Source organism: Phocoena phocoena, chromosome 10, assembly GCF_963924675.1.
Source record: "Phocoena phocoena chromosome 10, mPhoPho1.1, whole genome shotgun sequence".
In the NCBI taxonomy this organism is placed as follows: domain Eukaryota; kingdom Metazoa; phylum Chordata; class Mammalia; order Artiodactyla; family Phocoenidae; genus Phocoena; species Phocoena phocoena.
In genome coordinates, this window is record NC_089228.1 from 84840254 (window position 1) to 85416969 (window position 576716).

A 576716-nucleotide genomic window follows, 5' to 3' on the forward strand; every position below is an offset into this window, starting at 1 on the left:
AATTATTAGCAATATTAGCGCTTGTTGGCAGATTACTATAATTGTGCCCGTGGTAATCAGTGCTGACTCAGAATGACACAGATTCATAAATAAGACAAAAAAGTGCGTGCCAAGCAAGGATTTCCATGCCAGACAGCCTCTCCCTCCCCCATCATATGTTCAACAACATTCTCACTCAGTTCTTCTACCATCTGCACTCAGATAACTATGGAAGTAAAATTTTTACTGTCTAGGAGAAAATGATCATTATATTTTGATAGATGAAATTGGGCTGCCTCATTAAGTGGAAAATGTTGATCTCAAGACAGTGCAACAGAGTGGGACAGTGGAAGGATTTGAGGGTCTCAAGTCTCACAGTCAAGGCTGGCCATGCCATGAGGCGGAGAAGACTACTGCCCACTTTGGAAGGTCTCGGAAGGCCAGAATTCTCCAAAATTATTCTTGCAACTGATTATTGAAGTCTGAAATGCCTTTAACCAGGGACAAAACCTCTCATACTAGCAATAAGAAATGAGGTTGTTTTCTAAATACATTATTTCACTAAAACGTCCTAACAATCTATGCTCTTGTTCTTTCATTATCCCCCACTTTGCAAGAAGTTTAGAGAAGTAAAATCACACACAGCTAATTATATGATAGTAGCCAGGACAAACCTATTACGTGCTGGTTCCTGACCCCATCTGACTGTTCTGCACCCCTATTTTACACTAGTGGTACCACATTTTCCCCTGAAACCTGGCAACAAGGAGAAAACGTGAGAGAAGAATGGGTTTCTGAAGCAAAAGTCCCCTCAAAGGAACAATAAAATAGAGGTGGAAAGAGTAGGTGCCCCTAGGGACCATGAGGACAAGTTCTGTCACTTTCCACCTGTGCTGAGGGCTGACCCTGGGCAGTGTTTCCCTCCTTGACTTTGGCAGGCATCATGAAGCACTATAGTCCTGTAACAAAAGCCACGGGAGGCCTGCTTTGCCTGGGCACATTCTTTTGGAGATCAGCACTGCTGTAACTAAATAGACCCCACCAGACCTCAGAGGCCCCAGCCTGGGGAAAAAGGAAGTCTTGGTGATTTCTTTTATTGTGGTTATTTTCTTTACATTTTTCCCTTTCCATTTGTCCTCAAATACCTTTCTTTAGTCTTTAATTGACTGGAACCAGTTGCCAGTAAGGAAGAGAAGTATATTGTAAACTATTTGTAGGGATTCCATATTTGTCCAAAAATTGCTCTCTTGCTTCATTTCTTGCAGATAATTTTGGCCCCCATTTACAATGGCTGCTTGGTCCTCCCCAGCAAAATTCATGGTATAATATTCCATTGTATATATGCGCCACATCTTCTTTATCCATTCATCTGTCACTCAGCCATAAAAAGAAATTGAGTTATTTGTAGTGAGGTGGATGGACCTAGAGTCTGTCATACAGAGTGAAGTAAGTCAGAAAGAGAAAAACAAATACCTTAAGGTAACACATATATATGGAATGTAAAAAAAGAATGGTTCTGAAGAACCGAGGGGCAGGACAGGAATAAAGATGCAGACGTGGAGGGTGGAATTGAGGACATGGGGTGGGAGGCGGAGTGGTGGGCTGGGACAAGGTGAGAAAATGGCAGGGACACGTATACACTACCAAATGTAGAATGGATGGCTGGTGGGGAGCAGCCGCATAGCACAGGGAGATCAGCTCGGTGCTTTGTGACCACCTAGAGGGGTGGGATAGGGAGGGTGGGAGGGAGACGCAAGAGGGAGGGGATATGGGTGTATGTGTATATGTATGGCTGATTCACTTTGTTCACAAAAGAAGCTAACGCACCATTGTAGAGCAATTATACTCCAATAAAGAAGTTGAAAAAAAATTCATGGTATAAAAGACTATGGGAGGGCTCCCCTGGTGGTGCAGTGGTTGAGAGTCCGCCTGCCGATGCAGGGGATGCGGGTTCGTGCCCCAGTCCGGGAAGCTCCCACATGCCGCGGAGTGGCTGGGCCCGTGAGCCATGGCCGCTGAGCCTGCGTGTCCGGAGCCTGTGCTCTGCAACGGGAGAGGCCACAACAGTGAGAGGCCCGCGTACCAAAAAAAAAGACTGGGAGTTCAGGTCTTTTGAGCATGAGATGCCCATTCTCCTGCTGAGCCCTGCAATAAAACTTTCTCTGCTCCGGACTCCAATATTTGGGGGTTTTGGGCCTCACTGTGTGTCAGGCGCACAAACTTGTTTGTCAGGGCTTCCTGTAATAATCTATGCTGGTTAACAACCCTCAGATGGAAGGGAGGACGACTCAGGTGATTTCAATCTCTTTTCTTTGGTATTTACCCTGTATGGTGTTCTCTGTGCTTATTGGATCTGTGGTTTGGTATCTGAAATTAATTGCAGGAAATTCTCAGTCATTATTGTTTCAAACATTTCTTCTGTTCCTTTTATCTCTTTCTTCTCCTATTTCCCTTACACGTATGTTACACCTTTTGTAATTGTCCACAGTACCTGGAGAGTCTGTTCTGTCTTTTTAAGTCTTTGTTCTCTTTGCTTTTATCTTTTAAAGCTTTTTTTGGATATCCTCAAGCTCAGAGATTCTTCTTTCCTCAGCCATGTCTAGTCTGCTAATAAACCCATCAAATGCATGGCATTCTTTATTTCTGGTACAGTGTTTTTGATCTCTAGCATTTCTTTTTGGTTCTTTCTTAGGATTTCCATTTCCCTGCTTACATTGTCCATTTGTTCTTGCATCCTGTCTACTTTATCCATTAGAGCCCCTACCATATAAATCATAGTTTTAAATTCCGGGTCTGATAATTCCAACATCCTTGCCATGTCTGGTTCTGATGATTGCTCTGTCTCTTCAAATTGTCTTTTGTGATGTTTGGTATGCTTTGTCATTTTTTTCTTGGTAGCTTAACATGATGTACCAGGTAAAAAGAACTGCTATAAATAAGCCTATAGTCATGTGGTGGTGCGGTGTGGGGCAGGGGAAGCATTCTATAGTCCAGTGGTCAGGTCTCAGTCTTTTGGTGAACTTAGGCCTCTGGACTGTGAATTTCTCAAGAGTTTCTCGGTTTTTTCTTCCCCCCTTAGGTGGAACAGGGTGGCTAGAGTTGGCTGGAGTTGGGTATTTCCCTTCCCCCAAGTCAATCAGGCTCTGATAATAACCCAGCAGGTGAGGCTCTGGTTAACTAGTTTCCCCTGCGGGCAGGCTTTTTAAGTAGAACAGAGTCCTCTGGGATATTTCAAGATGGCTCCTTTTCTCCTTCCCTCTGCTAGAAGCAGGAGGGGATTTTTCTCCGACGTTTCCTGAGGGAATGTGGTCGGGCTTCCGGAGGTAGAGCTCACAGTATTACTGGGTCCCTGTGGAGTTTTAACTCTCAGACTTGTTCCTGCTGAGCCTCCAGCAATTCGTCAATTACAGTTCCTGGTTTCCGGCCCTGCATGTCGGTTCCCAAAGGTAATCCCTTATATTTGCCTGTCTCTCTAATCTTGGGGGCGGTGGTTTGCTCTGCGTTCTCTCCTCTGTTATGGATATGAGTTGCTTTTTGTCTGTTCAGCTTTTTACTTGTTTAAATGGCGTTGCGGCTTCCAAGCTCCTTACATGAGGAACCAGAAATCAGACCCCATCCCGCACTCCCCCTCCATCCCAGTTAAAGCAGAGAGCTGCCTGAATAGTAGTAGGGAAAGAAAAAAAAAGGACTAAGCATGTGTGGGAGTAGGGAAGTGTGGAAAAAATTACCTAAATCAAGTGTCTATTATGTTTTAGATCTTTAAACAATGTGTGTCTTTACTCATCACAGAAGTCATATGCGGTGTTTTACTGCCAGACATACCCCTTCCTTTTTCTGATAATCAAATGCTCTGTTGTGAAACATTCAGGGTCTTTTAGGAAGGTCAAACTCTGCATCAGAGGCAGCTGGACCACCTAGACAAGCAATCAGCAAACTTTTTCTGGAAAGAACATGAAAAGAGGTTCAGCACCACTAATTATTAGGGAAATACAAATCAAAACCACAATAAGATATCACCTCACACCTGTTAGAATGGCTACTATCAAAAAAACAAGAAATAATAAATATTGGAGAGGATGTGGAAAAAAGGGAAACTTTTGGTAGGATTTAAAATTGATGCAGCCACTATGGAAACCAATATGAAGATTACTCAAAAAATTAAGAATAGAGTTACCATATGACCCAGCAATTTCACTTCTGGATATTTATCCAAAGAACATGAAAACAATAATTCAAAAAGATACCTGGGCTTCCCTGGTGGCGCAGTGGTTGAGGGTCTGCCTGCCGATGCAGGGGACGTTCGTGCCCGGTCTGGGAGGGTCCCGCATGCCACGGAGCGGCTGGGCCCGTGGGCCATGGCCGCTGAGCCTGCGCATCCGGAGCCTGCTTTCCGCAATGGGAGAGGCCCCGATGGTGAGAGGCCCGCGTACTGGGAAAAAAAAAAAAAAAAGATACCTGCACCCCCATGTTCATTACTGCATTATTTACAGTAGCCAACATATGGAATCAATCTAAGTGCCCATCAATGGATGAATAGCTAAAGAAGATGTAGTATATATATACACAGTGGAATTCCACTCAGCCATGAAAAAGAATGAAATCCTGCCATTTGTGACAACATGGACAGATCTTGAGGGCATTATGCAAAATGAAATAAGTCAGAGAAAGACAAATACCATATGATTTCACCCATATGTGGAATCTTAAAGAAAACAAAACAAGCAACTCATAGATACAGAAATCAGAGTAGTGGTTACCAGAGGGAAGCAGGGGAGGAATGGAGGAAATGGGCGAAGTGAGTCAACTGAATGGTGATGGATGGTAACTAGCCTTGTGGTGGTGATCATTTTGTAGTGTATATAGATATAGAATTATAATACTGCATACCTGTAACTTATGTAATAATAATTATACACACACCAGATAGAACATATTTTTGGCTTTGCAAGACATACTGTCTCTGTCATAACTACTCACCTCTACTGGTATAGCATGGGAACAGCCATAGACAATATAAATGAAGGAGCATGACCAGATGTGGCCCATGTGGGGCTGGATTTGGCCCCAGGGTTATACTTTGTCCGCTCCTGATCTAGACCTTACCAGTTGAAGTGCCCTGCCCTCTGGCCACAGTGATTGGCTCAGGGATAGTATGTAATCCAAGCTAGACCAATCAGAATACGCCCTGGAATTTTTCTATTGAAGCTACAGAAAAGTTGGCCCCGCGGTTAGTTGTGAAGACGTGGATCTGGAACTGCCAAGGGCCGTCTTCTTTGCATGTTTGAAAGGTTCTGGATGAGAAATGGAGAAAAGAGAGAGAGAATTATTGGTGTTTCTTGAGCCCCTAATCCCAGTCAAGTATCCAGATCTTCCTTTATGATTTATAGTTCTATGAACACAACTTTTTGTGGAAGCTAGTTTGAGTCTGATTTTGCTCTTAAAACTAAAATATTCTGGCTAATATACTATAAGAAATCAACATTATTCCTGTTTTACAAATTAATTTGTATTCTGCTCTGTCACTTACTAACTGGGAGACCTTCAACAGTTTAATTACCCTCTCTAAGCCCAAATTTTCTGATTTGTAAAATAGGAATAATAATGTACATTCATCCCATGATTGAATGGGATAATTTATATGTAGCACATATGAATTTCTGTTCACAGATTCAGGTGATCAAGGAATATTACTTTATTTTCTATGACTTCATTTTACTCTGAGGCCCCTCTTTTCCTGGCTAGTTAAAATTTCTCTGGCATTCTTGGGTGTCCCTGACCCTTACCATTTTTGTATTACAACTCCAGTGTGTGTGTGTGTGTGTGTGTGTGTGTGTGTGTGTGTGTGTGTGTATGTATTATGTGGAGGGTATTTGTCATTTGGTCTCATAGAAATAGGACTTAAGAAGTGGCCAAAGGAGGCAGCTTTTATATTTTTTTAAGACAAAGAAACAAATTTGAGGGGAACTGACAGGACAAAGAAACTAGGTTTGGGCTTTTAATAAGGAACATCAGCAGAGTTTGGTCTTGTGTGGTAAATTAAAGAAGTAACAGGGTTTGTTCATAGGGGCTTCTCACCCAAATTCTTCTGGAGATAAGGATGTCCTTCTACCTCCAGATGCACGGAGGGCACCTTCCATATGAAAGATTTATTTCCTGCTTTCAGGGAGACAGAGAGGAGGATAAGAGTGTTCTTCTTGCATTGGCTCTTTCCTTAAGTAACTTTAATTCAAAATAATCAATATGCCGTTGAGGCACATTTTGGGACCACCCACCCTGAGTCCCAGAAACTGCATGGTTACAAAATCAGGACTCACAGTCAGCATGAATGTGTGATGTATGGACCCACAAGGGAAGGTTGAGTAACTGTAAGGGATTTGGAGAGCAGGGATGGGTCAAGGGAATGACAGACCTTTTTTGTTTGTTTTTACGTGTAGTTGATTTACAGTATTGTGTTAATTTCAGGTGTACAGCTTGATGATTTGGGTTTTCTGCAGATCATATTCCATTATAGGCTATTATAAGATATTGGATATAATTTCCTGTGCTATACAGTAAAGCATTGTTCCTTATCTATTTTATGTATAGTAGTTTGTATCTAATTCCATACCCCTAACTTGTCCCCCCACCCCCTTTGATAACCATTAGTTTGTTTTCTATGTCTGTTTCAGTTTTGTATATAGATTCATTTGTATTATTTTTTAGATTCCACATATAAGTGATATTATATAGTATTTGTCTTTCTCTGTCTGACTTATTTCACTGAGCATTATATTCTCTAGGTCCATCAGTGTTGCTGCAGATGGCAATATTTCATTCTTTTTTATGGCTGAGTAATATTCTCTTGTATATATATACACCACATCTTTTTTTAATTGAAGTATAGTTGATTTACAATGTTGTGTTAATTTCTTCTGTACAAAGTGACTCAAACATATATATATATATATATATATACATATAAATTCTTTTTCATATTCTTTTCCATTATGGTTTGTCACAGAATATTGAATATAGTTCTCTGTGCTGTACAACAGGACCTTGTGGTTTATCCATCCTATATATAATAGTTTGTCTCTGCTAATCCCAAACTCCCAATCGTTCCCTCCCCTACCCCCCATTCCCCTTGGCAACCACAAGTTTGTTCTCTATATCTGTCAGTCTGTTTTTGTTTCATAGGTATGTTGATTTGTCATATTTTAGATTCCTCATATAAGTGATATCATATGGTTTTTGTCTTTCTCTTTCTGACTTACTTCCCTTAGTATGATAATCTCTAGGTCCATCCATGTTGGTGCAAATGGCATTATTTCATTCTTTTAAATGGATGAGTAATGTTCCATTGTGTATGTGTATATATATATACCTCATCTTCTTTATCCATTCATCTGTCCGTGGACATTTATATTGCGTCTGTGTCTTGGCTATTGTAAATAGTGCTGCTATGAAGATGGGGTGCTTGTATCTTTTTTTTTTTTTTTTTTTTTTGCGTTACGCAGGCCTCTCACTGTTGTGGCCTCTCCCGTTGTGGAGCACAGGCTCCAGACGCGCAGGCTTAGCAGCCATGGCTAACGGGCCCAGCTGCTCCGTGGCATGTGGGATCCTCCCGGACCGGGGCACGAACCCGTGTCCCCTGCTTCGGCAGGCGGACTCTCAACCACTGCGCCACCAGGGAAGCCCTGTATCTTTTTGAATTATAGTTTTGTCTGGGTATATGCCCAGGAGCGAGATTGCTGGATCATATGGCAGCTTTTTTTTTTCGTTTCTTGAGGAATCTCCATACTGTTCTCCACAGTGGCTGCACCAATTTACATTTCCACCAACAGTGTAGGAAGGTTCCCTATTCTCCACACCCTCTCCAGCATTTTTTATTTGTAGACTTTTTAATGATGGCCATTCTGACAGGTGTGAGGTGGTACCTCATTGTAGTTTTGATTTGCATTTCTCTAATAATTAGCGATACTGAGCATTTTTTCATGTGCCTACTGGCCATCTGTATGTCTTCTTTGGAGACATGTCTATCAAGGTCTTCTGCCCCTTTTTTGACTGGGTTCTTTGGTTTTTGATATTGAGACACATGAGCTCTTTGTAAATTTTGGAGGTTAACCCCTGGTCGGTCGCATCATTTGCAAATATTTTCTCCCATTTGCAAATATTTTCTCCCATTCTGTGGGTTGTCTTTTCGTTACATTTATGGTTTCCTTTTCTGTGCAAGAGCTTGTAAGTTTAAGTCAAACTTTTGTTTATTCGTGCTTTTATTTCTATTGCCTTAGGAGACTGACCTAAGAAAACATTGGTACGATTTGTGTCAGAGAATGTTTTGCCTATGTTCTCTTCTAGGAGTTTTATGGCATCTTGTCTTATATTTAGCTCTTTAAGCCATTTTGAGTTTATTTTTGTATATGGTGTTAGGGTGTGTTCTAACTTCATTGATTTACATGTGGCTGTCCAACTTTCCCAACACCACTTGCTGAAGAGACTGTCTTTTCCCCATTGTATATTCTTGCCCCCTTGGTTGAAGATTAATTGTCCCTAGTTGTGTGAGTTTATTTCTGGGCTCTCTATTCTGTTCCATTTGATCCATATGTCTGTTTTTGTGCCAGTACCATGCTGTTTTGATTACTGTAGCCTTGCAATATCATCTGAAGTTTGGGAGGGTTATGCCTCCTGGTTTGTTCCTTTTCCTCAGGATTGCTTTGGCAATTCTGGGTCTTTTATGTTTCCATATAAATGTTAGTATTACTTGTTATTTCTGTGAAAAATGTCATGGGTAATTTAATAGGGATCACATTAAATCTGTAGATTGCTCTGGGTAGTATGGCCATTTTAACAGTATTAATTCTTCTAATCGAAGAGCACAGGATATCTTTCCATTTCTTTGAACCATCTTTAATTTACTTCATTAATGTTTTATAGCTCTCAGCATATAATCTTTATCTCCTTGGTGAGGTTTGTTCCTAAGTATTTTTTTTTTTTGGTGCGATTTTAAAAGGGATTGTTTGTTTACATTCCCTTTCTGATATTTCACTGTTAGTGTAAAGAAATGCAACCATTTTCTGTATGTTGAAAATCTACCACATCTTAAGCCAACTGTCTGTTGATGGACACCTGGGTAGCTTCCATGTTTGGCTCTTGTAAATAGTGCATGAAAGACGGTTTTAAGCTTTATTACTTAAGATGGTGATGAAACAAACCTCCCCCTTTCCTCCCCACTGTTATTGTCTCACCTACCTAATGTTTGTGCAAAGCATCACAGTTTATAAAATGTTTTCATGTACATTAGTTCATTCAATCACATGGTCTTTTCACCAATCATGTGAGGTATTTTTATTACTGTTATTATTTCCATTTAACAGATGAGGAAGCTGAGGTTCAAGCAGGTGGGACATGAGTATCCATAGATATGCATGAGTACATATAGCACATAGCTTGTGAGAATTTAACCAGGTTTCCTGATGCCAAGTTCAGTTACTTTTCTTCTCATTTGTATAGGTTTTTTGTTTTGTTTTGTTTTGTTTTGTTTTACATGTCCTTTCTGACCTGGAGTATCCTAGCATTTTCTGTACATTGGAGACATTTGTTTGGTCCAAATGTCCTGCGCTTTCTCTCTCTTGTATATAACGTACAGACAGGCTCCCTGAAGCCATTTAGTTCATAAAAGCAACTTTCAGCTTTGAATCATCTTTGGGACAGCAGTTGTTAGCAAGTAATTTTGAACAATAGTATCTGTAATTAAAATACAGAATGAAAACATTTGCTTACACTTCCATCATAGCAGATGTTTCCATGACGTTTGCTGCTCTGATAACTTGCAAGCTATTGTTTCCATTAATAATGGTATTTTATCATTCTACAAATAACCGTAAGCAAGGAAGGGAGAGAAAGAGAGAGACATCAAAACAACCTGTTGGTTTTTATATCGTTAAGTACTTTTTTTCCCTTAAAATTTTTTTGGCAAGTGAGGGAACTAGAAAATTGTTTTCTATTTCTGTCTTAGCAGGAGTCAAAACTGGTAAGGATTTCTCCAGACATGCCCTAACTTATTCATGTTTTTTAGGACTGTTAGATTAAATGAGAATATTTATCTCTTTTCCTTTAGAATATTGCAGCATTAGAAACATGTCATGAAATTGTCTCCCTTAAGAATGTACCCATCTGATTAATTTTGAATAATAGTTCAACTCATATATTTTCTTACCCTAATGTGAAATGCGTCAGGCCATGCAAAACAGTGACACAGAAACTAGACCAGAGGGAACTAGGGAAGGAGGAGAGAGTAGGAGTCTGGGGTCTGGTCTAGAATCACATGCCTACCAGCCTCCTTCCCAACCAATAACTTACTCTGAGCTCCTGGCCAAGACATGGTCTCTCTAGACTTAAGAACTGTGTTAATATAAATATGAATAGTTGTGTAAAATAATTTAACTTACATATTCACAAGGATATTGGGGAGTAAAATAAGAAACCAATCCCTGCTTTTCATTCAGTGGGGAAGCTTAATATGTCTTCTTACTAAAGACAAATAGGGGAATCGATGGTGTTAATTCTATTAGATTTTTCAATGTACTTGGTTTTTTTTTTTTTACTTTTCAAAATAGCAGACTAAATTCTCTAGTTCTCTTTAACACAAGCTATGGTAAAAATTCATCAGAACCCTTCAAATCTACTGTGGCTGGCAGTGGGCCAGGCTAAAGAGGAGAGTGACAGGAACACAGTATAAATGAATGGGGCCTGGTGATGTGAAAGGGGACCCCTGGGGCAAATCCCTGGTAAAGAGTTTGAGCCAGATCCTCCTGACTCAGGGGTTATGATAGGTAGGTCACAAAAATGGCTCCAATTCTTCTCTCCTTAAATCCACGCCCTTGCCATGTAATTTTGCAGTGCCCTCCTCCGCTTGGTCCTACTCTTTGATGCCGCTTAGCTTTGGTCGATGGGACATTAGCAAATACTGCTCAAGAAGAGGCTTGAGCAGTGCCTGCCCACTCATATTTCTGCATTTGCCATGAGGATAACATGGGCAGACTAGCCTCCTAGAGAATGAGACACACAGAGCTGAGCTGAGTTATCCCAGTTGCCCAAGCTAAGGCCAGCCTCTATCAGCCAGTGGCCAGCTGATCCCCAGATATCTGAGCCAGCCTAGCCAAGATCAGCAAAGTGATTAGCTGATCTTAGACTAGAGAGCAGTAAACACTTAAAGTTATGTTACTTAGATTATGTGGTTGTTTGTTTCAAGGGAAATGCTAAATGATACAGCCTCCACCCCCCAAGTTTTCTACCTGGACCCAAACCTAGTGGCCCTGGTGATAGGGAAAACTAACTTGGAGCTTATCCAGAATACCGATTAGTAGTAGGGGAAAGTCAGCCAGTGACTTACAGTTGAGCCAGGATGGTTTTCAATGGGACTTCTTCCCATGTGACCAGTTGAGCTTTGACCACATTTGTTATTTTCAATTTCTCCTTCCATCTGGGGACTGAGAAATGTTCTTTCTTTCATGTTCCCTTTTCATTCCTAAGACTTTTCTAAAGAGCTGAAACAAAGAAACACATACAGGAAACTAGAGAGGCAATCATTCATGTTGCTTGTTTTTAGGAACTCCAAGATGTATCGGTGTTCCCCAGAAAGGCAGTCATTCATGTTGTTTGTTGTTAGGAACTCCAAGATGTATCCGTGTTCCCCAGAATCTTTTCCAGTGGCCTGTGTTTCAGAAAGCCTATCCACTCTTTTGAGAGAAAGCATTGTTCTCAAAAAACAATAACAGAATGATTGCAGTGCTAGTATGCTCACCAAAAGGCAATTCATTAAGTTATCAATTCAGCCACGCGGTTGTCGTCAAGTATGTGGTTATAATAGAAGGAACCTTAGAAATCTATCAGTCTCATCTTTGATTTTATGTAAAAGAAGCATAATCCTAGGAAAGTTAGGTGACTTTGTTCAAAATAAAATAACCTAAGTTGAAACTCACATTCAGGATTTCAGACCCCAGGTCTGATGCCTCTCCCACCATGCTGCTGCGTTTCGGGCAGCAACTCCCAGCCCCTCAGAGGAGAAGAACCCATACGTATCAGACGGCCTCTCTGGGTACTACCAAGTGTTACCAAATTAAAATTACGCAGCCTTGTGGCCTACTTATACACAGTGGTTTATTCAAGGAAACACCAATCCGATAACCAAAAAAAACTTAAAAAGAAACTTAAATCATTATTGAACTATTTCAATAAACATCAAAGGGGGATTCCATTAATAAAATCCAGTGAACTGTCTTCCTCCCTTTATACCCCTCACACATAGCTGCCCCCATTCTCTCCTCCCTCTTTTCAAACTCTCCCAAACTGTGCCCCAATTCCAGCCCACACAGCTGCTTCATTTCTTCCCTCCCTTCTCTTTTGGATCTGATCCTCTCCCAACGACTCCAGCCCTTTCCAACGAAAACCAGTTGGAATTCTTGACTTCTGCGATTCTGTCTCTACCTAATACCCTTATTTTGTGTAACAGGGTCTTGGGAATCTAGTGGGCAAGATAAAATTCTCCTCAGTGGATGGGAGTGAGAGAGAAGCTATACACACACCAGGATATAAGACCAGGGAGCAGGACTTTGTGTCTGTGACCCTACTATATACTGATCGCCCAGAAGAGTTATGGTATGTTGTATTAATTAAATGCATAAATATTTGCTAAATAAAGGTCACACATGCAATGAAACCTCCAGGAGGTCCAGAAGAACAAAGACTGTCAAGTTGTATTGTCAGTCACGTGGACACCATTGCAGCAAAGTGGCCGGTGTCAAGGAGAGGATCTTATAATCTAGCAAAGTACATTGTGCCAAAGACATTAATCCTGTTGATTCCAAGTAATGAAGTCACGTTAGGAGCGAAGGATCATATTTTCACCACCATGCGGTCTTCCTGGTAATAGGTGAGCACAGGATGGCAGACAAGCCACTGGTTGTTGCCCCTCCTTTTATGGTGTGTATGAAAAGAAAAAGATGTTCCCTCTACTGTAATCTGGGGGGCAAAAAACAGAATTTATCATTTCATGCTCTAATGATCAAAGTTATTAAAGGAAGAATGTGAGGTACAAGCTCTAATTGTCTGGAAATGATTTCCCTATGAAAATGATTACCTCAGCTCTGTTGCAATACCATCATTTTCACATAAAGAAAGAAAGTTGAGAAAATGTTTAAAAATAATTAGATTCCAGGAGAGTTAATTAGGCAAGCACTAATTCTATTTTAAGAGGAAGATAATGAATAGTTTTATGACAAGACAAAGTGGAGGGTGGGGGAAAATCACATCTGAAGAAATGCCATGAAATGCTTCAGTGTTCTTAAAGATCAACTTCCCCAAGACATGCTGCCCCCAACTTTCTCTCATCGCCATTGTCAATCTCCACAGAGTTGGGAGCACTTCCTAGTAATGTGACATAATGGAATAGAGTCATGACAGATCCATCTCTTTTGTCTAAAGAATATCTCTAAATGACTGAAATGCTCCTTCTAAAAGGTTGAATCATTCAGTCTCTGCTTTGGATATATTTCCTAATTCATTCCAGTCTGCCTTTAGTCATTTCCTGTTTGTACTCTCAATGATCTGAAAATGTCTTTGCACAGTTTTTAAAGTTGTATAATACTAATTGGAGAAAAAAGTAATTATCTTCATTCTCTACTGTCAGGAAAATATAAAGCATAAAGAATGAAAAAACTTTTTACCACAAAGGCATTTTCTGAGATGATTATGTAATAAGCTTATTTGGAAATGTTCCTTTGTCTTTGGCATCTAGCTTTGCTGATAAAAATCTGCATATGATAATTATCATTTACTAAATATTTTTCTCCTTTTCTCGGATAGCTTTTGAGGTTTTACATTTTAACATTTATTTTCGACAGTTTTGCTAGAAAGTGTCTGATGTGAGTTTATTTACTAGATTTAATATTCAAGCTGTATTCCTATTCTGAGGACTCATGTCTTTCTTCATTTCTGGAAACTCTCAACCATTATCTCTTCAAGTTTTATTTATCCATCATTCCTTCTGTTCTTTTTGTTTGGAATTGCTGTAGATACACACTGTGGACTCTTAATATAGCTACCATCTTTCTTTTTCATATTTATTATCTCACTACATCTCTGTGTGGCTTTCTGTGTGAATTATCTGCTCTATTTCTTTTCACTAATTACTTCCAACTGTGACCAGTCAAAAGTTATTTCTTGCATTGATATTGTCTCAGTGATTATACTTTGGGCAAAGGTGATCAAAAGGTGCAAACTTCCAGTTATATAATAAGTAAGTCCTGGAGATGTAATGCAGCAGGGTGGCTATAGTTAATAATACTGTATTGTATATTTGATGCCAGCCCCTGGTGTCAAGCAGTGAAACCAACTCCTGCCTTCCAATCCCTTTTAATGCCTGATGCTAACCCTCTTGACTCAGAATTGGGAGCCCAGCAAGACCTCTGGCTCTGTGTTATCTTACAGGAAGATATTTCGTTTGTGAGCAACATTTTTAGAAGTCTTTTTTTTTTTTTTTTTTTTTTTTTTTTTTGCTGTGGCCTCTCCCGCCGTGGAGCACAGGCTCCGGACGCGCAGGCTCAGAGGCCATGGCTCACGGGCCCAGCCGCTCCGCGGCACGTGGGATCCTCCCGGACCGGGGCACGAACCCGTGTCCCCTGCATCGGCAGTCGGACTCTCAACCACTGCGCCACCAGGGAAGCCCTAGAAGTCTTTTTTATTGCTTGCTGGGACACTGCTATGCATTTGGAGTGGTGGCCTGGGGAGAGATGTGCTCAAAGCCTGAACATACAGCATAATTTTCACTGGAAGTCAACACGGTTATTTTACAGATGAGGAAATTGATGTGTAGAGAGATTAGGTGATCTTTCCTCCCTAGGAACAGACAGAATTAGAACTAAATGGCAGACTACTGTGTAGTCTTATAATTGAGACTCTTCCATTACACGGTAATATTTTAAGTTTCTAACTGGTGCTGGTATTGACAAAAAATAAATCAGTAGTCAATCTAAGAAAGAAATGGAAAATTTTATTCAAGCCAAACTGAGGAGTATAACCCGGGAGACAGTCTCTCAGAGAGCTCTGAGAACAGTTCCAAAGAGGTGAAGGGAGAGGCCAGTACATATGTCATTTTGGCAAATGGGTACGTGCAGTCAGGCACTCATCTTGGTAGAAGATTTTGCTATTTGTGAGGAACACATATCTTAGTTAATGGGTCAGTGCTTTTCTAAGTATGAGAAGATTCAAGAAGCTGGGATCACACAGTCTTCTCCTGAAAATATCTCAGAGCCAGTTCTGTCAGTTCTCCCAGAACACAAAGTACCTCATCCTGATCTTCGCCCTGAATTCCTTTCAAGGTGTATTACAGGTCAGTGACTGCAGTGGTTGATGACTTGATTCTCATAGAACTGGATGGTGGGCAACGTTCTATATTTTACAGTCTCTTCTCTTTTGGTCTTAATTTCAACCAAGGTTTGGGAGGCATTTTGTGACCACTTCGTCCCATGGCGCTAAGATTGCTCAGGTGAGGACTTCCTTGATAGGCTAGTCGGTGTGCTGTTACTGGACCTAGGCCCTGTTAAAGTACCCAGAAGCCTCTGGACCACCTGTCTTACTAGTCTGTTATGGTCCAGGAAATGTTTCCCTTTTGTTGCGTCTTCCCATATCTAGAGTTATAATATTACAATCATTGATCTTATAGAGCTGAATATTTGATCAACTGTTTCAAGTCACCTAATTATTAATTTTTTCTGAGGCTCAGTCATACATTTAGTAATGCAAGAAACAATCTTGTAAGATGAGCAGAATACAAGTAATATAGCTAGTAACATTAATAAGGTCATAACTAAATATTTAAGCTAAGGACTTACATTCAGTATGGCCCAGTATCTCACCAGGTTATCTGACCAGTCTGTTCTGCCCCAATCACTGTCTTTAAGGGAAATGATATATTGGATGCACCTGTAGGTGGTCTGTACCTAAAAGGTGAGTGGTGAGTCATCATGACCCCTTATAAGTTAGAGAAACAAATATTATATTCTAAGGAGTTACACAACTGGCATCAGAAGGAGAAAAATTGATCTTGATGGTTGAGCAGGTATTTCTGCCACTGGGGAATCTGGTTAATGCAGAATGCAGATAGATGCATGATGCACACTAGAGGGGAAGGAGGAGGCCCAAATGGGCAGAGAAAATTTTTGTTTGAATTCTGCTTGGCATGCCTTAAACTGTGAATTTCTATTTCGTCACTGGGCACTGTGCTAAGAGATGTATGTGTGTGTGTAGTGGTCAGGTAGGGCCAGCTTCTGGAAGAAATCTAAAACAAGCTTTTCTGATCTTAAAAGAAGCTTATCACTTCATTGGAAATGACAAAACCAGTCGTATAAAACAATTACAGAAGGATTAGAATCAAATTATGGAGTATTGGTTACACAATGACAGAAATTGGGGGGTAAAAGGACATCGGTGGAGAGTATTGGAGCAGGCTCTGTGGGAAAGTTGACGCTTGAGCAGACCTTTGAAGAAAGGGTAGATTTTAAATGGTCAAGGGGAAGAGGAATGAGGTGGGAGGTGAGAAGGGACTAGAGACCAGACAGAGGTAAAGAAGAGGGAATGGGCAGCTGTAAGCACCGCAGTGAGAGGCGGGAGGGGGCAGCTGAGGAGAGCAGAGCCGACCCTCAGGGAAAGGAGCCCGCCTGGGAGGCACTGAGATGTCCTAGAGATGTGGAGATACAGAGAACCAGTGAAGAGGGAAGGTTAGTAGACACGATAATTAGTTCCTCTAACCCTGGAGGGAAAGAAGAGAGAGGATCCATTAGGGAATAGAAACACATTTTTATCTGCCAGGTTTATTGTTTGTTTTCATAGTTAGAAACTTATATTGTTCTAGAAGTCTCATAGACTCTAAGTATCTTTACCAGAATAAAGCAGAAATATGCCCACTATCGCTATTTCTAAAACTTACAGACTTTCAGAACTTACAAATTCATAAGCAGTCAAGAAGCAGAATTAAAGCTTATGGGTCTGGTAGTAGGGCCTCTGAAGCTGTTCTTTTGGTTTGTTTGTTTTTTGTTTTGTTTTAATGCCAAGTCTTGTCTGAGTTCAGTCAGAAAGTCTGTTATTTGTGCAACTATTAAATTCATTCAAACTGCTGGATTTTATAGGATTTTTGGCTGAACTGATCAGATACTGCGGTGTGAAGATAAAGTAAAGCTGGTACCCACACCAGTTTTACTGAAATTTTACAGAAATGAATGATTGGATTCTATCACTCAACCTTTTATTTTAGGCTACATTATGCAGCAAATATAATCACATTCTTTTTTGCTTTAATATCATGTAGACATATATTAAAGCAAAATAGAATAATATATATATGTACATGTAGAAGGAGATTATATGTATATAATCTTTTTTATTTATTATCCATTGATGGGCACTTAGATGGTCTTTGCATCTTGGCTATTGTGAATGATGCTGCAAAGAAATGTGAAAGTGAAGGTACCTCTTCAAGATCCTGATTTTATTTCCTTTGGCTGTATACCCAGAAGTAGAACTGCTGGATCCTATGGTAGTTCTGTTTTTAGTTTTTTGAGGAACCTCCATAGTGTTTTCCACAGTAGCTGAACCAATTTACATTCCCACCAAGAGTGCACAAGCGTTCCCTTTTCTCCACATCCTTGCAAACACTTATCTCTTGTCTTTTTGATAATGGCCATTCTAATAGGTGTGAGGTAATATCTCATTGTGGTTTTGACTTGTATTTCTCTGATGATTAGTCATGTTGAGCACCTTTTGACATACCTGTTGTTCATTTGTATGTCTTCTTTGGCAAAATGTCTATTCAGATCCTCTTCCCATTTTTTAACCAGATTGTTTGTTTTTTTGCTACTGAGTTGTAAGAGTTTCTTGTATATTTTGGATATTAACCCCTTATTAGACAGATGGCTTGCAAATATTTTCTCCCATTCTGTAGGTTGCCTCTTCATTCTAACTGTTTTTTCTGCTGTGCAGAAGATTTTTCATTTGATGTAGTTCCACTTACTGACTTTTGCTCCTGTTGCTTGTGCTTTTGGTGTCATATCAAAAAAAATCATTGCCAAGACCAATGTCAAGGAGCTCTTTCTGTGTTTTTGTCTAGGAGTTTTATTGTTTCAGGTGTTACATTTAAATCTTTAATCCATTTCACGTTAATTTTTGTTGAGTGGTATAAGATGAGGATCCAATTTCATTCTTGTGCATGTGGCTATCCAGTTTCCCCAACACCATTTATTGAAGACACTATTCTTTCTCTTGAGCATTCCTGGCTCCTCTGTCAAATATTAGTTGACCATATATGCGAGGGTTTATTTCTGGCCTCTCAATTCTGTTCCATTGGTCTATGTGTCTGTTTTTTATGCCATACCATACCATTCTGATTACTGTAGCTTTGTAATATAGTTTGAAATCAGGAAGTGTGATGTCTCCAGCTTTGGTCTTCTTTCTTAGGCTTGCTTTGGTTATTTGAGGTCTTTTGTGGTTCCATACAAATTTTAAGATTGTTTTTTATACCTATATGAAAAATGCTATTGGAATTTTGATATGGATTGCTTTGAATATTAGATGGCTCTGGGTAGTATTGACATTTTAACAATATTAATTCTTCCAAATGATAAACACAGGATATCTTTCCATTTATTTGCGCCTTCTTCAATTTCTTTCATCAAAGTCTTACAGTTTTCAGTGTACATATCTTTCACTTCCTTGGTTAAATTTATTCCTAAGTATTTTATTATGTTTGATGCTATTGTAAATGGGATTGTTTTCTTTGTCATGTATTTTGTTGTTAGAATATAAAAATGCTACATACTCAGCATTTTGCATGTTGATTTTGTATACTGCAACTTTACTGAATTCATTTATTAGTTCTAACAGGTTTTTGGTGGCGTCTTTAGGATTTTCTCTATATAAGATCACATCATCAGCAAATAGAGACAATTTTACTTCTTCCTTTCTGATTTGGAATGAATGAGCAAACGTCTTCAGCAAGGAGCACGGCTCTCTGGGGTGCCATCACACCTTTCCCCAGCCCATCAAATATTTACAGCATGGGCTTTGATAAGAGACTTCTGCCTTCTGTCAGTCCCTTATTCAGCACTCTGTTCCCCTTTGGTGCTCCAGCAGAGGGCTAAGACCAGTTATTTTCCTTGGCCATTGCTATAGACTGAATGTTTGTGTCCCTCCAGAATTTATATGGTAAAGCTTAATCCCCAACACGTTGACATTTGGAGATTTGGCCTTTGGGAGGTGATTAGGTCACAGGGCAGACTCCTCCTCATAAATGAGATTACTGCCCTTATAAAAGAGACTACAGAGAGCTTCTTTGCTCCTTCTACCACTGGAGGACACAGGAATAGGCATCTGTCTGTGAACCAAGAAGCAGGTTCTCACCTGACACTGAATCTACCAGGACCTTGAACTTGGACTTACCAGCCTCTAGAACTGTGAAAAATAAATGTTCGTTGTTTAAGCCACCCAGTCAATAGTATTTTTGTTACAGTAGCCAGAATGGACTGAGATAACTATCCATTAAGGAACATACCAGCACCTATATTATAGGACATGAGGCTCAAACTTCTTGAGAATGTTTTTGAGTGAACTCACTCCTTAAGTGGAACAAACCCACCTTCCTTCCACTTAAAGATCTCCACCAGCCCTTTCTTTGGATGCTGGGAAAGGTCTTTGCCAGCCTAAGGTTATGACTGGGAAAGAAACCTGAGAGCTTCTGATATAATTTCAGCCATATGCCATGACCGAAAGCTTGCTGGTGCTCAAGGCAAGTAGCTGCCCTCAATGAATCTTAACAAATTACCCTTAAAAGACTAAAGCTTCCCTTCCCCACTCACTTCCACCTCCGTTATCTCCAGAAAGACACTGAGGACTCTTTGGCTAAGAATTTATACAGTCATGGCTGGAGCAGTAACCTCAAAAGTTATCCTCGGGCTTCCCTGGTGGCGTGGTGGTTGAGAGTCCGCCTGCCGATGCAGGGGACACGGCTTCGTGCCCCGGTCCTGGAAGATCCCACGTGCCGCGGAGCGGCTGGGCCCGTGAGCCATGGCCGCTGAGCCTGCGCGCCCGGAGCCTGTGCTCCGCAGCGGGAGAGACCACAACAGTGAGAGGCCCGCGTACCGCAAAAAAAAAAAAGTTCTCCTCATATAGCTAAAGGGAGAGTCATGAATTAATATATGTCAGCTTTGGGTCCAGTTTTTATTTTTTCCTTCTTGTGAGCTTAGGTTGTCTCAACCCTGGAAACAAATGTTTGCTCTTTGAAGGGTGTGTGGGTACACAGTTAGCTCAACATTTGGACAATGAGAAGTCTGCCTTCTTGGCTTGCCCTGTACTCCTTCCTGGGCTCTCTTCAAGCTCCCATGAAGCATTAATCCACACTGAATGACCCAGACTTAGATAAATATTCTACTGGAGGCTGCTGTGGACCCCACAGTGAGACCAAACCTGTGGGGAAGGGCCAAGGTTTCCTGAAAGATGACCATTATTTGTATATATGTCCCACATCTTCTTTATCCATTCATCTGTCGATGGACATTTAGGTTGTTTCCATGTTTTGGCTATTGTGAATAGTGCTGCTATGAGCATAGGGATGCATGTATCTTTTTGAATTATAGTTTTTTCTGGGTATATTCCCAGGAGTGGGATTGCTGGATCATAGCGTAATTCTATTTTCAGTTTTCTGAGGAACCGCCGTACTGTTCTCCATAGTGGCTGCACCAACTTGCATTCCCACCAACAGTGTAGGAGGGTTCCCTTTACTCCACACCCCCTCCAGCATTTGTCATTTGTAGACGTTTTAATGATGGCCATTCTGACAGGTGTGAAGTGGTGACTCATTGTAGTTTCGATTTGCATCTCTCTGATATTAAATTAGTGATGTTGAGCATCTTTTTAGTGCCTACTGGCCATCTGTATGTCTTCTTTGGAGAAATGTTTATCAAGGTCTTCTACCCATTTTTCAATTGGGTTGTTTGCTTTTTCGTTGTTGAGTTGTATGAACTGTTCGTATATTTTGGAGATTAAGCCCTTGTCTGTTGCATCATTTGAAAATCGGCCATTGTTGACTCCCTGACTCCCAACCTCTGATATGTATGAGCACAGACATGCTGCTTAGCTTCTATTTGCCTCAGTTTCTTCATCTCTAAGGTGGGTGTCGTGAGAGTACCTACCTCATAGGGTTTGGCGAGGACTAAATTAGTTAAGGTATGGAAAGCATCTAGAAGTACATGGCACATAGAAAGCACTTGATCAAATAGTAATTATGGATACTAATTATCTCTATGTTGGAAGTAAGGGGCACCTAAGAGGAAGGGAACCAGGTTAGGACCTGTGTGTGCCAGTGAGGGAGATCTCTGTGAGTGGTAGAGTTTCTTGGGTTATGGTCAGCTCTAAGTGAACTATGTTACACTGTAATTTTTCTGAATTACCTACAGCACTTCGTTAAACCTGAAATTCCTGCACCGTCTGGTATAAGGTAGGGGTGTTCTGGAAAATAAAGTGTCAGGACAGCAGAGGAATCAATCTGTCTGCCCCTGCCCCAGGGGGACTGAGTCAGAGTTCCAGGAGTGAAGGGAGGGGGTCTGGTCCATGGGGGAGCCAGCAGCCTGCAGAGGGGCCCACAATAGTCACAGGCATAGGAAGAGGCCTCAGGGGTCCCAGATTTGCCAGAGGAAACTGTTGGAAGGGGAATGGTTGGAGGGGGTGATGGATGCTTGGGTTACCTGGGAAAGATTTTCTCCATATTTCTTCTGTATTCCTGCCTGCTTGGCCATGTAAGTTCGCAAAGCACCTAAGAGCAAAACCCAGCCCAGGATGAATGTTCTGGTCTTCTCCACGCAGTGAGATGAAAATGACTATTGGCAACTCCTACTTTGACTCCAACTCATCCGGGCACCTGAGAACTACAGGGTTGGTGATGTGGACTCCATCCAGGATCTTGCCCTTCTCTCTCCTTCTTCTCTTTCCCCCACCCCAGTTAGAGAAGTAGTTCATCCATCCAACCATCAGGTAGAACCCTCCAAAGGTCACAACACAAAAGCAGTTCGCAGTGCATCTTTGTTTCCAGCTGCAGCTTTATTTCCACTTCAAAATCTATTTGTAAAAGTCACGGGACTGCCACGAATGCCACATACCATTCAGCAGAAAGCCGAAAAGAAGAGCACAGGTAGATGGACTCAGCTGCCCCACCTCCCCAGTGACTGGGGGAGGACAAGCCAAGCAGATCCTGGAGGTCAGCTGAGTCTTTAGCGGAACAGGAAAGCCCAGGGTCAAGGGGAAAATAACACAGACCCTGCGTGGGGGGCTTCCAGTAAAGGCAGGAAAACACCAGGACATTAAAAAGAAGGCCCTCAGGTCCCTCCCCTTGCCCAAGAACACCACACCATTTGTTAGAAAGTTTGCCTACTGTGTCCCCAGTAGCAAAGCACAGATACAGTTTTACCAGCAGGAGCTCAGAAACACGCTAAGAGCCAAAGGCAAAGCGGTCTGGGGATTAGGGGTTGATTTTCAGCCCAAGACACAAAGCCAGCTCAGACTTCTGAATTTTTCCATCCTTATTCACATCGCAGTGACGCAAAAGAATCTCCCGGAACTTATCAAAGTCCACCCCGCTGATGCTGGGCTGAGGACAATAAAAATAACATGTCAGTAGGCAAGCCAATGGCAGTCCCACCCTTTCATGCCACCCTGCCTCCCCTCCGTGTTTGCTAAGCTTGGGTGACACCCTGCCTTCTGAGAGCCCCTCCCTGGAGACAGGCCACGAGGGGGTGATTCTGTCTCCTCATCCCACCAAATATTGCCAAGGATGAGTCTTCTGCCAACAAGTTCATTTCTCAGCATGTCCTTTCAGGCAAAAGAATGTCTATTCCCACATCACTTCTCTGCAGTTCTAACAGAAAGCCGGCCTTTTTCTCAACCATAATAAAGATATTTTGCCTTAGAGCAGAGGATCATCACCAAAATTCTGTCTCACTACGCTGCTGAGAGAAGGCACATTTATTATCTCCCCGTGGGAGGTTTCTGTGCCTCTAGTTTTTAAAAGGGTTACAATGCATGAAAATCTAACTAAAGAATTACGTTGTGGAGCTAGATAGGCCCCATCACATTTATTCCAAGGGACTGTTTCAGGGGCTAAGAAGGGATTGTGAATCAGGTCAGCTAGGAAAATATTCTAAACTCAAAGGCCTGCAAAAGTGAGCAATGCCGGAGCTAAGTGATTCTCCCTCCGTTATTGTATTTAATCCTCGCGGTAACTTTGCAAAGTGAATGATTATGCCTCGTTTACAGATTAGGACACGGAGGCTCAGAAAGAGCTGAGACATCTTGCGAAGCTAGAAAGTGGCAACAGCATTTTTGATCCCAAGTCTTTTGTCTCCAATTAAGTGCTCATTTCACCAGTTCTCTCTGCTCTCATGGCGAAACCGCTGGCCTAATGCAGCTGTATGAATGGTGATGAATCTAAATTTAAAAGTCAGTGTCTGGAGAGAAAGGAGAAAATCATATTTCCAAACCCCTTGATTGTGGACTAGTTATGAGTGAGTAGCAGAGGCTCACTCTGCAGGATTTGATTTCAGGAACCCTTGGAAGCAGCCCTTATCACCCAACCCCACCCCAAGGTTTCCTCACTTCCGAAGAAAGCTCTAGAAAACCTGCAGTAGGAAACAAAACCTTTCATTCTGCAACTAGACAGCCATATTAAGACAAGCTAATTTGCAATGTCCCACAGGGTAAATGACTGACACGAAATCTACCCCTGATAGCAGGTTTTAACAGAGCGAAGGAGGGGAGAGAACAGCAGGAACGGGGAGCCATACGGCAGAGCAAGAAGAAAAAACGCCAAAGCGGATTCTGGGAGATATCAGGAGGTGAAAGAGCCTGGGGCCAGAAGCTAAACTTGGCGAACTTCACTCCTCTGCCAAGAATCCCTGACTGATTGGACTAAGAGGCTAACACGTAACACATTGTCAATAGGTTCTCTTGTCGGGGCTCTAGAGGATAGCTCCCTGGGTGTCAGTGCCAGGCAGGTATAGATGTGGCCTGAGGAAAAGGGGCCTAGAGGTCCTGAACACAGCAAGCTACACTCTGTGGCTCTGTATTACAGGCTCATTTGTTGTATGGTTACAAGTGGGGATATTTGGTTTTCAGTATCCTCAAACCACTTCTGCTAAATCCTTTCTGCAGCAAGTGACACCCTGCCCCAGGATCCTTTTAGTAAATTCCCACACTTAGAAAAGACTTGGGTGGTAGTCATGTACATCTTAGCATATATTAATTTGCCAAGGCATTTATGCAATACCAAACTATTCTAAGCTCTTTTTTTATTTTTTCTAATTTGTTTCATTTAAGTGAGTAGAAATATCTTAGGTTGTGTGCAGGCATGTGTTGGGGAGGCAGTTGTGGGTATGAATGTGGGTGTGTGTATAAAGGAAGTTTCTTTGGAGCTTTTGAGTTGTGGGTTTTGGGTTTTGTGGGGTTTTTTGAAAATTTATTTATTTATTTTTGGCTGCGTTGGGTCTTTTTTGCTGCATGCAGGCTTTTCTCTGGTTGTGGCGAGCGGGGGCTACTCCTCGTTGCGGTGGGTGTGCTTCTCATTGTGGTGGCTTCTCTTGTTGTGGAGCACGGGCTCTAGGCAGGTGGGCTTCAGTAGTTGTGGCACGAGGGCTCAGTAGCTGTGGCTCGCAGGCTCTAGGGCGCAGGCTCAGTATTTGTGGTGCGTGGGCTTAGTTGCTCCGCAGCATGTGGGATCTTTCCGGACCAGGACTCGAACCCGTGACCCCTGCATTGGCAGGCTAATTCCCAACCACTGCAGCACCAGGGAAGCCCTTGAGTTATGTTTTTAATGCTTGACAAATCACCAGGAGTCAGGAGGACTGAATGCCACTGCTAAAAAAATGCTTGGATCACAGAAGACAAATCATTTGAAACCACTGAGGGCTTCCATTTTAATAACAAGTTGCCAATATAAATGTATGCAGGTTCCTGATCTAAGGCCTCTATGAGTCCCCTCTTGCCAACCATCTTCTTGTCAACAACAGAGAAAATCAGATGGTGTACCTAGCAGGGAAAAGAATAAACTTTTGGAGGCCTGGGGGCAGGACCTCTCATCATCTCCAGGCAGACACCCTGGTCATCTCTGGCATCCCTTTTATTTGGCTTCCAACATTTTTTGTTCACATTGCTACTTCTCCTTGGTGGGTGCTTGGAATCTTCAATGTCTTGCCTTCCCACTTTCTAGTTTAGGTTGTAGATTCTTGTGTTGATTTTCTTGTAGATTCTTGTGTTGATTTCCTTGCTGTGCTAAGTGAGCTACAGGATTTCAAAAAGTCTTGTGTAGAAATTATGGTGTCTGCTCCCTTAGGGACTTGCTATCTGATCACACCGTTGGAGGACAACCTTGGGTAGCATTTTCCAGAGGTTAAAGAAAAGGGTGGGTGTTCTGGTAACCAAATAATTTTGTTAACACAAATTCAACATATGCATCATATATGACTGTACAAGAATTAAAAGGCTATAAAATAAGCTTACTTCAGGGTTATTATTGCAAACATTGGGGATCCTGACCAGGACTGTATGTTTAGAAACTGAACCAGCTCCCTGCTGACCCCATGGCATGCTCTGATAGTTGCTTTTAAAATAAATCCCAGGTACTAGTTTAATTGTCCTGTGGCCCTTTCTTATAAGATGAAAATAAAGAAATAAGTCACAGGAGATGGCTCTACTTTATGAAGCTGAGAAATGTCAGATCCTCAGTGGTCTCAATGTCAGGGTCTCAATGACCCAGTGGTCATACTTCACTACATCTTTCAAATTGTATGTGAATATATATTTAAGCAACCTGGAAGACTAGAAAGATCCAATAAAGATAGGCACCCTCAATCATCTGGCTTCAGGGGAGAACATTAGTAACTAATTACTGTGTACATACCTTTTAGCTCAACAGATCAGCCTCCTATAAACTGCTTTTGTATTCCTGACCACAGTCTGACCCAGTCCTTAGAAACCAGCTGTCTCAAATTGTCTGGTACTGACATGGAGAAGTGCTTTTTTGTTGCCCCAGTAGCCCCACAGAAATAGAGGGGCAAGGACAAAAGTGGTGGGGATCCTCTGATTTCCCATAGAGGTGATATAAGCCCATCAAAGAGTGAGGCGGATTTCTGCCTCCAGCTCAGGTTTTTAGATGGTCATGAATTTTTCCCTTTAATTTTCTCTAGAAAAATGTCTTCTCTGCTCCCTTGCTGGTTTAGGTTTTACTTCCATCATCTCCCATTAACCTTTGGAAGCCATTGCCAAACCCAGAGACGGTTGAAAGATAATTGAAAGGATCTGAAGCCTCTGGGCTCTACACTCAGGCAATCAGGGGCCCTGGCTCCACAGCAAAGAGGAGGCCACACAGCTCTGGAAAACAGGTTCCCCATCCCATTTATTCTATCAAAAGCAAATTAAAACTCCAGTTAGGCAAGGCCTTCTGCTGTGCACCTTTAATGTCCCATAGATAATTGCTCACTTTCTATTATAGAAGTCATTCTGGCATTAAATAGGTGATGAGTGAAATGGGATTTTAATTTAGCAAGCAGTGTGAAAGGCAATATCACAGCAACACCCAGCAACTATTCTGGCTGTGCAAATGTTGGTGAAATCTCCAACAGGAGCACCACGTGAAAGGGACAGAGAAGTGGCAAGGGGCCAGTTGGGATGGGACTAATGAGAGTTAGGAGGCATCCTGATAAGAGAAATCTCATCCACGCCTGCTTAACTGCAGTATGTAAACTTCCTGGAGATTTACGCAAAAATCGGTATCTGGGCATTTTTCCATGGCAAAACGCCATAGTTTTAATCAGATTTTTCAAAAAGGTCTGAGACTCCAAAAACCGTTAATAATTGTTGCTACTCAAATTTATTGCCATCTGGGCCAATCAGGAAATGACGATTATGTCCTATACAAACCTCAAAAGAAATCCCTAAGGATATGAGACTATGAAATTCAGTGTCTGTACAGTCTCATAGAAAAACACCCACACAGGAGTTGGAAAGTATCTGTTTAACTGGATCGTGCAGCCAGTCAGTACAATTCATCAAGATCTCAAAGGAGATTGCTTTTTTAAACATTGTTTACCCTACGTGAAACAGCTCTGTGATGTAGATATGATCTAAATATCATCAGTCCCAATCACTGCCTTGCTAGGCAAAACAGCCATCTTAGGCTAGGTGTTAGAGCAGCCCCTTGGTGTTTAAAAAAAAAAAAAGAGAGAGAGAGAGAATCCCAAGTATGGGATTTATTACATGAAATTTAAAGTTTTAGTTATTCTAATAACCAAGTCCACAGGAGAAGGACTTTCTGTAATCAAAAAATAAAGCAGTAAGATATATAGTGACACTGTGCTCCTTTGGTAAAATAGATGACATTCAAATGATGGTAACAAGAAGCTTCTATGGGGGCTTCATTTAATTGAAATTACAAATGATCTTAAGAGAGAAGAGAGATTTTTTTGGGCTTCAAAGTTTGAAAGCTCAAAGTTTGTTAAACAGACTACATCCCTAGATTTTCTCCAGCATTAATCTTTGGCCCTACTGATTCCCCAAAATAAACAGTGGAGTCAAAACGACAACCCCAGTCCATGATGGGGATGATCTACACAGCCTCGTGAAGTTACCTGGACGAGCTCCATCATGTCTTTGACAAACCCATCCACTTCTGGGCCTTCTAGGGCTCCAGTTTTACTCTGAAAAATAAAAGATCCAATCAACCAAATATCATTTTCTTAAGTCAGAAAGCTTAAAGAATAAATTATACAAATAGACCAAATCTTTTGTGACTGCAAACAAGTTTGGAAGTGGCACGTTCCAACTTATCGTCTCTGTGCAGGATGTGAACGCTCCACATAAATCGGAAGCACGCACTGTAAATAATTCCCTCCATTTAAGCAAATGGGAAGCAGTAGTTTTGAGTTCCTTGGCTCTTACAAATAGCATTAATATGACATGTACTGACTCTATTTGCTTCCCAGATACTAGGACTCAGTTCAGACTAGTGCTAATTGAACATCCACTGATCCTTTGAAGGCTAGATTGACATTTTTAAATTTTGCTTTATGATTTAGCAATGATTTAATGAGTATCAAAACACATTTTAAATTCAAGAGAGACTAGATTGAGTGAGCATATTAGAATTACTATATGGTTCATGCATAAAGTCTTTTATTTTTTCTACCCATTTTATAAGAATGCCTATAAAATACAATACATATTAACATATTTCAGTTTCTTCTCTAAAGTTCCAGTTAATGATAAGTCATCCATTCTCCTCAAGTTTTTCTAATCCTGAACCTTGAACATATTACAAAAACTCATTCCCTTAGTGTATTTACCAGACACTAATACAGTACTTGCCATATGCCAGGAACTCCTCGAAAAGCTTACGAACATGAATTCATTTAATTCTCATATAACAAGCCCATGAGGTAGGTATTATCATTTTCCCCATCACCCTAATTTTATAGATAAGGAAAATGAGGCACAGGGAGGTTAAGAAATTTGCCCAAGGTCACACAGCTCATGAGCCGTGATTCAAACCCAGGTAATTGGTCACAGAGTCCTATATACTTAAACAGTTTGCTAGACTGCCTCTTCTGGGTGATTTTCTTTTCTGCTCAGAATATGACACACAGATATCCAGTCTGATTAGTTTCAGGATCGCTTATGACCTTTCTCAACTTTCTTTTTGTTTTCCTTGCTCCGTGCATTATCCCACCTTGTCCTCAAGAAATTCAAGCAATTTGCCATACTTTGTTCTTTAGAATTATTATTTTCTCCCCTCTAAAGAAGGACCAAATAATAGTCTTATAAGAGAAATAGATTTTGTGCCAAATATGTCTGACTTTCCCCCTGTTTCTTTAGGGTGGTTTTGTTTTTTTTATTTGACTGCTTTTGTGTTTGAGCATACTATGATAGATAGAGACCAAGAAGGAGAAACTTTCTTTTAGCTTGGTTACAAGGAGCAAAGAAATAATAATGGGCTTCCCTGGTGGCGCAGTGGTTGAGAGTCCGCCTGCCGATGCAGGAGACACGGGTTCGTACCCCGGTCCGGGAAGATCCCACATGCCGCGGAGCGGCTGGGCCCGTGAGCCATGGCCGCTGAGCCTGCGCGTCCGGAGCCTGTGCTCCGCAACGGGAGAGGCCACAACAGTGAGGGGCCTGCGTACCGCAAAAAAATAAAAATAATAATGTGATTTTATTCTCTTCTCCACCATAAGTACTACTCCTATGTCTATTTTTACTTAGTTCTCAGAAGTTTCATAGAGAAGCTGAGGGTACCTTGACATAGCAACGCACATGTGCGATTGCTGTTCGTTATATAAGTTTAGGGTCTGTAAGTAGGATGACCCCACATAAGGGCTAAAAAAGCTTCCTACCTAAAGATGGCCAGCACAATATATTGAAAAGGCACACTTACGACATCATAGTGAGCAAAGATTTTCTCAAAGTCCCTCTTTCTTTCTTCAGTGGAACAAGCCTGTATATGGAGAAAGCATTATGTCAGTCAGCAGTGTGAAACTTGTACAATTCTTCCACGGTCTTAGACAACTTTTATAAACTTTGAGTCAACAGTTCCTCATCCCTTAATTCTGACACTGAGCCTTATCAGTCTCTAGATAAATTAAAGGCAACACAATTAGATACCTTTCTTCCCTCCCTCTCAAATCTATAGAGCAACATGAATGATACAAATCCACCTAGAGAAATGCCACCACTTACATCCATTTTAAATTGGAGAAGGAAGTTTTCCTGAAGAGCCAGAATCCTAAATGGGGGGGAAAAAAATCAAAAAACATTATCCACACGATGATCTATAACCTCTCAATTACAAGTAGATTTAAAACTCTGGTGTGAGGAAAAGGGCAGGCAATTTCCAGGTTATTCTGCAGAATAGGGTAGGTGCTTAAAAAATAGGAATTTGGGGCTTCCCTGGTGGCGCAGTGGTTGAGAGCCCGCCTGCTGATGCAGGGGACACGGGTTCGTGTCCCAGTCCGGGAAGATCCCACATGCCGTGGAGCGGCTGGGCCCGTGAGCCATGGCCGCTGAGCCTGCGCGTCCGGAGCCTGTGCTCCGCAACGGGAGAGGCCACAACAGTGAGAGGCCTGCGTATTGCAAAAAAAAAAAAAAAAATAGGAATTTGTACAATATAAAAACAAATAAAGACAGGAAGGACTTTCACAAGGATTAGTAATCACCATAGAGAGACATCTAAAAATTCCAGCAAGGTTGCAGGTACACGATCAATATGCAAAATTCAGTTGCATTTCGATATACTAGTAATGGCCAATCCGAAAAAGGAATTAGGAAAACCATTCCAGGGCTTCCCTGGTGGCGCGGTGGTTGAGAGTCTGCCTGCCGATTCAGGGGACGCGGGTTCGTGCCCTGGTCTGGGAAGATCCCACATGCCGCGGAGCGGCTGGGCCCGTGAGCCATGGCCGCTGAGCCTGCGCATCCAGAGCCTGTGCTCCGCAACGGGAGAGGCCACAACAGTGAAAGGTCCGCGTACCGAAAAAAAAAAAAAATACCATTCCATTTACAACAGTATCAAAAAGAATAAAATACTTAGGAATAAATATGGCAAAAGAGACCTAAGACTTATAGACTGAAAACTATAAAACGATGTTGAAGAAAAGCAAAGAAGAATTAAATAATAGTATTAAGGACATCCTGTGATCATGAGTTAGAAGACTTAATATTTTTAAGATGGCAATGCTCCTCAAATTTATCTACAGATCCAACACAATTCCTATAAAAATCCCAGTTGCCTTTTTTTGCAGAAATTGGTAATCTGATAATTGATGAGCTGCAATTAATGTGGAAATGCAAGGGATTCAGAATAGCCATAACGACACTTTTTAAAAGGGTAAATTACATAGTATATAAATTATACTCCATAAAAAATTATGTATTTCTCTTTCCTGCATAACTACAATTATACTTCAGTGGAATAGAATCAGTTTCAAAAGGCTAAAGCATTGGATTTGTGTCGAATTTATAATCATGGGTATATAGAGAGAAAGGCAGAAAAAAATATCATACAACAATTTGGAAAGTTTTACTCCTTTGGATGCCCAGGGTAGAGAGAATTAAGTTGAGCCAAATAGAGGGTAGAATATCCTGAGACCCTGCAAGGAATACTGTCCTCATCTCTTTGCTGGCACCAAGCCGTCTAAAGTATGTTGCCAGTCAGAGGACATATACTCTAGAGGTGATTGTCTAGGAGTAATCGGGCTACATTTCACAACTGGGGGTAGAGAAAGAAGATTCCCATGTGTAAATGTTTTAAGACCTTTTTTTCATTGAATTAGTTTCTTATTGCTGCTATAACAAATTACCACAAACTTAGTGGCTTAAAACAACACAAATTAATATCTTATAGTACTGGAACTCAGAAGTCTGAAATGGATTTCACTGGTGTTTCAAGGTGTTGACAGGGCTGTATTCCTTATGGAGGCTCTAGGGGGGAATCTGTTTTCCTGCCCTTTTCAGCTTCTAGAAGCTGCCTGCATTCTTTGGCTTATGGCCCCTTCCTCTGCTTCAAAGCCAGCAATATAACACCTTCAACTTTCTCTGTGATTCTGATCTTCTGCCTCCTCCTTCCATGTTTATCTGCAGGGGGGCTTTTCGTTTATCACAGGGATAGAATGGCCATGACTAGTGCTCTGCTTCACTGTCCAGTGTACAATTGCCATCCAGACTGACCCTGAGGAACCTGGTATTATAGTTGCTCCCTCTAAGGGTTCTATCCATGTATTCTTTTTTTTTTAACATCTTTATTAGAGTATAATTGCTTTACAATGGTGTGTCAGTTTCTGCTTTATAACAAAGTGAATCAGTTATACATATACATATGTCCCCATATCTCTTCTCTCTTGCATCTCCCTCCTTCCCACCCTCCCTATCACACCCCTCTAGGTGGTCACAAAGCACCAAGCTGATCTCCCTGTGCTATGTGGCTGCTTCCCACACATTTGGTAGTATATATAAGTCCATGCCACTCTCTCACTTCGTCCCAGCTTACCCTTCCCCCTTCCCATGTCCTCAAATCCATTCTCTACATCTGCGTCTTTATTCCTGTCCTGCCCCTAGGTTCTTTAGAACCTTTTTTTTTTTTTAGATTCCATATATATGTGTTAGCATATGGTATTTACTTTTCTCTTTCTGACTTACTTCACTCTGTATGACAGTCTCTAGGTCCATCCATCTCACTACAAATAACTCAGTTTCGTTCCATTTTATGGCTGAGTAATATTCCATTGTATATATGTGCCACATCTTCTTTATCCATTCATCTGTCGATGGACACATAGGTTGCTTCCATGCCCTGGCTATTGTAAATAGAGCTGCAGTGAACAGTTTGGTACATGACTCTTTTTGAATTATGGTTTTCTCAGGGTATGCCCCGTAGTGGGATTGCTGGGTCATGTGGTAGTTCTATTTTTAGTTTTTTAGGGAACCTCCATACTGTTCTCCATAGTGGCTGTATCAATTTACATTCCCACCAACAGTGCAAGAGGGTTCCCTTCTCTCCACACCCTCTCCAGCATTTATTGTTTGTAGATGTTTTTTTTTTTTTTTTTTTTTTTTTTTTTTTTTTTTTTTTTTTTTGCGGTACGCGGGCCTCTCACTGCTGTGGCCTCTCCCGCTGCGGAGCAACAGGCTCCGGACGCGCAGGCTCAGCGGCCATGGCTCACGGGCCCAGCCGCTCCGCGGCATGTGGGATCCTCCCACACCGGGGCACGAACCCGTGTCCCCTGCATCGGCAGGCGGACTCTCAACCACTGCGCCACCAGGGAAGCCCTGTAGATGTTTTGATGATGGCCATTCTGACCAGTGTGAGATGATAGCTCATTGTAGTTTTGATTTGCATTTCTCTAATGATTAATGATGTTGAGCATTCTTTCATGTGTTTGCTGGCAATCTGTATATCTTCTTTGGATAAATGTCTATTCAGGTCTTCTGCCCATTTTTGGGTTGGGTTGTTTGTTTTTTTGATATTGAGCTCCTTGTAAAATGTGGAGATTAATCCTTTGTCAGTTGCTTCATTTGCAAATATTTCTCCCATTCTGAGGGTTGTCTTTTCATCTTGTTTATGGTTTCCTTTGCTGTGCAAAAGCTTTTAAGTTTCATTAGGTCCCATTTGTTTATTTTTGTTTTTATTCCCATTTCTCTAGGAGGTGGGTCAAAAAGGATCTTGCTGTGATTTGTGTCGTAGAGTGTTCTGCCTGTGTTTTCCTCTAAGAATTTGATGGTGTCTGGCCTTACATTTAGGTCTTTAATCCATTTTGAGTTTATTTTTGTGTATGGTGTTAGGGAGTGTTCTAATTTCATTCTTTTATATGTAGCTGTCCAGTTTTCCCAGCACCACTTATTGAAGAGACTGTCTTTTCTCCATTGTATCCTTGCCTCCTTTGTCATAGATTAGTTGACCGTAGGTGCGTGAGTTTATCTCTGGGCTTTCTATCCTGATCCATTGATCTATATTTCTGTTTTTGTGCCAGTACCATATTGCCTTGATTACTGTAGCTTTGTAGTATAGTCTGAAGTCAGGGAGTCTGATTCCTCCAGCTCTGTTTTTTTCCCTCAAGACCACTTTGGCTATTCAGGGTCTTTTGTGTCTCCATACAAATTTTAAGATTTTTTGTTTTATTCTGTAAAAAATGCCATTGGTAATTTGATAGGGATTGCACTGAATCTGTAGATTGCTTTGAGTAATATAGTCATTTTCACAATATTGATTCTTCCAATCCAAGAACATGGTATATTTCTCCATCTGTTTGTATCATCTTTAATTTGTTTCATCAGTGTCTTATAGTTTTCTGCATACAGGTCTGTTGTCTCCCTAGGTAGGTTTATTCCTAGGTATTTTACTCTTTTTGTTGCAGTGGTAAATGGGAGTGTTTCCTTAATTTCTCTTTCAGATTTTTCATCATTAGTATATAGGAGTGCAAGAGATTTCTGCGCATTAATTTTGTATCCTGCAACTTTACCAAATTCATTGATTAGGTCTAGTAGTTTTCTGGTGGCATCTTTAGGATTCTCTATGTATAGTATCCTGTCATCTGCAAACAGTGACAGCTTTACTTCTTATTTTCCAATTTGGATTCCTTTTGTTTCTTTTTCTTCTCTGATTGCTGTGGCTAAAACTTCCAAAACTATGTTGAATAACAGTGGTGAGAGTGGGCAACCTTGTCTTGTTCCTGATCTTAGTGGAAATGGTTTCAGTTTTTCACCATTGAGGACGATGTTGGCTGTGGGTTTGTCATATATGGCCTTTATTTATGTTGAGGAAAGTTCCCTCTATGCCTACTCTCTGGAGGGTTTTTATCATAAATGGGTGTTGAATTTTGTTGAAAGCTTTCTCTGCATCTATTGAGATGATCATATGGTTTTTCTCCTTCAATTTGTTAATATGGTGTATCACATTGATCTGCATATATTGAAGAATCCTTGCATTCCTGGAATAAACCCCGCTTGATCATGGTGTATGATCCTTTTCATGTGCTGTTGGATTCTGTTTGCTAGTATTTTGTTGAGGATTTTTGCATCTATGCTCATCAGTGATATTGGCCTGTAGTTTTCTTTCTTTGTGACATCTTTGTCTGGTTTTGGTATCAGGGTGATGGTGGCCTCATAGAATGAGTTTGGGTGTGTTCCTCCCTTTTCCATGTATTCTTTTTTTTTTTTTTTTTTTTCGGTACGCGGGCCTCTCACTGCTGTGGCCTCTCCCACTGCGGAGCACAGGCTCCGGACGCGCAGGCTCAGCGGCCATGGCTCACGGGCGCAGCCACTCCGCGGCATGTGGGATCCTCCCGGACCGGGGCATGAACCCATGTCCCCTGCATCGGCAGGCGGACTCTCAACCACTGCGCCACCAGGGAAGCCCTCCATGTATTCTTGATCCAATGATTTCAACTCTCTATCTGCTCAGAATCTCTTTTTACCTTTTTGTGGACAATCAGAGGTTGTTTTGAGGTCACCTAGACTTGACAGAAACATGCTGACGTCATCATGTGTCACAATACCAGCCTCACAGGCAGCACTTTTGCAGATACTGGACCACTTCTGCTGTCATCCTCCCCTCTTCCACTTCTAACCTGCAGACACTTGGCGCCCCACGGAGGATACACCAACACTCAGAGACCACAGGGTGCAGCTGTGAGTCTGATTCTGTTGTTATCTGTCCTGAACTAACGATTCAGTATTCTCAGAATCAGTGAATGGGATTCAGGACATTTTTTTGTTGTGGGACACTTATGTAGGACCATGAATGTCTGGCCTTTGAGGGCAGGGCTGGCCCATTTATAAAATATTTTGAAAATGTGCATTGTGCTTTTCTGGGGAGAAGTGCTTTTATGATCTTCACAAAGATATGTTACCCCTAAAGATTCACCTATTCTTTAAGACTTCAGGTGAGACTTGATCTCTGCCTTTCAAAAAGAAGTGTATGGTGTCAGCAAACATGTTCCCCTAGGAACATGTTTCTGAATCTATGACACCATTTTCACACTACCCACCTTGCCAAGTCATTAAGATCCAACCGGCCATCATTATTTTTGTCAAAGATCTTCATCTGGAATGCAGAAGGGGAAAGGAGTGTAAGAAATACTTGCAATGGGAATTTATTTTGAAAGTCATTAAAGTGCTTTTCTGTTTTGCTCTTCTGGTTATATATTTGTCTAAATTGGCTGAGGTTGACTCATATCATAGAGTACTCTCTATAGAAGAAATAGTTTTCCATGAAGGCAAAAGTAGCTGAGGAGGATATGATGTAGGAGAAAGGCTGCCTTGTTTAGGCCTCAGAGGATTGTAGGAAGGAAAAGAGAGAGAGAAGCAGAGATGGAAGAGTAAAGTAGATGTGTGACCTAGCTCTGCTGGAAGGGGATCTGGAGGGAGAGGAGAACTAGCTAAGGAAGGACAACTTTGAGCGGACAGAGTTGCTGGGGCTTAGCTTTCCTGGGACCCTCTGAGCACCCAAGGGTTTGGAGGCTGAGTCAAGGACCAGTGGACCTTCTATGGGGCCAGCTGAGTATGAGGTGATGCTGGAACAGAGGATGGGGGTGGATCACTGAATCAGCAAGCTGGAAGGAGGATATGGCAGAGAATTAGTGGTCCGCATCCAGCAAGAGTTAGAGGATGGCTTCAACCATGAATGTCAGCCAAGTAGCAGCAACTGCGTGTTCAACAGGCATCACCATGGAAACCAGAGCATTGTGCCTTGGGACCTCGACTCCTCCCCTTCACCATGAGGTCCTATAAGCTGCTTTTTCTCTCCTTACCCAGCTTGATGACATTTTTAGAGAAGGGTCTGGGTTGGATCCAGAGGACTGAGAAATCTAAGAGACTGAGCTTTTCCTTTGGCAGAGACTTAGCCTTATTCAAAGAGGCTGTTTGAATTTATTAGATCAGGCTAAATTTGTTTTTTTTTTTACATCTTTATTGGAGTATAATTGCTTTACAGTGGTGTGTTAGTTTCTGCTTTATAACAAAGTAAATCAGCTATACGTATACATATATCCCCATATCTCCTCCCTCTTGCGTAGATCAGACAAAGTTTTAAACAAGATATAAGAGGTTCGTTCTTAGAAAGCTAGATTATCTTGAGTTTTAAGCAAATAGTAGCTCAGCTTGAAAGACATGGGCCCATCTTTATTGCTGTGCAAACTTACACAGCACGTGTAAGGGGGAAAAGCCCTTTGCTCAAAATTGGCTCAAGGAAGAACTGAACACTAATGTGTAAATTATGCTTCCGCCCATCAGAAAATTGGTTATGTGGTTCACGTAAGAATCAGAATCAGAAAAAAAAAAAATCACTTGCTTAATTTTACTACCCCTGTGTGTGTACGCATGGGGGTGATTAATACACATATTCCCCTGTGTCTACTCTTCTAGTTGACTGGGACATCTTTGACTACAAGAAATACGCATAACAAGGGAAGCTTGAGACATGCCTATTGCACCAGACCAGAAATCAGACCTCTTGTCGCATTAGTGAAGTCATATGATCTCTTTGGGGCAGCTTATTCAGCTATAGCTGTGCCCATGATTTTAACTCTCCTTATCAGAAGAACCCTATTTTCAAATGAAATTCTGCATGGTGCTTGAATGTATAAAGCAAAGAAATGGAGCTGTACAAGTAGTGGGTGGAAGCGGGCTGGAGCTTTGTCCTCTAGGTTCCCTCTCAATCCTGAAGTGTTGCCTCTGAACCCAAGGGTTTCTTGGAATCCAACAGTCCAATAACCACTGACCGAATTAGGGCCCAGAGAGCATCCAGCTCTGAAAATTAATGATTTCATGACTTTGTCAAAGCACTTGAAGGGGAGTAAGATTGTTACTGAGCACTTTCCCTGGTAAAGTCAGCAGAGTCCTTCAGAGCAGGTTCCAGTGTGGCTAATGGGAGGACTGAATTCTCGGGAAGGCTGGGCTCTTAGGTATCCAGGGACCTCAGTGGCACCTGTCCTTGCACTTCACCCCTGAGTAATTGATGGTCAGCATCTCCTCAAAGGATGCTGTTTGACTACTGAACGGTGGTGTTCAGAACACCCAAATTACACGCACCACAGCACTGTTTCATACGGAAGTTCACTGCAACCGCCACGAGGGTATCTTCCACCAGAAGCCATCAGTAGAGTAGTTACTGGTTGCTAATCCAGGTACATGAATTTACCAGGATTTTCTTCCTCCCAAAACTTGATTATGAAACAGAAAAAGCCTCAGAAAACGACCGGTTTCTAAGAGGGAGGGAAGAGTAGGCTCCTAATAGTTCATGATCTCAGTAACTGAGAAAGTTGTTTGTAAACAGGTCCGTACTAACTCACGGAAGTTACTAACGACCTTTGATGAATTTTGAATGTTTGGCAATTTGGGGTGGGGGTGGGGTGGGCATAATGGCTTCTTAATTTTTTAAACTCTAATAGTGACCATTTGTAGAGCAGCCAAAACTTTGTATGTTATTTCATTTAATCATCACCACATTCTCAGAGGGTAAGAAATAGCTGCATGCCACACATGCAAGAAACTGGAATGTAGAAAGATTGATTTGTCTAAGAAAGTAGCAAGCTTTGAATCCAAGCATATCTGTCACCAGAGCTCTAGAGCTCTTCCCATAAACCAGGCTCTTAGCTTTATAGAGTCTGGGTAGCTTATGGTTAATGTAGTTTGCTTCATGGCTGGTTATGAAATAAAACATCTGGTGCTATAGATTATGCCAGAGATGTGGTGTTTACCTTTTCTAATTGCCCTTCTTTCCCGGGGAAAGCAAAAAAAGATTCTATTTATGTGAGTTTCCCTCTGACCTTAGTGGTCACGTGCTCGTGGCACAGGTCCCTCCTGGAGGGCTGTGGTGACTCACGGTGCTGGCGGTGGGGACAAGATTCCATTCTGAAGGGCTGATTGTTGAAAAGTTGTGAAGGGCCCTTAATCACTGTTCTCACTTCTGCCACTGCCTTTTCCAAGATTGAACGTCCACACATTTTTGAGTACTAAGTACATGAAAGGTTCTATAAAGTCTCCCGGAAATGGAACACAATGACTTACTGACAAACTCCTTAAAATTCTGTAGACCTATGGTTCCCCTCAAGAGACCCCTCAGAGACTGTAGATCTACCCAGCATTCTCCTTAGATTGAATAATAGGTTTACCTTAATTTTTCGATTACTTAAAGATGCCATGGTGACTGTGAAATGCAAATTCATTTAAAACCATTACTGGGTTAATATCGGGTTGGCCAAAAAGTTCATTCAGGTTTTTCCACGACATCTTACAGAAAAACCTGAATGAACTTTGTGGCCAACCCAAATAGTAACTTCTTACCAGAAACAGTAGATCCAAAGTATGACTGTTGTCATGTGGTGGGAGAGGCAGTCCGTGAATTTTTTAAACAATTGCTAATTGATCATTTGAGATGCGGTGCAAGGTCAAAATTACGCAGATAGTTCAGAGTGAAGAGTACAAAGTATAAGTCCTTCCTGTCCCTGTTGTAAAGGTAAGTACCGTTCACAGGACTGTGTATCCTTCCAGAAACTTTTTAAACATTTTAATATGTCCATCTTTATTTTTTTGGACAAATAGGACCCCATTCTATGTATTATTTTCCAACTTTTTTCTTTAAGCAGTATTCTTAGAAATCACTCCTTATCAGTTATCTTTTTTTTTTTTTACTTAAAAAGAGTTCCTCATTCTTAAAAAGTCTGGAAATTGTTGCCATACACAATCTCAAAAAGGATTTAGAGGGCCCCCCCATATTACTGAATCAACAATTGTATGTTGAATAAGTACCATGTGTCTGACAACACGTGAGGCACTGTGACAGATTCTCAGAAATCATTAAGGTGGTACAGGCTTTTAGGAGCTTACAGTGTAATTGGAGAGGCATAAATGAACATCTGAAGTAAGTTTCAACGTTATCTCCATGACCACTGAGTCAAAGAAACAGAACAATGTGTTAGAATATTGACAAACACTGAGAGAGGAGATGGGACTTCAGATAAATCTTGAAGGAGGGGCAACTTGAAAGGTACAGTTCACATCTACTGGGGTGAGGAAGATCACCAATGCAACAGGACTGTGGGGGAAGGTCAGAATGTCAGTTTTGGACGTGCTAAGTTTGAGAGGCTTATTGGGCATCCAAGTGGAGACACACATCCAAGTATATGCAGGCAGCTCAGAGAAGTGCCCTGAGCCAGAGATATAAATTGGAGGCAGTCACCTTTAGTTAGTATTTAAAACCATCAGACTGGTTGAGATCAACGGTAGAGTGAGGGTGGACGTGGAATAGAAGAGATTTCAAGACAGCCTGGTGGCGGAGGGGGGGATAAATTGGGAGACTGGGACTGACATATACACACTACTATATAAAAAATAGATAACTAATAAGAACCTACTATATAGCACAGGGAACTCTACTCAATACTCTATAATGGCCTATGTGGGAAAAGAATCTAAAAAAAGAGTGGATATATGTATATGTACAACTGATTCACTTTGCTGTACACCTGAAACTAACACAGCATTGTAAATCAACTAGACTCCAATAAAAATTAAATTAAAAAAGAAAAAAAGCACAGACATGTCTCGGGTTGGCCTGGATCAGAGACCTAGGGGGAAGGAAGCAGCTAGGAAGTCAGGTGCTTTAATCCAGGCATGAAGGGTGAGAGCTGGGACCAGGGTAGAGGCTGGGGGTATTCTCTTTGCCTGCCACATTCTCAGATTTTATGTTATTGTTTTACAGTAGTTCAAGTTCCATGCTCTAATTAGGGACATGCGCTTAATATCTCCCACATGTATCAGCTTACATTTTACAAAGCTCAGTATTACCAAATAATATTCTATTCAGACAGCCAGTCTTTCCCCCTGCCAGGTGTTGGCAGCATCTCTTAATTAGATGTCATAATTGGATTTTGTTAATAGTTTCCTTCCTTGTACAGAACATTAATTTCCAGTTTACATGAGACAAGGTCTGCAGACCTCAACTTTTCTCTTCTGATTGGATGTTCTGCCTTGACTCGTTGATTGTTACCTTTCAGACTGCTTTCAAGTGTGCCAATCCTTATTTGGGTCAATTTGAATTCATTAGTAGGTTACATCTCTTAAGTGAAGCATTTGATGCTAAACCTCAGAACCAAATCTTTAATGCAGTGCTGCTGTGACTGTGTCCATTGCTCGTTAAAAAGCCATTAAAGCAGCCGGTAAAGTGATTTCACACTTGGTGTATCACTTAGAGCTGGGATCCTAGGTTTTTCTCAGAATGTTGAGTTTCTAAAAGTCAGTATACCCAGAAGTCTCTAAGGAAATGTAAAGAGTCTTTAAAAAAACAAACAAACTGTAGTCCAGTTCCCATATCTGTTCATTGGAAAAGTATAAGTCGCCTTTACAATTTAAGAAAGAAAAATGAAATAGGTGGGCCAAAATCTCAGTAAACTCATCTAGTCTTGAGGGCAAACTCAGATCCTTGGGTGGAAACTCTTTCACTAGATTCCTCAACACTTACCTATCACCCCAGTACATAAAGAACCAGTGAGGGGCTACCTGGAGTTTAATTGATCATGGGCCTTCCTGGGACCATTTAGAGCAAAAATGAATACTTAACTGCACCACACGTGAGCAGCAGACCCCCAGGGTTTTAGCAATGAAACAGACACGTATGACAGGAGAAACAGGACAGTCTTGGTCGACTGTCATTTCTCAACCTCTAGATACTCAAAAGTTGGCTAAGACCGCTGGGATTCCCCTCAGCTACTTCACAGGACTCTAAGCTTCTGGATGCAAGCTCAAAGCCATCAAAGGTGTACATTGCCATTTCTTTTTTCATTTCATAGGTTTTCTTCAGCTCAGGGCATTCCATTGTAAGAGCTGCCAGCCTGAGGTTTCTTAAATGTAAACCGTAGAGCTGTGAAGAGAAGCGCTCTGGGCAACTAGGGCTGCGGGGCTGATGCATGATGGCAGAATTTCTTTTCAGCCCAGTACTGACTTTCTAAGCAGTCTACACTTCTCCTCCCTGCCTTCTCCTGCCTCTTATAATGGGATGTTTGACTGATGTGACCCCTGGGGCTTTATGCAGCCACAATTCACTCTTCTTCTTTTTCTCCCTTCCCCAGTTTAATCAGCGTTCCTTTTTTCTCCAGAACAATTTTGTGGAACCCTTTCTTGTTTCTTTCATTAATTTGTTTCCATTTTGGTGTTTAAGAAGTTGTCAGTTCTTAGGAGTATTTAGGGACTTCATGAGGAGAAAAATCCATTTTTCTGGGTAATAAATTCTGTTGTGGCTGTCAGAGCTCCTGTATTATCTTTTCTTTAAAAATACTAAGAGAGGGGCTTCCCTGGTGGCGCAGTGGTTGAGAGTCTGCCTGCCGATGCAGGGGACGCGGGTTGGTGCCCCGGTCCGGGAAGATCCCACATGCCGCAGAGCGGCTGGGCCCGTGAGCCATGGCTGCTGAGCCTGCGCGTCCGGAGCCTGTGCTCCGCAACGGGAGAGGCCACAGCAGTGAGAGGCCCGCGTACCGCAAAAAAAAAAAAAATACTAAGAGAATCCTAATCTCCTAACATGGCTTTGTCCTCACCTTGCTCTTCACTTTATTCATAGGGATTTGTGTCTCTTCTTGATCTCACAGAGCTCAGCCCTCCCTCTTTTGAAAGTTTCATTTTAATAATTTGACATTTAGACTTTCAGATGTGAATGTTATGGTTTGAATACAGTTTGAAGATGGATTTGGGTCTGAATTTCCACTCCGTCCTTATCATCTCTGACCTGTAATCCTCAGTTTTTTCATTTACAAAATAGGGGTTTAAAAATACTTATTTCATAAGGTTCATGTGAGAATCATAAGATGTTTGAAAAGTGCTTCACACAGGGCCCAGCACAGAAGGAACTCTCAATTATTAGGATTAAAATATTTAATACTAGAGCAAACACTGGCTACGTTTCAATGAAAATAAAGTACTGTGTGTACTCTTTTAAGGAGACATCTTTAAAAAAATTTAAGTTTAATTCTTTTCACCTACCTCTTTTTTTTAATTGAAGTATAGTTGATTTACAATGTTTCAGGTATACAACAAAGTGATTCAGTTATACATATGTGTGTGTGTGTATATATATTTTTCAGAGTCTTTCCCACTATAGGTTATTATAAGATATTAAATATAGTTCCCTGTGCTATACAGTAGGTCCTCGTTGTTTATCTATTATATCTATATATCTATATAGTAGTGTGTATCTGTTAATCCAAAATTCCTAATTTATCCCTCTCCTGGCCTTTCCCCTTTGTCCACCTACCTTTTCTTGTCCTGCCTTTGCTGAAGCTCTACAATTGCTGCTTCATTGCAGTCCATCTTATTTTTTTTAAAATCCAGAAAACTTTTCAAGAATCTTTTAATTCGATCTCAAGGTGAAATTGCTGTATTTAAGGGCTGAAAGGAAAATTGAACTCAATTCCTACTTATGGGTCGATACTGTAGGGCAGTGATGCACACAGTGGGGATGAAAGGGAGGGACCAGAGGGGATGTTTGCTCCCTTTCCCGTTCTTACCAAATTTCCTCCCAGTTGGAAGACTCCATAAGGTCAGAGACCGTATCTCCCTTGGTAGGTTCTCCCTAAATATTTGTTGAAGGAATGAACTCATATCTTTGTATGAACTAGCTTACCAGAGTACATTCTAACCTGACAGAGCAGCATTAAGAGAGTGGGGTTTTGGTGAGGGAGGGGATATTCTCGGTCACTTTGAGACCCTACCTCTCAGCCCAGAAAAACCATCTCAGACCCAACTTAAGAAAAGGAGCAGAGTAACGTGACTTGCAGATCCACAGGGGCATATACTAGGCTCGCCCTGCTCTGACTGTCCCTTCTCGATTTGCTCTGCTCTGTCTCCATGCCTCCAGCTCTAGCCCTCACTCCTGTCCCTCCTACCTCCCATCATCAGCTCGGGGCTCCCATCTCCCTGTCTGTCTCTGTCCCCTGGGCTCAGCACGGCTCCTACCCACTGCCTGGTTGGGATCCTTCTGGGTGACTCTTTGTGATGAAGGACCCCAGTGAGGGACATAAGGAGGGAGCTCAGCACTTCCAGGCTCCCTTTCTGGTTCTGCCCTGGAGGGTCTGGTTTTAAACAAGGAAAGAGAAAAAGGAGAATTTCGGAACGTGAAGCACTGCTTGAGGAAAGCTGCGACATGCAATATGCAGTATGCGAGGCACCTCAAGAGGGATCAAGAGTCGTGTTGGAGCTGGAGGGTCCCAAGGAACACAGACAAGGGAGGCAGGAGGGTCCCAAGAGCAAATTTTAGTCATATTGTTAAGGTTTATTCATAGCTGTTTATGAGGTAATAACTGAAAATTCAGTTCAGACAATTCGCATTAAGTAGCCCACTGTGTGCCAGGCTCCGTGGGAGGGCTGAGAACACAAAGATAAGATGCCACCTTGCCCTTGAGGAATCACAGCCTACTGGAATACAAGATCCATAGACAGTGGCAGTGCCATCCTTGACCCCCAGCTGCTCCATCAGGAAACCCTACTGATTCCGTCTTCAGACAGATCTAGTTCTCACCTCCTCTGCTACACGACCCTGGTCCAAGCTGCCATCCTCTCTCACCTGGATGGAGCAATGGCCTCTTAACAGGTCTTCCTGATTCCCTCCTTGCCCATTTCGGGCTCTTCTCAACACAGCAGCCAGGTCATGGCGTCCTCTGCTTCAAATCCTCCAGTGGCTCTCCATCTCCCTCCAACTAAAACCCCAAGTCCTCACAATGGCCCCAAAAGCCCAACCTGGTCTGGCCTACATCTCATCCTTGCTTACTCTGATCCAGCCACACTGGTCTCTTCCTGTTCCTGGAAATCCCCGGCACACCCCTGACCCAGGGACTCTGCTGGCTGCACCTTTGGCCCTTTCTCATGTTGCATCTTCTTGAAGGGCCTCCCCTGACCACCCTATTGAAAATTACACCTCCCCAAGCTCCCATCCTAGCTGCCCTGCTGGCACTGCCTGGTCTACTTTTCAGTTTTTTCCATCACACTATTACCCTCTATCATGAAATGTAATTTATTATTTATTGTGTTTATTGTTAGTGTCAGTCTCTCCTTTGTCTATTTCACTCACTGCTGAATCCTTGATGACTAGAATAGTGCCTGAGGCATAGCAGATATTTAAGGAATATTTGTGGAATGAGTTAAATGGATGACTGTGATGGGAAGACAGTGAAATACACAAGATACTATAGGGGCACAGAGGAGAGGCACTTGGATCCACTATAGAAGGTTATGGAAGATCTTCTAGGGCAAGATGACGTCTACCTAAATCTTGAAGGATGAGCAAGACCCAGGTGGAGAAAAGTAAGGAAAAAATAGCCAAGCTGTGTTAAAAAGTCAGAAAGCAGTGGCTTAGTATTCTAGTTGGAGGTGGAGGGAAGCCCCTCAGAGTCAAAGGTATTCAAAGAAATACTGGAAACATGCTGGAGATTCTAAATGCAAGCATTTCATTGTGTAGGGCCTGTCTTATACAATAATAAAATCAAGATAACAACAGCCAGTGCTAACATTGTTAAATCAATGTTGAAACAAATGCCCAACTGGAAGAATAATCTCCTTGTTATTCACTCCCCCAGGCAGTTTTCAGTCTAATTTCCTTTTTCAGATTATTCATTCTATTAGAGGGTTTCACTGGAACTTTCACTCTTTAGTGCTAAGTACCTATTTACTCAGGATTTCAAACAGCGTTTTGCATGCTATTACAACAAGTCAACATAGTAGAAAGCCAGATAATTTCCTTGATTGAGACCCTGGCCTGGGGTGTGACTCTGTCCTTGGCATCAGCTTTGCTCCTGTCCAGGCCATTTACAAGGTGTCATGGTCAAGAGCACATTCTTCCTTTCCGGGGCTGATGCCCTTGGCTGGAAGCAGCATTTGGAGTAGTCAGAGTACAGAGTGAGAGCCAGGAAGATGCAGGCTTGAAAGCCAGGAGAGTGCAACTTCCAGTGTAACTGGCGCCTTAGGCTAGGCAACTTAACCTTTCCCAGTTAATCTGATTTTTATAAAACGGGTCTAGGGATTCAACTTGGTGGTGACTTAGTCACTTACCCTTTCCAAGCCTCAATCATCAGATATACAAAGTAGCAGGAACAATGCCAGTGCTATAAAGGAGTTGTTAGAATTAATACGGTATTCGGAAACATCAATTAAAGGCCTAAATAGATGAACCTAGTGGTACACATTTTAACAGGGATCCATAAAACTCTTCTCAGTGATACGCTTCCGTGGCTGTTCACCAGAAGGTTCAGTAAGATGCGTCTACTCAAGAACTCTTTCTATAATAAGTGTAGCAATTGCACAAGTAATTGTAAATTACTTTTACAAGTAATTTGTAAAAAAAAAAAAAAAGTAAATTGACCTTTACGAGCAATTTCCTTGCTTGTTAATTAAGAAACCTACTGAGTTTGATTGGAATGAAGCACACATCTGGGGATGGGAAGGGGCTGGGGGGGGGGAGATAAATGGTAGAGAAGCCAGATCCAGTTCAATACCGAGTGTTGATTAGCACTGGGAGAAAAGCATCAAGTTAAGAACTGAAACAATATGAGGATGAGTTCACCAAAGGCAGCTTCTCCTACTTCACCATTTTCCAGGGAGCTTTGACGCTGATATAGTCCTGGGGTCATATGATGGCATGAGGGGCGAGTGACAACAAGGGCCACAACAACCACTACAGGAAGAGCTAACATGTACTGAACATTTATTATCCCCCTGATGCTCTGCAAAGTGCTTCATATGCATCCACTCACTTGCCCTCGCAGTAACTAGATACTATTAATCTCCATTTTTCAGATGAAGTAAATAAAGTTGAGAGCCTGGACTGTTTCTCAAGGCCATGGCTAAAGATGGCAGAGGTGGGACACACACCGCCCGTCTATCTGATTCCCAATTGCTCTAAATCAACTTGCTAAATGAGTAGAATCATCCACTGTACCAGACAATGTTTCTGGGTCCCGAGGAGGCAGCAGAGAAGCTGTCCTCACGGAGATCGCATTGCTCAGTTACTCACCATGGTGCCAGTATATTCTTCCAGCTTGGCCTCAGAAATGGCCTTTTTGTGGTGGCGGAAGAGGTCTCTGAGGAAGTTCTGTGACATCAAGAAAAGAGCTGCATTTTATCTAGTGAGCAAATAAATCTGAAAATCTCAAGAGGCTGTACTTTAAGAATTGTGATCCATTTGTTTTAGGAAGGAACTGAAATGCATTTAGCAAGCAATAAATCCAACATACAGTTTCTAAACATGAATCCGTTTTTTTAAGCAACAAATTCATATCCATGTTTCTTGGAAACACAGAACTCAATCTCATGATACACATATATCAAATTCCCAGCGATGAGCAAACCCGCCCTTCACCCAGACACAGCTCCTGGCAACACTTACACAGAGCTCAGCAGCTGATATAAAGCCACTGCTGTCAGCATCATATTTGCGCCAAATCTGAAATACACAAAAGCCATTCATCCATTTACCCTCAAATAATTTGGGGTCAACTTACGCTGCTGTCTACTATGGTTCAGCATCTGATAATAGTACTTACCTGGGTGCAACTAAGACTTTGCATGGAGAATTTTAGGCTTCCTTTGGTGACAGCTATTGTTTGGGCAGAACTCACTAGAAATGACTCACTGCATTCACTTGGAGCCACTTAGGAGGACCACAGTGCACTCACTGAAAGGGAGCTATGGAAAGTTCAAAATGGAAAGATATCAAGGGATGGCCTTCAGTGGGAGGCAATATGGCAAACCAAGAAATCTTCTTTGTACTAAATTCCTAAAACGCAGAGTACTCTAAATAACAACTCTTTACATACATAGCTCAGCTGGCAAGAAAGCGAGGGGACTTCTAAGAGGTCCAACATGATAGGAAAACACAAAACAGAAACCAGAGTCTATCCTAGGTACACCTACTGATCTCTGATAACTTAGCCTGTAGCTTTATCAGGAAACTGCACACAAGGTAGACAGGAGACAAATCGTGGGGCCACCCAAGGTGGGAAGTCAAACTGAGGCACCTACGTAAGACTAAAACCCAGAACAGCAATAACCTTAATGCAAAGGTGAACTTCCCCAAAATAAATTGCATGGCAGAAAGGGCCCCTAAGGAATCTTGCCTTTGTGGTCTTGGCTCCAGGTAAAGGGAATAAAACATCTCTGATAATTCCCAGTAGCAAGCCAACCCTTTCATTGGTTTAAGAACAGCATTCATGGGATTTCCCTGGCAGTCCAGTGGTTAAGACTCTGCGCTTCCAATGCAGGTGGCTCGGGTTCGATATCTGCTCGGGGAACTAAGGTCCCACGTGCTGTGCAGTGTGGCCAAAAACCAGCATTCATCCAGCTGAAGACACAGTTACTAAAACTGGAAGACAGAACAGCTGAATATTTTTAAGGAAACATTGAACTGCTTTCTTTAGTAAATGGTGTGATTTTGACCACCTCTGATTTTTCCATATCCAAGCCTCACAAGTTAACAAGTTTCCTAACTCCTATACAGAAGGAAAAAGTAGCATTAAGTATTTTTTTTTAATTGACAGATGTTTCATTGTTATAGAATGGGTTTCCTGAGTCATCAACTGCAGGGACCTTAATTCTAGATCACAACTAGGGTCCTGCCTGAATATCCTGCGGGGATAGTAGGAGATGCTGATACTTAGTGAGAAGTGTTCAGAAACATTGCCCCTTTCAGTCCCTGTCACCAACGTTTCTGCCTGAATCTAACCAGGCTTAGAAAATCAACTGGTTAAATGTGATTTATATCCTAACTTTAATGGTGTGACTATACCAGAGCTAAGAATGAGAATTTCAAATAACAAAAACATTTTAACCTGCTTTTTTATGCTGTTCTCCAAACATTTTCCATCTAAATTATCTTACAGTTTTACTGCAACTGAGCTATTGGTGGGCCAAAGATCTTTATGTGACTACTATATATGCCTGTCTTTAAAGAATGAAAGCAAAAAGGTTTCCAGGCAAACAAAAACAGAGTTTATTACCAACAGACTCTTGGTAAAGGATATACTCCAGGAAGGAAGAATACAAAGGAGGAAAATCTAAGATGAAGAAGGAATGATGTACAAACACAATGGGAAACGTGGGCAAATGGAAACATCTTGTTAGCATAAAATTTGTGGGATTAAAGAAAACAAGATAGAACTAATATTCTGGACAATGATGGCAAGTGAGCTGATAGCTAAAGTGTCTTAAGGTCCTGTAGTTCAGGGGGAATATAAAGACATTAAGGTAGGATTTCTTAAAAAATGTAGGAGAGTACATAGGTTATAACAAATTTAATTTTAAAAAAAGAATTCAAGAATCCAAAATATTTTTTTAATTGGGTAGAGAAAGAGAAAGCACTTCTTTACAGAAGAAATTGACAAACTAGAAGGGAGGGAGGAAAAATGGAGAAAGTTTTTAATTTTTTTTAAAGTTGGAAATGGCATTATGGAACCTTTCTTTTTCCCATTTCTCAAGATTATTCAAGCCTACACAGGCAGAACATTTTAATACTTTCTGCTGATTATAAAAGCAAGTCACATTTATTGTACGAAATTACTGAAATATAAAACACTACAATCTTCTGAAATTCCTACCCCAAGAAAGGGGGTGTTTCTATTATATATGTGACAAAATGAAGGGGAAGTCATATGACCTACACACTTGGGTAGTCTATTATTTTCATTTAAAATTTTCTGTGAGCATTCTTTTTTTTTTTTTTTTTTTTGGAGAGACTTTTTTTTTTTTTTATAAATTTATTTATTCATTTATTTATTTTTGGCTGTGTTGGGTCTTCGTTTCTGTGCGAGGGCTTTCTCTAGTTGTGGCAAGCGGGGGCCACTCTTCATCGCGGTGCGCGGGCCTCTCACTGTCGCGGCCTCTCTTGCTGCGGAGCACAGACTCCAGACGCGCAGAGCTCAGTATTTGTAGCTCACGGGCCCAGCTGCTCCGCGGCACGCGGGATCTTCCCAGACCAGGGCTTGAACCCGTGTCCCCTGCATTGGCAGGCAGACTCTCAACCACTGCGCCACCAGGGAAGCCCTGTGAGCATTCTTAAACACAACTAAAGTTATTTTGAAAATGTCATTTAAAATAATCTGTAAATAATGGAATAATGATTCGACACAATTGGAAAATACAGAAGTACAGAGAGCATGAAGATTATCCAGAATCTTACCCCTAAAAAACCCCAATATTTATCTAGTGTGTATTTACCCGTTGTCTTATTTACAAGGGTGTTAGGGTAAATAATTTTTTAAGCAGAGTTAAGATCATAACGCATATACAATTTTGTTTCCTAACACCATAATGCACTTCCTTCTTGTCATTAGATAGTCTTTGAAAACTTGATTTTCAGTGATGCATAAAGTTCCCCAATGGGGTTTTTCTCTCATGAATCTCCAGGGCCTAGAACAGTTTCTGGCATACTGCAGGGGCACATAAGTATGTGTGGAATGAATGAATTGTATGAATGTATCATAATTTACCTAATTTTTCTTTCATTGTTAAGCATTTATGTTATTTTCAGCTTTAACTATACTAAGTAACAGAAATATTTAATGTACATCATTGTGTAGAAAACTTGTCTGCATCTCTGATTATATCCTTAACACAGATGCTTGGAGAAGTAGAATTATTGAGTCAAGGGGTAAAGATTTTTCTAAATTAACTCTGGATTATGAAATTTTAAAGAAATCGCTTTCCGTAGAATTATCCCAGTGCGCGTGCCTGTCAGGATAGCATGAGCACCAGTCTCAGCGCTTGCTTGCCAGTGCTGTATCTTTTTGTTGATCCTCTTAAAATCCTTGCCACTTTGGAAAAGTTAGTTGTTTCTAATTTGCATTTCTTTGGTTACTGTTATATATCAATTTTCTATTCATATTTCTTCTGTGAATTGTCTACGCAAGTGCTTGCTCCATTTCTCATAACTTCCACTTGGCCAGAAGATAAATAAATTAGTGCACAAGGGTGCTAAGTTATTATCTCCTAAGTGGAGACCTGGTAAGTCTTTCAGGAATGGGGCCCTGGGTGCAGGAGCTGTCTTGAATCTGCCGCTCTGGCCTTGAAGACACCCTGCTCTGCCTTCCCTGGTCTTTTTTCACCCACAGACAGTAACACCTAGAGGCTGAAGGAGGAGATAAGAGGAGCCATTGATTCTGCCTTTTGGTTTTATTCTGGCACAGATTGCGAAGAGATGCCTGCTGGCTGGATCAGCCCTCTATTCAAAACTAGAATTAGTCGCCAACATTTAAAAATAAGTAGTTTCGGGCTTCCCTGGTGGCGCAGTGGTTGAGAGTCCGCCTGCCGATGCAGGGGACACGGGTTCGTGCCCCGGTCCGGGAAGATCCCACATGCCGCGGAGCGACTGGGCCCGTGAGCCGTGGCCGCTGAGCCTGTGCGTCTGGAGCCTGTGCTCCTCAACGGGAGAGGCCACAACAGTGACAGGCCTGCGTACCGCAAAAAAAAAAAGTAGTTTCCCATAGAGTCTAGATGCCTAGGCTGCATTCTCAGAAGGCAGCAGGTGGCTGGAGCTCACAGGACTCTAGGCTCTTGATGGGCATGTGCTCTCCAGGCTCCACAGCCCCCTCCCTACCCTCCCATTACATGCCTCAGGTACCTGCCGGGCCCCTCGTCTAAGCCTTCCTCTAGCCCAGGCTAAGGAGTTTGTCAGCTCAGGGGCAGCCCGGGTCAGCACACTGAGAGAGCACATTGGGGCTTGGGGCCAAAGTCCAGGCTCGACACAAGGGCTTTGCATGGTCTTGTCTTCTGTGGACAGCTCTCCCTTGGGGACTGGGCAGGAGTGGTGGCAGCCACAGCAGGTGGCTGGAATCCTGGCCTCATCCTCCATAGAGACACAACCAAATGCTTACCTGCATAAACTCCACACTGCTGTCCAAGGGGGTTTCCCGGCGAAAGAGCAGAAGAAAGTTTTCATCCTCGGGCAGGAACATGCAGGCAAGCTAAAGGAAAAGGGGGAAATAGCAGCTGGTGACACTGGCCGTTGCTCCGTGGGTAAAAGGCATCAAGGAACATATTAGAGGGCAGAAGGGCTTGGATCTCTCAGGATGGAGAGCCCAACACGTAGTTCCGCGCCCTTGATTGTCATTTTGGATTCATTGATTCTTTCAAGAAGTACTGCACCCTTCTAGGTATGAAACACTATGAGTATCTGTCTTCCATGAGCTTACAATCCAAAATAATAATCATCATCTTTATTATTATTTAATAATAAATGTGTTAGTGCTTAAAATGTTCCAGACCTTATTCTGAGAGGCTCCAATTTTATATTAACAACTCTATAATTATAGTAGAAAATAAAAATACCCAGTAATTTTTATGTGCCATGAATTGTTCTAGATATTTATATATGCTAACTCATTTAATCCTAACAAACTATAGGGTGCATAACACGTCATTATTATTATTTATTCGTTAAGGAAACTGGGCTTCACAGAGATAAGGAGCTTGCCAGCATTATGTAGTTAGGAAGTGGTGGAGTCAGGACCTCAACTAAGCCCACACTTTTAACCCCTGTGCTGTGCTGGTGAGATGCTGTCTGTACAGATCACTTCGGTGCCATACACAAAATCAGGAATGATTGCTGTCCGGCTTGATTCTTGAGTTGGCTATGGTATATATTCTTTTATATTATTAGCACCTGTATGATACTTTCAAAGTTGGTTCACTTGTGGTAAATTTAACCATCCAGCCATCTATATGAGCACCAGTTCTACTGACTGACTTCCCTTGCTCCCATGAACAAAGGTAACATGTCTTCCCCTATGTGATGGTAATACTTGTCTCAGCTCATAGGCACGTTTGGCTGCGTTCTTTGCCAAACCTATGGTATTTCAGTGTATACTGTCTCCTCTCTGAATTGTCCCCCATAAACAATGGCCATTTCTTCTATAACCATAGTTCTCCCAGCATCTTGTTCACTGCTACAGAGGTAGTCCAGAGCAAAGGCTTCTGCTAGGTTGTAGGAATGATTAGCCCACACTTCCGTTCATATTCTCTAGTTGGATGTAGGTCAGCTCAAGGGCACATCGCGTTAATAACAGCTGCCATATGTTGAATACCTACTACGTGGCAGGCACTGGCAATGTGCTTTTCATCTATCATCTCATTAAATTCTCACACCAATCCTTCAGGTAAATATAAGTATTGGCATTTTAATACGAATGGGAGGCAGCACAAAGCAGTATGTGGTTGGCTTTAGTGTGGATCCTTCCTTCTCCGTATTCACCTATTATTTGATCTTGGAAATGTAATTCATACCTCTGTGCCTCAATTTCCTCGTTTGTAAAATGGAGATAATAATATTTATATCCTGGTGCTTATGTGAAGACTAAAAGTCAGGTGAGGCACTATTTATAAACTGTTTAGCAAAGTCCCTGGTACCCATTAAAAATTTAGTCCGTGGTAACTGCTCTGTGGATGAAGATGATGAACTTGAGGCTCAGAGACATGAAATCACTTGGCCAAGGTTTCATATTTCACCTGTCGACTTTGTGTTTTTCCTACCCACCACACAAGGTGAGCTGCGAGCTGCTCTTCAGGACTAAGTGTGTTTTCGCATGGGGTGGCACAGGCTGAGAAACCAAATTAAAATGTAATTCACCAGCCCTAAGTCTCTAGAACGCACTCCGTCTTCAGTTTGACCAGAGTGGCACAGAGGAGCCCTGGACAAATCAAGTGCACAGATCATCCCCAAGCTTCACTTTGGCTCTTAGATGCGACTCCTTTCCCATTGTGTTTTGTGCCAAAATAGCTCAAATGTGTGCAGGTGAGCTGATTTTATGTCACAAGTACCTGTAATTGGAGTAAGAGAAACGGCCGGTGGTATAGCAGGAGACAGTAGGAGAGACCTTGCTACTCTTTACACTCACAGACTCATGAGGTTTTAAGGGGACCAAAGCAGTCCTATACCATCAGCTTCTCTACAGACAACCTCAGTTATGCTCATTGGCAGGACTCCATGACAGAATGGTTGGCACGGATGCCAAAGTTTTTGCCAAGTTCCCAATTGCTTCAGGAAGGTCTACCAGTAATTGGTAAGATAATGGCATAGTTTTTCATTATTCACCATGTTTCATTCATTTATTATTAAGTTAACAAATATTTATTGAGCGCCACTATACGCTATGTTCCGTTCTATGGGCTAGAGAATGTAACTGTGAACATGTAATTATGAATAATTTGGTATTTCTACCTTGATGCTTACAATTACTTTTCCATTAATCAATACACTGATACATTTACATCAATTATAGTGCAATTATTGGTTATATAAATAATTTTTGCCTTTTAGTGAAAACTTTGGAAACAGCTACACTCATAAATCTGGAGTTTAGCTTAGTAGTTTTCTGAAAAGGCAGCCTCCTGGTGTGAACACGTCTATTTTTTTATAAGAAGACATAATCTTGCCTTGTTATCATAACTTTTTGAAGAGAAATTACTATTTTCACCAACAATATTGACTAAGTATGACATCATTAAGAGACTAGCTCTTCAGGTTTCAGGTCATATGTCTAGCAGGCAGTTTTGTCTATGAAATAAATATCTTACTTTCATAGCAGCTCATTTTTATGTATGGACTTATAACTCTATAGAATAAACCTGTATAGATTCATACCTATAAGTGGGTTACAACTTAATCCAGTGCCACTTACTGGCCATACGGTGCTAGGAAAGTAACTTAGTTTCCTCATCAGTAAAATAGAGCTAATGTTCCATGTCCATCTTCTATAGCTACTGTGGGGATAAAGTGACATAATATGTGTGGAAATCCTTTCTAAACTGGAAGCCTTTTTGTAACTGGAAGGAAAAATTATCAGGTTAAAGATAGACTGTGCCTGGCACTGCATGTCTAACACAGTTCCTTGCTTCAGTAGGTACTTAATAAGTGTGGCTTGAGTTGAAGTAGAGGCGGCTGCTTTCTGTTTTGTTTTTAATGATGTTCATGGACTGATCTTTCCAATCTCCATTGGGAACTGATACTGAACTTTAAACTCATTTATTGTCAGTACGTTTTCTCTTATGTCAAGGTTGAATGTGAACAGGACACTGTGGAAGGAGACAAATATTAGATCAAGTAACTGAAAAGCCTCCAGCATATCAATTCCCCAATTATAAAATAAGTATAAATATTGATTGACCTAAATAAAATGATGGAAGCATCATATACTCTTTGTTATTAAGCTGATGAAAAAGGAAAAGTGAGTACTTCAGAAATGTTATGTAACCCAGCTGCCTTGCAGAGGGTTCTAATTTTCCAATCAAATGTAAAACTTTCATTATCCTTCAGAGAAAATTATAGCCCAAGGAGGTACAGTCAAGAAAGTTACAGTCATAAAAGGTACCTCTTTCATCTGTATGCGACCGTCTTTAGAGACATTGTGGGCAGCCGTAAATTGTTCTTTCATCTTCTGCACATTTTCTTCCATGACTGCATCCTGCAGTGGGCCAGACAGAACCACATTAAAGCCACTGAGATTCCAAAAGTGTAGTTAGGATATCAAATATTCAGAGCACATAGCCTGATAATTACGTTAGTCTAACCTGGAAAGTAAGTTACTTAGCCACTGAAAGTGATCCTACCAAGTTGCACACCAGAGAGAGAGAGAGAGATGGAGATTTCTTAAACAAATAACCACTAATCAGAATCCTAACTAGGTAAGACTTGTAGCTAGTGAGCTCCTGAAGTATGAATGAAGAGAAGCTTAGAGACTAGACTATTGATAGAATGCATTTGAACATCATTCTATATTTGGTTGTGACAAAAGATTGTCTTATAATGAACATATAAACTTTCTTCCCAAGAACTCAGAGGGTTTTTTTTATTCTTTTCTGATTGAAAAGTCTAGCTCTTCTGGGTCCCCAGTTTGCTAGAGTTTATTCTTTTAATCTTGGTCTCACCAAGGAAAAGAATAATTAGGGGAAAATAATTAAAGAGGAAACCAAAGAAATAGTCATTGAACTACTGAAGACGTCACATATCTCTTCCTTGTACAGCCTTTTCCATTAAATTGTTCTTCACCCGTGGACGGCAGGGTTATTACAAAGAAAGGTGACAGGTATAATCAACAATGGGGCCGAGAGGCACAGATACTCTCAAACAGTGCCGTATTCCTAGACTTCAGACTAGATCAGTTATACTAAATTTATTCTCCCTAATACTACTACACTATCCCTGCCAACCAGGTTTCCTCATTTGACACTCCACTAAGTATCGAGAAATCAGCCTCTTTAGTCTTGGCGCCATAGATTGTGTGTCCTGTATGAGTGTGTACGTGTATCATACAGGAAAATCACAATGGAAATCACGCAAGAAAGTGGGTCTTCACTTTGAATTTCAGCTCGGCCTTCGACCTTTAGTTTGAAGGCACAGAAACTTGACTTCCGTCCTCTCAGACCTCTAACTCCAAAGTCCATGATTATCCCTTGGACCTAAAGCAAAAGAGTCTAGGGCTCCCTCTGTTGTAATTTCCCATCAGCACCAACCCTGCTCGCCTTGTCTGAGACTCTAGGCCCCAGCAGGGTATTTATCATCTCTGAAGCATTGAAACAGGCCCAGGATGTGCTACAATCTGTACGTGAAGAATGCATACACAGCCCCAGAAAGCAATGCTATGCAAGAGACTGGCTAGATCTGGACCTGGTTCAGAGGCCAGTTCTGCGTATTTGAAAAGACGAAAGGCGGAGATAAGAGGGGGGTGAGTAACAGAAGCAGCAAGGGCAGCCGATGGTTCCATTAGGTCAATCCCCTCAGAGGCTGTGAGGACCAGGTAATTACAAGCAGGCCGGCTGCTCTCCAAGGTTGACTAGCAGGCAGCTTGCTGTTAGAAATCTTCAAATTCCTTCCCCCAAGGTCTCTGTGACTCGCTAATCAGGGGAGGAAAGTAGAGCTATTCAGGCCTCTGATGAACTGCTTGTCACACTTAAACACCAGAGTGAGGGGCAGCCTGGTCACGGAGGCCCCTCTGCTGCTGCTTCTGTACTCAGTGGGGCGTCACTGATTAAAAGTAGGTGTCACAAGTGGTGATTATCCCTCCGCTGAGAGGGACGTGTCCTCTTGTTAAGGACATACATAAGGCCTATTCATTTCTCAGCAGGAAAAAAAGTCCAGAATTAGGAACAGTTTCCTTAATCATACTTGTCCCGGTATCACGGAACGCCCAGTGAAGGAGTCTGTAACTATGTTCCCTGGGGTAATGCCTCAGCATTTTGAAAGGAAACAATGGCAGGTGACAGCATTTCTGATTAACAGTTTAAACAGCTTATCCCCTGGCTCCAAAACCTCTCTCCTTTGCCAAGTGCTGAGGAGAGGTACCTGGGGCTACAGCCACAACTCAGCAGGACTGGCCTAATTATATTACAGTCCCCTGTCTGATAGGTAATCACTGTTCCTGGAGGGAACAGAGTGAAAGAAGATGCAGTGCGACTCAGGGTGCTTTTAAAATGCAAGACCCCAGACAGACCCCCAAATGTACTGAAATACCCAAGAGGTGGGACCTGGGGCTTTGCATTTTAACACAGTTAATTCTTAGGCACACCAAAATTTTATTTTCACTGGCCTAAGGACTCTGCAGCTTTCCAACCCCTTCGCCTCTGGACTCAGGAATGCCTGCACTGAACACAGTTGCACAGCAGACTGGTGAGTCATTTGTTGTTTCCTTTCCTCCAAGGACCATGCCTGTCCATGTGTGAGAAGGTGAGGCCATGGGCCAGATCTGAGGGAGGGGTGATGACAAGATCAGGCAAGCTACGGGAGATGGCATCCACCTTCTCCCTCACTAATGGGAACGATGCCTTTGAAGTCAGCCCAAGCCCCAGAAGAAGGCAGCTCTCAGTGTCCTCAGTCTAGAGCAGACCCCAGAGTTTGAGTAGCCCTACCCCTCATTCCATGACTGAAAATTAGACACTTTCAGTTTCAATAGTGACAGCAACTTCTCTCCTCCTTTAAATCACTAAAGCAAGGAGCTTTCTGAAAAGGCGTGAAGTTCCAAGTCTCTGGGGTTTAGTTTCTGACCATCCAGTTTATTGCAAGACTTTGAATGGTTTTGCCTCCGTCTTTTTGTTTTCCTCAAATACTCCTGTCATGTTTGACAAAATGGCGTCAGACCCATGGGTTCTGGAATGACACAAGCCTTTGCATTTACAGTAGTAAGTGGCAGCAAAGCAGAGAAAGAGAGAGAGATAAGGGAAGGAAAGAGAAAAGGAGAGGAGAGAAACTGATAAAAGAAATGAAGGGCAAAGAGAGATAGGAAAGAGAAGAAAAGAGAGGAGTGACAATGAGAGAGCTTGAGAAACAGACTGAAGATAGAAAGCAGGAGAAACAGAGACAGGAGAGGGACAAAGACAGATGGAGAGACATGAGAAACAGCTGAGAGAGAGAGAGACAGAAGTCACAGAGAAAGTCAAGGGATGATGGGAAAAAAAAAAGATGATGGGAGAGGAGAGCCATGAAACACAGAATGAGAAACAGAAATGGGCAGAAACATAAGAGAAAGAGGTCAGAAGAGAGATAGAAAACGAGAGGCAGATGGACTGCGGGCGAGAGAGGGTGACTACGAGTTCTGTGTGTGGCTGTTAGAGGCAGATGGCAGCCTCTCTTATTCTGAGCTGACTGCCCTTCCCCCAGAAACGTCCCCAAGCTGCTTGTTCTCCGCACTGGGCTCCTACGTGAAAGTGTGATGCACTCCAGTATTCTTCCATGTAACCAACTATGCCTGAGGATAAGCTGTGGCGAAATTCGTTTTAAACACTATTGTCTCCAGAGCTACTCCTCTTACTCCTCTTACCATGTATCCCCTGATGGAGTCTTTACCAGGTTATCCCAGCCCCAGGCTTGTGCGTCTATGTGTGCATTTTTCCTCTGCTTTGGTACAGGGCTCATCAAAAGGTAATCTGCATCTCTCAAGGCCAGATTTACCGTCAGGGAGGGATATGGACACTGGATGGATTGGTTTACATTTATACTTGGGCTCTGGGAATGTTTATTATTTTCTGGTTTGCCATTTCCTAAGTAATTTGTAACCTTTCTAACAAAATGAAAAATGCTTTTGAATGGTTTGTTTGTGGTTTGCTATCCAAGTAATATTAAAGGCACTAAACGCCCAGAGCCTCAAAAGCTCTTAACATCTTTTCCACCTTTCTGAGCAAAGTGAGCTACCTTATCTCTAGGTTTAAATCCATTAGCAGAGACATAACCAAGGAGACGTTCAAAACAGTGTTATTTGAAGCTACAGTTAAAATCTCTGAGTGGATGACAAATGTCACACTAAAAGTCAGTGACCAGCATGTCAAATGCTACAGCTGAACCTCATAAAACCTACCTAAATCCCTCTATGCTGCTAGGAGAGGGAGAAAAATTACATGCAAGGAAGAAAAGAGGTCAGATGCGATTAATAGGTACAAATCAACATAAGACTTGGATGCTTTTTAGAATTCACTAAGAGAACATAAATTAATGCTTAGTGGCACAAGTACTTACATCAGTACAAAATTTCGGCAACATGTGGTAAAAGAAAGCATCCAGCTCCTTCTCTTCTATGTAACCTTTTTCTAAATGCAAGAAGGTATCCATAAATAATAGTCACTTACACAGAATAACGTGTGACATTTAGTATTTAACACTTAACATCTAAATTTGTTTTTAATCTCAAATTTGCAAAATCCCCATGGACACTATCTATTGTAACTCTAAAGAAGTGCTAGTATCTACCTCTAGATGACATGGATACGAATAGCAAATACACATTTGAGAGTCAATGCTTTGTGCTGTGGTTTGTACAAATAGTGGGGAAAGGAAAGCTATTTATACATGAATTTTAATCCACAAATAAACATGAGTTTTAGAATAAACTCTAACCCAAGGATTTTGCAGTCTTGGAAAAATTTAAGAGATGTAAGTATTGAATCTTAGTTTGCAAGGTTAAAGTGCACACTTTAGATATTTCCTTTATGTTTCTTTTTTTAATGAAGACAAAGCAAATGTAAGTAGTTCTTTTCAAGTAGTTTTTTGGGGAGTGAGGGTAGTGTCTTTTTGAAAGCTGATAAAATTCACCCTCTCTTTGAGAGACTGGGGGTTACACAACAAAGTCATTGAGTAAAAATGAGCATTTGAGTAAAAATGTCATAGAGGGCTGACTTCAGATACCCGAGTGTCAGCCCACAAGCCTCTAATATATAAAATATTTGTCATTATATATACGGTATATCACTACACACACACACACACACACACACACACACACACACGTTGGGGGGTTGGGGCCGGGGTGTAATTTCAGGTCCCTCCTCCCACCCTGAACGTTCACAAGGTATCAAGAAGTGTAGCTCCAGTATACCAAACGTCTGTTAGGTATACTGCGTTAGGTATATTGCATTAACAGCGCTGGAAGACAACTTTCTGCAGGGAAAGACGTATGGGGAAGAGGAAGCTCTAGGTCCTTTCAGCAAGGCTGTACAGGTGGCTTGTTTTACTCACCCTCCGAGTCAAAGCTCTGCCAGACCTGCCAGAAGCCAGCGGCGTCCGAGTGCCCCTGAGTCGGTTCGCGGGTGCTGTCCATGGTATTGACAACGAAGCGCAGGCACCGGCCGGCAAGAAACACCTAGAGAACTTTGATAAGGACTCCTTTACGGTATCTTCGGACACTCTTGCCAGCTTCTTTCGCCCTCTGATTTCCTTTGAGCACCAGTCTGAGGGGCGGGCACGGGGGCAGCTGGCGAGGCAGCTGCTGGCGCCTTAGCGTCGCTGTGCCGTCCCCAGGGCCCCACCGCGGACTCTCGGGGAAACCAGCTGCTGGGAATCCGCCCTGCTCAGGCGCGTCGTCCCTGACCCGCCCCGCGTGCGCTGTCTGTCCTGGGCACATCCAGCGGGGAGCTCTTGTCTGCCTCAGCGCCGTGGGGAAGTGGGGGAGAAAGGATCTGTCTCCAGGCGGTCATGGTTCACTCTTCTTGCCCTTTAACCTGTTTGTCAGACTCGGAGAAAGTATCCCCCTTATGTTTCACTCACCTTCCAAACGTGTCTCAAGGGGTTTTCTAGAGACAGCTCCCCCATTCAGAGGGTTGGAAGGGTGTCAGTGTTAGGATCCTTTGGCCTGATGATTTAGAAATGTCGTGTGTGGGGAGGGTGGGTGTGAGGAGGAGAGGAGTGATAGCGCTGGGGTGAGAAAGAGGTTACCAGTAAGCAAGGAGTCAGCAGGGCGATTACTGAGCTCTGATTGTAGAGGGCATGCACGTTGCAGAGCTATAATGCACTATAAGGACTTGCATCTAAATAGAGATTCTGCAGACCACAGATTCTATGGTCTAAATCAGGCTATTAAGATGCTGAAGGAAGTTCATACTGTGCCACGCTCTTCCAGGAAAGGATTGTCTAGGGGGAGACATGGTAGCCGACTGCAGAGTTCTTAGTAGAAGTTTAGATGGTTGTGTTTGGCTCCTGAGAACCACACTAAGACCAGAGGAAAAACCATTTGGAAGAACACAGAGCTCTCGTGATCAGAATTGTTCATAACTTGACTGGATGTTTTGTGAAATAGTAAGCTGAGTGATACTGATGGCTTCTGACCATGTGCTTAGAACCTTTTGTTGAGGAATCTATAGAAGGAGCTTGGGCAATAGGAGAGTTGGACCAAATATCGATCTTTATGGCACTCTAATGCTGATATTAACATTTAATATTATTTTTTAAAAGCACATGTACATAAGCCACCTAAATTAGAGTATTTAAAAGAACATGACACTAATGGTCAGACAGTCCCAGGTTAGGATCCCAGCTCCATCACTTACTAGCTTCGTGACCTCCATCATTAGTTCTCATCTCTAAGTCTCGGTTTTCTCAACTGTAGAATGAGGATTATAATAGCTTTGGAGAGTTGCTGTGAGGACCAAAGCCACTCTCAACAGTGCACAATAAATTGTAATTGTTGTGGTCTTGTAGAGGATAAGAGGTGACTATATTATAAAAAAAAAAAAAGTTTAGAGAAAAAAACCAAAGTCTGAGAAACTGTCACAGCCGAGAGACGTCCAAGAAGACATGATTAAGTGAAACATTGAAACATTGTATCCTGGTGGTATCCTAGAGCAGAAAAAGGACATTAGGCAAAAACTAAGAAAATTTGAATAAAAAAGGACTTTAGGTAATAATAATAATAAATTATGTAGAAGCAAACAGGTCTGGGCTTAGGGCCAGCTTTGCCTCTTACTAGCTGTGACATTAGTCAAGTTACTCAAAAGAAGCCTCACTTTCTTTACCTGTAGAGGAAGATAATAGTAGTATTTGCCTTGTATTACTATCATAAAGTTTAAATGAAAAAAATTCTTATAAACCTCTAAGCACATAAAACACAGTAAACATTCAGTGTAGGTTAGCTACTAAAATGATGAATCTTCCCTGCATACACATTTGGAAGATGGTGATATAGACTTCAGGATTTTTGAGGAATGTGGCTTAGGTTGAAGGAAGAAAAACAATATCTTCACTCTTGGGGAAAATGTTGGGTACAAAAATTGGAGAACAAAGTAGGAGGAGAAGATAAGGGACTCAGTATCCATATATCCACATATCACATGTGGTCCTGGGAAACTATTGGATATAATGTCAAACATCAGTCAGGAAGACTGATAAATATGAACTCACAAGGTTGGTGACTGTTTTCTGATAAACAGTGGGAAAAAAGAAAACACAAGGCAAACGTCAGCAGTAATAACGTCTAATGTAGTGGATGGTTAAATGATGTTAAGTCACTATGATAGTCTTTGCTACATACACAGGAATCTTGATTTTCAAGCCTGAGGACACACAAAAAATGCTCAGAACATAAGGTTAAGATTAAAAAGCAAGTTACAAAAATGCACGTATTGCATGACCCAAATCTTTAAAATAGAATACATGTTTCTACACATAGGAAAACAATGGAAGAATATACACTAATAATGTAAATGATTATCTCTGGAATGGGGAAGAGGGAGAATAATGGGTGACTTAATTTTGTTATCTGTAAATCTGCTATTTTAAAACTTTCTACAAAAGCATATAATGCAAACATAGTTTTTAAAAGTTGTAAAGGTGAAATCTAAAGAACAAGGAAAGCAGTACAGCTACAAGGACTGCTGTTCTTCTCAGAACCCCAGAGCAAATGGAACTTGGACCAATTTCCAGGAGCCTGGCATGTGGAGCTCTCTGGGGAGTTGTAATTTCCCTTCAATGACTCCCTTCCTTTTGTTTTTTTTTTAATTTTATTTATTCTTTTATATAGCAGTTTCTTATTAGTCATCCATTTTATACACATCAGTGTATACATGTCAATCCCAATCTCCCAGTTCATCCCACCACCATCGCCCCACCGGAACTTTCCCCCCTTGGTGTCCATACGTTTGTTCTCTACATCTGTGTCTCAATTTCTGCCCTGCAAACCGGTTCATCTGTACCATTTTTCTAGGTTCCACATATATGCGTTAATATACGATATTTGTTTTTCCCTTTATGACTTCACTCTGTATGACAGTCTCTAGATCCACCCACATCTCAACAAATGACCCACTTTCGTTCCTTTTTATAGCTGAGTAATATTCCATTGTATATATGTACCACATCTTCTTTATCCATTTGTCTGTTGATGGGCATTTAGGTTGCTTCCATGACCTGGCTATTGTAAATAGTGCTGCAATGAACATTGGGGTGCATGTGTCGTTTTGAATTACAGTTTTCTCTCAGTATATGCCCAGTAGGGGAATTGCTGGGTCATATGGTAATTCTATTTTTAGTTTTTTAAGGAACCTCCATACTGTTCCCCATAGTGGCTGTATCAATTTACATTCCCACCAACGGTGCAAGAAGATTCCCTTTTCTCTACACCCTCTCCAGCATTTGTTGTTTATAGATTTTCTGATGATGCCCATTCTAACTAGTGTGAGGTGATACCTCATTGTAGTTTTGATTTGCATTTCTCTAATAATTAGTGATGTTGAGCAGCTTTTCATGTGCTTCTTGGCCATCTGTGTGCCTTCTTTGAAGAAATGTCAATTTAGGTCTTCTGCCCATTTTTGGATTAGGTTGTTTGTTTTTTTGATATTGAGCTGCATGAGCTGTTTGTATATTTTGGAATTTAATCCTTTGTCCGTTTGTTCGTTTGCAAATATTTTCTCACATTCTCAGGGTTGTCTTTTCATCTTGTTTATGGTTTCCTTTGCTGTGCAAAAGCTTTGAAGTTTCATTAGGTCCCATTTGGGTTTTGTTTGTTTTAAACATCTTTATTGGAGTATAATTGCTTTACAATGGTGTGTTAGTTTCTGCTTTATAACAAAGTGAATCAGTTATGCATATGCATATGTCCCTCAGAATGTGAGAAAATATTTGCAAATGAGGCAACTGACAAAGGATTAATCCCCAAAGTTTACAAGCAGCTCAGGCAGCTCAATATCAAAAAAACAAACAACGCAATCCAAAAATGGGCAGAAGACCTAAATAGACATTTCTCCAAAGAAGATATACAGATTGCCAACAAACACAGGAAAGAATGCTCAACATCGTTAATCATTAGAGAAATGCAAATGAAAACTACAATGAGATATCATCTCACACCGGTAAGAATGGCCATCATCAAAAAATCTACAAACAGTAAATGCTGGAGAGGGTGTGGAGAAAAGGGAACCCTCTTGCACCATTGATGGGAATGTAAATTGATACAGCCACTATGGAGAACAGTATGGAGGTTCCTTAAAAAACTAAAAATAGAACTAACATATGATGCAGCAATCCCACTACTGGGCATATACCCTGAAAAAATGGTAATTCAAATAGAGTCATGTACCAAAATGTTCATTGCAGCTCTGTTTAGAATAGCCAGGACATGGAAGCAATCCATTTGTTTATTTTTGTTTTTATTTCCATTACTCTAGGAAGTGGATCAAAAAAGATCTTGCTGTGATTTATGTCAAAGAGTGTTCTTCCTATGTTTTCCTCTAAGAGTTTTATAGTGTCTGGTCTTACATTTAGGTCTTTAATCCATTTTGAGTTTATTTTTGTGTATGGTGTTAGGGAGTGTTCTAATTTCATTCTTTTACATGCAGCTGTCCAGTTTTCCCAGCACCACTTACTGAAGAGACTGTCTTTTCTCCACTGTATATCCTTGCCTCCTTTGTCATAGATTATTTGACCATAGGTGGGTGGGTTTATCTCTGGGCTTTCTATCTTGTTCCATTGATCTATGTTTCTGTTTTTGTGCCAGTACCATATTGTTTTGATTACTGTAGCTTTGTAGTATAGTCTGAAGTCAGGGAGCCTGATTCCTCCAGCTCCGCTTTTTCCCTCAAGATTGCCTTGGCTATTTGGGGTCTTTTGTGTCTCCATACAAATTTTAAGATCTTTTGTTTTAGTTCTGTAAAAACTGCCATTGGTAAGTTGATAGGGATTGCATTGAATCTGTAGTTTGCTTTGGGTAGTATAGTCATTTTCACAGTACTGATTCTTCCAATCCAAGAACTTGGTATATCTCTCCATCTGTTGGTATCATCTTTAATTTGTTTCATCAGTGTCTTATAGTTTTCTGCATACAGGCCTTTTGTCTCCCTAGGTAGGTTTATTCCTAGGTATTTTATTCTTTTTGTTGTAGTGGTAAATGGGAGTGTTTCCTTAATTTCTCCTTCAGATTTTTCATCATTAGTATATAGAAATGTAAGAGATTTCTGTGTATTAAGTTTGTATCCTGCGACATTACCAAATTCATTGATTTGCTTTAGCAGTTTTCTGGTGGCTTCTTTAGGATTCTCTCTGTCTAGTATCACGTCATCTGCAAAGTGACACTTTTACTTCTTGTTTTCCAATTTGTATTCCTTTTATTTCTTTTTCTTCTCTAATTGTCATGGCTAGGACTTCCAAAACTATGTTGAGTAATAGTGGTGAGAGTGGACATTCTTTTCTTGTTCCTGATCTTAGAGGAAATGTCTTCAGTTTTTCACCATTGAGAAAGATGTTTGCTGTGGGTTTGTCATACATGGCCTTTATTATGTTGAGGTAGGTTCCCTGTATGCCCACTTTCTGGAGAGTTTTTGTCATAAATGGGTGTTGAATTTTGTCAAAAACTTTCTCTGCATCTATTGAGATGATCATGTGGTTTTTCTTCTTCAATTTGTTAATATGGTGTATCACATTGATTGATTTGCATATATTAAAGAATCCTTGCATCCCTGGGATAAATTAAAAGGTGTATTATCCCTTTAATGTGTTGTTGGATTCTGTTTGCCAGTATTTTGTTGAGGATTTTTGCATCTATATTCATCAGTGATATTGGTCTGTAATTTTCTTTTTTTGTAGTATCTTTGTCTGGTTTTGGTATCAGCGTGATGGTGGCCTCATAGAATGAGTTTGGGAGTGTTTCTTCTTCCACAATTTTTTGGAAGAGTTTGAGAAGGATGGGTGCTAGCTCTTCTCTAAATGTTTGATAGAATTCACCTGTGAAGCCACCTGGCCCTGGACTTTTGTTTGTTGGAAGATTTTTAATCACAGTTTCAATTTCATTATTTGTGATTGATCTGTTCATATGTTCTATTTCTTCTTGGTTCAGTCTTAGAAGGTTATACCTTTCTAAGAATTTGTGCATTTCTTCCAGGTTGTCCATTTTATTGTCATACAGTTGCTTGTAGTAGTCTCTTAGGATGCTTTGTATTTCTGCAGTGTCTGTTGTAACTTCTCCTTTTTCATTTCTAATTTTATTGATTTGAGTCCTCTACCTCTTTTCCTTGATAAGTTTGGCTAATGGCTTATCAGTTTTGTTTATCTTCTCAAAGAACCACCTTTTAGTTTTATTGATCTTTGCTATTGTTTTCTTTGTTTCTATTACATTTATTTCTGCTCTGATCTTTATGATTTCTTTCCTTCTGCTAACTTTGGGTTTTGTTTGTTCTTCTACTCTAGTACCTTTAGGTGTAAGGTGAGATTCAAATGTTTATTTGAGGTTTTTCTTATTTCTTGAGGTAGGATTGTACTGCTATAAACTTCCCTCTTAGAACTGCATTTTTGCATCCCATAAGTTTTGGATCATCGTGTTTTCATTGTCATTTGTCTCTAGGTAATTTTTGATTTCCTCTTTGACCTCTTCAGTGATTTTTTGATTATTTAATAACGTATTGTTTAGCCTCCATCTGTTTGTGTTTTTTACGTTTTTCTCCCTGTAATTGATTTCTAATCCCATAGCATTGTGGTCAGAAAAGATGCTTGATACGATTTCAATTTTCTTAAATTTACTGAGGCTTGATTTGTGACCCAAGTTGTGATCTATCCTGGAGAATGTTCCATGTGCACTTGAGAAGAAAGTGTAATCTGCTGTTTTTGGATGGAATGTCCTATAAATATCACTTAAATCTATCTGGTCTATTGTGTCATTTAAACCTACTGTTTCCTTATTAATTTTCAGTTTGGATGATCTGTCCATTGGTGTAAGTGAGGTGTTAAAGTCCCCCACTATTATTGTGTTACTGTTGATTTCCTCTTCATAGTTGTTAGTATCTGCCTTATGTATTGAGGTCCTCCTATGTTGGGTGCATATATATTTATAATTGTTATATCTTCTTCTTGGATTGATCCCTTGATCACTATGTAGTGTCCTTCCTTGTCTCTTGTAACATTCTTTATTTTAAAGTCTATTTTATCTGATATGAGTATTGCTACTCCAACTTTCTTTTGATTTCCATTTGCATGGAATATCTTTTTCCATCCCTTCACTTTCAGTCTGTATGTGTCCCTAGGTCCTAAGTGGGTCTCTTGTAGACAGCATATATATGGGTCTTGTTTTTGTATCCATTCAGCAAGCCTGTGTCTTTTGGTTGTAGCATTTAATCCATTCATGTTTAAGGTAATTATCAATATTTATGTTCCTATTACTATTTTCTTAATTGTTTTGGGTTTGTTTTTGTAGGTCCTTTTCTTCTCTTGTGTTTCCCACTTAGAGAAGTTACTTTAGCGTTTGTTGTAAAGCTGGTTTGGTGGTGCTGAATGCTCTTAGTTTTTGCTTGTCTGTAAAGCTTTTGATTTCTCCATCAAATCTGAATGAGATCCTTGCTGGGTAGAGTAATCTTGGTTGTAGTTTCTTCCCTTTCGTCACTTTAAGTATATCATGCCACTCCCTTCTGGCTTGTAGAGTTTCTGCTGAGAAGTCAGCTGTTAACATTATGGGAGTTCCCTTGTATGTTACTTGACATTTTTCCCTGGCTGCTTTCAATAATTTTTCTTTGTCTTTAATTTTTGCCAGTTTGATTACTATGTGTCTTGGAGTGTTTCTCCTTGGGTTTATCCTGTATGGGACTCTCTGCACTTCCTGGACTTGGGTAGCTATTTCCTTTCCCATGTTAGGGACATTTTCGACTATAATCTCTTCAAATATTTTCTCTGGTCCTTTCTCTCTCTTTCTCCTTCTGGGAGCCCTATAATGCGAATGTTGTTGCATTTAATGTTGTCCCTCTTAGGCTTTCTTTATTTCTTTTTATTCCTTTTTCTTTATTCTCTTCCACAGGAGTGAATTCCACCATTCTGTCTTCCAGGTCACTTATCCGTTCTTCTGCCTCAGTTATTCTGTTATTGATTCCTTCTAGTGTAGTTTTCATTTCAGTTATTGTATTGTTCATCTCTGTTTGTTTGTTCTTTAATTCTTCTAGGTCTTTGTTAAACATTTCTTGCATCTTCTTGATCTTTGCCTCCATTCGTTTTCCGAGGTCCTGGATCATCTTCCCTCTCATTATTCTGAATTATTTTTCTGGAAGGTTGCCTATCTCCACTTCATTTAGTTGTATTTCTGGGGTTTTATCTTGTTCCTTCATCTGGTACATAGCCCTCTGCCTTTTCATCTTGTCTGTCTTCCTGTGAATGTGGTTTTTGTTCCACAGGCTGCAGGATTGTAGTTCTTCTTGCTTCTGCTGTGTGCCCTCTGGTGGATGAGGCTATCTAAGAGGCTTGTGCAAGTTTCCTGATGGGAGGGACTGGTGGTGGGTAGAACTGGCTGTTGCTCTGGTGGGCAGAGCTCAGTAAAACTTTAATCCACTTGAATGTTGATGGGTGAGGCTGGGTTCCCTCCCTGTTGGTTGTTTGGCCTGAGGCGACCCAACACTGGAGCCTATCTGGGCTCTTTGGTGGGGCTAATGGCAGACTCTGGGAGGGCTCGCACCAAGGAGTACTTCCCAGAACTTCTGCTGCCAGTGTCGTTGTCCCCACGGTGAGCCACAGCCACCCCCCGCCTCTGCAGGAGACCCTCCAACACTAGCAGGTAGGTCTGGTTCAGTCTCCTCTGGGTTCACTGCTCCTTCCCCTGGGTCCCAATGCGCACACTACTTTGTGTGTGCCCTCCAAGAGTGGAGTCTCTGTTTCCCCCAGTCCTGTCAGAGTCCTGCAATCAAATCCCACTAGCCTTCAAAGTCTGATTCTCTAGGAATTCCTTCTCCCCTTGCCCAACCCCCAGGTTCAGAAAGCTGATGTGGGGCTCAGAACCTTCACTCCAGTGGGTAGACTTCTGTGGTATAAGTGTTCTCCGGTTTGTGAGTCACCCTCCCAGCAGTTATGGGCTTTGATTTTATTGTGAGGACACCCCTCCTACCATCTCATTGTGGCTTCTCCTTTGTCTTTGGATGTGGGTTATCTTTTTTGGTGAGTTCCAGTGTCTTCCTGTCGATGACTGTTCAACAGTTAGTTGTGATTCTCATGTTCTCACAAGAGGGAGTGAGAGCACATCCTTCTACTCCGCCATCTTGTTTCCAGGAATTGTACAATGACTTACTTTCATTTTCTTTGTATCCAAATATCTGTCATGGCACTAGGTAGATAATGTTCAGATACTTTGCATTCTTTCATACGGAGATCTCCTTCTGGGAAAATTATCCAAACTCTTGACAGAGAAGAGAGCCATTAGGAAGGTATTTAAAGATACTGGATCAGCAGGAGTCATCTTTAAGACTGTCTCACTTGAAAGGTTTTCCTGCCTGGGAATGGAGTGATGGGAGCAGGGGTGAAAGAACCGAAGGTGATTTACTTGAGTCCCTGACTGTCCAACCAGAGAACTCAGTAAAGCAAATACAAAGAAGCTAGAATTAACTTGAGATAAATTATGCAATTTATAGATTAATTTAGCCCCTTCCACAGAGATTCTGATTTGAATGGTCTGCAGGAGGACTCTGCATTGATACTTTTTAGAAGCTCCCCTAGAGATTATATCAGAACTACCAAGTAGTCTCTTTTCTCTAAGTTTCCTGCTGCTTATATTTTGGTCATTTTATTCTTTGGGTAGGGCTGCTCTGAAGGACAATCTGGAAAAGGAAAAGACTTCTAAGGAATTAATATTATTTTTTATTAATAGCCCAACTCTTTCAAAAAAGATTAGAATTTACATTGTATGTCACTCTGGTAAATTTTAACAACTGATGGCTGAAACTAAGGGCTTCAATGAGTTGTTTTTCTTTTTTAATCCCTGCTGATTTCATTTTCTCCTGCAGTCATTTCCTGCTTTCCTCATTAGCATAGCTAATTGACGGTTAGTTGTACAAGAGACATCAGTGGTGTCTAATTTGAAGCATTGCTATTTAACCCTGATGCATGCATTAAACTTTGAGTTAGAGTATCTGCATCTTTTTACAAACTCAGAATGATATTTCTAGCTGGAGATATAAACAATGCTTTTCTTAATATCATCACCCAGTAGTTATTAAACATTCAAACATGGGAGACACCTCACAGACTATACAGTAGACCTTAGGATTCAAAGAGGTTTCCTTGGTTTGATGCTACACCAACTCCAGAGGGCAAAGAAAGTCGACTAGAAGAAATCAGACAATGTTTATCATAAGAAAATGCTGTAAGTGGAGTTAATGCTTTTTTAAAAATATACCTTTTATTATTTCTTTGGTAATCACATGAATAATACAGATCATTAGATAATAAAGATCAGAAAATTCAAAAGAAATATGTTCTCCCATAATTTCACCACCCAGAGATATCCAAGAATAATAAGATATTAGTGTATATCCTTCCAGTCTTTTTTTTATATGCACAAAAATTGGATTATACTGCTCTGTAACTTGCTTGTTTCACTTACTATTATGAACACCTCTCCATGTCATTGAATTTTCTTCAGTGACATCATTGTAAGGGTGGGATTGCCATAATGTATTTAACTAGTGTCCTCTTTTTGGACTTTTAAATTATCTCTAGGTTTTCAATATCAGTGCTGTGAGAGCTAAATATTTGCACACTCTCATAATTATTTCTCTAAAATAAAATTCTAAATGCAGAAGTTCTGGACTGAACAATACATAGCATTTTAAGTCTTCAAAACACATTGTTAAAAAGACCTCCTCCATCTTAATTTTACCAATTTATTCTGCCATTAGCAGTGGAAAAGTGTATTCCCCCCCACATTAACAATAAAAGCAGAAATCTTTAAATGGGATTAATTTTTAAGTAGTAGTTAATAGTTATTTTATCGTGAATGTTTCAGGTAGTTTAGGATTTATTAAGAGGTGGGCTATGTGTTAAAGTCTGTCGTACTCAAATGGCTGATCAGAATCTCTATGCTGTCTCCCTGCGCCTCAACACATAGTTTCTGTCACAGTGTCTTGCAAACACTGGCTAGTATTTCTATATTGCACCAATAATACCACTTAGTTTTATTATGTTTCACTAAATTATGGAAGGAGACTTTGATAGCCTATAAAAAAGAGCAAAGCCAAAGCTACTGACGAGTTGCCATGGGGATAGGGCAGGATGGGGGCGCTGCTTCTTCTAGCTGCTAGGGAATCCAGTTGAACCTGGATCCACACAGGCTATCCATATCGACCAGGCCCGGAGGACAATGCCTGGCTGGAAGGACCGAGCAGAGCGCAGAAGGCCAGCCAACCTGTGCCTTAGGATTGGAGAATTTAATCCATTTACATGTAAGCTGTGTGGCTGACAAGGTCTTGGTGCTCCAGCCAGGTGTAAGGCCTGAGCCTCTGAGGTGGGAGAGCCAAGTTCAGGACACTGGACCACCAGAGACCTCCTTGCCCCATGTAATATCAATCAGCGAGTGCTCTCCCAGAGATCTCCATCTAAACGTTAAGGCCCAGCTCCACTCAACGACCAGCAAGCTCCAGTGCTGGACACTCCATACCAAACAATTAGCAAGACAGGAACACAACCCCACCCGTTAGCAGAGAGGCTCCCTAAAATCATACTAAGTTCACAGATACACCAAAACACACCACTGGACATAGTCCTGCCCACCAGAAAGACAAGATCCAGCCTCACCCACCAGAACACAAGCACCAGTCCCTTCCACCAGGAAGTCTACACAACCCACTGTACCTACCTTACCCACTGGGGGCAGACACCAAAAACAACAGGAACTACGAACCTGCAGCCTGTGAAAAGGAGACCCCAAACACAGTAAGTTACGGAAAATGAGAAGACAGAGAAATACGCAGCAGATGAAGGAGCGAAGTAAAAACCCACCAGACAAACAAATGAAGAGGAAATAGGCAGTCTGCCTCAAAAAGTATTGAGAGTAATGATAAGATGATCCAAAATCTTGGAAATAGAATGGAGAAAATACAAGAAATATTTAACAAGGACCTAGAAGAACTAAAGAGCAAGCAAACAATGATGAACAACACAATAAATGCAATTAAAAATTCTCTAGAAAAAAAAATTCTCTAGAAGGAATCAGTAGCAGAATAACTGAGGCAGAAGAACGGATAAGTGACCTGGAAGATAAAATAGTGGCAATAACTATCACAGAGCAGAATAAAAAAAAAAAAATGAAAAGAATTGAGGACAGTCTCAGAGACCTCTGGGACAACATTAAACACACCAACATTCGAATTATAGGGGTCCCAGAAGAAGAAGAGAAAAAGCAAGGGACTGAGAAAATATTTGAGGAGATTATAGTTGAAAACTTCCCTAATATGGGAAAGGAAATAGTAAATCAAGTCCAGGAAGCACAGAGAGTCCCATACAAGATAAATCCAAGGAGAAACATGCCAAAACACATATTAAACTGTGAAAAATAAAATACAAAGTAAAAAATATTAAAAGCAGCAAGGGAAAAACAACGAATAACATACAAGGGAATCCCCATAAGGTTAACAGCTGATCTTTCAGCAGAAAGTCTGCAACCCAGAAGGGAGTGGCAGGGCATATTTAAAGTGATGAAAGGGGAAAACCTACAAGCAAGATTACTCTACCCAGCAAGGATCTCATTTAGATTTGATGGAGAAATTAAAGCCTTCACAGACAAGCAAAAGCTAAGAGAATTCAGCACCACCAAAGCAGTTTTACAACAAATGCTAAAGGAACTTCTCTAGGCAGGAAACACAAGAGAAGGAAAAAACCTGCAATAACAAACCAAAAACAATTAACAAAATGGTAATAGGAACATACATATCAATAATTACCTTAAATGGAAATGGATTAAATGCTCCCAACAAAAGACATAGACTGGCTGAATAGATACAAGAATAAGACCCATATATAGGCTATCTACACGAGACCCACTTCAGACCTAGGGACACGTACAGACTAAAAATGAGGGGATGGAAAAAGATATTCCATGCAAATGGAAATCAAAAGAAAGCTGGAGTAGCAATTCTCATATCAGACAAAATAGACTTTAAAATAAAGACTATTACAAGAGACAAAGAAGGGCAATACATAATAATCAAGGGATCAATCCAAGAAGAAGATTTAACAACTGTAAATATCTATGCACTCAACTTAGGAGCACCTCAATACATAAGGCAAATACTAACAACCATAAAAGGGGAAATTGACAGTAACACAGTCATAGTAGGGGATTTTAACACCCCACTTTCACCACTGGACAGATCATACAAACTGAAAATAAATAAGGAAACACAAGCTATAAATGACACATTAAACAAGATGGACTTAATTGATATTTATAGGACATTCCATCCAAAAACAACAGAATACAGTTTCTTCTCAAGTTCTCATGGGCCATTCCCCAGGATGGATCATATCTTGGGCCACAAATCAAGCCTGGGTAAATTTAAGAAAATTGAAATCATATGAAGTATCTTTTCCAATCACAATGCTATGAAACTAGATATCAATTACACGAAAAAAACTGTAAAAAATACAAACACATGGAGGCTAAACAATACACTACTAAATAACCAAGAGATCATTGAAGAAATCAAAGAGGAAATCAAAAAATACCTAGAAACAAATGACAACGAAAGCACAATGACCCAAAACCTGCGGGATGCAGCAAAAGCAGTTCTAAGATGGAAGTTTATAGCAGTACAATCCTACCTCAAGAAACAAGAAACATCTCAAATAAACAACCTAACCTTACACCCAAAGCAATTAGAGAAAGAAGAACAAAAATATCCAAAGTTAGCAGAATGAAAGAAATCATAAAAATCAGATGAGAAATAAATGAAAAAGAAATGAAGGAAACAATAACAAAGATCAATAAAACTAAAAGCTGGTTCTTTGAGAAGATAAACAAAATTGATAAACCATTAGCCAGACTCATCAAGAAAAAAAGGGAGAGGACTCAAATCAATAGAATTGGAAATGAAAAAGGAGAAGTTACAACAGACACTGCAGAAATACAAAGCATCCTAAGAGACTACTGCAAGCAACTCTATGCCAATAAAATGGACAACCTGGAAGAAATGACAAATTTTTAGAAAGGTATAACTTTCCAAGACTGAACCAGGAAGAAATAGAAAATATAAACAAATGAATCACAAGCACTGAAATTGAGACTATGATTAAAAATCTTCCAGCAAACAAAAGCCCAGGACCAGATGGCTTCACAGGCGAATTCTATCAAACATTTAGAGAAGAGCTAACACCTATCCTTCTCAAACTCTTCCAAAATATAGCAGAGGGAGGAACACTCCCAAACTCATTCTACGAGGCCACCATCGCCCTGATACCAAAACCAGACAAAGATGTCACAAAAAAAGAAAACTACAGGCCAGTATCACTGATGAACACAGATGCAAAAATCCTCAACAAAAGACTAGCAAACAGAAGCCAGCAGCACATTAAAAGGATCATACACCATGATCAAGTGGGGTTTATCCCAGGAATGCAAGGATTCTTTAATAGACGTAAATCAATCAATGTGGTACACTATATTAACAAACTGAAGGATAAAAACCATATGACAAGCTCAATAGATGCAGAAAAAGCTGTCAACAAAATTCAACACCCATTTATGATAAAAACCCTCTAGAATGTAGGCATAGAGGGAACTTAATGTAATAAAGGCCATGTATGACAAACCCACAGCCAATGGTGAACAACTGAAACCATTTCCACTAAGATCAGGAAGAAGACAAGGTTTCCCACACTCAGCACTATTATTCAACATAGTTTTGGAAGTTCTAGCCACAGCAATCAGAGAAGAAAAAGAAATAAAAGGAATACAAATCAGAAAAGAAGTAAAACTGTCACTGTTTTCAGGTGGCATGATACTATATGTAGAGAATCCTAAAGATGCTACCAGAAAACTACTAGAGATAATCAATGAATTTGGTAAAGTAGCAGGATACAAAATTAATGCACAGAAATCTCTTGCATTCCTATACACTAATGATGAAAACTCTGAAACAAAATAAGGAAACTCCCATTTACCACTGCAACAAAATGAATAAAATACCTAGGAATAAACCTACCTAAGTAGACAGAAGACCTGTATGCAGAAAGCTATAAGACACTGATGAAGGAAATTAAAGAAAATACAGACAGATGGAGAGAGATACCATGTTCTTGGGTTAGAAGAATCAACATTGTGAAAATGACAATACTACCCAAAGCAATCTACAGATTCAGTGTAATCCCTATCAAACTACCAATGGCATTTTTCACAGAACTAGAACAAAAAATTTCACAATTTGTATGGAAACACAAAAGACTCCGAATAGCCAAAGCAATCTTGAGAAAGAAAAACAGAGCTGGAGGAATCAGGCTCCCTGACTTCAGACTATACTACAAAGCTACAGTAATCAAGACACTATGGTACTGGCACAGAAACAGAAATATAGATCAATGGAACAGGATAGAAAGCCCAGAGATAAGCCCATATGGTCACCTTATCTTTGATAAAGGAGGCAAGAATATACAGTGGAGAAAAGACAGCCTCTTCAATAAGTGGTGCTGGGAAAACTGGACAGCTGCATGTAAAAGAATGAAATTAGAACACTCCCTAACACCGTACACAAAAATAAACTCAACCTGGATTAAAGACCTAAATGTAAACCCAGACACTATCAAACTCTTAGAGGAAAACCTAGGCAGAACACTCTGACATAAATCACAGCAAGACCCTCTTTGACCCACCTCCTAGAGAAATGGAAATAAAAACCCAAATAAACAAACGGCACCTAATGAAATTTAAAAGCTTTTGCACAGCAAAGGAAACTGTAAACAAGACCAAAAGACAACTGTCAGAATGGGAGAAAATATTTGCAGACAAAGCAACTGACAAAGGATTAATCTAAAACAAAAAACCCAATCCAGAAATGAGCAGAAGACCTGAATAGACATTTCTCCAAAGGAGATATACAGATTGCCAAAAAACACGTGAAAGGATGCTCAACATCACTAGTCATTAGACAAATGCAAATCAAAACTACAGTGAGGTATCACCTCACGCCGGTAAGAATGGCCATCATCAGAAAATCTACAAACAGTAAATGCTGGAGAGGGTGTGGAGAAAAGGGAACCCTCTTACACTGCTGGTGGGAATGTAAATTGATACAGCCACTGTGGAGAACAGTATGGAGGTTCCTTTAAAAACTAAAAATAGAACTACCATAGGACCCAGCAATCCCACTACTGGGTATATACCCTGAGAAAACCATAATTCAAAAAGAGTCATGTACCACAATTTTCATTGCAGCTCTGTTTACTATAGCCAGGACATGGAAGCAACCTCTGTGTCCATAGACAGATGAATGGATAAAGAAGATGTGGCACATATATACAGGGGAATATTACTCAGCCATAAAAAGAAATGAAATTGAGTTATTTGTAGTGAGGTGGGTGGACCTAGAGTCTGTCATACAGAGTGAAGTAAGTCAGAAAGAAAAAAAAATACCGTATGCTAACACATATATATGGAATCTAAAAAAAAAAAAAAAGGTTCTGAAGAACCTCGGGGCAGGACAGGAATAAAGATGCAGACGTAGAAAATGGACTTGAGGACATGGGGAGGGGGAAGGGTAAGCTGGGACAAAGTGAGAGAGTGGCATTGAGATATATACACTACCAAATGTAAAACAGATAGCTAGTGAGAAGCAGCCGCATAGCACAGGGAGATCAGCTCTGTGCTTTGTGACCACCTAGAGGGTTGCGATAGGGAGAGTGGGAGGGAGACGCAAGAGGGAGGGGATATGGGGATATATGTATATGTATAGCTGATTCACTTTGTTATACAGCAGAAACTAACACAACACTGTAAAGCAATTATACTCCAATAAAGATGTTAAAAAAAAGAGCATTTGCCAACATTAATTCTATTCTGTATCATTAGTCTTGTTTTTTTTCGCGCAGGCTCAGTGGCCATGGCTCACGGGCCCAGCCGCTCCGCGGCATGTGGGATCTTCCCGGACCGGGTCACGAACCCGTGTCCCCTGCATCGGCAGGCGGACTCTCAACCACCAGGGAAGCCCTATCATTTGTCTTTATTGTTTCTCAGTTCTCTAAAGACAGAAGGTGGACGCATCAGGATGTGATGTTAAGCCTTTCTCACGAGTGGTCTGGGTTCATAGAGCTTTTTAAAATGGCCAATTTATTCCTAGCTTGTCCATAAGGAAAATTTGGCCTATTGAAAGCCCTTAGGGCCCTAGGAACCCACCTTCATTCAAGAAGTCAATCTGGTTCAATTTTCTAAGTGTTTGTTGCCTGCCCAGTGAATGCCAGGCACTGAGCAAGGTTGTGCAGGGCAGTCTGGGACAGTGGCTAGCAGCAGGTAATTGGTACCAAACTCAAAATAGACGACCTGAGACTTGTGGCCCAGGAGCTAGGGTCTCAAGGAGGAGAAACCAGTAGAAGCATATGTAGCATATATGACTTACTCATTGGTGAAATCTCTGCAAAAACATTAATTCTTTTAACTTAGTAGCATATTAATCATTGATTATTTTTTGTCTACAAACAGCATGTAATATAAGTGAGGTTTCCAATAATGAATCACAAGATCCAAGTTAATTACATAAAATGATAAACCTTTCTGTAATGAGACAGTGGTCGTTGAAACTCTTCTTCTTTATGGGATAACTTAGAACTCATTTTCAGCTCTGCTGCTTGCTGCCAGGCATTTCTTACTCAACACTGCGTATGTCATGCTCTGTGTTCTACCTAGGGCTCCCTTCCAGGGTAACATTCTTTTTACTCTCTTCCAGCAAAGGTCTGCCTGGTATCTGCCTCAGAGCTGACCCAAAAGAAACTTGGCAATGGAGGTAAGTCCCATCTTTTCATCCAAACTGCGACTTCTCCATGGTGGTTTTTCTCAGTTATCTATTGCCAGGTAACAAATCACTCCAAAACTTAGAGAAGCAATCATTTACTTGCTTATAATTCTGCTGTTTGGCCTTGGGCCCAGCAAAAGAGGCTTACTGCTGCTCCTGGTGGCATCACCCTGATTGGGCCTGAAAGGTCCAACGAATGGCCTCCCTCACATGGCTGGTAGTTGGAACTGTCAGCCAGGAGCTCAGCTGGGAGTGCCTACAGATATCCCTCTGTTCTCCACGTGGCTCACTTGGGCTTCTCCTAGCATGGTACCTGGGCTCAAAGATGGAGCGTCCCAAGAGACAAATACAGCAGCTGCAGATCCTTTAAGGCCCAGCTTTATAAGTTATGTAGCATCATTATTGCCATATTCCATTTGTCAAAACAGGGTGAGAGCCCCGCCCAGACTCTGCATTTCAAAGGGAGGCATTGTAAAAAAAAAATTGCACCTGCCTTTAATCCTCTTTAATCTTTCTGACTTTGAAAAAATGCCTGTTCCTTTAAAAATAAATTCCTGCGTTTGTCTTGTGGATTCTCTTCCTTTCTCAATATGTGTATATTTTTGACATTCATTTTTAAGTCCCCTTCAGATGGCTTATTATCACTGCTGGTGAGTTTCCTTGTTGCTTTATAAGTTTTTCCCGTGAGCTCACCTTGATGGGAGTCCCATGCAAGCCCCCTATTTTGTGGAGGCAGTCTTTTACAGCCCAACGAGGAAGCATTTTTCTTATACTCATACACGGAAAGGACAACCCCTTTCTGGCTCCTGGGTTTTTGGTGTGAGGTGTTAGGGTAAGAGGGAGGGCTTCCCACATCAGCTCAGTCCATTATCTTAGTCTGAAGTTCTTGTGATGATCTATTCCCAATGACAACAAAATCTCTCTTTTACAACCTGGCCTCTGCCAGTGGTTTGCAGTTCCTTTTCAGATTTAAAATCACACCTCAGAATGGTAGCAATTAATTTTAAAAGTTAACAGTGATTTCTTCTCTAGGATGAGAAAACCAGTAACACTCTTCAGTTAAATAAATAATGATGTAGCCAGTGTCTGTGACATAAGTGGCAAACATTTTTCCCAGTTTACCATTTATTTTTTGACTTTCCTCATGGACATGTTTGACACACAGATTTTTTTTTATGTTATTAAGAATTGGAGTTGTCAGATTTTTCTTTTATGTCTTTGGTTTGGTGAGAAAGGGAGGTTTTAATCATTCTAATTATTTTTATCAGTGTCTTTACTATTGGATCACCTTCCCATTTACCGACTGTACATAATTTTGCAATTTTATTACTTCTTGTAAGTAATGTGGTTATTTCTAGTACATGATGTATGGCTATTAGCATAACTGATGCCCTCTAGGGCCTGTACAGTTCCTTCCATCCTTTTGCTGACTTTACCCAGGACTGTTCTGTGCGATAAATCACTTCTCTATCATCAAAAGCTTTGTAGTTAATAGATATTGTTTAATAATCATTAGGACCAGGTGGCCGCTATGCTCAGCTAGTCCCTAATGATGAAGACCTCTGCTGTTGTATTCCTGGCACCTGCAAGACTATTTACCCATTCATAAATCTGGACTTCAGGAATGCTCTTCCTGTTTCCAAGCGGCATACCCCCATACCTTAGGTTAACTATAAGCTTGTCCCAATGATTCATCAAGAGAGTCAGCAATGGCTTCAGAGACCTTAATTGCTCCATACTTACTATAGTCACATAGTAGCCCCTATGGCTGATTTAGTCAGGATTCATTTTGTTGAAAGAAACAACCACAGTGAAACTAGCTTAGGTAAAAGAGGTTTATTGTAGGATATATAAGACTATCACAGGGATGGCGCACAAGCAAGACCCATGTGTTTCATGGATATTGGAAGGTCGTCAGGCCCTTTCTGCCCTTTCTCCTCTGAGTTGCTTAGTTCTTGTCTGCTCTTGGCAACCTCTCTTGCGTAATCTCTCTCCCCCTCCTCCCCGCTCTCCCCCCCCCCCCCGACCCCAAGTCTCTGAGCACAGCTGCTTCTCTTCTGAATGCATATGACCCTCCGGCCCACAAATGGTGGTCACAGCATCCATGTCTCTGTGACCTTCTCTTTCAGGAAGTGGAAAATTTTGTGAAGGACGGAGTAAATATTTTAGACTTTCTGGACCCATAGATCTCTGTTGCAAGCATGGACAGTCATAGATAATATGTAAACTAGTGGGTGGTGCCAGATTGGGCTGGTGGGCAATAGTTTGCCAACCCCTGAACTAATTCTTCTTTACTTTTCCAAATTATTTGGAGAGAGAGAACCTGATGGGTTCCTTGTGGGTCAGATGTTCACTCCTGATTCAGTCATTTAGGGAAGAAGGTCTAGGTTTGCCCTTCTGGGATTATGGGCTGGGAGGACAGATCTTTCCAGCAGAGTAGCTCAACTTTGTTATCTGTGAATTGGGGTAGAGCGAGTTTGCAGGTCTCACTTCCAGACTTCAGTATGATTATGGATGAGGAAAATTTCCTAAATGCTGGGGCATCCTGGGTCCACAGTAAACTCCGTAGGAAAAATAAGCAGTTCCTATTCTAAAATGCCTGGATTCCCATGATAGTGGCCCAGACCCCTTCCTGGTTAGAGCTTCCACCTGTACAGCATAAGGAATGAAGTCTCTGTTGCAGGGAAACAGGGGTTTTTTTGTTTTTGATTGAGTTGTTACGTGTCACTCCTTCTGATGTAACCTAAAAACAAACCATTCGATGTTCTACTTTAATAAAATAGCTGTGCCCTGCTCCATCCTATGTCATCCTTAAGCCAGTGTTGGGATGGAATGAGCTGAGGCTCAGGAATGGAGATGGTGGTGGTGAAAAAGGAACACTTTTCCGTATACATCCACAGGTCCTTTTTGTGCACTGCTTCACTTTTTAAAAAATTCTTATTCAATTTTTATAGTAACCCTAACTGGAAGATAATCAGTACCCCTGATTTTCAGGTGAGGAAACTCCTCTGTGGATTTAGATCCAGCAGTTAGGTGGCATGGCTGGGGGTTGGGGGAAACCACCGATGTTGCTTTTCCACTCACCCCTCCTTCCCACTTGTAGGACCCAGGCTCTACCTATGTCCCTGCTCCCTATAGCCCCTCATTTCTTTACACCCTCTGTTCTGGACTCTGCACCACACTCACCTCATGCCATGACGGCCGCCTCCTCAGCAAGAAGAGCCAGCACAGTGGTTCCATCAGACAAGGACTGGCCACGCTGCATTCCCAGCTCCCAGAGCCCAGGACCTGGACTGTGCCGAGAGTAGGTGGCAGGGCTGTTAGGCACACGGAGCTGTCTCGATGCCCAGTTTACTCTGGACACCTTCCATACGTGGAAGAAAAGCCGAGTCACTTCTTCCAGACCCTGCAGACTAGCTAGCAGTGGTCCCTGTGCCAACGAAAAGTCAGGAGCCATGGCGCCCGGGATGCTCTACCAACATGGTGCTGCCCTTCCTGCTTTCTTTCCTGCTCACTCATGGCTGTGGGTCTGAAAAGTCAGGAGGAGAAACTACCTACATTGTGCTTTTTAATTTTTTTAAGAGACCATATACATTCACAGCCTTTTCTCCAGGTCTTTCTCCACTTATGAAACAATCTAGGCTGAACAGCTTTGACACCTCACCCTGCCCTCCCCGCCCCCCGACCCCCCGACCCGACCACCACCACCACCACCAAGCTGTCTGGACTTGATCACAAAAAGGGATGAGGCTGAACCTTGGGGGCTGGAGGTGGGGAAGAAATCGAAGGCTAGCTCCTCTGATTGCCGCCTGCATGCCTTAGATAGCCCAGCCACTTCCTTGACTTTTCCTGGGGAGGGAGTTGGGCGCTAATAATGCCCCTTCCCTGCAGGTAATTGGCATTAAAGCTACAATCAGTGCTTTTACCAGATTGGTTGCTCTGGGCTCCTGGGGCTCCTGATTGTAATGAAATAACCCCTTTTCTGGAGTGGGACCTTGCTTCCTCCACCTCTCCGCAGTGTGGTCTCGCTGCAGACGGAATACTGGAGGATCCAGCATTATTAGTTAATGCCAGGCAAGGAGGGGCTTTTTTTCTGGAAAAAGACAGGATGCCCTATTCGCGTCAGCATAGTGGGGCAAAACTTGGGGCTTACGCAGCCACGCACTTTCCCATCACTCACAAGCCTTCATCTCCTGCCTCCCAGAGCTCTGGACTGGAAATCAGGAGATGGGCTCTTCCCCTTGGTGAGGTAGCTTAGCGCTAAGGCGTAAGCGATTTTGGCGATACACTGGGTCACAAACTATGTGACCTTGGGTAAGTTACTCAACTTCTTTAAACCTTGAATTCCTTATTTGTAAATGGAGATGGTAATGCTATCTACTTCACCGGGTTGCTCTGAGGGTTAAATCAGGGATAATGTGTGTAAAATGCCTGGCGTGTTGCCAAATTCAATGTTTACAATTCTTATTATCATCTCTTCCATCTTTCTCGAGGAATTTCAGAAGGGCCCTGTTTTCTTTCTCAGTTTCTTCACCTGCAAATTGTGAATATCTGTGCATTTGGAAACATTTAACAAATGCCAGAAGCTTTTGAGTACCAAGACCATCATATTGGCATAGAGCATAGAGGGTAACAAGAAAACAGAGGGAGGGAGGCCAGTGGGAAGAGGAAGTTACTGTGGATAAGAGAGGGGGAAAAAAAGATGAAATGGAAAGAAATGAAACAGCAAACTCAAGCTAAAGGGATTAATGCCCCTCAATCAACCCCAGCAACTTGGAAAGATTCCCAAGGGGCTTAAGCTCTCTGGGGCGGCTCCAGGTTGGGCAGCTCTGGTAATGACGGACCAGGTGTGGTTTCCAAGGAGAGAGGAGACTCATAGGCTAGTGTTTGGCACACGGCAGATACTCCGTAAATATTTGTTAATGGTTAACGAAGAGATCACAGCCCAGTTTTTCAAGGTGGAAAAGAGAGATGGCAGTGGCACCAGGGAGAAGCTGAGAGAGAATTTCTGGATGTTTCCAGAACCCAATTTATGCAACCTCTGCTACTGGAAGATGAGTTTGCTTTCCTAGAGGGGCTGCAGGGGCAGCCCCTCCCCCAAAGAGCATCATCCGTCAGGCCAGGAAGTTCCGAGAGGCTGAATGAGAAGAGCAGGTTCCTCTAGTCTCCCAGCCCTCCTGGGAAAACGAATAGAATGCTACAGTGATTGCAGGGGAGGAAAAACCTGTTTGCAGGGACTGGGTTTACAGTCCCAGGAGGTTTTAGAGGCTCTCTGAGGCTAACCCAGTGAGTATTTATGAACTATAAATATGTTGTTAAATAAGCTCAACTACTTTAAGTTCTTTAAATTCATTTTGTTCAAAACTGTCACTGATTGGGTTCACTAGAAAGCCATCTCCGGGCTGGAGATTGGTGTGTAGGAGGGTTATTGAGAAGTGTTCTTGGGGTCAAAGGAAGGAAGGCACCAGGTTGGGGCAGAGGGAGAAACTGAGCTGTGACGCTGTCTCAATGAAGGCCTCAGCCTGCCCTGTGGAGGGTTCTGAAGATGGGGTCATTTTTTCACAGCTGTTGTGAGCTGGGGTGAGGGGCTGGGCCTTCATCAGCCACCGGATGAGCCACCAGGGAAGGAGTATGACCTTGGGCAAGTTGGCTCTCTTCAGTAGAGGAAGGTCCCCCAAGGAGCAGACAGCCGAAGTGATAAATCTGTTATTCCTAAAATAAGGAGAGCCGCGTGGTGCCTCCCAGGCCCCACCGCAATGGGGGAACATAAATCAATAGAAAACAGTAGGGTAGGAAGAAAATACCTCCTCCCGTCACCGCCTTTTGCCCTGCCATACAGAGCACTTACCATGAGAAATTATGTCATTCATTAACTTACTTGTTTATTTTCTGTCCCCTCGTTTAGATTGTTAGCTCCATGAGTCGAAGCTCCATAAGCCAAAAAATGGGAACTCTGTTCTACCAGACAAGCACCCAGACCGTCTCCTATCGCGTGGTAAGCACTCAACAAATATTGAACAAATTAACGAGATGAGAAGCCATAACTGGTGGCAAGAAGCCGGTCACGTATTGCAGATGTTCTCAGGAGTCAGGGAAGGAGAGGAGAGAATATACTATGAAGCCAAATTCCATGGAACAAATGACCTGGGGAATCAATGAGACAGATTGGGTTGTGGAAATGCTCCGTCTGATGCTGTAATTGGGGATGGACGGTCCTTCCAGTCTCCAGGTGTTTTGCATGGTTCTTCATCCAAACTGGGCCTCCCTGGGAAAGGGAGTGAGACAGTAAGGTACATTTCATTCTTCCTTCTTAATCCACGATGAATCTTGTCGTACTTAGTAACACTGGCCCCAGCCTTGTTGTGTACCCTCAAGGGGGCCGCCTATGTGCTAGTGGTCACTCAGCCCTGCTCCCCATAGCCTGAACACTTGGAATTTCGAAAGCAAGATGCCGTCGTGAAATTTGCAAGAAACCCACATGGCACATGGTGTTCTTGCTGCTTTGCTTGTGTTTCAGTCGCGGTCACTGTGGCTCCTTGTGCATCATTGCTGGTAACTGGGAGGTGCCAGAGTCTGGGCTCCACTGACATCATCTTGCTCACCTCGGGGGGGGGGGGGGGGGGGGTCTTGCTTTCTTTGTCTTTCAGGATTGGCTGGAGGGCTAACTTCAGGACAGTAATCAATTTAATAAAATTGGATTCAGTGGAGGGGAAGTTTCTTCCTCTTGCCCTTTCCAGGAAGAATCAATCTCATTAACATGTTCATGCTCCCAGGACTTTTTTTTTTATCTCCTCCTCCCTTTTTCAATTGAACTCATTAATGACACAGAATTTTTTTTTGAAGCTATTCAGTGGTTGGAGTGGCTGGCAAAGCTTGTTCAGGACAAGCTGTCTGCACAGCAGTCCTCCCAGAATGGGCACTCCTTTGGCAACAAGACTGAATTGATTGCTTTCCTACTTGAACAGGCTCAGTCCCCAAGGCCTCTCTGAGCCAGCCCCTTCTGGACCATAAGATTGCCCTCAGACCCAAGGGCACTAGGGGCACTCATTTCCAACCCTCTGCTCCTCTGCTTGGGCCTCTGAGGTCCCCAGAACCCACAAATCCAGGCACGCTGAGCCCCTTTCCCACCCACTAGCCCAGCAGGAGGAAGAGGAATATGGAGAAGGGTGGGAAGAGGCCAGGGTGCTGGGAACATACACCAAAGGCCTATTTCCACCCGAACATTCGTCTCTGTAAGCCTGGCCCGACCATCCTGCTCAGGTGTCTGCTAAGGGACCCTCAGTGTGCTCTCATAGGAAGCTACGGAAGCAGACCTTCTCCCAGAGTGCACCCCTCCAGCCAGGAGTCTTAGGGGCCTCTGTATTAATCATGCCTTTTTATTTTCTGTAAATATGATGCACTGACATCTTGGGGCCTTGCTGACACTGGAGAAACTGCCCCTCCCGGGGCTGGCCGATTCCTAGAGATAGTAAACAGCATCTGTGTGCCTTTCATTTGCAAATTAACCAATCCAGAACCCACACACTCACCACCTACCTCCCCACTCAGGGCCACTATTCCCCTGCCCTAATCACTCCAGGGCCAGGTACCAGCAAACTTGGGACGGCCACTGTACTCCAGAACCCACTGAAATTATTCAAACTAACCAATCCTAAACCTCCTTCCCCTGCCTTGCCTGTTCCTTCCCACAGAAACTATAAGCACCTTATATATTTTTTTAAAGCAATGACTTTATTTTTTTATTATTTTTTAACATCTTTATTGGGGTATAATTGCTTTACAATGGTGTGTTAGTTTTTGCTTTATAACAAAGTGAATCAGTTATACATATACATATGTTCCCGTATCTCTTCCCTCTTGCGTCTCCCTCCCTCCCACCCTCCTATCCCACCCCTCCAGGCGGTCACAAAGCACCGAGCTGATCTCCCTGTATAAGCACCTTATTTTATTCCACTTTGCACATGTGGTTTTGTGTTTTTTTGTTTTTTTTTTTACAGATTGAAGGTTTATGGCATCTCTGCGTTGTCAGATGATACATTTTTAGATTAGCACTTTTTAGCAGTAGTGTTTTTTAATTATGGTATGTACCTTATTTTTTTAGATACAATGTTATTGCACACTTAATAGACCACAGTATAGTTTAAACGTTACTTTTATGTGCACTGGGAAACCGAAAAATTCGTGTGGCTTGCTTTATTGTGACATTTTCTCGCTTTATTGCAGCGCTCTGGAGCCGAATACGCAATCTTCGAGGTATGCCTGTACCATATAGACTCTTGCCCATGTTCCCCCCCACCCCCCGGCTCCCGAGAGGCGGAAGATGGGGTGTTGGGGGTGGATGAAATGGTGAAAGGCGTCAAAAGGTACAAACTTCCAATTATAAAATAAGTCATGGGAATATAATGTACGCCATGGTGACTGTAGTTAATAGTACCGTATTGCATATTTGAAAGTTGCTGCATACAGTGGGGTGCTGCTACAGAACCTGGCTTCAGACCAGGTAAGATCCCCTGTGCAGTAAGCCATTGATGTCTGTCACAACAGGTGGAAGACATTACAAAAGGCCTATCCGAGTTGTCTAGTAACGCAAAAACAAACAGCGTTTGGGGCCTAGAAGAGCTGTATGCGCGACATACAAGACCCCCATGGACATTAATCGTGACCAAGGGATCCACTTTGTCGGCCATGAAGTTCAGGAATGGGCCGATAAGAATGGCACACAGCGGCATCTCCCCCCGCCTCACAACTTCACTGCTGCTGGGCGGTGAATGAGCTGCTTCAACAACAGCTGAGACAGGAAACCCGCTCCTTCAACGTGTGGACACATCCCAGGAGCGATCGGCCCAGTGCTGACGCCATGTTAACCCAGAGGACGCTAGTCAACGCCATTCAGGTTCAACCGTTGACCACTGAAGGACCGTTGCCAACTGCTGGCCAGGATGATAACTCACTTTTGCCCTCGCCACAGGCTCTACCCCCAGGGGAACACATAACATGGCCCTGGGACTGGCAGGTAAGTGTGGTTTGGGTTTGCTGCCTCATGGAGAAAAGGATTAGAAAGAGACTTAAGAGGTTTCACCTGTCTCCTACCCAGCCCCACCTAAGAGGACTAACGTAATTAAGCCACGCCCCCTACTGGAGAAGGGCACCATTACACTAACCCTGCAGTCTGTTATATGGCCTCTCCAGTATTCGGCACTGGCTGTGGGGACTGAGGGTAGACAGGCTGTGGGGTCCTGCAGGCCAGGACAGAAACCACGGGCAGGGGTGGTGGTATCTCAATGCTGTTACTGCTTGTATTTTGCTCAATGGTCATCATCTTCCCTGTATTGTGCCTGTTAAACACCTTACATTTCACCCCTAGTCTGAGCAGAGGGAATCTGTTCACAGACTGGGCGACAACAGTGGCCTCACTGTGAAATGAGTTTGATGGCTGGGTCTACAGGGAGACGCCGTCATGGTCCTCCTCTGGCCCCTCCATGACCCGATAAGCTCCTGACTCCATAAGTTTGCCCACCTCTTGGCCTCCTGATTCTCTTTCGCTGCTGTTGTCTGTATTGCATTTGTGGTAGCTGGTTGCAGTTCGCCTCTGTATACCTGACCCCTCAGAAGAGGGACAACGAGGAAGAGGGATGGGCCAGGACTGTAAGGGTCGTGCAGGGTGTTTAGGGATGGAGTGTATGGTCAGGTCGCTCAAGATGGCTGTTGCTCCCTGCACATCCCCTGCTCCACCGACACCTGAGTCACCTCCGCCCTACTCACAGGAACGTGCTTTCCCCCTGCCCCTTAGGCCAGAATGGCTTCACCTGCTAGTTTATTAAAAGGAAACATCGGCCCTGGTGAGGGGCTGTGAGGGAGGTGCCCCGGCTGCCGGTTTCCCTGGTAACTGATGAGCCTAACTAACATTGGTCAATTTCCCCTATAAATGGTAGACCCCCCCCACCCCCCCCACCGGCACTATAGGAAAGACTGCTGTTGTGTCCTGCTCGCTGGCTGCCTCACACGGTGGGGTGTTGCTCCAGGACCTGGCTTCACATTTGTAAGCTCCCCTGACCAATAAGCCGTTATGTGTCTGTCGTTGTCTCCTGGGTCTTACTTAGGTCTTGAAGCTGGGCAACTGCAAGGCTTGCAGGCCTGCGGGGCAGCCCAACAAGGTATTACAGTGGACACTAATCACATCGATGTGTACAGTTACTAAAAATATTCTTAAGACAAATTTGATTTAAAAGTGAATGCTTTAGAGGTGAATGTGCTTTAGAGGTGAACGTGCTTTATCAGTTTATTAAATAACACGACCTAGCAGGATATCTCATAACTACCATAATTCTGAGTTGTCATGAGTGTGAAGGATGTCTTGCAACGCCTGCAATGATTGTAAACTGGTAGGAAAATATCCCAAGTGTTGCTAATACAACCGTGGCTTGTTGCATATCCTCAAACTGAGGGAAATGCTAAATTGCAAACGAGGTTAAAGAAAATAAAGATGTAATTTTCACGATCCAAGTTCACAGATGCCTTGAATCCTACCCAGCCCTTGGCCTGCAGGTTAATGAACTTGTTTAGAGTTTGGAAAATCAGTGGCAGGTGGACAAGCTGGTCTCCTCTTTGGACTGAGTCTGGCTTCAGCTCAGGGGCACTCTCCAGGAGCCCAGCAGTTCAGGCCAGCAAATCATATCTTTGTTAGCAAATGGTCCCCCCTGCCCTCTGGCCTGGAGTGGGGAAAAAGCCATGCTTTTCCTTTGCAATCTTGGGCGATGAGGGTGCCATCAAGGTATCTGGGATGGGATAGAGCAAGCTCGGCAACCTTTTGCAAAATCAGTTTCCGCTCTATAGAAATGTAAGGGCATGGTGCTTCTGACCCCTTATCTCCGTCAAGAGTTGGGTCTTGTGAGTCCTAGATCTCTACAGTTCTCACAAAGTTTGATTTTTGTCATTACTGGGCGTGCCTCATGGTCACTCTATACTCATGAATCACTAGTATTGGACACGATTCTTTCTTTTTTTTTTTAATTAATTTTTTTTGAGTATGGTTGCTTTACAATGTTGTGTTAATTTCAGGTGTACAGCACAGTGAATCAGTTATATGTATACCTATATCCACTCTTATTAAAATTCCCTTCCCATTTAGGTCACCACAGAGCATTGAGTAGAGTTCCCTGTGCTATACAGTAGGTTCTCATTAGTTATCTATTTTATACATAGTAGTGCACATATGTCAATCCCGATCTCTCAGTTCATCCCACCCCCCCTTCCCCCTTTGGTAAGCATAAGTTTATTCTCTACATCTGTGACTGTATTTCTGCTTTGCAGATAACTTTATCTGTATTGTTTAGATTCCACATATAAGTGATATATGATATTTGTTTTTCTCTTTCTGCCTTAACTTCATTCACTCTATGACAATCTCTAGGTCCATCCACATCTCTGCAAAGGGCACGATTTCGTTCCTTTTTATGGCTGAGTAATATTCCATTGTATATATGTACCATCTCTTCTTTATCCATTCCTCTGTCAGTGGACACTTAGGTTGCTTCGATGTCTTGGCTATTGTAAATAGTGCTGCGGTGAACATTGGGGTGCATGTATCTTTTTGAATTATGGTTTTCTCCAGATATATGCCCAGGAATGAGATTGCTGGATCATATGGTAGCTCTATTCTTAGTTTTTTAAGGAACCTCCATACTGGTCTCCACAGTGGCTACAGCAATTTACATTCCCACCAACAGTGCAGGAAGCTTCCCTTTTCTCCACACCCTCTCCAGCATTTATTGCTTGTAGATTTTTTGATGATGGCCATTCTGACTGGTGCGAGGTGATACCTCATTGCAGTTTTGATTTGCATTTCTCTGATAATTTGTGACGTTGAGCATCTTTTCATGTGTCTGTTGGCAATCTATATGTCTTCTTTGGAGAAATGTCTGTTTAGGTCTGCCCATTTCTTGATTGGGTTGTTTGGTTTTTTGATATTCAGCTGCATGAGCTGTTTGTATATTTTGGAGATTAATCCCTTGACAGTTGCTTCATTTGCAAATATTTTTTCCCATTCTGTGGGTTGTCTTTTCATTTTGTTTATGGTTTCCTTTGCTGTGCAAAAGCTTGTAAGTTTCAATAGGTCCAATTTGTTTGTTTTTATTTTCGTTACTCTAGGAGGTGGACCAAAAAAGATCTTGCTGCGATTTATGTCACAGAGTGTTCTGCCGATGTTTTTCTCTGAGAGTTTTATAATATCCAGCATTACATTTAGGTCTTTAATCCACTTAGAGCTTATTTTTGTGTATGATGTTAAGGAGGCTAAGGGGTTGGGTTCTGGCCCGGTTCTGGTCTTCAGCAATTTGGCTAAGGGGTTGGGTTCTGGGCTAAATGAGAGTCGGGAATGCAGGTTTCTAGTTGACTGCGTATCTTAGGAAGAGCAGGACTCCAAACACAGCAGTGACAACCCTTGAGGGTCTGAAACCTCTATTTCCTTAGCGCCTTATAGAGTGGACATGAGGGTCAGACAAATAATCTAGAGCCTTCTACCAAGACCTCTCACTGGGCTCCTTCAACAGTCTATAGAAGGTGTTGGTTAATGTTCTTGCTCTGAAGAAAAAAGAGGAACAGGCAGAGAATGAACTCCAAATGGTTTCTACAGCAGGGCCACACCTGGGCAGTTCTTTTAATCTAGCAAGTAAAAAATGCTAAATCTTGGGCTTCCCTGGTGGCGCAGTGGTTGGGAGTCCGCCTGCCGGTGCAGGGGACGCGGGTTCGTGCCCCCGTCTGGGAAGATCCCACATGCCACGGAGCAGCTGGGCCCGTGAGCCATGGCTGCTGAGCCTGCGCGTCCGGAGCCTGTGCTCTGCAACGGGAGAGGCCACAACAGTGAGAGGCCCACATACCACATAAAAAAAAAAAAAAAAAAAATACTAAATCCTTTCATGGCCATCTCAATTTAGGATTTGCACACTAGGGGTTGAGGACAGGTGCAACATTTTTGAAAAATCAGGGCTGCCCTGCCTCCTTAGATTTTCTGTTGTAATTTTTCCATATATTTTCTTTCACAAAAAAGAAATGAGTCATTGCTTTCCCTTCAAGTTTGCAATATTTCCTCTGGGAATACTATTTTGCAAATGGAGAGTGTTAAAGTGGATCCTGAACAGAAGCTGGATCACACGGGGAAACAAGCCAGCATGGGGCAGGATCAAACGCATGAGAACATCTTTTCTATCACAGGTGGAGACAGGTGGAGCTCCCCATCGTAAATAACCAGGTGTCGGTTATCCTCTTCCTGGATTTTCAGTGGCCATTTTTTAATTGCAGTTTGACTTCTTTCCAACACCTGACACATGCCTGCCCAATTGCTGGCCAATGGGCTCTGCAAAGTAGACCCAGACCAACCAATGTTAAACTAAGGAAAAATACATTTGGAAGATCAGCCTGCCCAATGTAACCATACAACGAAGCGTCCTCAAAACAAAGTGATTCCTGGCTTTTTCGGCCCCTGTTTGGTATAACTGAGATGAGGTGTGAATTACTGATAGGCTGATTCGTAGTTTAGGGCTTGCACACGGCACCGGTAGGAAAACCATGGTCTGTAACTTAGGTGAAGATTCCCAGACCCCTCCTAGCAGTAGTCTGGCCTCATCTCACAGTGCCTTGGTATTTTCTGAGCGACTCAGGCCCCCACTCCATCATCTGGCCCTGTCATTTGGCCTGAGTGGGCTCTCTTGGACACTCATAATATAACCTTTTGATGAATTTCATCCTTTGGCCAAAGGTGAGAGGAGGCCATGGAATTAGCAAGTTGCATTTATTTGGAATGTAATAGGTTTTTGATTATCTGGGAACTGTGGTCATTGTGGATTTTTGGAAAACAAAGTTCATCACAAGCCAATCCTCACTAAAAAAGTCACTGGAGAAAGTCACAATTCCACTTGTAAAATCATTTTATTGGTATAAATATACATATGCATAAAATACCTTCAGCGTGTAATGTAAGTGAATATTTGTGAAATGTCTTAAAAAGTAGTAGTTTGATTTTTTTTACAGGTGTCAAAGTATTCTCAATCACACGTTAAAAGCTAATATGCAGACAGAAATTAAAGGCCTTCAAAAAACACGAATATTCATAAAACCTCATTCCAGTCAACTATATACATTAATCTGGGCACATGGTAGAATCAGCCACAGGCCTTTCACTCGGTTCTTAACTTGCTTGTTGATGGTATCACAGAGGTCACCAGACCAAGTTAAAATGTTCAGTTCCACATCGGGAAGGAAGAAGTTCCCCATGGGAGAATGCAAAAACCATACCCAAGATCTAATATATATAATTTATACAAATTATTAGTGTGCTCTGTTAATATAATTACGGTGTGCAATTACATACATCAAGAATAAATTGCTCTATCAAGTCAAGTGCAGATTTGACACAGGTACGTGCAGCAGTACCCCAGGGTCAGCTGGATGGTGTTACTTGTGAGTTTGTGTCCAGTTACTTTGTTTACCTCCCAAAACTCATCTTACAGGGCAAACTGTAGCTGCCTCAGAGAAATTCAAGTAGGGCCCATGGGATAATTGCTGGCATTCACTGAAGGCATATGAAGAAATGCATAGAAATCAAATGCTAAGGGTTGGGAGAAGATCAGACATGTGCTTTGATTACCGAGAGATGGATCTGTCTCAGTTTTGGTGAGGGGGGGTGGGGTGGGGAAGGACAAAGGAAAAAGCACCAAGAGAAGATGCTTAGGAAGTAGGAAGAGGTGTTGCCCTTGGTTCCTCTCTGATGGCCAGCAAACGCACCCCACACGGTAAGACTTCTACGTGGGTGACCGTTACACAAAAATAAACTCTTTTTCTGCTTCTTCCCCAGAGTCACTGGATTTGCTGCCTTGCTGGCCATCTTTACTGGAGGACCACTGCTTTTGTTCTTGACACTCCTGGGCCTGCTGGCCCCAGCTTCTCCTGGACACTGAAACAGAAAGGCAAGGAAGTCATTATAGTTGATGAACAAGAAGATGCCAGTGGCCTGAGCAGTAATGGGGTGAGATGCAGGGGCCCTGAAGAGTGGGAGGGTTCGGGATGAACTTGCTCAAAAGCAACTTGCCAAGTACATTTCAAGACTCTAGACAGAAATTAAAAACAAACCAACAAAACAAAACAAAAACCCCAGTCTATGAGAGGGTGAGCCTCTCATAGATGTGGTTGACCATCTGAGGGCAAGGACCCCAGGAGGTGAGGGTGTGGGTGGGAGCGAAGGGAGAGGCCAGGAAGGAGGAGCACTGAAGCCACTGTGCCCCAGGTGAGCTCCTCAGTCACAGCTGCCCCCTCATGCAGCACAGGAAGCAGAGCCCTGAGGTGGACCATTTAGGGTTGGCCAGCCCTGCTTCAGGGACGGGATATAAGCAGAGGCCCTAGTAATCCTTGTCAGGGTTTTCTATGTCTTAGAAAATTCAGTTTCACTCGCTAGGAAATGAATAGTCTTGTAGAGATGAATTAATACTGCCTATATGCAATCCTCTAGGAACCAGCCTCCAGGTAAAAGAACTGCCATTTTTGTTGCCTGTTTTGATCACATATAAATATGAAGGGTCTGCTGGGTCTCTACAAAGCAATGAGAGAACAATCACCGGACTGAGCCTTTGTGATGTGTCCTGCCAGGCGCTCTGTTGTTCACAGCTACGGGGTAGGTTCCATAAAACTTGGAATCGGGATTTAACCCAAATCTTTCTCCGAAGCCCATGTTCTTTCCAACTAGATCATAGCTTCACTGCTACTATACCTTGGGAAAGGTTCAGATGCCACACTCCAGCATGACTGTTAAGGGTTATTAAATATTACTCACCAAGACTATTGTAGAGACACCACTTAAGCTAAAAATACCAAACCCATGCACTTTGTGTGGCTTGAAAGAGTACAGCTACCTCACTACTCAGAAGTTTAAATGATCCAACCAGGAACATAGTCCTGGAAAAGCAAGAGGATTCATTTAATTCTTCTAATCATTTCGATGTTAGCATTATGCTAAAAAAACTCATCTTGGCTAATTAAATGTTTACTCTGCTAAAGAATGGTGTTTCAGGAAGTGAAAGCTCATGAAACCTAATAGTCAAAATGCAAACATAATAAAGTACTTCTCCTGCCACTCCTGCTGTGGGGGCCAGATTCTGACCTCTAGACAATAAAAATTTAAGTTTCGTTAATTACATTAAATTGAAATTACTAAATTCTGAAAAGGATAAACTTTCAAATCTCACCATACAAGTAAGTAATTTAAAAAAATTTTTTTGACTTCTTTTTACCCAACAGCTTTGAGCAAATTCTCAGATGGAGGGGAAAAGCAATGAAAAAACGATATATATTGATTTTTATTTTTTAGCTTGCACTGGGTAAAAAAAATTAAATGTGTTTGTTTGGTCCTTTGAAAGTTGTTAACAAGCCAGGTTTTGGAAAAGTAAATAATTTTCTATAAATAGTTTGCCCTTTATCACAAAGCCAATTTGATAGTATTCCATAAGACTCAAAGTATTTAAGTTCTCAACTTGTGTATTATGAACAGGAGTTAATAGAGAAAATTTATAATATTTTCATCTTGAAATATTGTGCAATAAATAATGTAACCTCATAGCAGAGCATTACTAGTGAAAACTGCTAGGAAATTTTATTCATTCATTTTAAAACTAAAATAAGTATTACTCAAAAATTTCCAACACTACAAGCTCTAAGGAAGAAATAAGTATGGTGATGCATTGCTCATTTGTCTTCAGAACAAACATATTAGCTTTTATTCTTAGATTAAAACTTTTCATCCTTCCCAATATTTTAGGCTTCCTCGAAATCCCAGGTCTAACTGATGTTACATGATATGACATCAGACTACTCTCTAAAAATGGAGAAATTCATGCAATCAAATATGTTTCTGTCACAGATAAGAACCAAGAACCCTGGACCCAGGGCTAAGCGAAACTGAGAGAAATCCAACACAGGAATCTTCCCTGCAAAAAGTAAGATTGTCCTTTAGCCTCCATCCAAGTGACACTAGTATTTGAGTCCTCCAGGGATGGGGGGTGGGCGGGGGGCAAGTTAACAGGCTGGTTTCTGAGTTGGTACCAGTCATGAAAGCAAAAATTTTAATTTGTCCGACATAGTCACTGAGAGGAATAATAACATGCTCTTTCTGGCGGGCTGTCAAAGCAGTTCACTAGGGTGGTGCCATTATCTAAACATTTATTCTAAAAATATTCACTGTCATTGATTTAACTCCACCAATTGTGAATGTGACAGTAAGTCTAGTACCAGGCTGACATTTTCTTTGTATCATAGGTAGAGGCACCTTTCTTGGATAGGAAAACTGAGGCATGGTGAGATCAAGGAACTAGTTGCACAACTAACTTTGAGTTTGGAAGCCAAAGCACACAGTATGAGTCCAGATCACTAGTGCAAACAACTTTGTAGGGGGGATGTTCTTTGTCAAGCTTGTTTTCCAGCCTGTAGGCAGCATTATTTGATCGCATGTGATTAGGATGTTAATTACAATTATATTGAAGTAGGTTCAGTATTTCTGAATTCAGACTCTTAGGCAGCCTGCTTTAATGTGTGAATTCTTACATTGAAGTAGTGCAGTAAAACAATCTAATTTCTTTTATACTGTATAAAGTCAAGCATTAAAGTGCTGGAGCATCTCTATATATGTGTCTGTACACATATTTATTACTGTTCCAGGTACCACTAAAATTAAAAGATACCTGAGTAAGTAAACAGGCAATGTGTTCAACACAGACACTCCATGTATATTCATATCCTGTCTACAGCAGCGATAACTGGCCTAGAGAGGCTCAAATGTGAAATCTGTCATTCTTGAAGATGCTCTGATTTTGCGTATATATATATGCAAATACATATATATGGTAATTTTAAAGCTTCTGAAATGTGCATATAAATTCAGAATTACAGATTCATATAAAAATTTGAGCTTTTCTTCATTTTAAGCTCCACTGACCTCCGTATTTCCCAGGAGAAAACATGATGATCTTAAAATAGTACTCAGTAGTCGGCCCTGGTTTTTAAATACTTTCTGGCAAGGGCCCAAAGTGCCAACCAACCATTAAATTTCTTTTGAAGAATTCATGTAGGGGTAGTAGAACCCAGATCTGGTGAAAAATGGGGAACAGAGCACTGGCTTACAGACAATAAGCCACAGCCAAATATTTGTTGGCTATAGGTTGAATTATGGAAGAAGCAAGTGATATACATAAAAGGAATCTCATAATAAGATGGCCTGTACAAATAGAATACATTACAATGCATACAAAGCCAAAACCAACTATTTTCTTCAAGAAAACAGGACATACTCTAATGAAAACATCACAGCTTATGAGTAAACGTAGCGAGGAAATGATATGAAATGCATATCACTTGATGCAGTTACAAGTACTACCAGGAAAAGAAAGTAAGCATTTTACCTGTCACATCGATATTAAAATAGCCACACAATTAAAACATAATAATCATGATAAAAATAGGTAGCATGCTTTGAGAACAATAGCCTCTGTTTCACGCATACATGATTTAGGAAAATAAGAAAGCTATTTTAGCATAAACAAAGCTGTTCTTAAAGAAGAGTACACACCGTGGTTTAACAGAATTGCTCGGCTGAATGCTATTTGTTAACCAGGAAACTATTCAGAAAGACTGCTACGCAGTTCTCAGGGGTGAAGACAAGTGCTGGGAATCGGCACTAACAAAACAGGATTAAAATATTATACATAAAATTACTTTAATTGAAGCTCCCATAAAAATTACACTTTTGGTTTCCTGTCCATAGTTCAAGAAATCAAGGCAGCAAAGCAAATCAAGATGGTCCTATTTAATTCCATCAAAATTTGATGCAGCCCATCACAAAGAGGTCATGAAAAAATCAGAGAGACACAGAATTTCTTGCCTGTCTAGGATTTGGCTTATCGCTGGCTTCATCTTAGTTTAACTCAGAGCCTCGCTGGCTGATCCATGTGGTACTCGGCAGGTGGGCTCCTCGTCTGTGTGTTGTATAAAGTGCTCTAGTGGCCTCTTGAAGAAGGAACATTACTTTGTATCAAGGGTGCTTTGTTACTAACAAGTGATATGAGTCAACTGATGCAATAGTTCAAATGTAAATTTCCAAAATCTAGAAACATCTATGTAACCTTGGGTGTCCTTATCAAAAGAGGCACTATATAGAGACAGAACTTCTGATTTCATATACTCTAAGAATTAATTCTCTCCAGAAAATAAGTGTCTTAGGTGTTCATTTATGTAATTTTTCTGTGAGTTGAAGACAACGGATTTTCTTAGAAAATCTCTTGCAGGGAAAAGAGTTACTGTAACCGTGTGTCTATGAACACACCTACCACAAAGGAAGTACTTTAAAAGTGAAGGACCAAGCTGGTTGGTTTCCTCTAGGGCAAGTGCTACTCGGCCCAGACAGAATGGTCCATGCGTATCTACAGACTACGGACTTAGCTTTATGTGGTGGGCATGTCCTTAACTCCACCCTGTCATGTGGCTAGTGTGCCCCAGGCCACCAGGCAAGTCAGAGTACATGGCTCATCCAACAGTACTGGCCAAGAAGGCTGATTCCAAAGGCTGTTGCTCGTGGGGGGCTGGTAGATGTTTTCTTTGTTGTTTTTGTGTTTAAATCTGTTGAGGAAAGTCCTCAAAGACAATAGTTCCTACTTGAGAAATCATAACTCACTGGGCTACTAAGCTCTAAGGTGGGAAAGGTTTATCATCAATAATCAAGTGCTAAAGTTTGAGAATGGTTTAGCCTTTTAAAGTAAAGGGAAATTATCCCTATTATAAGGTCACTTCCAGTGCCCTTCCCTCTTGAGGGATGTGGGGTTATGGCCAGACTGTGTGGCTGTGGGCACTTTATCCTTGGAGCCAAGACACTCATATGTTAACCTCGATAAAGTTTTACAGAAAGAAATAAAAGCCTTCTTCTAAGGGAAAAAGTCCCTTAAGGAAATTTCACATACCAGAATTTTATATTCTTTTTCTTTTATGATTCTAAAATTTCCTTTAAAAGACTTTTCAAGTCATATTTATAAAAAGTTATTAACCAGGGAGATGATGAATAGTCATAGAAAAGCCATTTCCTCTCTGAATCAGCAGTGCTTATTCTAAAATTTCCCATTGGAGACGAAAGCTGATTTAAAATGTCTCCTTTTTCTCTCCTGGGACTGTCCTCACCTGAAAATAACTTTACAGAATTTACTACAGTGTCAAACGGCAGAGAGAAGTTATTGAGTAACTGCTGTAAAATAGTATAGATTGTTCCTAGAGGTTGAAAAGTTAATTGGTACTTTTCCTTTCTTACTAAAGGGTCATAAAATGTCTGCTAAAAGATCACGTGCATCCTTCCCTAAAAGAGTGTAAGGTAAGGTGTTAAAGGGTAAACTGTGCTACTCTAAGAATTTCTGACCCCATCCCAGTTGAAATCTAAGAGAAGAGTAAAGAGAGAAAGGGAGAGAATAGGAGACATGACCCTGAATATAAAAATAAACCTCCACGATCACAGAAATTTGAAAGGACAAGTCACCATACTCCAAAGTAACTTGATCCTCCTCACAAGAATTTCTAAATTTAGATTTTTTAAGTCAATACTTTTTGCCCCCAATGGAAGGACCATCCTGTTGCCATTTAGAAAAAAAAAAACAGTTTATGAATAATCCCTGACCCAGCCCCAGGATAGAAGTTACTCAATTAAAGTTTGTTTTTGTTAGTGCCAGTTCATAAGCTTTGGGACAGTGAGGGATGATAATTGAAGACTCTAACCATTTGTTGGCTGTGACCTCCTGTGCCCAATTGCATTCACTTCCTCTTCTGCAATGGTGGAGTACAGTTTTGAAGGTCTTTTCCCTCTACTGGAAGGCTTGCCACTGTCATGATCTGAATGCCTTTTGTAATAATCTCCTCTTTGCACTACTGAGGAAAAGGGATTCATTTTACCCTTTGTAGTAGCAAATAACATCATGTTGACATTAATATTAAAAAATATTAATATATAAAACTTAAATATCAGCTTACCCACCCCACTTAAGATTCAAGGAACCTCCAGTGTTGGTCCTGAACAGATATACCATTATCTACAGAATTCAACAGCCAACATTATGGAAATGTCGTGCAAAATGAGGTGAGCGCTGAGTCTGCCCCCAAAAGATACTAATAAAAAGGCCCCCGCATTACCATTTCGATCCCAAGATGGATTAACGAAAGTCACATTCACTATGGAATAATCCAGAAGAATCACAGCCATTTACCTGTTTCAGAAATGAGTTGGGCACGCTAGTCCAAAGGGAGGCACAGAACAAGGAAATGAAGTAACCAGCATGAATAATGTACAAGAAAATAGGAATGAGCACAGCAGGAACATTTTTCTAAAGAAAAAGAGAGGGCTCACAAGGGCTCTCCTTCCTGGGCCAGCTTAGTGGACAAGCTGAAAAATAAACTGAAGTCAAAATATTACCACCTCAGACATTTACAGACCGTGCTCAGCCCTCACCTAGATTTTCAGTCCAATTGCAGTATCAAGCGACACCATCAGAATGATCTCGGTGACAAACTAACTTATCCTGGATGCCAGAGGGGAAAGCAACGGTCTCCCCGGCTCTACAGTCTTTAGCTGGAAAGATGGGGTCACGTATTTGCTGCTGGGGGGAGTGAGGAAGGGAATCAAACGTCTATCCCTGAAGCTATGAAATGTTTGAGAAGCAACTCATTCATTCCTGAGTTCCTGGGGAAAGAACACCTGAATTTTTCAAAGCAGCAACGGGCACACCAGTATTTCACCCACTTCGTTAACTAGAGGCTCCATGGTACGTGCTGTACTCATGAGGCTGGTGGGTGGCTCTAGGCCTTGTCTGATCATATAGCCAGGCGTCTTAGAAAACATCATTTTTCAAAAATGTTAAGCGATTATTTCTTGTTCAACCTTCTCCCCCTTTCTTTTTAATCCTTCCATATTTCCAATGGCTTTTTGATGAGGTGAGCATTCCTACTTACCCCTACCACCCCTCCATGCCTCCCCATTTCTCTCCAACAAAATTCTCTCAGGCATTTTCAAAGCTTCCTTATGAGTAAAGATGCAAAGTCAGCAGTTGCAAAAAGAAGGGCAAATGAGGGGTGGGGCTGTGTGGTGTGAGTGGTCCTATCAGGGACACTCGCTGGCTCCAGTCTCTCTGACCTGGCACCACCGAAGTTTCCTCTTCCTACACCAAGACTTCCAGAGACCGTGGCTGTAATACCAAGCCCTGTATTTATTGATTACCCCGTGTGAAATGACCATAGGTGTCAGCCATTGTTCACGGCTTTAGTTTCTCTGACAGAAGTGGTTTGTCAGCTTTGGTCAAAAACCCCACCTTTTTAAATTTATAGCCAATAGGTGAGTGAAGCTTGTACCCACCAAGTAAATCTGCAGAATGGAGATGAGAAAGCAGGCTGTGTTATTTTTCATTCGACTCCCAATTAACAAAGACAGTACTCACAAACACTTTCTATTAAGTTCAACCCAAGTCCATCATGAATAAAAGAAAATGGCCCAAGGGAGGAAGATGTCAGAGCGGTCAAAGAATTCTAAAGCGTCAAAGAATTCTAAAGCATCAAACAATAAAATAAAACCAAGCAACTCCAAACCACACTGAGAGCTATCTGGACATGGGTGACGATGGCTCCAGAATTTCTTTATAGGTGGGGCTTAGAGATGGCAATTACATTACACTTTATGAAGGACAGAACCCTAAAGGCAACTGTGCATTGAACAGAATGGGAGGAGTGGGGGAAAGACCTGGTGGGGTGCGGAAGACACCCCGAACACACCTTGCCTCCACTGATACCGACATTTGATCTGATTCTGGGAGATGAGATTCAAGTCCCGGGACTACCGTGTTCTGCTCCCACCTCAGCAAATTAGAAGGAACACACCGGTGCCATGATGCGCTGAGAGCATCCATGCAGATGACACACTTCTGAGAATGAGGCTCATCTGACCTCACGACTGAGCGAGCTAACAAGCCACAGGGTCTCCCAGGCCTGTGTGAGCCGCTCCTGAACCATAGCAACGGTGATTGACAACCAGGGGGAGCTCTTTTGAGCAGTGATGGGACCTAGAAACCTACAGGTAGCAACCAAATGAGTCACAAAACAATGTGTGTGCACTTCTAATACACTGGGAGTCAGTTCCGGAGCATCTGGAGATTATTATTACAAAGAACTTTGGGCTGAGTGTCTCCGTTACGCTTTCATTCCCTGTATATGGTCCTCCTTTAAGACCCAGTGTCACCAACAATGTTGAATCAAGTTTCTGAACAAAGTACTGCACTGGTTCCAAAATTTAATCCAAGGGACGCTGAGCTGACCGACAAACTCTAGGATATAAGCTGAGTCAAAGATTAATTCCTTCCGCTTGAAATGACTCTCCTTGCAGAGAGCTCACTCAGAGAAAAAATGTCTTACCTTCCCGGGAAAACGTCCTGGGACTGGGCTGTGGGCTGCCCTGGCTATCTCTCTCCTTGTCCGAAGGAACCTTTTTCAGGACAGGCGGAAGAAGAGCGACTTTAGGGGAATCCGGGCTGGATGGAGAGTCTGGGATGTCCTCTACGGAGACACAAAGACATGAATCAACCCGTCTCACAAACTGGATTCCTAAAGCTATAAACTGGGTTAATCTTTAAAAACAAATGACTAATAATCTTTTAAAAAGCAGCAGAGAATTTTTCTGGACAAAAACTAGCTTCATAGCTCAGTGAAGTAACAGACAATAGAGAGAAAAATAATGAAAACTTATGAAGAGTTAAAATCTGCAGATGTGAATCTATCTTGCAGATAGCATTTCAATTTCAGAATTTCAGTGAGCTGGTATTTGAAAATGAGACTGTAAGTGAACTAAATACTCCCTCTGCCTCAAACACAAAGGCTATTTGATTCTCTTAAAATACGTGACAGTTATAACCCATTGTCTTTACCTGTTGTCAAATCCAGTAAAGTGGTCACCATATGTACATAACATATATTTGCGCTTTCAGGAGTGGAGGTGCACGTACCTACCATACTGAGATCAGTAAGAATAACTTAGAATCATGGACTCTGAGAACCAGAAAGGACTGTGGTGAGCACTGTACAACTGGAGAGACTGAATGACCTGCTAAGCTAAAAAGATGGCAAAATGGGTAGGATTAGAACTCTCGCCTCTTAATTCTAAAGGCTGTCCTGTTTCAGTCTAATTGAAAGGATTAACTGCATTGCACTCCTTTCTCTGCTCTATCACCAGCAAAGTAATTCTCAGTTTGGTGTGTGTGTGGGCCAGGCTGTGATATACACAGACGGTGGGGCTGTGTGCCCATGACATGCTATTTACAAAAACAGCCCCATAGTTTGCCAAGCCCTGTTCTAAACCCTAAATATTTCACAGGCTATGGCTATGGGATTAAAAAAACAGCAACTTATGCGTTCCCTATCTGTAGCCCTCATCCTTAAACTGTGGCCTTCTGAAGGGTCGGAGCACCAGGACACAGCTTTCAGAAAGCTACACCAAGCTCTGTCAAGGGGTCAGCACCCCACGAGGCTGCTTTATCCATCCTGCCTCCGAGCTGTAGCCCTGAGCGCAAGGACAGTCCCTGAGTGGGTGACCTCAGCGCTGAATGAAGGCACCCTTCAGCCTTTGTCACTCTGGCAGGTTTCTCACGGCCCCTCCCACACACACGCCTCCTCCAGGTTCACCAGCCGCCCTGGAAACCAGCTGTGGAGGCCCGGTCGTGGTGTCACTTCCTGACCAGCAAAACCCTTACCAGGCCGCGAGGCGGTTCTCGGTTTCTGCGGGATGGTGGGCCGCACCGACAGGCTGGGTTTGGGGGACTGCAGGAGGGGCTTCGGGCTGGTGGGCCTGCTGGAAAAGCTCCGGGACCTGGAGCCTGCCTCCACCTTGAGCTCTGCTTTGGTGTTCTTTTCTGGTGTTCCCAAACCGAAGCGGTTCTCTGGATGTACTTTAGGCACTTTTAAAATGAAAATGAGTACAAAAAGCACTTTACTGTAAAAATCAAAGGTGAAAGAAACCAGTCCTTTGAAGGCAGAAGTCTGGTGCAAACTGCTGTAATGGTTTCTTGTCATTTCTCATCAGGTATTTTATTTAATTGAAGTATAGTTGACTTACAATATTATATTAGTTTCATGTGTACAACATAGTGACTCAATACTTTTATAGATTATACTCCATATAACATATTATAAAATATTGGCCATATTCCCTGTGCTGTACATTACAGCCCTGTATCTTATTTACCTTGCACCTAGCAGTCTATACCTCTTAATCCCTATCTTGCCCCTCCTCCCACCCCTCACCCCACTGGTAACCACTAGTTTCCTTTCTGTATCTGTCATCAAAGATATTTTAGAACAGGAACATGCTATTCTAGCATGTTTTTAGAATCAGAACACGCTGGTGGAAGACAAAAATTCTTGCTAGAAAAGTGGTGAATTTGGTGGTGCTCTTCCGATCACCCTCGACTATTCCAGAGATGACAAGCCTCATATTTAACAGGGTACATGTCCATACGAGTGTATAGGGGGGAGAGCAGGCCTCAATCCATTTGAAGCCATCAGATCTTCCTTAGATCTGGCACGAGGTACAGGTCCAACCAACCGCAGGTGCCTCCGTTCTGGAGCACAAACAGGCTGCAGGTCCCGGGAGAGGAGCGCTGTCCTGATGCCCAGAACCTCAAGTCTAGTGAGAGCCACTCCAGGAGCATCAGCTCATGCCCCGCCTCCATAGCTTTTGCTGCCATAATTATCCAGATAAGAGGCAAAAAAAAAGCCAGTTGAACATGAGTTTTAGTCCAGCTCTTACCTTATGAAGATGCTAAAGCCAAACACAAGAACGTCAAACAGTAAAATGAGGTAATTCCTGCACAAGTTACTCGCCAGTGTGCATCTAAAGTATCTTACTCTCTTTCTGCACCTGAAAAGTCCGAGGGTCAAAGGAAATCGGATATTCAGGAATATTCAAGCTGAAAGAAAAGAGCATCCCCTCATGGCAGTTAAAGGGCCTCCTCCCATATACCATGTATGGCCTATTTTTAAATCATCAGTAAAACAGAAACAGATTCATAGATACAGGAAACAAGCAGGTGGATTCTAGAGAAGAAATGGGTGGAGGGATGAGTGAAATTAGGTGAGGGAGATTAAGAGGTCCAAACTTCCAGGGACAAAATAAATGAGTCACAAGGATGAAACGTACAGCATGGGGAATACAGTCAGTGATTTTGGTATAACTTTGTACAGTGACAGATGGTACTTGACTTATCATGGTGATCATTTTGTAATAGAAATATCAAATCACGGTGGTGTGCACCTGGAACTAACACAGTGTTGTAGGTCAATTATACTTCCATAATTAATTAATTTAATTTAATTAATTCATCAGCCACGATGAACAGAACAAGGAGATGAAGTAACCAGCATGAATAATGCACAAATGCCCACAGTTTAGGAGTTCTTCTCAATGAAGTCTCTTCCCTTTAGGAAACAGGGAAAGGTGCCCTGCCCAGGTGCCAGTCTACTATGGTGGGAGGTGTCGGGCAGGTGAAGGGCTGTGGTCTTTTAGGTGAGAGCTGAGAACATGTAACACAGAGGCCCATCCTTGCTCTCCATCTTTATTTGCCTTCTGTCAATCACATTTGATGCATGGAATCAGACCGTGTTTTTCTTAAGGGGGTGACAGCAATGGCCTGACTTACCTGCCCCACCTCCATCCAACCGTTCTGTGCTGCTCAAGGCCAGGCTGGAAGAATCCTGGGAGATGGCATCATTTCCAAGTTTCTAAAAAATTCAAGTGCCCCGCCCCAAAAGTGCGTAGTTTTGTAAAGTGTAAGAAAAAGAACAAAGCAGATAATAACTGGCAACAAATAATGGCTCCTTAACTCTACTGTCATAACACTGACTGTGTCCGACCTCCCCATCTCCCTGAGGCTCTGCTGCTGAGACAAAACCATGAGAGACATGCTCTGTTCTGTTTACAACCAGGGCTCTGGGGTCCAAGGTGCGGCCAGTTCCCTCAGGATGCTCCCCATGGACAGAGGGGCGGGGCCACAGGGAGCCAGTGGGCATGGTGCCGTCTCTTGTTTTTCTGATTGAACACCTAGGCGGGCTCTGCAGCCCCAGATGCTCCACTTGATGGGGGCACTGATACTCTAATTGTTTCCAGGACCCTCTCCAGATTGGGTTCCACTGATCTAAAAGCAGTGGAAACCCTCCCAACCTCAGTGTACAAAATAGGTAGGAAGGGGCCTGAAACGGGAGGGTCTTCCCTGCCACTGAGGCAGAAGCACTACACACACGTCTATAGTTTAGGAGGCAAGTATAAATAGGTCTGAATTAATTTTTTTTAAATCTGCAGGTGGGAGGAGTTTATGATGGCAAAGACAAGGAAGGTGAGATGGCGAGGGAGGAATCAGCCTCTGCTTTATGGGGCAGGAAGTCCACAAGAGCGTGAGGCATTTAGATACAAAAAAGATATGAAAAAAGCTAGCGTTTGCTCAGTGATACCTGAGAACCCTATTGGCAGAGATGACCCACATCTGCCTCCCGTCTAAAAAACAAAAAAAGCGGGGCGGGTGGACCAGGAGGCATGAAGATTCCTAAGACAGTTCGAGCTTCAGCCTGCCGGTTCCTGCTCAACTCACGCTTCTGACAAACCTAAAAGTATCTGCTGCCAGTTCCGAGCTTTAAATTGTTTCCGATGATACAGGAGAGATGATCTCAAACACAGTTGAGATCTGCCTCGTTACAATCTGCCACAGCCGCGCATCCGCCGGGAGTGCCAGCTGTGACAGGAGGGAGCGGCGAGCGTGGCAGGAGTGCCGAGGAATTTCTCAGCGAGCCTATGCAAGTTCCACTTTCACTAGTGGTGGTTACTGAGGTCTCAGAGGAAGTGTGTACACAAGTACCACAGCGAGAACGGCACGTTATTTGACATCATTATGGAAAAGTGACCCCAAGGAAGGGAAGCCCCGTGCCAGGGGCAGCACGTGGAGCCCTCTGAGCCCGGACGCAGGTCCGCAGGGCCAGGGGCTAACCATGAACTGCCAGCCAAAACCAGCAGGGGGCGCTTTACCCCCCCCAACCCCCAAGCCGTCTAGAGGCTGGGCCAAACCGGTCCTCAGATGCAGAGTGCCTGACCTAGCCTTTTATAGCTTCTTAGAAGGCAGGGGCGTGGGTATCCAAGCTCAGATAAAAATGATAAAGTGGAGTATTTAAACAGGGCCAGGAATGAAGAGGAGTTAAATTTGTGCCCTGAGCGCCTTGCTTAAGGAGAAACTGCCTTTTAGGCTCATGCAAGTGCAGGGCTGGCATCTGAGAGTAAGGGCCTCCTTAAATTTTATACCCTGGGTGCCTCATTTGCCTACATTTAAAATCTAATCCTAGGAGTTGTTTTCGCTTTTTCCTTCCAGGCTTTCTGAGGTAGTTATACATCCCCAAAATGCCTGTGCGGGATGAGGATGAAATAACCTGAAGTCAATTGTCTCTGAGTGCAGGCAGCTGACGAGGTGACCCCAGGAGAAAAGATGTGGCCGCTGAGCTTTCAATACCTGTTACTCTCCTTTGTTAATAAATAATAAACACCACTTTCATTTTCACAGTTCTTTCTGTGAAAATATATGTATTTTTTAATAAATACATATATTAAAAGTAAGTAGTGTAGAGAGAATTACTCCAGACAAAAGTGAAGGCTATATATATACATTCACACACATATATATAATATATATATATATTTATCATAGTATATTCACTTCTGGTGCTTATGTTGCTAACTTTATAGGGAACACAGTCATGGAATTTTAGGGGAAAATATTCTAAAACTCATTTTCAAAACCCGTTCTCATTATTTTATAGTTCTGATAGAACACCCTTAACTGGTTCCAATTTTAAATACTAAGGATTTTTATTCTTGTTTTAATAGACACTAGATGGTGCTCAAAGATCATTAGTGTAAGTCTTGAACAAATTAAACCTTAAGAATTTTGTCACTTGGAGCCAGTTTATCGAATCCAAAGCACCTGGAAAAAAACCCTCCAACACTTCTCATCTTTCTACCAGAAGGCTGCTATTCATCAATGGAAACAGTGATAAAAATAAACCGCTCATTAGTGAGAACAGCACATCCCTTGTTGTAAGGAAAGTCTATGAAACAGATTAAAATGTAAACATTTCCTTGGGTGTGTGACTCACCAGTGATGTGGTCACAGTGTTCAGAATTCTGACCAGTGAGGCCACAACACGCCTCCCATGTTAACAGAGTGTAGTTTCAGCCCCTCAGCTCTTCTCTGCGGCCTAATGAGTGAGTGAGGAGGGATGTGTGACTAGAAAATTGCTAGATAACGATGGTGCTGGTGGAAGAACTACGGTGAACAGCTGTAAAATCATGCGGGGTGCAGGATTTAATGAAAAAAGAATCAGTTTAGAGGTAATATAAAACAGCCCTGCATGTCCTGGTAAACAGTTAACCATTTACTTTCTGAAAATCAAGGTTTCACTGGGATGAACTGTCTTATTCTGATTCAAATAAAAATCGATGTGCAATTTTCCCTTCATTGGAGAACCCAGTTTTACAAACATAAAAGAGCTCAGGATAGTTCACAGAAACCAAAACCTGGGTTAAACACATTAATCTTCGTGACCACAATAAGGATACAATCCTCAAGTAGCCGCAGGAAAAAACAGAGGTAAAGGGAGGAAAAAAAAATACGCAACTTATATTTTGAAAAGTTCAAAAGTAAGTAATGCGTTAAGTCAGATTTTGGGGGGACTCAGCAATTCTTAAATGATAAAGTGCTTCTTCATAATAGACAACGTATCTCAGTGGTCAAGTACTCAATTAATTCTAACAGAATACTCTGACTTTTAAACCTGGAATTTAGCAAGGAACTTTCAGGTTTGGAAAAGGACACAAATTGTGAAATAACTGAAAAACAGATCTCCCTTGATATAACTAGAATCTGGTTTCAGTAATTTTATTTGCCTCTGTCAACTTTCCTATCTCCAGTCACCCTCAGGTCTCCGTTTGGATTCAACAGACAGTCCCTCCCCAGAGTGGGGCATGTCCCTGGCACAGCTGTCACATGTTTCTATGACACGCACAGGAGCCCCTGAGCAGGTGAGACAAGGCCCGTGGGACCTTCAGCCACTGCCTGACCTTCCCAGGCTGAGGCTCTCCGGGAGACCGTGACCCTCATGCCAGTGGGAAAACATGGGAAGACCAGGCCCTCTGGTCTGTGTTCCGGGTTCTTTAGGAAAAAGTCATGTTTTCGGATTTTTATTTAACCCACAGGTTATTTTTCTGTACCTGTCTTGCCCATAAAAACCGAGTGGAGACAAAAACGACAAAGGCAACCAAGTCAAAACAGACCCTCCTCCCTTACCTTCAGTGAGCAAGCAGCCTTGGCTTTCATCTCCTGCTTGGCCTTCATCTCCGCCAGCAGCCCACTGCCCATCATTTGGACCCTGTACCTTCGCCCTCCTTGGGGGCTGCCCTTGCTCTCACTCCGGTCCACCTTCCCCACGTCTTCCCCTTGACTTTCTTCTAGGGAGTCAGGTGTTTTGATCTCCTCTACCCGATCAGCACTGCCATTGTGCTCGGCTGGCTTCGTGTCCTTCCTGGGGGTGTCCACAGCTGGACTTCTGACTCCTGCCTTTGGAGAGGAGAGTTCTTCTGTCATCAAGACCGTTGGTGACCGCTCAGGCTTGGTCCGGGGTTTGATTAAGTTGAGAAAGCCACTTTTCCGAAAGTCTCGCTTTTTCTTCTCGTCTCCTCCTTCACTAAGCTCATGGGACTCTGAGCCTCTTGCTGACCCTCTCCTGTGATTCAAAAGAACAAATCCTGTTGGGTTTACTGTAGTTAAAGCTCCAGCAAGAATCAGTCAAAATAGAAACAGGGAGATTGCTGCTTATACGGCAACCATTCTGAAGCATTTAAAAAAAAGTTGACTTTGGAAATAGGAATGTCGAATATCATCATATCCACACAAATCAACAACGGGAATCGACGTGACTGGGAGGACTGAGAGCAGAGTGGAGTTTATGTTTAAATGCTCCAGAGAGCTTCCAGAAAAGGTGGCTCCATCCAAGACATAGGTGGGCGATGGACTGCCTTATTTAATTTGGCGGGCCCTGGAAGGGCCAGATTTCCCCTTAATCCCCTAAAATCCTTCCCTGGTCATCAGATAACATCTGAAATCCCGCCCTAAGTGCTCAAACCAAGATCCGGATCCCTGCTTAAAATGTAATACCACTGAAAGAGGCAACAACATGAAAAAGCGGACAGTAAGCTTTGGTAGAGGTTTGTCAGGAAATGGATGGGGAGAAAGTGTAAATGATGTGGGTTGAGTGGGAGGTATCATCACTGCCTTTCACTTAAAGCTGGAAGGATGAATACCGGTTTAGCTCCTTGAGTCCCCGGGAAAATCCCAGTAAGGGATTGAAAAAAAAAAAAGTTCGGAAGCCACAATAGTTAGGACTTAATCTGGGAAAGCTGACCTCGAAAGCACTAGTAGGGGAGGCCCTGAAGCAAATGGATTTCAGGTGAAGGGGAGCAGAATGTACCACCCCGAAGTATGCCTCTTCAGTACAGGATTATTTGAGGCTGATTATTTTTAAGGAACAGCAGACACAGGAGAAGCCCTGAAAACAGAGTAGTTACCTTTCTGTAAGAGAAATTTACATTTCTAAGGAAAATCTCCATTTGTAAGGGTGTATTCCTTTCAGTACCAGGAAAAATAGAATCACTAAATCCCCAGAAATGTATCATGGAGAAGGTAGGGACTTAAACCTGCATAACGACCTTACCCTTGTTTATGTGGTTCAGGATAACCTCCCCAAACTGTCCCCAACCTCATCTTTCTTCTGTCTTTAGCTGAAGATGGTACTTAAGGTGGTAGTGTGGGCCACTTCAGGGAATTATTGTTTCCCTTGGGATCTCCCATGTATTCAGGGGGTATACATGTTAATAAACTCCGTGAAACAAGAATAATAGAAAAATGTGACAGCATAAGTGGAAGACTCAAGGTTGGAAGATAAGACTGAGGAAATCGCACAGAAAGTTGATGGGGGAGACTAAGAAAAAGAATGAAGAAATAGAAGAGAAACAGTTAAAAAAAACAAAACTAGTGGGTTAATAGAGGATACAATAATGGGAGTTTAAGAAAAGGAATATAGAGCAAAAGCAAAGAAATTTATATATATATATATATATATATATATATATATATATAATTTTTTTTTTTTTTGCGGTACATGGGCCTCTCACTGTTGTGGCCTCCCCTGCTGCAGAGCACAGGCTCCGGATACGCAGGCTCAGCAGCCATGGCTCACAGGCCCAGCCGCTCCGCGGCATGTGGGATCTACCCGGACTGGGGCACGAACCCTCGTCCCCTGCATCAGCGGGCAGACTCTCAACCACTGCGCCACCAGGGAAGCCCAAAAGCAAAGAAATTTAGAAGAAATAATTCACGAAAAACTCCAGAACCAAAGAATATAAATTCCCAGATTGAAATGGCTCATTAGTGCCTAGCAAATGGGTTTCAACAAAACAAAATCAAAAAACCCACACAGAGGATATCATCATAAAGTGTCAATACACCAGGAGCAGAAAGAAGATCCCAAATGCTTCCTGAGAAGAGGAAAAAAAGAACAAGCCACAAACAAAGGATCAGGACTCAAAATGACACTGGATTCTTAGAGCAACCAGAAGCTTGAGGATACTGGAACCAGGTTTTCAAAATTCTAAAGAAAAATGGATTCCAATCTAGAGTTCTATACCTAGTCACACTATTTAGCAAAATGCAAGACATACGCATTTCAGAAACTCACTTCCCGTGCTTCCTTTCTCAGCAAGCAAACCGAGGAGGTGCTGCACCAAACAGAGAGTGAAGTAATAAGGAAGACGACGACCGGGCCAAAGGAAACAGGAAAGACACAGGAATGAGCGAGGGGAGGCCCCCAGCAGACAGCGAAGGGACATCCCAGGAGGACAGCAGGGGACGAGGCCTACAGGTCACCCTGGGGCGATCAGAGAGCAGTGAAGGATGTGCCCAGGAAGATGAAACTGAGAAGACTTGAGGAAATTTATACCTCTACTGGAGACTTAGGAGATATGTCAGAGATAGGAATACAGAAAACTAAGCAAATGCAAAAGGAGACAATTGTTAACTCCAGGGAGAATAAAAAGTTGTATAGCAGATGAACCTATTTGCAAAGCAGAAACAGAGACACAGACATAGAGAACAAACGTATGGACACCATGGAGGTTGGGGGGGATGAATTGGGAGACTGGGATTGACATATATATACACTACTATGTATAAAATAGGTAACTAATGAGAACCTATGTCTAGCACAGGGAACTCCGCTCAGTGCTCTGTGGTGACCTAAATGGGAAGGAAATCCAGAAAGGAGGGGATATATGTATACGTATAGCTGATTCGCTCTGCTGTACACAACACTGTAGAGCAACTATACCCCAACAAAAATTTTAAAAGAAGAGTTGTATAGGAAAGGAAATGTAATCGTACCATACTGTATAACTCAGCTGTGAATACTTACATGCTTATAATGAAGTAAACATTAAACACTGATGTAACCAACAGTTACGACATAACTAAATAAGATGGCAGGAAGAGGAAGTGTGTGTGTGTGTCAGTTTGCCTGCGTGCATTTGGTGGACAGAAGGGTCGGACTGTGTAAGAGCTAAAGTATCATCCTCTATATAGTAAGAAGCCACGGTTACTATTTAAAACTGAAAAATAAGAAATAGCAACAACACCAAAAAAGAAATATGGAAGCAAAATCAAAAGTAAACGGCTAAAGGAACAGGAATTAATTGCCCTGGGGAGTAGGGAAAGAAACCGCCCCCCCCCCCGCCTTTATTTGTTAATAAAAAGCCTTGAAGAACACCTGACATTTTAAACTATGAAGAGCACGTGTGCAACTCTGACTTTCAAACTTCCTTCATACAACTTGATGGTCTGACCTGCGCCTAGACCTCTACGTAACAAACTGACAATGATCTGGTTTTATATAACAAAATAAAACAAATCACAACTTTTAGTAGATTCCATCATTATTTGACAAAAACTGATGTACGTAGTTCTGTGTGTGCACTTGGACATGAAGAGAATCCTCCTAGAGCAGTATCTTTGTAGAAAGTGGGTTTTATACCTTATAAAGTTTGCCCAACTTTCATTCAGAGCCTATTAAAGAAAGAGGCAGCTTTAAGGGCAGAGGACATCACACTGGCGGTGACACCACAGACGATCTAGATCTAACGCGCACAGATCTCTCCACTAACTCAATTTCCAAAGTTTGGGAAGAGGAGAGCCTACAATTTTATCTGTTTATACAGATACAGGCCAAAGACTGTCTTGATTCATTAAACCAATAGTGACTGAGGGCAGATGATACATTACGGGCTGTGTCAGACACTGAAGTTATAATGAACAATAAGACCCAGGCATTGTTTGTCCCAGGCATTGTTTGTGAAGAACAGCATCCTTTGGGAAGAAAAGACTTGAAAGCCAGTCATCAAGAAGGATTTTCCCGTTTGGCTCAGTTTATGCTGGTATTGCTTGAATCTTTTGTGCTGAGAATATGTCCATCTATCCCCCACGCTGTAAAAAAATTAAAAACCAAACAAACTCTGGAAGGATTCTGTTGCCCTAACAGATGTGTGCAGAGGATGGAAAAAAAAGGGGGGGGGGGTCGGGGTTGACTCAGCACTAGAGAAAGAGCAATTAATTTGGGGGGTTGGGGGTGGGAGGTGGGGGAGGAATAGTCAAGGCTTTCCCCTGACTAGAATAAATGACATTTATTTTGAATAAATGACATTTACATGGGATCTTGAAGGAGAGGAGAATAGAATTTTCCCTAGTATGCCAAGCTTCAAGTGTCAAAAGAAGACAAATGATTGGATCCTAAAGCTTATAACATTAGGTAAGTTATACTGGTACGGACAAAAATTTAACTTATTCCCACCTCACCATCCTGCTAAGGCAAGATAAGGCACATCAATCTATAGAACGGACTAGCTTCTTCCTTCCCGGTGCCTGGCCTGTTCACCCTCAGCTTATCAGGATGGTTACATTCGTTCTTGAATTTGATATCTCAAGGTGAAGAATACTTCACAGGCACAAATCCATATTCAGAGTGTACTTGGGGATGGATCTGCATATAGTTGGGGATTAAGTAACTTGGTACAAGTCATGCTTAAAGGCTGGAGCGTTTCAAGTTAAGCTCTTAATAAAAGTACTATTGAATTGTCTTCTAAGGAAACTCCATGTTGTTAATAAGAAAATACAGAGAAAACTTTTTAGAGGCTAACTCTGAAGGCTCTTCACTAATTCTGTTGTCATTCTGACACTGTCTGTTAAAGCTGTGCCATTTGGCAATGATACAGGGCCCCCAGATACATCAAATTATGAACGTGAGGAATTTTTAAATACAGCTGACCCCTGAACAACGAGGGGGTTAATTCACATATAACTTAGAGCAGGTCCTCAGTATCCCGAGTTTGTCCACATCCACAGATCAACCAACCACAGCCTGTGCAGTACTGTAGTATTTACTGTGGAAAAAAGTCCACAAATAAGTGGACCCGTGCCATTTAAACCTGCGCTGTTCAAGGGTCCACTGGAAGTAATTTCAGCCTGCCAGTGCCCACTGTCCTAGATATACCCAGGTGAACGTGATGATGCGCTAAAAAAAATACCTTGGGGAGGTACATTCTGTGGTCTGATTTAGAAGAGTACAATGGTCCTTCCACTTGAGCGTGCCTCAGTACACCCTGGAGGGCTTATTAAAACACTGGCTGCTGGGCCCCACCTCTAGCTTCTGATTCAGTAGGTCTGGGGTAGAGGTTTGAGAATCTGCATTTCTAATAAGTTCCCAGTTGATAGTGTTGTTGCTGACCTGAAGATCACATTTGCAAACCACCAGAACAGTAAATCCCCTGCAAAATGTGCTTATATGAAATGTACATGAAATACATTTCACACTTACATGAAATAAGAGCCTTAGTACATACTAAGTTTACTTGTAATTGTTAGTAATTTAAATATGAATTAAATCGTATGATTAGTGAAATGACTCTGAACTCACTTGGAATCCATTTTGGTCACCTTCTTGGTGAAAAATTCATCTACACCTTCATCCACTCTCCCCATAAGACCATTCTGTTCACCATCTTGGGAGACTAGGCTGGTAGCACAGCCCTGCAAACCAAACAGGTGTGATATTAATTTACATTCAACTTAATTCGGCAAACATGTATTGCTAGATTCAAGGCACTGTGATAAAGGCCATGGGAAGGACAAGACTGACTGACATAGGGCCCTTATATTCTACTGGAATAGAAGTCACATTACAACTGTAACAAGGGTAGAAAGAAACAAAAGTGAGAAATGCACTATAAACACAAAGCCCGCTGGAGGATCAAGTCTGACTGCTGTCTCAGAAGCAGCTTGGAACCTAGCAGGCTATGAAGAGTCATGTGTTCCTGAAGCAGAGGAAGGCATTGCGGGCACGTTGGTAAGGGAAGAGAGAATACGTGAGAAAATGATACATACGCTAAGTTTTGAAAACAGTAATAACTCCAGTGGCCGGGGCCTGAGGTTTAGGGATAGAGTTAACTGCTGAGTATTAACCCTAGCAGATACTAAAAATGGCCACTCCAAACACCCCCCCACCACCACCTGCTTTCTTGCTTGCTTGCTGGAAGAACCCTGATTTCAAGATGGAATACTTATCCGAACAAGTCAAATACATTAATCTCCTTGTCTGTGACTGGTAGGCATGGGCATGTGATACAGTTCTGGCCAGTGAGTTACAAGGGGGCTCATGGGCAGGTTTTCCTGCAGAGGAAGGGATGCATTTTTTTCTGCATGGTTGTGGGAGAGAGGATGTGATGTCTGAGCTGCAGCAGCCACCTGGAGTTCAAGAGGAAGCAAACCTGAGGACAAAATCCACCATGCTGAGGATGAAAGAGCAGAACAGTGGAAACCACCTGGGTGCTTATGCTGTGAATAAGCCAGTCCTGGATCCCGAGACTTGTGGATTTCTTGTTAAGTAAGAAAATAAGTATTTCTCATGATTTACGTCATTTTTAGTTCAGTATCTCTCATTATCTCTAATTGAATGAATACTTCCCAACTAATAATACAAGGACTGACAGTGAACAACCTTGAATCCTATGCTAAAAAGTGCGGAATTTACTTTGTAGGTGAGAGGGAGCCTCAAAGAAATGCCATGGCCCAAGCTGTATTTTGGTCAGATGATTCTGGGGCAGCATGAAGGATATACTGGAGAAGCCAGGGATTATAACTAGGGAAATCTGTTCAGGAACACAAACGAAAGACTTCTGTGATTGTTTGGTCTAATCTGGAGGAGATGAGGGACTAAGTACCAGGGAAATGAGAAGAGAAAGAAAGACGTTGCCTAAGATGAGGTTGAAGTTTCCAGCCTGAGTGAATGGGAGCATCATTCTGGAGAACGCAGTTCAAAGATTCAACTTTGGGAAGAAGATTATGAGTCCAATTTCAGGCAGTGTTATCTGAGGGGCTGTGGAAATCCAGGGGCAGGTGTCGAAAGCTTGAGTCTCAGGACAGAAGCTGGTGAGAAGGTATATGGAAATTATTCATCAATCTAGCACTTCTCTTTGAATGGACAACTCACAGTGAACTCAGTAACGTGCTTGGTTTGTGTCTGCAATAGCGTATTAATATTTCACACAGATAGGTTGTGGGCCATTGAGAAAGGACATGTATCTTGCCCATTCTGTTGGGCAGAGGACAAGTTCCCATGTGGTTGCGATATCTGAGCAGGTTGTCTTGCCATAGCGCGGTGGGAAAGTTCCTTCCTGTAATCTTGATTTGCAAGTCTCAAGTTGCCTCTGGGGGAACCTGGCTCTTGTCTGCACAAGCACTGTTTAAAGAAAAGACCCATCATTTGCTTTAAACAATCATTCACTGGCAACGTCTGTTATAAAAATGAGCTGTGTGTTTGAGTTCACATTTGTGAAATGCTGAAAAGTGAGCAGACAATAGGTAATAGACCAAGAACCCTGTGAAGTGTGAATAATGAAAACAATGAGACCTCTCATCTGAATGGCGCTTTACAGTGGAGCAAGGCTTTCTTGTGAATCGCAAGAGAGCAGAGAATCAGCCAAGTTTGAGAATTCAGTTATGGAGAGAAAGCAGCTCACTGAACAACTGCTGTTTAAATTACAAAAGACAAAGTAGGGGGAAGGGTGAGCTGTGACAAAGCGAGAGAGAGGCATGGACATATATACACTACCAAACGTAAGGTAGATAGCTAGTGGGAAGCAGCCGCATAGCACAGGGAGATCAGCTCGGTGCTTTGTGACCACCTAGAGGGGTGGGATAGGGAGGGTGACGCAAGAGGGAAGAGATATGGGTACATATGTATATGTATAACTGATTCACTTTGTTATAAAGCAGAAACTAACACACCACTGTAAAGCAATTATACCCCAATAAAGATGTTAAAAAAAAAAAAGACAAAGTAGCACAGAACTTGCTTGGATTGTCATTTTTCCTTTTGTAAAAGAATGGAATCTCTACAGTAATAATAGCTCCCTAAGTGTGTACAGTGCTCGATAGTTTACTCTTTCATCTTCACACCTACCCCTTGAACTGCAAAGGAAAGATAGCGTTATCCTAGGTTTTGGTTAGTAGATCAAACCTTGGCTCAGAGGGTGAGGGGTGCCCACACAGGTCACCTGACTGATGGATGAGAAGGATGTGACCTCAGGACATGTGGTCCTAACATGGGGCTTCCTTCCAGGGCACCCTCGCTTGCCCTCAGAGGCTGCCTCTCAAATTCCTCTTCCCGTTTTGAGGGGGAAAAAAAAAGTTATACTAGTATAATTTCTCCTTTCAGCCCTTTTCTTTTTTGCCTGCTTTGAAACAATTCACAGCTAGCATAAAAGGTCTCTGGGGACATGAAGATCAATGGATTTCAGAGATGGAGGCACACAGGGCTCAACAAAGCCATCTGGTTTCCTGTCCTGTAGGACAGGCCAGTTTTTAGGGCTGGACAGGACCTTAGAGACCCCACCCACCACCCCAGGCCCAACCCTGTCATTTTAGAGATAAAGAGACTGGGAGTAGAGAGATTAAGAGAAGTCCAGGATCACTGGGAGACCTTGAGCGAGATGCAGCTTAAAAGCAAGAGGTGTCAGCACCCTGTAAGAAAAGCAGCAGAGAAGCTGAAGACTAAAATGACATGCGGTTTGTCAGAGTTCAAAGACAAACACACATGCTGTTTCAGGTCAATATCCAGCAAAAGGAAAGGAAAGGACATACAGACATCGGAAGTTCTCAAAATTCCATTTGATTTTGGTCTTTAATGTCAAGGAGAATAAATTTCAGACTAAAAAGGGGAGCGGAGCTACTGGAGAGGGAGAGCAGAAAGCTTAGCCCTGAGCTAGCTGGAACCAACTGCACCTGTGCTCAGAGGCAGGCTTTTGCAAATAAAATCAGAAATTGCTGTTGTTGGTATCTGAGAAATAAAGAAGGCAGATTTCACACCTCTGGTGTATAAGTAAATGCTAATAGGATAATTTGTGAATGCTCAGAAGATAAGCCAGTGATTATGACCACTAAAGACAATCAGACCACCCTCCGTTCTCCTCTTCCTGGATTATTAAGATGAATGCACCAGGGCAGCACTGTAGGGGGTGCACCAGGATTTTGACAAGGCAGCTGCCAAATCTCTCATGTCTCCACCGGCAGGGCGGGGGAGAGAGCTGGGCAGGAAGGACAATTAGGTGCATTAGGGACTCTGAGCAAAAGAAACCCCAAGAGTGCCAATTAGTGAGTTGAATAATCTTGAAATTTTACATGCATACATTAGACAGTAAGAAACATGGAAAATTAAGAGCCAAGCAATCAAGCCAGGAAAAAAGGAATCCAAGAGGAAGTAAAAGAAACAAAATATAATTTAAAAAAATAAGGCAAAAATTAATGAACTTGAGAGGACCAGTAAAGCTAATTCTTTGAAAAAGACTAGTAAACGAGACCTTGCAAAATTAGGAGAGAGGAATTAAGATATATTAGAAATGGAAAAATGGGACACAGCTATTGATACAGAAGAGATTAAAAATGCAAAAGAATTCTATAAACAAGTAAATGAACTATTAGACTAAGTGGCCAATATCCTAGAAAAACAAATTACCAACGTGGTCTCAAGGAGAATTAGGTAATCTGAATAGATCTGATGAAATAAAATTCATATTTTATGGCAAGATGAGAAAAATTTAAACAAAATTTTTCTCTGCCCGTTTGGACCTCCCTCCCCCCCCCCCCCTTTAGAGTGTATGGTGCATTCTGCCTTAACCAGACCTCCTTAGGCGATAACCTTCCTTTCTAATCTTGTAAGGGGTCAGGATGACCCACTTCTCACTTTGTTCAGGCAGGTCTGGATTGTGTAAACTGTCAGTACACCATATGACGTATAACCCTTTGTCTCAAAAACGTATATGACTGTGTTTCGACCTCTAACAGGCAGACTAGTCCTCAGAGCTTTCTGAAAAACTGTCTCCCGGGTTATAATCCTCAGGTTGGCTGAAATAAAATTTTCCATTTCTTTCTTAGATTGACTATTAATCTTTTTCATCAATAGATCTATAACAAAAGAAATAAAATCCCTAGTTTAAAAAAATCGACATATCAGCATGACATGCACACAGACAGCACATCAGGCCCAGGTGGCTTCGCGGGAGAGGAACAGAAAATCCATAATACTTGCAAACTGTTCCAGAGACTAAGAAAGGAGAGAGAGCATCCCGACTATGTTATGGAGATAGTTGTGATATAGTGATTTACAGTAAGAAATACGTATTTGGTCTTCATCCCCATTTCTGGCACAGAGCTCCTAAACGCTTAGAATTTCCTAACTAATGAGAGCCATAAAGGTGTTTTGGTTATGTTAATGAGGTGACTTTGGAACCCACCTAAAAATGGGGGCTGATAGCCAGGAGACCCAACCACGTGATTAGAGGGTTTGAATTTTCAGTCCCACCCCCTGCACTTTAGGGAGCTGATAGGGCCCAGAAGTTCAATCAGTCACCAATGGCCAGTGATTTACTCAATTATGACTGTGTAATGAAGTCTCCATAAAAAGCCCAAAGGACAAGGTTCGGAGAGCTTCTGGGTTGGTGAACATGTGGAGATGCAGGGAGTGGGATGTGCTGGGAGGGGGCATGGAAGCTCCGTGCCCCTTCTCGCATATCTTTCCCTAAGCATCTCCTCCATCTGGCTGTTCCTGAGTTATAACCTTTTATTATAAACTAGTAATCCAGTAAGTAATGTCTGGGTTCCGTGAGCTGCTATAACAAATACATCAAACCCAAGAAGGATTGTGGGAACCTTTGATTTATAGGCAGTTGGTCAGTATGGATAACAACTGCCAACTAAAGACTGTCGCTTGCCATGTCGCTCTACAAGAATTAAGCCATTAGCCACTGCAGTCGCTGACCTTCAAGACACCCAAAAGGAGTTCAGGGTGCAGATCAGGAATGAGGCCCTCTGTGCTCTGGGAAAATTGGCAGAACAGGCCTTCAGATAGTTAAATATTTTCAAGAGAAAATGTCATGAACCCAATTTCTTGCATCTTCCCATACTCAGAAAAGCACTACAGTCATTAAGGTATCTGTGCCCCATGACCAGCAGCAGCCTTCTACCAAGATATGTGCTTGATTGCACATATCCGTTCTCCAAAATCACACATACGCTGACCTGCCCTCACCTCTTTGAACAGTTCCTCAGTCTCTGGAGAGGCTGTCTCCCAGGCTATAGTCCTCAGGAAGTCCCCAAATAAAAGTGAAACTCACAGCTCTCACATTGCATGCTTTTATTTCAGTTGACAGTATCCTTTATAATAAACCAGTAAATAGTAAGTAAAGTGTCCTCGAGTATTCTGAACCATTCTAGCAAATTATCTAACCTAAGGAGGGGGGCATGGGAACCTCCCATGAAGTCCATCGGTCAGAAGTACAAGAGGCGACCTGAGACTGGTATCTGAAGTTAGGGTACCGCTGAGCCCTTCACCTGAGGGGTCAGAATTGAATTGAATTGTGGGACACCCAGTTGTTGTCCAGAGTTGAAGAATTAGCAGGTGTAGGGGGAAGAAAACCACACATTTGGTATTAGAAATGCCGAGAGTAAAAACAGCCTCCATACCTTGGCTTTGAGAGTTCTGACATCTAGAAAAGCTCATTAGGGGCATTAGGGGTCAAGGACAAGCTCTAGAAAAGCTAAGATCCATTTAGGGTGGACTCAGGCTACTCAATCCACCAAAACAAAACCAAAACGATAATATTAAATGACTGCCGCTACTAAATACTGCAGCCTTCTCACCCTCCACCGGAAAACGCGGACAATGGGGCCGGCGTGGCAGCCTCACAGAGGTGTTCAATGTGAGAGCACTTTGAAAATCACAAGCTCTGTGAAACCATCAGGCAGCGTATTTTCACTGTGAAACCAAGGGAGAACAAGCTGTGCACGTTTCTCAGGCTACCAAGCCTCTGGGAAGATCTGTTTAGACCCAGGACCATAATCCATTAGCCTAGGACATACTCTTGGGCTACAGAGTCCATAGGATGGAGCAGCCTGGGGTTTGCCAACCCTGTTAAAATCAAGTAAGTTGGAAAAGAAAACAATTTACTAAAATTTTTTTCTTTTGTCTTTTTGAAACCATGTCAAGATATTCAGAATCAAATGAGAGAAATCAACCAAATACACCCAACCTGGCTCTGGAATGAGCAAATGACTGACCACGCAGGTAACTGGTTGTGACTTTTATCCATCTACGATTCCAGTCATCCACCTATCACCCAGTGAGTATCGAACACCTGCTACATTGTATTGAATAAATTCATACTAAGCGCTCAGTATACAACCATGGATAATAAACCATACACCTTCCTACACAGAGCTTATATACAAGGAGGAAAGCGTGCTTAGAAAACACTGTACGGCGAGGGCTGTAGCAGGGTAAAAGCCAGGCACTGGGGGAGCAGGGCCTCCATGGAAGGTTGCTCAGGCTGTGCACTGTGCACAACTAGTGTGGGAGAACAACCTTCCCTGGAGCCGTGCACCCCCAGCCATGTGGGAGAACGGAGGTAGAGACAGGGAGGGCTTCCTGGGAGAAGTCTTGCCTCAGTGGAGGTCTGCAAAATGAGTAGTTATCCACCTAGGAGCTAAGGGTAGGGGGATGGAGGGGTGGGGGCGGGGGGGAGAGAGGAAGCAATGACAGAAAGGCTGCATCACTGGAGGCCTGAAACAGGATGAGAGTGAGGGATGCAGGGATGATGAGAAAGGAAGAAGGTGAAGAGCAAACAGGGACGGCAGTGGCGGCTGGTGTTGGGGATCATATCCAGGTTTCTAGCTTGTTGACTGGTGACGCTCCTTGTGGGGCAGGGCAGGTTTATAGAGAAAGATAGGCTCCCAGTTTTGAATTTGTTGAACCTGAGGTGCTCCGGGGCTTTAAAGTTCAGGAGGCAGGTGAGTATCTGAATATGGAGCTCAGCAGAGGAGGCAGGAGTCAACAACAAACTGAAACCACGGGTTTAGATGACATCACCGAGACAAATAATACACTCAAAGGCCAGGCAGAGGAAAACTGAAAAGGCATCGCTGGAGAGGTGAATAGGAAAGAAAAGAGTGATGACTCAGGGGCCCACAGAAGGATGGAGCTTTCTGGGTCAAGTAACTGCTGAGATGTCAAGTAGGCTGACAGCTGACAAGTGTCCACAGGATTAGGTTAGGAGTGACCTTGGCAGGGTAGTTTCAGAGGTGGGTAGGTACAGAATGAAGATTTTGGTGGGTTGCAGAGTGACAGGAAGGTGAGGGAGAAAGACCACAGGCAAAGACAAACTCTTTCAAGAAGTGTGACTGCAAAGGAGAGAAAAGACACTGACCAAAGAGACACATGGGGTCAATTGCATTAAGGCTCCTTAGCGCAAACAATTCAGTCCTCTCCTGAGCAGAGAGCAGGATGCTGAGAAGCATGCCGCCTGCGTGGTTCTCCCAGGTACGGCCTCTCCTCCACCACTCAGCTTGTGGGTTATCCAAAGCCAGGGCACCAGAGCAGGTCAGGACACGGAGGTGGGGGAGTATATGGGTGCAGTCCAAAATCAAATGCAAACAATTTTTAATCACAAATCAATTCTTTGATACTTATTCTCCATCTTTTCACACCCGGACACCACAAGATCCTATAGATGTAGCCTTTTTATCTCACCCACGTGACTGGTGTTTTTCTAACAACTTCCAAGGGGCAACTCTGTTCTAAAGAGTTGAAAACCTTACAGTGTTGTCTTTTCCAAAATAGCTGAGCACCAAATGAGACATTTTATGTGAATATCACGCACACGTAGAGGTTCTATTCTCCTTAACTACAAGCTTTCAGGTATGCAACACGCTTTTATAAGACTCTCCAGGTTTCCCTGGAGGAGGACAGGGTGAGGGAGAGATGGGGCCCCTCCAGCCCACCTACCGCTGCGTGCGTGGACTGTTGCTTCTTAGTCCGTTTTGGTCTTAACTTGGTAAAGTGCTCCAGCTTCTTTCCTTCCTCGGACGGCAAGTCAGAGATGAACCCTGAGCTCTGCTTCTCTTGTCTGATGGATGGGAAAGGCGGGTCTTCAATGTGAATTGGCACTTCTTCCAGGGCTTTATCAAGGTCAAATTCCATTTCTAAAATAAAGCAAAGCCCCAGGTTGAAGCTTACTGCATAGAGATGGATTAAAAAGTTCTTAAAAGTAATTTTAGGTCTATCACTGAATAGCAAACACTCATTCACAAATCACTTAATTCTCTTTCCCAATATTTACTCACTTAGAGCATCCCTAAGAAATATCCCTGAAGTGGTCCGAGGTTCTTGCTGAGGGGTGTTTCACAGTTATAAGGAAATGACTGGCATTAGCAAAATACTCACTCACCAAATGCCCTGGAAACAGGCCGCAGCATTCGGCTATGGATAGTCTTCCTTTTGGATTTAGGAGTCATCTAGCAATAAAATAAAGAAAGTACTTAGACAGGTATTCCCAGAAAACTTAACTTTCAAAGTTTAGAAACATTGTTGAGGGGGCTAATATTTGGGATCAATTGTTTTACGCTCAGTATTTACTTTTTCAGAGGATGGTTAGTAACATCTGACAGCCAGACTGAAGGGGCTAAGCCAAGACATTTCTAAATGTTTACCACTTTCTCAAATGATATAGCCAACTTCTTTCCCCTAGCCCTATTCAGTTAAATTCTATTTTTATAGCTAAAAGGAACAATGAACGATATAGGATTTAACTCTAGCCTGCACACGAGGATGTTAAAACAGATATAAGGAATAAGAATGAAAGACTGTAAAAATCAGCCGCTAAAAATCGAAAACACGATTACTCACTGTTCATTATCACAGCAACATCGATATAAGCAACACCAAACTCTTTATCATCTTAATGATTTAAGCAGTTTAACTGTTTTGTTTCACATTTCTGCCACAAAAAGTTTGATCTTTACATTATGAGCAAATACCATAGACCAAAGACCAAAGAAAAAAGTTGCCATGATTTAGAAGTCTATCTGCTGTCCCTTCTCAGTAAGACATCTTTAATCCTTCTTTCCCTGTTAAAAAAGGAGACCAAAACCCAAACCATGGCCAAAACTTCTTAAAGCATTTTTCTAGCATTGGTGTCAACCGTTGATTATGTTAAGTCAAACGTTAAGGAAGACATTAGCTTCTCCCTCAACATGGTAACTTGTGTCAAAGCTGGAGGGGACCTTTGTCATCACCTCCACAAATTGCAAGGAAGAAACTGAGTCATGGAGATGATAAGGACTACCACTCAAGTCAAGAGGAGCAGGGCCAGGGATGGAGCCAGTTATTAAGGTCAGCCCAGCATCCCTCCTGCCTCACCACTTGTGATCAACGAATGGATGGATTTTAGGGGTGTTAACTGCTTTGATACTAGAAACTGGTATTCATGTAAACTAAGATATAACATAACTGAAAGAACTTAGTTTGTAGACTTTCATTTCACTTAATAGGTTGTCATCTAAAGCTTTCTCAAAAAAAAAAAAATCCACAGGTTGATAACAAGGTTCAAAGAATAAATCGTTTCATATTGACCTTTAAAGCAAACAGCTTTACAGTTTTGACAATCTTATGTCATTTTTAACAATAATATCCTTTTGCTATTATTTATTATTGAGAGAAAAAGGAGATTAAAAATGGTGAGCAATAGAATTTAAATCCAGACTGGTCTTCCTGAACATAATGAAACTTGCTGATTTGGTTCTTTCAAGGTTTTTTAAAGGCAGACAATCAGAGGAAAATCTTTTTATAAAGCATCGGGCTTTGCAGGTTCAATAAAAATACAACCAATCCAATGCAACTGGAAATGAATCAAGTTTCAAGATAGTTCTCCCCAAAACAGGCCTTACAGTTGGTTGAAGGTGGTATGACTGGTCTATTCATAAGTGAAACCTCTAAAAATAATTTTCAAGGAGACACAAACTATCAAAATATATGCTGTGTTTGGTCATAAAAACTCCTTCAGTATTGTATCCACCTTGCGCACAACCTTGATAGGTAAAAGGATTAAGAAATAGCTTGGGATATAATTTCCAGCTAATTCACTTAGATAGTCACAGATAAATAGGAAAGAAGTTTAAAAATGCATAGAATGAAGATGTCTTCCAAAATTCTTTCCTGTCACTCCTGATTAGATTTTATAAGAAAAAGTGTTTGTGGGCAAAAATAATATGGGTCAAGTTTCCCTATTTAGCCTTTATAACGAATACCAAATACATGTTAAAACATATGACAGTAATGACATTTCAACTATATTATAATTTTTAAATATATAAAAATACATATAGAATTACATATAAGAGAATATATAGAACATATATAAAAAGCAGACAGAAACTCATTTACAAACTGATGCTCCACTGTAAATGGATCGTTCTGCTCCATCTAATTTTATAGACACATTGAGAAACATACAGAATCATCAGGATTTTTGATGGCTGACAGTAATCAAAGGGAAACCAGTTTGCCTTTCTTGGTCTCGCTTTCTAATGCCTCAAAACCTAGGACACAAAATCTGAATATCAGAAAGATGCATTCTAATGCATTTTCATTGCTTTCTTTCATTTCATATGCTCTTTACATGAGCATATACCTTCCAGTTGCATTCTGCATAAAACTCTCTCTCTGTGTCTGACATATCTGTGAATTCTGAAGTTTTGCCACGTTTGGACAGGGCCAACGGCCTTTTGCTAAAATGGTCAGAGCTTGCAATCAGGCTGGTTTCTACAACTGGTGTTAAGAACGCGACCTGATTTTATACATTTCGTTCGATGGATGAACTGTTTTACAATCTCTTTCTTTCATGAGAAAGAATAAATATGGATTTAAGTATAACAATGGAGAAAAACAGTGAATTTTATTTCTTCACAGTTTTCTTTCTTTTCTTTACAACTGTTTCTTTCCTAACAGTTTTACAGACAGTGTGGACTTGCTCGATCTTATTGGCTCATTCCTATGATTTGATTACATATAAATCTAAAGCAAGAGGAAATGTAAGAATGATACGATCATCCACCTATGTGTACATTTAGGAACACATACTGTATGTTTCTCTAGAAAGATGGTGTCTATGCACTCTCTTCCCCCTTCTCACACATGTTGGTTAGATGAATTGAATCCTGGAAAAAAAAAATCTGGCTTTACCATCCAGATTTACATTTACTCTCTTCCCTTTTTGAACCAAAATGAAAGGGTTAATTTTCTCACACTATGTCTTAGTCCTTGTTTACTCTTCCTGGACATTTGTCAATGCCTAAGTATTTTCTGATCAGAGAAATCACAAAGTGCCCAACAGATGAAGGGGGTCAGCAATGGAAGCAGAAGTGGTACACACGCCAAAGGGACCCTTCACAAATCGATGTATGATTAACATTGCCAACTATTACTTCAGGCCTAGACAAAGTTACTTTGTCTTTAAAAGTGCATTTTATGAGAAGTAAGTAATTTTCAATATTCACATCCTCAGGAAATATGAGGATGTGTTCCTCATATTTTTAAATGTTTAAATGTTTAAAATACAACTTTAGAAGGAAAACTCTTTAGAAGGAAAACTCTAAACATAGACTTATTCTGATATCACAAACATCAGTAAATCCCCATCGTGGCAGACAGTGAATGAAATGCATGGCTCTATTCTCTAAGCATCCAAAAGCAGCACAATGTCTACATTGCTTGGAAATCTTACTCGTTTGATCCAATTTTTATAATGGATTTATAACTATTCTCCATGTAGCTCAAAAGTGATACATATCCACTTTTACCATAAGTTAAGGACTAATGTTAGAACCTTATAAACTACACAACATATTTTTCCTGTTAAACTCATTTTTAACACATAATTGCTAGACATACTAATTTTTTTTTTAATGAGAGTTAAATTGTTTCTATCACCAGAAAATTAGGATGGAGTAGTTTCCTCATTCATTTTACCAAGTTTGCGCAAAGAATAATAAAAACACCCTCACTCCAAAGCTCAAGAATCCTTAATTACTTTTCTTTTCCTTGAGGTTAAAAAAAAAAAAACAAAAACAGTTGGAAAGCAGATTAGTAAAAATCTTCTAATACAAGAAGGTATTATGATGCCAGTTTTCTACAACTCTGGGAAACAAGTAATATGACAAGAATCAGAAATTAAAAACCTTGGAAGTTTAAGTAATCATGTCTTGTTTATTAAACGTGAATGGAAGAAGCACTTTTCTCCTCTTGAATGTTTATACCCTCTTCATCAACACTTTGCTTGCTTTCAGGCACATGGCTGGGAATATTTTAAATTCATCGCCTGTTTTGCTAAGCTGAACCATCTTGTAAAGTTCAATCTTGTCTCTAAATTGCTGCCTATTTTATTCAGGATCCAAGATGGATGACGACACTACAGTCTCCTGGGAGATCAGCCAGGCAGCACGGAAGCAAATGGAGCACAAGAATGTAAACTAGTACAGCCAGAATCTGCAGAGCCACCAAAAATACTTACACTTGTACAGCAGAGAGTCTCCATGCAGCAAAAAGAAAGGAAAAAAAAAAATTTGAATGGAAGAGAAAGCAACAGCATTACAAGAAATGGGGAGGGAGAGACACCATACACAAATAAACAGAAAAGCTACATAAAAAGCCTGCATAGCAAAGGAATGAGGCAAGAATGAGGCCAAACTATTATTAGCTTAAGGCATCCAACCTAGCTTTTCTTAAGCAGAAGCACAATTACAGCTTGAAAACTGCAGAAACTCTTAAGAGATATTACCTCTTCTGCTAAGTGCGTGCAAAATGCCATCTACCAACCCCGAAAGGTATTAATCCCACTTGGGAGATGGAGATGTCATCAGCTCCAAAGGCACATAGTAGACAGAACACTGGATGGACATTAGCAAACTCCATGCAGGTGTTGGTTCTTGGGCCACAGGGCTAGTCTCAGCAACTAAGCGGGGACAACATGTCTTTGGGCACGTGTAAGCATCCCTTCTGGGGGTCTTTACATCATTCTGTCCTCCCCACTGTAGCAGCAGCTTTGAGTTCTCTCTCCCCCTCAGTCATCAGAGCATTTCAAGCAAGGATCTGATACCAGGACCTAGCACAGTTACCTACCTATAGTGTCATTAACATTGATAGTACCTTACACCTTAGTGAGAATTTAGGTCACCTTACATTTCACATTAAATCTCTAATTAAAGAATTTTAAAAACCTCATTGGTCACCATTATTAACAGTTGTTAGGGCATTTTAATATTCTGAACATTTATAAAAGAATTTTTAAAAGCATAACAAAACCAAAAAAGTCCCATTGTAGAATGTCAGATCTTTGTGAAGATGGGGGGGCATCTTTTCCAAACTTCCTGAAAACACACTCTGAGGAAGGCCACCTACTCCATCTACCTGGGGCTGACTTTTTTCCTTCAAGTTCCTTATTTTGTGTGTGTCAATTCTTCTCAATATACAGCAGGATGAAAATACAGGGCTTCTCAGTTTGTGACTGTAAACCGGTGGGTGACACACAAGTAAAAGGCTTCCCATAACCATCACCACCATCATTATGATCATCCTCGGTATTACTTGCTTATCAGAAAGGTTTCCATCAGCAAGGTCCTGAAAAAGTCTCAATCCACAGACGTCTAATTTCTTATTTCATTAGGCAATTTTCTTCAAATACACCTCATTTTATGATACCTTAAATTAGACTGAAAACAGCCTTGCTGAATGAAAGGAGAAAAAGCACAAATGTATTTTCAAATATTCCTGAATGGCCCGAAATAAAGACTCTTGCCCCTGTCCTAACTATACATCCCCTCGAAGCTTCCTTAAAGGTGTGACTATGGATACATACATACGAGAGTTATAGCTGATGGTTAAGTCCCACAGATAATTTTAGACTTTCTCTTTGTGAAAGGTTAATTCAACATGACAAGTACTCTGTCCCAATTATCCACCTAAAGGTCATTAAATTTTAAAACATACAAAATAATACTGTTACGAATACATTATGTTTGGAACATACAAAATAAACAGGAAGCATCCAAAATTGTGACAGTGGTACTTCTGAGGAAAGGGGGAGAAGAGTGAGGCTGTCAGGAGAGGTCAAATGAGGCTACAATTTTATCAATAATGTTTCATATTATTTGAGATTCAACAAATATTACTGAGCACCTACTGTGCACTGGGAACTCTTGGAGAAGGGGCGTGGGTATAGCAGTGAAGAAGATCAACGAGGTCCCTGCATTCCTAGAGTTCATATTCTGGTATCAAAAAAACACACTGGCACGACAAAGATGCTAACGTGTTGTTTGTTCAGGTGGTGGGGACACAGGTGTTTGACATTTTTTTGGTGTGCTTTTTTGGTAATTTTGTAGGAACTCTCCAAAAAGCTTATTTAGGAACACTTAAAGGCATCACTCGGGTCACTTGGTGCTGACTGACTGCCTGGACTTACTCTGCAGACACCCCAGTAGAAGCTCATCTGCAGGACCATATGCCACCACCACTGCGGCCACCTCTCGATGGGTAATGACAAGGGACAGATTTGATCATCAGGTGGAAACTGACTGTAATATATGTGAAGAAACTTTATAGATTCTTAAAGCAATTCAGGGTTACATGTACCAGTAACTAGTTTTACAAGTGCAGTAAACCAGTCCACTAGTTTTACAAGTGTTATTATTGCCATGAAGCGTCAAGCATAACTGCCATCTCACTAACAGGCACATGAAAAGATGCTCAACATCACTAATTACTAGAGACATGCAAATAAAAGCCATGATGCGGCATCACCTCACGCCGGTCAGAATGGCCATCATCAAAACGTCTACAAAGAACAAATGTTGGAGAAGGTGTGGAGAAAAGGGAACCAACACTGTTGGTGGGAATATAAATTGGTGCAGCCTCTGTGGAAAACAGTATGGAGGTTCCTTAGAAAACTAAAAATAGAACTACCATATGATCCAGCAATTCCACTCTTGGGCATTTATCTGGAAAAAACCGAAAACACCAAAAAGACACATGTACCCCCAAGTTGATAGCAGCATTATTTACAATAGCCAAGACATGGAAGCAACCCAAGTGCCCATCAACAGATGAGTGGATTAAGTGATATGTATACACATGGAATATTACTCAGCCATAAAAAGGAATGAAATATTGCCATCTGCAGCAACACGAATGGACCTAGAGGACAGTATAATGAAATAAATCAGACAGAAAAAGACAAATACTATGTGATATCACTTAAACGTGGAATTTAAAAAATAATACAAGTGAATGTATATCCAAACTAAAACAGACTCACAGGCACAGAAAACAAACTTGTGGTTACTAAAGGGGAGAGGGAAGTGGGGGAGGGACAAATTAGGGGTATGTGATTATCAGATACAAACTACTATATATAAAATAGATACGCAACAAGGATCTACAGTATAGCCCAGGGAATTATACCCATTATCTTGTAATGACCTACAATGGAATATAATCTGCAAAAATACTGAGTTACTATGCTGTACACCTGAAACTAACACGATACTGCAAATCAACTATACTTCAATTAAAAATCAATAATAATAATTAAAAAACTAGCTGCCACCTCAACATTTAGGAGCCCAAGAAGCCAAATTAAAACAAGAACTTGGTACCGCTTCTAACTTTTTCATTTTCTTTATCACAAAACTCAGATTTGAGGGAGTAAAAAAATTCATCATGAACCTGGATAGGATTCTCTCTAACAAAACAATGTAAATGTCTTGCCGGCCACTTTAGTAATTCATTTCAACAAGAACACGGAGATAGCGATTTGGTGTTCAAGAACTGGCCCAGACTGGGTGAGGAAGAAAAGCCGTTTTAAAAAAAAAAGCAAATGAGGGAGTTTACCACCAAGCACAGCAATTTAAGCAAATCTGCCCAAAGACTGCAGAGGTGCCTTTTGGCTCCCACCTCACCGGCACTCCCTCAGCTTCCGTGGGCAGAAACAGCATCACACCTATGAGGACTTCAACTATGGATAGCTGCCTAGTCAAGTATACTCACTTTTTAAAACTTTTGCAGAGATAAACTCTTTTTACAAGTTAATGGCCAAAGACATTTATTATGGGATCCTTTATCACACACCAAAAAAGTGATTTTTTCCAAGTTTTCTTTCTTTTTAATATATGGCAGAATTCTTTTTGAAACATGTTAAACAGTGTCTCAAAAATACAGAAGAGTGGAGGGCTTCCCTGGTGGCGCAGTGGTTGAGAGTCCGCCTGCCGATGCAGGGGACGCGGGTTCGTGCCCCGGTCTAGGAAGATCCCACATGCCGCGGAGCGGCTGAGCCCGTGAGCCATGGCCACTGAGCCTGCGCGTCTGGAGCCTGTGCTTCGCAACGGGAGAGGCCACAACAGTGAGAGGCCCGCGTACCGCAAAAAAAAAAAAAAAAAAAAAAATACAGAAGAGTGAAATGGAATTAACTTGGCTGAAATAGGAAAACACCTAGAGGTTAACTCAGGAGGTTTCCTTCAAGTGACTCCTCCTTACCCTTGTGGCCACAAGCATCCCTGGGGGAAACAAAGTGAAAGTCTTTGGGTGGAAAGGATAAGCCAGGATTCTGTCTTGCTCAGCTCTACATCCCCGCAGCCTGGAGAAAGCCTGGCAAGTAGTGGGCATTCAATAACTGGTGAATGAATGAGTGACTGACCCACTGTTTTAACCCAGTGCTCCCCCGCACTTGGAGTTTATAGACTTGTTTAAAAGAGAACATCTGTCACTACTACCACCATCACTTCCATAAAGGGAATTTAGGCACAAAGATAGAAGGGCGCAATCTATTATAAAGAACAGGCCTTTAAATTAGATACATTTACATTCATGTAAAGTTTTTCTCTGTTGTCCTTATTTTTCCCATTTCATGTTAGATTGATAAAAAACTTCCTAATGGACCCTAGTGGTTCAGGGATTGGTGTCCACTTCTTTAACTTCAAATACGTACACCTCTTTGCTCCCCAACTATCCTTAACATTTTCAAATTTACCATAAAAATAGTATAATAAATACAGGTATACTCTTCACGTGGATTCTCTAACATTTTGTCACATTATTTCCTCCATTTTCTCTTTTTATCACTAACACACAAATTTTTGGTTGAACCATTTAAAAGTTGTTGACATCATGACATTTCACCTTTAAATACTTCTGCGTGAATATCCTAAGAAGTATATTCTCCTACATAACCATACACCTAACAAAATTAATAGCAATTACATAGTATGTATGTACATACCATGGTCCACATTCAAATTGCCCCAATTGTCCCTCACACGTCTTACAACACTCCCCCTGCCCCTTTTAGATGCAGGATCTAATGGAGAATTCACCCATTATATATGGTTATGTTTCTCTCATCTTTTTCATCTGGCAAACCCTCCTTCCCCCACCCCCAATCCTGCCTTTCTTTTTCATGATACTGACTTTCTTGAAGAATTCAGGCCAATTGTTTCACAGACTCTCCCACATTCTATATTTGTCTGATTGTCCCCCATAATTAGATTCAGGTGAACTATTTTTAGCACAGATGCCAAACGGGTGATGCTGTAAACAACTGAATCACAGCAGGTGGCACCCAGATCAAGTTGTTCCATTCTTAGTGACGCTAAATTTGATCACTTCAATAGGGCAGGAACCTCCCAACTGCTTCACAGGAAAGGTACCTTGTCCCTTGGTAATTTGTAAAGGTACCTTGTTTCTTGATAATAATAATCTTGTGAGGTGATACTTTCAGTTTATGCAGAGGAGCCCATTTGTAAACAACCATGGACAACCCTCGCCTGAATAAATGAATATGAGAGCTACAAAACTGTCACTTTCTACTTCTATCATTATTCCCACATTTTATTAGGTGCCGTTCCTCTGTAAGGATCAAATTTCCCTTTTTTAAATCTTCTGTACCATCCTCTCTTTTATTTTCTTAGTATTACTATGGACTTAAGGATTTTTTTTTTTTTTTTTTTGCGGTACGCGGGCCTCTCACTGTTGTGGCCTCTCCCGTTGCGGAGCACAGGCTCCAGACACGCAGGCTCAGCGGCCATGGCTCACGGGCCCAGCCCCCCCGCGGCATGTGGGATCTTCCCGGACCGGGGCACGAACCTGCGTCCCCTGCATCATCAGATGGACTCTCAACCACTGTGCCACCAGGGAAGCCCAAACTTAAGGATTTTTAAAAATTAATTCAATGTATCCTAAACTATTACTGTCATTACTGTTTTGGTTGCAGGGAATATCCCAGTGGAAGCCATTTCAATCTGGATTTTGTATCCTTTGCAATGATCCCACTGGACTTAGAGCCAATCCTTGCTTTTTGATTCAAGATACCCTAGTGTCATCTTGTGCTTTCCTGTGCATTTTTAAAATGAATATGGGTAATCCCTGTTTAATGAACTAGACTGTAATAATTAAATATTTCCTACCAGATTGTCATCTGAGTCAATGCTCAAGGGGAACCCAAAGTTAGTCATTATTATTTTTACCCTCAAAATATCTAACCAAACAGTATCATCACATTTGTAGTTTAAAAAGTAATTTTTATGCATTTCTACTTGTTAAAGTTTGAGGCGGTATAAATCTTACTGAGAAAATGAGATACCTAATCCATCCTATGATGACTGTTGGAGAGCAACAATCTTTGATATCTAGGAATAGTATATGGAAGCCGTAACTCTGAGAGAGCCACTATAAATCAATGGACAAAAGGAGGAATGATGTGTAGAGATTTAGTAAGGCACCATATTTCCTACTGAATGCAACGTTAAACCCAGCTATTCACATCACACTCATTAACTTTTATATCCAGAATCTCATTTCATATAAAAGTTAAAATGGCATCATGATGTTAAAACAAAAACATTCTGGGAGCTGTGCTGATGAGACTGTTGGAAGATCACAGTAGAGTACTATTTTTAAACGAACATGGTTTGTTTCCTTATTTTCCAGATCCGCACAGTTTTTTTGATACAAGAAAATTAAATCTTTATCTTTGTCATGTTTTCTCCAGGAAACAGCCCACTTTTTATTCATTTTAACTAATCTTGCAACCAAGCTATAGTGGAAAGTTGGATAAACTGTCTATCAAACACACTTTTTATACGCCACCGTGATGTTGTATTACAACCAAAGAAGGATGGCTTTCAGAGCATATGTATGTAATCTCTGTTGTCCTGACCTAATATTAACTATAACAAACCCTGTCTTGTCAATGACTGTCTTTCATTAACATTTTCCAACATTTAAGGCTTCAGCATCAAATAACAGGATACAGACGGTCAACGGATTCAGTTACCTGGGGAGTGGAGGCCACACATTGCACAACCAGAAGCCCTTTCTGAGGTTCTGCTACAGTCGTGATAGAGGATGCTCTGAAATCTTTTTCAGGGAAGGGCCATTTTGGCCATGCTGAACTGGGTATGGCATTTGGAGATTTCAACTGGGTACAGTTGACCCTTGAACAATACAGCTTTGAACTTGTGCAGGTCCACTTAAGTGGGGATTATTTTTCAATAAATACATACTACAGTACTAGTCAATCCGAGGCTGGTTGAATCCGCAGAGACGGAACAACAGACATAGAGAGCGGGCTGTACAGTTATAGCCCAATTTTGGGGGGTGGAGTGTCGGCGCCCCTAACCACCGCGTCGTTCAAAGGTCCAGTGCATTCGTGCAAGGGCTGAAGTGGAATGAAGGCTGCTCCCAGAGAATCCTGGCTTGACTTACAGGTACCCACCCTACTGTTCAGCTCTGGTTAGTTGATCTCCTGTCTGGGAGAGCAAAATGACCACATACCTCAATTTTGATAATCAAAGTCAGATCAGTTAGGTCTAAAGCTTGCAGCACTAGTTCCCAAGGTTAAGGCTCCACCTCACCCAGCAAGCAAAACAGAGCACCATGGAGTCATAGATAAGGACTGATCTTGAACTTTGCTGTATCATAACTTCATTCCCTCCTTAGCAAGCCTTTATTTTCAGAAGATATTTGGCTAACCCTCAAATTCTCCTAGGCAAGAAGGAAAACTGTCCAACTGAAAGTCAGGGCCAGTGGCATGGCCTAAGTAAGCAGGACTGAATTGGGGATGATCGTGTGTGTTCTCAGTAGGCAGCTTCCAGAGGCAGACAGCCCTCTCTTCTCAGTTTTTTTTGCTGCTTGTTCCCTTCAGTTCAGACACCTACAACTCGAGCCATCACTTGCCCCATTATTTCAAAAGGTGGGATTTGCTACCACAGGTTAGAATCCCTCCCAGTTCACTAAGAGGAAGAGTAAAACCCTGGAGGGACAGAATTAGCCTGCAGTTAAGAGACACCACCCACCAAACTCTCAGTGCAAACCCTCCGTGAAAAGGCTCTTCCCCAACCCAACCTTCCCTTGACTTTTCTTCCAGTGACCTGGTCCAGCCTGAAGACCAGGGATGCAGCAGAGAGGGTACAGGCTTGGGAACTGGATCATTTGGAGTTGAGCCCTCCGCTCTGGCTACCCCTAAACCAGCCATGTGATATGGGGCAAGTATATTATATTAACATCTCTGAGCTCTCATCTGAAAAACAGGTTAAAAGAGTTACCACATATGGCTGCCATGACAAAGCAGAGGGCACAGTGCATGTCTCACAGCAGGTACGTGGTTTTCTCCTTTTTTCCTATACAACTTGCTGAGAGCTTGCATCACTGAGGATATAACCTATAATATTCTCATTAATAGAACCTCATAGGTTTAAAGATAGCATTTTCACGCCAAGAATCATTTTCTAGAGTCCCCAGAGAAATCTGTTACTGACATTTATTGCTGGCATTAGCTGTACAGAATTCAAAGACGTAACTCCCGTACCCTCAAGGAGCATAGAATCTAGCAGGAAAGTTGAGCTAAGCAAGGAACTGCAGTGCAAAGCCAAGGCATTAAACAAAATGTACTGAGCAATTATTACATGCCAGGTACTGGGCACTAGATACTGGGGTTATGTTGTCCAAGTACAATCCCAGTCCCTGCCCTCTAGGAGCGTATGCTCCAGTGTGGGGAGATGGCAAAAAGTACCTACATGAGTAAACAACATCATTTCAAGTACTGATAAGTGCTGAGCAGATAAAACAGGATAATATGGTAGAGAGGCTGGAGTGTTTCTTCGGCTCGGAGAGTCAAGGAAAACTTTTGAGAGATCTGAGTTAAGACCTGAGTGGTGGGGAAAAGGTAGCTGAGGGAAGGTCTGTCTGGTAAAGCGTGTTCCAAGCTGAAGGAAGAAAAGGATAAGATGGGAACCAGGGCAAGTTCTAGAGAAAAGCAATGAGGCTACAGTGGCCTGAGGGAAGGGAACAAAGGAGAGAGTAGAGCATAGAGAGATGGAGGCCAGATCACGGAGGACCTTGTGAACCCCGTGGGGAAGAGACTCCATTTATTCTGGGTGCAATGGGAAGTCATCAAAGGGTTTGACACCTCACACTTTGATCTGTTCTCTACTTTAGAAAGTTCCTGGGCTACTGAGAGGGGATTGATTGCAGAGAGGCCAGAGTGGAAGCATAAGTATAAGCTACAAGTCTATTTCAGGAATACAGGCAAGGGTGGCTAGGGTGAGGGGCCGGAGTGGATACGGACAGGAAGGGAAAGGGTAAACTAAGACTGACTGTGGAGTTAGGAATAAACGGGTAGAATAGAAGGTGGTGTCCCACACTGAGAAAACGAATGCTCCAGTAGGGGAAGGGGAAATCAATGATTCTGTTTTGGACACATTAAGTTTGAGATACCCAGTAGACATCTAATTGAGATGTCGACTAGGCAGATGAATATACAAGTCTGCAGCTCAAGGTAAACTGAGATAAATGTCATGAATGTAGGAAAAGAAAAGTGCTTATAGAGTTGAAGGGACAGCGGTCAGGCGAGGGAAGGTGTCTGGTGAGTGCATTTGTACCATGGCTGTGCATGGATGACTTACCAATCCAGCCCTGGCTACTGAGCTCTGAGGCCGCCTCTACAACTCCCTACTGGACATCTCAAGCCAGGGTCTTGCAAACGCCTCACCTCAACATAACCAAAACGGGAATCACTAATGTCTGTTTCCGCCAAAATCTGCCCCTTCTCCCATATTCCTCACCTTCAGTGTTGCCTTCAAAATAAATAAACAATATAGAAACAAGTAAACCCTTAGCGAGCTCTACAAGGCTCTTTGTGATATGGCCTCCACCCTCATCACCTATCCTCTCTCCTACCCTTTATTCCCATTGTATCATAATCCCACAATAGTTCCTCAAATCGTGTTGCTCTCTCCTCACTCCAAGCCTCTCTATAAGTACTATTCTCTCTGCTAAATTTACTTACTCATTTTCCTCTCGGCCAACTTCTCCTTCAAATGCTAACTCTCATTGTACCAACAGTTACTAAGGGCCTTATTATGTACCAAGCATGACGCTCAGAACTTTCCTCCAGGATGGCTTCCTTGACAACGGCCCTCCCCAGGCTGGGCTGGGCATCCCTTCTCTCCATAGCAACCTACACATCTCTATCAGAGCTCTTTCCCACCATATCGCATATTTCAGTGTATTAATGCATAACCACCTCAGGCCAAAAGAAAACCGAGGCTCATGCAGAACATGAAGTTGCTTTTTGATTTGTTTTGTTTTTGTTTTTGTTTTTTTTTCGTTTATTCCCCAGCCTCCCAGCCCCTGCCCTGGCAAACAGTTTTCTACTCAGTTCCTATGAGCGTGACTCCTTTCTTTCTTTCTTTTTTTTGAATTTTTAAAAATTTTTTTATACAGCAGACTCTTATTAGTCATCCATTTTATACACATCAGTGTATACATGTCAATCCCAATCGCCAAATTCAGCACACCACCATCCCCACCCCACCCCCACGGCTTTCCCCCTTTAGTGTCCACACGTTTGTTCTCTACATCTGTGTCTCAATTTCTGTCCTGCAAACCAGTTCATCTGTACCATTTTTCTAGGTTCCACATACATCTGTTAATATACGATATTTGTTTTTCTCTTTCTGACTTACTTCACTCTGTATGACAGTCTCTAGATCCAACCACGTCTGTACAAATGACCCAATTTCATTCCTTTCTATGGCTGAGTAATATTCCATTGTATATATGTACCACATCTTCTTTTTCCATTCATCTGTCGACGGGCATTTAGGTTGCTTTCATGACCTGGCTATTGTAAATAGTGCTGCAATGAACATTGGGGTGCATGTGTCTTTTTGAATTATGGTTTTCTCTGGGTATATGCCCAGTAGGGGGATTGCTGAGTCACACAGTAATTCTATTTTTATTTTTATAAGGAACCTCCATACTGTTCTCCATAGTGGCTGTATCAATTTACATTTCCATCAACAGTACAAGAGGGTTCCCTTTTCTCCACACCCTCTCCATCATTTGCTGTTTGTAGATTTTCTGATGATGCCCATTTTAACTGGTGTGAGGTGATACCTCACTGTAGTTTTGATTTGCATTTCTCTAATAATTAGTGATGATGGGCAGCTTTTCATGTGCTTCCTGGCCATCTGTATGCCTTCTTTGGAGAAATGTCTATTTAGGTCTTCTGACCATTTTGGGATTGGGCTTTTTTTAAATATTGAGCTGCATAAGCTGTTTATATATTTTGGAGATTAATCCTTTGTCCGTTGATTTGTTTGCAAATATTTTCTGCCATTCTGAGGGTTGTGTTTTCATCTTGCTTATGGTTTCCTTTGCTGTGCAAAAGCTTTTAAGTTTCATTAGGTCCCATTTGTTTATTTTTGTTTTTATTTCCATTACTCTAGGAGGTGGATCAAAAAAGATCCTGCTGTGATTTATGTCATAGATTGTTCTTCCTATGTTTTCCTCTAAGTTGTATAGTGTCTGGTCTTACATTTAGGTCTCTAATCCATCTTGAGTTTATTTTTGTGTATGGTGTTAGGGAGTGTTCTAATTTCATTCTTTTACATGCAGCTGTCCAGTTTTCCCAGCACCACTTACTAAAGAGACTGTCTTTTCTCCATTGTATATCCTTGCCTCCTTTGTCATAGATTAGTTTACCATAGGTGCATGGGTTTATCTTTGGGTTTTCTATCTTGTTCCATTGATCTATGTTTCTGTTTTTGTGCCAGTACCATACTGTCTTGATTACTGTAGCTTTGTAGTATAGTCTGAAGACAGGGAGTCTGATTCCTCCAGCTCCGTTTATTTCCCTCAAGACTGCTTTGGCTATTCGGGGTCTTTTGTGCCTCCATATAAATTTTAAGATTTTTTTGTTCCAGTTCCGTAAAAAATGCCATTGGCAATTTGATAGGGATTGCATTGAATCTGTAGATTGCTTTGGGTAGTATAGTCATTTTTACAATATTGATTCTTCCAGTCCAAGAACATGGTATATCTCTCCAGCTGTTGGTATCATCTTTAATTTCTTTCATCAGTGTCTTACAGTTTTCTGCATACAGGTCTTCTGTCTCCCTAGGTAGGCTTATTCCTAGGTATTTTATTCATTTTGTTGCAGTAGTAAATGGGAGTGTTTCCTTAATTTCTCTTTCAGATTTTTCATCATTAGTGTATAGGAATGCAAGAGATTTCTGTGCATTAATTTTGTATCCTGCAACTTAAATTCACTGATTAGCTCTAGTAGTTTTCTGGTGGCATCTTTAGGATTCTCTATGTATAGTAGCATGTTGTCTGCAAACAGTGTCAGTTTTACTTCTTCTTTTCCAATTTGTATTCCTTTTACTTTTCTTCTCTGATTGCTATGGCTAGGACTTCCAAAACTATGTTGAATAACAGCAGTGAGAGTGGACATCCTTGTCTTGTTCCTGATTTAGAGGAAATGCTTTCAGTTTTTCACCACTGAGAATGATATTTGCTGTGGGTTTGTCATATATGGCCTTTATTGAGGTAGGTCCCCTCTAGCCTTTAATGAGGTAGGTCCCCTCTGTGCCCATTTTCTGGAGTGCTCTTACTATGAATGGGTGTTGAATTGTCTCAAAAGCTTTTTCTGCATCTATTGAGATGATCATATGGTTTTTCTTCTTCAATTTGTTAATATGGTGTATCACGTTGATTGATTTGCTTATATTGAAGAATCCTTGCATCACTGGGATAAATCCCACTTGATCATGGTGTATGATCCTTTTAATGTGTTGCTGGATTCTGTTTGCTAGTATTCTGTTGAGGATTTTTGCATCTATATTCATCAGTGATATTGGTCTGTAATTTTTTTGTAGTGTCGTCATCTGGTTTTGGTATCAAGGTGATGGTGGTCTCATAGAATGAGTTTGGGAGTGTTCCTTCCTCTGCAATTTTTTGGAAGAGTTTGAGAAGGATGGGGGTTAGCTCTTCTCTAAATGTTTGATACAATTCACCTGTGAAGCCATATGGTCCTGGACTTTTGTTTGTTGGAAGATTTTTAATCACAGTTTCAATTTCATTACTTGTGATTGGTCTGGTCATATTTTCTATTTCTTCCTGGTTCAGTCTTGGGAGGGTATACCTTTCTAAGAATTTGTCCATTTCTTCCAGGTTGTACCTTTTACTGGCATAGAGCTGCCTGTAGTAGTCTTAGGATGCTTTGTATTTCTGCGGTATCTGTTGTAACTTCTCCTTTTTCATTTCTAATTTTATTAATTTCAGTCCTCTCCCTTTCTCCTGATGAGTCTGGCTAATGGTTTATCAATTTTGTTTATCTTCTCAAAGAACCAGCTTTTAGTTTTATTGATCTTTGCTATTATTTTGTTTCTATTTCATTTATTTCTGCTCTGATCTTTATGATTTCTTTCCTTCTGCTAACTTTGGGTTTTGTTTGTTCTTCTTTCTCTAGTTCCTTTAGGTGTAAGGTTAGATTGTTTATTTGAAATTTTTATTCTTTCTTGAGGTAGGCTTGTATAGCTATAAACTTCCCTCTTAGAACTGCTTTTGCCACATCCCATAGGTTTTGGATCATCGTGTTTTCACTGTCATTTGTTTCTAGCTATTTTTAAATTTCCTCTTTGATTTCTTCAGTGATTGCTTGGTTATTTAGTCATGTATTATTTAGCCTCCATCTGTTTTTTTTTACACTTTTTTCCCTGTAATTGATTTCTAATCTCGTAGCACTGTAGTCAGAAAAGATGCTTCATATGATTTCAATTTTCTTAAATTTACTGAGGCTTGATTTGTGACCCAAGATGTGATCTATCCTGGAGGATGTTCCATGTGCACTTGAAAAGAAAGTGTAATCTGCTGTTTTTTGGATGGAATGTCCGATAAATATCAATTAAATCTATCTGGTCCATTGTCTCATTTAAAGATTGTGTTTCCTTATTAATTTTCTGTCTGGATGATCTGTCCAATGGTGTAAGTGAGGTGTTAAAGTCCCCAGGTATTATTGTGTCACTGTCGATTTCCTCTTTTAGAGCTATTAGCAGTTGCCTCATGTATTGAGGTGCTCCTATGTTGGGTGCACATATATTTTTAATTGTTGTATCTTCTTCTTGGATTAATCCCTTGATCATTATGTAGTGTCCTTCCTTGTCTCTTGTAACATTCTTTATTTTAAGGTCTATTTTATCTGATATGAGTATTGCTACTCCAACTTTCTTTTGATTTCCATTTGCATGGAATATCTTTTTCCATCCCCTCACTTTCACAGTCTGTATGTGTCCCTAGGTCTGAAGTGGGTCTCTTGTAGACAGCATATATATGGGTCTTGTTTTTGTATCCATTCAGCAAGCCTGTGTCTTTTGGTTGTAGCATTTAATCCATTCATGTTTAAGGCAATTATCAATATGTACATTCCTATTACCATTTTCTTAATGGTTTGGGGTTTGTTTTTGTAGGTCCTTTTCTTCTCTTGTGTTTCCCACTTAGAGAAGTTCCTTTAGCACTTGTTGTAGAGCTGGTTTGATGGTGCTGAATTCTCTTTTCTTTGCTTGTCTGTACAGCTTTTGATTTCTCCATCAAATCTGAATGAGATCTTTGCTGGGTAGAGTAATCTTGGTTGTAGTTTCTTCCCTTTCATCACGTTAAGTATATCATGCCACTTCCTTCTGGCTTGTAGAGTTTCGGCTGAGAAATCAGGCTTTAACCTCATGGGAGTTCCCTTGTATGTTACTTGTTGTTTTTCCCTTGCTGCTTTCAATAATTTTTCTTTGTCTTTAATTTTTGCCAATTTGATTACTATGTGTCTCGGCATGTTTCTCCTGGAGTTTATCCTGTATGGGACTCTCTGCGATTCCTGCACTTGGGTGGCTATTTCCTTTCCCATGTTAGGGAAGTTTTCGACTATAATCTCTTCAAATATTTTCTCGGGTCCTTTCTCTTTCTCCTTCTGGGACCCCTATAATGTGAATATTGTTGCATTTAATGTTGTCCCAGAGGTCTCTTAGGCTGTCTTCATTTCTTTTCATTCTTTTTTCTTTATTCTGTTCCGCAGCAGTGAATTCCACCATTTTGTCTTCCAGGTCACTTATCCACCATTCTTCTGCCTCAGTTATTCTGCTATTGATTCCTTCTAGTGTATTGTTCATTTCAATTACTGTATTGTTCATCTCTGTTTGTCTTTAATTCTTCTAGGTCTTTGTTAAACATTTCTTGCGTCTTCTCGATCTTTGCCTCCATTCTTTTTCTGAGGTCCTGAATCATCTTCACTATCATTGTTCTGAATTCTTTTTCTGGAAGTTTGCCTATCTCCACTTCATTTAGTTGTTTTTCTGGGATTTTATCTTGTTCCTTCATCTGGTGCATAGCCCTCTGCCTTTTCAGCTTCTCTATTCTTTCTGTGAATGTGGTTTTTGTTCCACAGGCTGCAGGATTGTAGTTCTTCTTGCTTCTGTTGTCTGCCCTCTGGTGGATGAGGCTATCTTAGAGGCTTGTGCAAGTTTCCTGATGGGAGGGACTGGTGGTGGGAGCTGGCTGTTGCTCTGGTGGGCAGAACTCAGTAAAACTTTAATCCACTTGTCTGTCGATGGGTGGGGCTGGATTCCCTCCCTGTTGGTTGTTTGGCCTGAGGCGACCCAACACTGGAGCCTACCCGGACTCTTTGGTGGGGCTAATGGCAGACTCTGGGAGGGCCCACGCCAAGGAGTACTTCCCAGAACTTCTGCTGCCAGTGTCCTTGTCCTCACGATGAGACAGAGCCACCTCCCGCCTCTACAGGAGACCCTCCAACACTAGCAGGTAGGTCTGGTTCAGTCTCCTCTGGGTCACTGCTCCTTCCCCTAGGTCCTGATGCACACACTACTTTGTGTGTGCCCTCCAAGAGTGGAGTCTCTGTTTCCCCCAGTCCTGTTGAAGTCCTGCAATCAAATCCCACTAGCCTTCAAAGTCTGATTCTCTAGGAATTCCTCCTCCCATTACTGGACCCCCAGGTTGGGAAGCCTGACGTGGGGCTCAGAACCTTCACTCCAGTGGGTGGACTTCTGTGGTGTAAGTGTTCTCCAGTTTGTGGGTCAACCATCCAGCAGTTATGCGATTTGATTTTACTGTGGTTGTGCCCCTCCTACCATCTCATTGTGGCTTCTCCTTTGTCTTTGGATGTGGGGTATCTTTTTTGGTGAGTTCCAGTGTCTTCCTGTCGATGACTGTTCAGCAGTTAGTTGTGATTCCAGTGTTCCTTGTTTTGTTTTTAATGAGTAAATTAGGATAAAAATGGGAAATAAGTGAAGCCAGAACTAAGACTGAATACAACAAACTATACTTCTTTAGGCCTGGAACTGCACCCACACCCCTAGTTTTTTGATGTGGACCATTTTTAAAGTCTCTATTGAATTTGTTACAGTATTGCTTCTGTTTTATGTTTTTGGTTTTTTGGCCACGAGGCATATGGGATCTTAGCTCCCCAACCAGGGATCAAACCCACACCCCCTGCATTGGAAGGCAAAGTCCTAACCACTGGACCACCAAGCAAGTCCCAGGCCCAGAACCCTTTTAATATGTCAAGTGCACATACAGCTCTGAGCCTCTCAACTTTACAGTACAAAAGGCAGGCATAAGTCATAGCACAATTCACTGTGTCTGAGACAGAGCAAACTAATGGCTCCAGGTTTCCACTCCTCTCGACAAAGAACTGCAATTTCTTCTGCATAGATTTGCAACAAAGGCATCTTGGGATGAAACTGAACAGTGCCCACAACAGTGGTACAGACAGTAGAAAGAGCACATATGGTAACAATTTTTATAGGGATATTAAAGCGGCCCTTAATGAAAGTCAATGACATGATGCAAAAGCACAACACAGTAAGAGTAATGCTGTGAGGCCAAAACAACAGGAAAAAAAGGGGTCGAGTCTATTTAGCATTGACTCTCCAGGGCACCATACCCTCTGCTACCCCCGAATCTCTGTTCAAGGCCCTTCTGGACCTTGGTCTTGAAGGAATGAGATCTGGAATGTGCTTCTGGCACTTCCACAAAGGGCTGTCAAGAAAATTACTAGAAATTTTAAGGAACATACATTTTAGCTGAATTATACAGATGGTATCATAGTTCTGAAATTTAGAATTTGGAAATTAAGAGGTTTTCATATGTTGCTTTCTAGTGGTTAATAAGTTAAGCCTCCATTTTTCCAGAGTGATATCAATATGAAAATGACAGTACAGAATAAATAAAACTGTAAGAGGAAACAAACAGTTAGGACTTGAATCACCTTCTGTGTACAGTTAATATCAGTGTGACTAATTTTAAATGAGATATCGACTTAATAGTCTGTGCTTGGCAACACTGTTAATAGATTAGTTCAATTAATAACTGTTGGTACGTGAAAATGAGGAGATTTGTTTAAAAATAAAATATCATTTTGACCAAGACAAATGGATCTTCACTGAATTTTAATCTATATTTAAAAGCTTAAAAATTATATATGTAAATTTGAGGTTGAATTTGTTAAGGGAAAATAATTGCTATGTGGTCATTGGAGCAAGGATTCACAAGATATATTCTGTAACAATTCAAGCCTTTTAAAATTGTTTTCCTAGGAAAGAGCAGTAAGCATACGACCTGTTCCCCTGCATAAATATATTTTGATTTAAAACTGGTATGACACTCATTAAAATAACTGCAAGAATTACACACAATTAGTGAGCTAGTTTTGCCTAAGGAGAAGATACTGACTCTTCACCACTTGGCACATTATTCGAAACCTCAAACGTATGCAATTTTTTAAAGGTAGTAGACTATACATAGTGACAAATTGAATATGTAGACATTACCAGTCAGTAGAAGGAGAACTGTATCCTTTAATACCCCAAGGGCCAACGACAAACCAAAGCTGAAAGATATGGTGGGAAATACTGATTTCCTAAGAGCACCTGATTGCAGGAAAAGAACAGATTGTCTCCGGACAATAAAGACTCTAAGTGAATACCCGTTTCAGCTCGACATACAAGGCATGTATGTTGAAATGACAAGAAGCATATTGGAAAGCTCATTAGTCACTGTCAGCAACAAAATAACACATGGAGAGGCACAGAATGTCCCAGGGAAGCCAAAAGTAGACAGATTCATTTCTAACAACTGGATAACAATTAAGTGGATCAGATCCTTGATGCAGTTGTTTCCAATAATGTTTAAAAACTATGGGTTTACATTATGGTTAAATGGCACACATTTTTCATCTGTGTTTCTGTTCACATATTAATTTAGTATGGAAATAGTAAGCAGATATTTTGCATAAAACAATGCAGTCTGTTTACATCTAACTTGGAATTTAATTCTGATTGCAAGAAACGTACCAGATATGAAATCAGTATACAGATTATAGCAGACTGGTTAAACATGCAATGGTCTACAGACCATTGGGCGCCTGCCTTTGGGTGACCTTAGATCACCTCGGCCAAGTTACTTAATATTTCCATGCCTCAGTTTCCTCATCTGTTAAATAGAAGGTATTAACAACACCTATTCTTCATAGGTTGTCGTGAGAATTAAATTGGTTGCAATTTAATAAAAAGCTTAGACTAGTGCCTAGCATGTCATAGGTGCTATGTAAGTGTTAAATAAATGAATAAGAAGACTTTACAAGCCATCTGATTCCCAGCCCTGGAGTTAAAGGGTTATCAGAATCTCTGGCGCTACGACAGTGGATACAGGTTGAAAAGCCCTGCAGGTTATCAGGCCCCATCAAATCATTCAATCACCCCTATTTCAGCCCTCAAAGTACAAGTTTAATAGGTGTTGATTAAGTGAAGAATTCCCTTCTAAGAAATCAATCACTGTTTCCATCTCCACAAAGGCAATCCTTAAGTTCAAACTAATATGTATTTCAACAACTAATCTACGGCTCTGAACCTTCCCTAGTGCTATCACAGCTACTGGTTCTTTAAAGAGATTTAAGCACTGAAATGGAATTGACTTTTGGACCACAGAGAAATGGAGGAAAACATAAAGATATCCAGGAACAGGGGAACGAAGAGATGCCCAGAATCTCCACTAAGTCTGTTAAAGAAATGTTCAACAATGGATTTAGTAGATACCATGAACATCACAAACAGAAAATGCCAGGATCTGTTAACAATCTTGAATCTATAAGTAGAAGGTTGGTGATGAGTCAGAGTTACTTTGGAATGTCCTAGGGAAACTATTTCAGGGTTTTGGACTACAAACATTTTAGGGAATAAAGTTATAGCATCTCCCAGAGCAGTCACATTCAAGAGTGCTCTGGCTCCATGTGGCACAATTTCTACCTGCCAGGGATGTATAATTCCATGTGGGAAAGGTTGTATGCATGTACTTAAATGCTTCTAGAATTTTCTATGCAACAGTTTATCCTGGGTCCTTACTTCCTGGATCACTTAAGATCTAAATGCTGCCAAAGAATACATATAGGCTCATTTAGAAAATCATCACCAATTAAATGTCTCTCCCTTTGAAATATGTACTTCAAAAAATTTTTTAAATCGCACCACATAAGGATAACAACTTGAAATATGTGGTAAGATGTCAATGAGAAACAAAAATGATTTGCTACTTTGATTATGAAAGGTGGCAGTGCAAGTAACTTAAAAAGCCAAATCTAATGCTCTTTCCAATTAGATGTGAGTTTGTACCACTGGCTTAGGGTAAGAAGTCCAGAGCTTAGAAAGTTGATTTTCTTTCAGAGTGGGACCTTTGCACCTGGGGTAACTGCCACCATGTAAGTGGGGCTATCTTTGGGTGGCTTAGAATCAATAGTTAGGCTGAGAGTATAGAGGAAATTATTACAGCACAAAATCCACTGACTTGCACTTTCTACACAAAAATGTTCTTTTTCATTAAACTCACATCAAACTTGGCTCTGGTTTTCTGCTACTTAACAATGCATTAGCCTCTTAAACAATGATCAAAGACAAAATTTTTAGAACTGAAAATAATGCTATTTTTAATGGCTTAAAAATTCTGCCCAAGTATTTGTTTTCTTTATAGAGAGCTCTGTCTTGTCTCAACAAGACACTCGACACCAGAGGCCCTGCTTCTGGTCCTAGGATTCAGTAGGTGCTCACATCAGGAATGGCCCTAACTGCTTGCCTCCCAGCCGTCTGAACCAGAAAAAAACCACCCTTCTAACCTGGGTCATCCTTTGAGTGAAGTTCAGAGAGCTCTCCATCTAGTTCTGCCTCTTTCTGCATCATGGCAACAAGACAGTTTTTACAAAACGGAAGCCACACGGTGCTGGATGTGCCTGCAGCATGGTTTGCCCTTTGGTCCTCACAGCGGTTCTGTATCTGCATTTTTTTTTTTTAAAGTACAAACTTCCAGTTATAGTAAGTCCTGGCCATGTAAAGTACAGCATGGTGACTGTAGTTAACAATACTGTACTACGTATTTGAAGTTGCTAAGAGAGTACAGCATAAAAGTTCTCATCACAAGGAAAAAAATCGTAACTATGTGTGGTGATGATGTTAAACTTGTTGCAATCACTCTGCAATATATACATACATTGAATCATTACGTTGTACACCTAAAACTAATACAATGTTATGTCAATTGTATCTTAATAAAAACTAAATTTTAAAAAAGGGTTCTTTTCCTCTATCCTCACCCCACCGACTTTAAGGAGAACAACTTTTATTTCTTTCACATAACAAAAGAAAATTAGTCAATCAAACAAAAACAAACCAAGCTTATACAATTTAAAAGCACCCTTACATGAGCTAAGCCAATCTTTTTTAACCAACACTCCATCACCCAAAACCACATGACTTATAAACTCAGAAACTCATGTTTCCTATACCCCTTTCCAACTCACACACAACCAGATAATTCTGGCAGAAAACATCATATGTAGAGTTAATTTTAAATTTTTAATTCAAATCTATTTCCTATTACTCCTTTTTTTTTTAGGGTTAGCCTAAGAGGTTCCTAGAATAATTACCCTATGATAACTTAGTGTCTATTGCCTCAAAGTGTAAACAAAATTTTAAATATTTATTAAACATACATTTTATAACATACTGGATAAGCAAGTTTTAAAAAACCTGATATTCCCTCTACATAGACCAAATATATTTATAGATTTATACAGTTATATATTAACAGGAAATTATTTATCTTTAGTTATACTAGAATGTTACTAGTTGAAGTATATACTAACATACTAATGTTGAAATCTAAGATATATTTTAGTCTTTCTTTGCTAGTCTCCTTGTATATGATAAGGTTTTATCTGGAGGGCATTTAACTATTTTATTCACAGATTTTAAAGATGATAGTAATGGTTTATAAATAAGGAACTACTTAAAGCATATTCTCTTCTGGGCTAGAAAAGTAGTATCAAGTCTCATCAGATCTTTGGTTTTGAAAGTTAAAAACAAGTACCATTTCTTTACAATGGCTGCATTGAAAAATTACTAAAATCAGAAGCTGATATAGAAATGTTTGGGCACATAAGTAGACCAAACCTAGTCTCACCAGCACCCTCTCAGATTATAAGAAATTACTAAAAATGAATGTTTTAGTAAAACATAAAAATACTAAATACAAAGGATGAAAACATATTTAATACAGAGGTATATACAACTATATTAATGGCAAAATGAGAAATAACTATACTAATACCACAAATTTTAGAATAATAAAAACTGACATCAAATTGTCCCCAGAAAAATGAAGTACCAACAACCTGAATACTCTAGTTTTATGGTCAGATGGATGCACCACGTGGATGCACCATATTCCATCTTCTAAAGCAGATCAAGTCAAGTCAATGAAAGAGAATATGAACTAAACAGTAAATGCAAATCTTAGAGTGTACCCCAAAATTATGTAAAGAAAAAACAGGAAGAAGCAAGAGATTTAAAAAAAAACCTACAGGGCCAACAAAGAGATAATCATCCTATGTATTTTTTGGGGGAAAAAGTCCTTCCCCACGTTTTTCTGAAGGCTTATTTAAAGGTATTTCCCATCACAAATGACCTTTAAAAGGTAAATAAATAATTTCTCCTAATTAATTTAGGAATTCCCACCCCCCACTATGGCTTTAGGGACAGATCCAAGTTTTATGTTCACTGCAATCTTCACAATTTTTCATTTTTTTGGGGGGGGTGAGTGGGGTGGGTGGAGGTACTCGTTAAGAAAAGTTTTACAAAATTACAGATAAAAAGTGAGTTATAGGGCCTTCGTGGGAACCAGAAGGTTAAGCTTCATGGGTGTCATTAACAGACTATATACAGCAACAAGTTTCTGAAAGAACTGTCTCTGCAGGGAAGTTTTATTTGGTCTGGTTTGTAAAGGTGAGATTTAAAAAAAAAAAACAATAGCAAATCCAGTGAATGGGATAATGCTGTCACCAAAAGACGTGTCTTACCATACAAGTATCCAGATCTTCCAAACGTTCTATCTCTGTGAGCTCCTCCACCATGATGATGGAGCGTTTAACGGGCTTCTCCTCAGGCAGCTCGATCTCCAAGGAATCTTGCTGAGGAAGGGCCTTGCCACGTCTGCTGAAATGGTCGGCCTACAGAGTCAAGACACACCCAAGGAGAAATGAAAGCCCAGAGGCACAGAAACAGCAGGTCAGCTGAATTCCAGAAGATACCTTCCACAAGGTGGCACAGTGAAGGATACTGTCTGCACTTGGTTAATGGCGACTCTTAATACATTCACACTGGAGTAAGTTAACCTCTTTTATCATCTTTCTTTGGAAGGTAGAGTATTTTAAACAAGAAATTACAAAATCTCCTTTTAAACATCTTTTGAGACATTAGTTGAAAAGTAGGTAATTCATATATCTTTGCCATGTTCGTGTAAATATGCACGAAGTGGGCATGTATTTTCGTTTTCCAAAAGATGCGTTATGAACATTTTCAGGAAGCTGATGGGATTTTTTTCAGCTTTCAGTCTTCAATACAATCACCTAAATGTCCGTCGACAGATGAACGGATAAAGAAGATGTGGCACATATATACAATGGAATATTACTCAGCCATAAAAAGAAACGAAATTGAGTTATTTGTAGTGAGGTGGATGGACCTAGACTCTGTCATACAGAGTGAAATAAGTCAGAAAGAGAAAAACAAATACCGCATGCTAACACATATATATGGAATCTAAAGGAAAAAAATGGTACTGATGAACATAGTTGCAGGGCAGGAATAAAGATGTAGACGTAGGGAATAGATCTGAGGACACGGCAGGGAAGGGGAAGCTGGGATGAAGTGAGAGAGTGGCATGGACATATATACACTACCGAGTGTAAAACAGATAGCTAGTGGGAAGCAGCTGCATAGCACAGGGAGGTCAGCTCAGTGCTTTGTGACCACCTAGAGGGGTGGGATAGGGAGGGAGGGAGGGAGGCTCAAGAGGGAGGAGATATGGGGACGTATGTAAGCATGTGGCTGATTCACTTTGCTATAGAACAGAAACTAACACAATATTGTGAAGCAATTATACTCCAATAAAGATTTATTTAAAAAAAAAACACTAGGAAGGAAAGAAGTCAAAGGGGAAGGAAAGATTGAAGTCGCTGGATTAGACCCACAACCATAGCAACTCGGGGCTGGTCTGGACGCTGATTCCAACATCTTAACTGGAAGAAGACATCTCTGAGTCAACTGGGGAAATCTGAATATAAAATGGATTCTAACTGGTAATAAGGAATCTTTGATTTTGTTAGGTGTGACTGTTTCGGCAATCACGTAAATATCATGGTGCCAGTTAGAGACACCTTCTGAAGTATTTACAGCAAAATGGCATGGTATACGAGAGATGCTTTAAAATAGGCCAGAAAAAAGTGGGGGGGGGGGGCGGGGAGAAGAGAGAGGTAGGTAGAAAAAGCAAAGACAGATCAGCAAAATATTGGGATAATTGTTAAAACTGAATAGTGGGCAAAGGAGGGCTCATTGTCATACTTTCTCTGTTCTTGTCTGTGTTTGAAATTTTCCATAATAAAAATGTTTTCTCCCCCTTGGGGAAAAAAAAAGTAAGTGAAGCACGATGTCATTGCCACCAACATTACTGGTGGAAATATATAAGGGAAATTTAAACCAGAAAAATAACTGACACAGGGTAAATGAGGAGACCACTTAGTACAAAAGAAAATAAGAAGCGTTCTTTTTTGTTAATTTTATTTCGTATTTCCTCTGAAAGAATTTCTTTCTATATCTAGGGCTCAAAAGTATCTAATGAGGGGAAATAAAATGATTCCAACCTTCACTATTTTTAAAGGACTGAAAGGAAAGAAACTGCTAATAAAATTTTAATTATTGCTAGCTTTCATTGTTTTCATGTAATAATTATATTTTACATGACTTATTAATTACCAGTGTTGTTCTTTAGATAATCCTAAAAAGTAAATGGTAAGAGATGAAATAAACTGGGCTGAAATTAATAAGCTCCAGTGCTGAGCTGATTCATCACCAGGAACTTTGAAACGTTGAGAACCAGTTGACAATTCTATGGAACCTTCGGGAATATTTCTAAACTTAAGTCGGAGAAAATATGAATGCTACTGGAACGTCTTTGAAAGCAGTATTTCATTTTGGAGGTACAATTTCTCTCACACAGCAGTTAAGCTCTCAACTTACAATCCAAATCAGCAGTAAGAAATTCAAAACGAAAGCACATTCACACAATTCTTTTTCGATTGTAAAAAGAAAATGTCAGTACTTAGAGTTACCATATTCTTCAAAGAAGGACAAATGCAAAAAAAGTGAAAACATTCAGAGTGTCGGTGTAGTTCTCACATGCAGCCAGTGATACAACATCTAGTATTTGTGTCATCAAGTAGGCGCCTTGAGACAGTTCCTGGAGCTGTAGGTTATTGATAAACTATTTCTATAAAGGATGCCTTATTGATTTTGTTCCTGCTTATTAAAAAAAAGTTTGAATTTTGATCTCTTGACAAGGTTGTAGCTCTTTATTGTGCAACGAACTGCAAACCAGTGCTTCTTAAAATCTCTGTGGTGATGAACCAGTTTTTTGTATTTCCAATTTGCCACAAACCAGTATACTGATAAAATACAATACAAATTTTAAAAAATTTAAATAACGTGTGTTTGCATATTATTGCCATGTCAAATTGCTCTAGAAGTCTCTCCACGCTTCCTCTTAGTTTCTGAACTTGCCTTGTCACGGACTAGTAACCATTCATTAGTGGGCCAGCTCCAGTCCACAGGCAATACTTTGAGTAGCTAGAGATGTCCAGCTTATCTTTTAGATTTTAGAGAAGAGTCATACATTTTTCTCAAATGAATTTTTCAAAAGACTCATTTTGTCTGCCTCCTCAGAAGAAGCTGTTGCTGTCCCTGTGACTTTGGTGTTCTCTACCGTCACTCAACAATTCAATGCCATAAAACTGTAGGGTATCTACAGCCTACATAGTTAACCTGCAATTCTTCTCTGGAGAAAAAACACTGTCATAACTTGTTTGGGAGACTTCTACTGCATCATATCACAAATATTTTCGAGACACAAGATATAGCCACTTATAAAACCTTCGTCTGCACCTCAGAGGACTTCGTGAAGTTTCTGATCTATTTTTCATATGCACTGATATTGGAAATATTTCTACCTAGTTTCTACCTTGATGTAGAACCAGTCTCTAGATGAAGAAAATTTTAGCTTTTCACCTTGGTGATATCCAAAAGGCCTGGCTGGACACTCGGCAGCTATCAATCGCTGGAATATGTCCATTTTACTCTTGCACTCTCTTTGGACTCCAAACATTTCATTTCCGTCATGTTTTTAAGAATACTCTGTTATCAGATAATCATATCAGAGAACAACAAAAGGAGCACAGATAAATTAAATACAGGTGAGCCTTGGACTATGTGGGTTTGAGCTGTGCAGGCCCACTTACACGAGAATTTTTTTTAGTAGTAAATACTACAGTACTATACGATCCGCGTTGGTTGAATCCTCAGATGTGGAAAGCCAACTATAAGTTATACGTGGATTTTCAACTGCAGGGAGGGTACTGCCCCAAGCCCCCGGTGTTATTCAAGGGTCCACTATAATCTAAAATAAAATTCTCAATTTTAGACCTCAGTCCCAACATCATCTCCTATCAAAATTTTTGACCTGTACGCATTTTAAATGAACAACAACAATTCTGAATACCATCGCTTCTGCTTTGCCCTGCAATTCTCTCTGGAGAAATTCTAACATGCTCTAGAACAGCTGGAAGCAATGAAGAAGGAGGAAGACTAGGATTTCAACCCATAAAGCTGCAAAGGAATAAAATGTATAAAAGCAACCACAACCCCATGCTGGAGACTGCCCTGCGTTACCACAGACCAAACCAGGGTTAGGATAAGGGTTCAAGACGTCCACAGCACTTACCAGTTTGTGATGGCAGTGTGAAAGTGCATCCAGAATTTCATCCACGATTCGGTCAGATAGGAAGGAGGCCACTGTCAACTTCACTTCACTGTGTGAAAACCAAAAGCACAGAGTGGCATTTTAATTTGTGCAAGAGGGAAAAAAAATCACCCACCCTTGATACTATGTTGATAAGGTCAACTGTGATTTTGTTTCTGTCTTTGGAAATGGCATACAAGAATGTGCAAACGGGGCTAAGGATTTCCAAAAATAAGCGTTAAACACTGCCATAAACACACAGGTAATAGACTTTCTTCACCAATTCCAACCTGCCTCTACAATTTCAAAACTCAACGTTTAGTGGTAGAAATGAAAAACATCTGGATAAAGACAAACTTAATGGGAACCATATGTACCACGTGGGAGGAACAATTCATCCATTGACATAAATGAAAACAAACTTGGGCTGGAGTAAATTAAGAAAATCTAGTCTGGTTGTGACGTCTTGGTTACTTCTTTCATATGCATATCCACCGCCTTTCAAAAAACTTTTTACCAGTCAAACGGTACCATATTGAACTGCTTCTGCTTTGACTTGCCATCAAGTCAAATTCACTGTTCTCTTGCCTTTTATGAACAGAAGTTATTAAAATGTTTAGTTTTAGTGCCTCTTACCTAACCTTATAAAGATGCCCAGACAACAAGAAGTAGCTTGTAGTTTTTACTAATAAATGACTCAGCCACTAAGGTTTCCATCAGAGGGCTGGTATTTTGGTTAGCATTTTAGCTACTTGGCATTCCCAAGAATTCAACTTCCATGTGTGTCTTCAGTCTAAATAACCCTACCTAAACGCACACATGCACAAATGTGCATAAATGCACAATACACTGAAAGGTAAATGTGCTGGAGAGATACATACCCACGTTCCAACATCGTCACATAATTTCAGCCTACTTCTGAAGTCAATAATTTTAAATATTTTCGAGCAGGGAAAGAAGTTATCAAAATAAGATTATTTACTCCTAAAGCTAAAGTTGAAAGTATATTTGTGTAATAGGGGAAAATCTTTCTAACTGAAATTTGCATTGCAATGCTTCTGCTCAGAAGATTTCTGATGGCAGGGCAGAGGGGAAGCACCAACTCTTTGATGACTACAGTAAAAATTTTCCTGGGCTACATATAGAGGAATGTTTCTTTAATTCCTGTCTCTGAAACAAGGTCTCACCAGCTATTTGGTTTATCTAATACTATATTATTCCCCAGAGGTGTCCACTGATAAGATTCACCCGGGTTGCTTATGAAAAATACAGATAACTAGGTCCCACCCCAAACATCCAGAGAGGCCTGGGAATCTAATGTTAACAAGTACTTCCTCTGATGCTTTTAGACATGTTTGGGAATTCTGCTTCCTTCTAAGGCTACAGAGTCAGTAGTTTGTTTCTCTTCCCCCCGCCCCACCTCTCTGAGGTCGGGAGGGAAAGTTTATTGCAAGTTATAACATCAAAAAAAGGTTCTTGGGCTTCCCTGGTGGTGCAGTGGTTGAGAGTCCACCTGCCGATGCAGGAGACGCGGGTTCGTGTCCCAGTCTGGGAAGATCCCACATGCCGCGGAGCGGCTGGGCCCGTGAGCCATGGCTGCTGAGCCTGCGTGTCCAGAGCCTGTGCTCCGCAACGGGAGAGGCCACAGCAGTGAGAGGCCTGCGTACCGCAAAAAAAAAAAAAAAAAAAAAAAAATGAACCCAAAGGGAAACATGGTGAAGTCCTAGTGGGCCTCTTTGCCTATTTATAGGCTGTGCATTGGCTTGGAATATTCTGGTGGTAGAAAGCAAACTGACCTCAGTCTTCAAAAGTTAGTGATTTATAAAGGTGAAAGATAAGCTTCAAAAGCAGAACAAAAGAGGGGATTGCAAACATGTACCCCCGTCTTAAAAAAAATAAAACTCTTAAAAAGAGAGGTAACTGTTCCTCAGTAATGCAGGCATATCTGTGGTCATCTGATTTTGGAAATGTATTAAACCTACGCATTTATGCACAGCTATACCTGTATATAGTCGCTGCCTCACAGACATGTCTAAACACATTCTGTACAAATAAAGCCAATGATAACGCTCTTCACAGCTGCCTCAACTGCATTCACAGACACTGCAGCTCCTCGGTTTATTAACATTATAAACCTACCTAATTTTGTTAAGGATATCAATTCCAGACTGCTCCAACAGGACATTTTTAACAAAGGTACGTGGGATGGAAATCTTTTCAGTGCTGGCATGAATCAGGTCTTGCCGAATGTGGGCTTTTTTCATCACATTGGGACAAAGATTCTCGGCAGCATCAACCATGGACTCAAGCAACGCCTGCAACGCAACAAGTGGAGACAGAGAGATGATGACACAGCCCCGGAGGCGCCCCCCATAAAACTGAAAGGTGGTTATCTATGACGCCGAGCTCTCGGAGAACAGGGACACAGCAGAGTCCCAGGTGCGACTAAGGATTCGGAGCTGCCCTGGGATGGCTGCTGGGTGATCACTGATCGCAGGTGATCACTTTAAACCAGACACCTGGCAGATCCACGCAGGCTTCACCCTGGCGTCTGAAGCATGACGGTGGGCTAGCTGTACTTAACACAGAGGCATTCGTGATAAGATTTACAAAGACACAAATACACCAATTTACCACACCAGACTGTCCTCCTGGGTATCAGCAAATAAATTTACACATGTCCCTAGAACATACATCAAGTTAGAACTCTTGTGCAATTTGACAAATCACACGAATCACAGAAACCTCAAATCAGGGTGAAGCATTCAATAGCTCCATCAGAAGAGCAGTCATAGCAAACCACTACGCAACAACTGCTAGCTTTCCCCTTTTAAAAGAAAAGCTTTAGTGTTCAGTAAAATTATAATTGTAATCGGAACAATAAAAAGCATGAATAACAGACAAAAATATTAACAGAGCACTTTATAAACAACATTAATAATAACAGTCAAAACCTACTTATATAGCACTTCAGAATTTTAAAAATGTCTCCATTCATTTTATCCTTCCAAGATCTGTGAAGATGGGTACAGAAGCTATTCGTGGGATCGCCATCTTATAGTTGAAGAATGTGAGCTAAGGGAAGTTAAACGATTTGCCTGAGATGGGTGGCACGGCTGGTAAGTGTGGAAAGGGCACCCAAGTTAGCATCAGACCTAAATTTGAATCCCAGATGAGTGACACTGGGCTAAATTACTGATCTCTTGATTTTACTTTCCTCATCTATAAAATGGCAAATAAAAAAGTTCTTGCCTAGTAGGATTACTGAAGATTAAATGGTATTACATGTGTAAAGTGTCAGTATTGTGTCTAGCATACAATAAAAGTTCAGTATATCACAGATAATGTTATTAATTTGTTTTCAAAGATGCTAATCCTCATGATAAGATCCCAACATATACCCTGAGAAAACCGTAATTCAAAAAGAGTCATGTACCACAATGTTCATTGCAGCTCTGTTTACAATAGCCAGGACATGGAAGCAACCTAAGTGTCCATCATCGGATGAATGGATAAAGAAGATGTGGCACATATATACAATGGAATATTACTCAGCCATAAAAAGAAATGAAACTGAGTTATTTGTAGTGAGGTGGATGGACCTAGAGTCTGTCATACAGAGTGAAGTAAGTCAGAAAGAGAAAAACAAATACCGTATGCTAATATATATATATGGAATCTAAAAAAAAAGTCATGAAGAACCTAGGGGCAAGACGGGAATAAAGACACAGACCTACTAGAGAATGGACATGAGGATGTGGGGAGGGGGAAGGGTAAGCTGGGACAAAGTGAGAGAGTGGCATGGACATATATACACTACCAAACGTAAAACAGAAAGCTAGTGGGAAGCAGCCGCATAGCACTGGGAGATCAGCTCGGTGCTTTGTGACCACCTAGAGGGGTGGGACAGGGAGGGTGGGAGGGAGGGAGACGCAAGAGGGAAGAGATATGGGAACATACGTATAACTGATTCACTTTGTTATAAAGCAGAAACACACCATTGTAAAGCAATTATACTCCAATAAAGATGTTAAAAAAAGAAAAGAAGGCCAAGCTTGATACCATTACTATTCCAGTATGAAGGGGACTAGTGAAGCATTATTACGTGGGGACTAGTCTCTCGCTCATATATTCACATGCAAAGCACGATGCCGATGCCAACAGTACAGCCTCTCGTCACACTGTAGGATGAGCAGCAGAGCAGCAGGATGTTTATAAAGATCCTGTGAAAAGCAGGAGAGGAGTGCGGGAGGCAGCCACTTGAGAAGTTTCCGAAAACCACTCGTATTCTGACAGTGCTCTGTCCCCGTGAGAACTCTGAATAATCACTCATTTAGTACATTATTCCAAGAGAGCTACAAGCAATGCCAAATGAGTCAGTTTAAGACAAATCATTTTCCTCTTTGGCATTAAAATAAACATATTCTGTTCCAGATGGAGTAGCAGAGTCCAGCACTCCCGATAAGAACGACCTCAGGTATCAATATGCTGTTTGAATTCTGTCATGTTCATCAATATAGCGTGACTTTCTGAAAGGTCCCCTGCATGACAGTGTTAATTCAGCTGGAATGAACTCCAGACCTAAGGAGGGAAGCCTGGCTTCCGATGTAGATCCCGACGTGAAATTTCTGTGGAATGTTAAGTGCGCAGCGTTAAGTGAAGAACCTTTGCAGATCTCTGCTTTCTGACCTATAAAATTATTTCTAAGGTCTCTTTCTGCTCTACAAATTGACTACTGCATGATTTTTGACCCTAGAAAAAGGAATTTCATCCTGCCCTGGGCATCCAATTCGACAGATATTTTGCAGTTAATTCCCTACCACCATCTCTAGCCCGACAATTTCTACTCTACAAAGTGACTTCATCCATGATTTCCTTTTATCCACATAATAACCCTGTGAGGAGAGGTAGATTTTAGCAAACCCATTTTATAGATGAGAAAACGGAGACTCGGAGGAGATAAGTGACTTCCTCAAGGTCACGCAGCTGGTTACTGGAATAAGTGAGAAGGGGACTCAGGTGTTTCGTCTTCTACTCTTGTTTCCTACTCCAGCCACCCTTTTCCAATGCTCTGCCCATTGCCCAAAGGTGTGTCCCTTTCGGCTCTCTTCATTACCTACAATTTTCATCCCCTAATGCTGGTACCTAATGCCACCATGGTGGATGTTCTGGTGACAGGGTTGGTAAAAAGGGGAGAAAGGATCACAGGATAAATTTGTAATGCAGCCCCCGACCACTTCTTTGTGTCTAGCCCCCAGCTCAGGTCCTTAAACAGCATCTCCTTCCAAGTCCCATGGCCCTCTACACACCAAACCATATTCTCCAACATCCATCCTTCCCATGGCTTCAAATTACTACCTACATTCCAATGGTTCTCAACTAAATGTTTACCTATAGCCACCTACCCAAAACATCCAATGCATATATAATACAGCCTATTAGGAATTTCCACCTGGGTATTCTACCATGGCAAGGTCAACTACAACACGCTTGGCCTCCCATTAACCCCACGTAAACAGTAACTGCAACAGCAAAATCAACCATTCTTGCCAAGTTTTTATTGTGAGGTATGGTACCAAACTAGGGCAGAAATTTGCAACTCTCCTTCCACTCCACCTACCTCAACTCCTTCCACCACAACTATCTCTGAAACATGTTAAATTTACTCCTAGACATTTTCTCAAAAGTGGAAATATGCCAAAAATATTACTCATTAGCACAGAATAGAAATTCCTGAAATATCTGGTAAATGCTCAATTTTCTAGCCTCATTTTTTGTCATATCTCTATATTCCCCTTATAACTATTCATATCCAGTTATAGGGCAGTTCCCCACACGATCCAGGCTCTGTCTCCATGCTTTCTACAACTGTTCTCTTAGCCTAGAATCCTGTTCCCCTCTGCAGCCAGAATAAATCACCTGTATGCCTCCCTACTCAGCTCAGCTCAAGCATCACCTCCTGGAGATGTTCCTGCTTGTTCCTTCCACGCCCTTCACACTCCAAACTGCATTTGATGATCTCATAGCATCCAGTGGGGACCTCAGTAATCAAGTGTGTTATAAAACGGTCAAGAAGGCAGTAACCTGGGGATCAAAGAACGCCTTTGAGAATCGATGCACACTCATCCAGAAAAATTGGTGTGAGATTTTACATATAACTTTGGAAGTTCATGGAGAGCCAGAGGCACCAGACTCCAGATACACAACTTGTACCTGATAGCAACTGTGAAGCCCTACCCTCTCTCCCCGGGGCCTAGCACACTTCTTGGAACAATCTCTAAGAAACATATAAAAAGTATTATAAGCTCAGGAACTTACTGAATGTGCGTTCTGAATAGTCCATCATTTTTCTATTGATCAATGATAACTCACTGAAGGTAGCATTATGAAAATTTGCATAGATGTATGGGTCCATTTCTGGGATCTCTCTGTAGCATTGGTCTGTCTGCCTCTGCATACTGTCCTAATTATGATAAGTCCTAATATGTGGTAGGGCAAGACTACCAACCTTCTTGTTCCTCCTCATAAGTGTCTGGGCTTATGAAGAAGCCATATATTTCACTCTAAGTACTGGTTTAGCGGCATCTCACAGGTTCTGATTACTAACTACTTTATTGCTTAATTATAAATATCCTCTAATTCAAATTTTGCCCTCCCCTTTGACCCTTGGGTTACAAGTAATTTTTAAACTTATAAACATGTGGGGTTTTTCCTTTTAAAATTTTGTTATTAATTTCTAATTTATTTTAAATGAAACCAGAGAATACCACCTTTGAAAATTGTTGAGATGTTCTTATAGACCTCATGTCGAATATTTCACGTATCCTTGCAAAGAACTGATAGTCTCCTATTATTGGCGCACTGATCACATAGGTCCACTAGGTCACAACTGAGAATTCTATTGTTCAAATATTCTTTATCATTATAAAAAATTTTTTCAAATATTCTTTATCATTACTTTATTTACTTGATCTATTAGTTACTGGCAGTCATTTTGAAAGCTCTCTACCATAAAAGTAAATGTTATCAATTTTTCTTTGTAATTTTGTCCACTTACTCATATATATAAAGCCATATAATTAAATACACACACAGTTGAAATTATCTCTGGCAAATTGGATCATTTGTCATTATTCACTGATCTATTTTATCTCCAGTAATGCCTTTTTTTTTTTTGGCCACGCTGTGCAGCATGCGGGATCTTAGTTCCCTGACCAGGGATCGAACCCGTGCCCCCTGCAGTGGAAGCACGGAGCCTTAACCACTGGACCGCCAGGGAAGTCCTAGTGATTCCTTTTCTACTGCATCACTAGATTTTGAGTGAGAGCATTCCTTCTGGTGTGGAACTGAACCTTGTATTACAGGATGTTTAGGATCATTACCTGCCCATGCCAACCCAAAATAATCCCAAGCATTTCCTAATGCTCTTCTTGGTATGCAGTATGACCCCTGGTGCACCGCCTCTGTTTTGGTGGTTACACTAGAAACTTTAACCTGCATACTTTACTTCATGTCTAAAGCAGCACTGTCCAACAGAACTTTCTGAGATGATGGGAATACCTGTGCTGTGCAATATGGGAGCCACTAGCCACAGGTGGCTACTGAGCCCTTTAAATGTGGCTAGTGCAACTGAGAAACTGAATTTTAAATTTCACTGAAGTTTAATTAATTTGCATTTAAATGACCAGATGTGGCTAATGGACAAGACGATGGACAACCCAGATCTAATGTTGATCCCTTAAGTTTTTTCCAGAATAAAACTAGGATGTTAGACTTCTTTTACTCACTCCTAACTGACTTAGATGCTCACTTCTAGTATTTTACTTGCATTTATTCTTAACTTGACAGCAAAAATTAGACATCCCTGTTGTTGTCTCATATGATGTTTCACATTTGGCATTTTCCCTGCTCACTATTCTTTCCTGCAGCTCAGACCCTCTTTCTTTGATAATGTTTCCTTTGTCCTAAAGCATATCCTTTAGATGTTTATTTAGTGTGGTCTACTGGCAGTAAACTATCTTGGATTTTGTTTGGATGAAATGTTTTCATTTCATCCTCATTCTTAATAGTAGGTTTATTGAGTATATAATTCTTGATTTGTTCTCTCAGAAGCATGAAGATATTATTTCATTGTCTTTTTAGCTTCCTATCAAGAAATGAGCTGTTCTGTCCGTCTTAATTTTGATCTTTTTAAAGTAATATGGCTTTTCCTTCCCTCTGGCTCCTTTTAAGATCTTCTCTTTGTCTTCAGTGTTTTCCACTTTTCATTACCATGATTCGAGACATGGATTTGCTTCTATCTTTCCTGTCTGGGTTTCGCTGGACTTCCTGAATCTGAAGATTCTAGCCTTTCATCAATCCCTGAAATTCTCAGCCACCATCCCCTCAATTGTTACCTCTTCCTATTTATCTTCTCTTTCCTTCCGGAAATCTAATTTGGCTTATGTTAAATTTTCTCACTCTATCCATGTTTCTTAACTTTTCTTACATATTCTCCATTTTGTGAGTCTATGTGCACTACCTTGAGACAACTTAAATGAGCAGGCCCTGTATTTGAAATGTGATAATCAGATTTCATTTTGCATGTATCTTCCAAATGATAGTTAGGAGAATCTATATTTCTTAACTGTAAAAATAACTAATGGTACTTAAACCTTGTACAATATTTGTAAAATAAATTGAGTTAATATCCTTAACATGGCAGCTATGCTCACATATTCTTGCAGTGAACAAATGACTAGCTGTAATTCATTACAAGTAAATACAACTTCCACACTGAAGTGCTCTGAAATTTCTCTTTCTTTTGCTTTGGAAAATATTATATAAAATGTAGGAAAATAAGAAAACTCAGAGAACTCTCCCAGCAAACTGAGTTAGTACTTGCCAAAATGCCACCTACACCCCTCAGGCCTCATTTCCTTGGTAAACCTGATATTTACCAGTGAAGCCCTGGTATTTCACAGTTGAAGCCCTGAGGGAAATGAAGCATTTTCAAGGCCAAAACAAGCATTCTAAAATTTAAGTCCAGAAGGGGAAAATGAAAGTTCCCTTATGTTAAAACATTCAAATCCCACTTATTCATCTACGATTACCCCAGGAATAAATGTTAGGATGAAAAACAAGGAAAACAGGAGGTGAGTTGTCGTTTAAAAACACCTAAAACAGGCCAGTCCAGAGAAAATATCACTTCGTTTCAAAGAAGGACTTTCTCCACACTTCCTGCTTTCTTCTCCTCCAGGAAGTTTGCTAAGAAGGTTGGCTCTTCCGGCCATTTCTTTGGCTTTTCTGAACTAGTATTTTTTTGAAAGATGACTCAAAGAGCTATTTGAACTTATTCTTATCCAGAATTCAAAATGTGTACTGCTGGCCATGATACAGGATGAGTAAATATTAAGGATAAAATCTCCCTAATTATCTCGAGACCAAGACAATCCTGCACAAGGAGGCTGAGTCCCAACAAATTAGGTGACTTGCTTGGAGCAAACAGCTAGTAGCAAACCCAGGTCACAAATCCAGGCTTGCTAGTCCCATTATTTTTAATTCACGACAATAAAAACATATTTTTTACAAAAAAGTACATTCACTTTAGCTTTTGCTAGCGTAACATGTTAATCTTAGAGAATTTCAGAAATAGAGAAAGGACTCTTTTTTAACCAAACAAAATATACTACTACTAGTGAAATAAATAAGGACACAGTTGTTTAATTTAAGAAACTGAATATTGATTGTAGTAAAAATACATTCTTTTCCTACATAATTTTAAGGAAATCAAGGTGCCGGAAAGCTATATAAATAGATAAATGGGAATTTTTTTTTTTTAATCATAAAATGATGTCCACTTGTCAGGTCAACTGGAAGGAAAAAGAAAGGAAGTAACTGTCTATAGTCTGTTGAAAGTATCAAAAACTGTGAACTCAGTGAAAGGGAAATTAATAAGTAACATTTAATTAAGAAGTTGTGGTTGAGGATTTGCTTTGATTCATGCCAGAAGTCCCTGAAGGGAAGAGAACTTGCAACTCAAAAGGATTGAGAGTAAAGAAAACAAGGGAGTGGGGAAGAGAAAAAATCAGGGCATTTGGGAGCCTGGGACCTCAGAGATAGAATGAGAAAAGCAGGTGATGACACTGGCAAATAAGGAAGCTGTAATGAACGGAGAACACTGGTGACACTGACAAGGGGCCAGAAAGGTCAGCCTCAAAAAATCTGGGGAATGTCTATTTACAGAAAAATATTTTTGGTCCTAAATATATTGTTATTATTTCAGGCTTTTAAAAACTCAAATGCCTTTTACTTTAGACCTCTGCCTTCTACTCCCTTCCAAGAATGACTGGCAAGAGTCAATTCCAACCATCTGGTGTGCTGGGGAGGAAATGGACCAAAATTTCAAGGGATAACTTGTGGTTTAGACCAGTTGAAACAAGTGCCCATAGGAAGCTGACAGGAAAGTTCCAATTGCAACGTTTCATGCTGATTTAAATGACAGTCCATTCTTAGTATATAGGGAATTCTTACAAAAACTTTAAAGGAAAAAGGCAATAGATACAAATATGTAATTTACAAAAGAAGAAATACAAATGGATAATAAAATTACTTGATGCATCACTGGCTATTAAAGAAATCCAAAAGACAAAATGAGATTTTTTTTAACCTGTTACACTGACAAATATTAAAATATAAAAATATTAAAACGTTAAAATGCTTAGTATTGGTGAGGGTGTGACAAAACAAGCAACTGGGTACACTACTGGAAAACAGTCTGTGAATACATACGAACATATAAAATGTGTGTCCCATTTGACCTCGGAATGGATCAACTACAGGCATTGACTCCAATAGGATTAATCAGAAATTAGAAAATAAATTATGCTGGCTGTGAGATAATAGAAAATATATATTGGTCTCTGCCCCCAGTTCCTGGCATAGAGCTCCCGAAACCCTTGTAATTTCCTAAGTGATAAGAACACTAGGAGCATCTTTTGTTCTAATATTTGGTCCTTGATCCTGGTTCCTGACACAGGGCTCCTGAAACCCTTGTAATTTCCTGGGTGGTGGGGGTGTCTTTTGCTTTATTGGGTGGGCTCTTGGATGGCTCCTGGATGAGGGCTGGTCACTGGAAAGACCAAGCCATGATTAGAAGCTTGGAATTTTCAGCTCCACACCCCCCTCCTAAGGAGGGCTAAAAATGGAGTTAATGACTGGCCATGCCTACATGACGAAGCCTCCATCAAAACCCCAAAACTATGGGTTCAGAGGGTTGGTGAACACGTGGAGGTGCGGGAGAGTGGTGTGCTCCAAGACAGCATGGAAGCCCTGAAACGTTTCCCACATACCTTGACCTGTATATTTCTTCCATCTGGCTGTTCATCTATATCTTTTATCATATCCTTTAATAAACTGGTAAACATAAGTGTTTCCCCGAGTTCTGGGAGCCACTCTGGCAAGTTAATTGAATTGGAGGAGGGGTTGTAAGAACCTTCGGTTTACTGCCAATTGGTCGGGAGCTCAGGTACAAACTGGACTTCCAGTTGGTATCTGAAGTGGGGCGGGGGCAGTCTTTGTGGGACTGAGACCTTAAACTGTGGGATCTAATGCTATCTCCAGGTAGATAGTGTCTGAATTGAGTTAAATAGTAGGACACCCAGCTCGGGGGGGGGGGGGGAGCCCCTCACATCTGGTGACCAGAAGTGTCAAAAGTGAGGAGTTGTGTGTGAAAGTAAAGGAGAGACACAGAGGAGGACTGAGCTTCTCCAGTACACTGGGACATCTATACAATGAAATACCATGTAGCCACTAAAAGGATGATTGATGAGTACTCACTGATCTAGAATTGTATTCACGATATTGTACCAAATATTAAAAAAGTACATGTAGTATGATCACATACGTAAAATTGTGTGTGTAGACAGAGAATGTTTGGAAATTCACTAAAATATTAAAAATGATGCTGTCTCCGGGATTTCAAGTGATTTTTACTGTTCAAATGTTTCACAAAGAGTAGTTTCATTTTTTACAGTCAGAAGTAAATCAGCAACAAAGATGACTTTATTTTAAATGTGTAAGAAAGTATCCTTTTTACATATTTGATCCTTCACGGAGGATAAAACAAGTGCTGTTAGGTAACAACTGATCTAGCAGAACTCTCTATCAACCAACCAATCCTTTTCCTACCCCTTTGTCTTTGCTCAGAATGTATTCAAAATAACCACGGTTAAGTAAAATAAAAATGATACACAAGAGTCTCTCTGTATTGTACTACAGGAAGAAAGGGCTTAAACGCCTAAATAATCCACAACGTTCTCTCCCACGTTAATTAAATTTACAAACAGAATAATTAGCATGTTGCAAAGTTATGACTGAGCTGCTCATCAAATCCCTCTGAGCTATAGCAATTGTGTTCTCAGAAGAAAACGAACCAAATAAACACAGAAATTTAGACAAGGTCTTTTTAAGGCATCCTTGAACAGATTGAAAATGATGAAAACTTTCAGAAAGTGAAATGTCTTCTGCTGTAGCTGTTTTTTGAAGTTACCTTAGGAAAAAGCTGGTCTTAGGTTACTCTCGTCACTTAAATTTCAAAGACTTTTTTTTTTTTTTCAACCTATGAGCCTATAGACAAGTCTCTGCTACTTTGGGTGCCTTGTAACTTCATTCTAAATCCCTCTTTAATCTTTCAACCAGCTCTTTACCTAGTGGCAAACTCTCCATATACGCAGCAGCTTGTGTGAGCACAGAGCTCCGTCATCTCTCCCATTCTCTAAATCGAATGTAGTAACAGGAGATATTTTTTCATGAAGCAGACTTCTCTTTCTAAGCAAAAATCAATCTTTCCCTTATCAGTGGCAACCTGTCATACGTTAAATACGGTTAGAGATTTACCATCAAAAACAAAATTAAACTTGATAGGTTTTACTCGACCTTATTATGCAAAAAGTTATTCCAAAAACTACAGATGAAGCTGGGAGAGGCACGGTATTCAATTTGTACTACATGTGCACACGTGCGCGCACACACGCGCCTATAAGATATAGGATAGCATGGTATGAAATGCTATCATACATAGTTAAGTCATAACGATTCCATTTTCCAAAATAACAGAAACCACAAACCTTGAGTTGTTCATCTACAACTCTCGTAACTTCTCCGGCCATTGATTCCAGGGTCTCCTGAATTGGACTGGATAACAAGCCACTGGCTCCCGCCCAAGATGCACCACCAACGTGGTATAAATTTGGTAACAACTGTAAGAAAAATAAAAGTAACCTCTCCATAATAAATATTTAAATAAGCACCAAAGTCACTGCAGAGTTCATAAAACAGGGTTGAGAAATACTAGAGATAAACAAAGATCGTCTTGATGAAAGGCCCTTTATACCAATTAAAAAACTGAGGTCCAGCTTTAAACCCAGAAGAACAGTACCTTACCTGTTTGTGCCTTAATGTCTTCATCTCGGGGGTGAGAGTATTTGACTAATCCACGAGGTTCCTCCTACTTATAAAATTTAATGACTGTGTGATTCTAATAGCAGAGCCTGGACCAGATCCCAGGTTTTCTGACTCCCAGTTAGTCCTTTCTCTATGGAATCACACTTTGGGGACCACAGTCTAAGTTGAGAGAAGCTTCCTTTCAGAGGTGACAGAGGAGAATTTCGTGCTATCAGTTTGGCAGTAGAATCACGTGCAATGAGTTGCTACTCACTGAAACTACAACTACCTCCCAGTTACCTAGAACCTGATTATACCCTTTGTAAATCACACTGACCCTCTGCTTTTAATTCTATACAGCCGGCTGGCTGTATCCGAGGCTGCAGAACCCGCGGATAAGGAGGCCCACCTGTGCTACACCATTTTCTATATAAGGGATTTGAACATCCACAGAGTTTGGTATCTGCAGGGGGTCCTGGAACCAATCCCCTCGCAGATTCTGAGGGACAACTGTATTTTGATTATTGGTAATTAGCACGGGTACAGAAAGGAGGCAAAGACTAACTCAGTTCACCTTGCCACTTGTTAGTAACCTTGAAATCGGGTAGAAAAGTAAATTTAGTTAGAACTAGTTTCTAAAACTAGTTTAAGAAGTTTAAAGTCTTTTTATTCCACAGGACTCGTAGCTGGAAGTGAAACTCACCGTTTTAGAGTTCTTCGCATCACGCATGAGCCTTTCTGCTGATTTTAGATCTTCCTGGACAGCATCTCCCCCACAGTTTCGTAAAGAGTTGAGATGATCTTGTACTTTCACACATATTCTGTCAATCATCTGCTCCACACGTAACAAGGAGAGCAAGCACCCAAGTCAGCACAGCCAATGTTCCGACAAAAGGAAACACTGAATGAGGATGAATACTTCTCCTAACTGGAATCTTCAAGAAGACAGCTTATAGCCAATTATTAATTTATCTATTTCTATAAGAAACCTTTAGCAACGTTAATTCCAAACAAACATGTAAGGGGTTTTGGTCCCCTCTCCTGCCTTAGGAAATGCAGCATGTAGAACAAAAGTGAATATTTCTCGATGATTCAGAATCTCATAGCTACTCAGTGACATTTTGCTTCATAGCAACTCTCCTTCATTAATTTTTATTGAGTACCCTCTATGTGTCAGACATAGTGCTGGGTACTGAGGAAACAGAAAAAGGAGATGTACAACTCTGAGGCAGCTGATGACAAAATGATGCCCACAGCCAGTTGGTCTCAATATTATGGAAATCAGAACATCCCTGGAAATTAATATTTTTTAATTAGTTCAATTATATCAGGTAATTTTCTACCAAAACAAGCATAAGCTGAGGTCTTATTATATTAACATAGGCAATAATAAAGTTAATAACATCTAGTTTCTATTCTATTAAGGTCCTTCTCCCATGTTAATTACATCTGAATCACGTTCAGATGTTTCATGGATTTAAACATAAAACCCACAGGGTACTGGCAGATCACTACTGTGGACAAAAACTAGTACAGAAGGGTAAGATTATGCTCTATTCTATTTGTATGTATAAAGAGAAACGTGAACAAAGCTATCTGAACAAAAAGACAACTACAGGGTGGTTTTAAAAGTTTCTCCAATATTTTTTTAATAGATCTTTATTGGAGTATAATTGCTTCACAATACTGTGTTAGTTTCTGTTGTACAACAAAGCGAATCAGCCACACGCACACACATATCCCCACATCCCCTCCCTCTTGAGCCTCCCTCCCACCCTCCCTATCCCACCCCTCTAGGTCATCGCAAGGCTAATCTCCCTGTGCTGTGCGGCTGCTTCCCACTAGCCATCCATTTTACACTTGGTAGTGTATATATGTCAATGCTACTCTCTCACTTCATCCCAGCTTCCCACCCCTCCACCTCAGGTGTTCAAGTCTACTCTCCATGTCTACATCTTTATTCCTGCCCTGCCACTAGGTTCATCAGTACCATTTTTTTTTCTTTTTTAGATTCCATATATGTGTGTTGATCTGAGCTGCAGGTTGTCTATTCTTTAAAAAAAAAAACTATTTATTCCCCAGAGACCCTACATATCAAGTCGTGTCCTTCCTGATAATTCATTCAGCAGAGGTGACGATCCAGCAACAACCTCTTTTATTTAAATTCACACTTCTCTATTTAGTTTGAATTATTTGGTATAACAGCTATAGGAAGCCAAAATGAGCCCTCCTTCCCCCATAAATTCCACCATAATAGAAACTTTACTACACTGCTCAGCAAACTGAAGGTCTGATTATAGAGCCCGCGTCTACCTGCTGCAGCATCACCAGTTCTCCTGCCTTTCTCTTTTAAAAAATCAGGTTCGTAACGTCTACTCCATCTTCTTTTCTAGTGTATGATGAAGACAACCCAGTAAAATAACATCACTCAAAGCACTTAGTCTCTTGACAAAGGGTCAGTGATGCTAATGTTGATGTATGACCTCTAAAAATGGTTCGTTATTCACCTGACCCAGAAAACCCCACAAAATCATGCAAGTCGAGAGGTTCAAATCTTCACGTTCACTTTAAGAACACTTGTGAAACTGCCCAGGCCATTAAGGGTACACATATCCGAAAAGCCACCAAGTATCTGAAGGATGTCACTTTAAAGAAGCAATGTGTGCCATTCCGCCCTTACAGTGGTGGAGCTGGTAGGTGTGGCCAGGCCAAACAATGGGGCTGGACGCAGGGTCGGTGGCCCAAAAAAGAGTGCTGAATTTTTACTGCACATGCTCAAAAATGCAGAGAGTAATGCTGAACTTAAGGGCTTAGATGTAGATTCTCTGGTCACTGAGCACATCCAGGTGAACAAAGCCCCCAGGATAGGGTGCAGGACTTACAGAGCTCATGGTCAGATCAACCCATACGTGAGCTCTCTCTGCCACACTGAGATGATCTTCACTGAAAAAGAACAGATTGTTCCTAAACCAGAAGAGGAGGTTGCACAGATGAAAAAGATATCCCAGAAGAAACTGAAGAAACAAAAACTTATGGCCTACTAATAAATGACACAAAAAATAAATGCAAATAAAAGTAAAAAAAAAAAAATGAACAGCTCCTATGACTGTAAAATGTACTGAGGCTACATAAGCGAGCTATGTGCGACTCTCGTAGGAAAAAGAAGTTACATGAATAATGCTTCTCATATAATAATCATCTCCCTAACCAAAATCTAAGCTTGTAGGCAGGGATCACATCTTAATTTTCTGCATTTACACAGAGTCCTGAAGAGAACTATGTTTTTTTTAATCTTAATTGACATAAATTCCAGCTCTTCCAACTATTGTATTGATCTGTGCTTTCTGAAACAAAAATGGTCATCAATAATTCATATCTCACCAAGAATGAATACCTAATTTCAAGAAACAAAATGAACCCCATACTAAGAAAGGAACTGATATACATCTGAGGCCACAAAAGACTAATTTGAGAGGCATGTGGATGTGGTACCATAAAACTGATCATCTTTAATAATCCCGAGAGGCCAGAGACCCTTGAAGCGTGTGCCATTAAGCATACACCAAGGAGAGAGGGTCCAAATGAACTCAGCAAAATGGTCTTTAAGTAGAACTTTTAAAATCACATCCAAAAGAAACATAAAAATTTCGTTCTTCGATTCAAATAAGACATTAAATCTCACAAGTCTCAAAGATTCTTCTGTACACACACTTGCTAAGGTTCAGCACAGCCCAACAGATCACATTCAGATGCTTTGCAACTAAAGACCTCAAGGCCCAGAAAAGTGCAACTACTTAAGATGACACAGAACAATTACATAGAGGACCAACTGGAGATTTTGAAAACAGGAAACCAAGGATTTTGACTCTCAGTTCATATTCAAGTCCCTAAGATACACAAATAAAAACAAAGGAAACTGCAGTCTGAAAGACTGTCACCTCTTTGCTCATGAAAGACCTCAGGGTAGATGACTGCATTTGGGCTCTTGATTTTCAACTCCCTACTTTACCCTAAGCCCTAGTGTTCCATTTTCTAAAGCACCCCAGGAAAGTTGTTAACTGCCATAGTTTGAGAAGCTCACTTTTTTCCAAGGAAATGTACTTGGACTTGGTCTTCTTTGAGCCCTCATCTGTCTTCCCATGTTCTTCTACAGGTCACATGTCTTCCCCCTTGAGAGCACTCTGAACAGTCACAAGCTCTCTTCCATGTGACAGTCTTGCCCATGTTTGAACACAACTATCTTTTCTTCTCTAATCTTTTCTTCTTCAGGATTGACATTCCCAGTTCCTTCTACCATTCTAATGTGACACCATTGTGTGGTCCCTGACTGCCACCCACCCCGTCCACCCCAGGTCACTTCTCTGAATTCTCCCTCCATCTAAGACCGTCACAAAACATGCCCCCCCCCCTCAATAAAATAGATTGTAACACAGGAAGAGTGGATCAGTAAGCTGAACGGGGCTATCACCTTTCTTAACGTAGAAAATATACTTTCATTTATGTGGTATAAGTCAAATTGGCTTCTTTGGCAACTAAATCACACAGCAACTCAAATGTCACTTGGTGGTGACCACTTAGGCTTTTCCAAACATACTGGGCTATAGAACCCAAGTGCAGAACTTAGAACCATTAGCAATAAATGCTATCTTTGGTTGCTTGCAACTTGTTACAACCGTTCTCAGTCCCAGCAAATAGCTTACTCGTGGAAAATTTTATCTTCCTTCACATCTATTTCTTTATTCAATTCAAAAGAAATATACTCAACACCTTGCACTGAATGAGATACAGTCCTGAGTAAGATATACCCTTTGCCACCAAGCAACGTAAAAATCTAGAAGTGGAAAGACATATTAACAATAACACAAGATATAAAGTTTGCATAATGTAATATCCACAAAGACAGGTACATTTTGTTCACTGCCAAAGCTCCATCTCCTGTAACAGTGCCTGCCATATCACAGACCCTTATAAGTGTTTATTCGATGACTAAATAAATGACAGAAAGTTCTAAAGGATTTCAGTCAAGGGAGGGATCACATGTAGCTGATGTTGAAGGTAGCTTTTAGACTGGGTCCTGAAAGATTTCTACAAACTGAGAAAAGAGAAGGGAATTTTAAAAGCAAAGAATGAACATAAAAGCAATGGCATATCCAGCCACTCGTGATTCCTATTTCCTGATTAGGAACAGAGGTACCTTATTGTGGGAGATCAGATTGGAATGCTGAGTTGAGGCAAGACTGTGTAAGACTCAGGCACAGGCTAAGGAGTTCAAACACCGTGTACAAGGCATAGAACATCTATTCCTCCAGCTTCTCCCACAATTGTGAAGATCTAAAAATTTCTTACCCCATAACACTCACAGTGACTCTGCTTCCCTGATACAAAGGAAAAGGGCTGTAAAAAGCACAAGGAGAAAAGAAGATACACAGACTGCCAACAAACACACGAAAGAATGCTCAACATCATTAATCATTAGAGAAATGCAAATCAAAACTACAATGAGATATCATCTCACACCAGTCAGAATGGCCATCATCAAAAAATCTACGAACAATAAATGCTGGAGAGGGTGTGGAGAAAAGGGAACACTTGCAATGCTGGCGGGAATGTGAATTGGTTCAGCCACTATGGAGAACAGTATGGAGGTTCCTTAAAAAACTACAAATAGAACTACCATATGACCCAGCAATCCCACTACTGGGCGCAGACCCTGAGAAAACCATAATTCAAAAAGAGTCATCTACCAAAATGTTCATTGCAGCTCTAGTTACAATAGCCAGGAGGTGGAAACAACCTAAAGAAGATGTGGCACATATATACAATGGAATATTACTCAGCCATAAAAAGAAACAAAATTGAGCTATTTGTAGTGAGGTGGATGGACCTAGAGTCTGTCATACAGAGTGAAGTAAGGCAGAAAGAGAAAGACAAATACTGTATGCTAACACATATATATGGAATTTAAGGAAAAAAAATGTCATGAAGAACCTAGGGGTAAGACAGGAATAAAGACACAGACCTACAGGAGAATGGACTTGGGGATGTGGGGAGGGGGAAGGATAGGCTGTGACAAAGTGAGAGAGTGGCATGGACATGTGTACACTACCAAACGTGAAATGGATAGCTAGTGGGAGGCAGTCGCATAGCACAGGGAGATCAGCTTGGTGCTTTGTGACCACCTAGAGGGGTGGGATGGGGAGGGTGGGAGGGAGGGAGACGCAAGAGAGAAGAGATATGGGAACATATGTATATCTGATTCATTTTGTTGTAGAGCAGAGGCTGACACACCATTGTGGAGCAATTATACTCCAATAAAGATGTAAAAAAAAAAAAAAGCACAAGGAGACATAGAAGATGAATAAACTAGTTTTTGCAGTGCTTGTAAAAGAAGACATAGGAGGGAGTTAATAAAAAGCCTTAACAAGAGGAGAGGCAATAGAAACAGAAAGAAAAGAATGGCTGTAAAAGACACCTTGAAGGTAAATGGGCAGTGAATAGTGACCTTGGATGAAGAAAGCAAACGAGGCATCCAAGATGACTCCAGGAGCTCTATCCTCAGCGAATGATGATGTCACTGAGAGAAACGGCAAAATCGGTTGTTCCAAGGCATGAGTTTGGTCTTAGTGACCGTGCTATATCAGAGGGCCATCTGCATGAAGATGCTGAAGAAGCAGTTGGAAAAAAGGATTTTCTGGAAAGAAACAGGGACTGAGAGGACAGATCCAGGAGTCATCCACAGATGAGAGAGTTAAAAATGGCAGAAGCAGATCATATAGCACTAAGTACAAAACTCTGAAAAATGATTGCATTTGAAGGATAAAACGAGAAAGTTATGTAGAAAGGAGACAAAGAGCAGCAGAAAAATATTCAGAACAGCACACTGTTGGATGAACCAAGAAGTGCGTCTTAAGAAGGATGAAACAGTCTATAATAATGATAATAATCGTGATAATAAAAATATAGCTACAAACAATGTTTACCAGTGAGGAGCCAAGTACTTTGCACGCATCACCTCACTGAATTGTCACAGCACCTTCTGAGTCATTTTCCCCATATTTACAGATGAAATCAAGCCATAAAGAGGTTAGTAAATGACTAACAACAGTTCCCACCGAGAGGGAATAGCAGAGCCTGTACTTAAATCCAGGTCATCTGACTTGACAGCCCAAGTTCCTGACCACTACACATACGGACGGCCTCCTTTCATCAAAAGACGAAGAGGGAGAAAAGGCCTCTGACTCGGTGACCAGGTCCATTGAGAGCCATCTCGGCAGACAGATTGGGACAGAGGGCACATTCTGAAAGGTTGCAAAGTGAGTGGGTAGCAAAGAAGTCATGAAAGCAAGTATAAAAACCTGCACATGAAAGGAAGGAAAGAGAGTGTGCTAAGTAAATAGGCCTAGGCAATAAAATTGTTTTGTTTTTTCTTTTAAGGGTGAGAAGGCTTAGCATAGGTTATCAATTCTGGGCCTGTCTTTGTAAATAAAGTTTTATTGGAACAGCCACACTCATTCATGAAGATATTGTCTATGGCTGTTTTTGCTCTACAATAGCACAGCTGAGTAGTTGCAACAGAGACCATACAGGCTGTAAAGCCTATTTACTGTTTGGTTTTTTATAGAAGAAGTTTGCTAACTCTTGAGTAAGAGGGTTTATAAGATGGAAAAGAAGCGATCAAAAGCAGAGGTGGAAAAAAAAAAAAAGCAGAGGTGGAATGTTGAGTCATGTGAAGGTCAGAGGTGGAGTGTCGTCATGTGAAGGTCTTTCCTAAACAAAGACCAGAGACAAAATCAAATATGCGAACAATTATGAGACTTCAATGTTTCACTGAAACATATTTAATCCCTCAGTGTCACCAGGAATGATGACTGGCTATGCGGTTGGCAGAAGTAGTCACAGAGGGTCTATTCTTTCTGTGTTCCTATTTCTGGAAACTTCAATAAGAAGTTTCAATAAGAAGGAGATAAATCTCTCCCTAAGGTCACTGAAACAATTAAAGTCTGAAAACTGCTAATCATCATGTCCTAAGAAATCCCTAAAGCAAAAAGGTGGCAGTATACCTACTACATAATGACTCAAATAATTCAGAACGATTTATTCACCCATGCAGAATGAAACATCTGTATATGCCTCCTGTGTATAATTTCCTCTTGATTGAGAAGACGAAACCTACTTTTAAGAATTAGCATTAAAGGTTGTGGCAGTAATTTTTTTGGATGAGCAAAACCCCTGTAAATGAGTAAAAAAGTTTAAAGGATATTGTATTGAGAAAAGCCTGCATTATGGTAGCTCATAAAGGAACCCAAGGCAAAGGTTCTATGTAAGATTTTAGCACTCTCATTGCTTTTAATGTTAAACACTAAAACCAGGAAATAACAGTAAACCATAAAGTACTAAAGGCTAATATTGGTCCGCTGCAGGAAAAAAATTTAGATTTTTTAAGGCACTGGTAAGATCAAAATAATGTTTTCCTTCTCAAAACTCCCTGTTACTTCACTAATATTCATAATTACTGTTTATCTTTTTCTTAACCGTATCGCTTTACTTTTTCTTATATAAATAATACATGCTTACTGTAAAGCATTCAAACAATACTGTGAAGTATAAGAGAATAAAAATCACCTAATCACAGCACCTGAGAGAACCATCATTAACATTTTAGTGAACACTCTTTCACAAATCTCTATGTATATCTACGCAGTCATCCATATAATTTTACCTACTTAAATATTACACACAACTCATTTATTATGGACATCGTTACTTCATTCTCTTTTAAGAAAAAGGAACAACAAAAAATTAAAATGACACTCCATCCCAAAGCAGTAAAATACATATTCTTTCCAAGAGCACATGGAACGTGCTCCAGGACAGATCACATGCTGGGCCACAAAACAATTCTCAATATATTTAAGAAGATTGAAAGCATACCAAGCATCTTTTCTGATCAGTATAAGACTAGAAATCAACTACAAGAAAAAAAGTGCAAAACCACAAACATGTGGAGGCTAAACAATATGCAACTAAACAAGCAATGGATCACTGAAGAAGTCAAAGAGGAAATCAAAAAACACCTGTACACAAATGAAAATGGAAACACAATGATCCAAAATCTACGGGACGCAGCAAAAGCAGTTCTAAGAGGGATGTTTATAGCAATACAAGCCTATCCTGGGAAACAAGAACAATCTCAAATAAATAATGTAACTCTGCACCTAAAGGAACTCATAAAAGGAGAACAAACAAAACCAAAGTTAGTAGAAGGAAAGAAATCCTAAAGATCAGAGTGGAAATAAAAGAAATAAAGACAAAAAAAAAAAAAAAAAAGAAAAGAAAAGATTAATGAAGCTAAGAGCTGGCTCTTTGAAAATATCAACAAAACTGATAAACCTTTAGCCAGACTAATCAAGAAAAAAGAGAGAGAGGGCTCAAATAAATAAATCAGAAATGAAAGAGAAGTTACAAGTGACATTACAGAAATACAAACAATAAGAGATTACTACAAATATACACCAATAAAATGAACAATCTAGAAGAAATAAATTCCTAGAAACATACAATCTCCCATGACTGAATCAGTAAGAAATAAAAAATATGAACAGATGAATTACCAGTAATGAAATGAAATCAGTAATAAAAAAAAAAAAACTCCCAACAAACAGAAGTCCAGGACCAGATGGCTTCACAGGTGAATTCTACCAAATACTGAGAGAAAACTTAACACTTATCCTTCTCAAAGTATACCAAAAAACTGAAGAGGAAGAGACACTTCCAAAGTCATTCTATGAGATGAGTGTTACCCTGATACCAAAACCAAAGAATTAAATTGACATCTGCCCAAGGTAAGAATTAATTAAAAAATTAAAATGACATCTGCCCAAGGTAAGAAAATAGAACAAACCATACAAAATGGTCTCAAATGACAAAACTTTCCCTACCAGTCAGTTCCTCTCAATCTGCTGAAATAAACATTTTTGAAAACCCTCTGTTTTAATTCTTTTAGTGGCTTCCATTTTAACTTTAAATAGTAGATTTACATCTGTATTTTTTATTTATGAATTATAGAATATAGACTATTCCATGAAACAAAAAGTAAAAACTTAGTATACTTATACTACCACTCACCTTTCTCCCACTTCAACTCCTAATTTTAATTAGTTTCATTACTTTTACATTAAAATTTCCAAAATGTAAATTTTTTTAGTGTAGCAATAATTAGGTGTTCCCTTCCTGTCTAAGTTGATATTAAAATTTTAAGTCCACTAAAATGCAGGTATAGAATTATGATCATGGAATTCACAGAGAAAGAAATGTAATCCTGTATCTTTTAATTCTGCAGCTCAAAGCAGATTTTCCCAAAGTGGCAACTTTTTAAAGCTTTCTTTCAGCTCTTACAACTTCTATGATTTCGTTTCTGGTTCAGTTTCTTATTTATACCTCGTATTGTATACTTTCTTGTTTTTCTTTGTTACGCTGGAGAATTTCCTCAAAAAGCCTTTTTTCATATGGAATACTGGGGGTAAAATTTCTGGGTCCACGTCTGAGTACAGTTTTAGTCTGCCCTTGCATCTGTTTGATAAAATGACTAGATATAGAATTCTTGGTCCAAAACAAATCCCCCTCTGAACCTCATTTGTTTCTAGTAATTGAGATTGATGCTAAGAATTGGTTCCAGTTCCCTTGTAAGATAGCCTGTTTATTCTGTCTGGAACTCTTTAAGATGTTTTTTCTTTATTTTCGGTGTTCTGATGAGGTGTGGGCCTTTACCCATTCATCCATATCAATTTCAGTAGGTCAACCCCAAGATTCATATGAAATGCTTTTCTATTATTTTCTCTTTTTTAACTTTTTCTGTTACGTCTCTTTTTAAATTTCGAGGTTCCTATTAGAAGGCTATTGGTCACTTTTAATCTCTTCATGACTCTGACTTACTTTTCTCTCATATATTTTATCTTTTTACTGCATGTTTTAAGATTTTCTCTTGTTTTCTACCAGAGAAACAGCTTAATTTGTGCCCTATTGGTTAATTTAATTCTATATTACAGTTTTCATATTTTCAACTGTTAAGCATTGTTTCTTATTCTGTGATTATTCTTTTTCATCGCAGCTCATTCCTATTTTATGGATATAATATTGTCTCAATTCCTTCTGAACTTATTACAATATTTTTTTAAAGCCCTCTGCTGTACTCTGAATTATCTGAGCTCAGTTCTTAGGTTTATCTTCTTCTTTCTTTGACATCCTATAGGTTTTCCTCAAATATCTTACGATCCTTGGTTTTGGTTAATATTTTTGGAGGAAAACATTCCATACTTTTTTTATTCTAAAGTTGGGTAGAGAGAAGAGGAATGAAGTAAAAAACAGTTTAGTTTCTCTTTAGCACTTGTGTTAATTAACAGTCAACAAATTCTTAATTATTCAGAAGAATAATTCTTAACAAATTCTTAATTATTCAGAAGAATCTGGGAATTTGTTTCCTACTCATAGAAGTGAGAGGGAGTAGAAGAAAAAGAATAGGATGTCTCCAAAGTAGCAAATTTGGTTACCCTCAGACTTTTATCATCTGTAATCCAGGGTTCCTAATAGCTGTATAGAAATCTAAGATACACCTTACTGACAATCTTAAAAGGCAGAAATCAACAATGAAAAATGCATATTTAGCATTTCTAAACTCTACTTAACATTTGTTGTCATTTTCAGAAACACATTCTTACTGCCCCATTGGGAATGACTCTAACGATAAAAATCCTTGGTCCCTGGCTCTTTAAAGGGTCAGTTCAGCATGTGTAAGAGGAGGAACTGTCACTGGGAGAAGACTGGCACCTTCTTACCTGCTGCGTGGTGCTGGTGACAATGCCCTGCTGTAGGCGGTAGGCCTGCTCTTGAAGGTATTTTCTAGTCTCGTGATTCCGGAGCAGATAGTTTTCTATCTGGAAATTAAGCACATGTCTCTCTCAAGAACACATTTCGACTCAGCAGAGAGTAAAACCATAAGTGCAACAGCCAGTTGCTAAACTGAAGACCCAAGCAACTAATTCACACATCCTGCCAGGGCCTTGACCCCACAAAACGTATGAGATGGGGAAACTGGCTATTGTCGTGATGCATTATGGGTGTTTTTAGTTCGAAATTTCACTCGCAGGTAACCAGGGTAATTTTTATGTGACTCAGTAGTTGACAAAGATGAGCAAGTGTTTAATTGCCTGCAGGGTTAGAGACCCCTTTTAGTGACTTCTCATCACTTTCCTGTACACGATCGCAATCTTTCTCTCTCACAGATTTTTAACCACTAAACAGTTCAGAAGCTAAATAAATACCCCTACAGTGTATGGATGGTCCTTTCTGAACCCCTTGGCCTTATCCACCAGCACTCAGAAAATTCTTTATTTTAAGGGGAAAAAAGGAGAAAATAGGTACAAAATTGGAAGGTTACAGGCTGGTACAACTCAAAACCATATACCAATTTCCTTAATCCACCAGGTTTACATGTTTTCTCAAAAACAGGAATGCTTTTAGCAAAATTACCAAAAATAAGAAAATGGATTTCTACAGAAAATGAGAAATCTTGAAGTTGCTTGACAATCTATATTTTTATACATAGACAATGTTTTATGAAAAATTCAAACATACAAATGATAACTAGATTGAAATAAAGTATTGAAGAATAACAATATACAATGGATATATAATACACTGAAAAATGTAAACTATTGATTATAATGAATACCTATTAATGTGTTTTTTTAAAGAATGATTGAGATGATTAAGTATGCCATCTATTTTTTTTCAGTTGTTGTTTTTATTTGTTTTCATAATGCAACTTAACCATTTGGCTTCTAATGTGTCACTACAGTTCCCTGGTTAAGAATTTCTAGTGACTGTGAGGCTTTCAGGATTGTTACATTTTCATTTTCATTTTGCATATGCTAAAATGACTACTACTTAATACCGATTAGGAATAATTAAAATACAGGCTATAATTATCATCATCCTTGGAAATCATAAAGCAGAACAAAATGTACCATTCTACTAAACATAAATGAAGGCATTATAAAAAAAGATCCCTGAAATGAAGCATCATTAAAGTGACACATTAATACCATGACATTATATTACATTAATTTTCTCTTGCTGCTTCCCAAGAAGTCATCTCTTTCCAAGGTGACATTACCATCAAGGTAGAATGTCTTTGCTAAAAAAAGATTCTGCCTAAAATATGACAGGCACACACTGCCACCCAGCTTTGGGTGATTTTGTTTTATTCTTCTACATTTGGCCTCATTAAGCCATGGCCATGGGCCAGTTCTGAGAGCAGCTTGTTTATTCAAGAGGCTCAGCTCACACACAGGCAGTACACCCAAGGCTGGCCCATGCGCTTCCAGGCCTTCCCCAGGTGCACCAACAGTGCTTCACAGACTGAGCCTGGAGGGAATATTTTAGAAAAATAAAATAAAATTCATTGCTCATTTCTAAAAGCTAGTGCAAGGGTAAGGAAGAAAAACAATGCTTAAGTGTCTTTAATAACGGTGAAAGTTATTTGTTGAAAGTATTTGCATCTGGAAAGTTTACAAGGTAAACTTTCCTTCTGTGCACCATTAGAGACCAAGACAGAGAACCAGGACAGGACAGGGGCCTGACTCAGGTCAAAAGGAAAGAGGAAGAGCCAAAAGTGTCATTTATCACATTTGCCAGTACCCCTGGGCAGCAGTGACCTGGGAGACAGTCTACAGTCAGTCAGACATCTTCAGTCTCATTGCTGAAAATAGCAGCAGCACAGAAGGCAAAAAAATTCTGTTTTAATAACGGAAACTTATATTTAAAAAAAATAAAGACTGAGTATAGAATCACAATATTGTTTTATCAGTAGAGTAAAATTAAAGAGCCATAATTCTTCCAGAGGACAGTTCCGTTAAAATGAAAACTTGAATATATAAGAGCATAGTTAAATACTATAGGGGAAAAAAACAATAAACATGAGCTTTAAAGTCACCAATTTTCATTTAAAAAAGACACAACTTTTATAATTAATATATTTGCATACTCTGCATTTGCTCTTTGTTTCTTCTTTTAACCTCCCCTCTTTTTCTGCCTTCTCTGGTTTTAAGTATTGTATATGATTGAATTTTTCTCTCCTTTCTTAGAATATTAAGTATACTTCTTTATAAATATTTTAGTGGTTTCCCTAGTGTCTGCAATATACATTTACAATTCATCCAACTCCTCTTTCAAATAACACTGCAGTTGTCCCTTGAACAAACAGGTTTGAACCGCACAGGTCTGCTTATAAGTGGATATTTTTCAGTAGTGAATACTACAGCATACATGGTCCATGGTTGGTTGAATCCATGGATGAAGACAAGAAGGGCCAACTGTAAGGTATACTCAGATTAAGCCCCGTGCTGTCCATGGGTCAACTGTATACCATTTCACAAATAGTGCGGGTACATTACAAGGGAGTATCACCAATTTCTCCCTTTCACCCCTTGTAACACTGCTGTCTTAGAAAGTATTTCTTCTTTATTTTTGAAGGAAAATATTGCTAGATACAGAATTCTAGGCTGCTGGGGTTTTGGTTCAACACTTTAAATAAATATTTCACTCTACTTCTTGCTTGCATGCTTTGTGGCTCAAAGTCTGATGTAATTCCTACCCTTATTTCTCAATATGTAAGGTATATTTTTCCTCTGGCTTCCTTCAAGATTTTCTCTTTGTCTTTGGTTTTCTGCAGTTTGAACATGATATGCCTACACATCATTTTTTTTTTGCAGGGGAGGCAATATTTATCCTGCTTGGTGTTCTCTGAGATCCCTGGATCTGTGGTTTGGTGTCTGTCATTAATTTTGGAAAATTGTCAGTCATTATTACTTCAGACATTTCTTCTGTTCTTTTCTCTTTCTTCTCCTTCTGGTATTCCCATTACCAGGATGTTCAATGTTTTGTAATTGTCCCATAGTTCTGGGATCTTCTGTTCTTTTTCCCCCCTATTCTTTTTCTCCTCTTCGCATTTCAGTCTGGGAAGTTTCTACTGACATATCTTCAAGGTCAATGATTCTTTCCTCAGCTGTGTCCAGTCTACTGATGAGCTCATAAAAGGCATTTTTTTTGCTCGTTACAGCATTTCTGATCTCTAGCATTTCCTTTTGACTTTTTCTTAGAGTTCCTGTCTGTTTTTATTACCTATCTGTTCTTGCAATTTTTTTTTTACTTTTTCCATTAGTGCCCTTAACATATTTGATCACAGTTATTTTAAATCACCTGTCTGATAATTCTAAAATCTGTATCATATCTGAGTCCAGTTCTGATGTTTGTCTCTTCATACTGTGTTTTTTCTTATCTTTTAGCTTGCCTTGTAATTTTTTGTTGAAAGCCACATATGATGTAGCTAGTAATAGGAACTGAGGTAATCATTCTTTTACTGTGAGGCTTTTATGTTCATCTGGCTAGAAGCTGAGTTGTGTTGAATGTCTGCTGTAACTGTATATGCCAGTTAATTTCTTCTATTGACCTTGTTTATGTCTCCCCTGCTGTTTTGGGTTTCCCTAGAAATGCCTCCTTAAATAAAGTGCCTTACAGCTTTGCTTAGTTGTAATTCAGTGTTATTATAATTGATTTGTGATGGAAGTATAATACGGAGGGGAAGCATTCTATAATCTTATGATTAAATTTAGGCTTTTTTTTTTTTTTTTTTTTTTTTTAAACCAGGCCTGAGTCCCTGGACTGTGACCTTCAGAAGTGTTTCTTGGCCTTTTTTTTCCCCCTCCCTTATGTGAAACAGGAAGGCTGGAAGGGGCTGCAGTGGTCTAACTGTCTTCTACTAGGTCAGATAAGGCTCTGGTAGAATAGTTTCTCTTGAGGGCAGGCCTTTGTCATGGAGAACAGCATGCTCTGAGTGTATTTCAAAATGGTTACTTTTTCCCTTCCACCTGCCAGAAACAGCAGTGAATTATCCTCCTCCAATCTTCACTGTGGTAACTTGGGCTCTTGTAGCTAAAACCCATGCAAAGGTCAGGGCCTCCCTAAGACTAAGCACCTAGGAGTATTTAGCTGCTTTTTTTTTTTTTTTTTTTTTAAGCTCTTAAACTAGTCCACTCTAAGCCTCCAGCAATTCATCAATTACTGTTTAAGCATTCCTCTGAGTTACCAGCTCCATTAGCTTCTGCCCCTGGTAAGCTTTGATTCTCTGTGATTCTCTGTATTACCATCTCTCCCGTTTCCAGGGTGACAGTTTGCCTTGTAACCTCAATTCTCTGGCAGACCTAAGAAAAGTCACTGATTTTCTGTTTGTTAAGCTTTTTTTTTTCTTGTGAGGATGGGAATGATGACTTCCAAACTCTTTACATGTCTAATCTGAAACCAGAAACCTTGTTTCTGTGGAATATGTCTTTTGTTATAAGCTGACTAATATCCTTCAGGAAAGTGTAAAGATATCGAACATTTGTATATCGCTTTACCGTCTACAAACTGCTTTTCACATATACCACCTCATTTGATCCTCATGGACACCTTAGGTAAATTACTTAATCACTCTGCCCTTCAGTTTTCTTATCTGTAAAATGAGCATATAATAGAACCTACCTCATGGGTTTATTTTAAAGATGACAGATGTTAATTTATGTAAATCATTTAAAATAGTGTCAGGCACCCAGTATAAACTATATGCTAAGTGTCAGCTAAATACAGTTATTGTGTAGCTTTATTTTTTACGTAGGTGGAGAAACTAAAGTTCAGAAAAATTAAATACATACTGAACTTACAATGCTGGGAAGAGTTTGATTTAGTCAGATCTTCTGAATCCAAACCTTAGATGGTTTCTTCTGCTACACCACAGCTTCCTCTCCCCTCCACTCCCAACCTTACTCCCTTTAATTCACTGAATGTCTAAAGAACATCCAAGTATGCATGCCAGGTACTGCACTAGCTTCTGAGAATAAAACAAGATGAAAAATATAGGCTCTGCCTTCAAAGAGCTCACAGTCGCTGGGAGAAAAAAAAAAAAAATAGAGGCAGGTAACTTAAAACAATGTCACAAGGCCAGTGACAGAGAGAACCACAGGAAATTGTGAGAAGACCACCTACCTAGCAGGGAAAAGGGACTCCAAGAAGTCTTCCTGGATGAACTGACCCTTGATTTCAATCTCAACAGATATGCACAGTAGTGGGGAAAGCACAAGTATCATCTAGATTCGAGCAGTGATTCTCAAATGTTACAATCATCAGGACAACTAAGAAAAACACAGATGGCTAAGTCCCACCCCAGTTTCTGAGGCCCAAGAATTTGCATTTCTAACAAGTTCCCTGAGGTAGAGCAAAACAAAGACTAAGGGTTGGTAAGAGATGAAATCGGTGGTGAATAGGAGGCAGATCCTGGGCAGAAATTCTTGATAAGTTAAGGAGATTAGGCTTTATCCTAAAAGCCACCAGGAGGAATGGATTGAACATTTTAGTCTGATCAACTTCACCATGAAGGAAGATGGCTATTTTTGACTGCAGCATGGAAAACAGACAAGAGGATGTAATCATCCTGGTGAGAGAGGATGAGGTTTGAATAAAGGCATCTGTTATAGGAAAAGAGGGAAGGAGAGTTAATTAGGAGATTTATGCGCTAGAATCAGTAAACTTGGTGACTGATTGGCTACAGAAGATATAGAGGGAAAAAAGTCAAGCTTAGGAGATTGGACAGAGGGTGGTACCACCAGATGAAAGAACAAAGAGGGAAGAAAGATTTAGAAGATTTCCCAAATAACATCATAATAAAGGTGGAGCAGGCTTCCTCAGATGGGAAATATTTGAGCACATCTAAAAGTAGAGAGAAAGGTAGCCATAACCATAGAACGAGAAGGATGAAGATATGAAAGAGCGAGGGAATGACTCACAGGGCAAGTTTCCAGCACAGGGCAGAGATTTTGGGGTCAAAGGCACTGAAGATGGCTGGGCTTTGAAGGGGAAGGTACCCATCATCCTCTGGGGTTGCCAGAAAGGAGGTGGGCATGGGTGTGGATTCAGACACATTTATAGACAAAGGTGGTAAAGCGAGATCTCAGTAATGCCCTAAATTTCTCGATGAAGAAGGAAGGGAAGGCTCTAGCTGTTGAGGATGAAGGGGATGAAGGTTGTGCTAGCTGTCATTCACTTGTACACATTCTCCAACGGACGAAGAGGGAGGTATCCACGCCTAAGTCTGGCATGTTGATGCTGTAAGAATGTTATTTTACTCCACTTAAATTTCATGACAAGTTCTAGTCTTTATTTTATTCCTCCCCCAGTCATGCATTATGCCAGTCATGATCATAATACAAGCTAATGTGAAAAAAGCTTTGTAAAATACAAAGCACTGTTCATATGTTCAGAATGTATTATTCACACAATTCCACTAGAATGTGAATTTATTATAATTAAGTTACTGATCCTTCAATACCTTCTGCAGAGCCTCTTCTGTTTTTTCAGGGTTTGTTTTTAAGGCTTGAGAAGCATCATACATAGGAATTGGCATAAATCTCAACGTGTAGTTCCTAGAAAAAGGAGAAAATGGTATGTTTATTTGAAAATAACTTCCTATTATCTTAATTCAGCACTCTTTTAAAATCTGAAAAGAGTTGCCAGACTGCCTTAGAAAATTCTAAACTACCGGACCATCTTAGGCCCCTCGACTGCAGGTCAGCCTTCTCTCCTACCACCTTTGTGACACCACAAGTGACCTCGTCAATTCACACTGTCTACAAAACCTACACAACTTGAAGGAATCTGGTTTTGTTGTTTTGCTTTCAGTTTTCAATTACAGTAAGGACAGGATTTTCAAATTGGAACTGGAGAGATGGTCTGAGAGAAAGGCTGGGAAAAAAGTCCAGCATCAACTTGCTACTTGGAATTTAGTCACCAACAGATCTGAAGGTAACTTGATTACCACAGTGACAACGTGACAGACAGACCCAGAACGGTAGAGGAAAACCCCAAAATAGAACCAAAACATTTGCTCGCCAAGCCAAGGATGTGAGCACCCACAGAAACAATCTGTTCAGGCTCTGGGCTCCTTTAAATAACCAAGTCCAAGACCAGTGACCGTCTTTAGAAAACCTTCCTGATGGCTCAACAACCTGACCTCTGCAGGGCCTGGCAGTTGGCACCCCAAATCAGCCCGAGTGCCCCAGGCTCTAGACACCAAGTAAAGCAACTGTGGAACTCTGGGTCTATGTAATACCTCACACGGCTGTTACCTGGCTGGTTAGACACAAGAATGCAAGGGTGAGTCATTTTTGCGTGAGAACTCTAAATCCGCACTCTGGCCTGTGTTCCTGAACTTGCTACAAAGTGCTATGTGTCTGGACGAACACTCACACCTGCTCCCCTACCACAAACTCTAGACCTGGAGATGCCACCTCTCTCCCAACCAAAATGCATCTGTTTCTACAACAAGACACTCAGGAAGGATGACCTTGTGGGCCACGTGTTGGCAACCGGTACCTAGGCATCCCACAGCTGGCTTGTTTCAGGTCTCTCAACAACAAGCAGGATTCATGGTATAACTCTTATGGATAGTCAGATGGCTTCTACTGGAAGAATAAATTAACAACTAATTCCTAAAATAGGTACTAATAATGAAGAAATAATAAAGAAAATAAACAGTCATCTTAATAAAAGCAGCCAATCTGGATGGTTACCTAATCGGGGGGAAAAAAAACACTGTTCTTCATCCAGTCCAACTGACAAGATGGCTTAAAGTAAAATAATCAGCAAAGACAAGGCTGTTGTTTCTATAACTTTAATTTTTACCTTAGCTTTGTTTGAGCAAAATTGCTTTTGTTTGACTTAAGAGGAACCAGCCAACTGAAATTAACAGATAATACGTCTCTTTTCGCAGCCTTGAAGATTTTCTTTTCCCTCATCCACTTTTCATCATGCTTCAGACCAGCGTGGTTTATTTAAACCAAATGTGATTTCACACCATTGGCATCTTGTAGCACAGAGTACATAACAGACTGTGATCAGGGAGTTCTACTCTCAATCTGGAAATGTGGAGTGTTGGGGCTGCATCCTCTTGGCTTCTCACAAAGACCTGCCTGGGCTGGCAGTCTGCAATATCATTAGAGTGGCAGCTGTGCTGTTAGCACCCAAATGCAGCAATCTGTAAATATATGTTTCCATTCAAAGGTTTTGTGTGCAATAGGTGTAATTACAGGAGGTTCTGCAGTCACAGAAGTCTCCTGGGAGAGGTGGCCATGATGACTGATGGTATAAGCCGCCTTATCCATGTTTAGTGATGGCCGGTGGTGGCAGCAACTTTGACTTCCTGGCTAAAGGAGAACCACGGGATTTAGAACTGAAGCCACTTAGAGATAATTTACTGTGATTTCTCACTTTATAAAAGAAAAATTCATCAATGAGGTGAAATGATCATAGGCTCAAGATCATAGGCTTATTGGTGACAGAGCTGGGGACTGAATGGAGGGCTCCTAATTCCAGGTCTAGGCTTTTATCCAGGTCACCATGTTGGGCATGACAGCTCCACCTGAGGGGCCGTGCATGGAGGAAAACACAAAATAATGAGCACCTCCTCCCCCTCCTAAAAGGCCCAACTTCTATGCTACTGGCCCCTAATTTCCCTCCTACATTTTGTAACCTCTCGTTTTTAATGCTATAAATCTGCTTTGATCATTTCTACCATTAGAATACAATAGGAGGATTGAAAAGCTCAGAAAGAACCAGATTTCTAGCATTTTTTTCAGCCACGTTTGTATTCTTCTTTCCTCATTTAGTTTATCGGGAAAGTAAATTTGACAATAAATAATAGTTGCAGACTTTAGTTACGAAGGTAATTTTAAAAAAGCCTTTTACAGGAATGAGACCAGTGAGCCCTGGCCTTGCCATTTCCTCAATTTCATTTTTATTTTCTGGACCTCAGCTTTCTTCTCACCACTGGATTCAGAGTTGTCATCCTGGGCCAAAAAAGTGAGATCCAGTGGAAGGAGATTTAAAACCACAAGGAGAAAGAAGCAAGGTGACCGCTGTGTAGCACCCTCCACCCCACCCCCCCTGCAACCATGATCTTGTGTGTTCTGTGGAATAAGCATCTCTGCTCTCATTTTATAGATGAAGAAACTCACACCAGAGGAAAGTCAACGTCTTCCCAGGTCCCATGGCTGGTTAGCAGGAAACTAATCAGACCCAGATCTTCTGATTCCCAATCTACTGCTACTTGTATTACCCCACAGAGACACAAACACCATTGGTTCTTTTCTATTTTTCTAGAAAGAAGTCCTAAGTAAAACTTACTTTTCCATAGCAACAGCTATATCTTGAAAGCCTTGGGCAGTAATGTTGTTCTTGTCCCATATAACAGTCCTGTTTGGAAACCAAATCACATAAATGATCAGATACTTAAGAATGGAGGAAAAGATTCTCTCTCCCATTGCAGATAAATCTCTTATAGGAAACACTGTCTAGGTATTTTAGTACATTGAGCAAGGAATAGTGTTCAGCTTTGTTTCAAACAAAGCAAGGATGAGCATTTCCCCCAACATTAGATTCCAAAGCCATTCTCTGCTCAAGTACTATGAAAAAAACCATACTTAAAAGCAACAGCACACACATTAACTTACCACTAAGTCACCCAATGCTTTGCTAGCCAGAAAGCCCTATTTCCCTGATATTCTCCCAACATATTCTCCAAACAGCATTCTAGTATTCAAGTCTGAGGCTGAAGTTATTTATACAAGAGGCTGAACAGTCTCATGTCCAACAGAAAGAATTCCAGATACTGAGACTTTTTTCTATTCTAAACAACTAGAGGGACAAAGTGGTCATATTTTCTGACGTTTCATCATTGCCCTGACGTGATATGATCAGCAATCCCAGCAACTGAGTTCACTCTGCTGATAAACCTCAGTTACTCTAGGAGGTGGTTTACTTTTTAAATACAAAATCTATTTTGGAAGAAAAGTATGACTTTCCTTTCAGAATGTGAATACTTCAGAAGTATTTTAGGATTCGTCAATTCACCTGACACATGAAATGGCTTTTATTTGTCTGAACGCTCCCAGGCTCACAACCTCTAATTGCTTTCTCTTCCTAACCTCAACGACCTTCTTCACGTACACACTGACCTTCAAAGAAACTGCGGCAGATTTTCGCTTTTGCCTTCAGTTTAGACAGAAGGTGCGGGCTCTGCCTTGCACCGGGAAGCAAGGGAAACAGCCAGAAAAAGCCCTTGAGGAGCAGTGTGAATTATTAACTCTTCCTTCACCAGACTGCTGGGCTAGGGAGCAACTGGGTCTCTCTGAACGATGGATGGTAAACATGGTTACCAGATAACTAGTCCCTAAGAGAAGTGGTTACTGCATAGCTCATCCTTAAGAAAAGCCATGCTTGGGAAGCACTACGGATGAAAACCACCGAACAGAAGAGTTAGCATCCAGTACAAACTTGCCTTTGACACAGTGGACTTCATGGATCCCCTGGGTTTTAGGTCTTTATGTCGCAGGAGTGGGAAGGGAAGATAAGACGCTGGGCTCACAACCAAGTACAGGGAAGCCCCTCGTGTCATTCCTCCAGTCTTCCCAGCTCTGCCCCCAAACCCCTCTGCTGCCCCCTGCCTTTCCGGACACATCAGTCAGCTGCCAATGCTGCTGTGAAATGGGAAACTGCAATGGTTCTCAGCCGGGTTTACCTCATAGTGGAAATCTTTAAGACAGCAGTTTGAAGGAATGACTGTGTCTAAATTTGGGAACACCCTCCTCCATATTTTGAAAAAAGACTTGAAGCTGCCGCTTCTGCTCCCCAGCTGGTCGCCTGGGAAACTCAGGCCTCACACGAACACAGCCGGCCCCCCAGTGGTTGCTGGGTCAGACCCTCTTCCAGACCTTCCTTTGAACCAGCATCCACTCCTCGGGGCCGAGGGCCCGGCCTGCGTACCTGAGCTTGGTGTTGATCTGCAGCGCTTTGGCCAGCATCTTTGCCCCCATGTCCCCCATGCCATTCCCACTGATGTCCACTGTGGTCAGGGAGGTGTTGCTTCCCAGGGCATTGATGATGATGGTGACCTCGTTCTTGAGTTTCGAGTCAGCCAGGGACAAGGACTGCAGAGGCTGTGGAGGGAACACCAGGCAGCGCTCACACAGTGTTGTCAGAGCTGCTGCCGCTCGCTGGGACCCACTTCACGGAGAACCATCAGGGGAGGGACCCACCGCACAAACACAAAGTGCCTCATTTGGTAACTTCTGGCCAAAAGACACTGATGAATGCGACCTGAAGGTTCTGGACCCTTGGAGTCAAACATGAAGAGCTTGTGTCTTAATGCTGAATATCAGCCACCTCTCTTCTAAGGGAAGCTGTGGAAAGATACCCAGAGTGGCAGGTGCCAGTTCTTTTGAAGTGGAGGATGGGAGGAAAGAAATAAAAATACTACACAGAAACGTCTGCACTTCAGTATGGCAACACTATCCCTTGACCCATTTTATTTCTATGCAAGGTAAAAGGACGTCTTAAAATACTAGTAGAGGAATACTAGTACTAAATTACTAGAAGTAGTAAATGCAAAATAAAACCCAGCCAAGATCAATAATAACTGACATTTATTGAACACTTAACCACTATTTAAGCTTTTTACATATATTTACTCATTTAATCCTCCCAGTAACCCAATACTTAGGTATTATTATATTAGGTATTGTTAGCCCTACTTCTCAAGTAAGAAACAAAAAGGTTAAGTGATTCAACCAAGGTCACACAGAAAGTAGCTGAACAGGAACCGGACAGACTGGTTACAGATTTTGTGTTTTCAACTCCTACACAACATTGCCCTTATTGGCTTATCCTAGATCTTTTTGATTCTCACTCTTAGCTTTGTCTTATAAGATCCAATCAAAAGACACACTTACAATTAAAAAAAAAAAAAAGGCAAATGTGTGTGACCTTTCCATTACTGTAAGCTGTGTGGTGAACCCAAGCCAATCCACTCACTGTCTATTTAAACCAGAGACTGAAAGCCCGCTGCCTGGAGGCATGTTTTGTTTGGCCTACAGAGTATCTGACAAAGAAAGAAAATAAGAATGGGCTCCCTACTTACACCCAGCTCACACTTGTTTATGTCACTTTCCTAGCCCTGTGGGTGTTTAAATTGCAATCCCTGATTACAGCCATAACTGAATTAATGAGGTGGTGCGAATTCCAGGACTTAAGCCAAGGCTGCTCTAAAAGTCAGAACTAAGACTTCTCCGGGGGATTTGGATGTCTTCTGGGTTGCCTGCGGTGGTCTACACTGGCCCAGCCGTATTCAACAATTGTACATGCTAACTCCATGAGCAGTTCGGACATTACAGGAGATGGATGCTGGAACCAGCTTCTAGGATCATCTATGACCAGGTTCCACGGTGGCCCGTGGGACTGGGGTTCTTGAGATGTGCCTAGGTGGTCTGTAGGACCCCCACACAAATCGTGGGGTTTATTCGTGTCCACTTAACCACTGAACATGGACTTCTAATAGAACACCTGTTCCGGGCACATCTGCCAAAAGGCTCAGGAGGCAGAATGAGAGTGTTGACAGTTTCAAGACTCGTATGTCCACAAACTGGCATTATGCATTTGGTTCTACTTTTCCCGAGTGATTGGCCTTATTGTCCAAATTTGACCATGTTTTCTAAACGTAATACATCTATGGTAAAATCAAAAGGTAATATTATATAAATTAGAATCAAACGTCTTAAGGTTAAATGGCATAGTAAGTGCTAAGTCAATTAAAACCTCAGCCCAAAAGCCTGCGTGATCTTAGACTCAGGCAGGTTTAGGGAGGGAGCTTCAATTTTCTTAAGAGTCTACGTTCCAGTAGATAGAAAAAAAAACTAAACGAAAAATGCTTCAGACTCAGGAAACTTCATGTTTTAAATGAAAACATAAGCAATGCTGCTTTAATAAAAAGCTGTAATCGCATCTCCCATCATTTCAATAAGCTCTATTCAACGCCTACAAAAATGACACATTACAGCTTCTTCCTCATACTGGAAAACTGGCAAGTCTCCAAGCTGGAGAGCACCAATTCCAGTACTATATTCAAACCCTAATACACCCCAGCTAACACTTAAAAGTAACAGGCAGAGCCATTAATGCGAACAGAACAGCCGGAATTGCATGCATATTTATAAGGTCATCCCTTCCTGATTTACTGCACTTCCAGGTAACATTACTATTTGAAATCTTACTATTCCTGTTCATAGCTGAACACGCCTAATCTGACAATCTGTCTCCTTGCTACAGGGACTCCCAGGACAAACACATACTGTTGCATTGTTCACAACACAGGTTTGTATGTAATACTTCAGAACAAGAGTCCCTGTCATCTTGGCCCCTCAGTGTTACCGTCCCTCGAATCTGGGAGCAGCAGCCTGACAACCACCGTCTAGAGCTGAAGGTGACACGGGAGCCCGTGCGTCTAGGTTGTCCAAGTGAACATACTGTGCAACATCGGGAGAATAAAGTATTCCACACGCTGTCTAAGAATAAACTCTACAGACACAAGGTCAGAATGTAAAAAGCAAAGAGTTTACTTTTTATATGTAGAAACCTTTAAAAAAATAAAACCGAAAAATGAGCCCAATGGCGCCAGTTATGGGTGGAATTTTTAGTCACAAGACTGAACTCCTAATCATTTTAAATAGTTTTGCACATTACTGATTCAGAGGTAGAAAAAAAATAAAAAGAATGTAATTACTTATTGAAAAAGCCACCTACTTTTCTGTGACATGAACATAAAAGGCTTTTCACTGTACATTATTAGCGGCAACTTTTCAAATTTATAACAGAGTTCACATTTTTGTAGCAGACTTTACCATCTGCGAATATGTTTTTAGGTGTACTTTAAATATCAAGATTATCTTTGAGTAAGAGACTTTGAAAATTATAGGAACAGAGTTTGAAGACCCTCGTGTAATAAGCAAAACATGAAATTAAGAAATATATTTTTCATAACATATAAAATTTCCTGAAATATGTGCTAAGGAACAAATATTTGGGAATGATTATTAAATATGATTCTGCAGGGTTTCCCTGGTGGCGCAGTGGTTGAGAGTCCGCCTGCCGATGCAGGGGACGCGGGTTCATGCCCCGGTCTGGGAAGATCCCACATGCCGCGGAGCGGCTGGACCCGTGAGCCATGGCTGCTGAGCCTGCGTGTCCGGAGCCTGTGCTCCGCAACGGGAGAGGCCACAACAGTGAGAGGCCTGCGTACCGCAAAAAAAAAAAAAAAAAAAAATATATATATATATATATATATGATTCTGCAATACTGGCTTCCCCAACCTTTTAAAACTGGGCCAGTACTAGGAAATCAAAATCTCAAATACAGCAGGGTGGTATAAAGTCAAATTAAATATGTAAAACAAACTGCATGAATTCTGAAAAGTGTAAATTACATTCTAATTATGCCTCTAACTTTAATAACCCAGTATAAGAGTACAAAATATGGGGTTTATTAGCAAATGAGGACAAAGAGAAGTGTCTGAATTCATTAAATAATAATGAGTTTCATTTCTAGTCCACAGGTTGGAAATTATATCAACACAATGAAGAGGCAGGACAACAGAATTTTCTCCTGCCCTCCAGGTCAGAGCTCCACAAAGAGACGTGGGCAAGGGTAGGCAAGGAAAAGTACCAGTCTCCATCTCTCCTGACCGCATGGCTTCCTCCAAAAATTTAGCTTACAGTTTTAGTAGAATTTGCTATAACCCTGTGTGAATTCAAAATGGGAAATGATACTTCTTGCTTTTAAAGATTTTTTTTTTTTTGATGTGGACCATTTTTAAAGTCTTTATTGAATATGTTGCAATATTGCTTCTGTTTTATGTTTTGGTTTTTTGGCCGCGAGGCATGTGGGATCTTAGTTTCCCCCACCAGGGACTGAACCTGCACCCCCTGCACTGGAAGGCAATGTCTTAACCACTGGACCGCCAGGGAAGTCCCGAAATGGTACTTTTTTAAAATGTGACATATCTCACATGATTAATACAGGAAATCACTCTTATAACCTACAAAAGTAGCTATCACCAAACATGAATAATATGAATCTTCATTATACAAATTGATTTGGATTTTAGGAACCATAAAAGCTCTTTGGTGGCTGAATAGGACTAAGATAGGAAAGGGACAAAATCTTAAAGAGCGTCAGTAAAATAGAAGATGTGATGCATCAGGTTTCACTGAAAGGAATTAATGGTAGAATGCTTCTCACTTTGTCCATAAAATATCTTCCTTTATCCTAATGCATTTCTAAGGGCAGCCAAATAGGATATTATGTGAAATGAAATTTCTTTACCCTGAACCGAGTCTTAGCCAGGAACAACTAAAGGGAATTAAAATAGAAGAAGGATTATTAGAGCTCTAGACACAATTTAAGATGGGGGACAACTTTCTTAGTCTCTTGTAATTCTGCATAATTACTAGGTGAAATTCAAATTAGCGACATGATGTTTCTCAACATGATAGAAGGTTATAAAGTCAACTAGAGAGTAAAAATTCACACTTGCAGATTAGTGAATTAGCTGAAGCTAGGAAGTAGTAAGGTTTATTAAAAGATGGGCTTAGGAGTCAATGTGTACGTCTTTTCATCTATTAGTTACAATCTTCCTTTAATTAGTGATAAGCTGAATAAAGTGAAGAGTAGGTAAATTTTAAGTACACTCTAAAACTGTACTAAAGCATAAATATTTATTGCACTTAAAAACAATAACAATAGAAAACGTATACAGAGATAAAATTATCTGAAAGCATATCTGCATTAACCCAGCAGACGTAATTCGTAAGAACAGCAACAAACGGCAGATTTTAGGCAAGAGTGTTAAAAATAATACTCACTGATTCTTCATCTTGAATCATCTGTACTAAGTTGTCCAACACAGGTGTCAGATTTCTAAAGAGATTTTAAAGATGTGGACAGTGGAATCAAATCAAAAGCTTTCAGGAGGCTGGTTATTTTCATCATTGTCATATAAAAAAATGCAAAACTCTTACTTGGATTTCATATTATTAAAATTTTTGCCTAACGCCAGGTGTTGTATGGATCTGTTTTTACTGAGCCACACTATTAAGGTAGATAGGTCAGATTCTAAACCTGGAAAGAATGAGAGTAAATGGAGAATCAACACACATGTGGATAAAGAAATTCTCAGGTACAGCACAGTTAAACAAAGGTGCAAGGCAGTGGATGACTTTCTGTACTGTCCTGAGAGTCCTGAGATGCTAATCCTTTTTCCCCCAACCCCCCACCAAAGGAACTCTTTGTCCTCTTATTTCACAGGGATAAACCCATTCTCCACAAAGACTTACCTAAATCTCTTATGCAATCAGTGGCTAAATAAAGTCAACAAGGAATGGGGAGGCATGACAGCAGAAAATTTCATCTCTCCCCATCCCTTTGTGAAAGAAGATTCTGACATACTGTTCACTGGGAGGTAACTGCAGTTAAAGTTGTCTATGCAAATTCATACTGCATTCTTGTCTATGCAAGTTCATACGCACATGTTAATGTAACCAGTAGAAATAAAGCTAATGAAACAAGTTTCTGAATAAATAAACAAGACCTCAATTTTATTACCACTAAGCATGCAAAAGGTTGGACTCAGATCTTTATCAATGTATTGATGACAAGTGTTTTTTTTTTTTGGTCTGAATTGTTTTACTGCATAGACTTTTCATTTTTGGCCATGGAAAAATCTTAGTAAGACTTTGGCACAGAATTATTCCATAAATAAACTCTGTTAAATTAAAAGGTCCTCTAGTCAAGAAGTGAAATAACAATTTTATTAAGGTGTCATCTAGATTGGGCTAGAAGATTATTCTCCCTTTACCAACTTGCTTCAAATAACATTTCTATGTCTTTTCTTCTCTGATTTCTGACTTACCATTATCGGAGATGTCTAGGCTAGTGATGTTGTGGATTTCGGCGATGCAGCCTTCTAATACCTGCGCACCTCCAGATCTCAGCTAGAGAAACACAAACCAAACAGGTAAAGTGGTCACTGGAGGGCTAAAGCCAAAAAAAAAAGAAAAATAAGAGATATAGTCTCAAACTTAGCACCAAAGAAAAAGTGAAAACTTATCAACTCGAAAAGAGCTATCATCAATGTAAAAAGCTAATCACTAGTCATTATATGGTTTCCCATCTCACGTAAGTCTGAAAATCATTAGAAAAAGAATCAGAAGACAGAGGCCACTCCACATCACCATTGCCAAGATGGTCTCCGTCAACACACAAGAATTTCCTTCATTTCTGACTTTTGGAAAGCTAACAAATCCCTTTTATACATTAGAAACTGCTACTATTTTATTTGATTATTACAGATTTCAAGGTATAACTCTCCACCATGTAGCAGCAAAACAACCAAAGGAGACAGTAAAGACCTATAAAACCCTTTTCATCTTCTCCCATAAAACCAAAAGCATATTTTACAGAGGTCAGAGTATTTTTGTTTTCCGTTCAGCAACTATCTGAGTTCCTACTATGGGTAAAACACTGTGCAGGATGCAGTTTCCCAAGCTGTGGCCCTTTGTTCAGTAAACTTACGATCTAATAAGGGAAAAGAAATTCATTTATTGGGAACCTACTATGTGCCAAGGAACATGGTAGTTTCTCTGTTGACTTAAGAAAATTTAAATTTATGTAAAAATTCTATACCAAATTGATAATACTTTCTACTTGTTCAAGTTTTGATGTAAAAATTTAAAGAATCCTTATTTCACTATTTTAGATGAAATATGCCTGCGGTACTCTGGACCAAACCCTGCCAATTTCCCTGGCTGCTTACATGTTAAGCAGAATTTTGCACAGATCTTTGGAATTGCTTTATTCAGGAGTATTTCAGCTGGAGTGTTTATATTCAGTCCTTTCTACTTTTTCAGGTAACAGCAGATCACGGTGAGGTACCTGATGTGAACTCTGACGGGGAGTGTCACACAGAGGCAGACCTCCCCAGGAGGCTGGTCTACACACTTCAGGGGAACCAAGGCCAACCAACTCCACAGCTGCAGGGCTACGAATCCAGTGTGTGGAGCTATGGCCATTTTTATTATATTTTTGCCAAAGTACTGGTTTACGATTGGCTGTAAATTTAAAAACAACAACCAGGTTCTTCACAAACAGATTTGAGAAACACTGTTCCAGGTCACAGTTTGTTAATATTTGAAGAAATGAATGTTATATGTAGACTATGTCAACATTAAAGCAAGAAATAATTTAGGCAAACACTTCCAAGGAACATAATTTGATTTTCAGAACGTGAAAAAAATTATGCTTTTGAGAAGACAAACATAAGTTTTTACAATTTCATTATTTGCTGTCAGTGATTTCTCTATTGAGAAGTCAAATTTCTACAACAAAATCTCTACTTCTTATTATAATGTATAGTAAAAAATAGTCCATTTGCAAAAATGGAAAATAAAGGTGAGATTTCAGTGCTCCATTCTGTTTATTTTACAAATACTCCTGACTGATACTTGTAGCATATACTAACATTTTCCAATACTAAAAAATGTCAACATATCCTAATTTATTGATTCATAAAGTACTTACACAATGGCCAAGCTAAGGAAAGCCCAAGGAGAAAAAACAAAAAATGTTAAGTAAGCGGAATAAGAACAGAGAAGTAGACGTCTATCAACACACGATGTAAAAAGGCAGAGTCAGAAAAAACACTTCAACTAAAATAAACTCCCAAAACCCAAAACAAAAATCCAAAACTTAAATAAGAAAATAACTGATCTTCAGTCACAAGAACATTCGATTGAACTCACAGGTTATTAGATGCCTAAAATTCCCCCAAAGCTTAAGGCTTTCCCAAAACAGTAAAAGCTTTTCCATTACTGTAAATGAAAATCCTTTTAAACAAATTTGCATAATTAGAGGCTGTGTCTGCATGTATGCATGTAAAACGGGTTTTAAATTACCCTCATTTGGACCCCACACACTAGCATTATTTAAAAAGAATGCAAGATCAAAGAGGAGTAAATGTGCCTGAATCACTCAATACTTTTTGAAATGTTAAAAATAAAATCACATTTCTTTCAAGAGAGAAGTGTGGTCTCGCTCAAGGAAGGTGGAATATTTCAGCTGTTACTCATAGTTCTATAAGTGAATAGTTCTATCTAATACAAAAACATCCATAATGGGTACAGAAACAAGGAAACTAAAATCTAGAGAACTTTTAATAATTCATTTTCCTTCCTCAAGAGCACTTGCCATTTAAAAAGAGGCGGCAAATATTACAGGTTTAAATATAAAATAACCTCCCTATTTATCACTTGTCCTCTATAGGGGTTCCATTTTTAATGAAAAAATAATTTCCATCCTGGGAAATTTTCTCACATGAAACTGAATACCGTAAGATAATCCAAGAACAGAAAATGGTTTGACGTGATCCAGTTCCCAACATATCCTCGCTAGCAGGATTTGATGCCAAAAGGTAATTTAGAACCCAAGAAAGATATATAATACAAATGACCCTTGAACACCTCTGGGGTGAGGGGAGTTGGGGGGGCCAACCCTCCACACAATCAGAAATCCAAGTATAACTTTACAGTTGGCCCTCAGTATCCGTGGTTCCTTCCCCACGTGCAGATTCAACCAACCACGATGTAGTACTATAGGAGGTATTTAGTGAAAAGAAATCCACGTGTAAGTGGACCCATGCAGTTCAAACCCGTGTTATTCAAGGGTCAACTATATATATACTGTCATTTCCAAGAGAATGGAAATACTTGCATTTCCAAATAGTTGCATGAATTATATTGCTTATGTCCATCCTGTGGTGAAACATTTTCCATTTTGCATTCCACACTCAGCCTAATAGGAAAGTGATAGCAAGGGGTACAGCAACGATGATGCTCAACACACACAAGCAAACCCACCTTCTCACCTCAAAGCTGGCTGAATGACTATCAAATCGAGTGGAATTGTCTGAAAAGTTACTAGTGACTTGCTGCAATGTCCTACTCGTTACAAATTTTAATATCTGATGCTCTTTTTTCTACTCATCATCAAAGCACACTGCGATGAATATGGCATAATGTGCAGGTAAATTTCTCCTTAAAAGAACCAGCTCCCACATCCAGACTGCAACAACTCCTCAGTTATGGCTAGCCTTTACGTCTTCTCTGAAGTATCAGAGATTTTCCTCTCTCACCCGGAAAGAGATTAAGCTTGAAGAATTCAGTCCCAGCACTGACTTATTCTTCCCCTGAAGTATGACTATGAAGTAATAAGATTTCTAAACACAAGCCAGGATGCATACACCCACTGCCTCCTTTCAGGCAGAGGGGTACACGGGGAGAATGCATATGAATGTCAACATCACTATCACCATATATAAAAGAGTTTTGAAACTCTTGTTTTGGAACTAACCTTGAGGACAAGGGAACACACACATTTCTCTGAACATCTGCACAGATGCTAAGTCCTTACGCTTTGAGAGTGAGTTGGGATCAGCCACAGGCCATTCAGAGCCTGGCCGTAGAGGGTAATGCTGTTTTGTGTCCAAAACCAGGTGTGCCTATAAACTGATGAGACTAATTATTCCTGAGAGATTTAAAACAACTTTGAAGGTGATTTTTTTTAAATGGTTTCATAAAGGTAGTCACCCTAGGCTTGGCATTGTGCCAAATGCTATCTCAGCAAACTATTACAGTCGGCCCTCTGTGGAATTTCAGTCCTAGGTTGGTTGAATAAGCAGATGCAAAACCTGCAGATATGGAAGCCAACTGTGTTTATTGTACTCCACTATATTACACGGGGGACTTGCGCATCTGTGCATTTTGGTATCTGTCGGAGCTCCCTGAACCCATCCCCAGCAGATACTGAGGGATGACTGTATAATCCCCATTCCACAGGCGAAAAATGAGGGCTGAAAGAAGGGAACCTCTTGGATTCCAAAGTGCCCACCCTTTGTTTGCTATGATACTCTCTTTCCTTCCGTGACTACTTGGAGTCATTTTCTTATTCTTCTCAAAGAAAACTTTTCTGATACTAAAAGACCAAGAAAATTAAATGATAACATAATTAATGTGAAACAGGTAAGTTTTTTCTCTAAGTAGAGAAGTTATCTGTAAATGAAAGGTTAATTTCAGCACTGACTAGCTGAGCCCTCACAGAGCAAAAGATTACAGCCCCAAATTTTGGATTGAAGTTTCTAGATATCAAGGATGTTTGTGTTGTAGGAAAGCAACATGTCACTGCATGACACTTTTTTCTTTAATAGCATGAAGTGTAAATCTCTCTCATTCAAACTGATGAATGTGAAATGCCTCTTTCAGGGCAGTACTGAAGGATAACGCACCAAGAAAGGTAAACGTGAAGAGTGAAGGAATCAGTAAATGGTAAAAACAAAATAATTTGCTTAAGGAAAGTTATTCTAAGTTTCCTGTCTAGACACTTTTAATTCCTGTTTCAAGGTTACAGTCTCTCTCCTCCAAATAAACTCAACCATGATTTTAGATGATGGTCGTTTACTTTCTATGACACCCATATAAACCTAATTTTAAAGTTAATCAGTGGAGAGCAGCTGTTTTATAATAAAATAAGTAATCTATTTATAAATATGAAAAAAATTTTCAACGTATTTCACATTTGTTCTTTGCTTCCATGGTTTGGGTAGACTATTGTACTTAGAGGTATCTGTAGGGGGCACTGAACTCATACAGTGCCCACATCTGAAACTCCCCAGTATTATACAACAGACATTTGACCTTTTAGGTCTGTCGGTCCCTCACCTTGAGTAAGCCACCCCTGTAGAAATGACTTCCCGAGATGATTATGGCATCAGGGTGAAGCTTCTTTCCCCCCAACCCACCACAGGTGGGGGCATTTATCTGATCATCAGTTTCTTTTTATTCATCATTAAGTGATGAATTCTTCCATGGTTTTGACTGGCATGATAATAAGAGTAAAGAAGGCTGTGTCTACTGTGGGTAAATAGAGAATGAACAGAAAAAATTCACATATGCATAATTTTAAACTTCCAAGTTAGTGAACGCTTTTTTCCAAGAGCACTACATAAATTCTGAAGCAATGAATGATTTAAGGAGGAGTTAATACTCTAAGTGCCAAGCATTCTAAACAGAAAATACTGTAACTTCTAGTACCTTTATAGGAAAGAGGTTTACTGTATCATGGAGATGAGCAAAGTGAAACCTAGTTAAACTTGGACATCTAGCTTTAAGAAGAAAAATGTCACAAGACACCTTAGTTTACAAAAATAATTTTGTGTTTCATTAATTTTTATGAGCAGCAATACAATGTGTGACTTAATAAACGTGGTCACCAGTACTGTGCTTCAAGCTGTAAGATGGTGGAACATGGCACTAAGGTAGTATTAACGGGTCCCCATCTCAGCAGTATCATTTTATCATATAATTCATAAATGAATGGCCAAAATGAAGTTGGAATTATCATCACAATAATGGTCAATCCTACCATCAGAATTTGATCTGGATTCCTGCTTTCTTAAGAAAAATTATAAAGGAAAAAGTCTACTAGCATTTGATGGATCCATATGAAACTGCCAATAGTCTGCCATTTTTTTCTTCCATCTGTGTAAAATATTTTTTTTAACATCTTTATTGGAGTATAATTGCTTTACAATGGTGTGTTAGTTTCTGCTTTATAACAAAGTGAATCAGCTATACATATACATATATCCCCATATCTCCTCCCTCTTGCGTCTCCCTCCCACCCTCCCTATCCCACCCCTCTAGGTGGTCACAAAGCACCGAGCTGATCTCCCTGTGCTCTGTGGCTGCTTCCCACTAGCTATCTATTTTACATTTGGTAGTGTATATATGTCCATGCCACTCTCTCATTTCGTCCTAGCTTACCCTTCCCCCTCCCCGTGTCCTCAAGTCCATTCTCTACGTCTGAATCTTTATTCCTGTCCTGCCCCTAGATTCTTCAGAACCTTTTTTTTTTTTTAGATTCCATATATATGTGTTAGCATGTGGCATTTGTTTTTCTCTGACTTACTTCACTCTCTATGACAGACTCTAGGTCCACCCACCTCACTACAAATAACTCAATTTCGTTTATTTTTATGGCTGAGTAATATTCCATTGTATATGTCGATGGACACTCAGGTTGCTTCCATGTCCTGGCTATTGTAAATAGTGCCGCAGTGAACACTGTGGTACATGACTCTTTTTGAATTATGGGTTTCTCAGGGTATATGCCCAGTAGTGGGATTGCTGGGTCATATGGTAGTTCTATATTTAGTTTTTTAAGGAACCTCCATACTGTTCTCCATAGTTGTCTGCCATTTTTGACCCACAAAAATGTCAGTTTTATATGGTTCACCAAATATAACTGTCTCTGAAAGTTATTCTGAATAGGATCACAAAGGAGTTTAAAAAAGAAGCTCTGTGACAATCTAACACAGTGTTCTTTGGGCATATGGTACCTATCAACTTATTTGAGGAGAAAATGTCTAATTGTATGATATTCTAATAATTACTAGTATTAACAACAATTGGGAGAGCATACTTTGATTATGACTCTGCCATTAGTGAGCTGGATTATTTCAGCTTCTTTAGACCTCAGTTTCCTCATCAATAAGCATGAGAATCAGATGATCACTTATGTCCATTCCAGTTTTGATTACAGAATTAAATGAATGATGTTATATTGGTCACAATCATGATCCTTAATCAGGATAGTAAAGCATATGGGTTATTGCTAATTCAGTATTTTGATCTAACAGCAATCAAGGTTTATACCAACTTGCTTTTTTAATAGAATAACCCTTTCTATCCTCATTCGTCTTATGCCTTCCCTCATAAGGAATTTTTATTATTGGCATGCCCTTAATGTTAAGTGCTGGTAAACAAATAATTAATTCATATTACCAGAGCTAGTTTCTGTTTTACGGTCTGTCTTTATAAATGAAAGAGCATTAATTTGTACATGAAAATTTCACAATGCCAGGTTAGGTTTTTAGGATTTTCCCTTCCCCCCACTCCCCCCAACAAACAAAAAGACTAGTAAATCACACACAGTTGGCGTTCACCCCAGCTCAAAATTAATAAAAAAATCCTGCACTAACAATTTATATGGCTGATTTCAGACTTGTCAGTTTCTAGAATTTTCAGAGAGGTAAAGCATTAATCTTCAATATTTAGTGTTGGCTTACTGCTCAGCATTTTGTTAGTGGCTAAAGGAAACACAAAGCAAAGTAAGACACAAATACTGCCTTCCATAAAGCCACAACCCAGCTGGGAAAGCATACAGGAGCCAATTTAATAATTGTGCAAGGCACCACACGTGGTTCAGTGTCCAAATGCATGTCACTGTCATTAAGTACTAGACAATTAGGAAAAAAATAAGACCACAAAGTGCTGAAGCAGTCAGGGAAGAAACGTACAGACAGATAAGCAACAATAGGGAACAACCTGTATAGGTACCGGACGATCTAAGCATCACATTTCAAAGAAGAGCTCTTTTAAACCTCATAACAACCTACTAGGAGAGGCACTAATGTTGTTTCCTTTTTGCAAATGCAGAAATTGAGATGTAACACTATCAAGTAATTCACCCAGGATTGCATAGATAGTCATGGCCAAACTCAGATCAAACAGTAGGAATCTGATGCAGGTACAGAGGAGACAGCACCTGAACTAGATCCTCAAAGAGAGGGAGGCCTTGGGGAAAAAGAGGGACATGGCAGGAGTGGTCCAGAAAGAGAGAAGAGTGGGTATAAAGGCCCAAGAATAGGAATGAATAAACTCCCACCTCCAGCCCTGAGAAAAGGCACCAAGTTTGACATGGTGGGTAAAGTCAGGCTCTAAAGAGGCTGGATAGTTTGTACCCGGGTATTTTCTTACTAATCTCCACACAAACTTACTAATCTTACTAATCTCCACACAAACAAAGTTTCAAGATAGCGAAAAAGTTCAGGTACCCTCTAAAATGTAGAAGCTTTTAGTCTCAATTCTTCTGTGTGTACTTTGATAGAAACTGCTTGTAGTTACTATAATTTTGAGAAGCATCTTAATTTTCCTGCTTTAAAATGAAGATATAAAAAAGCAAAATTAATGACAAGGATCTTCCCTTTCACACTCTCCAAATCCAAGTTAGGCTGTACACATCTTGGCCCCTGCAAGGAAGGCTGTATGGTACAATTTTCCTGATGGTAAAGCTAGTTTAAGGCTTGATATCTCCAAGTTTCATCATAAAAGACTTAAGCAACTGGCAGGAAGAAGGGGAGAAAAAGAAAAGTCATTAAAAGCACATTTGACTGCTTTCTGAATGGTGTTCCGTGGCTGTCTGTAGATAAAACTCGCAATATACAGAACATCAGAAATTTCTATAAAGTGTGTTATTCTGCTCCTTGTATACCGTCTGGAATCACAGTATCACACTGTTTCCAGGAAAAAGACAAAGCAATTTTCAGGCTATTATCTATTCTAGTGCATCATCTAAAGGTGTTCTTACCTCACAGTTGCTGAGATCAAGAGAAACTCTCTTCAAGTTATGATTACAAGCCAGGCCCAATAACAGCGCTCTGAGGGGAGGAAACACACACACTTTAGATAAAAATTCCACTTGTTGCTCTAAAAATGTGTAAGCACACTGAACAAAACCCAGAGAAAGAAGAAGGCCTTTTCTGAATCATAGGTCAAGCACCAAGCAGCGTCTCACTTTTTAAAATGCCAACTGCATTTCCGCCCACCAAGAGTAGTGACAAAAATGACAGGGAAACACTCTTCTGTTTGACACAGAGCAGGTCCCTCATAAATGCGAAACCCGACAGGGTTGCTAATTCCTAAGGAAATAAACCAACAGTGCTCCTAATTGCACACTGAAATTAAATTGTGTTCATCACAAATAAACTGCCCCTTGCATCTGCTTGAGAACACCTTTAATAATGTTTAGAATATTATTAGGCAATTGTTATTAGAATAGCAAAGTAAAGCTAGTTTTCCCTAAGGGTTATGTTAATGGGGGAAGGCAGGCTCTAGAGTATTCCGGGATGTGAAATCATATCTAGATGAGTTTGTTAAAGGACTTGCAGAGGTGGGATGGGTAAGGGTGTACAGCATGGAAGATAAGGTACTAGTCTTGAGTTTGAGTGCAGGATCCTGCCTGTCTATCCAACTACTAGCTGGTCACAGGATAAACACCATCACCACTCTGCAAAGGATTTTTCTTATCTGCTTATGGAAGAGACTGGACTCATCATATGGATCTCACATGTAAGAGAATAAATTAACTCTACTTTTACAAGTCAGTCCTATAAAATCCACCACCACTGAACAGGCTTGAAACAAAAATTTCATACATGCGCCCACATCCATTAATTACACCGAAAGGAAAAGAGACTCTCAACTAGGCCCTGTGAGAAGTACAAAGATGAGTATGAGAGGGTTGCCAATCTCAAGCAGAGGAAACAAATATGTGTGCAAATAACCATAATGCAAGGCAGACAGTTGTAAATACTAGAGAGTAGAACCAAGGCAACTGTCACCTGGGGGTGACTACCTGTTCTCAATGTTCCCAGGAAAGGCACCTCTACTAGCAGACTCCAAAAATACCCCAGGGGAAGGGGGAGGTGGGAAAGTAGGGAATTACTTCATGCCAAAGTCTCTGAGATTTTCCTCCATCCAGTGATTCTCTGGTCTCATCCACTGAGAGAGAATCCCCGAGGTGGGCAGAGCGCAGGAACTTGGCTGTTCCCAGCCGCGAAAACAGCTTACCCTGTGGGTAAGAAGGTCAAGGGGACTGCGTGTATCTTCGTTCCTTTAATCCAGTTCACTGTCCTCTCTTCTAAAACACTATCCTATGAAAAAGGTTGGGCATGTCTCATCTGTGTGTGTGCCTCTGTTCAAGTAATTATTCAAGAGTTTCTCTTTTCCTAAAAAGTGCCTTTTCGCCCTTTCTTTCTTGGGGGCAGTATTGAGCTACTGAAAGCTATTGGTACTAAGAACCAAAAGGCCTGTCCTCAAGTCCTGATTCTGTTACTGAGCATTGGGTAGCCTGAAGGACATCACTTTTCCTCTCTGTGTCTCAGGTTCTCATCAGCAAAATGGGAGAGTCAGGACACTACGAAAGAGGTCCCTACATTTCTAAGTTTTCAGTTTCTAGGACTTAGCCACATATTTTAACTCTGTATTTGTATAATGCTTAGATGGAGGGAAAACTCCTCCTACTATTCTGACGAGTAGGTTAAGGACAAGGAAATAAATGGTGTCCTTTAAGATACTTAACTACAGAAGGCCAATGATTAAGAGGTAACGACTCATGAGACAAATATAAATAACCCACAGAAACTGTCCCTAGTAAAACAAAACAGAACGACTACAACAAAGCATCGCAGGCTCTGGGGGAAAACTCCATCACAAGGTGTGTTGTTTATTTTAACCCAGAGTGAACTGCCTTCACATCGTCATCCTCTCGGTCCTCAATCATTAGCGTCAAACTGACTAACAGAAGAATTTGTTTGTTTGTTTGTTTCTGCTTTATAACAAAGTGAATCAGTTATACATGTACATATGTTCCCATATCTCATCCCTCTTGCGTCTCCCTCCCTCCCACCCTCCCTATCCCACCCCTCCAGGCGGTCACAAAGCACTGAGCTGATCTCCCTGTGCTATGTGGCTGCTTCCCACTAGCTATCTACCTTACTTTGGTAGTGTATATATGTCCATGCCTCTCTCTCGCTTTGTCACAGCTCACCCTTCCCCCTCCCCATGTCCTCAAGTCCATTCTCTAGTAGGTCTAACAGAAGAATTTGTATGTCATCTCCACGGCTCTGGCAGCGTCACCATGTTCTTAAAAAGCCCTGAAATACTTTAATGTGGACAGAAAAGAGCCTCCAAGGAAAAACACAATTATGAAATAAGCAATTCCATCAAGAGAAGTTGCATTTCTTTAGCTTTCTCTCTTACGGCTACTGATCTCCCTTTAAGAAATGAGGGCCTCCCTCTGCCCCTCTTGGTGCTTGGGGATACAACGTGGGTTTAGGAACAGGATTGAGCCAGTGTCCGCTGGCTGACAGCAGTGAACTCTGCAATGTACCTCCCAGAGCCCCCTCAGCTGTCGGTCCTCTTTGGGGTCTGCCTCAGCCCAAGACAAGTGCCTCGCCCAAGGTCACATCTGCTTCTGGGGCAGCCTGTATCCAAGGACTGATCAACACAGGGGTATACGGGCCCAGCCTCGTCGCCCAGCTCAGGGACATTCTAGCAACAAAGCTCCCATCGGGTTGGCTGAGGTCTTCACTGTGATAGTCTCAGTTCAACTTGCCCTCTGTCCCATCCTGCTTTCTTCCTGCTCCCCCTCCACAGGTGGGATTGCAAGAGCACTTCCTAACAAACATCCTACATGCTAATCTCCATCTCTGACTTGGCTTCCCAGAAAACCCAAGCTGCGATGGCAGTGAGTTTTCACAAATTACTTAGCTGCTGTGAGCTTCCATTTCCTCAGCTGTAAAATAGGGATAATGATACCTTCCCACGGCTGTTGTCAACACTGCACGTGACAGTTTGTGGGTAAGCAGCCAGTTGTGTGTCTAACTTAGGGCAGTGCTTGGCAAGTTCCTTTCCATCCTCACCCCCTCACAGGCAAACCCAAGCACCTCAGTTTTGTTATATCTTTTCAAATTATAGCATCACATTAAATGTACATCCAGAATTTTGTTTACAGAATCTTTGGCCATGAAGCCTTTTTCCTCATATTAAAATTTTTACTGAGCAAAACACAGACCTGAAGAGACTACGGGCATACATCATCGTATTACATTTCACAGATATTGCGTGTTTTTACAAATTGAAGGTTTACGGCAATTCACACGAAGCAAGTCTATTGGTGCCACTTTTACAACAGCATTTGCTCACTTCGTGTCTCTGTGTCACATTTTGGCAATTCTCACAATATTTCAAACCCTCCACCAGCAAGAAGATTACGAGTCGCTGATGGCTCAGATGATGGTTAGCACTGTTGAGCAAAAAGTGTTTTTTATTTAAGATATGTACATTTTTTTGGACATAATGCTATTGCACGCTTAATAAACTACACTATGGTGTAAACATAACTTTTAAATGCACTGGGAAACCCCCAAATTCGTGTGACTCGCTTTATTGCAATATTCACTTTATTGCAGTGATCTGGAACCAAACCCACAACATCTCCGAGGTCTGCCAGTACTGATTTATCATTAAACATTAACATAAATAACAACAGGTCACGAGATTTAACACTGACCTATAATAAAGTACAGTAAATCCAGCGTTGTTGTGGTGAGGATTATTATATAAAATATTATTCTATATAATCAATGAAGAACTACTCTATATTTTACAGGAACCAGCAACATTGAATTAGTATACCATGTGCCTATCACTAAAACTACTTTGAATATGCTAATCTCCCGCTGATATGATGTGATAAAAGCAAGTCTGGTTTTGCTTTCTACTCAGTGCCTTCCTGGCATCTAGTCTGTTATAAATGCTCAATAAATATCAGTTGAATGAATGTGGTTAAATTATAATGGATCCCCTTTAGAATATTGATGCTGATAGCTTTATTAACATCCATACAGACAGCCTAATCATGTTTTTACAATTTGCAGCTGTTATATTTAGAGATTTCTATTACAAAGATTCAATTCTTCCTCTTTTTTTTTAAAAACAGGCCGCTATAACATCAGGATTTTCTTTTTTGCACGGGTGGATCAACTCTTCTTAAAGGCATCCATTGTTTTAGTCATATGGTACTTTGTAGAAAACTAATCAAGAATTTCACACCTCTCAAAAAGAAAAGAAAAGGCAATTTACAAATTAGATGATTAATTTTCTAGTAGAACGAGTAGCAGACATTGATTTTAACATTTCATACAAATTGCAAGGGAACAAATTGAATGCTGATTTACATGTCAGCTGAGGAAAGGAGAAATCTGTGCATACATGTGAACACACCTGACAACGTAGATATTCATAACCACTTGAAAATGTTCTTTTGACTCAGAATTAGATTCTATAGTCCTTTTGATTATTTCTGGCAATGGTGAAAAGAAATTCAAGGATAACAAATTATTCTAAAAAGTTCAACTTTACCATGACACCTACACTAAGGATATTAACCCATAAGTTTCCTGCCAAGTAAAAATACGAAACAGATACCTAGGTGATTCAGAAAACATAGCACCTAAAAATTGTTTCTGTTGCACACATGTGTATAGCCTTTGCTTATTACTGTTAGTAGAAATATTGAGAAGAGATTTTAAAATGCACACAAGAATATACCTAAAATGGACTGAACAGAGGTCAAAAGAAAGGTGACGGTACCCAGAAACACAACTTTTATAGATCAGTGACTACTGCCAATGTCACAAACCAAAGGAAGATTTTTTTTTTCATAGAAGATGCAATAATACCAACAGCATACAATGTACTCAGAAAGAATTTGACTTCCTTTGTGACCCAAAGTAAAAAGGCATTTTTATCGGCCTTGTCTGTCTTAGACGTACGTCTAAGGATTGAACGTCTTTTTCCCTTCCCTCAAGCACATTCCTAATAACAAATTGAACTTTAAAAAGCTCTGGAGAAAATGAATTCACCACTCACTTTAAGGGCTCAGGAGACAGTTTTGTGCCTGAAAGGTTGATTTGCATCAGAGCCAGAGAACTACTAAAAAACTGCTTGAAAGATGGGGGTACTTCTTTTCCTTTCCTGAAAAACAAAACATGAGAGTCTTACACGCAGTTAAACTTCCATCTCTGCACCCCACTTCCAAACTGGCACAATTATTCATCGGTAAATTCAAACACTGTAAAATAATCCATGAACTGGTTGTGTTTCAGTAGAAAGTTAAAGGTAAAAAGAAACAAAATGTCTGGAAGTTAAATAAATTAATTCAGTGTACTTTTGAAAATTATGTAGGAGAGGTTAAGAAATGTCATTAAGTCTTGAAAACATTTGATTCCTAGTCTTTGTAGCCAAAGAACTCATTGTGTTCCACCCCCTAGTTCTTCAGGAAACTCCATATTTGAATTTTTAAGAAATAAGTCAAAGAAGATACGTATTTCTCACCAATTTAAAGAGCCTTCCCACTGGGTGGCATCAGACTGTTAAGGATCACTACCTGTGTTTGGCTATGTTTTCAGATGCAGCAGGTCTCAGACGCAACGGGATTGTGACCAGATGTCAAGTCTGGTTGGCAAGAAGCCTGCATGACAAATATCCTACTCGGCTCTTATATCCACACCACAGATCTAATTATTTCAGGCCAAATATTAGAATAAAGACAAAACTCCAGAAAGAAATGCTTATAACCTCCAAATACGTCCCCTTGCTATTCCAGTGGGAAGTATATGAATCAAATCATACAACTCAATAAGAAGACAGAGTCAACACTATGAGAATTTAAGAAAAGATTCCAGAGTCAAAATTGGAATATGAATGCTTTGTCTGTTTTGTTCTATCTGACAGAATTGTTGGAAGGTCTGAGTAAGTACAGCACTTAGCCTGATGCATTGTAAACACTTATTCAATGAGAGTTATTCATATTCTGTGGTGGGAATCATAGACTCTCAGGGCAGAGGCCGTCCTAGGGGTCGAATTCAACCACAGAACATTCAACAATATTTTACGTACACAGGTCTAGGAAACCTGTCAATATTTGAAAAAGGTTTTAAAACAGGACAATTTCAGGCTGAGAAGAAATACCTAAGCAACCAGAATATCTATTTAAGAGGATGAAAAATACACTTAAGAGGAAAGAGAATTCTGGTAGAATACATGTTAGACGTTTCAAAACAACTCTGGTCCCCGACAGACGCTTGTATATCGTGTTCATTTTCTTTTTCTTTTTTTTTAATTGAATAATTGAAGTAAAGGTGAATTACAATGTTGTGTTAATTACCGTTGTATAGCGAAGTGACTCAGTTATATATACATTCTTTTTCTGATGAGCAGACTTTGGCAGACTTCAGAAATGGGGTCTTGGTAACATGAATAAATTGAGGGTGGCTAGCAGCCAAAATCTCAGGAAAAACAAAAAAATTAACCTGCCTTGTATTCCCTGAAGTACAATGGGATGTGAGTGGAAGTGATGTGTGTGATTTCCAGCGACAAGTTTTACCATGATCCTTTCTCCTCCACTATGTGACTGTCAACGTACTAGAAAGAGGCTGCTCTGCCTCCCAGAGTGATGTGGCTAACCCATAAGGCACATGTCACAAAACTGCTGTTGCTGAGAGCTGTGGAGAGGGTGGAGGGTTGGGGGGACCATTTGTTACTGGAACAACCTGACCTATCCTGACTGCTACACTTATGAAATTATCTGTGAACCAAAGTATGAACAGCCTGGCTAACAATCCACAACTCAGTGTAAATGCAGCAATTTCTACATAATTACTAAGGGCTTTCTATGGTTATATCTAGGTAAGGTAGTGGGTACTAAACAGTTTAATCACAGCCTCTCATTTGGAAGACAAGGAAATTTGGTAGCACAATTCCAGCTCTATAAGCTTAATAGCTCTACTTAGGACCAGTCATCACAGAATTCACAGTAGTATGAATTCAAAAGAGCTGATTAGATGAAAATCCTTATCACCTATGATATCATTTCTAACCCAGTTCCTCAGTCTATTATAGCTCCACCAAAGCATGGCTTCATAAGCTGACTTCAAATACGTGAGTGGTCTGGGTGGTCAAGTTAATACCCTCTAAGGCCTTTGAAATAAAGTATCTTAGAAAACTCTCAACTTCTCCCACCATTTTATCTCCTACATTTTACTCTCTCTGATCTTATCCTATTGAGGTATATGTGGCATATTTTTGCTATCACAGACATTTACATACTGTAGAAGTAACGGACCAAGAATACTTTAAAATATAGAATAACTCACTATGAGGCATAATTGTAGAATAAAGCATGCTGAATTGTGAATTTTCCGAACAAGTGACTGTTATCCCTTTGAATATGTAAAGTTTTCAAAAAGTTAACCAATAAAAATACCTCCGTATTTCTAATATTTCTAATATTAAGCCATTCTCCATGTTATTAAAGAGCATATAATGACTAAAATATTGTTTACGACTTGTGGTAATAATTACAAATGGTAAGTGTTGAAATGTATTAATACACTAGATGGTTCCAGAATTCCACAGTTACATAACCCATGTACTTTTCATAATTTTTCTGCATTCTGCCATTCTAAGTCACTGCTGTGTGTGACTACTTCTGCCTCTAATCTACTGCCTGATTTTGCAAACAATTCTAAGTCGGGAAGGTAGAAGTGAGGTACTCAGGCGGGCCCTCCACTTCTACAAATCAGAATGCATGAGCTCTGGGGTGACGATTCTCTTTATCTCCCAGACACAGTTGATACTTCATTCAAAGTGTATTATTGAGAAACACCCACAGAAGTTTCTAAAAGGGTCTTTACCATATTAAGAGAGAATGCCTGTCCACATATGAGAAATAGTACATTATTACATCGTTCATATAGGCAGTCTGGAGTTATTGATAATAACATTGTCCTGCAGGGAAAAAAGATATAATAAAAACTTGAACTTTCAAGGTCTAATATTCATAGATAATGATTTAGGACCATCCCCTTTCGTGCACAACATTCACCCTTTATCACTCTGTTTTCATCTCACTACAACTTTCTCTGAGAGAAAGACACTCCTAGATGAGAATGATAGCAGGAATAAATCCATACCGGTGAGAAAAGACAGTTCTGGAGAGATTGAGCACAGCTAAATACTGAAGGCAGCCACGGAGAAGAGCTCCACAGACCTGGGAAAGAAACAAGGCTCTCTTATTTTCAAATATTTCTAGGACTCGGAGAATATTTTATTGGGACGAAAGCCCACTGTTTCCCATCTAAATATGGGACCCCCATATTTGAGACCCCCCCGAGCAATATAAAAAAATATTACCATGTCCAGGGAACATTCTGTATTGGACAAATCCAGATGAGCAATGGCATTTGGCTGGGCCAAAAAACTGTACATGGACTTGAATAAAAAGCAAAAACCAAATATGTTAGGATCCAGAAACACACATGCATACACTCGCGCGTGCACACACGATGTTAAGTTAACATTTTAAAATCAAGTTGCCCAAATCCACTGAGGATCATCCTCTACTCTTCCCAAGAGAGTGGCAGAATTTTCTGTCATTCCATTACCTTCCCTGAGAGCAAAATCCCAAAGAATATTTTAAAGTATGTTTAAGTTGAAGAAAGGCCAAATGGAGTCCTGGCTACCAAACCCCCATTTTGTTACACATGGCTCCGTTTTCCTGATTAGCTCCATTTTTATTACACAATTTGGAACAGTGCTAATTCATTTTAACTGCTGAGATTGAAATACCACCTGAATTGCAGCCACCCTACCAAAATGCTAATCACTTTTGAAAGTGTTTAAGGAGCCACTAATTTGAATTTGAACCACAGGATGGTGGTCTCGGGCTATACTCTCTTCAGTTCAAGAAAATAATTTTTCTATCCTTAGTTACTTCCAAAATCTAACAAGAAAGGGCCTGACAGCACTATTAGGTTTTTTTTTTTTCTTAATCTCACTTATAACTAAGACCCTCCAGTTTCTAGAGTGTCACAATGCCTAAACTATACCCTCACCCCCATGCAAGCCTATCAAAACAATAAAATGAACAACTCTGTTATTCTCTAATAGCCCTGTGTGAGTAGGTGGTGCCAGCATCCACCAACAGCCACCAAATCCCAGCTCCTGCCGCCAGGCAAATAGCTGAATTCTGCTTTGCTTCACTGGATGCCACGAGATACTTGCAAAAACAAACAAGCTTACATTGAGAGGTCCTAGTCCTTGGCAAAGACTCGTAAGTGTAGCAGCTTAGCTATAGATGCTTGAGAAAACTCCTCTTGACCAAGGAATTCAGAATAGCAAAAGACTGGCCTGTAAATATTTTAGAATAACCAGACATACAATGTACTGTATCATGAAAAGTTCTGATTCAGAAAAATAATCTTGTTCTGACTTAATGAAGATCTGATTCTCTGTCTTTGCCGGGCACTGTGAGTTTACTCCTGGCCACCAGCTGGGGGAGCTCTAATCACCCTCAAGCGGTGACAAGACCCAACCTGGCCAACACTTCTCCAGCAGTCCCTGCTAGGCTGCTCTCCTGGAAAGCACAGGGCCAGGTAAGCCCCTCCCTGCACCTGCTGAATGGCTCTCAGAACCTCAGCCTGTCGGGGCTAGAAGCCCACTGTCACTCGGCTTCATCATTCCACTTGCCCTTCCCCAGAGGCAAGCTGGGACAGGACTCCTGGCTGGCTACTTTGCTGTCTTGGGTGACTGTCAATGCCCCTATGTTAGCAGCCTTCTTGTTTAATCTTCAAGCTCTTCTTTTACCTTTCTCTCTATTCTGCTAGTTTGTCACTGTAATGTTTTGGTGGTTTCACATCGGACTCCTTGTTTCATCTTGGGAGGAGCAGATTTATGAATCATCAGTGAAAGTGACAACCACAATTGGACAACACACTGAAAAAGTCATGGCACACCAGGAAGCAAGTACTAATATTATGTTAATGAGTTCAAGTGTAAGGGAGAGGAAAATAACTACGAAGAGGGCTGTGGCAACATTCCCTGTCTTACAGGGAAAGGAAAACAGAAGAGAAATGAGAATACATGTCACAGCGTTTTTCACTCCCATAAAGCAATGGAATGTAAATTAAGGTCCTTTGAAGAGGTCCATGTGCTGTGGGTCCCACCCCATTGGTAAGGGAGCATTTCTTCTAAATTCTATCCTGTGACTAGAGGGGACTACTCACCCCATCTGGCAATGAGATCATACCTAATTCACTGTATCAATAAGATCTGCCAAACATTTATATTACTGATTCAGCTGCATGAAAAATCTTGTTATAGTTGAGGGGAAACTTCTTGCCTTCACACTCAAACGTTCAGGAGTGGCCCCAGATGACTCCTAACCCTCCCCCTCTCTACTGTGATCATGGAATATGGGACTGAAGTTCATCCCAATATCCCCTTTCCATCACAAACTATGTTTTTAAAAAGCCACCAGTCTTCTTAACAATTATTTAATGATGAAATAATTCATTTTATGTTTCCAATCTTTCTTATCAGGCAATTTTAACAGGTGCAATAATGTTTTGAAGTGGAGAAAAAAATTCCTTCAGAAAAAGTATTTAAACTTCAACAATCTTAAGTGAGGGGGGATAAAATCTCTAGAATAGGCTACATTTAGTAAAGGAAGGCTCTGGAACATTTCTCTAAAACTCTTCATAAGCTCATGACTAAATGATTTGAAGGTGTCATGATAAAGGGAGATGTGGGGAAATATGTTTCGAAATCAGTCCAGGGTTAGTAAGTACAGCTTCTTTGAAGATGGCAGTAAGGAAAAGAAAACCTACCGAGAGGTCATCTCCGCGAAGGATGTTCCCTGAGAGGTCCAGATGGTTAAGAGTGGTGGCGGTCAACAGGTTGGCACTGAGTGACTGAGAAAGGCTATTCACCCCTGCAACATTGATGAGATCCAGGCTCAGTTTCCACTCCAGGAACCAAAAAATGAGGTTTGTGAGTTTCTTTAAACGGTCTAGCAGCCCCATCAACCTGCAGGACTGAGGTTAACCATAAGCCCTGTCCCCAAAAGGCAGCTCTAGGATGGTCATTTGACAGGAAGAACAGGTTAGTCACAGACACGACCAACTCACTGAGTAGGAGAAAGAAACAGAATCAACTTCATTTTGCTCTACTTCTAATGATGTGGAGGGAAAGGATTTTACTTTGAAGTCTTAAAATGATGCAAGCAGTCTAACTGGGCATTTTCGTCCTTCTCTCAATCCTGCCAGGTGGTTCTTGCCTTAATGTACAGTATTGAAAGCATGCAGATGCAAATTCAGATACTTTAGGCTACTGAAAGTACTTGGAAGTTAATACAGGAATGCACTGCTCTACTTAACATATTACACTCAAGGCAAAATTTAGATTGAAATGGACTTTACAAAGAGCTAATGACATGTACACACTATTTATATACATAACATAAATGGTTCAAGTTAAAGTCAACTGAAATAAACTGATAATACCACCTCAAAAAACAAAGAATGAACACATGAGGAGGGTAAGATTATTCCGTGCAGAGAGACGTATGGTCTACTATCTGTGGGTAACAGGAATTGAAACAGGCCTGTTAGTCAGGAACTTGTGGTGGGTAGATTTTCACCAGGTCACTTCAAAATGGGAGCCCAGAAGAGGCTGGTCCCTCCCTGGGATTCAAAGAGGTCAATACACACAATTATCACTGATGATTACCCTTCAGATAACTGGGATATGGACACTGCAAAGCTCTTCATGTTTCTACTGAAAGTCCATGGTTCTAAATCGTATATTTTGGAAATACGGCTATTTCTAAGGTGGGTATACTTTCATAAATCATTGTTTTTCTTGTTTTCCAGTAAAATTCTTTGTGAAAATCCCAGCCTATCTTAACCACCCGAAAGGGAAACAGGGAACGGGTTTTTTGCCTGCACATGGACAGAGCCTTCCTCAGGATAAGGGGCGAGGGTCAGGCCAGAACTGGTCACGGCTGCAGGACCCAAGGAGGCACTCCAGGAAAAAAAAAAAAGCTGAGGGTTACAAGTACTCTGCTCCACGTTTAGAATGTTTGGTGCATGGCACTCACGGAGGGATTACTACCTCATCCTTCAGCTTTGGAGAGTTACAGAGAACCAACTCCAGTGTGTGTCCAATAAAGGCTACTGAGCCATTTCTTGATGGTGAGTGTCCATTTGGGTTTGTAGAGAAGACTCAGAGGCAGAGAGGGGAAAATGTTTTACTTAAGTACATGGAAGAATTTCTTGGCCATCAACTCAACATTTATTAAGCGCTCATAACGTGCTTATCAAATGCTGGGGATTCGGGAGATACGTGTAAATAAGACCCATTCTTTGCCCTCAAAAAGTTCAAAGACCACCACGAAAGAAGCTAAATAAATTCCAGGATGAAAAGCCAGTGCTACACGAGGAGTATTTATTCAATACAACAAATCTTTATTTAAGGCCTACTGTATACCAGGCATGGGCTTCTGAGACCCAGGGGATACTCTTTCACCCTCTCAAAGCCAGTCCAGTGGGAGACCCAGACAGTTGAATAATCAAGCGACGTCAATACTATCAAAGAGGTAAGAGACAAGAGCTTTGCAGTGAAGGAGGCAGAGGTTTGATTAACTGTGTTAGATAAAAGGAACTTGCAATGGCCCATAGAAAAGGTTAATTTCTGGAGGCAACTTCTATGATTGCTTAAATGACCAGCTTCCTTCAGTTTGCCCTGTTATTGGTAACATCAATGTATTTTGAAATGGAATAATCGAGTCCAAAACCTGTGGAAAATATCAGACTCTCATCCAGAAAATCATTTTTAAAAATTATGTCCCTAGTGGGGTATAACAAAACTCAATAAATAAATTCCGAAATTAGAAGGTGAAATTAGCCTTGACAGCAAAACGCTCCTTGCCAAGCGTGGGCGCTTGGCAGTTGGCCAACATTTGAATAGAACTGGGAGAGAATCATGTTATCATGATCAGCTTCAAGCTACTGAAACAGAATGAAGGATTTCCTCCCCCACCTCTGGAGCCTACATCCACATGAGGCCTGTGTTAATAACACACTAATAGCAGGAAATCACAAAAACGTAGGATGGAAAAAATCAGGGCTCTTCCAACCCAAAGTATGCACAGATCTTCATGCTATCGTCGATTCTGGTTGTCTAGTGATTTTGACCATTCTTCATATTTATTATTGGAGTGTTTACAGCTGGAAAAAGGTGGTACCAGATGGCCCTGCATTGACATAATCTGGCAACCAGCAGGACATTTACTAGAAATCCAGAAAACTATCACTTAGCTAACATCTGAGGAAGAGAAAGGATATTTGGAGACAGTGTGGATGTCATGGGCAGATTTAAAAAAAAAATCTGTCTTGAATTATGAGCCATGAATATAAACGTTTTCATGGGACGAAAATATAAATGTGAGTCAAATTCAGCAAAAGCTTAAAACTACAATTTAATCTGAGTTATTCTGAACCTGCAAAACCTTTCAGATCCTTTGTGACAGTCTGCAAGAATACTGAAAACCTTTAAGAAATCGATTTTTTTTAAAAAAACAACATTTCAAGATATACATCTTAGGAAGGGCAACTTAAAATTCTTTGGGTCACATGTTATAAAACAATATTAATCCTCAAACACGTTTTATTGCAGAGAAGAGATAAAGGTGTTGATCTTTATTTGTGAAGGGTATAGGGCATGTGGGGCTGTCCCGATTCACAAGGAAGTTGAGGAACCCAGCTCTGCCTAGGGAATCTGCCCACTCTCATCACACTGGAAGGGACAGGGCATCAGTGAGTGGGTAGCACTCAGGTGCCTCAGAACCCAAACCTGCCCTCAGAAGGATCAATGATCATAGCATCCCTCTATCTGTCTTACAGTAATTAACAACTAAGTTAAATAAATATAATCAAGTTTAAAAACAAAAATCAAAAAAAACCTCTACCTAAAGAAAGAGTTAGACTTATGAAGCACATAATAAATGATTAACATTTTAATGTGTGGAGAATTCAAATGAATAAAGAAAAAAATTGATACTGTAAACAGAACAGTAACAGAGGAGGGGGACTAGCAATTTCCTCCAAAAGAAATACAAGTGACTAAGGAACAAGGCAGGAAAAGCTACTTAAGCAATAACTGAAGAAATTAAAATTAAAATAGCAGAATACTTTTGTTCATATGCTTGATAAACAATTAAAACAGAGAACAATATCTACTGATAGTGAGAGTGTAGAGAGGGTTATATGAAATACCTGGAGGACAACTCGACAATGAATATCAGAAAACGCTTTTAAAAATGTGTGCAAACACTTGGGCTTCCCTGGTGGCGCAGTGGCTGAGAGTCCGCCTGCCAATACAGGGCACACGGGTTCGTGCCCCAATCCGGGAAGATCCCACATGCCGCGGAGCGGCTGGGCCCGTGAGCCATGGCCGCTGAGCCTGCGCGTCCGGAGCCTGTGCTCCGCAACGGGAGAGGCCACAACAGTGAGAGGCCCGCATACAGCAAAACAAACAAACAAACAAACAAAAATGTTTGTAAACTCTGATCTAGCAATTCTACTTACAGGAATTTATCCTAAAGAAGAAATTAACACATGACCATATATAGAAGTCATTTTAGTGTTCTTTGCACTACTGAAGAATTTTAAATGATCTAAATGTACAACAGATCATTTAAATAAATTAGGGAACATTCTGCATACGCTGAACTATGGCATAGCCTTTGAAAGTGGACCAAGTATTTACTGACATAAATGATCACAATTTACTACAGGGGGCAGGGGAGGAAGCTTATGAGATAGTAAGCACAGTATAATTGCATATATGCATGTGAGTGTTTTTTGTAGGTATGTATATAAATAAACTATGTACAGGCAGAAAACAGTGTGGAAGGATGGGTACCAAGTTGTCAACAGTGACAGTCTTGTAATGGCTTGGTACTGGCATTACAAGTAATTTTTGCTTTCTCGTTTATACGTTTCAGTATCTTCTAAATCTTTACCATAAATATGTAATGCATCGATAATCATCAGAAAAAAAAGGTTTTTATGAAACTAATTTGCTGAGGTAGAAGAGTGATAACAAAAAGGGACTACACACACTTAGCTTTAAGATCTGTAGATGGCTTCAGGCATCAAGACAGAAATCACTGGCTCCTGGGGAAATGTTTCCCTTTGGAAAGTTGCTTTTATGCCTTCATCTTAAACATGTGGGTACAAATGTGTGCACATAAAATCATGGGACGTATGGAACCACCCCCAATTTCAAATCACTCAGTGAAACTGTATGGTCAGAATAAAGTATGACTAGATGGACAGAAAACCATTCTGGGACCACTTTGCTTCACCCACTCATCCACGACACATTTAGTGAGAACTTCCAGTGTGTTGGGTGCCAGGGACATGGCAATGAATGAGGCAAAGCCCTTACCATCCAGAACCTCCCAGGCTAGGACACAACCAAAATACAATGGGAGACGCACTAAAACTGAGGAATTTACAAATTCCTGTGCTATGGAACACAGAGAAGGGAACATCTGGTCCCACAGGGTGTGGTGAGAGGAGGCTGTCTGAGAGGCTTCAAAGAGAAAATGGGATAGAAACTGAATCTTCCAGGAGCAGCAGTCATTCACCAGATTTGTAGGTGCGACACTGCGGTTGTCCCAGGCGAAATAAAAGCATATAAAAACACACAACAGAGGGAAGGAAGGAAGGGAGGGAGGGAGGGAGGGAGAGAGGGGAGGAGGGAGGGAGGGAAGGTGGGAAGGGAGGAGGGAGGGTGGGAGGGAGGGTGGGAGGGAGGGGAGGAGGGAGGGGAGGAGGGAGGGACGGAGGGGAGGAGGGAGGGTGGGACTGAGGGGAGGAGGGAGGGTGGGACTGAGGGGAGGAGGGAGGGTGGGAGGGAGGGAGGGAAGGAGGGAGGAGGGAGGGCGGGAGGGAGGGAGGGAAGGAGGGAGGCGGGAGGGAGGGAGGGAGGGAGGAAGGAGAGGAGGAGGAGAGGGAGAGGGAGGAGAGGGGAGAAGGAAGAGGAAGAAGATGATGGCGGCACGGACAGCGCGGCCCTTTGTGCCAAAAACTGCACTGTATGCGTAGTAACCCATTTAATCCCAGCACCTCTGATGAAGCAGATGCTCGTAGTTCCATAGTACAAATGAGGCAGGTACAACCAAGAGATTGTAAAAGCAAATTTACAGTAAGCAAAAAGGTTAGGATTCAAACCTAGGCAATCTGCAAGAGAACGGGCCATTGCTACACATACTGCCCTCAAAACATAGTGATATAGTTAAGGAATGGGAAATTATTCAAGAAACTTTCACTGAACACCCACAATGGTCCAGGCACTATGCCAGGTGCTGGAGATACGGAGATGAGAGATACAGAGGCTGCAAGGAGAGCCCCCTTCAAGTAGGGAAGACACCACATTTATACAATAATGTTAGATATGCTCTAGAAAGGAAAGAGAAATTGATTCTGTTGAAGCCTCAGGAATAAGACATCTCAGAAGAGATGATCACAGATGAGGGTTTTATAAAATAAACTGAAGCTCTCCAAGAATATTTGGAGATGTGTGAGGTAAGAGAAAATATATATGGGTCTCTGCCTCCCATGCCCGTTCCTGGCACAGAGCTCCTCAAACCCTTGTAATTTCCTAGGTGATAAGAGCACTGGAAACATCCCTTGTTCTAATATTTGTCTTTGACCCTGACACTGACCCAGGTCTCCTTAAACTCCTGTAAATTCTTAAGTGGTAAGAGCGTTAGCAGCATCTTTTGCTCTAATGAGGTAACCCTGGTGGGCTCCTGGATGGGGGCTGGTCACCAGGAAGACCAAGCCATGCTGAGAACCCCCACCCCCACCCATCAACACTTCTGCAGAAAAGGCAGAGGGCCTGGAAATGCAGTTAATAACTGACCACGCCTACGTAATGCAGCCTCCATGAACATCCCAACGGTATGGGTTCTGGAGAGCTTCCAGGTTGATGGACACGTCCACACCAGGAGAGTGACACACCCCGACTCCACAGGAACAGAAGCTCCTGGGCTCAGGACCCCCCCAGACCTCGCCCTAAATACCTCTTCAGCTGGCTGTTCATCTGTATCCTTTATCATACCCTTTAATAAACTAGTAAACGTAAGTAAGCGTTTCCCTGAGTTCTGTGGACCACTCTAGCAAATTAATCAAACTCAAGGAGGGGGGTCTTTGGAACCTCTGATAACCTGGGCGTGTGAACTGGTATCTAAAGGCGGTCGGGGGGCATGGCAGTCTTGTGGGACTGAGCCCTTAACCTGCAGGATCTCGTGCCATCTCCAGGTAGATACTGAGCTGAATTGTAGGCTACCCAGGTGGCGTCACAGAGAATTGCCTGTTGTGAGGGAAAAACTTCCACACATCTGGTGACCAGAGGTGTCAGAAGTGAGATGTTTTGTGTGAGTAGTAAAGGAGATGCACAGGAAAGAGAAACACAGAAGGAAGGCAAGAATGGAGGTTTTCCCTATACAAGATGAAAGACAAGCTTTTCAAGCAGAATACGAAGCGTATACAAGGCCGTGTATGGAGGGAGATCTTAATTATTATTGTGACGGTGCTGATGTAGCAAAATAAGAACAAAACGGAAGAACTGAGAGGATGGTGAGTGGAGTCAGGAAAGAACCTGGGGAAGGAAAGGCAATTTCCAGGACAGGAAATAGAGCAGGTAGAGCTACAGTGGTGACTGGGACTGGTCAGTTAGGCCCAACTGTTTTCTGTACAGCAGACAGTCCATCTGGAGGGGAAGGGGGAACGGGGAAGTGGGGATGGCTGATGTCTTTCCAAGGATGAACCAAGAAAAACACAACCAGTAGTGACCATTTTGTCATGTAGAGAAATATCGAATCGCTATCTCACGCGCTTGGACCTAACAGAGTGTTGTAGGTCAATTATACTTCAATAAAAACAAACAAAACGTTGCTAAATCAAAAACAAAAACAACAACAGCAAAACACAACCAGCTACCTCTAGGAATGTGAGGCAGGAAGCAGCCAGGTGAGCGTTCCCTGACTCAAAGTTTAAAAAGTTGGAGACCACAGGCATACCTGAAAATTATTCTCTACTCTGAAAGCATTTCACTTTAGAACACCAGAAATCAGATAACTTCTTTATCTTAAAACTTCCAGAGTACTATAATACACATAGAGATGAACCCTGAACAACGTGGGGATTAATCTGCGTGTAACTAATCGTCAGCTCTCTGTATCCACGGTTCCTCCACTTCCACAGATTTAACCAACTGTGGACCGTGTACTACTGTAGTATTTACTGTTGAAAAACATATGCATGTAAGTGGACCCGGGAAGTTTAAAGCACATTGTTCAAGGGTCAACTACATTTTTAAATGCAGATACACAACAAGTATTAATTCTAACTATGTAAGGTACCATGGGGCAGCAGAAGTATTATAGACACAGTTAAGTAAATAAGATATACTGTACCTTTAGGTGACAATGAGGTTTTAGATAAATTTAAATGCTTTAATCCCTTTGGGAGTTTGGCAAACTGAATACTTAAAGACGACACACCTGAGAAAGAAAGGGAAAAGGGGGATTGTTAGAATTTTTAAGTTGTTAGGATTGCATTTGTTTTACAATGCCTGAAAGTTAACTTTGATTCCAATTAAAGTGATCGTTTTTTCTTTCTAATGTTAGACACTGTTTTCTAATCATCTACCATCATGCCTCCTTTACTTTCAGTCCTACCTATAGGGTAAGAGAAAAGCACATTATCGAAACTTTACCATTAGAGATGTTTTTCTTTGGACCAAGTATTATCCTCTCCGCATAGTGCTATTTCAAATGCAAATAGTCTTGGGAAGAGTGATATAATTTCTTCTCTTTTCTTTTTAACCTGTGTCTTAATGAGCTAATCACTCTTCTGGGTGAACGGATGCATGCTATTTAATTATTGTCAAGAAAAGCAATGTGATGTTAACTATTCAGATAACGGCTTCACTTTAAGCAGGTGACTTCCAATATTTAATTGGCTTATGGCTAACAACCTCAGACAAAGCAACAGAGCATGTTTTAAACCACCTTTAACCTACGTTTGGTAACACAAAATTAATCCCAAGGAGTTTACAGTAATAAAAATCCGGGGGTCTCTAAACTTAATGGCCAGAGTGGGCTACTGTGAAAACCAGCTCACTCACCCAAGGACTGTAATGAATGTAGACTCTTTTCTGGGAGGAAATAAGTTAATAGATGAACGTATGCTCTTCCAACAGGTCCTTCAACCAACCTCCTGCTGTATCTGAGTTATCACCTTCCCAGGGGGCATGTTTTGGGAAGAATCCTAAAACACTATTAACTGTATGGTCCCAAACTCCAGGCACCAATAAGGAACAACCGTGCTGGCTGCTGCCCTATCACATAACCCCAAATTACATATAAATTTTATCAATTAATACGTACTACTCTAGAAATAACCTAAACGTCATTCAGCTTGATGAAGCTTCTAGATGGGCATTTCCCCAAGGATGGTAGGGTACTGAGAGACCCTACCTATCTCCCACAGCATTTCCAAAATAAGTTTGACAATCACTGGATTAAATAATGTTAAACAGGTTTTTTAATTAAAAATATTTCTAGAGATTTGAAAATGTTAATCCATAATATTAATTGCAGAGAGGGAACAGGACTGATATTTAGTCAATACATTCTTGTAAAATGTATTGGGGTGGGAGGGGAGAGAGGAAAAAGATGGAGAAATTTTGAAAACTTTATTAATCCAGAAGTCAAAGAAAGAGGAAAAGGGAACAACAAAAAAAAGTGATAAAGAGAAAACAGATATACAGTAGATTGTCACACAAATAAATCAATAATTACATTAAATATAAATGTACTAAGTATTCAGACTAAAAGTCAAAGATGGATTAGCTAAACAATAATATCAGATGGTTTCGAGAGACACACTTAGAAATGCATGTATTCCAAAGTGAACCTAAAAGCATGGAAAAAGATATATGCTGCAAATCTAACCAAAAGAAAGCTAGTTTATCTGTAATAATATAAAACAAGTTAGATTTTAAGAAGTATTACTAGAGATAAATGAGATTATTTCTTTAATGAAGATGTAATAATTTTAAATCTGCACAATCTGAACATCACAGTCTCAAAATATATAAAGTAAATCTAATGGCAAAAAAAGAAAATACACGTATTATTATACATATATGTGTGTGTGTATACACACACACACACACACACACACACACTCAATAGAGGGAGATTTTTAAACACATCTATGTCAGTAGCTGATAAATGGACAAAAAAAGCTATAAAATATACAAGATATCAAGAGCATACTGAAAAATATCTATTTGATATATTTAAAACACTGTACTTAATAACTACAGAATATATTTCTTCAAAATACACAAGGAAAATTTACCAAAAGTGACCATCTACTGAGTCATAAAGCAAGTCTCAACAAACAGTATATTCCTTAACTTCTGTGAAATCATACAGAGTATATTTTCAAACAATCAGTATGTTCTCTAACTGCTACCATTACTATGGAATTAAGATAGGAATTATTTTTAAAATTACAGTTAGAAAAATCCCCCAATAATTAGAACTTAAGCAATATATTCCTACATAACAAATGAGTCCAAGAAAAAAAAAAATCACAATGGAAATCTTTTTAAAATTTTTATTTAAATTTTAAAAATTATGACATCAAATTTTGGGGATACAACTCAAGCCCTCCTTAGAGTGAAGTCTATATTCCTAAATACATATGTGAATAAAAAAAAAAAAAACAGCAAATTTATCTTCACTCCATCCCTATAAACAGAAGGAAAGAAATAACAGAGAGAAGACATCATTAAACAGAAAGCAGTCATAAAATAAGTAAATTTAACAAAGCTTGTTCTTCAAAAAAAAAAAAAAAACCAATAAAATTAATAAATCCCAGCAAGACTTTAAAAGAGAGAAAGAAAAGGATCAAATCAAATTATATGAATCAGAAATGAAAACAGAATGCCAGTAGTGATCCTGCAGACACTACAAATAGAACTGAAGGGTATAAAAACATCTACAGGTCAAAAAATGTATCATTTTAGAAGAAATTCCACATGAAAAATACAACTTGGCAAAATTTACATAAGAAGAAATAATCTCCTCTATTTAAGAAAATAATAAATCTATTATTAAAAACCTCTCAACAAAGAAAAGCAAAAGAAGACAAATATAAAAGAGTATGTATTATATAATTCTATAGTGGTGAGGTTCCAGAATAAATAAAGCTAATCTATCATAACAGAAGTCAGAATAGTAGTTATCTTTTCCAGGTGGTGGAGGGGAAGGGTGGGGCAAAACAAAAGAGAAGCTTGTGTAGTGCTGGTAATGTCCTATTTCTTGATCTTTGTAGAGGTTGCATAAAAGCATCCTCTTTGTAAAAATTCATTACGGGATTTACAAACTTTTATCAATGTACATTATACTTCAATGAAAAAAGTTACTTCAGAAAACTAGGTACGGAAAATAACAGAGGAGAAAATCTAGATGTCTGTGGGTGGCAATGACTTTTTAGATACAACAGCAAAGGCACAGTCCATGAAAGAAATCATTGATAAGCTGGACTTCATTAAAATTAAAAAGTTCTATTGGTTACCAAGAAGGGGGGAAGGATAAATTGGGAGATTGGGATTGACATGTACACACTACTATATATAAAATAGATAATAAGAACCTACTGTATGTCACAGGAAACTACTCAACACTCTGTAATGGCCTATATGGGAAAAGAATCTAAAAAAGAGTGGCTATACGTATATGTATAACTGATTCACTTTGCTGTACGGCAGAAACTAACACAACATTGTAAATCAACTATATTCCAAAGAAATTAATTTTAAAAGATCAACAAGTTCTGCTCTACAAAGGACAATGTCAAGAGAATGAGAAGACAAGCCAGAGACTGAGAGGAAATCTTTGCAAAAGGCACATCTGATAAAGCACTGTCATTCAAAATATACAAGAACTCTTAAAACTCGACAGTAAGAAAATAAACAACCTAATCAAAAAATGAGGCGAAGACCTTAATAGATATCTCACCAAAGAAGATATACAGGTGGCAAATAAGCATATGAAAAGATGCTCTACATCATATGTCATCAGGGAAATGCAAATTAAAACAACAATGAGATACTACTACACACCTATTAGGATGGCCAAAATCTGGAACACTGACAACATCCAATGTTCCAGGATGTGGAGCAAGAGGAACGCTCACTCATTGCTGGTGGGAATGCAAAATGGGACAGCTGCTTTGGAAGACAGTTTGGTGATTCCTGATAAAACTAAACTTAATGTTACCATGTAATTCAGCAATCACACGCCTTGGTATTTACCCATAGTAGTTGAAAACTACACGAAATTCTGGAAAAGGCAAAACTCTGGAGACAGTAGAAAGACCAGTGATTGCCAGGGGTTGGGTATGGGGGTGCATGGGGAGGAAGGATAAACAGGTAGAACACAGAATTTTTCAGGCAGTGAAAATACTCTGCATGATACTATACTATAATGAGGGATGCATGTCATTATACATTTGTCCAAACCCATTAAACACCAAGAGTGAACCCTAATGAAAACTATGGACTTTGGGTGATTACGATGCATTAATGGAGGGTCATCAATCGTAACAAATGTCTTAACTCTGCTGATGGATGTTGATAACAAGGGAGGCTATGCCTATGTGGGCCCAGGGAATATACTAAATCTCTCTACATTTCTCTCAATTGTGCTGTGAACCTAAAACTACTCTAAAAAAGTTAAGTCTTTAAAAAAAAATTAGGTATGGAAGAGGAAAGGACACCAGATTCTTATTTTAAATATTGACAAGAGTTATCATTGACTACTCATGACCAATTCTTTCACGTATTTTTTCACTCAGCAAAGTATATGCTATGACAATGTTTAAAAATGGATACATATATCCCCAAATCATGCTGAAAATATCTGTTAGATCAAAGTTCAACTTCAAATTTGTTTCACTCAGGTTGACTTGAGTTGTTTTGCTTTGTTCTTTGAGAAAATGATAATTTCTAAACTTTCAATATTTTCTTTTGTGTCAGACACACCTGGAACACCACATAAAATTGTAAATGCCTACAACCAAATGCAAGGCCAGAATGGAACAATTATTTTACACTACTGGTGACACCCACCCATCTGTTCATTCCTTAATCATAAACTTCCTTTTAAAAAGGAAGGTAGACAAAAAAGAGTAAATAATCCAACAATACTTTTCTCTAGAAATAAAACTATCACACCCTAAAGTAATGAAAGTAATAAAACGTGAAGCCCCTAAGTTAGAATAAAGGTGAAGAAAGTCATGTTTGAGCATTTATTTTAAACAAAGAAAGCAGGATTCAAGGTAAAAAGGACTAAAGTCTCAGATACAAGACTGTTCAGTTAAAGTATTTTTTATCTAATCCCAGACTAAGTTACTAGCTTCTTTTTTTCTTGATGAAATGTTTTGTTTTAGTTTCCTAGGCATCCACAACTCATAAATATATTATATTTCTTCTTTAAAGAAACACCCTTGCTAAGTGCTAATGGAATGAAAGGCATAACTGGGGCCAGTACTGTTCAGTTTTTTGAAAATGAAAAAACTAAATTCACTTTTGATAAAAACGTAACAGATTATTACACAAAGGGTCCTCCACTCTGGCAGACTTCAGAAATGGGGTCTTGGCAACATGAATGGATTGAGGGTGCCTGGCAGCCAAAATCTCAGGAAACACAAAAAAATTAACCTGCCTTGTACTTCCTGAAGTCAGTTACTCAATAGTGCCATGGAAGAAACTGATCACCAAGAAAACATTTCCCCACAAAGAAAGGACAGAAGAGACGTTTTCAACCTCTGGCCAAAACTATTCAATTCTGCCCCCCAAATAAAGCAAAACTTAGCCTTCAGAGCTGTGAATTAAAATGAAATTTATCACCAAAAGCTTTCATCTGGAGAGTTTACTGGATGAATAACCCTTCTTGTAATTTATTTTTGTTTTACTATGTGTCAAATTTAGAAGAAAAAAATGGTCGAATTTTTATTTCTCCTTTCAAAACAAAACTATTATCGAAATATTTATGACTAATAAAAAAGTAATTATAAAATGTTTAGAATTATAATTTGCCATCTGATGTAATTAACTTCCTAAGACAGGAAATTAAATTTGACATTGCAGTTTTAACCCATTAATCATGCATGTACTTAAAAGCCTATGACAATAACATATAAAACTCTAAAATTCTGATATTCTGGAATCAGTGTGATTCACATGGTTGGAAAAAACGGTTTAAGGTGGGTCCTGGTTGACCGGAAGCATAAGATTAATAATTTAACAAAATCCTGCTATGGAGTTCTAGCAACATGATACAGGGAAACAAAGGACCTCTTTCTTGTCTGTTAGAAAGCATATAGATTTGACACTGTAGATATCAGAACACAGGTGAGACTTAAAATCTTTAGATTTCTACTAATTCCAATGGCTTCCCTGGAGAGTTCAGAAACACTACCAAAAAAAAAAAAACGAAGTAAATAAATAAAACACGATGGAGTATTTCCATTTCAAAAATAAGACTGAGAGAAAGAGATTCAAGAACTAGGAATATAGGAATAAAAGACTAGTGGGAAAAAACTGTCAACACACTTAATTTTTGAATGCCCTAAAATCCAAATCTATGCAGTTTTAAAAATACTGTTTTACCCTGTATAACCATAAAAATATCAATTAAATATGGCTGAAATCATGACTCTAAACAAAAGTACTTTCTGCTGAGTAGCTGTCGCACAGAAACCTGGCCTCTTTAAATATCAAAGTGATTAAGAAAATGCATTGACGTGCTATGGAAAAAGCCAATGTTTTCCAAATCGCATACACAAAATTATTTCCTTACACTTCCAAGGGAAATCTAGACAGCCAAATCAGAAAATCCCAACCATAGTATAAAGGCTGATTGATTGATCACTAAGGCAATTCTGAACAAGAGTCTGTCGGTACTAGGTATGACTCTGCAAACTTTTCCAAATTATGTAAACATGGTTTCCTCATCTCTAAAGGGGAATAATAACATTTGTGCTATTTAACTTCACAAGACTATTTTATGAATCAAATATGGTAGTAAAAGTTAACACTTATTGAGAGTGCATAGTAAGTGACAGGCGATTCTTATGACTTTTATGTGTATTACCTCATTTAATCCTTAGAACACCGTTATGTAGGAGGTGCTATTATTATTTTAGAGATGGGGAATCTGAGGCATAGAGAAGTTAGGTAACTAGTCCAAGGAAACTCAGATGGTAAAGTAGAGAAGCCCAGATTCGAACCTATGTATTTTGACTCCAGAATCCACTGGTATACACTGAGATATGAAAGATCTACAGCACCCCAAAATGTAAGGGACAATTCTAGAATCTATTTATCTTGTCTCATCCAGAAAATCAAATCAGAGCCACCACCAGATGGCTGGAGAAAAAATAAAATATTTGGGTGCTTCAGGTCAACATTTCCAAAAGAAAAACACTCCAAGACAGGATTCTAAATCATCTTTAAACAGAATAATCCAATTTAGAACAAAGTGAGGGGAGGAAATAAGGACAGACATTCCTGATGAGGCTAAGATCATAAAATCTAGGATAACTGGGACGGGTAACTAGGGAGAACAGAATACAGAGCTTGTGACATTTAGGGAAGGAAAGTGTATGAAATGAGCAGAGAGAGAAGAGCTGCATTCCCCCAAAACACTCAACTTTGATCCAAAAAGTCATCAGACCCAAAGGATTAGTCACGAGGTGATGACTGAAACACCCTGGTTCAGATACTGGGTCAGCCCAGAGGACTCACCACAGAACTAGTTAATGAAGTTCAGCTAGAACAGGGAGTTTCAAGCCTTTTCAACCATGACCCACATAAAGAAAGAGATTTGTCATCATGATGCAGGAACCTCATACCAAAATAAACACATACACATGTAATAGAAAACTAAAACCCAAATTTTCCTGAACAATGCACTCTGATATTTTCTATTCTATTTCTTTTTTTTTTTTTTTTTTTAATGCTTACCAGGTCTTGACCCGGCCCCACAAACAGGATAAGAGAAGCTCCTGCCTGTGTGTGGTCCGTTCACTGCCCTGTGGGGCTCTCGCAGAGCGGAAGCAGGGCATCCAGCATTGGAAACGTTGCCCATACACACTACACCCCTCCTACTAAATCATACTTCAACCTCCTCCACCCCAAGCCCCTTAACAACAGAAGGCTGCCTGTCCTCTGCACGTGAGCCTGACAGGGAAGCCGAGCTGTAAATATCAGGGCTTTGCTGCATCAACTTTCATATCACAAAGCAAGGAGCCAAACTTCCTCTCTAGAGTTTCCAAATAAGTCCCTGAAAGAATGGTTCAGGTACAAAATCAAATTCCACTTGGTGCTTAAATTCCTCAGAATTCGAGGCTGCCAAACTGCCTTGTGTTTCTTTGCAATTCCTTGTAAATAATCTTCCTGGGCTCGGTCTTTCTTTATAGACTAAACAATTCAACTGCAAACTCCTCCCCCATGCTTTTTTATTGTTTTCCATTGAAAAGCTCAGAAAAAAAAGTCATGACGATTTTTCCCTATTTTGAAGTTTCTATAAATATTTTACACTCAGTTGGATTTCTTGTGGACTTTCCATCCAGGAGCAGAAAAGCTACCAATCACTTTCAGATATTTAGCCTGGATGAAAAAAAAGCCTGTAAAGAATTGGTGTTCAGGAGGGTCAGCCCCAAGAGTGAAAAAAGGTGGGGGATACAGGTGTTGGCAATTGTCCCAGGGCACCGGCAAACACAGCGACGAATGAATTAGAGGGGGCAGAAACGTGTCAGGAGCGTCAAAACTTGAATGTAAGTGAGCAGAAAACACCCCGAAGAGTCGGTATCTACGCACCAAGCTGTGGAAAACATCCTTGGAAGGATTCATGGTTCTAACACCTGGGAACAGACTGCAGGTAGGTGAAAAGATGCACAAAATCAGGTCACACAGGTAGGAAAGTGGAGCAAAGAGGCAGGGAAACGTCATCTCTGAATACATGCTCTGACCCTGTACAAAAGAAATCTCTATAAACTTCACCATGGTTTTCAACTGCAATTTAAAAACCACAAAAGGGAATTCGATTAAATGAAATCAAATTTAAAGAAAATATTTATTGATTACGTACAAGGTCTTAGGCTAGATGTAGTGTGTCTTCGAAGGTTAGGAAAGAATGACGGACAGAAGTAGGGAAGAGAACTAAGCTGGTGGAGAAACATCCACATCTAATTAGTGAGGCAGAATGAAGGAAGCACTGTTGCAGGAGTTTAAGCCAAAGGAGAGGGTCCAATAGACAAGGCTGTCCAGTAGGGCTGCACCTCAGGGCATATGACGCACATGACAAGAAAGATGAAGGGCCTCAGACTCATTCTGCCCCTCACTGCCTCCCAAACCCAAACAATAACAAGAGGTCTTTGGGGTCTGGATTCTTCAACTGAGCGTAACGTTTCTGGGGGTTCAACCGTGCCTTAGGCAGGATCACTGCCACGTTCTCTCATGCTACTGAGTAGCGCTCCACAGTACAGATACACCATATTTTGTTTATCCCCTCACCAGTAATGGGCATTTGGGTTTCCACTTTGGGGCGATCATGAATAACACTGCTATCAACATTCATTCACGAGTCTTCTTGTGGACATACGATTCATTTCTCTTGGTAACACCTAGAAGTGGAACCGCTGGGTCATCAAGCAAATTTGTGTTTAACTTTTTTTTTTTTTTTTCCGCGGTACGCGGGCCTCTCACTGCTGTGGCCTCTCCCGTTGCGGAGCACAGGCTCCGGACGCGCAGGCTCAGCGGCCATGGCTCACGGGCCCAGCCGCTCCGCGGCATGTGGGATCTTCCCGGACCGGGGCACGAACCCATGTTCCCTGCATCGGCAGGCGGACTTCCAACCACTGCGCCACCAGGGAAGCCCCTGTGTTTAACTTTTGAAGCAACTGGTTAACCAGTATCCAAAGAGGCTGCCCCATTTTACACTCCCGCCAGTAATGCATGAGTTCCCATTTCCCACATCCTCTCCAACACTTATGTTGATTATAGGCAAACTATTGGCTCTGAAGTGGTATCTCAATGTGGTTTGAATTTGTGTTTGCCTGATGACTAAGGAGTGTCCCTTACTGCACTCTGGATTTCACATCCTTAGCAACTGGCTTTTAACAACTACTGATTTTGTCCTGTCAGTAGAGAAAAATGTTCGAGTCCCTTCCATCTTAAAAACAAAAGCCAAACAGCCCTCATGTCTATAAAAGGTGATCTATAACGGTTTCCACTTTGTTATAGTCACCTCTTTGTGGCATTCGACTAATAGAACAGTTGTTTTTCTTAAAGAAAAGACTAAACCCCAGAGAAACTCCTGTTGCAGGGATATGTATCCATTATTTTCAGCTTTGCCCTATATATCTATGAGAGTGTCTTTCATGTGAACTAGTTTTCCAATTCAGTCTCAACCTTCCTTTAGGTTCACTACTTCAGAGGCTGTGAAGTTCCTCTCCGAATGTTTGTTTGGAAACCACATGGGTATCTTTTTCAATGAAGAACAATGTCAATATCAGGAATAAAAAAGCAAAACTGAATGTCTATATCAGTATCTTCAGCTCAGTTTAATAATTAATCCAAAAAAAAAAAAAAAATTAATCCTCATCGAATATATAACATCACAAGATGAAAGGCCCTTACTCAACAATGCTGGAAAACACCTGCAACAGATAATGAAAACGAAGTATTCCCTCTAGAGACAAAGCTACTTCATCTTAAACCTCACCCATCAATGTTCTCCCACTGTGAATTCAAACTCTCAAGTTTCACTTTCTAAACCTACTGACTCTTCCCTCTGCTCACACAAACACTTGTAATGAAAACTTCTTTTGCCTCATCATGAAATCTAGTCCTTCAACTTCTCTCTATTCTTACATTCAAATCTTGTTAAAAATTTAAAAACATTTGTGATGGTCAGAATTGTAAGATGGTCCTCAAGATTCCTGCCCCCTGGTAAACACACCCGCTATAATTTCGTCAAGTGTGTGGGCAGACCAATGAATAAGCTGGGATATTATGAATGTGATTAGGTTACTAATCAGTCAACTCCGAGTTAATCAAAAGGGAGACTGGGGCTTCCCTGGTGGCGCAGTGGTTGGGAGTCTGCCTGCCAATGCAGGAGACGTGGGTTCGTGCCCCGGACCGGGAAGATCCCACGTGCCGCGGAGCAGCTGGGCCCGTGAGCCATGGCCGCTGAGCCTGCGCGTCCGGAGCCTGTGCTCCGCAACGGGAAAGGCCACAACAGTGAGAGGCCCACATACCGCAAAGAAAAAAAAAAGGGAGATTGTCTTGGGTGGGTCTGACTCAAACAGGTGAGCAGACTGAAAGAAAGAGCATCAGAGAGATGTGCTTCTGCTGGCCTGGAACGCGAGGCAGACCGGCATGAGAGGAGGGGACTACATGGCAAGGACCTAAACACAGCCTCCAGGTGCTGGGAGTGGTCCCCGGCAAGCAGCGAGCAAGAAAATAATGACCTAGTCATACAGCCTCAGGAAATTGATTCTGCCAACAACCAGAGAGCTTGAGGAAGACCCCAGGTCACAGGTAAGATCACAGCCCCAGCTAACAGCTTGATTTCTGCCTCATGACACTGAGAGCCCACCTAACCTCTACCCAGACTTCTGACCCCAAAACACTGTGTCGTAATAAATCTGTGTCACCTTAAGCTGCCAAGTTTCTGGTAATTTGTTACCCAGCAATAAAAAACCAATACAATAGTTTAAAAATAATATCCTCTTTCCGAGAAAGACAAATAACCATATCACTTATATGTAGAATCTAAAATATGACACAAATGAACATACCTACAAAACAAACAGACTCACAGACATAGAGAAGAGACATGTGGTTGCCAAGGGGGAGGGGAGGTCGGGGAGAGGGATGGACTGGGAGTCTGGGGTTAGTAGATGCAAACTATTTCATCTGGAATGGATAGACAACATGGTCCTACTGTATAGCACGGGGAACTATATTCAGTATCCTGGGATAAACCATAACGGAAAAGAATATAAAAGAGAATGTATATATGTGTATAACTGAATCACTTGGTTGCACAGCAGAAATTAACACAACACTGTAAATCAACTAGACTTCAATAAAAATAATAAATAAAAATAATATCCTCCTTTCCATCTGGGTCACTTCAAGAATAGCTTATCAGCTGATAAAATTGTAGCACGAGTATTTTCACAAAAGGGTGGAAAGAATTAGAAGCCAACGAGAGCATCAGCAGCATTTATAACATAATTACAGCTAAGCTGGACACTATTCTTCAGGCATGGCTCAATTAAAACTCCCTAATCCTCTTACAGTTCTGGCATCAAAGGTCACGTAAATGTTACGGTACCTCGATCCTCCAGTGGGTTGCCAGCAAGGTTAATCGTATGGAGTCCTGAGTTGGGATTATGTGCTAGAGCACTGGCCAGTTTTTGTGCAAAATCTCTGCAAGTAAACAAAACAGTCAGATGAAATAACACAAAGTGTAAAACTGCTCAAATAAAAAATTTAAAGCTAGGGTGAAATCTAAAAAGAGAAAAGCATTCTTTACGATATTAACCTATATATTTGTTAAGAACCAATCTATTTACCCTAGTTCATATCCTCATTAGAGTCTGTAAAGCCATAGCTAGAATATGGTTCATCTTGATCAGTCAAAATCTCATTCAAAAGAGAAAAGAAAATATATAATTGCCCCTTTAAAGACACACTGCAGGATGCTACTAGTAGTACTATTTGGCTCCTTCATGACTTAAAAAACAAATCCTGAACTGAACCTGCTTTTCATGAAAAGTACAGTAGGCTATTCACTGTATCAGTTCTAATTTCATGCAATAATCATGAATGCAAAACTGACTGCCCTAATCACTGAATTTAAAGGCTACAGTTGCTAGCACTATATCGTAACAAAAGTCAAAATCACTATCTCAGGTGTGTTAAACGTAAAATAACGCACTAAGTGCTATGATTATGAAACCGTCAACCCTCCTCACGTAGTAGCAGTAAAATCTTTACTCCAGCAGATTCAAGCTCACCTGCCCCTGGTAAGGCTTGGGTATTGGTTACTGAACCACTAGATGAAGATTATTTAAGTGTGAATTTGAAAAGGGAGAGAAATGGCTAAAACAGCTCAAAACAAAGCAGTAACATCCTATGAAATGTGTCATTACTATGACTGCCATTAATGATACTAGTAAAAGCTAACGCATAGCATCTATAATATGAAAGATACTTTTCTAAACACTTCCCATGTATTAATTCATTTATCCTTACTACCATATTCTATAAAGTAGGCATTATTATTATCTCCACCCTAAAGATGAAGAGACTGAGGCACAGAGAACTGAAACAATTTGCCCAAAGCCATCAGGCATCTGGCTCAAGGGTCCATGCTCTTAACCACTATACTTATGTACCATCAAACATACCATGTGACACAACTGCAAAAGATGTCAGAAAATCCTTGACCTTCATGATAATGATGGGGATCACAGAGACTTTTTTTAAGAAAGGAATACACTATACTCTATATGTGAGTAGCCTAACGTTTTTCTCAAAACTATATACTAATTTTAGAGGAAATGGCAAAATGTCTTAAAGCAACACATTCATGTATTCAGGAAATACTCACGTTCTAAGTCCAGCGTTTTCCAACACCAGTTCTTCCAGTCGATTGGACCTACTCACCACCCTCAAGATCTGTTCACAGACATCAGTGGACTATAAGAGAAAATATTCTTTGAGCATGTCATAAGTCTAAAAATAATCTCACGTCACTGTCATAAATCTATGCAGATGCGAAGTTTTTGTTAAATAAATCATTCATTCAACAAACTATGACTCAACATCTACTACTACACACCCTCACGATGAAGGTCCTGGGAATACAACGTAGAGGACAAGGTGTCTGCCTTCAAGAGTGTACCCTCCGGAAGGCAATCAGACAAGAAGGAAATACACAATTATGATAGAAAAACAGAAATATAGAAATAGAAAACTAGAAAGGCCATTTTTGGTAGTGCTATGGGCATACAGAGGCGTATCTCACCCAACCCTGGGAAAACCAAAAGGAATTCCCAAGAAAGGGATATCCAAAGTAACAAACTAAAGACTGAGTGGTTGCAACAATGGTGATGATGACAGTGATGAGGCTTTCCTTCCTGAGCTAAGCCCTTTACATGTATTTCGTTACAAAACTGTTAATTAAGTGTTATTATTCCCTTTTTGTAGATAAGAAAATTAGATTAAAGATGTCATGTGCTTTAAAAGGGAGGCTGAATAACCACTTGATAATCGTTAGGTATTATGATGTTCCTACTAGTAATCTCTAAACTAGGGTAAGGTAATAAGAAAGACTTCAGTAATTAATGGTCTCATGTTAATAAACCTCATGTTTACAAAAATTATGTAGTTGTAAACTTACATCTGTCAAAATATTTTAAATTCTTACGATATAATGTTAAATGAAAATGCATAAGTAAAATAAAATGTTTAATAAAGATTACAACAATTGAAATAGGTAAGCTATGTAGCAAAAGTCTTGAGGGGACTATGAAAAATGAAGAGTTGTGCCCTGGTAGAATTGTGCATAATTTTTTCTTTTAAATTTTTATTTATTTATGTTTTATATTTACTTATATCCTGCCTTATTCCAAAAGTAATTTAAGGTGGCTCCTGACCTTAAAATTATTTGGACATGAAAAAGCGATATTTAAATGTCATTATAATCTAGGGTCTATTTAAATCCTTTATATTATTTTAAAAAGAGAGAGAGAGAAATCATTTTGTGTCATGCATACAAATGTCAAAGCAGTTTCTTTTCTTAAAATACCACATAAAAGTATTATAGTTCTTTGATTTATCAGATCATAAATACCCAAGTGGGTTAACCATTATGGGAACAGTATAAAATATAGCAAAAGTTCTCCAGTCAAGTAGCCTTTAGAAAAACTGACTTGGAAAAACCACCAAGTCACCCAGCATTTAAGGCTGTTATAATTCTTCTGTGCTGCTTGATCCCACTGGGTCTATATTGTTGCTTTCACACTATTCCTGGGCTTCTAATGTGTCCCACAGATTGATGAGGGGAGAGGAAAATTAATTCCAAGTGACCCAATGCCTGCAATTTATATTATGCTGACAGTGGTGATTTTCAAAATGGTGACCCCTTATCAGTATAATTCTTCGCCTTACAATATACAACCAGGGGAACTGATCTTATTCTGTGTCGTCATGATAAAAAGTGATTACTCAGACATGTTTTTGCAAAGATTATTCTAATTTCCAGAAACAATCCATGGTATCATTACCGTTCCAAGGCTAGCTCAGAGCATCCAGAAAAGTAATTTACCAAAGCCAGGATGTAAAGCAGGGCTTTCATTTACCCATTGGGCATAATTACTGTAATAAAAGTTTTTTTTAAAAATGTATGAAAAGTGTGTCCAACTTTTCTTTAAAGATGCCAGTAGGGGAGAGGAGTAATACGTCGTTCGTGATTACATTAATTTTGCTACTTTTTATTAAGTGCCAACTACATGAAAAGCATTATTTGCTACACCAAAGAATATAAAGTGATGGACATTTTAAAGAGATACACACACAAACCTAGATAACAAGTAAATGTTACCATTACGTAGTCTTCCCCAAATGTCTACTTCATGTTCAGCACTACGTTTACAGATTTAGAGGAAATTTTTTTTAACGAATTAATACAATGACTCTCTAAGAGCTTGTATTTATTTAAAAATCAAATGTAGGACTTCCCTGGTGGTGCAGTGGTTAAGAATCCGCTTGCCAATGCAGCAGACACAAGTTCAAGCCCTGGTCCAGGAAGATCCCACATGCTGCAAAGCAACTAAGCCCATGCACCGCAACTACTGAGCCTGCACTCTAGAGTCCACGAGCCACAACTACTGAGCCCGCGCACCACAACTACTGAAGCCCGCACACCTAGAACCCACGCTGTGCAATGAGAAGTCACTGCAATGAGAAGTCCGCGCACCGCAACGAAGAGCAGCCCCTGCTCGCCTCAACTAGAGAAAGCCCGCACACAGCGATGAAGACCCAAACGCAGCCAAAAAAATAAAAATAAAATAAATTTAAAAATTAAGAAAATCAACTTTAAAAAAATTTTTAAAATAAAAAGTACAGTATAAAAACTAGAAGAATCACTATAAAATAACAAATGAACTAATTCAATAAAACTAATATGAAAATTTGGAACTAAGAGGAACCACGTACATTATCCAGCCCAACCGTATCATTTTTAAATGATTGAAAAAGACCCAATGATGCTCAATGACTTGCCTAAATTCTAAAACTGAGAGCGTTGAGCAAGACCTCAATTCTACTGCTAATTTAATGAGTCCAGAATCTTGGTCCTAATTGCATATTCAGCATATCTTCAAAAAAAAAAAAATCCCTCTATCCCTCCATTTAAATTCAAGATACTGACTGCTAACTGGCTTCATAAGATCAGCATAAAGCATATGTCATATTTTTCCTGTGGTACCTTAAGCTCAGGAGACTTCTACTGAGCGAGCAGCAATCTTAACAACCCAGAGAATTCATATAACTTGAGAGGAGGTTACTTCTTTTTACACTTCGTGTTTCAAAAAATTCACAGGAGGTGTAATGCCTTCCGTTGCCTCAAACAGACCAGGTGTTAGAAAATGTTCTGAGACTGCATACTGTAGAAGCCATCAAAAGGGAAAGTATCATTTTTTTTTCTTTTTTTTTTTAATTCCTCTTTTTGGCTGTGTTGGGTCTTAGTTGCTGCGTGCAGGCTTTCTCTAGTTGCGGCGAGCAGGGGCTACTCTTCGTTGGGGTGTGCAGGCTTCTTATTGCGATGGCTTATCTTGTTGTGGAGCACAGGCTCTAGGCGCACAGGCTTCAGTAGTTGCAGCACGCAGGCTCAATAGTTGTGGCTCACGGGCTCTAGAGCGCAGGCTCAGTAGTTGTGGCACACGGGCTTAGTTACTCGGCGGCATGGGGGATCTTCCTGGACCAGGGCTCGAACCCGTGTCCCCTGCATGGGCAGGTAGATTCTTAACCACTGCGCCACCAGGGAAGCCCCATTCTTGGTTTTTTTTAACTTTGAGTAACAAACATGGAAGAATTGCTAGTATTCTTTTTGAAAACTTGCAGAGAGATAGCCCAAAGACCATTTTTCATTTTTAAATACCAAATATTAAAACTATGCACGTTTGCATTTTTATGTTTAAATCTCAGTTAATAGATAAGCAGTGAGGGCAATCCTCAAATCCTGTCACTCCACTTCCTGCCATCCCGGGACACCCAAGAAAGCATATGAACACTTACACGCTTTGTCTAGCCAAGACTGAAATAATTAGGTGCATGTTTTCTTCCCTAAACATCTAAGGCAGTTAAAAGGAGATGCTGCCTGGGAGGAATAATGACAGAATGGCAGCACCAGTGGCCTGGTACTAATGATTTGGGACAACTTCCAAAAGTGGGATTTCCACAACCTCCTCACAGCTCTCTTGTGCCCCATTTTGAAAATCAGGTGCTTAGGTGAATGTCTGACTGAACCAGGAAACCTGACTCGGTAGCAAAGCATTGTTCTCTCTGATCCCACAATCCCTGGGCTAATCTACTTCTCATTCCTCAAAATGGCTCCCCTCGTGCATCTGGAATCTCTGCTGGTTCAGTCCTGCAAATGGTCCCCACCCCTGCAAACAGCAATGAGAGACTTCTGTTCCCAGGTCTCCCATCACGGCTGTTTGTTCCCTGGGAGGTCACCATCCATACCTCAAATCATCACTGACCTCAGACACCACCACCACCACCCCCCCGCCGTGGAGCTGATACAGTTTCCATAATTCACGCCCCCCCATTTGTTCATTTCTCAGCCTCTTTGCTAATCTGATTGTGACACGCCTGTAATACGTTAGGCATTGTTAGAATTTCTATACACATTATTTACTCATCTCAATAACCTGCAAAATAGTTATATTTCTATGTCCATTCATTCATTCGACAAACTCATTTGACATCTATTTATTAAACCAAGTTTTACTGTATAGCTATTGAGCCACAGATTCTGATAAGACATGAGCTCCAACTAGCTCACAATAATAGGGACGCAGGAAACAGAGGCCCTGGAAGGTCAAGTAATGTATCTAAGGTCACACAGCCTTGTAATAAGAGTCAGAATCTGAAACCCAGATTTGTGGGTTTCCAAGCCCACACTCTTTTTGTCTGCTGCATTGGCTCTTAATAATCCCCAAATGAGTTCTGCCTATGCTCATACCTATAACACCTTAAGCCACTCACACGCCAGGCAAGTTCAGAGAACCAGCAGGCTGGCTGCCAGCAAATCTCAACCCTCCACTTTCAATAGATCCATGTCTCAACCCAAATCCTGTCTCTTCACTTTTAAAATCTTAAACCCCCAGTTTCTATGACCTCTGAAAGGTGGAGGCTTGAATGTAAGAGTCTCCAATAAAACAACATCTAAATTATCTTCTGTGCTAAAATGAAGCAGCAGAAACCTAACTTATGGATAAGCATATGGCTGCTTTGAATTTGCAAAAAAAAAAAAAAAAAAAAAAACCCAACAGAGCATCTTATTTCCAATAGTAAAACAGACCAAAACTTTGGCTCCCCTATGCCTTATGAAAACTAACAGATTTCACTTTGATTTCATTTTGCTTACATATAAATCTGCCCAAAAACTCATCTAGAAAATTAATGCTAACTATCATAATTAAACCAGACCAACTCTACCTTAGCAACGTTTTCCTAAATTCTCAGGAAGGGAAGCTTTGTGGAGATGGAACACAAGATAGGAACATAAAACCTGCTATCCGCAGCTGTGCAAATGTAACTTTAATAGTCTTTGCCAACAGAATGAGTATGTACTGAAGGCTCCACTAAATGTGTCTTTCTGTTCATCCTCTAAAATTGCCTGAAGGAGCGGAAAACATGAGGAAGTACTTCTCTGAAGCATCTCACATTACAAACTTTATAAAATGGTCTGCAGATCATTTATAAAAAAATATCCCCCTAAGAAATAACATGTATGCAGCTCACCAGTGTGGTAGAAAAACAAATGTGTGTTGTGTTTTTATATAATTATCAGGTTTTTGAAATTCAGCAAAGCTAAGCAACATCTTCAATTACTTACCAGTTTTAGATCCTTAGAGGACAACTTAGTGAACCACTGATTGTATTCCAGAGCAGCAATGATAGGTATTAGGTCCCTAGAAGCAGAAATAACAAAATACATAAAAGTGCTCCTACAGTGGCCATATTGGCACTTGACTTTTTAATCCATGACATCCCAGTTTACCTGTTAATTTCTGTTATTTATAAGCACAACATTCAGCTATATCTATTTTGACCCCCAGACAACAATTAAATTCTCTAGGACAGATCTTCAGGATGATGTAAGCAGAATTCCTAAAAGTTGAAGGTAAATTACCTCTAGGGACTCTGATTCCTATTTCCAAAGAAAAAGAGGCTGGTAGCAGTGTTTGTTTTTAGAACCTCCTTACTCTAAGAGAAATCATACGTCTAATTCCATACTAACAGGTCCTATTTCTTTAGACCGCTCCTTCATAAATTCTTTCACCATCAAGTATATCATATGCTCTCTAGCTAGAGGAGTTTATACGGCAAGCAAGGACAGTATCTAGCCTGATAATAAGTGACATCGGATGGGATCCCCAATGCTTACTGGCAAGCATCCCACAACCATTTGGTACCTTGCTTGCAGTTCTTAGTACGGATTATACACATGAGATAGCCCAGGTGTTTTTTTGTCTTATGCTTCATGTAAGTTCTTCAGTCATAGAGTGAAGCTATTTGTATCAGAGATCTGCCACCACACTATTTTTCCAGACCCTAACTCATGCTCAAGCCAAAAAGCAGACGATTCACTACTCACCAAACATATGCAATTTCACAGTCAGAGTTATCTTTTACGACGGGGGAAGAAGGGTGGGGGGAAGGAATAGTCAGGGCGTTTGGGACTGACATGTACACACTGCTATATTTAAAATGGATAACCAACAAGGGGCTACTGTACAGCCCAGGGAACTCTGCTCAGTATTACACAACCTAAATGGGAAAATGTATAACTAAACCACTTTGCTGTGCACCTGAAACTATCGCAACATTGTTAATCAACTACACTCCAGTATAAAATTAAAAGTTACAAAAAAATTTTAAATCCATGCATCTTTCAATGCCTGTATCGTAATCCTCTCCTCTATTTAAAGTTCTCCCAGGTCACCACAACCAGCACAATATTTACACCTCTACTTAGCCTTTATTTTATTCTGTCTTATAGTATAGTTTGATGCTTAAACATCTACTCCTCATCACCCCAGGTTGTAAGTTCTTTGAAAACAACATCCCTGTCTATTTCAGCTTTGTGGCTTCAGGGAGGCCATATCAGTTTTACCCTCAGGGCACGACAAGCAGCAAATGAACACATTTTTACTGAAATAGAAATGAAAGGTAGAAGGTAGAAAGAGAACTGAAAATCACTATTATTTCAAGCTTCAAGGTACCAGGCCCCATGCTAGGCACTTTACATTTAAATCTCAAATAACAGCTCATTTAAATCTGAAAACAACGCTAGGAGGTATTATTATTTACATTTTACAGATGAAGAAATAGATGCTCAGAGAAATATAGTGAAACTAGGCCAAAGGGACAGAACTACAGTCGAAACCCAGCCTCTGATGCAAGTGTGTGTAGTTTTATCAGATTTGCTTTAAAAAGTGAAACAAGCATCCACAGGTGTCAGAGAAAACGCCAGGGAATTAGTCTTAGTCATGTGGTTCCACGTGCCATCTTTTCCACCGAAAAGCCTCTTTATTAACTTTGCTAAGTTTTAGATTAAAAAAAGAAGTTTCAGATTAAAAAACAAAAACAACAACTCTTCCCATAGTTGTTTTAGGGTCTCCACTCTCTCATCTCTTTCCATCGACCAAGGGCTCAGAACAAGTCCCGACATTTCTCCATGACATCTAATGACAGTTGCAGCTTCTCTGGGAGTAAATTCCACCTTATAATACAGGGCACCCCAAGCCCACGGTATCTGAGAGTTCTCACCTGTACTTCCCCATTCAGGAACTATGGCAAATCATTCTCATCTCATCTCCTTTTGTGGATTTAATGTCAAGTAGTGACTACACTTCAGAACCTCTTTATTGTGTATTTTGTTCTGTCACTTGATGTGACTTGAAGTACAGCTGGCTTTTGTCATATGAATTCATTTCCAGGAGTTGAAGGGCACATCAATAATAGAACCAGGTTTCACGTTAATGCGGTGGGTAGGACAGCATCATCTCTATATATGACATGCAAAAACCTTGAAAATAATATTCTGGTACACTAAAAGTCAAACCTAACACTTAATGACACCAGAAATGTTTGGAGTGCAATATTAAAAATATACAGCGTTACGGGTGCATACTTGTGTGATCAGAGCCAATGAGCGTAATTGGTAAAAACTACATATAAAATGATAGATATAAATGCTCACAAATATAGACACTGTGTTTTTTTTTAAGAAGAAAAGTATAGCAAAATGTTACGAGAATACCTTGCCTGGTGGTAGCATTAAAGATGATATGAATATTTTTCTAACAGAATTTTTGTACTATATTTCTAAATTTATCTATAATGATCCATATTCATAATCTAAAAGAATCATAAAAGTAAATGTTCTATGGATGGTGTAAATAAAATTTTATTATAGAAAAAATGTCCATGAAGATGATGGAGACGCGTGCATGCTGGCATGGTCCGCCCACCGTGTTTCTCTAAATTATGTTAATGCCTAGGCTTTTTAATGTTAAAGATAAATTAGAAAAGGACAAACATATACCATAATTCATTCAATAAACATTTATTTAGTACCTACTAAGTCCTAGGTAGGGATATTAGGGTCTGAGGATTAAGTGATGAGTAAGGGCAGCTCTCCAATGGTGGAGAAAGACCCCTCCTCAGCTATCTGCAGCACCATGGGAGACACGCTGAAAAGGGAGCATGTTCAAAGTGCCCTAAGAACACAGAAGGACATAAGCACTTCATCCTGGAGCAAATGGGGAAGGGTCCACAAGGCTTGAGAGATAGGAAGGGGCCAACCAGGCAGGGAAAACAGAAGAGAGTATTTCAAGTAATTAGGAAAAGCATGTACAAAGGCATGGGAACTCGAAAATGACCAGCAACTCCATCCATTCACAGATCCAGCAAGTGCCACCCACAGTGCATGAACCACTGCGTTGAGGCAACAATGAACACAGCAAGACAGTCCCTCCCCTTGTGATACTAACCACCCAGCACAGCCTCGCAGAAGGCTCAGAAAATAAAAGCAACTCTAATAGAGTGAAATAATCCCTCTGGCATAGGGGGAATATGAAGTACTACTGTGCAAATAAGAGATGTTAAAAAAAAAAAAAGCAGTCACAAAAGATTCTTATGGGAAGTTCGTGAGCCTTCTAGATGAGACACATCACCATCCCAGAAGAAATGGTCAACAGAGTAATGTATGGCTTAGTCAAAGAGTTTTTTTGTGTTTTTCTTTTTTTTCTTTTTTTGCTGTACGTGGGCCTCTCACTGTTGTGGCCTCTCCCGTTGCGGAGCACAGGCTCAGCGGCCATGGCTCACGGGCCCAGCCGCTCCGCGGCATGTGGGATCTTCCCGGACCGGGGCACGAACCTGCGTCCCCTGCATCGGCAGGCGGACTCTCAACCACGGTGCCACCAGGGAAGCCCAGTTTAAGAGTTTTTATATCTGACGCCAAAAGCAAAGAAAACAATGATACACTGGACTTTATCCAAGTCAAAAAGTCTTGCTCAGCAACAGATGCTGTTGAGAGACGGGTGAAACAACCATATTCTGGGAGACAATATTTGCAAATCCCAGTTCTGACAAAGGACTTGGTATTCAAAATGTATAAAGAACTCTCAGAAGTCAGTAATAAGAAACAATTAACTCAATTTTTTTCAAATGAGCAGAAACATCTAAACAGACGCTTCATCAAAGAAAATATACTGAAGGCAAATAAGTACATGAAAGATTTTCAAAATTATTAGCCATTAGAGAAATACAATTTAAAGCCAAAATAAGATGTCACTATATGGACTTTCCTGGTGGCGCAGTGGTAAAGAATCCGCCTGCCAATGCAGGGGACACGGGTTTGATCCCTGGTCCAGGAAGATCCCACATGCCACGGAGCAACTAAGCCCGCGCGCCAAAGCTACTGAGCCTGTGCTCTAGAGCCCGTGAGCCACAACTACTGAGCCTGAGTGCCAGAACTACTGAAGCCTGTGGACCTAGAGCCCGTGCTGCACAACAAGAGAAGCCACCGCAATGAGAAGCCCGTGCACGGCAACGAAGAGCAGCCCCCGCTCGCCGCAACTAGAGAAAGCCCGCGCGCACCAACGAAGACCCAACGGAGCCAATAAATAAATAAATTTAAAAAAAAAAAAAAAAAAAAAAAAAGATGTCACTACAAACCTACTGAATTGCTTAAACAAAAAAAAAAGTGACAATATCGGGCTTCCCTGGTGGCGCAGTGGTTGAGAGTCCGCCTGCCGATGCAGGGGACACGGGTTCGTGCCCCGGTCTGGGAAGATCCCACATGCCGCGGAGCGGCTGGGCCCGTGAGCCATGGCCGCTGAGCCTGCGCGTCCGGAGCCTGTCCTCCGCAACGGGAGAGGCCACAACAGTGAGAGGCCCGCGTAACGCATAAAAAAAAAAAAAAAAAAAAAAAAAGTGACAATATCAAGTGCTGACCAGGATGCAAAGCGACTGAAACCTCATACACTGCTGACGGGAATGCAAATGGCACACTCAAGGTGGACAACAGCATGACAGTGGCTTAGTAAGTTTTATGTACATTTACCACGATCCAGCAACCTCAATTCCGGGCATTCACCCAAGAGAAATAAAAACTTTTATTTACACAAAAGCTTACATATCGGGTTAGCCCAAAAGTTCCTTTGAGTTTTCCTATAAGATGTTACGGAAAAACCCAAACGAACGTTTTGGCCAACCCAGTAGTATTGCTGATAAACAGCTGTATTCATAATTGTCAAAAATTGGAAACAACACAGAGGTAGATGTCGTCCAGTGATGCTGTGTGACACCAGGTTAGAAAAGGTAATAATAATATGGCTGCTTAGCCCATTCTCCCTGTCTCCCTCTTCCTCTGATTTGGCCTCCCTTAAATAGAAAATACACAAGACACTACATAACTAATTTCATTTCTGAGAGTTCATTTTCCGGGACGGCTTTCTCAGAGCACAGTTATCAGTGAGCATATAAGCAAATCTTGGATAAATACTCAATTTGCATTCACACACGTCTCCCAACTGCTGTGCTGATGTCACCTCACTGCAGAGAACTCCCTGCACTTCCCTGACGGGGGTCTGTGTCACTCAGGAACAATTCTTGCCCATGTTTTCACTAAGTACTGCTTGTATCACATAATGATTATATTATACAATGTAGAAAGCTTTCCAAACACCCGTGCTAGTCATCTTGACTGATTTTCTCATGGTGGGAAGTGGGTAACAGCTTTTTGCCATCAGTTCATGGCATTTATTGTATATCCCACTATGGGTTTTTTCTTTTTTCTTTTTTTTTTTTTGCGGTACACGGGCCTCTCACCGTTGTGGAGCACAGCCTCCGGACGCGCAGGCTCAGCGGCCATGGCTCACGGGCCCAGCCGCTCCGCGGCATGTGGGATCTTCCCGGACCGGGGCACGAACCCGTGTCCCCTGCATCGGCAGGCGGACTCTCAACCACTGCGCCACCAGGGAAGCCCCCCACTATGTTTTGCTTTGACTTCCTAAATGACTCTTCATTACCACGTGACTTCTGACCTGAAGTTAGCCTTGAAGAGTTAGAGCCGTTGAGGGAAGCCTCTCCTGAGGCAACCTCACAACACAGTATTCTCATGTATGTTCTCATGTGACACTTCTACCATTTCCTTAAAATGGGAGTAAAAACCTTTCAAGACTCCAAACCCTGAAAAGGAAGAGCCAGTGTGAATAACCTGGAGGGCCACATGGCAGAGTTGTTTCTTATACTCTGCTGAACAGAGACAAGACAGTTCCTACCCCCTAACTTTTTACTGACGTAAACGTACTACATATAGAGTTGGTTCGTTGTTGTTGTTCGTCCAGCCTCTAGTTGGGGTTGGTAATAAAAGTTGGGATCCTTATTTCTCATTTCAGTTGACACCTTTGAATAATCCAAACATTCCCTTAAAACTCAAAAGAACCAAGTTTTTCGCTATTATCTTTCTAGAAGAAAATACCAGCATAAAACTGACAAGACAGAAGCAACATAGAAAAGACCATAAACTACTCTCTGAAATATCTAAAATTTTCTGTAATGTAGGGATTTTGTAATTCTAATCCTTTTTCTTTCAATTAAGAAAACTGGTCACTTCATATAGTTGTTCATTTAAAAAGAGGGTAAATCTTGTAGGATATAAAAATAGCAAGTATTTATTTAAACATTTTTATGTACTAGCATCAAGTGGTTTTTTTTTTTGCAGCACGCGGGCCTCTCACTGCTGCAGCCTCTCCCCTTGTGGAGCACAGGCTCCGGACGCGCAGGCTCAGCAGCCATGGCTCACGGGCCCAGCCACTCCGTGGCATGTGGGATCCTCCCGGACCGGGGCACGAACCCGCGTCCCCTGCATCAGCAGGCGGACTCCCAACCACTGCGCCACCAGGGAAGCCCCACGAAGTGTTTTAAATACATTAATCCATGTAGTCTTCACAGTAACTCCAGGAGGGAGGCACTGTCATTAACACCACTTTATAGATGGAGGCCCGCCCTCCTCTCCCAAGGCACAGAGAGGTTAGTGAGCTGCCCATGGTCACAAAGTTAGTCTGGACAGAGACAGGATTCAGACCCAGGCACTGTGACCTATGATCTGGTTGTCTTAACCACTGTGCCATCATCTCACTAATGGGTCAGATGCTTTCCACATTGTCAAGAATCTTCAACCTACTCTACAGGGGAATCCAGGGTGGCATATCCATGGGTTTTCAAATCAAAAATTTCAAACCCCTTTCATTACATTCAACCAACCACTTAGTTTCTAATTTGAAAGCCAACACTAAGATGTATTCTGAGGTGATTTCTTAAACAACGATTTTCCTCTTATTCCTTTGGACATCAAAAATAAACTAATATTTGGGGGCTATTAAAAGAAGTTAAAATGCAAAAACAAAGAAGTTGGCAAGCAATCTGGAGTCTAAATCACTTGCCAAATTCTTTGCCACTCTAGAGTCTAGATAATCTATTGAATTAGAATTTCTCACCTGATCTTTGTGATCTAGATGACTTGTAAGAATTCAATTTTTCCAGTTATTATTTTTGGGCCAAATTTCCCTCCTTACTCCTTCGCCCCCGCCCGCCTCCTCCCTGAAACTGTAAAAACACTGTGACTTTCAAATAGTGTGAAATACTCCAGGACAGTGTTAACGAACAAAAATGACTGACAGATTGGAAGGATGTCTAGCAGGCCCCATAATCTACAATGCAAGAAAAGCACAAAGGCACAGAGTAATAATCCAGTGAACAATATTGTGATTATCTGAGTGTGCCCACATACCACAGGATTGAAGAGTTCCCCCCAATAAATCTTACAAACATTTAAAGGCTCGAAGGAAACGTTTCACGCAAGAATACAGAGTTTTGCCACTCTGCTGCTTTCTGTGTACACACAATGAAATATGCTGTGTAGTAGAAAGGCTGGTAAAACTCAGAACCACAGCAGTCTGTTCCTGACATATTCATTTGATAGCCTTTCTGGGGATAATTTAGACTTTTCTCCTTTACATCTAGTTTGAAAATGGGAGTGGGAGAGCTTTCAAAGTTTTTAAATGTCATGGATACCAATCCTGCCTGATATGCTAATCTATATAGCTGTATGTTGATGTTCAGGGACATCAACATATAAATGCATACGTCTATATAAACGAGTTGGACCACTCACCAACTCTGACGATATGACAACCTGAAACACTTCCCAGATGAGGACATGCCAGAGGCCTAAAGGGGTATTCTCTAAATTTTTTGATCGTTCACTCCTAACTGAAACGTATTTTGAGCACACATCTCCCCCAAATCTGTGTGTTAATCTATAAATTATATACATGTGCTACTATATTAATATATTAGGCTCAGTTAAAAAAAAAAAAGCATACTCACACACATAAAATGGATAAGAAAAAAATAAGCATAAAACAAGTTCTACTCTTTTCTCCACATTCCTCAATATCTCATCATTTACTGTGTTCACCATACAGTCCATCTGACCCGGGCTGGAGACCATTGTTTTACAGAATTATTTACAGAAATTTAGGAATGGAAATAGAAGCTAATGCTTCTGATTCCACACTCCAAACTGCACTTCCTCCTTTTTAAATGAGAGCGGGAATAAAGAGAAGGAGCTTAGATTGGGAAAGAAGTAGACCAGTGTCTTCAGGACAACCTTGACACACATTAATCCACACTCCAAACTCTTCCCTGAAAGCATCAGGCACATGAATGTCACCTTGATGAGTATGAAATATGACAACACAGAAACATGAGTCTGAAGGGGATGAACTGCTGGCTGGGCTCTCATGAGCCAAGTTTAAGCTCGATGATGCATGTCACGGAGGCTTCAGAGGAGGGAGAGGATTAGCTCCTCTTAAAAATCTTCAGGGAACAAGAAAAATCGATGTAGTTAAAGCTATATATTCTCTTCTCCTCGGCACCACTACCTCTAACCTCATTGTTCCCTGCCACTCCAAATTACAGTGTAATTACATTTTTAACATGTCAGCTCACAGGCCACTGAGAGATCCCATGAGAAATGTATAACAAAGCCTTCTTCAATCTGTGCCATCTTTTCGGCCCACTGATACCTAAACTAGAATAAATTTTAAGAATACACTTAAATAAAATTTTGGAAGCTATAAATAATAACTGAATGGGCATTTTCCCAAGTACTTCCTAATTCCTATTCTCCTCCAGAGACTAACTGGATGGATCCAGGATGACCGCTGTCACCCTCATACCTGAATGCTTATTCAGCAACAACAGGGTACCTGGCCCTACATTTAATTCTGATAGAGCCATAGTTCGTTAGTTAGAATCAATTAATTCATTAATCAGTTACAGCATTCAAGTTGCTTATCAATCTACCTTGAAGCTCCTGGGCAGACCCTAAGCGGTCTAGTGGGGTAGCAGAATATATAGGAACAGAGAGGCTGGTCTACGGTGAAGAGAGAATAGCATGCTGGATGACTCTAAGAAGCCTCAATACAATGTGTATGCTTCTCTGTTTCTCAGGACATGAGGCTCTATAGGTCACGTGATATAACATGTATCATATCACTGGGCACGTCTCTGAAGAAGAGCAGATCCCAGGCAAATCAGAGGGTGAGGACATGAGTAAGGTCTCTGTGATGAGAACAATGACAAGGGCACTGCCCTGTCCCTAGATCTGCACCTTCTTCTAAATCCGTCCCTACGTGTGATGATGGGGTCACACAGAGATTACTGTTTCTTCCATCCCTGCGCTCCAGATGATAAAGCTGCCCAAGCCATGTTTGGTCCTCCCTGTTACTAGACCTGCAACATTAACATCAGTACCACACACATGACCCGGATCTCCCACTTTGTATCTGAGCTGGTCCTAGAAAACGGTCGTTACAAACCCCTGGGTGCAAAAAGACAATGAACTGGGCGAGTGAACTGAAAGAAACAGATGGAATTGCATAGGAATCCGGACAGGATTCAGCCCTGGATTGGAGTAGGTAACGCAGAGCAAAACTGGGTGCCATTACAGCAATACTTGCCAACTTGAGTATGGGGAAGAAAGTAACTGAGTAAATCTGATAGACTCTTAACACATTATTGACCGGGGCATTTCTGCAGAAACCAACACCTCTGGCCGTAATATACCTCTGGTCAAAAATGTGTCAAAACTTAAGCCGCTCAGCCTCCCAGGATTCCGATCTGCTATCCTAGAGCAGTTCAGTTTCCCTTGAAAAACCTTCACTCTGAGCCACTGGTTTGACTGCAGAGTATCAGGTCATACAATGTGAACAAGACAGAGAGAGCCCAGTCCCCATGGAACTTCCATCCTGGGAGCACTAATGACTTCAAGGACCCTTAAGGCATCTACCTCTGATGACTAAATACAATGGGGAGAAAAAATGGAATGAAAAATAAACCTTTGAATGATGGACAATCGGGAGAGCTTTCAGACTGACTATATGAAATGTGTACAGCTTTCTAGAAGGAAGTCTGCTGAAATGATCAACTTCAGGGACATCAACATATAAATGCATGCAGAATCTCATTTTAATTGTAAACAAAACTGCTTATTTGTATCTGAATTATGATCAAATAGAGATACATGGGAGCCACCTGCCACAGTGGGAAAAGTCATCAGTACATATAAGAACTATTGCCCCTATTTTCTAACAAACTCCAGCTCAACACACGGCCCATTTCATCTCTCCTCTTGCACCTCTAATTCCTCCGTTCCCTTCTCCCTAACTCATACCCAAATGAGAAAAATACAAACACAGGGTGTTGTAAAACCTCTCAAATGACCCCCATAACACTCAAATTCTGCCATTCTGAATCATTCCAAACTTCTGTGCCATTTAAGTACAGACTGTTCCTTCACGGGTAGGCATGCTCATTTTAACACAGAGAAATGTTCAGCCAATGTAATTTGTTGCAACTTGATTAGAAAAATACTATTAATACAGGCCATCTAACAGGACTGGGGGTAGCCTCTTTACACAGAAGCTGGCTTTAATTTTAACAGTAAGAACCATGGAAAAAAATTAACTCCTCAAGAAGAGGAGATAAACTTTAAAGATCTGGGTGATTAAGACAGACATCTGAAAAAAGCCAACTACTTAGGCATTAGCAGGAGAGATGACATCTAGAGCAGTGGTCCCCATTCTTATTAATCAAGCCCACTACAGTAAAAAAGTTTTCTAATTTTTTAGAAAAAAATACTCTAATTTTTAACATTCAGTTATTATATACAAAATATATCACTGTCATTATATATTATAAAACCAAGATAGAAATCTTAAAAGGAGTCAACAATAAAAATAAATAGAGGTTCTAATGTTTTTTGTAGCTCCTTTGGTTACATACATCCCACATAAGAAGCCACTGATCTACATCAAGAGTCAGCAAGCTACAGCCCACAACATATATATATATATTTTTTTAACCATTCTTTTTAAGGATTTTTTTTTTTTTTTTTGGCTGCGCCGGGTCTCTTAGTAGTGGCACGTGGGATCTTTGTTGAAGCACTCAGGCTCTTTGTCACGGCACGCCGGCTTCCTCTCTAGTTGAGGCGCCTGCGGACTCAGTACTTGCGGTGCGCAGGCTTAGTTGCCCTGTGGCATGTGGGATCTTAGTTCCCTGACCAGGGATCGAACCCGTGTCCCCTGCATTTGAAGGCAGATTCTTTACCAGTGGACCACCACAGAAGTCCCCACAACATATATTTTTGTAGATAAAGTTTCACTGAAACACAGTCACACTCATTCAGTTGCATACTGTCTAGAATTGCTTACAAGCTATAGCAGCAGTGATGAATGAGTGTAACAGTGACTGTCTCACAAAGCCTGAGATATTTACTATCTGGCCCTTTACAGAAAATATTTCCAACTTCTGATCTAGAGTCTCAGGAATAGAAAAGTCCTTCTAGCCCTTAACGAAGTAAGAAAGGCAGATGATGATAATCCACCCCATTAATGTGGTGTTCACTGATGAAATAAAAATTCTCCAGCTAGGAAATTAGGAAAAACCTACTCATGGGAAAATTCTAAGTTTTGACAGAGTTTCTCGATTTTACATAGTACTCTACATAGTTCAAGTAACTGTGTTTAGGAGCTTCTCTAGATATAGTTTAATCACCAAATTAAGCACAAGGGATTAACTGGAAAGTTTAGCACTGATGCCACGCATAATCTATTAACAGTGTAAAAATCATGAAGAGTATACGAAGGAAAGCTGGAGAAACACCTCAGGCTGCCCTATATGTCTTCACTCCTACAGACCAGCTGTTCTCCAAGTATGGTCCATGGACCCCTGGGGGACCCTGAGACTCACTTCGAGGTTCACAAGTTCAAAACAATTTTTATACTAATACTAAAACAAATTTGTCCTTTCTATCATGTTGACATTACATGGATGGTGCAAAAGCCATGGTGGCAAAAACTGTTGGTGTCTTAGCACAAAACAAGGCAGTAGCATCAAACTGTGCTAGTCATCAGTGTATTCTACATCACCACACAAACAAACATCAATTTCATTTAAGAATGTCCTTGATGGGACTTCCCTGGTGGTCCAGTGGCTAAGACTCTGCGTTCCCAATGCAGGGGACCAGGTTCGATCCCTGGTCAGGGAACTAGACCCCGCATGCCGCAGTTAGGAGTTTGCATGCCACAACTAAAGATCCCACATGCCGCAACTGAAGATCCCACACACGGCAACTAAGATCCGGTGCTGCATGCATGCATAAATAAATAAATAATTTTTTTTTTTTTTAAAAGAAAAGAAATCAAAGTGATCTGCCAGACTGGTGGAGCTTCAAGATGGCGGAAGAGTAAGACACGGAGATCTCCTTCCTCCCCACAAATACATCAGAAATACATCTACATGTGGAACAACTCCTACAGAGCACGTAATGAACGCCGGCAGAACACCTCAGACCTCCCAAGAGTCAAGAAACTCTCCACGTACCTGGGTAGGGCAAAAGAAAAAACAGCGACAAACAATAGGGACGGGACTTGCCATCAGTGGGAGGGAGCCGTGAAGGAGGAAAGGTTTCCACACACTAGGAAGTCCCTTAGCGGGCAGAGACTGCGAGTGGCGGACGGGGAAGCTTCGGAGCCACGGAGGAGAGCGCAGCCACAGGGGTGAGGAGGTCAAAGCAGAGAGATTCCCGCACAGAGGATCAGTGCCGACCGGCACTCACCAGCCCGAGAGGCTTGTCTGCTCACCCACCGGGGTGGGCGGGGCTGGGAGCTGAGGCTCGGCTTCGGTGGTCGGAGCGCAGGGAGAGGACTGGGGTTGGCGGCGTGAAAAATGCCTGCAGGGGGTTAGTGCACCACAGCTAGCCGGGAGGGAGTCCAGGGAAAAGTCTGGAGCTGCCGAAGACACAAGAGACTTTTTCTTGCCTCTCTGTTTCCTGGTGCGCGAGGAGAGGGGATTAAGAGCGCTGCTTAAAAGAGCTCCAGAGACGGACACGAGCCGCGGTTAAAAGCGCGGACCCCAGAGACGGGCATGAGACGCTAAGGCTGCTGCTGCCGCCACCAAGAAGCCTGTGTGCGAGCACAGATTACTATCCACACCCCGCTTCCGGGAGCCTGTGCAGCCCGCCACTGCCAGGGTCCCGGGATCCAGGGACAACTTCCCGGGGAGAACGCACGGCGCGCCTCAGGCTGGTGCAACATCACGCCGGCCTCTGCAGCCGCAGGCTCGCCCCGAATCCGTACCCCTCCCTCCCCACGGCCTGAGTGAGCCAGAGCCCCCGAATCAGCGGCTCCTTTAACCCCGTCCTGTCTGAGCGAAAAACAGACGCCATCAGGTGACCTACACACATAGGCGGGGCAAAATCCAAAGCTGAACTCCAGGAGCTGTGCGAACAAAGAAGAGAAAGGGAAATGTCCCCCAGCAGCCTCAGGAGCAGGGGATTAAATCTCCACAATCAACTTGATGTACCCTGCATCTGTGGAATACCTGAATAGACAACGAATCATCCCAAATTGAGAAGGTGGACTTTGGGAGCAATGATATATATATATATTCCCCCCCCCCCTTTTTCTCTTTCTGTGAGTGTGCATGTGTACGCTTCTGTGTGTGATTTTGTCTGTATAGCTTTGCTTTTACCATTTGTCCTAGGGTTCTGTCTGTCCGTTTTTGTTTTTTACTTAAAAATTTTTTTTCTTAATAATTATTTTTATATTAATAACTTTAATTTATTTTATTTTATCTTATTTCTTTCTTTTCTCCCTTTTATTCTCAGCCGTGTGGAGGACAGGCTCTTGGTGCTCCAGCCAGGCATCAGTGCTGTGCCTCTGAGGTGGAAGAGCCAACTTCAGGACACTGGTCCACAAAAGACCTCCCAGCTCCATGTAATATCAAACGGCAAAAATCTCCCAGAGATCTCCATCTCAACATCAAGACCCAGCTCCACTCAACGACCAGCAAGCTACAGTGCTGGACACCCTAAGCCGAACAACTAGCAAGACAGGAACACAAGCCCATCCATTAGCAGAGAGGCTGCCTAAAATCATAATAAGGCCACAGACACCCCAAAACACACCACCAGACATGGACCTGCCAACCAGAAAGACAAGATCCAGCCTCACCCACCAGAACACAGGCACTAGTGCCCTCCACAAGGAAGCCTACACAACCCACTGAACCAACCTTAGCCACTGGAGACAGACACCAAAAACAAGAGAAACTACAAACCTACAGCCTGCGAAAAGGAGACTCCAAACACAGTAAGTTAAGCAAAATGAGAAGACAGAGAAACACACAGCAGATGAAGGAGCAAGATAAAAACCCACCAGACCTAACAAATGAAGAGGAAATAGGCAGTCTACCTGAAAAAGAATTCAGAATAATGATAGTAAAGATGATCCAAAATCTTGGAAATAGAATAGACAAAATGCAAGAAACATTTAACAAGGACCTAGAAGAACTAAAGATGAAACAAACAACGATGAACAACACAATAAATGAAATGAAAATACTCTAGACGGGATCAATAGCAGAATAACTGAGGCAAAAGAACGGATAAGTGACCTGGAAGATAAAATAGTGGAAATAACTACTGCAGAGCAGAATAAAGAAAAAAGAATGGAAAGAATAGAGGACAGTCTCAGAGTCCTCTGGGACAACATTAAATGCACCAACATTCAAATAATAGGGGTCCCAGAAGGAGAAGAGAAAAAGAAAGGGACTGAGAAAATATCTGAAGAGATCATAGTTGAAAACTTCCCTAAGTTAATCAAGTCCAGGAAGCACAGAGAGTCCCATATAAGAAAAATCCAAGGAGAAACACGCCAAAACACATATTAATCAAACTATCAAAAAATACAAAGAACAAATATTAAAAGCAGCAAGGGAAAAAGAACAAGTAACACATAAGGGAATCCCCATAAGGTTAACAGCTGACCTTCCAGCAGAAAGTCTGCAAGCCAGAAGTGAGTGGCAGGACATATTTAACGTGATGAAAGAGAAAAACCTACAACCAAGATTACTCTACCCAGAAAGGATCTCATTCAGATTTGACGGAGAAATTAAAAGCTTTACAGACAAGCAAAAGCTAAGAGAATTCAGCACCACCCAACCAGCTTTACAACAAATGCTAAAGGAACTTCTCTAGGCAGAAAGCACAAGAGAAGGAAAAGACCTACAATAATAAACCCAAAACAATTAAGAAAATGGTAATAGGAACATACATATCAATAATTACCTTAAATGGAAATGGATTAAATGCTCCAACCAAAATAAACAGACTGGCTGAATGGATACAAAAACAAGAGCTGTATATATGCTGTCTACAAGAGACACATTTCAGACCTAGGGACACATACAGATTGAAAGTGAGGGGATGGAAAAAGATATTCCATGCAAATGGAAATCAAAAGAAAGCTGGAGTAGCAATTCTCATATCAGACAAAATAGACTTTAAGACAAAGACTATTACAAGAGGCAAAGAAGGACACTACATAATGATCAAGGGATTGATCTAAGAAGAAGATATAACAATTGTAAATATTTATGCACCTAACATAGGAGCACATCAATACATAAGGCAAATACTAACAACCATAAAAGGGGAAATCGACAGTAACACAATCATAGTAGGGGACTTTAACACCCCACTTTCACCAATGGACAGATCTTGCAAAATGAAAATAAATAAGGAAACACAAGCTTTAAATGATACATTAAACAAGATGGACTTAATTGATATTTATAAGACATTCCATCCAAAAACAACAGAATACACATTCTTCACAAGTGCTCATGGAATATTCACCAGAATAGATCATACCTTGGGTCACAAATCAAGCCTTGGTAAATTTAAGAAAATTGAAATCGTATCAAGTATCTTTTCTGACCACAACGCTATGAGACTAGGTATCAATTACAGGAAAAAATCTGTAAGAAATACAAAAACATGGAGGATAAACAACACACTACTTAATAACCAAGAGATCACTGAAGAAATCAAAGAGGAAATCAAAAAATACCTAGAAACAAATGACAATGAAAACACAACTACCCAAAACCTATGGGATGCAGCAAAAGCAGTTCTAAGAGGGAAGTTTATAGCTATACAAGCCTACCTTAAGAAACAAGAAACAAACTTGAGGATACGGGGAGGAGGAAGGGTAAGCTGGGACAAAGTAAGAGAGTGGCACGGACATATATACACTACCAAAATAGCTAGCTAGTGGGAAGCAGCCGCATAGCACAGGGAGATCAGCTCGGTGCTTTGTGACCACCTAGAGGGGTGGGATAGGAAGGGTGGGAGGGAGGGAGATGCAAGAGGGAAGAGATATGGGGACATATGTATACGTATAACTGATTCACTTTGTTATAAAGCAGAAACTGACACACCATTTTAAAGCAATTATACTCTAATAAAGATGTTAAAAAAAGAAAAAACAAAGTGATCTGCCCAAAACGTAAACTAATGCCACTTTTCTTGCTGACTGATTTTTGTTTTGGAAAATAGTTATTTTTTATAAAAATGGTATATAGGGCTTCCCTGGTGGCGCAGTGGTTGACGGTCCACCTGCCGATGCAGGGGACACAGGTTCGTGCCCTGGTCCGGGAGGATCCCACATGCCGCAGAGCAGCTGGGCCCGTGAGCCATGGCCGCTGAGCCTGTGCGCTCCGCAACGGGAGAGGTCACAACAGTAAGAGGCCCACGTACCGCAAAAAAAAAAAAAAAAAGGTATCTATATTAGCCTGTAATAGGTTTACTAACATTATTTTTAACGGACTTAATAAACTTTTTTTGGTTTTAATTTCCAATATGATAAATACCAAAAGATAAAACCCACTTGAACAATGCAACCATTTTTAAGAATATAAAGAGATCCTGGGACCCAAAACATTGAGACTGGATACTGTAGGCCTACCTACTCCTATCTTATTCTACATACAATTTTTCTGTTTTTATTGAAAAATATTTACAAAAAATAAAATATCTTCCCTTTATGTTTCTCAGTGCACTTTTTCATGATCTACACAGGAAACATCTTCCCTAAACGGGAGTATGACATTCCCTCAAATGTAGGAAGAGGGAGAACGTCTCTAAGCAAGAGAAAACTGCCTGTTCCACAAAAAGGAATCAAATCTGAGCTTGAGAACTGGGGGCTTTAGGCTTTAGCCACATCTACAGACATAGCTGAGTCTGCTTCACCATCCACCGTAGACCCAGGCTGTGCACAAAGGCCATATCCATCCAGCACACTTTTTCTTTGCTCAATTCAGTTGGCCAGAACTCTTTGGGGACTCTGCTACAATTCTGGACTCCCTGCCAGGTAAGTGGAAAAATAATCTGAAATGGTATTTTGGGGGCAAGATGCTGGTGGTAAAAAGAGGCAACCATCCTCTCTACAATTCCAATCGTCCAAATGGCATGAAAGGTACACCTGGAATCTCAGGTTTCTCTCTCTGCATTCCAGAGAGAAAAGATTTCTCAAGCTGAGATTCATTGCGATGGAGCTATCATATCTCCCCACCTAAAATAAGTAGCAGCATCTCCAGGGTTGAGGAGATAGGCCGGGATAGATGACCAGAAAGACTTGCCAGGGGCAGGGGGGTGGGGTGAGATGGGGGTTGCAATGCTCAGCTTTGTCAGGTATCAGAATCACTTTGCTAGGTCTGCTCTTACAGAGAGAAGGGGAACGGAACGAAGTTTCTTCTCCGGGGCGTGATCACACAAGCCACAGCCCTACATATAGTAAAGTCGACATCTTAAAACCTACAAGTCTCTCAAATAACTTGTAACAGGCTTCAGTGTTTTATTATCACTATCATAAGGTAGATATTGGCAAACTGATTTCCACCAATATATGCATATAAACCCTAGCCATCCCCAATAAAGGAATTGTAAACTCAAAGTCATTTGTTAGGATTTTAGCATAAAGTTCCCTTATAGAAAAATGTTCTAAATGGCAATTAGGCAAAATAGTACTGTATTTTATATACAGGGTAGATTATATAGATTTGTGGGCTGGCATAAGAACTTAAGAATTAAATTGTTTCCACAGTTTGTAAGTGTAAATCCTGGACTTGAGGTACACTCATGCACCCCCATCCCAAACCAGTCGTAGTGATAAACACACTGGAAACTCTTACTTAAAAGGCAAAACCTAGAGATTCTTAGGCTCTCCTGATTCCCTTATAAAAAAAGGATTCTCTGGAGATAATGTACACTTATAAGTACCGACAGACAAGGGCAGCTCTGAAAGCAAAATCAGAAGTGAAAGAAAGGAAAGAAAGAAGCTTACCTGTGGTCAAGATGACTGAAGTCTTGTAAATTCAATTCCCTGGTGTCTTGTGTCAGATAAATTGTATCCACATCCTATTTGAAACATAATTCAGTCATATAAACAGTCCCCGTAGAGGATCAGGGAAGCAAGAGAGATGCAAAGAGAATCAGACAATGACACAGGCAGATTTTTATGTAATCTGAGGAAGGAAGATGTTAAGCAAGCAATGAATGGTGGGGGGGGAAGAGAGAGAGAGCGAAATAAGCCAGTCAAATACTGGAATATCCTCCAGGTGTGTGTGTGAGGAAGTGTGTTGTGTGCATGCGTACAGATACACTTACCCATTGTACTTCTTCCCTGTATGAAAATCCAAGCCAGTCACAAACACAGGCATACATCTGAGAAAATCCACCTGAATTATACAATAGAAGTGTGACAGGTTTTCGACTAAACGTTTTTTAAGTTAAAATTTAAAAGCTTAAATATGGCCGATGTTGACAATGCTGATTATTCTCTCCTTTTGGGAAAACAGCAAAGATTCTCCCCCCCTGTTCTACAGTAAGTACATAGCAGGACGCAATATAGCTTAAATATAGGATGTTTGTCCACCAATCTAAAGTCTGTGCGGTGCTAATTACACCTTAAAAGTAATTGTACCTTTACGGTAGCACACTAGGAATAGACTTAGCTTCCTGGCAAAACGGCGGCCATCCAGCCATTTATTTTTTGGTTTTAAAATGCATGCTCACCACAGGGGCCCTGCTCGGCCACAGTCTGGCTGTCCCACAGAGCCTGGAGACTGGCCAGTCGCTCAGATGGCTCCATGCAGACTTTTTTCATGATTCTCCTGTAAGATCAACAAAAACAACGATACATTTCAAAAATCAAGTTTTCTGAAATGCACTCAGAAATTTATTTTGTGATACACCATTTTTTTTTAAACAAACATGGGTTTCGGGACTTCCCTGGTGGTCCAGTGGTAAAGAATGCGTCTTCCAGTGCAGGGGATGCGGCTTCCATCCCTGGTCAGGGAACTAAGATCCCACGTGCCGCGGGGCAACTAAGCCTGCGTGCCGCAACTACTGAGCTCACACAACTCAACTAGAGAGCCCGCGAAACTACAGAGCCCATGTGCTCTAGAACCCGCACACCACAACTAGAGAGAAGCCCAGGCACTGCAACAAAAGATCCCGCATGCCTCAGCGAAGATCCCACGTGCCACAACTAAGACCCGACGCAGCCAAAAAAAAAAACAAAAAAAAAAAAAGATGGGTATCACTTCAATTTTGGTAAATATAATGCCATTTTTTGAGTACTAGGAGATGGAGAGCTATAGGAACTTAATAATAAAGCCCTTTATTTAACGCCCATTTGTAAGCTAAAGGTATCTAACAACATAAATATTCTCCATGTTTAGTTCTTTCACAACATTAGATTTTATTAGGTTAGAAAATGGTGTGTTCCACTCAATAAATTATCTAATTTATCTAATAATAATTTATTAGATTGTATGTACACTAAATATAAATTACTAATTTTCAAGGAATTAAAGTACAAACCTCCTCTTCTGTCCTTCCATAGTACAAATAGTACAAATGTCCATCAAGAGACTGGGCATTTCATGTTGGAAGAGCTGTTCCTTTTACTATCTCTTCCCCTGGACTACAACTCCTAGGGAGCCTGTGCTTTCCAGAGACGGAACACAGTTCAAATCAGTTAGCAAATAACGTGTGATAGGGAGGGGATAACAGGAATCTAGGAGCTAAGTGGGAACCAGGTCACAGTGAGCCTCAGAGGTCAAAGGAAGGGGGTTGGGATTTTATTCTCAGGGCAATGAGGAGCCACAGAAAGGCTACACAGGGAGTATAAGATGATCAGATAGCACTGTGAACAAACTGCTACAGGGGTGGGGGATAAGCCTGGGGCAAACTTGGGAAATAAAGAGATAAAATAGCTTGAGAAATTAAAAAGAACTTCCCGGGACCGTTAAGAGCCCAGTGAGAGTGAACATCATGAATTGTTGGTGGCACCAAGCTGAACAGCTGTGTGATCTTCTCCTACAGCTCCCAGCAGCCCAAACGTGTGTGAAGAAAGGGCAGTTGGCTTGCTGCAGCGATGCAGGCTTTCCAGGCAGGCGAGCCAGAAAAACAGTGGGGACAGAAGGAGTGGGGGATACTGACAGGGCCCCACTGAAGTGATGGACACCATGGGGCTTGGCGGTCAGGAAAGGAAGGGAAGGCAGGAAGGAGATGGAAACAAGGGGAAAGCCAAGGGATCCATGGCCTGGAGGCCCCCCAGAAGTCCAAGTACGGGTACCACCAAGGGAGAGAAAGTGAAAGACTAGAGGCTGTGGTCCGAGAGAGATGACTAAATGATGATTTCACCCCAGGAGAAGCCGTTCCAGGAGATGACAAGGTGTAGGGTGTGGCCATCAAGGGTAAAGCAGGGTGGAGGGGTCAAGGGCTGTGAGGAAGGCTGCTGGCAGGTCGAAATCACCCAGGACCATGACAGGCCCTGGGTGCAAAGTGGTGAAATAAACATACTAAGTCACACTGAACATCGTTTTAATCTTTCTTTAATGATTTAAAGCACTGTGGCTATGTGTATAATGCTTATCCTTATGAATTTCAATCACCTTGTATTGTACTGGAAGAGAATGGTGCCAATTATTTCCACTTTCTGATTGGATGAATATTCCAGATAAAATGTGCCAGAGCCTGACAAGTTGCCTGGCTGGCCTGTTCTACTCCTAGAAAAAAACTTCAAATACATACCCAAGCATTTAAATACAAGCATTCCACTAGCATTGAAAAATACTCCTACTTCTTTATAATTTTTATGACTGAAGCATAAGCAGGTATTACCAATTGATGTCAAATAACAGTGATCCCTTCAAATTCTTGTGTAAATGCATGACATCTACAAATGCAACATGACTTTTCTCTATTTTACCTGAACACACATATGATTAACTCTCATTATTCTAAAAGTGCTTAATTTGGGGACAACTGTGGGTTAAAGAAGATGTTCATCATGAAAGTGATATTACAGAATCTCACAATTCGGAATGGTTCATCGCAGTTCAATACCATCGTTCTGGTATCACAGTGGCATTATTTTCTGGCTACAAGACAGCGAAGCCGGATATTATGTAAAGAAGGAGCAGAGTGGTTGGAAGCAGATGCATTTCCACAGATTAATTAAGTAAACCTTGGACACACCAAGCTGGATTTATGTCTGACTTCATCCGAGATCACATTTCTCTGCTAAAATTCTTGCTTTATTTCAGCTGAACTGTAGGGCATGTTGTTTCAATAACACACAGGATGAAGTTGAGCTAGTCCAAAACAGACAGAAAATAAGGCAGGAAGCTGGTAGGATTAAGAATAGGAAGGTGGCTGTCTAGGATTATAGGGAGGAATAAACTAATCCTTATGGCAGGTGCAGAAACCAGAGCCTAATTTTACTCCAAAAACAGCACTGGACAGTCACACTCAGAAGTAGGAGGAAATCATCTGGAGAGGCCAGTGTAGACATCCACGTGAACAGGGCCCTGCTGTGAGGTGGTTACACCTGGCATTTTCCCTAAACTTCAAACCACCCTTCAAAAGTATCAGTCTGAGCTTCTCCAAGTAGCTCCCCTTCTGTAACAGTTTTCATCATTCTTTTTTCAGGAAGGAAAAAAAATTAGGTATCAGGAACTAAAGGCATATCGTGAAACAAGTGCATTTATTTACATAAGAGGTAAAGTCATAAGAACTCAACTTCCAGAAGGCAGCAACTGTTTCTTATGTTTTCTAACACTAGACAGAGACAATGAGGAAGAGAAAAATCTACCCCACATGAGTTCTGCCTGTAGCTAAATAACAGCAAAGAGCCATCTGTGTATGCGCCACAGGGCACCTGCTCACACATACACACACAAAAAGAGCGCGTGTGTGTCAGACACAGACAGACAAAGGAGTCGCTGTCAGAATAAGTGCCCTAAGAGGTAAACCAAAATCCTAGCAAACAGATATGTACATCCTGCCACTCACTAACAGGCGGCACTATTACAGCTGAACCAACTACATTTACATTACGTGCATTTAATTTACACAAGACTCAGAAAATAGTTGTATGTGGTAAGAACAGTGAACTCGGTGACAAGCATGCCCGCTCTCTATGCAAATCTCATGCTTAAACTGTTGATGCGGGGAAAAAAATCTGCAAATTATTTTAATCCAGGTAAATTAATTGGTGTATCAAAAATTCGATTCCAGCGCTCATCCTATACCATATAGCAGTTGTCGCCAGAAGAGGACACGTTTTATTGACGTAAACCACACCACACAGTGCTACGTACTGCTTTAGAGAAATATAGAAAGTGCCACAGCCTGTAAAGCACCTTTCTGTTGTTTAACCATAAACTTCTATTTTCCCACTTCTCTTCACTTATAATAACCTCACCTTTTCATACTTAACCGGCTTTCGACTTGAAAAGGGATTTGCAATTCCATTTTTATCATCGTAGTAAAGACGTATTGTCCTAACATACCGACACTAATACCCAGCCAACTTTCAAATTGTCACATACGTGAAAGAATAATCCAATATGATGAAAGCCTAGAAGAAAATCATGTTAGAAGGTTACTGTTCTGTCACCTAAAAAGCTATTATGAGCCACATTTAACAACAAAGAATCAAATTAGAGAAATGCAACCAACTTACATAGAAACATATAATAATAATAAAAAAATCATAAACATCAAATAAATTCCCTACGGATGTCACCCATTTCCTTTCCAACAGTGGAGGCTTTCATTCCAGGGCCTCTGGGTAAGAACAGCAACGGGCTATACAGCTTAAGACTTGTGGAGCACTTGTTAAGCAGTCAGCACAATTTAATCCTCACAAAACTGCATGAGTATCATTATTCCCATTTTACAGAGGAGGACACTGAGGCATTGAGAAGTGCATTAACTTGCCAAGAGTCTCGCCCCCTAAAGTAACCAGACAATCTGACACCTTCTAGTTCCACCTGGAGGCTCTCTTCCCCCAGGTTCATAAATCAGTGCTACAAGACTGACTCTCCCTTAAGTGTAGCTGTCATTTCATTCTAAAGTTCAAAAGCCTTCACTAGCTCCCTACTGCCTATCCCAGAGGCTTTTATTCAGGGCCTCTCCAGGTGTGCCTTACCTTTGTCTCACAGTGATATCTGCAGGCTCCCAATTCTAACTGCTTTAGGCTGGCTGCTGTCCTCCTAAGGCAAGTTAAGTTACAGCTGCACCTGCCCTCGCCTCTGCCTCCAGCCTCCAACCTCTGCCATTTCCCCCACAGAACTCTCCCTGGAGCTCACCCCCAACAAAAGCCCACCTCTCAAAACAAAGAGGAAAACAGACACAAATCAAACATTATTTTCTTGACATCCCAAGTTACATGGAACTTTCCCTTCTCTGAAATCGGAGGATATTTCACTCTCTTCATGATATTATCTGTGGAACTTTCTTACACTACCTTTAGACAAGAAACTCTTAGATGGCAGGAAACATTTCACTCATCTGTGTTCTCTAGTAAACATTTTCTAAATTAGTTCTAACTCGCCCTAATGATTTAATTTAATATGAAAAAAAAAATCTAGCTTGGTTTTGGAGAACAGCCAGGGTTCTTGGCATTAGAAAAGCTAAAGGCCGTAACACAATACAGCTTCCTGAAGGGAACTGCCATTACAGGCATCTCTGTGAAACAGATTAAACAACACTTAGGCTACAAATATTTCCCTAGTTTCCTCCCAATATCACTGCCTTAGAGATGAGGCCTCCAGTGATAGTGACTATCACACAGCAAAGATGAGAACGTTGACAAAACAATGCTAATGGTGATCTGATTTTAAATTTAAATTTTCTTCTTGAACCTTTACATTTTCTCTATATTTTAAAATAAACTTTCCTTATTTAATGGGGGGGGGGGGAGGCGTGGCAGGGAAATGGCACTCTGTGAGGGAAGAGAGGGAGAGAGGGAGAGAGAAACATCCTAACACATACCTGCAGCAGGGAGGTGAAGATTCTAGGTGTAAAAACTTAATTTTAATTAAAATTCTTCATTTTTTTTCCCTACCAGCATTCTCTTGACTATAGTCAAGGGGATTGGTTATATTTTATAGAGATATATACTATTTTTATATATTTGATTTTGATCATGGATGTTACTTCAAAATTATATTTAAAACCAGAAATTCAGGTCCTGGCATTTCATTTATAATATATACAGACAACCTTAGGTTATTCAAGAACGTATTATGTTAACTGAGGCCCTGGCTGTGTTTGTCCTCCTGATTCACCCAGTTTCTGGTACCTGCTCATCAGACTTTTCCCCGACGATCAGACTCTACCTGAGTAAGGAAGGAGGTGAGGGCTAAGGACCCAACGGCCCCACGACGGGCTCAGGTAATACATTTGATGGGACAAATGACTCAAACAAGGCTTGAGAATTCCAAATACAGTATCATATTCTCCAACTTACTATGAGCAGGTCATATGACATTACCGGGGACCTGTTTTCTTTTGCGTGTTCTATATTGTTTACGTAAAGGATCTATTTCCCTTCCTGACAGCGTTGACTACTAGGAACGTAGAAGAAAGGGTATGTTTACCTCCTCCTTCCACTCTCTCTAGTCACAATAACCAACACCAATAGAATTATACATTTTCCCGGCCAACTTCATGTAATACAATCTAAGGAACTTCACAAGTAAAGGCAGAACACGCAAGTCACAAAATATTAAGGGTTTATTTGGACAAGCTAACTGTGCATGTTGGGTAAGAAAGCAAAATGAAAGTCAAGTATGTTTATTTAAATTCTCTGCCCAGTCATTTTCTAAATTATAATCTATACCGTCTTCCATGTTGGTATATTCATTTGGACTGCCTCTCCTTTCCCTACCCTTTCCTGTAAATTCTCTCCATCCTTTCCAGGTAGATCTCCTCTGCACAGCCAGCCTCCACTCACTCACCGCCCACTTACACCCAATCACTTTCAGCTCAAGAGTCCATGGTTTGAGGGCAGAGCTACCATCTTGTAAGTTCTATACACTCCCAGGGCACCTCTCCCAACAACGTACTAGGCACAGAGGAAGCACAAAATGTATGTGCTCATCCAAAACCTCGGTGACTATCTACTATGTGCCAAGGGCTAGGGACTTAAGATTAAGGGAAAAAATTGGCCTTTGCTCAAGCAGCGCCCAGGGTAGAAGGAAGGTCAGGTGTGTCTTATACCTCTCTTACCTTCCCAAGGATATTGCTGGTTTATTACCAATGTCTCCAGCAACAATCTCTTTCTACTAGGTCATTCCCCTTGTTACAGTCATATACTTTAATATCTCCCATTCTGAGTACCAAACAGAAGTTCCCTGAAATTCCTCATACCCGTCATAGCTAAACTTCTCTACTTAGTTTTCTACACATACCACATCCACATTCTCACATCTGAGTTCATCCTACAGCCACGGCAGTCTGCCTCTCCCAATCAGAAAACGTGAACTGCTCTGGTCAAGGTCGTCTGTGCCCTTCACGGTGCCAGTCCACTGGAAACCTCTCTGCCCTTGGCTTATTCAATGCCCAGTAGCATTCTGCAATCACCCACTCCTTCCTCCAGAAAATTCTCCCAGGCTCTGCTTTCCCACTGGAATCCACCAAAAAATCTGGTTTCCTACTAGAGTAATAACCCAGCTCCCTTTGTGGTTCTTCCTCTTTTGCTTGACCTCTAAGTGTTGGGACATTTTCTCTTCTAGGTCCACATCTCTCTCCAGGTGATCTTATCAACAGTCATGAATTCAAGACCCTCTTTACACTAATGACTCTCACATTTGCTACATCTCCATACTTGGACCTCTCTTCCAAGCATATCTAACTGCCTATCTGATTTCCCCACCTAGATGCCCCAGATTTCAAATTTTGCATGCGTAAAACAAAATGGTTGGTACTTTTTCCCCCCCAAAAACTTGCCCCACCCTACTCTAGGCCCTCTTCACCTCACTGAAAAGTAGTGTCAGTCACTAAGTTATTAAATCAGAAACCTAAGAGCCATCCTTGGTTCTTCCCTTCCCTCACTGCTGTCACCTACCTACCTAATCCATCATCATGTCTTATGTCCAAAATAAACCTTAATACATCTACTGTCGCTCTCATCTTTATCTCTAATAGTATTACCTTTAGCTATCAGCTTTCAAATTAGCTTTGATAATTTCCAAATTAGCTTTCTACTTCTACTCGTTCCCCTTCGCAACCCACTCTATCTAGAAGCAAAAATAATTTCCATAAGATATACAAGGAACCGTGTCTTTCCTTACTTACAATCTTACACTGACTTCCTAGTGGAATTCTACTAAATTCCAAACTCTTTACCAGGAGTCTCTATATAAACTGACCAGGGCCTATGTTTCCAGCCTGATCTTACACCATTTCTCATTTTTCTTTTTTAGGGGGTTTCTTTCCCGGTGTAAGTAATGCAACTTCCCAATGTAAGTTCCAAGTGGTCAGGGACCATATTCACTGTTGGGCCCCAACACTTAGCACTCTGCCTAGCATACAGTAGAAAGTCAATAAATACTCACTGAATGTATAAATGTATAAACAAACAATTATAACACGATGTGATATGTGGTGGTATAGGCAGTAATCACAAAGTTCTATGGAAACATAAACTCTTGACTGATGAGGAACTCTTCACATATTTGGGCTATGTCTTTTGGAGTGGGAGTCTGTCAGGATTAGAAGCCTATATAAAAGGCATGAAAATATAAAAGAGGCTGATGTGTTCAACAACAGGCTGGACTATGGGGCAAGACGGCAGTGGTTTTCTATGCCAGGCTACACATTTTGGATTTTATCAGGAAGGACAGCCATTAAAGAACTTAGGCAAGGGGCTTCCCTGGTGGCGCAGTGGTTGAGAGTCCGCCTGCCGATGCAGGGGACACGGGTTCGTGCCCCGGTCCGGGAGGATCCCGCATGCCGCGGAGCGGCTGGGCCCGTGAGCCATGGCCGCTGAGCCTGTGCGTCCGGAGCCTGTGCTTCGCAACGGGAGAGGCCACAACAGTGAGAGGCCCGTGTACCGCAAAAAAAAAAAGAACTTAGGCAAGGAATAGAGACTATGTGAATTATGGAAAGATAATTCTGGTGACAGTACGGAAGATCAGTTGGAAGGGCAAGAACTAGAGACAGAGAAACTAGCTAGAAAGATGCTGCACTGGGCAAATGAGAAGAAAGACAAAGGACCAAAGAGCTATTAAGACAGAAGCAAAAGAGCTTGGCAACTAATTAGATGGGCAAGTAAGGAACAAGAAATCAAAGCAGCTCAGCTTTTCACTCGGGAGACTATGTAAATGAAGAAGCCACTCACTGAGACAGAATATCCAATACGGGGAGGTTTTAGGGGAAACAGTAAGAAGTTCCGTTTGGGACATACGAAGTGTGAGGTGCGTGGGGACATCCTTGTGGAGATGCCTGATAAGCAGCTCGGGGACAGAAATGAAAATCAGGGTGAGGTGGAGGGTCATGGATTTAGAACCCTCTCTAGAGGGAACTGCCTCTCTAGAAATGGAGCTGCTTATTTAAGACTTGTGGTTTAATATTTGCTGCCTAAACATTTTAACAAGAAGTTAAATGGAAGATAAAAGAGAAAGCACTTTTCGTACACAACTTTCTCCAGGAAAAAAAAATGGGAGAATCCAAACCAAAAATAAAACCGATAATCTCCCCCGCCACGACAAATCCCTAGAGTATTAAACAAAGTTGCCTTTTAAAGAAAACAGAGATTCTATCACTCTGAAGGTCTTATAAGCCCTTGCTGAATAAGGCTGTACTTAATAATTTTCTTATTCCATCGGTGTTGATTTGGAATGAAAGGAAGGACACTCTGGAAGGAACCCTGTGTCCAAAGTCACATTACTCAAGTGCGGTTTCAGGAAAATGGGTTCTATAATTACTGCTAACTCATGATTACCCCGGACAGTTCTCTGGAGGCTCTAAGGATGATATGGAAAGCATTCCTGAGACTGTTTTGCTCTGGGTACTTTCCCATTGCCATGCCTCACCTCATCCCAACACCCATCCCGGCCCTCGCGTCCCCTCCACACACACGAGACCAGAGACAGCCGGCCTTTCAGACACCTCAGAATGGAGATGGAGCCCCGGCTCCCCCCTCCACTCCGCTGGGACGGGGCTGGGACCACTTAGCTCCCCTGCAACCAGCTACCTGGATCCTCAGCACAAGGTGACTTCAGCTGCAGGAAGGAGGAAGCCCTTTCTGAACAGCCAGAAAGCACGGGGCCAGCCCCTCCACTGTGGTGTGTGAAGGGAGGGAAGAGCTGTGAGCAGGACCAAGCAGGTCTCCTGAAGCCGAAGAGACTGAAGGGAAGCTCCTATCCCCCAGGAGCCACTTTCCGCTCACCAAAAAGCTTTGAAAGACACGAAGGCCGGGTTTTCCTGCTGCTTTGCCTCCTAATTTACAGGCAGCAGCAGTGTAGGGTGTCGTTCCATGAAGGACAACAGTCTCCGAATTCCCCTCCGGCCCCCACCAACCAAGGCACACAGCTACCCATCTCTGTGCTCTATGGGAGGTTTCATGGCCTCCTCAGCAGGGATTTCCTGCTGATCTGTGTATCAACTCCTTCCATCAGGAAGGTATTCTGAATATGCGCTATTATTTTAGGGAGCTTTCTGACATAAGGATCTCTCTGCCTTTCCACCTCAGCCAATTTAACTCCCCCTTTCCAACAAGCTACACATGCCCTATGTTCAAACTCTGTTACCCAAGCACAGAATCCTGGTTTAAAATGCTTGACAAAAAAAAAAATATGAGGACATGTACAGACAAAATGTATTCATATCCTTAATGTGTATTCCAGAAACGTGAGAGGAAAATGAAAGAGGCTAATTTTGATGTTCAGTTTTGGCTTTTTAAGGTTCCTCTTACTGAACAGAAAAAAATAAGGAAAATGAAGCACTCTTACTCTTCATTAATACTCAGTGCCTTCATTTCAAAGCATGCAGCTCCTGGCATTCTGCTAATAGCTGTGAGTAAAATTCACACTAGGGTAAATCTCAGGTTACAGTAAAAAGGCTTCTGTTTTAGTCTTAAGAGTGGAGGTCAGAGGATTGCCAAATCCCTTCATCACTCCAGCTCTTTAAAGAGCAGCCATATAACATAGGCAGAACACTCTATGACATAGATCACAGCAAGATCCTTTTTGACCCACCTCCTAGAGAAATGGAAATAAAAACAAAAATAAACAAATGGGACCTAATGAAACTTAAAAGCTTTTGCACAGCAAAGGAAACCATAAACAAGACCAAAAGACAACCCTCAGAATGGGAGAAAATATTTGCAAATGAAGCAACTGACAAAGGATTAATCTCCAAAATTTACAAGCAGCCCATGCAGCTCAATATCAAAAAAACAAAAAACCCAATCCAAAAATGGGCAGAAGACCTAGATAGACATTTCTCCAAAGAAGATATACAGACTGCCAACAAACACATGAAAGAATGCTCAACATCACTAATCATCAGAGAAATGCAAATCAAAACTACAATGAGATATCATCTCACACCAGTCAGAATGGCCATCATCAAAAAATCTAGAAACAATAAATGCTGGAGAGGGTGTGGAGAAAAGCAAACACTCTTGCACTGCTGGTGGGAATGTGAATTGGTACAGCCACTATGGAGAACAGTATGGAGGTTCCTTAAAAAACTACAAATAGAACTACCATATGACCCAGCAGTCCCACTACTGGGCATATACCCTGAGAAAACCATAATTCAAAAAGAGTCATGTACCACAATGTTCAGCACAGCTCTATTTACAATAGCCAGGACATGGAAGCAACCTAAGTGTCCATCAACAGATGAATAGATAAAGAAGATGTGGCACATATATACAATGGAATATTACTCAGCCATAAAATGAAACGAAATTGAGTTATTTGTAGTGAGGTGGATGGACCTAGAGTCTGTCATACAGAGTGAAGTAAGTCAGAAAGAGAAAGACAAATACCGTATGCTAACACATATACATGGAATCTAAGAGAAAAAAAAAATGTTATGAAGAACCTAGGGGTAAGACGGGAATAAAGACACAGACCTACTTGAGAATGGACATGAGGATGTGGGGAGGGGGAAGGGTAAGCTGTGACAAAGTGAGAGAGTGGCACAGACATATATACACTACCAAACGTAAAATAGAAAGCTAGTGGGAAGCAGCCGCATAGCACAGGGAGATCAGCTCGGTGCTTTGTGACCACCTAGAGGGGTGGGATAGGGAGGGAAGAGATATGGGAACATATGTATATGTATAACTGATTCACTTTGTTATAAAGCAGAAACTAACACACCATTGTAAAGCAATTATACTCCAATAAAGATGTTTTTAAAAATTGAATCAAAAAATAAAAAAAATAAAAAGCAGCCATATAGAAAATCTCAGACATAAAACACAAAGGTTTGAGAGAGGGTTGTAACATGTAATGTTTAAGAGAAGAAGAAAGTATGAGAGAGGAACCAAGTGAAGGGGCAAGAGGAAGGCTGTTTTCATTTTGAGGGAGAGACCAGGTCTCTGCTCTCCTCACCCTCCCGTGGGAGAACTCACAATGGGGAGAAGCCAGGGAAGATCTTCCGCAGGCTGGTGCCGATGTGCGCCAGCACCTCACTCACGTCCTCAGGTGATGCCATCTTCAGGGAGATGCTGCACTTCTCAGTTTCCACAACCATCTGCAACAACCAGGTTGGACACTGCTTAATAATGAATCCAATCCCTTTGGTTTTTTTATTTTAAATAATGTAAACTATATACGGCATTCCCCCCTTAGCCGTGGGGAAACATTCTAAGACCCCCAATGGAAGCCTGAAACCTCGGATAGCACCGAACCCTATATATGCTGTTTTTTCCTAGACATACATGCCTGTGATAGTTTAATTTATAAATTAGGCATACTAAGAGATTAACAACAATTAACTAATAATAAAATAGAACAATTATAACAATACACTATAATAAAATTTATGTGAATGTGGTCTCTCTCAAAACATCTTACTGTATAAATTTAATGCCTTTTCCATTTTTTGTAATTGAAGTATTGATGTACATATTATATAAGTAACAGGTATACAAAATAGTGATTCACAATTTTTAAAGTTTATACTCCATTTATACTTATTATACAAATATTGGCTATATCCCTTCCTGTGTTGTACAATATATTCTTGTAGCTTATTTTCTACCTAATAGTTGTACCTCTTAATTCCCCGCTCATATATTGCCCCTTCCCCTTCCCTCTCCCCACTGGTAACCACTAGTTTGTTCTCTGTATCTGTGAGTCTTTCTTTTTTGTTATATTTGCTAGTTTGTTGTATTTTTGAGATTGTACATATAAGTGATATCACACAGTATTTGTCTTTCTCTGTCTGATTTATTTCACTTAGCATGATGCCCTCCAAGTCCAACCATGCTGCTGCAAAAGGCAAAATTTCATTCTTTTTTATGGCTGAGTAGTATTCCCCCCCCCCCTCTCTCTCTCTCTCTCTCTCTCTCTGTGTGTGTGTGTGTGTGTGTGTGTACACACAAACCACATCTTCTTTATCCATTCATCTGTTGGTGAATACTTAGGCTGCTTCCATATCTTGGCTATTGTAAACGCTGCTATGAACACTGGGGTACATGTGTCTTTTCAAATTAGTGTTTTTGGGTTTTTAGGATATATACCCAGGACTGAAACTGCTGATTATAAGGTAGTTATATTTTTAGTTTTTTTGAGAAACCTCCATACTGTTTTCTACAGGGGCTGCACCAATTTACATTCCCACCAATCACGTACACGGGTTCTCTCATTTCTCCACATCCTTGCCAGTATTTGTTATTTGTGTTCTTTTTGATGACAGCCATTCTGTCAGGTATGAGGTGTATCTCATTGTTTCGATTTGCATTTCCCTGATGATTAACGATGTTTTGCATCTTTTCACGTGCCTTTTTGCCATCTGCATTTCCCCTTCGGAAAAATGTCTATTCACATCTTATGCCCAGTTTTTAATCAGGTTGTTTGTTTTTTTGATGTTGAGTTGTATGAGCTGTTTATATATGTTGGATATTAACTCCTTACCGGTCATATCATTTGCAAATATTTTCTCCCATTCAGTAGGTTGTCTTTTCACTTTGTTGATGATTTCCTTTAATACCTTTTTCATCTCAGTTAAGCAGTATCACACTGTGTGGTCATAACTTCGGCAGTTTGAGGTGCAACAGCAAAACTCGCCCAAATTTCTTTTCCTGCTTCACAATTTCACAGATAGAAGATTCGTTCTTGCCATAGATCTTAGCATTCTCAGCATACAAATTTTTTTCCTTCCTTATTAATCAAGAACTTTCACCTCTTCTCTTAAAGGGAGCACTTTATGGCTTCTCTTTGGCACTTCCAAATTGCCCATGTCATGACTCTTGTGCTTTGGGGCCATTATTAAGTAAAATAAGGGTTATTTCAACACAAGCGCTGAAATACCACAACAGTAGATCTGATAACCTAGCTGGCTACTAAATGACTAACGGGTGGGAAACGCTGGATGAAGAGATGATTCAAGTCCTGGGTGGGAAGGGGCAGGACAGCATAAGATTTCATCATGCTACTCAGAACAGCATGAAATTTAAGATTTTTGAATTGTTTATTTCTGGATTTTTCCATTTTCCAACCATAGTTGACCACAGGTAACTGAAACCACAGAAAGTGAAACTGCGGACAAGGGGAAACTTCTGTACTCACGCTGATAGATACCAATACAATACCAGCTTCTTAAGAAGCACTTCCTTAAAATAACACTCTTAACCTTAAGACTGAGGGTAGAGGGTGCTTAGTTTGTCAGAAATGTCCAGAAACTGAAGCAAGTTTCTAAGGGCCAAACTGCAGATTCAAACAGACCACCACCCCCACCCCCACCCCCACCCCCGGTGATGGAAACTGAATAGACACATTCGCAGGTGAGTTCTCCTTTTACCAAGATTTCATCTTGACTTACAAAGTCTGTCATATCCCTAGCATCCAGTGTAAGTAAGAATACCTCCTTCAGTGAGCACCGGAGGGTAACCCAGTAGTCACTTTTTTGTAAAATGTGTTTTAAAAACAAGACACATCATGAGATATTTAAGTAAAATGGTAAAACCTTTTGCCTGATAACAAAAGAAAACTCAAGTGCTTATAAAAGCTTCAACTTTTCTAAGAAGACAGGATACTTGGAAAGGATTATACAAAGGGAACAAAGTAATAAAGTTCATGCTAGGCAGAGACTCATTCCTATAGTAACTGCTGGAGATGTCCCAAAATGCTGAACTGAGGTCATATAGCTAGTCTTACAAATAAGTATAAAACAACCTGATAAAAAGGGCAGGTCACAAAAGGGAAGACAGGTTGATTATAAACACGTTCCAAATAAAAAGAACTGACTTCAATCACTCTTTTTTTTAAAAAAATACTATTTATTTTCTTGGATCTCAAAAATATTCATGTACAATTCAATCCTTTTGATGATCACTGCATCCAAAATCCTTATACATTTACCTCCTGCTGTTACTTCATTTGTACAAAAATATCATGGGGAAACACTACCCTTAATGTGCGACTAGCCAACTGGATTGACAAAGAAGCTTTTAAATTTGCTTTAGGTTGTCCTACGATTAGCTGAATTATACAAAAATAATCTGTCTTTCAGAGTGTTTATGTTAAAAGAAAAAGCAATCCAATCTATTTGTCAAAATGATGAGATCAAAGAAAAAGACTTCAGTGATTTGAGTCCTTAAAATGTTACTTCTTCGTAATTACCCCTAGGGGAATCTGTTAACAGGTATTTAATACATACCACCTTTGTACCAGTTAGTTGGCTCCCTATATAAAAAAACATTTTTTAATCCTAATTCTCAGCACATTCATTCCTCAAGGAATTAATGGCACTGACTTTGAAATTCTCTAGACAAAAGATTGCCCCGGTCTTGTAGAAGCTGGTCCAAGAGATATTTACCCCCCAAAAGGCAGCAAGCATTATTGTACTTGGAGGTATTTACTGATATGACACTTCAGTGAGGTGTCTTAAGTAAGACTAAAACTGCTTTATGAAATTAGGCTCAGATATTTTATATGCACCTATCTGGGCAAATGTATGTTTTAAAAAGCCAGATGCTTCGGGATGCAGCCACCTTATGTATGTTCCACACCCCACCCCCTACCTTCCCACCACAGGTAATTATATTTTTCAATATAAGGTACTTCTTCTTTCTTCACATCTAGTGCATCCATTCAGTTCACAGTTTGGGTACGAGTAATTAGTAATTAGCTTATTCTAATTCCACTTAATCTTAACATCTAATCATCCTTAATTTCACAGGACTGAATAGAATGACACGGAAGAAGAAAAGGTGACAGGTGGGAAGAAATGAGGCCTTTAAATTCAACTTCACATAAAAGCATTCATCCAGCCCTGCATAATATGTCACCACCTCTGCATAATGTGTCACCACCTTTGCATAATGTAAAGAATTACAACAAAGTGATAGAGGTGAGACCAACACAGTAAATCATTTCATCAGGAAAAAGAACTCCCTCTCAAATATCTCTTTCCCTCCTATTTCAGCTGGGGAAAAATAGAATGTTTGAACAAATTTTTGCTGAGACATCTAGCAGAACATAATTCATGACAACCAATACACATTTAAAATAATAGCGATATAAGCCCTAGTATCCTATTTAAGACTCAAGTTTCCAAGCCCACTCTGCCTCTTGTTTTAAGGTAGAACCACCTGACTAACCTTTAAGTTTGGCGTTTTTTCTTTGGGGCGGGGGGGGGGGGGGGGGGCTGCGTTGGGTCTTCGTTGCTGCGCACCGGCTTTCTCTAGTTACGGCAAGCGGGACCTACTCTTTGTTGCGGTGCGTGGGGCTTCTAATTGTGGTGGCTTCTCTTGTTGCAGAGCATGGGCTCTAGGCCCGCGGGCTTCAGTAGCTGCAGCACGCAGTCTCAGTAGTTGCAGCATATGGGCCCTAGAGCACGGGGGCTTCAGTAGTTGAGGTGTGTGGGCTCAGTAGTTGTGGCTCACGGGCTCTAGAGCGCAGGCTCGGTAGTTGTGGCGCATGGGCTTAGTTTGCTCCACGGCATGTGGGATCTTCCCGGACCAGGGATCGAAACACTATCCGCTGCATTGGCAGGCAGATTCTTAACAACTGCGCCACCAGGGAAGTCCAAGAAAAGCACTTTTTACTAAACCCCAGCCAACAGATCTGTAAAGTGTTTTTCTTTCTTCTAACAAAAACAGCCAGGGGTGGTTTACCAAAATCATTCTATGACGTAGCAAATAATTAACTTATAATTAAAATAAAATTTTTTAGCAGGTACTTCAGTTGTACAAAAAAAGGTCCAAAAATTCTATAACTATAAAACTATACAACTGTTGGTCTCTATTTATTGACTCTGACAGCAAGAGAACTTGAACCAGAAAGTGTGATGGCAAGGAGACTTGTAAAGTAAGATGAAGGTTTCCCCCATTTTCACAAGAAAGAGGAAAACAGCAATAGTAAAATCACACTTCACAAACTCAATAACACATTCACTCACTCTCACTCATATACCATGAATTGTGTATACCCCCTGGGATTTTATTGGAATTTACAAACTGCCATTAAATAATGATAAAAATAGCAATGACAGAGAAGTTAATAAACCCCAGAGAACATTAGAAAAAAAATGTTCTAATCAAGGCTAGACTGCAAGTGCCACAGGCAGACACGATCATCCTTACGACTTCACATCAGAAAAAATCAAAACCAGAGACATCAAGGGTCCTGAGGTTACACAGGTTATTCATTCTCAACCTCTGGGACACAACAGAATCAAATGCCCACCCCAGACATATCGAAGACTAACTGTCATGAGTGTGTGCGTGTGTGTGTGTGTGAGTAAGTGTGTGTGTGTGTGTATGTGTGTGTGTGTGTGTGTGGCAGCAGGGTGGGGTGGAGCTGCTGGATATATCAGTATCTTTTTGATTTTTTATTCAATTTTTAAAGGTTACACTCCATTTATAGTTATTAAAAATATTGGCTATATTTCCCATGTAGTACAACATATCCTTGTAGCCTGTCTTAAACCCAATAGCTGAGGTATGAGTATTTTTAAAAAGCACCATAGGCAATTTTGAAACATCAAATTTTGAATACCACTAAGCGACTCCTATTCCAAGTGTCTGGATTGCTAGCTCCTCTGTGAAGTAGTACCACTGTTTCACTATATAGTAATTTCATTCCCAAGGTCCGTACCATGGGACAAAGTCAAACTGAGGTCATGTCGTAGAGCTATTTTTGTGGTACTTACAACCACAGAACAGCTCCATGGGACTAAGGTGGATTGCTTTACACCCAGTTCCTCTGAATGCTGGACATATTGAACGGACAGGACCACAAGTGTGGTAAGAGCAGTTCCAGCAGCCACATGGGAAAATTAGTCTTGCTATATCAACATCCTTTCTCATAATTAAATACCACAGTCTAATCATATTCTGAATATAACCTTGGCACTGGCATTTCAATAGCGCCCTTCTATTCCCATCCCAACCCCGAAATCATAAACATAAACATTCCTGAATTAAGACCATCAAGAATGCCCTGGTTATGTCATCATTCATGAGTTATCACTCACTCCTGCATATGTTTGCCCATTTGGGCAAATATATGGTGCTGTAATTTTTCTTCCAAACGCTAGTTCTTGGAGAATGATAAACATAGGATAAAACATTGCTCTAAGATGGACTATGGAAAAGTTCCAAGGATTTGTATGTAATCTCAATCAACATAAAGTGATGATTTTGACAATTTCTTTTACGAATGCTATCAGCAAACTACACACACACTCTCTCTCTCTCTCTCTCTCTCTCTCTCTCTCTCACACACACACACACACACACACACACACACACACATTTTCTTTAGAGTTTTAAAAACAAAAAAAACATAAGTAGAAGGAAGGAAATAAAAAGATCAGAGTAAGAATCACTGAAATAGAAAACAATCAATGAAATCAATAGAGAAAAACTAATGCAACTGAAAAGAAAGTTCTTTGAGAAGATCAAAAGAATTGATAAACCTCTAGCCAGACTGACATGGAAAAGAAAACAGAGAAGAACCAAATTATCAATATCAGGAATGATATTCTACAGATATTTAAAGGATAACAAGTGGATACTATGAACAACTTTATACCAATAAATATGACAACTGAGATGAAATGTATAAATTTCTTAGGAGACACAAACTACCAAAGCTCACTCAAGAAAAAAAATATGAATGTACCCATATCTATTAAAGAAACTGAATTTGTAGTTAAAAACCTTCCCTAAGAGAGAACTCCAGGCCCAGACGACTTCGCTGGAAATTCAACCAAACATTTAAAGAAGAATTAACACCAAGACTACATAGAATTTTCTAAAAACAATTAAAGAGGGGGGACTAATTCCCAAGTCACTCCATGATACCATGATTGCTCTAATACAGAAAGCAGATTAAAACATTTTAAAAGACAGAGGGAGAGAATTACAGCCAATAAGTCTCATTAACATAGTTGCAAAGTTCCTTCACGAAATTTTAAAAGATGAAATCCAACAATATATAAAATGAGCAGTACATCAGAACCAAGTGGGGTTAATCTCAGGAATGAAAGGTTGATTTAATATTTGAAAAATCAATAAAATTTACCATATTAACAAAAGAAAAAAAAAGAAAAGCACACAATAATCGTATAAAACAATAATTCCTAATACAAACTTTCAGCAAACTAGGAATAAAAGAGAACTTCCTCAACCAGATAAAGGGCATCTATGAAAACCAACAGCTAAAATCACACTTAATGGAAAAAGAATGATGCTTTCTCTCAAAGATAGACGTAAATCAAGAGTATCTGTTCCGGGCTTCCTTGGTGGCGCAGTGGTTGAGAGTACGCCTGCCAATGCAGGGGACACAGGTTCGTGCCCCGGTCCGGGAAGATCCCACATGCCGCGGAGCGGCTAGGCCTGTGAGCCATGGCCACTGAGCCCGCGCGTCCGGAGCCTGTGCTCCGCAACGGGAGAGGCCACAGCAGTGAGAGGCCTGCGTACCGCAAAAAAAATTTTTAAAAAAAGATGTCAATTCGCCCCAAACTGATGTATAGATTTAATATAATCCCAATGAAAATCTCAGCAGGGCTTTTTGTAGAAACTGAGCTGAGTCTAAAATTCATATGGAATTGCAAAGAACCTAGGATCACTAAAACAACTTTGAAAAAGAACAAAGTTAGAGGACTCACACTATCTGATTTCGAGCCTTACTATAACAGCCTCAGTAATCAAGACAGTGTGAGAGCAGCATAAGGATAGACCAAAGGGACAGGATTAAAGGGACCAGAGTCCAGAAATAGACGAACGTTTATGTGAACAACTGATCTTCAACAAAAGTGAAAGCCAGTTCACTGGGGAAATGACAGTCTTTCAAACAAATGGTACTTGAACAAGTAAAAATACTATACATAATGGGGGGAAAAAAGTGATCCACATATTGCTTTATACACAAAAATTACCTCAAAATGGATCATAGACCTAAATGTATGACTCAGAGCTATAAAACTCCTAGAAGACAATAGAACATCTGTGACCTTAAGTTAATCAAGGATTTATTCAATATGATACCAGCACGATGCATAAAAGAAAATACTGATAAATTGAACTTCATCAAAATTTAAAACTTCCACTCTTTGAAAAGCACTGTAAAGAAAATGAAAAGAGAAGCCACAGACTGAGAGAAAATACGTACAAATCACATATATAAAGAACTCTTAATAAGAAAACAACTCCATTTTTTAAATGGCAAAAAATTTGAACTGACACTTGAACCAAAAAGATATATGACAGCAGATAAGCAGATAAAAAGATGTTCCACACATCTTTAGTCATCAGGGAAATGCAAATTAAAACTACAAATGAGAAAGCGCTACAAATTTATTAAAATGGCTAAAAATTAAAATGCTGACCATACCAGTGTTGGGAGGATGTGGAGGAACCGGAACTCTTACACAATGTTGGTGGCAACGTAAAGTGGTACAACCACTTCGGAAAACAATTTAGCTGCTTCTTAAACCGTTTACATACATATTTACACTATATACATACATACATTTACATACATACAATTCAGCCACTCCACTCCTAGATATTTACCCACAGGAAATAAAAGCCAATGTCCAATCAAAGATTTGTAAATAAATGTTCATTGCCCTTTGCTTGTCGGCCAAAAACTGGAAACAACACAAATGTCCATCAGTGGGTGATGGATAAACAAACTGTGATATAGTCATACAATGGAATACTACTCAGCAATAAGAAGGAATGAGCTATTGAGACATGCAACAAAATCAATCAGTCTCAAAACAATTACACTGGCTAAAACGCAGACAATCAATAGTACACATACTGTATGATTCCATTCATATGAATTTTTAGAAAATGCAAACTAATTTATAGTGGCTGAGAGTAGATGCCTGTAGATGATTATGAATGAGGAGGGGCAAGAAGAAATGTTTACTAAGATGCCTGAGAAAACCCTGAGGTGATGAGTATGTTCAGCATCCTGACTGTGGTAATGGTTTCATGGGTCCACATGTCAAAACTTATCAAACTGTACACCTTAGTTGGCTGCCCGTTACTTATAGTTCAATAAAGCTGTTGTTTAAAATCTACATTTTATTAATACCAAAAGATTCACTTATCATTCTATTCCCAGAAAGATCTTACAGATTACTGTAGAATAGCTATGAAATGTTACTGCTGTAACTTGTACAGCATCTCTAAGGAACAGTACTCTCATGTTTACATGGCCAGGCAACGTAAGAGCTAATTGTTCTTTTCAAATTGAGTTATGGAGAACGTGTTTCCCTTATCACAAATTCCCAGCCCCTCCCACCTAAGCCCCTGTTCAGTCTCTGGTGCAGAAACTTCCATTTTCCCTTACCTTGTTTTTCCACATTATCTCAAGAAACTTTCAATAGTGAACCAAATAGAAGGTATTAGCTGGTTTCAGAAACTCAAGAAAGGTTCTGACCTTGCAGTAACGACAAACAGGTTATTCACACCCACCTGAGTTGGCTTGCTGCACAGGACACCGTGAATCTCCAGGTAGCTGAAGGTTACCTCGAGCTGCAATTGAGGGAGGAGGGGGAAATAAAGACCTGTAATGAGGGTTTTAAAACCTATAATTCAAAGTAAAAATGCTACAATTAGAAACAGTCCAGTGCAAACAAAACATTGGGCATCTTCTGAAGGTAGGCTGGTTTAATATCTCCATACATTCAATACAACATGACCTCGATCTAGCATATTTCAGGAAAAGCATTATTCACTTTCCCAAAGGGCTGAAAGGAAACTCCAAGTCTGACTTTTTAAATTTCATCCAAGGACAAACCCAATGGAAAGTTTCTGTACTTCTACTCCAGTATTTATTTACTGAGAAATGAATATATGAAGGGAGCCATCTAAATAGACTTTTTTTTCTCTTATTTCAAGATGTTGCTTCAGCAAATCAGATCAGGATAGAGACAATGTTTGTTTTCCCTTCTCTCTAAACCTTTACCTCTTTGGGTTACCCTCTGACCACTTACTGGAGTCATCTTTTCTTCCACTGTCTTTCATTAAAGTTCATATTTTGAATGGATTTAAAAGAATATAATATTTAAGAATTTTAATCTGTGTTTCAATGAAACACACATAAAGTCTTCTCTCTCTCTGTGTATATACATAAATGATGATTTATTTCCTTTCCATTTTAATAACAAGTGTCCCTTCCTCGCTTCTCCTGTAATCAGCATTTCTTTTTCTTCAAAATACCTCCAGTCTCACACTCTTTGCCTATTTTTCCTGGAAAACAGCCACTAATCTTTCTCCCAGTTTTTCAGTCTCTCATTTCAGTACAAACAGTCACAGGACCCGGTACTAAAGACAATGAAGAACTGAGTTGGATCAGTTTATTTTACCCTCTCATCTTAAAACTAGATATGTGGGGACTTCCCTGGTGGCGCAGTGGTTAAGAATCCGCCTGCCAATGCAAGGGACACGGGTTCGAGCCCTGGTCCGGGAAGATCCCACGTGCCATGGAGCAACTAAGCCCGTGCGCTGCAACTACTGAGCCTGTGCTCTAGAGCCCGCGAGCCACGACTACTGAGCCCACGTGCCACAACTACTGAAGCCCACGCGCCTAGAGCCCGTGCTCTGCAACAAGAGAAGCCACCGCAACGAGAAGCCTGCTCACCGCAACTAGAGAAAGCCCATGCGCAGCAACGAAGGCCCAACGCAGCCAAAAATAAGTAAATAAAATAAATAAATTTATTTAAAAAAAAAAAAACTAGCAATGTAATGGAAAAAGAACCCATTCAGAACCAAACCCACAGGACCCTTAGTTCTGCCTGCTGGTGCTATGTTGTACCTTTACACATTTGGTCAGATCAATTTTAGAACAGAGAACCCCTGAATCCCCAGTATGGTGACGAGGGCTGGAGGTAGAAAGATAATTCATTCTTTCGTTGTTCACACAGCCAACCAGTAGAATTTATGGAAGGCCTACTGTGTGCCAGGACTGTAAAGAGGAATGAGACATTTATCTTGTCCTCCCATGGTTACATGCAGCATCGGGGGCACATTTTAAACATTCTATTAGAGTGGATGTCTTCTTATCATTATCAAGATCTATACTTGGTGGATTTTGAAAAGTCATGTCAGGCAGGGAATCATTTTCTAAAAACAGTACCTCTCTACCTTCATTTATTTCAAATTAAAACTTATAAACATATTTTCATCTGCTAGCCTTGGACATAATGCCAAATTTACTTCTTTGAGTCAAGTCCCATTGTCTGGCCCTCCAGTGGCATTTCCTCTGTGGACCACACCCGTAAATGCTGGACACACAACTTCCAACTAAAGCTCTTTAAAATGGAGTGAGAGCTTGAAGACACTGGGAAAGCAATGTGAGGGCATAAGTTCTCTAGATTATTATGTTCCCCAACCCCCCAGCCTTTAACAGTTGTCCAGTCCTTAACAAGACAGTAATTTTTTAAACTGAATTATTTTACCAACATTCAGTATTTCACAGATACTCTCTCCTTTTGCAGCCTATTTCATTGATATGTAAAATATCTTTTTAAAAATTTACTATTGTAGTTATAACTGCTATGAATAGGTTTGGAAGCAAACCACTGACCCTTGGTGGGCATCTCATACAACTGGTGGGAACAGGTGTAAACAGCTACAGTCTCTTATAACCTAGCGGCTCTGAAGATGCAGCTGGCATCAGTCCATGTATCAGGACTAGCATGGGCAGCTTTGGTCAGTTTGGCTGGGGGAGGTTAGTTGGAGGTCAGTTAGGAGGCTTCTGCTGTACCTCAGTGCTGTCCCTGGAATAAGCAAAGTGCCAGGGAACCGGGAAAGCACTGAGACATTCCACCTAGGCCCTGAAGAATGACTTCAAGTGTGTCAAACAAAGAAGGAGCGAAAAGGGAAATCCAGGCAGAAGAAGAAGAATTTGCCACGGCATAGAGGCGTTCAAAGAACAAGGGCAAGACAGAAACGAGAAGTAGACCCTGCAGTTTCAGGGATGAGTAAGGGGCACACGCTGAGTATGCGATTCATCGGAGCCCTGGTTCTTAACAATGGTGAGAAGGGGAGATATGGGGACACACTGACCGACATCAAAGCAAGGTTCAAGCCATTCTCTTTAATCTCACCCATGGCTCTTTTTAACAGGCCTTTGTTCTCAGCTCCCAGCACTGACCCTCCTGACTCCAGCCCACCCGGAAGACAGTTTAAAGAATGTCACTGGGCAGGAGGGCGCAGGGGGACTAGTTAGGAAGCTGAGACACAGGCAGGCTGCAGGAAGACCTGAGGACATCTTTAAGAGAGAACCACAGGGCCTCCCTGGTGGCGCAGTGGTTGAGAGTCCGCCTGCCGATGCGGAGATGCGGGTTCGTGCCCCGGTCCAGGAAGATCCCACATGCCGCGGAGAGGCTGGGCCCGTGAGCCACGGCCGCTGAGCCTGCGCGTCCGGAGCCTGTGCTCCGCAACGGGAGAGGCCACAACAGTGACAGGCCCGCGTACCGCAAAAAAAAAAAAGAGAGAACCACAGATACAAGTGATCAGTTAGATAAGAGGAGAGAATCATCCGAGGCCCGCCTCTACCCTCAGCAAGACAGTCCCCACCCAACAGGCAACAGAGCGAATCTAAATGTTATTATGTGATGCTCCTTCGGGAACCCCAACTGTTCCACATGAAGCAACCCATGTCATGATTGCCCATCTTTCTGACCAATTTCCCTCCCTCCACAGCCTCCTACTCAGTCCTGGGCCCACATCTCAGCTCCCCAAACACACTGTGCTCTTGCAAACTGCTAAACCTCTGACCAGCAGGAGACCCCCTTTATCTGCCTGGTTGACGCAGGCTGACCCTGCAGCCCAGCTTCTCTGTAGACCCTTCCCTGATTTGACAATCACCCGCCCCCCTCCTCCCCCCTTCTGGAGGGAATGGCAAAGTTCTACTTCTTCATCTGCGTGTGACTGCAGAGGTATCTTTTGCAGTTAATCACGGTGATATACATTTCTATTTTGTGCATTTGACTGCGTATGTGGTACATTTAACAATAAAAGGACAAAAGAAGAAAATGTTTAACTAATCAGCCCCCAAAGAAAAGAAACCTATGTGAAAATCGGGGCTGTTGTACACTACTGTTCTGAATATAATTATTTCCCCAGAAAAATGTCATTGACACCGGTTCTGCTTCTTAGCCAAGGTGCACTGTGACACATGAAAACCAGCCTTCTGCAGGCAGGTCACTTTGGAAGAAGATCTGCCTCTATTTGTGATGCTGACAATATCAGAAATCAGCACCAATGTCCAAACTACCCTAGCCAGGCCGATGTGAGATGTTATATACATCTTGGGGTGAAGCTGGGCCTTCCCTCAGGGGCAGAGCAAGGAGGGGGCAACAGAAGGGAGGCAGATGACGTCCCAAGGGGTAATACACCTTCTGCTGTGTGAAAACATTTTTAATTAGGGTAAACATATCTTTCAGGAGCCTTCTACTCAATAGGCCGCTTGACTATTTTCTCAAGCCCATAAAACTTCCTTCCACAATTAATTTTTCACCAGTGGGATAATGGTTAACACTTCCTTATATCCTGCCTTCAGGTACTTTAGCATATAGGTAATTTAGTCCAACACCATTTATATAATGACTGATTTCACTTATAACACATTATAAACATAAAGACTCACTTTATATTATCAAAAGGGGTGGGATAATATAAAGCCTCATTCCTCGGAGAAACTTTATAAAATTTAGCATTTGTATGATCAGAAAGAAAAAAGGCAGTATGGCCTTTGACTAGCGAACAGTGGGTTGGTACCTTCTCAAAGTTCAACAAAAATAATGCAAATCATTAGTTTGTCAGTCCTACCAGGTCCACTGCATTACAGCACCGTGTCCAGCACGTAAGTAGGTATTCACAGGACAGTGGCTACATGTTGAATTTTAAGAAGCAAGAAAGGACCGAGAAAATGAGCAAATAACACTGCAGCGCAAACATAGGAGCAAGGCTGAAAGCGTCTCCCAAACCTTCCCCATTTTCCTGGGTCTGTGGGCAGGTGAGTTCATATCCTATAAAATCAGTCAACACCTTTCTGTTACCATAAAGAAAATGAAAGAAGCAATTATGATGCCTAATTCCTGAGCTATCAGTTCAAATGTTAATTTGCACCCTATAACAAAGGACATCTGATGGAAAATGTCAGATCTTTTAAGGAACCAAGTGGCACCGTGTTATTTTTCATAGGCGACACCAGAGTCTGCCCATGAAAGAGGGCTAGGTGGCTACGTTCCCGGTAATGCACTCTGTAGAGTTATGAAGGTTATTTCCCACGTGTCAAAGCCTTAGAAAAATGGGCCGTTACTGGACCCAAAGAAATAAGAACTAGACTTGAAGAAAGTGTAAACCCTGCCCCAGTTGAGAAAGAAAAATAACTGAAATCCACAAGCCTCGGGGATACGGAACATGAAATGCTTCGCCACTTTTCTTGGGATGCCTTTAACACAGAGAGGGAACAAAGGACGAAACGTTTAGGTACTTTCTAGGGAGAAGGAAGGAAAATAAGGTTGTGCAAAGAGAACTCTGGACACATTGGCTGAAATCATAAGTGAACACAACTGAGAAGCGAGTGCGTTTCGCAGTGTGTGTGTGTGTGTGTGTGTGTGTGTGTGTGTGTGTGTGTGTGTTGGAAGGAGGAAACTTCAACACTTACCTTGGTGGGGATTCGTGCTGTGACAAGGAAGGCTCGGCATGATGTAAGCACCTGTAAGACAGAAGCAGCTGCATCAGTATAAGTACCGAAACGTGAGCTGGTGGCTTTGGTGTGACCCGCAGGACTTTAATGATACTGAAGCCTCGAGAGGCTTGGTTCCTGACATGTAAGAAGAATAAGTGACCTGGGACGGCTTGTTGGCCTTGTCGGGTTATTGGCTGTACTCTAAGAATCACTGTATGAAGGGCCGTATCAAACAAATCACCTGCAAAATCTCAAGACGAGCAACCAGTCAGCAGCCCAAAGGAGCCACAGATTACTCCAGTTGAGTAAGCAAGACAGGTGTCTGAGATATTAAAATACAGATATCTTATCCATAGGAGGAGCCTCACTATATCAACAGCAAACTTAATGAAGAAGTCAAGTACTCATTCGCACTTTCCAAATTACAACCGCCACCCACGTTTGCCCTCTTGCCTCCTGTTCTCCGTCCACTAACTGATAACAGTTCCATGACACACAGGCAGCAAAACAGGCTACTCTCCCAAGAAGTCAACCCCGACTTTGCTTCTCAGCTATGCCTCTCTCAGTCCTAGACAGAACATTTATCAATTCCAGCTCTCAGCTAAGAACATATAGATAGCCCATGGGGTCCCATATGCCTATAGGCACCTCTTGCCCAGCAGGGGCCCTTGTGAATACAAAGGGGCTGGAACTAGGCTGAACTCCTAGTTCCTACCTGGAGCAGAGATCCCAGTCTACCAACCGTAATCTCTAAACGTGCCACTCTGCAACCCGGAGGTCCGGGCAGGCCTCGGGGGCCTTTGCAATAAAGAAGGCGGACTCCAGCACTTCTCAAGTTCTGACGGGAGACCTGTCTTTGATTTTCCAAACAACTTCCTTGTCACTAAGTTGATATTTAGCAAATGATACGTATGTGCTAGTCTAAAAATGCTAGATCTGAACACAACTTGAGAAATCATAAGTCAAGGACACTGAGGCCCAAGTTGCTACAGGATTTATCCAGATTCTGGCCAGGGCTCATCCTGTTCATTCACACACAGAAGGTGAGTCCACGGGTGTGCCTGTAGCCTGCTCTGTGCCTCTCTTTAGGCTCCCAACTCTAAACAGAAACAGTATATTTTCTAGATAACTCTTCTTTGAATAATCAGAGGTCACTGCTATTGGGAATAACTCAAGTCAGGACCCTTTATGAGACAGATGGTAAAGAGAGGTAGCCCAGCACTGACTGGGAGAGTCTGATAACGAGCAAAGGGAAGGCAGAGACAGAGGGGCACGGCCCATTGAAGACTTTCCACCCAGATGCCTTCAATCACAGTTATTCAGGGGATCCTTTTCCACCTGGGTTCATTTTTGCTACTTGACTTTAGAGGTGATGTGCTCTAAAAGACCATTAATAAGTGACTTCTAAAAGTGGAGTCAACAAAAGACATCTATATTTGAATATTCTTAGGCCATGAACCACAGTTCTTTTCCCAAAGGAATGATCCTTACTTTTTTTACTCAGGCCCTTCAGAGACGGGGGGTGGGGTGGGGGGGAGCAACAAGCAATAGAGAGGGGAGAGGTGTGTAAGAAGTGGGGTCAGATGAGTGAGTGGAGGTCAACTGTAGCCCAGAAGTGGCAGGACTGGCTACATAAACTGCAGGGCCCTTTGTTCAGAAATTATGAAGAATTTTAAAGACAGTGACAGAAAGCATTTACCCAAGCGTAGGGCCCTTCTGAGAGCAGTGCCCTGTGCGCCTGTACAGGTCACATGCCCATGAAGCCAGCCCTGAGTAGTAGCTACCATTTATCAAGTGTTCCCTATGGGCCATAAATGGGCAAACATCCTTGGATACACTGATTCATTTAAGCTTCCCAACAACCATATTCTCTATCATTATTACCCCCCTTTCACAGATGAATAAACAGATTCTGTGATATAACCCAAGGGCAGGAGTAAGGTTCACGTCTGTCAACTCCAAAGCCTATGCTCTTCACCATTAGGCTACCTTTACACATTCTAACCCAATCTTGCCTCCTGGTCTCTAGCCCCTGGCAGTTCAGTTAGATTTGGGGTAGAAGGGTGAGAGCCCAGGGCCACCTGTGACTGGGAAGGGATTTACAAAGCTCCCAGCTCAAACAGTATCTTCCTCAACATTCCAGTAGTTTAAAAGATTCTCTTTTCAAATCCAAGAATGGCCCGGAGAGCTAAATTTTTCAAGTCATCTACACTAGCCAAGCCTTGACTAAGACAGCAGTACCCAGGGAAGTAGAGTTTGGCTGCCTTTGGGGAAAAGGCAAGAGGCAGTTTTGTTGCGTGAGACATACAGCGTTCAGTGGTGAACATCAGACAGTCAGAAGAGGCCTGACAGTAATAGAAAGGGAGATAAAAGGGGGCCAGAGACAGGCGTGGCCGGTGTTCTCATTTGCTTAGGTCTGGCAAACAGGTTATCTGTGACTAAATTACAAGATCAGGACTCATCTTAAAGGATGAAAAATTTGCCTTCTCTGAACTAAGACCTTGTCCCACAGCACTTTTTTTTTTTTTTTTTTTTTTTTGCGGTTCGCGGGCCTCTCACTGCCGTGGCCTCTCCCGCTGCGGAGCACAGGCTCCGGTCGCGCAGGCTCAGTGGCCATGGCTCACGGGCCCAGCCACTCTGCGGCATGTGGGATCTTCCCGGACCGAGGCACGAACCCGCGTCCCCTGCATCGGCAGGCGGACTCTCAACCACTGTGCCACCAGGGAAGCCCAGCACATTTTTTTTTTTGTGTGTGTGTGTGTTTTTTTTTTTTTTTGCAATACGCGGGCCTCCCACTGTTGTGGCCTCTCCCGTTGCGGAGCACAGGCTCCAGACACGCAGGCTCAGCGGCCATGGCTCACGGGCCCAGCCGCTCTGCGGCATGTGGGATCTTCCCGGACCGGGGCACGAACCCGCGTCCCCTGCATCGGCAGGCGGACTCTCAACCACTGCGCCACCAGGGAAGCCCACATTTTTTTTTAACTGAAGTTTAGTTGATTCACAAAATTGTGTTAGTTTCAGGTGTACAGCACAGTGATTCAGTATTTTTGCAGATTGTACTCCATACCGATCATCACAAGGTGGTGAGTATAACTCCCTGTACCATACAGTACATACTTGTTGCGTATTTTATATACAGTAATTTGTATCTGCTAATCCCATACCCCTAATTTGTCCCTCCCCACTTCCCCCTCCTCTCTGGTAACCACAAGTTTGCTGTCTGTATCTGTGAATTGGTTTCTGTTTTGCATATACATTCATTTGTATTACTTTTTAGATTCCACATCTAAATGATATCATTCAGCATTTGTCTTTCTCTGACTTATTTCACTAAGCATAATATTCTCTAGGTCCATCCACATTGCTGCCAATTTCATTGTTTTACCGCTGAATAATATTCCATTCCACGGCACATCTTGATGTGGCATCCTTTCAAACACTGCTCCTCCTCCAGGGGAAAAGGAAAAAAGAAAAAGAAAGAAATAATGCTGACAGTCGTGATGACCAGCATGGCTATAGGAAGCCAGACTCCTCACCTCTTTACCTATGGTTGACCCTTGACCAACTTGGGGCTTAGTCTGCATATAACTTAGAGTGGGCCCTCCATACCCCCAGTTCGGCCACATCAGAGGATTCAACCAACCACAGACCATCTAGTAAGTACTATAGTCTTTACCACTGAAAAATATATGCATAAAAGTGGATCTCTGCAGTTCAAACGCATGTTGTTCAAGGGTCAATGGTACAATGGCAGCACACATGTTTCTTTCTTACAGGGGTACTTGTATGATCAATCCCTGATTTTTTCAAGAATCTTAAGTCCACAAAACCTTTACACAGAGTCAAATCATAAAACTCACATGCCAGAAAGGACTCCATATCAATCACCTAGTGAAAGACCCCCTTAGAGTTTATAATCTGAGAGCAGATCCAAAGAAACTCATCTTGCAGATAGTTTGCCAGAGCTGGACTAGAAGAGGCAACTCCTTATTCCCAGTGTATTACCTTTTCACTCTTGCCTCAAACGGCAATAAGGGTCAATGCCAAAAGCCCCAGACAGGAACACATAGCCTCTTCAGTAGTCAGAAAAATATGTTTAGCTCTGTGAACATTCCCTCAAAGGAAAATTGGTACTACAACATCAAGGATCATTTTACAAGCATAGTAGTAATACCAGTCAATACATGTTGGGTACCATTTTCTCATAGGTTTGCATACATCATCTCCTTTAATCCTCACAGCAGCCTATGGGCTAGATACTATTATTAATCTCATTTTAAGAAGAAGAAACTGAGACACACAGAGAGTATATTACTTGCCCACGTCACCTAGCAAGTAGGTGGCAGAGCTGGGATTCGAACCCAGATGGTCTGGCCCCAGAGATTGTGCTAATTACTTATAAGGGCTCTCAAATCTCACCTGTCCAAGAACCAGCTTCCTCAATAGTCTGCACACATGCAAACACAGATGAGTCATAGAGCTTTAAAGCCAGAAAGAAGCAAACAGGTAAAAGCGTCATCAGTAAGATGATGGATATTTGCATATCGTAAGAACAAGGACCAGTCTCTACTGTCTGTCCAGACCAGTGGCTGTCTGTCTCTGTCTCTCTCTGATCACGGGTTAACCTCTGTGAGTCTCTATTTGGATCTGTCTACTTGATTCTACACGTGTATCTCTCAGCTTATCTGTGTCTCTCCTTGCCTGTTCCCCACCCCTCCCTCCAAACCCTCCTCTCTGCTACGGCCTCCGCTATCCCCACCATGCCCCAACCCATCTTCTCGTTCTCTTTTCCCTCCTCTGGCCCCCCACCCGCTTCACTCTGCCCCCATTTCCGAGCGCTTTCTCTCTGCTAATCACTGAGAGCTTGTATCTTATTTATGCCCATTGCAAAACAACAGGCACCCATCACAGGAGAAATACTGCGCTCTCAAAGAGTATTTCATTTGGAACATAGTCACAGAGAAACTTGAAAAAACCATGAAATAAAAATGACAAGACACCTTTTGACATTATTATACAACGAGCACATCAGTAATTAAGTGATTACGAGGTCCCCTGGGCGAATCTAGTTACTAAAATCTAATCTCAAAACAGGCGCCCACATAACTGCCACACGGCAGCAATCTCCAGAGCGAGGCAACAGGCTGGCCTTTCCGCCCGTTTACAAGTGTCACGTTTTGGAGAATAACGTCTCCCACAAGCAGCCAAGGCATCAGGTGACCTACCTGACTTCTCTTGATCTGCCCTCTCCTGGAAAGTCACCAGGGGGTTTCTGGGGGCCACTGACAAGGTATTAACTGGCTCAATATATTTTTTAAAAGAGAGGAAAAAAGCCCAGGGTGTTCACACGGATTCACCTTTCGAGTAAAAAGCAATCTCTTGACCATATGTAGATACATGAGGTTCTAATGATCACTTCTGCTTTCACTCTGGCAACAACAGCACTCACAATCTGTGGCCCTGCATGCCAACTCCCTTTCTTTAGAAATATTTTGAAGGCCGCGTAGGTACACAGTGTCCTTCAGAAGTTGGACACAGGCCAAAATCATCTGTTTGAAAAGAGACACACCCAGGCTTTAAAGGCACAAGCTTTGTGCTGGCGGGTCCCCACTTCTGGTGATCAGCTCAGATCTCCAGAGGCATGACGACTGTTCTTAGAAAGCCTTGAAGGGGATGGAGCCGAAGGGATCAAATTCTCCAATGCTGACCGAGCCTTTTCCAACACCATGCCCACTTGTGAGCACAAGAGCGCAGCAATGTTTTGAAGCAAGTGTGCAAAACTATGAATGCTACCATTCCGAGAATTGTGCTTTATGTTTTGGGGGTTTTTTTGCGGTACACGGGCCTCTCACTGTTGTGGCCTCTCCCGTTGCGGAGCACAGTCTCCGGACGCGCAGGCTCAGTGGCCACGGCTCACGGGCCCAGCTGCTCCGCGGCATGTGGGATCCTCCCGGACCGGGGCACGAACCCGTGTCCCCTGCATCGGCAGGTGGACTCTCAACCACTGCGCCACCAGGGAAGCCTGTGCTTTTTGTTTTATCAACCCAAACTGGGCCAATAAATGGGGCCACATTCATGCTGAGAACCCCAAAGAACTCAATCTCCTAGCTTTCCTGTTTGGGGCCAAGATGCCCTAGGATTTGGGGCCTTGGAGGTCTTACACACACACACACACACACACATGGCTTCTAGCAGGTGAGGGGCGAAATCGCGCAGGAAAACTCCTCTTTGATTTATCAGGAAGTGTTTCCCGGTAGTGTGCACTATCATGGTGCTAGGGATAGCAAGCATCTTCCTTGCAGGGTGATCACATCTTCATTTCCAGTTTTAGCTCTGAGAATCCTGTCTCCCGGAAACTGGAACACTTGGTTGCCCTACTTTGCCGGGGTTTTGGAATCAGGAAGACAGATTCCAATTCTGGCTCTGCCACTTTCTAGCTCTTTAACGCTGACAGAGTTAGTTAACTTCTCAGTTTGCTCACCTGTAGAACAAGACTACTACTGCCGTGCAGGACTAATCTAATACTGTTGTTTTAAGTAAAATACACAATAAAGCCCTAGCCCAGCACCCAGACGTCTCTGCTGAATATATCAAAATAATTGGTGTGAGAGCACCTTAAATTTAGATTCCCAGAGTAAGACTAACATCTATTGAATTTTTAAATAATGGCTTTTGTCAACAGAACAAAACAAACAACAGCAAAACAGAAACAACGATTCTGAGACATCTCCCAGGCTGGCATTTTCAGTTCAATATATATACCTTTAACCTTGAAGGAGAAGAATTTTCTTGCAGAGTTTAAAAAAACGGGGGTTCGGGGGGCGTGTGTGTGTGGAGGGCATTAGAAGAAGTATTTGTGCTGAGCCAAGGAACCTTAACAAAGGGCAAGCTAGAACTTCCCTCCCACCTCCTCTGCGAGGCCCATTCTTCCAGAAGAGTCTTAGCATGCAAACCACATTTTCAACCTCTATAATGAATTTCCTCTCCCTTTCATTGAAATGCAAGCAGCAGCCTGGTTCCCTTTGAGGCTTCTTGGTTCAACTTTTAACTTCAAAATTTCACTTGGAAACATTTATAAAAAATCCTCCCTACTGTTAAGACTCATAGCTTAACAGAGAAGCCTAAATTTCCTTATGGAAATGATACAAAATGAGGTCGGTCACGGAACCCTATCATGGCACACTTACTAAAAACAAAAGTATCTGTTTCACCCTCTTACAGGACTCCATTACCTAGAGCCTACCGCTGCACAGGCAATCCATAAATTCACGGCCCCTAAATCCACATTCTCTCCCGCACATTACCAAAAACGCCTTTCCTGTAAAACTGGGCTCTTCACGGCAAACGTTCGACCAATGGTCTTATATCACCCAAATGCTCTCTAATTTGCAAGCAAACTAAATGATGAGTGCCATTTAATACGTTTCCCCTCTTCCAAACCCCCAGACCTCATTAATCCAAGACACAAGCTTTGGGGAGGCAGAGGGGCAGGTGGCGAGGACTGTTAGCGCCACCGTGGAGAGTTACGAGTGACAGATGCTAAGGGACTTGTGCAAGGTCACCCAGAAAGTTGAGGAAGAATAAGAAGCCCCTCTGGCTCTGAGCCTCGTAACAACCCACTGCACACAGCTCTGATGACCTTCACCCTCTCTGGCCAAAGCACGACCCTTCACCCAAAAGGAATACAAAACAACACATCGTTTTAGTGCAATTTCTGGCCCCAAATCCCTTATAAAACTGGATCACCACACTAGGAGGCAGCATAGTCCAGCGCAGGTCCTGAAAACTACAAATCCAGCCCCACCTGTTTTTTATAAATAAAGTTTTACTGGGACACAGCCCCGACCATGTTTAATGGATCATCTCCAGCTGCTTTCACACTATGAAGGCAGAGCTGAGCAGATGCAACAGAGATTTTTATGCCTCACAAAGCCGAAAATATTTACTATCTGGTCCTTTACAGAAAGTAAAGGTTTGCTGACCCCTTGCATAGTGGTTTCGAGGACAAATTCTGGGGTCGGGTTGCCTGGGCTTCCAAGCTTCACTATTTACTTGGGGCAAACTACTTAATCTTCTCAGTGGCTCAGTTTCCTCTTCTGTAAAATGGGAGCAACAAGGTACACCTCATGGAGCCATGAGGGTTAAATAAGTTAACGTGTGTCAATAAGTGAACATGTGTAAAGTGCTGAGAAGAATATACGGAAAGTGCTAGCGTTTGTTATTATTTATATTACAATATTATAATAATATTATACATGTCCGTTATAGTATTACACTAAGAACAGAGTTATTGGATTTAGCCTGGGTTTGGCCTCAAGCTGGCCAAGTGACCTGACTAAGTTACTGTCTCTGAGGACCTCAATTCACCCAAGTGTAAAATCAGGGGGTTGGAATAGGTGTCTAACTTACCTTGCTGCACTCTGGGTCATGACTCAGGCCCACCGTGGAAATGTCCCATTTCTAGGACCCCTCTTCTCTTTGCTTCGCATGGACTGCCAAGAATGGCAAATCGCCAGTAAATATTTGCTGAGAGGAATTAATTCCTTCTTGGGCCCCTGCTACCCGGAAGGACAGATGCTCCCTCAACAGGGGGGGCAAGGGAGTCAGTGGAGTTTGGTTTTTGTCTTCTGATATCTAGTTTCGGGGGAAAGTCTTTGTACTCTAACACCTGTGTGAATCCATTTCTTTTCACCTGGTTATTTATGCCATTATGCAGAAATGGAATGTTTACATACAGCTTGTCAGACACTATCGCTTCATTCTTCCTGCAGTCCTTTTACTGCAAATTGTAAGGTTTTATCAAAGCATGAAAGAAAACAAATGTTTCTAATTTTTCCCCACGGATGAACATGTGACTACTTCCAAACAACATCAATTCTTCTTGATGTCACTAACATTTCCGATCTTCTTTTCAAAGCACTGGCCAAAACAAAACTCTGGAACCAGATGCGTTGATTCTATGATGATAACATATTTTTAAAGGCAGAATAATGGCGTGACCATAATCCCTGGAATGGGACCACCTCTTAGGCTAAGAGTAAAGATGAGCCCAACACCTAGAACCAGCTCCACAGGTCCAGGAAGGTCAGGCTAAGGCACTTACATGGGGCAGAGTTTCTGCCCAGACCTCGCAGCATTGGGGTCTCATGGGTCTGCGTGGGGCACACTTGGAAAGGGACCTCTGCTAGTCATCACTGTCATATTTATGCTTTAAATGAATTCACCAACAGTAGAATCACAGTCATTCAAAGAATAGAGAAAAATACAACATGAATGTAAAGGTCACATTAACCCAGTTAACAAAACTTCTCGTGCTTCCCTAACACAAGGCCAGCCAGTCTCTTCTTGAACAAGTCATGAGTTACCAGAACCTAACTCTAGCAAAAAATCACAAAGTTAAAAGCATCTGGAGATAGGCATATCTAATTCCTTTATTTTATAGATGAGGAAACAGACCAGGAAGGGTCAAACAATTTTCTGCATTTATCAGGGCTTGCTTTTTTTTTTTTCCAAACAATGGAATTTAAGCACAAGTAAATTTTTTAAAGGAAATGGGTAGCTCTCATAATAAAAAAAAATTTTTTTTAATGTTTTTCATTAAAAACCAGAGCTCAAGACGGACAGAAACGAAATCAACCCTACAGATTTGAGAAGAACTAGTGGGGAGTCCCTTCTGGCTGCCCTGATGGAGTGAATGGACTTCAGCCACGTATCTTTCAAGTATGATTCCTCTCAAGATTCAAAACCCAGAAGCGAGAACCCCATCCTGGGCATGGCACCCAATAAAGACCACAGAGAATTACCTGAAAGGAAAGACACGTAACAGTTACGGCTTAATGACAAAGACCACGGGCTCCAGAGGCAGAAAGCCTGGGTATGAACCCCCCGCTAGACCACTCACTACTAGCTGTGTGACCTGGGGCAGGTTACTTAGCTTCTCCATGCCTTAATCACCCCACCTGTAAAAACATGTATACGATACGCCCACTAAGATAACATAGTTACACAGAACGAGACCTGGCACATAAAAGAGTCCAATAAACACATGTTCTTGGACAAGTTCAGTGGTAATATTAGTTAACCAGCTCTACAGCAGAGCTGGAACATGAAGTAAGTTTCACTCATCTTTTATCACAATTCTCATGCTGTGGTCCCTCCCCAACCTACACTATTTCAACTTGTCAGCCTACAAGGGGGGCCCTTAGATCCCCATCTTCTCAAGCCAAGGAGGCACAAATGTCACTTCCTTATTCTTCACCTTTTGTTAATTATCATTTTCATCAAATGAAAAAAGTTCACATTTTCTTTCCTGCTCTCAGAGCAAATGTATGAAATATTCCTCCACTCTGCAGAAGTGTGGGTGGCATATGGTAGGGGGAATTGGCTTAGATTTAATACTGTTACATAAAAATCAGATTGAGAGATATTCTTCATTACATTCCACGATAAACAGGGAGAGAAGGAGAAAAAAGATTTGGAGTGATTATATTGAGAAATCCAGGTATGCACATAATTTTCAAACTGAGGGCTGCAGCCCATTGGTGGCTGGTTAAATCAATTCAGGAGAGTTTAACAAGCATATTAATAAAATAGACGGAAGTGAAAAGAAAATCAAGTGCATTGCAAATAGAAACCAGAGCATTGTTTCATGAAACTTCTGTTTCAGAGATATCAGTGTGCTCATGGCACACACGCATGCGTGTGTGTGTGCGCAAGACTGTGTGCCCATATGCGGCGGGTGCTTCTCAAAGTCAATATAAAATGTATTTCTTCCGTGGGTCCAGATTTTGAGAGTTTGATAAAAACTGGTTTATGGCACCATCTGCACCTATAAGCATGATCCGCCATGAGGCTACAAGAAGGTTGAGGCAGCGTGGTAGGATGGCAAGAACATGAGCTTCGGAGACAACAAAATCCCAGCTTTGGCATTCTGTGAGCAGACTGGTCATAGGCAAGTTCCTTTAAATCTCGAGGCTGCAGTATCCACACCTCTAACTTGGAGACAGTATTTGTCCTTGTGTAAGAATTGGAGATTACCTATCAAGAGCTAAGCCTAGAGCACACATTAATATCAAAGAAGTCATTGTCACTGGCCTCAAAGAATACAGCTCTGAAAGTGATCTATAGGGATAAAAAACTGAGACCTACAGAGACATGTACACACTTGTTAGGTAGGGACAGAGACAAGCCCAAATGCCCTGTCTCCCGCCCTGAATTCTGTTCTCGACACATCATCTCCAGGATGTAGGTTGAGTCAGTGCAGGGGGAGATTATTCGCAAAGTAACTACAGCCTATCTGAGAATTAGAAAAGAATTTCCATGTCTGGATGAGGATGTAGTGAAACCCGGTATAGAGAAAGAATGGGCTTTACATCATAAGAGACTACTACAAGCAACTCTATGCCAATAAAATGGACAACCTGGAAGAAACGGACAAATTCTTAGAAAGGTATAACCTTCCAAGACTGAACAGGAAGAAATAGAAAATATGAACTGACCAATCACAAGTAATGAAATTGTGATTAAATATCTTCCAACAAACAAAAGTTCACGACCAGATGGCTTCAGAGGTGAATTCTATCAAACATTTAGAGACGACCTAACACCCATCCTTCTCAAACTCTTCCAAACAATTGCAGAGGAAGTAACACTCCCAAATTCGTTCTACGAGGCCACCATCACCGTGATACCAAAACCAGACAAAGATACTACAAAAAAAGAAAATTACAGACCAATATCACTGATTAATATAGACGTAAAAATCATCAACAAAATACTAGCAAACAGAATCCAACAGCACATTAAAAGGATCACACACCATGATCAAGTGGGATTTATCCCAGGGATGCAAGGATTCTTCAAAATATGCAAATCAATCAATGTGATACACCATATTAACAAACTGAAGAAGAAAAACCATATGATCATCTCAATAGATGCAGAAAAAGCTTTAGACAAAATTCAACACTCATTTATGATAAGAGCGCTCCAGAAAGTGGGCACAGAGGGGACCTACCTCAACATAATAAAGGCCATATATGACAAACCCACAGCAAACATCATTCTCAATGGTGAAGAGCTGAAAGCATTTCCTCTTAGATCAGGAACAAGACAAGGATGTCCAGTCTCATCACTATTATTAACATAGTTTTGGAAGTCCTAGCCACGGCAATCAGAGAAGATAAAGAAATAAAAGGAATACAAACTGGAAAAGAAGAAGTAAAACTGTCACTGTTTGCAGATGACATGCTACTATACATAGAGAATCTTAAAGATGCCACCAGAGGCATGGACATACATACTCTACCACATGTAAAATAGCTAGCTAGTGGGAAGCAGCCACATAGCACAGAGAGATCAGCTCGGTGCTTTGTGACCACCTAGAGGGGTGGGATAGGGAGGGTGGGAGGGAGACGCAAGAGGGAGGAGATATGGGGATATATGTATACGTATAGCTGACTCACTTGGTTATAAAGCAGAAACTAACACACCATTGTAAAGCAATTATACTCCAATAAAGATGTTAAAAAGAAAAAGATGTCACCGGAAAACTACTAAAGCTAATCAATGAATTTGGTAAAGTTGCAGGATACAAAATTAATGCACAGAAATCTCTTGCATTCCTATACACTAATGATGAAAAATCTGAAAGAGAAATTAAGGAAACAATCCCATTCACCATTGTAACAAAAAGAATAAAATACCTAGGAATAAACCTACCAAAGGAGGTAAAAGACCTGTACTCAGAAAACTACAAGACACTGATGAAAGAAATCAAAGATGACACAAACAGATGCATAGATATACCATGTTCTTGGTTGGGAAGAATCAATATTGTGAAAATGACTATACTACCCTAAGCAATCTACAGATTCAATGCCATCTCTATCAAATTACCAGTGGCATTTTTTTTTTTACAGAACTAGAACAAAAAATCTTAAAATTTGTATGGAGACACAAAAGACCCCGAATAGCCAAAGCAGTCTTGAGGGGAAAAAACGGAGCTGGAGGAATCAGACTCCCTGACTTCAGAGTATACTACAAAGCTACAGTAATCAAGACAATATGGTACTGGCACAAAAACAGAAACAGATCAATGGAACAGGATAGAAAGCCCAAAGAGAAACCCACACACTTATGGTCAACTAATCTATGACAAAGGAGGCAAGGATATACAGTGGAGAGAAGACAGTCTCTTCAATAAGTGGTGCTGGGAAAACTGGACAGCTACATGTAAAAGAATGAAATTAGAACACTCCCTAACACCATACACAAAAATAAACTCAAAATGGATTCAAGACCTAAATGTAAGACCAGACAACTATACAACTCTTAGAGGAAAACATAGGAAGAACACTCTTTGACATAAATCACAGAAAGATCTTTTTTGATCTGCCTCCTAGAGAAATGGAAATAAAAACAAAAATAGACAAATGGGACCTAATGGAACTTAAAAGCTTTGGCAAAGCAAAGGAAACTACAAACAAGATGAAAAGACAACCCTCAGAATGTGAGAAAATATTTGCAAATGAAACAACGGACAAAGGATTAATCTCCAAAATATATAAACAGCTCATGCAGCTCAATATTAAAAAAACAAACAACCCAATCAAAAAAATGGGCAGGAGACCTAAATAGACATTTCTCCAAAGAAGACATACAGATGGCCAAGAAGCACATGAAAAGCTGCTCAACATCCCTAATTATTAGAGAAATGCAAATCAAAACTACAATGAGGTATCACCTCACACATTTAGAATGAGCATCATCAGAAAATCTACAAACAACAAATGCTGGAGAGGGTGTGGAGAAAAGGGAACCCTCCCGCACTGTTGGTGGGGAATGTAAATTGACACAGCCACTATGGAGAACAGTATGGAGGTTCCTGAAAAAACTAAAAACAGAATTACCATATGACCCAGCAATCCTACTACTGGGCATATACCCAGAGAAAACCATAATTCAAAAAGACACATGCTGGGCTTCCCTGGTGGTGCAGCGGTTGAGAGTCCGCCTGCCGATTCAGGGGACACGGGTTTGTGCCGCGGTCCAGGAAGATCCCACATGCCGCGGAGCAGCTGGGCCCGTGAGTCATGGCCGCTGAGCCTGCGCATCCGGAGCCTGTGCTCCACGACGGGAGAGGCCACAACAGTGAGAGGCCCGCGTACTGCAAAAAAAAAAAAAAAAAAAAAAAAGACACATGCACCCCGATGTTCATTGCAGCACTGTTTACAATAGCCAAGTCATGGAAGCAACCTAAATGCCCATCGACAGGTAAGTGGATAAAGAAGATGTGGTACATATATACAATGGAAAAGAAACGAAATTGGGTCATTTATAGAGATGTGGATGGATCTAGAGACTCGTACAGAGTGAAGTCAGAAAGAGAAAAATGAATATCGTATATTAATGCATATATGTGGAACCTAGAAAAATGGTACAGATGAACCAGTCTGCAGGGCAGAAACAGAGACACAAATGTAGAGAACAAACGTATGGACACCAAGGGGGGAAAGTGACGGGGGGGGGGGGGGGGGGCGGGGGGCGGGTGTGTGTGTGTGTGATGAATTGGGAGATTGGGATTGACACATATACACTAATATGTATAAAATAGATAATAAGAACCTGCTGTATAAATAAATAAATAAATAAAAAGAATGGGCTTTCGACTCAGACCAATTTGAATTCACTTGCCAATTCCCCCACTTCAATTATATAATCTCTGAGTCTTAATTTTCTTACCTGTAAAATGGGTATGGCATAAGTTCTATATGACAGTTGTGAGGATTAAATGAGATAACTTGTAAAAACACTAGCACTCTCTTAGACACCCTAACTTTATTCACTGATGATGCTAACACCTGGCTAAAAGTCTCTATACACCATCTCCTCTCCAACTTCTGAGATCAGAGGTCAGTAATGCATCCATTCACATAAGGGCACTGGACTCTGGAGATGTACTGGAGTTTTACTGTCCCAGTTTGAATCCTGACTCTGCCACTCACAAGCGTGGGTGATGTGGAGAATGGCCTCCCTGTGTCTCTCTTTCTCATCTGTAAAATAAGGGATCATCATACATACCTCACTGGGGACCGTTGTGAGGATATACACAAGGTGCTTAGAACAGTGTTGCCAACAGTATGCGTTAGCATCATTGTCATGCATCGGCAAGACTCAGTGATCAGGTGGCCTTCTCATTCTTTGACCTTTTGGTCCCCTTAGTCATTCCCTGGGCCGTGCTGTCTATCTGCTCTACGATTCCTAATTCATGCATCCCACTCTCTGACCACAACCTTCTAATTTCTCCTTCAGTGTGACCCATGGGCCAGAGGGGCTGGCGTCACTTAGGAGCTTGTTAGAAATGCAGAATCTGCGGCCCCACTCCCAGACCCACTGCATCAGACCCTGCCGTTTAATAGGACCCCCCGGTGACGTATACACACATTACAGCTTGCGAAGCACATGCAGCTTCCTTCCCTCTCCTCAGCGGGGCCTGCCGCTCTGTTACTTGCGCCCTGACCCTGCCAGGTCACTGACCATCCTACATCCCCCCAGCCCATCTTCATCCCACTAAAACCCCACCGACATCATTCCTCCACTGTTAATACCTTCGGCCTGTGTGCCCTATCCTTCCATTACGCCCACAGAGAAAAACCTCAACCCTGGATGAACCCACCCAGCCACCTATTCCAGGTTTGCAGTGGCGTCTGCCAAGTGCAGCTGGAGAACAGGTCTAACCCACGAGTTGATTTCGCTTCCTGCATCTGGGAAAACGACTTCACTCCTACGCCACTGAGTACACAGACTTCATCAGAATGGTACCGCTGACCATCCCACCCCAACCCTCCACACCTGCCTGCCCCTGCGGCTACATCTGTCCTCTCATCTTCCTCTTCTTCTGCCGTGCTGGAGGTAAATGCCCACCCCCTCACCTGGGCTCTGGATTATATCCTGCCCACCTTTGCAGGAACTTTAAGTGACTAACTATGCCTTCCATTCCATATGTAAATATCCAGATAGAGAGATCCCAAGATCTAGATCTGTATCCTGGATTCTTCACCCCTCTTGTAGCTCCATCTAACTCCCTCCTTCCTCTGAGCCCAACTTCTCAAAAAAGGATCTGCACCTCATGTCTTCATTTTTCTGCCTCAAATTCACTCTACTGTTCAAAATTGGCTTCTGTCCCCACAGCTCCACTGAGGTCCCAATCACCTCTTTGTTGCAGCCCCGTGTTTAGTTCTTAACATTTCCTAACAAGATTTCTCCTTAGCACTGGGCACAGCTGAATGAGACTTCTCCTTAGCACTGGCACAGCCCTCAAGCTTGGAATTCTCTTTTCCACAGGTTTGTCCACCCACCTCCCTGGTCATATCCATTCCCTACTCCCTGCTACCTTCCATTCTCTTCCATGACTTCGATGGATCTCAGAGGAATCCCAAGTTCACGTGCAGCCCGGATCATTCTTGGATCATCAAATCTCTTTCTCTAACTCCACTTGGATGTCTCTCCGAACCTTAAACTCAGCATGTGATCTTTCTTCCAGAATCTGCTCCTCCTCTAAGAGTTTGAGCTCAGTAATGAGTCATGGCCATCCATACAGTTTCTCAAGCCGGAAATCCAGGCATTGTCAACGTCACTCCCTATCTCAGTCATTCACCAAGTTCAGTGCAATCTAAACATCTCTTAAATCCAGTCACTTCTCTCCAGCTCCAGTGCAATGACTGTACTCCAAGCCACCATCATCTTGCTCCTGTACCACGTGCCATAGCCTCCCCACAGACCCATCTTGCCTCACCAAGTCAGCTGCCCATATAGAATCTTGATGCAATCTTCTAGAAACCCAAACATTATCTTATCGCTTCTCCGCTTAAGCTCTCCAGTGGCTCTGCATGACTCCACTGATCCCTGCTTCCACCTGCAGCCTCCTTTCCCTCCCTCTCCTCCCCACCCCCCCTCCAGTTTCAGCCACACTGGAACTTGGTCCCCCCAAGGGGACCTGCCCCACCCTCTGCTCCAACTGCTCTTCCTTCCCGCTTTCTTCACCTTCACGTGATTCACACCTGCTCATCCTTCAAATCCTAACCTAAAGAACTTCCCTAAGAAAATCCAGACTAGAGCAGGTCTCCCGATCATATATTCTCCCAGTATTTGCACATTTCCTTAGTAATACCTTTTAATTATTGGTGGAATTGTATATGTAACATCTAACAGCGCCACCAGACTGTAAGGCAGCTGGGAGCAGGGGCCATATCCATCCTAGTCAAAGTTTACTGCTCTGCCTCACCCCCTTTCCACCTGCAAAAACTCGAGTTCAGAAGGTAAAAAGAGTTGCTACAGTCTTTGAATCCAATTATAAAAATTCTGTTACGCCTGTTTATTCCTGACAGCTACCACATAATACACACATCCTTCCTATGTAAGAGTCATATCCTATAAGGGAAGTACCTGAAAATCTGTCGTTTGCAGCTCATCTCGACCCACTTCAAACAGATCTACTAGCTAATCCCCAACTCACCTGCCAAAAAGAGAATAATAGAACAAGAAAACGGCAACCTAGCAGAGGAAAGGTGTAGCAATGCCAAACGCTGACATCCCTGCCTTTTGCCTACTGTGTTCGAAGAACTTCTTTACTCAAAAATTCACTACAGAAAGACTCTAGTTTTTTGCAGCTCCCACGGGCTGGGAATGTCATTTCTAACAACAGATGCAGGAAAAGCAAAATCCACTCCAATAAATGATTTCAGGCGTCCTAAGGCTCTCCAGACCTTGATTTTGCCCTTGATTGTGCCAAGAGAACAACAGAGTTAAGTCCACAAAACGAAACAAATTACAAAAGGTGGGTCAGGGTACTGATGGGACAGACTTCGTACAAAATATAGGGGAAAAAAAATCACATGTTATTTTAACTGACAATTAATAGACCATTTAAACAGAAGGAAACTTATCTTTAAAATGCAGGCATAATGAAAGGACATGCCAAAGAGAGGAAACCTAGTTTTGTAAATAGAGCATCTTTTTCTTCCTTGAAACTTCAGATAAATGAGATTTGCTATGTGGAGAAGTGTTTTTTGCTCTGGGAACACAGAAACATCACTCACCTGTTCAAAGAACCCCACCTGAACGTTGTGCCCAATGGCTCAAAGTTGCCAGATAAAGTGAAACTTGGGGCAGAGCTTTCTAAGCCAAACCCAGCCTTTGCACAATGGGAGGAAGTGAAAAGCTGACATCCCTCAAGCGCAAACACTGCTGTTGCTACGCCCTTTAATGTAGAAATTAGCAACTGGCTCTCCGTGTGGCTATGCCTCCTCCTCCCTGCCTCCGTAGGAACCAGCAAACTGTAAGTGACCCCTTTATTTTTTTTGCTCCCGACCACTCCCAAGCTTTCCCCTCTCCCCAGCTATGCCAGAAACAGGCCGGGCACCCCAGTCTGGTATCAACCACTTCCCGGCGCGGGCCAAGAACTCTCTGTCTCTCTGTTTCTAGATTTCTATTTCTATAGCTCATCACCTCCCCTCCCAAGGCAGCACACTCTGGCTGGCCCCTTCCCCCATGGCCCCTGCTTCCTCAGACACACATACCCATGCAGCCCAGCTCCAACACCAAGAGGATCCCTCTTCTGCCTTCTTTGAATGTCCGCAAAGGACTGGCTGGTCTGCCCAAGGATCAGCCCAGACTGGAGCCCCAAGTTCTTTTTCTTTTCCAAGTTGTCCACATAGAAGCCCTGGAGCCCTGGTCCAAACTCTCCTCTCTGTGGCCCCTCAAGACTAGGAGGGAGAACAACAGAGGTCTCTGGCAGAGCCCGCAAAAAGTGGAGGCTGAACCCAGAGTCATCTCAGAGGGGAACGGGGTAGAGGCAGGATTATGCCGGAAGGTGTGTCTTTGTGTTTCTCTATCTCTTGCTAAAATGAATTTCATTAAATTAGCACTCTTTGGTTCCAAAAAAGTAGAATTCTCTTTTAAATGCACCTATCTTATTCTTTTTTGTACTATTTGTAATTGCCATTAAATATGTAAGTCATTCATTCATTCATTAGATTATGGTTGTCTGCCTTGTAGACGTTAAGGATAAAAAGACATAAAGCCCTGCCTTCAAGCAGCTTACAGTCTACCAGGAGGAGACAGACTACACACAAATAAATAAGTAAAAATAAGGTATGTCAGATGGTGACGAATGTTATGGAGAAAAAGCTAGCAGGAAAACGGAAGAGTGAGTGCTGTGTGGGCACTCCTGGAGAGGGGGTGGTGGGTAGGTGGCATTTTTAAATAGTTTGGTGAGACCTCATTATGAAGTGATGTTGAAAAACATCTAAAACAAGTGAAGGAATCAGCCATGTGGACATCTTGGATAAGAGCGGTCCAGGCAGACGAAGTGGCAAAGGCAAACACAGCATATTCCCGAGGCAAGACTAATGCCTGTGGTACTTGGAGGAGAAAGAAGAGCTCACTGTGGCTTGAGGGGAATGAGAACCGGTGAGGTCAGACAGGGCTGTGAGACCCGTGAGGCGCTACAATCCACTGTCCACACTTTCACTTTTACTTGGAATAAAAGGGGAAGCCACTGGGGGATTTTGAGCACAAGAGTGATGTGACCTGACATTTAAAATGATCTCTCTGACTGCCATGTTGAGAACGGACTGGAAAGTGGGTGAGAGGGCAAAAGAACAGACGCGGGGAACCAGTCAGGAGGCAACTGCGATAACTTGCGAGAGAGAGGGTGGTGGCTGGGACCAGAGTGGTCAGTGGGAGTGGGGAGAAGTGGATATGCTTTGATGACAGAGCCCGAATGGATTTGTGAACCGAGTGGATTTGGAATATATTAGTTATTTTGCTAAAGGCTACAGTTTGGTTTATACCCATGAAATAATTATATAACAACTGAAGATGGTACATGATTAAGCGACTACTGTATTGGTCTGGGTAACGTTACTTAAGTAAAAAAACAATTATGGAAGAAGTGCAACTTGAGAGCAAAGAACTGGTTCCAAGATTTTCCAAGTGTTGTTCTGAAAAGCATGTTTGTTCTCAGTAGGGAAACAAATGATGTTTGGAAGTAAGTGGTTCTTCTCTGCCCAAACGCCTTTTGCTTCCCTTAACCATTTCAAATGTACATTTAAAATTTAATAATATAAGGCCAGAGATTCTATCTGAATTCTAAAAAGCAACTGGGGGGAGAAAGAGGAAGGGAATTTTCTTTTGCCTTTTTCCAGTTCCTCTAGAGTAGTACTGTCTCACAGAACCTTCTGGAAATGTTCTATATCTGGACTCTCCAATACTGTAGCCACTAGCCACATGTGGCTACTAAGCACTTAAAATGGGACTAACTAAAATTTTAATTTCATCTGATTATAATTTTAATTAAAATAGCTACCTGTGGCTAGTTGCCACCAGACTGAACCATACAGCTCACCACACAGAGGAACATTCCTGAACTAAACATAACACTATTTCCTTGAAATTGAGTTAAAAGGATATATACTAAATAGATGTGTAAAATCTTGAAGTACGCATTCTTATTTTCTGTTATACCCTACAGTCACCATCTAATTCTCCTATTTGAAAGGAAACAGTAGATGGCTTGGTTCTAATCATTTTTAAACGCATTTTCTTAGTTTCTGCAATGCAACTCTAATACCTTCTCGGCCATCATTCTATCAATGACATTCAAAATGAGATTTCCCTCCCTGATGCGTATTCAATGCTAACATTTTAAATGTCATAAAAATAAAGATAGAAGATTCTTATTTTAATTGAACTTCCCTCCTGCTCTAAATTCAAAGCACTTTGTGGCATCAGTTAGCTCATTTTTCTTCCCAAAACGAATGAAAGGGCTGAAGTTAGTATCATCATTTTTCAGTTGAGAAAATCAAAGCAGAAGATTAAAGGCAGGCCGTTATACAGTGTACATCCATAGTTTTGTTGGAAAAGAGCAGAAATTAGGAAGATATAAAAAGGCAAATCAGTTGAAAATGAGGGGGGGAAAAACAACTACATGTAAATCCTTGGTTACCGAATTCAAGTGAGCTGAGACATGGGTCTAGAAAATGCTGTCTGGATGAACAGGGTTGGTGTCAGACCTTCCGCGGGTCCGAACAGTGCACCTGATGCAAGATGCTGGCTCCACAACTAGATGGTGGAGAAGATGCAGCGGTCAGGCTGTGGCTCGATTAATGAGGTGGTCCCAGGATAATGATGCTGGCTTATTCATCAGCAACCCAGGTTCAAATGACAGGGCAACGTTCTTGAATAATCTCCTAACCCCACAGCTGGAGAATGAGCTTTCATTAATCTTGCTTTTGAAACACTCAGGCTAACCCCAGTTATATCACTAAATTGCAAGACCCAAGAGATTAATAGGGCAATTCAATCAGTTTAGAGCTGACCTCAGAAGTTGTCAGTTAAATTCCTTCATTCTGAGAATGAGGATACTAAATCCCAGGAACACTGTGATACTTACAGAAGAACAAAACGTTATTCATTTTACAAACAAGCAAGGCTGCATTCCTATGTTACGTATAACTGATATGGTGTGGTGTCTCCCATAAATAGTTAAAAGAAGAACAGTTAAAAGACTATCCTTATTTTGTAACTCCAATATGTTTCTAGAAACTATAGGTTAGAGGATAATCAATGTTATATATGTTATATTATACATATAACATAACATATAACCTGTATATCACAAACCAATAACATATAACATAATTATATATATATATACAGTTTGTACGTGTAACATATAATTTCCCCCACAGGAAGGATATTAAAATTGGTGACTGCATCCCTGAACAACATTCTTAAATCTGAACTGAGACACAACGGTGTTCTAAAAGCAAAGATAAAGCAAATACAAACCATTAAAATAATTCAAAATTGTTCAAGAGCGTGTTAGTTCCTATGAAATAAGCATAAGTATACTAAATACATTATAAACAGAGCCAAAAGTACTATTCAATACCTAGGAAATGCACAAAATTAGAACTATCTATATCATAAATCTTGGAATTTATGCTTCTTGGAATCTGGAAGGGCCTCCTCAGGACGGCTTGGTTGGCCTGGTCTTTCAAAACGCAGCCTGGTCAAGTCCAAACTGATGCTTCCTTTCAGCAAGCAGATACTCAGACATCCCACCCACCCCTGCCCCACCGTAGCGATAAGGCAAAATGCTGTATACGGGCAGTGGCTTCAGACGCGTTTCCCACGACAATGAACACGCTGGTGGTGATGGTGTTTTAAATGCTAAAGCGGAGTAAGGCCGATTCTGCTCTGCTACAGGTTTCCTGCCCAGAAGGTTGCCAGCTGTGTGGCATCACTTGGCTTATCACTTTGATAGCCACTGTTAGGAAAAAACACATTTCCTTCATAAGCGATTTTTTTCATTCCCCAAATTATAAGTTTTTAAAGGACCTTCAACATATGAGTCCAAAAAGTTCCCCATCTTAATCCTGAAAAAAACTTTGGCCAATACCATTTAAGTACAGCCAGGGGCAGGGATATAATCTGCATAAAGCATTTTAGAAAAAAGGGCGATGAGTCAAAATTCCATCGTTATACTTAAAATGTCATTTTGATACCCTGAGACACCTTCATGGCAGGAAAACTGATTCCAATTCTTCCAAAGATATGCAAGAAGGAAAAACTTCCAGGAAGATGCGTGTTGGTCTAACACAGAGAGAAGCTAATGCAATCAGAATGGGCACCGGAAGAACCAAGTTCCAGAGACTTCACCTTACAGTCTTTAGGTTTTTTCAGTGAAAATGCTAAGTGGGTTCACCATAGATTTTGCTAAATTACCATGATTTACATGTAGATGTTAAGGTGAAGAACTGAAGACAGAGAGGAATAGAACAGAAATGGAAGCTGCACAGACATATGGCATGAATTCTGCATGTCACACAATTCCCACAGACATAATTCTAGATGATGCTACAGAGTTTCTCAAGACGGATATGCCTGAGCCAGCTCTACTGCTTACCAGTGGTGTTAGGCAAATTATCTAATCTCCCTACACCTCACATCCTCAGCTGTCCATGGACACAATACAGTATCCGCTTCCTATGAGTGTTGTGAAGATTAGATGCGAGGATGTAAAAACTTTCCAGCACAGGGCCCAGCCAACAACAACAATTCAATAAATATTAGCTGTCTAATAGTAATAACAATAGTAGTCATGGTTCAAACAGTATAACAGCTCTCTGAAAGGCCAAGCTAAACCATTTTTTTAATTCCCCTAACATACCAATAAGTTGACTGAAATTGGATTTAAAATTTCCCCCAGGCATAATTTGGTTTACAAGTTCTCTAATGATTACATAAAGGACATAAACAGAGCAGGTTCCATCCAAACCATGCCTACACATTCATTAGTGTTATTTTCCAATTTAATAAGTTAGCAGAAACTTTTGTTTTCCACTCATTAGAAGCCAGCCTCTTATATTTTCTGAATGTTCAAGGGCTGGTTTGATATCTGGTTTCGATACCTCTGACATTTTTACAAAACTTGCCAATTTGCAACCATCTTCAGAAACCTGACTCACACCCAGTCACCAAATACACACCCATCCCCAATAGAAGGTGGCCATTCAGGTCTCCTATAAGCATCCCTGGTCAAAGGGACCACGGCCGTCGAGGAATCTTCTCTAGCAGGTTTACAGCCACATTTGGGCAGAGCGTGAAGACGGGAAGTCCAGAATCCTTCATTAGCAGATGTATTTGGAACGACAGCCCCAGCAGCTGGGCAGCCCCTGCCGTCTGTATTATACCTGCACAAGCAGGGAACCCAGGCTTTATCTAGACACAAACACTGGCCTTCCACTCTGGACCACTCATATAGTATCTTTCAGATACGTATCAAAAGATACGCTAGTTCACAACTACTCTTCCTCTTAAGAACTGCCTGGGAGGAGGAAGCAAGGAAGGAAGATATTTTTGAAGTCTGCTGTAAGCCAGGAATGGGGAGGCACTTCCCTCATTGCATTTAACTCTGTACAGAAGGTACTATAATCCTCGTGTTATAGATGAGGAAACCTAGACACAGAGAGGTTTAATTTAACTTGCCCCAAGGACACTGAAAGGAGTCAGAATTTGAACCCACATCCATCAGTTCCTACACCCGTGTTCCCAGCAGCTCCCCCTGTGGGGTGAGCCTCTCACTGTCAGTGCTTGTCATCACCACCTTAAACCAAGCTGTGGTGCTTGAACCGTGAGTCACCTGATTTACTCCTCACCTCAGCGTCTTCTCGTGTCGGGCAACAATTTCTACACACCTCAAAGAGCTTGTCCACGTCACACTTCATTCAGCATAGTGTCTGGTAGAAAGGAGGCGGCTGCCCAATCTAAGTCTCCCCTCTCCTGACCTGAAGACAGCAAGCCTGTGTCCTCTGCATGTGACTATCACATAAATGAGCCTCAGTAATGTCAAGCTTCCAAAAACCAGCCTCTTCCCACTAAATAACAGGCTAGTTGGTAATTAAAAGATGCACTGGTCCCTCATCCTAAGCACTTCACATTAAGCAAAGGATTAACTCAAATGGAGGACGCTACTGACACTGCTATGTAGGGAGACCTTTGGAGGAGCGGGGGAATATGCATTACTTTCATATACGTGCTAATTTCTCTATTTGTGCGTTCCGTTGCCTCTGAGTCGTTAAAGAGGCGTGTCGTGGCTGTGATTTCTGAGCGCAAACAGATGAATTATCCCTAGTTGAAAGCTCTTGGAGGAACAGATCCTAGTCACGAATATCACTGGATCTCACTATTAGAGATGCAAAGCTCCATCCACGTCGGAAAAACATTATAATTGTCTCATTCATTAATTTGTAAACAGTTCTTCCTCCATCCATGTCTCTTTTGAAGTAAATATTCAGAGATGTGACCCCTTTTCTGATTGCTTAGGAAACGAATCCTTTTCCTCCCAATACTCTTAAAACACCCGAATTTGCGCCGAATGACAGCATCAATATTAAGTGATAATCCAGGAAAAGGTGTGTACATGTCCCCCACACACCCCCCACATAGCTATGGAAATAAAAGGAAATAAACCTAAATTTATTTCAAATCTGTACATATGCAAAGAGTGTATCTGCCTGATTTGAAGTGCCTAAAATAAGATTTCAAATGTCATGGATTCTCCAGGAAAACTATACTGAGAGTAAGGGAAGGCCTAGGAATACATTAGGGGGGAAAGAGATGACAGCCAACTTACTAGAGATAAGCCAGACAACAAACCATCCTTTACCCAGATTAAGCAGCACTTCTCCAGCGAACACCGTGCTGTGCACTTGACAGAAAACAAGTGCGTCCAAAAATGGTCCCTCCACGGGAACCACTAGAGTGCACATAAAAAAGACCCTTTCTGGGAATTCCCTGGTGGTCCAGTGGTAGGGTCTCCGCCCTTCCACTGCAGGGGACACAGGTTCGATCCCTGGTTGGGGAACTAAGATCTGTGCATGCCGTGTGACGCAGCCAAAAAAAAAAAAAAAAAAAAAACCCTTTCTTTGGTTGGTGCCTATAGCTGCAACTTTCATCACTTACCCTCTGCCTTTTTAGACTCATCAATATCCCGGCCCACATTCACAATTGCCCCCATTCCTGTTGAGTGCTTGTTCCCCAAGGTCTATTTGCTGCCATTTCCCCAAACCATCCAGATTTCTATTCCGACCATCTACTTGACGATGCTCGCTTGATGTGAACTTGGGCCAATCGGCCTGCATTCCCCGCCTCAGACACTGTACACTACAACTTGGTATCTCACTTTTTATGACAGTTTAACCACCAGGCATTTGTTTTTGTGGAGATATGAAAATAACACAATTTTTTTTTGGAAAAAGAAGCTAGAATCACTGGGCTAGAAAGAACTTGAAAACTGTAAACGCCTTCAAACACTTTTCTGGACTATCTGCTCCTTGAGGGCAGGACCAGGCTTCAATCATCTTTATATCTTGGTAACTCACTCCCCCAAAAGTGTTTGCTGAATGACAGCCTCTTCGATGAAGCCTCTCACCAGCCTCTTTCATCAACTGGCTATCTACGTGAAAATTGTTAATCAGCTTGGGGCAAGAGACCTTAACGAAAATGGCTCCATGGAGTGAAGAAAGCACCGGACCAGCAATCACTAACGAGCTATTCCACGTTCGGTGAGCCCCCTACCCTTGATGCACTCATTTTCTCAACTCTGCAGAGTATGACCAAGACCACTTCTAAGGGACCCTGTGGCCCTATCGTTCTCTACATTTAGGTTAAGGAAGAACTTCCTTTAACTTCCTATCGAAACAAAAAACAGACTTTGTTACTGTGAGTTAGTGAAACCACCTAAAGACTAAGGTATGATATTTACTGATTTTCCTGGGATGCTTTTGCCCCCAGGGCTTTAGGAAGCAAGGATGTGGGCAATGGGTCCTGGAAGAGCTCTTTCTTTCAGTTCCGTGACCAAGTGAGGACTTTTCAAAACAACGTTACAACACGGCTATTAAGTTGTTTATAATGCTGTGGCTTTTATGAAATAGTCCTTAAAGAAAAAAATTTTTTTAAAAAGCAGAGCAATTTTAATTTTTCCTGGAAAGAAATGGGGAAAGCCCTCCAGGAAGTGCTGTCAAAATAAATCTGCTTGGTTTTTTCACTGGGAGTCTGCATGCCCTGAAGGGGATAAAGAAGGGCTTGAGTGTTACCCACCAGTCAAGAAATCACCACTGAGCAGGAAAGACTCTGGGAGGAGGGCGAGGCAGGGAATCGTATTTAGAATTTGTGTCATGGGGGAATCACAAGGACCCCCACGGTCAAGGCAGCCAACCAGAAGAACAGTCAACACCACAGCATGAACAACAGGCTTCATCACCCTGCTAGAAACTATCTTCCCCTTGCAAGTGTCTCACCTCAACAGGAAGACAAATGCAATTTTCTTACTTCCTCCATCCTCTATACAAAATTATCATCTGTAAGAGCACCTTTAGAGGAATGCTAATAAGGATGCCTTGCAATGCTCAGGCAGCTCACTGATTCAAAAAAGTAAATAACGATATATGAGTGGTTACTGAAGAGGTTCTCAGATTTTTACTTACACGTAAATGAAAACACCTTTTTAAATCCTTTAACAGGAAAAATGAAAACAAAACTGCATATTATCTCATTTCCGACTAGAAGAGGCATTCTTCAGTTAACAATCTTACTCACAGATACTGATCAAGGAGTGGCCCCAAAGAGGGTCAACTGAAAATACTTTATTTTAGCTTCTTTTTTTTTTTTTTTTAACTGTAATTTAAAAAAGCCTTACCCCACCCAAAGAAGCCAGTGAGCCTGGAGCAGGAAGTTTCTAAATTTCCAGTAGTGCTAAGCATTTAACACAAAGGCTGCTTTTGTTCTTGATGTATAAAAATTCTGGGGCTTCCCTGGTGGCGCAGTGGTTGGGAGTCCGCCTGCCGATGCAGGGGACGCGGGTTCGTGCCCCGGTCCGGGAAGATCCCACATGCCGCGGAGCGGCTGCGCCCGTGAGCCATGGCCGCTGAGCCTGCGCGTCCGGAGCCTGTGCTCCGTGACGGGAGAGGCCACAGCAGTGAGAGGCCCGCGTACCGCAAAAAAAAAAAAAAATTCTTTACTGTGCCATTCAACCAATGTTGATTAAGGGTGTCATGGCTGCCCCTTGTTTCTGCATCCTGTACACCCTCCCTAATGTGTTCCTCACTCCATCCCTGCCACAACAGTGTACATTCCTAAGGCAATGGGCCTGGGAGCAGCGAGACACAGAAACATGTCCACATACTCACTGATGTGAGCCACCTGGGCGAGGCTCCTGGCCCCTGTTGAGGTTGTGATTTGCACTTTTTGTGCTGTGCTGGTAAACTGAAACAAAAATGTTGAAAAAGATAAAAGGGAGAACTTCCCTGGTGGCGCAGTGGTTAAGAATCCGCCTACCAATGCAGGGGACACGGGTTCGAGCCATGGTCCGGGAAGATCCCACATGCCCCGGAGCAACTAGGCCCATGCGCCACAACTACTGAGCCCGCATGCCACAACTACTGAAGCCTGCGCTCCTAGAGCCCATGCTCCGCAACAAGAGTAGCCACCGCAATGAGAAGCCCGCGCACCACAACGAACAGTAGCCCCTGCTCACTGCAACTAGAGAAAGCCCGCGTGCAGCAATGAAGACCCAATACAGCCAAAAATAAATGAGATTTATTTAAAAAAAAAAAAAAGAGGGCTTCCCTGGTGGCGCAGTGGTTGAGAGTCCGCCTGCCGATGCGGGGGACACGGGTTCGTGCCCCGGTCCCGGAGGATCCCACGTGCCGCTATCCGCGGCTGGGCCCGTGAGCCATGGCCGCTGAGCCTGCGCGTCCGGAACCTGTGCTCCGCAACGGGAGAGGCCACAACAGTGAGAGGCCACAACAGTGAGAGGCCCGCGTACCGCAAAAAAAAAAGATAAAAGGGAAAACATATTGAAGGAACAGTATTTTTTTTAAGTGGTAAGATGCCTTGGTAAGTGTAATTAAGGCACACTTTACAATACCATTAATGAGAATATGTTTTATGGGTAAAGTAAATAATTCTTGGATACATTTCCCCAAATTATTTTCCTCTGCTAAGGCAAAAGAAAATAAGTCTATAAATAGTAAGACACTTCCAAATAGGTAGTGTTCATTTGCTGGAATCCTTTATCCTGTCACAAACACCCCCAAAAAGCAAATGTTTATGTGTAAGGTTTCTTTGAAGTAAAACTAGATACATAATGTAACTCTCCTTTACTGAAATCCTTCATTTCTAACTATTCCAGCAAAATTGTTGATATTAAAACACTGATCCTTCCAACAACTCATGATGGCCTTGTTGGGAGAAGACCATGACTTCATCACCTGCATAACCCCAGCTCCTGGCACAGCAGCGGCCACAAACTAGCAGTTGAAGACAAACGCAGAGGTTACTTTTCATGATCATAAATGGCATCTCAAATTTTTTCCATTAATTCTATAGATTAGAAAAAAAATTTTTAAACCTAGCCTAACCAGAGTGATTACCAGATTTCTCATTTTTTTCCTTACTAATTGTGTGATTTGGGACACAACATTTCATCTCCCTGTGCCTCAGTTTCCCCTTCTATAAAATGGAGATAAATTACAGCATTTGTCTACTAGCATCATTATAAAGATTAAATGAGTTAATAATGTAGTACTTTGCGCTGAGTACCCACGCCATCATCCTAACCATCATTACCAGTGTTGGGAAGAGAGAGAAAACCATGGTGGGAAGGGCTCCAGTTCCCGGAGAAAATGACTACCACGTATCAGCTCTGTAAATACAAGTTCATTAACAGTGGATAATGACAGAGGGATGGACAGATTATGTGACAGAGTAAAATGTAAAAGGTAGAAACTAGGTGGTGGTATGTGGGTATTCACTGTAACAGTCTTTCAACTTTTCTATATGCTTGGAAATTTTCATAATAAAATGGTGAAAGAACTGGATACGGGGAAGAAATACGTGAAAAAGAAAGAGAAATTAACATGGGCAATTAATCACTCGACCTCCCTCCAAAAAGGTATTATTCATCAGTAACAACAATCAGAGCACAACAGTAATAGCCATGATCTTCACAGAAGTCTCACCTACCGTGTACTATCATCTTGATTTTAAGGCTTAGAACGATCCTAGGAGGAAGCTACTCCAAGGACCATTCCCATTTCAGAAATTCAAAAGCAAGGACAGACAGAAAGACCTGCTGGGGATCATATGGTTGATAAGTGTCATCACAGAGAATTAAACATGTTCTGCTGCATCCTTCCCAATTGCTGGAATAATTCTACCACTCACTTATGCCCTCTTCAAGGAAGAAACCTCTCTCCTTCACCTCTGTGTCCCCAGTGCCATGGTTCTTGACACACAGCAGGCACACAAAGATTGATGAATGAACGGGATGAAGGAAGGAAGAAAGAAAGGGAGGGAGGGAAGGAGGAAGAGATGGAGGGAGGTTGGGAACATTACTTTCTTGTTTCACTCACTACATCCAAACTCTACCCAATATAGTGATTGGAAAGAGAAACAGTGCTTTTATTAAAATTATATAATATTTTATGATTATAAAAGTAATACATATTTATTACAGACAACTGTATTACTTCTTACCAAAAAAACTAAGTTACTATGTCTCCCACAGGTGGATAATAGTGGCCATTTTTTTCCTTCAAGAAAGACTTGCCATTTTCTGAATGTACCTAGCCGTGAGATACATTCAGGTGAAAGATAAATTTTCAGTCACACAGATCTAAGCCATCCTGTGGAGTTTGTCCAGACAGAAGCAAGCAGGATGGTGAGAGGTTTGCAAAACATGTCACATAAGGCATAGCTGACGGAAGTAGGCCTACTTAGCATATAGGAGAAAAGACATAGGAATGACAGGAAAACAGTCTTCAAGTATTGACAGGGCTGCATATCAGAGGGAGTAAACTTTTTTTTGTGAGCCAACTTGGACCAATGTGTAGAAATTAAAGGAAGGAACGTGTTAGCTTGATACTAAAAAAAAAAAAAAAAAAAAAAAAACAAGATTAGAAGTTGTGGAAAGAAATGAACTCTTTTAGAAGTTCTCTCACCATCAACAGCCTTGTCAAGAGTATGTGCAGGGCTTCCCTGGTGGCACAGTGGTTGGGAGTCCACCTACCAATGCAGGGGACACGGGTTCGTGCCCCGGTCCGGGAGGATCCCACTTGTCACGGAGCGGCTGGGCCCGTGAGCCGTGGCCGCTGGGCCTGCGCGTCCGGAGCCTGTGCTCCGCAACGGGAGAGGCCACAACAGTGAGAGACCCGCGTACCACAAAAAACAAAACAAAACAAAACAAAAGAGTACGTGCAAGGTTAAACTAGATACCTTCAAAAGTCCTGTCCAACTCCAATACCCTGTGATTCTAGATCCCCATGTCCTCTATGTGATGGGCATCATATAGACCAGGGTTAGCAATATAGCACATGTGGCAAACTACCACTCTACACACATGCAAGCGTGTGTACACACAGCCTAAGGTGAATCACAAATATTTATAAAACTAGAATTATGTAGTAAGAACTAATCTCTAATTCTATTATTGAGTCTCTCTCACAGACTTTGGAAGAAGGATGTAAATACTCCAGGGACAAACGTTTTAATTCAAATTATGATGTCCAAAACTGAAGAGCTGCATGACATATACATTTTTTAATTGCTAAACTAGCGCAAACTCCTGATTCTGTGCTCACTAGCTACGTGACCTGGGGCGTGCCACTGCATCTCCATAGATGTCGGTGTCCTAAAGAACTTGGAATGCAATTCAATATGGTAGCCACTAGCCACGTGTTCCTTTTGGAGCCTTTGCAGTGCAGCTAGTGCAACAGAGGAAATTTTAATGTAAATATAACATAATTATATCTCGTAATTAATTTATTAAATCTAAACAGGCACATGTGGCTAGTGGCTATTGTATTGAACAGTCAAGCTCTAATGATTCCTGAACACTTCTGAAGGAGACAGTACAATTCCAGACCAACTTCATTCAACCCATCGTCCTGAGTAAGTAAGATCTCAATACCATAGAGGCAGCTGTGTGAGAAGGAAGAGAGATGAAATTCTTGAGGCCCAACCACAGAAGATTATTAGGGCTCCTGCCAGCTGCTGCCTCTCCAGTGATCATCTGTCCAATATCCTGGGATAGACAGCCCAGTAGCCCTTTATCCTTTAATGTCCAGAGTTGGGTTCCACATTCAAGTATGGCAGTGTAATTATCAAAGTTCTCCGGAAAAGATCACCTGTGAAGTGCAATGCCCTGTTGGTGGGAAATACCACCAGCCAGTAATACCACCAGCCACCTACCCTAATATGAAGACATCAGTGAAATATTTGTGAATAATAGTGAATAAGTAGCACCTATCATTGAAATATAAGGTTCCCTGCAGAGTACCAAAAGGTACCTCTAAATTAGCTAAACATTTCTTATGAAGTACACCATCGGATTTATTTTAGTTTTATTTATTTATTTCAGATCAAATTGTGCAACCAACCCTAAAAGCTCTTTCACATGTTTGAAAACATATGAAGTCATAAAAGCCAAAAATTATGACTTTTTCAAGAGTCATCTTGGTTGTTTAAGAAATGTAAAGAATCTAGAAAAACTCCCCTTTAAAAAGTTGCCGGATAATAACAGGAATATTCCAGAGCTTTAGGAGAAACCTGGAGACAAATCTACTAACATATATTAGTAATATCAATCATTACAGCACTGGAAAATGAGACCTCAAAACAACAAATGTGAAAGGGCAGGGAGCCTAACACAGGGGCTATTTTTAGGAAAAAGTTCACAGCATATCTAGGATATTTTATTATTATTATTATATTATTATTATTGCAGTACTCTATTCTTGCAATATTTTAAAGTCTTTGTTTTTAACTAGGCAATGGCCACCAGAAAAAAAAAATCTTACAAATTACAAGTCAATCATCTGTTTAACAACTGAGTGGATGGCTTCCTAGCATCTAATGCACCACCACTGGCTAGTCTCACAGAGGAAATTCTACGCAGAAAACCCAGATGTCAGCTTGCTGATTCTTAATTCCTGAACTGCATTCTGCTGATAACGCATACTGCTCGTAATTATCATGAGTCCTATATCCAGAGAACAAGGCAGACGAAAGCTCCATTGCTGTGCCCATACCAGCATTAGCCTGCCTTTCCCTGCTTAGCTGGCTCTGATCGCTGGGCAGACACTGCCTTTTTCTTTTCACATGCTGACTCAAGAATTTCCAGCATGAGTATTCATGTTTCAGAGTGTCTAGAATAAAAAACACTGATATTCAGCTCCAGCAATTATTCCATTTTAGACTTTAAAGAAAAGTGATCAACTACCTCCAATCTGACTTAATCAGCTAACAGTTTTTAAATACTTGACTTAAAAATAGCTTGAGGTTATAAAAAGTATATATAATGGACAGTACCATAATTTTTTAACATTTAATGAAAGGCTGAAGGACAGATTCCTTTAAAGTTGCCCATAGACCCTGTCTTAGTCTGCTTGGACTGGTGTAACGAATACCCTTAGACTGAGTGGCTTAAACAACAATGTTTACTTCTCACAGTTCCAGGGGGCTGAGAGGTCCGGGCTAAAGGTACCAGTCAATTTCGTTCCTGATAAGAGCCCTCCTCCTGGTTGCCAATAGATGCCTTCTTGCTGTATCCACTCATGGCAGAGAGAGAAAGAGCTAGCTTTCTGGTCTCTTCTTGTAAGAACACTAATTCCATCATGAGGGCTCCACCCTCATTACCTAATTACTTCTCAAAGGCTCTGCCTCCAAATAACATCACATTGGGATTAGGGCTTCAACAGATGAATTTGGGGGAACACAAACATTTAGTCCATAGCAGACTCCACATAAGGCATGCAAGTCCTCCTCTTATCTTCTGAATTAGATCAGCACATTTTCAGTAGGGAGGGTATCCAGAGGTGAGAGAAGCACAGTGCATGGTACAGTTCCAGGCACTTGGAAATGCCTGATGAAGGCTGAATTTGCAAACAAGGGTGTGTGGGTTTCCCCGGCCGTGATGGAGGAAATCCCCAGCAAAAAGGAATGAAAGCTGAATTCCCCTTCAGCTAGTTGTTCCTACGTTCTAGGTAAAGTCTATCTCGTAAATAAATGGAGAAATCCATATTGAAAGATGAAAAAATAATAATGCCATTGTCTGACTAAATACCTTGGAAAGCTGCAGGATTAATATAACAGGAAGTGTCATTCCCATCACAGAACTTCAACTCTTTCAACTAGGACAGATATCACCATAAGGAACACTGGCCTTTCAATACTCTCCGGCCTTAACTCTCCTGGAGTTTTCGAGAACAATGCCAAGCGTAACATTTATCAGCTCGTGGATATCAAGACTATTTCCAAACACCCGCAGACACATGACAGGTGTGATGCTGCAATCACAACATGATTCACAAGGTCTGGAGGCTCCATGCACTTGAGACATTTGCTCCCACTTGCCCACCCGCTCAAGGTCCCTTCTCTTTTTCTCCTTATGAATATGCTTCCCCTGTTTCCTTTTCATTTTTCCAAAAGATATCCAAAATGTCAGAATCCATCTGTCAACTCATAGCCAGAGTCCAAGAAGTCATTACCCACTGGAAAAGGGGTCCACAGTCACGACTGGTGATTATTCTCCAGTTCATACAATGCCTACATGTTTACATTTTTCCCTCCAAGGCCTCATTCTTGTACTAAAACTATTCTAATTGTAATTATAAAGTCATCACCATCCATGTGTATAGCTGGTTCATTTTGCTTAGAGGTCGCTGCAGCCAAGAAACAAGTCGCTTTAGTTTCCGTCCCTCCCTCTCGTTGTGCTCAACATCTTCGCCAGTTGCATCCTAGAGAAAGGCTTGCTGAATCGAACAAAAGTAGAAATTCCAGATTCTGCATCTTCAAATCCAAAAGATGGTTATAAAAATCGTAGCTTGAAAAGCCGCTGAACTGCAGAATATATACTGCTATTTAAGAGTCTGTACGTCCTCTACTTAAGAAAGAGTAGCCCTCTTAGAAAATTCAGAACAATTTACATTAACGTTTCGTTTGTCTTGAAATAGGGCTGGTGAGCACAGTGCCTGATAAACTGAGCTATCTAATATTCAGTCACAGACTTTGATGTTTCTGCATGCGTTCTTCAGAGTTATTATTTTGGGGACTGTTGAAGAAAAGTCACAGCCGAAATGCTATATTTACCTGTTCCTCAGTTCGTAGTAAGAAGTTTTCAAACGTTAAGTCTACATGTATAAACACTTTTAACTTTCTTTGAACCTAAGTATTTTAAAACGTCTAGTCTGCCCTTGTTAGTGAAGTAAAAGGTGATATAATTTTATATTATCTAGTCCCATATGCCGTATTGTCATATATTATCTAGATATTGTATCATCTAGTATTGTCCTGATTCTCACCTGTTGTTTATTAATTTCACACAAAGTTCGACTGATTTTCAAAAGTATATAGATCCGTAATAATGGCCAATATTTATATAATATTTACCAAGTGCTGGACCTTAGGCATTGATTATATTAATTCATACGATCCTCACCTTGACCCTAGGAGGTAGGTACTATCACCTCTCCAAAGCCTCAGGGAATTGTCATTTGTTTTTATTTTCAAATTCCTACTCCTAAACTATACCAGCAAAGTGCAAGTAAAAATAAAGATCAGAGGAATAGCAAAATAAATTCCATGTCTTATATCAGACCAGGGTAACTTATTTCACACTGCAAACGATTAATGTGATAGGTAAAATAATAAAGTATATTAATTCCTGGGCTATTTGCTCACATCAAATTTCCAAGGTTAATCTGACCCCTCAGTGTGTGAGACACACACCCACCAGATACATCTAGACATGGGGTTACCCAGGCTTCAGAGAGAGTAAGAACTACAGACTAGAACAAGACCATAGACAACTTGCAATCCAATTTTTTATATGAAATATTAATCTCATCACTTTCTTTACCAAATCTGCTAACAAGTAGCAAGTCAAACAGAAGTTTCACTCTCCTCCCTCCTCCCCAGTCTCTGGTAGAGGTGCTAATGAACAGAAAAATGAGAGTCTACAGCCTAGAATAATCTACAGACTGGAATAATCAATCTTTGAAACCTCAAGAGCTGATTTAATAAAACTTTACTAATTTGCACCACAGAAGTGGCTCAAATCCAAGATAAAATACCCCAAATCAGCTTATTCCTTTATAAAACAAGCGTGTATTCAAAAGTTTGGCATGATCATGAACTGCAATTTATCTGGTATTAATAACTTCAAAAAATCTTACTACTATTTCTCTTTTTGGTTCTCCTCTGTGAATGAATATTCCATGTGCCTAGAACAGAGCAGGGCACATAGCAGGTGCTCAGGAAAGGTTTACTTAATGAAATGCATGAATGAACAGTTGAAGCACCTCAGCATTCCCTGAGTTTCCAGTCCCTGGCCCCTGAAAACCAGACTGCACATAAACACGAGAGACTTTTCCAGAACACAAATATATCTATGTTGCTACACTACTTGTATCCCTTTCACAGACTTCCCCACACCTCATCAGCAAGCTGAACAGAGCTGACTCTGTCACAGAGCAACGGTGTTACATCTCCAGCCCACAGTCTCACCACTCTTCACCTTAACAAGAGTGAAATTCCCCATGGTGTCCTCTCCTCCCTTCCGTCCACCATATGCCTTAGCTGACTGTGTTCTCCTGAAAGGCTGCACCTATCTTTATCACCGCACTTAGCTCACTGTTACTAACTCTTTTGGTGTCTAACTGCCCCCCCTAGCCTATGAACTCTTTAAGGGAAGATTATTTTAGTAATCACTGTGTCCCCAGCATCTAGCAAAGTATTCAAAACACAGTAGATATCAATAAATGTTTACTGGAGGCCTGGATGGATGAATGGATGGGAAAAATCAAACAGTACTACATCTATTCATAAAAATCCCAGGCAGCCATGCTTTTGAGGCTGATAATTTCAGACTTGCCAGGAGGAAACGAAAACCACCATAAACGAATTACATAACAAAATACTCCCCATTATTAGCAATGATTACAGAATGTATACTCATCATGGAAGGCACTGCCTGTTGGGACTTTCAAAAATTAATTTCTCAGGGCAATGAGGTAGGGGCAAAACTAAGAACAGGGAGCTTAAGTGGTAGCTACACATCCGTGTATTCCCTTCTCCAGAGGTAACATTCTGAAAGCAAATCTAAAAACAGAAACGATTTTCAGCCGGTGCTAAGGAAAAACAAGCCAATGCCCCTGCAGTGCCATGCAGGCACACGGCTTCCACTCAGCGCAGAGCGGGTGGGGGCTGGCCCAGTGCAGCCTTAACCATCACCCCACAGGCACACCAGTGCAAACCCACCCTCCTGTAGAAGAGACAGCTATCAGAAGCCCAAGTACCTGGTGTGCACTGACTGGGCTGGCACTGCAGAATTTAGTTAGTCTAGCTTTAGCTAGAACCAGAACGCCGGCCAGAAGTTTTTGGTTAGTGTCTCAATAGAGGCATCACCTTTGGTACAGATGCTGAGTGCTGCTGGCCACAGGAGGACCTGAGCATCAACATTGGCAAAAACAGACAAAAAACTAGAGTGTTTTTGCTGCATCTGAGCTGGGCTAGGGAAGGTCCCACCGTGTCATGCCCCTGCGCTTCAGGCTTTGTCCCCAGATAGAACACAGGGGACAATCGGCATTCACTTCTTGAAAACAATTATTCTGAATTTCTGTATCTTCAAAACAGAAAATAGATGGGAGGTTCATTATGCTATTCTATTTTTGCAGATATTTAAAACTTCCGCTAATAATTTGTTCCCAAGAACAAATTTTCCATAGTAAGTTTTTGAATCTATAATTCATAGTTTTCCATCTCAGGACTTTAATTCCAAGGTAATTGGGACACTAAAAAATAAGAAAGTGATTATCCCGTTGAAGGGAAAAAAATGCCAAAATACTAACAATAGATTTAAATTTAGATTTCATCCCACCTGGTAGAGAGTGACTCGATTAATGTCACCAGAAGCAGATCACACTCTTCTCTATGAATTGTTATATATTTGTGGAAATTGTGCCTTTGCAATATATTATTTTTGTTTTCCATTTCTAAAATACTTCAGATAGGCGCGATGCTTTTCTTCTACATCTATATATGTTTAAAACCTTACACAGACAGTCCTAGGCACCCTCAAATACCACCATCTGAGCCCATCTTATTCCCACCAGCTGACCCTTCATGACCGCAAAGGGCAAAGTAGAATTTCCCTCTACTTCAAAGCAAGCCACTATTTCATCAAAACAAAAAAGGCTTTTCCTCTGTATTTTTTATAGAGGAATATATAAACCGCGGCCAGTTACATATTTTTATATTCACTCCCTCATTGTGTCTTCATCACTGACATACTCTGCCAACTGTATTTGTAAAAATGTATCTTTTTATTTCTATTCTTTAAATGTTCTTCCCTCAACCCCAACTGCTTCCTCTCACCTCAATAAACTCTACTAAAGCACATCTTTGGGATATTTTTTATAATTATGTAAAGTAAAAAGAAATGAAAGCCCTCTTTCTTCCAAAGCCCTTTCCAAAGTCACCTGAGCCCAGATCTTTCTCATCTTGAAGCCGAGTCTGCTCCCTTTCTCTCCAACTCCCTTGCATTTTGTTGATAAAACGAACAATCCCTCGAAAGGGAATCACCTCCTCAGGCCATACTCCTACTTCGGGAACAACGTTCTATCTGTCCTCCATTCCATCACATGTAAATTTCAGCCTGGCTCCCAAGGTCCTCCGCTATCAGAATCACGGATACCTGTCCAATTGCGCCAACCCACAGTGCTCAATGGGCCACACCACTTGGGGTCGGAGAACTCACATTCCACACCCACTTGGACTTTAGAGCCTTCTCCTTCATGAACTGCCCAATAACTCCACCCAGTCTGCAGAGGCCAGAACGGCTCAGGTCCAAAGAACACTCTGGAAAGGTGACTAGACACAGGACAATTCTCTACACCTGTGTATTTCGATACTATTAGCATATTACCCTCTGCAATCTGGTGGGGCTGGTCTATAATTTGATGGGGAGAGCTGACAAAAATTCACAAAATTATGTAAGCTGACTAAGTTAAAACTACAAAGGGCACGAAAACGCACAACCTCTTGAATCATCAAGACTGAGAGTGCTGGCAACCGAGTACCAAAATAAATATTTTCACCACTTGTAAATTCTTTGAGCAGACTTTTCTAACAACACGCAAATAAAGAGAAACAAAAACACAGAAGTCCCAAGTGGATATACAACAGAGAAAGAAAAGATGAGTGTCCCCCCCGCAAAAAGTCTCTTTTTCGATGCAGGTTCCTTGGTACACTGAGCAGTAAATTTGATGTGGTCCAAGGCATGGGCCCTCATTTGGCAACAACGATGCACTGTCTAGACTGTGGCTCCCTAGAGGAAAGGTCTGTGCCTAAATTATTTGTGAACTTCCAATGACCTACACAGTGTCTGGTACAAAGAAAACAATAAATGGTTGCTTAATAAAGAGAGGCTTGTTTTGAACCTTAGATCCTAGATTTTTTAAAAAAACTATAGATAAAGATGTTTGGGGTTTATTCACAAACTCATTATTAAACATGAAGTTTAATCCAAACAATAGGAGAAAAATTTTTTCAAGGTTTTGGGTGGAATTAATTATCTGAAAATGTTGTGATGTGCCTACTTTTAATTTGCCACTTACCTTTCCAATCCAACAAAATCTCTTTCCTTTAGGGCAGGGTTAGTGGACCAAATTTGACTCTCTGAAGCAGTCTGCTATCTATTTTTATAAATAAAGTTTTATTGCAAAAAGCTATATGCAACTATTTATCTGTTGTCCATAGCTGCTTTCATACTACAAAGGCAGAGCTGAGGACGTGCCACAGAGAACTGACGTGCAAGCCTAAAATATTTGCTACCTGGCCCTCTATAGGAAAAGTTTGCTGACCCTGCTTTACGGCATCATGTAATACTTAATATCCAATAAAACTGTGTCGTTTAAAATAGCTGGAAGGTTTACGGAGCTAAAGTTATTTACAAGTTAATTGAATATACTATTTACTTCTGGCCACTATGGTTTTATTATATCCTCAAAATTGAAATCTACCAAAGACATGCATCGAAAAAAAAAAAGAAAAAAAAAAACAGAAGTCTAATGATAAGGAAATTTTTTTCTTGCCACCTAACTTATGCCATGGTTTTCTTAAAGCCTTTGAGAGCCCATAGAGAGCAGAATAAACTTCATAGAGGTAAGAAAAGGAAAGGAAAAACTGCATAGAGAAGTTAAGAAGAAATTTAAGACTGTTCCAATTGAAGCAGGGGACAAGGCACACAACACCTTCGTCTCTTCACAGATGGAGCAAATGTGGTATTTAAGAGAAAGAGGTCTGAGTAATGGTAAAGAAAAAATTTTTTAATTGTAGAGAAAATAAGGGAGTGTTTTGTTTGGATACGTCGGCTTATCCAGACTAAAAGGCTATCACAGCAAAGTGCCTTTTGGGGAATATGCAATCCTAGCCATACACAAAGAATTCTCAGTGAAGACAGTGGGAAGAGAACACACGCATTTCCCCCTGACCTGTATCCATTACACCAGAAGGTTCACTCCACCCAGCTTTCTGTAACTGGAAAGCAGCAAATTCCCGGAACCACCTGGAGCCTCAAAGCCTGCCTACTCATCCTCAGTGCAAACAGCTCTCCTGCCAGCTGGGAGGCCTCACCTTCCTCTGAAAGAACCTTGTTTATTCCTACCAAGTATACCCTCACCCCTCTTCCATCCATCCAAATGCCACCTATCCTTCACGGTCCCATTCAAAATCCCAACCAGTCCACCTGCAGCAGTCAGAGGGACCCATTCACAAAGACGATAGTGTGAAGGCTGCTCCCGGAGTTGTACAACACGGCGGCCCCAATCCCAGCCCCTCCATAAAGTCTCTCCCATCCACATCACAGCAGGCTGGTAGTCCCTCTCTCTTTCCTAAAAGTATACATGTGTCTCATGCCCTCACTGGGCTCGCATTATGTATTTTTTCCATACGTAGGTCAGCAGTGACACTAACCACAAACAGCCCTCAGTGAGTCAGGCCCCGTGCTAAATGCTCTGTGTGCGTCATCTTATCTAGTTCTCAAAATAATCCTATGAGTAGGCATTATCACTCTTTTCCAGTTTTACAGGTGAGGAAGCTAAGACAAAAACGGTAAATTTGCTGGAGGCCACACAGCTAGAAAGTGGCTGAGCCAGGATTCTGACTGGGGTCTGTGATTCCAAGGCCAATGTCCTTAAATGATACTCTAACTCTCACCCAGAAGGTACTCAATGAAACTTGCTTCGTAGACCAAAACTCTAGTTCAACCCCTAGCTACGCTTTGGTCTTTCCACTTCTTACGTAGAACAGCCCACAGAGTGGGAGAGCTTTGAGGCAGACAAATCTCCTAGTGCTCTACCATTCCACACAGAGTGACTACAAGACTCCATTGGGACGGTACAAAATACCGAATATCCATATTTTTCACTCCTATGAGCAAGCATATCACACAAACAGTTTACAATTACTTTCCACGCTTCTTTTGAACATCCAGGCGATGCGTGGCTTTATCTTTGACCACTGAGCTCATGACTACACACCCTCAAAAATAAACACAGTTACAGGAGAGTAGGTCTGTTCCAGTCTACTCTACGGGTAGCAAAATGACTCTTACGGAACCTTGGAGCTGTGGTCAAAATGAAGACTCTCCTCTCCTTTACCTGTTCCCTCCTACTCCCAGTGAGATGAGGGATTAAATAAAACGCAGGCATCCAGCTCCCCATTCTGAAATGAAAATTCCATACTTGGAAAAGCATTAAGAAGGTCCCCTATCATGCTGGTTTCAAGTGTTTAAGTATATGCATCGTGTAATTATATTCCATACATACTTTGTCACTGTTTTCTACTGAGGTTGGCGGGGACAGAGAAATTCAGCGTTGGATTCTTAGTTTAATGGGCTTGTTTTTCTGCTTACTATACAGCTTGCTGGGTGAGCACTGGAGAGACAGTCTGATAAGCTTTAAAAGAGGTGGCAAGGAAAACCAGCCCCCTGTGGACGCTACCCATATGGAAACAGGCCAAGACTGGAAACACCTTTAGGAAGAAGGGTATCCAAGGTAAGCGACATCCTTCAGAGATGGATGAAACCTTGACTGCAACCCTCCTATTTTCCAATAAGATTTTGAGCTTTAAAAACAAGTGGATGGGGGCGGGGGGGAGCCACAGCTGCTTAATCTGAAAGCACCTTTCAGTTTCCTTGCAAAAGTTTCCAAGTCAAGGAAGGGGAAGAATCAACACTTACCGTACAAAGCAGGCCCTGGAGAGGCAGCAGTACCCCATGGTACGGTCCCACCTGAAGGAAGTGCTCCCAGTGAAAGAAGCTACTATGAGCCTAAGGCCCGTAAGGGTGAGAAGTCAGAAGCTTATTTGGGAATTTGCCACCTTGAAGCGTAGCAAGTGAGGAAGGAGTGAGAGGTGGCAGATGGGATGGGGTGAGGGTAGAAGCTACACCCAGACAGCTGTGGTGTTAATAAAACCGCAGCAGCTGAGCAGCATGGAAACAGGAGTCTTAAGCATCTGAGTAACTGAGAAGCAGCTGTGGTAATTTCTGAAATAACTTGGGGAAAAAAATCAAAATACAGCGTTACATTCAACTGTTAGGTAGACTGCAAGTATGATCCACGGATTAAGAATAAAACTAAAACCCAAGACACTAAGCGTTGCTCTAATGGCATCTACGCCCGGGGCCAGACTTACGGGTAAAGCCAGCTTATAGTGAGCTCTCCCATCTGGGACTTACAAGAAGAGTTCCCTAGAACAGGGTCCAAGACAGATCAATCCAGCCTTTAACGAAGGCCCCGTATGGACACCAGACTTAGTCATTTGAGCCTAAGAAGAGTCCCCTAAAAATTCAGATAAACTTGACTAGTTGAACTCACCCATTAGAGCAAAGATAGAAAGAATGTGTAATCCAATCATGTAAAGGTTTTTAAAACTCAGCCAAAATGACCGGCAAATAGGACCACATGAAAAATTTTTTGCTAAAATGGCAAAAAACCAAAACCCTCCTAAAAGAACGCTTCATTATAATTCCTTACTGTAAATCAATAACTGTACCATGCTAAATGACACAGTGGTCCATACAAGCATTTTGGCTGATTCAAAATCTGGATGGAGAAACACGAGCCTAGGACAAGGGACAATGACATACATGTGAAGTAAGGTTGCAGACACGCGGAAGTCTCATTAATTCCACATCTAGACATTTGCGCCATTTCTGAAGGGCGGGCAGGGAGAGGGCTTGAGTAAAGACTGCCCAATTCACACACTTCAGTGGGAAGATTCACAGATTATCAGAGAGTTCTTGTGCCGTTGGTTATGCCAAGTCATTTTGCACTGGGTGTTCTGTGAGATTCTCATGTCTGTTTTGTCTCCCCAAACTGACTGCCCACCTTCAGTTTCACTGGAAAAACTGTGATCTGTATGCATCTGGTGCTTATTAGGAGGTGTTACCTGTCTGCTCAAGGAGCTCAAAGAGTGATGTAGTAAGCTCATTTAATGCAAATGGCTTTATAATTCTGTCTCAACCTTCTTTCTGCAGCCGCCGACTTTTTCTAGGGCAGGGTAATGGAAATGATTTCAAGAAATGGGAAAAGTGTGATTTAAGTTACCGCAACTGAGCTTATCTCCCTTGGGGAAAGGACAGCTAGCTGACTAGGCTCAGAAATTAAGTGGTGTCTGACCTCTATTAGTTACTTAAATTCAGTAGTAACTTTACTAACAAAGACAAGGTGTTCCAGTCAGCTCGAATGAACGTCAGGATTCTTTGCTTTCAGCATACTGAATGACTGAACTCGCTGCACTTCCCTCACAGCTGTACACAGAATTTTCTTTAACGTTCAGCTGACATAGAAAAGTCAGAATCCAGTACATGAAAGGTGGTTTGGGGGTGTCTGTGGATAATGAAGGAAAGTGTGAGTTGTTTGGGAGCCAAGTGTTCACACGTGGGGCCTGTCTCAAAATAATGAATTACTTTCTTGCTGCCTTAACATTCTCCCTTAACTCTTCCCTCTCCAAGCCTTCTCCTCCCGGCACTTTTCTTCTTTAATTAAAGTATAGTTGACTCACGGTATTATATTAGTTTCAGGTGCGCAACATAGTAATTCAATATTTTTATAGATTATATTTCATACAAAGTTATTATAAAATATTGACTATGTTCCCTGTGCTGTACATTACATCCCTGTAACTTATTTATTTTATACCTCTTAATCCCCTTCCCCTATCTTGCCCCTCTCCCCACACTTCTCCCCTCTGGCAACCACTAGTTTTGTACCGGTGAGTCTGTTTCTGTTTTGTTTTTTAGATTTCACATATAAGTGAAAACATACAGTATTTGTCTTTCTCTGTCTGACTTACTTCACTTAGTATGATAATCTCTAGGTCCATCCATGTTGCTGCAAATGGCATTATTTCAGTCTTTTTATGGCTGAGTAATGTTCCATTGTGTATATATACTACATCTTCTTTATCCATTCATCTGTTGATGGGCACTTAAGTTGCTTCCATATCTTGGCAACTGTCAGTAATGCTGCTATGAACGTTGGGGTGCATGTGTCTTTTCGAATTAGTGTTTCTGTTTTCTCCAGGCATTCTTAACTCATATAGAGCCAAGTAATAGGAAGCACCCACACAGCCACACCACAGAGAGCTGGAAGTCCTGCAGGCACCAGTGGGCGAGGGGGTACTAGCTCTCCCTTAGGAGGCCTTTTCCAGCTACAGCACACCCCCTTCCTGCTCCTCAGCTGCTGCCACCCTCCAAACCTCACTCCCAAACCACTCAAGCAGTCCCAGGGAAACCAGACCTTCATCCAGCCCGGAAGCTTCCAATTCCACCCTACCCTACAACGCTGTTGTACAGACAACACTGTATTTTTTCAACCAGAGCATATATTACATAAAGTATCCCGAGAGCAATACTTACGTCTTTTTCCATTCTTTGCACTAACAAAAACAGCCCCCAAAGAAAAATTTAAACCAATAATTTACTTCCATCGTGGATTCTCCTTTCACCCAGAAAGTAAATGCTCTACAGCACTGGACCATACCCCCCCCAGATCAAAACAGTGACACAAGCTAACAGAACGTATGAGGGAGACCCGTTTACACAGTAGCAGCCAACATGTGCGAATACTTTCATTGCAAAATTGCAGAGTGTAGCTCACCAAATACATGCTGGAATGTTGATGTGAGTAATTACACAGGTGGTCATGCTTCAATCTGGCAGAAGGGTAAACATTTCTAGGACAGTTTGCAAGGTTCAATTATCTAGATCGCCTGGTTAATCTCCTTTACATCTCAAAGAGTTCCCCCAAAGTCGATCATTTTCCAACAGAAAAGTCACTGCTAGGAACATTTTCTGCATAGGCGAGAGAAGTATACACTTGTAGTAAACTGACTCAACATTTTTAAATGAGCAGAATCTTTACCAGGAGCTGACCTGTGCAGACATGATTATTCTACTGTGTCCTACAACTTAGTTCAAAAAAATCTTTACTCTTGAAAACATTTATTTGAATAATATCCATTATCTACTATTTGCCACGCACTATTCTAAGATGCTGGGGATACAGCAAGGGATGAGATAGGCAAAAATTCCTGCCTTTTGGAGGCTCATGTTCTACCGGGGGAAAACAATACAGTCACATAAATAAGACATAGGTCATGTTAGATGGTGATCAAAGAGTGATGGAGAAAAATAAAGCAAGTAAGGAGAATGGGGTGGGGGCGTTATAACTTTAAATATCAGGGAAGACTACAGGGAAAAGGTAACATTGTTCAGAGACTTGAAGAAGGTTTAGGGAAGGAGCCAAGCCAGGTGGAGTCCTGGAAAATAACTTTCCAGGCAGAGGGAGCAGCTAGTTCAAAGGCCCTGAAAGAGCAGTGTGCCTGCTGGGTTCAGTGATCAACAAAAATCTAGAATTGGCTAACTATTCCATAATCTTGTTAAAGACTGTATCCCACATAGAGATTTCAAAAGGCTTCACTGTTTACAGTTCTGGAGTTTTCTCTTAAATATATATAGCCTTTGACATGACTGTGATTCATAGAAATGTATGTGTTTTGCTTTCCCCCATCCCTGCATGCACTGACAGCTTCTTGTTTGCAGTGAGTTAAGTCCCAAGGGCCCTGGGAGTATGTTTAGTACCACAGCAACCAAAGCTAGTACAGCACTCAGATATGCTGTAAGTCAAAGATGCCTATATATGGATTCAAGGAAAGGCGTGCAGGAATCTCTACCTTTCTCCCCTAACACCACAACATCCTCCTCATTTGTGCTCCGGTGTCAAGGTAGTGAGGTCAGCAAAAAAATCTCCAAAAATGGTAACAAGCTCAAAGCAGAGATGGAGGGGAAAAAGTACCCATCTCTGAACTTCCAAAATAAGAATGTGATCCAATTTGCTTTCTTAAAAGTTACAGTTTTTTAAAAAAGAAAAAAAGCCAAGAACTCTAATTTTGAATACAGGGGAAGGAAAAGGAGAGCTGAGTACGTAAAAGAACAGACTGTGAATCCCCAGAGTCCAGAGTAAGGTCAAGGGCAGAGTGAGAGGCCCCAGGACTAAGAGGCACACCTGGGCCCCCTCTGTGCTCCACTAGCTGTGTGGCCATGGCTGTGCCACTTCACCTTTTCGAGGCTTCGCTTCCTCAACTGGGGTAGAGGATTCATAATCCGTACAGTGCTAGATGGTTGCAAAGACTGGAAGCTGTGCATGAAAAGGGGACAGCATGGAGAAAGGCCAATCGCCAAAGGTTATTATTGTGTGATTCTATTTATAGAGCATGCGTGAAATGACAAAATTACAGAGGAGGACAACAGATTGAGTGGTTGCCGGGGCTGAGGGCAGGGGATAGAGAGAAAGTTGGCTATGATTTTAGAAGGGGACCACGAGGTATCCTTGGAATGGAGCTGCTCGGTATCTTGACTATGGCGGTCACATGAATTGTCACACGTGATAAAACTGCATAGAACTACACACACACACACACACACACACACAAGTGCATGTAAACCCTTGGAAATCTAAATAAGATTGATAATTGTATCAATGTTAATTTCTGGATTGTGAAGCTGTAACACGGTTACGCAATATGTTACCACTTGAGGAAATGGATGCAAGGGATACAGGGTCTCTATCCTTTCTTACAACTACATACGAATCTATAATTATCTCAAATAAGTATTTAAAAAAAAATCTCGGGCTCGGCTCTCCCAGACTACTAGGAAGTCGGCCCGCTGTTCTGGCAGCGACCCTTCCCACTAATAAATTCTGTCTTCTTTAAAAAAAAAAAAAAAAAAAAAAATCTCATCACCTTAAAAAAAAAGTGGCTGGCATGTCATGAACACTCCCTAAGTGGCATATTGGGCAAGTTATCTGTCACCTATAAACCAGAACTGCAAGTTCCTACTTCCGGCTTCAGATTCCAGAAGAAATGCTGAGCACCATCCCTGAGTGAGCACACCACGTGGGGGTTCATGCCACAGAGGTTATCACCACCACCATCTTCGGACCCCAGCCCTCCAAAACCTCACCAATATCCAAGTGAAATACACATACTCTTTATATAACCAATGGAGAAACTTACTGACAGGAATCCATTTACCACACTATTTAAAGAACGTTTTTTCTATCTGGGAGTAATAAACACATACACACTAATAAAAAAGAGCTCTCTAAAAAGAGAGAAAAAGTACTTTCATGATCCAGAGCAACATGTTCCAAACTACTCTCCAACCAAGGAACACCAGTCCCCCTCAGGGACTAATAATTCAATAATGATAATGCGAAATTTTAAAATCACGGTCAAGTAAATTTGGGAAATACTGGAGAGCTCTAGTGGGGGCGAGGGGCAGGAATCCCCTTCATTTAACTCAGCTTTTTCCAAATTTACTTGTTCACAAAAGCATTTTATTATACCTACTGGCATCCTGAGAAATACTCCCAAGGTCTAGAAATTTAAAAATCATTCTACATCGGTCAGCTACTCACTACCAAATTTCTTCACCCTCTATGTACTTTAGAAGAGAAATGGATGGTTTTTCTATAGCTAGCACAGTAGTTTTAACTGCATGCAATTGGTCATCAATAAACGTTTGCTGAATTCGATACAATGCAGGTACAATTTCCAGGATGACAACTTTAGGCATAGGGGAAGCAGCATCCTGATGTTGTTGCTGTTGTTTGTTTTTTAAGTCTCAGCTGAGAAAACAAAAGTGCTCCTTTCTAGAAGTTTCTGAACATTTCTCAGAAACTTGTCTCCTCCTGAGTGGCAGCTACTCACAACTAAAACAGCACTTTACCACATGGTATGATTATAAGGAATAAGCTCAAGACTAAAAACATCTGTACTCAAAACTCTAGGTCCTGAAATTCGATTAGCAAGATATAGGGCCTTGCATACCAAAAATAAGGAAAAAAGCTGTAACTGCGATTATTCCTGGGAGAGGGAACGAGTTAAATTTGTCATTTCATGAAGATGACTTTAGCTTAAGTGAATTTCGAATGTCAGAGAGTTTTCTGAGATCAGGCTGGGATGAGGGCAAGAGAAAGGTGAAGACCCTGAATCCTAGGGAGGGGCAGAAGAAGGAAGAGAAAAGGGAGGCAGACAGTATCAAAAACAAGCTCCATTTAATTCACAGGTACCTCAAGGCCAGAGACACTGGTTTACAATGACACATTTCCATTTATAGAAATAACCCATACTCAACTTGAAGAACCATAAACCAACTGGAAAATTAAAAGGAATTAATCAGAATAATTTTAAAAGAATGAAATTAGAAGAATGAATAAGAAACAAACATTCAGGCTCTTTAAAAAATACACAAAGTGGGCTTCCCTGGTGGCGCAGTGGTTGAGAGCCCGCCTGCCAATGCAGGGGACACGGGTTCGTGCCCCGGTTCGGGAAGATCCCACATGCCGCGGAGCGGCTGGGCCCGTGAGCCATGGCCACTGAGCCTGCGCGTCCGGAGCCTGTGCTCCGCAACGGGAGAGGCCACAACAGTGAGAGGCCCACGTACCGCAAAAAAAAAATACACAAAGCACTTGAGGAATATGCACTTGGAAATTAACTAAATTATACACATCTTCTATGTAAAGATTTGGAAAAGAAGAATTTATCATGAACCCCTGATGTACCAGAAAAATGTATCACCAAAGTATAATAAAGTGAATTCACTGAGCATTCCCCTCCAAGGCACACTCATGCATTTTAGGAACATTTCCAACATGTCTGAAAACAAAATGGGTTTCAGATAGAACATCAATTTAACCGGCAGAACCTAGCTTCGCAAGCATTCCTGGTTTTCAAGGCTGCTGTGGAGAACTGAGCAATGGTTTAGACATTCCATCACAGTGAATAATCCCCACATCACAGGAATACGGCTATCACACACATCCATTTCTCAGTATGAATAAGGCCAGGTCTAATTGTTCCAGTTCAAATGAACTGACAGATGTCAACTGACAGATGTCAATCTGGCCCTCCACTCTGCCTTCTCTGTGGTCCTTCCCTGCAGCAACACAGGACCGCATCTCTCCCCTTGGTTACAATAATTTGAGCAGCTTTTGCCTTGACTGTCTCAGTCTTCCCCTCTTCTTGGCCCAGAAAATATTATGGCGAAAATATTAAGTATTTTGGTTAAAAAAAATGTTTTCTTGTAATTGAGCTGAAATTGACACGACAACAACAACAAAGTATCTATGGTTTAGCAGAGATCCCAATGAGCTTCCAGAACTCCGGCCTCGACAAACTCAACAAATTGGAGATAAGAAAGTCAACAGAAAATTTCTAAATCTGCCTGCCGACTAACTGAAACGCCCTAACAGTCCATGAAAGGTTTCTTACAAGGAGCTCAGGTATCTTTTATACTCTCCTTGCAGCAAGATGTTCTTTTCCGATTTCAACGGGAGAAAAGTGGTCTGTTTCTTTCCCTCCCCCATTCGTGAACACAGGAAATAGTGATTTCCCTAAATTCCTTTTAACACTGATAGAAGGAGGGAAAGCCTAGGTACTCTATCCCTAATCCAGTATTCTATTAATAGAATTTTAAATGCTGTGCAGTTTTTAAAATAATTAAGTGCGGGCTTCCCTGGCGGTGCAATGGTTAAGAACCCGCCTGCCAATGCAGGGGACATGGGTTCGAGCCCTGGTCCGGGAAGATCCCACATGTCGTGGAGCAACTAAGCCCACGTGTCACAACTACTGAGCCTGCGCTCTAGAGCCTGCGCGCCACAACTACTGAGCCCACGTGCCACAACTACTGAAGCCCGCGCACCTAGAGCCCGTGCTCCACAACGAGAGAAGCCACCGCAATGAGAAGCCCACGCACCGCAACCAAGGGTAGCCCCCGCTCACTGCAACTAGAGACATCCCACGCACAGCAACAAAGACCCAATGCAACCAAAAATAAATAATTTTTTTAAAAAATCATATTAAAATAATGTAAGTGGGAGGACAATGAACAATGACTGTACTGTGGCACTCTGCTCCCCTCACCTCTCCAGGAGGCTGACTCGTATCTTATCTGGAGGCTCCCATTTGGACACTGATGCACCTGCAAAGTGACAGGCCCTGCCTACCTGCAGCAAAAGCACTCCCTTTTATCCTTTAACCTGCCTAAGCTCATTTAGGTCAATAAAGCCAGGTTCAAAAACAAGCTAAACTTTTTTCATTAAAAAAAAAGGGGGGGGCTTCCCTGGTGGCGCAGTGGTTGAGAGTCCGCATGCCGATGCAGGGGACACGGGTTCGTGCCCCGGTCCAGGAAGATCCCACATGCCGCAGAGCAGCTGGGCCCGTAAGCCATGGCCGCTGAGCCTGCACGTCCGAAGCCTGTGCTCTGCAACAGGAGAGGCCACAACAGTGAGAGGCCCGCATACCACAAAAAAAAAAAAAAAAAAAAAAAAGTGCTGGGACTTTCCTGGCACTCCCAATGAAGGGGGCACGGGTTCAGTCCCTGGTAGGGGAACTAGTAAGATTCCGCATGCCACACCACATGACCAAAAAACAAAAAGATTAAAAATTTAAAACAAAAAAAAAATTTTTTAAGTGCTTTTGTTTTTGTAAAAGACTAAAGCATTCAGCAAGACTTGGCCAAACCTTCCATTTACACAGTGGGAAACACAGTTAACAACTGAACCAAATAACCCTAAGGGAAGAGCCAGACTCAGGGCTTCAGAAATGAGCTAAAGCCTCCAGGTGGGCTTCCTGGTTCCCCCACTGTGCACAGTAGGGCACTCACAGGAAATGATTCCCGTTGCGATTCCTCTGCTTCCATAGTCAACGGAAGGCAATCCCAGCAACAGGAAAAAAAAAAAAAAAATTAGTATGCCACTGGAGCTCAAAGCCTGCTGGATCATCAGAGCATCTCCTCTCCAATTCCAAACACAAACCCACATGCCTGAAACGCTGCACTGAGGAGAGGCTGTGTGCCTGCCTCCAGGTCTTGCTCCGCTAAGTATCTTCACGTTTATCTTGAGCACTGGGCCAGCCTAATGGCTGATGCTCCTGCCTTCCTGGGTCCAGTGGCAAGTCAGCCAGGAGATCCTCCCGGCCAGGCAGAAAGAGCTTCGGTGAGCTAAGGGAAGCCAGCCGTCAGAGCTGTGTGTGTCTGAGAAAGCAGCCTGCCCTGCCACGCGGTTCTGAAACGCCAGCTCATTAAAGGTTTCCAGCAGCAGGACTGAATGGTGTCAGCAAAAATCAGCGAGTCCAAGTCCTTCCGGCTTCCCTTTCTGGCCAGTATGGGAGAGTCTTAGCCCCAGCGGCCTTCATAGACCTCTGCCCAGCAGGAGGGAGCCTTCCCTTTAAGGCACTCAAGAAGCCTTTTCTGTGCACCCTGGCAGAAAAGGACAAACCATGATCCCAATAATTAATGCACACCCAGCAGAGAACAAATCAAACTTAGCACGATTATACATTCACAGTTAGCTTCCCAAACTGGGTGAAACAATCAGTATTCTTGGTCACAATGGCCACATAATAAAACTGCTATCCTAAGAGATTTCTAAGCACAACGCCAGTATACATGAATTGCACGTGACTACGAATGCTGTTCAGATCGTTGGACCCTCCTCATGTCATATTTCTTAAATTGCTTATATACTAAGTTCCGTTGTTTTGCTGTACATTTCCCGGCTTTATTTCTCAGAAATGCATGGTACACATTGCCACTGTTTGCTAGGGGACCGGCCTTAAACAATCTATGGCTTCTCATATAAGCAGCTAGAGACTACTTATACCTCCTTCAGAGATACATCACTTCCTTATAATAATGACTCCGTATGACCCAACTATCACTGAGGCATATAGATTGGCTCTGAATGTCCCAACTTTATACAGCCTTTGATATGCTTTACAAATATTGTAATGTTTATAGGTAATGTGTTATTTGATTAATTTCCTAACTTTTACTTCGTTTTAATCTCTAGCATGTGCTCTAACCCCCAGAAAATAGAAAACCCTGTATATTTTTTCTACATATCACATTAAAGTAATACCTCTCCTACCTTCATATTCCCTCTTTGTTTCTACTGTCTATCTAATCTAACCAGAACTGAAAGTACAAGACAATTACAATGCTTCCCCCAGAAATGAAACCCATCTCTTATTTCACGGAAGAAAAATTACAACCAATATGACACTTTCTGCTGAGGTTTTTAAGCCAACAGCCAAGACACAGCAACAGCATAAGTTGTGCTCATAATCTAGTTCAGAAATGGTCGGTCCATGCATTGAATTGGTTAAGTTTTATTTTAAACCAATATTAATTTTTATTACCAGAAAGTTTTTTTTTTTAAGTGCATGTAAGGCACTGTTGGTTACTCCTTGTATAAACAAAACCAGTGAATAAGACAAGTTGGTCCAAGTTGGGGGTTTAAAAGCTTACAACCCGCTCAATTAACTAACTAGATTCACCCTGCCCTCGCATAAATCATAAAGTGTGTGATTTCAAACTCTGAGATGATCACACCTAGAAATCTGAAGCATTCACAACATAGCATCAAAGACAATGTGCCCACCACGCCACATCAGTCCACCCCTAGGGAGTAAGGTTGAAATTCTTGTGCCTTCGCTTCAGTTACCAGCTACTTGTTAGAAAGGCACTTCAATGTAAGAAAGTAGTTAGAGCTTCTTATCTCATTAACCACGTAATTACAGGTTGTTTACCCTGAGCTGGGAAATTTACCCCTACCCAGGATAGACAGTAAATGACAGCTTCTCAAGGCTTACTGAACATTAATTAGAATAATAAACCATAAATATCTATGTGCTTTCAGACTGTGTTGAGTTTTGTGACACATATTTGTGGCTCTGAAATTTCAAGTGCTTTCTCAATTGTATTAAAAAAAGAAACAGAAGCTGACAACAACTGCCCCAAGAAGGAAATCCCAGTTAACTAATTTAATTTCATTTATTCTAGAGGTGAGTCCTCCTGGGGAAAATTCATGTAATAACTGACTTTCCTCAACCCTTACAGGTGGCTACAAAAATAATACAAAAGCCTCTGTTAAGTCTCAGAACACAGCTCCCATCCCGCCCTGATAGATAAGCCCACTAAAATTCTCAGTAAGGCACAAAACCACCTGCAAAGGTAAGAGGTGGAAGAAAAGGCTGCAGTTAAAGGGTCCCCAAAGAGAATTCTGTTTTTCCCACCATTGTTTACTAAAGGCTGCACAAACAGCATCCTTCTAAAAGAAGGTCAGCTGGACAGACCACAGATTGCCAGGGTGCCTGCCTGGTAAACACAGCTTAATGACTAATTCATGAATTCAAGAAACCACACAAGAGCCTAACAGCAATAAGGCCAATTAACTCAAAATTACACAGCACCCAACACCTGTGATTCAGGCCCAGCAAGACAAGGGCATGGCTGCCAGGGGGCATTAAGAACTAGGGGAGCTACCATATGGGAGAGCGGAGAGGCAGAAGTGCCAGGAAAAACAACCCTGTACATCATTCCGTGCTGGGACCTTGTGCTCAACTCAGAGAATATTTTCAGCTGAAGTATTTGGTGAGGTTTATACTTGCTGCCCCAAACATTCCCTCTCGTTAAACCAAATCTCTGGTTTTTCAAACCCCACCTCTACCTAGATCCGCGGGTAGCAAGTTTGTAAAGACAATACAACAACTTGGGCAAATTCACTGAATGGCTGGCTCAGCAGTCTTTACAGGGAGGAAAGTCTGGCCAGAGGCGCATCTTTTCTGGACTAAAAGCCTCAGTAGGAGCATTTTGTAGAAGGGGGACAAGCAGCAGGGCAAGCGGTAAATGAACAAACATATAAAGACGTGTCTCACCCTACGTCACTGTGAAGCGTACTCAGTAGACAAGATGAAAAAGTTCTGGAGATGTGTTGACTTTTATCTTCTTGTTTGTCACCTCTTGGGCATAAGATGGATGCCCTGCCTCTAGGCTCAAGCCCATGTGGAAGGCAGAGGAAGCTGAAAACAGGAAGGGATACCTCCTGTCTCAGAACAGCAAAACTTTCAGAGAAAGCCCCAGTGGACTTTCACTTATATTTAGTTGGCCAGAATGTACCACATGACTCTCTCTAGGCCAGGGTTTCTCAGCCTCAGCCCTACCAACATTTGGGGCCAGATAACTCTCTCTTGTGGAGGACCAGCCTGTGCATTACAGGATGTTTTCCTGCAGCCCTGGCCTCTACCCACACATGCAACTAGCACCCCAACCCCAGTTGTGACGATCAAAAATGTCTCCAGACACTGACAAATGTCCCCCGGAGGGCACAATCACCCCGGGTTGAGAACCACTCTTACGCTAATCACCATTCCAGAGGCTAAGATGAACAAGGGAGTGATGAACGGGGCAGTCAGGCAACCAACAGAGCCTGCCGCAGAGGCTCTATACCTATTTCTTTTTTTTTCTTTTTGCGGTATGCAGGCCTCTCACTGTTGTGGCCTCTCCCGTTGTGGAGCACAGGCTCCGGACGCGCAGGCTCAGCGGCCATGGCTCATGGGCCCAGCCACTCCGCGGCACGTGGGATCTTCCCGGACCGGGGCACGAACCCCCGTCCCCTGCATGAGCAGGCGGACTCTCAACCACTGAGCCACCAGGGAAGCCCTCTATACCTATTTCTTAAATGTTTTCAAATGAGCTTACTTACCACCATGCTAAGTATTTTGGAAAATTGAGGAGAAACATGCAAAGTGCCCCCCCCACCTTAGAAGTACTAACAATAAAATTTAAAAGTCAAGATTAATACACAAGAAGTAATCAGCAGGAAAAAATATACTGTAAAGGACTTAAACCATAGAGAGAGGGAAGACATCTTTCATTTGGTCTAGATCAGGAGGGATAACTGTAGCCTGGAGTCTGTAATGAAAATGTCACTTCAGAGCAGAACTTGCTTTTGAAGACTCGAAATACTTAGACAAGTGGCCAGAGAGAAGGAAAACAATCTAAGCAGAAGTCATAGAGTGAGCATGGCCAAGAACTCAGGAGCTACTCTTCAACAGGCCTGAGTTCTGACGAGTCAAGCCTGAGAATGGCAAGTCATTTAGCCTCTCTGTGCCTCGGTTTTATCATCTGTATAATGGGGATAATAACAACATCTACCCCCTAAGGTCGTTGAGAGGATCAAGTGAGAGTATTTGACAAATAGTAAGCAATCAGTTGTTAGTTTCTATTGTTATTGTACAGCTATAATATATATTAATTAACACAATAAGATTTCAGAAAGAGAGGCTGCCTATCAGGAATCAGAGGAGTCCCTGTTAGAGAGTAGCTGTGATATTCTAAGCAGGACAACCAGAACCTAGAGCGGGTAAAGCCAGGCTCCTGATGGCCGTGAGATACTGGCTGAGATCCAGGCGGGACAGCAGAAGGACCACCCCGAAAGCACCATCCATACCTACCAAGAGGTGGTGGCAGGAGGGTTGGCTGGAATCTGTGGGTGATTTCTAGTAAACTTCCTTGCCAGCAGCCATGGTCAAGTCAATAATAAGACATATGTTATAAAGGAGTTGTAGGTTACAAAGCATTTCTACATGTACTAGCTGAGTACTTTGCATGTAACAAGCCCGTCCACAGCTAACAGAGAGCTACCCTGGCAAGAAGCAGTTCGATTTATCATGTGAAAAGTTACTGCCAAGCAAAGCCAATCTGGGGAAAGAAGTGAGAGATATAAGACTTGCCTTTATAGCACAAGAGACATGGATTTGAGCCAGAAAATGATTGATTAATGCAGTATCTTTCATTGATTTAAGAGAAAATAGATAAGTTTTAAAAAAAAATTTTCCAGTCTATGCATTTTTATCTGTGAGCAGGCCACCAATGAGCCTTCAGAGTCCCAAACTCCTATCTGCTGGGTCCTGATTCTTTTGTGATCAGAGGAGAAAGGATTAAAACACACACACACACACAAAACTACCAATTATTCCTGGTACCCTGTTCTTCCATTCAGGGTTTCTCTAGCAGTTAACACCTGCAGATGCTCCCCAGGGTTATACACATTCATCTTCCACTAAGTTTAATAAGTTCCATAAGGCACATAATAATAGTTTGAGGAAGTGGAAAACTTAGCCTTACCTAAAAAAAAGAAAACAACATAAAACTACAAAGTACTCCTGTGCGTGCCTGACAACCACAAAGGGAGAGGACCAGATGAAGAGCAGGGATGCGTTCTCCACGGCATGGTTTTGGTTACTCCGCCCATCCTCACTTGTCCAGTTATCTGGACAAGTGCTCTGAGGCTCAGGAGGTTAGATAATTGACTCAAGGACACAGTAGAGAAGCTTGAATTCCAACGAGCATCCTTCTGACTTCCAACAGTGTCACACCACCAATACAGCTAAACAAGCAATAGAGCAACGTGGTATCCAACTAAATGCACCAAATACACTACAGTGATCAGTGAAGTACAAACTTTATTAAAGCCAAGAGTTATGAAACCAATTTACCATTCCATTCTGTCCACACTTGTTCTTTGAACTTGACTTTACCATAGCCTAGAAAACAGGCTGCTCACCCTTCCTCGCCATCAAATACAGCAGAATCTAGAGCCGCCCCATCCAGTAGAAACATAACATGAGTTATGTCTGTAAGTTTACATTTTCTTGTGGCCACATTTTTTTAAGTAAAAAAAAGAGACGAAATTAACAACTTAATTTAGTTAATCTAATTATCCAAAATAGTAGCATTTAGACATGTAATCAGTATAAAAATTATTACTGAGACATTTTACATTCTTTCCTTCATGGTAAGTCTGAAATCTGATATGTATTTTACACTCACGGTGCAACTCGATTCAGACTAGCGCATTGCAAGTGCTCAGTAGCTCCATATAAATTTGCAGCTACCATACTGGGCCACACAGATACACACCCTTAGAGTTACATGTACAAAACCCCTTTAATAATTAGCCCCGTGTCTCTATAATGATCTGAAAGGAGAATGCTCTCTTCTTGCTTCTATATGTACACGCTCCTAAACGGGAGGTGAGGTGGAGGATGGAAGGACTGGGAGTTTGGGGTTAGCAGACGCAAACTCTTATATAGAGAATGGATAAAAAACAAGGTCAGACTGTATAGCACAGGGAACTACATTCAACATGCTGTGATAAACCATAATGGAAAAGAATATGAAAAAGAACGTATATATATGTATAACAATCATTTTGCTATACAGCAGGAATTCACACAACACCGTAAATCAACTACAGTTCTATAAAATAAAAATTTTTAAGTACAATTCCTAATTTAAATAAATAAACAAATAAATAAATAGAAGTATACATTCCTGGGATGAGATTACAGGGATACCAACCAGACACTGCCTGAAATTCCACCACTGTAGCTTCCACTTAGTTCTTTAAATATAGTACTTTGAGCTGTTCTAACAAAAACGCCCCTGAACAGAACACTTTACACTGATATGCATCGTTAAACCTTAGGTCACACAAAGGGAGCTGACAGCATGTCCGGAAAGAGTGGACAGGACACAGAAGACAAAACGAGATAGCCGACTTTCGGCACACCTAGGCTCTGAGCCTATCACAAGTCCCTGTCCCAAATTCCCTTTGTCCTCCACAACTTGGAGGAATTACTGAAATCACTCCTTGTCAAGAATAATTAACGTCAAGAAACACAAAAAGGATGGACTTCCCGGGTGGCACAGTGGTTAAGAATCCACCTGCCAACGCAGGGGACACGAGTTTGAGCCCTGGTCCGGGAAGATCCCACATGCCACAGAGCAACTAAGCCCTTGCGCCACAACTACTGAGCCTGCGCTCTAGAGCCCACGAGCCACAACTATTGAGCCTGTGTTCCTAGAGCCCATGCTCCGCAACAAGAGAGGCCACCGCAATGAGAAGCCCACGTACCGCAATGAAGAGTAGCCCCTGCTCGCTGCAACTAGAGAAAGCCCATGGGTGGCAACGAAGACCCAATGCAGCCAAAAATGAATAAGTAAATAAATTTTAAAAAGGAATACAAAAAGGAAACTACTGGGGCTTCCCTGGTTTCCAACCCAATAACCTAAGGCAAACGCTGTAAATGCCCACAGGGTCCCACAGATGGAATGCAGGGGCCTGATGAGCCTGTTCCCAGCTGAGGGCACAGACTTGAGTCCAGGCCAGGAGACCATGGCGGGTGGGAATGCGGCCCCAGCGTTGCTTGGTCACCTGACTTCTCAAGAGAAGTCACAAAGCTGGATTTTCAGGTTCATCACCTGATTTTTACGTAGTAGCAACTCACATAATATTTTAGATAACCGTGTACAGCTAAACAGGAAGTGGCTGCAAATCATACGTTATCTCAGGGAACTCATTTGCAAACTCAGAGTTTACATGCAGACTAAGAGTGGGACTAGACCTCATGGAGCACTGACACTGCACCCTCTTCCTGCCATGATCTTTGCTGTCCTCTGGGGGAGACCAAACCATGCCTTGCCAGCTCTGAGACCAAGAGAAGCACAGAAAGCAAGACAGGGCGGGCTACGTGCAACGTCTGCCTCCTGGGGCATCTTCACCTGTAAGATGAGGGGCTGGTTTAGCCCAGGGCTGCATCGGGAGGGGCACAATCTGGAGTGAGTGGAACACACTTGCCCGTAGAGAAGGGACAGCCACATCTTGGAGGCACACAATCGTCCCAGTCAGTGGACAGACCTGGGGTAGCAGGAGCTACCAATGTCTTAAAAAGAAGGCAAAAATACAGATTTTTCTGGAAAACCTCCGAATCATTAAATGTTGGCAACTAATTCAAATCCTATTCCAATATTGTATGAGCTGAATTCAGCTCATAGGGCCACCTCTTTGTAGCCCCTGGATCAGGACGTCTCCAAAGTTCCACCCAGCCCCTTAAACGTGTAATTCTCACAACTTCCCTGCAGCATTAACTTGACCCACTTTCTCATGTAAAGCTTTGAAAGAGGTGCTGTTGATTGCACGAGACTAGGAGAAAAATGACTAAACGAAATACAGTATCCTGGATCGGATCCTGGAATTAAAGGACGTTAGTGGAACAACTGGTAAAAATCCAAATGAAGTTGGCAGTTACAGTATTGTATCACTGTTAATTTCTTGGCTTTGGTAAGTTTACTACAGTTAAGTAAGCTGTTAACGTTAGGGAAAGCTGGGTAAATGCACATGGGAATTCTCTGAACTACTTTGGCTACTCTTCCATAAATCTAAAATAATCTCGAAATAAATTTTTTTTAAAAAACTCATAGAACTGTACCCCACCCAAAGTATTAACTTTATAGTACATTAATTTCTAAAATGAAATGTGTTTTTAAACTTGCTAGTAAGCAGAACCATGAGTTGCCTTGAATCTTCCCTCTGATAGACTAAGAGAAACCAGAACGTACCAGAACAGGTTCTGTCCTTTGCTTTATAGCGTCTGTGCAATAACCTGTGGGGCATGGAATCAATGGACTTTTACTAAGATAGCAAATGGCTGAATTTAGGTAATTATGATTAATTTGACTTGAGAACGTTGCCAAATTCTCAACAGCTTTTTGGTCTTAGAATACAAATTAACTTACAACAGGAGGACTAGAGACATGATTACCCAAACAAGAGAGGTAGAACCGAAGTAATAAATGAAAAGTTCTGGCATGGAATAATGCAAACTGCACAAAAGGCAGTGATCAGTGCCCTCTGGCAAATGAGGTAATTAACATAAATAACATACAGTCTATTCACATCTCACCCAGCATTTGAAACAGCAGGTTAGATTACAACATACTTACATCATCACATTTCCAACCAGCTCCTTTCAATCTTTCTTTGCTTTTGTAATAAGGCGGGATACATGGACAGAAATAAGCTGACATATTTCCAAATGTATAGAGAAAGCTGTACCATGAATGGGACGCACTGAAATCAACCAGCAGGAAAAGCTGTAGGAACTCTTTTCTAATTTGCATTCTGTCTGCCATTCCTATTATTACGGTCTTAAATCAATGGGACATATATAGTAAATATACTTAATAGAAAACATGAAATAAAATAATTAGTTTCATTAGTGCTTTGTGGCAAACAGATTTACAATAACTTTAAGCCACAAGAATGCCCAGAGCAAGAAATAGTCGTTCTTGTTTAACAAATATTTATGAGGCTCTACCACAAAGCAACCTATGCGCTCAGCCTCGGGAATAAGCAGTGAGCAGAACAAAGACCTCTGGTCCTGTGGAACTTACATTCTAGCAGAAGGGAGAAGAGACAAGGAATGAGATCAATAAATAAAATGTAGACTCTGTTAGATGATGCTAAATGCTAAGGAATAATAAAGTAAAGAAAGGAGACAAAGTGTTGGAGGGGTGTTGAAAGTTAAGGCGGGTGGTCAGAAAAGCAGGAAAGGCCTCACTGGACAAGTGACATTTGAGGAAAGACCTGAGGGATGTGAGGGAGCCTTGCCACATGGATACAGGGCGGGAAAGGAAAGGGAATTTCAGCAACTGCAAAAGCTCAGAGGTGGAAGCAGGCCCAGACTGTTTCAAGAAACAGTCAGGGGCTTCCCTGCTGGCGCAGTGGTTGACAGTCCGCCTGCCGATGCAGGGAACGCGGGTTCGTGCCCCGGTCCGGGAAGATCCCACATGCCAAGGAGCGGCTGGGCCCATGAGCCATGGCCGCTGAGCCTGTGCTCCGCAACGGGAGAGGCCACAACAGTGAGAGGCCCGCGTACCGCAAAAAGAAAAAAAAAAAAAAAAAAAGAAACAGGATGGATGAAGTGGAGAAAGTAAACGGGGGAAAGTAAAAGATGAAGTGAGAGAGGAATGGCGGCCTAGGTCACATAGTAGCTTACAGGTCACAGGAATGACTTTGGCTTTTCCTCTGAATGAGATGGAAAGAGGATTGACATGATCGGAGCACATCTAATAACAGACTAAAGGGGATCAGGCTGGAAGCAGAGAGGCCGGTTAGGACATTCCATTAATCCAGGTGAAAAATTATGGTGGCCTGGTCCAGCGTGATAGCGGTCAGATGATAAGAAATGGATTCTGAATACATTTTGAAGGATTTGGATTTGCTGATGGGGTGTGAGAGAAAGATAACTCAAGAATGACTCCAAATGTTTTGTCCTAAGTAAATGGAACAATGGAATGCTGTTCACTGAGATGGAAAGACTGGCGCTGCAGGTTGGTGTGGGAGGGGAGCAGCTTGGAGATAAGAGAATTAGGATTTCCTTTTTGGACAGTTACATTGTTTTTATTGTGGTTTTAAATTCAAGCAGTCGATTTTTTTTTTTCATGTGGGAATAGTTTTAATTGGCTAAATGCCCTAACTGAACACACTTCCCAAAATTATTAATAGCCACACCATTTTCATTAAAAACATTTCAAAACCAGAAGAACAAAAGAACTTGAAGTTTTGCCTTTTCCCCAAGGTTCATTAAACAGCTAAAAACAGAGCTGAATAGATAAATCACAAAATAATAACTAGTAACTAGCAATATTGAAACCTAGTTAACTCTCAGGTACCCAGATAATCAAGTTATCCAGAACAGTTTACTCACCAAACTCAATGGAGAAATGGCACTGAATGTATCGGTGGACTAGAAAATATTAGCAAAACATCTGTACGTTTCATGCAGTTGATTTTTATTCCAGTATTCCTGAACTTATATAATCAAAAAACAAGCTGACGGGATATTACTTCCAGATCCATTCAGAAAAGGCATTATCAGCCCTAGCTTTCATCACTGATTTACCTTTTCCAAAGCTCCTCCCCACATCCTACACCCCTCTCGGACCCTCCCTCCGAAAACATTAATGCTTCTCAGCAGTAGTAACTTTGACAAGATTCAAGCAATCAACAAGGCAATTTTGCCCCCAACCTGCCGTTTTTCCCCCCTCCCTTTTGCCCACACATCCTTGTGCGATCCCCACAAGATGCAGTTTCCCAGAAGGGATCCCCTAGAAATGATCACCCAGTGAAACAGACACCTCTCAGCACCCTTGAGGGGTTCCAAGGACATGTTATGTTTGAAATGCCTATTAGACACATCTGAGTATTGACGACCAGCAGGCAGGCAGATAAAGGGGGCCTGGGGTTCACAGGAGAGATCGGGGCTACAAATAAAAATGTAGCAATCTTCATCATACAGATGAGTTTTAAAGCATAAGCTAAACAGAGAAGAGATATAAGTGCCCTGAGGCACTCCATTTAGAGTTTGGGGAGATGAGGAACCAGCAAAGGAGGCTGAGAAAGACCAGCCAGAGAGGAACAAGGAAAACCAGGAGGGGTGTGTCCGGGCAGTCAAGTGGAGAATGTATTCAAGGGGGAGAATAATCGACCGTGTCAAATGCTGCTGTAGTTGAAATAAGAGGAGACTGGGACCACGGTGGACCGCAGCAGTTAAACGTCACTGATGACCTGATAAGAGCAGAGGCAGTGGAGTCCGAGTGAGGGGTAAAAACCCCAAGGTATGAGTTCCGGATAGAACGGGGCGGGGTTGGGGGCGGATAGCAATATTAGACGTGATGAATACAGATGACTCATTCCAAATGTTCTGTTGTAAGAGGAAGAGAAGAAATCGGCCAGTAGCTGGAAGCGAAATCAGAGTCAAGAGAGGATGTTTTTATTTAATGGGAAAAATAATAACTTGTATGCCTGTGGGAATTCAGTAGAGAGAAGAAAACTGATGATATAGGAGGGAAAGGAGACATTTTGGAGATGGAGATGGAAATGGGATGTTGTGCCCAAGGAGCTGGGGGCTCGGGCACAGACACAGGCAGGTGGTAGGTGTGGTGCAGGGAGCGTGTGGAAGTTCTCTTCCGATTGCTTCCATTTTTATTTTTATTTTTTAGTGAAAAAGGAAGTGGCAAAGAGTACAGAGACAATGGATGTTTGAAGAGCAAGTATAAAGTATGGGATGGTTGTCTAAGAGAGGGAGGGAATGAACAGACAGTGGCAACACGACATGACTGTCAGGTGACATCAAGGGCCCACCTGGCACTTGTGATCACTAACTTAGAGTGAGATGATCAATACAGTGGGGTATGGTTTTGTCCTGGCACATGTGGCTGCACAGGTGCAAGTACAGAGTAGGTGCAGAGCAAGAGATGGATTTAACCGGAATTGTGGTTTAGTCAAGCGAGAATGACACAGTGTGAGAGGGACAAGGGTGATGAGGGTGTAAGTAGTGATGAGAGTGGTTGATCAGGGAATTCAAGCTGGGAAAGGAGAGAAGTCAGGACTTGGGGTGAGGGTGGAACCGTGAAGAGGTGGTGGGTTCAATGAACTGAAGGTCCTGGTGGTCCAAGGACTGTCGAGGTTGGAGGTACCGCACAAGGCGAGCCAGAAGGATGGGAGTGGTGGTCAGAGTGGGGTGTCCAGAGACAGCTATGGAGGCACTGAGGTTACTGGTGATGACAGGACCAAGGGCATGACCCTGGGATAGAGTCACTGAGGAAGGTGGGAGACCACTCACGGGAGGAAATGAGGTTGAGAAGCTGAAGGATGAAGGGGTTGGGAGGATTACCAACATGAAGAGTGAAATTCAGGAGAACCAGCAAGAGTTGCGCTGGAGAGAGGCACAGTGAGCCAGAAACCGAGCCCTTCAGGGAACGAGGGGAGTGACTGCGTGGGGGTGCAGATGCCTGGCAAGGGATGGGGGGCCACACAGAGATCTGAGACACAGCAGGAGGCTTTCGGGAGGAGGGGACACAGCACAGAAACCTCGGAGAAAAAACCTTTTTTTTTTTTTTAATAAATTTATTTATTTATTATTTTTGGCTGTGTTGGGTCTTCGTTGCTGCACGCAGGCTTTTCTCTAGTCGCGGCAAGCGGGGGCTACTCTTCGTTGTGGTGCACGGGCTTCTCATTGCGGTGACATCTCTTGTTGCGGAGCACGGGCTCTGGGCACGTGGGCTTCAGTAGTTGCGGTACGTGGACACAGTAGTTGTGGCTCGTGGGCTCTAGAGCACAGGCTCAGTAGTTGTGGCGCACGGGCTTAGTTGCTCCGCGGCATGTGGGATCTTCCCGGACCAGGGCTCGAACCCATGTCCCTGCATTGGCAGGTGGATTCTTAACCACTGCACTGCCAGGGAAGCGTAGAGGATGCTACCCCATCCCTAACCGTGGTTCAAGGGTAAGGTTAAAAACCTGCAGCCACTTGAGAGGCCTGCAGGAGAAACAGTATTGTCAGGGGAGCCCCAGGTTTCCATAAAAGCAAGAAGGGGAAGGGGATGTCCACAGACAAGGTCAGGAAGTTGGGGATTTGCTGATGACTGACCCCGAGGGCACAGAGTGCACAGGGAGGGGGCTCCAGAGGGAGAGACAGGATTTTAAAAACTGAAGTAAAGAGTCAAATGACGATATGACAAAGGGATGAGGGATGCCTTGGGAGTCCAGGCTTCCTATGGTGACTGGCACAAACAGGAGTAGAAAGTGTGATGCGACTGGTCCTGATGCTGAAGGTAGAGAGTGATGGAGAGGCTGGCAGTGTGGAAGGGTCTTTCCAGGAGCAGAGAACTGGGGGTCCTATCTGACCCCTACTGAGGACGTTAGGGGTGCTGAGGAAGGTGGGGGGCTGCTGAGAAGATACAGACTTACTCCTCACTAATGGGCCAGTAGAGAGATGTTTTGTAAAATTAGCCTCTTCCGAAAAACGTGAAAATACTGACTTGACCTAACTATCCCAGCAATTACCTTAGATCCTTTATGTCTAGAAGTAAATGTAAATCCTCTAGAAACCACAATTCTGTGTTTTTTAAACTACCCAAGGGAACTCCCTGGCAGTCCAGTGGTTAGGACTCGGCATTTTCACTGCCGGGGCCCGGGTTTCATCCCTGGTCGGGGAACTAAGATCCCACACAAGCCACGTGGCCAAAAATATAAAATAAACTACCCCAAATTTCCTCAACTACGGGAGAACGAACATGAAAGCACATAAGGCTTCACAGTGACACACTCCCATTGGGTGCTATAAACATTCTAAGTTAAAGAAACATCCAATGATGTACACTTTTCCGCAAGCACCTACAATCTTATAAAACAATGGAACAAGGAGAAGCAGTGCTTAGGCCCTGAACTCTTTAGGATTCTTAGAAGGAAACTGTGTGCTTATTTTACGTCTGGAAAATAAGATTAGACAGATAGTCACATCATATTTCCTGACAAGATTATTAGGGTTCGGTGGCCACAGTAACCAGGGAGCCACGTGCAGAGCTGGAGGAGGAGGAAAGTTAGAGGGCATCTTTTTCAAAAAGAATAAATGACATACTTTCAGAGCAGGTAAGAATTGCTAAAGGCCCTGTAGTTGGATCCTTCACCCAAAGGGCCCTAGAAGATATAAAGTTTTTACATGTAGAGAAACTATAAGAAATGCTCTTTTGAAATTTCACATCATCCGAAGAGAAAAATAAGGTAAAAATGAAACTTCTTAGGCACGAGTTGAGAGATGTTGGAAAACTTACCAGTAATAATAAATAAAATAAAGATTTCAAGCTTAACTACAAAGAACAGAGACATATCCTTAGTACTTAACTAGATGCCGAGCACTTTCTTTTCACTTAATCCTCACAACAATTCCATTTCTTCGGTTGAGCAGTCAAAGAAGTAATCAAGGTTACATAGTTGGCCCTTTGGATCAGAGGGTTCCACATCCGCAGATTGAACCAACCACAGATCGAAAATATTTGAAAAAAAAATTCCAGAAAGTTCCAAAAAGCAAAACTCGAATTTCCTGCACTCTAGCAACTATTTATACAGCATTCACATTGTATTATGCATTATAAGTAATCTAGAGATGATTTAAAGTATGCAGGAGGGTATGCATAGTTATATACAAATATATGCCCATTTTATATAAGGAAGGTGAGCATCTTGGATTTCGGTATCCTTGGGGGGTTCTGGAACCAATCCCCTCGCGGATACCGAGGGATGACTGTAAGTTCCAGAGCTGGGATTTGAACCCCGGTGAGCCCAGCCCCCAAACCTGCCCTGCATCTAGAGACTCTCGGGATGGCCCGGTATCCATGACAGCTGTAGTCAGGTTATCAGTCCAGATGAGCGTCTAGCCTGCCTGTCACCAAAAGCTGACGTGAGAAAGTCACCCTCATCCTCTCTGAACCCGAGTTTCCTCATCTGGAAATGAGATTAAATAACCTCTTCACAGAGGGAAAACCAAAGATCCAAATAAGTCTCTGGCCTAGTCTTATACATACAAAGTCATGTTCTTAGAAACAGGTCAGGGGAACCCTTAATGGTCTCATCACCTCCTGGTGTTTATATCGCGTCTGAGACATCCCCGTGCCGAAGTCTCATCCATCTTACACCTGAATTCTTCCAAGTGCGGGTTACTCACCAGCCAATGAAGAAAAACACTTTAACTCCAGACAATTAAACTCTGTCCCATTTAATGTCCTTTCTCTGACTCTAGTTGTATACGACGCACTCATTCAGAGCAAGTCTGGATACTCAGGAAGCTCTAAATATTGGAAGATACCAGCTCCTTTGAAGAAGAGCTTCGCAACCTTTTCCACACCTGCGCCCCCCTCCACCTGTCAGGCACTGTCTTCTGCTCTCCACGTTCCCTAAAGATCGCAGGCATGGATGAACAACCTCCAGCCCAAATGTCCTCAGGACGCTGGGAAGGCATTCTGTTAGGCTAAGAGGCTTAAATTCATTTAGAAAAACTAGATCTTTCTTATTACTTCCCCAACACATTGTTAACATCCTGGATTTTTAAATATGTATATAAAAGATAGACCAAAAAGAAAAGATAATAGGAGGTGAAGGGTTATGCTCCATCAGTACACACACCCTCCATCAGTTCCGTTCAGATGCAGCTTTTATTTTCTTCTGGCTCTGAGCGCTCCTTTGACAATATTTTATCGTCCATAGCATCTTCTGCAAGTCTCACATCTCTCTAGAATCAGAGAGCCTCGAGTCACACCCCCGCTACTTAACTAGCTGTGCAACCTACAGCACTACCTAAAAGCTCAGTGCCTCAATTTACTCATCTGTAAAACGGCAAAATAACAATGACATCAACCTCATAAAGTTCTAGTGAGGTCAAATAAGAACACCTAGTGCCTGGCACAAGTATGTGAACATTAGCTACTATCACTGCGGTTCCCCTTGACTGTCAGGCCTCTGTTTTTTGTGTACTTCCTTTTAAGATCTAAGTTCATCAGGAAACTGCCACATTGTCATACTTCTTCCTTCTGGTACTTTCCCCTTATCTTCTATGAAGGATTCATTTATAAATACACAGTCAGAATTAAAACATCTGAGAGTTTCCTACCTTTCCCGACATCTGGAGTATGATCACTTAGCAATTCTTATTCAACATTTTTTAAAACAATAGCTCCCTTACAGTCTCTCCAGCATTCATTTTGGAGGCTGAGTCTACTGACTCACCACCTTGTACGCAGGGGGCGTTTGGATCTCTCCTCCTAGTGAGTGGCTGGTTCGTGGTCTTCTGCGGATCCATCCAGTCTTTCATCTATGTGACCAATGCCCCCTGTGGTCAATGGCACACATGTTAAAGACAGATGGCTGGGGTCTGAGGTTCAATCTGAAGTTGTGGAACAAAGCTACACTAATTGGCCTATCTGGGAATTAAACCTCTGGTCTTTGGCCTTTTTAAGTATCATACATAAACCAACAGGCCCATATTCTTGGCCTCCAGACAAAAGCAATAAATTCTCGTGGACTGTTCTTAGTCGTTTGTAAAGTTCTACAAGTGGAGGATCTGTCAGATAACGAATATTCTACACTCAAAATGTTGTGACATAAACACTGGTTCAAAAATAGCAATTGTTACAAAAGACATTAAGCTACACATTGAACACTGAAGACTTAAATGGCAGCTGACTTTAGAAGTAAGGAGAAACCTTCTGCTTCTTCACTACGGAGCTTGAAAAACAAATGACCCTCCCAAGGAAGGTCTGCCCACCTGGGTTAGTTGGGGAGAGAATCAGAGGCTCAGTCCAATTTCCATTTTAATGCTATTTAGAAAGTGGTCTCTGCCTGTGGTAAGGCTAAAGAAAACATCTTAAAAATATAAGTAATGAATCTATAAGGAGGGGAAAGTAATAAGGAACCAAACAAATAATGAAGTTGACAGTTTCCTTGAGTCTGACAACAACGCAGCCTAAGTGGGCATGATGTTGGAACCTTGGAAACTGGGAAGGGAGCGTCTACAGCCAATTCTTTCTTAATAACATCACCATCACCTCCACCATTCACTGATCATGTGCCAGTAAATGTGCTAAGAGTGTTCATGCCGTACCTCATCAATCTTTATACAAACCCCAATGGTAGAGATTACTGAGGTTTAACAAGGGTAAGTAACATGCACAAGGTCGCACAGAACAGGGCTGGGACTCAAACCGCAAAGCCTCTCCATGCCCTTAACTACTGCCTTCCAACTAACACCAGCATCCCTGCATCTGGCCTCCCACTTCCCAGCCAGAGACAGACCCAACTCTGAAGAGAACAGAAACTTCCATTTGGTGGCTTTACCAGTACTGGACACCATGGTCCCAAAGGCCACCGATTTGTCTATGGCCACACTGCTAGGAGCTGCTGCTCTGTTCAAGAAAGACCATCTGAAAGATCTACTACCTGAATATCCACCACACGGGGAAGAATAATGAAAACCGGACAGACTCCATGATAGGAATCAAAGTAAAGCCCAGAAAAGAAGCAGGCAGGTTGCATAAAAGGTAAAGGGTTTCCTGCCCCAATATTACATTAAGAAAATAACCTCCTGACAGGGAAAACTCCATGAATCCCGGTGAAAGGAAGCAGAGGGAGATGGAGGTGAGAAGTAGAGGGAGGTGGATATGGGGAAAACCAAACTCTACCTTCGTATGCTAGCTAGAAGCCAGCCAGGAAAACTCAGACTCAAATGACTTCCCAAGAAGGTTCAAACAGCTAAGGAGGGGAAAACGTTTTCCCCTCCCAGGCCAAGCTTAAGAGATTGTGGGTGTGTGCATGGGGGAGGTGGTAGGCCCCTATTTATAACAAGGGCAACGTCTTCATTTTCACCCCCATCAGTTGGTTGTGGTCGTTTTATTTTATTTTATATTGGTGGGGGAACAAACGGGAACTTGGGTAGGAAAAAAATAATTAACAAAGGAAATTCTGTAGTTTGTTTTTCATTCATGGAATATACAAATTCCATCAAAACTATTACACCCCTTAGGGACTCTCTATGGGAGGAGTAACGCTGGTGGAAACTCAAATTCTGAAACAGTGGGATCACCCTTTAACTTTCAGCATAGAAAACATGTGCTGATCCTTTTCATTTTAAATAACTTTCAAAAGACAAAAATAGCACAGCCCAAGAAGTAAGATTTAAGTGTGAAATCCCTTCATAACAACAACTCATTCATCAAAATAGCTGTTAAAACCCAATCAATGGGGCTTCCCTGGTGGCGCAGTGGTTGAGAGTCCGCCTGCCGATGCAGGGGACACGGGTTCGTGCCCCGGTCCAGGAAGATCCCACATGCCGCACAGCAGCTGGGCCCGTGAGCCATGGCCGCTGGGTCTGCGCGTCCGGAGCCTGTGCTCCGCAACGGGAGAGGCCACAGCAGTGAGAGGCCCACGTACCGCAAAAAAAAAAAAAAAAAAAAAAAATCAATGGCCCACTCACTCACTGGAAAAGTGCTAAATACAAAGATTTCCTCAGAATAAAATTCTCTGAACTGGTCTTCTAAAATAAGTGCAGCGATTTATATCTGCTCATAGATAATGACATAGTGACAAAACTATTACCAAAAGTATAGACTCTCCTAATAAAAGTAGTCAAGAAACAGAAAAAGGACCACCTTTTTTCTGTAAAACTAATATGTAAAGGCAGAACTACTAGGAAAATCAAGGGACTATGCCTGCCTCTATTCTCATCAGATACACAGAAAATGAGGACCGTGGCTCTTTCCCTGCTGCCGCGGAGTTGCACAGAGGCGGAGGCTCGGTGCGCTCAAGATTCGGTTCCACCCTTAACCCACCACCATGGCCCCATGGCTGAGGAAGTCTTAACGTAATGGACGTTACGACTGCTCTGCAAGAGGTGCTGAAGACCGCCCTCATCCAGGACGGCCTAGCACGTGGAATTCGCGAAGCTGCCAAAGCCTTAGACAAGCGCCAAGCCCATCTCTGCGTGCTTGCATCCAACTGTGAGGAGCCTATGTATGTCAAGTTGGTGGAGGCCCTTTGTGCTGAGCACCAAATCAACCTGATTAAGACTGAGGACCACGGGCTTCCCTGGTGGCGCAGTGGTTGGGAGTCCGCCTGCCGATGCAGGGGACACGGGTTCGTGCCCCGGTCCGGGAAGATCCCACACGCCGCGGAGCGGCTGGGCCCGTGAGCTATGGCCGTTGAGCCTGCGCGTCCGGAGCCTGTGCTCCGCAACGGGAGAGGCCACAACAGTGAGAGGCCCGCGTACCGCAAAAAAAAAAAAAAAGGTTGATGACCACAGGAAACTAGGGGAATGGGTAGAGGCCTCTGTAAAACTGACAGAGAGGGAAAACCCTGTAAAGTGGTCGGTTGCAGCTGGGTGGTGGTTAAGGACTATGGCAAAGAGTCTCAGGCCAAGGATGTCATCGAGGAGTACTTCAAACGCAAGAAATGATCAAATTAAAAAACTGGGCTCTTGTTCCTCATATCTGGTTTTTTATTTGGGGCAGGAAAGTAAGGTCCCTGTTAATGAAGGACAAAAGATATTCATTGCAAAATAACTGGCAGCATGCTATCTGTCTCCTGGTTTCTAAGTGAAAGGCTATTCTCCCAACCAGTAAGTAACTTCAGTGTTGGCAAGTAGAAGAGCCCAGCAAAGACAGGCTTACAGTAAGGTATTGTTGACAGTCAGGGCTTCTTGGGTGTGGACATTTATCACAACTACAACAAGGCCAGCCTAGAACCTAGAGAAATGGGTTGAGGCTAGTCAAGCATGGGTGTCAATAACTTAAAATCCTAAGCTGGATTGGATTTAGGCTGTGGGACACTAGGAGGTACATGAAGTCCAGGTGCATTTATGCACGTGCCCATCAGGGAAGGTCAGGGTGCCTTAACCTTTATTTACCTAAATATTAGGCACAGAAACAAGATGTGCTTCCATGTATTCTATTCCCTCTAGAATCTCAGTAGGGAGACGTAATGGTGACCCGTGTACTTCAAGCCTGGATCGAGTTGGGTTTGTTGGTATGAGTATGAAATGTTGAGCCAGGTAGGACTAATGGAAGTCTTAAAACTGGAATCCCTTGTAAATTGCCAACTGGGGTGCTTTGAGTTTCTCTCCCCTGGTTTGCCAGTCTTACTATACAGTTACAGGACACATGTGAAGGGAAAGTGAATTGCTTTTTTTTTTTTTTTTTTTTTTTTTTTTTTTGGCGGTATACGGGTCTCTCACTGCCGTGGCCTCTCCCCTTGCAGAGCACAGGCTCCAGACGCGCAGGCTCAGTGGCCATGGCTCACGGGCCCAGCCGCTCCGCGGCATGTGGGATCTTCACGGACCGGGGCACGAACCCGTGTCCCCTGCATCGGCAGGTGGACTCTCAACTGCTGCACCACCAGGGAAGCCCTCAGTTTGCTTTTAATTCTCATTTCTTTATATCATCATTGGCTTAACATTTTGAGTCCCTATACTGTATTTGGTGCTGTTTGAGTCTGCTGATGCAGTGGAAAAACCATATTTTTGTTTGAAAAAAGAAAAGAAAATGAGGACTGTGCTTTGACAACCCTTGCAAAATAGTCTCCCAGGGGACAAAAGTCCTAGGGACAGAACGCATCAGTGTACAGCCACAGCCAGTGGGGTACCCTCCTATCACGTTAAACACTACTGAGTATTTGTAACTATAATAACCTTCTTTACACACGAAGACCTTGTGGTTAAAGAAGTGTTTTTTAATATCTTTACTGAGTCAAAATATTAGTCACCAAACGAAAGTTTTCAAAAACTCTTCACTACATCATGTCCACTCTGAGCAAATAACACTCTTTGTTACAAGCACATTTTCGAGTATTTTGTTTCACAGTGGAACAAAGGAATCACTCACTGGGCTGTCCTCATTCGCGGCTGGCCTCATTCAGTTCACTTGAAGAACCTCTGACCCATCACCACCACGATCGCCTCCCCGCCCCCCCCCCACCGCCTTGTGTTTTCTCTATGGCACCTTTCAGAGAATAACTCCACTCAGTTCAAATGTCAATGATGCCATTATGGGCATGGAACCTTTTAGAGGATGTGGACTGCTTATACCATTGTGTGACTGGACAACTGACTTGACATTCAGTTTTTCAGAGGTGGTCCAGATCTCAGTTTCCTTCCAGCTTCCTTAAAATAGAGGTGAGATCATCAAGGTCAGAAGAAAGGTGTCCAGTTACTATAATACCAATGAATAAACAGAAACGTAAAAAATAAAGAAATTAAGACCCTTAGCTCATGAATGTTATTTGGGTTTTAAATAGTTGTGGAGAAATGAGACCAAGTGCAAATATATTGGAGTGAATATACTGGACACTGAGCCATCAATACCTGAATCTTGAACGGATATATGGTTGACTCACAGCAAGACGTTCATTAACTCAGAAGTGGAAATGCATAATAAGGAGGTAGAGAGATGTATTTGAATAGCTCTACATTTTTTTAAAGGCACAAATCATGATAAGCATTTGTCTCTTTAAACTTTATGACATCATAATCCAGCACAATGACTGCCTTTACAAAGAAGCACTTCACTTACTAGAGCAGGCATACAGTTTATTTAAACATGATAGTTTTTACATCCAATCTATACACTGTCTTTTAAAGGGCACCTGTACCAACACTACAAATCTGTTAGTGAACGAACAGAATTTTCAAAAGGCACCTCTAAATGACTCCCGAGTCTGAGGAAGATACAGATATTAAAGCTTATATCTATACCTTGCTCCTAAAAGGATGCATCTAAAACAGTGATTGAAATAAATCTCTTCTGGAACACAGCTGGGCATAACTTGACAAACATTGAAATAGGTGCTCTGTTTACTGATTGTTTCAGTTGACTCCTTCAGATAGGCAACATTTACTGAGTGCCTACCAGATACCGTGCACTATGAAAGGGGCTTGAGGGTATAAAAATGGAATGAGAGTAGTTTTTTACTCTTAATAAAAACCAATAATAATAATACTAGATTGAAAATATAAATAATAATCAATAGGACTTAAGCATAGGTGCTTTCATGAGTGGTTTACATGCATTAACTCATTTATCCTAAAAACAATCCTAGGAGATAACCATTTTACAGGTGACAGAGCTGAAGCACAGAAAGGTTAAGTGACTTGTCCAATGTCACACAGCATGGAGCCAGTACAGCACGGGTCTGAACCCAGGCCACCTGGGACTACAGTCCACACTCCCCACCATCATGTTGTACTAAGTTGCTCACAGGCTGATGGGAAGGAAGGTGGCTGCATCTGGAAAGCTTTCCTGGAGAAACACACACAGGAGCCGAGTCCTGAAGGATGAGGTGGATGGAATGGGGAGAGGGAGGCATTTCGGTCAGAGGTTAATGCTACCTAAGAGCACAGAGGCAAGAAACCTCTTCTCATCCACAGAGCAAGTAGTTGCTAAAGCTGGGACTAAGGATGCACACAACAAGGGGCAGGAGACGTGGTTGGAGAGGGAAGCAGGGGTCAGAGAACAACACCTGAAACCTATGGGCGGGAAGGGGGTGAGTGAAGGGTTTTTCCTTCTGGGAATACCGAGGATGGGTGGAAGGGGGGTGAACTAGGAAGCAAGGAGGCAAGTTGAGAAGCAATTCAAGAGAAAAGTGATGAGGATCTAATGGAGGTGGTGGGAATGGTCAAGCGACCAACGACCACAGCAACACGACAGCATGGAGATCCGCCAGGAATAATTTAGACATGCACAGTCTTCATGTAAAAGATGTGCATATCTTCCATATAACATGACTTTAATTCCCTGTAGGTGATGTGGCAACCTAGAGATCATAAACAAAAATAAAGATGCCAACACGAGGCGAGGGAAAGAGCACTGCACATGAACCCACGGAGCACGGCTTCAGGCCCCGCTCTGCCACCACAGCGGGGTGACTGCGACAGCCCACGTGGCCACTCGCTGCTCACTTCTCTGTAATCAGCCCAGAAATGAGCTATACGTCTCCTTCTCGTTGAGTCTCTGCCCGCCATTTCTCAGCGGAGGCGTGTCAGAATCAGTAAAATGCTTCACCCTACTTCTCTATTAGCTTATTTTCAACAAGTGTTTACAACAAACACAGCTTCACAAAAATCACGAAGATTAAAAATAAGAGTACAACCACACTCGCAGAAAATAGATCTCTTTAACAGACGTTGCATCAAAATGGAAATGCCTGATGACACTGTCTAGAACGCGGAACGTACAGGGACCTCGTGTCATTTTCATAATTTAACACATCCTTATCATTTAAAGCCAGGAACCCAGAGTTATTATATATTCCTTATAGCAAAATCAAATTGATAGAACTGTGTGCTTTCCAGGATTTCTGAGGATTGGCCGCTCACCTATAGAGAAGGCCTGAGTAATAATACAAGAACCAGAAGCACAAGTTGCGATGCAAATTGCAATTTAAAAAACAAACACATTCAGACCATGGCATATGGTTCACAGAGACAAGCGTTCTTATATGACAACCCACACGTGACAGAGAAATGAATGTCAAAGACAGGAAAGCTGAGTTTACCTTCCACACCAGCCCTGACTTGTATGACCTCAGGAAGTCTCTTAACCTATGTGTGACTCAGTTTCCTCATTTGTAAAGATGGGATAGTTATAGGTGTTTCACTTCTTTTTTTAAACCCACAGTTAAATAAGTTTGGCAAATACTGCGTACTTGGGCTTCCCTGGTGGCGCAGTGGTTGAGAGTCTGCCTGCCGATGCAGGGGACACGGGTTCGTGCCCCGGTCTGGGAAGATCCCACATGCCGCGGAGCGGCTGCGCCCGTGAGCCATGGCTGCTGAGCCTGTGCGTCCGTAGCCTGTGCTCCACCGTGACTGTGAGACGCCCGCATACTGCAAAAAATATATATATATACCGCGTACTTTACTAATCCTCCTCTGGAAGACGTGCAAAACACATTCAATATTAAAGGCTCTGACAAGTTCTGCCATCAAGAAACCTCTTTCTTTAAACTTGTTTGACCAAATAAAGTTCTAGTCATTTAACACTTTGGAACCTTGGCATTCCAAGAGACAAAGTGTAGCAAACAGCAGGGAAGGGGTCTTTCCACAAAGCTCAGCTTTCCTGGGTGAGGACCTCATCCTCTGCTATTCAGAAAGGTTTCCTCCCATGTAGCAGGATCAAGGCACAGGCAGCAGAGGGGGCACCACACAGTCTCTCCAACTGAAATACTGCCTCTCTCTCCAGGGCAGTGTTTCCAAAGACACCAGTTAGGACTCTTGCTTGGGTCACATGTCCACCTCCTGGACTAATCGCTGTGGTCAAAGGACTAGGGCACAGGGACCAGCAGGCACAGAAGCACAGGACAAGGATGCAATAAATATTTGCAAACAAATGAATAAACTGGGAAAGGGCTGCTGGGCTGGGCAGACAAACAGCAGATTGCCAGTTCAACCACTACCTAGGCTTTTATGATTATTATGACTGAAAATTTTAGCGCTGAGAGTCCTGGCAACAAAGGCAAAAAGCAAACACAGTGTTATTTTCACTAACTGATTTTTAAAAAGGAAGCAGGTTAAGTTTTTTAAGTGAGAAAAGTTTGGTTTTCCTGGCACTAAATGCTAACAGCAATTTAGCATAGAAGCTATTCACTCAAAAATATCAATCACGGGTCCTTAAGGAAGCACAGAATAGGAAAATGGACTGATTATTCCTTTAACCAAAAAATGTGGACATGTCCTTCACACTCAGCTTCTCATATCAACTTTTGCTAAAAGCCAAAGACAAACAGTAAAAATTAAAGGCACTTCTTCAGGGCGCTTCTTCCGGGCAGGTCCAGCCAGATAGTTTTCTAGAAATCTAATAATAAAGAGGACTCTATTCTGACTACCTGGTGGACAGTCCTCTGGGTCCTGCCAGGCGGTGAGGCAGAATAGAAAGAGTAAAGGCCGCAGGGTTGGACAGACGACCAACGTTGTCGGCTTCTGGCCTCCACTGATTAGCTTTGGAAAATGGTTGAAGGATTTTAAGCAGGGAATGATACGCTTGGATTTTCATTTCTGAAAGCCACTGGGGCAGCTGTGCAGACAGAGGATCAGAGTGAGGCCACAGGCCATGGGGCTAGTAGTTAAAAGGCTGCTGAAGTTTGCCTGGAGAGCCGGTGATGACAGCCTGAACGAAATTTTAATGGGACTTAGTGCCCACAAAATCTCCTTAGTCTACGACAGGTCAGCCTCACTCGTGAGGCGTCTATGACATCAGTGGTGCCCCAGGAACACAAGTCCTTCCCCAGAATATTTTGTGGAGGGCTGTTCCCCCACCCACTAATGAGGTCCTTGCATGTCGCAGAGAACAAGTGACTTCTTCAGCTTTTATACTAAAACAAACAGAAGAGAAATGGTTCTGACAGCAAGAGGCTGGAGGAGGCCCAGAATGAACTGACCCCAGAGCGCGAGCAGTGGCTAACGCTTCGTTCCTCAGGATCCTCATGGGCGGAAGAGATGCTGCCTACCTCCTCCCAGGAAGCTTGCTTCCCCTTGTTGAAGACTGATTTCCCATAGAAACAATGTTAGAATCAAACAAACTTCTTGTATAATTTATCTTGATAAACATGATTCACTTCTGCAAAACTTTTAGCAAAATTATATTACAGTAAGTTCTATCCTCCCCCCCACCTAAAACACACAAACGAAAACCCTTAAAATACAAACTATAATTTAAGAGCTCAGCAAAATGATAAGACTGACCAACAATCCTCGATCTTTCTAAGTCTATAATGGTGCATCTGAGCCAGTCCTTCAAAATGGCAAAGAGCCAGCACTTCTGAGAAGTGTTCACCTTAGGCAGCAGGTAAACCATGGCCTAGGCCATTCTAGGTCCCATCCTCACCTGTCTTCTAAAACCAAAAAGGATTTTCTGACTTGGTTACAACTTAGCAGGTCTCCCAGCCTCCAGCCTTGCCATACTGTAAGCCCATTACCACACTGGGGTCAAATGTAAATCTGATGTCTCCCCTTCTTTCTGGACTCCTTAAAAGGTTCTGGAAAGCCCTCCATGACTTAACTCCAAACTATACTTCAAACGTTAAATTCTGTTCCCACCTGTCACTAACTCGTAGCCTTCAAGCTTCAACTCAGGCGTCAACTTCCCAGGGGAACGTCCATCTGGCTCTGAACGAAGCCAAGGGCCAGTCTGTCATCCCACAGCACTTTGGACACAGGCACACCTCTTACTACATGATACTGAGATTATCCGTTAGAGTCTGCATGTTCTTTTTGTTTTGCTTATCTTCCTACCCCTGGTAGTAGCACTGGGCCCAACACAGCACAGGCACCTCACTGGTGTTTGCTAAACTAACTACAGAATGAAACTTCTTCTCTGACTTCCCTCTCTACTCCTGACCTTCAATTTCCTGCCCTACAACTGTGTGCCTCAATGTGCACAAATGGGTTATTTTAGCCACAAATCCCCAGTGCTGAACAGAATCACATACTCTTCACAAGTTCACCATTAAACAACTCATATCAAAGAATGTCTGCTAGGGGACTTCTCTGGTGGCGCAGTGGTTAAGAATCCACCTGCCAAAGCAGGGGACACGGGTTCGAGCCCTGGTCCGGGAAGATCCCACGTGCAGAGAAGCAACTAAGCCCGCGAGCCGCAACTCCTGAGCCCGCGTGCCCCGAGCCCGTGCTCCGCAACAAGAGAAGCCACCGCAATGAGAAGCACGTGCACCACAACGAAGAGTAGCCCCCGCTCGCCGCAACTAGAAAAGCCCACGCGCAGCAACAGACCCAACACATCCCCAAATTAATTAATTTTCAAAAAAGAATGTCTACTTAGATTAATAATAATGAGCTAATGCCCAGACTAGAGATTGAAACCTTCCATATATCTTCATACACACTGAACAGCCTGAACAACTCTTTGGGGTAAAAATATCCTTTCTTCTCATCGTTTTTCTCAACCCTATCTTTCAAAACACACACATGCAACAATATCTTTGAAAAATCCGGGCTGAAACAAGAAGGGATCTGTACTTAGATATGACGGAAGAGATGATCAGTTCTCTCACTGAACTTCTTCAAAAGATCCCTCATGTGTTCCATTTAAACACGTGTTTCCTCTTACTCACATCTTGATCTGAACACCAGCAATGCTTCTTAGACGAGACTTCTCACCCTGTGCTTTTGCAAGGATAATACACATTCCCAAACACATCATGTTCTGATCACTTAGGGTGAGGGTCAGGGAACCCAAATGTGTACAGAGGCCAAGGTGGTATTGGGCCAGTCACTACCTCTTCTGATCTGTGTTAGGCACAGACGTAGGCCTGATTCCAAAGTCTAAGCTCTCAAGAGTGGCTGGAACTGAGATATATGACTGAAATCTCCCAATTTGTAAATACTGGCAACCAATTTAATTTTTTTTTAAACTCTGTGTACTTAAAGCACATTAGAATAGGCTGCAGGCCGCTAGCTGGTGACATCTGCTTTCCTTCTAAGCTACCCATTGTCATTTTCAGTGGCCCACTGATTATAAACTTTTGTCGTCTCCAACATGACACAGAGATCTTTTGTGACTGGAAATACATACGACCCTCTAAGACTGGCACCAATTGTAGGGCCCAACACCCGATGCCCCGGGCTCCAAAACAGCTGGATTAAAGCATCCATGTTAACCAACAGGAGTTTCATCCAGCTCATCATTCCAGGAGAGTTTCCCCCACATTTCAGCTTAATTACCTCAACCATTGTTTCCACCAGGAGCCAGGGGAGAGGTGACAGCAAATGGAGTCGACAGGTACCTGCTCCAAAGGCCCACAGAACCCGAGATAAGTCTGGGAGGGAGAGAGAGATAATGATCCCAAGTTCCTAGAGTGGAACTTGAGAGAGAATAGGTTAGGAGGCTGAGACATTTGAACTCAGAGAGATGGAACTTCTATAGGAAAGGAACAAGGCCTTCCAGGTTTAGAGGGAAGAAAAGGTCAATAAACCTCAAAATAAAAAGGAAGCTTTTAATGAAATGCCCAAAGAAGCTCCTGGTCTGTAGCTGCTTTAACATAAGATTCACAGGACTATCTAGAGAACTCCCAGGTCCGTCTTTAAGAGCCAAGCCCAACACTGAACATCTAAAGAGTCCTTTCTGTTCTGTGAGGTACCTGCCAGTGAAACTAAACTTAAGTGCCCTGCCATGGCTCAGTCTCCTTTAAAGTACCTCATTAGGGACCTCCCTGGTCCAGTGGTTAAGACTCTATGCTCCCAATGCAGGGGGCCCAGGTTCCATCCCTGTTCAGGGAACTAGACCCTGCATGCCGCAACTAAAGATCCCTCGTGCCACAACTAAGACCCGGCGCAGCCAAATAAAAAAATATTTTTTTAAAAAAACAAAATAAAATAAAGTACCTCACTGGTCCTTTATCCCTTGCGGACACCTCTGGCTTTATCTGGAGAAACTCACTCTGTAAGCCCTGTCCCACACTCCGCTCTCACACCTACTTTGCCCTCACAAGCTTGGCATAGAAGAAAGATCCATTTTAAACTTGGATTTAAACAGAAATTTTCTTTATTCGCTCATTTCGTCAGCTACAAATGAGGAAATTCCACCTGCCTCACAGTGGGGATGAGATGAAATAATGAATCAATGATTCCAACCATAAACGGTGCTCAAATGTTCTTTTCTCTCCCCAAGCCCAGTCTCCCACTCCAGCCCCAGCATTGTTTTCTTTCTTTTTCCTTTTCTTTTAATTGGAGTATAGTTGATTCACAATGTTGTGTTAATTTCTGCTGTACAGCAAAGTGATTCAGTTACACATATAATATCTACATTCTTTTTTTATATTCTTTTCCATTATGGTTTGTCATCGGATACTGAATATAGTTCCCTGTGCTATACAGTAGGCCCTTGTGGTTTATCCATTCTCTATATAAAAGCTTACATCTGCTCACCCCAACCTCCCACTCCATCCCTCCCCCTCCCTCAACCCCATCCCCCTTCAGCCCCAACGTTTTATAGTTTATGACCCAAAATGTCAAAAGTACAAAATTCTGAAATACTGACTGTACCGAACAGAAGCTTGAAGTGATACACAAGTGATAAATCTCGTTTTCCTCTTCTTACTCATTAATATAAATTTGCTCAGTGACAGATTAACTAAAAAACTGTCAATTCCACGAAGTTGGATGCAAAAACACAACTTAAAACACACAGTAGCCCATATCAACAGCCAGTAATAATTTTTATTGCCGCCTGTTACGCTAGTTGCCAGGAAATTTTTTTTTTTTAATCTTGGATGTTGTTTTAAATATGTAATAAAAGAAAATATGACCGGCTGTTGAAGCCCATATGCTACTCCTTTTCAGGACTACAAAATGCTCATTCAGAGCTGGTTTGCACACAGCAAGGAGCAGCTTGCTTCAAACACTCCCTCGTACACTGGCAAGTCCCAAACATATTTCGTGAAATTAAACCTTTCCCTGGGCTCTGCGCTCATACTGCCACCAAAGGTCAACATCTTCACTTGGACGTTTCAAACGCATCCCAAACTCAATGTGTTCTAAAGTTATGTCCTTTCGCAACCCCACCAGTCTCCCGCATCACACTGAACAAGGTCCCTACCTACCCAGTTTCTCAAACTCATCACTGATTCCTCTTATTTTCCTCAACTCTCATATGCAAGTCCTACTACTTCTATATTCCAAACACATCCCGAATCTGTCCACCTCTCACCACCTCCTCTAGCAATCCTGAGACCAGCGGTTCTCAAACTTTTCCGCGCATCAGATCATCTGGAGGGCTTGTTAAAACACAGATTGCTGGGTCCCGTCCCACCCCCTAGAGTTTCTGATTCAGTAGGTGTGCGAGATAAGGCTGAGAATGTGCATTATTACTAAGTTCCCAGGCGATTCTGCTGCTGCTGGTCCTGAGAACACCTTGCAGAACCATCACCCCACACCAAGTCATTATCTCTCACCTCCCTACCCAGGAACACCTAAATTACTGGTTGTCCCACTGTCTTGCCTCCCTCTAATTTATTCTCTACTTAAGAAGCCTCAGTCATCATTTTAAATATATCAGATTGTGTTATTTGAAAATAAAATCCAAACTCCTTAGTTACCACAGTGTGTGTGGTCTGGCGTGGCTTCTCTGATCCATCGTGCTCTAGCCTCGGTGCCCCTTTAGGTCCCCTAAAACCACAAGCTTCCTCAGGACCTCTGCATATTCTGCTGAATCTGCCTAGAAGCCCCTTCCCCTCACTCTTCTCTCTTGACTGTTCTCTCTCTTCCTTCAGGCATTACCTTAAATGTCACCTCATAAATGTCTCATCTAACTACCCTACATAACCCCCCACCCCACTCCAAATTCCTTATCATTGCACCCTTTTTGACAGTTTTTAGCCTTGCCACAATTAACGTGTATGTATTTATTTACTTGTTTGTCTGCCTCACTGTCTAGATGGCTAGCCAAGCCATATGTGTCATACTTGCTGTACACCTAGCACAGGGCCTGCTATATATATGTAGTACATACCGAATAAATTTCTATTGTATAAATGGATGGATAAATGAAGAATAAATAACAAACCTTATAACAAGAGCAGACAATGACTTCAAATTTCTAGCTAACATAATCAAACCACCTTCCAGATTATTTGAATCCATCTCTTTAGGACAAGTTAATTATGTTGCAAACAAGTCAAAACAATACCATATGAGAGCTGTAAGGGGTGGGAAAAATACAACTGAACACAAACCATTTCCACAAAAACAGACCCACAGCAGAACCCTGAAATCTGAAGGTAGACTGTCTTGTCCGGTACTTTTTTTTTAAGATAACTAAATATCAGCCTTCCCACCAGATGACATTTTTACAAAACATTTCCATATTAAACAACTCACGGTATATGACAACATGTCAACACGCTTTCATAGAATATATATTCCCGCGTCACATAACAGCAAACATTCAAGTTTCAACAAAGTCTCCACCACATGGTGGTGGAAACCTCATCTCAAGGCACAGCTCAGGGAACTGGTCTCCACTGATACTCAGTAATAAATCAAGCAAATGATCACAAAGCTCAAAGGAACCTGCACCCCCAGCCCCCCAAATCGTGTCTGCTCTTCTCTGATCCTTGATAGAAGGCCTACTCCATGCTTGCTCATTTAGCAAATTTTTTTGAGGAGTAAGTAAAATCATACATCACGGGCATTCACAGCAGGATTCTGTAACCACAGTGCCACTGATATATTCCTCCTAAAGTCTGTTATCACTTTTCTGCTTATAATCCTCTGATAGCTCCCAGGGGCCTTCAAGAAAAACTCTATACATTGCTCAGTGTGGCACGTGAGTCCTTCCTGACCTGCTTTTCCTAGCTGCGGCTGATGCTTCCAGCTACATTTCTCACCACTCCCTGGATTCTCCTCTTGCAATTCTGTAACCAAATTTGTTTCCCCTCAGATCAAGTCTCCTTGCTCAGCAAACCCACCACTGACCATCTCCTTTTTTTTTCCCTGGTACGCTGGCCTCTCACTGTTGTGGCCTCTCCCGTTGCGGAGCACAAGCTCCGGACGCGCAGGCTCAGCGGCCATGGCTCACGGGCCCAGCCGCTCCACGGCATGTGGGATCTTCCCGGACCGGGGCACGAACCCGTCTCCCCTGCATCGGCAGGCGGACTCGCAACCACTGTGCCACCAGGGAAGCCCGACCATCTCATCTTAATCTAATTCTAGTTTTTCCTCAACACTTAGTTTGGTGTAACAAACGTGGACTACATGCCACTCTCTGGGCTTCCCACCACCATCGCTCTTCCTGGACTCCAGAGAAATAGTTCATTTACTTGCTCTCTCCTTGACGACACTGTGATGTCCCTGAGGGTCTGATCTGGGCCATGTTCTTTTCCCATCCCAGTACCTAGCACAGAGCCTGACAAAAGCAGGGTTCAAAAGAGAGAAACAACAGCCAACAGCAGAAGCAACCCAAATATCTGCCAACGGATGAATGGACAAAGAAAATGGGGTATATTCATACGGTGGAATATTATTCAGCCTCAAGAAAGAAGGAAATTCTGTCATATGCGACGATGAACTTTATGCTAAATGAAATAACCCAGGCTCCAAAAGACAAATACTTACTGATTCCATTTATATGTGGTATCTTAAGTAGTCAAACTCTTAGAAAGTAGAATGGTGGCTGCCGGGTACAGAGGAGGCAGAGAAAATTAAAGTTGCTATTCAATGGGTATAAAGGTTCAGGTTTTTTTTTTTTTTTTTTTTTTTTTTTTTTTTTGTGGTACGCAGGCTTCTCACTGTTGTGGCCTCTCCCACTGTGGAGCACAGGCTCCAGACGCACAGGCTCAGCGGCCATGGCTCACGGGCCCAGCCGCTCCGCGGCATGTGGGATCTTCCCGGACCAGGGCACGAAACCGTGTCCCCTGCATCGGCAGGTGGACTCTCAACCACTGCGCCACCAGGGAAGCCCAAGAATACTTTTTAGTTCACTTTCTTTTACCCATTCCTTCCCTCTGTCACTGTGAATATTATTTTCTACGAATACTTTTCCAAATGTTGATCCAGCACAAGATAGACATCCCTTTTGATTCTATCCACCTAACAGATTTTTACTTCTCTGTTTCCATCTGTTGGAACTCAAGAGCTACCTAGCCAGCAGGCTACAGCGAGAGAAACTTTCCAAACAAAGTTGGAATTAATTACTTGTAACATTTTCAAAACACCAAAGGGAGAGGGGAAAAGAGTGCTACTGCGGGGGAAAAAAATTAATCCCACTATCACTACTCTAGCTCTCCCCGCGAGTCTCCTCCCTCAGTACATGCAGACCATAAATCATCATGTTGTCTTTGAAGTTGACTGGAGCAACCCAGCCAAAGAGATGGGGCCTTGGGCTGGATGGAATGGTGATCTGTTCAAAGATAAGATCCCAGCTTTGCATTTGGCAGAGAGACTCCTGTGAGAATTATCTGAATATTGATAAGGAGGGGCAGAGAGACGTAAAAACCGGGCTTACGTGATAGCAGTAAGTTATCAGAGCTTAACAGAAAGCCTGCTCCTCAGAGGCTTCAGCCTAAGACTGTCACTCAGGTAACGCCATCCAAATCCAGTTGGATCAAAGAACGTCCCACTACAGTATGGAGGTAGCATTTTTTCAAATCATTATAATGCAGAGACTGTGGTAGTAAAGGAAAGTTTACAAGATCATGGAAAATAGAAGATTCTGATGGCCAAGAACCTCAAAGGGAGCGCCTAGGGGGACGGAGGAAAACGTTAAATAAGGTCGAATGCAGCGTCACTGTACTTCTGGCATTTTCCTGTGTAGCTTCAGGGAGAATAAGACAACTTTCTGTCTTTTCTCTACTGATAGCTTACATGGAAAGGTTCCCACAACTAGAAGTGATGGGGACACTCATTCCTCAAGTGTTTACCAAGGTCCACGGGCCACACGGTGTGCTGAATGCTGGCAATACCACGGCTCCCACCTTTGGGGCATCCACAGTCGAGGGGGTCAACCCAACTCACCAGGGAACCCTCTTCCCATGTGAGATTAGGCAGCAGTGCTACTAACCAATGCCAACACTATGCATTGTGTTGAAAAACTGGACCTTGTGTTGTGTTGAAAAACTGGACCTTGAACAACGTGAGCATCAGGGGCAGTGGAAAATCTGCGTACAACGTGTGGCCAGTGTCCCCGTACACAGGAGCAGTTCCTCCACACCCTTGGGTTCAACAACCCTGGATGTGTGGTACTGCAGTATTTACAGTATTTATATCCCCATATGAGTGGATCCGCGCAGCTCAAACCTGTGTCGTTCAAGGGTCAACTATAGTTATTTTCTTTTCTTTCTTTCTTTCTTTTTTTAATAACTTTATTTATTTATTTATTTTTGGCTGCGTTAGGTCTTCGTTGCTGCACCCAGGCTTTCTCTAGTTGCAGCGAGCAAGGGCCACTCTTCGTTGCCGTGCACGGATTTCTCATTGCGGTGGCTTCTCTTGTTGCCAAGCATGGGCTCTAGGCACGCAGGCTTCAGAAGTTGTGGCTCACGAGTTCTAGAGCACAAGCTCAGTAGTTGTGGCTCACCGGCTTAGCTGCTCCATGGCATGTGGGATCTTCCTGGACCAGGGCTTGAACTCATGTCTCCTGCATTAGCAGGCGGATTCTTAACCACTATGCCACCAGGGAAGCCCTGTAGTTATTTTCTTAGAGAAGAAATGTTCATCAATACAGCTCTGACCTGAGGTTGGCATTGACAGTAAACACAGATGACAGCTCGGGGAAAGCCCCAATGCTCCCACAGCTTCCCCATGCCCATAGAAGCCATTAGACACATTTCTCATGGGTTGTATCTAATAACTTCACTGGCCAAACTTGAAAACGATTTTTCATCTGCCTCCTGCATTCTTCCTCATAAGTGTCCTAGCTGCTCTGGGACACATTCTGACACTTACAGAAATTATCTATAGGGCTTCCCGGGTGGTGCAGTGGTTGAGAGTCCAACTGCCGATGCAGGGGACACGGGTTCGTGCCCCGGTCCGGGAAGATCCCACATGCCACGAAGCGGCTGGGCCCGTGAGCCGTGGCCACTGAGCCTGCGCATCTGGAGCCTGTGCTCCGCAACGGGAGAGGCCACAGCAGTGAGAGGCCCGCGTACGGCAAAAAAAAAAAAAAGAGAAATTATCTATAGATTGTAAGTACTTCAGCACATAATGATATACCATCCCCGCAGCAGGAGAGAACACTGAAAATTATACACAGCATTCACTGACGTGCACACACATTTATCTCACCTAAACTGTGTGTGTGTTTAATCCAGAGCACTTTAACAATCACCCTATTTACTCCTTTGCAACAAAACACTGATTTCTTTAAAATTAACTGAAAGAAATGGAAGACTCAAAACAGCATCAAATACTTAAATTTATTTTCCCGAGTAATATGTAATGTAACATATTACATGTATGTTGTGTTCTGTTGATTCAATTATCTTCAGTTTTGGAAGGTTTCCTTGTTCTTTTATTTGGAAAATCACTTTAACCTTTCCTATTTACATAAAGTGCCCAGGCTGTAACATTCCGGAGGTTTACAGTAACAGTACACGTTTACCATTAATTTACTCATTCATTCAAGTGCCACGTTCCCCTGAATCTTCCCGGTTTCACCGAGGCTGAATCACACCCTCCTTACACTTCTCAAGCATTTGGTGTGGCTGCTAGCAGAGCTCTGATCTCACCTCCAGAGTTCCTAGACTACCTACCTGTCCCCCCATGAGTCTGGGAACAAATCGAGTACAAAGACTTTTCTTGTTTTACCATAGCGCCTTCTAAGTTCCTGCAACCCAGTAGGTGGGTGATGGCTAAAGGTAGAAAAACAGTAAATGACCACATTTCTATTGACCAACGACTATATTATATGCAACCAGGTGCTGTAAATCCTCCCTTTGAGGAGTAATTCCAATTCTGGACATTTATAGAAGACAGGCAGAGACCAGGCAACCCGTGTGCGTAAAACGTGGAATGTACACCTTGGGGGTGAAGGAGGCAGACAGGCGTAGCACAGAAAGGTCTAGATGATCTTAAGGCTCCTCCCATTCCCGAGAGTCCTAGAAAGAGGCAGGGCACGCCCCTCCCACCTGCGCTCGAGAGAAACTGGGAGGGAGCGTTCGGCTGCCTCTCCACCGCTTCCACCAAGAATGCCACGTCCCATCAGGGAGAAATGCTATCTCAAACATCCGACTAGCCTGCAGGGAGAGATTATTGACTACACAGCTTTGTTTCCTTTTTATTTCTGCGCAAGGCCTATTCAAAACGTGCAATTTGTTGGGGGGATAAAATGGGCTGTGATATGTAAAAAGCTTAGAAACAGTAAGCACTCTATGTCTGTTAGCTATTAATATCGTTTTCTATTTAGTTGGGGCAAAGGTGAACCATGACATTTTGCTGACAGTTATCTTCCTGATCCTCTGACTTGTCTACTGTGTCATTATTCAGCCACACATGCAAATGAACAGACCTGGGGAATCGCAATCCTAAAAACAAGCAAACGAAAGCGCACCCTCCCCTGCAAGTTTAGGGCAATAGCTTTGCTTATGTAGATGCGGCAAATTAACAAGGTACTGCTTCCTATAAAGCATCCAGCGGTGCCCACCCCCTCCTCTAAAACCTGCCTCTAACCATGGAGAGGGGTCAGCAGGAGGGCCAAGACAAGGGAGAATGTTCCCATTTCACCTAATCAGAGTGCTTTTTCTCTTTAGTAACCACTTTACAAGCGCAGTAGAAATAACACCATATTCTGATTACCTTTTGGGTCTTTGAAACAAGATCGCCTGTGTTCATTGACTAGGCCTCAATGATTCATCTTCTTTGACTACTGTCTGAACATAACACGTGCAGGTGCCTTTGCTGATACATATGCAGAGCAAACAGGAATTAACTAACCCACTCTCAGGGGAGCCATAATTTTTTTTTTTTTTAAGAGGTGAATACATGTAGAGAGTCAGTATTTCCCAAATCTGCAGCAATGTTATTCCACTCAAGAAAACATTTTACCTAATTTATTAGATAAATTAGGAGTTTGGGATTAACATATACACACTACTATATATAAAACAGATAAACAATAAGGACCCACTGTTTAGCACAGGTAAATATACTCAATATCTTGTAATAATCTATAATGGAAAAGAATCTGAAAAAGAATAGATATACATTACTTCGGTGTACCACTGAAACTAACACAACATTGTAAATTAACTATACTTCAAGTAAAAATAACACAAAGTTTTGCAGAGATTCCTACTCTTAAGGGGGCTAACCCCTCCTTTGAAAATCTAATAAACTATGGGTCCCAGAAAAATAAACACAGATTACGTTAGCATGTATATTCTAGCAGGTTAATGGGTCCAGGATTAGGAGAGTCAGTCTGAAAAACACAGGCTAAACTCTGTGCGGGCATCCCCTCTCCTGAAATGACCATCAGCCTCCCTTAATTAGCTGTTATCAGATTTATACACTCCCTGCCTTTTAAGGAAATCTAGCTCTTTGAAATTAGCAGAACTTTCAGTGTCACAGTTTCAAAGTATGCATGCTACTGAACAAAACCTTACCTAAATTATTACACTAATTTTTTCAAGTGTGAATTATAAAAAGTTATTTTATTACTTGCAACGTTCAAAGAAATCAGAACAAGTCGGCTGAGTGAAGCCCAGCACGGGCTGCAAAGCAGAGGATTCCCGTGATGAATAACTCAGAATGATTCACAATTAAGTCTAATTAGTTTACTCAACACGTAAGCTAAGACTTCTGCAGGGCTAGAGCAGGACACTTAAAAAGGAGCCTATGTTCTTAGCTGTTTCAAACACAGCAACTCCTTCGCATTTGACTTACCTTCCTGTGTCTATATTAAGTGGCCTACCTCGTGAATAAAGAGCTAATAATGGATGTCAAGTCCAGCCTCCGATAAATGCAATTTTCAAATTCTGCTATTCACTGAGTAAGGCTTTACTAAGTATGAGATGTGTCCAGATCCCACGTCAGGTCAAAAGAAAAAGCATTCTGACCTTCCCTGGTGGCCCCTGTGTCCCTGTTGGGCACCTCACGAATGTGGGTGAGCAATCACCTTCAGGATACAGGACTGGGTTTTCTGGGCCATTAAGACCAGGTTGACATCCGGGCACTTCGGGACTTCACCCACTTAAGTGAACTCCCAGGTGCTCTGGGGCAGCAGGAACACCTCTCCCAGGTACAGAACATCCTGGGTGGCAGCCTCATAAATACTGCCTCACGCTTCATCCCCAAGAGGGAACCGTGGGCAAAGGAGTTGTGTTAGACAAAGGGCGTCCCAGAGAATTAGTCTTGCTTAGGAAGTTCAGGCCACCCACCTCCTCCTGCTGGAGGACTTGAGGCATGGGGCAAAAGAAAGAAAACAAGAAAAGGTGAGGTGCCTTCTGCAGCCACTTCTCACTTCCCTCAGTAGGATTTATGAAAAACAGCTCAGAAAGGATTAAAAATTTAAAAAAAGCAAACTCTCCTGGCTCAAAGCTTAGTTGATAAGGTTTCCCAGAGAGGAGAAAAGAACACCAAAATCTGAAGAGGATTTTCTCAAGGCCACATCAAGGCCTGATAATCAAGGTCACACAGATTCTTCCCTTTTCGTTCGTTACTCTCTGCACCTGACCAGTAGCCCAGATCAGCTGGTTTTGTCCCCAGAAGGTCTTTCACATCTCTGCATCCCCTCCTTTCCAATTTCATTGGGTATGCTCCAGTCTGAGACCACCCAGACAGCTGTCAAACCGGTACCCTGCTGGTCCCCTTCCAACCCACTGTGCACACAGCTGCCAGAGCAATCTTCCAGGGCAGACCTCCTTCCTCCTGCCCCAAACCTTCACAGCTCCTCAGTTCAGACAGAACAAAATTAGAGGCTGCGTGGTCTGACACATACCAGGCCCAGAGTCTTGCATGTAGAAGATGCTCAAGCAAGGGGGAGCTAATAACAGAAACAAAATGAATATGCTTCTTTCTTTCTTTCTAAGAAATGCTAAGTTAATATTTATTTCCTCACTACTTCCAAAAAGAATGAAATGACTTTAAATGCAGATCCTAAAAAAACAAATGTTTAATTAAAACAAGAATTGGAAGACAAGGAGGAAAAGATGGGTGAGATTTAGAAGCTCTGTAAGTAAAGAGGAGCTTCCAGTACAGAGTGAACAAAACTTAGGGGCATCCAGGAAGAAGAATATGCAAAGAATATTATGAGTTGCGGCTCTCATTCTCTAATAAAAGGGAACAAACAGTAAAAAACCTTCCCAACTCAACTTTGAGAGAAACTTGTCCCAAGGACAATCCCCAAAATATGCATTAGAGAGGAAAAAAAATGATCAGTGACAGTTTTTACTTTGTAAATTGTAGAAACAGTCCTCAAGCCTTCCCCCTCCACTCGACATTCTGATTAAAAACTGAGAGCCAAAAAAAAAAAAAAAAAACTGAGAGCCTACTGATAAATCTTGCCTCTAGAAAAACCACCCTAGGACAGGAGGACCACACCGCCAGGTACACTACCTTCATGTAGCGATTCAAGAGTTGTGCCATGATGAGGATTTAATAATTAGCCCTTTGGAATATGAACCATCTTTTCCAGAATCATTAAGGCAATTCAAAACTGAGACCCTGCCAGCCCCTGGGGGACAGGCTGCCCACCAAGCTGGAGAACCACAAGGATGGTGTTTCCTGACAAATGCAAACACCCTGAGTCGTGTCAGGGTTCACTCCTAACTCCACACAGTGCTCTGCCTGGCAGCCAGGGCTCCCTGTCAAATTTTTAACCTGGTGTAATCATTTCACTGATTAATTAAGGCTACTTTCAGTTCCATCTTCCTAGTTGTTAGAAGCATTTCTCAGCTTATGCCAAGAAACATTTCCCAATTTAAGGTCATTCACAAAGCTCATCAGCACCAGCATCACTACTAATAATGACATTGAAGGCTTTCACCTGTGACCAAGTCTTAACATTTAGCCTTCAAAAAACGGTGGGGGCGAAGGTAAAGCAGACCCACAGTGTTTCTTAAACATTATGCGCATATAATCACTTAGACTGCTGTAGGTCTGGGAGGGGCTAGGATTCTGCAGTTCTAACAAGCTCCCAGGTGATGCCAAGGACGCTGGTCCACGGACCACAATTTGAGTAGCAAGGGGCTACATAGTGTCTGTTTCTTTTTCTTTTAATTCTATTGTATCTTATTCTGAGTGAGCACAGGGAAAGGAACACTAAGCTTAGAATACTGATGGATCAGATCCCAGCAATCCCCAATTCATGGGAAGGGGTACCTTCAACATGTATGACAAAGGTGTGAAACTAAGAACGCATTTTGTCATAGAATAAGATTTCCTGAGATGGAATCAATTCATATGCCTTGAGGGAAACACATACACACAAAAAGGAGGCTGGAGAGAAAAAAGGAATCAAGTGGTATGTATCGTTATAGGGAAGGCTATGGAAGAGTCAGTGACCTCCACCACAGAGGAGGTATGTGGGGAGCCCTGAGGGTGGACAGTGGAGGAAGCAACAGTGTACAAGCTCTGTTTCTGCAAGGGGGATGTTTATAACTGAGCAGTGCCTATCATTCTCAAACAGTGAGCAATGAATAACAAGAAAAGGATCAAAGCACAGGCTAGAATTGGGGTGTAGGAGAAAACCTCACCACATCACAGGATTCCTAGGATTAGACGGGGTAGACTAGGAAATTTTCCTTCAGGCAGGGGAAATGAGCACTGTCCTTATCATCTGAGACATACGGCCTCATCCACATTCCTCCCTCCTTCTGCAAACCTGGGTGCCCAGCTAAAGTTTCTGGCTTCGGTTTCCTCATCTGTACAATGGAGAAAATAAGAGGACCCACCTCATGCATTTACTGAGAGGTTTCAACTGGTTACTGCATACAGTAAGGGCATATAGGAAGCCTTTAATAAATGGGAGCCTCTATTCTTTTTCTTTTTTCTCCATTCAACAGAGCAGCGGCACACACTATCTCTGAAATACCACCCCCTCTATAACATTCTACGATTCAATGATACTTTTCGGTCCCCTCTAAGACTTTGCTGCTATTTTTCCGACACTAAAGCAACTCAGTTCATAAGCAAAACCCTAAATATGTAGGCAAATCTAACCATCAGAAAGTTAAAAGTTATTTTGGGGAGTTTATACACACTACATCCATCTGTATCATAGCCAGTTCTTGTAATAAAGCCAAGTATACGCTCAACTGTTGATAAATATCTGTAAGATGAAAAAGATTCCATTTCGGAAACAGTTGGATATATCAGGAAATAGCATGGATATACAGAGATATTGACAGAGAGGAGTAGCAAAAATTAGTTTGACTATAATTACAAATATATACACACATTAAAGTAAAATAAGCTGGCTTTAAAATTGGGCAGAAAAAAGACCTGTCAAACAGCTTAGACTTCCTCTAGGATTCTTTTTTTTCTTTTAATTGAAGTATAGTTAATTTACAATGTTGTGTTAGTTTCAGGCATATACCAAAGTGATTCAGTTACACATATATTCCTTTTCAGATTCTTTTTTTAATTGAAGTAGAGTTGATCTACAAAGCTGTGTTAGTTTCATGTGTATAGCAAAGTGATTCATATATTTTTTTCAGATTCTCTTCCATTATAGGTTATTACAAGATATTGAAAATAGTTCCCTGTGCTGTATACAGTAAGGCCTTCTTTATTTTATATGTAGTAGTGTGTATCGGTTCCTCTAGGGTTCTTTATTCGTTTTACCTAGAATATTTTTCCCAACGTTCAAGTGTCTGAACCACTATAATCAGAAAAAGATCAACTGAAAAGAAAACAGAATAATTGAACACATAATTTAAAAATCTCATTGGATGCAATAGTTTTCATTTTCTTTTCCCCTCCAAGTTTTGCTGGGGCTTACTTTAGCAAAATTCGTTCCATGTTTTACATCCTTTGGTTTCTCACAACCATTCCGAGGAATGAAAGAAATCACTGAAAGACAAGAAATCAGAGAAGGAACCGGCCAACCGCAGATAAGTGAGCCCTAAAACACATTTATTTGAAAGTTCAAGGCACCTATCTTTTTAAAAATATACTACCTCTGGTTTCTCCCAAATAACCTTTAAAAAAAAAAAAAACTGCATTCCCTGGGTAAAGATCTAAAGACCTTAGAAATGCCAGCACTACTGGTACACACAAGCAGATCTTTGTCCTCAACTCTCTGCTGGACTGCTAACTAGTTTCCTGGTCCAGAAGCCCATCCCCTCATCCCCAAGCTGCACCGCTCACCCTACAAGCCCTTCCGATCCTAAACATCATCCATCCAGATGGGTCTAGGCCAAGCGTCCTCAGCCCCACATCTTTCTGTCCACTAACTCTGCAGCCTTAGAGACCCGACAGCACACTGGCACTAAAAGTATAAAATGATTAGGGAAGCAACTTGACCAGGGAAAGAGAAGCCCCAGGGAAACAAGCCACTCCATGCGAGCCTGGGCTGTGGGCAAGCCGGGCAGGGGGGCCAGCAATTCCTGTCCCCATAGGAAGGCCATCCTCCAGGGCGGGGTGCAGCCTGGCACAGGAAGGATGGGAGGAGAGAAGGACCCCTCTTTCCCTCTGGGCAAATATTCAGGCTACTCCTTTTGTAAATTTAAGGACAGTGTGCTTCCTCTTCCATTAATCATTCCCACACTTAGGAAGATAACTATGTTCACTAAGCGAAAATGAAAAATTATTTTCCAAATAAAAATGCAGGAGGCAAGGCCAGTATACACACAGTTTTTGCAGAGTTCTCGCAGGCTGAATTTGGGAGGAGGGTTTCTCTGAGTTCCTCACCACACACTGTGGTCCACCGAAGGAAACAAGCACAATTAAATGAAAACCTTCATAAAAGCCCTTGGCAACTCAGAACTGGAAACAAGGGTTTCTTCTCCCCACTTATTCCCCTCTGCTGGCTTTTTTTTTTTTTTTTTTTTTTACTGAGTCATGCGAAGGAAATTTCAGGCACTGGCACGAACAGAGTTGGGACACTGCAGAAATCTGCCAGCTGTTTCCTTAAATAATGCAAATCTCCTTACCACCTGGCAAGACTTCAAACAACTGCCTGGTAATTTCTTAGGGAAAAGAAGACAAAAGTCATTTGAAAAGGCGGATGGGAATTCCAAAAGCTATCCCAACAATAGGACTGAATGACCCCCCCCAAAAAATAAACTCTAAAAAGCAAGTTTCCACAGCAGAATATTAATTTCCCACCAAGTATGTATCCTCAATTAAAAAGGCTTATCACACATTTGAGGGAGAAAAAGATGTTAGGAATTAAAATTTCACATGTATTATGGTTGTGGTCCTCAATTTATGTTCTTATATTCATGAAGGTTTGTCTTTTTTTTTTTTTTTTTTTTTTTTTTGCGGTACGCGGGCCTCTCACTGCTGTGGCCTCTCCCGTTGCGGAGCACAGGCTCCGGATGCGCAGGCTTAGCGGCCATGGCTCACGGGCCCAGCCGCTCCACGGCATGTGGGATCTTCCCGGACCGGGGCACGAACCCGTGTCCCCTGCATCGGCAGGCGGACTCTCAACCACTGCGCCACCAGGGAAGCCCACTAATAACTAGACTTTAAGTTCTACGGGCATGGGATAATTCTGTTGTTGTTACTGTTATTGCCTCCCACCAGACACAGCACGTGGCTAGGCACACCGTACATACTATGGATGTTCAAACTAGTCGTACTGACCAAGGGGAAAATAATGTGCCAGTAGTATGATAGGCAGCTAATGCCTCCTGGAAGAAAATCAGTGACTGGGAAACAAGGGTGAATGGGAGGGTAGTGCCTTCAAAATCACCTTGGAGTGACTTTGAAACTACACATCCCCTGCCCCTCTGAGACTATGACACATCCATAGGGGTTTGGCATCTTTCCCCGCTTCCTCCTCCCCAGCCCCATGTGAGAAGCATTGCCCAAGTGTGTCATTGTTTCTGAGGGATGTGTGTCTTATCTCAGGTGTGTGGGTGGGTGTTGATGGCTAATGATTTACAGCTTCATCCTGTAACCTTGGCATCTCCTTTAGGATAAGAGGAGGGGCTGTCACCTGAATCTGATGGATGGGGGTGGGGACTGCGGTTTAATAGCTTTTACAGACCTTTGCCTAATGCCCTTCTTTTCAGCTCCACATCCTCTAGCCACTGCTGCCAGACCTGGGGCTTCCAAATCCTGGGTCTTTCTGGGTTCTGTGGAGCTAGCTGGCTCACTTCTCATTGGGATCCCTCTTTGAGACCTTAGAGTCCAGCTGCCTCTGCTCTAACAAATCTGCTGTGGTCTCTTCTCCTATTCTCCCATCTTTGTGGGGCCTACGTCTTTTTTATTCCTTTGCTTTCTCCTTTTAGAGGTGTTTTGGAAGGACCAGAGATATTCATGTGTTCAGTCCACCATGCTTTACCAGGAGTCCCTGGGATTGCTGCTTTACTTGTACATCTCCCCTGCCAGATTCTAAAGTCCAAAAGAACAGGGCTTTTACAAATCTTACTTATGCTATGCCCCCAGAACCGAGCACAGTCCAGACACACGGTAGATCTTTTAGTATTTGCTGAATAATTCTAAAAGCATAAAGATCACAGACCTTTAGGCTTTCAAAGGATCTTCAGATTTCTAGGTTATGCTCTTTTCTACCTTTGTGTCTCTCCATCTTCAAGTAGGACCATGTTTAAACCTCCAGATTAATAACCTAATCCCCTTTTCCAAAAGCCCCAGGCTTTCACACTTCTGACTATAACCTAGAGTGCCGAATCCATCTTTACACTACAGTTCACTACACATTCACGTGTAGCTGACAAAAATTTTACACAATACTCACCCTTCCCACATGGGATGCTCTCTGATATCAACTATTCTATTTATTACAATAGTTCAGCTCGTAAAAGCACTAGCCATGATTCACTAAAGTGATTTCACAACCTACTAATGGGTCATGACCTACAGTTTGAAAACCATTTCTAATCATACTTTCAAGTCTCAGCTTAGACATCGTGTCCTCAGGGGAAGCTTTCTCTGCCTCCCAGTCAGGGCTACGTGTTGCTCCCTTATGTTCCCGTAATATCTGACCCCTCTACTGTTACGTAACAGATCTGTGGGATGGGAAGGAGATTTAGGATATCTAAGATAAGTGAACACATATGTTCATGCAAAATCTTGTACACACACGTTCAGAGGAGCACATACTCACAATGGCCAAAAAGTAGAAACAACCCAAATGTCCGCCATGGATGAATGGATAAACAAAATGTGGTATATATATAATCCATACAATGGAATAGTATTCAGCCATAAAAAGGAATGAAGTGCTGACGCAAGCTACAGCAGGGATGAACCCTGAAAACATTATGCTAAATGAAATAAACCACACGTGAAACGTCACGTATATTCTTTCATATGAAACATCGAGAATAGGCTAATCTATAGAGACAGAAAGTAGATCGTGGTTGCCAGGGGCTGAGGGGGATGGGAGAACTCAGACGAGAGCTAAAAGGGATGGGGTTTCTTTTGCAGGAAATATAAAGACTCTAAAATTGATTGTGGTGATGGATGCACAGCTCTGTGAATACACTAATAACCACTGAGTTACATACTTCAAATGAGTGCATGGCATGGTATGTGGATATTTTTAATAAAGCAGCTTAAAAATAAGAGAGGGAATTAGGGGGAGACCTGGGAAGCGGCCTACATTGCAGAAGGCAGGGGAGAATCTGCCTCCTTACACTTAATCCCCGGCTTTTGGCACAAAGCCAGATGCGTGGCAGAGGTTCCGTGAGTATTTGGTGAGTTAATAATTGACTCCAAGACGAGGACTGGATGGGCTTCCTCCTCAGGCAGACACTCCTACCTCGGGTCAGCCTGAGGTTAACCACTCGAAGAAGGAAATGGGCTTTGTTTTTATTAAACAACCTACCACCTTCGTTTATAAATTAATCCAGATTCCAATAACCTCGATGATTACAAACTCAAGGGTTTTTTTTAGAGAGAGAACAACATTATTTTTTACTGTTCTACTGTTCCGAAAAGAAAAAGTCATCAAGCTAGTACAACAGTCTGTCCTCTAGCACCTCACCTGAAATCGCGCTAATAACAGCTTTCTCAGCCACAGTGAGAAAGGATTGCTGAAAACGGCGCTGCTCAAAGTCAGGTCATGCCTCCGCAGTGGACCACGACCTCAAACTGCCAATGTTAAGCTTAATTCCTGTAAAATTATAGTTGGGCTCAGCTATGGATGGCAGTTAACCACCAAGAGACCAGAAATAAAGGCTCAGTGGAACTAAAATCACAAAAGCAGTGATTTTGTGCTACTGCTACTTTTGATAATAAAAATACAATTTTTACATCCGTGTTAAATATGGGGCTTAATCCACACATTCATTTAGCCTGAGCATAACTGGATAGCTACTTCACTGAAGGTCTTATCAGTGTCTGGATGCCCAGCCACTTGCCATTAACAACACAAGCTTGCTATAAATAGATGGATAACATTCTGACCCAAGAGGTGAAAATTCTAGTTGTCTATTAAAAATAAAACCAACAACCACAAAAAACCGTCTTTCACCCATCCCCCATCTCTTAAAAAAGCCTTTAAACTTCAAATTTAGATGCCTACAGAGTGGCCAAAGGAAAGGCAGTCTAAACAAAATAAGAACTAACACGACCTAGAACTATCCTCAATTATATTCTCTTCCCGTACTATTTCAGTTCCCGATGGAAGCTGTTCCCCAATATGTATTGTTCCCCGATATTTTTCCGTTTTACCATCTTCTTCTTTAGCACTTATTTTTAACAGCAGGAATACTTCCCATTCCGCAACCAAGAGAACTTAAATAATATCGGATCTTAGCTCTGGCAAAACAAAACTTAGAAAGAACTCCAATGTGTTTCTTTCAAACTGATTTCTTTTTTTTAAACGATATTTTAGAGTATGTTGCACATCTAACTAATGTAGCAACAAACAACTATTAATGTATGAAGTGCAAAAAAGGTGGCCATCGGGCTTCCCTGGTGGCACAGTGGTTGAGTCTGCCTGCCGATGCAGGGGACGCGGGTTCGTGCCCCGGTCCGGGAGGATCCCACATGCCGCAGAGCTGCTGCTGGGCCTGTGAGCCATGGCCGCTGAGCCTGTGCGTCCGGAGCCTGTGCTTTGCAATGGGAGAGGCCACAACAGTGAGAGGCCAGCGTACCGCAAAAAAAAAAAAAAAAAAAAAAAAAAAAAAGGTGGCCATCAATGGAAAAATGCAGATCAGGTCAAGGAACTTCTAATGAAGTAGAAAACACAGACAGGTACCCAAACAAATGAAATTCAAGCAAGACAAAATGTAAGTACATAAAGTGTTAATACACTCTGTTCAGTTTTCTAATTTAAAGTTCCAAACAGTTGATAAATATCTGAGAAAACTTTTTACAAACACAGGTACTACTGCCCACTTTTAAAATCACCAGGACGGGCTTCCCTGATGGCACAGTGGTTGGGAGTCCGCCTGCTAATGCAGTGACACGGGTTCGAGCCCTGGTCCAGGAAGATCCCACAGGCCACAAAAGCAACTAAGCCCATGCGCCACAACTACTGAGCCTGCACTCTAGAGCCCGCGAGCCACAACTACTGAGCCCATGCGCCTAGAGCCCATGCTCCACAACAAGAGAAGCCACCGCAATGAGAAGCCCGCGCACAGGAAGAGGCGTAGCCCCCGCTCGCCACAACTAGAGAAAGTCTGCACACAGCAACGAAGACCCAACGGAGCCAAAAATATAAACAAACAAACAAATAAATAAATAAAATCACCAGGCCACTATAGAAAACAGTTTGGTGGCTCCTCAAAGCATCAAACACAGAATTCTCATATGATCCAATAATTTCACTCCTAGGCATATACCCAGAAGAACCAAAAGTAGGGAGCAGTACATCGATATTCACAGCATTACTCACAACAGCCAAAAGGTGGAAACAACCCAAGTGTCCAGTGACAGATGAATGTATAAATAAAATGTGGAACATCCATACAATGGAGTATCATTCAGCCATGAAAAGGAATGGTGTTCCAGTACATGCTACAATGTGCATGAGCCTTGAAAACATTATGCTCCGTGAAATAAGCCAAACACCAAAGGAAAAATACTGTATGATTCTACTTACATGAGGTAACTAAATAGGCAAATTCATAGAGACAGGAAGTAAGGTGGTGGTTTCTGGGGGCAGAGAGAACAAAGAAATGAGGTGTTATTGTCTACTGGATACAGAGTTTCTGTTCGGGATGATGAAGAAGTTCAGAAAATGGATAGTGGTGATGCTTGGATTGTGAATATACTTCATGCCACTGAACTTTACTCTTAAAATGGTTAAAATCGTAAGTTCTATGTGATCTATATTTTAACCATAGTTTTTTTTAAGTTAAAATAAATTTTTTAATGGCTGGGGCATAAAGCAGCTCAATGAACATGTCATCAATGGTAGAACCAGACAGGGGCCTCTCTTTCCCCTCCTAGACGCCAGTAACTTACAGGAGGCTACACATTCACAGAAGAGGACAATTATCTCCAAGTTCCCACGAGAGAAACGTTGTATTGCTTTATTTTGTGTGCTCCCACGACGGCCAGGGCTACCCATAAAGGAAACTTTAGAATAAAAAATTATCAACAGCCCCCACTGCATGCAACTCACTAGATAAAAATTTAAGAGCCCAAAGTTGAGACTGCGAGCAATGCTGAAAGAGCAGGTTGCATTAGGGAAGCAAGAGTGGGAAGCAACTCCCTAGTCAACTTGCCGCTTGTTTTAACTACTTAGCAAAATGAATGTCAGTAGATGTGCAGTAATAATACTTTGAGGAAAGCTCCACAGTTTACCTTGGGGGCGGGAGGTGCGGAACTAGTAAGCTATCTTACCTTTTGAAAAGCAAAGAAAGAAGGAATCTCAAAGGGAAGAACTCTTCATGCATTATTAACTGAATGAACTGGGCCCTCTTTTCCTAAAATACTAAAAGCTCTACTTCCCACTTACTCTCACAGTATTCCTAGAAGGAAGCTTTTCCATCCCCACACTATTAACTAAAAGAGCAGACTAAGGACTTTTTTTTTTTTTTTTTTTTTTTTTTTGCTGTGCCCCGGCATGCGGGATCCTACTTCCCCAACCAGGGATCGAACCCGCACCCCCTGCATTGGAAGCTTGGAGTCTTAACCACTGGACCACCAGGGAAGTCTCCTAAGTATGTTTTCAAAAGCCTTAGCACTAACCCTCAGGTCTTCCGATTCCCAAGTCTCCCCAAGGAGGATGGCTCTGTAAGTGCCCCTACATCTTTCCCCAACTAGACAGACACACAATGCCTGTTGTTCTCTGCCACCGGGACAGCAGGGGGAGAATTCTGCTCAGAGTAAGATTCAGAAGTGCCAAAATCCAACCCTGATAAACATGTGTGACAAAGCTTCTCACATCTCTACGGGAACTCAAAGCAGCAAATGCGCTGCTGTAGGCCAAAGAGCCAGACTTCCCAACGGGATTTTAACCTCATCAAAGTAATAAAGTGTATTCAGTCCTAAAACACAAAGCCAGTCCATACCAGCAGTGTGAGACTCAAGAGTTCCCAGCAACTGCTTTGTCCTAGCCTCACTAATAGAAGTTTTCAGTTTTTAACAGTATAATTGCAATAGTTAATAAGCCCTAACAAAAATTATTTGACACATGAGGAGTGAAAACTCTGAATCCTGGAATCTTCGATCAAAGGATGCATTTTCCTACTTGAATGTCCTTTAGGACATCCCAGTTATGAGGTCATGCAATCCACACTTGAACTTGTCCAGTTCCAGGGAACTCAAACTTCCACCCTCCACACAAATCAGCAAATTCTATTACAGGACGGCTCTGGCTGTTGGGGAGATTTTGAGTTTCAAGACAATCCTCAGGCCCTGGTAGTTTTTATCCATTGCTCCCTGTTGGGGACTACAGACAATAAGTCCACACCCTCTCCTCTGTGACGGCCCCTCCCATGTGTGGGGGCCGCTCAGCACCGCGAGAAGGCAACTCATAACATAAACTTGCACACAACCTGTGAGATTAGCATAGGTAAAGAAACTTTCCCCGCCCCATTTCTCAAAACTTGTTTTAAAGCAGAGTATTCTGAAATTACCCTAAACGTTTATAATAAGCAGGCTGACATCCAACCCAACTTCTCTTCCTCAGATCAGACCCAATGGAAGAGATTCCTGAAAAAAAGGTTTCTTCTTTGACTTTAACTCAATCAATTCCCAAGGCACTGCCTTCTTCCTTCCAGAGTTCCTTTACTCACAGATGGCATGAAGTAATTATTTGATAAATGAAACATTTCAGTAATCTTCCTAAAAGTAGGATGGACGAGTGTGTCTTCTTGACATATTTTTCCCCCATCGGCTAATTTGTAAAGCATCAGAAGCAGATCACGACAACAGTCCGAAGGGATATGCAAATTCTAATACATAGGTCCTTCGTGTAAAAGATAAAACACTGAAATAAATAAGTTGTCAGCCTTTCTCTGAGTTCCTTGGAACCCTGGTGCCCTATGAGATGTTAATCGGTGCTTTATGACATGTACAATGTATATTAAGTAAGAACGCTAAACGTTCTGAGAATAAAGGAGAAACCTGTTTAGGTTTGGCAAACACAGGGTCGAAGTCCTTGGGCAGCAGCGCTTTGCTGCCAGCACATCTCATTCGTATCTTGGGAGCAGGATCTCTTCTCCACTTTAGGAAACACAGGCGTGGAGCTACACAAGGTTTATATGTTAAAATGGGTTGCTAGTGGAACCAATAGGAAATGAGATGCTTTCTTGGCTTTTCCAACAACTGTAGGTGAACTTTCAGATGTCAGTTCTACGTGTTAAAAAAAAAATAATAAAATCACACATTATAATTTTATCACACAAAAGCAATGAACTGTCATCTCTGAAAGCCTAAGAAAAGAAATCCTTTCATTGAATCGGCATAACTCTCATGATGGAAAGAAAGACTATCTCTCCAGGCAAAGGAGGACCCAGTAACCAGCAAAAAGTTGAAAGTACGTCCAATTTCTCTCCCATGTAATTGATGAAACCAAGCCTTCACAAACAGGAAATAAATCACTCTCTCTGACATGATATGCAGGAAGGGAAACTAGAAGTGACTCTTGCACAAAGGTTCACATTCCTGAGACAGTGGCACAAACACTTCACAGTACCACAACAGGGAGACGTGACCACCTTTCTTTTGAAGCATTCCATAATCTCCTGGGTTAGGAACTGGCCGTAATGGGAAGCTGAGCTCAAGTGAACTAGTCAGGGAGCACTTCATGGCTTTGTTGACTGCACTCATCATTCTGACCAAAGTAGAGTCCAGTCCAAGGGTCTGCAGCTGGACGTTCTCCCCCACTTACTGCTTCACTGTTATTGGTCCCTGCATCCCGCACGGGGCTAAATTAAAGATGCACTACGTCAGATAAGGCTGCTGAGTAAAGAGACTTAACCAGGTCCCTGAGAAAACCAGTTTGGGCTTGAAATTTGTACTCCAGGCCTGGGTCCTTTACTAGGCAACTATTCTGTGTCTACCATGAAAAGTTCACCACTAGGGGTAGAGGGCTTGGTACACAAGTACAATAAGGAAATAGCCCTAGGCTCTTGAGTAGTTGACAGTCTCCTCAAGGATACTAATTTGAGAATAGGAGAATTCTGATTATGTTGTTGGTCGGGCCCCAAATCTTTTAAGCAGGACTTGAAAATAACCACTGGCCCACATTCCCAGACTCTATTACCCTAATGGAACTCAGCCAACTTTCCAAGCAACAACGTAAAATATTCTGTATCTCCACTCACTCCTCTCCAGAGGGACTTGTGTGAAGGAATCCAATAGATTTGCTACATGAAGGTACTCATATTCTTTCCCAGGTTTTAATGGAAAAGAGAGGGAGGGAGGGATGACTGCACGGATGAGGGAAGTACGAATGAACTATACAGGGCTGATGTCAATAGTTCATACCAGAAAGAAATTTCTGTAGGCCCACTGAATTTTTAGAAAATGATTCACAAGGTTAATTTCAACATTCTACTGCCGGTGTTTCCACTGGTTTTTTGTTTGTATGTTTGTTTTAAGGGTCTAACTCTTAGCACATCCCTCAAAAGAGATGGTACTGAGATGCCTTCACAGGAAATACTAGGAGAAAATGTTATTGGAGTCAAAGCAATAGATCTTTGGAATGACTACGGTGAGCTGGCCTCTTTGGTCTGCTCTAAGGAAGCGAAGCCCGGCTTGAGGTTTCCTGAAATGTGCTCTACGCAGGTTTCTTTGGGGCAAGTCAATATAACACGCTGAAACGAACAGCGTCCATTGCCCATTCTTTCCTGTAATGTTAACCTCAGTTGCCTCTGAGAGTGTTTTTAAATAAAGAGGCGGGGCTACCCAGGTGCTTCTGAGGCACAGACAGCCTGAGAGTCTCTGCTTTAAGGAAGCAGCGTGCCACGAAGCCAGTCTGCAGAGACCACCTGGTCTTCCAATCTAAGTATGGATTTGTTGGGCCCATTCAGGTGGCAAGGAATAGACATACACTGAAGCCAACTCGGTGAATGATGGTCTACCATGAGGATGCCTAGAGAAGTAAGCAAGACTGGAATCCCTATCAGCCCAGTTGGGCCTCCTAGAAAACTGAAAAGTACTCTTCCAAGATACGGTCAATAGTTAGATTCACTCAACTTTTGGAATCATCCTCCAAAAGCAGCCATCCAGGGCTCTGTCACCCTCTTCCCACTGTTCTTACTACAACTGGCTTATTAACAGCCTCTTCACGCTCTGTGGCTTCTGCTTGTATCGGGGCTTTTACTGCCTCATGCCTTCTACTTTCTTCCGCATCTCTCTCCATGTCTCAGACTCCCAAGAGGAAGAATCTCTGTCTCATACAGATCAGCCCTGTGGGGCACAGCTGGGAAGTATAGGCTGTTGGTTGGCCTACAGAGGCTTATCTTGGCGGTCACAACCACCCCTAGTTCAGAGATGCTGAGGAAAGGAAACCCCCAAAAGGAGTGTTGTGGATGTCACAGACTCTCAGAGGGGACCAATATGACCAGCAGACACCTGGCATGACCTGCCTAGTAAAAGACACTCCCCTAAGCAGATTTCAAAGTTCTGTATGTGGTGGGTTATGACTATTTCTCAATAAGGCTTATTCTACAGGCATCTAGTTGGAGCTTACTTAAGACTCTAACTCGGTGTTACTCAAATTTCAGTGTGCATCAGAATCACACGAAGGGCTTGTTAAAACGGATTGCAGGCCCTACTCCCAGAGTCTCTGATTCAGTAGCTGTGGATGTGATGCCCATGAATTTGCATTTCTTTTTTGTTCTTTGTGTTTTTTTGCGTTACACCGGCCTCTCACCGTTGCGGCCTCTCCCGTTGCAGAGCACAGGCTCCGGATGCGCAGGCCCAGCGGCCATGGCTCATGGGCCCAGCCGCTCCGCGGCATGTAGGATCTTCCCGGACCGGGGCACGAACCTGTGTCCCCTGCAGCGGCAGGTGGACTCTCAACCACTGCGCCACCAGGGAAGCCCTGAATTTGCATTTCTAACAGGTTCCCAGGTGATGCTAAAGTTGCTGTTCTCTGGACCGCACATTGAGAACCACTGGCCAAATCAATGGTTTTAAAACTAGGTATCTTGGGCTTCCCTGGTGGCGCAGTGGTTGAGAGTCAGCCTGCCGATGCAAGGGACACGGGTTCGCGCCCGGGTCTGGGCCACGGAGCAGCTAGGCCCGTGAGCTATGGCCACTGAACCTGCGCATCCCGGAGCCTGTCCTCCGCAACGGGAGAGGCCACAACAGTGAGAGGCCCGCGTACCGCACAAAAAAAAAAAAAAAAAAAAAAAAAAAAACTAGGTATCTTAAAACAAGACAAACTTCTGTTTGGTGCCATCTGTTATTTTTGTTATATACAGATATAGGGATCTAAGTACTTCAAAAATAAGTATTTTAAAGTGCCTATGGATTTTTAATTAAATTAACCAAAGCTGTATTACAGAACATACATTTTCAGCCTTCGATATAACTTTATAAGCTAAGTATGACAAGGTATGCATTTGTTCTCTGACATTTGGGGACCCGCTGATCTAAACCAGTGGTTCTCAACTGGGGTCAATTCTGCCACCCAGCGAACATCTGACAACGTCTGGAAACATCTGTATTTGTCAGAACCGGGAGAAGGGAGGGCTGCTGCTGGCGTCCAGTGAGTAGAGGCAGGGATGCTAGTAAAACACACAGTAACGCACAGGCAGCCCCTGACACCAAAGAATTATTGGGTGCAAAATCAATAGCAGTGCTGCGGCTAAGAAACGCTGGTCTAACACTTATTTAGAAAGTGAGAATCCAGCATGGCCAGGAGCTACACGAGCCCATGAACGCAAATAAATCCCCTAGCATCAAACAAGAGCCATCATAACTGAAACCTAAGAGGAAGCAATCTGAGTGAGGTACCACGAACAGGTGGCAGGGCCCGTGGGAGCCCCACGAGGATGAACAGGGGCCAACTACTGATTTTTGTGTTTTTTGAGATCTGACTTGAAAGTGAAAGAGGAACTCGAGTATATTTCTGAATACGTCGGGATCTGCAGGGAAAAGGAGGCATAAATGTACCCACAGAAAATGCACAGTCCTGTCTTCAGAGACATATATCTCAACAATGTACATACCTAAACCCTTTCTTAAAGAAAGATTTTTTCCAAAATCCACGTACCCTCTTTAAGACCAGCAGAGTGAAAAAAAATCCTAAACCCATTTGTGGAGACAGCCGATACTGGATTCAAGAGCTCTGACCAGAAAAAACATCAAAACAGGTATCTTGCACAGAGTCAGGAAAAGATGCAAAGTAGAAGTACTTCTCTGGGGACTTACCTGATGGTACAGTGGTTAAGAATCCACCTGCCAATGCAGGGAACACGGGTTCGAGCCCTGGTCTGGAAAGATCCCACATGCCGCAGAGCAACTAAGCCTGTGCGCGCCACAACTACTGAGCCTACGCTGTAGAGCGCAAGCCACAACTACTGAGCCTGTGTGCCGCAACTACTGAAGCCCATGCGCCTAGAGCCCGTGCTCCGTGACAAGAGAAACCACCGCCAACGAGAAGCCCGCATACCGCAATGAAGAGTAGCCCCCCGCTCCCCGCAACTAAGGAAAGCCCGCGCCCAGCAATGAGGGCCCAACACAGCCAAAAATAAATAAATTTATTTTTAGAGAAAAGAAGTACTTCTTTGGGGATATTTAGATAATATATATCCAAGTAATCTATGACTATGGACACATAACCAGATTCTCATATCAGAGCATTTAGCACAGTTCACTGCAACACCCCTCACAACGGTAACCACAGCTAAGACTTGAGGACTTACTCTATGCCAGACACCATTTAAAATATTTTATATGGAATGTCTCATTTAATTTTCAAAACAAATCTAAAGGTAGGTTCTATTATTATACCCATTCTATGGATGAAAAAAGTGAGGCACCGAGAGGTTACATAACTTGCCCATAGTTAGTAGTTTTAGGATTCTAACCCAGGCAGACTGATCCCATAACACAGAGGAAGCCTCTAAGAGAGTGGGAAGTAGAAAATGTCTGCAAAGATATTTAAAAAGAAACAAAAAGCCATCCCTGAATTTCAGGCTAACTATACCACAAGCATGACTCTCCAGAATATGAAAGTATGGAGCCCTACTCCGATGGGTAGAGAAACTGTTTATTCCCAGAGAACACAGAGCCTGCCAAAAAGGACCCGAGTGTGAAGGCTTCCTGCACACACAGCACTGCTGACAACACTTGTTCAGTTCCACGGACAACCCGGGCGTATCTGATGTAAAGACAGATGCTTCATTAAGTCTCTGCAGTGAGAACTCACAAACGGGAGGATGCTTAAGAAACTCTAAGTGACAAAGTGCTAACAGCCTCTCCTTTGCTCCAGTTGCTCTGTTAAGAAGCAACACTGGACAGGAAGGATTGGACCGACTTCTCGCATCCAGGCCTTGTGGAGAAAGAGAGAAATATTGACAGAGAGACCTACCATGTTCCTCGCAGAGACCACTTAGAGGACTGTAAACTGATGGAGGGTTAAGGGCTACTGGAGCTTCAGAAGTCTGTTTTCTAGAGAGAACTGTTGAAACGGAAACTGAACTTCACAGGTAACTCACCAATGATGAATTTTGAGGGGGTAAAAGTTCTGATAAGGAATACGACACCCAGGAGATTGCGACGGACACAGCCACACAAGCCAAGTGCCCAATGAACTAAGCCTTTCCCTGCAGGCTGGTTCTGATTTCCATCGGCACAGGCAGTGCCTGTGATTCAGTGAACTAAGTTGTACAAAAAGTTTCCCCAGACTGCAACATTTTTGCTACCCCAAGGATGCAGGCGAAAATAGAAACTGGCTCCTAGAGACTTAAAGGAAAAAGGGCTGAAATGTTCCAAGCGCCAAAATGATCTGTCCAAGAACCACAAGTACTTCTCTCCAGGTCTCGGTTTCATTCTCATGCCTAGGAGGGATGATCCAATCTTCTTTCGGTGGCCAGTGACAACCGATTTCAGACAGATGAATTCAGGAAACCGAAAATGCCCACTGGTAACACCTAACCAACCAGCCTGGACTTCACTAGCCATATTTTAGCTCAGATTCAACAGGAGAGAGTTGCTGGGCTCCTCAGGCCTGGGAGTCAGGAATCAAACTGCAGAGAAACTGTCTTAAAAGAGACTTTGCAAGACTTCGGAAATCTCAGTAGCTTCCCCACTTCTGGTTCTATTTTTTCCCTTGTCTGTTCCACACTGGGACTGAGAATGTAACTCTGAAAATGGAAGGGGTCCTACGTGCTTGTTTTCTGATAAGCATAAGAGGTTCCCTGAGGAACCTCATCCCACCTGCCAGTCTTGGAAAGAAAGATAACCACAGGCAACATGGTACCCAAGGGCAGCACTGAAAGGAGAGAAATGCAGGCTGAACACTCGAGGGACTCACCAAGGAAGACGGGGCTGCAGGAGGAGCTGCTCGTGGGAGGAGAGCCCAAGGGTCCTCGTGACCTGGACACACCCCCTCAGGGGTGGGGAGACAGGGAAAGGGTGAGGTAGTGGGAAGAGAAGCAAGAACTACTCTGCAGGTGTAGGTGGGGTGGGGAAGGACCATGCCACTTAAGAGAGGGATGTTAGCTACACAGGTGAAGTCAATTGCCTTCAGAACTGCCTGAGAGAAAAAGCAATGTCTCCTTTCCTTATGATACTAAAATATCTTCTGAGACACCAGACGAGCTGTACGTGCACATTGGCTTAGGGTTCTTCTTGGCTACATTTCATCCAATGAAAGCGCCATAGGCCTTCTCAGTTGCACGTCTGCTCAACTTCCATTATCAGAGCCTCAAGGACCCAAGGTAAGAAAGTCTTGAGACCAGAGCAAAGACCAAAGATCTAAATTGTACAATGCAGTCTCACAATGCAGCCAAGAAAACGCTGTGGCTGATTCAGCAGAAGCCAGGGCCAAGCAAGACCTGGGACTCCAGAACCCACCGGCAAACACCAGAGCCACAGGACTCCTCGCCTGCAAATATACTCCAGTAGAAGACAACGTCGCATCCACCCAGGCAGACTTAAAAGGGCCCTAAACTGCAAGGACAAAGTTTGCCTCGGGAGCTAGGGTCCGAGGAGCCCTTGCCTAAGAAATATAAGGACCTGAGAAAAGAGAACCAGCCATTCTGCTAAGCAGACCTTTCTAAAGACAATAAAATTAATGAGGTGGGGGAACTAGTCTCTATTGAGACTTCCTGAATAACAATCAGGTGAAAAATACATCCTTTAAAAAGTCTGTCAGGGCTTCCCTGGTGGCGCAGTGGTTGAGAGTCCGCCTGCCGATGCAGGGGGCGCGGGTTCGTGCCCCGGTCCGGGAGGATTCCACATGCCGCGGAGCGGCTGGGCCCGTGAGCCATGGCCGCTGAGCCTGCGCGTCCAGAGCCTGTGCTCCGCAACGGGAAAGGCCACAGCAGTGAGAGGCCCGCATAAAAAAAAAAAAAAAAAAAAAAGTCTGTCAGGCAGCAATCCCACTGCCAGGAATTTATCCAAGAAAAATAAAAGTGAGGATGTGTCACTTATAAGGCAAAATACTGGAAGGAACCTAACTATCTCATTCTAAGTGTTAGATAAATTATGGTATACTTCTCAAGTGGGCTAATAGAGTGCCAGGCAGAAATTCAAAACATTATATATATATATATATATATAATATATATGTATTATATATTATATATATTTTATATAATATATATATGTCATGGAAAGCTTTGACCTCAAAAAGTAAAATTTAAAAGTAGGTTACAAGATAGGATTCAGGATTCCATTTTAAAAACAGATCATATAGTTTATGTATGTTAGCATAGAAAAATTTTTTCCAATGATTACATCCAAATTGATAGGACTAGGTGATGCTTCAGCTTTACTATTTTATAACTTTTTAGTAATGCAAATAGCATAGATACTTTCAAAATTTTAAAAACAAGAAGAAAACTTTTACTTGGCCTGAGCAACGTGCAGCTGGTACTCTTCACTTGGCTGACTGCACCCACACCCATGTTTCCTACAGAGTCTGGAGAACAGATTCTGTGATGCCACACACTGCATTCCCCCCTTCAAGTGGCACAATCCACAAAAGCCCATTAAAGACTCTGAGAAAGTCTGTTTAATTCAGTTTTAACAGTGTTTGCCAAACATTTGTAATCCCACAACACCTACAGCTTAAAAGACTCACTGGTAAAGTAGGATGGGTCCAAAGCAAGGCGATCAGAACAGCGAAAAGTCTGAAAGCAATGTCCTCCAAGGATTAAGATTTGTAGGAAGTGAGCATATTTCGCCTGAGGACTAAAAGGAAAAACATAACTGTCTTCAAATACCTGACCCGCACTCATGTAGGAGGGAGCAAAATTGTCCTATGATGTTCCAGTAGCCTACGTTACAGTGAATTCAGAGAAGTTACTGAGAAGCAGGTTCCAGCCTGAACTAAGAAAGGGCTTTCTGGGATTCTTGCTTTTCCCATCACCAGAAACACTAAAGCAGAAAGTGGATACTCAGCTATCAGGGATGCTACAGAAACAACTTCTCATAGGCTAGAGTGCATGGTTAGATGGCTACCAAGAGTCCTCCAGCCTCAAGATCTTCTGGGCAGCAATCAAGAGGGGCCAGGTCTGAAGAAACTTCCCCAGAGTCAGCTTAAGCCAATCTGTCCACACCAGATCGTGTCCGGAGGACACGCCTACTCATCCCAGTCGATGCCCGTAAATGTCTCCTGAGACCCCAAAGCCCAGGGATCAGCAAGAATGGACACACCTGCCTCCTCAGTGGGAACTCAGCACATTCATCCCAAACCCTTGCCACAGGCTGGAGATGCTCTAAGCACAGTTCAGGACACTTGTACAGCCCTGCTTCTACTTCTAAGAGGACTTGCTGTGCACCCCGTGTGTCTAAAAAGACAAAGATACCTGCTGGCCAAGGTTCATCGAGAGATAATGTTTTCAAAAAAGAAAAATTCTCTCCCAAACAACCAAGATGAAGGAAAGGACCCAATGGGTGAAAGTGAACAGACTTTTATGTAAACACACACACACACACACCCCACCTCAAGCATCCTTCTTTCCTCCCTTTATTGTACCCCTCTTTTCTCAAAGAGTTGGGGAAAGTGAGAGTGAGAGAGAGAGAGAGAGAGAGAGAGAGTAATAGGGCACAGGAAGAGTTAGACAACAATAGGCCCCATATATACCAATCCAAATCCTTGTATTCTGTTCAAAGACAACAAGCTTTTTAGAAAGGGGGAGAGTTCTATCCTTCATCAGATTTTAGTTGCATTTTCAATCTACTTTAACAAAAGATATTAACAGCATTTCTAATGAAATGAAACATAAAGGTGTTACAGTAACCTTTCACTAAAGCCTTTCTGTTTTGTTTTCTCTGTACCTATTTTACGACTATGAAAAATGAGTTCTTCCAATTCATGGCATATTCTAGTTAGATTTCCCGGGTCCTCCTTGTCCAAAATGCCCCCTTCCCAGGGTGCCTAAATCCCAGAGGCTGGAAAGGACTATCTTTTTAAGAACAATGAAAAGTTACACCAAGGCTGGTGTATGTTCAACAGCTTCTTGCCCAAGGTCATTTGACTCACCTAACCCAACTACAGAAGAAACTGGGGCAGATGAGAAAGTAGAATGTAAATGCAGCTCAGGTAACAAGTTCAAGTTGGCCAGAACTGTCTCCTGGAAACATGTGCCCAGAGCCATAGCCTGCCTCCAACCCCTACCCAGAGGTCAGCGGGAGCTGACTCCAGTTCTGAGTTGGGGAAAATTCTCAAGTACTCAAATACGGATTATTTTATTTTGAGTTTCCCAGAACTTTTGCCAGGACCCTTGGCAACAATGTGTGCTCTCTGATACCTACTCCTGAAGATTGTTTCAATGTTGTTGCTGTTTTCTAAAGCTCAATTTTCTAGTCATGTAACTTCACCCAGGTGCTTTGAAAATTACCTATGCACTGAATTGTAAGTGATCCTTAAAAGTTGAGGCTCCTAAAGTTCCACAAAGAGAACTGTTCAAATTACCCAACAACTGGTACAAGCCTCCTGCAGAGGGAAGTAAACCCGGAGGCCTAGAACAACGGTTTTCCAATAGCATTCTTCAGAAGCCACTGCAATCTACAAACATCTGACGTGGATTTCATTCTTCTATTTTAACTGCTGGGACAAAACACAAACACATGATTCGATGTTACACCAAACTTAACTTACTGGAGATAACAGTGAGGTAAGCTTCGCTGTCAGGATACCGCACTTTTGTGCAGAACTCAGGAGAAAGTGTCTCCTGACATCTCTATTTCCTTGGAAAGCATCCCGAGATTGCAAAAGTAGCTATTTTTAAAACTGTGACATTTGTACTACTTAAAGGGTAAATAGGGAGTCTCTCTATACTAAGGAGCCAAAACAAAATCCAATCTCCCCTCTATTTCTAAGTTATGTTCATCAAAACAGCCTCACACAAATCACTGATTGGGTTTATACTAATATTTTGGATTTTAACTATAAATTTGCAAAACACACTTACACTCCTAAAATAGCACTATTTTATTGGTCCCATGGAAAATTATGTTTTAAAAGGGTACAACTGATTTAAAAAAAAAAAAAGTCTAGAAACCATCGGCTAAGGTTGATGTCACCTGAAAGTAGATGCAAAACATAATTTCCAGAGTGAATATTTGTCTGAGAAGTGACTATACCGTGGGTCGTGCTGCTGAATCAAGTTAGGTATTAGAGACAGGGGAATTAGGAAAATATTAAACAGACTAGCCACAAAATATGAGCATGGCCTCGTGTAAAAGAACAACGCTTTCCGTATCAGAGACTGAGGTTTAAACTAATTCCTGATTATGTGGGCCAGATGCTTACAAAACTTTTAGGTGAGAGATATTCCCTTTTTAATGCATTTTTTAAAAATAAACAGGAGTAGAGTTTATATTTTAATGAAAGACAGCACTGCCACCAAAATATTTTAAGGATACATGTTACCCCAAATAACGTCCTTTTACTTTTCCTCGTCTTAAAGTTAACTTAGTTATTCCAATCAAGCTGAATTCAGATGCTCAAAAGTTATAAATAAACAGCCAAACAAGAGAAAACACATTAAAGAGATTCAGGTTAACTTTTCAAAAGAAAATAAATGAAGGATGGATCAAGTGTTTCCAAGGGAACAGGTGAACAAACTGACATGGTTACATTTACATGCCATTCCTCGACATGCTCAGTCTAGTAAGAAAGAGAGTCCTGCTTCTGCCCCATTTTAAGAGGGATGTGGAAGAACAAAGGGTTGGCAAAGATGATTGAACCCAAATTCCAAAGTGAAACAGGAAAAACAAAGCTGAGACCAGGAACAGATCTACACAATTCAGAGGCACTGTTCTGGAGAGAGAGACACATTCCTCTCCCGCAGACAAGCAACAGCAGAAGCGTGGGTGGCGGACCTTGCTTTCCCCTGACAACATTTTTCTTTCAACCATTAGTCCTCAAAAAAAAGGCCAGGCAATACCAAATTGCCTGGATCACACATGCATTGCTGGTAGGACTACACAATGATTCAGCCATTCTGGAATATGGAAAATGACGGCTTCTAAAAAAAAAAAAAAGGCAATTCCTATACAAACCCACAATTATACTCTTTGGCATTTCAAAGGGAGAAAGGGAGAAATGGAGACTTATTTTCACACCAAAATCTATAAACGGGCTTCCCTGGTGGCGCAGTGGTTGAGAGTCCGCCTGCCAATGCAGGGGACACGGCTTCGTGGCCCGGTCCTGGAAGATCCCACATGCCGCGGAGCGGCTGGGCCCTTGAGCCATGGCCACTGAGCCTGCGCGTCCGGAGCCTGTGCTCCGCAACGGGAGAGGCCACAGCAGTGAGAGGCCAGCGTACCGCAAAAAAAAAAAAAAAGTCCAGGTACTACAAAACTTGGGCGGAGATTCAAGTCGCAAATGGGAGGAAGGACTGAGAGTCTAGGGAACACAGAATCTCTTCCTGATGACATCCCCGAAAGACAACAGAGAAAGGCCATACAGCAAAGGATGACATGGTGCCAGTGTGTGGCTTGCAGCAGACCTGCCCACCACTTAGATATAAAGTACAGGCCAGGGACTTCCCTGGTGGTCCGGTGGTTAAGACTCCGTGCTCCCACTGCAGGAGGCACGGGTTCGATCCCTGGTTGGGGAACTAAGATCCCACATGCCGAGCAGCACGGCCAAAAAAAAAAAGTCCCCAAAACGTACAGGCCAAAGAACTGTCCGCCAGGAGGACACTCCAATGACAGAGAGCCTGTTCTAGTCTGTTCCATGTTCCCTTTAACTGTTCCCAAAGGCACCAGCTTGGACCTGTTCCATCCCAGTTTCCCAAACTATGGTCAGTAGGGTCTCTGGCCATATAAGTTTGAGAAAGACAGTATACTTCCGCTCATTCTGAGAAATCTACTACGCACAAAGGTGTACTAAAGGCTCTGAATCAAAGCCATGCAGTAAAGACGCTGGTTTATCTTTGTTTACCACTTGACTGTCAAACTTGTTTTTCCCCCCGAACATCGATTTCTGATTTCACTAGACCAGCGCATACCTTAGGAATTTGGGATCTCATCAGTTGCACTCCACCCAGCTTAAAAGGTACCATAAACTATAAGTAATTATTGGCCTTAGAGTGAACTAAGCTCAATCCCTCAATAAACGCAGTGAATACTTGGGCATGGAAAGAATAGGCATTTTCTGTGCCACTGAAAAAACAGAATGCACAACCCTTCGGCTCCTTCTGCTTTATCATTTGTTGGGTGTTCATCATCTGCTAGGCATTGTGCTAAGCAGTGTTAAGATACATCCCAGTTAATCTACAAAGAAACCATGTACAAATAGAAGGTCTGTTTCATTAGAGAAAGGAATTGAGGCTGAACAACGTTATAAAGTGGCTAGGCTGCAGTGCGAACTGGGCATGACTCAAGGTCCAAGGCCTTAACCGCTGAGTCCTACTGCCTCCCTAAAAGAGGGGAGGATAAAGTTCATGTGATGGTCATTAGAAACAGGTGGTGGGAAGAGACCTGTTTAACCAGTCCCAACTTTCACCTGATCCCAATTGCAAGAAAAAGAATCAGCTTTAAGCCCAGCCATTCTCTACCCCGTACCCCTTGCTCCAGCTGTACTTAGTATTTGCCTCTAACATGCTAAGCTCTCTCAGGCTTCCAGGCATATTCTGTTTCCTTTGTCTATAACATGTCTCTGCTCTCTTCCCTTAATAACTCTTATTCATCCATTGGGTGTCAGTTTACCTTTGCCTTCTTTCTGGAAGTCTTCCCTGACCCTCAGGCCGGAGTCAGGGATTCCTCCCATGTGCCCCTAATCATCTTGCTCATAGCACACCTCAAAGCTCTGCCTCTAGAGGTGTTTACCTCCCAACTCGACTCTGAGCTCTGAATCCCATGAAGTCAGAATCTATGTCCATCTTGTACATCTGGTACAGGGGAGAGTCTCAACAAGTGTGGAACCAAGCAATGTACAATGTTATCAATCAATCAGTCAAATCCACACAAGGCAGCACTGATCCTTCTAAAGTCCAAATCTTCCTGAAAGTTTGCAACCACTGAACAAGCCAAAGGATATTTTCTTTCTATTCTGAGCATAATGGGGAAGTGGACAGGCTCTGAGTGAGACAGATCTGGGTTCATTCAACTCCCGGCTCTGTCGTTCATTAGCTGGATGACCTGAAACAAGTTCCTTTAGCCTCTCCAAATCTCAGTTTCCGCAAATACAGATGTAAATAGTGCCTACCTCAGAGGGCTGCTGCTGAAGCGAATATGGCAATGCATAATCAAGTGTCCAACAGAGCTTGCTGAATAAACATTAGCTCTTATGGCCATGAGAAGGAAGATGAACATAAACCCTCTACAAAAGATAAGCTAGAAATAGCATAAAGTCTCAAAGTGTGAAAAGAAGGAACCAAGTCCTATATAACACACTCCCAGCTTTATAAGGAAGGATACTAAGAGCACGCGGGGCAGGGGGGGTGGGGGGGGCACTTGGGGAAAAGGAACAAGAAATAAAATTCAGAACAGAAATACTGATTTAAGCCAATTCAGGTATACCCTATTTTACTGAACTGACAGCCAAAAGAAAGTCAGAAATGCAAATTATAAGGAAATTCCCAATGTTTTAAGTAAATGAATTTCTCTGAATTCAGAAACTCCAAAATCAAAGACTTAAAAAGGTTAATTCATAGACCATCCTGCTCAAACCTGAAGCTTGTCAAACCTTGAATATTTCTATTAACCATTCCTGCCCCTGCAAGTAAGGAACAGGCAAGACAAGTTTACCCCAAGCCACTAGAAACTGCTCAGATTCCAGATTTGGGGAGATAAATGCTTAAATTCAAATACATTTGTAGTTTGGTTACAACCTTAATCAACTCCAGCGGACGTTAAGAGCCCCCACCCCCCACCCCCGACAACATCTTAACAGGAAGTAACAATCATAACTATTCTTTAATGGTGCCAACTTTATTACACTGGACATGTAAATTTGTCTTTGCAGTTTTAACTTTGCAAATTTTACTCATGGCACGGGTTTATGAATACTACTTTGATGAATAGTGTCCATACCAAATAACACCACATACCATGTCAGACTGTTGCAGGAAACCTACTTGATATTTAAATTGTATAAAGGTGAATCCATCCTGTGAAGATTTACTGTAAACGTATAAGACAACAAACGGCAGAAACAAAATTTCTTCTCTGCACTACCACTGCCAAAATATACCTCTATCCTATGGCTGAACGACAATAAGTAAAACATACTTCAAGGAAATTTACTCTTTATTAAAACTAAATAAAGCAGAATGATGACACCAATCATTTCTGCTATTGATAACCTTAATGATGCAGTCTGTGTGAACACATTTCATCGCAGGGCAAAAGTCACTCAATCAAGTTTTTCCACTTCAATTTCTCTGCCATCCTGATTTGTACACAGAGAGATAGAAGTCATCCATCAATAGCACAATCCTTCCATCCACAGGGGAAGGCAGTCAGATATTTTAAAAGATTCTCAAGACAGATGGTATCAGAAAGATACTTCAAACTCTGTGGCAACTTCAACTGAAGAAACAGAATATTAAAAATATTCTCTTTTAATGACGTATGCTTGGGATTTATTTTAAAATACTCCAGAAGTGTGAGGTGGGGGAAACGGTGATGAGATAAAACAATATTGTCAAAATGCTGAAAACTGTTGAAGCTGGATGAAAGGCATACAAAGTTCAATATACTGTTCTCTACTTTTGCATATGTTTAAAATTTTCTAATGGTAAAAAGATGAAACCGAATATTTTCTCCAACTAAAACACAAACAAGGTGTATTTACCTAAGCTTAAATTAAGGTTTGCCACAGTTTGAACACAGAAAACACTAAAGGCTTTGCACCTCTCTAAAGGTACAACTCAGGCACTGACAACTCCCTAGCAATCCTGTGTCAACAAGGGCCAGTCCCTCAGCCCCCCAGCAACTCTTCTCACAAGCTAGAGGGAGGAGCCGGCATTTCCCTCCCAAACACCAAAACCAATTTAAAAAGACAAATGTTTTCTTCGCCTTCTCAGACCGTCACCCAGAGACGGCTGCCGATATAACATTTGAGAAAATTTAATAATTATACTGACACAGGAGGAGTTTAAAAATTTCATCTCAAGTCCTCACAAATAAAATCAGATAATCAGCCACAGCAAAGATAATAAGCAAGCTCCCTTTAACATCCAACTTTGAATAACTTGAAAACGGTCTCTAGGAGATGACCTAGATGTGGGTGACTTTTTACAACATTAAGAAAGACAATTTTTAGAAACTTCAGTCTCTAAAATTTAAATTAATCCTACTTTTAACTTTCAGTGGACAAATATTCCAACTAACCTAGGACAAAATGGGCATCAGAATTTTGAACAAAATATAAAACACAGAAGCAGTGCTGCATGAAAATTAGGCAATCAAAACAATAGAGGGAAAAACATTTTTACTTCCCAACTTTTTTTTTAAGAAAAACATTAAGACTTACCAGCACTTTGTTTTCAACTTTGTCTCCCTTCACTTCCAATTTTACTTTCTTCTTCAATGCAATCTTTATCTTTCTGCCAATAACATCCTTTATGCTTTCTGAAAGAAAGGAATAATTTTGTTATATTCTTTTATTAATAAGAGAAAAGCACTGGGGAGGACAGCATTTGAAGGAGCATTTTTGGTTGTTTTTATTTTTTATTGTCTTTTTTTTTCTTTTTTTTTTGTTTGTTTGTTGTTGTTGCTTGTTTTAACAAGCCTGATAGTTACTGGTCACCAAGTATTTGATGAATGCCTACTTTGTGCCTTGGACCGTGTGCTCAGATGCTGAGGCAAATATAAAAGCATATGATATAATACCAGTCCATGCAAGGCATGATATAATCTTGCTGGGCAAAGAGGATAAGCACACACAAAGAAAAAAAAAAAGAAGCAAGGTCAGGCAGTAGCACAGAGCACTATATCGCAGGCACTATATTGCAGGCAGGCAGACCATAAGCACAACAGGAATTTATAAAATCCCTTGGCTGGTTACCTCTGGCCCCCAGCAGACTCTGTGTTCATGACAGTGCCATATACGTATTATCATTTTCCAGGAGTGCCTTGACATGAAGGTTGGGAAATAGGGCAAAGAACCAGAACCGGCCCAAACAATTCAGTCAGGGTGCTCCTGGCCATCTGTCCTTTCAAAATCTTCATACCACCGCATCCCTGAAGAGTGGTCAAAGGCAGAATTGAGAGAAAAGGGGAAACTTGAAAAGTTGGATGGTAGCGGGAAGGCCCTTCTGGGACTCCCGTGAGGACCCCAAACTGAACAGGTCCCAAATCAAAGTCACTATTTTCCCTGCTCCTCCTCTGGCCCTTAATGAAGCTAGAAATCTTGTTTATCTCCAACTCCATTCTCTCAGGGAGCCAGTCACCTCCTCTCCTAGGCCCACCTCCTAACAGCTCCTGACCCGTGGACTTGATCCTGCATTCAGGGCCTCAGAATCTCTCACCGAGACTAAGCCTACCACCTCCAACCTATCGGCCCCCTGTACCACACCTCCCCCAGAACTAAAGCGACCCTTCCAAAGCCACAGATCTGATCGTGTCCCCCTTTTTTTTTTTTTTTTTTTTGCGGTACGCCGGCCTCTCACCGTTGTGGCCTCTCCCGCTGTGGAGCACAGGCTGCGGACGCGCAGGCTCAGCGGCCATGGCTCACGGGCCCAGCCGCTCCACGGCATGTGGGATCCTCCAGGAACGGGGCACGAACCCGTGTCCCCTGCATCAGCAGGCGGACTCTCAACCACTGCGCCACCAGGGAAGCCCTGATCGTGTCCCTCTTGCTCTATGAGTCACAGTCATTTTTGGATGAACCCAAACCTTGCAGCAGGCCACTCAAGGCCTTTCACACTTCTCCAGCTTAACTTCTCAGCACACACCCACTTATCTCTATCCTCTCCATCCTTTACACCCCTAGGATCCTGTATATATTATTCTCTTTCCCGGGCTGCACTTTCCTTATTCTCCTGCTGGTTAGATTCCACCTTCCTTCAAAACATAGCAAACTCCTTTATACCCCCACCACTCTGAATTGTGTATTATAATCATTTTGGTTTATTCATATATTCAACAAATATACCTAGTGTGCCAACTACTCTACTAGATGCCGGGCTAGAGATGACCCCTGCCTTCCACAAGTGCTTACCATCTAGTGGATGACTGTCAGCCACTAGATGGATTGATGTCACTCGATGAATCTGCGCTCACTACCATGAGATCACGGACAAGATACACGAAGGTTTCAGGGAGGAGGGGACCCTTGAGCTGAAGCTTGAAGGAGTAGGAAATAGACCACTGGCTTCCAAAGCACAGTGTACAATACAATCCATTGGGGTGCAGGAAGAAAACAGAATTTCTACTTCTATTTGCAACGCGTTTCAGTTTATGTTTTAGATTACACACACTAAATGAAGTATGCATGCAGCTTAATAAATATAGGCTTATTAAGGGGTGATCAAAATATTCTTAGTGGAAACCCACCACAAAGAGTTTAGAGCCACTCAGATAAGAAGAGTAAAGGAGGGGAGGATAGGGCAGTGCCAGCAAAGAGAAGGGCATGGGAACAAGAAAAAGTACAGTTTGTCCAGGGAACAGCAATGAGGCGGAATGTTGGCCGGGGTGTGGGGGATAGGTCGGGGAGCTCATTACACAGGGAGTTCTCTAAGCAGCTCCTATCTTATCAGAACGCAAAACGGGTACAGGCTACTCGTCCCTCCCCTAAAAAGAACTGTGGGAAATGAGCATCTGAAAGTGATTTAAGAATATATACACAAAGAAAAAGATGGGAAAGTTATATACCCATAGGTCAAAAGTAGCTATCTTGGAGTGGTAACATGGGTGACATATATTCTCATTCTTCTCTGCATTTAAATTTTTTAAATAAAAAGCCTGTAGTACTTTAATAATCAGAAAGATACACAACACATTTTTTAAATGCCTTGGGGGATTAGCTTCAGGGACTATATTGAAGTTTTCACATGGTTGCCATTTTGAACTGATGAGAGCAGAACTCCTGCAAGCACTTGAAATTAGAAACTAAAGCAGATGCAGGAATTTCCCCTAGCCCAGGCCAATTAGACCATTTAAAGGCCCAGAAAAATCATATTGGGCCTATCACAGAAACATTTGTCCTTTGTTTGAAAGATATGTGAGATGGGCAGGACTCGATAAACATAAAAATTCCATTTCTAGATAAGGGTTAAATTCAACTTTTAAAATATACCAAAGGATTTATTTTGAGGACCGTCAATATAAACCAGGTACCTGATTTCCATCCTATCCTTCATCGTCCTTTTTCCTGGGTAATTACCTAAACTTTTCACCACCAGGCTCAAGGACAACTAATTAAAAACTCTGCCACCTTCTTTAGTTATCCTTATCTCCTGGCCAGTGAGGCAAACCCTCCCCTAAATTCTCTTTCTCAGGACTTCTGGAGGCATCTTCAGAGGTTCTGGGTGTTTGTTTCCTTCCTGGAAGGGTGTTGGAAAGATCTCTGCCTCCCAGAACTGGATGGACCACTCACTCCCAGTGGACTCTACAGGGTTGGGGAGAGAAGAGGCATGATTGGGGGGGAAGAGGGGGTAGACTTAATACCCTAAATTTGGTAGTTAGGTTTATTTTAATTCAACAAAAGCAGAAGCTTCTATCTTCCATACAAGCCTAGCAACAGCTTCTTTACATCTAGTTTCACCTGCTGAGTTAACAGTCACTAATGGAAGAGCACACACAAACTCCTCCAAAGTATTACTGCTAGGAGGTGAAACAGAGGGGCAAATTCCTCAGATGTAGATGAATGGGCGGTTAGAACTCTTGTCAGCACCGATTAAACATCTTTCTGAGCTGTAGGCTGTGTAGTGTGCCAAGGATGGGACAGTAAGGAATACAGGTCACTGGGGCTCAAAACACGCACGCAGGGCTTCCCTGGTGGCGCAGTGGTTGAGAGTCCGCCTGCCGATGCAGGGGACACGGGTTCGTGCCCCGGTCTGGGAAAATCCCACATGCTGCGGAGCGGCTGGGCCTGTGAGCCATGGCCGCTGAGCCTGCGCGTCCGGAGCCTGTGCTCCGCAATGGGACAGGCCACAACAGTGAGAGGCCCGCGTACCGCAAAAAAAAAAAAAAAAAAAAACACGCACGCACACAGAAACACATACCTTGTTACAATACAACATGCTACACACACACACACGCTTAAACGCTTGGTTTTCCGAACACTCTTCCCCCCAAACCTCATTTGAGCTCTGCCATTTTAACCATCCACTTAATTAAGTTAAACCCCAAGACAAAATATTCACCACTCCCCCAAAAAAAACCCTCAAGGGACTCAAACAATGGGTCACCTTGCATAGGGTACCACACACAGGTTCCCTAAGAGACCCGGGATGGGGAGAATCGGTAGGTTAATCATTACTGAAATAAGGTTTTTATCATTAACCCTCAATTTCCCGGCCCGAGTTTGCGTCAGTCCTGTAACCCTTTCGCTCCCAGTTCGCTAGGCGAAGCCACGCCTTGCTAGGCTCAGTCCTTATACCGGACTAGCGCCCCCATCCCCCAAGTCTGGACGTCACAAGGGCACCTCCCGCCGGTTATTTCCTGGGGACAGGGTGGTCCTGGCACGTGCCTGGCACTGTGCGCTCGCCAGCCGTCCCGGTGCTGGGCTTTCCCGGACTTCCCGAGTTGAGGACACTGGGCTGGGCACTGTAAAGGATTCTCCTCGCTTCCAGAACTCCCCAGACCCTGGCAGACCGCCCCCTTCCTCCGCCAACCTGGACCCCCGGTCGCGGCGGAAGGAGGCGCCTGGGGGGTGTCCCAGCGGCGCAGCAGAGTGCGCTCCCGGGTCTCCCGATTCCTCCCCGCGCCGGCCCTCTCGGGACTCGGCTTTGCAAGCGGTCAGATGGGAACAAACTTCCCGGCGCCCCCCAGCGACCCTGCCCGACACCACTCCGACCCCAGGGGCGCCGGGACTTCGCGGGACGCACGGGAGGGCAGAGGTGGGAAGGGCGGTGGAGGTGAGGGGGAGGTGAGGGGGAGGTGAGGGGGACGCAGAGACAGAAGGAAAATCAACCACCGCGCGACTCTTACCTATCAATTCCCTGGGCACCTCGGAGCTCTCCTCGGTCATGGTGGCCTTCTAGGTGCGGGGGTGCTGCAGGTCCAACTCTGATTTACAGCTCCCCACCCTACCCTGAACCCCTCAATTTCTTAGAGGCAGATGCAGCTTGCAAATGGGAATAGGCAGGAAAGCGGGGGCGGAGATAGAATATTGCCGCGCCCCCCGCCCCACCAAAAAAAAAAAAAAAAAAAAAAAAGAGTTGCAAATCCGAGGTGGGTTTGCGGCTGCTGCTACATGACGCCTCCTTGCAGTTCCTGGCGGCGGAACGGCGACCCGGCAAGATTGGGAGCGGGCGCGGGGCGGCTGCGGCTCGCGGCGGCGCTGCTCCGGCTACTGGCAACTCCCGCCCGGTTCCGGCGTCGCACCTACGGCCCTAGGTGAAGGCGGAAGGCGTGGGGAGAGGCGGGGAGAGCGGCGCGGGGCGGGGGACTAGGGTTTCCTCGCGCTCCTGCCGGACTTCATCGGGGCGGGGGCAGCTTCGGCGCTCCTCCTCCTGCTTTTCCCTCCTCCTCCTCCTCCTCCTGCTCTCCTCCTCCAGCGTTTCCTCCTCACCTCGCGAGACCCGGCCTCCCACGCCCAGGCTCACGTTCCCCGGCGTGGGGCGCCCAGCCCGGAGGCACGCGGCGCGGGGCTGCGGCGGGCACGGTGCCCCTCCTCGCAGCCTCCCTCCCGAACCGCCGAAGCCCTGCGTCTGGAGAGGGGGCGAGAGAGCCCGGGAGCCATCTGCTGGCTGCTGGGGAGGACAGCCGGGTGGGCCTCGGCTGCCCGATTCCCCGTCCCCACCTCCCGGCGGGCCGAGGGCGCCAGGGGATGGGAGGCTGCAGGCTCGCGCAGATTCCGCAGACCAGTCTGCACGGAAACCGGGTCTGTCTGGGAGACCCTCTGCGCTCTTTCCTTTTTCAACCCTCACTGTGACTGCTGACGTTTCCTCAGCGTTATTAATTTTCCATTTCTGGGGAGCAGGAGCTAGACGAAACCTGTAAACACTAACCATATGGTAAAAAAACACTTTTTGTATGCTTAGCGGGCGCGCCGCCGCCGCCGTTTCCCATCTCAGACACTCGAAGTGGGAGAGCGCCCGGAAAATGCTTTTCACCCGCTGCGGAACCTCCTTTAACCCCAGGGCATATTCGGGCAGCTGAGCGTAATTCACAAAGGCCAGAATAAGCCTGCTGATAGGTCTGACTGACCTGGCCCAGCTCCCTCCGACTTTCCCTGGGCTCCACCCCCGAAAAGACAACTTCTGGGCAGCTTCTCGCCTCAACTGCTGCATCAGTGCCTGGCGGCTGGGAATGCCTGTCGAATCAGGTTCTGTTTCTAAAGGACGGAAGGAGGGGAGGGAGGAAAGGAAAGGGAATCCTACGCGTCGATAGTCTAGTTTTAAACACTGCCGTCGACCTTGGATCCCCAAGAATCATCTTCAGTCTCTCCGCCAGGCGTTACCGTTAAGGCATTTACCAATCTGGCCCCTTCGCACTCTTACAACCTGACTCTCCAAAACTATTTGCTATTTGCTTTTCCCTTCCTTTTAAGGGTATCTGATTCTTACCTATGCTTTCAATTCCAGCCCAATGTGTACCTTCTTTGTGAAGATTTTCCAGGGTTTTTCAGATCACTGTGATCCCTCTATTCAAAACCGCTAGAATATATTGCCTGAAACACTATTTTCCAAGCCCAACCACACAGTGCCTTGTTTCATTACGTGTGTATTTGTATAGTTTTACTACCTAACTCTTGCTTTGTTCCCTGAGTTTGTGTCTGCCCAACTAGACTGTGGGTGATTTAAGGGCGACAGTTTATCTCAGACTTTTGAACCTCTTCAGCAGATTTGTGCAAAATAGGTGTTCCGTAAACATTTGTTAACTTATTGGTTTTAGAGCTTTGGACCTCAGACTCCCTACTGTTTCTCAAATGTTGGCGATTTATTGAAGAGAGACCTGTCCTTTACGCATTAAATATGCAATAAATGGAAATTAACATCTCAAAACCATCTTCCATTCAACTGTGTGTGTTAAAGAGGATTTTTCTGGCACTTACCAATGAAGTTTCAGAAATTGCCCTGAAGGTTCCACACCATGGGGTAACTCGTGAAAATAAAGACAAAACTTTTTTTCTGCCTTGGCCTGGGGTGGTCAGAAGAATAAAGAACAGGCTGTATGGCATTCCTGTAATTCAGTGCTCCCTGGTGCCTTTTAAAGGAAGCTGGGGTTTCAATGAGGAATCAAGTTTTTTCACTGGAGCAGGATCCTGATTGACTCCTACACCTCTGAAGGCATGGATTCAAATGAATCTCCTATATTAATGCTCAAAAATCACTGATTTTGGAAATGAAAATCATTTCCTTCTTGGGAGCAAAACTCAAGTATGTTTCAGAATAGCAAGCAGAGAACTCAAAGGAGCACTGTTTATAACACTGTAAAACCCAACAAGTGGTAAATGTCCCCAGCACAGGACAACCGAGGAGTCAGCTTAGAGGATGCATTTTGAATTCTGAAATGTGCGCTTGTTGGCTGGAATCTGCCCACCCCCTCCAATGCTGCAGTCTTTCCTCAGCATCTCTGCCCTCCAACTTCCATGCTTTTAAGTTTACCCCTGCCATTGTGCTCTTGATTAAGACAGTGATTAAACCACTACCTGAAACTAATTGCCACTATAAATGTGATTACCTACAGCTTCATCTAATATGTATATATGTGGCTTTAAGTCTTATAACTAGCACTGATGAACTGAAACCTATTAGAAAGGAAGAGAAAACCGGCTTTTCAGGGAATATCTACTGCACCTGAACTTTTAAAATGTTAAACACAATCGCAACAAATTTAACACATACCCAGAAACAAAATTATTTTGGAAAACTATACATGGACTTTTATTTTTAGTTCCAAGGTATACATTCATATCTCTATTGTATATTTTGTAGTGCATTATGGTGAGAAAATGTGCTCTGAATTTAAAAATCTGCTGAAAATACTTAATGTCTATAATGGTCTAACATACTCTCATTAGAACCATATCATATAGCGACTTCCCTGGTGGTGCAGTGGATAGGAGTCTGCAGTCCCAATGCAGGGGGCCTGGGTCTGATCTCTGGTCAGGGAACTAGATCCCACATGCATGCTGCAACTAAGACCCAGTGCAAACAAATAAAAATTATTTTAAGAAAGAACCATATCGTATAATGATTAAACCCATGGAGACAAAATAAAAATTAAGAAATCAGCAAGCTAACAACAGTTAAAAAAAAAACTCCACTATTTACCCAAATCCATTTCTGATCTTGCCTACTGCCTTAAGAACTGGTTTTAAAACTGGAAGATATTCAGTTATGTGGGAACCAATGACATTTCCACTCCCCAAGTAGTGACTTAGCAGACTAACTTCCCACCCTTAGGCACTACTGTGGGTCTGGGGTCTGCTTAATGAGGTGTGTGTTTCTCAACTGGGTTAATTAGACCTTTCAGGGAAAGTACACAATGAAATACTAAGCTTATAAACACCTCTAGGAAACACTTAGTTTATCTCTGATTAGAAGACAGTGAGAGGTAAATGTCTATTGGACAATATGCCTTTAAAGTATTTACAAGTGCTATTATATTAGATTTGCTTGAAAAGTAATCCATGGAAGAGGGAGGTGTTTGTGGAGTGGGGTGGGGGACTGAGTAGGGATACACATGAAACAAGAGGGGCCCTGTACTGATTTTTGTTGTAGCTGGATAATGGGGTACATGGGAATTCATTACTCTCACGTTTAAGTGTGTTTGAAATTTTCAGTCACCATCATAATCAGAGCAAATCCTCAACAGATATGACCAAGAGACGAGGAAAGTCAATTCAGTCATTAATGCAGAAAATATCTATTTGAGTGTGCCGTTATCAGAGCTCATAGTACAATTGTTTTCCATATTCAGAACTCTTGAACAGAGCACTTCAACAGATGCGATAGTGCTGTGATTCAAAGAAGCAATTGTGGGCTTCCCTGGTGGCGCAGTGGTTGAGAGTCCGCCTGCCGATGCAGGGGACACGGGTTCGTGCCCCTGTCCAGGAAGATCCCACATGCCGCACAGCGGCTGGGCCTGTGAGCCACGGCCGCTAAACCTGCGCGTCTGGAGCCTGTGCTCTGCAACGGGAGAGGCCACAACAGTGAGAGACCTGAGAGGCCTGTGTACCGCAAAAAAAATTAAAAAAAAAAGAAGCAATTGTTTTCATCTTAATGATAATGAAATCAGAATGCATTTCATAATTGTAGACAATTAACACCATGCTTCTCATACCCCACCCCCAACACAAATACAAAATCTGCTATCAGATCACTGGTGCATCTAACAACTGATGACCTCTGACAAATAAGGAGATAAGGATTTAGCATATTTGAGTTACCCAGTGACCCCTTAGGTTAAAAGGTGTACTTACTATATCTTTATCACAACTGGGCATAAGTTCAGATTTGTGGGGTAACTTGCTCAAAGTTGCAAGGGTTGAACCTAGATTTGAGATCTCCAGGCCAAAGTTCATTTTAACTACGCCACTTCACCAGCCCCTTGGTCTGTGTTCCATGGAAAGTGTAAAGATGGCCAAGGTTGGGCCCCACCCGCTCACAAGGAGCTCCACCTCTAGAAGGAAAATTAAGGTGACCTTCGATTGCCCTGCAACTTGTCCAGTGCTGACCACGCAGTAGGTGGTGAGCTAGTTGAATCTAACTGAGCAATTTTAGAAAACAATAAGATAAATGAAAAATGTGCAGGACTTCCCTGGTGGCGCAGTGGTTAAGAATCCACCTGCCGGGCTTCCCTGGTGGCGCTAGTGGTTGAGAGTCCACCTGCCGATGCAGGGGACTCGGGTTCGTGCCCCGGTGCGGGAAGATCCCACATGCCGCGGAGCGGCTGGACCCGTGAGCCATGGCCGCTGAGCCTGCGCGTCCGGAGCCTGTGCTCCGCAACGGGAGAGGCCACAACAGTGAGGCCCGTGTACCGCAAGGAAAAAAAAAAAAAAAAAAAGAATCCACCTGCCAACGTGGGGGACATGGGTTTGATACCTGGTCAGGGAAAATGCCACATGCTGGGGAGTAACTAAGCCCGTGAGCTTCAACTACTGAAGCCCGCACACTCTAGGGCCTGCGTGCAACAAGTGGAGCCACTGCGAGTGATGAGAAGCCTGCCCCCGCTCGCTGAGACTAGAGAAAGCCCACACACAGCAACGAAGACCCAATGCAGCCAAAAAAGAAAAAGAAAAATGTGCTAGTTAGGTGCAAAATGATGTGTTCAGTATATGCTGTAGAAACTCATAGAGGTGGTGGGGAGAGAGCACTGAAAGGAGGAGAGTTGTTTTATAATGTCACTCAACAAATGTGAGGGTAGCACTTACTATTCGCCAGAGGATATAGTGGTGAATGACACAGATGCTTCATGGAACCCTCAAGAAACAGTCTGGGGGGCGGGGGCGGGGAGAGAGAGAGAGAGAGAGAGAGAGAGAGAGAGAGAGGCAATTACTGTAAGTGCGGATGTGGAGAAAAACAGAATTATGGAAATGAGAGGGTTGGGCGGGGAGGAGAGAAAGGGAGTGAAAAATGTTCCTGGTAGCAGGAACAGCATGTGTACAGGCCAGAAGACAAGATAAAAACGTTGAGAAACTGAAATAAATTCAGTGGTTTTTTTGGCTGCGTGGGGTCTTACTTGCGGCAAGTGGGCTCTTCGTTGCGGCGCATGGGCTTCTCTCTAGTTGTGGTGCACAGGCTTAGTTGCCCCGGGGCATGTGGAATCTTACTTAGTTCCCTGACCAGAGATGTGAACCCTCGTCCCCTGCATTGTAAGGCAGGTTCATTTACCACTGGGCCTCCAGGGAAGTCCCAGTTCAATGGGTTTTAATCAATAGAGATGGAGTAGGAACAGAGGTTAAAAAAAAAAAAAAAGGACCATACCATGCAGGACCTCATGAACCACTAAATGAGCCTGAATTTCCCAAAGAGCAAAGGGTAATTCTTGAGAGATTTTGAGTAAGGCAGTATCACACCAGATTTTCTTGTTTAGAAAGATTACCTAGTTGGAATAATTAAAAAGACTGGAAGGGAGGCAAGAGTGTTCGAAGTAGAGAAGTTAGGAGGCTGTTGCAATGGTGAAGCAAAACAAAACCACCATAGTAATCTGAGCCAGGGTGGTGACAGCGGATGGACGGATCTGAGAGCTGCAGGTGCGGTGCGGGAGGGGAGGAGGAGACAGGGAGGCCCAGGGTCTCCCCGTCAGGAGGCAGTGGTTGCTAGCCGGAAAAGGGAGCCTGGAGAAGAGCATATGTAGTGAATCAAGATGAGGGCTTCGGGTTTGGTCTGAAGGGGTGGAGGTACTGCGGGACATCCAAGGGAGATGTCCGTTAGGTGAATGGATATGGAAGTCTGAAGTTCAGGAGACATTCTGGTATGTAGACTCAAGATTCATCAACATACGGCATATGAAATGATAGGATTTAGTAGGAAAATCTAGCTTATCTGATGAGATGACAGTGGGGTTTGGGTACATTGTTACTAAAGGCAACGTGCCTCTCGGGAAATGGGTGAGATCTAACAAGGCAAGTATGCAGTATGAGGAGGAAGGGAACTCTGAAGAACTACAGGCATCCGGACAAAAAAGAGCTGCAGAGGAGACTATAGCAGTTATCTCTTGCAGTGTAACAAATTACCCCCAAACTTGGCAGCTTAAATCAACATTTAATATGTTAAAGATTCTGTGGGTCAGGAACCTGGGAGCAGCTTAGGTGGGTGGTTCTAGCTCAAAGTCTCTCATGAGTTGGGATCAGGTTGTCAGGTGGGTCTGTGGTCAATTGAAGGCTCAACTGGGGCTTCCTCTTGTGTGGACAGGTGTCAGTTCCTTACTGGTTGTTGGCTGAAGCCTCAGTTCCTCAGGACACACAGGGCTGCTTGAGTGTCTTCATGAAGAACAGCTGGTTCCCAGAGTGAGTGATGGGGGGCGGGGATAGAAAATACAGTGCCTTTTATAACTTTATCTTGGAAATTACATACCATCATTTCTGCTGTATTCTACTGTCACATAGATCAAGGAATCACCCCAGGACAATGAGAGAGACGACACAAGAATGTGAATACCAAGAGGGAGGGAGGGATCATTGGAAAATGGCTTGGAAAATGGTCACTATAGAGTCAGTGAAGGACCAACCAGCAGAAAAGTAGTAGGAAACCGGGAAGATAAGACGGTAAGTTGGGAAGATGCGAAAAAATAGTATTTCAAGAAAGGTTTAACAGTGTCATGTTTTGCTAGAAAGTCAAATGTGATAAGGTAATGTGTATCTGAATTTAGCAATAAGGGAAGCATTAATTTGTTTTTGTTTGGGAGAGAGATCGATTTTAGTAGAATAATGGGGGAAGAAGATAAATTGCAATGGGTTGAAGAGTGATTAGGAGATGGAAAAGGAGAGGAAAACAGAATGCAGATAATTCCGGAACTGGGGATATGAAGGAGAATAAAGGCAGAGGAGTAACCAGAAGGCTGTATAGGGGACCTTCTATTAAGCAATGAGGATTTAATACTTGCATTTATATAACTTGCTTCTTCCCAATGAGAGTAGAAGAAAAAAAACACATAGAATCCCTAATGTAAACAGTGGACTTTAGTTAATAATATTGTATCAATATTGGCAATTGTAGAAAATATACCAAACTAAAGTAAGATGTTACAATAGGGGAAACTGTAGAGAGTGAGGGGGTACATGGAAATTCTCTGTACTTTCTATTCAATTTTTCTGTAAATCCAGAACTGCTCTAAAAATAGTTTATTCACTTATATTAAAAATGCATAAAGCCACAAGGACAAAGAAGATAGGAGACAGTAGCAAAGTAGAAAATGTAACATTTTGGAAACTGGGAAGGTCAGTGGAGGAATGGTAACTAACTTAACAGACCAGGGAAAGACAAATTCTAAGCCAGAGGGGAGAAAGCAAATAAAAAGCAAGCTAATTTCTATAGCAGAGCCCAAGAAAAATCTTAGGAACTAGAGACACAAATGATCTCTGAATACAGAAGTGCTGAATGAGAGAACAACAAAAAACAGGAGGATTGGTAGAGTTTAAAAGGAAGAGTTAGACACTCCATAAATCCCCCCCTCTATCTCACGTAGCCAGTCAGCTCTGCGCTGCCTTAGACTGTAGGCTTACTCTTAGAAGAGATTGAAACAAAAAGGACCTAGTCTTAGAACAGCAGAAGGTTAAAAGTGAGACATCATATCATTCAGAAAAGAGGGAGATTTAGAGAAAAATCTACCTCCTAAATATAAAGCCACCACAAATTGTTTCTCTACTTGATTCTTAGAAATCTTAACAGCAGGGTTTATAATCCTGGCATCAGATTCCTCTCCTAGATTACTGACTATCCTTAAAAGAAAAACCTGTAGGATACTGATATGTGTTGATTTGCCAGTGAAAAGACCAGGTTCCCACCTATCACCCTAAACTGAGCCCCGCCAGTTGAGAAGCCCCATCCACTCATGTAGAGCTTCAGATCAGATTTATTAAGGCTCACTGTTAATACAGACATCCAAGGAGCACTGACATTTGAGGAAAGCCTCTATCATGACAGCCAGAGACCAAAAAAACAAGCCTTAACAAGGATCATAGAAGAGCCTGGGAGCAAAAGAAAACTTAAGAATTCAGAGTAAGGGAACTTTTGCTTGAGGTCATGATGGAATAATAAGGATTGGACATTTCCTTCCTTCAAAAACTAGAAAATAGTACAAAATATAAGGAACTACTGTTTTTCAGACATTGAACATTAGATAGGACAGGACTGTGACCCTTGAAAGAAGGGAAGCAAATGAAGTGAGCGCTACAATTGCCCCAGATTTCTACCTGGAAATAACTGGATGATGGGTGCAAAGAGGAGCACCCTCAACAGAGTCCACTGGGTCAAGGAGATGTAAAGTTTGTAGAGAGAGAAGTGGCTGTATCTTGTGAGGTAGAGTTCCAAGGAGGAGGGAGCTGTACTGAAAATCAAATCAATAAATTTGATACAATTCTAGGTACACTGATCAAGACAAAATGATACAAGATACAAATTAGCAATATGAGAAATTAAAGAGGAGGCCTCACTACAAACATTAAAAAGATATTAAGAGGATACTAAGAATAACTTAATGCCAATAAATTTGATAATTTAGTTGAAACATACAAAAGACAGAAATTCCCAAAATTGACTCAAGAACAAACAGAAAAATCTGAAGAGCCCCATATCGATTAAAGAAATTTATGTATATATTTTGGCCATGCTGCGTAGCTTGTGGGATCTTATTTCCCCAACCAGAGATTGAACCCAGGCCATGGCAGTGAGAGCACCGAGTCCTAACCACTGGACCACCAGGGAATTCCCTCAAGTAAAGAAATTTGAATTGAAATTAAAACCTTCCCATAAATAAAAGGAGATAATCACAAAACACCTCAACAGATGTGCACACACTCTCTCACACACGCACACAAAGACAAAATTCAATACCCATTTATAATAAAAACTCCAAGTAAACTGGAAGAAAAGACAATTTCCTCAACCTGATAACAGGCATCTATAAACAAAAACAAAAACAAAAACCTATACCTAATTATATAGACTAAATGCTTTCCCCCTAAAATCAGGAACAAGATAAGGATATCTACTCTTCTTACTTGTATTTAATATTAGGCTAGAAATCTTAGCTATTCCAATAGGGCAAGCAAAATAAATGAAAGTCATAGTGATCAGAAAGGAATAAAAAGCTTCGTAGACAACATGATTGTGTTCATAGAAAATCCTAAGCAAATTACAAAAAAAAAGCTATGAGAAATAATAAGTGAGTTTAGCAAGATTGTGAGACGCAAGGTCCATATATAATCAATTGTATTTCTGTATGCCAGAAATGAAAAATTAGAAATTGAAATTTTAAAATTATCATTTATGATGGCATAAAAAACATGAGATGTATAAAGATAAATTTAATAAAATGTGTGCAAGACATGTACAATGAAAACTACAAAACATACCTGACAGAAAGTAAAGAAGACCTAAATAACTGGAGAATACAGCAATAACAATGGATCGGAAGATTCAACATGATTAAGGTGTTACTTCTCCTGAAATTGAACTAGAGATGGTAATGCAACCTCAACAATAATCATAACAGTATTTTCTGCAGAAATTGACAAGATGATTCTAAAATTCATATGGAAATTCAAAGAAACTAAGATGACCAAAACATTTTGAAAAACAAAGTTGTAGAACTTATACTACCTAAATTCAAGACTTAAAGCTATAATAATTAAGATGTGTGATATTGGCATAAAAATACACTTATAGATCAGCAGAACAGAGTAGAAAGTACAGAAATAAGCCCACACGTATTTGATCTATTGGCTTTTTGTTTGTTTTTGTTTTTTAATAAATTGCCAAGGTAATTCAATGGGAAAGAGCAGTTTCTTTGATGAATGATTCTGGAATAACTGACTATCCCCATGGAAAACAATGATCAGTGACCTTTATTTTATGCCATAAAAGATAAATTTCTAAATGGATCAAAAATTAAATGTAAAAGTTAAAGCTATACAAACTACTGGAAGACAACACAGAAAATCTTCACGGCTTTGAAGTAGGCAAAAAATTCTTGTATGCTATACATAAAGCACAAGCATAAAAGAAAAAATTGATAAATTGGACTTTATCAAAATTAAAAAGTATTGCCCTTTGAATGACACTGTTAAAAAAGTGAGAAGGGAGAACATTTTCTTCCTTTTTTTTTTTTTTTTTTGGCCATGCCTCGTGGCTGGCGGGATATTAGCTCCCCAACCAGGGATCGATCGAACCCAGGGCCCCAGCAGTGAAAGCACTGAGTCCTAACCACTGGACCGCCAGGGAATTCCCAGGAGAACATTTTCTCAATACATATATATGGCAAAGGATGATATATGGAATATACAAACATTGCTTACAACTCAATGAAAATGGGCAAAACATTTGAATAGCCATTTACCCAAAGACATATGAAATGAGCATATGAAAAGGATCTGAATACCATTATCATAGAAATGCTAATTAAAACCACATTGAGATACCACCACTCCCACTAGAATGGCTAAAGTAAAAAAGGTTGACAGTGTTGGTGAAGATACAGAGTAACTAAACTCTCATACATTGTTAGTAGGAATGTAAAATTATACAATTACTTTGGAAAGTATTTTGTCGGTTTCTTACAAAATTTACCAAATGCTTAATATACAATCCTGCAATTCACTCCTATATATTTACCTAAGGCAAATAAAAAGGTATGTCCACACAAAGACTCATACATGAATATTTATAGCAGCTTTATTCACCATAGCCAAAAAATTGGAATCAAACGAAACATCCACAACAGATGAACAGATAGACAAATGTAGCACATTCATACAATGGAATATGACTCAACAGTACAAAGGACTGAACTAATGTTAATTACAACATCATGCATGAATCTCAAAAACATGCGGGGCAACATATTCCAGACACAAAAGAGTACATGCTGAATGATACCATTTATGTAAAACTCTACAAAAAGGACTTCCGTGGTGGTCCAGTGGTTAAGAATCCCCCTTCCAATGCAGGGGACGCAGGCTTGATCCCTGGTCGGGGAGCTAAGATCCCACATGCCGCAGGGCAACTAAGCCTGTGTACCGCAACTACTGAGCCCACACGCTCTGGAGCCTGTGCACCACAACTAGAGAGAAGCCTGTGCACTGCAAGGAAAGATCCAACATGCCACAACTAAGACCCAAGGCAGTCAATAAAAACCAAAACCGGGCTTCCCTGGTGGCGCAGTGGTTGAGAGTCCAGCTGCCGATGCAGGGGATGCGGGTTCGTGCCCCGGTCCGGGAAGATCCCACATGCCGCAGAGTGGCTGGGCCCGTGAGCCATGGCCGCTGAGCCTGCGCGTCCGGAGCCAGTGCTCCGCAACGGGAGAGGCCACAACAGTGAGAGGCCCGCGTACCGCAAAAAAATAAATAAATAAATAAAAACCAAAACAAAACCAAAACAAAAGAAACTCTACAAAAGACAAACCTAATCCATAGTGACAAGAAGCAGATCAGTTGTTACCTGGGGCCTGGGGCTCAGAGGTATTTGGGAAGGGGCCCAGGAAACAATTTGCAGTGATCAAAATATTTCATAACCTGATTGTGATTGTGGGAAGAGAGTGCATACATTTGTCAAAACTCATTGAATCGTACACCTAAAATGGATGCATATTATTGTCTTATTGTGCCACAATAAGGTTGTTAAAAATATCTATTATTATATCATCAGAGATTTTAAAAAATCATTGCATCTATGAACACTAAAGAATCCATGGGGATTCTATTTTAGAAATCAGAGAAGATAAAAGAGCTCTCAGAATTTTAAAATATACTACCAGGAATTTTCATTTCTGGAGGCCCTTGGGAAGAATCTGTTTTCAAGCACATTCAGGATGTTGGCAGAGTTTAGTTTCTGGCAGTTGTAGGACCCAGGGCTCCATTTCTAGAGAAGCTGCTGTCAGCCAGGGCCCATTCTCAGCTCCTAGAGGCTATTCACATTCCTTCACATGTGCCTCCTCCCCATTTCAATGCTGGCCAAGATAAAATCCCTTGCATCAAATCCCTCCCCTCTCATGTTGCAAATCTCCTTTGCCCCTGAAACACCTATTCCTTTTAAGAGCTCACCTGATTAGATCAGGCCCACCAAATGCAGTCTCCTTTTTGTCAATCACTTGTGCTGTATTAACATACCCTAATCATTGGCAGTGATGTCCCATCATATCTCAGGTCCCTTCCACACTCCAGGAGAGGGAATGTACAAGGGGAGGGGTCTTTGGGGGTGATTTTGGAATTCTGCTACCACAATAAGGCTGGCCTAAAATTTATAGAAAAATAATTAGGAGGAAATTTCAACAAATTATTATGTATGGATGCAGACAGATGAGCTACACTTGTTTTTGCTTTGTTTTGCTTTGCTTTGCTTTGCTGAACTTACGGGTGTATGTGTGCTTGTGTTGTATTTTTAGCATATTGGTCCATTACAAAGTCCAGCAAGGATACCAAACTGTTTTTATTAGTGAATTTAAGTATTTTCCATACTCCTCTTTTCAATTGATACCTACGTACTCAGGATTAGGCTTTATTTCGCTTATCTCTTCTGGAACTTGATATCAGGAAGCATTTCAAGAAGGGGTCTTTGAAGTGGGAGTAAAAAATAAGTCAAGTTAAAAGCACAGACAGGGACTTCCCTGGTGGCACAGTGGTTAAGAATCCACCTGCCAATGCAGGGGACACGGGTTCGAGCCCTTGTCCGGGAAGATACCACATGCTGGGGAGCAACTAAGCCCGTGCGCTACAACTACTGAGCCTGTGCTCTACAGCCCGCAAGCCACAACTACTGAAGCCCACATGTCTAGAGCCCATGCTCTGCAACAAGAGAAGCCACCGCAATGAGAAGCCCACGCACCACAACCAAGAGTAGCCCCCCCAGCTCTGCAACTAGAGAAAGCCCGCATGCAACAATAAAGACCCACCGCAGCCAAAAATAAATTAAAAAAAAAAATGACACACACATACACACACACACACACACAAAAGTGAAGACAGTTCATGACATTTTTTCAAATTCTCTTTTTTTTTTTAAATTTTTTTTATTTTTTTATTATTTTTTTTCAAATTCTCTTAATTAAAAAATCTACCAACCAAGATGCCCTTCAGTACATGAATGGATAAATAAACTGTGGCACATCCAGATGATGGAATTCAACGCTAAAAAGAAATGACTTATCAAGCCATAAAAAAACATGGAGGAATCTTAAATGCATGTTACTGAATGAAAGAAGCCAATCTGAAAAGGCTACTTACTGTATGATTCCAACCATGTGAAATTCTGGAAAAGGCAACCCTGTGGAGACAGTAAAAGATCAATGGTGGCCAGGAGTTTGAGAGGAGGGAGGGATGGATAGGAGTTCAAGGATTTTTAGGCCAGTGAAACTACTCTGTATGATACTATAACGGTAGATACATTTCATCATATATTTGTCCAAACTCTAAGAATGTACAACACCAAAAGTGAACCCTAGTATAAACCATGGACTTTGAGCGACAATTATGTGTCCATGGAGATTCCTCAGTTGTAATAAATTACCACTCTGGTGCTCGATGTTGATAATGGGAAAGGTTGTGCATATGTGGAGGCAGGGAGTATATGGGAAATCTCTGTGCCTTCCACTCAGTTTTGCTGTGAACCTCACACTGTTCTAAAAAAAGGAAGTCTACTTTAAAAAAAAAAGTAATAATACCAACAGTAATATCTGCCACTTATGATGCTAAGCCCTTGACATATTTCATCAGCATTGTTTATATTCTATTTTCCCTTGTTCAGTTTCATCACATGAATTTTCATAAAAATGAGACTACAGCTGCTTAGTTGCTCATCAGCTCCGACTGTGGAGCTCTCCCCAAAAGAGTAACCTTCCTGTGAGACAGCACTCTTCATTAGTATTGAATAGAAAATGTGTGGGATGTTTTTGGACTGCAAGTGGAAATACAGTTTGCCTCTTTAATTGAACTCTAGAGATTGTATGGAAATCATCTCTTCCCCATAGCACCTTAATCACTCCCATATGGATGAATTCATTCAATAAACACCTCTGTTTGCATATCTGGATTATCGCTAGACATAGAGGTCCCTGTTTGGGGGAACCTTTGCTGTTTGAGCAGTTCTCAAAAGCGTATGAAAGGATCCCCATCTACAGACCCCTGAACCCCAACTTCATCCCCCAGTGTTTCTCCCCCACATCTTTTCTAGAAGTGAAGTAAACTGACTCTGAGGCTTTTAAATTCTGAATTCTGGCTCTTTCTAACTGGATCATTCCAGCTCATTCTAACTGAGTCATTCCAGAGGTCCGGAGGTACAATGTCTCCTTTGTCCAGGCAACAATAAGCTTAAGTCAAACTGTTCACTTTCTAATAGCCCTGGGGTTCACTTGGCTATCTAGGTAGGAACTCCATTAGCAAGCCAAATGCCCCTTGGATAAATAGGAAATCTACAAATAATTCACCACTACTTTGAGTTAGTACAACTAGGAAGTTATCAGACAACCAAGATACTCTAAAAGGGATCTGTGAGAAAAGCAGCAATTAAAAAACTCTGCCCAATTTCTGGCTTTCTTTCAAATGATTACCTTAAGTGTTATTGCACCCTTTGTTAAATTTTCAGTTATTTAGATCTCCTTTTACTCTGTTGTTAAAATTTCTCTGTTTTTAATATTATTATTGCTCTGTGAAGAAATACCTCTTTTTTTAAATTAATTTTTATTTATATTATTTATTTTTGGCTGCTTGGGTCTTCATTGCTGCGCACGGGGCTTTCTCTAGTCGCAGCGAGCTGGGGCTACTCTTCGTTGCGGTGCGCAGGCTTCTCATATCGGTGGCTTCTCTTGTTGCGGAGCACGGGTTCTAGGCATATGGGTTTCAGTACTTGTGGCACACGGGCTCAGTAGTTGTGGCTCGCGGCTTGAGAGCGCAGGCTCAGTAGTTGTGGTGCACGGGCTTAGTTGCTCTGCGGCATGTGGGATCTTCCCAGACCAGGGCTCGAACCTGTGTCCTCTGCGTTGGCAGGCAGATTCTTTTTTTTTTTTTTTTTTTTGCAGTACGCGGGGGCCTCTTACTGTTGTGGCCTCTCCCATTGCGGAGCACAGGCTCCGGACGCGCAGGCTCAGCGGCCATGGCTCACAGGCCCAGCCGCTCCGCGGCGTGTGGGATCTTTCCGGACCGGGGCATGAACCCGTGTCCCCTGCATCAGCAGGCGGACTCTCAACCACTGCGCCACCAGGGGAGCCCCATGCAGGCAGATTCTTAACCAGTGTACTACCAGGGAAGTCCCAGAAATACCTCTTTTAACCGTCTGATTTGATTCCTATTTTGGCAACTTGACACTTTGTCAAGTGGCATGAGAACAGTATCTACCATACTGAATAAAAACAACATTTATGGTCCTTCCTTCATGCTGAACAATTTAAATCTTTTCTCATTTAATCCTCAAGACAATTTTTACTATCTCCATTATTCAGGTAGGGAAACTTCACCCCAGAGAGGTTAAACGACTGTCCCAAGGTCACACATCAACACCACAGAGTAGCTCTGATTTACAGGTTGGATTTAAAATGTGGTATTTCCATTTATTTCTAAAGCCAATAAGCTGCTTAAACAACTGACCACTACTGCCATCTGCTGGTAGCTAGCTGAGTTGCTCTTCCTCAGGTTGCACTACAGGCACGAGTGATTCTGACACACACTACTAGTGCCATCTATCATGCTGGCGTCTAGAACAGTGCCTGACACATAGTAGACACTCAAAATTCGTGAAACGAATCTCTGGGAGATCCCAGGAGAATTTTGGTTGATAAAATCTCTCAAGTTGTTCTTTAACTCCGCAAATAACCAAATCCAGAAAGAATACGAAGGCTACCTCCACATAAGACAATGATATTGTTGTAGACTGTTTACTCCATCAATTGTGCCACCTCTGCATTTATATACACACTTCACATTTCATTGCTCTAACCTAATTTATCAGTTGAGTCTCACTCTCATGTTTCAATCCAGCTCTACTATTTGTACTGTATAGATTTCAGAAAGAATCTTAGTTTTACCTCTGAAAAGGACCTGAGAAACCCTGGCTAGTGTACCTCAAGTCCTGTTTCAAAAGATGGTGATAAAAAAGTGTTTCATAGATAAATAAGTTTCAGCAACGATGCAATAAATGAAGTTCCAATGGTTTCTTCACAGAAACCAATGTAGAACTTCTCAGAGTCATTAACATGCTACTGTACCTTAGGGCTTTCTGAAAGAAGGAATATGGGATACAGCACTTCCCAAATGTACTTGACTACTGAATTCTTTTCCATTAAACTTCTGTTAATATCTCAAGGAATGTTGATGTTCTGTGGAACTCAATTTGGAAAGCTCCAATATCCCAATTCCAGTTATTACAGATGGAGCCGAATGAGAATAATTTCCTTAATATCATTCAGCAGAGCTATGACTCTTTTTTTTTTTTGCGGTACGCGAGCCTCTCACTGTTGTGGCCTCTCCCGTTGCGAAGCACAGGCTCCGGACGCGCAGGCTCAGCGGCCATGGCTCACGGGCCCAGCCGCTCCGCGGCATGTGGGACCCTCCCGGACCGGGGCACGAACCCGTGTGCCCTGCATCGGCAGGCGGACTCTCAACCACTGCGCCACCAGGGAAGCCCTAGGACTCTCATTTTAGGTATTCTTTTCACAGTATCACTCTTGTTCTATGTAATTTCTCCATATGAAAAACAAACACTAATACCTACTGACTGGTACAGAACTTTACAGTTATAAAGGGGATGTGAAGTAACATTTAATGAGTGCTGTTATGTGCTCTTTTCTCTCCCTCCCCCCTGCTATCAATGGGCTAAACATTCCAGACCTTATGACTGTTGTATTTTACATCATGAAATAATAAATGAGTCTTCTTGTTTAAACATATCCCTCTGTAGGATTGGTCAATGAGAGTCTGCTCAGAGAGATACATCTTGTTGATTTTCGATGTATCAGCCACATTGGCCTTTTTTATTTTCTAGAAAGTTAAACCATTTCCTGCCCTAGACCATTCATACATCCTGTGTCCTTTTCTATTCCTCCTGTTTTATTCCTCCCACTGGACTCCAACTGCATAGAATTAGCTTAGTCATAACTTCTGGTTGATAATACACCATCATCATTGATCCATTCACAGCATCCTTTATTTTAATAAAATAATGAACATAATCCAACCCAAGGGCCAGAATACATCCACAAATATATTTACCTACATGTTTCTTCCTCATCCCATCTTGCTGCATCTCCCTCAAAGGATAAGCTTGATCTTAAATATTAGATTTATCATTTCTTGCTTTTTTGTTGTTTTTAATTTGCTCACATGCATATGTGAACACACAAACACACACACTTATTTTCTTTTTTAAGAGAACCTTTTTTTAAAATTTTATTTATTTTTGGCTGCATTGGGTCTTCGTTGCTGCGCATGGGCTTTCTCTAGTTGCGGCTAGCAGGGGCTACTTTTTGTTGCGGTGCGCGGGCTTCTCATATCGGTGGCTTCTCTTGTTGCGGAGCACGGGCTCTAGGCACGTGAGCTTCAGTGGTTGCAGCACACGGGCTCAGTAGTTGTGTCTCGTGGGCTCCAGAGGGCAGGCTCAGTAGTTGTGGCACAGGGACTTAGCTGCTCCGCGACATGTGGGATCTTCCCCCACCAGGGATTGAACCCATGTCCCTCGCATTGGCAGGTGGATTCTTAATCACTGCGCCACCAGGGAAGTCCCCATTTTTTTTGATTATTTGTTTCTGGGTCACATTCTCTTGCTTCTTTGCCTGAGAATTTTTGTAGATGCTGGACATTGTGAAGGTTATATTAGTTAGTGTCTGGGTTTTATTTTCTACCTGGGGTCCACTTACATCCCAAGTCCACTGAGACCAAGGGACCCATTACATAGTGTCAAGGCTGGTTCAGTTTGTCAATTCCATTGAGATTGTTTTATTATTTGATTAAATTAAATAATCTATTGAAGGTTTAATTTTATTCTGAAAATTTTCCACATTTGCTAAATAAGATCGGGGGGATTTGACTTTTCCCTCATCTTGTCTAGTTCTAGGTCGCAGATCAAAGGTCATTTTAATGATGCCTCCAAGCAGATACAGACATTGGCAGGAAACTTGCTGCTCATTAACAGATTAATGTTTCAGTCCTTGGACACCCCACGTTTAGAAAAGGCAGCCCTGTCTGTGCGAAAAGCATAAATAATTTAGAGCAACAAAATAGGAACATCTAGAAAGGGAACTAATGCAAAGTCAAGCCCAGTCACAGAAGTATATCACTTAAATGCACAAATGATCTCCAGTGAGATCGAGCTCTATCACGGGGCTTCCCAACCCTATTTCTGACATGCACACATAGAAGATAATTGTATTTGTCCAGAACACTGGCATAAACAGATGGGGCAACTCTCAACAGGAGGGGGGTCTTTCTAGGGCCTCCAGCACATCCCCCGGCCCTGCCTGGCTGCCCTGAGGGCTGAGGGGATCAAGATGTTAACATACTTAATATCTATTCACTGGGTGATAGTTAAGATTCTGTAGGCTAAACGTTCTTGTAATTTTATAAATACTGTTCAAGAAAGAAATAAGATAAAGAACCTACAGTTTCTATGACTTCGTAGACTCATAGTCAGCAAGCAATTGTTGAGACGTTTAAGATCTGCGCTGACTCATAGTGAGGCTGAACAAGTATTATATATTTCCCTGCCAATCAATTATATAACATCATCCTATTCATGCCTTCGATACACACACACACTAACATATACATACAATTACATAATACATTTTACATCATAGAACACTTCATCATGAAAGCTTTTTTAAAAAACACCAAAACCAGGGACTTCCCTGGCAGTCCAGTGGTTAAGATTCCATGCTTCCACTGCAGGGGGCATTGGTTCAATCCCTGGTGGGGGAACTAAGGTCCCACATGCCACGTGGCATGGCCAAAAAATAAAAGAAAAGATTTTAAATCCCACCAAAACCTATTACGGCACTTAAAAAAATTCATCCTCATTAGGTAATCTTATTCACGTTGACTAACAAGGAATAGGAAAGGAGAGCTTCTTGTTTTGTTTTGTTTGACGAAGGGTATACATCTAGTAAGTGGAAGAGCTACTACTTGAATCTGGGTTCTTAATTATACAATATGAGTACACATGTGACAGCTGAGGAACACATCTTGAACCATCACTGGCAGGTATGTTTTTCTGTGGAATGAAAGAGACATCCATGGGCAACATAGCAAATGCCACCATCAGGATGGGTCCTGAAAGAATAAGACCTTGGGTATTTTAGTTTTGCTCAAATGCAGCTAACATTTCCACAACTCGAAAGGAAAGAGGGAGTTTGGTGACATTCCTATGTACGATCATAAAAGTTTGAATTCTTTTAATCACATGAGGAAAGCTGAAATAGCATCAGTTTCTTTTTCTTGGAACAGACAAGGGCACTCAAGTACAAGAAAGACCATGTCCCTGGTTTAATCTTAAAGGGGACTATTTTGTTCTTTCCTCTTTAGAATAATAAGCCCTGAAAGAGGCTAGAGAACAACCATGGAATTTTAGAATTACAGTGAACAGCCATTAGATTGTAGCAAAACCAGCCGATGGTCAAATAAGCTTTCAAAAAGAAAGTCCTTCATTAGGTGTTTTATATATATATACGTTTATAGTTTAAACTTCCTGTACCAAACACACCTGCATGCAACCTCAAGGAAATAGAAAGAACTGAAAAAACTTTACCATGGAGCTATAGTACCCTTGACTAAAATAACAAATACAGAGGATGGAAATCTTAATTCCAAGAAAAAATACACTTAAGCCACAGCATAAGAAATGTGGGTTGGAATTAAGGAAGATTTCACTGACACCTAAGTTTATTACTTACTGGAAGAAGAAACAGGAAAAGGTAGTTAATTTCCTTCTCTGAAGATCTCATTTTGTTTGTATTTTCAATTTATTAAATATAACCACAATAGGCAATATTCAGGGAATAGAAAACACATTTAAATTATCTATACTCTCATAGTGTTATATTTCTAACAAAGCAACTGTTACCATTTTTGGTGTATCTTTGGCTACTCTTTTTGAAATATGTGCACTGATTACATAGCTGTTGCTATACCACAACAAAACTTCATATTTTACCATTTTCTTTTTTTTCTTCTTTATTGGCCACACCTTGCGGCATGCGAGATCTTAATTCCCCAACAAGGGATCGAACCCGTGCCCCCTGCAGTGGAGATGTGGAGTCTTAACCACTGGACCTCCACGGAAGTCCCTACAATTTTTGGTCAACATTCTCCAAGTATTTTTCGATATTGCTATGGAGTCCATAATCGTTCTTGAAATTAACATTCCATAGAGGAGGTACACTTTAACATTAAACATTGCCTTAAACGTTGCCCTATTGTCACTTCTCATTTCCTATCAGTATGAATTATACTGCAACAGACATGTTCATGCAGATAGTTTTTGTTCATGTTTGGACAAATTTCTCAGGATAAAGTCCCAGAAGTTTGGATCAGAAGCTAGGAACATTTTTTTGTGGCTTCCCAAATTGCTTTAGAAAGGTATCATTTTTATTGCTGTCAGCCATGCCCAAGAGCGCCAGTTTTACTAAAACTCTACTGGCACTGAATATCCTAGCTTTTTACATTTTCACTAATTCAGTAGGCACAGTAGGCAGTAACTGTTCCCTCACTCTTTGATTTCTTTTCTTTTCTTTTCTTTCTTTTTTTTTTGCAGCAACCAGACAACACAGTAATTAGCAACGTATCTAATTTATCTCTTCACCAGTTCATAGAATGGGATGTTTGGCTAATTCCTTAAAGTGATCTGTACAGGTGATGGCTCCCGTTTGGAACGTTATTCAATCATTCCTTTTTTGGGTGCATAAATGGAGAAGCCTGTCTTCTCCAAATACCAGTTTATAGTTCATATTTTTGCAGCTTGATTTAAACCCTGTTTGTATTTTGAAGTATTTGAAACTGAAAACAGCAATTGGGGGAGAAATATTCACAGGCAAGACTATTTAGGAGGAATTTGATTAGAAATATGCACAACTCTATCCAAACCGCCACACGTAATTAACAAGCTTTCTAACTGGTGCAAATTATCCCAGCCTTGAAAGAGATCAGCTTGTGCTCATGACTGATTCTCAGCTGCAGTAAGACGATGAGACTCACTTTCAATGTGAAAAGTAAAGTATTTCTTCAGTTTACTAATTCTTTCTGCTCTCAAACATACCTGCTCTAATTAGTTCAATTCAACCCACAGTTATTTAGCACCTAATGAATTCACGGTACTATATACTCTGATCTGCAAAGGCTGCTGAGATGAATAAGGCACGATCTTTCCTTCATGGCACACACAGCTTTATATTATAGATCAGGGAATATTTTTCAGGTGGCAGCTGTTTCGTGACTTACCTCCAAGACTGCAAAATAACATGCTGCATCTGGAAGACTGTGAAACTTAGGGGGCAATATGCTCTAAGGCATATTTGTCTTGGATTCCATCCAAGGAAGCATCCAACTTTTTTTTTTTTTTTTTTAGTGATGTAGCATTCAGCACAATGGACTTGACAAGCATCTATGGTAGTAAACCAAGAGATTCTCTGTGGCTTGTAGCTTTAGAAAGATCCCAAATTCCCACTATGTTGCCCTGGGTGCAAACTCCGGGAGGGTAAACTTGAACATAATTAAGATTTAGTTAGCAGAAAAAAATCAATAATATCAAACCCTTTTTGGAGAAAGATTTTGTGAACAAAAAGATAATCTAGAACAGGTGGGGGGGTTGGGGAGGGACAGTCAAGTATGGCTCACGGACCAAATCCAGCTTATTGCTTGTTTTTGTATATAAAGTTTTATTGTGAAAAAAAATATTTTTTTTAATGATGTGGTTTTAGCTACGAATGGGCCACACAATATTTCCCTGTAGAGTAGCCTGGGCTCATGTATTGAATAGAAAATCAATGGCCTTTCTTAAATGACTCTCTCTCTTAGCAGAGTATACATTTTCAAATGTTGCTTCCCAGTGTGTGTTGATTTCAATGGTTTAAAACTCTATGTTTTTATTGAATACTGGAAAATACTTTGCTGGAACTAAAAAATGCAATAGCCATTGCCAGGTTTTCTGAACAAAGTATTTCAATAGCCAATTGATATTGATTAACTCTGTCCTAGTCATACAGCCAACTTACACCCGGTTGAAAGGTTGGTTAGTCAAGTCCATTGGTTATCGCCCATCACTGGAGCTCAGGCTTCTGTGAACTTTACAAAAGATTGGGCATTGTCCCCACTTCCAGTGAGCATGTAGTTTCCTGGAGGACACAGTATAATATCCAGAGAGAACCACCATCGCGATAATAGCATGCTGCAGGCAGAGTGGGTTGGGGGCAATGCTAATGATAATCAAGTGTGAGTATGAGCTAACATTTGTTAAGCGCCTACCCTGTATTAAGCACTGGGCCAGGCACTGGATATGTATCCAGTCTTGAAATTTTCCTAAGAAGAACATGGGAAACATTTTATCCCAACTTTCAAAATGTAGACACTAAGACTCAGAGAAACTAAACAACTTTATCAAGCTCACATAATCAATAAATGGTAGTGCTAGCATTCGAACTCGGAACAGCCTGACTCCAGAGCTAATATTCTCTCCTTCATTCCATCCTGTTCAAGGAAAGCCACTTAGAAGACACATGTCAGGTGTGATCAGAGGGAAGCCAGTTGGTTGAGGACGCCACATCAAGTCGTTCTAGGTACTTTCCCCATAAGCATCTTTGCCATAGATATTTTTGCCCCAAGCATTTTTGCTGCAAACATTTCAGCCATTAAACCTATTGACCGTAGGGCAATTTTGCCATAAAAGATTAAATAAGTGGTTAACAGTTTGGTTTGACAGTTTGGTTTCAACTGGTTGAAATGCAGTTAGTGATGTTACTGATAGCTTTATTGAACTGACAGATATTGATGGATTGCCCCCAAGAATTGGTTTCTTACTTTGAAACACACCACATTGGAGGAGAAAGAGGCTGAGAACCTCAAAGGCGCAGAATTGAACGAACCCACATTTCTCTAAAAAATTGGAATGTCTCTCAACGGACATGTGACCATATACCCAAAACAACAAACAACCGTGTAGATTCTTTCACGTCGCAATAAAAAGCTCAGTTACAAATACGCATCCTAGTGTTTGGAAACTGATACCTGTCTTAATGAAGGAGGAAATTTTAGTGAAAATGAAAATGTATGGTTTGGAATGAGGAGAAAAAAATTCAACAATCAAAAAAAGTGTGTGATTAAATATTCTGAACAAAAGACTTGGAGGACAGATGCTTAGGTACAACCCGAAAATAAAATCAGTTATTTGTGCAGTATTGCCATGAATCAACACACATTTTAAATGTATTCAAATATTTTGTATTTTGCAATAAACTCTTTTAAATTTTGTTATTCATTTTTCCTGTTTCGTTATGTCCTTTTTAATGCCCCACTTTTCTATTTTATCTTTTATGGCAAAATTGCCTCATGGCCATTGTTATGCGGCAAAAATCCTTGCAGCAAAGATGTCCACAATGAAGATGTTTATGGCCAAAGTACCAGACACCATCTTGAGCATCCGCGACTCTTTGAGCATGTAAACCAGCCCTGGCTTTGAGGTTATTTGGGCTACCTCTATGCTCTTAAGTTACTGGGGATTACCAACCAGTAAATAAAGCCAATAAAAATGGTGAATTTTAACTGTATTTGATTTTGTCTAATGGAAACTTAGGGGAGGTAATGAAGAACAAAGTCAGGGGGAAATTAGAATGCTCTCATTTGAAACGGAAACATTTCCCTTTAATCTAAAATACATAATACTGAAATGTAGATGTATGTAGCATTGGCATTAAAAGGTATGTGAAAATGAGACTCGGGCTCCATGGGTTCATTTATTTAAAAAACTTGATGGACGTGCTATTTTACATGACTCATTTACTTATTAGAGCTGACATATCTAAACTATATCTTTCTCTTGCCCGACTCTCTCTAGCTTCTGTAACTTTTGCCACTTAGATCCTCTTTTTCTTTTTTATCGTCTACCGCTGGCAGCTGTCAAATCATGCTAGCTGACAGCAAAATTATCGTGCATTTAGCACACAGTGACAATACTCTGGCCCATCCATGTTTACAGAGGAAGCTGGGTGGGTTTTTTTAATGTATTGTTGGGCATAATTATGAAGTGGTAGCAACTGTTCTTCGGTAGAAGGTCGGGACAATTTGCCTAACAAAGCTGTTTGTCAAGTTCGCCCAAGGGTAAGCAAGGGCAGGTGGGTCTTGGCAAAAGAAGTGACACGTAAAAAGCTTTGAAAAGGTATCAATTCTCCACAGAAGTGAAAAAACAAGAGTCACAGCTGCTAGACACACAACGGAAAAATACCTTGTGCCCAGTGCTTATGAAGGTGTAGTGGCTTGGGCTCACGCAGGATTCAAATACTAGACTCAGTACGACACGTCAGGTCTCTGAGAGTCAATGTCCCCATCTGTGAAAGAAAGATTATGTATCAGCCCTGCAGGGTAGGTATTGGGATTAAATGGGATAAAAAAATAAAGCAATGACATATGATAGAGACTCAGCAGATGATAGCTCCTTCTTCAATTCATTCTCACGCTCCTAAAGCATTTTTAGCCACTTGTGAGGACAGCAGAAGGACACCATGTGTGTTTCCTCTCCCTGTTACCTCAAGTCCTTGCTGTGTTGATGCAGGTTCAAGTTTAATTTAAAAACTTTCCTCCCTCCTTCCCTTCCTCCCTTCTTCCTTTACTCCTTCCTCCCTTTCTTTCTTTTTCTCCTTCTCCACTCCCTCCCTCTCATCCTTCCTCTATCCATCATTCCATCCAATTTATTGCTTTCAAGTTACATGCATTCAATTACATGTTTATTGTAGAAAATGTACATGTTTATTGCAGACAACACAAATAAGCAAAAAGAATATACAATTTCCCATAAGCCACATAATAGGTAGCTCTACTGCAAGTGTGTGTGTGTGTGTGTGTGTGTGTGTGTGTGTGTGTGCATCTCTAAATCAGTAATTCTCAACCTTGGCTGTAATTAGGATCATGTGGGGAGCCCTTGAAGTAGGTGCCTGGGATCCGCAACCAGATTCTGACTTAACCGAACTGAGGTGGGGTCTGGTTATTGGATTTTTCAAAAGTCCCCAGGTGATCCTTCTGTGCAACCAGTACCTGTTCCAAACTACTTTTCTAAACTTACTTATTTCACAAAAATAAGCTCATAGCCTGATATTTCCCCTTAATATACCATGAAGATCTTCCTATGTAGATAATGTACTTACATAAAATCATTTTTTAAAAAAAGCAGAAGTTATACATAGTGAGTTTATTCAAATAAAAGAAATGACTGACACAGAACTAGTGATATCAGAAATCTGCATACAGTAAAAAAAAGTGAGTATAAATTAGCTAAATCCCTAAACATTTCAAGTGAAGCATCTGTAAAGGAATTTTTCATCTCTTTTCTTTCACATAGATAGATACTCATTCATGACATGTTGATTCTGGCAAAAATCAGAGAAACCAAAAATAGTCTTGAGTTTTATAAACTGTGTGAAATTAATTTCAACCACCACATTCTATATGGAGGTACAACCCTGACTTCATCGATGTATTTTATCGTGACAGAAATATGATGGGTTTTGTTATTTAACCGTTATTGATATCATGACATATTGGCTTATTAATAATTACGATATTTTGCTTACCTAGTGTCTCTGTGAACAAAATATTATTGACTTTTAAAAACATTTAAAACACTTCAACATAAAAGAATAGCTACACACATTTAAACGTTTCCTTGTGAAACAATCTCAAGCAAACGAATGGCGATTGCTGTTTGCTGTTTCTGGTAATAAATGTCTTTCACTTTTCTTCATAGAAATATAAATTATATTCTTGGGCAATACGAAGAATTGCTTAAGGGCAAAGTATTCTTAAACAACATTAGAGGGCTTCCCTGGTGGCGCAGTGGTTGAGAGTCCGCCTGCCGATGCAGGGGACACGGGTTCGTGTCCCGGTCTGGGAAGATCCCACATGCCGTGGAGTGGCCGCTGAGCCTGCGCATCCGGAGCCTGTGCTCCACAACGCGAGAGGCCATAACGGCGAGAGGCCATAACGGCGAGAGGCCCGCGTACCGCAAAATAAATAAATAAATAAACAACATTAGACATTTCAGCAAAGGAATTTCTCATAGTGCACTTTTACCTCCTTTCGCATATTTTTCAACTTTGCTGCGAAGCAGCTTGCTATTTTTCATTGTTGCTTTCATTATATAGTTTTTAAAAGGGTTTTGAATAGATGTCTTTCTGGAAATCATGTATTTCAAGAGATTTTGGATGACCAGTAGGCTTTAACAGGCAAAGCCTCTCAATGCAACTGCAATAAATATTACCAGGATGTTCGGGAACTAATGGAAGATGATATTCTCATTTCCACAGTCCTTTCAATTGTTTGAAAATCTTAACATTTGCATCATACTTAATTTCTGTATGGGCTGATAGGCCTGACAGTTTTTAAATGATTGCTTAAAATCATTTTAAACCAATTATTGCATATTCTTCAAATTGCTTTTGAGTCGTGACGTTGTAAGAGGCAACAATACAACAGCCAAGTGAGATGTATTCTTTTTCTTTCTGTAAACTCTTGGTGAACACAGGAATTCAGCTAAAACCTCACTTTCTCTGGGAAGCCTTTCATAACCTCCCTACCCCAGCAGAATATAAGGAATTATTCCTTTCTCTATGCCATTTTACCTTATACCTATGTCTATAATTACATTATGCACTTCTGTTACTGAATTACAAATTCACCTTCCCCACTAGAATTGTGACCTTCTTGTGAGACCAGGTTTCCAAGTCTTATTCATTCATTTTCCCTCACCTGCTCCTAGCAAAACGTCTGGCATATATTAAGTGTTCAATAAGTGTCTTTGAATGAATGAATAAATGAATTTTAAAAAGACTGCCTTTTATTTAAAGAATTTTTTCCTTGAAAGTGCTTTGTATAAATATTATTTCTCTTGATCCACATAAGAATCCGAAGAAGTAGCCATTATCATCCCTAAGAGATGTTAAGTGAATTTGCCAAGGTCAAGTAGCTAGTTGGGTAGAAGTTCAAGGACCACTTCTTGAACTCCCGCCCTAAATACATTAAGATGTTACCCACAAGCGGTCCTCTACTTTCGAGTAGAATGAAACAGGTCACGGCTGCACAGTGCTTCTGTGCAGCAATCAGAAAAACTGGATAAATGACAAAAGCATGTTTTTTTAGGTACAGAGAGCTGTGAGAGCAACGCAAACCAGAGGATTGAGTTTAGCCTATACAGTGGGACTCTGCTGGAGGAAAGAGAAACCAGCGAAGTTCTGTGCATGGCTGGTATGACACGCTGGACATTTGAGGAGTGGCAGGGAGACATCTGCTGGGTTCTGGGGTTGTGTTAAGGAAGCTGAGAGGCTGGGTTTGGATCAGAAGAATGAAGTCTTCAATTCCACATTGTCTAGGAGGCAAACTCCTAGATAATGCTAGAGGGAGGGAACCCATCTTTAATATATAGCTGGTCTACCCCTCAAGTCTTCTTCCATATTTGAAGCTATTGAGAGAAGGGGGCTAAATAGATAAGCTCAGAATCTCCAAAGAGCAGGGCAGAATGTGCTGTACTCTTTCAAGGCTAAGGAGACAAAAACTGCCAGGCTCTTAATCAAAAGCCATGTAGGACCATGTCCAAGGAATGGGGAGGAACCAGAGCAGACCTAACCTTTGTGTGTGTGGCGGGGGGGGGGGGGGGGGGCGGGGGGAGGGAGAGAGAGAGAGAGAGAAATTTATTATTATAGGAATTGGCCTATGCAGTTATGGGGGCCAAGAAGACCCCTGATCTGCTGTCTACAAGCTGAAGAACCAGGAAAGCCAATGGTGTAATTCAGTCTGAGTTCAAAGGCCTGAGAACCAAGGGAGCAGATGGTACAAGTCTCAGTCTGAGTCCAAAAGGTCCAAGAATCAGGGGATGGGGGTTAATGGCATAAGTCTTGGTTCAACTCTGAAGGTCCAAGAACAAGGATTGCCAATGTCTGCGGGCAGGACAAGAGGGGTGTCCAAGCTCAAGCAAATTCATCCTTCCTCCACATTTTTGTTCTATTCAGGTCCACAACAAATTGGATGAGGCCCATCTGCACTGGTGAGGACGATCTTCTTTACTCAGTCTACCAATTCAAATGCTAATCTCTTCCAGAAACACCCTCACAGACATGCCCAGTAATAATGTTTTACCAGTCATCTGGGCATCCCTTAGTCCAATCAAGTTGTCACATAAATTAACCATCACAGTGGGTTGACTCCTCTCTCCGTACATCCCCTTAATCTTTTCTTTAGTAGGTTCTAGAAGAAGAAGGTCAGAACCATTTGGCTTCCTGCATGCTTCCCAAAGCCATAACCACTTCAGAGATTCTGAATCAGGGCATTTCCAGTTGCAAGTAACAGAAATTCCAACTGCATTACACAACAAAGGGAACATATTCCTTAAGGTGTGGGTCAATCAGGGTTACACTTCTCTTTAATTTTCTCAGTTTTCCCTTCTTGGTGTGTTGGATTGATTCTGAGGTTAGCATCCTATATGGTTCCTACACTACACAGAAAGAAAGAAAGATGTTTCAGAAGTGTCAATAATAGTCCTGAAATTCACTATTGGCTAAGACCAAGGCCCATCTCTGATCTAATCACTGTAGTCAGTACAGTGAATGTCCTCTTCGGCCCAGTATATGTCATTTGTTCCTGCTCTGAAGTGGGATATTTGAGGGTAACAATGGATCTGCAGTGTAAGTGGGGACTATTGGAAAAGATTAAGTGGGGCATGGATATTGGGGTTCAGCCATTAGGTGACCTTCACAGTGCTTGACACAGATTCTAACACAGACACACACATCCCAACCAGCAGCAGCTAGAAGCTTAACCAAATAAACGAACATAAATCATTTACAGAGTATGTTAGAGCAATAGACTCATATAGAAGACAAGAATTGTGTTAAATTGTAAAACTGTAGTTTAGTGAACCAGAGTGGATAAATAACATATAACATTGTGATGGGTTTTCTTCCATCTTTCTGTAGAAGGTTTTGTGTGAAAAAGAGCACTGACTTTCCTTTGCACTTCAAGGCTTAAGCATTTGAGAATTTCTCTTGTACTCTCAAGTATAATCATATTACATCAGACCTTAACTCAAGACTTTAACGTCTTTGTTAATGTTCTAAGAATGTTCCATACTCATGGCTATAAGCATTACTGAACTTGGCATTCTGCTCCTGTATCCTTCATTGTTAGATTAATGCTCATGTAAAAACATTGACATAATTACAGCAACGGTGGTTGGCAGACACCCTCTGTGAGCATAAAAGGAAACTTAAAGCACAAAGAAAATGTGCGTTAAAGAGGAAAGGGCTTGACTGAGCAGTGGGTGATAAGTTCTCCAAGTTAAAGCTCATTGAATATAAAAGTTGGATTTACATACTGAGCTGGAAAGGATCTCAAGAGGTCATCTGGTCCAGTCCCCAACGTCTAGGAAGCAGCACACATTAATATTCAAGAATAAGATTTAAGAGTTAACTGTAGCATTTTTTTTTTCCTCTTAAAAAATTGAACAAACAGTAGGGGAAAGAAAAGCCCAATTAATTCTTAATTCAAAGCTTATTGTATTTTATGGTTCTGGAATATTTGAGAGAAGATTTTAAAATTCCAAATCCCTGCCAGATAGAAAGCAGATATTCCAAAATAAATATTTTACTATTTGTTCTGCCGGTGCGATATTAGGCAATAATTCCTTTATTACCACAAAAGCCTAGGGGAAGCCTTTGGAACTAGGATCAAACTAGCAATTCTGCTTTTCTGAGACTGTTGAGGGACAGTCTGTTCTTCAATTTTCCCAGGGATTATTAAGCACACAATCCAACCAAAATGCTAAAAAATATATCAATTATATTTGTAAGAAACCCTCACATACTTCATGAAAGTATATTACTCTTTTCTGCATATCCTATTGACTTATGTGTAATTTAAATTATGATAGCAACATGATTTTGTACCACACTTTGCTCCAGCAACTCAATTTCTACTTCTAAAAGTTTATCCTGAGGAAATAATCACAGATGTGAGAAAATACTTATATACAAATGTTAATTACAACATTATTTCTAAGAGCCAAAATTGGAAACCACTAAAATACCGAACAACAGAAAAGTGGTTAAATAAATTATGGTGCATCTGTACAACAAAATATTACATAGCCATTAAAATTATGTCATAGTGTATCCATGTTATGGGAAAATGTTTGTGACATGTATCATCGTGAAAAAGTCCAAGTGTGTATCATATGATCCGATTTTTAAAGCAAACAATATGGTCTAAAGGAAATATACCAAAATATTAATAAGAAGTTAAGCTGAGTGGTAGATATACATGTGATTGCTACATTTTTCTTTGTGTTCTATTGTATTTTCTATAGTGAATGTCACTTTGATAGCCAGAAAAAAAAAAAAAAATCCATAAGAACCCTCCTACACTGTTGGTGGGAATGTGAATTGGTGCAGCCACTATGGGGAAGAGTACAGAGGTTCCTTAAAAAACTAAAAATAGGGACTTCCCTGGTGGTCCAGTGGTTAAGACTCTGCACTCCCAATGCAGGAGCCATGGGTTTGATCCCCGGTCAGGGAACTAAGATCCTGCATGCCGCATGGTGAGGCCAAAAAAAACCCAAAACCTAAAAGTTGCCATATGATCCAGCAATCCTTCTCCTGGGCATATATCCAGAAAAGGAGAAAACTTTAATTTGAAAAGATACATGCACCCCAATGTTCATAGCAGCACTATTTACAATAGCAAAGACATGGAAGCAACCTAAATGTCCATCGACAGATGAATGGATGAAGAAGATGTGATATAGATACACACACACACACACACACACACACACACACACACACTATGGAATATTACTCAGTCATAAAAAAGAATGAAATCATGCCATTTGCAGCAATGTGGATGGACCTAGAGATTAGTATACTAAGTGAAGTAAGTCAGAGAAAGACAATATCATATGACATCACTTATATGTGGAATCTAAAAAAAGATATGAATGAACTTATTTACATAACAGAAACAGACTCACAGACATAGAAACCAAACTTATGGTTACCAAGGGGGAGAGGGGGATAAATTAGGAGTTTGGGATTAACAGTACACACTATTATATATAAAATAGATAAACAACAAGGACCTACTGTATAGCACAGGGAACTATAATCAATATCTTGTAATAATCTGTAAGGAAAAGAATCTGAAAAATAATATATATATAACTAAATCACTTTGTTGTACACCTGAAACTAACACAACATTGTAAATCAACTATACTTCAATTAAAAAAACCCCACAACTATTATTTTTAATGCTATATCTCTTAGTTTAAGTAAGTAAATGTTCAAAATATTCAGTTTCTATGCATTGTGGAAGATATACATTACACATTATCTATATATAGATATTCTTGCTCAGTCTACATATATGCTGGGAACCCATTGCCTTAAACGATTATATACATTATCTGGAAATAGTTCCATGTGTTGTCACTTGTATTTAAAAAAAATTTTTTTTTTAATCATTGTGTTCTGAATTCACAGCATTATTTATTTATTTATTTATTTATGGCTGCATTGGGTCTTCGTTGCTGTGCGCAGGCTTTCTCTAGTTGCAGTGAGTGGGGGCTACTCTTCGTTGCGGTGCACGGACTTCTCATCGCGGTGGCTTCTCTTGTTGTGGAGCACAGGCTCTAGGCACGCGGGCTTCAGTAGTTGTGGCTTGCGGGCTCTAGAGTGCAGGCTCAGTAGTCGTGGTGCTCAGGCTTAGTTGCTGTGCGGCATGTGGGATCTTCCCGGACCAGGGACCTAACCCATGTCCCCTGCACTGGCAGGCGGATTCTTAACCACTGCACCACCAGGGAAGTCCCTGTCACTTGTATTTCTAATTCTTTATTCTAATATCTTTCCACCTGACTAATGCTTTCTTTCCTTTTTTTTTTTTTTTTTTTTTCCGGTACGCGCGCCTCTCACTGTTGTGGCCTCTCCCGCTGCGGAGCACAGGCTCCGGACGCGCAGGCCCAGCGGCCATGGCTCACAGGCTCAGCCGCTCGGCGGCATGTGGGATCCTCCCAGACGGGGGCACGAACCCACGTCCCCTGCATCGTCAGGCGGACTGTCAACCACTGCGCCACCAGGGAAGCCCCTGACTAATGCTTTCTATATCTCAGTAGTGCTTTGAGACTCTTTCACAGTGTTTTTCTATTAGATGCGGTGTTGCCTCATATCGTAATTCACTCTGGAGAAAGGGTATTTTCTACCCAACTGCTCCTCTGCAAAATTATGGGCCATCTTGGCAAGTTTCATCAGTCCTCACTCTGATTTGAACTCAGGTCATTTTAGGAGATTTCTTTGAAAAGAAATTTACCTCTGATACTATATATCATGTTGATTTTAATAGACAGAGAAGATTCCTTTTCACAAGGCCCTGCATCAGTGAAAGTAAATATTCTGCTTCAAGTGACACCCTCAATGAGGGATGCCTCTTGCAAATTAAAGAGACATTAAGGGCACACTCTTACAACATCCTCACCTGACTCCACTCTAAGTAGACCAGGTGAGACTGTAAAGAACCTTGTAGGCTGTCCTAAAGAGCTATACAACAGGCTAGTTTATGCTCCAGATTGTCTAAGATATTTTAATTGCTTGTGCCTGCCTGCTTGTCTGCCTTCCTGAATAACTCAGTCCAAAGTCACCATGAAAGACAGGGTGAAGTAGGCCTTTGAGTGGGTATGGGCAGCAAACTAGTACCAGGAAGGCATCTGTGTCTGGGTGTGCACTCAATGAGGGGGTGAGGAGAACACCCACATGGGAGTGTTGGCAGTGGCCTCACACAGGGTGTTAGAGCCCAGCTGGGTTTAGGAGGGCACCCACATGAGCCTGGGGGACTTTGGTGGTAGCAGCAATAGGAGATTAGTAGGTAGCAGGGCCGGTGAGGATCAAGGTACCGACAGATTCAGTATCTGGTGAGAGTCCACTTCCTCACAGATGTCTGTCGTTTTGCTGTGTCCTTACATAATAGAGGGGGATGGGAAGATCTGTGGGCTCTCTTTTATAAGTGTATTAATCCCGTTCATGAGGGCTCCACCCTCATGACCTAAGCACCTCCCAAAGCCCCCACCTCCTAATACCATCACGTTAGGTATCAGGTTTCAGTGTAAGAATTTTGAGGGGGACACAAATATTCGATCTATAGCACCCATTAAGAGGCCATGTACTAAACAATTAAAATTATATTCCAGATAGCCTAACCTAAGGGGTTCCAGGTGTCTGGGCTGGTTCCTCAGGGTCATGTACCAGCCCTTCAGCAGGTCATTTAGATTTGAGAGAAAAGGAATCTCCACAGAGGTTAAAACTGGTCTTCAGGGGATATATGAGGTTCTAGAGCAGCACAGTCTTTTTTTTCTGTTTTTTTGCGGTACGTGGGCCCCTCACTGCCGTGGCCTCTCCCGTTGCGGAGCAACAGGCTCCGGATGCACAGGCTCAGCGGCCATGGCTCACGGGCCCAGCCGCTCTGCGGCATGTGGGATCTTCCCGGACCGGGGCACAAACCCGCGTCCCCCGCATCGGCAGGCGGACTCTCAACCACTGCGCCACCAGGGAAGCCCAGCAGCACAGTCTTATAGAAATATAATGCAGACCTAAATCTGGGGCACATGCATAATATGAAATTTCTTAAAAGCCACATTTAAAAAGTAAAAAGAAATAGGTGAAGTTAACTATGATAATCTGTCTTCTTTAACCCAATATGCACCATATATCATCATTTCAACATGTAATAAATATAAAATTATTAATGAAATATTTATATTTCTTGTCTATGCTAAGTATTCACAATCTGGTGGTATTTTACACTGACAGCACATCTAACTTTGGACTAGCCCTATTTCAAATGTTCAGTAGACACACGTGGTACCTTATTGAGCCTTTCTAGGGTCTTCAGGCCCTGTTCACAGGAGCAAAGCAGTTCTTAGCACCTCTCTTCTGGGTAGAGCCAGGTCATTTTTTACAAAATATTACAAATACCCTGATGTAACATTCTGTGTACCCTGCTGGCTTACAGCAGACTTTGTTAGTGGTCTTTATTAAGCTCCTTCAAGCAGGGATCCTCTCTCCTGAGGCTTCAGGGACACACTCACTGGCAGTTCCCTTAGCTTAAGGGAACCCACCAGAAACATCCTCTAGGATTGAGAGAAAGTGGTGAGAGCCCATCCTGGCGGGTTAGAACATCTGCTGTGTGCGTTGAATTTTGGCAAGGTCATGAGATTAGCTAAAATGATTTGGTGAAGCAGCAGTAACAAAATAAAACAATTAATTCCATCATAGAAAAACAAGAGACAGACAGATGAGTGTAGCATGCGAGAAGGAGCTTGATAGTTTTGGAAACACAGCTGGGTCAGGTTCCAAGGGCTCTGATAGACCCAGCACAAGATTTTGTTGCTCAGGAAACTTTGGAGCAAAAATTTTTATTCTGGGACCCATGCACCCTTAGAGGTCCAGAGATGGGTTTCTGGGGACCTCTGGATCCCTAGAAATTATAAGCAAAATGCTGTATTTCCACGTTGGGGGAGACAGGTACAGGAACGCATTAACCACAGAAGACAGAGAATCGTGTTTTATGAGGTCTGGGGTGACCAAGTACAAGGTCAGAGTAAGAATTGTCACTTACTCAAAGCCAGGAGGGAGCTTGGGGCTTCTGAATGAATCCTGTCATTTTCCAGCAGAGAATACAGAGACACAGAGATGTCGAATTACTTGGCCAGGCAAGGATTTTCACCAGCTACTTATTGACTGAAATACAGAACTACAAGATTTAGGGGAACTAAATGGCCTGTAAGACTTCAGAGAAATGAGGTACCCTGGATCACAGAAAACCCACTTGAAGGCTCAAAACCTTCTCTGATTACCCCAAGCGGATGTGATCTTTGCTGTGCTCTCTGGAGCACCTGACTTGTATCTAACTTACAGCGCTACACTAATTACATTATAACGTAATCACAAAGTTTTCTCAACCTTGAAGAAAGCACAGAGTTGCTCTACCTTGGCACTGTTGACATTTGGGGTGGGATACTTCTCTGCTGATTGGGGCTGTTCCGTGCACGGCAGGCTGTTTAGCAGCATCCCTGGCCTCTACCTAGTAGATGCCAGCAGCTTCATTTCCCATCCCCACCCCCAATCGAAGTTGCAACAATCGAAATTGCCTCCAGACGGGACCAAATATCTGGGGGTGGGGTGTGGAGGGAGGCAAAATTACCCTCAGCTGAGAATCACTGCCTCATCCTGAAGGTATTTATGCCACGCCCCTAGATGGAACGTTGCAAGGGTCACACCTTGCAAAGCTCGAGGCAAGCACAGTTCTTAGCATCACGTGCTTAATGTGTTGGATAAATAAATGGTCAGTCTTGTGTTCCTGGATCCTGCAGGCCACGCTGTTTCCAAATAAGCAACGGCTTAACGGTTTCAAAAGAGAAGAAAATAAAAAGGAAGCATTTCATTCCACTTGTGCTTTTAGGTGCCCCTGAGTTCTGCAACGGGAACAAGTTAAGGCTTTTTTTCCCCTTTTTGAGCAGTAAAACATAGGCTGTCAGCTTGTCCAGCGTGGTAAGGAAGAATACAATTAGAATCTTACCCAAGTGAAGTTTTCCTTTGGCCTCACACAATGCATTCCATTCAGAGTTCCTCACAAAGAGAATATTTCCCTCTTACTTCCCTCACATTCTTTTAACTGGGAGTTTTAAAAGGGCCCAAAGCTCACCGGAAGATTAAAAAAAGAAATTGTCCCTCTTAATAGTTACCTCTTAAAAGAAGCATGCTGGAGCACAATTTAAAAAATCTGCTCTCCTCCCTGCCCCCCCAAATTAAACCATGCCTTATAAAGCATTTCAAGTAAAGTCGATGAGCCCCCAAATTTTCTTTCTTTTCCACTCCCACCCACAGTGTCTTGTGTGATTCTTATAGAAAGTACATACGCAAAGAGTATCAGTAGGGAGGAAATACATTTCAAGCCAAAGTTTAGATGTAGACAAATTAACTCCGCACCATTTCAACCTTATGACCTTAACTAGATAGAAATAGTACAGTAGTTTCCCAGGGGATAGGGCTGGAGGTGCAGGGCTGGAAGAAACGGCCTGTGTGGCTTGGATGGGCTTGTGCAAAGGGATGACGGAACAAGAGAATCCTCTAGTCATGGAAGCTGAGCCTCTGCCAGAGAGGCCAGACCCTGGGGAAGGGCTGGGACCTGAGACAGACCCACCTGGGGCCCTGCAGGCTCTAGCAGGTGGTTTCCATTTGCTTACCTACTTCTAACAAACTTTTATTTTAGAATAATTACAGATTTAAAATTGCAAAGGGAGAGGGTTCCCATATACCTCTTACCCATTTCCCCTCACTGTTGAAATCTTACATTACCATGGTGTTGGGCTGTACCCCGCAGGCCTACAAAGCCCGTACTTGCCCACCTTCAAGACCAAAGACGGAGCCCAGAGTCAGCAACAGACATCATTGGTTTAATTGACGGGAGAGCTTACACGTCTGAAGCCAGGTCTTGGAGCAACACCCCACCGTGTGCAGCAGGTAGCTGGGCAGGACAAGGCAGCAGTTTTCTGGGGGGCGGCGGTTGGGGGAGGTTACCAGTTATAGGGGGAACTGACATCGTCTTGGCTCATCAGTTACCAGGGAAACCAGCAGAGGGGCACGCCCCTCACCGTCCCTTTAATAAGCATAGTGGAGAGCTCTGATCTAAAGCTAGAACAGTCATTAGCTGGGGCTGGGACAGGTGTGTAGGAAGGTCGTCATGTGAGTAGGGTGTAGGTGAAGCAGGTGCTGATCGGGCAGAGGATGTACAGAGAGCAAGAGAACAGCCATCTTGGGTGGCCTGACCATACACATGGGGTATTTGTCAAAACTAAGGTTGGTGTATTATTATTATTTAATTTTAACTAAAAGGTTTAACTATTTTCTTTAACATGAAAACATTCAATACACATTTGAGGTTTCAGATGTCTGGGGGTGCAGGCCAGTGGCTCCCTCGAGGACACAAAAAAGGCAGTTAATTAGATGATCCTGTTACATCCATGATAAAGAACGAACCCCATAGCAAGGCTTGTTCCCCAGCGTTTGAAGTAATTCCTTCTGTCCCTGAACATTTTCAGTTATAAGCCTGTAGGGGTGTTGAGGGTCTCAGAGGGAGTCCCCATCCTGAAGGATGGTAGGGTGGGCAGGTCAATTTCCCTAGCATCCTACCCATAGGGTTCCTTGGTAGGGGTGGGGTTAAAAACGTGAAGAATAGAGTTCTTGGGGCCTCCATCTGGCCATCCCATAGGTGCTGGTGGAAGCACGCTGTCTTCCACCTATCTGTGAAACGCTGGGTCTACTTAAGAGGATAAGTGTCATCTGGTCTTCAAAGGCCGGCTCTGGGGCTCTTGGAGCCTCTAGGGCAGGATCCAGGACTGACGCTCCAGCCCATCCCTTTTAGAAAGGTCAGGAATCTAGCATCTTTCTTAGAGGAGATGCCCTCATTTACTTGTTATGAAATATAAGCTCCACCCACGGTTGTTTGTCTCACAACCATCTTGGGGAAGTGCTGACAAGCAGATCCTTAATCCCAGATGCAGTGGCTCAGGGATGGGTCCTAAAGATTTGTGTTTCTAACAAGCTCCCCAGATAATTCTGATTCAAGTAGTTGGTGCTTAGGTGGGCTTATGCTGTTTGACTAGCCTGCCCATCTAGGCACTAGAAATTTCAATTACTGTCAGCTGAGAGGGTCGTGGTTCGCACTCGCCAGGGGGGAGGCTCCTTAATTTAGGATTTTATGAATTTTATTTTACTGTCGTTCATTGACAGCAACTGAACATACATTATGGGAGGAGAACTAGGTACAATTTCCTAAACACTTAACTGAAGCATGAATGTATATATCACAAGTTACATGCAGTGCTGTTCTAGTGATAAATAACCATTCTCCACTAGATGGGGTCAAGGGAATTGTTCTGTTCTGGGTCTTGGCTCCTGGATTTCTGTTGGCTCCCAGAATCTTTCAGTATTTTGAGAATGTCATTTCACCCTCTCCTGGCCTGTAGAGTTTCTGCTGAGAAATCTGCTGATAGCCTAACGGGGGTTCCTTTGTAGGTTGTCGTCCTTTTCCTCTGGCTGTCTTTAAAATTCTTTCTTTGCCATTGACTTTTTTTTTTTAAGTATCTTATGTGTTTTTATTTTTTGCATAAAAATGAGGAAGATAACAATTTATTTATTTGAATATATATATAGCAGCCTCAGAAAGGATACATATGAAACCAGGAACAGTGGTTCCCCATGTTGAGTGTCAGGGGAACGAGGCAATTAGGGACATTTTATGGAATCCAATTTTTAATTTAATGTCAATTTACAAAGAATCACATAGTTCTATATGTAGTGACAATGTAAAGATGTACTAAATTTAGAAAAGTCAGACTCAAAATAGTAACCTGATTTTGCCAACTATAGCATATTTAATATAATGTGGTCTTATTTTTTAAGATGCTTCAGAATCAAGTTGATTTCTAGTTCTGAAGATCAATATTTTTTAACATCCTTATTGGAGTATAATTGCTTTACAATGGTGTGTTAGTTTCTGCTTTATAACAAAGTGAATCAGCTATACATATACATATGTCCCCATATCTCGTCCCTCTTGCATCTCCCTCCCTCCCACCCTCCCTATCCCACCCCTCTAGGTGGTCACAAAGCACCGAGCTGATCTCCCTGTGCTATGAGGCTGCTTCCCACTAGCTATCTATTTTACACTTGGTAGTGTATATATGTCCATGCCACTCTCTCACTTTGTCCCAGCTTACCCTTCCCCCTCCCCGTGTCCTCAAGTCCATTCTCTACATCTGCGTCTTTATTCCTTGCCATTGACTTTTTTTTTTTGCCATTGACTTTTGACAATTTTAATATAATGTGTCTTGGAGAAGATTTTTTGCATTGAGGTAATTAGGTGTTCTCTTAGCTTCATGGACTTGTATATCCAGTTCCTTCCCCAGGTTTGGGAGGTTCTCAGCTATTATTTCTTTAAATAAACTCTCTGCACCCTTCTCCCTCTCATCTCCTGGATACCCATCATCCTAATATTGCCCTTCCTAAAAGAGTTGGATAGTTCCTGTAGAATTTCCTCTTTTTTTTTCTTCTTTTTTTTGCGGTACGTGGGCCTCTCACTGTTGTGGCCTCTCCCGTTGCGGAGCACAGGCTCCGGGCGCGCAGGCCCAGCGGCCATGGCTCACGGGCCCAGCCGCTCCGCGGCATGTGGGATCTTCGCGGACCGGGGCACGAACCCGCGTCCCCTGCATCGGCAGGCGGACTCTCAACCACTGCGCCGCCAGGGAAGCCCCTTCTCATTTTTTAAGATCTTAATTCTCTTTCTTCTTCTACCTGTATCATTTCTAGATTTCCATCTTCAAGCTCACCAATTCTCTCTCCCATATTGTCTGCTCTATTTCCAGTGCTTTGTAATGCACTTTTCATCTTGTTTATTGGGTTCTTCAGCTCTAGAATTTCTGTTTGGTTCTTTTATAGAGTTTCAATCACTTTGGTGAAGTGTTCCTCCTGTTCATTAATTTTATTCCTGAGCTCGCTGAACTGCCTTTGAGTTTTCTTGGAGCTTGCTGAGTTGCTTCATGACAGCTGTTTTGAATTCTCTATCAGATATGTCACAATATTCTGTGACTTTAAGTTTGGTTTCTGGAAGATCGTCCTTTTATTTTTGTGATACACTGCTAACTGACTAAGCACCATGAAGAACCACAGTTATTCCTTTGCCGGCACATTTGAAGTAGCGAACACCTTTCTTCTTTCTTCTTTAAACATGACTGTAATGATTCAACAGGTTAGAAATTAGAGGCCTTTCTTTTACTTTCCAGTAGGTGGTGCTATAGCACAATTTTGGGGTTTTTCTTACCTGCGCTGCCTCTTTCAGAGTCAACACTCTCCACCCACCATCACCTCTGTCAGAGGTGTGCCCTCCTAGTCGATGCTTGTGCCTCCGGGGTCGTTGGTGCCTTGCTGCTGCTGGTGTCACTGGCTTCGCCACCTGAGGCCCTGGGATGGCAGGTGCTTCCACTGCGTCCAGGATCTCTGGAGTTGCAGGCTCTGCTGACATGCGGAGAGGGGGAAGGGTGGGGTGGAAGAAGGTGAGGTTGCGCGTACCTCTGCCCCGTCTAGGGTTGTTGGGTTTATGGGTACTGCCGCTGCTGGTGGGGGGTGTAGGGCTGAAGTCATGGGTGCCTCAGTGGCTGGAGGGAGGAGGCCCTGTTGCCACTGCTGACCAGTTACCTGTGGCTCTAAGAGCTGCTGTGTGCTGTAGCTGGAAGGCCAGAGTTGTGTGTGCTGCCTCCCCTGCTGTTACTGGGTTCTCTGTGGCTGCGGGTTCAGCTCTTGTGCCCTGGGGGCCGGGACTGCAGGCACGGTCTCTGCTGTCCCCATGGTTCCACTCCTCTGTAAGTTCCAGTCCACCCACCTTTAAACGTGCAGATGTGTGGGATTCTCTGGCATCCTAGTGTGTTGGGCAGAGGCACCTTTGTTGAGTTGTGGATGTTGTACTGGTTGTAGATTGAAGGGGAGAGATAAAGAGAGCACCACCACGATGGTGACGTCACTCCTCCACTCTTACAGAGACAAGAGTTCCCTTGACTCTCTTCTTGGTCCTAAGAGCCTCAGCTCCAGCATCTCTTCTTGGCTCCAGTCATAGAAGAATTCCAGCTAAGCTCATGATAATCTCTCAGTCACAGGGCCAAGATGAAAGCAGTGAAATACTCATTAAGGCACAGATTTTAAGGGAGCATCAAAAAGCCCAATAATCACAGTCAATAATATTTTAACACAATATTTAAAAAAATTAAAATGAATGCAGAAAATCCATGATGAACGAAATATCAAAAGTTCAAATAAAGACAGGCTGTTATTTTTTGTTTTTTTTTTGCGGTACGTGGGCCTCTCACTGCTGTGGCCTCTCCCGTTGCGGAGCACAGGCTCCGGACGCTCCGCGGCATATGGGATCTTCCCTGACCGGGGCACAAACCCATGTCCCCTGCATCGGCAGGTGGACTGTCAACCATTGCGCCACCAGGGAAGCCCCCATAATTTTTAAAACTTAGGTATAACTGACATATAACATTGTATTCGTTTTAGGTGTACAATAAAATGAGTTGATATATGTATATATAGTGAATGATTATCACAAGTTTAGTTAATATCCATTATTACACATAGTTACACATTTTTTTTCTTGTGATGAGAAATTTTTTTTTTTTGGCCACACGGCATGAGGGATCTTAGTTCCCCACCAAGGATCAAACCCACTTCCCCTGCACTAGAAACGCAGCGTCATAACCACTGGACCACCAGAGAATTCCCAATGAGAACTTTTAAGATTTACTCTCTTAATGACTTTCAAATACATGATAGTTACCATACTGGACATTATATCCCCAGAACTTATAATCTTATAACCAAGAAGTCATAATTTTGAGAATCTAAGTTATATAAAACATAATATCTGCTCATATTGAAATAATTACATCAGAAATAAGCAATAAAAAGACTTGAGAGACTCTAAATATTTGGAAACTTAAAACGGAATTCTCAAATACACATGAGTTAAACAGGAACTATAGCAGAAAAGACAAAATATTTGTACTGAAGGACTGGGAAGGTACTACAGATCTGAACCTGTGAGATTAAGTTAAAGGAAAATTTATAACCTTATATGCATTATTTAAAAACAACAAGGTCTAGAAAGAAATTAAGCTTTTTCCTCATGAAGCTATTGAAAGAGTGATAGGGCAAACTTAAAAAAAGTAGAAGCAGGGCTTCCCTGGTGGCGTAGTGGTTGAGAGTCTGCCTGCCGATGCAGGGGACACGGGTTCATGCCCCGGTCCAGGAAGATCCCACATGCTGAGGAGCGGCTGGGCCCGTGAGCCATGGCCGCTGAGCCTGTGCGTCTGGAGCCTGTGATCCGCAGCGGGAGAGCCCACAACAGTGAGAGGCCCGCGTACTGCAAAAAAAAAAAAAAAAAAAGTGCTACCGTCTTAATATTTGTGTAAATATTAAGAAATACTTAGTAAAGTTTATCTTTTTCTTTTCAAAAGGTTTTCACTATAAGGCACATAATATTAGACTCTAGAAGCCATTAGATTATGTAATATTTCCCTTTTAATCGTTATTTGCCTTTTACCTTGTGTTACCTGTATGAAGGAGGTGAGTAGTGTAATTATAACAGAATTGATTGAAACTACTGGATTTAATAAATAACGTATTTGTATGCAGAAAAGGTATTATTAACTTCATTTAATGAGAAAAATGGCATATTATATGTAAACTATGGATCCTATACTGTTACAGGCAAAAAATATTGTGAGGCACTTAGATTAACACTGAAGGAGAAAAGTATTGAGATTTCCTTTTTTTTTTTTTAACATCTTTATTGGAGTATAATTGCTTTACAGTGTTGTGTTAGTTTCTGCTGTATAACAAAGTGAATCAGCTATATGTAGACATATATCCCCATACCCCGTCCCTGTTGCATCTCCCTCCCTCCCTCCCTATCCCACCCCTCTAGGTGGTCACAAAGCACCGAGCTGATCTCCCTGTGCTATGTGGCTGCTTCCCACTAGCTATCTATTTTACATTTGGTAGTGTATGTATGTCCATGCCACTCTCTCACTTCGTCCCAGCTTACCCTTCCCCCTCCCCGTGTCCTTAAGTCCATTCTCTACATCTGTGTCTTTATTCCTGTCTTACCCCCTAGGTTCTTCATAACCTTTTTTTTTTTTTTTAGATTCCATATATATGTGTTAGCATACGGTATTTGTCCAGTGGTAAACACTAAAAGTAACTGCTATTTTGTTTTTGTAAATGCTCTGTTCCTTCTTCATTTGGGAGCATTCTTGAGTTGCACTGCTATAATCTAGCTTGTCATTTAAAAAAACAGAGTGTGTTATACCAAACCCAGGCCCCTTGCCTTTCTTTGGTAAAAAGTCCCCATCTTTAGGCCTTTTTTAAAAAAAAAATTTATTTATTTAATTTATTTTACTTTTGGCTGCATTGGGTCTTTGTTGCTGCATGTGGGCTTTCTCCAGTTGCGGCGAGCGGGGGCTACTTTTCGTTGCGGTGTGCAGGCTTCTCATTGTGGTGGCTTCTCTTTGTTGCGGAGCACAGGCTCTAGGTGTGTGGGCTTCAGTAGTTGGGGCATGTGGGCTCAGTACTTGTGGCTCACGAGCTCTAGAGCACAGGCTCAGTAGTTGTGGCACACAGGCTTAGTTGCTCTGCAGCATGTGGGATCTTCCCAGACCGGGGCACGAACCCGTGTCCCCTGCATCGGCAGGCGGACTCTCAACCACTGCGCCACCAAGGAAGCCCAGTTCACTCCTTTTATTGCTGAGTAGTATTCGATTGTATGAATGTAGACTATCTAGTCTCTCATTGATGGTTACCTGAGCTATTTCCTGTTTGAGGCTATTATGAATAAAGAGGCTATGAACGTTTTTGTATGTTCTTTTTTTGTGGACACGTGCTTTCATTTCTCTTGGATAAATACTTAGGAGCAGAATTGCTGGGTTATGGCGTCAGCATATGTTTAGTTTTATAAGAAACTGCCAAACTTTTTAGAAAGTGGCAATGCATTTTACACTCCCACCAGTAATGTCTGAGAATTGCAGGTGCCCCGTATCTTCGCCAGTATTTGGTGTTATAGTGTCTAATTTTAACCTTTCTGATGGGTATGTAGTGGTAATCTCATTGTGATTTTAATTTGTGTTTCTCTGAGACTCTGATCATTAATTCCTGATGGTTAACGATGTTAAACACCTTTTTCATATGTTTGTCATTCATAAATCTTCCTTTGTAAAACATATGTTAAAACATTTTGCCTATGGGGCTTTCCTGGTGGCGCAGTGGTTGAGAGTCCGCCTGCCGATGCAGGGGACACGGGTTCGTGTCCGGTCCGGGGGGATCCCACGTGCTGCGGAGCGGCTGGGCCCGTGAGCCATGGCCGCTGAGCCTGCGCGTCCGGAGCCTGTGCTCCGCAGCGGGAGAGGCCACAGCAGTGAGAGGCCCGCGTACCACAAAAAAAAAAATTTTGCTCATTATTTGATTGGATTTTTTGACCTTTCTTAAACTGAGTTGTAGGAATTCGTTACCTATTCTAATTATCAGTCTTATGTCAAATATTAGTTTTGAGAATACCTTCTCCTGGTCTATGGTTTATCTGTTAAATTTTAAGTGTCTTTTGATGAACAGAGTTTTAATTTTGATGAAGTCTAATTTATCACGTTCTTTTATTTTCTTTTTTAAAAGAATATTTATTTGTTTTTATTTGGTTGCACCAGGTCTTAGTTGCAGCAGGCAGCCTCCTTAGCTGCAGCGTGCATGTGGGATCTAGTTCCCTGACCAGAGATTGAACCTGAGCCCCGTGCATTGGTAATGCAGAGTCTTAACCACTGCACCACCAGAGAAGTCCCTCACTTTCTTTTCTTTATAGTTATGGCTTTCCTTGTCATTTTCAGGAAACCTTTGCCTCCTCCTAAGCCACAAGTATAATGTTCTGTTTTATTTCAGAATAGTTCTACCCTTTATGTTTAGTTCTATGGCCTATTTCACACTGACTTTTGTGCAGGTGTGAGGTAAAGGTCAAGGTTTCATTTTTTTCCCCATGTGGATATTCAGTTGTTTCAGCAGCACTTGTTGGAAAGACTTTTCCCATTGGACTGCTTGGCAACTGTTGTTGAACATCAGTTTACCATATAAGCATGGATCGACTTCTCAGCTCGATTCTGTTTATTTACTTGTGTATTTTTATGCTGCTACCACATTGTTTTGATTACCATACTTTACAGTAAATTGTGGAGATGGGTAGTATCAGCCTGTACTCCAACTTTGTTCTTTCTTTTTCAAGAATTATCTGGCTATTTTATTATCCTTTTTATTTACATGTAAATTTTAGAATCAGTTTCTCAATCTCTATTAAAGAGCCTGGCAGGATTATGATCGAGATTGCACCAAATCCCAGTTTAGAGAGAAGTGGAATCTTAACAATATTGTATCTTCCTGTATATTAACAGGTATATTTCCCCATTTATTTAGGTCTTCTTTAATTTCTCTCAGCAGTATTTTGGAGATCTTCAGTGTAGAGGTCTTGCATATCTTTTGTGAAATTTATTCCTAAACATTTTTCAAAAAATAAATTTATTTTATTTTTGGCTGCATTGGGTCTTTTTTGCTGTGTGCAGGCTTTCTCTAGTTGTGGCTATCGGGGGCTACTCTTCGTTGCAGTGTGCGGGCTTCTCATCGCGGTGGCTTCTCTTCTTGTGGAGCACGGGCTCTAGGAACGTGGGCATCAGTAGTTGTGGCTCATGGGCTCTAGGGCACAGGCTCAGTAGTTGTGGCGCATGGGTTCAGTTGCTCTGCGGCATGTGGGATCTTCCTTGACTGGGGTTCGAACCCATGTCCCCTGTGTTGACAGGCAGATTCTTAACCACTGCGCCACCAGGGAAGCCCAGCATTTCATTTTTTTTTTGCTGCTATTGAAATGGAATTTTAAAAATTTATTTCAAATTATTTGCTACTTTTAATATGTTCCTTTTTACATGTTGACCTTGAATCTTACAATTTTGCTAAATTCATTTATTCTAGAAGTTGTTTTGCAGATTACTTAGGATTTTCTATATTGATGACCATATCATCTGCAAATAGAAACAGTTTTGTCTGTTCTTTCCCAATCTTCATGATTTTATTTTTCTTACTTTATTGCACTAACGTCTCCAATACAATGTTGATTAGATGTGTTCAGAGTGGACAATCTTGCCTTGTTTGTTATCTAATGGGGAAAACATTTAATATTTCACCACTAAGCGTGATGTTAACTGTAGGTATTTTGCAGGTGCCCTTTATCAGATTGAGGAAGGTCCTCACTAATCCTAATTTGCTGAGATTTCACCATAAATAATGTTAAATTTTGTCAAATGTTTTTTCTGCACCTATTAATATGATCATACGATTTTTCTCCTTTATTCCATTAATACAGTGAATTACATTGTTTGATTTTCAAATTTTAAACTAACCTCATATTCCTAGGTTAAATTCCAGTTGGTTATGATGTATTATCTTTCTTTTATATACTGCTGGATTTGACTTGCTAATATCTAAGAATTTTTTTCATTCATTTTCTAACAACTTGATATTAAAACCCAAAGCAGTGTATGCTTATTGGGAAAAAAAGCACCCTCAATGAATATAAAAGCATGTGAAGTAAAAAATGAAAGAGCTTCTCCCCTCCCACCCACCCTCTTGCAAGAGGCAATCATAATTAACAATTTGGTGTGTATCCTTTCCCACTTTTTTCTGTGCATGTACAAATATATAACATACAGTGTAAATTCTGCTTTTTCACTTAACACTTCCTCATAACATTAACTGTTCTCTTAAAACATGGTTGTTTTTTTATTTAAATGGTAGTATCACATAGCATTGACTCTAATTTATTTATCTATTGATATTTTCCTATTGTTGGACGTATAGGTTGCCTATCTTACTTTATAATGGAATGAAACAAAATGGTATTGATGTTCGTTTGGGTTTTTCTGCAAGATGTTGTGGAAAATCCCAAACAAACTTTATGGCCAGCACAATAATAATGACGTATGATAGGATTGTAATAGAGATGTACACCAGCTGCTGAAAAAACTTCCCAGGGCTTGACCTGAGTTCTAATGGTTGAGTGAGTGCTGAGTTTCTTCATTAAGAAAGGAGGGGATGGGAATTCCCTGGTGGTCTAGTGGTTAGAACTCTGCGCTTTCACTGCTGTGACCCAGGTTCAATCCCGGGTCGGGGAATTAAGATGAAAGGAAGAGAGAGATGGAAGATAAGGAAAGAAAGAAGAAAGAAAGGTAGGAAGACAAGAAAGGGAGGGGGGAAAGGAGGGGAGAAGGAAGGAAGAAAGAGGAAAAGAAAGAAGGAAAACAACGTCAGTGTTAAGCCCAGGAGTTGGCTGACATAGACTATATCCATTTTTCCATCCCAGTGGTAAAACACTTAGAAAAAATAATCTCTTCCCAGTATAGTTCATTCTTTTCTTGCAAAACTTTTCTCGTTGTTTGACTTTTATTATTTTTAGCTGATGAAAAGCCAGCAACTCACTGAAAACTTTCCCATGAGATAATGGGAGGAACCACTGAACCACATTCCAAATTTCTTATTGTAAGTTGATTACATGCAAAAGTTATTTTCCTCCTCTGCTTTCCCTGTGGATAAAGAAGAACATCTACAGATGTTTGTTTTGTAATAGCTCCAACTCCTCTTGTAGATTCTATCATGGTTTGTCTTCTAAACTCTCACTAAACACAGGGGATTTTGGGCAGGGGATTTTTGCCTCATTTGACCTCTTTCTTTTGAACGGCCTACAACAGACTCTTTCCACTTAAGTCTGGCTTTAAAAAATTTACCTAAATTCTCCTTCTTTAGCATGCCACTGTCTTCCTACTGAATGGTATTTAAAAGACTTTGAAGATCTTTATTATTTATTTCCTGCTAGTCTTCTAATATTATTGGTGTGAACCACAGGGAATTTACACCTGGATTCTTCTAGTCGTTGTAGTGCCCCTTGAATTTTTTTCAGGTGAAACCAATCCTTGTATTTGTTCCCTATAGCGGGGTGTGTTTCTTTTCTGGGCACTATTTTTCACATTTGAAAAATGGATATTAACTTGCCATGCTTCTTCCCATGGGAAGAATTGATAATCAAATGAAATAATACAGGTAAAAATAATTTAAATGTTGGTAGAGGCCCTATATCAGTAAGTGCTGATTATCACTTACTGATATAGGGGAGAGTAAATCCAGTGGGCTGCCTCTCGCTTCCTCTCATGATGTTGGCAAAACGAGCTCTCTTTTGAGATTCTGACAAATGGTTTATCCCAGACATCCTGGACCAGACCATTCCTGCCGGGAAACTGACCCATTAGCTCCTACTTTCTTGCTCCTGGAGCTACCCAGTGTCCTGCCAGCTTCCGAGGTGGGTTCTCTTAGCTTGCTTATTGATTTTCAGAGCTTATCCATTTCCTCACAATAACTCATTTGCTGGAGGTAGGCAGCATTGGGTTTTTTTCCCATTAGTAAGCAAAAATTCTCATTCTTGTATTCCAAATATTGGCCAATTAAGGGTTCTTGGAGAAAGAGGCTGTTGCCTGGAAATAGGAATAGAGAGAGAGTATGGGAAATAGAGCAAAGACGGGGCTTGCAGGAGCAAAATTCAGCAGGAAGTTAGAAGTGGAAGGACATGGAAACAGAGGAAGAAAAGCCAATTTTTTTACATCCATTCCCTGCCCCTGTAACAGCCATATCCACCTCTCAGCTTAACTAGCTTCCTACCAAGGCCTGTACTTCAGATCCTACCCCTCCCATTCAAAGGCTTCAAACTGTCCAGGGCCCATCTGCAACTTCACAGGCACTTCCCACGCATGTACTTCCCCACCCACCAACCAAAGGCCTCATATCTCTCAACCAATCTGTCATTCCACCTCCCCACCCTGTCCCTGGACCTGCCTGTCCCTGGACCCTGAAGCCCTTGGACCTGCCTCACTCATGTTTGTCTGTATTGGACAATTACTTTAGGTTGAAATGCTCAGGTGAGGATGACCTGAAGTAGGCAATTAAGACTTGCATCTTTTCACAGAAGTGCTCCTTTAAAAATAGAGGCTAAGCCTGTAAAGTGGTTGCTTTTTTTTAAACATCTTTATTGGAGTATAAATGCTTTACAATGGTGTGTTAGTTTCTGCTTCATAACAAAGTGAATCAGTTATACATATACATATGTTCCCATATCTCTTCCCTCTTGCGTCTCCCTCCCTCCAACCCTCCCTATCCCACCCCTCCAGGCGGTCACAAAGCACTGAGCTGATCTCCCTGTGCTATGTGGCTGCTTCCCACTAGCTATCTATTTTACATTTGATAGTATATATATGTCCATGCCACTCTCTCACTTTGTCCCAGCTTACCCTTCCCTCTCCCCCTATCCTCAAGTCCATTCTCTAGTAGGTCTGCATCTTTATTCCCGTCTTGCCCCTAGGTTCTTCATGACTTTTTTTTTAGATTCCATATATATATATTAGCATACGGTATTTGTTTTTCTCTTTCTGACTTACTTCACTCTGTATGACAGACTCTGGGTCCATCTACCTCACTACAAATAACTCAATTTCGTTTCATTTTATGGCTGAGTAATATTCCATTGTATATATGTGCCACATCTTCTTTATCCGTTCATCTGTTGATGGACACTTAGGTTGCTTCCATGTCCTGGCTATTGTAAATAGAGCTGCAATGAACATTGTGGTACATGACTCTTTTTGAATTATGGTTTTCTCAGGGTATATACCCAGTAGTGGGATTGCTGAGTCGTATGGTAGTTCTATTTTTAGTTTTTTAAGGAACCTCCATACTGTTCTCCGCAGTGGCTGTATCAATTTACATTCAAAGTGTTTGGTTTTTTTTTTTGTTTGTTTGTTTGTTTTGCGATACGCGGGCCTCTCACTGTTGTGGCCTCTCCCGTTGCGGAGCACAGGCTCCGGACGCGCAGGCTCAGCGGCCATGGCTCATGGGCCCAGCCGCTCCGCGGCATGTGGGACCCTCCCGGACCGGGGCACGAACCCGTGTGCCCTGCATCGGCAGGCGGACTCTCAACCACTGCGCCACCAGGGAAGCCCAAGAATTATTTTAATCTTAAATAAGTTTGGGGAATGTGGAACACAGTATCGTTTCTTTCTTGATTAGTCATAATGCACATTAGTATATTAAGTTCCTGAATAAACAATGACATCATGGGCATCCTGATAGAAGAAACAAAGCCTTACCTATGCAACACTCATGAAACAAATTGAACTTGAATCTAATCAAGCCTCTAGAGTCAACTAAAGGAAATACGTAAGAAAGCAGAGGGACGTGTTAAATTATACCACAGGGATGTAATCTGCAAGATCCATATGGTGTAAAATTCTGAGGGCCAAAAAACTTGGTTTATTCTACAAATAAATTTGTAAGGGGAAAAGACATGGAAGGGAGTCTACTAATGAAAAAAGACTTAAAAGATATATCAACCAATCATGATATGGAAAGCTTGTTTAGATCCTGAATTTTTTTTAATGCTAAAAAACTCCTTTTAATGACAGTTATGAGACAATTGGAAATTTGAACACTCAATATTTAATAATATTGAGGAATATTTTAGATGTTATGTTGGCATATAGTTTTTTTTAAAATAAATTTATTCAGTTATTTATTTTATTTTTGGCTGTGTTGGGTCCTTGTTGCTGTGCGCGGGCTTTCTCTAGTTGCGGTGAGTGGGGGCTTCTCTTTGTTGTGGTGTGCAGGCTTCTCATTGCCGTGGCTTCTCTTGCTGTGGAGCACAGGCTCTAGGCGCGTGGGCTTCAGTAGTTGAGGCATGCGGGCTCTAGAGTGCAGGCTCAGTAGTTGTGGCGCACGGGCTTAGCTGCTCCGCAGCATGTGGGATCTTCTGGACCAGGGATCAAACCCGTGTCCCCTGTACTGGCAGGCGGATTCTTAACCACTGTGCCACAAGGGAAGCCCCAGCATACAGTTTTGTTTTAAAAGTGTTATTTCTTTTAGAGATTCACATGCAAACACATATGGATATAAGGGATTTGTTTTAAAAAAAATACTGGATAGAGGGAAGTGGATGGGAGTTTGGATGGGACCATGGGTTGGCTATGGGTTGCTGGTTGTTGGACTGGGTAATGGGTACGTGAGAGGTCATATTATTCTGTCTACTTTGTGTGTGGTTTAGATTGCCTGGAGTAGAAAAGTTTTTAAAAAAGTGGTTATAATTTTTAAGTGGCCGTTTAGTTTCAAATCTGACAAGGGAAGAGAGTAGATCAAGGCAAGTCTGTTTTTCATAATGTTTGGCAAGATAAATACCAAACTGTCATTGGTGGCTGTTACATAAAGCTTTAAGAAAAGATTTTTTTCCCCATTGTATCTAATAACTTAGCTCAGATGATCACAAATATCCAATTCCTTAAAATAATGAAAGCATTTTTACAAGTGTCACTGAAAATGAAAGAGTATCACATGTTTTGACATGTAAAATTCTGATGTATTATTTAAGTCTTGTGATTATTTAGTTCTGAGTCATACATAAAATCAGATAGATCTTACTGATGAAGCATAAACTGATTTTGGAAAATGAGTGTAGAGCCAAGGGAAATCACGCCAAGGACTAGAGCCAGAGACTCCCCACCTACTCAGAGGCTGTCTATTTATTTAGCCAAATGGCCAGACACAACAGGGATTGGGGACACCGTATAAGAAAGTAAGACAAAAAATGTGCTGATGTAGCTCACTCTTTCTTGAGTGCCCATGACATTCCATTTTTGTTCATAGAAGCCAAGGTAGAAAGCACACAATATAATTTGTGATAACTTTTTATAAGGGTCTCTCTTTGTTTTGGGGATCTGTGTCTTCAAGTATGTTATCTCAGCCAGGAGGTCATTTATTCATTCAATTTACCCATGGTGGGAGGCAATATAGTATGATGGTAAATGCTTTTGTTTCTATTTGCCACAAACCACATAGCAGGCATTTAAAGGGCAGCTACTGTGTGTGCAGCAAGGTGTGATAGAGATAATGAGGGCCATGACAAACATTCTTTCAATAAATATTTGTGGTGTGCCTACTAGGAGTCACGTGTTATTGTAAGTCCTGTGGATAGAGGTGCGCAAAGCAAAATTCCTTCTCATATGGAGCTTATGAACTAGTGGGACAGAGAGATAATCATATACAAATATATAATATAATGACTAATACTGATGCTAACTGTGAAGAAAAACAAAGCAGGATATGTAGATAGTTACGGGACTGCTACTGATTATCACATATTAAAAGGTTACTGTGTGGCAAATGCAATCATAGAAGCTTTGAATCCATAAGCTCACTAACTCCACAACCTCTGTGGAGTAGGCATGGTAGAGTATTTCACTGTTGCAGATGTGGAAACTGAGGCTTAAAGAGGTGAAGGTCATTTAGCAAGTAAAGTGGAAGCCGCAGATTAGAACCTCCTCTCCCCTCCCCAACTCCCCTCCTGTCCCTTCCCATCCCTCCCCTCTCTCTCCCAATTCCAAACCTTGGGATCTTAACCATTATGATGGAGGCACAGTAGAGAGATGGAAAGTCATGTTAAGATGGAAAAAATGACCTTTCTCTTATACCAGTGGCCATGTTGTGTGCTCTCTCTGTGTCTCACTTTTCTCATCTATAAAGATAATCGTACCCACTACATAGAGTGTTTTTAGGATTACATGGGAAAATATGTGTAAATCAGTAAGAACACACCTGGCTTATCAAAAGTCCTCGGTGCACATTAGATTCTCAAATACAATTGATGGGCAGGTGATGAGGGGGTTGATAAACACTGGGAACTTGCAGTGCTTTCTCAGGGGTGCAGGTGGCACCTGATCACACAGGCCATGGGCGTATACAGATCAGGAGACTCCTGGGTGTTTGGGGGAAAACTGGGAGGAGATTAAAGGCCAAATTCACCCACTTCACATTTGCCTCAGACAGGCCCTGGATGCCAGTATAACATGTGAAGAAAGAGTAGCACCTAGATATTTAACAAAACTGTTTTCTAAAAATCAACAGCAGGGGGTGTTGTGAGCTGCTTTTTTAATCGATAAGGACCATCTCGACTTGCTGTTTTGATAGTGGTTCCCCAAACTGGCTGAAAACCAAAATAACCTGGGGAACTTTTTGAAAATACAAACTCAAATGTTCCAAGGTAAAATATTTCTATGGTGGGGAAATTTTGAGGACCACTAGTGGAAAGGGAACAAAAGCATTTGTTCATTGCTTCATCCCCAAAACCTAGAGCAGTGCCTGGTATGCAGGAGAGAATCAATTAGGATTTGCTGAATGAAATTTCTGTATTCTCACCGCCTTCCTATCTTTCCTTCCCCAAACACATATGACATTTTCCTCCTCTGTGAAATACTCTCTGAGATGCTGAGTATTCAATTTAGAGTCTTCTCGGTGGTAGGCCCTATGTAGAGGAAGAAGATGAGAGATTTAAGTGGCATGGTCAGGACTTTCTTGCTCCAAACTTCCTCTCTGTGTCTGCCAGAGAACTAGCAATTTCTACCACTGCAGCTCTTCTTGGGTTAAGATGTTGTGTCTCCGGGGAAACTTCAGTTACTAGACAGAATACACTATATCAAGAGAGGGAGGTTGTTGGAAAGGGAAGGTGGAGAGTGCCAGGGGTAAAAACACCTTATTCATAGTATATCACACATTAGGACAGATAGCAGAATTGATGGGAAGTAGCAGTAAGGAAAAGTCTCAAGGCTTGGGTATTGCAGGCTAGGAGGAGAACCCCGGAAGCTGGCTGGGATGGGGGTGGGGAGAGTTGATGGGGTGGGGAGGGAGGGTGGTGGTGGTAATGGTGGTGAGCATTTGAAGAGTACAGAGAAGTTCACACTTAAAAGAAACTTTTCCTAAGTAACACTTTATCTATGGAGTAGGGTGGGCTGGGGGGGAGGGGGTCAGGAGACATTAACATCTGCAAGTGCTTGGTACAAAGTTGACTGTGACCTGTTGAAATGCATTGCTGAGAGTTAGCAGTTCAATCCCACGTACATTTTTGGATATCTTCTAAGTGCTAAGGTTTGGGATACAGAGATTGTCCTGTATGCTGCCTTCAAGACTCCACACTTCCACTGCAGGGGGCACAGTTTCGATCCCTGGTTGGGGAACTAAGATCCTGCATGCTGAGTGGTGCGGCCAAACAAACAAACAAAAAAACCCCACATGACTTCTCAGATTCACAGATTCACACCATACCCAGGGCTCTGTTATTGTTTCCTTAAATCATTTCAGTGGTTCTTTCCCTGGCCTTAGCCCTTTCTCACACACACACACACACACACAGACACTCACACACAGACACACACACACACACACACACACACCCATGGGTATTCAGCTGAATACCTGAGGGGCCCTCTGCAGACCTCAGAGTTCTCTCTTGGTGCAGAGCTCTTGTCTTTCGTGTTCTGCCCCACAAACCCTAACTGCCCCAAACTCTCCAGACCCTCAGGTGTTTCCTCAACTCAGGGAGACTTTTGGAAAGGTGACCCTTTCCTTCTCTGTGACCTGAAAATTCTCTGAACCATAAGCTGGGGCAATAATTTGGCTTACCTTATCTGTTTGTTTCTTGAAGGTCACTATTCTTTGTTATTTGATTTGTTTTGAGAATTGTTCCTTCATATATTTTATCTTTTTTTTTTTTTTTTTGGTTGTTTCATACAAGAGGGTAAATATGGTTCTTATTTACTTCATCTTCCAGAAGTGGAAATGTATGAGTCATTCCTGATGCTATTTTTTCCTACTATTTTTGGTTTTAATTTACATTTCTCTGATGACTTGTGATGTTGGGCACTGTTTCATGTGCTTCTTGGCCCTTGGTTTATCCTTTCTGTTGAAATGTCTGTTCAAATCTCTTGCCTCCTTTTTTTTTTTAAAATTGTGTTCCTTATCTTTTTATTCTTGAGTTGTAGGGATTCTTGAGTTGTATATCATGGACATGAGTTTTTCAGCAGATATGTGTTTTACAAACATTTTCTCCCAGTCTGTAGCTTGCCTATGTCTTTTGTTATGCAGAAGTTTAAAAATTTTTGATGAAGTCTAATTTGTTAATTTCTTTTTTTTATATGGTTATGCTTTCTGTACCATTTCTAAGAAATCTTTGTGTGCCTCCAAGTCCTGAAGTTATTTTCTGTGCTTTCTTCTAAAAGCTTCATAGTTTAGTGTTTAAGTTTAGGTCTATGTTTTAATCTCACATTAATTTTTGTATATGGTGTGAGGTAGGGATAAAGGTTAATTTTTTTCCTCCATATGAGCACTCAGCTGTTCCAGTACCATTTGTTAAAAAGTAACAAACGGTTTGTATTGTGTTCCATCAACCTAGTTTTTCAATCCTTTACTAGTACCATAGTCTTGATTCTGGAACTTTACAATAAGTTTTGAAGTCAGATAGTATAAGTCCTCCAACTTTATTCTTCTTTTTCAAGATTGTTTTGGCTATTTAGGTTGTTTATATTTCCATATACATCTTAGAATAAACTTATAAATTTCTACAAAAAACCCCTTAGATTATGATTAGAAATGCATTGAATCTATTGCATCGACAGATCAGTTTGGAGAATTGATATTTTAACAACTGAGTCTTCCTTCCCTTGATATTTTAGTGTTACTACTTATGCAGGGTTTTAATTTATATATTATATAATTAAGTTTTAATGGAATACTGGATTTAATATTGTTCTGGGATTTTATCCATTGCATCTATATATTTATATTTATTGCTACAAAGATTTTTATATTATGTTATCTTTTTAATGTCTACAGCATCTATAGTATATCCTCTTCTTTCTTCCCTATAATGGTGATTTATGTCTTCTTCCTTTTTTTTTCTTGACCAATAATATTGCTAGATATTTTTCATTTTTGTTTTGACCTTTTCAAAGAACTAATTTTTGAATAGATTATTTTATATATATATATCTTTATTGGAGTATAATTGCTTTACAATGTTGTGTTAGTTTCTGTTGTACAACAAAGTGAATCAGCTATAAGTATACATATATCCCCATATCCCTTCCCTCTGGAGCCTCCCTCCCACCCTCCCTATCCCACCCCTCTAGTTCGTCACAAAGCATCGAGCTGATCTCCCTGTGCTATGCAGCAGCTTCCCACTAGCCATCCATTTTACATATGGTAGTGTATATATGTCAATGTTACTCTCTCACTTCATCCCAGCTTGAATAGTTTATTTTGAATAGGTTATCTCCATTGTATGTTAATTTTCTATTTTATTAAATACTGCTCTGTATGTTCTTTCTTTTTTTCTCTGTTTATTTTGCGGTTCTTTTTCTAACTTCTTGGAATTAATACTTAGCTCATTAAATTTCAGAGTTTCTTTTCTAGTGTCAGCATTTACCTGTAAATATTGCTTCAGTGAATCCCCAAGGTTTGTTATGTATATTTTCATTAGTACCTAGTTCTAAATATTTTCTCATCTATTATGATTTATTTATGGCCAATATATCACATAAATATCTGTTTCTTAATTTCCAACAGTAAGTTTTATTAGTTATTGTTTTGGTTTTGATTCTGAGCTTAGTTGCATTATAATGTATGCAATATTGTATCTCTATACGATATTATCTCTTTGAAATTAGTTGAGATTCAACCTGTGTATGATCAGCTATGGTAACTGGATAACTGTTACATATGTGCAGGAAAATTATGTATATTCTGTAGTTGTTGAGTGGTATGTTATATATGATATATGTTATATATATCATATAGAGGCAATATATAAAATTATATATTTATAAATATATAGCATATCATATATGTTACATATCATATGAGGCATTATATATGAACAAAGGCATTGCATATGATATTATATATATACTATTTAATGTATCATACCATGTTATATATGATATTGAGGCAGTATATATGTTACATATGATACAGAGAATAAATAAATATATATTTGGTTGTTTCAAACAAGAGGGTAAATCTGGTCCCTATTACTCCATCTTGGCCAGAAGTGGAAATACATGAGTCATTCTCGATACTTTTGTTTCCTATTCATTTTTGGTTTTAATTGACACTTCTCTGATAACTAATGATGCTGAACACTTTTTCATGTGCTCATCCGCCATGTGTATGTCAAGTTTATTATGTCAAGTTTATTAATTGTGTTATTCAAACCCTCTTCATCCTTACTAATTTTCCCCCTGATGTATCCCAACATGTATTTGTACCTTTGGGGGGCTAACACTTTTCTGATGATGGCTCTAGTGAGTCTGGAAACTGCACAGATACCATCATTAGGATAAAATTCTTCTTGAAGTCACTCCCTGAGCTAAGTTAGTGCTTTCTCTTGAGGGAAAACAAACACCACGCGGGATCTGCCACGAGAGTCCTGGTGGAGCGAGAGTGGGGGGCAGGGAGCCTCGGTGCGGGGCTCATGGAGCCGAGCGCCCGCCCTGCGCGCAGGGGCGCAGGAGGCACTGGGGAGGTTTCGCCTCGGCGGAGGGTGCTGGGCGGAGGGTGCTGGGCGGGTTCCCAGATGTCCTTGAGCCATCAACAGTCTGTGACGCGGCGGGGAGGAGCCTTTCCCCATGTAACGGGACGGGGAGGAACCGTTCCCTAGTCCCCTGTCCTGACGCCTGGGCTGCGCCCAGCAGGTACCTCCTGACCCCACGCGGTTCCCAGCCAGGCACCTCTGGTGGAGCCTATTTAATATTCCCTTGACTGGTGCCTCTCCCTCCCGCCCCTCCGTGTGCAGCCATACTCCTGCAGTGCCTGCTTCTCCGGGGGTGCATCCGATCAGGCCACTCGCCTCCTGACTACCCTTCCTTAGTTCCCACAGGTGAGAAGGCCTCACTCGCTGCTGGCGAGCCGCGCCCTCCACGCCACGCACTTCCTGCTGCGCTTGCGCACTCCTAATTGCTAAAATACATTTTTAATCGGCTTATGCTATCAGTTACTGAGGAAGCATTTACAAATCTACTATGATTTTGAACTTGCTTTTTACTCCTTATAGTTTGTTAATATATCTTGAGGCTGTTATGAGTCCATGCAAATTTAAAATTATTAAGGTTTCTGGTGAACTGAACCTTTTATCTTTATGAAATGCCTATCTCTGGCAACGTTTATTGCTTGAAATATTCTTTCTCTGTTGTCAGTGTGGGTCTGTCAGTGTTCTCTTGGTTAGAATTTGCCTTATACCTCTTTTATGCATACGTGATATATGTATAAGTACGGAAACAGACATATTTCAGGCCGCAGTTCATAAAATTGAATTCATGATAATTTTATGGACTTTTTATGCTGTTGTTTTGGCTTGTGGGGCTTTGGCTGTTTAGTTATTTTGTACTACAAGATCCTCGATGCTTTAGAATTTTACCTGCAGAAATCGTCTTCATTTGGATTAGAGGTGGAGTCCTCCAGAGAGGGTCTTCATTTGCTTCTTCCAGGTTTATGGGAGCTAATCGTCTAGGCTCACTGAAAATTAAATCTTTCTCCATTTCTCCCAGGTAGTGTGAATTCAGGCTGAAACCATTCATGAAGGCCAAGTTCTGTTTTTTGTTTTTTGTTTTTGTTCCTTCTAAACTGATGGTTTAACCCACCCAGATGCCGACTTTTGATGAGAAGATCTGTTAGATTCCTCAGGTTGGGCAGGCTCTGGGCGGTGTCTCTGGAGTCCTTTTGAGGCTATGACTTCAAAACTCAGTCTTCGTTTCCCTTTCCCCCCTTGTTTGGTAAATAGCTGGCTATGGTGCTCCCTCAATATCCCTACAGATTTCTGTGTCTTCACTTAATCCTTGATTTGAGAAGTCCTAACTTCTTCTGTGACAGCTTATTGACTCTTTTAAGATTTTTGTCTGTTTTTTGTTGTTTTCAGGAAGAGGATCCATTCAAGTATTTAGCTCACCACCTTACTGGAAACAGAATCTAAATTCAGTAGATGACACATCAAACTCTATTAGGTGGCTGACTTATGCTTTTCCCCCTGTCAAGTAATTTTATATCTCAGTACACTATAAATGAGAAAATTGGTTTTCTTTAACTGAATTCCATAAACAGAAGTTGGAAGGGTGAAAGGCCTTAGTATGTGATGACTGTTTTAGTAACATTTTTAGCATGGGCCAGTTTAAAAAGAGGACACCACAAAGTTTGGAAGAGGATACAACAAACCATTTACATCTGTCCATTAGAAACTGCCTGGGAAACTCGACTTTAAAAAATTTTTAGCTTTTACTTCCCTTTAGATTATATTTCTTTTCTAGTACGCTTCTTTCAAAAGTAAAACCACACAAACACATGGTAGTGAGTTGATTGGTTCCCCCAGCCTCCAAAAATGTGTCTAGTCAGAACCTCTGAATATGACTTTATTTGGGGAAAGGGTTTTTTTTTTTTTTTTTTGCAGTTGCCGAGCAACAGGCTCCGGATGCATAGGCTCAGCGGCCATGGCTCACGGGCACAGCCGCTCCGCGGCATGTGGGATCTTCCCGGACCGGGGCACGAACCCGTGTCCCCTGCATTGGCAGGCGGACTCTCAACCACTGCGCCACCAGGGAAGCCCGGGAGAAGGGTTTTTGTAGATACAATTAAGTTAAGAATTTTAAGATGAGATCATCCTGGATTATCTGGTTAGACCTGACCCTAAATGCAAGTGTCTTTATAAGAACAGAAAAACACACAGACAGGAAGAGGAGAAACAGAGATAAGAAGGTGATTTAAAGATGGAGGCAGAGACTGAAGTGACGATCTATGAGCCAGGGACTGTCAAGGATTGCCAGCACTGAAGCTAAAAGAGAGGCATGGACGTAAAGGCAGAGTCCTTTACAACCCCCAGAAGGAACCAACCCTGCTGACACCTTGATTTCGGACTTCTGGCCTCTAGAACTGTGAGAGGATACATTTCTGTTATTCTAAGTCACCCAGTTTGTCATCCTTGGTTATGGCCATCCTAGGAAACTCAGAACCAAGTTTGTAGACTCCCTCTGCTCCAATAATTTTGAAAAGCCTGCAATCTAGTTTCCCTTCAAGCATGATTAAGGAATGACAATCAGGTGAGGGAACTAACATGCAATGTCCCTGGGGGCCCCTCCCAACTTCAGGAGTTTCCTGGTTGTGAGGATTAAATGTAGTGCATGCTTAAAGCTTTATACAAGTATAAAGCCTTTCCTGACTATTACTGTCACTTTTTTTTTTTTTTTAACATGCTAGCCTTCAAACGCGGCACTTGTCATCAGCCTCCTCTTCATCTTCAACTATGGCAGTGGTTTTTTTTTTTTTTTTTTTTGTGGTACGCGGGCCTCTCACTGTTGTGGCCTCTCCCGTTGCGGAGCACAGTCTCCGGACGCACAGGCTCAGCGGCCATGGCTCACGGGCCCAGCTGCTCCGCAGCATGTGAGATCTTCCCGGACCGGGGCACGAACCCGTGTCCCTTGCATCGGCAGGCGGACTCTCAACCACTGCGCCACCAGGGAAGCCCTATGGCAGTGTTTTTAATGTTTGACCCTTCCTCCTGCCCTTTCCTGCTTCTTCCCTCTTCTTACATAAATATTGAAATAAGGCTCCCCGAAACTTCCCAGAGTGACTCTGAACTTGGCAGAGAAGTCGTTTTTATCCAGTGAAGACCAACCACAAAATAGCTCCTGGAATTTGTACAGCAAATTATAACTTAGAAACTAATTTTGCATGTCTTGTTTATCATCATGGCAGCTCTTTGAGGGAGGTATTATCATGACCATTTTATTAATAAGAACAGTTTTTCTCCAGGTAGAATCAAAGAACTGGATCTGGAGGGAAACTTGGCACTGCTGGCCTGATCATTTCATTCACTGATGAAACAGTTCTTGAGTAACTATCATGTACTAGATTGAAAGAGTTTCTGGAAATGTAATCAATATGTTCCAGACTTCATCTGCTGGTGAGCAAATATATATCACTCCCCGCAATAGTGCAGCAATTTTGTAGCATTAGTAAAGTGGATATTAATTTTAAAGCAAAGTAATTATAAGTAGAATTTTTGGCACACTCCAAATCAAAAAATATAAATGAACAATATGTGTTGTAGAGCGCTATTTATGTTGGTATCTATAAATCTACTTCATTTCTAACTGCTATATCCACAAGGTTGTGCCGTAATCTATTTGCTTATTCCTCTATTGGTATTTTCAATATTTTGTTGCAACAGACATCTTTTTTTTTTTTTTTTTGCGGTATGCGGGCCTCTCACTGTTGTGGCCTCTCCCGTTGCGGAGCACAGGCTCCAGACGCGCAGGCTCAGCGGCCATGGCATGTGGGATCCTCCCGGGCCGGGGCACGAACCCGTGTCCCCTGCATTGGCAGGTAGACTCTCAACCACTGCGCCACCAGGGAAGCCCCAGACATCTTTTTGTACAAGTGCTAAAGTACTTCTTAAAAAAAAAAACAAACTTATACTAGAAGTAGAATTGCTGAATCAAAGGATACTCACATCTAAAATTTGCTAAATACTGTCAAATTTCCCCCTAAAATTACCAATTTATACTCCTATGAGCATTATGAACATACACCTTTCCCAATGTGCTCACCAACACTGAATAATATTCATCTTTAAAATTCTGTCAAACTGAAGGGTGAAAGATAACTCAATCTTGTTTTAATTGATGGGAGGAGGGCAGAGGAGAAGGTTAGGGGAGGTTTTCACTTTCTTCTCTTTATATCTGTTGGGAGACAAGTCTGGATGGCCTGAGTACCTATCTCCTTCTACCAGGCTGAGCTGGCTGGAGCCAGTCTGTAAAGGGGCCGCAAGGCTTTTGGGGGATGCTAGCATTCTGGGTATACACAGGCACTTCAGCATAGTTCAACCACTGCGCCACCAGGGAAGCCCTATGGCAGTGTTTTTAATGTTTGACCCTTCCTCCTGCCCTTTCCTGCTTCTTCCCTCTTCTTACATAAATATTGAAATAAGGCTCCCTGAAACTTCCCAGAGTGACTCTGAACTTGGCAGAGAAGTCGTTTTTATCCAGTGAAGACCAACCACAATATAGCATTTCCTTCCATATGCAGACTTTGACCTTCACTATAGACCCAGGCCCTCAATATGCATTCTCCCTACTCTTCTTGCTGGACCTAAAAATCCTGTTATTCATTTCCCAGGGCCTGGAGAACCTAAGTATTCCATAGGCCAACATACCTTTGCAACAACATAAATGTGTAACGTGGCAACATCTTTGGTGTGAGATCATGTCCTTTCTCTAGTGAATCCAGACTACTGTCAGAGGCTGGCCCTTCTCGGCCGCACGTTGGCCATGGTGGGTACAGATTATCTCTGCCTGGCCCAGGCTATGGGGAAATGAGAGTTGGGGGATTCCATGTGCTCTATTCCTTCTGTGTAAGTTTTTTCTAACAGACTCTATAACTGTACTGTGTGGAGCTACTGCTGTGTCTCTGTGGCCCTCTAGCCTGACGACCTGTCATGTTTTCCTTTTATACTAATAGAAACTTAATTTAAGTATCACGTGAGTACTTTTTTTCCCCAGCATTTATTATGCTCACAGAGCCTGTGGGTCAGGCATTTTCAGTCAGGGGACCGCCGCAGGGACAGCTTGTGTCTGCTACGTGCTGTCTGGAGCCTCAGCTGGAAGACTCGAGGGGCTGGGGATGGAGTCATCAGAAATCTCACTCCCTCACATGCCTGGAGTTGCTGGACACCTACGCATGGTTCCTTCATGTGGCCCAGGCTTCCTTATAACGTGGTGGCATCCAAGGACAGGTCCCAAAGAGAGAGGGCCAGGTGGAAGCTGTATGATTTTAGACACAGCTTCAGAAGCCACGAAGCATCACATTTGTCGTATACTCCACTGTTTGGAGCAGTCACAATCTCCCACCCAGATACAAGTGGAGGGAACACAGGTCTCAGTGAGAGGAATGTCAGTCACATTGTAAGAACAGCCTCGTGGGAAGGTGCTGCCATTTTTGGAAATACAATCTAATTCCTAGCAACTCATTCTTTTTTTTTTTTTTTTTTGCTGTACGCGGGCCTCTCACTGTTGTGGCCTCTCCCGTTGCAGAGCACAGGCTCCGGACGCGCAGGCTAAGCGGCCATGGCTCACGGGCCCAGCCGCTCCGCGGCATGTGGGATCTTCCCGGACTGGGGCACGAACCCGTGTCCCCTGTATCAGCAGGCGGACTCTCAACCACTGCGCCACCAGGGGAGCCCGCAACTCATTCTTTTAATTTCCAAACTGGAAGATACCTGGTCAAATATTTCCCACCAGAAAAATGTAATATAAGATTGGAACTGCTGGAATGATAGGGGGATCACACATTTATCTCCCTAAACTAGAGTCTAGTTCCAGTAATTATTTAATCATATATCTTTCATTTATTGTAGCTTCCCCAGAAGTAAATATCTTAAGAAAAATGATTTCCCTTATATTTATTATGACCTTCAAAACTGCTGATCCTAAATCTGACTATACACAAAGTTGGTATATTCCTCTTAATGCTTTCTCAGTACTTAGGATGGTCACCAGGAAGATGAGTGGCTAGAAATGCCTTTACTGCATAGTAGGTGATGACCTCTAGATGTCAAATCTGGACACAAGACCTGACCATTTGAACAGGATAGCCGTATTTCTTGCAGGTGGTACTCTTTAAGTATTAGTCAATGTCATATATTCTTCACTGAATTTAGTGCTGGAAGAATGTATGCATCAGGTGTTTTTTATTTCTCTCACAACTTTACATTTAATTTCTGCTCCTGGAAATTATATTTACCTGTATATAACATCTACCCCTTTTAAACTAAAAATCCTGCCTCTCCATGTTTACATAAGAAATTCAGTTGTTCGTAGTCTGGAAACTAGAAATGGAACGGGCCTCAGAAGGAAAGAAGATAACATCCAGAGCCAGTCTTCACAGCATAAAGGCGGAGGGGGAGTAAGTTCTCAGGCCTGAGAAACACTGCTCTTCTATTCATGTGCTAGATGGTTCCTGGCCCTGTGCATCAGATCAATGTGTCAGTTCAAGAAACTCTGGTCTTGAACTTGAACAGAAAGAGAAGTGGAACCCAAAGAACTAGCTGCAAACTTCTGCTTCTTGGGGTTACAATTCTGCAATTTAAAAAGAATAATTTGTTTCCCACACCTTAACTTCCCTCTCGCAGACAGGAGGGCAGGTCTGTATCATCACTCTCTTTTAAGGCACTGCCTCGCTCCATTCCCCAGCATACACGACGATTTAGTCGATCCTGGATTGAACTGCTGCTGTCCGTACAGGGTGTGTGTAGCTAGCAGAGCTCAGTATGGCAGCATTCGACTTCACAGGGGCCAAGTGTCACAACAGAGGAAGAGAACGTGTGTCTGTCCTCATCCGAGCATGTTTCAGTTTTGATGCATCGCAGGAAGAGGACACTGGTGCTTTATTAAGAGGGAAACTGAATAAGGTAATGTGCTTTACTGATGTTGGCTTGTTTGGAAAACAGGAATATGAATCCATTTAACCTTAAGTTTTTGCACAGGTTCCTGACGCGCGGGCTCAGCGGCCATGGCTCACAGGCCCAGCCGCTCCGCGGCATGTGGGATCTTCCCGGACCGGGGCACGAACCCGTGTCCCCTGCATTGGCAGGCGGACTCTCAACCACTGTGCCACCAGGGAAGCCCTAGCCTTAAGTTTTAACTTTTTTCTCACAAGTTGAATATTTAAAGTGTGGCTCAAAATTAATGATTATTGATTCCATCAACATTAATATAGTCAAATCTTGCTCTTTTTGTTTAACGTATAGTGTATCTTTTCCTATCCTTTTACTTTCTATCTTTCTGTGTCGTATCTGAAATGAATTTCTTACAGACAGCATATTGTTGGTTCATGGTTTTTCATTCTCTTTGCAAATTTCTGTCTTGTAATTACTGTATTTAGACTACTTATATTTAAGGTAATTTTTTGTTTTTTTGTTTGTTTTGGCCACACCGCCCGCATGGCATGTGGGATCTTAGTTCCCCAACCAGGGATCTAACCCGTGCCCCCCTCAGTGGAAGCACGGAGTCTCAACCACTGGATTGCCAGGGAAGTCCCTAAGGTAATTGTTGATATGTTAGAGCTTATATCTTGCATTTTATTTTTGTTTTGTTTGTTTCCTCTGCTTCTTGTTCCTTGGTTTCTCTTTTTGTACCTTCCTTTGGATGGAATTTTAGGATTCCATCTTGGCTGGAACCGAGAGCTGTTGAGTAATTTTTTTTGCATTGTAGTAAAATATATATAAAACATAAAATTCACAATCTTAACCATTTTTAAGTGTACGCTCAGTGGCATTAAGTACACTTACAAAGTTGTACAACAATCACCACTATTCCAGAACATTTTCATCAGCCCAAACAGAAGCTATGTATTCATTAAGCAATACCTTTTTCACCATCTCAAACAGAAACTATGTACCCATTATGAAATAACTCCCTCCCTCCTGCCCTTGGTAACTCTGTTCCAACTCTAGATGCATTAGTATTGCATCTAAATGAAATTGTACAATATGTGTCCTTTTGTGTCTGACATTCACTTAGCATAATGTTTGCTAGTTGTATTCATGTGGTAGCAGGTATCAGAATTTCGTTCCTTTTTTAGTGTCTGAATAATATTCCATTGTGTATATATCACATTCTGTTTATCAACTCGTCTATGGATGGACCCTTGGGTAGTTTCCACCTTCTGGCTGTTGTGGATAATGCTGCTAAGAACATTGGTATACAAGTATCTGTTTGAGCCCCTGCTTTAAATTCTTTTGGATACATACCTATGAGTGGAGTTGCTAGATCATCTTGAATAAGTTTTTAAAACACGAGAAGTTTTCCGAATAGTCTATGACAGCAAGGAGACTGATTGTCCCAGAACTCAGAAAGGACAGATGAGAACAATGTCGTACAACGCCGCCATAGAGGACTTACTCCTTGAGTTCTCCTTTATGGCATGATGTCAAGGAGTTCCTCCGAGTCCTTCAGTTACTACTATTATCACCTCCTGAGCCTTTCAGAAGCGTGGGTGGTGAGGGGAAGGTGTTATTTAGCAGCACCTAAAGGGTCTCTCTATGCAGGGTATGCTGTTTGGTGAACCAGGATCAGATTAGAGGAAGGCAAGGATTTCCAGAAAACCTTTTTCAGGATAAATTTGGAGAAAGCTTATAAATTCCATGAAATTAGAGTTTATTAGAGTCAAGGATCAGAAGGAATTCAGTTTCATTGATACAGAAACTGGGTTTCTATTACCAAATTTGCCACAAACTGGGCACAAAACTTTAGGAAAGTGACCTAACCTCATCCAACAGTGGCAGGGAGAAGAGCAGGCAGGTTCAACTGGATAATGTAAGGTTTCTTTCAACCCTAAACATCTATGATTTTTCAATTTCTTGTGGATTTCTTTTTCTCTAGATCAAATTTTTGTATAAAGCCTTGATTCTAGGTCCAGGCTTTGTTGACTTATGGAATGAGCTAACGCCAAATGTCTCATCCCAGAAACTCTTGTTTGTGTTTATGCCGCCACATCTACTTAGCTCAAGATATGTACCCTGAGTTAATCTAATATAACAAATATGGCCTCAGGATATGAACCATACTACTGGCCAGAGGTATTGGATATTGTCACACGGTAGATTCTGTTGTATTTTATATTATAAAACTTCAGAATAACAATGGTTCTCTTAAAACCCATTGTCTCCTTAGCTGATTTCCACAAATATTCTCACCCTTTACAAACATCCAGCTCTTTCTATAAACTCTTGCATTGGTTTTGATTGAATTTCCCCTAGAAATTATAGTAGTATAGGTTTAGAAGCAGCTTGGCCCTCCTTTCCCTTTGAGGACAGGCTTAGGTGTCCCTCTTTGTTATTTTTAACAGCATTCAGTGTATCCATTCATTCATTCAAAAATATGCACCATGTAGGTGTTGGCGATACAGCAACGAACAAGGCAAGCATGACCCCTGCTTTCATTTAGCTTAATGTCTAGGGATGAAGACAGACATTGAATAAGTAATAATAGGCATGCTGGATATTAAGAAAGAGAAATGCAAAGTTCTGAATGCTATAGGATCTTATATGGGCATTTAACTGAAATTGTGCTATAAGAAATTTCTAGATGAAGTGGCATTTAAGTGGAAATCTGAGTAGTGAGTTGGAGTTAGACAGGCAAAGATGGGGAGGAAGGACATTCAAGCAGAAGGAACAGTTGAAATGAAAAAGTCCATGGAACATTTGAAAACCGATAAGGTCACACTGGCCATAGTGGGGAGAGGGAAGAAGAGAATGGTAGGAAAAAAGGCTGGAGAGGCAGACACAAGTCTGACCAGGATGCGTGTTATAAGCCATACTAAGGATTTTGAACTTTATCCTCAAGGAAGGTGGAAATCATAGAGAGTTTAAGGCAGAAAAGAGACAGGATTAAATCTGACATTTACAAGCTCATCTGGCTGTAATGTAGCGAGTGGGTTGGAGGCGGGTTGGCAGGAGAAGAGGCCGGAACTTAGTTAGGATGTTCCTGCCGCGGCTGGATGAGAATGATATGGGCTAGGACCAGGGCACTCTGTTCACTTGGAGGCGACAGGGTTTGGTGTTGTGAAGAAGTTGGGGGAGGAAGGGAGGACAGGAATGGTTCTGTGAAGACCAAAATGAGAGGGTGTCTCAAAAAGAAGAATGCTGCCAACTGGAGCTGAGCTGTCCAGTAACAGGATGACTGAAAAATATTGTTGAGATTTCATGATGTGGAAGATATCGCTGCCTTAGGGAGAATACTTCTGGTGGAATGAAGGGGGTAGAATTCATATGGGGTGGCTTGAGGGGTCAATGGAAAGGAAAGAGAAAGGAGGAAAAGAGACAAACAGTGAGTGACGACTACTTTTCACTGCTTTGACTATGAAAGTGAAGAGGAGGAATCATTGCTGGGAGATACTGGTGAGTTAAGAATTACAGTTTTCAAACTAGGAGAGGCTTCCATATATATAAATGCTAAAATGAAGTAGCAGGTATTGGGGAGAGTGGAAGAATTAGGAGAGAAAGGGACAAAGCCAAAGTTTCCTGAGACTATGGATTGGAAGATGAATTCTGGAACCAAGGTGGAGGAATTGGTCATTTGTCACGTTTTGCTGACATTTTCCAACTAGATGTCTGTCTCCTGTGAACTCCTGACAACTAGGGAGTGTACCTTCTTTGATTTTATATCTCCAGCACTCAGTTTAAGGCTCACCACCCAAAGGTGCCCTGTAAGTGTTTAGCTGAACTGTGGGTCATTTGTGGTAGGAAGACCACAGATGTTTTCCCTTAAGGATATAGATTAAATGCCTTGACGCTTAGAGGACTGGGGATCAACTTGAGAGTGGGCTTCTGGAATAGATTTAAAAAATGACCAAGAGCTGTGGAATGGCAGAGCTGTCTGGCCAGTTGTGAGGCTAATTAACTTGGGTTTATACCTGATGAGAAGGCCTCAGCTGAAATTAATCAAGTGGAGATAAAGAGCAACCTATAACGTATAGGTCAAGAATAACTAAAAAACGAACTCCCTCCCTCTTGGCTGTCTCCTTGGTGCAGTAAAGAAGATGAACAATCCAACAGCACTCCACAGGAAAAGAAACAGTGCTTGATCCTTTGGAGTCCCATTTTCATGAGCTAGGATGCAGCTGTGCACTCAGGCCATGAACACAGCAACAAAGAGCTGACCTCTAATGTTTCTCCATCCAGTTTATCCTAATGTTGTACAAATAGGGAAGTTAAACTAATTCAAGTGAAACAATTACATTAGAATGTTTCCTCTGTACTGGCAGAGGATGCCATTAACATTGATTAGCAAATGTTATCGCATATTTATTTGTTCTCCTGAAATTTCAAAATCCTTCAAAAATGTTTGATATTTATGTCAGATTCTCCCAGGAATGAGAAAAGGAGATGGAAGTGGCCTTTCAGTATTTGTAGGAAGGGAAAATGGAAGCAGGATGAAAAGGACATATGGATTTGGTTACAGAAGTAAACTAGTTAATACTTCTAAGAAGGGAATACGCTGAGGATCTCTGTTGAACCAATATTTATTTAACATTTACTGTGTGCTTCTGGCCTAGGCTCTTCTTGCCAGATATAGGCAATAAGAAGGAGATACTGCTTGTCTTTCAGAGTTCACAATCTACAATGCTCACAGTCTTAGAATGAATTCAAGTTCCTCTAATACTCTTCAGGGAGAGAGTTCCCTAAGTTCTAGCAAATGGGGCATACACATAAAGACCCACTTGCAAATGGGCAGAAAGAATGATTTTATTACTCAGAACAGTACCCTATAAATCCCAGTTCAGACTTCTTTGATAAAAGCCAGATTACAGAACATGGCTGAGGACAGAGGTTTACGTGGAGTCCTCAATCTTCCATCCTGGATTTCCCTTGGGGGACTTGCATGTTCCTATGTGCCTGCGGAGATGTGACTGGGCTTGCAGAGGGGATTCTGAGTCCAACCAGTAGCCTAAAAGAGAACCCCAGGCCTCCCCCCTTCACTGGGCCCATTCCTTAGTGGTCCTGCCCACTCTTGAACTTGAGCCTGTAAATGCTAGTGTCTAGTCATCCAGATCGGTCTTTTCCCTTTCTCCTATAGGCCATGGAAACACAAAGAGAAGGGGGATACGTGTTTTGCCCTATCCTGACATGAGAGGAAGAGTTCTTTGAGATTTGCTGGATCCTCCCAGCAGATCCCTCTTTTCAGTTGAGGAGGTTTTGCTCCCTGGAAACAAATGAGTGAGGCAGACAGTCTCTGTAATAAGATCAGTGAAGCAAGGGAGCCTGGGAAACAGGGACATTTAAGGTCAGGCAGAAAAGAAGGAGAAAAACAAAACAAACAGAGGTAGAACAAAACAGAAACAGAGCTATGGAGACCCAGGAGAGAATATATTTACTTCTCAGATTTCTAGAGAGTAGGAAAGTTTCAAGAAAGGTAGGTAGCAGCACTGAGTGTAACAATGAGGTCAAGGTACTAATGAAGGTCTGACAAATGCTCGTCACCCTTCACAGTGTGGAGGCTACTGATGGCATCTGTCCCGGTGAATTGGTGGGAGAAGCCAGATGGCATGGGGGAGGGATAAAGTTAGGGAACTGAGAGGAGGAAGAAGGGAAGCAAGGAACTTGGTAGATGGGGGGAAAACAGAGAGGATAGTTGCTAAAAGATATCATCGGAGGTTTTTATTAGGACAATGATTTGAGGCCTAGAGACCAAGGGTATTGTGTGTGAGAGTGGGGACATTACAAATCTACTAGAGAAGGCGGGAGGGCTTCTTTGGAAGGGATGGAGCGTTCTGTTACAGAGGAGTTTGAGGCTGCAACGATTAGGATACTGTGGAACTGATTTTCTAGGGCACAGTTGAAAAGTGTATATTCTGAGTCCTTGTACGTCTGAAAAGGTCTTTATTTTATAGCCTTGCTTGAATTACAGATAGGCTGTAGACTTCTCCCTCAAAATTGCATAAATATCCTTCCATGTGGTTCTCTGGCATTCAGTTTACAAATGAGAGGATGTCAGCAGGTTTCTTTTCCCTTGTCTGGTGCTTGAGTCAGGCGAGTCTTTTGGTGGAGGGAGTAGGGTAGGGTAGGGGCATGGTCTGGAAGCTTGTAGGATTTCTCGTAGGTTTTTTTTTTGTCATTTGTAAATTTCATCAGATTATCTATAGCAGGGGTCCCCAACCCCCAGGCCACAGACCGGTCCTGGCCCCTGGCCTGTTAGGAACTGGGCCACACAGCAAGGGGTGAGCGGTGGGCGAGCGAGCAGAGCTTCATCTGTGTTTACAGCCGCTCCCCATGGCTCGCATTACAGCCTGAGCTCCGCCTCCTGTCAGATCAGAGGCGGCATTAGAGTCTCAGAGGAGCGCGAACCCTACTGTGAACTACACGTGGGAGGGATCTAGGTTGCGTGCTCCTCATGAGAATCTAATGCCTGGTGACCTGAGGTGGAGCTGAGGTGGTGATGCCGGCGCTGGGGAGCGGCTGCAAATACAGATTATCATTAGCAGAGAGGTCTGCCTGCACAGACACCATAATAAGTCAACTGCTTGCAGACTCACATCAAAACCCTACCAGTGAGTAGCAAGTAGCAATTAAGCTGCATCTGGTAGCAGGCGTTATAGTGGCAACTGAGTTGACGTACTTCAGTTGTACAGCTGCATCTGGTGGCAGGCCTTAAGTCAGAATCCGACACTTATTTTAGTCTGCGCCTGGCCCACCCATTATTTCATTTACCACTTCCATCCGCGCCTCTTTCCCACCATGTGCACTTGTCTCAGTCACAGTTTCTCTCCGCGCCTCTTTCCCACCATGTGCACTTGTCTCAGTCACAGTTTTGGTAAGCCCACAAGCTAACCCTCACCAAAATGAGTAAAAAGCAAACGCCGCTGGAGAGCTTCTTTGAAAAGGGGGAAAGACCCAATGATGAGACAGCAGAAGACTCTAAGACTGCCCACAAAAAGAAAGCTGCATTTAAAAGAAAATATCAAGAGTCCTACTTAAATTAGGCGTTCATTGCAACAGGTGATCACATTCTCCAAGCCCATTTTGTATAATATGTGTTGACTGGCTATCCAACAAAGCCATGAAACCTTCAAAACTGCTTCACCACATGGAGACCAAGCACCCTGCATTAAAAGACAAGCCTTTGGAGTTTTTCAAAAGATAAAAAAACATGAACACAAAGCAGGAGCAATTATTGAAGGCCACCACTTCATCAAATGTGTCTGCACTGAGAGCATCATTCTTAGTGGATAACTGCATTGCTAAAGCTAAGAAGCCCTTTACTATGGGTGAAGAGTTGATCCTGCCTGCTGCTAAGGACATTTGTCGTGAACTTTTAGGAGAGGCTGCAGTTCAAAAGGTGGCACGTGTTCCTCTATCAGCTAGAACCATAACTAAATGAATTGATGAAACAGCAGAGGATATTGAGGCACAATTGTTAGTGAGAATTAATGAGCCACCGTGGTACGCAATCCAGGTTGACGAGCCTACCGATGTTAACAACAAGGCAACAAGGCTTGTTTTTTGATATATAAATTTATTTATTTTGTTTTATTTATTCTTGGCTGCTTTGGGTCTTCGTTGCTGCACACGGGCTTTCTCTAGTTGTGGCGAGTGGGGGCTACTCTTCATTGCAGTGCGCGGGCTTCTCACTGTGGTGGCTTCTCTTGTCGTGGACCACGGGCTCTAGGTGCGCGGGCTTCAGTAGTTGTGGCACGTGGGCTCAGTAGTTGTGGCTCATGGGCTCTAGAGCACAGGCTCAGTAGTTGTGGCACACGGGCTTAGCTGCTCTGCGGCATGTGGGATCTTCCTGGACCAGGGCTCGAACCCGTGTCCCCTGCATTGGCAGGCCGATTCTTAACCACTGCTCCACCAGGGAAGTCCAACAATGCTTGTTGTGTGATATATTTTTCAGGAGGATGTGCTTGAGGATATGTTATGTGCACTTTTGCTGCCAACCAACACCACAGCTGCGGAACTGTTCAAGTTTTTGAATGATTACATATCAGGAAAATTGAACTGGTCATTTTCTGTCGGTATATGCATGGACAGAGCGGCTGCCGTGACTGGACGGCTTTCTTGTTTCACTACTCGGGTCAAAGAGGTCACTTCTGAATGTGAGTCTATGCACTGTGTCATCCATAGAGAAATGCTGGCTAGCCGAAAAATGTCACCCGAACTTAACAACGTTTTGCAGGATGTGATTAAAATTATCAACCACGTTAAAGGACATGCCCTTAACTCACGTCTGTTCGTGCAGCTCTGTGAGGAGATGGATGCAGAGTACACATGTCTTCTCTTATACACAGAAGTGAGATGGCTTTCTAAGGGAGATCTCTGGCCAGAGTTTTTGAGAGCCGCTCCAGAGATTTCTTTCAGAAAAACAGGCACCACTGGCAGCACATTTCAGTGACACAGAATGGGTCGCAAAACTTGCTTACTGGTGTGACATATTCAACCTGTTCAACGAACTCAATCTGTCACTTTGGGGGAGAACGACAACTGTGTTCAAGTCGGCAGATAAAGTGGCTGCATTCAAAGCCAAACTGGGATTATGGGGGTGATGAGTGAACATTGAGATTTTTGACATGTTTCAAACATTAGCTGAGATTTTGAAAGAGACTGAGCCACGGACTTCTTTCTCCCAGCTGGTGCATGATTGCCTATCTCAGCTTTCAGAAGAGTTCGAGCATTACTTCCCAACCACAAAAGACCCATCTGTGAATAAGCCAGGTGAATCGATTTTGTCTGTGCCAGAAGATGATCAACTGCTTGAGATCACAAATGACGGTGACCTTAAAAGCATGTTTGAGACAACCTCAAATCTCCATACGTTCTGGATTACAGTCAGGGCGGAATATCCTGAGATCGCCACAGAAGCACTGAGAAGCCTGCTTCCATTTCCAACATCCCATCTTTGTGAAGCAGGGTTTTCTGCAGTGACAGCAACCAAAACGAGATTACGGAGTAGACTGGACCTAAGCAACACACCTCAGGTGTCACTGTCTCCCATCACCCCCAGATGGGACCATCTAGTTGCAGGAAAACAAGCTCAGGGCTCCCACTGATTCTGCATTACGGTGAGTTTTGTAATTATTTCATTATATGTTACAATGTAATAATAATAGAAATAAAGTGCACAGTAAATGCAATGTGCTTGAATCATCCCCAAATCATCCCCCTGCCCCTGGTCCTTGGAAAAATTGTCTTCCACGAAACCAGTCCCTGGTGCCAAAAAGGTTGGGGACCGGGGACTGATCTATAGGATGCCTTTTTTTCAGTATTTCTGCCCTACAATCCTTTAAATATGAAATCAACTTTTTCTTTAGCTCAGGAAAAGTTCTATTATTTCCTTGATCATTCCTTATTCATTTATTATCTTTTCTCCTTCTGGAATTCCTGTTATACAGAAGTTAGTTATCATATGTTTTTCTTCCTGCTATTTTGTTTTTCATAATTATACTCTCTCACTTCCTTGTTCTCTTTCTTTCACTCTTTTTTCTGTTGCTGTTGTTTTAGGTTCCTTAAATTGATTTTCTGTGTCACAGATTCTAGATTTGGTTTTTGACATATTATTCTGCTACTTAAGGCCTCTACTGCTTCTGTTTTGTTTGGGCACTCTTGGTTTTATTTATTTTTTTTAACTTTTTGTTCTCTTGTTGCCACTTTTCATGGCTCCTGTTTCATTTACACAACATCTTCCTGAAGGCTACCCTGTCCTTTGAGATTTAAATTAAAATGTCTAATTCCCAACATCATATGTGATGAGAAATGTAATGCCTCCCCTAGGGTTTTTCCATTTTAATTCTGAGGGGTTTTGTACTTAGGGTCCCCTCTGGGTCCAGTTTTCTTCGACCAATGATCTGATCTCACTCCTTCTTATAGCCCATCCTGGCCTGAGCACATCTGTCTCCCTTGTATTTCCCAAATGACATTCACCTTGTGTAAGGTGAAGTCGTAAGGAAGTGGTGATATCACAGCCCTCCAGAGAGCACATACTGTTCTTAAAAGTCCTTTGGCCACCCTATCACCAGGGATTTCTCACCTTTCTCAGTAGGACCCCTCTCCTGTCCTGTTGAGAGGCTATTGGTTCACACACTGGTCCCATACAAGGAGGGCAGGGGTAGACCAAAGAAAGGCAGACTGCTCAGATTGGTAGATGGCAGGTTTAATAAGCAAGGAAACTTATCTATGAGGCTTGTCTTGGGCGACTGCAAGAGTAGGTCTCTGAACCCACCCACCAGAATCTTAAAGTGTATGTATCAGTACAAGCCTTAACTGGGTTCAGTCATGTATTCAGTCCAGATGGTCTCAACACCCTACTCTCTCAAGGCTACGACCTTGGAACAGCTCCCACTGTGGGAAAGGTGGGCAAACATACATTCCAAGGATGGGGAAGGAGCGATGAGCTTCCCATTGCCCAGATCCAGCTCAGGGGTCAACCGGCAGTCACGTCCTCCTGATGACCCTCACAGGCCTGCCTCTCTTCTTACCTCCCACTTCCGTCTCTTTGTGCCAATTCCAGAATTTCCTTCTCTTGCATTCTAAAGTTTCCTTTGTTTCTCTATCAATACTCAAGTAAGTCAGAAAGAAACCTCTTCTCTCCTCAAGAGAATTCAGTGGATTGAATTCGGGTTCCTGCTGTTAAAATGACAATTTTTTTTTTTTTTGCGATACGCGGGCCTCTCACTGTTGTGGCCTCTCCTGTTGCGCAGCACAGGCTCCGGACGCGCAGGCTCAGCGGCCATGGCTCACGGGCCCAGCCGCTCCGCCGCTCCGCGGCATGAACCCGTGTCCCCTGCATCGGCAGGCGGACTCTCAACCACTGCGCCACGAGGCAAGCCCAGGAAGCCCTATTGTTTCTTTTACTAAACCCATCTTGGCAAGAGATATCTTTGCTCTGATTGCTCAGCTTGTTATTTTTTCTGATAGCTAATTTTTCTCCACCCATCCTGGATTTCTCTTATTTCTAAACAGGGGTCTAGGTTCCTCTTGGCAATTGCTGTGGGTTTCTTCAGCAGTTGTGCATGTCATGGTTCAGTTACTTCTGGTGGTTTCCTGCTTCCTTTACCTAAATGAGGCTTATATAGGATTTATTAACCATGTAATAAATATACAACCATACTACCTCCAGCAATAAAACATGGACACTAGAGGGGGCTGTTCTAACCTGAACTAACTATGGCTTCTCTCTCAGATATTTGAATCAGTGTTAGCCAGGAGTAAATAACAGACTCCTTACTGTCTATCCTCCTGCGTTTACCTGATTTAGATTCATTTTTCTGATGCATCTGTTGGGTTGTCCATATGCTTGCGTTAGGACTGATAAACCCATCACAAAAGTTCATAGTTGCTTTGAATGCAACTGGCAATGTCCAGTTGACTAATCGCACACTAAAAAACACGCAAAAATGTCTGATGCAAAAAGCTGTGATAGTGCAACAGGAACTCTTGCATTTGCTACAGGGAGTATAAATTGGCACAGCCTTGTTGGAAAATTGGTTGACAGTATCTACCACAGTTTAATGTTTATGTACCATTTGACCCAGAAATGCCACTCCAGAGATGAGGGCTTATGTCCACTAAAAGTTATGCACAGGAATGTTTATAGCATATTTAGTCAAATAGCCAAAACAAGGAACAATCCAAATATCTAACAATAGTAGCATAAAGAATATGTAGTGTATTTGTGCAATGGAATATTATACAGTAATGAAAAGGAACACACCACTGCTATGTGTAACAATGTAGATAAATCCTACAGTCATAATGGTGGGAGAAAAAGCCAGATATATTACTGTATGATTCCATTTATATGAAAGGCAAGAGTAGGCATAACTAACCTATGGTGATAGAGGTTAGAAGAGTGATTACTGTTTGAATGGGTTTTTTTTGTTTGTTTGTTTTGTTTTGCGGTACGCAGGCCTCTCACTGTTGTGGCCTCTCCCGTTGTGGAGCACAGGCTCTGGACGCACAGGCTCCGGACGCACAGGCTCAGCGGCCATGGCTCACGGGCCCAGCTGCTCCTCGGCATGTGGGATCTTCCTGGACCAGGGCATGAACTCGTGTCCCCTGCATCGGCAGGCGGACTCTCAACCACTGCGCCACCAGGGAAGCCCTGTTGGAAGATTTTTAATCACAGTTTCAATTTCATTACTTGTGATTGGTCTGTTCATATTTTCTATTTCTTCCTGGTTCAGTCTTGGAAGTTTATACCTTTCTAAGAATTTGTCCATTTCTTCCAGGTTGTCCATTTTATTGGCATAGAGTTGCTTGTAGTAGTCTCTTAGGATGCTTTGTATTTCTGTGGTGTCTGTTGTAACTTCTCTTTTTTCATTTCTAATTTTATTGGTATGAGTCCTCTCCCTCTTTTTCTTGATGAGTCTGGCTAATGGTTTATCAATTTTGTTTATCTTCTCAAAGAACCAGCTTTTAGTTTTATTGATCTTTGCTATTGTCTTCGTTTCTATTTCATTTATTTCTTCTCTGATCTTTATTTCTTTCCTTCTACTAACTTTGGGTTTTGTTTGTTCTTTCTCTACTTCCTTTAGGTAAAGGTTAGATTGTTTATTTGAGATGTTTGTTGTTTCTTGAGGTAGGATTGTATTGCTGTAAACTTCCCTCTTAGAACTGCTTTTGCTGCATACCATAGGTTTTGGATCATCGTGTTTTCATTGTCATTTGTCTCTAGGTATTTTTTGATTTCCTCTTTGATTTCTTCAGTGATCTCTCGGTTATTTAGTAACGTATTGTTTAGCTTCCATGTGTTTGTGTTTTTTTACGTTTTTCTCCCTGTAATTGATTTCTAATCTCATAGTGTTGTGGTCAGAAAAGATGCTTGATATGATTTCCATTTTCTTAAATTTACTGAGGCTTGATTTGTGACCCAAGATGTGATCTATCCTGGAGGATGTTCCGTGAGCACTTGAGAAGAAAGTGTAATCTGCTGTTTTGGGAAGGAATGTCCTATAAATATCAATTAAATCTATCTGGTCTACTGTGTCATTTAAAGCTTGTGTTTCCTTATTAATTTTCTGTTTGGATGATCTGTCCATTGGTGTAAGTGAGGTGTTAAAGTCCCCCACTATTATTGTGTTACTGTTGATTTCCTCTTTTATAGCTGTTAGCAGTTGCCTTATGTATTGAGGTGCTCCTATGTTGGATGCATATATATTTATAATTGTTATATCTTCTTGGATTGATCCCTTGATCATTATGTAGTGTCCTTCCTTGTCTCTTGTAACATTCTTTATTTTAAAGTCTATTTTATCTAATATGAGTATGGCTACTCCACCTTTCTTTTGATTTCCATTTGCATGGAATATCTTTTTCCATCCCCTCACTTTCAGTCTGTATGTGTCCCTAGGTCTGAAGTGGGTCTCTTGTAGACAGCATATGTATGGGTCCTGTGTTTGTATCCATTCAGCAAGCCTGTGTCTTTTGGTTGGAACATTTAATCCATTCACATTTAAGGTAATTATCAATATTTATGTTCCTATTACTATTTTCTTAATTGTTTTGGGTTTGTAGGTCCTTTTCTTCTCTTGTGTTTTCCACTTAGAGAAGTTCCTTTAGCGTTTGTTGTAGAGCTGGTTTGGTGGTGCTGAATTCTCTCAGCTTTTGCTCATCTGTAAAGCTTTTGATTTCTCCATCGAATCTGACTGAGATCCTTGCCGGGTAGAGTAATCTTGGTTGTAGGTTCTTCCCTTTCATCACTTTAAATATAGCATTCCACTCCCTTCTGGCTTGTAGAGTTTCTGCTGAGAAATCAGCTGTTAACCTTATGGGAGTTCCCTTGTATGTTATTTGTCATTTTTCCCTTGCTGCTTTCAGTAATTTTTCTTTGTCTTTAATTTTTGCCAGTTTGATTACTATGTGTCTTGGCGTGTTTCTCCTTGGATTTATCCTGTATGGGACTCTCTGCACTTCCTGGACTTGGGTGACTTTCCTTTCCCATGTTAGGGAAGTTTTTGACTACAATCTCTTCAAATATTTTCTCAGGTCCTTTCTCTCTCTCTTCTTCTGGGACCCCTAAAATGCGAATGTTTTCCAGAGGTCTCTTAGGCTGTCTTCATTTCTTTTCATTCTTTTTTCTTTATTCTGTTCTGCAGCAGTGAATTCCACCATTCTGTCTTCCAGGTCACTTATCCGTTCTTCTGCCTCAGTTATTCTGCTTTTGATTCCTTCTAGTGTAGTTTTCATTTCAGTTATTGTATTGTTCATCTCTGTTTGTTTGTTCTTTAATTCTTCTAGGTCTTTGTTAAACATTTCTTGCATCTTCTTGATCTTTACCTCCATTCTTTTTCCAAAGTCCTGGATCATCTTCACTATCATTATTCTGAATTATTTTTCTGGAAGGTTGCCTATCTCTACTTCATTTAGTTGTTTTTCTGGGGTCTTATCTTGTTCCTTCATCTGGTACATAGCCCTCTGCCTTTTCATCTTGTCTGTCTTTCTGTGAATGTGGTTTTTGTTCCACAGGCTGCAGGATTTTAGTTCTTCTTGCTTCTGCTGTCTGCCCTGTGGTGGATGAGGCTGGTGCAAGTTTCCTGATGGGAGGGACTGGTGGTGGGTAGAACTGGCTGTTGCTCTGGTGGGCAGAGCTCAGTAAAACTTTAATCCGCTTGACTGCTGATGGGTGGGGCTGGGTTCCCTCCCTGTTGGTTGTTTGGCCTGAGGCGACCCAACACTGGAGCCTACCCGGACTCTTTGGTGGGGCTAATGGCAGACTCTGGGAGGGCTCATGCCAAGGGGTACTTCCCAGAACGTCTGCTGCCAGTGTCCTTGTCCTCACGGTGAGACAGAACCACTACCCACCTCTGCAGGAGACCCTCCAACACCATTAGGTAGGTCTGGTTCAGTCTCCTATGGGGTCACTGCTCCTTCCCCTGGGTCCCGATGTGCATACTACTTTGTGTGTGCCCTCCAGGAGTGGAGTCTCTGTTTCCCCCAGTCCTGTCGAAGTCCTGCAATCAAATCCCAGTAGCCTTCAAAGTCTGATTCTCTAGTAATTCCTCCTCCTGTTGCCGGACCCCCAGGTTGGGAAGCCTGACGTGGGGCTAAGAACCTTCACTCCAGTGGGTGGACTTCTGTGGTGTAAGTGTTCTTCAGTTTGTGAGTCACCCTCCCAGCAGTTATGCGATTTGATTTTATTGTGATTGCACCCCTCCTACCGTCTCACTGTGGCTTCTCCTTTGTCTTTGAATGTGGGGTATCTTTTTTAGTGAGTTCCAGTGTCTTCCTGTGGATGATTGTTTAGCAGTTAGTTGTGATTCTGGTGCTCTCACAAGAGGGAGTGAGAGCACGTCCTTCTACTCCGCCATCTTGAAACAATCTCCCACAAATCATTATTGTATTAGAGGCCAGAAGTCCATGATCACAGTACTGGCATGGCTGGGTGAGGGCTTCCTTCCAGGTCGCTGATTTCTTCTTGTATTCTCAGTAGGCAGAAAGGGCCAGGGAGCCACTTCTGATTAATCCAAGCATGGATCCTTGAGTGGGTATTGATTGGAGTACTAGAGTACTAGAATTGAGTGGAGTTAGCTGGAGTACTAGAAATGTTCTATACCTTGGAAGTAGTTACATGGATATATACCTATGTACATGCGAGATTAGTACACCTTACTTTGTTATATCTCAATTTAAAAAAATCATGTGATATATTCTAGAATAAGAGAAGGAAGGATTTGAGAGAGCTTCGTGATTTGGGAAAGAAAAGACTACTTTCAGGACAAGGTGTTAACTAGAAGAATTGCCTTATGTAGAAGCCCTTTCTTCCTTTATCCTATTAAGAGACATTTCTCCAACTAGAACTGGTGTGGTTAAAACTGACCCTTGCTGCTTTTTGGGAATTTGCCACTGAGTTTGCTTATACATCATTGTAAGTGCCGTGGTGAATACAAGTCCTAAGACACATTCCCTGCACTCCATAAGCTTATAATCTAATAGACAAGACCAACACAAATAAAATGTTTAGAGAACTTAGCATTACATTTTTCCTAAAGTGCAAATTGTGAGGTGCAGAATTATCTAGGAATTCAGGAGGAAGAAAAAATGGGTGAGAAATGGAGTAGGTGATTTTCATGAAGAAGAAAGGACTTGATATGAGTTTTTAAAACTAGATGGGCAGACAAAATGTCAGAGAGCTCTTCACTTTATTGTACTTGTTTAAAGAATCATAGAAAACCTGTTTGCTAGAGCTGGAACGGTGACCAGCCAAAAGACAGGATATTTGTCAAACAGGAGGCAGGACCACAGACTTCTTGGGAGATCCAGGACTGGACCCTGAATTGACGCTGGTTGGGGCTCTAGGGGTGGGAAGACAGAAATACAGAGGAGTGTAGGGATCAGAAATAAACTGAGGCCAGAACTAAACCACACCCCAATGGGAAATATTCTACAGAGATCCTTTCTTTTTCTAATAAAGCAATTATTCTTACTGCACTAAAAAAAAAAACATTTTGTGTGTATGTGACAGGCTGAGTCACTTTCAGAAGAGTTCAGAAAGCTTGGGGAAGGATATTAATTCTTCCTTAATGTGTTTTCCTCTTTCACCCCACTGAGGGGTCTGCCAAACACACCCCCCACCCCACCGCTCCCCTCCACCCCCCAACACACATACACCTCATATTCTGGTGTTGGCAGGGAATTAGGAGTTTACCTAAAGCTGCTAGGCTGTGGGTGGAGCCTGAACAGTAACAGAAACATTCGAAGATATATAAGGACAACTGAAATTCACATCAGCTGACTGAGCCGTGCATTTTACCAGAAGTCTGACTGGCCTGCTATGCTCTCATAATTGCTTTCGAAAAGGTTTTCTCTGAAGAAATCAAATCAAGTCTGTTACCAAGCAAATTGAAATTTCCAAGCTGCAGCCATTCTAGAAATTCTAAACATCATTTAAAAGAAGATCTCAATCTCACTCTGTTTCTACTTTCTCTAAGGAGCCGTTTTTGTGCTGTTTGGCCCCTTTCTACCTGGAATGGAACAAAGGTACAGTTGAAAATTGTTTTCCTACTGAATTTAGGATTGATATTTTTGGTAGTTTGTCTTTACTTCTTCTGGTGAAAAGGTACAAGAACTGAGCTCTTGGGGGATGGGGTGGAGTTCACGGTATTAAAACAATTTTTGTGGGTATAGTATGCACCGTCTCAGAAACATCTGATTCACAGCTCACCCAGTTATTTGGGTACCGAGCTTGCCTTCCCCACGCCCTGCTTGCCCTGGATAGTCTATTTGCCAGAGCCCCTCTCTCCAAGCCCTGTCCTCTTCACCCAGCCCTGTCACTGGTGACATCTTTTCTGTAGATTTCCCTTATTTTTCCTCTGGTTGCCAGTGTATCTTGTCTTTTGGAACTTTCCTTCTGCCAACACATTACCTACTGCTCTGCTTGGGCCTCAGAAAGCCATAGGACCAAAAGAGGTGCTAAAGATTTAGGGCTAAAAGAGTCCAGAGGACTCAGGGTTTGGAGTTGAGGTGTGGTTTGGACTAAAATGTGCCCTGAATTTATGGCTCAAAGCTGCAGTCCGTTTTACAGCCCCTCACAGGAAAATGCTGAGGGCATAGATAAGATTTTGTAGGCTGGATTAGAACTTAATTGCCATTAACAACTTGTTTCTATGGGGAAATATTAACTGCAATACAAGTAAACTTTAAGGTTGCCACCTAGTCATAAATGGGGCACTGTCTGTAGGATAGTTAATTTTTAAAATATCAGTGTCACATTTGCATACATGCTAGTTCTTAAGAAAATATGAACAGGTTACAGGTTCATAAAAAAGCTTTTGTAGGAATCATTGTGGGCCAGTAATTGCAATGTTCATTTATTCTTTCAACAGATATTCATTGGAATCCTCACGTGTGCTAGGCTCTAAGGGGTACAATGCAAACTCATACAGGCATGGTTCCTTCCTTCGTGTGTCTGTTAGCTATCTTTAGGGGATACAGGTATTAATCTCATAATTAAAGATGAAATTAAAAGTTTGATAAGTCACATGAAAGCACAGGTACATAGTGCTGTGAGTGTTTATAATAGTAGGATTTGACCTTCTTTGGGGTGTTGGGGAAGACTTCCCAGTGGAGTTGATGATTGAACTGAGATCAAAAGGATGAGAGTTAAATCTGTGAACAAGGCATCAGGAAGTATATTCTGGGCACAGGGCTGTACTTTGAGCAAATGAAAGAAGGTCAGGTGTCATAGAAAAAAGAATATAGTTCAAAAAGAGCTGGAGGGGCTTCCTTGGTGGCGCAGTGGTTGAGAGTCTGCCTGCCGGTGCAGGGGACGCGGGTTCATGCCCCGGTCCGGGAAGATCCCACATGACGCAGAGCAGCTGGGCCCGTGAGCCATGGCCGCTGAGCCTGCGCGTCCAGAGCCTGTGCTCCGCAATGGGAGAGGCCACAACAGTGAGAGGCCTGCGTACCACAAAAAAAAAAAAAAAAAAAAGAGCTGGAGGAAGTGATTAGGGGTCCCTATGCGTCACCTCTTAGGCCATATTAGGAATTTTGTTCTTTCTCCTGGGAGCAATGGGAGGATATGAGGCATTTTTAAGAGGTGGGAGAAGGATTGGCAGGATGAGTTTATTTTGAAATTTCCATTTTAAATATGTTATTCTGGCCATAGTGGAAAGAGCAGAGAGTGAATGCAGGGTGACCAGTTAGGGGCCCATGGCAGTGGCCCAGAAGGGAGATGATGGTAGCTTGGATCGGGGTTGTAGAAGGGGATGCTTATGAGATAGACTAAAAAGTTAAATTGACAGACTTGAATTGAATATGGGATAGTGAGAGAAAGGGAAGGGTCAAAGATAACAGGGGTGGCATGGTGGACATTTGAAAGTTTGGGGATGGGTGAAATGTGCTGAATTGGATTTTGGATGCACTAAGTTTCAGGGGTCTTTAGGACATCCTAATGGACATGTACAAAAGGCAATTAGCTCTCCACATAGGGCTTCCTGACTCAGGTCTGCTCATATGGGAGTTACTGTGTTCTGGAGCCATGGGTATGGATGATCCCTTAGGGGGAAAACGTCAAATGAAGAGGATACAGAACTGAGCCTTGAGGAACTACAACATTTCATGACCAGGTAGAGAAGGATGAGTCTACAATGGAAACAGAAGAATGACCAGAAATGTAGGGTGAAAACTAATAAGCTATTAGGTGTGTAGAAACCACCACCACAGAAAGTATGTCTGACTGTGAAGGAGAGGAGAAAGAGAACTAGCTGCAGAGTATGTGAGGCTGAGCTGTAATTTTTTTTTTTTTTTTTTGTGGTACTTGGGCCTCTCACTGTTGTGGCCTCTCCCATTGCAGAGCACAGGCTCCGGACGCGTAGGCTAAGCGGCCATGGCTCACGGGCCCAGCCGCTGCGCGGCATGTGGGATCTTCCCGGACCGGGGCACGAACCCATGTCCCCTGCATCAGCAGGCGGACTCTCAACAACTGCGCCACCAGGGAAGCCCCTGTAATTTTTTTAATGGGAGACATTTGGACAGTTTAAAAGGCAATTTAATGCTGTAGGATTCCATTTATATATCATTTGTGAAATGACCACATTATAAGGGTAGAGAACAAATCAGTGGTTGCCAGAGGATAGGCGATAGTGGGGGTATGACTATAAAGGGCAGTCCTTGGAAATTATATCCAGCAAGTTCTTTGGTCTTGATGGAAGAGTTAGATGTCTTGATTTTAGTGGTAGCTACACAAATCTATAAATGGAATAAAATTTCATAGAACTACCTATGCAGACACATGCACATATGCAAAAATGGTTGCACGTATTAACTGGTGACATCAGAATAAAGTTTGTACTCTAGTTAACAGTATTGTACCACTGTCAACTTCCTGGTTTGATATCGTAATACAGTAATAAAGTGATGTAAGATGTGCCTATTAGGGGAAGCTAGTTCCCCTAAGGTACAGGGGACTCGACTATCACTGCAAATTCCTGTGGATCTATTTTATTTTCATTCAAAACTTTATTTCAAAATAAAAAGTTGTAAAAAGTCAATAAGAGAGAAAGATATGAAATTTACAGTGAAAATTGTGGAGTAACGTCTTTTTCTCTTTTTCTTTAGTACTTCGTCCTTCAGGCGCAGCCTAATTATTATCATCATCGTTATTACTCATGCATAATGTACAGGCATCACTTCTCATTAGTGTATAACTCAAAACTCCCAAGGCCTTGCCACTAGAAGACACTTTACAGAGGCAATTTGGCAGACTTAAAAGAGCCAAATATGTTCATGGTAGGACCTTATGCATTGATTATAGCTGGTGGCAGGAGTGGGCTGCTCCCTCCTGGGAGGGCAAGCTTTACCCTTCCACATCCATGGATTCAACCACCTGGGATCAAACATATTTGAAAAAAAACTTCCAGAAAGTTGTAAAAAGCAAAACTTGAAATTGCTGCCCCCCACCCTACCCCATCAACTATTTACATAGCATTTACATTTTATTAGATATTATAAGTAATCTAGAGATGGTTTAAAGTATCTGGGAGGTTGTATGTAGGTTATATGCAAATACTATGCCATTTTACATAAGGGACTTGAGCATCTGCAGATTTTGGTATCTGCTTGGGTTCTGGAACCAATCCCCCTCAAATACCGAGGGACGACTGTATACATCAGAATAAGTGAGGTGTGCATATGCTTTGAAAGAGCATGTTTAAAATATCAGCTTCTCCATTATTTTTATTGTGCAATATAATGTACATAAGAAAAGTTTATAAAATTTAACACTTATAAAACAAACACCAGTTTACCCCAGGTCAAAAATAATAACATTACATACCAGCACCCCAGAATTCTCTCACGTGCCCCTTTCTTTTTTTGAAAATATCTTTATTGATATATGATTTAGTACTATGAAATTGACCTGATTTAATTGTACCAGTCAATGATCTTTAGTATATTTGCAGAGTCGTGCATCTATTTCCACAATCTAATTTTAGACTCTTTCCATCACTCCCCAAAAAGAATGCCCAACCATCAGTCACTCCCCATTCCCATACACACCTCTACTCCCACCCTTGGTAACTACCAATCTACTGTCTATCTCTATAGATGTGCCTATTCTGGATAGTTCACATCAATGGAATTATACTATATGTGGTCTTTTGTGTCTGGCTTCTTTCACTTAGCATGATTTTTTGAGGTTCATCTATGTTGTAGTGTGTATCAATCACTACTTCATTCCTTTTTATTGCCAAATAGTACAGTTGACCCTTGAACAATGTAGATTCGAACTGTGCTAGTCCACTTATACACAGATTTTTAAAAATAGTAAATACAGGCTTCCCTGGTGGCGCAGTGGTTGAGAGTCCGCCTGCCGATGAAGGAGACAAGGGTTCGTGCCCCGGTCTGGGAAGATCCCACATGCCGCGTAGCGGCTGGGCCCGTGAGCCATGGCCGCTGAGCCTGCGCGTCCGGAGCCTGTGCTCCGCAACGCGAGAGGCCACGAAAGTGAGAGGTCCACGTACCGCAAAAAAAAAAAAAAAAAAAAAAGTAAATACAGTACTACACGCTCTCCAGCATTGGTTGACTCTGTGGATGAGGAAGTGTGGAGGGCGAACTATAAAGTTATGTGCAGATTTTTAACTGCTCAGAGGGTCAGCATCCCTAGCCCCCACACTGTTCAAGCGTACATGTATTCCATTGTGTGGACATACACATTTTATTTATCCACTAATCAACTGATGGACATTTGGGTTGTTTCACTTTTTGGCTATTATGAATAATTAGCTAAATGAATGTTCATGTACAAGTTTTTATGTGGACATATGTTTCCAGTTTGTTTTGTTTTTAATTCTCAATCTCCTTTTCTTTTTTTTTAATTTATTTATCTTATTTTTGGCTGCGTTGGGTTTTCGTAGCTGCACACGGGCTTTCTCTAGTTGCGGCGAGCAGGGGCTACTCTGTTGTGGTGCACAGGCTTCTCATTGCGGTGGCTTCTCTTGCTGCGGAGCATGGGCTCTAGGTGCGCAGGTTTTGGTAGTTGTGGCTCACGGACTCTAGGGCACAGGCTCAGGAGTTGTGGTGCACAGGCTTAGTTGCTCCACGGCCTGTGGGATCTTCCTGGACCAGGGCTCGAACCTGGGTCCCCTGAATTGGCAGGCAGATTCTTTTTTTTTTTTTTTGGCAGGCAGATTCTTAACCACTGCGCCACCAGAGGAGTCCCACAGTTCTTTTGGGTAGAGACCTAGGAGTTGAATTGCTGAATCCTATAGACACTATATGTTTAACATGTTGAGAATATGCCAAACTGTTTTCAGTTGTCCCACCAGCAATAGATGTTGGATCCTGTTTCTCTACATCCTCACCAACACTAGTACTACCTGTATTTGTTATTATAGCCATCCTAATGGATGTGAAGTGTTGGCTCATTGTAGTTTTGATTTGTGTTTCCCTCTTGACTAATGATGTGAAGCTTCTATTCATGTGTGTTACTGACCATTCATATATCTTCTTTGGAGAAATGTCTATTCAAATCCTTTCACTATTCCTAATTGGGCTATTCATTTTGTTACTGATCATTGGTTACTAAAGCGTTTTGAGTATAGACCTCCATTTTAAATTAATTTTTTATTGGCCCTCATTCAATAGTGGTGTTTTTAATGGCTGGTCATTGGGAACAATATGTAGATTGGGAACTACCATTCTAGGTAATTTATGAAAGCATTAAGCTCTAGTCCAGAACTGGTCAATGGGTTTCAAAACTCCACTGTTTCATGGGTCCCCATAAGTGACAGTCACATAAACACACACACACACACACACACACACACACACACACACACACCATAACATTTGTCCAAGTTCTGTGGAATTCAGGGTTTTTTTGGTTTGTTTTTTGGTGGAATTTGGGCATTTAAAATCTACAGAAATGCTGTCTACTAGTTTTACTGTAATCATATTGTTTTTACCCATTCAAAGAATTCTAGTAGGCTAATGAGGCCATTTCAAAATTAAGATATTCCCTCCCCTTCACCCAGTTGATATGTTTTCTTAAGTATTTGGAAAATTTCCTAGTCAACTAGTAGATCCTGTAATAAAAACTGAGAATTTATATTCACTTTTTTTTTTTTTTAGTTTCCAGATCTTCCTTGAATAGAAACTTATCCTGAGAGAGGACACAGTGTCAATCTGCCAGTCCTGGAGTTGTTATTTACCCCCAAGGGGGTTGTACTTACTGTAGCATGGTTCCAGTGTCTCACTTTTGAGTGAAATTTGCTCTCAGCCTAGACTCCAGAGAACTGAGGAGCCTGCCTTGTCTGCTGACTAGCACACTAGATCACTAGGTGAGCTCGTCATGCCTGGGTCCAGCTTGTTCGGATGCTTCAGGGTGAGCCCTGCTGAGTGTTCTGCAGGGTAGGCCATGGTCCCTGCTGGTATTTATGGACATGGGGCAGGGGCCATCACCAGACTCTGAGCCCTGAGTACAGCCCCCAGGCAGGGTAGGCAGCTGTCTGTGGTTTGCTCTTCCTAACTTTGGCATGCCACTTGCAACAGGTTGCAGAGACTGGTGTATGCTGAAGCTTTTAATCTTGACTACACCTTTTGTTTTAATTAAGTTACTTCATTGATTTTCTATCTTGCTGAGTCATGCCAGTGCTTTAAGAATTTTATATTAATGATTTTTAGAGTCTTCTGTAAGAAGCTCATTAAATTTCTTGACTTGCCTAATTTCTTCTTCTTATATATTAAATATATAATTTAATAAAATTATATAAGCAATATAATTTGAAATAAATGCTTTGAAAAGAAATTGAAAATACAGATAAACAAAAGAAAATAATCTAATCATCTGTTGAGATACATTTAACATTTTAGAGTATTCCTCTACCCTTTTTCATAAAAATTATATTTATTAAATTTTTTTGTTAAATAGAGATTTGCTGTATATACACTTCAGTATCCCTTTTTTCTCATTTTATATTAGGAGCATTTCTAATAGCCTTAAACATTGATCTATAAATGATGCCTATCATTTACTTGTGTTAATATACTCTAATTTACTGAACCAATTTCCTATTGCTAGAACTTTAGGTTGTGTCGTATATTTTGTTATAATATAATTTTGTTATAAATAATTCTGTAATGATTATCTTTGTCATGTGCGTCTCTATTTCCTTAGGATAAATTTCTGGAAGTGGAATTATTGAGGCTTATATATATATATATATATATATATATATATATATATATATATATGTGTGTGTGTGTATTGCTAAAATTCTGTGGAAAATGCCATTGGTATCTTGGAAAGTGATTGCACTAAACCTATAGATTGCCTTGGGTCCTATGGTCATTTTAACAATATTAATTCTTCCAATCCATGAGCATAGTTTATCTTTCTATTTGTTTGTGTCATCTTCAATTTCTTTCATAGGTGTCATAGTTTTCACAATACAGGTCTTTTACCTCCTTAGTTAGATTTATTCTAGGCTTTTTTTTTTTGACATGACTGTAAATGGGATTGTTTCCTTAATTTTTCTTTCTGATAGTTCATTGTTAGTGTATATAAACACAATAGGTTTCTATATATTCATTTCATATCCTGCAACTATAGTGAATTCATTGATGAGTTCTAGTAGTTTTTTTGGTGGCATTTACAGGGTTTTGGTATCATATCATGTGCATACACTAACAGTTCTACTTCTTCCTTTCCAATTTGGATGGTCTTTATTTCTTTTACTTGTCTGATTGCTGTGGCTATGACTTCCAATACTGTGTTGAATAAAAATGGTGAGAGTAGGCACCCTTGTCCTGTTCCTGATCTTAGAGGAAATATTTTCAGCTTTTCACCATTGGGTATGATGTTAGCTGTGGGCTTGTCATTTATGGCCTTTATTATGTTGTATGTTCCCTCTATACCCACTTTGTTGACAGTTTTTTTTTTTAATCACAGATGGATGTTGAATTTTGTCAAAAGGTTTTTCTACATTAATTTAGATGATCATATGGTTTTTATTCTTCAGTTTGTTAACGTGGTACATCACATTGATTGATTTGTGGAAAATGAATCATTATTGCATCCCTGGGATAAATCCCATTTGATCATGTTGTATGATCCTTTTAATGTGTTGTTGAATTCAGTTCGCTAATATTTTGTTGATGATTTTTGCATCTATGTTCATCAGTGATTTTGACCTGTAACTTTCTTTTTTTGTGGTATCTTTGTCTGGTTTTGGTATCAGCATGATGCAGGTCTTGTAAAATGAGCTCAGAAGCATTCCTTCTTTTGTGATTTTTGGAACAGTTTGAAAAGGATAGGTGTTAACTCATATTTAAATGTTTAGTAGAATTTACCTGTGAAGCCATCTGGTCCTGGACTTTTGTTTGTTGGGTTTTTTTTTTTGGTTCAATTTTATCACTGGTAGTATATTCACATTTTCTATTTCTTCCTGATTCAATCTTGGGGGATTGTGCATTTCTAGGAAGTTGTCTTTCTCCTACGTTGTCCATTTTATTGGCATATATATTGTTCATGGTAATCTCTTATGATCCCTTTATTTCTGTGGTATTGTTTGTAACTTCTCTTTCATTTCTGATTTTATTTACTTGAGCCCTCTCTTTTTCTTGATGAGCCTGGCTAATTTTCATCAATTTTGTTTATCTTTTTAAATAACCAGTTCATAGTTTTATTGATCTTTTCTATATTTTTAGCCTCTATTTCATTTATTTCTGCTCTGATTTTTATGATTTTTTCCCCCTTCTACTAAATTTGGGTTTTGTTTGTTCTTCTTTCTCTAGTTCCTTTAGGTGTAAGGTTAGGTTATTTATTTCAGATTTATTTCTATTCCTATAAATTTCCCTCTTGGAACTGCTTTTGCTGCATCCCATAGATTTTGGATCATTGTGTTTTTGTTTTTATTTATCTTCAGGTATTTCTTGATTTCTACTTTGATTTTTTTCAGTGACCCATTGGTTTTTTTAGTAGCATATTGTTTAGCCTCCATGTATTTGTTTTTTGCAGTTTTTTTCTTGTAGTTGATTTCTAGCTTCATAGTGTTGTGGCTGGGAAAGATACTTGATATTTTGTCTGATATTGCTACCCCAGCTTTCTTTTTTGTTTCCATTTGCTTGGAATACCATTTTCCATCCCCCTCACTTTCAGTCTTTGTGTGTCTTTAGATCTGATGTGAATCTCTTGTAGGCAGCATATGTATAGGTCTTGTTTTTGTATCCACTTAGCCACTCTATGTTTTTTGATTGAAGTATTTAGTCCATTTACATTTAAAGTAATTATTGATAGGTATGTATTTATTGCCATTTTGTTAATTATTTTCTGGTTGTTTTTGTAGTTCTTTTGCCATCTTCCCTTGTGATTTGATGTCTATCTTTAGTGTTATGTTTGGGTTCTTTTTTCTTTTGGGTGTGTGTATGCATTACAGATTTTTGGTTTGTGGTTACCATGAGGTTTATATATAGCAATCTATATATATGGTCAATTGCTTTAAGTTGCTGATCTCTTAAGTTAGAATGCATTTTAACAACTCTGCTTTCTTACCCACCCCTCTGTATTTTGACACCATATTTTACATCTTGTTTTGTGTGTCCCTTAACTACTTATTGTGGATATAGATTGTTTTACTACTTTTGACGTTTAACCTTCCTACTACTAGCTTTATAAGTGTTTTATCTACTACCTTCTCAGTATTCTGCCTTTACCAATGAAATTTTTCCTTTCATAATTTTCATATTTCTAGTTGTGGCCTTTCCTTTTCTACTTAGGGAAGTCCGTTTAACATTTCTTGTAAAGGTGGTTTGGTGGTGCTGAACTCTTAGCTTTTGCTTGTCTGTAAAATCTTGATTTCCCCTTCAAAGGTGAATAATAGCATTGCCAGGTAGAGTTTTCCTTGTTGTAAGTTTTTTTTATCACTTTAAATATATTGTGCCACTCCCTTCTGGCATGCAGAGTTTCTGTTGAAAAGTCAACTGATAGTCATGGAATTCCCCTTGTACATAACTAGTTGCTTTTCCCTTGTTGATTTAATATTCTCTCTTCATCTTTAATTTTGGCAATTTAAATACAGTGTGTCTTGGTGTAGTCCTCTTTGGGTTGATCTTGTTGGGGACACTGTGTTTCCTGAATGCCTGTTTCCTTTCCCAAGTTAGGGAAGTTTTTCAGCTATTATATCTTCAAATATGTTTTCTGTCCCTTTCTCTCATCTCCTTTGGGACTCCTATAAGGTGAATGTTAGGATGCTTGATGTTGTTCCAGGTCTCTTAAGCTGTCCTCATTTAAACAATTTTTTTTTCTTTTTTTCTGTTCAGCTTGAGTGATTTCCACCACTCTGTCTTCCAGTTCACTGATCAATTTCTCTGTATCATCTAATCCACCGTTGATTCCATCTAATTTTTTTTTTTTTTTTTTTTTATGGAGGAGAAAGAAAGAGTGGCTTTATTTCTTTGCCAGGCAAAGAGGGAACACAGTAGGCTAGCACCTCAAGAACTGTGTCCCCAATTCCATCTAATGTATTTTTTATTTCAGTTATTGTGTTCTTCAGCTCTATTTGATTCTTGCTTATATTTTCTAACTCTTTGTTAAAAACTTCCAACTTCTGATTTTGTTCATCCATTCTTCTCTCGAGTTCTTTGAACATCCTTTTTTATTAAAGATAAATTTACTTATTTATTTATTTATTTTTGGCTGAGTTGGGTCTTTGTTGCTGAGCACAGGCTTTCTCTAGTTGTGATGAGTGGGGGCTACTCTTCACTGTGGTGTGTGGGCTTCTCATTGTGGTGGCTTCTCTTGTTGCAGAGCATGGGCTCTAGGTGCATGGGCTTCAGTACTTGTGGCATGCGGGCTCAGTAGTTGTGGCTCGTGGGCTCTAGAGCACAGGCTCAGTAGTTGTGGCACATGGGCTTAGTTGCTCCACGGCACATGGAATTTTCTCGGACCAGGGATTGAACCCATGTCCCCTGCATTGGCAGGTGGATTCTTAACTACTGTGCCACCCGGGAAGCCCTGAGCATCTTTTTGATCATTAACTTAAACTCTTTATCAGGCAGATTGCTTATCTCCATTTCATTTAGTTCTTCCAGGGTTTTATCTTATTCCATAGTTTGGAATATATTCCTCTGTCACCTCATTTTGCTGAATTCTCTGTTTTTATTTCTAGGTATTAGGTAGGTCAGTTACACTATTGATCTTGGAGGAGTGGCCTTATGTAGGAGATGTCCTATGGGGCCCAGCAGTGCACACCGCTTTGGTCACCGGAGCTATGTTCTAGGGGTGCCCTCTATGTTGGTTGCCTGAGCCGTACTGTTGGGGTGAGCTTATTACTATGGGCACTCTGATAGGCTTGGCTGGCCTGCAGCTCAGTGTGGTGCCAGACCACACCTAGTGAGAAAGCTGCCAGCCCATGGAAGGGTGAGGCCAGATCCTGAGATGGCTGAGGGGCTCAAAGTGTCCTGGAGCTGGTGTTGGTCAGCTGGTGGGCAGAGGTAGGCCCACAGGGGCAGCTGACTGCAGAACCCTAGGGAATCCTGGGGCTAGTGCAGAACCCCTGGTGGGTGGAGCTGGGTCCCAGGGTGGCTAGCTGCAGGCTACAAGGCTGTGAGGTTTCCAGGGCTGATATTGGCTTGCTGGTGGGTGAGACCAGTTCCTGGTGCTAGTGCTGGCCAACAGGTGAGTGTACAGATTCAGGACAGCTGGCTGAGGTGTCCAAGGTATCCTGGAAATGGTGTGAGCCAGGTGTTGGGTGAGGTTGGGACACTGGGCAGGTGACAGCAAAGCCCCAGAGGGTTCAGGAGCTAGTGTTGGGCTACCGGTGTGAAGGGCTGGATCCTTGGGCGGCTGGCTGAGGGGCCCAAGGTGTCCTATACTTGCTGTCAGCCAACTATTGCCTGGGGCTGGGTCAGGAGGCTGTAGAGCCCCGGGGAGTCCTGGGGCTAGTGCTGGCCCACTGGAAAGTGTGGACGAATCTCAGGGTGGCTTGCTTAGGGGCCCAACATGTCTTGGAGCTGATGTCAGACAGCTGTTCCAAAGGGCTTGGTATAGGGTAGCTGATCACTGGGTCCCGGGTGGCTGGTTGTGGGACCATGGGGTTCCCAGGATTGGTACTAGTCCCATGGTGGATGAGGCTGGATATAGGGTGACTGGATGACAGTCCCATGGTGTCCTGGAGCTGGTGTTGGCCAGCTGTTGGGTGAGGCTGGGGCATGGGGAGGCTAACTGAAGAGCCCTGGTGGGTGCTGTGCCTACTGCTGGACTACTGGTGGGTGGGCCGAGATTCCCAGGTAGCTGGCTGAGTGGCTGTAATGTTCCAGAGGCAGAAGTCAGGCCCCTGTTGGGTGAGGCCGGATCCCAGGGCTAGTGATGACCCATTAGTGAGTAGGGCCAGAACTTGGGGTGGCTGCCTGGGGGACCCAAGTTGTCATGGGGCTGTTTCAGCCAGCAATGGGCAGGACTAGGTCACAGGCTGGCTGACTGAAGAGCCCTGGTGATCCGAGCACTAGTGCTAAAGCACTGGTGAGTGGGTCCAGATCCAGTGCCACGGGTTGAGGGCCTTGAGGTGTCCTGGAGTTTGCCAGCTATTGGGCTGGGTTGAGTCATGGGGCTGCTGGCTACAGAGCCCCAGGGGGTCCCAAAGCAGTGCTGGCCCACTAGCAAGTGGGGCTGGATCCGAGGGCAGGTGGCTGACGAGCTGCAGGGTTTCTGTGATGGTGTCAGCCCTCTAGTGGGTGAAGCTGGGTCCCGGGGCTCGTGCTGACCCACTGGTGAGGAGCCAAAGGTTTCCTGGAACTGGTGTTGGCCAGTCTTGCTATACCATGTCTCCACCCCTCCCACCGGTCTCATTGTGATTCCTTCTTCATATCTTTAATTGTAGAAGATCTTTTCTTCTAGTCATCCAGTCTTTCTCATTGATAGTTGCTTTGTAAATAGTTGTAATTTTGGTGTGCCCATGGGAGGGGGTGAGCTCAAGTTCTTCCTACTCCACTATTTTGGCCACTCCCCATTCTGACCCATTTTTTAATTGGGTTGTTTTCTTGTTGTTGAGTCTTAAGAGTTCTTTGTATATTTTGGATAACAGTCCTCTATCAGATATATCTTTTGCAAATATTTTCTGAACAAAATATGATACACACACACAATGGAATATTATTCAGCCTTAAAAAGGAAAGAAATCCTGTTCGTACATGTTAGTTACAATATAGATGAACCTTGAGGACATTATGCTAAATGAAATAAGCCGATCACAAAAAGACAAATACTGTATGATTATACTTATATCAAGTAGCTAAGGTAGTCAAATTCATAGAAACAGAAAGTAGAATGGTGTTAACAGGGGTTTGGCGGGGGGAGGGAAATGGGGAGTTGTTATATAATGAGTATGGAGTTTTGGTTTTGCAAGATAAAATATTTTGGAATTTTGTTGCACTTAACAATGCATATATACTTAACACTACTGAAATGTATGCTTAAAAATGGTTAAGATGATCAGTTTTGCATTAAATGTAGTAAAACAATTAAAGTGCAGTAAAGCAATTTTTAAAAAATTTGTTACATCTCTCTACCAAGAATAACTGATCCAAAAATAAAATTACAATGAAACCAATTACAACAGCAGCAACAGCTATAAAATATCTAAGAATTAGCTATGAAAAAGTAAATTTTCAAAACCATAATAAAGAGCAAACAAGATGATTTGAATAAATGAGGAAATACTCTGCTTTTTCATGGGATTAAAAACAACAACAACAACAACGCTCCTAAGTTGCTTTTTATTATTATTATTATTTTTTTGGCTGCGCCATGCGGCTTATAAGATATTAGTTCTCCGACTAGGGATTGAACCTGGGGCCTCGGGAAATGAGACTGCTGAGTCCTAACCACTGGACCACCAGGGAATTCCCTTAAGTTGCTTTTCAAAACTTGTATGTGCCATTAATTTGATTTTTTCCTTAACAGATCTGTGACCTTTGGAAGCATTTTCACATCATTTGTCTACATCCAGTACATATTTCATTCTTGTGAGTGTATCCCTTTATTAGCCAGATATTTACTGGGCACCTACCATGTGACAGACACTTTATACCTCAGCTTTCATGGAGTTTACATCCCTGTGAACAGAATACTGAACATCTTCCCATTTAAAACAAAACTAATCTAATTAAGAAATTATGAAACGTAAGGTAGATAGCTAGTGGGAAGCAGCCGCATAGCACAGGGATATCAGCTCGGTGCTTTGTGACCACCTAGAGGGGTGGGATAGGGAGGGTGGGAGGGAGGGAGACGCAAGAGGGAAGAGATATGGGAACGTATGTATATGTATAACTGACTCACTTTGTTATAAAGCAGAAACTAACACACCATTGTAAAGCAGTTATACTCCAATAAAGATGTTAAAAAAAAAAGAAATTATGGGTAGCAACATGCATTTATAGATTGACAATTCTCAGTGAATTGCCTTTTCTTCCTCTAGCCCTTTTACTCAGAGCTTAAACTTCTGGAGGATTCCTGGCTTCATGAGATGAATATAATCAAGATGAATATCATTAACATAATATTTTTAAAAATCAAAGCTAAAGCCAAAACTTCATGACAAACAAAATATCAAAATTTTAAAGACAGGATGCTGCACTGCAATGCCATGCCACCAAGTCTGAGGCAAAAGGCAAAAATGTACATCCCTATATAAATGCTTTTGTGTATTTTTTAATAATTATTTTTTCACAAACATTAAAGTATTTGAAAAAACAATGAAATGTTGAAAAGTAGGTGTACTAAAACTCACGTCATTTTAGTTTAAATATTTTATTTATACCCAAGCCAGAACTGACTATAATTTTACTTTCCTGATTTTAATGGAATCCAATCCAATTTTAATAGCTTTAAAAATTGACTTTTGGGTAAAGCTAACCATTAAAAAATACACAAAAGCATGTATATAGGAGTGCACATTTTAAAATTTTGCTTTAGGTTCCAATATACGTTTTCAAGGAATTGATAAAGATGTAGTTAGTTCAACCTGCTTTACACAGTGCATGGAAAGCCTTAGAATCTAACACAGAACTTTGGCTAACTGGTTCATTCAATCAGGTAAAACAAAATATTTAGAAAGGTTTCCTTTTTACACTTTTAGGCTAATTATTCCAGAAATTGCCTCAGTGCTTGCTTTGGCTTGGTGTCAGATATTTGTACTCATAAGAACAAAGATAAAAGAACTTCATGAGGCTTAACATGGAATCCTTTCTATCAAATACATTTAAAACATATATTTGGAAACATTTAAAGTCTGCTGTGAACAGAATTACCAGGAATTTGGGACAGAAGTGACAATGAGAATCTGCTTTAAAGAAATGGATCATACTCAATTATAGAGCTCTGCCTTATTAGTAGAAAATTGGAAGTAGCTTTCCTGTTATTTTCTATTATGATGTGTTTTTTATATTATTTTAATTTCCTGTTTAAGAAATTTGTGGGACTTCCCTGGTGGGCCATCTTGCAATGCAGGGGACACCGATTTGATCCCTGGTCAAGGAATTAAGATCGCACATGCCGTGGGACAACTAAGCCCATATGCCGCAACTACTGAGCCCATGTGCTCTGGAGCCTGTGCGCCACAGTGAAAGATCCCGCGTGCCGCAACTAAGACCTGATGCAGCCAATTAATTAATTAAAGTTAATTAAATAAAACCTGATCTTTTTTTTTTTTTTCCCGGTATGCGGGCCTCTCACCACTGCGGCCTCTCCCGTTGCGGAGCACAGGTTCCGGACGCGCAAGCTCAGCGGCCATGGCTCACGGGCCCAGCCGCTCCGCGGCACGTGGGATCCTCCCGGACCAGGGCACGAACCCACGTCCCCTGCATCGGCAGGCGGACTCCCAAACACTGCGCCACCAGGGAAGCCCCATAAAACCTCATCTTTAAGAAAAAAGAGAAATTTGCAGTCTTCCAAAAATGAAAGTGAGAGTGCTACAAATGTACATGAGCTCCAAATCAATTTTAAATTAACACATGAAGAGAATTTTGACCACTTTTGGTTTGGAGTGGAATGTAGAATTAAACATGCACCCAGATTTCATACCATGGATATGCCAAAAGTTATTTTGAAATCCCTCTTGGCAAAAATTATATTCCACTATGATTCAGAGTTGCATCATAACAAGAGTTTGTTTAAAGATTGGGGTTTGAGAAATGTAACATTTGTATTTTCCTTGAAAAAATATGAGAGATCAAATGCTTTGCTGCTAGAGCTTTTTATAAATTACTCAGATTGAGTGCAGTTGGTTCAATCTCTAAGTAGCTAGCTCTTAAAGATAGTCTGCTAAGTGGTGGGAAGAGAAAAGCAGAGAGATAGAGTGTTTTTAAAAGCATCTATGTGCAAGTAAGCAGGGCAGTGCACTGGTACTAGGTTATAATGTTCTACAGATAGTAATACACATTGAGAAGTGCTAGACTTATGATAACTAGACTTATCATGGTGATCATTTTTAAATGTATAGAAATATCGCATCACTATATTGTGTACTGGGAACTAACATAGTGTTGTAGGTCAATTATACTTTAAAAACAAACAAAAAAAACCTCATAGAAAAAGAGATCAGATTCGTGGTTACCAGAGGCAGGGGGTGGAGAGAAGAGGATTTGGATGAAGGTGATCAAAAGGTACAAACTTCCAGTTTTAAGATAAGTAAGTACTGAGAATGTAGTGTACAACAGGATCAACATAACTAACACTACTGCACATTATATATGAAAGTTGAGTAAATCAGCTAAGAGTTCTCATCTTATCTTTAATTTTATATCTATATGAGATGATAGATGTTCACTAAAAGAAAGAATAAATTTCAATGTCTCCTGGAAAGTAAAAAAAAAAGAAGTGTTAGACTTGACCTGGGGGTCGGGGGGGGTCGGTGGTGGGTAGCTCGGAAGGCTTATCCAAGGAGGGGATGATTGAGTTATGTTTGAACCTAAAGGATGACTCTCAGTGGGAAAGGAGAGCAGGTGCAGAGACAAAAGCATGAAGCTGGGGAGAGCAGACTGGGTTCTTGAAACTAAATATAAAATTCGGCTTCTAAGAGAGATATGGTAGAGGAGGAAGCAGTAGGACGGAAATACTGAGCTGGGCCCACACCCTTTTTACCCACACAGACTAATGCCTCCTGAGAGCGAATGAGTCATAGAAGCTGAAGAAGCAACTGCAGTTCTTCCGAAATACCCAGAGAGAGGCAACGACAGACCATGGGCAGGCAAGTGAGAGGGGCATGAGCTCTCTGGGAAAGTGGAGATAAACCCTCAACAAGTAGGATGGACATTGAAAGGAGGGGAGAAAATTCACCGTCAGGTGCCACCAGGCCTGGGTACTTGGAGGGATGGCCTTAAAAAGTATTTTAATAAAAAAGAGGTTTTTGAGGTGTCAATGCCAAATTGTTCTCTCTTGAAACCTAACAGTATCACTCTTTCCTCTCAAAATGTTCGTGTTTTCATAGCATCGAACAAACAACTGAGATCCTGTTGTGTCTCTCACCTGCTGAAGTTGCCAATCTCAAGGAAGGGATCAATTTTGTTCGAAATAAGAGCACTGGCAAAGATTACATCTTATATAAAAGTAAGAGCCACCTGCGAGCATGCAAGAATATGTGCAAGCACCAAGGAGGCCAGTTCATAAAAGATATCGAGGATTTAGACGGAAGGTAACACGCGTCCTTTGCTTTCTCCCTGGTGACCCTTCTTACAATTAGATTTGGCAGGAGATGTGTTCATTGAGAAATCAAATGAACCAACTGACAAATTATTTCTTTTAGCAAATTCATAACTTTTACTTGTGCTCACTGAGGCAACTCTCTGATCTCAAAACGTTATGACCTTTACTTAATTTCCCACTCTCTCTTAAGAACTCTAATTGAAAATTGATTCCTAGCTTGATAAACAGTGAAATTTCTAAGGTACGTGTGTGTGTGTGTGTGTGTGTGTGTGTGAGTGCTTGGGTATATGTAACAACTTTTATCTTCCAGGACTCAAGCCTCCTCTGGGTTTCCTTTCCCACTCCCCCAGAAGTATGAGTGGGGCAGGCCCTTATCCAAACACTGCTGGAGGGCAGATAGACTTGCTTTGACTGCCTCATGGTGATTAAAAACCCAAAATGGCAGAGCCCCAACTGTATCTGCCCTGAACAGCAGCTCTTCTAATCATTTCTTGGAAGAACTAGTGCTGGTACCCGTCTCCCGCCACTTGATGAAGCCTACAATATAGATCACCTTCCTCCCCAGTTCAGGAGCAATACCAGGACAGGATGGTTGTGGGTTTTGTTTGTTTGTTTTCAGTGACTGCCAAAGAGATATCAGCACTGCCTGGCAGAGACAGGGGGAGTTCTGGGTGAGGGATGCTTTGTCAGCCTGATGGTCAACACCGGCAACGAATGAGTGGTTGACCGCACCTTTCCAAGCTCTGCTTCAGCCTAACTTGACCTGGGTGCTTTTTAGCCATTCCCACGTCTGGCTTGACTTCCACCGTGTTGTTGAGCTGATTTCTCGGGTCATCTGTGGGCAGTTTAGTGCAGGTGGACTCAGAGGGAGCTGTGTAGTTTTCTAAGAGCTCCCTGCTATAATCGTATAGAAGACCATCACCCAAGTCTAGAATGTTCTTAAACCTGCACACAGATTTGCTTCACTGCATACTTAGTTTCAGGGCCCAGACACACACTGTTAGATTTCTAAATGTTGATAAACGCTGTTGCACCTGTAGCTTGCTTGGCTCCTTTGATGGGGTTGCTAGATTAGGCAAATAGAAGGCACCCAGTTAAATAACTAATATATTTTTAGCATAGATAGGTTGCAAGTATTGCATGGGACACAGTTTTAGCGACAGCTGTACTCTAGGAGAGCCTCATGGTTATTTGCTGACAGCCGTGTTTGGAGTCCCTTCCATCTTCTCGGTGGATTCAAGTTAGGGAAACCTCAGACATGGCTTGTTCTGTCACTGGTAAGTTTCTGCAGGCACTCTTGGACCCTGAGGTTTTCTGACTGTTGCGGTTCGGGGACTCCGCGTTTCCTCTCTCCCTTTCTCTCCTTAGTGGGCTTTTCACGTGGTGCTCGCTAAGCCAGCCGTTCAAGGAAGTGTTGCAGCTTTGTGATTAGGAGCAATGATCTTTCCTCACAACCTGCCCTGTTCAGAAGCCTGCCCCCACCACCTATCAGCTCCGTGACCTTGGACAAGTTTCTTAGCCTTTCTGGACCTCAATTCTCTCCTCTATACAGTGAAATTGAGAGTATTACCTACTCTGTCTGACTGCTGAGAGGATTAAATGTTTTCAAACACATAAAGCACTTAAAACAATGTCTGGCTATATGATAAGTGCTCAATAAATGTCAATGACATTTATCATTATTACTCTGTCATGAGCTTCTAGTGTAGCTTAGGAACAGAGGTTATTTACAGGAATTCAGATTGTTCTTGAACCTGGCTGGCTCATCTTAACAGAGTGATTGCTTTGCCACAGGCTGGCCTTTCTCTCCTTCACCCAAAGCCTTGGGGGTGATGGATCCTAGTTTCACCCTATTCTGTTGGCAGGCTAACCTAGAGTTGGCATTGTCTTAGTGCTCTGGCACATGAGGAACCAGCTTTATCTCCTGCACATTCTCCCAGCTTTATTCCCAGATGCAGCTCGCCAAGCATTGGTGTGTTGAAACACCATCCTCAGAGTAACTCACACCCTATACTCCGCCATCCATCGCTCCAAATTTGACTGCTTCTCTGCGTAGCAATTCACCCGAGGAATCTCTCACCTAGGAGACAGTCAAGAGTAATGACCTACCTCTCCCACCCTCCCTACATTTTTCTTCTTCACACGTAACCAACATCAGCAACTCTCATAAGCTGTGGTTCTCATTTTCTAAATCTAACAACTTTTCCCAACCTCTTTGCACATGAAGCTGTCGCCTCCCTCCTGTCTACTTGCTGCCTATGAACAGTTAAGATCCTGCCACGTTTCCCCTTTAATGACCCAGCATGTTGAATAGCTGCGTTTGGAATGTTCTCAAGTTTTGAAATGTTGTTGGCTACTCATTGATGAGAAAGTAGATGTTTCAGAATAATCCTCTATAAATTGAAGTGCGGAATATGTTTTTTGCCTTATTACTAGAAAAGAGTGTGAAAAATTCTTGATACAATGAAGCTTGGAAAAATCAGTGTAATTTACTGATATATAAGTTAAAATAGACATTGTTAGATTAAAAAATCTGATGTTTCCGGCTTGAGACATATTTGTTTGTAAAAAAAAATTCTTTAACTGTGAAAAAAAAAAAAAAGCTTTACGAGAAACACTACCAAAATAGAGAGGAAATGGAACTTTTATGCCTCATCTTCCACCACCACAACCCCCTTCGTGGTCTGGTAAGAAATAGAAAAAAATTACTAAGCCTTCTATTTTGCTGCAATCTGATTCTCATTCTGAAATAGGGTTGCCAGAGTTAGCAAATAAAAACGCAGAACACTCAGTTAAATTGCAGATAAATGATGACTTTCCAGTATATGTCACATATTGTGTGAGTTGTGTTTTTAAATTATTTCTTATTTATCTGAAATTCATATTTAACTGGGCATCCTGTATTTTATCTGGCAACCATGCTCTGAAATCTTAAACTTTAAGGAAGTCTTTTCTCTTCTGAAAACTTGAGCTGAACTTAGGTTTAGCACACTATACCAGGGGCTAAGGGTTGTAAAGTGATTATAAATCATAGGTATGTCTTAATGACTGCATTCTTTCCTCATATTGGCCCCAGTTGAATCTTAACCAACTTAGCTTTTGTATGAGAGCCATCCCTAAAGATGACTTCATTCTGATGGCTCTGTTGATCTCTAACACATATTATTTTGTGACATGGCATTTATCTTCACTTTTAAAATTGCCTACTGATGATTAATCTATATTTCCTTGGATATTTGAGTATGAGCTATTAGTAGTTTTTCTTTCATGCATTTTATGTTCAACCAACTACAGTTGTTTATAATGCATTTAAGCCTAATAAGATGAATTTTTATTTTCACCATTTCATAAACCTAAGTATAATTTTTCATCCAGGTCTGTTAGATGCACAAAACACAACTGGAAGTTGGATGTGAGCACCATGAAGTATATCAATCCTCCAGGCAGCTTCTGTCAAGATGAACTGGGTAAATATAATCCATATCGATCAATGTTTTCTGCTATTATTATCATTGGGGTCCTTCTTGTCAACTTGTTTCCAATCTCACTTGAAGCTTTGAGTATATCCTGATTTTAAACTATGGACATTAGCTCTTTTAAAAATAATTAACACTGAAAATTCTAAACAGGATTTCTCCAAAGGATCCCTTCATTCATTCATTTGTTCAGTAAGTATCTGATGAGAACTTACCAGGTGTAAACATTGTATTGGGTATTAAGAGATACAAAGATGGATAAGATAGAGTCAGTGTAAATTAGATGACATTAACATGAGGTGGTGGCAAAGACAAGCCTGTGAACAACTAAGATCAGGGATACTCTGACAGGTTTCTTTGGTACAGTGTACTATAGAATAGTGGCTCTGAATATTGTATCAGTGAAAACACACAAGATAGATATTCAAGTGCATGATCTTTTCAACAGTTATAATGAAACACCACAGTTTCGGTTGGGAAATAAAGTCCTTCAAATTCCATGGCTCTTTCTGGCATAGGTAAGATGCTACAGTTTACATGTGATTCTCAGTATGCTGGCTCCACTTCTACTTTTTCCTTCCTCCTACTCAAGAAAGCAGGTAGAAATATGAGTAAGGAGGGCTTAATAATAGGAATAAATTTGTCTTTGACCTAAGTGATTAAAAGCATGTTTTATCAGTAGAAAATGTTACTTGGGAAGATTCTTAAAACTGCTCACACACACTGTTTCAGAATGTCTGTTATAAGAATAAAAATATAGATTTGATCTAATTGGGGGAATCATAGAAAGCTTCATGCCAGAGATAGCATTTGTGTTGGGTTTTGAAAGATGGGCAGAATTTCATCAGGCAGAGAAGAGAAAGGAGGACATTTCTGGTAGAGGGGACAGCTTGGGCTGTTTTAGTTTATTTGGGGCCAAATGTGTAGTTTAGTTGGCTGGAGTACAGGGTATGTGTATCAGAGTAGTAGAACATAAGATTTCAAAGGTACATTGTAGGGAGGGCCTTGAATGTAGTTGAAGAATCATGACCTAATCCAGAATGTTATTAAGTGTGTGTTAGGTGTAGTATTAGGCACTTTGTGTGAATTATCTCACATTATCTTCACATTGACAATGCAGTAATGGGACTCAGTAATGGAGAGTCATTACCACCAAATTGTTCAACCCATCTGCCTCTGTGCCTGCATATACTTCCTTGACTCCTGTGACAGTTGACAGTGGCTGCACTGACCCTGCTCCTATGGCTCGCCCTGCTCTCGCACACTGGATCCCACCTCACACCTACTTGAGGACTTCCCTCCTGCAGCTGTCCTTCTCTCTCCTGTATCATAAATTTCGTCTTTGCCTATTAACCCACAGGTACACACACACACGTGCGCACGCGCCCTAGTGTTCAGATAAGCCCTCTTATGTTTCCATTTCTCCAAATGTCTGAACAGCGAAACCCCTTGAAACAGGCATCTCACACTCGTTGTCTCTGTTCCTTCCCCTCCCATCGTCTCTCAGTGGAGCTTCCATCCCTACCACTCCGCTAACACTGCTCCTGTCAAGGTCACCAGTTTGCTAAATTCAGTGGTCGCTTTGCCATGGCCATTGTACTCAAACTCTCGGCATGCAGCCCAATGGCCCACTCTGTCCTTGATATGCAGCTGACCCTTGAACAATGTGGTTTGAACTGCATGGATATTTTCCAATAGTAAATACTATAGGACTACACCAGCCAAGGTTGGTTGAATCTGTGGATGCGAGGAACCGTGGTTAAGAAGGGCCAACTATTGAGTTCTACATGAATTGACATATATATATATATATATATATATATATATATATATATATATATTTTTTTTTTTTAATTCAGTTGCACTGGGTCTTAGTTGTGGCATGTGTGCTCCTTAGTTGTGGCAGGTGAGCTCCTTAGTTGCGGCATGTGAGCTCTTAGTTGAAGCATGTGGGATCTAGTTCCCTGACCAGGGATCGAACCCTGGCCCCCTGCATTGGGAGCATGGAATCTTAACCACTGCGCCACCAGGGAAGTCCCATGAATTGATTTCTAATAGGCATTACAAGCTGCGGCCAAAACAGAACTCCTAATGGCCAAACCCACCTTATCTCCAGACCTGTTCCTCCTCCAGCCTTCTCCATCTTGGTAAATGATGCTGCTTCCACTCAACTGAACAAAACCTGCTGGTCACTCTTGAGTCTTCTCTTTCCTTAAACCCCCATATCCAAACCATTAATAAATCCTGTGCCAAAACACCTTCAGAATCCATCCACTTCTCTCCGTCTGCTCTGTCTCCAACCAAATGCAAGTCACAGACACCTTTTGTCTGCACAACTGGCCTCCCTGCTTCCATGCTTGCTTCCTGCAGTCCATCCTGCTTACAGCACACAGCTTGATATTTTATTTTATTTTTGTTAATTTAATTTAATTTTATATTGGAGAATAGTTGATTTACAATGTTGTGTTAGTTTCAGGCTGGTTAGTACCAGACTGATATTTTAAAAATTCATGACATTCCCCTGCTTAAAACTCTCCGATGAGCTTCCTATCACACTGAAGAAGGTGCATCCCTTTGACCCGGCAATTCCACATCCGAGACCATATGCCTAAGATCTTAATAATCACTGATATGTCAAAAGATACGGCTATGAGAATGTTCATTCACAGCAATACTGTCTACAAAAGAGAAAAATTGAAAACAATTTAAACACTAGAAATAATTCCACTGTGTCTTAAAAGTGATTCTATTGAAGAAACTAAAATAATAAGAGTGACTTTTGAAAAATAAAGCAGATTATAAATATCACATATAGTATGGCCCTATTATGAAAAAACATGTATACATAAGCACTTATGGACGGGGGCAGGCTCACCACTGGTTACCTGTGAAGGGAGCTGAATAGTGGGCTTCCTGGGCTGGACCTCCAGTCTGGGAACTTTGATTACACTACCTCTACATCTTTTTCAGGCTCAAATTATTGTATATGGAATAGGCTATCAGGGCCAGTGTTGCCCAGGTGTCTCGGTGAGACCAACTCCTAATCACTTTTTAAAGAAGGGTCTGACCTGCAAAGGCATTCTCCCAGTTCCCAGAGCAGAGGTGTCACTTACTGAGGTGCATGTCCTTTTCTGGTCACCCCCCAAAAGAGATAGAATGCTATTCTGGGGGAAGTTGCTGATTGCTTTGACTACAAGTTCATCCTCCCCCTGCCCCTCAAAGGGATGTCTCGGTTACTAGGTTCTTTTGCCAGTAAGCCTCATTCCATGTCTGTTGACCTAGCCTAGGAAACCTGCAGACTGCATTGTTAGCAGGAACTGTACAAATACTGTTAAATTTATTTGGCAGAAAACAGGTAAGAAGCAAAGGTTTGAACATATCAAACTGTTTGTGTAAGTGAAAGGACAATAGACTATCAACTTTATGAGTATGTAACCCAGAAATTGATAGCTGCTTAGGGGCCTTTATAAAACCTCTCAGTCTTTTGGACAAGACCTATAGTGAGACATTATAGCAAAGTGGTTAAGAGTGAATGGTGCAGGGCAGCCTGGGCTCAGATCCTGATGCTCAAACACACAATTAAATGACTTGGGGCAAGTTAGTCAATCTCTTTGTTCTTTAGTTTCCTCACTAGGATATAATATTGGTAGTAACTATCTTATTGCATTGTTGAAAGAATTTTGAAAGTGAACAGCTGTGGGCTTCCCTGGTGGCGCAGTGGTTGAGAGTCCGCCTGCCAATGCAGGGGACACGGGTTCGTGCCCCGGTCTGGGAGGATCCCACATGCCGCGGAGCAGCTAGGCCCGTGAGCCATGGCTGCTGAGCCTGTGCGTCCGGAGCCTGTGCTCCGCAACGGGAGAGGCCACAACAGTGAGAGGCCCGCGTATGGTAAAAAAAAAAAAAAAAAAAAAGAATAGCTGTTAAATTCTCAGAACTTGGTACACAGAGCATAATGTTTTATTTGTATATGTATGTCTCAAATAATCTGCACATCACCCCTGTAACTGGGACCTTAGGAGCAGGAGGAAGGGATTTTCCACCCAGCAGAAAATGGGATCAATTGGAAAATAGATCAAGGCTGGGAACTGATGCAGAGGGCTGATGTTTGCTGCTATGGCAGGTGAAAGGCAGGGCTAGAGGTGGCAGCAGGGTCAGTGGAGGGCTGGAAATAACAAGACCACTAAATTTTTTAGCCTTTGCTCCAGTGAGGAAAGTGGAAAATTGAGAAAGTGGAAAATTTCCACTCTCTGTGAGAGTGGAAAATTTTGTTAACAGAGCCCACTTTTCAGTCCAGTGCTACCTACACTGTAGTGATTTCCTACCACATCCCAAGAAAGAGAAGGATGGCTTGATCTCGTATGAACTTAGATTATTTGATTTTATTATTATTATAAATAACAATATATGGTCATCATTAAAAAGGTAAAAATCAGAAAAGTAGAAGGAAGAAGACGCTCACTTGCACTCCCATCACCTCAAGACAACACCTGTTTTGGTATCTTTTCTTCCGGTTGTCACCGAGGTCCCCTTCCTTCCTCTCCCCAGCCTTCTCCTCCTCCTTCTCTTAACTGAGATATAATTCATGCACCATAAAATTCACCTTCTTAGAGTGTGCAACTCAATGGTTTTTAGTATTTTCACATGTTGTGCCATTACCACCACTATCTAATTCCAGAACATTTTCATCATCCCCAAAAGAAACCTTGTAACTATTAGCAGTCAGTCCCATTCCCCTCTTCCTTCATCCCCTGGCCAACCACTAATCTACTTTCTGTCGCTATGGCTTTTCCTGTATTGAACCAGGCTGGCATAAACCCCACTTGGTCATGGTCATAATTATTTTTTATATTGCTAAATTGTATTTGCTAATATTTGGTTAAGGATTTTTATGTCTATATTCATAAGGAATATTGGTCTGTGGTTTTTTGTGTGTGATAGCTTTGTCTGATTTTGGGATCAGGGTAGTAATACTGCCCTCATAAAATGAGTTAGGAAGTGTTCCATCCTCTTCTGTTTATTGGAAGAATTTGTGAAGTTTGGTATTGATTCTTCTTTAGACATTCGGTCAAATTCACCAGTGAAGCCATCTGGGCTTGGGCTAATGTTTGTGAAGTTTTTTGTTTACTAATTAAATCTCTTTATTTGTTATGGGTCTTCTCAGATATTCTATTTCTTCTTGAGTCAATTTTGTTAGTTTGTTTCTTCCTAGGAATTTCTCCATTTCGTCTGGGTTATCAATTTGTTGATATATAATATTTATTATATTTCCTTATGTTCTTTTTTATTTCTGTAAGATTGATAGTAATGTCCCCCTTTTCATTCGTGATTTTAGTAATTTGAACCTTTTCTCTTTTTTCTTGGTTAGTCTAGCTAAAGGATTGGAAATTTTGTTAATCTTTTCAAAGAACAAACTTTTGTTTTCATTGATTTTCTCTTGTTTTTCTTATCTCAATTCCATTTATTTTAGCTCTAATTTTTAAATATTTCCTTCCTTTTATTTGCTTTGGGTTTAGTTTGCTCTTCTTTTTCTAATTTCATAAGGTGGAAGGTTCGGTGTTTTACTTGAGATCTTTTTTATTATAGGTGTGTTCCTTTTATGCACTGCACTGTTTTAGCTGCATTCCGTAAGTTTCTGAATATTATGTTTTCATTTTTCCTTGTCACAAAGTATTTTCTCATTTTTCTTGTGATCTTCCTCCTTAAACCATTTGTATTCAGAAGTATGTTGTCTGATCTCTACATATTTGTGAATTTTCCAACTTTCTCCTCTTATTGGTATCTAATTTCATTTCATCGTGGTCAGAGAACATACTTTATATGACTTGATCCTTTTAACTTTATTTTATGGCCTAACATATGGTTTGTACTGGTTTGTGGAGAATATTCTACATGTACTTGAGAAGAATGTGTATTCTATTGTTGGGTGGAGTGTTCTGTCTATGTCTGTTGGGTCTGGTTGGTTTATAGTGTTGTTTGAGTCTTCTATTTCCTTGTTGATTTTCTATCTAGTTGTTGCAACTTCCAGTCATCTTTTTAAGCATACTTTTACAAATAATTATAATTATTCTATATATTATTTTTGCATCCTGTTTTTTGTCTTGTTAATCTATTATATTAGTCATATATGTCAGATTCTATATATACATAATTTTAAAGTATGCTTACATTAAATATTAACTTAAATAATTTATTTAGCCATTTCTCTGTTGTTGGAATTTAGGCTGTTCACAGATTTTTTTTTTTTTCCATCAAAACCAAAACTGTGATCTTTCTGCTTAAGAATTTCTCTGTTTTTGGAGTTTTTTCTGTAAGATAGGTGAATTACTGGCAACAGGGTATGACTAATTAATGCTTTTACCCATATTTAACACGTCATACATCGTAACATAAAGATGGGCTTCACATGGACTAATAGCCTAAATGAAAAAGGTCAGACTGTAAAAGTAACAGAAGAAATGTAGAATATCTACATTTCTAACAGAAGAAATGTAGAATATCTACATGTAGAATATCTTTGTGACCTAGAAATTGGTGGCACTTCCTGACTCTTCAAACAACACTTCAGAAGTACAGCTCAAAGAATAACCCCCCCACCAACACACACACACACACACACACAAAACCCTGGTGAATGTGATTTCATCAGCACTAAAGATTTCTGCTAATTGGAGGACACCATGGACAAAGTTAAAAGATGTATGACAGTTTGGGTGACTATTTTGCAATATTGGCAACCAACAAGGGAATATTATCTAGCATATAGGAGGAAGTAATGCAAATTGACAAGAAAAAGATAGGAAACCCAATATAAAAATGCAGAAAGGATATGAACCTAGCATTTTACAGAAGAATCCGCAAAGGTCAATAAGCACATGAAGATATGCTCAAACACGTTAATTATCAGAAAACTGCAAAGTAAAGCAATGAGGTGTTACTCTATGTCTTTTTGACTGATAGAAAGAAACGAAGGTGCCATGGAATGTTGTCAGAGATATAAGGGTATAGAAATAGTCAGGCCTGTGCTGGGAATGTGGCTGGTACAGCCACGCTAGAGAGGAACCCGACAGTGACTAGTCAGGGGAGGTTTATGAATACGCCACGACCCATCACTCTCATTCCTCTTTGTATACCAAAGAAACCTTGTTGTGGCAGAGTCTATGGGTCCACCACTGGGAGAGTGAATCAGTAAAATGTGGTGAACCAGGGAATACTAAACTGCAGTTAGAGGAAGTGGACTAGAAGTACACGTGGTAACATGAATGCATCTTAAAAACAGGGTATTGAGTGAAAAGGACGAAGAAACAGACTGGAGACCCAATACTGTTTATAGAAACTAAAGATGCACATATACAATATAATACGTATTTTGCACGACCCTTCAAATTGTAGCCTGTAGGGGAGGAGGGGGAAATAAGAGTGGGAAACAGAGATAAAGGGAATAAGTAAGTAAGTAAGTAAGTAGCTTTGCCTGGGCCGAATATCATGTGTCATGAACTGAAAAATATGATTAGCACAGTCGTCCTTACTTGAGGTACTAAATGAATGAATGAGTCCATTATTCATTCATCCATTCTTTAATATATATTACATTACAGTCCATTTTCTAGAATGAACCAGTTTTTATTCCCTCTAACTAGTTAATAAGCCTGCCTTTTCTCTTCATGCCTTACCAGCTCAGGGCATTCTTAATTTTTCAGACTTTCCTTGTTTGAGTCAAAAAGAGCATTGTTGTTTTAAATTACACTTGTTTCTCAAATATGTTGCTAATATTTTCCAAACACGTTTGCCAATTTTCTTTGGTGGTAGAACTTTTTCATTTTACATTTGTATCTATTCAGATTTTCCATTGGACTTGTTTCCATTGCTATTAAACTTAGAAGTCCTCCCTTTTTTTTTTTTTTTTTTTTTTTGCGGTACACGGGCCCCTCACTGTTGTGGCCTCTCCTGTTGCGGAGCACAGGCTCCGGACGCGCAGGCTCAGCGGCCATGGCTCACGGGCCCAGCCGCTCCACGGCATGTGGGATCCTCCCAGACCGGGGCACGAACCCGTGTCCCCTGCATCGGCAGGCGGACTCTCAACCACTGCGCCACCAGGGAAGCCCGAAGTCCTCCCTTTGATATTCTATTTTTTCATACTTTTTAACCACTTGGTTGCTTTTCTTTGTGTCTTTAATCAACTGGAATACTTAGCTAACCTGTTGCACAGCACCATTCTTAGCTAGCCCTTCCTTTTCCACCAATCTATGATCCCTCTCTTAGAATATTAAACTGTTATTTAATTAGGATCCTCTCCTTGACCGTCCTTATGCCAATAATCAATGATTTAATTATTATAGTTTTCTAAAATGTTTTTGCTCTAATTCTTCTTCATCATTCTTCCTTGTAAAAAGATTTTAATGAATTCCATTTGTTTGTTCCTCTGGATAAATATTCAGTTACAACCCAAATAACCTAGATTGCATCAGTTTGTGCAGTCAAAAGAAGGATGACACATTCACCTGCTTTATAGAGGCAGGGAGTTGGCAGATGTTATGCTTTACTTCCATGCATAAATGCATTATCTTTGTGCAAGGGGCATAAAAACTTTTATGGTGTTTGCTTTGAAATAACAGTTAAGAGTTACAGACTCTTATTTTTTTCTGCTTTTCTTGAGAGAGAACAATTCTAAAGAAGGAAAATCCTTAAGAGTGGATATCAATGCAGTTTTCTGAGAGGCTTCCATAATACCTTGTATTTTTGAAATGGTATTTGCTAGTATATAATTTTGTTTGTCCAATACTGAACTTTCTTTTTAACTCTTCATTCTTTGAAGGTAAAATAATTGCCGTAATAATTATATTATTTTTTAAATCCCTTCTCTGTGCCAGGCATAGTGCTAGACCCTACAGGATTTATTATATAACTCTGCAAAGTATGTATCATAAGCCTATTTTACAGATCAGGAAACTGCATCCCAGGTTGCCGATAATAGGCAGCCCAGTCATAATCCCAACCCAGATGTTTCCAAATCCAGCATTCTTTCTATTTCACGACAATGTTTTCTGGCAATCATATAGCCTGGAAATAATAATAAGATGTATCTTTATTATATCACTTGCATTTTCAAGGACATAGTTTAATAAGAATAGTGCTATTAAGCATCCTTTGTGTGTTCCTGATTTTATTAAGAATGCCAATTGTGTTTTACTATTAAATAAGTTGATAACTATTACTAGGAAAAATATTAATTAATATGCTTCTATTAAATTCTTAAGCAATATTCAAAAGGTATAAAAATAACAGAGTGAACAGCCATGTGCCCAGTGCTCAGCTTAAGACATAAAACATTAACAGCAGAAGATCTTTAAATACCTTTCCTTGATCATGTTACATATCCCCTCATCCCCCAGAGGTAATCACTCTTCTGAATTTGGGGTTTCAGGATAGCGATTCTTATTTATTGTATTAGTTATATTCACAAAAGGAAAAAAGATGGCCCCCTCAAATTTGGATAATTTGTAGAGCATGTTTTCATCAAAGGATATTTTATAAGGTGTGGATGTGGGAGAATCACAGGGAAGGTGGAGTAACCTGGAGTTGATAACAGCCAAATTATCTGTCTTTAGGCCCAAAGGGATGAGGGGGGAGCAGTTTCCAGAATCTGGAAGAAGAGAGAGTCATAAAGAATTGGCTTCTATGAGATAAGCAGTGACCTCTGTCCATGCCCAGAGCATAACTAGTTCAAGGTGACCTTACAGGGAAAGAGCCAGAGGTATAAGTGACCCAACCTCACTGAGTTCTCTTACCATCTCACCCTGAAGCTTCCCAATAGCCAAACTCACCTAAAAGGAGGAGAGTGTGGGAGCCCTTTGATGTGGTCCAGCTAAGTCAACCTCCTGAAGGAGGCAGTAGGTGGACAAGGGTGCAGACAGGTAGAGAAGAAGGGGTTTGTAGGGACCAGCTGAAGCTATCTGGTGCGATCATGTTTCTAGCTTTTAAAGTGCTCTTTTAAAAATGAAAAAGTAATATACTTTATTTGGGGCTTTTGTTGAGATAATCTTATATCTAAATTTCCCAACTTGAGGTGCCCAGTCTGGGCAGGAGCAGTGCCTGGGTTGGGAGAGGGGGCTGTGCACCCCAAGAGAGTCTTGGGAGACATGGAATGATGACCATTAATTAATCAATTAACTCAACAGATATTTAACAAGTGCCAATTGTGAGTCAGGCAACGTTCTTGGCACACTACTGACAGAGCATCAAACAAACCACGATGCTAGCTCTCACAGAGCTCATAGTCTTATAGCGGAGACAGACCATAAACAAACAATATACAATATGTCCAGTGGCAATAGGGCTAGGAAGAAAAAAATGAGGGTAGAGGGCTGGAGAGTGCTCTTTGAGATGGAGTGGTCAGAAAGCCCTGTCTGATAATATGACAGCTGAGTCCCAAATGAAGCCAGGTAGTGGGCAGTGCTGTGATACTGAGGAGAGCTTTCCAAGGAGATCGTCTAAATGTGTCATCAGTGTGTCAGGGGCAGAGAGGGAGAATATGTAGCCACGAGGGTGAAGCTAGGGTAGTGAGAGAGCAAAACAGACTTTAGGGGAGGTAATTCTTTAAGTTTTCAACTCTTCTTTATTACAGTCCCTCAAGTTGACCTTGAAAATTGAAATTTGACAGCATATATAAGTTTTCGTTTTCAACTATTAGGGAATATTAAAAAATGCACCATTTTTCATTTTAGGGGTAATTTTTACCTCAGTTTCTTCCATTAGCAGTTGTCTTAAAGTGAGTATAATTATTCATTCAGAAAGTGTAGGCAAAATATTTTTTTTATATGCTTTGAAGAAAGTAGGAAAATGCTTGGCTTTGAGGGCAGGGCAATGATGCCATTTCCACAGGGACTGCTTTGGTCTAAGACCTCATTTGCTTTCATTGAGCAGTTAGTAAAATTGCTGGCACTTATTAGGATGACTGTCCTTGGAGGTGGCTGGGGTTATAGATAAAAACACTGAAGAATGGAGAAGTCAAGTAAGTTGTCCAAGGTCATCCAGCTATTAAGCTATTAAGTGGGAGAGTGAGGGCTCCAAACAGGCCATCTTTCTCCTGAGTGCATGTCCATCAGTTGTTTGCTGATGGCCTCCCAAAACAATGGGGAGGGCTCTCAAATATGGTCCTGCCTCCCTCCAATTGATCTTCTCCATGTGTCTCACAGTGGTCTTCCTAAAATTAAGTTCTGATTTTAATACTCCCTTCTTATAGCATTTAGATATTGCTTTCAGCCATTGTAATAGAAAACGCAAATAACAGTGGCCCAATCATATCTGAGGTTTTCTTACATCACAAGAAGTTGGAAAACAGGCAGTCTTGGGCATTACGGCTGTTGGTTAATCAAGGAGCCAGGCTCCTTCTGTCTTCCCATTCTGTCATGCTTAGTATCTGACTTTTTTCCTCAGGGTCTCAAGATGGCTTCTGCTCCTCCAAGCATGGCAACCAAGTTTCACACAAGCATGGCGGGGGGAAGATGAAGGGTGAACAGTCCAGATCCGTTGAGTTTGTTCCTCTTTGTCAGGAAAATAAACGTGTTCCTGGAAGTCCCACTAGTACACTTCTGCTCACATCTCACTGGGCAGAACTATATAAACTGTACGTAGAGCTATGGCCACTCATAATTGCAAGGGGGCCTGGGAAATCATGATCTTTAGATAGGTGTATCACCACTCCTTAAAAAAAAAATTAGATGCTAATAGTAAAGAAGGAGAAAATAGATTTTGTGCAAGCCACCAGCACATCTGCTACAATTGCTTAAAATTCTTCATTGACCCCTCATTGCCACAAGATAAAATCCAAACTCCTCCTTAGCAGGGAATCTAGGGTCCTTCATGACTTTCTCTGACCTACCTGTCTATCCTGGCCTGGCTCAAACACCATTTTCCTCGGTCATAAATGAGTAGTCACCTTGTGCATATCAAGCTCTCTCATGCCTCTATGCCTTTACACATGCTGTTGTCTCATCCTGTTTGCTTCACATCATCATATTTCTTTAGTTGGGCCCAGATGCCTCATCTTTCAAGTCTAGCTGGAGCATTACCTCCTATTTGAAATCTGCTTTGACTCTTAGAACCAAACTAGGTACTCCTTCCTAGACACTGCCATAGCACCTTGAACTCATCTCTAGCAATTATTCATTTGATGGTAATGAAGCTGTTGGTGTGTGGCTGTGTCCCTGATACACCTGAGATCTCATGAGTTCCTTAAGTGTAATATGAAGAAAGAAATGAATGGGGCGCCCTCCCCGAGGCGCCGCCGGGCGAGCTGCGCAGCTGGGGCGGAGGCTGTTTCCTCGCTCCCCGCACCCGCCCAGCCAGGCTCCAACCGCCGCAGCCCGCGCCCCCGGCCCCAGCTGAGCCCCGCCGTGGCGGAGGCCATGTTCCCCGTGTTCCCTAGTACGGTGCTGCGGCCTGGACTGGGCCTGGACTGCCGGGGGAGTGGGGGGTGGGCGGCCTCTTGAACTCCTTCCTGCCACCTGAGGGTCACTCCCAGAACCCCCCGCAGGTCGGGGCTGAGCTCCAGCCCGGCCTCTTTGCCTCCCAGGGCTGCGCCCAGAGTCCATTCCAGGCCGCGCCGGCGCCCCCACCCACGCTCCAGGCCCCGGCGGCCGAGCGCCTCCAGGTGGACTTACTCCGAGTTCTCGCCGCCGCTCAGGAGTCCGCCGCGGCCGCCGCCGTTGCTGCTGCGCCCCCGGCCCCGGCCGCCGCCTCCACTGTGGACCCAGCAGTTCTGAAGCAGCCCCCGGCGTCCCCTCCGCCGCCCCTGCGGGTGTCGGCGCCCGCCGCCGAGGCCGCGCCCCCTGCCTCTGCTGCCACCATCGCCGTAGCTGCGGCCACCGCCGTCGTTGCCCCAACCGCGACGGTCGCTGTGGCCCCAGTCGCATCCGCATTGGAGAAGCAGCGTAGAGCAAGGGGCCCTACCTCTGCGCCCTGTGCGCCAAGGAGTTCAAGAACGGCTACAGCCTCCGGAGGCACGACGCCATCCACACGGGAGCCAAAGCCAGCCGGGTCCCCTCGGGTGCTATGAAGATGCCCACCATGGGCCCCTGAGCCTCCTGAACGTGCCCCAGCTGAGCGGAGCTGGCGGCCGAGCGGCTGCAGTGGCCGCGGGTGCCGTGGGTGCGGTGGAAAGCGCATGCAGAAGAACCACGCCTGCAAGATGTGCGGCGAGGCCTTCCGCGACGTCTACCACCAGAACCGACAGAAGGACCGCAGGAGCTACCACGTGTGCTAACACGACGGCGCAGTGCACAAGCCCTACAGCTGCTCCCACTGTGGCAAGAGCTTCCCCCCGGCGGGATCACCTCAACAGTCATGTCAGACAAGTGCACTCAACAGACCGGCCCTTCAGATGTGAGAACTGCGAGGCAGCTTTTGCTACGAAGATCAAGGATTGACTGCGGGTCCGCACAGTACGACACGAAGAGAAGGCGCCGGGTCATGTGCGTGGCAAGACGTTGAGCTCGGCTTATATTTCGGACCACATGAAGGTGCGTAGCCAGGGCCCTCACCACGTCCGTGTGCTCCGCAACAAAGGCTTCACCACGGCAGCATACGGGCTGACCTCATCCTGTGCAAGCTGTGCAGCGTGCCCTGCGAGACCCTGCCCAGCTGGCCGGCCACAGCCCACCAGCTGAGGGGGACCCCTGCACCCACCTGGTACAAGTGAGGCCTGTCCAATGGTGGCGGCAGCCCCTCCCAGAGCTGTGGCTCCTCGGGGGCCGAGGGCGTGCGTGTGAGCTCTCAGCCACTTCCCTCCCAGCCCTGGTGAGCTCCAAGTTGGCGCGGGGGAGAGGGGAGAATGGAGGAAAGTCCCTCGGTACCATCTCCTCTTCCCCTGTCTCTTCCCACCAACTCCTCACTACTTGCCCTGCCAACCAAGGAGCCTCCAGAAGGAAAGGAGGAAGAAGTGTTTTCTTAGGGGAATTTGCTGGGTTTTAACGATTTGTTTCTCCTGCCCCTGATTTCTCCCTGTCAGACCTGACCCCATATGCACACCTGGTCCCTCAGTCGTGTTGAAGCCCCCTGGACAGTGGGCAGGGGTGGCAGAGGACAGGAGCAGCCACTGCCCTCGCCCCCTCTCCTCTCTGTAACCCCCTGCCCTGCCCTTCCAGGGATTTGTGAGCCTTTCCCTCGGTGGTCCTCCTTGCTCTCCTCCTTCCAGTGTCCCCCTACTGTCTGCTGCCCCTCCCTGGGGAGTTGGTGCTTTTTGTTTTTTCCAGGAGGAGGGAGGAGAGGAAGGAAGGAAATTAAAGATTCTGCCCCAGAGAGGGGGAAAGGTGAGATTTGAGAAGGGGCCGAAGCAGGGAAGACACAGTTTGTACCTTCATAAGGTGAGGTTGTTTGGGGTCAGGCCCTAAACATCATCCTGCTTGAGAATCTGTCAGGGGGAAACAAGTCAAGGGGAGCAAAAGAAGGAGCCACTAGGGTCAGAGGTAGGGCAAGAGATGGAATCTTAGGGGGCCATGGTAAATGTGGGGATCCAGGGACTAGAGGTGCTTCCTGGGGGTGGGGGGAATGCAGCCACAGTGTCTCCCCCTTCCCTCTTCCGCCCCAGCTCCACCCCTGGCCTTTTCTTTTCATCCCTTCCCCTGCGACAGAAGCTGTGGCCCTGGCCATGTCATCGTGTTCCTGTGTCCCCTGCATGTTCCCCACCCTTCACCCCCTCCTTTTATGCAGACCCTATTAACAATAAATTTTAAATTAAAAAAAAAAAAGAAATGAATGGGTGATGGTCTTCAGCCCTCATCTCAGTAGACGTTGCTTGACCCAAATGAGCATTGCCTTTTGTTTTTATTTTCCTTTGACTTTTGTACTCTGTGTACCTGAGCCATGCATTTCCATTTCAGTGATGCTTTTTAAGTCATTTCTGTTATTGTTGTTAATCCAGATTTGTTCCCATTTGGTTCTAGTTGTGGAAAAGAATGAAGAAAATGGACTTTTGTTTCTAGAGCTGAATCCTCCTAACCCCTGGGATTCAGAGCCCAGATCTCCTGAAGATTTGGCTTTTGGGGAAGTGCAGGTAAGGAAACATTAAATTGTAATAATCTTAAAAACAAAAATAGAACTAAGATTTCCTCTTATATATATATTTACATCCTGTATTACCTTGAATATTCTTGGAGGTGGCTGGTTAGGACATATAATATAGTTATTCTGAACTCTTGAGCAAATTTTTTAGGAACCCCCAGAACTTGCCAGGAATTACAAGGAAATACATCCAGAAAGAAACAAAACAAAAAATCTTTTAGCGGAGGTCCCAGAGGAGAGTCATGCAAAACTACTGGCGGAAGTTCAGAAATTGCCCTTGATACCAAATCACTATCAGGTAAAACGGCCAGTTGTATATTTCTGCACATTGCACTGAGAACTTTACAAACCTTCTTGTGCATTCTCCTACCTTTAGAAGAGAGTTTGCTCCAGAGAAAACACTTTGATCAATCAAAAATTAAATTTTCTGGAGTATTTGAGAATCTTTTCATTTGAGAAAATGGGCTGTTACTTTTTTGAGGAAACAAATGGGAACCTATTAGAATAGGCATAATCACCTGAATTTGATTTCTTTTTATTTTTTTATAGATTTATTTATTTATTTTTGGCTGCGCTGGGTCTTCGTTGCTGCACGTGGGTTTTTCTCTAGTTGCAGAGAGTGAGGGCTACTCTTCGCTGTGGTGCGTGGGCTTCTCATTGCGGTGGCTGCTCTTGTTGCGGAGCACGGGCTCTGGGCGTGTGGGCTCAGTAGTTGTGGCTCGATGGCTCTAGAGAGCAGGCTCAGTAGTTGTGGTGCACGGGCTTAGTTGCTTCGCGGCATGTGGGATCTTCCCGGACCAAGGCTCCAACCCATGTCCCCTGCATCAGCAGGAGGGTTCTTAACCACTGCGCCACTAGGGAAGCCCTGATTTCTTGACCTCTCCTTACCCTCTTTATTGGCTTTTCACACTGGAGTTTCTATTACCTTATCTCTGCTCCTGGTGTTTTCCTTTTTCCTGTGGATATGCCAGATCAGGGGAAGGAAGTGAGGGATTGATTTAGAATCCTCTAGTCTATGCCAGTCTCTAAGTCACTGTTTATAGCCATTCTCAGAGGATCCTGACATCCTGAGTGAGTCAGCAGGTAATTTAGAAGAGAAAGCCTTACAAGCCTGTTTAGCCAGGCTGCATGGCTATGCCAACCCAATCTCGGGTGGCCTCAGCCTGCAGCGTCTTGAAGCAGAATCTCAGTTCCCTGACCAGAGATTGAAGCCAGGCCACGGCAGTGAGAGCACTGAATGCTAACCACTAGACCATGAGGGCCAGTGACAAGGCCTTGGCTTGTCTGCTTTGTAGAAATAAATTTCAACAAGAGACGAAAAGTAGTGAAACAAGTAAAGTTTTTATTAGGGGGAAGAATGTACATGTGAATAAACACACATGAGTGGGCTCAGAGAGAGATAGTTGTCCCTTCGTGGTAGTTTAAATCACTTATATCGGGCATTTCTTCTGGGTTTCCTCTGGCCAGTCATCTTGCTTTGCCTGGCTCTGAGTCTGTATTTGGTTATAACTCAGGGTCCTCCCCTGTGTGTGTGTGCATCTCTTAGCCAAGATGGTTTCTAGTCCAGAGGCCTATGGGAAGGTTGACATCACCTACTGTGGGGTGGCGCCCCTCCCTTTCTGGCCCCCCGAGGAGCCTTTCTGCACAGATGTAGTCAGGAAGTTCTCCCTGACCTCGAGAATGAGGTATATGTGGTCTCTTTATCTCTTATCTGGGCAGGACTCAGCTCCTCTCTGCTCCAGCTATTATCTTTGTCTTGGAGTATCTGTCCACAGGCGACAAACTCCAGCTGCTCAGCCTGGGGCCCATCTATCTCCTGCCTTAAACCCACCAGGAATCATTCATTCGTGTACCTATTCCCAGCCACTCCAGCATTTAAATCCCCAAGTGTGTGCCGTAACATCTCTAATTGCCCTTCCTTGTAAACTGTGCTTTGAAGGACTGGCCACAAACGCTATTCTGCAGTGCAGACTGTAAATAAATATTTAGGAGCTAATTTAAAGAGTAGGGCTGGGTAAATCAATTGGTTTGACACCTAAAACCCACCATGAACGCTTCTATTCTACTAAACTAGTGACCTGTGCTGAGAGCTGTATTCTGCATAAACGCTCCTGCTGGGTCTCACTTGCATCCTGTTTCACTGAACAGACTTAGGAGCCAAGTTCTCCAACGTGACTTGTCAGCTAAGCAGCCGAGTTCATTTTTGCCGGTGATGATGTAATAACCTGAATCTCGCTGTCTTCCGACAGATAACATACCTGACTCATGCCTGCATGGACCTCCGGCTGGGGGACAAGAGGATGGTGTTCGACCCTTGGTTAATCGGTCCTGCTTTTGCCCGAGGATGGTGGTTACTGCATGAGCCTCCATCTGACTGGCTGGAGAGGCTGTACCAAGCGGACCTGATTTACATCAGTCACATGCACTCAGACCATCTGAGGTAATGAAGTCTGAGCACTCTGAAGAAAATGCTGCAGTAAAGGCATCGCTGGTTTTCAGGTTCTTTTGCAATCACTGCTCATTTTGAGGTAGATTCAGTTGGGCTGATGATGAGAGGACTAATTTAGATAAATGCTCACATTTGCAGAGCATAATTTTTAAAGTGCTTTCACGCTTTATACCACTGGGAATGCGAAAGGAGCTATTGTGGGAAGGAGGACAGGGGTTAATAACCCTCCACCCTCTCACTTCCCACCCTCAGGGTACTTGGTGAAAGTCTAGGTTTAAGGATTATTAATGTTGACTCCCTTTTTTTTTGCGGTACGCGGGCCTCTCACTGCTGTGGCCTCTTCCATTGCGGAGCACAGGCTCCGGACGCGCAGGCTCAGCGGCCATGGCTCACGGGCCCAGCCGCTCCGCGGCATGCGGGATCTTCCCAGACCGGGGCACAGTCCCCTGCATCGGCAGGCAGGCTCTCAACCACTGCGCCACCAGGGAAGCCCCCCTTTTTTAGTTCAACATTTATGGTAGGAATCAGCACACGTTCCCTATGAAGGGCCAGGGTGTAACTATTTTCGGCTTCGCAAGCCATATGGTTGGTGTTGCAGTGACACAGTTCTGCTGTTGTGGCACCAAAGCAGCCATAAACGGTCCTGAATCAGCCTGACTGTCTTCTAATAAACCTTATTTATGGACGATGACATGTGAATACCATAAAATTTTAATGTGTCAAATAGGGCAAATAGGATTGCCCTTCTGATTTCCTTTTCAACCACTTAAAAGGGTAAAAGGTTTTCTTAGCTTACAGCAGCAGGTCGCTGTGGTTTGCCAACTCCTGATTCGTAGCACTTCAACAACACTGAGCTCCCAGCTTTTGAACCCTGAGTCCACTTCATCCTTCATTGAAACCAGAGCCATGTGATACTAAGGATAGGAACTGAACTTCCTTAACCCCAGCAATCAAAAAGGAGGAAGAGGAACTTGGATTTACAAAACCACACACGTTTGTGAATTAACTGTTACCAGAAGAGGCAGGGTCATATTCCCAATCCCCTGGTGTCATTTCTGGGTCCTGTTCATGTTTATTCAGAAGCTTGTGTCACGACTGCTGGCTGCCAGTGTAAACATCTAGCAGTGCCCACAGTGTTCTAAAATGAAGCAACTTCACCGTATTTTTTTCTGTGACTTTATATGACAAAGTTCACATGAAGGACATACTTTGATCGAAATGTCCATGGTGAGGGAAAATATGTTGTTTGCTGGACCCTTGATTTTTCTATTGAAAGCATATGAGATCTCTAAGGCACGAGTATGTTCTCCTTTTTTTAAGGAAACGGTTTAAAAACAAGTAATTAACTGCTTTAGTAACAAATTACCTGCAACACACTTAAAAATTGAACATCACCCACTGGGATATTGTGGTGCCACAATTAAAAATCGACTTGTCTACTGCACAATACCTTTGTTCCATACAAGCTTCTGGAATCAAACACATACAACTGCAGAATTATGAGAGGCCTGGGTTCATGCATTGTATAATAACAGTATTGTGTGGTACTAATTTCATATAGCTTGTATAGAGAGAACAGTATCACATAAACCAGGTGATTGCTTTATAGTACCTGTTACAAGATGCCATTGCCTAAGGTCCTGATGAGGGACATTCCATGAGAAAGTCCTGAATTTTAGGGAAGATAAGAACTTTTCAAGTCACTTAGCCCAGTTATTTCTCAACCACTGTCCTGAAAACCAGTTTCATTTTAATTTCAGGGAATTGTGTGGGCACAGTTGCCAGGCATTAAACGCTGGTCCTCTACTGTAGTATCACAGTGCATTGGTTGTGTAGTGTACCGTGAATAGTTTATTACTGAAAGTTACCGAAACTTAGAGTTTTCACTCCTTTGAGTTTATTTCTCTGATATAGAATAGACCCTTACTTTTTGACTCTTACCTAGTCAACTAATAAACACCAAAGTCATTTGTCCCCAGTCCTCTTGTCTGACCTTGATTTACTGAATAAAACCTCCTTTATTTACAAAAACAAGGGGGAAAGGCCAATGTGCTTTAGAAAAGTCTTTTTTTTTTTTGGTAGAAAATAATTTGATGTACAAATTTATTTATTTGATTATATTAAAGAAAGCAGGACAGAATCACATTCATTTTCTTCCTAGTATCACTGTAAACAGACTGAATTTCAGAGCTCTTAGTTTGCTTTGGAAACTTCTAAAAAGCTGCCTGTTAGCAGCCTAGGAAGCATTTTCCTTCCCCTCCAGTATCTCTTGCTCCTGGGGGTAGGTGCGGGTAATTGGTCACATTTGATGCTAAATAAATAGCATGTGGTGGATTTTGCCAAATCCTTTTCATCTCCTCCCATAGGCAACGGGATGACTTGGCTTATTCTTGATCTGAAGTCATTTGAATAAACAAGCAGGTTATGAAACACAGAATGGAGTGAAGTTTCCATCGTAGATAATTCCCAAAGTTAGGATGAACTTAACTGTTCAATCCCTTCTGCTGATCAGAGAGAGAGATGCTAGCAATGGATCTCAGATCTTTGATCCTGTGAGACATCAGCGTAACATAATCCATTCCTTTTATTAAAATGCGTTGGAAAAGAGATGTGTGAGTAGACAAGAGTAGTTGATTACAGTGATGGTACTATAAAAGGAAAGTCAAAGTGTAGGCAGTGTCCCTTTCTTGTTGAACTCCAGTGGTCACTCCACTCCTGTCAGCTTTACAGTCCAAGCAAACTCAGTCGGAAGAGCAGAGGGTGGTAACTGGGACAGCTACATGAGGAGACCTTTACCTGGATTTGTGGACCACTTCATATCATTTTCGATTCCCAGCTTTGTTCACTCTGTAGTCGAAGTAGTTATGGGGGTTTTAAGGCTTAAGATTCCATCTTCTGGCCAGTGCAGGAAAATGGCATAAACAGCTGATCCTTTTGAGGTATACCACACAGAGGTCGTGTTTTTTTCAGATTGTACCCTCCATGGTTTGGAGGCATAGATAGCCTCCCCATTGATGCTCAGCCACTCCCCAACAGCAAGAAGCCTTTCTTGGAAGATGCGAGCAATCAGTCCATCTTTAGTTGGTCCAATGTTGAGAAGATAGTTGCCTCCCAAACTTACTGTCTGAATCAGTTCCGAAATGTTTTGAGATTCACTTGTGATGTCACCCATTGCCATGTTGTGACGATAGCCCCAGGACAGCTTGTCTGTTGAGGTGCACATCTCCCACTTGTGATCTGGCAAGGTCTCTGGCTTGAATTTATCTTGACAGTTGTAGTATCGTCCATGGCAACAGTAAATGACCTCATAGGCCATTTACTATGACCACATCCTTAACTGGCCTATCACTGTAGAGCAAGCAAGAAAATTTGTAGAGTTCCAATAAGTATCAGGACATTCCCACTCTCCATCAGACCAAATCAAGTCAGGTTTGTACCTGTTTAAGGCTTGTAAGTAACAAGACCCAGCATTCGAATACAAATCTGCCAGATGCCAGATCCTCTTCAGGGTCCGGCAGACCATGTTGCCCTTCTTCAAGGCCCTGCTAACAAGGTTATATAGCTCTGGCATTGTTTTCACACGGACAAAATGCTATGTTTTGAAGTCATTTTTCTTACCACATAGGTAGAGAGGATGGAACCATTCTAAGAGTGGGTGATAGAGTCCATAGCATATGTTCCTCTTTCGGATGGCTGTTCCCAACTCACCAACCAAATCACGATGGGGCCCCAGATCCTTAGAGTTCCAGTTCCAAGACACAGGACTTGGCCAGTTTTTGAAGCCTTTGTGATGCTTTGTTGTCAGGACTACATACCTGCTGGTGTTGGAGGGTCTCCTGCAGAGGTGGGGGCTGGCTGAGGGCAAGGACACTGACAGCAGAAGTTCTGGGCTAGAAAACAGTCTTTAGTCAAAGAAATGTGATTTATTATGTTAATATATGAGTATCGTAATGGATGATATTATTAATAGATGACAGTAAGAATTGTTAACAATTTAGAAATTGCAAAGCAATAAACATCCATTTTAGAATAACTTATCCTAACTCCTAAAGTCCTTTAAAGTAGAAGATTTAGGTGGTTCACCCAGAGACTGAAGACGTGTTCAAAGAATCCTTGATTTTTTGAATCCTTTGTTTTTAGAGAAGAAAACCTACTGATTTTTTTCGCCTGGATTCTACTTATTTAATATAGTTCTGGAACTTGAATATTAGTGAAGTTAATAAGTGCTGATATGCTGATTTTGTTTATACTTTTCTTACTATTAAATATCTTATTTCACCTGACATTATACTCTATGCACAAGTCTGATTCTTAAACCAGATAGTACATTCATTAAAGTTGGAATTGCCTTCTTTTTTTTTTTTGAACCTTTTATTTTATGTTGTAGTAGAGTTGATTAACAATGTTGTGCTAGTTTCAGGTGTACAGCAAAGCGAATCAGTTATACATATACATGTATCTATTCTTTTTCAAATTCTTTTCCCATTTAGGTTGTTACATAATATTGAGCAGAGTTCCCTGTGCTGTACAGTAGGTCCTTGTTGGTTATCCATTTTAAATATAGCAGTGTGTACATGTCAATCTCAAATTGTCTTCTAATAGAAGAAGCACTAAGTTTAGGATCAGAAAACCTGAATTTGAATACCAATTTACTATCTGTTAGTCATGTATTTCTGAATATGTGTCCTCATTTATTAAAAGCAAACAAAAAATTAGAGGTTTTTTTGGTGAGAATCAAATAAAATAACGTGAAAGTGCCTAGCACCATGACTGATATATAATAGGTATCTAAACAGCCATTTATTTGTTTATTATTCATGTTTTACCATACCCCACAGTGGTATATAATTCTTTTATGTAATGAATTCTCAGAAATGAGAATTGACAATCTATGTAGGTACTAAAAAAATGCTTGGATGGTTAATGGTGGGTGTACTGAGTTGGGATTACTACAAATGCTGAATGTCATTTTCCTCTACACTAGATTTTACTGTCTTGCCTACCTGCTAACCAACTCTCCTAAAGGACAAAGAACTCATTCTTTATACCACAGTGTGACTGTCAACCTTTGATGGTTGAAAAACCGTCTCCAGTGATGGGCAGTTCATAGGTTCTTCTTGTTTAATGGCCAAGACCTTTCTCTTATTGGGAGCTGCTAGTTGAGGGATGAGAAAAAATGAAGATCATGGAGACCTTCACCTACCAGAAACCTCTTCAGCAGGACTTTTCCACTCTGCAACTTCTGTTAGAACTACCCTTGCTCAAAGCAGCATCAGTGTGGAAGATGGAATTTGCACTCCTGGTTTGATATATACACTGTGGTATATGGTATGTTCTCACAATAAAGAGAAATCTCCTAGGAAACTCCCCTCATTGTTACAGTCAACCTTGAGAAAAAACTCTTCTTTTGGACTCTGCAGAGAGTCTGGTATTTCAGTACCTTTCTTCTTGGTCAACATGTTGGTGTAAGGAGCAGACTGTCTCTTATACTAGATGATTCTATTTTTTCACCTTTCAACCTTTGAATTCTTCTGATCCTAGTTACCCCACACTGAAGAAGGTTGCTGGAAGAAGACCAGATATTCCCATTTATGTCGGAAACACGGAAAGACCTGTCTTTTGGAATCTGAAGCGGAGTGGTGTCCAGTTGACTAATATCAATGTAGTGCCATTTGGAATATGGCAGCAGGTCAGATATCTGTGTTCTTTCCCTACTTTTCAGTTATGCTTTCTGGGGTAAATTTTAGATGAGGTAGTCGCTTTAAACACTAAGGAAACAATGGCCTACTTTTTCTGTACATAGTACTGTGTAAATACCTAGCACTGTGTAAATCTCTGTTTGAGCTAAAGTAAAAGGTGGCTTTTCTCTCCATTTATCAATGGTATGATTCTCCTGGATAATAAATCCAGTTCTGAATAAAAGGGATTTCTTTCCAGAAGAGATGACAATTTCTTCAAATATTGAATTAAAAGCCAAACTGACATAAACTGTTGTTGGTTTTATTGTTAAAATTCCAGGTAGACAAAAATCTTCGATTCATGATCTTGATGGATGGCGTTCATCCTGAGATGGACACTTGCATTATCGTGGAATACAAAGGTATTTTCTTATTCTCATTAACAGTGAAAAATGAAAAATATTCTTGGTAAGAAGGATAATAAGAGCTATCCAAAATTTCATCCTATGTTCATCTTCTTCTTCCATCTTCATTTTCCATAGAATATAATATATTCTATCCCTGTCTTAGGAAAAGGGGCTCTCATTCAGATAATCTTACAGAGAACAAATTAGCAGTAATGTGCTCGATGTAGTGACAGGTGCAAAGATTCTTTTTCATAAGGCAACACATATTCTATATTTCACCTATAGTAACTTATTCAAAACTGCCTTTATTGAATAAGTGTTTTACTTTCATCTTGAAATACTATGATGTAACGTAATCATACACTTCTGCCTTTCACGTGAGAAGATGGCTTTACACCAACAATCATTGAATAGAATTTCCAAGGGGTTGAGAGGTTTGTGTCACTCTTTCCCCTGCATCCTTTGGGCTCAACATCTGAAGATAGCCGGCCGAGGAAAGTAGTCTATCTACGATCCAGAGTGGAATTAAGCTAACTCTCCTCACCCAGAACCCACTAATCAGACAGGATGAGTTTATTCACTTGAAAGTTCAAAATGTGCTATTGAAGAGTTTAGATTTTGAAGTCTTACTCTCTCTTTTCCTTGGACATAAGCAACTCTTCTGTAATTGAATGAGTCAGATTATACAGACTTACATGGAAGAGTTTGTTGACCTGGGATTTCAAACTGTGGTTTTCAAGATTTCACCTTGAGTATTGATGCCACTTTATTTTTCCACAGGTCATAAAATACTCAATACAGTGGATTGCACCAGACCCAATGGGGGAAGGCTGCCTATGAAGGTTGATCTAATGATGAGTGATTTTGCCGGAGGGGCATCAGGCTTTCCGATGACTTTCAGTGGTGGAAAATTTACTGGTAATACTTTATATCAAAGTGATGCCAAGGAGCATGCATGGCACTTTGCTAAATGCTGTACGAATCAATACAAAAATAATTAAGACATGATCCTTCCCCACAAGAAGCTTACAATCTTATTGGGAAACCAGACTTGCAAATCACAGATATACAAGCTGAAGTTTCCAGCTCAGAATATGCTGATGGAGCATGAAGGAAACACTGAGGAGATTAGGGAGCATGTCAGGAAAAGTCAAGAAAAAGAATCATTTGGATCAATTTGATTCCTGATGTAGACTGTAGAGCAGAACAGGAAGAGTCTGACACTGGTAATCCAGGCTTAAATGCTCTTGGTATGTGGTTCAGAATAGGGTGTGGGCAACTCGAGGTGGGCACATCCCCTTGGACTTGTGGAATGCCCATACAGGGGAGGAATGAAGCAAAGGAAGCCCCTCTAAAGTATGGGGTTTCTGGGGGCCGGGGAAATAGTAGTCAAAGAGTACAAACTTCTAGTTATAAGATGAGTAAGTTCTGGGGATGTAACGTACAGCATGATAACTATAGTTAACAATACCGTGCTATATACTTAAAAGTTGCTAAGAGGGTAGATCTTACATGTTCTCATCACACACACACAAAATGGTAATATGTGAGGTGATGGAGGCTAACCAACCTTATCGTGGTAATCATTTAGCCATACATGCATGTAATGAACCCGTCCTGGTGTATACCTTAAACTTATGTAATATTATATATCAGTTATATCTTAAAGCTTGAAAAAAATGTGGGGTCCAAGGCAGAAGCTCTTCTGCTCTGGGTCTAAGGGTGGTGCTAGGGTTGGGATGGGGGAGGGCGTGTAAATGGTATATTTTGTTCCTACTTTTGCTCAGTATGTAAGCATTGCTAGCATTGTAAGTTCTCAATATATGTCCACTTAATAAATTAATATTTTCTGTAAGTGATCTCTGTTTAGCAATGTGGCAGAAATGCCCTACTTGCAGTATGAGGAAAGCCTGTCCAGTTCCTTCCTTTCTTCTCTAAGTCTGTGGTCATTGCCTCCCAGAATGAGTCACCAGTGAGAGATAGAGGGGAGGTGCTATCTTTACGGGGTTAACAGTGTGACTGGGGAGGTGACATATACCTACTAAAGGGTAGCTAGCACAACTCCGTTCTTATGTGAGTGTGTGTGTGTGTGTGTGTGTGCGCGCGTGCGCACGCACATTTAAAAAGGTCTAGAATATACCAAAATGTTAATAGTGGTTGTGTCTACCTTATGGATAACTTATTTTTTTCTGTATCCTTGTCTGTGTTTATCAGATTTTCATAGCAGTAACAGTAAGAGCAGTTCCCTGACATGGTACCCCACATGCTCTGGGCCCTGCCTAATTTCAACTTCCTTTACTGCCTGTATCCCCATTGCTTGACAAGTGTCAGCCCATACTGGCCCGCTTTTTGTTCCTCAGACCCAATACATCAAGTCCGTCTGTGCCCTGGACCTTTGTATGTGCTGTTTCCGCTGCCTGGAGTGCTATTGCTTTTGACCTCCACGTGGTCGACAACTTCTATGTCTCTGTCTGTGTTCTATGATTCCAATGTCATCTTCACTAACTGCCCTAATATGCCCCTCCACCCCACACCTCATCACCCCAGCCACTCTCCATCCCATGGCCCTGTTTTACTTTCTTCCTAGCTCATCACTCTTTGAAATGAACTTATTTCCTTATTCCTTATTTGCTTTCACTAGAATGAATGCTCCTTAAGAGCAGGGACCTGCTTTATCTTGTTCACCACTGTATTCTCAGTTCCTAGAACTACGTCTGGCACATAGTAGGTGCTCAATAAATATCAAGCAAATGAATGAACGCGCAAACGAACAAATGAACAACCTGTGAGGTAGGCAACATGATTCTATTTTACAGAGGAGAAAACAGACTTAAAGAATTTAAGTGGTGGAGCTGCATTTTGATCCTAAGTCTTAACTGACTCCGACATCCATGCCCTTGACCACTGTGCATCACCTGGGTGTAATGAACATGCTTTGCTTTTATAATCCATGCAAATAGCAAAGCCATTTCCATGTTAGTAGAGAGTTAAGCATTACAAGAATTACAGTGTCCTTAAAATGTGCATGCATGCAAGATACAACTACACATGCCACCCTGTTTATTCAGGTAGGGTCCAAATGAATTGCCATTAACAAGGAGAGGGTTCAGTGTCTCTGGCTGGTTTGGAAACATTTTCCTAGTAACCAACTGAAATTTGCAAAATAAAGCCACTAATGACAAGGAGCTTTGCTCTCTGTCTGCATTAGTTAGCTGTCAATTTTTATCTCCTGAAAGCCTTCTAATCTACTAGAACTCTTGTTTTTCTGTGATTTCTGAACAGAGGAAATTCTAATCCAAACCCTGTTATTCCAGAGGAATGGAAAGCCCAATTCATTAAAACAGAAAGGAAGAAACTCCTGAACTACAAGGCTCGGCTGGTGAAGGACCTACAACCCCGAATTTATTGCCCTTTTGCTGGGTATTTCGTGGAATCTCACCCATCAGACAAGTATGGCTGGATATTTTGCATAACGTATTTACACACGAGTTAATGTATGCTGGGATGAATGATTTAGCTATGAATACAACATGAAACGAGAAGAAGTAATTAGTAGGAGTCTGGAGCTTATTTAACAAGCCGCCTGGGAACAGAGAGCCATGCTTGACAGCTAGAGTTAATTCAGATAGATTTTGTCCAAAAGGATCCTGGAAAGAATGAAGGCAACGGATATGTATTCAGTATACACTAGGAATTGAACTGGGGCTTTTAATCATTTAGTCTTCCAATGACACTGTAAGGTAGGTGTTATTATACCTGTTTAAGTCAGGGAATCTGAAACTCAGAGGCTAAGGGACTTGCTTGAAGTCACCCCGCTGGAAACACTGGAGGTGAGAAATGAATCCTGGTATGCCTAGCTCTAAAGCTATTTTCTCTATACCACACTACCTCTCAGAATAGAGACTGTATCATCATCAAGTTATTTTCTCATTTTTGAGTATCTAAAAGGACTTCTCTTGCAGCAATATAACTTCTAGATCTTGTTTTTCAAGTGTAGTTTTAGAGGTCAATGAGTTTTCTTTGAGAATGTTTAAATGTTGAATTTTCACTTTAATGGTCAAATGGATGACAATCTTAATACTGGGTATTACACAAGATTTCATAAATGTGAATATTCACACTTATGGTTCTTTTTTGGTCACTTTGATACCAAGTCATCATTAAAGATTTAGCAGTTAACTTTTAATAATAAAATATTTCTCAAACAGGAGAAACTTCAAATTTAAGAAACATTGTTTTTTTAGTTCAGCTTAACTACTGTTTTTAGATTGGATTGTCCTTCTTGGGACTTTACTACTGTCAGGTGCCTGAGCTGGGGAAGTGCTTTTCCTTTTCTCTCAAAACATGGACCCTGTGATCCAAAATTTCCTATGAATTACTAAAGCCAAACTAAACATTTGCAAGATTGTTAGTGTCCTTTTGAGATTTTGAGTAGACCTGCTAGGGCCGAACAATGAGAACACTTATTATTTATATTGCAATCACATTAACTATATAAATTAGTTTAGTATAAATAATATAATTTTGTTATTTAGTCCAAAAACAAGGCATGTCTTTTCATTTGTATAGGTTTTCTTTTGTGTCATTCAGCGGCATGTTGAAGTTTTCTTTATATAAGACTCACACACTTCTGGTTATGTTTATTCCTAGATATTTTCACTTTTTATTTTGGTTGCTATTGTAAATTCAGTCTTTTCTATAATTATATTTCCTAAGTAGTAGTTGTTTTAATTGTTTGGAATAGTTTTCAGCTGATTCTCTTTAAATCATCTGCAAATAGTGGTAGTGATATCTCCTTTCATTACTTTATATGTCTGATTCATTGATGTTGTTTTATTGGATTATTTCAAGTAAAATATTCCTGACTTAGAATGTTTATGCTCACTTAACTATGAAGGATGGAAGATGGAGTAGGTACAGTGAAATTAATGGAGGTAGACAGCAAATGAAGGACTTAGTGAACCAGGGAAGGGTTGTCTGTGTCAAGTGACAATGATACAGAACCAGGGGAATGAGCTACTCCAATATTACTAAAGTTGATGGCCCTGGAAAACTTCCCTTCAGTTTCCCCCAAACACTTCAGTTTTCTAAAGAAAATACTAGTTATCAGTGAATAGGTGTGTCTCACACTCAATCTTGATCTAGAGCGAAATGACAATCAGTTAATGCGACAAAAATAAACTTCTCAGTGCCTGCCAATGTAGACATGGCACAGAGGTTTCACTTAAATGCACTAAGATTCAGTGTAGTTAAGAACCAGTATGGCATAGACACCAAGCAATCAGAACAGATAACAGGTAGTGCTGGATCAGGTCCTGGAGGCTCTGCTCTCTCAAACTTTAATCCTTTAGTTGACTGAATTGAGAGAGAGCTAGGAGGCCCCAGGGGAGGGTCAGGTGCCTGGGACAGCAAAGAGGGCACTCAGGGAAGCAGCTTTGAACCAACTGGCATAGAACTATTTCAGTATTTTAGCAACTGTTATGCCTTCTGGCTGAACATCAGTCTGTCCTTAGAGCAATTGGAAAAAGGAGCAGAGAAGAGATTCTGCTGCCATTTCCAGCTCTCACATCATACTACGTGGAAATAGCCAAGAACTAAGGGATTAGACTATGGTGGTATTTTGCATACCACACTGCTTTGGACAGTGGTGAGCATCTGTGAAAAGATACAAAGAGAAAGCATGTCTAAGATAAATCCAGGAGAGTCTGTTTGAGAAGGTGAAAACAGTGGGTTGTTCTATCACTTTCATGTTCTTAGTTATGGGTCACTCAAGTAAAAAGTACAAAATCGATCGCAATATTTGCCACATGACACTGTGGAGAGTATTAAAGTCAGGCCGGTGAGGAAGTATTATTGAACGTGAATTTTTACAAAAAATCAGAGAATTTCCTAAATTGGCTTCATGTTAAATGTTCCACGTCAAAGCATGTAGTCTGAGTGCAGATAAGTTAAGCATCCTTTGAGATGATCTTACGGTCTAAGGTTTAACTAGAGAAGAGGAACCAGGCAAGATAATGGACATTTGAAGTGACTTAGTCTATTACCTAAAATGTGAGAAGGAAATAATTTTTTGCATTGGACCCACAAAGGGTTCTCTGCCTGAGAGGTTAAAAATGGAATTGTACCCCAGACTCAGGTGTATTAGAGAGGTAGAGAGATGGTCTGTATCTGTGGAAAAACAGAAATACAAGCAGAGAAAAGAATGCATTGTACATATGGAAAAATTCAAGTAACTGGATTTCTAGTCATAAACCATGGAGACTAGAAGGTAGTAAGATAGTATTTTTAAATTGCTTAAAGAAAAGAATGGTCAACATAGACTCTATATCCAGTGAAAATATCCTTCAGGAATGAGGGTAAAATAAAAACATTCCTAGATGAAGGAAAACTAAGGCAATTCATTATAAGAAGACCTACTTTAAAAGAAATGCTAAAGAAAGTTATTTAGATAAAAGGGAAATGACACTAGAGGGAAACTTCTGGAGGGACCACACTACCCAATTGTAAGACTTGCTACAAAGCTCCAGTAATCAAGACAGCATGATATTGATGAAGGGATAAACACATAGATTAATGGAATAGAGTCCAAAAACAGAGCCACCCAAATATAGCCATTTGATTTTTGACAAAGGTACAAAATCAATTCAGTGGAGAAAAGACAGTCTTTTCAATAAATGTTATTGAATGTTGAGCAATTAATTGGACATTCATATGCAAAAAATGAACCTCAGTATAGTAGCCCCTGCACTATATACCAAAAAATAAGTCAAAATGGGTCATAGATCGAAATGTAAAACTATGAAATTTTTAGAGGAAAATATAGGAGAAAATCTTCATGACCTTGGGTTAAGCAAAGACTTCTTAGATAGGACACCAAAAGCACAATCCATAAGTGAAAATTTTAATAAATTGGGCTTTATCAAAATTAAAATTTTTGCTCTGTGAAAGACACTGCTAAGAGAATAAAATGATAAACTACAGACCATGAGAAAAATTCGCAAATCATATATCTGATTAACAATTTGTATCTAGAATATATAATGAACTTTCAAAAATCAGTGTAAGGGAACAAGGAACTCAATAATAAATGGGCAAAACATTTTGAACAGATACTCCACCAAAGAAGATATATCGATGCAAATGAGCATAAGAAATGACGTGCCCATATCACTAGTCATTAGAGAATGCAGACTAAAGCCACAATGAAATAAGAATTAAAGTTAATAAAAATTTGAAAGATTAACACTATCCAGTTATGGCAAAGATACAGAGCAATAGGACCTCTCAGACATTGCTGTTGAGGATTCAAAATGATACAGCTATCTGGAAAGCAGTATGGCTGTTGCTTTAAATATACATTTATCATACGACCCAGAAATTCCATTCATGGATATTTACCCTAGAGAAACTAAACTTTTATTCACACAAAACTATACACAAATATTAATAGTAGTTCTAGTCATAATTACCAAATCAACTCAAATGTCTTTCAGCAGGTGAATGGACAAACTGTGGTATATCCACACCATGGAATACCATAGAAAATAAATAACTACTGATATACACACAACCTGGTTGAATCTCAAAGGTATCGTGCTAAGTGAAAGAAGTCAGTCTCAAAAGATTATATATTGTGATTCCACTTATATGACATTCTGAGAAAGGCAAAACTATTGGGATGGAGAAAAAGGTCAGTGGTTGCCAGAGGTTAGGCTGAAGGGAAGGGAGGGTTTGACTACAAAGGGCCAACATGGGGGAGTTTTGAGAGAACAGAATATAGAGCAGAGAGAAGTGCTCTGTATCCTGATTTTAGTAGTAGCACAAATCTATACATGTGTTAAAATTCATAGAGCTGTTCACCAAAAAAAATCCAAAAATTAGATCTAAGTAAATCTTAAAAACAACAACAAAAAAGCTAACAGTTATTCTTAACACCTCAGTCATGTTAATTAAAGCTACGTATTTATTTAGGTCATATTTGTGATACAACAAATACGTATGCACATCTTATATAATACACAACCCCTTGAAAAAACCAAAATATACAATTAATCCATTTGGTAGTATTTGAAGCATAGTTTTATTATTTTAAATGTTAAAGTCTTTTAGATGTTTTAATTTTGCTTTTATAAGATTCTGTCAATTGTATAGAGCATCTATTTGATCACGAAGTGACTCAGCCCCTAACATTAATGGTGTTTTTATGAGCAAGTACCAGTACCATCTGCTTCATTGCTGACCACTTTATGATCAGTGCCTGGAACATTTTGTGAACAAAGGTCAGGGACTGCCCACATGCAGACGGAATGCATATGTCTTTCTACTCTGAGGGTACATTTACCTGTAAATTTGTTGGATGGTAAAGAAACTGATAGACTTATCAGTCCTTGAGATAAGTTTTTATGACAAAATCCTGTAGGTACTGGCCATAATTTCTCATCCATTGAGGGAGCAGAGTACAGTAGGGGAAATAGTGTACATGGAATTTAGGGTCTTTCCTACTACCACTTATTAGGACCAATTTTTTTGACTTCTCTGGGCTTCATGTGACTCATCATTAAAACCTGACTCTTCACTGTGAAGTTCTTCTCTGTCCTCTGATGACATATCTATATGTGTCTAGTCACTTAATGTGTCCTTTTGCTGATAATGTTTCCTTCTTTATTACCTTCTTGTTGATACTACTTAGCTGTCTCTCATCTTCCAAATATTTCCAGAAAGATTGGCCTAAAGTTAAAATATAATTTATTTCGATCAGTGCTGTTCATCATTCATTCATTCATTTTTTTGAGCAGCATGTGCTAGGTGCTGGAGAACTAGAGATGAAATGACTGTCTTCAGAGTTGGAAGAGAAAAACAATAGTAACACAGAATGATAAATGTTATGGTACATGGTTCTGGAGGTAATGGGATACAGATAGGAGTCGGAAAATGACTACTGGATGAGACTATGAAGCAAAGTTTTGAAGTATGAGTAGACACCTACCAGCAAAGATGGAAAGATGCTGAGATGAGAGGTTGCAGTTCAGTGTAGGGGACTGAGGTGGGTGTATTGGGGCGGGGGGCAGTGGGAACCAGACAGTGAACCAGACAGTGTCACTCCACATGGCTTGGATTTTATCCTTAAGAATGAGGAACCTGGTAAAGGAGTCTAACGAGGAACAGAGACATGATCAGATGTGCACTGGAGAGGTTAGGTTGTTTGTCTGCATGGTGGGAAGGGAGACAGGAATGTCGATCCTGGAGTACAGTTTGAAAATCATTACAATAATCTCGGAAGGACTGATGAATGACAGTGGGGATTGAGAATTCAGATTCTAGAAATATAAAGGAGGTTGAATTGCAAGAACTTGGAGACGAACTGGATATGATGGTTTCTTACTTAAGGACACTTGACCACTTAATGTGATGCTGCCATTTAAAGTAGTTGTAAGTCACAATTCTGTGTATTAGTAGTTGGCAGATGTTACCCTCTGTACGCACAATACCCCTCAGAGGGCAGTGTCTGGGTATTAACTTTATTATTATTTTAGAGAGGCAGACAAAGAAGCATCAAGAAGTTAAAGACTTTTGTGAACGCCACACATTATGTTTTAGGAAGAGTAATCTGATAGCATCCCGGTTCGGAGGCGGGGAGATCAGTTGGTGAACCATTTTGAGACTAGAGGTAGTAAGATGATGAGACAAAGAGGTGACACTGCTTCAAATTGAGGACTGCGCCAGTGGGAGGATATTCCCATGTGTAGGAAGGGACAAGTTAGACATCTTTGGGTGGAGAGATATCTTTACTCATGTCTGCAAGATCATAAATAATGTAAGTCAGTGGGGATGGCAGTGGGGATTGAGAAAATACAGTGGGGACTGAGAAAATACCTTGGTGCTATAGAAATACAAATGCTTACATATGTTTTGTGTTTGTCTATCTGACTGAAAATATCTATCCAGTCTAGGTAACCCAGTTGTAGCTCAAGAAAGTAAAATTCCCTTTAACAGAAATGTCTGTCTATGTAACCCATGTCTGATGAAACACAGTGATAAATCCTGGATCTCTCTTTTTCTGCTCCAGCATCACCACAATTACCTGCCCATATGACATTAAAACTGATGATTTACAGCTTTTCCAGAAAGATTGTGGCTTGGAATTAAATTTGGGAGATACCCAGCGCTGATCAAAAATAGCACAATTAAAAACTAGATCTCAGGAGGGACTATGACTGAGGATGTGTGTGTTCTTTCGTAACAGGTGGATTTCAATGGTTTTGAATGGAAAGCCTTTTGGGGGGGAGGGGGTTTATAAACAACAAATTTAGTTTTCAAACTTCTGGAGACTGGAAAGTCCAAGATCAAGGCGCTGGCAGATTTGATATCTAGTGAGGGCCCACTTCCTGGTTCCTAGACGCCTGTCTTTTTAAATGTAACCTCACATAATGGAAGGGGTTGGAAAGACTTATCAGACTTTACTCCAAAGTTGGGGAGACGCTCCTCCTCGTGGCCTCCTGGGAAGGATAAGCCCTGCTTTGGGGGTGGAGAGCTGGGTGGACACTGCCGACCTGGGGCAAGTCACCTGAGCCCTCTGATCCTTAGTCTCTTTCTCTATAAAACAAGAGTAATAACGGCAGGTATCTCAGTGGGTTGTGAAGATAAAATCAATTAGTTCATGTTAAACGCTTAGTATATACCTGCCAAGTAATATTTAATCATCTATATATTTCATTATTATTAAATATAAGAAAATGAATCACTATGCTATAAACTGAAACTAACACACTACTGTAAATAACTATACTTCAATTTAAAAAAACTGGAAAAAAATTAAATACAAGATTGTGTTATTCCTACCTCTTTATAGTAGTCTTGCTACATCTAACTTCAATTCCAATCACTATGTGATTATACTAAAAAACAAAGGATAAATAATAGCTGTTCCCTAATTAGGGACATTAACCCAAATATAGTCTTTATTTTTCCTGGGATAACTGCAGCGGGATTGGGAAGTAGGAATGCAGAGGAAACAAACAAACAAAAATTCTGTCATTGTTCTAATCAAAATTTCATCTGAGAATAAACTTTCTTACATGGGAATTTTCTTATTTCTCAGGTATATTAAAGAAACAAACATCAAAAATGACCCAAATGAACTCAACAACCTTATCAAGAAAAATTCTGATGTGTTAACATGGACCCCACGACCTGGAGCCACTCTTGATCTGGGAAGGATGCTAAAGGATCCAACAGACAGGTTTGGCTTAAATACTTTTTTTTTTTTTTTTTTTTTTTTGCGATACGTGGGCCTCTCACCGTTGTGGCCTCTCCCATTGTGGAGCACAGGCTCTGGATGCGCAGGCTCAGCGGCCATGGCTCACGGGCCCAGCCGCTCCTCGGCATGTGGGATCTTCCCAGACCGGGGCACGAACCCGTGTCCCCTGCATTGGCAGGCCACCAGAGAAACCCGGCTTAAACACTTATAGAGAAAAATGATTCAGGGATTTTTTCAATTTTATGAGAAAATAAAGGACATACCTGTGGTCTCTTGGTAGGTCCCTATTTGTCAGAATATTAAGTTTTTATTGAGTAGCATCCTCAGCTTGTCATGCATTAAGATCCACACATCACTTTTTAAAATGGAAGTCTTACTGTTTAAAGGAAATAAACTATTAAATAAGTATCTTTCAAATCTAGGGGAAAAAAGGCTGAGTTTTTTCTCAGTCCTATATAATAATTTTCTCATCCTATGTAATAATTACTCAAATGTTTTCCTCGTCTCAGAGCCTTACTTGAAAACAAAGAGTGAGGAAGTTTTTTCTATGAAGGACGATTGATGCAGCCTAAAAATAAGTTGTCTGAAGTAACAAGCAATAAGCATGAGAATTAGTTTTTATATCAGTATAAGCATTACCCAACTGCCAATTCCACAGACAGTACCTTTGAACAAGTAACAGTGCACTGGGAGTGCAATTCAGGAAAAGTTACTATTGATGTCACAGACCTATATCTTTACATATACTTGTCTTGAGCCAAATGGAACTGTTAGTTCCTCACCCTTATTTAGAAATGGACTGAATGTGTTGGAGAGCTGGGCACACAGTTGCCAACAGCACACCCCTCTCCTGGCCTTACCTTTGCAGAGTTGGTGTGAGTGGCGCAGCCAGCTGATTATGCCTTTTTGCTAACTTCCCATATTGAACTAGTTACCGAATCTAGTCAGTTCTTCGTAAATCCCTCACAAATCCACCACTCGTCTCCAGCCTCTTCCGTCGTGACCTTAATTCGGCCTCTCACAATTTTTTTTCACCTAGATTCAAGCAGTGGCCCTTGACTTGGCTCTGTGCCTCCACCCTGCTCTCCTCTGATCTATCCTCCATGCCAGCCTTTTTCAATCTGCTGGCCACAATCCACTGGTGGGTTGTAAAAATCAATGGCATTGATCATGACCAGCATTTTAAAAAATGAAATAGAATAAAATAGAATAGACCTGAGTACATTGTCCGAGTACATATAACAAGGAGTAGTATTATTTCAGGAGACTTTGTTTCACAGGTACGCTTGGTATGTGGACCCCCAGGGTCCTCAAGTAAAATATAATTCTTACTGGGATCATAAGCAAGGAAAGCCTCCACTCTGCATTGTTGTGGAAGAAACCTTTTTTAAATGCAAAATTCTTCCTGTTCCTTTCCCTGCTTAAAATTCCTTAGGATCTCCCCAGTACCTCTAGGGTAAAAGCAGTTTGTATTCTCCAGATCAAGGGTGAGAGAAGTTTTTAATTATTTCAGGTTTTAGCAGGACATTCAAGGGTCTGGCATTTGGCACTGGCAGAATTCTCCATCATCTCTCTCCAGTTCCCCAGATGTATCCTATGGTAATAATCCTCAAACTTGAATGAACATCAGAATAACTTGAAGCACTTGGATAAATGCAGCTCCCTGGGCTCGACCCCCTGAGATTCTGATTCAGTAGATCTGAGGCAAAGCCTGGGAATCTGCATTTGTATCATTGTGTCACACCAAAGCATTCTGGGTAACAAGAGAGTCGATATTGTTGGATTCTCAGTAGTAAGACAGAGTGTAAGGACACAGGGAGGCTAAGTGCTTAACTCTGCCTTGTGAGGGGAAGAGGGGCCAGGAGAGAACAGGAAATGTGGTCAAGGAAAGCTCAGTCTGCAGTCTTAGGCGTTTGAGCTATGTCTTAGAGATCAGGAGGTAGGTTATAATTAAGAGAGACAGATGGAGATTCCGCTCAGAGGGACTGACACGTGCTGGAGAAGGGAGGTGTAAATAGTGTCATGAGTTTGGTGAGTGCAGATACTTTAAGTGAATAGACCTATGCCATTCATTCGGAAGTGATTTATTGAGCTCCTTCTGTATACCTGGCATCATACTAGATACAAGGGAACAGCCGTGAAGAAAGAGGTCCTTCTCTCATGAATCCAACCATCCACCTGAGTGTAGGGTTGGTAAGTGAAGGTGGAGGAAAAGGATGAGACGGGAATGCCCTGTCGGGCCAGGCTCGGAAAGGACTTGTGAGACAGTCCACGGAACTTGCCTATGAGTAAGGAGAGCCTGAGAAAGTTATAGAGCAAAGAAGGAACATTACTTCGTTGTGTTTTAGAAAAACTATTTTACTTTTTGGAAGACCATGTCCTGGGGAAGAGGCCACAGTGGGGGAAGAACTAGAGTCAGGGAGGCCAGCTGGAAGACTGAGGCTTTATCCAGGAAGAGATTAGTGAGGCTGTAAACTGAGATGGGGGGGAGGAGTTGGAGAAGCAGATTTGACATTCATTTAGAAGTTAGAAATTTTAGGTTTTGATAAGTAATTTATTATCGAAACCAGTGCCTCTCTAGCTTTGGGCAAATAATGGACTAAAAGTGTTGTTTTGATAAGTGGGACATAGTTACCAAATCGCTACTAGCCAGGTGCCCATTTCCCTCCTCATCTTTCCCTTATCCAGATCACATCCTATTCTATTGCCAGGATTCAATATTCCATGTTCCATGCAATGATCCGTCTTCACACTGGATGGACAGCTCTAGGAATGTCAGAGAACTCTCTCGTCCATATTGCTGACTGGGCTTACATACAGAATTGCCCATCTGTCTGATTAGTATAGTGAGAGGACCATATATTAGAGACACAGAATTCTACGTATATCTCAAAGATAGGCTCAAGTCATTCCTATGTTCAACAAATATTTATGGGGCCCCTTCTATGTGCCACCATGCTTGCTACTCTCATCAAACTTATATTCTAGTGGAGGTGGGGGGCAGGGCAGGAGTGAGCAGACTTCCACAAAATCAATACGGCCACTTATATTCACCATTTCCATAATTTAGTTATTTGAGCCGAAAGGGTCCGCCTCAGTGGTTTTCCAATTTTTGTTTCCCCGACATGGACTTTTATCTTTAAATGTATTCTGACTTGGAGAGCGATCACACTAAACAATTAACAGGAGCTGTTCTGGTTTAGGCTGGGGTGGGGCCCTACCCCTCAGTGTTCCCCGAGGCACTTCTGTGAGACGCCTTGGTATCGTCTGAACAGTCTTAAAGCTGCTTGTCTGGTTGACTGTTGAAATTGAAGTGCTAATTTCTGCCTTCCTTATTTGTTGCTTTCTTCTTTCCTTGTACTCTCACGTTTGTGTCTTTAAGGAAAGGCATCATAGAGCCTCCAGAGGGGACTAAAATTTACAAGGATTCCTGGGACTTTGGACCATATTTGAGAATCTTGAATGCTGCTGTAGGAGATGAAATATTTCGTCACTCATGCTGGATAAAAGAATACTTCACTTGGGCTGGATTTAAGGATTATAACCTGGTGGTCAGGGTATGCTATGAAGTATTATTTGTCTTTGCTGTCTTGTATTATGAAGTATTCCAATTTGTTTCTCAAAAAACATTTATTAAGCCCTACCATCTGCTTCACAGAAAATAGATCGGACAATGTGCTAAAACAATCCCTTGTTGAAAATGTAGGGAACGTTCTGAGGTCCAGCTCAGTTTCTCTCTCGGAGCACTTTTTCCTCCCATGTTTTGTGGGTGTTTTGTTGTGTTGTGTTTGTAGCAGAAACAGGTACTTAAACTGTGGAACAGGCAAGTGGGCTCCACTGGAGAGGTGGTGTCGTGTAGCAGCAGAGAAGCAGGTAATTCTTATCTGCAGCTGTGGCAAGGAATGAATTGCACAAACCATGAGGTCAGCTTAGAACTTAAATTAGCCCCAACATGTACGCACAGAGCTCACAAGCCCAAGTGGTTCACATTATAAGCTGGTCACCGAAACTGAGGAGGTATCCAAAAACAAAATAAGTACCAACAGGCAAGGGGTGAAAGAGAAAGAGGAGGCCTGAAATGGGCTGGAAATCCCTGCAATACTTATATGTATATTTTATCCCACTTACATATAGTGCCTGACTTTGTGCATGGGGAGCAAAGTTTAAGGAAAGCATCAGGAAATGGACAGCATTCATACCCTTAGAAACAAAAGACTGGTTACCCTCAGGGTGAGGGCTGTTCTCAAGTTTACCTTTCAACCCCAGAACATTAATACCGGGTACCAGGCAACACTTAGCATTCTCAAAATCAGTGAGTCCTAAAAAGCTGCCTGGGGGTCAGAGCCAGTCTGTGACAAAGTTTCTGATGGTCCGTAATGAAACAAGTATGAGTATGCATGTGAGTATGGTTGCAAGGATGTCAGCTCTCTTTTCTTGGGATGAATTGTCATTATTCCAAGATTAGGTCCTTTCGATTTTTGAGGCATGAAAGCACTCTTCCTTTAATGAAATAAAAGGATAGTAGATGTAAGAATTTTTTTTAAGTCCTCGCTTAGCAAAATGAAATGTCGATGCCTACATTAGCTACCAAATATTTTTTAGAAAATTGTCTTTGAAACCCAAAGACCTGGGAAACATTTGTCTACATTGTATCTTCAGTTGAGCAATTAGTATGAAAAAGAGAAAACATTTGGAATTTTCAATGACACTCTTTATGTTTAGCTGCTATGTGATGGTGAGAAAAATTTCACATTTTATTTATTTTTTAGCCTGCAAACATACAGTGGTATTTGATGTCTCATTACTAATAGTGCCTAAGATAATGATATCCTTCTCTGTAAATCTGATTGAAGCTAGTGATATGAAGCAGTTTTGCTAGTGTAGAAGAGTAGGATTAGAATTCAGTTCAGGAAAGAAGAGAGAGGGAGAGAGGGATTGAAGGCGGGGGTAGAGGAGGGGGGAATAGAAGAGAGCAGAGAGGAGAGATTCTTTTTATATTAACTCCACTTCATTGCTATCATTTAAGAGCATTTGGGTCTTGTACGTTCCAAAATTTTTTAAGGACCTTGACCACCAGATTGATATGCTTCTTCCCTTTACCATGTTGTCATTTGCACAGATGATTGAGACAGATGAGGACTTCAACCCTTTTCCTGGAGGATATGACTATTTGGTTGACTTTCTAGATTTATCCTTTCCAAAAGAAAGACCAAGCCGGGAACATCCGTATGAGGAAGTAAGCAGGACCACCAGTGGAAGTGCTCCTTCCTTCCTTCCTTCCGTCTTTCCTTCCTTCCTAAATAAACTTTTTAGTTTGGAATAACCCTTAGATTTACAGAAAAGTTGCAAGGATAGTACAGAGAGTATTATTAACATCTTACTTTACTGTGCTACATTTGTCACAACTAACACGTGGATACTGAAACATTATTATTAACTAAACTCCATACTTGTTTCTTTTTGAGTTATTTGCAAAGATTGGCTTTTCTACCTGCTTCCTTCCAAACAGCTGACCCGCCTGCACTGTTACCAGACCTGCAAGCACTGATCTCTGCCTTCCTTGCCTTCTCTCCAGTGGTGTCTCCTTCCCCAAACAAACCCAATGGGTGGCTCTCTAAAGAAAGTGAAGTCAGCATAAACCTACACATATTTTGTTGAGCTCCAATTTTTAACAAATCCCTAACCCACGGCAGGCGTGGTGTTAAGAGCCGGGGCTTTGGACACAACATCAAGACTGGGATGGGTACCCCATCCCTGCTGATGAGAATTATTGATTATGAGGCTTTGAGTCCCTGTCCGAGCCTTGGTGGTTTGTTTTTTTTTTTCCTTGCATTGGGCTTCTTCCCACCTTATCAGTTTTTTTTTATTATAGTCAAATGACATAAAATATGTGAGCATACATTGTAATTTTAAATTCTATATAAATGCAAATATCACTAAATAAATTAGGAGGGTGTATAGTCTGCCCTTAAGTGTATTACACATGACATATAAATGTGTAATGCCTTAATTATAGAAGTTTAAATGTACCTTTATAAAATAGATGTATTCTTAAACTACATTTTAATAATTTGACTTGTAGTTTTATGTTTAGTACTTGCTGTTGAAGAGAATCTTATGGTGAAACTTTAGTAAAACCAGTAATCCACTGCCTGCTTTATGGGTTTTAAAAAACTGGGTTTTCACATACAGGAAAACCCTACATAAAAAAACACCCATTTAAAGCAAAATGAATCTGCTAAATTTATTGCTTTATTTACGAAACACATACATAACACGGCTTCATAAATCTTAGGTCATTTAATACAACCGCCTCATGAAGCCATATTACTATACTCCCCATTTATGGATGAGGAAAATGCCATGCCGAGGGGTTGCATAACCTGCCCAAGGTCGTACAGCTAGTGAATGCGTGGTGCAGGGCTTTGACCACAAGTGGTCTAGCTCCAGAGTCTGTGTATTTAGCCACTGTCTTGCTTCTTAACTCTGAATTTACAAAACTTATAAATTAAGGTATCTGTTGCCGTAAGGGAGATTTTTCTTTGGAATTTTTAAAATCACAAGTTCATTAAAAATATTTCATTGAAAAAAAGTCACTTTTCCACAGCTTTTCTTAATGCATCTATTGGATAAAGCAGGCAACAGCTCTCTTGCAGATTTAATACACCACGGGGTAAACCATCATGTCCGCTGTGTACGTGGTGGTCCCTATTTTGACTCTCAGTGCTTTTGTCTCCCAGGATTTTAGTGAGATTTCTGTATGTTGAGGTTCATATATAGCGGATATGCCTATACTTGGAAGAGCTCCTTCTCTTGCCACCTGGCGCCTTCTCATATTGCCTCGGGGGCCATTCATTGCCTTTTAAACTCATAAGTATATTTTCTATCACACCAACTCTCCATCTTTTTGTTTTCTTTTTTGGGGTACGTGGGCCTCTCACTGTTGTGGCCTCTCCCCTTGCGGAGCACAGGCTCCAGACGCGCAGGCTCAGCGCCCATGGCTCACGGGCCCAGCCGCTCTGTGGCATGTGGGATCCTCCCGGACCGGGGCATGAACCCGTGTCCCCTGCATCGGCAGGCGGACTCTCAACCACTGTGCCACCAGGGAAGCCCTCCATCTTGCCTAGATGCATGGCTCCTGTAGCTGTCCATCCTCCTGCTCCAATCTGGATGGGCCCCTCTCTAGGTCTGCTGCCAATCTGTCACCCTGTGACATCCCTTACCCACTTCCAGACCCTACCCATGTCTTCACCTTCTTCGCTTTCCTCCTTTGTGGGACTTTTTGCTTAAGTATCTGCCGAAGAAATGTTACACGGGAGGTAAACTTCAAGTACTTTCCTGTCTGATCTTGCACGATAGCTTGGCTGAACCCATTATGCTGGGTGGCAGTCACTTTCCATGGTTACCTGAAGGCATTGCTCTTTCGGCTTCTACTGTAGCTGCATGCAGTGTTGCTTACCCCAGGCTGACCTTTCTTCCATTGTAGGTGACTTTTAAGAATTTAGGGATTAATCTATATTTACCAAAAAAAAAAAAAAAAGACCTTTTCAAGCAGCAGGCTTTACTTGAAGGCAGGGGTTACACGCTTAAGTGCTCACAGGCGGACCCGAGGCAGATCTTGTAAATAGGGGGAGCTGGGTGGGGACTGTATCAAGTGGAAAGCATGGGAAGGGAGGAGCCCCTACTGAGCTCTAGCTGATCTTCCGAGTTTTCCAGAAAACTTGGAAATCTGGATTTTCATGTAAAATACCCAGATTTATAAATGTGGAAAGTTAATTCAATTTTTTAAAAAGGGACGGTAAGCTATCAACTAAGACCTAGGTTGTATTTGGACAGGGGGGCACCCGTTTAAGTTATGAAGGTGAGGAGCCAGCTGTTAGGCTGAGGGACCCCTAAATACCAAAACGTGGAGGTCGTTGCTCTGGGGCATCACATATACACTCCCGCCCTCATTCTTCCTGCAAAATTGATTCCATTTATTCAGAGAACTGTCTGAATGTATTTGGCCCAGGAGCCTTGCGTAGGCGTAAGGAAGGGGTTGACTGTTTTGTGTACATACTTTTGTGCTCTGTGTCCCTGCTGTCATCCATGGTACGTACCTCTTCTCCTTCTGAATCTGAATGTCCCTCCACATACTCTCTGGGATTCTGCAGCCTCTGCCTTCGTCTTTAGATGCCACTCACCCTCCTGCTTTCCAGATTCACATTAGTTAATTGGAATCTCCTGCTGTCAACGACTCGCCTCATTTCTTCTTCACTGTGACAGTTCATACCTGTATGCTTGCTTTGTCAACACTTCAGTTGCATCTGGAAGTGGGCAGAAGGCGGGTTAGTTATGGGATCTGCCCATCATTTTGAATTAGAAGTTCTTTCTCAGCTCCAGTGACACTAGCCCTCGTTTTCTTCACTTCTTGACTGTTCTTCTACATTCTTTCAGGGTCTCTCTTTCTCCAGCCACCACTTAAATCTCTTGTTTTCCTCCAGGGTTCTGTACTCAACCCACCGAACACATCTGCTAGCACCGCTTCTCCGATGCCAAAAATCCATAGGTCCTGCCCAGACCTTGCCCAGCTCCCGACAACTCTGCCCAGCTTCAGATTCACTAGAGTTAATCACCTGCTGGATATCATCACCTGGATATCCAAATCCCTGGTACCTCATTTTCAACCTGTTCAAAATGTGACACATCATCGTTCTCTTAAAACTGCTCTTTCTCCTTTTCTGTCTTGATCGTTGGCAATATCGACTCCTCCCCCCACACACAGTGAGCCCAGCTAGAAACAGGGGGGTAATCTTCACCTTTTTCCTTTTCCCTCATCCCCAAATCTAATCAATCACCAAGACCTTCCCATTTTACAATCTAAACGTTTCTCAAAACCTCCCCAGTTCTTCCACGTGCTCCTCTCTAGTTTGAAAGGTCAAGAAAGGCTATCTCCCCTCCACTGTGAGGAACTAAGTCTTGATACTGTGCTTTAGCTGGGCAGTCCTCAACTTAACAAACTGTGCAGTCATGTTTCTAAGTCTCTACTGGCAAAACAGGAGATCTTCTGACCTGTGTTTGTGATCTCAGTTCACAATGGATGTAATCGTTTTGTAGGAATGGTGCAGGAAAGAGAAATAAATCCTAAATGCCAGTCTTCTGATCATTCTGTGTCATTTAATGGCCTGTCATTTATGATAAAGTTGCCTCTACTGGCATTAGCACGATATTTATCAGGAAAAAAAATGTGATGCCAGATACTGAAAAAGGCTCCTGGTAAACTGGAGCATGTACCTATGAAGTGTTAAAACCATGTCCAATCTTAATAACTTCCCTTCATGCTACCTCATGCTTTTTTTTTTTTTTTTTTTTTAATGAATTATCTCTTTTTTTCTCACAACAGTAACAGAGGAGACCGAGGCTTAGCAAGGTTAAGGTCACATGATTAGTAAGTAAGTGCTGGGCTGAGACTCAAAACCATCTCTGCCTGCCTCCTAACCCTGTGTACCTTTGACTATTCAGCAGATCCCGTGTCAGGAGTTGGGATTCTTTAAAGGTAAGGGCCTTGCCCACTGCATTAAGGTAATCTTGCTCTGTGGCAGGCCTTGTTTTCAGTATTTTATATACACTGACTCAGTGAATCCTCACAGTAACCCTGTGAGGAATGTTCTGTTATCTCCATTTTATAGATGAGGAAACTGAGGCACAGAATGTTTGCCAGGATCACACAGCTAGACCATGGATTTGAACCCAGCAATCTGATTCTGTCTGTGCTCTCAGCCACTCTGCACCGCCCCCCAACCCCCGCTCCTGATCCATTTCCTGTTTTCCTTCCCTCAATTTCTACTGCACTCAGGAGCCTCTCTTTCCCCCTCCGCCTGTGGTATCTACTTTAGTAGGCTTTTCTCCTTGACTCCTCAGACCCCTGCCGTTATAGGCAGCTGCTTCTTTCAGGGACACAGGGGTCAGTACCGATGCTCAGTGCTGGCTGGGTCACCCCTACTAGTTGTTCCTTATCTGTTTCAGATTCGGAGCCGGGTTGATGTTATCAGACACGTGGTGAAGCATGGTCTGCTCTGGGATGACTTGTATATAGGATTCCAGACCCGGCTGCAGCGGGATCCTGACGTATACCATCATCTGTAAGTCTGACAATGCCTGTTGTGCTCTAGGCCACTGCAGAGGATGTTGTGGATATATAAGCAGAGTCGGTGACCGACAATGCCGCCAGATTTTGATGGGTGTGTGAGATTCCGCCATTAGAGCTTTATTTCTTTGTTAACGTGTTAAAAAGCAAATCTGGTTAGGAAAATAACATTTTAAAGAGTCATTGTTTCCTTATTCATGCAAATGTGTTTCAGTCTTTTCAGAAAGTGGTTTATGGTATAGGAAAGGGAAGGACATTATGAGAGGGAAAGGGTGTGTTTGGCCAAGACAAGAACGAGGAGGGGGTTTTATGTGGCAAAGATGTTATCATCAAAGACAATTATTTCCTGTGACAAATTTTTGCCTGTGCCCAACTCTGAGCATGAATTTGGTGAACTAGTTGGTTAACGGGAATGGCCCTCTGAGTCTCTACCTGCTTACACTTCAAGACCATGCAAGTTTCTCATTGCAAAACTGTATATGTGGACTTCCCTGGTGGCACAGTGGTTAAGAATCCGCCTGCCAATGCAGGGGAACACGGGTTTGATCCCTGGTCCAGGAAGATCCCACATGCTGTGGAGCAGCTAAGCCCGTGCACCACAACTACTGAGCCTGCACTCTAGAGCCCCTGAGCCACAACTACTGAGCCCGTGTGCTGCAACTACTGAAGCCTGCGTGCCTAGAGCCTGTGCCCCACAACAAGAAAAGTCATTGCAATGAGAAGCCCATGCACCGCAACGAAGAGTAGCCCCCGCTCGCCACAACTAGAGAAAGCCCGCACGCAGCAACGAAGACCCAATGCGGCCATAAATAAATAAATAAATTTATTTAAAAATCAATCAATCAAAAATTTAAAAAACTGGGATAATACATATTTTTGTTCCTGCATGTTTACTGAACAATCTTTGATCCACCCTGTAAGTTTCTAACTTTCACTATTTGAAATGATGTTTTGTCAAATAAACACGTAGGTGTGCCTTGCACACTTTCATAGTGATTTCTTAGGATAAATTCCTAGGAGTGGAGCTGCTGGATACAACACGCACTCAGTGTGTAGACTTTTGCTACACGCCGCCAAATCATTCTTAGGAAGCCAGCTCACCTCCCCAGAAATAACGTACAACACATTTACCTGCACCTTCACCAATACCAGGTCCTTTTGTGTACAGAATACAAATCTATATTTTTACATATAAGAATTCCTTAAAGCAAGGCGCATCACAGAAAACTAAAAATAAGACACAGTTGTCATGTTTTAAGGGACTGCATTCAACACACTGGAAATGTGAAGCTACATTAACATCTGAAACAGTACAGGAAAATGCTGCCTCAGGGAGAGCTGAGTACCAGGTACCAACAGATCTTGGCAAAACAATAGGCATGGAAGTTTCAAAAACATATTTTTCTGCTTTATCTCTTTTACAGGTTTTGGAACCATTTTCAAATAAAACTCCCCCTAACACCACCCAACTGGAAGTCCTTCCTGATGTACTGTGGGTAGAGAGGACCTGAGATTTCCCAGGTAAAGCATCCTGTAGATCTGGGAGACACCTTTATATCCATCCCATCACACTCTCTTTGGCATCTGAATTAAGCAGGCACCGTGCCTATCAGAAAACCTGACTTTCGGGGGAATGAGAGGAGCTAACATTACAGGAAGAACATTCAAGTTTAAAAACAAGTAAATAAAATGAGTAGTGAGTGCCTCCAGCCCAAAGTCTATGGAATCTTTGGTCTGGTTGAGGTGAACATGCAGCCGATTAATAAACAAGACAAAAATTATCCTAGGTGGTCAGTGAGTGTTCAGAGCTAAATCCTGAACATATGAAGGAAGGCAGCAACCAAAGACAAATACTGTGTGATTTCACTTATATGTGGAATCTAAAAAGCAAATCTAAAAAGCAAAAGCAAACGAACAAACATAACAAAACAGACAGTAATAGAGAATGAACAACGTGGTTGACAGAGGGGAGATGGGTGGAGGGAGGAAGGAAATGGGTGAGGGAGGTTAAGAGGTACAAACCTCAGTTTAAAAATAAACTTGCAGGTGCAGTCACAGGTATGAAATGTACAATGTGGGGAATATAGACACTAACAATGTAATATCTTTGTGTGGTGACATTTCATAACTAGACTTATGGAGGTGATCATTTTGAAATGTATAGAAATATCGAATCACTATGTTGTGTGACAGAAACTAACACAGTGTTGTAGGTCAATTATACTTCAAACAAACGAACAAACTCGTAGAAAAAGAGATCAGATTTGTGATTGCCAGAGATGGGGGGTAGGGGGAAGAGGAATTGGGTGAAGGTGGCCAAAAGGCACAAACTTCTAGTTATAAGATAATTAAGCACTAGGAATTTAATATACAACATGATAAATGTAATTAACACTCTATGTTACATATGAAAGTGGTTAAGAAAGTAAGTCCTAAGAATTCTCATCACAAGGAAAACATGTTTTCTACTTCTTTAACTGTGTCTCTATATGAGATGATGGATGCTCATTAAACTTAATGTGATAATCATTTCATGATATAGGTAAGTTAAATCATTATGCTGTATACCTTAAACTTACATAGTGCTGTATGTCCATTATATCTCAATAAAATAAACAAAAACACTGGAAAAAAAAATAAACACAAAAAAGAAAAGCAGCAACCAAAACCAAAAGGAGAAAAACTAAAAACGGAGTGAGATGGAAAACATCACCTCTCATTTCAATAGACCCCTCTCTTTTTCAGACTGATGGAGATCAGCTTGTCTGACACAAACCAGACTTTACATTCCTTCCTACCACTTGGGATGTGATTTTATAAACTGAACTACAAAACCTGTTTCCATACATTTGTTATTGGAAAGATCACATAATATCACTACAAAGATAGTAAATTCCTTGACTCACGCATTTATTTATTTATTCCACAAACAGCTATCCCATCACGTATTGTAATAATCTGTTGTCTCTTCCAGTCAGTAGACTCTGAATTTCTTAAAAGTAGACACTTTTGCCTGCGTAACCCTAGTACTCAGCACAGTGCTCTGTGCATACACAGTATTATTCATAATATGCATTTAAGGAAGGAAGGAACAAGTGAATTTCGTCTTTAACTGTCAGTGTGACTTACATCTTTAAGCTTTTGTGTCCTTACCAGTAAAATTAAAGATCTACATAGAATATTCTTTTCAGTTGTGACGTTCTTTATTCCATACTCTAGCCTAGATCTTCTAAGTTACCATAGGCTAGAAGGGATGTGAAAAGAATTCACATACAACTAGATTATAAGGCAGACTTAGTAAGCACTATATTTGTTGTACCAACTTAGTGTTGGGAATACTGAGGAGAGAGAAATTACATCTGACTTTTTGCAATGACCAGGAAGAACTTTACAGAAAAGGTAGTATTTCACGGGGGTAGGGAGGGGGCGTTAGGAGAGCACCTTGAAGGTTGGGGAATATTTTTAATAAGCTGAAATGGAGGGAGCGATGATAGAATATTCCAGACAGAAGGAGTGGGTGAAGTTAAAAGGTAGAAAAATACAAGATGAATTAGAGCAGTGGCAAGTCCTCCTGGTGTGACAGAGAAGGAAGGGAAAGCAGGAACGAGGCATGAGTGGCCCTGGGAGGATAAAGAGAGTCAAGAGGCTCAATGGGGATGCTGAGCGTCTGCAGTAGTTGCGAAACAGCTGGAGGCATTAAAGGTGAGGAGGCAGCTGAATGAGACAATGCCAAGTCCAAGGTCTTGGAGATGGAGCAGATCTGAAAAAAAGGTCATATATCAAGGAGGCAGTAGTGCAGTGGTCAACACTTCAGACTTGGAAACTGACTTCTTGAGTTGAAATCTTGGTTCTGTCACCTACTATGTGACCTTTGGGGAATCTGTGTCTCAGATCTTCATCTGTGAAGTGAATATAATAATAGCACCTACCTCACAGGGTTGTGTTGTGTTCTTAAGGCCCTTCTAGAAGAGTGAGTGGCACATGGTAAGAGAACAATAAATGTTGACTATAACAACCTTATGAAATAAACAGGAGAGTCATGTGACCTATAACCAGTCATTTGGTGAATCTGTAAAAAGTTGGGAGGAGAGTCAATTCCAGTTCACATTCCAGCTTTAGATCTTCTTTTACCTTAAAGCGTCATAGACTATATAACCTGAACTAAAGACTAAAAATAAAAATTCACCCCAATGCAATAAAAAAAGAAAAAGTATTAAAATGAGTTTCATACTGTTGCTCATTAGTAATATCTTTAGTTCACAGGGATACCAAGCAACATGAAAAATTCAAGTATTTACTGATGCTACATCTTGAACATAGAAGCTTGTACCAAAGAGACCATGCCTTATTGACATCAGCAGTGGACAATTACATGTTGCATTTGTGAAATGTTCACATATCTTATGTTTGTTGGATCACTACATAGATTATTAATATTTTACTTATTCCGTCCATAATTTTCTATAAAAGAACCAATGAACGCAATAGGAACAACTTCTCTGTGGAAAAGAAAGATAACAGAAGATGTAAATCCAAGCACAGAAGAAATAGAACAGGTGGAGAAAAGGTTTCCTAGAAGACAGTGAAGAAAAAGGAAGGGGGTGGGGGAGCAGAAGTTAAGCTAGAGGAAGAGCAGAAAGAAGAGAAATAGATAAATGAGAGGCTATAAGAGGAAAAAAAACTAAGATGGAACTTAAAAAGGAGAATGTAAAAACAGACATTTTGTTCCTTAATAGATTGATTCCCCAAACAGAGTCCATGAATCTAATTGAGTAAGAAGTGTTCATGACCTGTTTTCAATTTTTCAAAAAGCTTTGTTGAAATCATCTATTTACCAAAACAAGGCTTCAGAGGCTACCCTAAAATGTAATACTTTCGTTGGGACTGAAAGTATTTTAACTCAGTAACAAAATCTGTTATTTAATGTAAATTATAAATTCTAACAAATGGCGGTATCTTTTGACTAAAAGTACGAACACTAGCTAGTGATAAAATGAGTTTTATAGACAATAATTTTCGAAATCGATAGAATAATCAAAAATAAAGACCCATATCTTGAAAAAATTAGGAAATCCTCTTCTGAACATTTGAAAATGCTATTGCAATGGTTAAAATAGGCAACTAATTTATTTCTGCTAATGTCTGTAGTTTCTGATGATATTCCCATGATTATCACATTATCCCTAGGAATATGTGATTGTTAACTACATTTCTGTTTTACATATTGCTCTTTCCAGTAACACAAACCCCTCATTCATCTGAACATCAAAATTGATTTTCTGATTATGTATACTACCTCTTTAATTCTGAAGAAACAAGAATCCAATGATGGAATTTATCTCCTTAAATCTCTTGATTATCTACGTCTCATAAAGATGAACACCAATGAAGTTTGATGGCTCTGGTTCACTTCACGCATTATGCATATATTTTGTGATTTACTTTATGCATATATTTTATAAATTATTTAATTATCACCAAAAAATAAAGGTATATCAAGAGAATATGTGTTAAAATGTATATGATGAGCAAATAAAAGATTATTTTAAAATACGAATTTGTTTTCTCGCCACCAAGCCTATCTTTATTCTCTTGCTGTCTTCCTAGTTATTGCCGTCTGATACCGTGACTCCAGCAATTCTTTGTTATTACCAAGACCTTCAATCAGTTGACCCTACATGTCCTCACTTCTCTCCTTAATCATCTTCAATGGTTCTTTTCTACCTGTGTCCACATCACCCCCCCCTTTCTTTTTCTACCCCACATCACCTGCCCTCTTTCCCTCTCTCATATTCCAATCTCATTTCCATGACTTAAACCCCAAACTATGAAATCATTCTTTATACCTTGTTCTAACATCCACTGCATCAGCAGATCCGTCACCTTTACCTTCAAAATATACCCAGAGTGTAACCACTTTCCACCATCTCCACTCCTATCAAATCAGGAGAAAAAGGAAACCCACAGAGGTAATCTTGGCATTAGGAACTGGTTTTCCTTATGCCATGAATAGGCATCTGTCCATTCCAAAAAAGGCTGACACGCTGAATGCCTTGAAACTTGGCTCAGAGCCGTTCAAGGGGATGCTGGGAAAGCCATTCTTGGGGAGGTGACTTGCAGGCTGCACCATCCTAAAGCCACTTTAGAGGGTCCCAGGGTAACAGCTAGATGCTGGGTGCTGCTGCTTATCTCATACTTCAGGAGCCCAGCTCTGGAGGAACTAAGGAGAGCCAGAACAGAAACCATTTCCTTCTCTAGTGCCCCTCTAGTGCCCTCTACACACAAAGCTTCATACTAGCTAGCAAAAGAGAAATAATTCTTTTTTGCATAGCCGGCAATACAGAGTGGATTTAAAGCTGAGAGCCAATAAATTGATAACTGACACACACTTGATAAGAATACATTTTGTAGTCTCTAGGGTAACCACTTAAGGAATTTTAAAAGAATGTGTAACCACAAAGGTCATAGAGGGAAAATGAAATAGTTTAAAAATATTAATCTGTGAAAGAAGCCAATTAAAGAAAAAAAACCATAAATGAGACAACAGAAAGTAAAAATCAAGATGGTAGATTATATCAATAATTGCATTAAATGTAAATGGATTAAATGCTGTCATTAAAAGACAGTTTGACAGACTGGATTTGAAAAAACACTCTTTGCTCACAAGACACATACTTAAGAAAAGTACACTGAAAGCTTGAAAGAAAAAAACAGGAAATATATACCATGAAAATACTAATAAAAAGATGGTATAGCTATCTTAAAGTCAAACAAGGAGGAACACCTCATAATGTAAAAAGTCTTAGTTAACCAGGAAGCTATAAAAATCTAAATTTATATGCACATAATAAGAGCTTCAAAATGTATAAAACAATGACATAACTAAAAGAAGAGAGACACAAATTCAAATCAAAGATATTTGAAAAACCCCTTTTCAGTAAATGATAAGCCAAGAAAATTTTCAAGGCTATACTTGTATGTCTTTTCTTCAGAATTTTAAGATCAGTTTATCATGCTCCAACTTGCTTTTGGAAAAATTTATTATCAGCAACTTTATTTCCACGTCTGTTAAGGATCTAAGAGATTCTAGTGAGGGAAATGCTGAGACCTTGCCTAACGGAGGTGGAGGTGCAGAAGGAGGGGAAAAATAGACACGGCAGAGACATCCTGTCTTGAAGACGTCACAGTTTAAATGCCTAAAGATTGTGAAGGACCATTAAGTAACTGGAATTATTTTCCTTGATGACCCAGCTGCCCAAGCTGGATACCCTACTTGGCCTCCTTGTTTACTGCCAGGTAATAAGTAGCTTGCCAAAGAAAGGAAAGCAAAGTTTACTATTCCCAAACTGTGGTTTTTCTTCTCTCTGTCTCTACTTTTTATTTTTTGTATCTAAATCCCATTTTTGGTGTGTTAAGAGGACATGAAAACAATCTATTGATTGATTTCCCTTGTATACAAGCAAATTATAGGCTGATGGTTATACTTCGAGTTATTTGACAGATCATTATAGCTTTAAGAAACTGCTGTGGTTTCAACTGGAGCTGGTAACTGTTTCAGTTAAAAAGTATTTCAGTTATGTAAATAGCCATTGAAAATGTCTTCCTTATGTAATATAAATTCCCACAAGAGGTGTACAGGATCTAAAGAAAACAATAACATTTTGTCAAGGGATATAAAAGAAAACTAGAACAAATAGGGAGAGATATTATGCTCTGGATGGAAATATTTTATGTTGTACCAATCTCTAAATTCAGTGAAATCTCAATAAAAATCTAAAATTCATAAAGAACTCCAACAAATAAATTTTAAAATGTAAACAATGAAATAGAAACTTTTGCAAGAGATATGAATAGGAAATTCTCTAAGGAAATATAAGTGGCCAATGAATAAATGAAGCTTAAATTCATTAATAAGGTGTGCCAGGATAAGTATACAGGAGAGCTCATTTGCAAAATTGTTTAACATTTTTAAAATGAGAAGAAATAAGTACCTATCAATTGTGAAATAAATGTACTAGAATACATCACATTCAATAGTGGTTAAAAACAATATAAATAGTAAATATATACTGTTGATCCAGAAAGACCTATAATGCAGATTTTAAAAAGAAGTTGCAAGTAATACAATATTATGACTTTTATGTTAAAATAACACTACAGGGAATTCCCTGGGGGTCCAGTGTTTAGGACTTTGTGCTTCATTGCAGAGGGCACAGGTTTGATCCCTGGTCGGGGAACTAAGATCCCGCAAGCCGTGTGGCCAAAAAAAAAAGCTTCTAAAAAAAATAACACTACACATAGTAATGTGTACGTGTGTGTGTGTGTTTGTGTGTAACTCCAAGGAAGAAGATCTGGAGAGCTTACATCAATCTACTAACAGGATCCTTCATTTCTTAATATATTTCTGTATAATTTAAATGTAATAACAAGAAAGCGTTCCTGTATTTATCATGTAATTAGGAAAACATAAAAGTATACATAGCATTGTAGACTCTAAATCCACCCTCTAACTCAGTTTTGATATTTTAAATATTCTTTTCCAGTTTTATTCGATATTTCTATTTTTACTATTTTATATCTTCTTGGGTATGCATTTTTTAATATTGATGTGTTAAGATAATTTTCATGTCTGCAATATTCCATATTTTGAATGAACAATAACTCTTCTTCTGTTGCTGAGCATTAACTAATCTTATAAAGACTATCATCCATATTACTTTTTTCACATTTTGGGATTCTTTTCTCGGGATAGAATTCTTGAAGTTGGATTACTGAATCGAAGAATACGAACAATTGGGCTTTTGGTAGCACCTTCTCAGTCTTCCAGCTAATGTACAGACCGCTAAAACATATGGACAGTCGCCCATGCTATACTTGCATTTGTTCATTCCCCATGGAGCTCCATAATGTTAATTCTGCAGGCCCGGCACACTCTCTTTTTTTTGCGGTACGCGGGCCTCTCACTGTTGTGGCCTCTCCCGCTGCGGAGCACAGGCTCCGGACGCGCAGGCTCAGCGGCCATGGCTCACGGGCCCAGCCACTCCGCGGCATGTGGGATCTTCCAGGACCGGGGCACGAAGCCGTGTCCCGCACATCGGCAGGCGGACTCTCAACCACTGCGCCACCAGGGAACCCCCCCGCCCGGCACACTCTCTTGCTTGCAAATCTTACTCATGTACTATTCCTCTTCTAAAAATTCCTTCATTACCTGTAGGGTGATCATTTTTTCTGAAAAGCAGCAACAACAAAAAAATACACAATACGTTATGTATTCTAAAGCATTAAGCTAATGTAAGAAAGACAATAACAAAAACTCTGCCTATCTCTTACTCCCATATATTATTATTTTGGCAGCTGAAAATCAGAGCTAGTTTACTCAGAGCTAGTTTACTTATATTAAGCCATCTAGATTTTAAGAATATGTATTTTCCCTGACGACTCAATAAATCTATATTAATTTGAAGGCAGAAAAATGTGCCTTGAATGGCTTTAAGTTTCCTGGACTGCTCCTTATCCTGGTTTGGGCCACTTCATGAGGAGCCTAGGGCCCTTTGGAAACTGCAATGAGCTGATGTCGTCGATAGGTGGCGGAAGAGGAGCGCATCCAAACCTCGCGGCCCGCGAGACCGACCCCTTCGGCGGGTTTGTGGATGGGGCCTGAGTGGTGGGTGTCGTTCGCTCAGTGATGTCTTCAGAGTAACTCAAGCAGCAGCTCTCACTCTTTCAAGAACCCTCTTTCTCTGGTGTATCTGGGAAGAGAAGGGCTCAGTGGTCCCTCGGAAGCTCGCAGTCGTCTTCCCTGGCTCCTCCGCAGGGCACGGGACACCTGTCGTCCGGTCGCCACGCCACCGCCTCGCAGACTGAAGGTACGGCCACTTCACCCCAGTGTTGGGATAATTAAGGGAACAGCGGAGCAGGAGGTTAAAACTTAAAAGCTGTGCGCTAAACATGGCTTTCCCTTGTGTTGGTGGGAAAACACGTGAGGCATCAAATCCTTTACAGGAGGGCCCCTGGAGTGGCACACGATCCCAGGCTTCACTGTAGGGGAGGAGACAGGTTAAACACCCTGCTTCCTATATCACCCAGGCATCCCTCACCCACCATTTAGGGGACCCTTTCCCACCCGTTGAAACGGACCCAGGACCATGCCTGTTCCCAGGTAGTGCATTTCCTCCGGTCTGAAATATTTACTCAGTAATTCCTCGAGGGCATCAGTGGCGCAGTCAACACCGCCTTTATGGCTGCAAGACCTGCAGGCTCTGCCACTTTGGCCTCAAGGACCCCCATGTCCAGGGCAGGGGTGGGCCTCTTAGCCCAGTCCACTCAGAGCTTCCTCTGAGTAAACATGCAGGTTACAGTTGAATCAAACCCACCGTTCATCGAGGGACAAATGTTTGTTTTTGGAAAAAGCAGTTTCAAATTTTCAGAAGGGATAGTTTCCTGACTTGCTAAACAGCAGAGTTCAGACTTTGCTTTATGGGTCAAAGCAGTGTTACTTCTTGTCCTTTGACATCATCATGCACCCGCTCCCGTCCAAACCTTCTTTTCAAATTGTCAAGCTTTGGGACAAGTGGGCATAAGAAAGAGCTTTGTGTCTGAGCCATTTCCCTCTTAATGGACCCTCCCTCTGGTACACAAACGCTAGAGTCCCTTAACTTTGAAATGTGTTTTTTTTTTGTTTTGTTTTGTTTTTTTGCCGTACGTGGGCCTCTCACTGTTGTAGCCTCTCCCGTTGTGGAGCACAGGCTCCGGACGCGCAGGCTCAGTAGCCATGGCTTACGGGCCCAGCCGCTCCGCGGCATGTGGGATCTTCCCGGACAGGGGCACGAACCCGTGTCCCCTACATCGGCAGGCGGACTCCCAACCACTACGCCACCAGGGAAGCCCTTGAAATGTCATTTTGTAAGGGTTAGATGCTTAGTGTCCTCCTCAGCCTCAGTCTATGGGAGGATGGGAAGTTGGGTAGTTTTATTCTTCTGTTTACATAATTAAAACACCAAGATGGGAGGATTGTACTGCTATGTGTTACCACAACTATCACACAATTGAAAGGCATAGGCCTGCTGAAAGGGCCTCATGTGTTCCTAATAATCTGATAAAGGATGGTGGACCTGCCCAATAATAATCCAGCTAAAAGAACAAAGAAGGGATTTTTTTTTTCCTTTTGGAGGCATGGACCTATCCAAGCTGGACCTGGGAAGTCCTTGTTTCCATTAAAACGGCATTTATAGAGCTGATTATTTCAGTAGCTAAAATTGAGTCAGGCGAATGGAACCTCTTCAGCAGTAAAAACTTTCATTTATCCCTTTTGCCTGAAAAAATTCTAGGACCAGGGTTAATTTGCCCTCACAAAAATAGATCAAGCAAATTCTTATAAGGCCAGGCAATGAAACAATGTTCCCAGATCCTCAGGCTAATATTTCCCTAGAAAAAAAATTAAAATATCGTTGGCCTCACAGTCCAGGAACAAACATTCTGTTGCCCTCTGGGTAGACAAACATTATTAAGTATGAAGTTCAACGAGACATTTGGGACCCAGTGACCAGAGCATTTATGAGTATTGCAACAGTGGGTCCCAGCTGCCCTGCCCCCACCAGCTGAAGTGCCCAGGAAGTCAGGTGCAACTCTATGGATCTTACAGTGAATTCTGAAAATGGCACATGTCCGATAATAATGATCACTGTTACTACTGTATACTTTTTACGAAGTATTTATGAAGCCAGATAGCTTATTATTCAACATCACCCAGGAAACGTGGCACTTGTGTTCCTGCCCAAAAAGAGAACCATTTGGAACTTGAGTCCCATCTAGAATTTACTTTTCCCTTCAAGAGGACGAAATACCAAAATTCATTTTCATCTCCCATCAGTGACTAGGGGAGAAAAGAGGCAAATGGGAGAAAAAAGTGCTCTGAAGAGCAGTGCTGCAAAATTGGGCAAATAAAGGAAGAAATCCCTCCCAGGATAAAAATTCAGCTGAGACTGATAGTTTGCAAAGCTTATTAGAGAAAGCAAGAACTCCTTAGGAACATAATTGCACGATACTCTGAACCTATAGTGCTATGCTAAAATGAAGAATTTTCATTGATGAGTAATTAGATAGTTTTAGCATTTACCTGAATTTAGCCCCCAGTAGAATAACTTCGGACGCAGAGGGTGGTAGGAACTGGAAAGCCAGAGGACAGTAAAAGCCCAGACAGTTCAATCTGATCATCACACTCAGCTAAGAGTTTTCATCAATTTATATTGGAAATGAATGAGCGATTCACATCAGAAATTTGCAGTGTCACCTGCAGTTTGTTGTATGTAATGTCGCTTTAGAGACACCTGTACCCGGCTGTCATTCCAGAGTGTGGCTTCCATCATTCTCAGCTCCTGTGCTGGTTTTTAGAGGCTCGTGATTTGAAGAACCCTTGAGTGGTGGGTGGTAGACATGTGACTCCTGTCAGAGGATCTGCCTTACCACTGAGACCAGCTTCTGGGTCTTGGCTGGGATAGCTCAGATGAGGGGAAAGCAGCTCCTGTTTCCTTCTGGAGTGCCACCTGCCCCGTTTACCCAGCATGCCTCTCCTCCAGGCCTGTGCTGGCTTCCATTGAGCTTTTTCTTTCTTTACATCTTTCAAAACCCCAAGCATCCTCATCGCTTACCTCCTGGGCATGTCCAGCCTGCACCTGTCTGCACCCACTTCTTTCTTCTCTGAACCCTCGTCACACCAAGCAGCTGAGCACACGCAGGATGGCTCATCATTTTATGTGATTAGTCTTGTCTCCCCTTTGAGTCCATTAGCTGTGGAGGTCAGGGTCTGTATATTTCTATGCTCACACTTCCTAACACAGAGATATTGTCAATGAATACTTATTATTAACAATAGTTAACATTTATGAAACTCTACTAGGTGTCAGGCACTCAGCTAAGCATACACTATACATGGCTTTTTCTTTTATTGAGGGATGGCTAATTTACAATATTATATTAGGTTCAGGTGTACAACAGAGCAATTCAAATACATTGTTTCTTTCAAGATAGGAGGAAGGTTTTATTATCCCTATTTTACCAATGAGGAAACCAAGGCTCAAAGAGCTAGTTAACTAACTTGCCCAGGGTCATACCATCCATTTGATCTAGAAACTTGAATGGGCTGGTCCTAACCCCTCAGGTGCTACTTCTCTGGTAGGTGGACTGGAGGCCGGTGGCATTTCCCAGTGACCGTGTTTCTCCTGTGCCCTTTGCCTGGGCGTCACTCAGGGCTTGAGGGAGGTGCTTCTGATTAACTCATTTGGCCGCAGGACCTTTGCAAGGACTGCAGGGAAATGTAGCATTCTCCCTGAGTACCTGTAAAACAGGTCCTTTGCGATGCTAATGGCTTTTCTGGAGGCAGGTGAGCAGCTCTTGGGGGTGGAATGGCCCAGGATGCCTGGTTATGCATTGCTAGCACACGAACCTCCTTTTGGGAGGAACTGGGTCAGACGATTAAACAACTATTCTCTCTCTCCCTCCCCACCCCCAATCTGCTGCCTGCTGTCCACCGAGGATACTTGCTTTTTTAAAAAATAACTCTCTGGGTTTAAGGATACATGTGAATATTTTCTTTTCCCAACTGCATCAGGAAGTACCTGGATGTTTCAGATTCTTGGGGCTCTCAGAGATGGTTCACGTCAACAATGCTGTCCACTTAGGATATGGCGGGTTAGAAAGACGATCCAGATTAGTACCTTCCAAATTCCAAATGTAAGATAACAATAATCCTGAATATTAAATTATCATCATTAAGGACTAACATTTAGCCAGGGCTTTCTCTTAGCTTTCAGTCAATATGCTAAGTTTTTAATAAGCTTTTTCTCATTTAATCACCAAAAAGCTCCCACCAGATAGATATTTATTAATTGTGTGACCTGGAGTAAGTTCTTAACCTCCCTGAGCTTCAGTGCCTTGGTGTACAAAATGGAGATAATAATAGTACCTGCCTCCTAAGTTTGTAATGATGACGGAATTAACTAATCCACGTAAAGGGCTTAGCCCCTAAAGACAAAATAAGAGCTCAGTGTGTGCTCTCATCCCCATCTTACAGAATCAGGAATCTGAGCCCCCCAGAATCTTGCCTAAGGTCTCATGTCTGAGGTCTAAACCTCAAAGTAAAATCCATTAACCAGTCTGATATACTGCCTTCCTTAGTTAATTGGTGGTTTAATTTAAAACGGTAATGATTTAAACTGTGTCTTTTGTCCCCTGACTACACTGTGTCTGGTTGGGTAGGGAACAGGGCTACCTCCCTCAAAAGGTTTACATTTTAACAATAGACATGTTTTCAGCCCAAAGAGGTGGATTTGTGCAGTAGGAGTTTAGTCTTCAGTGTCAAGCCAAGGTGGCCAGAATATTTTGAAGTGGGAAGAAGAAGTAGAGACAGCCCAATTCCACCATGCCAAGGACTGTCTTATCTGCTTGGCATTGAGACTGGCCCAAAGGAGAGCCAGTCCTGAAGCTTGTTTGACTTCCGGCCTAGGACACAGCCAGCCCTGTATGATCTCTCCATGTAAGAACCGTTCTCATTGAAATCCACTCAAAAGTGTTCATCCTCGTAACCAGCAGTAGCAATCCCTGCAATAGGCATTAGGAGTATTCCTATGTAAGAATCAGCTAAGGTGGCGGCTTGTCCTAGAAATGTCATCTCTTATGCTGCCTTCATTTACTGGCCTTCCCATGTTCAGCTTTCAGACGGGCAGCTTGACTTGGCAGGAAGAGTCTATTTTTCTGAAAGTTAAAATGGCTCTCCCAGCTGGCAGGAGGAAGGGGGCCAGCAAAGACGATCAGGTCACATACCAGACCAACCGTCTTTTTTTTCTTTCTTTCTTTCTTTCTTTTCTTTTTTTTTTTTTTTTTTTTTAAATCAGAGTTGCTGTCCTCCTTGTTTTCTTTGAAAGAAGATCATTTTCTGAACGCAGAGAGATTGGGCTCTCCAGCAGCCTCTCTCGGTGGGTGGGACCTGCTGAAGAATGCAAGGGTGAGAAACAAAACCAAACCTCAGAGGATGGAAAGAATCCCTTTCCCATGGACATCAGTTACATTCATTAATGGCTCACAAATGAGTTCAGACTCATTTTTTGATCTGTGGGATTGTTTTAAATTGAGCTCCAGAAAGAGGTCCTGAGAGCAGGATTCATGTGTAAGTGATTTATTAAGGAAATGTTCCCAGGGAAGCCAGGAAGTTAGGGAAAGATGGACAGAGAAGGGGAAGAACCCAAGAAAAGCTCTATCTCATGTCAAATACCTGCCTCAGCCTGCTCCTCTAGGGGAGCTCTGGAGGGTGAATTATACCTCAGGGTGTGTCCCCACTCAAGGGCAAGGTTGCTGGGCTTTCAGACTCCCTCACCAGCAGTTGACACTCCCAGTTATGGGCCACCCTGGAGGAAGGGAGAACTCCCAGGCCTTTCTGGCTGTTTATCACGAAAGATTACAAAATGCAGGCTTTCTGGGCTCACCCCTTTGGGGAGGATTAACCAGCCCGTAAAGACACCCTTTTTTTCTTTGAGAACTACCATGGCCCCCTCCACTCCCATCTCTCCACCCCTATGCCCACACACACATGCAATGCCACCCTCCACAGCCGAGTTCCTCTGTCTCCATGACCACAGTCCAGCCAAGGAGATTCTTTCTCCCGAGATTTTGGTTTGGGGACTGAGAGAATCCCGTGCCGTCTGGCTGTTGGCCTGGATGGGGGTCGTGTGGACTTAGAAGTGAGGTCCCCATGTGGGCTGGCTGAGCTTGGACATGGGCCCAGTGAAGCGGAGAAAACCAATCCACGGAGAGAAAAGAGAGGATGTACCCAGATTAATAGCTAATAAATAGCACTGTGTTCACATGGATGAGCTCATCGGATCCTCACCACAACCTTGTGGGGTCAGAGCTGTAGCTGTTCTCATCCAAGGTCAGGGACACTCAAGTCTCCAGTGGTTTAGTAGCTTATCCAAGGTCACACAGCTTGAAAGGGTGCAGTCAGGATTCACTCCTCTGGTTTAACTCCAGTGCCACACGCTGCCCACGAGGCCAGGAGGGCAGCTGAGTGCTCAGAAGCCCAGGTTAGATTTTGTGACTCTTTTTTTTTTTGCGGTACACAGGCCTCTCACTATTGTGGCCTCTCCCATTGCGGAGCACAGGCTCTGACGTGCAGGCTCAGCAGCCATGGCTCACGGGCCCAGCCGCTCCACAGCATGCGGGATCTTCCCGGACCGGGGCACGAACCCGTGTCCCCTGCATCGGCAGGCGGACTCTCAACCACTGCGCCACCAGGGAAGCCCAGATTTTGTGACTCTTGAGAACAAGTGAAGGCCAGGCAGAGTCTGACTGATTGCTGCCCAGGTCCCTGGTGGTGGTCCTCTCCTCAGAGACCTGCTTGAAACATTTGCTATAACATGTTATTATAAATACTCCCCCCTTGCTTAAAAAAACAAACTCGGATAATGTTTATAGTGGATTTCTGTTGCTTGCAACTAAAAGACTCTTAGGGAGAACGCCTGCTCTTGATGAAATGAGTAAGAAACTGAAATTTGTCTCCAGTTCTTTTCAACTCCAAAAGTTCCTTTTCTGGTCCTTGTGCCCCAGGTTGGGTGCACAGGAGTTTCACCCACATTAGACTCCGGGTGTCATAACAGGCAATGCCTGGGCAATGTGATGTCAGCAGCTGCATGGCCTATAACATCCCCACTACAGCCTCACCTTTGGGCCCCCTGAGTTTGAGAGTAAAAATCTCCCTGGGAGAGAAAACCCCTCCTAAGAGAGATGAGCCTTTTCAGGTGGAGGTGATACAAGGGAGAATCAAGGAGGAACCCCAGACTCTAAGAACTGTCAGAGAAATCATGCTGTGTGTTGTGTTTAGATTATGTCTGAGTGGCTTGATTAATGCTCTTACAGACATAAGAAGAGTCAGCCAAAGTGCTCACTGTCTAACAGGAGAAATGAGCAATGTATATAGTGGAAGAGAAAATAACGCAAGGCTGATAACTTCATTCATAGTTTAAGTGAGAAGATTCAGTTTCCTATAATAGTCATATTCTATGATCAAGGGAACAAATACAATTTCCTCTTTCAAGCACATATTACAACCTTTATACAGGATTAAACAAAATTTTATTCTAAACTATTGGATAGTAAAGCAAATAGTAAATGAGTATAAGAAATAGAGATTTAACTTTCAGTAAGATCTTCATTCCTTCTCTTTAACCACTCTTTACAACACTCCTTAAATGTAATATATAAATACTGTAATATATAGATCTTTATAGTGAATACATAATACTCGCTAGAATGTAACATTTTTTCATCTTCTTTATCTTTGCTGAGCAGATTTTCAACAGAACATTTACATTCTTCAGGAACTTATGTCAACAATTATTCAACCCTTGATATCAAATACAATTGTAGCTTATACTTCTAAGATTAAAGTTATCCATCTAAAATTTCTGATCTCCAGTGTTAAACTCACAAAATCAACACCTTAGTAGAAGATACCTTTAAGATGACAGTATTGTTGTAAAACAAAAGAAGAAAGACATGGTTTTGTCAATAGTCTTAACCACAGATGGCAAAGCTGCAATTATTCCCCCTTTGGTATCCTAACAGAGACCCCCAATCCATCAGAGCAGCCTTGCTCACTGAGCCTGGATGAGGCCTCAGAGTTCTTTCCAAAGCAGCATCCGGGAAGCAAATATTAAGCTGTTGGTGATGGCATCTTATTTACCTTCCGTATCAGTCTGTGTTTCCTTGTAAACTACAGGGTCTTCTGGCTAATTTATGCTAAAGAAGAATTATGATAGCTCATAAAATCACTAAGAGGGCTGAAGGTACACAATCTAGCCTGAACTTCTCAAAAGAACTGGGAGCTATAGCCAGCAGGGCCCCAGAAGCACCATGCCTGTGGCATGATCAGGGAGCTTCTGAGTCTACAAGCTGCCCTGCTCCTGCTGCTTTTAGCAGAATAAAAGCCATCGATCGCACTGGCCACAAGGCCTACTCTCCCTACACAAGGCCGACAGCTTGCTTTGCCCACTCGTTCCATCAAGACTCACATCAGTGCACAGGCCTGGCCAACTCTGAGTCCTGTGAGGAGCCCTAGCTGCAGGCCAGCCTGCAGGATGCTTGTAGGTTTCCACCGCTACAGAGCAGGAAGGCGCACTGCAGGAGGGAAAGGTATTGAGGGAGACAATCTGTAGGTCTGCTTCACAGTCTCACGATGAATCTATGGCATTAGATAAAGGAAGGAAGCACGGGAGAATAAGGAAGAACTATAAAGCAATCGGGATTTGCCAGAGTTCATTCAGCACTGTCCAGGAGAGAAGGAGCCCCAGTGACATAGATGTCCAGTCCTTTGTAGAGGTAAACCTCTGAAGAGAGGAGAGAGAAGCTCTGGGCCATTATAACCTGACAGAGGGTGATCAACCATCCTGGTTTCCCCAGGACTGGGGGATTTCCCGGAACGTACAACTTTCAGCACTCAAACTGGGAAAGTCTCTGGCACACCAGAATGAATTGGTTATCTTAACTCGATGACAGTTACCTATTGGCACCAGCTAACTAACTCACTCACCTGGTTCAGGTTTTACTCTCACTAAGCAAAATTCTGGTTAGCATTTGGCTTTCCCGATGTGTGGGAAATAATGCCGCTCAAAACATTTAGCCCAGTGTCTATTTTATTTCACTTTTGAATATGTCCCGACCAGGTATCTACATGTTTCATTTCCTTGGCAGTTTTTCTTCCTCTGTACATGAACATACTTCCTTTCTGATTTGCATCTATCTTTCTGTTGAGATTTTGCTTAGTGTGAGGTAGTTCCCGCAGACAGGTCTTCCCCTCGGTGCCTTCTTCTCAGGCTCCTGACCTCAGCACCGCACGTGGGAACCATGAGGGCTGCTCCCCACTCTCTGAGGCTCTAAGTGAGCAGCTGCTGGTGTCTCGAGATATCACCTCCCCCTGACTTCTTTACGTGGCAATGCCCTGTGGTCTAAGTAGCATCTTCGACACTTCCTTGTCAGGCCGGCCCTGGTGAAGGGAGGAAGCCTGAGAACTGAGGGCTCCTGACGGCTGGGAGGCAGATCAGCCAATTGGTGAGGGAGGCCCACTGAGGCCAGAACAAGTTCACCTTCTTTACCACGACCAGAAGGCTTGTTCCACCCCCGCTGTGGTGCCTACCCACAGCCCTGCCTTTGCAGGCCACACTCTCTGCTCCCTCCTTCCCTCCTCCTTTCACTCGGTTCACAGTGCCCCCTCAT

At 41.6% G+C, this 576716-nt stretch overlaps 3 protein-coding genes and 3 pseudogenes across 5 annotated transcripts; 3 read left to right on the forward strand and 3 right to left on the reverse strand.

Annotated features, from left to right (window-relative positions):
• Positions 1–22079: 22079 nt before the first annotated feature.
• On the reverse strand, positions 22080–60234 carry SCGN (secretagogin, EF-hand calcium binding protein). The gene is made up of 11 exons (XM_065885493.1): positions 60050–60234; positions 59054–59124; positions 54921–55013; positions 51429–51518; positions 46949–47005; positions 46577–46654; positions 35574–35629; positions 29776–29821; positions 29474–29533; positions 27675–27743; positions 22080–22645 (listed from the first exon to the last, which is right to left on the reverse strand). Exons 1-11 carry the CDS (start codon positions 60129–60131, stop codon positions 22517–22519), a joined length of 831 nt encoding a protein of 276 aa, XP_065741565.1. The 5' UTR covers positions 60132–60234; the 3' UTR covers positions 22080–22516.
• Positions 60235–91934: 31700 nt separating this feature from the next.
• CARMIL1 (capping protein regulator and myosin 1 linker 1) lies at positions 91935–409435 on the reverse strand. 3 transcript variants are annotated; one of them, XM_065884856.1, is made up of 37 exons: positions 409396–409435; positions 404774–404871; positions 287410–287460; positions 282207–282266; positions 272676–272797; positions 260801–260898; positions 260393–260463; positions 260070–260143; positions 241640–241715; positions 236123–236211; positions 234842–234936; positions 222830–222916; positions 215169–215272; positions 212695–212772; positions 212475–212551; positions 209371–209475; positions 204245–204314; positions 195678–195759; positions 194788–194887; positions 194632–194686; positions 189703–189875; positions 188065–188133; positions 185213–185306; positions 178629–178727; positions 167501–167629; positions 166482–166613; positions 155515–155690; positions 153358–153445; positions 149384–149533; positions 123041–123107; positions 122599–122795; positions 114181–114293; positions 108453–108888; positions 104769–104850; positions 102825–103019; positions 101494–101634; positions 92841–92977 (listed from the first exon to the last, which is right to left on the reverse strand). In XM_065884856.1, exons 1-37 carry the CDS (start codon positions 409433–409435, stop codon positions 92841–92843), a joined length of 4110 nt encoding a protein of 1369 aa, XP_065740928.1. The 3 variants fall into 3 exon arrangements, with proteins under 3 accessions (XP_065740929.1, XP_065740928.1, XP_065740927.1); XM_065884855.1 differs by having other exon boundaries at positions 102825–103028; XM_065884857.1 differs by lacking the exon at positions 104769–104850 and having other exon boundaries at positions 91935–92977; positions 102825–103008; positions 108477–108888.
• Positions 357508–358095, forward strand: LOC136129487 (small ribosomal subunit protein eS12-like; annotated as a pseudogene).
• A 99360-nt stretch (positions 409436–508795) lies between the features above and the next one.
• Positions 508796–558978, forward strand: LOC136128832 (cytidine monophosphate-N-acetylneuraminic acid hydroxylase). Its single transcript, XM_065884773.1, has 13 exons — positions 508796–508995; positions 512382–512473; positions 527422–527531; positions 529789–529979; positions 535530–535677; positions 536007–536088; positions 536854–536991; positions 539388–539523; positions 547172–547312; positions 550713–550887; positions 552450–552566; positions 557336–557451; positions 558881–558978. Exons 1-13 carry the CDS (start codon positions 508940–508942, stop codon positions 558954–558956), a joined length of 1578 nt encoding a protein of 525 aa, XP_065740845.1. The 5' UTR covers positions 508796–508939; the 3' UTR covers positions 558957–558978.
• LOC136129779 (myc-associated zinc finger protein-like) lies at positions 524848–526280 on the forward strand (annotated as a pseudogene).
• On the reverse strand, positions 532693–533559 carry LOC136129786 (tissue alpha-L-fucosidase-like; annotated as a pseudogene).
• Positions 558979–576716: the final 17738 nt, after the last annotated feature.

Coding starts and splice junctions, on each gene's coding strand:
- SCGN (XM_065885493.1), bottom strand. CDS start 60,131: ATGGACAGCACCCGCGAACCGACTCAGGGGCACTCGGACGCCGCTGGC. Junction 29,822..35,573: donor GATCTTAATGACTTGGCAAG/GTGGGTAGTGTG, acceptor CCCCCCATTTAG/GATTCTGGCTCTTCAGGAAA. Junction 22,646..27,674: donor ACATGATGGAGCTCGTCCAG/GTAACTTCACGA, acceptor TATTGTCCTCAG/CCCAGCATCAGCGGGGTGGA.
- CARMIL1 (XM_065884855.1), bottom strand. CDS start 409,435: ATGACCGAGGAGAGCTCCGAGGTGCCCAGGGAATTGATAG. Junction 194,888..195,677: donor CCTAGACATCTCCGATAATG/GTAAGTCAGAAA, acceptor CATTCTTTCCAG/GTTTAGAATCTGACCTATCT. Junction 166,614..167,500: donor ATGCGAAGAACTCTAAAACG/GTGAGTTTCACT, acceptor TTTTTCTTACAG/TTGTTACCAAATTTATACCA.
- LOC136128832 (XM_065884773.1), top strand. CDS start 508,940: ATGTGCAAGCACCAAGGAGGCCAGTTCATAAAAGATATCGAGGATTTA. Junction 508,996..512,381: donor ATCGAGGATTTAGACGGAAG/GTAACACGCGTC, acceptor TTTTTCATCCAG/GTCTGTTAGATGCACAAAAC. Junction 535,678..536,006: donor CATTTGGAATATGGCAGCAG/GTCAGATATCTG, acceptor TTAAAATTCCAG/GTAGACAAAAATCTTCGATT.